We start from the raw sequence: 576,716 nt of genomic DNA, 5'->3' as shown, positions 1-576,716 counted from the left end.
AGAGAGAGAGAGAGAGAGAGAGAGAGAGAGAGAGAGAGAGAGAGAGAGAGAGAGAGAGAGAGAGAGAGAGAGAGAGAGAGAGAGAGAGAGAGAGAGAGAGAGAGAGAGAGAGAGAGAGAGAGAGAGAGAGAGAGAGAGAGAGAGAGAGAGAGAGAGAGAGAGAGAGAGAGAGAGAGAGAGAGAGAGAGAGAGAGAGGTTTGGAAGGTAACTGAGAAAGGATGGGGGTGGGAGGATCATTGGGATGTTTTTGGGGCGATGGAGAGGTCCACAGAGAGTGTGAGATGAGGAAGCATAGGAAACTCATACGAAAAGCTCACCCCCCTTTCTGCCCCCCTGCCGCCTTTTCACTCCCCTTTGACCACCCTTCGTATTTCCATCACGAGAGAAAGAGAGAGAGAGAGAGTTGGTCGCGGCCATGTTGCCAGAATTGCCACCACCTACCCTTTCTCTTCTCTTAATACCCACCCCCCTCCTCCCGCTTAGTCATCTAGTCCACGTCAGGGGTCCGCTATGTAAATGTGGACCAACCCCACACCATTTATCCCTTTCTCTCTCATATATATACTATATATACTCCATACCAAAACCTGGAGCAACGACTTTCATCTCACCTCCCTTGAACTCTGCCCGAACCACCCCCCGCGAACTGCCATGAAACTAGCAGCCCCTAAATCTAAGTCCAACGAACCGGTACATTCGGCTTAGAAAATTATTTCTATATGGTCGTTTCTTTGTTTAAAAATAAAAGTTTAAAAAAAAAAAAAACCAACGAACAATTAATAAACTACAATCAAAAATTGAACTAAGAACAAAAAGAAGGCACCAAAAGAACAATTGAATAACAATTTGAAAAAAACAAAAAAAAAAAGCTAAACTCATTTTTGTTGTAGTTAAAAATAAGCGAATGTGGCGTCACCTACGAGGCACATTTTTGATACACTTCAAAATGAGCTAGAAATGACATAGAGTGGCGCCACCTACGAGGCACATTTTCGCTATACAGTGAAAAATAAACAAAAGTGGCGCTATCTACGAGGTATATTTCCGTTAAAGTTCGAAATGAGCGAAAGTGGCGCCAGCTACGAGGCACTTCAAAATGAGTCAAACGACATAGAGTGGCGCCACCTACGAGGCACATTTTCGCTACAGTTCAAAATAAACAAAAGTGGCGCCCCACCTACGAGGCACATTTCCGTTAAAGTTCGAAATGAGCGAAAGTGGCGCCACCTACGAGGCACATTTTCTCTACAGTTAAATATAAACAAAAGTGGCGCTATCTACGAGGCACATTTCCGTTAAAGTTCGAAATGAGCGAAATTGGCGGCAGCTACGAGGCACATTTCCGTTAAAGTTCGAAATGAGCGAAAGTGGCGCCACCTACGAGGCACATTTTCGCTACAGTGAAAAATAAACAAAAGTGGCGCTATCTACGAGTCACATTTTCGTTAAAGTTCGATATGAGCAAAAATGGCGCCACCTACGAGGCACATTTTTGTTGCACTTCAAAAAAGGTAACGTACGTTACTCATTTCGAGAACTGGTTTTTTTTTTGTCTGTGAAAAGAACATTAAATAAGATAAAAAAATTTATCTTAATAAGAAGAAGAATAGAAAAATGAAATAAAAAAATATTACAGAAAATATAAACACAAAAATGCAAGACTATATTTATTATATTAATAATAATAGTAATAATAATGATAATAGAAAAATTAAACGAAGAACAATTAGGAAAACAAACAAACAATGAATATAGGAAAATAAGAAATAAGCAGATCTGGAAAAGAAGAGAAAAATAAATTCAGAAGGAATATACAAAAAAAAGTGCAAAATATAAAAAAGAATTTTTTTGTTTTAAATTCCGTCATCGCAAACATAGTTTGTATAGAAATTTAAAAAAAAAAGACTTGCTAAAATATTTATATATATATATATATATGACAAAAAAGTTCATCAAATGCCTTCGAAACAAAAAGCCCCTTTTGTGAAAAATGAATGGATATCCCTATTCATAGTTCGTGTTAATTAGAGATACTGTAATTGCATCTATCGTTCATGCCTTGTAAGTACAGTGCAAACAGTAATTTTAGGATTAAGCTGAAAATTTCCATTAAATTCGAATTTTATAATTAAATTTCCAAATGAGAAATTATATTCATGACAAATTTCAATAATTCTAGATTATTGATTGTACCAACGAATTCTAAACAAATTTAACTATTTTTTTTTTCTTTTGCTTTCCACGAGAAGGAAAACAATTATTTTTTTCAACTTTGAAGAAAACAATATTGTTTTTGCTATTCTTATATATGTTATTATTATGTTATTGTTACTCCGTCAACTTTTGTTCTGAAAATAGAAAAAATTACACCAGAAATATAGTAAAACTTTACTCCAAGAATAGTGTATTCTTTTATTATTTCCGGAGTAAAGTTTTACTACTTAAGGAGTAATTTTATTTTCATAGCAAAAAATGCGTAGAAATTTCGCACAGTTTAGGAATTTACTTTGAAATTAGTAAAAAATAATGTTTTCTATTTTACTCCACGATTCGCTATAAAAGTCACACCCTTTAAGAGTTAAAATAGAAGGAATTGATTCCTATGGAAAAAAATTATTTGTCAAATACTGTAAACTAGGGGAGTAATATTTTTAGAATTAAAAAACCAAAAAGTATTAAAATTAACTCCTTTTAGTTATTAATAACTTTTTGTTTCAACTCTGAAAAGGTGCGAAAATTTAACTGCTTTTTTTTTAGTGTCAGGAGTTAATATATTACATTTTTACTATTCTGATAATTTTATTTAATAAAAAATCAATGAATAATAAATAATCACTAATTTCAAAATTAGAAAAATAATTAACGCAAAGAAGAATAATTCGAGTAGACGATAGTTTGCAAAATGAATAGAGTTTGGTAGGAAAGGTTGTATATATAGTATATATATATGTGAATTTTCGGAGCATTTTGTCCGTCGCCAGTTTCCCTTCTCTATATATTTCGCTCTCCCTCATTCTCTACTGTCTCTCTTCCGCATTTTTCTTACATCCCCCTTTCCTTCCTTCGTTTCTCAGCCCTTCAACAAACCTCTCCCACCTCTCAGTGACTCGAATCGACTCCCCCTTAAAAACACCCACTCTCTATCTGAGCGTTGTGAATTCGCCCCAGCGTTACTAACACTTTCACAATTTCAAATAAACCCTCTTCTATATGGAGAGAGAGAGAGAGAGAGAGAGAGAGAGAGAGAGAGAGGACGGAAGTACGTCGTATGTGCGCGCGGGCTCATATAGTCTCGTGTTAGTGTTGGCAGACACATTAACGCACACGGACTCCCGGTTTCGAGATTAAACTCCAACATGAAGCAACTCCCTAACGTCGAGGCATTTTTCTTAGCTCGCGGGTCGAAAGGACCACGTGCCTAAATTAATATTCACCCACACACGCATATATACATAAACCCTCTTTCTCTTTACAAACATTTTCACACATTTGCAATCTGAATATACCAACAGAGAGACGTAAACAAACTTATTCATGCACACATATTACATTTTGTTACGTATATATATATATATATATATATATGTGTGTGTTTCTAGATTGGCACACGTACGAGCAAGGAAATTTCACACACTAATGCAAAATTCCGGTATATGACTCTCGGACATTTTCGGAGAGAAGCACCCCCATGGATTTCTAGCGGCCATTATTTAGTGCGCTTAGAACTCTCGCTGCGGCGGAAATGGCCGCCGTTACCCACTTGGCGTACTGCGTATAGAACATTGCTATATATATATATATATATAGACAATTGCATTTGTATATACATATATATATATATATAGATTTCGCAGAATTGTGTAAATTCGAGTCGGTTTTTAGGGCTCAATGGCTGGGTTAACCTTTTCGCTTGAAATAACGCAAAACCTGATGCGAGTTACGCAGAGCTGTAGATTGACACTGCCGGAAGCCAGCCGGAAACTCGTCGGCATGTTTCATGCTGACTGCATGTAATGCCACCATGATATCAACACTTTTCATGTGTGCTTTGTGGCTTTTTTTTTTATTTATATATGTGAAAACTAAAGCTCTTTTTTTTCTTTTCTGTTTCTTAAATAATTTAGAAACATTACTGTAGAAAAAGCGAGAGTGTGATTTTAACTTCCAAACAATAAAAGTTTCATATATTACCTCTTTTGGATGCTAAAGAAATTGATTTTATCAATGTCATCAACTCTTCAAAATTTTTAAGGGACTTGTTGGGAGTAAATTTTGGAGTTAAAAATCAACTCCAATAGTGAGTAAACATTGGATTAACTTTTTTGCCATTAACTCCCTATAGGCATAAAATTAACTCCATTAGCATAAACTCCTTTTTCTTTAATTCCAAAAGTGTGGAACTTTTATAAAGTTCTTTTTGAGTTAAAGCAAAAAAAATTGATGCTAGGGGAGTTTATTTTAGGCTTATGGAGTTAATACCTAAGGAGTCAATGCCAAAGGAGTTAATCTAATGTTAAGTCACTTTAGGAGTTGATTTCTAACTCCTAAAATTTTACTCCCAACTTCGATTGCCATCAACTCCTCAAATTTTTTACGGAACTTTGTTAAGAGTAAGTTTTGGAGTTAAAAATCAACTCCAAAATTCAGACAACATTAGATTAATTCTACTATTAACTTCCTATGCATAAATTTAACTCCATTAGCATCCTCTGCTTTAATTTCAAATGTGTGGGACTTTTATAGAGTCCTTTGGAGTTAAAGCAAAAAAAATTGATGCCAGGGGAGTTTATTTTAGGCTTATGGAGTTAATACCTAAGGAGTCAATGCCAAAGGAGTTAATCTAATGTTAAGTCACTTTAGGAGTTGATTTCTAACTCCTAAAATTTTACTCCCAATTCCGATTGCCATCAACCTCCTCAAATTTTTTACGGGACTTTGTTAAGAGTAATTTTTGGTGTTAAAAATCAACTCCAAAATTGATAAAACAGATTAATTCTTTTAGCATTAACTCCCTAGGCATAAAATTAACTCCATTAGCATCAACTCCCTTCGCTTAAATTCCAAAAGTGGGGGATTTTTAAAGAATACTGTTGGGAGTTAAAATCTATACACTCTGTAAAAAAAGGAGTTGAATCTCAACTCTCTAGGCGTTGCTATAAAAGTCCCACCTGTTTTGAAGCGAAGGGAGTTAATGCTTTACGAGTTAATTTAATGCCTAGGGAGTTGGTTCTAAGGAGTTAATTTAATTATTAACTCCCTTTTTGAATTGATTTTTAACTCGAAAATTTTAACTCCCAGTACCGTTAACTCCGTAATTTTTTTACAGTGTAACTCCCTTTTTTGACAGTGTACCCTTCCGTAGTTGAAGCAAAAAGAGTTAATACTAAAGGAGTTAATAATATGCCTAGGGAATTAATACCAAGGGAGTTAATCTAATGTTAACTCAATTTAGGAGTTGATTTTTAACTTCTGGAATTTTTCTCCCAAATCCGATTGCCATCATCTCCTTAAATTTTTTACGAGACTTTGTTAAAGAGTAAATTTTGGAGTTAAAAATCAACTCCAAAATTGAGTCAACATTAGATTAACTCTAATATTAATTTCCTAGGCATAAATTTAACTCCATTAGCATCGTTTGCTTAAATTTCAAAATTGTGAATATACACAAACAAAGGGTTTGGTTTGTATTTAAGTAACTAAAATTTGTCTGCTATTTCATGAAAATTCTGGTTGTCCTATAATCATAGTTAAAACAAAAAAAAAAATTTCCAATTTTGGTTGCGTTAACTATTATTAAGACAACCAAAATTTTGTTTGCCTTCAAAATCGAAATGTTTTAAATATCACAGAAAATTAAAAGGCATTAAAATTTAAAATAAGCTGCAACGCTTATTATTTTAATCAAATTTTGCTTATTTTAATATCAAAATGGATTAAAATAAGCAAAATTGGATTAAAATAATAAGCGTTGCAGCTTATTTTAATGCCTTTTAATTTTTTGTGTACCAACTAAACCCTTTTGTTTTAGTATTGGGTTTTAGTTATTCAATAGAATATTTTTTTTTTTTTCAAAGAGAAAATAATTTTATATTTTTAGAATGGTTACGAAACTGTTATGGAGTAAAAAAGAAAATGTTTATTAAAAGAAAATGAAATTCATAAATTGTTGTCAATGAAGTGTGAAGAACGGCGGAAGTTATGACGAAAGTCATTGTCGCTGGTGGTCGCCCGTGTTACACAAACACAATGAGACTCGGTTGAACGTGGATTTAAGCGACTTGTGTGTTGGTTAGCTGGTTCTGGATATATAGGAGAGATGGTCAGGGTTTTGTCCCTTGCTAAGCCAGCGTTAAGGGTGGCCAGAGAGTAGTTGGAACCCACAGGAAGGAGGGATACATATATATATATATATATAAAGCGTGTGAGTGAGTATGAGGATGCAAAATACTGAAGGTGGAGCAAGAGGAGAGAAGGGTGTGCGGATGGCTGAGCTGAGGAGTAAGAGATTGGGGGAAGGAGAAGAAAATGGATCAATGACGACTAGAGAAAGAGATATCGGAGGGAAAAAAAATTGAGAGAAAGGTTAAAAAATTAAGAGGATTAAGAAAGGCTGGAAAAAAGGAAGAAAAGAAATGGTGAAGAAAGAAAGGAAAAGAAAAAGAAAGGAAAAAAAAGGAAAGAAATGAAAAAGAAGGGAAAAAAAGGAAAAGATTGTAAAGAAAATTATCAGAAAATGAGATAAAAATGAGGATGGTAAAAAATGAGAAGAAAAGAAATCTCTAAATCTAGAGAAAGGAAGACGAAAATAGAAGGACAGAACAAGGGTGGGCGGAAAGATGAAGAAGGATAGTGAGGGAAAGAGAGATGAGAGAAAAAGAGAGAGAGAGAGAGAGAGAGAGAGAGAGCGATAGGTCGGCAGTCTTACAGATCAATAAAGCTAACCACCCACTAACTCCCAAACCCCCGACACCTCAAGAACAAACCCCAATATGTCTGACAACAATGCCGGTCCATTGGATTAGATGCTTCCGTCGCTTCATCCGACAACATTTCAGCATTTAACTCACTGACACCTCCTCATATATATATATATATATATATATTCTCTCGAAACTTCTTTTCTAGTTTTCATTACCATTCTTCTTCTTCTTTTTTTTTTTATTTTTCTCTTAAAATTCCCTCTCATCGTATTTTCCATCTTTTGAAATTCTGCGGATACGGATGAGTTCTTGAATCTTGAAGCCACTCCACTTGCGCACCCTTGCTAATTACCTCCATTTGAACCAGTCACGTTCACTGGTAAATCCTCCCTCGTGATTTGCCGGATTCACACCCACTAATTAGGAGTAAGAGGTTTGAATATTAGGCGAGGATTAAAATTTCTATCTGCATACATCTCTCTTATCTCTTTTTTTTAAATATTCTAATCGAGTAAATCAAGAGGAAAATTCGTTCCATATTTTAAGGGAAAATAATCAAAAAGGAATTAAAAAAAAATAAATTATATTTTGATAATTGATAGGGTTAATTTTTTTAAATATCTTTTTAAAAACAGATTTTTTGGAACGTCATTAGCTTTTCTCGAGGGGGTTTTTTTGAGCTACCCTTTCCCATATGAGTCGTAAGCGGAACGTCCCACACAAAAGCCCGGGGAATCGAGGAATTTCTCTCTCTCTCTCTCTCTTTCGAGGGCACACATATACACACACAATCGCACACCAAAGTTGGTTTGGTTTCAGGATATTTTCTGAGTTCTTTCTTTCGTGGTCCCCTCGCCCTAAGCAGTCGACGGCAAGGGGTTGGCTTGAGGTCCTGGCATAAGACCCCCACTCAGCTTTGCTCCTTATTGATCGTCCTTCGTTTCTCCTCTCGTCCGTTTGCTTTCTCCTTCTCCTTTATCCTCGCTTAGGTCCACCCCTGCAAGCTATCCACCCGCCTTTGTGGCCCACCAGCCAAAAACCACCCCTCCCTCCTCCTTCCAATAGTAAACCCCCGGTTTACAAAAGGTTCGTCGTGCAACTATGTACCCTCTACTTTTGACTTGTCTATATGTATATATATATGTCGAAATTGTTGTGCCCTCGCCCGGAAAATTAATTATAACTAATATATAGCTTTTGCTGAAATTTCTCCTTCAACCCGCATCGCACACACACACACACACACATACACGGATTAAGCTAATCATCCATTAGCGCAACTTTGAGTGATGAAAATCATCATATCAACATTATTATTAGCTATAGTTCATTTAATCAACAAAACAAAGTAACAATCAGATTTGTCACAAGCTTTATGAGGGACAAAAGATTTGTTTTCCTTTCAGTCATTGATTCACGTAACATTTATTGTTGTTCAATTTGTAATCAAATCATTCATGAGATATATATATATGTACACTTGATTTTGATTATTCAAGTTGAAAATTTAGGAAACTTTTTGGCACAAAATGCATGTAAATTTTTTGTAATCTAAATAATTTCGGCAGTTTATGGCAACTGGTGTTGGGAGTAAAATGTTCCGAATTAAAAATCAACTGAAGAAATAAAATTAAACTACGTTAGCATCAACTACTTATGTTTCAATTCCAAAAGTGTGGAAATTTTTTTTTTTTTTGTCGTTGGAGTTAAAGCCAAAGGAGTTGATGCTAAGAGAGTTAATTTTGTGCCTAAGGAGTTAAATACCTCAGGAGTTAATGCTAAAAGAGTTAATCTAACTCCTAGAATTTTACTCCCAACTCCGATTGCCATCAACTCTCCAAAATTTTTAAGGATCTTTGTTGGGGGTAAGTTTAGAAGTTAAAAATCAACTCCAAAAGTGGGTAAACGATTAACTTCTTTGGCATTAACTCCCTAGGCATAAAATTAACTCCATTAGCATCAACTCCTTTTGCTTTATAATTCCAAAAGTGTAGAAATTTTATAGAGTCCTTTTGGAATTAAAGCAAAAGAAGTTGATGCTAAAGGAGTTACTTTCATGCCTAAGGAGTTAATGCCAAAGACGTTAATCTAATGTTAACTCACTTTTGGAGTTGATTTCTAACTCCTAGAATTTTACTCCCAACTCCGATTGCCATCAACTCCTTAAATTTTTTACGGAACTTTGTTAAGAGTAAGTTTTGGAGTTAAAAATCAACTCCAAAATTCAGACAACATTAGATTAACTCTACTATTAACTTCCTATGCATAAATTTAACTCCATTAGTATCCTCTGCTTCAATTTAAAAAGTGTGGGACTTTTATAGAGTCCTTTTGGAGTTAAAGCAAAAGAAGTTGATGCTAAGGGAGTTAATTTTAGGCCTAAGGAGTTAATACCTATGGAGTTAATGCCAAAGGAGTTAATCTAATGTTAACTCACTTTTGGAGTTGATTTCTAACTCCTAAAATTTTACTCCCAACTCCGATTACCATCAAATCCTCAAATTTTTTACGGGACTTTGATAAGAATAATTTTTGGTGTTAAAAATCAACTCCAAAAGTGAATGAACAGATTAACTCTAGTAATAACTCCCTAGGTATAAAATTAACTCCTTTTGTTTCAATTCCAAAAAACGTGCGACTTATAAAATCGGAGTTAAAATCCAACTTCATTATTTACAGTGTAGGAAGTTAATTTTATGCCTAGAGAGTTAATAGGTAAAGAGTTAATGTTAACACCTTTTATGGAGTTGAAAATCAACTTCCAATTGTGGAAATTTTTTTACTTTGACTTTCTATTTTTTTTATTTTCCAGTTTAATAACTTGTTTCATAAAGGTTTGAGAACAATGTCAATGTGCATAAAAGTGATATAAGAAAAAAAGCAAAATGGAAAGTTGTTTATAAACCGTGAGCCAATCAGGATGAGTCGAACATGTGCCAGTCACGTGGTTCAATCGATCCCTTCCTTTTGTACTTTTTTTTCACCCACCCGTATTTCCCGAAGAATCGCGCATATAGCAGTTTTTCATTCATATTTCCAACGATGTGTGTATGTGTGCGGCGTGTCAGAGCGTCCCCGTTCATCGAAGTAAATGCGCTCGCGATGTGTTGCGAAATCGATTTTGAATGGCGACTCTCCTCTCTCTTTTCCTCTAACCCTTTTTCGCTTGCGGATTTGCCTAGGTCGGGGTTACATTTATCTGTACGCGGTCGTGTATTTTTTTTTTCTTTTTTCTATATTTTACAGCCATTCGTGTGACGCTGAAAAAACGAGTACAACTATGTCACACACATTTTACTGTCATACTGACAAGAATGAAAAAACTTTCCTTTTACTGTGAAATTGAAAAGATATTTTTAAATTTCGCGTATAAAATTAAATCTATCGTCATTGTGATGTAGGACAATTTTTATTTGAAATTAAATTTTTGGAAATTATTTGCTAGGAAACATGTAAAAATTTGGAATTTGATTGATTTGATCATGGGATCATAAGTTATGTGCGAACGAGATTGTTTACAATTTAGAGAGACACGCGTTTGCAGGCGCCAAACGTAATTTAGGATCGTCCCTATAACTATAGCTGCACACACTAGCCTATCAGAGATATCCGATCAGAGCAACAGCTGACGGCCCATATATATCTATCGACCCATCGTCTCTTCTATCGATATTGTAATAGTTTGCTAATAGGCCAACAATTGTTCGACCATTTGTGTTCTATACCTTTGACGATTGTCGTTCAGCAATTGCTCTTGCGGAACGTTGACAATTCCCTAATAATATTTTCATTCAATCTCTGACATAACATAAATATTACCATGTTCTCCTCAATTATTATATATCTTTCAACCTCTTTTTTTTTTTAATGCCATTAAATTTATTTTTCATATTTTATTGGTATGCCATTTTATTTCCAAGCCAAAACGATTTTGTTACAGAAATTCTTTCAAGAATTTATTTATATTTATTATTATATTTGTTGTTTTTTTTTAGGGCGATAATTTAAAATTTGTAATTTTTTGCGGTTTGTGATGACTTATTTTACGTAACAGACCAGGCAGTGGTCCACTCGCATAACTGAATACTCACCTATGTGATCAGATTTATAAAAAAAAATTTGTACGAACAGGGGGTTCATCATGTAATTTCATTTCAATTTCCACTTTCCTTATTCCACATTCTACTTTCTCTTCAACCCTTTGACATCAACTTCCACCTATACTTCCACTCTCCGACTTCAACTTCCACCTTTGCTTCCACCTTTCGACTTCAACTTCCACCTTTACTTTCACCCTTCGACATCAACTTCCACCTTTACTTCCATCCTTAAACATCAACTTCCACCTTTACTTCCACTCTCCGACTTCAACTTCCACCTTTGCTTCCACCTTTCGACTTCAACTTCCACCTTTACTTTCACCCTTCGACATCAACTTCCACCTTTACTTCCACCTTTCGACTTCAACTTCCACCTTTACTTCCACCCTTCGACATCAACTTCCACCTTCTGACTTCAACTTCTACCATTACTTACACCCTTCTGACTTCAACTTCTACCTTTACTTACACCCTTCGACTTCAACTTCCACCTTTACTTCCACCCTTCGACTTCAACTTCCACCTTTACTTTCACCCTTCAACTTTAACTTTCACCTTTACTTTCATCCTTCAACTTCAACATCCACCTTTACTTCCACTTCTCGACTTCAACTTCCACATTCCACTGTCACTTCAACCCGTCAACATCAACTTCCACCATTCACCTTCACTTTCACTTCCACCCTTCGGAATTGAAAGTGAAAGTCGAAAGGTGGAAGTAAAGGTGAAAGTTGACGGTGAAGGGCTGAAGTGGAAGTTGAAATCGAAGGGTGAATCAAAAGTTGGATGTTGAAGTTGATGGATGGAAGTAAAGGTGAAAGTTAAAGTTGAAGGGTGGAAGTAAAGGTGGAAGTTGAAGTCGAAGGGTGTAAGTAAAGGTAGAAGTTAAAGTCAGAAGGGTGTAAGTAATGGTAGAAGTTGAAGTCAGAAGGTGGAAGTTGATGTCGAAGAGTGGAAGTAAAAGTGGAAGTTGATGTCGAAGGGTGGAAGTAAAGGTGGAAGTTGAAGTCGGAGAGTGGAAGTAAAGGTGGAAGTTGAAGTTGAAGGATGGAAGTAAAGGTGGAAGTTGAAGTTGAAGGATGGAAGTAAAGGTGGAAGTTGATGTTGAAGGATGGAAGTAAAGGTGGAAATTGATGTCGAAGGGTTGAAGTAAAGGTGGAAGTTGAAGTTGAAGGATGTAATTAAAGGTGGAAGTTGAAATCGAAGGATGGAAGTGAAAGTGCAATGGGGAAAGTGTTTTCATGCCATTAAATTTATATTTCATATTTTATTTCCTGCACAAAAATTTTTGTGACAAATTCTTTTTATACGAGCATATTTCCAAAAAAAAACTTAAAATTTTATCAAAAATGCTTAAAAAAACAATTTGTTTAATTTTTTTTCAAATATATTGTATAATCGTGACGTGAAATCGTGTTAAAAAGTTATAATTAACCAATTTCGAGGCATATAAATTGAAGCTTTAATGTGTTTCGTATATATATATATATATATATACGTCAGAGGAACCATGTTGCGCCCGTTATGCCAAGCCTTTTTGAAACTATATATATTCTCTGGTGTTCGAACTTTTAACGAGTTTGTGACGTTATCGGGTTTCTGAAGGGCCGCAAGCTCAAAGTCTTCTAGGCGATGTCTGCGGACTCTTTTGAAAATGCGGGGTATATAAACATATATAGTTTTTATCGTCACCATTAGTGATGATCACTCGGTCATCGTCAAACTCACCTTCCCCTTTTTTTTTTTTGACTCAAGGCAGATCGTGTGTCCTTACAAACACAATCGACCACCCTTTTTCTTCATCTCCATAAAACCACCTTCTAATTATGTTTACACTTTTGAGTGCTGTCGTTCTTTTTTTTCTAATTAGTCACTTCGTTAATCATTCCTCGCTACCATCGCAAAAAAAACTGTTATTCTTATGTCAATATCTGTTTACATAGAATGAGTAATGAACCCATTTGCATATATATATATATATATATATACGATGAATAATGACAATATTTACTGGAGCAGAAAATATAGCAATAAAAGAAGGCACTTAAAAAATTAATATTGAAATAAGATAATTATTGAGATTATTATTATTATTATTATTATTATTATTATATATTATTTATTATTTATTTTATAGTAGATTAAAATTTTATTCAGTGCAAATGAAATGATTATTTTACTCAAATAAATATTTATTTGGCACCACTGTGACAAATATATATTTTCTTTCGATGAAGTAATACATTATTTTGGTTGATTCAACCAAAATTTGAATGTTTCATAAAACTTTTTTTCGTGTGAATAATTATTATTTGATTTTTGAGTTTTAATTTTTATTAAAAAAAAAAAAAAGATTATATATTGTAATCTGATGGTTTTATTAGTAAAAAAGTTTGATGAAATTGACGCGCGTGTTTGAAAGCTAGAGTTTAGAATTTTTTTACATTCTCAAATTCCTTTTAGTCGGAAAAGGGAATATAGGATCGAGGACAGACGGAAAAGAGAAACATGTATATATACATATATATGAGTGTATTCGCGCACTCTCGGTGGGGGGGGGGGGGGTAAAAAAAAGTAAGTTTGAATTTGCGTTTGCGCATCAACGTATAAATATATATATATATATATATAACATATAGAAGGCGTAGGGAAACAGCTGTTTTATATTCGCAGACCGATAAAAAACGTGTCGGCCAATGTCCTTCACATTCTTACCACCGATTGCTTTTTTTCAATGTCAAATACAAACTATGGAAAAGCTCACTTGTCATATAGTTTTTATATATATATATATTTTTTAGTGCGAAGCATTTTTATATTTTGAAAAAAAAAAACAGTTGAAAAAATATTCACTTCACTGCAATACATTTTTTTCATTCTAACAAGATTGTTTTAAAAATTAAATGTTATTTATTGCAAATGCAGAAATTATTGGTTCAAATATACAATTTAATGCAAATAAAAATTATTTGCTTCAAGTAAATATTTATTTGTATTAAATAATTTTTAGTTTTATACAATAAAAGTGTATTAAAACCAATAATTTTTGTATTTGAAACAAATAAAGTCAAAAAATGAAATTTTACTTTAACTCCCTTAAAAAAACAAAAATTGTTTCTATTAGTTAAAATATAGTTTTGAATTATGATGCTATTATTCCATAAAAATTTTCAATTTAAAGAATATTTTATTAGCACGCTTCACGAGAAAAGGGACCTTATATATAGGGAAAAAAAAATTGTAGGTTATGTTTAGTTATAATTTTAAAATGATTAAATATTTATCTTTAATTAGGTAAAATGACTAAATTCTTCCACTAATTTTTCAAAAGATGACTAAATCACTGAAAAATGTATATTCATTTAAGAATATTTGCATTTTCCCATGCATTTTATTCTTAAAGTTAGAATATAATATTTTTAAAATAAACAATTCTTAAATTAAGATATAGACAAAAGAAAAAATTCTTAATTTAAGAATTATTTCTTATTTTAAGAATATATTATATTCTAACATTAAGAATAAAATACATGGAAAAATATTCTTAATTAGTTCGATATATATTCTTATTAGAATATAATTTTTTTTTATTTCAGCATATATGATAATGATTGAAAGGGGGTAATTAAAAATAAAAATTTTCTTTTCAAAAAAAAAGAAAATCTTCTTTGACTAGAAAATAATTTATATTAGTGGATTTATAAACACTAGATAGTAAAACGAGAGAAGCGTATCAGGCTAGACGAAAGCGACGAGAGAGCAGGGTCGGGTGGTGGGCTGCAAGCGAAGTGGGTGGAAAGGCGAAGAGAAGAGAGAAAAGCGAGGGAGACTCATAGTTAAATGCGAGAAAGAGAATGAGAGAGAGAGAGAGAGATGAATTGCGTATATATATGTGTGTGTGTGTGTGTGTGTTCCTGGGGCAAGTCAGCCAGGGCACTGCGGGGTGTTGAAGGGGGGGGGGGTTGAGCGTTAAGCCACACCCGCAAAAACAGCCCCTGCCAAGCTCGGTAGCGGCCGAGCGCATCGACCGAGCGACCATCTACCCTCAACTCCTCACCACCCCCCTCAACAAAACCCCACCACGAATGCGACAAGTTCGACTCAGCTTGCAAAAGCTTCCGAGGATGCTAACATTTCCATCCCCACTCTTTTAGCCAACCGAGGGTGGTGGGGGGTTTGAGGAGAAAGGGGTGAGGTAGGTCGAAGTACCACCGGGTGCGTCCACCCCTTCAAAAGCTCTCTCACACGTGTGCGTTCCTCGTCACTCTTGTGTGCTTATACCTTTTCCTCCTTTTTCCTTACCCCCTCGAATAATCCCTTCCCCCCCCCCCCGCCGCGTCGACTTCTCCTACATCTATTTTGCCTTTGGCGAAAAGTAGCCTTTCTAGAGGGATGAGTGGTGGTGGGAGGGGGGACAAAAACCTAGGAATCATAGCTAACAAGGACAATCCACCAACCCTGCAACGTCTGTTCGACCCTTCTTATCATGAAGCGCGCGCAGCTCCCAAAGAAAAGTGTGAAAAGTATACGGCTTTTTTTACGCGGGAAAACTTTTCAAAACTCGGAGAAACATATACACCGCAACCATCCCAATGGGGAATGTGGTTTTAAAACTTGAATTTATTTTTGAATTTTTCCAAAATCTAGACAATGATTTTTTTTTTACAATAAAAAAAAATTTGTTAATTATTTCCGAACTTTTTGTCATTTTTTATCTTAGAATGACTAGAAATTTTACATAAAGCTAATAAATAATAACTAAGTCATATACATAGAAAAGGAAAGAATAAAAAAGTGTGAGGGATAAAAAAATGAGATGAAAATTGCACAGCACTGCGAATAATATCCTATTAGTAAATGTGAATTGGAACCATTTAACGCCACAGATCACTGAAACATTTACTGAAATGCATTGACTTAATGGAATGCTTTCCATTGGCAGAGAGAGAGAGAGAGAGAGAGAGAGAGAGAGAGAGAGAGAGAGAGAGAGAGAGAGAGAGAGAGAGAGAGAGAGAGAGAGAGAGAGAGAGAGAGAGAGAGAGAGAGAGGAGAGATAGACATGGAGTTGATGCAATCAATCGCAGAATTGAATTTAAAAAAAATTAAACACGCCACACTGAATGTTTCAATGTCTTTAATTTGAAATTTCCCTTAATTGATTGCAACAAATTTTTATTTCTAATTCAAATGTTATTGCTTTCTTTTTACTAATTTTTCATTTAATTATAACAATCGAACCATCAATTGCCAAGTTATGAACAACTATATAATCCCACTGTTTTAAACCTTGGTAAAAATCTCAAAAAGCATTGCTCATGTCTGTTTATCATGGTAAAAATTAAAATTATTCATACTTATAGACCATTGCTGATGGTAAAACAGGAAAATGACGATATGAACAATTACTGACACAGAAATCTACATTACCGACTGATGATAAAACAGAAAAATGACGATATAAACAATTACCGACACAGAAATCTACATTACCGACTGATGATAAAACAGAAAAATGACGATATAAAAAAATTACCGACACAGAAATCTACATTATCTTGACAATCAATTTCGCCCATGATTTTTATGATTTTAGCCATAATTCCATTTCCACGCGGGTTATGCAACTGAGTTTTAGCTGGACGGAAACTGGGACAACAATAATAAATTAGATGTTATTTTTAAATTAATTTTCTTTCATTATAAAAATTGTTTCTCTAAAATTAAATGATAAACAAACTTTTCTTTGTTAAATTAACAAAAAAAAAAAAGAAAATCTTTTTTAATCACAAGAATACAATTGCAATTTCTGAAATGAATTTTCATTTCAAAATATAGTAATAATACGAAATAATTATCTTAACGTTTGGAATTGTTTTCTGAGGTCGGTCAGACGTTGAGAGGAGAGAGTCGTCCATGCGAAAGTTGAAGGTATAGAAGTGAATTTCTAGAAAGGAATGGGAAACGCCCCGAAGGGTTGTTCTATACTCTATGGGAACACAGTCGTAAGGGTCGTAAGGGACGGCTTTAATTAAGGCAAGTGGAGGAAAGAAAAATCCTGAGGGAATTTATAGAGGTCCACAGACGCTCGGGGTATATGTAAGGGACTAAAGGGAAACTCAGGATTGACGGGGGTAAAAACGAAGGTCTAAGCTTCAACGGTTGGTCGGTGGTAATTTTGACCTTCGGGATGACTCTCTTTCTCTCTCTCTTTCTCTCTCTCTCTCTCTTTCTCTTTCGCTCACAAAAGGTCTGAATGCAAAGTAGAGTCTCCCACTATACGTTAATTTCTTTACACAATTAAACAAAGTATAACGCTCATTCTGGACTCCCGGTTTCATTTGCGGACTTCCCTAGAAACGATCTACTTAAAACAACTTTCTTTGCTTCCCATCAGAAAAATTCAAATCGAATATATAGTCATAAGTGGATCACGTTTTGTTCTTCGTACCGTAGAAAAAAAAATCTGTTTTTTAAAAAATGTCTTTTTTTCTAGTCATCAGTGGACCACCTTGGAAAAATTATCTTAAAACTTGTCAAAATTTATTAAATATAATTATGTGATGATATACGAGAAAAGGGATCTTAATAATTTTTTTTTTTTTAAATGTTAGATACAAAACCAGGAAGTGTGATCCACTGATAAATATGAATTTTCTTGAAAAAACAAAAAAAAAAGTAATATGAGAATTATTAAATTTGGTTTTTTATTCTTTCTTGTATCATGGCGTTCGTAAACGAGGGAAATATTGAAAAGAGTGGGGAAAAAAAAAATTGAAAGAGATTGTCGCTGCGAGATATAGGAGATAAAAAATAAAATTAATTTACTTCATAACCGATTACCCTTCGACTTAGTGAGAGCCGATTGGAAATTTCTCCACCTACGATGACACGTGTACATACATGAACGATTCGATATCAAGGGAGACAGGAAAGTAGAGAGGGAACATTGGTGGCGACTTTTAATCAATCCGATTATTGTCAGGTGGATTGGACTTGGCATCTCTCCTTTACTAGACTCCAGTGTACGCGTGTATTAACGTTTTACCATCGTCGTCATCTCTCGTCCTCTCTCTCTCTCTGTCTCTCTTTGACATATATATATATCTCACTTCTCTCTCAATATGTTTGCCTGTATATGTTAGTGAAAACTCGCCTCAACGATCGCTCTTAATTGACTCGTTCTTGTGGTCGCTTTTTTTATCGGCTCACTTCAAACCCCCTTCTCACTTCTTTGCGACCTTTATTTCTCTCTTTCTCTTTTCTACTTTTATCCAGACGCGAGAGAAAGCGAGAAAAAAAAACATTTTACTGTGTATAGTCTCTTTATAAGTCGATTTAATGAAATATTTCGCGTCGAAATGGACAGTAAATATTTTTTCTCCTCGACAGACCAAACGATTAAATAAAAATACACATAAATTTTTTTTCTGTCTTTTTTTGAGGGTTAAGAATTCAATTTAATATCTCGTAATTATTTCTCTATTTATATTTTTATAAGTAAATATTATTTTCCTAATAAATTAAATTAGTGAAAAAAAATAATTTTAACTTACGTTTTACCTATTGAATTAGTAAAATTAATTAAAGAAAATAATTTGAAGGATACCGATTGCTATGGTCCCGATTACTATATGGTACCGGTTACTATGGTACCTGTTACTCTATGGTACCGGTTACTATATGATACCGGTAATTGTAGTTCCGGTTACTCTATGGTATCAGTTACTATGGTACTGGTTACTCTATGATACCGATTACTCTATGGTACCCGTTGGTATGGAAACGGTTACTCTATGGTACCGGTTACTATGGTACCAGTTACTATGGTACCGGTTACTATATGGTACCGATTACTCTATGGTACCGGTTCCTCTATGGTACCCGTTGGTATGGAAACGGTTACTTTATGGTACCGGTTCCTCTATGGTACCCGTTGGTATGGAAACGGTTACTTTATGGTACCGGTTACTATGGTACTGTCTCCTATGGTACCTGTTACTCTAAGGTACCGGTTACTATATGGTACCGGTAATTGTGGTTCCGGTTACTCTATGGTACCAGTTACTATGGTACTGGTTACTCTATGATACCGATTTCTCTATGGTACCCGTTGGTATGGAAACAGTTACTCTATGGTACTGGTTACTATGGTACTGGTTACTATGGTACCGGTTACTATGGTACCGGTTACTATATGGTACCGGTTACTATAAGGTACCGATTACTCTATGGTACCCGTTAGTATGGAAACGGTTACTCTATGGTACCGGTTACTATGGTACTAGTTACTATGGTACCGGTTACTGTGGTACCGGTTACTATGGTACTGGTTACAATGGTACCGGTTACTCTATGATACCGATTACTCTATGGTACCCGTTGGTATGGAAACTGTTACTCTATGGTACCGGTTCCTATGGTACCGGTACTCTATAGTACCGGTTAGTCTTTGGTACCGTTTACTGTGGTACTGGTTACTATGGTACCGTTTACTATGTTACCGGTTACTATGGTACCAGTTACTATGGTACTGGTTAGAATAGTACCGGTTACTATGGTACCGGTTATTCTATGGTACCGGTTACTCTATGGTACCGGTTACTCTATGATATCCGTTGGTATGGAAACGGTTACTCTATGGAACCCGTTACTATGGTACCGGTTACTTAATGTCCCGGTTACTATGGTAATGGTTGTCATGGTAACAAAAATATGCGTTATATGTGATGCTGCGTTCTGTCGTTTAGCTCATTTTGAACTGCAACAAAAATGAGTGCAGGTTTTTTTTGTGTGGAGAAGAAAAAATGTTACACTCATGACATTAAAGGAATTAATAAATTATTAAAGGAATAATAAATAATAATAAATAATATTAAATAATAATAAATAATAAATGATTTAGAAAAAAGAGAATAAGTGAAAATTTTAGATAAAAACAGTTTCAACGTTGCGAGTTGTTCCCTAGAGAACTTTGATCATTAAAAAAAAGCAATTCTTTTATGTAGTTATGCTTTGTTAGTGATTCTCATAATTTAACAAATTCCATAATTACGACTTTGCAACAATATCAAAGTGATTCTCTAATTTTATTATAAATCACATATATATATATATATATATATATATATATATATATATATATAAAGTAATAAGGAAACAGTGGCGGAAAAAAAATTTTTTTTGGGGTTGAGAAAAAAATATAATAATATAGAAATTTAATGAGTTGAACTGATAAGGAATTAGAATAAGGGGTTAATATTGCTTGTATATGAAAAATCATTTAAGGGATTTTTACATGATTTTCATACAAGGAACATGCGATATATATATATAAAGAGAGTGGGTGGAAGATCGATATTTTTGACTGCAATTTAGTCTGCGTTTAATCAACGTTTAATCACCTCGTCAACAGTCCGGTTAATCCGCGAGCTTGCTTTCGTCGAGGTAGTATGACCGGATGACGACGCGGCGCCATGTTTAAACTCATCATTATTCGAGGCGCTAATAGAGCTCCCGGGGAAAATACCCTTGTGGGCTTTCTGTCTCTCACTCTCTCTTTTTCTCTCGCAAAAAAGACGCTCGAAAATACGAGTCATGTCATTTATCGTTAAAATTCATCACATCTTATATAGCTGATGAGGAAAAACCTCATTTCAAAATCATCTTTTCAACCCCCCCCCCAAAAAAAAAAAAAAATTGTTATTTTAATCAACCAATTAACAAGAAAATAAAGAAAAAACTAAAAGCAATAAATGTTTTGTTTGCTGTGACAATTTTTTTTTGTGTTCAACAAAATACAAGTTATGGATGAAAGAAAATCATAAACGTGACCCAAAAACAGACGAAAAGTTTGAAAACCAATTTCCGGAAATAGAACGTTATTTTTTTTGGGGTTGAATTTTGAAGGCTTGAAGGGAAATTGGTCAAAGTTGGTAATTAAACAAGTTAGGAGTTTGTACAACTTACCGTACCATATATAATATATGGTTTTTGGGAACATTATTATAAGTTGGATATTTCAAAATGAAGTTGAAACAAGGATGATCGGATTAAAATTAAATTATGTAGTAAAAGTTTTTTTTTTTGCAAAATAAATTAATGAAATGATCGATAATATAAGTATTTGATTTATTAATTAGAATTTGTTTTATTTTTATGAGTATAGTTTTGAATGAAAATTTTTTAAATATATGGTAAAAGTGATTTTAATTCTCATGAATAATTTCACCAAATTCATTTTAATGAAATTCTAATAGAAAATAATTTATTTTCATTACCAGGATAACCGTTACCATTTTTTTCCTTAACATAACGGTAATATTAATAATGGCCACAAAATCCTGCGATGGAGACGCGATATTAGCTTCATAATATACCAATGGAATTTTGACTCTAATCATCAAAGATTTGATTCTAAAATGAATGTTTGATAATTTCCAACAAGTGTATGGATTATTGTGGATCAGTAAAATTTTCACTTTTTTACAGTCAAGAATTGACGAGTTTGTGCTTTATTAGTTTATTCATCGGAGCGAATGTTGGATGCCGCAGAATTGCCATAGTGTGACATATCGTTACAAACACGTGCAGGAAACGGACTGTCCTCCGCCTACATTTTGGCGTATATACATATATATATAAATATATATATAGCATAGGAAACGATATCCAGGGGGTATAGATGGTTGCCAGTGTCTGCTCGCATTGCAAGTACGTCACTATATCGCCATATACTCACAAGTACAGAGAGAACGAGAGGGAGAGAGAGAGAGAGAGTACTCTATAGAGGGGCACACACAAATACAGGCACAAAGAAGTGGACAGCCTGGTCGTGACACTCAGAAGCACCATCAGTTATATAGAGATCGCCAAAGCCACCCCCGCGCTTGTCGCAGGAAGCTAGTTGGTTCGAAGGGTAGGAGTCGGGGTTCGAGAAGGGTTTCTGCTTTTTTAAATCTAGCTGTGAAGGATCCATCTTGGCCTGGATGAATGCCCGATCTCCACACCTATATAATATTGTCCTCCCTTAACCCCTTCAATTTACTCCACTCATCTAGTCTCTCTTTCTCTCTCTCTCTCTTTCATTCTCTTTCTCTTTGTTGATGATATACGCATTCGTCGCATTGCCATGATATTTCAATTAGCATCAGGTGAAAGTTCCATTTTTTTTTTACAACACAATATTGATGCTATAAGAACCACGAAGGAGAATTATTCCCACTCTTGGGAAATTATATTCCTACGGTGTCAAAAATCGAAAACTTCAAAGGTACATAAATAATAAAATTTTGATGTAGATTTCTGAATTACCGACCGTCAATATCATCACTAGTTAAATTAGTGGCGCTGTTACCATCAGTTGGTAAGGTAGATTTCTGTGTCGGTAATTTTAATTTTTTTCCAAAAATTTCTTTATCATCATTCAAATAATCGGTTACTTTACTAATATCAAATAAATAATTATTTTTATCATATAAATATTTATTTGATAATAGAGTAATCGATTATTTAAATCAAATATTTTTTTTTTTTTTTTTAATATTGTGTAATTTATTCTGTTTTTCATGTCAATAATTAATTCTTTTGTATAAATATTGTTTCGGGAAACGATTAATTAAATAGTATCGATGTAAATAATAATTATATTTAAATAACTCAAATGTTCTTGACTCTTAATAAACATTATTGTTAAAATGTTAACAAAAGTTATTTCAATTTCGATATAGTCTGAACATATCATTCTTCTGTAAATTTCACACAAATTTCCCGATAACATATATATATATATATATATATATATTTAACATTTTGATGGTCAGATAGTCGATAGCAGTGTTGTAACTCATAGAAAAACATAACGAAAAAATTAATGTTACATAACAAATAAAAAATTTCCTTATATTAAAAAAAAAATTCAGCAATATTTTTAAAAAATAATTTTTATCAATAATTATCAATATTTTTGTAAAAAATTATTTTTTTTTTTTTGGTATATATTAGAAGTAAATTAATTATCGATATTTAATGTAATTGTATAATTTCTAATCACGTTTCTATAGTTTATCAGAATATAATTTTAAATCTTGATATGTTGCTTCATTCTGTTTTCTTTTATCAATATCAATTAATCTTTAAATATTGGAATTTATCAAAAACTTTTAATAATATTGGCATTTTTTGTTACTACACAAGGAAAAAAATCTTTATCTGGAACAGCAATATTTTTCTCTAGATTAGAAAAAAAAAAAAAAAAAAATTTTGCTATTTTAATGAAACATTTCTCTATTCCAGTGAAACTTATCGTGTATTTTCACTTGAAAATTTCAAAACATAACCTATAATTTTTTTCTTCTTCAGTCCCTTCTTCTTCAGTAAATTACTAAAATGAAATAAATTAGTAAATTACTAATTAGTAATTCACTAATTTATTAGTTATTAATTACTAATTAGTAATTCACTAATTTATTAGTTATTAATTATTAATTTAATAATTATTTAATAATTATTAATTAGTAATTTACTAATTGTCAATAATTTAAAAAAAAAATTTAATTAACAAACTAATAATCTAAGAGTAATTAACAAAAATAAAAAAAGGTTTTTGAAAATGTTACTTCCTGAAAGGTATAGACACGCATTTAATCTTCTCTCGACAGGTCGGTGAGTTGAAAGGTAAGGGGGTGAGAGGAGGGGGTGGGGGGGGGTAACAAAAAATCTTTTTGGGATAATCGAGAGCCGATCGACCGCTCCAGAGTTCTCGAATACTCGGCATTGTCCATTCGTGGATTGGTATATAGGCGATTGAAATCTTTCTCTCTCGCAACTCGTTTCCATTATCTATCTGTTTTCCCGATTGTGTGTGAATTCGAGCCGCGCGAGCGTTTTGCTTAAAGCCGCCGATGGTATTTACACATTATGTGCAAATCACGCGACTCGCGTGATTTCAACACTTTGAAAAAGTGTTCAATGGCAAAAATTAAATTTAAAAAAAAAAAAAAAAAAAAAACATTTTTTAAACAAAAATAGAAATAGAATTTTTGAAAACTAAGATATATTAATTAATAAAAGAAAAGTGTTAATTTAAAAAATAGTTTCTACTTTTATTTATTTTTTTTTTTTTTTGAGTGAGAAAATTGAAATAAACAACGAAAAATTGGCACTTTTATTGAGAGAGCCCCGGGTTGGTTGATGACTTTGGGAGTCATTTTTCAAAAACGTCGACTGCCTCAACGAGATGGGGCAGGGGGTGTTCAACCCTGAGTGTAGGGTGGCAAAATGGCGTCGCACGGTAAATCGATGGAGGCTAGTCACTGCAGGCGCCCTCGCTTCCAACAACCCCACCCCCCCCCCCTCAAACTCACCCTCAACTTTAGCCACCCTCCCGCCCCTTTGACGAGACCCTCATTTTCGAGTTTCACGCAAGCGCCCGCACCCTCAGCATAGTCTTACAGACGCCTACGCGCAATTTCGTGATAACCTAGACGATTATTTATATCAAAGAAGCTCAAAAAAAAAGAAAGAAAAAAAAAAAAAAATTCCACACTGAAAAAAATGCAATTTTTACATTTTTTTTCCATTTTGAAAAAATTTTTTGCTACAGAAAAAAAATTTATATATTCTCGTTAACTTCACTCATATAAAAACTCATGGTAAATATTGAGTATGAAGTTAATTAAATATAGAAATTTTTCTTTTGGGCAAAAATTTGATTTGAAATTTAATTTTTAATTTATTTATTAAAAAATTCATTTTATTTTTGAAATATATTTTTCAAGTTCGAAGAAAATAATGTCCAATTCACTAAAAAAAAAAAAATATTTAATTGATTTCTCAAGATTTTGTTAATAAAAAAAAATTTGTAATAACATCCGATACTGATTGATTATTATTTATCAAAAGCATTTCAAAAAGTAGGAAATATATTTGCTATCAATCAATCAATCGGCGATTTAGAGACTCGTTTATCGCGTTGACACACAATCCAAATTAATGAAAAATAAAATTGATTTCTTAGAATTGTTTTTGGAAATGAAAGAAATTTTTTTTTGTTTTAAATCCAGGAATTTTAATATTATTATTTTTTTTTAAATAGAAATAATAATTAATAATAAAATAATAGAAAAATTATAAAATAATAATGGAATAATAATAAAATAAAAATAAATATTTTCACTGAAAAAAAAAATCTATTTGATTCAAGTAATCGATTATAATTGATTATTTTCAAATAAATATGAACCAAATAATTTTTGTGGCAATTAAATTTTATTTGTTTCAAATAAAGAAAATAATTCAAATATAATTTATTTAATTCAATTATTTGATTGTAAAAAATTATTTGGTTCAAGTAAATATTTATTTGATTAAAGTAATTATATTTATTTGATAATAGTCAAGTATATCGATTAATTGAATTAAGTAAAATTTTATTTTTTAATATATAAAGGAAAATTAAATTTTTTACTAAATAAAAGATAAGAGGGAAGGAATGTGAAAGGAAAAAAATTTATCAACTCGGTCAGTGATAAAAATCTTTGAAGAATTAATTAACGGAAATAAAAATTTGTTACTTCCATTGGAAACATTATTATTGAATGATGCGCATTGTTGTTGGCACTCACGTCAAAAAAGCATTAAAACTTAATAAAAAGATGACAGAAGAGAGTGTATAGTAAGACAATTATCTTTTTATTTCGACTATCGTTTTTTTGTATTTAAAAGAACAAATCACTCACTTCGATCAGTTGACTTTCGATGACAATATGACAATCATTAGTGTTTTTTCTTGTTTCACTATTATTGTGACAATTGGTGAGTTTTTTTTTTTATCTGTTCAAAGTTCTTAAATTTTTTCATCCCAAAAAAAACAATAATTTGAAAATTTTAATAATTATTTTTAATTAAAAAAAGAAATTTGTTTTTTTTTAATTGTAAAATTAAAACTGTATAGGAAAATGTCATGTTGTGAAATCATCAACATTCATTGATGATGATATCTATCGATTTGAGAATGAGGACACAAAAATATTTCAAAATAAAGGATTATGGTTTTTTGATGATTATGACAATTTAATTGAAGCTACTTTAAATAAAAGTCTCCTTATGTCTGGTGATGTTAATTTAAATTTGAATCTCGAGAATTATGTTTTTTTTCTACTCTATACAAGAGAAAATATTGAAAATTTTCAATGGCTCTATCTCAATGATAATGTTACATTAACGCAGAGTAATTTTAATTCAAAACGACCAACAAGATTTATCACTCATGGATGGACCAATAGCTATAAAAGTCCAGCATGCACTCTTATTAAAGATGGTAAAAAAAAATGAAAATATTAATTTTTTTCTCAAGAATAAGGCCAAATAATATCAAAGATAAATATACAAAAGAAATTAAAAATATATATATATATATATATATATATATATATATATATATATATATATATATATATATATAATAATTAAAATAAATAATAATAAGTAAATAAATAAATTTTTTTTTCAGCGTTTCTGGAACAGGGAAATTATAACGTTATTGTTATTGACTGGAGCAGAATCTCAAAGGGCGAATATATTTATGCATCGTATCAAGTAAAAAAAATTGGTATGTATGTAGCTGCTATGATTGACTTTCTACAAACACAAGGATTGGATACATCAACGACAACACTTGTTGGCCATTCTCTTGGAGCGCATGTTATGGGCCTAGCAGGATATCATTCTTTAAATATTATTAATTACATTGTTGGTAATAATCGAAAATTTAATTATTAATAAAACTTTATTTTTAGGGTTTTGTGGCTCAGGCCCGAAATTCTTATACTTTAGCTTTGGCGTTCGTCCGTAGGTTACCATGGTAACAGTTACTATAGCAACCGTTTCCATAGCAACAGTTTCCATAGCAACCGTTTCCATGACAACCGTTTCCATAGCAACCGTTTCCATGACAAATGTTTCTATAGCAACAGTTTCTATAGCAACAGTTTCCATAGCAACCGTTTCCATGACAACTGTTTCCATAGTAACCGTTTCTATAGCAACAGTTTCTATAGCAACAGTTTCCATAGCAACCGTTTCCATGACAAACGTTTCCATAGCAACCGTTTCCATATCAACCGTTTCCATGACAACCGTTTCCATATCAACAGTTTCCATAGCAACCGTTTCCATATCAACAGTTTCCATAGCAACCGTTTCCATGACAACTGTTTCCATAGCAACCGTCTCTATGACAACCGTCTCCATAGCAACCGTTTCCATGACAAATGTTTCTATAGCAACAGTTTCCATAGCAACCGTTTCCATGACAAACGTTTCCATAGCAACCGTTTCCATGGCAACTGCTTCCATAGCAACCGTTTCCATGACAACCGTTTCCATAGCAATCGTCTCCATAGCAACCGTTTCCATGAAAACCGTTTCCATAGCAACCGTCTCCATGACAACCGTCTCCATAGCAACCGTTTCCATGACAAATGTTTCTATAGCAACAGTTTCCATAGCAACCGTTTCCGTGACAACCGTTGCTGAGGATTGTTTTTCCTTAGCAACGGTAATATTAATATCGGCCACGAAACTCTGCGATGAAGATGCCATGCGCCTGCTTCTCTCATATTTTTAAATAAATAAATTAAAAAAATAATAATAATAAAAAATAAATATAATAAATAATATAAATTGCCAACTGTAAATTATTTTAATTTCTTTCTTTTTTTTTTTTTTTTTTTTTTTTTTGCTAGGCCTTGATCCTGCATGGCCTCTTTTTGGAACAGCGTCTGAAGGTTCGAGAATATCATCAAATGACGCTGATAATGTGGAAATTATTCACACAAACGCAGGTTATCTAGGTTATAAAACAGATATTGGTGACGCTGATTTTTATCCAAATGGTGGTATTTCACAAATTGGCTGTCTTATCGATGTATTTGGAATTTGTTCTCACAAGCGTGCAATTCAACTTTATGCTGAATCAATATTAAGTAAAGATGGATTTTATGGAAAAAAATGCGATGACTATGATTCGTATCAAGAAGAAAAATGTAATGGCGAAATTGCACTCATGGGTGGGATAAAGAAAAATTTTAAATTCAAGGGAAAATTCTTTCTTCACACAAGAGACAAGCCACCCTTTGCAGTGGGTCATAATTAGTGTGTTTCTTAATAAACATTTTATTTTCTAATTTTTTTTTTATATATAAAAAAGATTGAAATTAAAAATTAAAGAATTTCTATAAAAATAATCTAATGTGGAACAAATATAAAATCGATTTCAAAAAAAAAAAAACAAAAAAAAGAATTGAAATCAAATAAAAAATGTAGAAATTACAAAAAAAAATTTGTCTACAATTTCCCTTCAATTTAATTGCTATTGATTTCATTAAATGCTTTTTTTCTCCTCCCATAATGTCATCATTCGATGTCACTAACCAGAGAGAATTAATCATTATAATGGATTCAAAAAGCAATTCAATAAAAAATGAAAATTCTCCACTTATATTTATTAAAATACCATTGACTAATAATAATACGAAAACAAAAAAAAAAGGAAGGCATGTTCTTATCTGTGAAAAATGGATTTTTTATTGAGAAATCTGATTTATTAGTAGATTGGGATATTTTTGGTGTCTTAGAAAAAAAAAAATTCCAATACGTTTAAAAAATGGGTTAGAAAAAAAAGTGAATTCAGTTGAAACGAGCTTTTATTTGTTTGCTCGTATAAAACAGATGCGGTTTATAAATAATTGATACATTCAATTTTTTTACCAGAATTTTTCATTTGATAAAATAAACAATATATATATATATATATATATATATATATATATATATATATATATATATATATATATATATATATATATATATATTCTAAAAATTAAAACTCAATTTTACTTTAAGTAAATAAATAGTTTAGTGAAATTTGTTGTAATATTGTTTTTGATTAATAAAAATTTTTAATTCTGTTTGTTATTTTAATTAATTGTCCAATTATCTGTTTTAAATTTTCATTGTTTAAATTAACTAGATATTTAATTTTGGTTAAATTAATGTAAACTATCACCTAGAGAAAAGAGTTCTACCTTAGCGACTGATGGTAGAGAAATCTTTTATTAAAAAATGCTAATATAAAAAATTACCGACATAGAAATCTACCTTGTCGATTGATGGTAAAACAGGATTTTTGGGGGGAAAATGCTGATATAAAAAATTACCGACCTAGAAATCTCCCTTTCCGACTAATGGTAAAATAGATTTGTGTATATAAAAAAATTACCGATTGATGGTAAAACAGTTTTGAAAAAGTGGATAAAATTTTCAAAAAATTCGTTACCATTAGTCAGTAAGGTAGATTTCTGTGTCGATAATTTTTTATATTTTCATTTTTCAAAGTATTTCTCTACCATCAGTTGGTAAGGTAGATTTCTGGGTCGGTAATTTGTTATATTATCATTTTCTTTAAAAAAAACCCTGTTTTACCATCAGTCGGTAAAGTAGATTTCTAGGTCTGTAATTTTTTATATTTTTATTTTTGATTTTTTTAAAACATTTTGTTAATTTTTTATTCATTTACATATTTAAAACAAATGTAATATATTTTAGTTAAATAAACATTTGTAGCAGAGCCTAATAACTTTTTTTTATTTAATTGAAATATATTTGTCATGAATAGAATAAAATTAAATAAAAATTTTATTTGTCATAAATAAAATAAAATTTATTATTGGCATTTCTTATTATTATATAATGTGAAAAATGAATTCAGTGACATATGAGAAGTCAAGGTAAAGTATCTTGTAAACTTGTAAAGGACGGGTTCATTCATCAGGCAATAGGTCTTTTTCTGCAGCTGGCAAACAATTGTTCTATTTCAGCATCGATCTCATTCGAGTGTGTGCGAACAATAATTTTTCAGTCGAATGTGTTTGTTTCGCGTACGATTTATTTTTCTGAGGGAATTGATGTTGCACCGAGGTCTCTCTCTCTCTCTCTCTCTCTTTCTCTCTTTCTCTCTTGTCCGCCTGTCCAAAGAGAGGCTTCCTATACACAGATATATATATATATATATATATATATATATATATATATATATATATATATATATATATATTTCGCTTGTATTTAAACTGGTCTACGGTCAGTGTGCAGATTAAAATTCCCGATTGAAAATGGCGCGAACGAAAACGCCTTTCCAATATTCTTCGCCGGCTATGAAACACTATTTTTTTACGATCTATAGCTCGACTAAGAATCGTTCGTAGAAAATAAAAATGTCAGTTAAACGAGAAATCTGATTTTCCATTTCGTATTAAATTTCAATCTACTTTTCAATTAAGTTATACGAAACAATTATTATTTTTTTTTTTTCATTTTATTATCGTAGTTTATGACTCTAAATACCGATTGTGTTAATTTTTTTTTCTTCTAATTACAGAATTACTTACTCTGAATAAGAAAAAAGAAGGTTTTGAATTAGTATTTGAAAAGAGATTTTATTTATCTAAAAGGCTCTAAATAGCGAGCAACAAGAGACTTCGAAAAGGCATAATTTTACCTCGTAAATAAGTAACATAAACTACCATTTGGGGTTTAATTGGTTCTTATAACGCTCATCTTAATTGACTGTGCGTATATGACTATTATCGGATTGAGTTACCGTTTATTTATGCCTTGTGGCGCGGTATATATATATATGAATCGATAATGTGACGAGAAACTCGTTAGGAACGAAGATATTTACTTCATAGTTTCCAAAATGAAAATTGGTATTTAATGGGATTTTCATAATTGATTTATATAATAATTAACAACGTAGAAAGATTCCGCAGAAAGTACCATATATATATATCTCTAAATTCCATGAAAATTATCCTATTAAATTCCAGAGGAATTCCATACAAAACTTCCATAAATGTATTTTCTGTATATAGATTATTTTGAGAAAAATAATTTTTCTACACTATACAGTGGATTTAGATTTTTTGAAAAAGAATTTTCCCTATCAAAAAAAGATTTTTTACCTGCAACAAAATCGTTTGATTATAGGCAATTTTAGTTTTTGTAACGAAATTTTGGTTAGCTGAAACAAAGTCGTAGAATTATTAACATTTAATTAGCCCAATCAAATAATTTAATTCGCTCAAAAAAAAATTTGTTTGAACTAACTAAACATTTTTGTTATGCCAACAGGAAATACCGAATCAAATTTTTTGGTCGACTTAAAAAAAAAGTAGTTTTGGTTTGCTTATAAATACCAACAAAATTTTGGTTAATCTGACTAAATATTTTTCACATAGCGCTTCAAATGTTTAGAATTTGGAAAAAAAATCGTTGACATTTTTTTTTTTTTTGACAAAGTTGGGCATGAAAATACGTAGACAATACTCGTCTGGATGGGCACATCGTTAATAAACCGAGAAGAAGGATCATTAATCATCGGCTATCTCGGTTTCAGGCTTGCTGGTGCAAATACTGCGGGAGATATTTACTTAAACATGCACGTAGCGCATGTACCTATGTCCACACGTTACCGCACATATATATAGAGACCTTATATGGGAAAATACTCTAGACAAGAGACGATAAAAAGGAGTATTCAAAAAAAAAAAAGTCATTCTGATAAATTCTTTTGAATTAACTTTCACCCTTTTGGAAAAAAGAAGGCGCTTGAAAATTTTTCCAAAAAAAACATTTTGTATATAGCTGAAAAAGCAAGACCATACTCCAAATGGTCATCGACCTGAGAACGACGCAGAATCATTTTCGGTTTTGTTCGATATATACTATATAGAAGCGGTAAAATCTACCTCGCATCACCAACATGGCGGACCGTTAACCTGTAGATGTGTAATATACAGGTACAAACATTCACATACATTCTCAGATCATGTTTTCATTCGCGCACATTTCCCACATGAACACATATGCAATTTGACGAATACATACACAATCACAATGGTATACAATATATATATATATATATACTGACCAATTGTGTACAATCTCTCTCTCCCTCTCTTTGTCTATTCGAAATGCACTCAACTTTTTCGAATTTTTTACAAGATGATAAACACGAAATTTTGGTATACTTGACGATGCAACTGGCTGCTGTTCCGACATAAATTAAACTGCATAGGTTGCACCCCAATCAGCTCATGTTCCATCGTCGTGCAGTGGAGTATTAACCAAATGCATGTATTTGTTTACGTGGGTGTGTCATCAATGCGCATCGGGGACTGGATAAATTTCTACGTGTGCCAAAAATTGGTATCATATAGGGCGTGTATATGTTAACCAGGGCTTTGTTTATAGACCACGAGAACTTAATTGATAAAAATAATTATTCCAAGGGACAAATTTTCTTAAAAATGAATTTTTTTTTTTGTAGATTTCATTAAAAAAAAACATGGTACCAAAAAACCGGTATCAAATTTGTATTCTTGTAACAAATATATTGTATGAGTACAACAGTAAAGATTCTTTGCGTTTTGTGTTGAATAAAATTTTGATTGAAAAAAAGATTAATCATATGGAAATCTTGATGTTTATTTATTTTTTTTTTTTTCCTCACAAAATGAATGTTGCGGTCAAATCATATTTTCATTATCGATAAAAATCCAAATGCTCAATGTTGGAGAAAATAGAAATTGAAATTAACTATGGCATGAAATCTCGTGCGAATTCAATGAATATGAAAAATATGCGAAAATTATCCACGAAATTGGCATTCTTTGCGCGTTTTCTTCTTTTTTCTATAGCGTATATATATATATATATATATATATATATATATAGCCTTTAGAAATATATTATACCAGCGACAAATAAAATTTAGCTCAAAAGTGCCCACTCTTAAGTCTTCACATTTTGTCATATAAAAAACTATATAGCTTTTAAAAGAACACTAAGTGGACAGATTACAATCAAAAAGAGTATAAATCCGTAGCGATATTGCATTTAATGTTGTCAACAGGACGCATAGAAACGAGAGCCGTGAAAGAGAGAGAGAGAGAGAGAGGGAGGGAGGGAGATAGAAAGGATTGAACGACTCTGACGAGCGCAGGTTCTTTTTTAATTGAAAATTCAAGTGCCCTTGCAATCTTAATTAAGGGTTGGAAATTTTCAGCTCGATCGATTGAACAAACGAGTGCACACACAGAACCAACGTTCGTTGCTACTATCGAGACCGTCGGCCAATGGTCACTCGCTCTTCACACTTTACATGGCTACTTCAATATATATATATATATATATATATATATGTATATATAAATTTACCACCCCCCTGTCCCCCTATTTTATCCAAAATTCTCTCTCTTCTTTGTAAAATTGCACATTCTCCTCTACGTACACAATTCTAGTCATGCCAACCAGCTTCCAACCAACTGAATATTTCATGCGATCCTACGCTCTTTCTTCATCTATATAAATATTGCAACTTTAACAGCAGTTTTATTCTGGTTAGAGCTTTTTTGCATTATCCAAATTCTCCTTTTTTTAATATTTCTCTGTTAATGCAACTTGAAAAAAAAAATTTCAAATACTACTGTATCAAGGAAAATTTTTTTCAAACCATAGCAACTGTTTCTATAGCAACCACTTCCATAGCAACCGGAACCTTAATAACTGGTACCATAGCAACTGTTTTTATAAGAACTGGTACCAAAAAACCGGTACCATAGCAATTTTTCTATGACAATTGGTACCATAAAAAAGGTACCATGGAAACCGGTATCATAGCAAACGGTATTACAGCAACTGGTATCATATAAACCGGTACCATAGCAACCGGTGCTATAAAAACTGGTACCATATAAACCATTACCTAGCAACCAGTACCATAACCAGTACCATATGACTTTTGTTACCATAGAATCCGGTACTATGGAAACCGGTACCGTAGCAGTTGATACCATAGCAACGGTATCATAGTAACCGGTACCATAGTAAACGATACCATAGTAAACGGTACCATAGTAAACGGTACCCTAGTAAACGGTACCATAGTAAGCGGTACCATAGTAACCGATACCATAATAAGCGGTATCATATAGAAACCGGTACCATATAGTAACCGGTACCTTATAGTCACCGGTATCTTAGTAACCAGTACCATAGAATAACCGGTACCATATTGTACCCGTTACCATAGTAACCAATACCATATAGTAACCGGTACCATAGTAACCAGTACCATAGAATAACCCGCACCATATTGTAACCGTTACCATAGTAACCGGTACCATATAGTAACCGGTACCATAGTAACCGGTACCATAGTAACCGGTACCATAGTAACAAGTACCACAGAATAACCCGCACCATATTGTAACCGTTACCACAGTAACCGGTACCATATAGTAACCGGTACCATATAGTAACCGGTACCATAGTAATCGTTACCATATAGTAACCGGTACCATAGTAACCAGTATCATAGAAGAACCGTTACTATAGTAACCGGTATCATAGAATAACCCGTACCATATTGTAACCGTTACCATAGTAAGCGCTACCATATAGTAATCGTTACCATATAGTAACCAGTATCATAGAAGAACCGTTAGTATAGTAACCGGTATCATAGAAAAACCGGTAGCATAGTAACCGGTACCATAGTAACCAGTATCATAGAAGAACCGTTACTATAGTAACCGGTATCATAGAAAAACCGGTAGCATAGTAACCGGTACCATATTGTAACCGTTACCATATAGAAATCGGTACCATATAGTAACCGGTACCATAGTAACCAGGATCATAGAATAACTGTTACCATAGTAACCGGTATCATATTGAAACCGGTAGCATAGTAACCGGTATCATATTGTAACCGCTACCATAGTAACCACTACCATAGAATAACCGGTACCATAGTAACCGGAACCATAGCAACAGGTGCCATGACATTTGTTTGAATTGACAAAAAAATTGTGTTAATATAAAAAAAAATTTATTTAAAAGAAGTATAATACACCCACATGTATAAAGAGGCTAGAAAACATAATTAACAATAATAAATTAAAAAATTGAAAAATCTACAATCATGAATAATTATCATTATCATAATAATCAAAGTTGAATTTTAAATTTGCGCCTGCATAATGCAACCAGGAAAGCGTGTAGGCAAAAAAATGCAAATATCGAAATATTTTCTATACTTTAAAATTGTGTATCTTAAAAAAAAGTATTTTTACCTTTTTTTTTTTATTAAATTAAAAAAAAAAATTTTAATAAGTGAATTTTTTTTTGTTTGCATTATTTTCTGGCGCGTAAAGCGTAAGTTTTTAATGCATAAGGTCTATAACAGAAGTCCTTCTTATCGACAAAATTTTCATTGAGTGGTTCTTTAGCAAACATTACGCTTGCGCACGACTACTAAAGTTCTCACATTATTCAAGAGATGTCGTTCGAAGCCTACTTAATGAACCGGGAATATTTTGTCCAATATTCTTGAGGGATTCCGAATAATTTTTGTCCTAACGCTCTCCCCTTTTTGTTTAAATTCGCTCTTTGACAATGTTTCTTGCTTTTACTTAAAAAAAAAAAAACCACACAAATAAATAATTTACTTTTACGTTATATTTTTTTTAAGAAATTCTTTTTTAATGATATTAGAGAAGTAATTTAATATTAATTTAAAATGAAGATGTTAATTATATAAATTAAATTTTAAAGAGATATTAAAAATCTTAATTATTCATTGATAATAATTATTAATTATTTAATTATTAATTGTTTAAGTATTAATTATTAAATTTTAATTAAAATTTAAAAAAAAATGATAAATGTATTTAAATATTTGTGAGAAATTTAGAAAAAAATGTTACTTTTGAAAAAATTTAAAAAAAACTACGATCCGTTGAGAAATACATACATTAAGGGCACATCTGAGCACAAAACGAGAGAATATTTGCAAGTGACCATTTATAATGTTAACCCTTCTCGCACATCCTGGTGCGACTACTTAGTCGCACTTATAAATGGAGAGATGACCAGTGGGGTGAGTTCAAAAGTTCACATGAAAAACAGCCTCAGGAAATTACTAGAAAATGATAAACGCTCCATTATTTTTCCTCCATAAAATAAAAAATATGAAAAAAAAAATTAACGTTTCGTTTATTGTTTTTAATAAAAGAATTTTTGAAAAATATGATCTGAGAAGTAAGGACAATAATCTAGCAATTTCTTTTCCTGAAACATTCCCTGGAAATGTGTGTATTAAATTTTACCTATATATATATATACAAGACAGTAAAGTGGAGATTGCAGAAAAAGGAATATTGCACATCTCGGACTTTACTTTGTCGTTTCTGGCTCCTGTTTCATTGCAACACTCGATCCTTTCTTTTATCGCTGGTAAACATTATTACTGGGGAGCTTTTCGAAGCCTGCAAAGGATTTACAGAGAGCCATAATACCTCAACATCTAACGTCTATTTTACTTCTTTTGCCATTTAAACTTCCAGTAGACTTTTCCCCATAATGGATACGACCTACTTTATCCGTTGAAAAAAAAAGTATATTCAAATAAGAATTCGCGCTTTTTTTTTTCTTAAAAAAAAGAAAGCTGGAGTCATTTTTGTTGCAGTACAAAATGAGTCAAACGAGATAGAGTGGCGCCACCTACGAGGCACATTTTTGATGCACTCAAAAATGAGTCATTCGAGATAGAGTGGCGCCACCTACGAGGCACATTTTTGTTGTACTTCAAAAAGTACGTGCGTACGTTACTAATTTTTGAGATCTGATTTTTTTTTCTGTGTTATTAGTAGCAAAATAGTTTTGAAAATTTTATTAAATATATGCAATTATTTTTTTTCAAAATTTTTTTTTTTTTGCATTATTTTTTTTCCCCAAAAAAGATAAGATACTCAATTTATCGACAAAAAAATATATATTTATTATTTTACCTGAAGAAATTGATTCCTTATTATGAATTATATATGTATATATATATTTCACAATAAATAATCTTATCTGCATTTGAAATCGATTTTTTTTTTATCGACTTAAGTGTTTTTATCGCAATGTGTGCATTTCATGTTTTTTCCACTCAATTTCATCGCTCGTTGAGAAAGGCTTTTTTTTCTGTATTTCGAGTTAGGTATCGAGCTCGCCAATTTACAGTAAAAAGAAAACTGTAAAACTTTGAAAGGGGGCTTTAAAATAGTTGGCGCACATAAAGAAAAAAAGAGACAAAAAAAAACACGCATTTTATGTTAAAATAATGCAAGGTGGAACTTTTTTTTTGTTCTTATTTTTTCTTGAAATTTTTCCCACTTTTTTGGGATTTTAATTTTTGTTCAATTTTTTTTTGATATTTCACCTATAGTTACTATCCGGAATTTACGTTGCTTAACCTTGACGATCGCAAAGCTATGACGCTACCACTAAAACCAATTACACTGAAGAAAGCATTTGGTATTGACAACCAAACATTTGGTTGGTATTAAGGAACAAAAATTTTTTTCTTGGATTAACAAAATTTTAATTGTTTCAACCAAAATTTTTTTGACACAACCAAAGTTAGAAAAAAAGGATTTTTCTTGTCCTAATTAAATTTTAATTGGGACAACCAAAATTTTGTTGATTCAACAAAAAAATTTTTGATTGTCAATACCAAACCCTTTTTTCAGTGTAACACTTTGTTTTTCCTGTGCCTTTTTTTTTGTTTATTTATTTTTCTTTCATATTTTGTAATTTTTATTTTTTATGATATTAATTTTTCTTTGATCAAATTTCCCTATCTTTATCAATGCGTTTCTTCAATCTGAAAATTTTCCACCTCTCTCGACATGTGACTATATTTTTTTGTTTTCATAACGAGCGTTGTGACAAGTCGCGTCGAGTAAACTGAAAGAATTTATATAAAAAAAAAAAAAAAAAAAAAAAAAAAAATTAGTCTCACACTCTTTGCGTAATTCCAACTTTTTTAGAAAGTAAGGTCACGACTAAAACGCAAGTAGTGGCAAGCAAAATAAAAAAATAAAAAAAAAAAAAAACTTTTGTTTCCAAAGGGAAACCGCAACGAGACCCACACTCTTTTACCCTCGGAACAACTTCACGCTCGAGCTGCGAAGGCAGTTAAAGCATCGCACACACTTAGTTTAATTGCGATAATTATAAGTCGCAAGCGATCCTTTCTGCTTCTTTTTAAATAAGTTTTTCACTTGTCATTACACTCTGTTATCTTCTTTCATTAAAAATCTACCTAGATCCATTTCAGAAAATATTCCTCCCTTATACAAATAGAAAATCTTTTCATTTTTTTTTTTCTGAAAAATTTATTTTCCCAATTAAAAGTCATTTGAGAAAGACGTTAATTACATTTAGAAAAAATGCTTTCAAATTTTGTTTATAATTTACTTCCATTTTTAATTGACTTTGTTCCTTTTTTTTTTGAGAGAGGGGAAAAAAATAATATAATTTTTTATTTAAACAATTTTTTTTAAAATTATTTCCCTTTATGATTTATTTTTTTTTTTTCGTAAAAATAACATTTGAATTTGTAATTCGACTTAAATATATAAAAAAGAGTAGTTACAGCAAGTTTGTCACATTAAAGTTTTTGCGTAATGTTTAATGGTGTTTGTTTCTGAAACAGTTTCGTAAAAGTTTCATTTTTGATTCGATGTCTCGCGGAAATGTTTGTCGTCGGGGCAAATTTACTAAGTTTTTTTTTTTTATTTTTATAGCCGAAACAATGTTCGACATGAATATACGCGAATTCGAAATTGAGAACAAGCTCTTTACGAGGGACTTTGCTGCCACTCGCTTTTTATTTTTACGATTCGTCGCCTCGCTTTCTTTGACGCAGATTTGATTCAACTTGAGAGGCCATCCGGAAACCACCATCAAACTTGAAGGCAATCTTCATACACCGCGAGTTATATGTCGGCTATATATATTTCCCTCTTAAAAAAGATAAATAAAAAGTTCCCTTATTTATATATATATATATATATATATATATATATATATATATAAAAAACTAATAAATATTTTTAAATTGATTTTTTACAAAGATATCTACTTATTAAATGCGGAAGAAAAAAAGATTAATAATTAAGACGATTAGGGTTTTGATCGCGTGTTAAGAAGGAACAAATGTTTTTTTAATTCAGTAACTTAACAGTACAGACCATAGTTTCTGGTTCTTGTTTCCTGTGGTTAAACATTACTTCCGAGTCACGCGACTTCTTTGTCTGTAGGGTAACATAATTTAATTAACATAAATGTCTTTATTATCAGTAGTTTAGTTATTTACTTACTTACTTCGTGTCTGACTCAAATTTACCACCTTACCGACTGATAAAAAACAGATTTTTTTTTGAAAATTGAAAATATATAAAATTACCGACGCAGAAATCTACCGTACCGACTGATGGTAAAGAAATTTTTGAAAAGGGAAATGTTTTGGAAACTGCTAATATAAAAAATTACCGACATAGAAATCTACCTTACCGACAGATGGTAAAAAAGATTTTTTGAAAATATAAAAAATTACCGACACAGAAATCTGCCTTACCGACCGATGACAAAACAGATTTTTTAAAAATGAAAATATAAAAAATTACCGACACAGAAATCTGCCTTACCGACCGATGGCAAAACAGATTTTATAAAAATGAAAATATAAAAAATTACCGACGCAGAAAGCTACCTTACCGACTAATGGTAAAGAAATTTTTGAAAAAATAAAAATATAAAAAATATGTCATAGTAAACTACCTAACTGACAGATGGTAAAGCAGTTTTTTTGAAAAATAAAAAAAAATTACTGACACCGAAATCTACCTTACCGACTGATAGTAAAACAGCTTTGGAAAAAGTTAATAAATTTTCAAAAAAATATTTACCATCAGTCGGTAAGGTAGATTCCTGTGTCGGTAATTTTTACAGGTTCATTTTTCAAAAATCTGTTTTACCATCCGTCGGTAAGGTAGATTTCTATGTCGGTAATTTTTTTATATTGTCATTTTCCAAAAAAAATGTCTTTGCCATCAGTCGGTATGGTAGATTTCTATGTCGGTTATTTTTTTATATTGTCATTTTCCAAAGAAATGTCTTTACCATCCATCGGTAAGGTAGATTTCTATGTCGGTAATTTTTTTATATTGTTATTTTCCAAAAAATATCTTTACCATCAGTCGGTAAGGTAGATTTCTGTGTCGGTAATTTTTTATATTTTCATTTTTCATAAAAAAATGTGAATTTCTTGAATTTTTCTAAAATAACGAGTCTTGAATTATAAATTATGATTTTTTAAAATAATTAACAAACAATTAAGCTTCTTATTGAACACATGGACAATTATTATTTTATAAAAAATAATGAAGAGCTACAATTAATTTAATACAAAAAAAGTTTTTGACTTTGATTTCTTTTTTTTTTTTTAATCAGTGTATCTCAATAAACTTATAATTAGATTGAAGTAGATTTCCAAGAGGTCGAATTCAAAGTAATAAATCTTGGAGCCCCGATGTGTCGTGCTTGTCTTACGCGGTTTTGTCGCTAAAATCTATTGCCATACCCTTAAGTTGTCCCTCTCGGTACTTGGTGCATACTATTTGGCTGCCCTGGTGTCTCGTGTAACTTCTTCAGAACGACTATAGGCTCAAGTGCCAGACGATGCTGGACAATTTGATAATTGGATCTGCGGCTACGACGTGATTTAATGCTCTCGGGGTTTCAGTTGACCATTGGGGGGGGGGGGGCTTTATCGTAAAACGAGGGCATTGAGAGTAACAAGTATAACAAACAGCAGCCAATATACATATATATATATATATAGCATTCAATCTATTTTCAGATTTTATGTATTCAATTTTTCGTTTCTTAATAATATCATTGGGAAAAAACATTTATTTGATTCAAATATAATCGATTACATGACTTGATTATCAAATTAAAAAATTATAATTTTAAAGAGTCAGGTAAATAGAGTATTTGCTAATTAATTTTAATGCAATTGGTGTTTATTGATTCTTTGATAGATTACAGTTTGCTAATTTTTTTTTTTTTAATTTTTGTTTCTAAAAAATACATGTTAGAAATCGTAAATTTTATTTTGGCAGCCAGTATAGAAAGTGTTCCAGATTAGTTTTCGGTTTCCTCCATTTGTTCTTCAACACTGACAACATCGTCCATAAATTCTTCTGGGACGAGTTCGTTCCTACGACGGCATTTTCTGTCTCTCCTGGAGCACAATGATCCTCTGCAGCACGATCGGTTATTTCGGCACTGAAAAATTATTTAATTAATTAATTTTTTTAATTAATTAATTTTAATTTTTTTTTTAAATTAAAAGTTTACGTACACTTTCACCATTTCGGCGGCAACGTTGTTGACGACGTTCGCATCTTTGATTATTACGATTGCAGGACAATCCACGGCAGCATCTGTTTTGACGATTGCACTGAAAATGGAAAAAGAAATTTGTAATAGAATTTTTTTTTTTTTGCTTCAAAGAAAAAAAATTCTGTAATTTTAATTTTCTTGACTTACGCGTTGTCCTTGTCTTCGGCAACGTCTACCATCATCACCACCACCACCACCACCTCGTCTTTCGCACTGCCTTGAACGACGATTGCATTGCAATTGACGGCAGCATCGATTTTCCCGATTGCACTATAAGAGAAAATTTAATTATTTTTTTTTCCAAATTTTTGATTTTTTATAACTTTTTTTTTCATATTTCTAATTATCTAAATTGAAAACTCACTCTTTGTCCACGTCTACGGCATCTTCCAGCGAGTTCATCTAATTCGAGATCAAAATCTGAATCATCTTCTTCTGATTCGAATTCCGTGTCGAGTTCAGTTTCACTTGAATCAACTTCCGGCGATGCTAATTCCTCCGATGATTCCTGTACTGATTCCTGTACTGATCCCTCTACTGATTCCTCAGCAAAAGTTGTCACCACAAGAAAGCCAACACACAATAACAAAATCGTACAAACTTTCATTTTTTTTTTTCCTTTTCTAACCTGGAGAAAGGAAAAATTTTAATTTACAATTAAATAATTTTTTCTATAATTAGACAATTTTTTAATTAATTACCAATAAGAAAATTAAAAACTTCATCGAAATAATTTATTAGCACAAAAAAAAATAAGAAATTTATTATTATTATTTATTTTAATTGAAATAATCTTACCGTTCGTTTTTTAGAGGTCCTGATGTTTCTCCAGAAGAAGAAACTGTTGTGATTACAATTTGAAATTTTGGTCCATTTATACCACCTAAAATCCGTTTCGCATTTTTGATATAAAGATATTTCTCATTGATTGATTGCGATTAATATTCTGATTATGATGACTCTATCAAAACCATCAATTATTGTGCAAAATTTTCTTCTTTTTTTTTCTTTGCAATTGTAATTACTTTTATCTTCATGTGCATAACTAATCTTAGATCTTAAGAAAAAATTTTTTTTAATCTTCAATGACGAAACAGAATCAGCTTTGCATTCGTCAATTAATTTATTGAGGTATCAAGGAACAAATCATTTGTTTAAATGATCTTTTTTTTTTTTAAAAAAAAGGGTTTTGTTATAACCAAATCGAGTTAAAATATAAATAAATTGTGATGAAAGAACATTGTTATTTGTAATTTCGGAAAAATGAAAATTCTGTCAATTAAAAATTCGGATACATTAAAGTTCGGACAAATTAAAATTCGGACAATTTGAAGTTCGGATAAATTAAAATTCGGATAATTTGAAGTTCGGACAAGTTGAAATCCGGACAAATTAAAATTCGATAAATTGGACTTTCTGTCATTTAAAAATTCGTTTGTTAAATTAAAATAAAATTATTTCTGTTAAATTGAAATTCTTTTGAATAAAATAAGTCATGTAAACAAAAAAAATGACTGTAAAATAAAAAATTCTGCCAAACAAAAATTCGATTGCTAAAAATATTGTTATGTAAAAATTCGTGTAAAAAGAAAATCTGTCAAATTTTTTATTTTAAAATTAAAAATTCATCTAAAAAATAATTATTTCTAATAAAATATACTTTAAAATAAAAATTCTAATTGATGAATTTTTATGAGAAATTCATGCACTGCAAAAAAGTCTTAAACATAAATTTAAAAATTTTTTTTTTCTTAAAAATTCTAAAATCTAAAAAAAATTTTAATACATTTTTCATAATATTCTATAAAGGCGTCAATTACATTTTTTTTTAAAATCAAAATTTTAACATGGATCTCTCATTGATAAAAATGCAGTTTTATATTTTTTTACGTAAATTATTTATTAAATAATGTGACAGTTAAGAAAATAAAAAAAAAACATTATTAAATAAAGAATATATAATCTAAAGTTATCTTGAAATTGATAAAAAAAAATGTTTGTTATACAATTATTTTTTTCCTTCACAAAATTGTTTTTGTTAATTCAAGCAGCATTTTGTATTTTAAGTATGAAAAATAAATAAATAAATTCGTTTTTGATATTATTTTTTTTCTTTTCAAAGATTAATTAAAAAGAAAAAAAATTTCAGCTCAAAATAAGTAATGTAGATACATTGCAACAAAAATGTGCCTCGTAGGTGGCGCCACACTATGTTGTTTGGCTCATTTTGAAGTGCAAACAAAAATGTGCCTCGTAGGTGGCGCCAAGTTCTATGTCGTTTGGCTCATTTTGAAATGCAACAAAAATGAGTCCAGATTTTTTAAAAATATTTATTAATAAATTAGAAAAATAAATAAAATTATAATACAGAAATAATAAAATATTTATAAATTTTGTATTATTTTCTTATTTTTTATTTTATTAATAATTATTAATTTTAGTAAAAAGTATAAAACAATATTAAAAATGAATTTTTTCTTTATTTTTTAAATGCGAATTAAAATTTAATTTAAGATAGATTTTATTTTTTTGAAATGCAATCTAATAAACGGGAGGCGTCGAAATAATTTTTTTCTTGATAAGATTAATTTATTTATTCTTTAACCACAGTAGGTTTAGAAAAAGTACATTGTTATATTAATATTTTATTTTTTATTTATTGAATAAATAATTATAAACGGTTTTTAATATAATTATTAGGCAATTAATTTTTTTATTTTAATATATTCCAGTGCATCGTTTTATTTATTTATTTTTTGAAAAAAAATTAATCTTCTTCTTCTTCGTCAAAGTCCTCATGAATATCGATATTTGGAATTAAATCTTCTGGAATCAGTTCTTTCTTTTTTAAACATTTCCTCTGTTTTCTGCAGCATTTTAAATCTTTGCAACATTCATTGTTTCTTCGACACTAAAATAAATCATTTAAAAATAAAAAATGGTTTATAAAATCGATGACTTATAAAATTTTTATTAAGAAAAAATACTCACAGCTTGATTCTCAGTTTTACATGGTTCCTTTACACATTTTTTAGTCTTGTTATCACACTTTAATCTTCGGCAACATCTGCGTTTATTGCACTATGGAAAATTGAAAATTTAATAATTTAGAAAATTAATTTTTGATACTAAAATACATTTATTTTCACATGTAATTAAATAATTAAATAATTAAATATTTAAATTAATTTTATTTTAATTTATTTTAATATTTCTTTGGTTTCTATTTTTTTATTTTATTTTTTTATTTTTTATTTTATTATTTTTTATTTTTTAAATTATTTTTTTAATTAATGTTCAATTTACTTACTTCCTGGCCTTCTTTTTTACATCTCCATGACAATAAATCCTCTACTGATTCTGAATCAAGTTCTTGAATTGATTCTTGTTCTTCTTCATTCGCATAAGTAACGACAATGAAAAATCCAATGCACAGCAATAACAATGTGAAATTTTTCATTTCTTAAACAAAAATGGAATTTTTTTTAATAAAAAATTTTTTTAATTAAAAATTTTTTTTTTTACTTACTTTTATTTGTTTAAACACTTAAAAAGATGCTTTAGAAGTTGAATCAAAATTTATTAATTCCAACAAATATAAATCTCTTTATATACCAGAAAAAGTTCACATTCCTCAAAAATTGCGAACAAAAGAATCGAAGATTAATTAATAATTAATTACATCAAAGATTTTAATCTAATTATCTCGATGATTAATGTCAATAATATTTTTTATTAAGCAATTCTGAGAATAAATTTAATTTCATGAAAAAAGGAGTGTGTAATTTTTTTTTTTTATTTTCTTTAAGTAAATATTTTCGTTTGCACAAGTTTGAAAATTTCAAATATTAAGTGAAAAGTGTATTAAGTAACGAAAAATATTTTATCTATATTTTTTGCATTTTTAAATTTTTAATAAATTTTTATATAATAAAATTTTTTCTTTTTAAAAAGTAATTAGCATACGATAATATAAGTAATAAAATTATTTATTAATTCGTTTTTTCATTATTGTATAAATAAAAAAATAAATAGATTTTAATAAATAAATTAAAAAAATATATTGTTAATATAATTATAATATTGTTATTTTAATATATTGCTTTGGGAGGTAGAAAAAAATTTTTTTTTTAGAAAAACTTGTTATAACAACATTTAAAAATAAAAAAAAATGAATGAAATTAATTAAAAATAAAGAGATTTTAAGGATTTAATTTAATATTTAAAATTAAGATTCTCCAAATGGAATATTTCTTTCTTTTTTAATGTGAGTATTATTTTATCAAAATTATATTTTGTTAACATAAAAATTACACTTGGATAAAAAAAAACTGTCTTTTATTTATAAAGAAGAATTTTTTTTTTAATCTACTTAAATATAAATTCAAAAACTTTTGTAATAATTTTATTTAGTTTCTTTTTCAAATATTTTTTGTTTTTCTTTCTCGAATAATATTATTTATTATTTATTCATAAAGTTTTCCTGAAAAAAATTTCTTTTTTTATACTTGAAAAAAGTGACCTTCGTCTACTAAAAAAGGCTTTACAAAGTTGTTTTTTTTTTTTTTTAAATAGTACAAGTTTTCTAATAAATATTTTGAATTTTTAATTATAATCCTATAAGTTTTATATAATTTAATTAAATTAATAATATTTATAACTTAACAATATAAATTAATATCATTTAATAATATTTTTTTAAATATAAATTCATATATATTAAATTTATAAATATATTCCGTTAAATAAGCAAATTGTATTTTTTATAATTCTGAATATTTTTATTTTTTTGAAAATAATTTTCTAAAATATGTCGAGGATGTTTTATATATATATATATATATATTTATAAAATAAATAAATAATATTATTTCATGCAATATAGACTCTTTATTGAACATTAAAGTGGTTACATATAATATAATATTGTAATACAAAATCCTTTATTTCATTCGTGTCATATATTATTTTTTTAACGAGTGGGAGATTTTTTTTTCTTCTAGATATTTAATTAAGCTTCTTCTTCTCCTGAATCAGTTTCCATATCTCGTCTTCTCATACAACAATTTGTTCTTCTGTTGCACGCCAAGCCAATGCAACAATCTCGATTGTTTCGGCACTGAAAACAAAAAAACAAGATTTTTTTTTTTTTATTTTTACACTCAATAATTAATTTTATTATTACGCGATAATTAATTTTTTTTTATTTTTGCAATAAATTTTTTTCATATATTGAGAATGTAACTCGAAATTATTGCTAAAATTTAATTATTTGAATGAATTTTTTTTTTTTATTTCTTAATTTTTTTTTTCTAAATAAGAAATAATTAATTACAGTATAATATAAAATCTTTTGGATTTTAAAATAATAATCAAATAATTATAAAAAAATAAAAATAATAAAAATATTAAAAATAATTTAAAAAAATTTTTAAAAATAAAAAAAATAATTATTATTATTATTATTGTGCTTACCTCATCGCCCCAACGTCCACAATCTTCACGTTCGCATCTGCCGGCCCACCAATTGCATTTCAGTCCCCTACAGCATCTCATTCCTAAGCACTGTAATAGAAAAATTTTTTTTTTTTAATTTATTTTTTTTTTTTGAGCGAAACAAAAAAAAATAATTTAGTAAAATTTTATTACTGATTGTCCTTGTTTTCGGCAACAACCTTGCCTTCTTTCGCACTTTTTGGTCCTTTCGGAACATCTCATACCACGGCAGCATTTATTATTATTGTTGCACTGTTTAGAATTTAATTTTTAAACTTACGGATTTAATATTTAATTTAATTGAAAATTAATTTTTTTTTAATAATATTAAATTTGAAATTAATTTTTTTTATTAATATTAATTTAAAATTCATTTTTTTCATTAATATTAATTTAAATTTAATTTTTATTAATTTTTTTTTATTAATATTAATTTAAACTATATAATTTGTAAACTTACGGATTGTCCAATTCTACGACATTGATTTCGACGTCTTTCGCATTTTTTAGTACTTGTTGAGCATCTCAAGTTTGTGCAGCATTTATTGTTTGCATCGCACTAAAAATTAAATAAAATATTTTTCTTTTTTAAACAAATTTAATAGTGAAAAATTAAAAGATTTTTTAAAATTATTTTATTTTATTTATAATCTATTAAAAATCAATGTTAACTTACGTTTTGTCCTACATTTCTACACGTTGGTCTTTTAACACACTTTTTAGTTGTTTGAGAACACCTTAAATTTCTACAACAACGATTTGTTGTATCACACTAAAAGTAGAAAAAAAAAAATTGAAAAATTTTATTTATTTATTTTAAATTTAATAAATTTAAATTAGCATTGATCAATATTAACTTACGTCTTGTCCTTCATTTCTACATGCTGGTCTTTTTACACACTTTTTAGTTGTTTGAGAACATCTTAAATTTCTACAACAACGATTTGTTGCGTCACACTAAAAGTAGAAATAAAAATTTAAAAAAAATTTTTGACTATTTATATTAAAAAAAAAAATAAATTTGAATTAATTAAAAATCAATGTCAACTTACGTCTTGTGCTTCATTCCTACATATTGGTCTTTTTACACACTTTTTAGTTGTTTGAGAACATCTTAAATTTCTACAACAACGATTTGTTGCGTCACACTAAAAGTAGAAATAAAAATTTAAAATTTTTTTTGATTATTTATATTAAAAAAAAAAATAAATAAATTTGAATTAATTAAAAATCAATGTCAACTTACGTCTTGTGCTTCGTTCCTACATATTGGTCTTTTTTCACACTTCTTAGTTGTTTGAGAACATCTTAAATTTCTACAACAACGATTTGTTGCATCACACTAAAAAATGAAAAGTATTTTTTTTTTCAATTCAAAATTTTCTATTTTATTTTTCCTTTTTTTATTTGTAGAAATTTTTAATTTTTATTTCTGTTTTTAAAATAAAAATGAAATTTTTTTTTTTACATTTTGTCCTTCCACGCTGCATTTTGGTACTTCAGTGGTTCCACTATCTTCTAAATCTTGGGCAAATGAGAGGACGAATAAAGCGCTCACAAATAAAAATAAGAAAGCGTTACGTTTCATTTTAAAACTAAAAGAAAATTATTAAATTATTATTAAATTATTATGAAAATTAAATTTAAAATTCAATTGAAAGGAAAAAGAAAAACTTAAATTGAAAGATAAATGAATTTTTTTACCCTAAAATGAAAAAATTATTTGTTAACTAAAAAAAAAAAAAGTTGAAATTAAAAGTACTTATCCTACTGAAAAAAAGGAAACTAAAAAAAAAAATACATTTGGCAATAATTGTTCTCTTACTTTGAATTTCAATTAAGACCACTTCTCACCTAGAAGGATTCAAATTGAATTGTTTGGGCAAAAAAAATTTGCATCCATTTATACATGTGGAGATCCGCTTTCCTCGATTTAAGTACTAGCGGTCATTACCTTAGATTAATTATTATTATCAATATTTTACATCCTTATCGAAAGAGTACATTAGCTTATTGTTGCAAGTTGGAAACTGAATTTTGTGTAAACATTTCAAATAAAAAAGTAATAACATATTTTTCGTAAATAATATTCTTTTGAAAATAAACAACAAATTTTCCTTTTTGTATGAATTTCCTAAAAAACATGGAATTTTCCATTTTGTATTTTTTATTCTTCATTTTATTTATTCAATGAAAAATAATAAAATGAAATGAAAATGAAAATCAATAAAAAATTTGCATCAAAAATAAAATATATCCCAAATCAAGGACATTCTGTGCTTCGGAATAATTACAAAAGTATCATACAATTTAAATTTAATAGAATATGTTACCATTTTACTAAAATACTATTAAAACATAAATAAAAATATAACAAACCATTTTTTAGAAAATAAACGAAATAATTATTTAATTTTTTTTACAATAATTTAATAAAAAAAAAAAAAAAATTAGAAATACTATATAAAATTTAATCAATTTTAATTTTTTTTCCATTCTTTAAAAAAAGTCACAAGAGATTAAGAATTTAACTACTTATCAATCAATCACACCAAAATCTATGTGATCAGTTTGGAAGGCGGAGTAAATTTTAAAAAGCAGAATAGAAAGTGGCTATATATTTTTTTTGGCGTTTTTAATTAAATAAAACAATTAAATTTTTTTTGAAAATAATTTTTTACAAATTTTTCTGTTTTTTTATATCCTTAATCATTAGCAACTGTAGCTAACAAAAAAAACGGTCATGGTACCAGTTGCTATGGTACCAATTGACATGGTACCGTTTACTATGGTACCAATTGCTATGGTACCGGTTGCTTTGGTACCGGTTGCTTTGGTACCAATTGCTATGGTACCGGTTGCTTTGGTACCAATTGTTATGGTACCAATTGTTATGGTACCGCTTACTATGGTACCAATTGTTATGGTACCGCTTACTATGGTACCGCTTACTATGGTACCAATTACTATGGTACCAATTACTATGGTACCGGTTGCTTTGGTACCAATTGTTATGGTACCAGTTGATTTGGTACCGGATACTATAGTACCAATTGCTATGGTATCGGTTTCTATGGTACCAATTGCTATGATACCGGTTGCTATGGTAACGGTTTCTATGGTACCGTTTACTATGGTACCAATTGTTATGGTATCAATTGCTATGGTACCGCTTACTATGGTACTCATTTCTATGGTACCAATTGCTATGGTATCGGTTTCTTTGGTACCAATTGTTATAGAACCAGTTGCTTTGGTACCGGTTACTATGGTACCTTTGCTATAGTACCGCTTACTATGGTACCGATTGTTATGGTACCAGTTGCTTTAATACCGGATTCTATAGTACTAATTGCTATGGTACCGGTTTCTATGGTACCAATTGCTGTGGTACCGGTTCGCCAAAGCGAAACTATAATGTTAATTAATAATATAAACTATTAATACTTATTTAATTTATTTAAAGATTTAGGGAAAGAATAGAAGAAACAAGACAAAATGTCCTTGTTAAAATTTTTCAAGAAAGTCATAATTTATTTTACTTTTTTTTTTTTACTATTATTCAAATTCTGTTACAAATAACAATCAATCAATGATAAAATATTTTTCATAATCAAATATTCGTCGACGATTAAGTAAGCTGTTGAATCCAAGGAAAAATTTAATTAAGCTGAGAAATGATTTTTTATTTCTTTAAACACAACGCCTTTGATTACGATCGCATCTTAAAAGACTGCAACATTGACTATTCTCTTGACACTGAAATAGCAAAAAAATTTTATCATAATTTATTTTCAATTTGTAAAATAGTAATTTTTTGTTTATTATTAAAATAAAAAAAAAATTTCTAAATCACATACCCTCTCTCCCAACCAACCACAATTATCACGTCGAACACAACGGTCATTATTACACATCAAACCTCTACAACAATTTCTAATTCTGCACTGTAAAAAAAATGGTTTTATTTATTTTTTTTTATTTGTTATTGTAAATGTAATGTGGTAAAAGTGTTTTAATTTAGGATTCATTTTTTTTACTCCACTTACATTTTGTCCTTCTTGTTGACAATCCTCACTGTTGCGTCTTTCACATCTTCTGTTTCGTTCATTACATCTCAGATTCTGACAACATTGTCCATCATTACGACACTGCGAATTAGAGAAAATTACATCCATCAGTAATTTAATTTTTTTTAAAACGTTTTTTTTCCGAGTATTATTAATTACTTAATACTAATGTAATTATTAATATTAATATTATTACTAATATAATGACTAATACTAATTACTAATACTAATTACTAATACTAATTACTAATAGTAATTACTAATACTAATTACTAATAGTAATTACTAATACTAATTACTAATACTAATTACTAATACTAATTACTAATACTAATTACTAATACTAATTACTAATACTAATTACTAATACTAATTACTAATACTAATTACTAATACTAATACTAATACTAATACTAATACTAATACTAATACTAATACTAATACTAATACTAATCACTAATACTAATTACTAATACCAATTACTAATACCAGTTACTAATACTAATTACTAATTATTAATTTTAATTATTAATTATTAATAATGATTAATTTTTATGCACATACTTCTTGACCTTCTCTTCGACATTCATCTCTTCGTCTTTCACATCTTCTATTTCTTTCATTGCATCTTAGATCTTGACAACATTGTCCATCATTCCGACACTACGAATTAGAAAAAAATTAAATTCATCAGTTTCACTTTTATATTTTATTTTATTTATTTCAAAATATTATTATTTTCATAATATTAATATTAATACCAATTACTACTAATAATTAATTTTTATGAACATACCTCTTGACCCTCTCTTCGACACTCATCTCTTCGTCTTTCACATCTTCTATTTCTTTCACTGCATCTGAGATCCTGACAACATTGTCCATCATCCCGACACTACGAATTAGAAAGAATTAAATTAATTAGAAAATTTCACTATTTTAAAATATTTTTTTTTCGTTTATTTAGTAATTACTGAATACTAATATAATTACTAATCGTTACTAATACTAATTATACTAATATAACTACTAATTGTTACAAATACTAATATAATTACTAATCGTTACTAATACTAATTATACTAATGTAATTACTAATTCTAATAATGGTTAATTTTTATGAACATACTTCTTGACCCTCTCTTCGACATTCATCTCTTCGTCTTTCACATCTTCTATTTCTTAGACTGCATCTGAGATCTCGACAACATTGTCCATCATCCCGACACTACAAATTAGAAAAAATTAAATTGGTCAAAAATTTAATTTTTTTAAAGTTTAAAACGTTTTTTCTTATTCGAGTATTTTTAATTGCCCAATATTAATATAATTACTAATACTAATTATAACTAATTACTAATTACTAATTACTAATTACTAATACACACAGAGAAATGATATATTTGTCTCAGAGCCAAATTAACATTTATTTGTTGTAAATACATTTTTATTTGAAACAAATAAAAATTTTTATTTAGATTGAATATAAATTTTATTTATAACAAATAAAATATTTATTTGCGCCAAATAAATAGCATGGCTCTATGAAAAAATATATACGTTTATTTAACTCAAATATATTTATATTTGATTCAAATAAAACATTTTTCTCTTGTAAGTGTAATGGTTAATTTTTGAAGTTTATACCTCTTGACCCTCCCTTCGACATTCGTCTCTTCGTCTTTCACATCTTCTATTTCTTACACTGCATCTGAGATCTCGACAACATTGTCCATCATCTCGACACTACGAATAGAAAAATAATTAATGTCATCAGAAATTTAACCATTTAAAATTTTTTTTTTCTCTATTCCAGTATTATTAATTTTCCTTATTCCTACTAAATTCTAATAATGGTTAATTATTTATGCACATACTTCTTGATTCTCTCTTCGACACTCTTGTCTTCGTTTCCTGAGTAATGGTCTCTCACATATTCTATCATCATTGCATCTGAGATCACGACAGCAACTACGTCTATTGCACTAAAATTTTGAAAATTAATTTTACAATTTTTTTTTTTTCAATACAATAGTCAACATTTTAAAAAAAAATTTCAATGTTTGTTTCATTAGAAATTTTTATCTTATTAATAATGTCATTGATTATGTTTTAATGGTGGTGGAGAAAAGATATATTTTTCTCAAAGCCAAATAAATTTTTATTTGTTTCAAATAAACATTTATTTGATGCAAAATAAATTTTATTTAATTAAAATAAAAATTTTATTTGATTTAAAAAATTTTTTTATTTGATCTGAATAAAAATTTTATTTATATGACAAATAAAATTTTTACTTACGCGAAATTAAAAAATTTATTAAGCTCTGATACGTTTATTTAACTCCAAATATAATATATTTGTTTTAAATAAAAACATTTCTCTGGTTGCATTATTTTTTATTTTAATTATTCTAAATTTAATTAATTATTAAATTATTTTTACCGATTGTCCCTCTCGCATGCAATCACTTCGTTCACATAATTTTAATCTATCATTGCATTGGAGACCCTCACAGCAAACGCGATCGTCGCCACACTTGAAATTAGAAATTAAATTTCTTTTTAATAACAGTGTTTTGTAAATAAAAATTAGAAATAGCAAAATTTTTTTTTTTTTTTTTAATTTTTATTTTAATAATTGGCGTAGTTCTATTTTATTTGTACAGTAAAAATAACTGGATTACTATTTCTAATTTTTAATTAGTTAATTAATTACAACTTACTTGATTACCATCGTTTACACATTCTTGACCATTGATGGCAAAGACAAAAAGTCCAGCGCACAATATTACAGGGGTGCAAAATTTCATCTAATTAAACAAATTTTATTTTATTTAAAATTCAATTAAGGATTTTTTTATTTCTTAAAATTTTTTTTATTAAAATAATTGACAAATTTTACCTTTTAATATTACTGAAATCGATTATATAGTCTTCAAAATTAAACCTGAAATTGCTGTTAAACAAAAATTTTCTTACAATTTATATACTCAAAAAAAAAATTTTTTTTTTATCATTGTATTATTTTATTTAAACAAAAATGAGTGTCATATGCTTAAAAATGAAATGTTTTTTTTAAATTCTTTTTTCCTTTTTCGAATTTACAATGTATTTTAGTTGCTAAATGAAAATCAATAATTTTATTTATTTCTTCTTGTGTTTTCAGTCTTTGTTTTTCTTTTAATTAAAAATTTACTTTTGTTTTTTTTTGTTGTTGTTCTTTGTTGTTGTATAAATTCATTCTATTTTTAAGGCTTTTTAAAAACAAATAATAAAAATAGATTAAAAATTTTTTGCAATTTAAAATTGTTAATGAAGATTTTGTAAATTATTATTAATTATTATTATTAAATAATTTTAATAGACTACACTCAAACACGAATTGTGGGATATTCATTTAATGTTACTATTAATATTTTTTTCGTCAGAATTTTAAGTATTAAAATAAATTTTTGCCATTAATTCATTTTCAAAAGAAATTTAGAGGGAAGGAAGTCAATTTTTGTGCTACTTAATCAGATCTTGAATTGTCCTTGACTTGACCTTCAAATGTCTTGGAATAACCTTGAAATTACCTTCAAATAACCTTCAATTGACCTTCCAATGATCTTGACTTCACCTTTAAATGTCCTTGACTTGACCTTCAAAAGACTATGAATGTCCATGACTTGACCTTCAAATAAAGTTCAATTCGCGGTTGCTATGGTTCCAGTTTCAATCGTACTGGTTGCTATGGTACCAATTTCTATGGTACCAATTTCTATGGTACCAATTTCTATGGTTCCGGTTGCTATGGTACCGGTTACTATAGTACCAGTTGCTATGGTACAGCTGTTATGGTACCGGTTACTATATGGTATCAGTTACTATATGGTACCAGTTACTATGGTACCGGTTACTATGGTACTGGTTACTATATGGTACCAGTTACTATATGGTACCAGTTGCTATGGTACAGTTGTTATGGTACCGGATACTATATGTTACCGGTCACTATATGGTACCAGTTGCTATGGTACAGTTGTTATGGTACCGGTTACTATATGGTACCAGTTGCTATGGCACCGGTTACTATGGTACCCGTTACTATATGGTACCGGTTACTATGGTACCAGTTGCTATGGTACAGTTGTTATGGTACCGGTTACTATATGGTACCAGTTGCTATGGCACCGGTTACTATGGTACCGGTTACTATATGGTACCGGTTACTATGGTACCAGTTGCTATGGTACCAGTTGCTATAATACGGTTGCTATGGTACTGGTTGTCATGGAAACGGTTTCTATGGTAACTGTTACCATGGGAAACATACAAGTATAAACTATTAATACTATTAATACTAATTTAATTTATTTAAAGATTTAAAGAAAAAATAAATCATTTTATAAAATATAAATCTATAAGCGTTTATAATTTAATATACTCATATAATTCTAAATCTGCAACAAAAAAATTTTTTTTTATTTAAACCTTGATTCAATACCATATTGTTATCAGTATTTTTATTATTTAATTAAAGGTATATATATTATGGAAAAAGTTAAGAATAAAATGAATTAAAAATTTGTTTAGTAAATATTGTTTATGAGATATAATTTATTTAACTTTTTTTATACAAATTTTCAAAATTCCTTTACAAGTTTATAATAATAAATCATTACAATTACAGAAGAATTACAGAAAAAAAAACTATTTTGAATTCATTTATAAAGGTAACTAGTTAAAAATTATTTTTTCCAAAAGTAATCTTCATCTCTTCAAGCACAACGTCTTTGACGACGATCACATCTTAAGAGATTGCAGCATTGTGTGTCGTCTTCACACTAAAAGAGAATGCAAAAAATTTTCTAAATTATTTTTTTTGATTAATAAAATTATATTAATTTATGTTTATTCTAAGGATATTTTTTTGAAGTACTTTTTTTGTTTCTACAATATGAAAAAAAATTGATACTTACAAAACAATATCAAATTACAACTGATTGAAAATGAAAAAAATAATAAATTATATGTACCCTTTCTCCCAACCAACCGCAACCTGCCTGGCGAATACAACGTTCATTACTACATCTCAAACCTCGACAACAATTACGATTTCTGCACTGTAAAAAACAAAATTTTTTTTATAAAATTTATATTTAAATTAACCGGCACCATAGCAACTGGTACCATATAGTAACCGGTACCATACAGTAACCTGTACCATACAGTAACTGGTACCATAGCAACCGGTACCATATTGTAACCTGTACCACAGTTATCGATACCATATAGTAACCGGAACCATACAGTAACCGGTACCATAGTAACCGAAACCATATAGTAACCGGAACCATAGTAACCGGTACCATAGTAAAAGTAACCATATTTTATCCGGTACCATATAGTAACCGGTATCACAGCAACTGGTACCATAATAATTTTTTTTTGTGTACTTATTTGTTTTACTTACTCTTTGACCCTCTCGTTGACAGTCTTCTCCATCATTTCGTCTTCTTTCACATCTTCTTTCTCTTTCATTGCATCGTAGATTTCGACAACATTGTCGATCGTTTCGACACTTGAAAATAATAATAGTAATAATTATTTTTTTTTCTTTTTTTATAATTAAATATTGCAATGAAAATCAAAAAAAAAAATTGCAATTGAATATTATTTACGTACTCTCTGTCCCTCTCGATTACAGTCCTCTCCATCGTTTCTTCTTTCGCATCTTCTTTCCCTTTCATTGCATCGTAAATCTCGGCAACATTGGCGATCATTTCGACACTTGAAAATAATAATTATTTTTCATTTTTTTTATAATATTTTTTTACATTATAATTATAATTAAATTAAATTTTAATTATAATAAAAATAATTTGCAATTTAATTTGTTAATTAAATACTATTTACGTACTCTTTGTCCCTCTTGACGACATTCCTCTCCATCGCCTCTTCTTTCGCATCTTCTTTCCCTTTCACTGCATCGTAAATCTCGGCAACATTGTCGATCGCTTCGACACTTGGAATTAAAAATATTTTAATTATTATAAATTACAATTTTTTTTGTTGACATAATTGTTAATTAATAATTAATCAATTATTTTTTGACATAATTATTTATTCAATTTTATTTAGTTTTCTTTACTTACTCGCTGTCCTTCGTTGGAGCATTCTTGACTACTCACGGCTAAGACAAAAAATCCAACGCTCAAAAGTAAAATCGTGAAAGATTTCATCTAATAAAATTAATTGAAATTAATTAATTAATTCTTTTGCAATTTTTATATAATAAATAATTTCATATTTTTGTTATAAATTTTACCTTATTCTCAATAGGTTTTTTTTTCGTCCAAAAGTGAATTGATGATTAACAAAAAAAGTTTCGCTGATTTTATATTGCCAATAAGTGATGTATTTATCGAACAAAAATATTTTTTTTTTTTTAATTTACCAGTTAATTTTATCTTTTTATTTTTACTTAATGTATCTCAGGTGTGGTGAATGTTAATTAAAAAATATTATCGTTCTTTCAAAAAATAAATGAAATAATTCTTTTTTCAATATAATTATTTATTAAAAAATAAAATTAGCTTTATGTGTTATATAGAATTAAATTAAAGGGAAATTTAAAACAAAACGAAAATATTTAAACAGTTAAATGGAATATAAATTAAAAAATTATTTTTTTTAACTGTTTAATTATTCTTAAATTATCAAGATAACAAACATATAGAATAACAGAATATGGATATAAATATGGTTTAAAAAACTTGTTTGATTCACTATTTTGAAAAATTATTTTTTACTATTCATTATTTTAAATATTATTAAATCTATTATTATTTAAAATTTATTAAACTTTTATTATTAAAATTTAAGAATAAAAATTGATTAATAAATTTTTTTTTTTAAGTGTTTAACAAAATTGTTTGTATATACATTTTAATTTACACTCTTAAAATAATCCATTTTACAAGGAAATTTTTAGAAATTTAACGATTACCTTTTTTTTATCAATGTTGCTTTATTTATTGGCATGTATAAATATTACAGGTAGTTGCAGTAAATTTCCGCGTCTAAAAATAAAAATTTTAATTCAAATACTTTTGTTTTAGAAAATTTTTGCATTTTACAATATGTTTATCGAAAAATAGAATATTTTTTTTTTTTACAAAAATCGTAAAAATCTGATTTAAAATTTTTATTGTAAATAATATCAATAATTTTTGTATTACAATTTTTTTTTAAGTTTCTTATTCAATTTGAACTTTTCTTCTCATTAGTGGATATAATTAATTTTCATATATTATTAATTAAATTCTAAAATTTAAATAAAAATATTTCTTAAAATTAGTTTTTTTTTATATCTCCAGTTCGGATGCTTTCTTTAAGTTGAAAATAAATTTAGTAGGAACATATGCTGTTTCTGCATGTCAAACGTGGACAACATCTTTCAAATCCATCTCTCAGGCACTTAAAAAAATTTAATTCTCGTTACTTTTTTTTTTTTTTTTTTTAATAAAAAATAATTTATTTTTGTTCTTTTTAACTTATTTTTTAATAACTTACAAGTTGTCCAACTCTTTGACAGAGATCTACTCTGTCACATCTGCGCTGAGTTGGATGACAGAAAAGTGAAGGACAGCAGTTTGAATCGTTTATACACTAATATCAAAAAATATATTTTTATTCGATTTTGAAAATAATATTTTTTTTTTCGTGAAATTTTCTATATATATTTACATTATATAATAAAAAAATAAAACAATTTTGATTTTTCAGAGTTTAATGAAAAAATTTATGAAAATATTAAATAATTATATAATTAAAATAATAATGAAATTTTAAAAACAATATACTCATTTACATATTGTCCAATATTTCGGCAAGCACCTGGTCTTAAGCATCTATTGTCCCAAATACTACATTGGAGATTAAAGCAGCATTCTCGATTGTTAAAACACTTTAAAGCATATTGGTAATATTAAAATTTAAATTATTGATTATTATTATTTTTTTTTTTTGACATAAAAAATAAATATTGAATAAAAAATTTTATAAATCACTTACAAAGCTACCCTCAGGTTTACAGGGTTGACCACTGACAACGAAAATTCCAACGCATAAAAGTAAAAGTGTACAAAATTTCATCTAAATAATTAAGAATTAATTAAATTTTTTTTCCCTTTATTTATTTATTTTTTTTTTTATTAATTTGAAAATTTTTACCTTTTCAGAATTAACCAATGTCACACTACTTCTCCTTAGAACAAAACTGAATTGTTTATGAACAAATTATCGTTATTTATACACCAAAAATAATCCCCTTTAAGGAAAACTTTTTAAAAAATCTAACTGTGTATTTTTATCAATATTTATTTATTTCAATGTATCCAGTAAAATTTGCCAAAAAAAAAAAAGAAAAGCAATTTATTTTGATATAATAAAATTATTCTATTAAATTATTTTCCTACTGATTCGAATAAATAAATATCAAATAAAAATAAAAAATAAAAATTTGTTATTAAAATAATTATTTACAAAAAAAAAATTATTGCACTTCGAAATATTAAAGTTTATTAATTAATTAATAATAATTAATTAAGAAATAATAATTAAATAATTTTAATTAAAGTGTGATGAGGAAAAAATTATATTTATCAGAAAATTGAATCTTCTTTAATACGCGAGAAATAAAAAAGAAATATTAATTTTCATGTAGATAATTTATTTATTAATTTTATTGTATTTACAAAAAATGATTTTAATTTGCATAAAAAAACAAATAAGTAGAATTTATTTAATTCGTTGTCCAAATGTTTTTCAGTCATGTCTGTTTCTTTTTTCTTAAGCTTCCATTCTTTCTGAACATCGTTTGTTTCTGCACACTAAACCCTGACAACAGTTCAAGTTGTTCTCACACTAAAAAAAAAATTAATTATTGTTTCTTTTTATAAATAAAAGTTTCAATGAAATTTTAATATCAGCGTTTTTTTTGTAAGAAATAATTTATAATAAATAAATACCACAAAAATTACAAGAAATATTACTAAATTTACATACCTTGTCACCTCCTCTACCGCAATCTTGACGGGCACATTTGTTTCTACGGCACTTCATTCCTTCGCAACATTCGGTATTTCTCTCACACTGTACAAATTAAATAAAAGTGTTATTTATTTTTTTAAAATAAAAAAAGTAATTTTTTTAAAAATAAAAAATACATAATTATTCTTTAAACATTATTGTTTTTTTAGGGGTTCGTGACCCTGGCCCGAAAGCCTTATAGTTTCGCTTTGGCAAGCAGTACCATAGTAATCGGTACCATATAGTAACCGGTACCATAGTAATCGGAACCATATAGTAACCGGTACCATAGTAACCGGAACCATGTAGTAACTGGTACCACAGTTACGGGTACCATATAGTAACCGGTACCATAGTAACCGGAACCATGTAGTAACTGGTACCACAGTTACCGGTACCATATAGTAACCGGTACCATAGTAACCGGAACCATGTAGTAACCGGTACCATAGTAACCGGTACAATATAGTAACCGGTACCATAGTAACCGGAACCATATAGTAACCGGTACCATAATAACCGGAACCATGTTGTAACCGGTACCACAGTTACCGGAACCATATAGTAACCGGTATCATAGCAACGGTACCATAGCAACGGTACCATAGTAATTGGTACCATAGCAACCATTGCTAAGGTTTTTTTTCCTTAGCAACGGTAATATTAATATTGGCCACGTAACCCTGCGATGGAGGCGCTCTGCACCAGCTTCTCTCCTATTTTTTTTTTTTTTTTTTAAATTAATTAAATAAATAAAAAATTTTTGAAGGCAGCGTTTGCTGAATTTACAAAAATAAATTTTTGAAATTATATTCTAATTAACTTACGCGGTCTCCTTCCCTGCGGCATCGTCTCTCGCATCTCTGGGTTTTGTCATTACAACGATTTCCACGACAACAATCGCCGTCTTTGGTGCACTGAAAATTAATAAATAAAAATAAAAACTTAAGTCTCTCCATTAAATTATTATTAAATGTATTTATTTTTATTTGAAATAAATCAATATTTTTTTTACTTTTATAAAATTTGAATTTATCTCTTGGTAAATTTTTTTTTTTTTTTTTTTAAATAAAATGAAAAATATTATTTATTAAACATAAATTTGTTTTCTTGAACCTACAGGTGCTCCATTCTCTCCGCATTCTGTACCAGCATCTTCAGCCGATTCTTCGTTGGCAAAAGTAGCAACGACACAGAGTCCAATGAACAAAAGAAAAACAATGGAGTATTTCATCTTGATATTTCAATGAATTTGAATCTATAAAGGATAATTAAATAATTTTATTAAAATTAATTAAGTTATTTTATTTTTCTTAATTTGTTTTTTTTTTATTTTTAAATTTATTATTAATAAATTTTTAGCTATTATTCATTTATTTATTTATTATTTATGATAAATATTTTCTATGTTACGAGAATTTATTTTTCTTTTATTGAGTATTGAATTAACTTCAAAATTTTCATTATTAAAGTTTATTAATAAATTAATTAATTCTATTAATTAATTAATTTATTAATTCTATTAATTTATATTTTTATAATATTATAAATTTCTTACGATAATTTGTTTTTAGAAGAACTTGATGTTTCAAGTAACAAGACTGTTATGATGTGAAAGAAAAATTCATCGCTTTTATATTCAATAAGATCCGCTTTAATTAATTTTGGATGCAAAAAGATTAAATTTTTATCAATATATTTTTTTTTATCAAGTGGAACATCTTTCTCTTGAGGCTGGAAGAATAATTTTTTTAAACGGTTTTAAAAATAAAATCTTATTATTATTATTATTATTATTATTATTAATATATAATAATTATTATTCTACAGTGTATATTACATTTGAAATATATTTGTACATTATATTTCATTTCTTACTTAGTTTTATTATTTTATTTTCACCCTTGTGCAATGAGATTTTTCTTAAACTTTCCATGGAATATTTGAAAAATAATAAAATATTTTTTACTATCATGAAAAATCGAAATAATTTATAATGTTTAATTAAATAATAATTAAATTAAATTAATAATATAATGTTTAATAAATAATAATTAAATGTTTGATTAAATATTAAATAAAAATTAAATTAATAATAATTTAATATTATTAAGGAATGTGAAAATGAATAAAGTTTAATTCATCAGCAAATATTGAGGTCGTTGGACTCTGGAGTAATAAAAAAAATATTAGGACGATGATCCTGTATCCTGTCTCTCATTGGGCCCTAAAGAGGTTCTCCATGACCCTCGGGAAATATCAATTGAATCAATTCGTCGAGCGGTTTTTGTCCATCGAGCCATATTCGCATATTTTGACAGAGTATATATGCATTACACAATGGTTAGGTGTTCGAAATATTGTTCACGAGCGATAACAAATTATTTCTCTGGTTAACAAAACATGTCCTAATAATGGCTTATTAGAATAATTTAATTTTTTATCACACCATAAATATAATCTCCTATAAATTGTTACCATATTATTAATTTCTAAATTTTTTTTTCAAGTTCATTTGAATAACATTAGTTTTATTTTATTTTTTAATTGCTATTAACAATATAATTAAATAACAAATTAATTATTCAATTATTAATTAATTATTTTAATTCATTATTAATTAATTAATAAAAATTAATTAAATTTATTAAGAATAAATTTATTAACAATAAATTATTAATTAATAAATTATTAATTTATTAACAATATAAATGTACAAAAATTAAATTATTAGAAAATTAATATCTAAAATAGTGGGACAATTTTTTAAATATTGTTAAACATTTTTACAATTTTTTTTTTATTAATTTATTATACCAATTTTGCTAACAATTGTTATTGAAATTAATTTATCAAAAATCACCTGACTCGATTTATTCTTGATCCTCAAGATCCTATTTTAATTTTTATCAGCTCACAGATGATATATGATTTACATTAAGTTTATACACATGCATTATTGTTCAAAAATTAAATATTTGTCGACTGAAAATAATACATTTGAGTATAAATAAAAAAAGGTGAATTAATTAAATAAATAAAAAAATTGTATTTCAATAATTTAATTATTTAATTAATTATTTAATTAAATTTCAATAAATTTAATTAATAATTAATTAATTTAAATAAATAATTACATTATATTATTAATTTAATTAATAACTAATTAAATTTAAATTTTTAAATACTTTTAAAGGTTGTCCACTTTTTGTTTATTATTTATATCGATTTTGTTTTAATTAATTTTCTATTTATGAAATAATTCTTTTATTATTTATTCTTATGATTTTTAAATTTTTGATAAATAAACGGAAAATTATTGAACATTTTGCAATAATATATATTTTCTCTTAATAAAGAATCAACATTTCGTAGAAAATTCTAGATTTGTAACGTTCACATATGTTACATTGCGACCAGTATAAAATAACGTGTTTGTCACCTTTTAAGATAAAGCTTAACCTCCACTTGAAAATTTATCCAGATAAAGATAAATTAATATAAATTAGAAACAATCGAGAAAAATAATTACCATTTAATAACGTGCAATTTTTCGAAAAAAAAAAAAATTAAAATTAATAAAAATAAAATTTCAATATTTCCTAAATATAAAAAATATAAAAATTTATATTTTATAAATATAAATTTTCATTATGGAAAAAATTTTGAGGAAACAAATTAGTAATTAACGTTTATAACAAAAATGGAAAAACCCCCTTGAATGAGAATAAAATATTTTGATTATTACGAGTCAATATGTATAACAATTATAAAATTTTTTTTCTCCCGTAAATGAAAAATTGCTCATTGTTCCAGGAAATTAATTAATTTTTTTTTTTTTTCAAAATAACCTCATCTCAATGGAAATGTTTACCTCCGCGTGTGGTGAATTCAATAAATAAAAAATTTTAGATAAAGATCTATTACAAACAAATGGAAAAGATTATTTCGATTAGGTTACCAAGGTAAAATACAACTATTAATGTGCAAAATTAAGTATATAAGGGTCGATCTTAGTTTATCAGAAATCAGAATTATTGCAACAACGAAAAGTTCATCTCAAAGTTATCCTTTCTCAAAAGCAAGTAATTTTATTTAATTTATTAATTTTTAATATTTATTTAAAAATATTTATATTAAATTATTTATTAATACAGTTTTAATTCAATAAATAAATTAATTCTAAAAATTTAAGATTTTAATTTTTAAGGTTCAAAATGTCGAAATTGTTATTGGTTCTTTGCATCGCTTTCCTTGCAGTGAGCGTTGCAATTGCATGCAATCCACCGGGTTTTCCAGTAAGTCACACAATTATTTATGCAAAAAGAAAAAAAGTTACATCAAATATAACTCGAAGATAAAATAATTTAAATCTTATAAACGTACTTTGAAACAAATTTATTTATTTATTATTTGCGTTCAAAGAATTTATAGTTGTAAAAATTTTAACTCATTTGAATAAGTGACTCACTATTTGCTTTTTAATTAATTAAAAATTAAATAATAAATTTTTACTATCAAATTTGACTAATTCAAAAAAAAGTGAGTCACTAATTTTAAATTTTTACTATCACAAAAGAAACCTGAATACAGTAACCGGTACCATATAGTAACCGGAACCATAGTAACCGGTACTATAGTAACCGGTACCATAGTAACCGGAACTATATAGTAACCGGTACCACAGTTACCGGTACCATATAGTAACCGGAACTATATAGTAACCGGTACCACAGTTACCGGTACCATATAGTAACCGGTACCATAGTAACCGGAACCATATAGTAACCGGCACTACAGTTACCGGTACCATATAGTAACCGTTACCATATAGTAAACGGTACCATAGTAACGGGAACCATATAGTAACCGGTACCATAGTAACCGGCACTACAGTTACCGGTACCATATAGTAACCGGAACTATATAGTAACCGGAACCATATAGTAACCGGTACCATAGTAACCGGAACCATAGTAACCGGAACCATATAGTAACCGGTACTATAGTAACTGGTACCATAGTATCCGGAACCATAGTAACCGGAACCATATAGTAACCGGCACTACAGTTATCGGTACTATATAGTAACCGTTACCATATAGTTACCGGTACCATAGTAACCGGAACCATATAGTAACCGGTACTATAGTAACTGGTACTATAGTAACTGGTACCATAGTATCCGGAACCATAGTAACCGGAACCATAGTAACCGGAACCATATAGTAACCAGCACTACAGTTACCGGTACCATATAGTAACCAGTACCATAGTAACCGGAACCATATAGTAACCGGTACCAAAGTAACCGGAACCATATAGTAACCGTAGCCATATAGTAACTAGTACCATATAGTAACCGGTACCATAGCAACGGTACCATGACAACAGTTACCATAACAACCGTTACCATGGCCCACTAATGAAAAATACAATGAGTTTATTATAATTTTTATAATAATATTCATTTATTATAAAATATTTATTTTTATTGCATAATAAATTCATGTGGAATGTAATTTAAATTCACTATACTAAATCCTTGAATAAACTTAATAATCGAAATATATATTTATTGATTTGGCAATCATGATAAAAACAATTTATCATGCTATTTTTATTTCTTTGTTATTCAAATGCAAATTGATTATCAAAAAATGATTAATATTATATCATGTTTATAATTTTTTCAAGAGATTCAATATAGTTATATATTTATATATATATATATTTAATATAAATAAATTTTTAATTGAATTTCTTTTCTTCAACAGTGCATGTCAGATGATGATTGTTGTCCAATGTTTCATTGTAATATTTGGGCTCGTCGTTGCACCAAAGTTAAGCCAGTTCCACCACCAGTTGATGAAGCACCTTGAATATTGATTGCAAAACAAATTAATTGAAAAAAAAAAAAAATTATAAAAATTTTATTCTTATTGTGGTACCACCATATGTAATTTGTATTCTAAATAAATTCTAATTTACTCAGATTTTATTTCATTTCTTATTTTTTTTTTTTTTTTTTTTTTTTTTACTTCCGAATTTTTTATCCAAAAGGAAAAACAGGAAATGATGAAGTGGAAATTAAAGGAAAAAAATATACGTATGCAAATATAGAATAATTAGTTATTAAATTTTTCTCATTAAAAATCACTTTCGAGAAAATTATTGAGAAATTTCTCCAATTTGGTTAATCAATTAATAAATTTAAATAACCAATGTAAATTAATTTACAATAATATAATGAATTTATGAAAATGGAATGGGAAAAAAAAATTAAATTAAATAAATAGAAATTAAATTAATTTAACTAAATTTTGAATGCTGACTAATGTATCGTAATATATGAAATCCCGCATATATCTCGTCAATTGGAAATAAACAATACAGACGTAATAAAAGAATGGTGAAAAAAAAAAAAAAAAAAAAAAATGACGCGCAAAATTGACTTTGAATGAACCCGTCCCCTACTTTCTGGAGGCACATAAAAGAAGAAGGTGCCAGCATAAATAAATCCTGACTTTTAACACCAGTTAGTATAAATACGCCGGTAAATTCGCATGGAATCTCAGTTTCTTTATATAGTTAAAGATTACTTCAAGTTCAGGTTTGTTAAATAATTTTTATTTTCAACTTTGAACTTTAATCGAATCTTGAAAATTTTCTGTTTGTTATTATTAAATAATAACAATAATAATAATAATAATAATAATAATAATAATAATAATAATATTGAATATAATATAAATATTATTTTATTATAATTTTAAATTTCATATAAATATTTACAATTTTTTAAATATTTTCTTCTTTATTGCAAACGAAATTAATTTTACTCTCTAAATTAGTCAAAAAATAACTAACTGCGTGGAATTCGTTAATAAAATGAATTAGTAACCGTTTATAATATTCTTAATAGAAAACTACTAATTAGTGTATAAAAATAATTATTTTATAATAATTAATTAACCATTAATTATTGTATATATATTTTTTTTACAGAAATCGATTCGATTAAAAAATTTTGTAACAAAAAATGGCAAAGATTTTATTATTCCTCTGCTTTACATTATTCGTCATGATCGTAACGGGACAAGATAATACACAACCGTTGTGCAGTCCTCTCTATGGATATGTAAGTTTTATTTTTCATTTAAATCTCAAATCGCGAGAATAACTGTTTTGGTAATTTATAGTTATTTTTGTATATTTTTTAATATTTTAAATACTTTTAATAATTATAATTATAATTAAATAATAATAAATAATTATAATTATAATTAAATAAATAATAATTATAATTATAATTAAATAAATATTTATAATTTAAATTTAAATAATAGTAAATAATTTTATTAAATAATGAATTTCTTTTAAAAAATTAAAAATATTGAAATTGTTGTAACTTGTAAATTAATTGAATTTTTTTTTTTAATTACAGTGCAAAGAATCATCTGAATGTTGCAGACATTTACAATGTATGACTTATTCAGCAAAGTGCATTCATAAAGGTGGATTAATTATTCCAGGACAAGACACGAGACCTCTTGAACCATTTCCTAAAAATTAATAAAATTAATTAGCACCAATCATTTTTTTTTTATAATAAATGATAAATAATTTAACTTTAAAACAGTTTTACCAGATGTGACATATGTGTACTTAAATAATTTTAAGATTTTTTTTAGGATTTAATTACCTTTTACATATATATCATTTTATTATATAGAATCTTTAAAACTATCAAATAAAATTAACTACATATTGTGTAAATTGTATCAATTCGTTCTGTTTTTATGCAATACAAAAAATCATCTAAAACATTATTGTTAATTCAAGAAAAAATAAATTTTTTATATTTTTATTGTTCAGTAGAAATTTTTTTTTTTTTTAATAATAAAAAAAAAGAAACCCCCCGGTAATAATATTAAATAATATAAGTTACAATTAACATTTTAGAACAAAATAGAAAACCACTTGTAGTAAAATTTCGTGAAAACAAATTAATTAATTAACATTAGAAAAAAAAATTTCATATCCGCGTGTGATGCTGATTAATTTACCGAGAAAGTTAATAAAAGTTAAATTAAATCATTTCTTGGAATTGTTATGAACAAGTGAGAGAAAAACTACAATCTTAAAAAATAATTCATTTGGCCTTCCTGATTATCTATATATATATATGTGACTCGAATAAATAATGATTCTTCTACAAATGGAGTATGTCATTTGCGATAAGATATATTTTATTGTGAATATAATTTAGAATTTTCTACAAAAATATAATTTTCATTTCATTCTAATATCATATATTTACAATTTCCATTTTGCTTTCCATTTGCAATAAATTTGGTAAAATTTTTGTTTAAATCATTGGAAATTTTCTTTTTGATATATATATATATATATATTATAAAAAATATATAGAAATTTTTTTTTATCTTATATAGTAATACAAAATTTATGGTTCTTGTATAAATGGAATTTCAAATCGGAGAAATAAAAAACATTTACATTTAAATGATAATTAGATAATTATAATTTATTATATATTAAAAATAATAAACATGGTTCAAAAAATGATTTATTTATTTCAGATTCGGAGATTACAATTTTGTATTATATTTGAATAATAAAAAAAAACCAGAGCAACCGTTTCCAAGATAAGCGTTACCATGACAACAGTTACAATAGCAACAGTTACCATAGCAACCGGTACCATAGCAACCGAAACCATATAGTAACCGGTACCATAGTAACCGGTACCATAGTAACTGGAACCATATAGTAACGGGCACCATAGTAACCGGAACCTTATAGTAACCGGTACAATAGTTACCGGTACCATATAGTAACCGGCACCATAGTAACCGGAACCATATAGTAACCGGCACCATAGTAACTGGAACCATATAGTAACGGGCACCATAGTAACCGGAACCATATAGTAACCGGTACCATATAGTAACCGGCACCATAGTAACCGGAACCATATAGTAACCGGCACCATAGTAACCGGAACCATATAGTAACCGGTACAATAGTTACCGGTACCATATAGTAACCGGCACCATAGTAACTGGAACCATATAGTAACGGGCACCATAGTAACCGGAACCATATAGTAACCGGTACCATATAGTAACCGGCACCATAGTAACCGGAACCATATAGTAACCGGCACCATAGTAACCGGAACCATATAGTAACCGGTACAATAGTTACCGGTACCATATAGTAACCGGCACCATAGTAACTGGAACCATATAGTAACGGGCACCATAGTAACCGGAACCTTATAGTAACCGGTACAATAGTTACCGGTACCATATAGTAACCGGCACCATAGTAACCGGAACCATATAGTAACCGGCACCATAGTAACCGGAACCATATAGTAACCGGCACCATAGTAACCGGAACCATATAGTAACCGGTACAATTGTTACCGGTACCATACAGTAACCGTTACCATGACCGTTTTTTTCCTTAGCAACCGTTTTAAATTACAATTTCATTTATTTATTTATATGAAAACTTGAGTTTATAAAAGTATAATTCTATGTACGAATGAATCTTCTGTTCTCAAGAATATTTCTTCCGAGCACACATCTTCTAGCGTAAAATAAACAAAACAGTCCTTCGCAACATTCGTTAGGTCGGTAACACTGTAACAATATAACATTTTTCATATATATATATATATACTGTTTTTGTAGTTCTGTGAATTGAAAAAAAATTTTTTACAATTTTTTAAAATTTAAATTTTCTTTTGCATTTTTGATGATAAATTTTAAGCTCAACTCGCTCAGAATTTTGAGAAGATTTTGTATTTTTTAAATTCAAAAAATAAGCTTTTGGTTATAATACCATTTAATTTTTTTTTTTAAAAAAGAATATATTTGATAGTGTAAAAATATAAAAAACTTACTTTTTCACCTCTAGGAATACAGTTTTTATTGTCGACACTCACAACATATGCAGTCACAATAGCAATTAGTATAAAAATTGACAGTAATTTTTTCATTGTAATTGTATTTAAGTAATCAGAAAAAACGGTTTCTGTAATAGTTAAAATAATTGAAATTAATAAATTAATATTGATAAAATAATATTTATTAATTAATATTAATTAATTAATATTAATTAATAAAATGAATTAAATTTTATGTACAAGTTACATAAAATATTGTCTTTTTTAAAAGAGACTAATTAACATCTTTTCTAAAAAAAAAGTATAACAATAAATAAATAAAATTTAAATATTGCTCTTAATTAAAACATTAATGATATTTTTTTTCTCTTACAGTTTTGTCGATATAAAATGAAAATAGTATACTGTTAATAGTAACGCTTATTATTAATATATATATATCACCGATGATACGAGACTAAAACAGTTCGATCATTTTTAATCTGTCATATATAGTCTGATAAAATCAACCTCTATTTAGATTATATTTTATTGGTTTTTTTAATATTTAACCAATAATAATCAATAAACTGATTACCAGTTCAATTACCCTGATATAATTACAGTTTAATAATATTGAAAACGTGTTTGTCCCAAATTCCAGAACAATATAAAGTTTTTTTTCACAAATCTCATATTTTTTTATTGCGAAAAAAAAATTCCAATTCTTTTGTTGAATTTCACTGATTCATTTTTTTTTTTTAAATGTCCTTTTTTAATAGAGCAATATATTAGAAAACTTCAAGTTCAATCGCAGTGATTTTCTGTGTGTGTGTGTGTGTGTTTGTCTGAGAGTGACTGACTTTGCGTCATGCATAAATTACGTATACATTTATAAGACAAGTAGACATATAAACGAGAATGTTATTAAATGAAAAGTCAGTCTCGTACGATTTACCAACGACGACGAATAAATTTAGTTAAAGATTCACGTGAATAGTGAGTAATTAATAATTCATTCATCATTTTTATAATTTTTTTTTTTTTTTAATTAATTTTCACGCGTTTTAAAGTTAAATTTTTATTATTTATAATTATTTCGTGAATGTTAAATTCAATTGCAAATAGAAATTTTCTTTATTCAGAGTGGTGAAACTAAAAACTAAGAACAAAAAATTAATATTAATTATTAATTATTAATCATTAATTATTAATTATTAATTAAATTAATATTAAGTAATTGAATGAATAAATTTAATAAGTTACTATGCAATTGGTAAATATTTAATAAATACAATTTTATAATTGTAAATAAATATTTTAATAAATTTTAGATACGAAAGGGAAAATTAAATAAAAAAAAAAAACAAATTTTAGAAAATAATATACCTAAGGCCTAATATTCACTTCTTCCTTGACACAGCAAGTTTTAATAAAGAACGTGATTCATTCGAAGGTCAATCCTTCAATTAACTGCGTTGTAATGTAGTATAAAAAAAGGTTTTGCATTACTTTAAAGTTTTTCAATCATTTTAAAGTGATTTTTTTTTTTTTATTGAAATATTTATCGAAAATCAATTTTATAGATACCGGAAAATTTCAACTTGAACAATTTTTTAGCTAAATTCAAAAAATGATTTTCCTACAAGTACTATAGATTTTTTTTCTAAATAATTAAATATTAATTAACATTCATTATTATTTAATTATACAATTATTTATATTATAATTATATTAATTAATTATATAATAATTATATAATAATTATATTAATTAATTATATTAATTTATTATATAATAAATAATTAAATAGTAATTAAATTTAATTAGTATTTAATTATCATTAATTGGACAAAACCCGATGGAAAGAATAAATTAAAATACATTAATTTTTATTATTTAATGAAAGAAATTAGTTTATTTTCAAAAAAAAGAGTTAAATCCACATGAATGATAAATTAATTTATAATTTATTTTAATTTGCATCTAACTATCGTTTTCCTTTATGGAGATAAACAAAGAAAATATTTATAATTATTAATTTACTTATTAATTAATTTTTCAATTTTTTTTTATAAATGTTAATAAATAAATAAATATCTAATAATTTTTTCATTATTCATAAATATTGAGATAAAAAAAATTTGTATTTTATCATATATTTATTGAGTGATAAAAACATGATTTTTATTCTAGATAAATTTTTAGGAAATTATAAACTATCAAAATGAAACTTCTTCTCTTGAGTATTGTTTTTTGCTTGACGGTGACAATTATTTCAAGTCGTACTGCAACACGACCAGGTTCCCCTGTCGATTCACCTGTTTGCAAGCGGCATGGCGATGACGTAAGTTATCTAAAATCATTTATTAATTTGTCATTAATTCGTAACATTATTTCTTTTTTAACTTTTAATATTCGGAATTAAAATTTTTTTTTAATAAATTAACATTTATAAATAATAAATTAAAAAATTAAATTAAATTAAATTAAAATATATATATATATATTGACACATCTCTTAAAATGCCCTTTAAATGTTTAAATTTAAAAATTCCACATTAAATAAAAATAAGTGTGAATAATATGTTTACAATGTCACGTGTTTGCACATTTTCCCAATAATTTGCAATATTATGATATTTTGTTTCGTTTTTTTTTTTCTTTTTTTTTGTGTTTAATTAAATTGTTTAATTTTAATTTCATCGGTGGAAAAACGGTTCACCGTAAAATGGTAATTTCGAATTATATACTACCGCGGATAATGATGAGGCTTTTCAACATATAATTAATCTCGGAAATAAATTAACATCGCGGCAAATACTTGAAACCACACTGTCAACAACTTAATAAATTACAAATAACGATTCATTGACTGAATGGCATCAAATGACACGTGTTGCATGTCAAAAGGTTATATTCATAAATGCGATTGATATTTTAAGATCACGACCTTTGTTTCATATATATATATATATATATATATATATATATATGGAAATACGTTAATCTTATATTTTTATTAAATTATATAAGTCAATGATAATAATATAAATAATTGAAATATTTGAAATGATAACTAATCTTGTTACTTAATTTACTATATTTATTTATTTACATTATTATTAGTATTATTATTTTACTATTATTATTATTATTATTATTATTATTATTATTATTATATTTGTATTAATACACTCAGAGAAATGGTATATTTGTCTCCGAGCCTACTAACTCATTTATTTGTTGCAAATATATTTTATTTCATTGAAATAAAAAATTTATTATAAATTTAATTTTTATTTGAGCCAAAGAAAAATTTATTTCTGACAAATAAAACTTTTATTTACGCCAAATAAATAAGAGACAAATATACATTTATTTAACTCAAATATATTTTATTTGGTTCAAATAAATCATTTCTCTGGGTGTAAGTATTTATATATATATATATATATATATATATTTATATTTATAATATATTAAATCCAAATATATTAAAAAGGTAAATTATTTTTTCAGTGCATATCTTCTGATGAATGCTGCAGCAATGTGAAAATGACATGTAATCGTTTTGCCGGAAGGTGCCAAGTTGTTATAACAAGGGATGATTTGTTAGAAGGGAAGGCCAAATTAAAAAAAACAGGACACCATCTTTTTTAAACTATTTTTAAATTAATTTTTAATTAAGAACTTTACTGAGATTATAAATAGTAAATGAAAAAAAAAAAATAAATATATTTTGTATTAACATTTTTTTTTGTTTATAAATAAAAATTTTTAATTAGACAAAAATTAGTATAAATTTTAATTTAAAAAAAAATTAATTAAAAATCTAATTTTATTCAAAAATTATTAATATCAATTAATTATTTTAATGGTAATTGAAAATATAAATTTCTTTTTTTTTATAAATAAAATAGAAAACAAAAAGTTTAGTAATTTTTTTTTTAAGGAATTAAAAAAGTTCTCGAGAATGCGGCAATTTAGAGAGAAAAACAAAAATGGAAAACTAAACTTTGACTTGTTTTCCAGTATAACTATCAAAGAGGGTCTTTGACAAGATATATATTTAATTATATATATATATAAAAAAGAAAGTTATAAAATCTAGAGAACAGAGAAAGAGAGTCGAGACGCTTAACTTTAAGCCGTTGCTAATGAGAGCGAAAAACTAGAAGAGAAATCGTGTAATGAATGAGCTTTTGGACTTTGTCTCAAAAGACTTTGCGCTTTTTTTTTTTGTCCACAAGACTTCTAATGATCTCTAATCATTTTACCGTCCACTTGGAGAAATAAAAAGTCATAAGAATTATTGAAAAACGAAAGAAAAGGAATAAAAAAAAGAGAAAAAGAAGAAAATTAATTATTATTTTAAAAATTGTTTTTCTAAAAGTTCAATTGCGAATTATTAGTTTTATTTATCTTAAAAGCAAACCGATCATATTAGGAGAAAAAAAGTTTAATTTTCGGTGTACAAAACACGACATATGGTATATATATATAAAGTTTAAGCGTGTTTATTGATAGATAAGTGAACGCAATTTAAACCACTCACACACCTGTTATGTTTATATATATATATATATATATATATATATATATATATATATATATATATATATATATATATATATATATATGCATCTTGTATATTTATATCTGAATCGTGCATCGCGCGACGAACCTCGCGGGATTGGCTCTTTTAGTCCACGAGCATGAAATCTTGTTATCGATCGGCTCGCCTTTTAACTAGTTCATGATAACGCCGGACACACGATAACTCTTGCGTTTATTTTCCGATCAAATATATATATATATACATACTAATATCGACCAATTCTAATCCTACTGGAGTGAATTGACAATTAAGAAATCGTTCTTTGAGCAATTTTTTATTACGCGGCATTTATATTATTTATTATTATTATTATTTTATTGAGGTAATATTGTCAACGAAGTTGAAATCGAACTTCAAACTAAACGCACAACAAAATGGTTGCTATGGTAACAATTCCTATGGTAAAGGGTTGCTATGCGAGTGGTTGCTATCGTAACAGTTACTATAGTAATGGTTGCTATGGAAACGGTTGCTATGGAAATGGTTGCTGTGGAAATGGTTGCTATGTTAACGGTTGTCATGGTTCCTGTTACTATATGGTTTCGGTAACTGTAGTACCGGTTACTATATGGTTCCGGTTACTATGGTACCGGTTACTATATGGTTCCGGTTACTATGGTACGGGTTACTATATGGTTACGGTTACTATGGTACCGGTTACAATATGGTTCCGGTAACTGTAGTACCGGTTACTATACTGCCGTCCCAACAAGAGTAGCAGTAACTACATTTTGGTTAAGTCACTTATTGGTGGCAGTGGCAGTGGTAAGTAGGTGACTCATCCTAAATGCAGATACGGTTATTCTTGTTGGGGCGGCAGTATATGTTTCCGGTAACTGTGGTACCTGTTACTATATGGTCCTGGTTACTATGGTTTCGGTTACTATGGTACAGGTTACTATATGGTTCCGGTTACTATGGTACCGGTTACTATATCGTTCCGGTTACTATGGTAATGGTTACTCTATGGTACCAGTAACTGTAGTACCAACAACTGTAGTACCGATTACTATATGGTTCCGGTTACTATATGGTTTCGGTTACTATGGTACCGGTTACTATATGGTTACTGTATTACCGGTTACTATATGTTTCCAGTAACTATAGTAATGGTTGCTATGGAAGCAGTTGCCATGGAAATGGTTGCCATGGAAATAGTTGCTATGCTAACGCGGTTGTCATGGAAACGGTTGCCATGGAAATAGTTGCTATGCTAACGCGGTTGTCATGGAAACGGTTGCTATGGAAACAGTTGCTATGATAATGGTTGTCATGGAAACGGTTGCCACGAAACCCAAAAAAGTATCTCAGTGCAGTATGTAATATTACCTGAATATTACAGTGTAATATTTCCTCAATGTTACGATAGTATGTTACCTCAATATTAAAATGTAACATTACGTCAAGTTTACGTGCTCCTCTCGCAGATTTATCCTAATTTAAATAAAAAAAAAAAATTAACAATAATAATTAACAGTAGTAATTGAAAGGATATTTTCGAATTTTGAAACAATCAACGCGAGAGATTATAAAGATGCACTCGAGTTGGATGCTGTAGAGAGATGTAGTGTTGGAGACAAGCGGTAAGCCGAGGAAAGCTCTTGTTGTATAGTGAAGTATCTCTTTTTCGCCAAGTTCCTTTCAAGTTCTCAGGGCACGGGCGTGCCTCAGGGTTCTTCAGAGCTTTTAAGCTCGTTCAATACATATATATATATATATATATAGAAAGAGAGTGTGGCAGCGCGAAAGAGTGTGTCTCCTGGCAATGGGATGTGAAGGTAAAGATGTGGGAGGTTGGAGACGCGCGCGCGACAAAGGAGCAATATATGGTGCCCAAAGAGATCGTAAACAGTCGGCACAAAATGAAAATATTATCGGTGAAAAGCTTCAGGGCAAACAGCAAATGTGCTGAGCTTTGCGACACGGAGCAGTCAAACTCCGTGTAGTGCCACGTCAGGATGCCAGGATATCTGCTTGAAAAAAAAAAAAAAAAAAAAAAAAAATTGTTGACTAGTTCACTTCTCTTGGGGAAAAACAAGAGGGATACAAGGCAAAACAAGAATCTCGAGTGACGAGCACGATAGACACAGCATTACTCTGAAAAGCTTCACTTTATGAGGTCATTTTTTTTTTTTTGGCTGTCGATGTCGAAAAAAAAAAATTCCTTTCTCTTATATTGTTGTTGTTGTTGTTGATATTTTTTGGTATTTAAAAATATGTAAATAATTCTTTTTATGATTATTATTGACAACATTTTTTGAATTCAAATGAATTTTGAAAAGTAAATTCCATTGGTCAAGAAAGTTGTCTGAACGCTTCTATATAACTTTAGGCCCGAAGACCTCTAAGCCACAAACTATGAATTTATGCAAATCGAGATAAGACAGGACTACGGGGATATATATATATATATATAGTTAGACGACCTCGTTCCCACTTGAACAAGGGTGGCTTACAGTATCAGTCTCTATATGCTTCTGACTGCAATTTGGGAGACCAAAACCTCTCTCTCTCTGTGTATTGCTCATCCACCCCACTGTTGAACTTAACCGACTGTTAAGTTTAACGCGTGTTGCCCCTAAGATTTACTCCAAGCTTTGAGTAATAGGGTACTTCTGAAGATCAACTTTGATGAAAATAATATAAAATTCTTTCATTGGAAACTGTTAAAATAAAATTTCCCTTTTCACTGTCTATTTTACTATTAATGCATACAATTAAAATCAATTATGTTATATAATCTTCTTGACAATAATTAATATTTAAGATAATGCATTTCTTTTGTTTTCTTCTTGAAACACGTTTTTAATAATGATTAAATAGTTTCGCTTTGGCGTCCGTCCGTCCGTCCGTCCGTCCATCGTACACTCGTACGGTTATCATGGTAACAGTTACCATATAGCAACCGTTTCCATGACAACAGTTACTATAGCAACCGTTTCCATAGCAACCATTTCCATGACAACCATTTCCATAGCAACCGTTTCCATGACAACAGTTACTATAGCAACCGTTTCCATAGCAACCATTACTATAGCAACCGTTTCCATGACAACCGTTTCCTTGACAACCACTTCCATAGCAACCGTTTCTATGACAACAGTTACTATAGCAACCATTTTTATAGCAACCATTTTCATAGCAACCGTTTCCATGACAACAGTTACTATAGCAACCGTTTCCATGACAACCATTACCATAGCAACTGTTACTATAGCAACAATTTTCCTTAGCAACCGTTTCCATAACAACTGTTACCATGGCAACCCTTTACCATTAGCTCATATTTAACTGCAAAAAAATGTGTCAAGTGGCGCCACCTTCCATGTCATTTTCAACTGCAAAATAAAATGAATCCAAATTTTTGTTTAGGATAATAATTATATAATTAAAATAAAACGAAAAATAAATAAAAAAAATTAATTTATAAAGGAAAATTGAGAAAAATAAATAAAATAATGTTTGAAATCTAGAATTATTGTTTTGCTTAAAGATGCGCAGTATTCTTTTTTTTTGTATGGTATTGATAAGTGTAAAAGATAAAGAGAGTCGAAAAAAAAATGTGTCCACCTTCGTAAACAAAATGTGTGGCTTTACGTTTTATGAGTTTAATAAAATATTCACTCGACAGACAGTCGACAAAGTAAGGTGTATTATAATTTTCAAGCACGCTAGCACGTCTACGTTTATAATGTTGGAAGCGCCTATACGTGACTATAATCTCAGAAGCAGATCAGAAAATTGATGAATCGATGAATAAGTAAAATAACACAATATTCGTTGTTGTATATAGAAAAGAATTCTAATATATAAAATTGTCGTTATCGTATATTGTAATAAACAACAATATAATAAAAAAAATTTATTAATTGAAATCAAAATATCGAGTCTTAAAAAATTTTTTGTTATTAATAAAGCATTCTTTCTGTTTTTAAATAATTATTTTTCTCTTTTTGATTATAAAATATCTATTTATTTTTTTCCCCTATCTAATGGATGAAGAAAATAAATTTTTTTCACACGAAAGAAAAAAAAAAGTCACGTGACAGATGATTATCAATGGAACTAAATGAATTTTAAGCTTAGGAAAGAAAATCGTGACTATTTTTGCTGATTTTATCGGTGACGCTTTTTCTACTGCGATGCCCCCATTTGGTGCCCCTTCTACTATGCGATCATTAAACGGTCAGACACGCCGTAAAGAGATCTGTCAGGCGTTTCATTTTTTCCACTAATTCTACTATTTTTTTTTACTAATTTCTTTTTTTTTACTATGAATTAGTTAAATTTTACTAATTCAGAAGCAAAAAAAAAAAAAAAAAAAAAAATCGAATCACTAATTCAAATTAGTAAATACCAATTCAGAATTAGAATAATTTTTAACTGATTTGTGAAAAAAAAGTGTATATTGGAGAAATTAATTATTTTCTCTTTATAAGTATAATATTAATGACAAACAATATATATTATCAATGAATCTAATTAGGAAAACCGACAATTGAACAAACTCTCATAATAATTTGTATATATTTTGATTTTGAGGGTAAATATACATATTTTGTATAAGCGTGAATGTGCAATTAAATTTTGTTTAATTCTCGACAAAATCATGATTTTAATAGTTTACTCCTTAATCATCAATCGATGTAATGTATTCCGAGATACGTGTTAAAGGGCTATTACAGATTGTAATACTGATAATAATGCGCGTTAAACCATTGTGTGTTTCAGTTTCCTATATATATATATATATATGTATTACACCAATTTATTATTTTCGTATATATATATATATATATATATATATATATATATATATATATATATATTATAAAATAAAATTCATCATTCGTAAATACAATAATTTAAAGCCATATCCAATTAAATATAATTGTTAGTTAATTTTGTGATATTAAAGAAAGATTTAAAAAGAAAAGTGTAATATTTCCGATTTTGCGACCAAGTGAAATGTGATCATTATATATATATATATATGACTATATGGATTCGAAAGGGGTGACTTTCTGGTTTCTCCCCTCTTAAGGGTGAAAGGGGGGTTTTTGCCCTGCAAGGATGCAGCTTCGTTCGCAAACTCAAACTGCAACCATGGGGATGCACAGGGTGGCGAGGTGGTTGCAGTCGGTTACCATGACGACCCACCGTCACTGGACACCCACTCCCCATTTTATCCTCATTCCATCCCATACCGGTGATCCGGCGGCCGGACAACACCGTCCCATGCCAAGCTGAGCCAAAAACACTGGTCTCTTATTACGGGGCTAATCCCGTAAATTGTCTTCCATGACCACCCACCTCTCTCCCTCTTCAATCCACTAACTCCCTTCACTCCCCCTTCCTCCTTGCCACCACATCGAATATAACCCCTTTGAACACCCCCTTCCATTTTTTGAAGACATTTTCATAATCAGGGTTCATTAGTTGAATGATTTTTTCACGAAAATATGTTTTTTTTTGCAAATTCTTGTTTATTCAAATTTTCATTAATTACCACGCCCAGGGGGAATTTGAAAGTAATCGGTTTGATTACAACGACCTTACTTAGCAAAATGAAGCAGTTACCCTTGCGTCACGGCTTGATGACCTCGTCTTAACGCACGCTAAGGACGATTTTCGGAGCATTCAAGCCGCACCCTTTTGGTCACGCACAAAATGATTCTTGATAAGAGAGAGAAAAAAAAAAAAAAACAAGCTCCTATGACAAAATATGACAAATTTTTTAATTGTTCCAAGAAACAAGTGCATAGAGTAAAAGTGAAAAAAGAAATTTATTTTATTCAAATAATAATCGATTACTTATCAAATAAATATTTTTAATTGTATATCAAATCCCTAACGGCATTTGGATATTCAGAATGTCCTAATACTGACGTTCTACACTTAGAAAAAAAGATATGTTTGAACCAAATGTACCATTTTTTTTATATTTAACCAATTTTTTGATTAGTTCAAACAAAATTTATTTAATTCAAATAAATATTTATTTAATCTAAATAACTGATGTTTGATTTATTTTAATAAATTTTTGGAACAAAGAAAAAATTTGATTAAGCTATAAATAAACGTTTGATTTATGCAACAAAATGTTTTGTTAACTGTATATATAAATGCATTTATTTTGTTGATTTAACCGCAAAATTTGATTGCTTCAAACGAATTTTTTTCTGAGTATAGGAATATCATTTTGTCCGCAAAAATTAGGATTTCCATCATCTTAGGAATATCTTAATTTCCTCTGACAAAATAATATCACCGTAGAACGTCCATAGAATATCGGTTATGTTCTCTTCTTTAGTTATATATGATTTTGTTTATTTAAATATTGTGACGCACTCTAAAAAAAGGGATCTTAAAAGCAAACGAATTATATAGGTTATGTTTACGATATAGTTTTACCTTTAAAAGTTTCTTTTTATTTATGTAAAATTAAAATCAATTTTTATTAAATATTTTAAAAGTATATAATAAAGACATAAATATCAATAATAATTTCTATTAAGAGTTTGTGTATTTTCATTTTAAAATTTTAAAACTTAAAATTTTTGCTTCTAAGGTCCCTTTCTTCAATGCGCATCACATATACTAATATCAAGCACTGTGTTTCAGTAATACCCTGGTGAAGAAAATTTGCCAGGGACCAGATCAGGCTGACCTATTAGGAAATGAAACGCCGCGCCTGATTGGGAAATCCACATTTTCTACTCGCCCTGTTTTGATCCTGATCAGATGTGGCGTTTCATTTCTCACTAGGGCCCTAGTAGGGAAATTTCTACACGGAACTGAGTAGTATTTGTGTAATTATGCGTAATACCTTGTAATATCACTGTAATAAACGGTAATCCGTGTAGAAATTGCCCTATCAGGGCCCTAGTAGGGAATGAAACGCCACACCTAATCAGGACCAAATCAGGGCGAGCAGAAAATGTGGATTTCCTAATCAGGGCCACATCAGGCGCGATGTTTCATTCCCTAGTAGGGCAGCATGATTCGGCACCAATCTGGGCCCTGATAAATTTTCTACACGGGAATACTTGTAAGGGACCGTAATTAAATTACGTAACGCTTCATTGGGGGGTGGGGGGTGTCAAGCTATTTGTTACACACAGCAAAAAAAAATATGTTACATGGAAAGGAGGGGATTCATATTTCCCCAAAAAAAAGCGTTACGTAATTTAAATATGGCTCCTAATAAGTATTTATTTATTTTTTTTTTTAAATTTCATCCGGCAATATTCAAACGTGTTCGAATGACTTTCTTTGATGAGACAATTGACACGATATAGAGAAGTGACGTATATGTAATAGTATTATCAGAGCGATATCGAGAGAAAGGGTGGACACCCCCTTTAGCGTGTTTGGCACACTGACCCTGTTACTCTATATATATATATCGTCATATAAACACACATTCGATACCCCTTCCCCTTCTCTATACTGGTTTGTATTACGCACGTATTGGTAACTATCGAAACCGATCAAATAGCGAAGATTCTGAGGTGGACCAACTGGACGCATTCCAGCCTGTTGCTCTTGAATAGTTCCCATCTTCGAATAACTAAATTAAAAGAACATAAGGTTGATTTTTTTTTTTTTTTTTTTGTCAAAAAGCTTAATATTGAAGCTGAATTAAAATTTGGAAAAAAATTTTATTCATGATTTTCCTCTGAGGAAAGGTGTAAAAGTTAACCTTATTTGAGGTTATGGTACTGGCGGATTGTGAAAACCGAGATCAACTTTGTCAAGATTCGATTTGAGGAATTAGGAAAAATTAATTATAAGTTATAGTAAAAATTTTCTTTAGAGAAATAATTTTTTTTTTTCAAACAATATAAAACGGTAATTAATCTCTTATTAATAAATTATATAATAATAAGAAAAATATCAATCTAGAAAAGAATAAAATTGAGGTTATGTCTTCGGCTAAATGTGAAATCTACATTACCGACAATAATGAAACAAATTTTTAAGGGAATAATTAAAAAAAAAAGTAATATTTATTTTGACACCTATTTATTAATAAACCGCTCATTAATATAAAGAGTAATAAAACTTTATTTAAATATTAATAAAAATAATTTCATAATAATGAATATTGTTCGTTTATTTATTAATGTTATCAAAAAATATTATTTAATTATTGGCATTTATCAAAATATTGTGTTGTTAATTTATATATTAATATATATATATATATAAAATTTGAGAGATTCGCATAAAATTATGATCGCGAATTGAAAAGAAATGATCAATTGACTAGTCATTAATTATTGCCGGGATGCGTTTAACCGGCTTAATGAACCGCGAGGCAGTTCACGCCACATGCGAACGCGTAGTCCGTTTATGCGTATGTCGTTCCATACGATCGTGTGTTTATTTCCACAATCAGGCGTCATAATGCTATTATCAGAGGGTGGAATACACGAGAGGGGGGAAAAAGGGGGGTGGGGGTTCACCCCATTGGTAACTCTCCCACATGACCTACTGGTATACCGACCCCATTAACTCTTCACACCATCAAAAATTATCATATATATATATACTTTTTTTTAAATTTTGTAAGTTATTAGGCCAAATATTTCCTTTTAATATGATTTATTTTACGTTTTTTTTTTTTTTATAACGACGTTTCGGCAACTACCGCTACCCTTATCAAGTTATATAATTTGTCAATAATTATTTTCTAACATCAAAATGAAGCAATTAAATATTGTATTTACATTTCAGTCATTTTATTTTGTAAATTTAAAAATATTTTTGAGGTTATCTCATTTTGAGGTTAACCATTCGTTTTAATTTAAATGAAACTAATGAGGTTCAGGTAGTGTTGATACTTCAGATTACGATATTATCATATTAATTTATATTTATATTTTATATTAATGAACGAATTATATTATAAGTGAGAACACGAGGTGCCGATTTAGTGACTTGGAGAAGATCACAGAAGTAGTAAAAGTAAGATCACAGCGTCGCATGTGTATAATCAAAATAGTGCCGCCTACTGGCGCTCTAATAGAACTACAAATAAAGGCGGCGCTTATATCTAATTTCTAACATTATGATTTATTCAAAAATAATTAAAATTTTAATTAAGGACAACAGAAAATTGTGGCTTTGATATTATTAATACATAATTTTTTTTTTATAAGGATAAAACAAAATTTAATTCTTAAATTTTTTTCTTAAAAAATATTTAAGAATATTTCCCGTTCATTTTATGAAATTAATTTATTAATTAACTAAATATTATTAAATTTGATTAAAATTTAATTTGACAAAATTTTATTTTAAATATAAATTTTTATAATTTTAATTTAATAAAATTTTAATTCTATTAATAAAGGAAAAATTTATTTAAAAAAAAAAAAGGATGAAATGTTTCAAATTTCATGAAAAAAAAAAATTAGCCAATTCTTATATATATATATCGTAATTAAATACTCTATTAATAATTTAATTAACAAAAGTGACACCTTGAAAGAAAACGTCATTCTTGATATATATCTTGAAGTAAAAATAATATCCTCTCGATTTTAATTGAAGAATAAAATAATTTAATTAAGAATTCAAAAAAAATTCAATATAAGAGTCCCATTGAATAAAATAGAAATGATCTTCCTTTGTTTTTTTTTAAATATCAAAAATATTTTTTAGTGTCAACACTAAAAATAAAATTAATTATTATTTAAACATAAATTAAGTGTGGGTTATTAAAATATATAATTTTTTCTCATATACATATATATAAACGTTGGGTAAAAATCTAAAAATATATTGTGTTTGTTCGATAGCTGCGAATTTGTTAGCGTATTATATTGGATCAATTAAAACTAAATTCAGTCAACAGGATGTTATTCAAGGGGAATCGAAAAAAAAATATCGAAAAATTTTCATTTTAATTTGTGTGTTATATGAATAACCTGCAATATTTCGGGGCATATAGTTTTTTTTTTTTTCATTTTTTTTTTTTTTTTCTAAGTGGTAGAAGCGCAATACCGCATTTGGTACGTGGAGTATGTTTAAGCGCGATGTGGTCACTGTGGGTACTCACTTTAATCCGTGGGCAAAAAAAAAAAAGGAGGAGAAAAAAAAATGAAAAAAAAAAGAAGAGGGATATAAATCGATGAAAAGTCCCGACGCAAGCGGGAAAAGTGTCGGCGACACGCGAGCAGACAATGAGATATTAATACCTCCCATTTGGTTTCGATTTCCTGGAAAAACGGTTGATGGAGATAAAATTACCACCGACAACAGGAACACCGTCACAATAAATCAGGCGCTCTTTTTTTTTTTATTATATTTTATTTATTAACTTAATTCATCTTAGTAAGTTACAATTAATTAAATTTTTTTTTAAACTGATTTTAACTTCTGTTTTTTTTGGGGGGGGGGGATTTATTTTTGTCGTTATCAATGTATATTTATCAAAATCTTCACGATTGTAAGAAATTTTAATGATAATTTGAAATGAAGAAACGTGATGATTGTTGTGAAATTTAATTGAAGTTCTGAGGGTGTAATAAAGTTTCCATGTGAGTTGTCTAGATAGGAGAAATTCGTTAAACCAGGAATGTCCGAGAATCAAAAGGTTATTGAGGATGAAGATTGCCCCCTTTCGATAACATGGTACTAAGATACTGCTATTTCGTGGCTAGTCGAGTATCTTGATTGAGATCTTGTTCTCCTACCATTCTCACAAGAATTTCATTCCTCTCAAGTTTAACCTAAGACTCAATTGATGATCCAAATCAGTCAATCAGTTTGTTAATTACTTTGTTATTTAGCTAATCAGTTAATTTAATTATTAGTCAACTAATAACAATAACAATAATAATAAAAATAATAATCATAATAATAGTTATGATCAGTTAGTTTCTTTTAGCTATAGTAGCGGATTTTTAGTCTCTCCCACTAAGAAAAATAAAATAAAACAACCACTTGAAAAAATAACAGTAAAAACTTGTTGAAAATTTCCGTTACTATTGGGGAAAAAAAAAACCTTACGAGAAGAATAGATTTTCCAAGAGGAAAGTATTGTACCTTCGCCAGATGGTTTGTGGGTGTTTTGGCACGTGGATCATACAATCCAATTTTCGAAGGATACAGGCCCTCGTTTTTTTTTCAGTTCGTTAATAGACTGCCGTTTATAAAATTCTACCATAGATAACCGTTAGTTCCGGATGATTCGTCATAAATGCTAGATATATACTCAAAGTCCAGTGGATCATCTTCAAAAATATGGCTCTAAATATTAACAAAATTTTGAACACATGTTACTGTTTTCAAATACGAATTTATATTATATTCTTTTTTTTTTAATTTCCAAGTGGAGAAAATTTTTTTTATCATTTAATTTTTAGAGAAACCCCCCCCCCCCAAATTGTTTAAAAAAAATTATAACAGAAATTAATTAACGAAGATTTAAAAAATTACAAAATAAATAATATAAATAGAGGGGAACATACTCAGGGGTTGGACACTTCGCTTTTCTTAAAATAAGAACTAGCGCCATCTATACACGAACGTGGCGAAGCTTCTCTTAGTGAAACCTAACTTTTTTGTTCCATTACATTTTTGGAGGATCAAAAGTAGCGTCTGCTATGACGTCGATGCATTTGTAGAAACGAAAAAAGTTTTGTGAGCGATGTGATTAAACATAAAAAATGAATAAAGAAAACAAGAAATCGGAAATGATAAGTTTATTGCACTCAATTGACTAAATTTATTTTTTAAAAAAAAGATTATAAACAAATTCCAAAACGGTGTCCAACTTTGAGTATATATAATCCCCTATAAAATATATACAATGATAAAAAAAAAAATTAAAACAAAAAAAAATGTTATAATTAAAAATTTATTTACGAAAAAAATGTAACGTATTTTCCTTGTAAAGGAAGTTAGACTATCTTTCTGAGATAAAGCAAAAAAAAAAGAAAGAAAGAAACGGTCAGTGCGTAAATTGTATACGTCGCATGTGCCTCTGATCGTTAAGAAAGTTCATAGAGCGTGAAAGACGCTCCGCACGGGGCATAGAATAACACCTGTAGGGGGTAATGATAAACCGTATTTTAAAGTACGTTAGCGTTAACACCGTAACGAAGACGTTGGCAGAGACTTTTTAAAGGGACACTTTAACGTAGGGACCTTTAAAAACACCATATAATTAATTTTCAAACAATTTTTTTTTTTTTTTACTAAATTTTCTAAAAAGAATCTTTTTTTTCTAATAATTTTTTTATAATTTTTCAAACGAGAAAATTAGTTAATTTTTTAATTTACAATTTAATTTAATTTATAATTAAAAAATAATGTCTTATTAATTAAAATAATTACAATAAATGTAAATATTGAATTAATTATGAAATTAATATTTAACTAATTGTAAAAATTATAATATATGAAACTAAAAACAAAAAAAAAAAAATATTAAAGTGTAACAAAGATCTATAAGATATATCGAAATAATAAAAAAAAAGTTCTTAACCTTTGCTCGTTGTGAAAGAATTATAAATATGTAATTTTTTTTTGATCAAAATCAATAGATAAGTTATTGGAAAGATTGAAATATAAGATTTAGCTGATCTCATAGTTCTTTGTAAATTTAATTAGATTCTTCAAATACTAAAGCTTGCTAACACCAAAGGGCAATTATATGAACACATACATATATATATATATATATAAGTATTTGTTTTAAAGCCCGCATATCATTTATCTTTTTATCTTTAAAAATCAGTATAAATACCTTATCTTTTCGAAATAGAGTTCAGTTTATCGAATCTATTGATTCATAAAGGTAAACGAATAATTTTCTATTATCTCTTCTTTTGTTTAAATTATTTAATATTACCTTCTACTTTTTTTTAAATGTATTTCTTTAATTTAAAAATTTATTAACTATTTATAATAATAATAATAATAATAATTATTATTATTATTATTACTACTACTACTGTTATTATTATTCTTATTATTATTACTACTACTATTATTATTATTATTGTTCTTATTATTTTTATATTAATTTTCTTTTTGTAATTAAAAAAATTTTTTTTTCAATTATACAATTTTTTTTTTGATTAGGTAAAAAAATGGCTAAATATTTATTTGCACTTTGCTTGACAATTTTGATCGCCAATGTTGTCGTGGCAGAATCAAATGATGTGGAGGAAATTTTAAATCAAGAAGTTAATGCATTTCTTAGTTATCCAAAATCATTAATATCAAAAGATATTCTATTTGATGTTTATTCTGATATTGAATTAGATGAGGAATCCGGAAAATGTATTCGTCCTTTGAGAAGAGTAAGTACCCTATTTTAATTAATAAACATTTAATTTTATTTTAAAGATAAGATATAAAAAATTAATATCTTTAATTAAAAACTTTCATTTAGTATAAAATATAAAAATTAATGAAAAGTATATGTTAAAATTATAAAAGCCATTAAAAAAAAAAAAAAAAAAAAAAAATTGAAGAATTTCTTTTTGGGATTAAAAAATGAATAAACAAAATTTATGATTTTTTTTTTTTTTTAGTGCGATAAAGGTGGTGATCTCAGATGCTGCCGGCATCTTAGATGCGGAAGGATTATAAAACGTTGTCTTCCTGCTTGGTTAGTTCCCAAACCACCGGAGACAACAACTGAATCATAATTGTATGAAAATTATAGTTTTAAACATCTAATAAAATTCTAATGTGAAACTAATTTTGATTTTTATTTATGTTAATTGATACAATAATTATCAAGTTAATATTGCAGTAATGTAACTATCAGTTTGGGAATATTAATTCTAACTAGTATTAGTAGTATTTTTATTAGTATAAGTACTAATACTAATACTATTGTTAATACAAATACTACTAATACTAATAGTGATATTAATACAAATACTAGTACTGATACTACTAACACTAATAGTTGTACTAATAATACTAATACTAATAGTGCTACTAATACTAATACTACTAATAGTGGTACTAATACTGATACCAATACTGATACTAATACTAATACTACTAATAGTGATACTAATACTATCAATACTGATATTAATACTAATAGTGGTACTAATAACTGATACTACTAGTACTGATACTGATACTAATACTAATACTACTAATAGTGATACTAATACTATCAATACGGACATTAATACTAGTAGTAGTACTAATATTGACACTACTAATACTGATACTAATACTAATACTACTAATAGTGATACTAATACTATCAATACTGATATTAATACTAATAGTGGTACTAATAACTGATACTACTAGTACTGATACTGATACTAATACTAATACTACTAATAGTGATACTAATACTATCAATACGGACATTAATACTAGTAGTAGTACTAATATTGACACTACTAATACTGATACTAATACTGATACTAATACTAATACTAATACTAATACTGATACTAATACTAATACTGATACTAATACTACTAATAGTGATACTAATACTATCAATACTGATATTAATACTAATAGTGGTACTAATACTGATACTACTAATACTGATACTGATACTAATACTGATACCACTAATACTGATACTGATACTTATACTAATAATACTAATAATACTAATAATACTAATAGAAATACTAATGCTAATACTATTAATACAGATATCAATTCTGATACTAATAAAGATGCTGATACTGATACTAACACTACTAATACTAATAGTGATACTAATACTGATACAAATACTAATACAGATACAAATATTAATACTAATAATACTAATACCTAATATACTGTATAAATACTAGTATTTCTGCAAATAAAAACAGTAAATATTTTGAAGAAAATGTGAAAAAAAAAATTCTTCTCTAAAGTTCATGTTAGACAATTGTCCTTTTACGGCTGTGTTCACAATCGTGGAATCATAAATCGAAGCAATTGCGGTTGGCATGAAAGCTTTCCGAATACAGGCAGCAGGCTTGCTATATTAGCTCTCGTAGTTAGATTTTAGTTTAATGATTTCCGCTGGACAATGACTGCGGTAATAGCGTCCGAATCCTGTCCGCCTCGTTCCGACCGAGCACATTCTCCGAATGGTTCCGTGGCATGGACCCCGCGCGTATACTTGACTATTCATATATATATATATACAACACACATTTCTCTCTGTGAACGCGTCCATGAAGTAAAGAGCTTTATGTTAAGTTTGCACATACAATCGATTTTCATGTGTATTTTCAATTAATTACTTTAAATAATTTATATCTCCTAAAGCAATATACACGGAAAAAAAAGAACTCAATTTTTATTTTTAGATTATTTATATTGTGTATTATATATATATTATATATTACATATTGTTATAATATTACTTTTTTTTTGATCATTAATAGCGATAATAAATGAAAATGTTATTTTGTGATTTTGTTAAAGAGATGTCCATAGATTCCATGAGGAAGGGTTATTCTAATTAGAATTTCCGCAATAAACTTTATCGTTTAGGACAATCAGACAATAACGATGAACCCCAAAACTGAGATCTTCAAAGTTCAATGCTTCGATTATATATATAAGCTAACTTAAGATGGTACATCAATTTTCCAAGTATACATTCAGAAATATATGTTTCTTTGAATCATAAAGAAGTATTTTTTTTTTTTTTGATACAGTGCAGGTCAGTCAAATGTTTTCTTTAATTTAAAGAAAATTTATTTGATTTCAAGGTTTTTTTTTTTGCTAAAGATTTTTCTCCTTAGCGATCGATTGCTAAGGATGTTGTTTTCCGTAGCAACGGTTACTAAGAATTTTTTTCCTTAGCAACAGTTGTTAAGGTTTCCTTATCAGGTTGCTAAGGATTTTTTTCCCTTATCAACGGTTGCTAAGGATTTTGTTTTACGTAGCAATGGTTGCTAGGGATTCTTTTTCCTTAGCAACGGTTGATACGGATTTTTTTCCCTTGGCAACGGTTGCTAAGCTTTTTTTTCCATGGCAACGGTTGCTAAGGATTTTGTTGTTTTTTTTTTTAATTGAAAAATTTGTTTGAAATGAAAATAGAAAATTTATTTTTGTAAATAAAATGAGATAAAAAAAGAAGAGTTTTTCAGAAAACTGAGAATCGAGAAACGCTGCTGATGACAATTTCTATTACTAATTCTAAATTCAACAATATAGAAATTATGAACTATAGCAAATATAATATATTCGTAGAAATTTTGTTTGTTTCGTCAAATTGTATTTAATTCTGACATTCACTATATATACAGTAAACTAAAATATGTTAGATATACATAGAAATGATATTTGCTTTCTTGCTTCTATACGTGACTATTTGAAATTAACTGCATCCTTTTTTACTTCCTATTTCTCCATCTCTTGATTCTAGTTTTGCCTTCCTCGCAAAATGCTTGTCCTTCGAAATCGGATTTCAGTCAAATCGTTTTTGCTTTTCTCTCTCTCTCTCTTTTCAAAAAGGTTGAATGAAAGCATTTAACTGTTATATTGTTTCTGATGGCTCATTTTCTCGAGCTGTTATTTAAATCTACCATTTTCATTTCTGAATTCATATTATATATCTCGTCTATATCTTCACATGAATATATAAACCAAAGAAAATAGAACTGATTTAAGCAATATTGAAAATTCATAACTTTTTTTTTCACAAGACAAGTTTAATGTACTATTTCAAAAAAAATAATTACTTTCTTTTTGTAAAATTTATAAAATTATTTACACTAGATATGATGTAAAAAATGAGTATGGAGTTTTAGTAATTTTAGAATTATTAGTCGAAGTAAATTTTAGTTAGACGCAATTTTGGAAATGAGTTAAAAATTTTTGTATCTTTGAATTAATAGTACAAAGTAAGTAGTAAAAGTAAATTATAGTCAGACACAAAGTAAGTAAATAAGTAAGTAAGATTTCAGTTTTTATGTGTAAATAGTTAAAGTACATTTTAGTCATACATAATTTAAGAAGTTAAAACTTTAGGTATCTTGGAATTAGTAGTAAGTAGTAAGTAGTAAGTAGTAAGTAGTAAGTAGTAAGTAGTAAGTAGTAAGTAGTAAGTAGTAAGTAGTAAGTAGTAAGTAGTAAGTAAGTAAGTAGTAGGTAGTAAGTAAGTAGTACGTAGTAAGTAAGTAGTAGGAAGTAAGTAAGTAAGTAGTACGTAGTACGTAGTAAGTAGTACGTAGTACGTAGTAAGTAGTAAGTAGTAAGTAGTAAGTAGTAAGTAGTAAGTAGTAAGTAGTAAGTAGTAAGTAGTAAGTAGTAAGTAGTAAGTAGTAAGTAAGTAAGTAGTAGGTAGTAAGTAAGTAGTACGTAGTAAGTAAGTAGTAGGAAGTAAGTAAGTAGTACGTAGTACGTAGTAAGTAGTAAGTAGTAAGTAGTACGTAGTACGTAGTAAGTAGTAAGTAGTAAGTAGTAAGTAGAAAGTAGTAAGTAGTAAGTAGTAAGTAGTAAGTAAGTAGTAAGTAGTAAAAGTAAATTAAAGCCAGACACAAAAAATGATTTGAATTTTTATTTGTTGTAGCAGTAGATTTTAGAATAAAATTTTTACATCTTGCAAGTGTTATCATTGCAGGCAGACTAGTATTGCAAAGTGGAAGTATGTTGAGAGCGATTGAGTCTGGCTAAAGCGGTATAGGAAACGCATACATTGAAATTCTTACACGTTGATGTTTACACAGATGTGTCTATACATATACATATATATATATATATATATAGTTGCAGTGGGGTGGTTGATTTGCGAGCGTCCAGCATCCATAGATCGACCCATCCGATGGCATCGACTCCCCAGAGCAGTCCTTTCTGCCTTCCTATCCCATCAGCGAGAATGTATGTAGTCAAGGAACACAAGGGGTGAGGGGGAGAGCGGGGCACCCGATAAGCGTGTAACCTAATTCCAACGATCTGATGTGATCTGTACCTAATGGTATCTAAGCCTACAAAATTTTACATAATCATCATCATCGAGATCATTTATATATTGCGACACAAAAACAAATTTATTTCCAAATTTTCAGAAAATAATACTCTTTGGGTTTGATTGTTGCTTCTCATAGAGATTTTTTTTTTTTTTTTTGATAATGATTAACGAAATTACAATGTTAATTCATTTTTTTATGGATGACTAAAATTTAGTTTAACTACTTATATAGATATTGAATCTTACTTGTTTACTTATTTACTTACTTGCTTAATGATTTACTTAATTACTTACTTATTTACTTACTTATTTACTTACTTATTTACTTACTCATTTACTTACTTACTTATTTACTTATTTACTTACTTATTTACATACTTACTTACTTACTTATTTACTTACTTATTTACTTACTTATTTACCTACTTATTTACTTAAATATTTACTTACTTACTTACTTATTTACTTACTTATTTACTTAATTATTTACTTACTTATTTACTTACTTACTTATTTACTTATTTACCTACTTATTTACTTACTTATTTACTTTGGGTCTGCCTACTTACGGCTAACTCCTTACTAGTAATTCCAAGATACCTAAGATTTTAACTTATTTTATAAATTGTGTCTGACTAAAATGTATTTTAACTACTTACACCTAAAAATTGAAATTTTAGTTACTCTAACTTACTTACTTATATGTTTAGTTACTTACTTACTTACTTTGTGTCTGACTAAAATTTACTTTGACTACTTACACATAAAAATCCAAATATTTCTTTGTGTCTGACTATAATTTACTTTTACTACTAATTTCCAGAGACCTAAAATTTTAACTCATTTCTTAAATTGTGTTTGACTAAAATATACTTTAACTACTTAAACATAAAAAATCAAATCTTACTTACTTATTACTTACTATTATCACTTGCTTACTTAAAATTTACTAGTCCAAAGGCAAAAAATGAGTTACAATTTTATAAAGAAGGTAAAAATTTTTTTTTTTTACTAATTCTTTAACGTTTAGAGAAATGAGATTCTATTTTTGCCCCCGTGAAATATGTTTATTGGACATATTTAAAGAAACTAAGTTTGTAAGTAGGTTATATACTTAATGAAATGAATTCGTGTCAATAAGCATCACAGAATATTTAATTCTAATTAATAAATTTTATCCATCTCTATTTTTCTTCTGCTAAATAAATCAAGTTTCAAAAAAAGAAAAGAACAAGTCTCTATTATTGACTATTAAAAGAAAATTACAGGATACTGAGAAAAAAAAATTTATCTGAAACATCGAAATATTACGCTATAGTAGCAAAAGTTTTATTTCTTTCAGTTAAATCTTTTGCTGTTTCAAACTAAATCTTTTTTTTCATATTTTCATTTCTTTCAGAAATTTCCCAAAAATCCGAAATTATATACAACTAATCAGAAAGAGAGAGAGAGAGAGAGAGAGAGAAATAAGTATATAGAAAAATATTAAACAAATTTTTTTTCACACACATAGTGGTGGTGCGAGACAAGAAAGAAGAGAGTGAAAGCACGTGGCGGTAAAAAGAAACCTCACTCTCGGGGGCAAACAAATGCGAGAGAAATTCAACGAAAAAAAAAAAAAAACGACGACGACGTCGAGAAGCGAAAGCTGCGCAAAAAAAACCGCAACGCCAAAACCTGGACGCGCTGGAAAAAAAGGGTAAAAAAAAGAGGGGGGAGGGCTGGGGGGAAATAGTGGTTCGCTTGGGTTCACGTGGTAGTAGAGCGGTGGCAAAAAAAGAGAGTTGGAAGGGAGGAGAGGGAGAGGGGGGGGAGAATCGACAGGGCGTCCACCTATCGGTCCGATGGTCGTGTCACTGTGTGTATTTCAGTGTTGGATATGGGCAAATAAAAGTGTATACGTATTCCTCACATAAGCATTGGCTTACATGTATATATATATATACACAATATCTTGCCGTGTATATGTATGTCTATGCTGACATAACTAAACAAGCAACAAGTGACCTTAAAATCTGCGAATAAAAATACTAACCACTGATCGAAGTATCACGCGCAACATAATTGAGGGGGAGGGATGTGTGTGTGTCAAGAAAAAGAAAAAATACTTTCAAAAATTTATACCTGTTCGAAGTCATTTTTTTTTTCTCAAAACTAATTTCCAAGAAAAAAAGTTTTCTTTCATTGAAAATAAAATTTTAATGATATAAAAAAAGTTTCTTAGTTTCAAAGTAAAATTGCTTTGATTTAAAGAAATTTTCTTTGAATGAAAGAAATTTGCACATTAAATCAAAGAAACAAATTATTTTTGATTCAAAAAAAAAAAAAAAAAATTTCTTCGTTTTAAACAAATTTTTTATTTAATTCAAATAAATGTTTCTTTGACTCTATCCCACTTGGAAAGATTCCACGGAAAGTGCCCCCTGGAGGTTATATCAGAATTCCGCCATAACTTCCAACGTAATTCCGTCGGAATTCCATCGGAGTTCCAAAGAATTTCCGATGGGATTCCGACGGAATTTTAAAAGAATTCCGACCGAATTAGGACTCTAAAAATTTTGGAAAAAAAATTAATCGGAATCCCATCGGAAATTCTTTGGAACTTCCAACGTAATTCCGTCGGAATTCCACCGGAGTTCCAAAGAATTTCCGATGGGATTCCGATTAATTTTTTTTCCAAAATTTTTAGAGTCCTAATTCCGTCGGAATCCCATCGGAAATTCTTTGGAACTCCGATGGAATTCCGACGGAATTACGTTGGAAATTCCGGCGGAATTCTGATAGAACCTCCAGGGGGCACATTCCATGGAATCTTTCCAAGTGGGATAGAGTCAAAGAAACATTTATTTGAATTAAATAAAAAATTTGTTTAAAACGAAGAAATTTTTTTTTTTTTGAATCAAAGATAATTTGTGCCTAGTAGATGGCGCCACGTTCTATGTCGTTTGGTTCAAATATAATAATTTATTAAATGCAAATAAAAAAAAAAATTATTTGTTTTTTTAAAATAATAAATAAAATATTTATTTAATATTAGTAACTGAAGGAATAATTTAATTTTTTTTTTCTAGAATTTAAAAATATATATTTAAATTTTCTATTTTCACTGCAGAGAAAAAATGCGTATTTCCGTATAAAAGCATCGGTGACAAATATTTGACGTAAAATTTTTTCATTTAGCTTTAGCGAAAGCAAAATTTTTTCGCGATTCCAGTAAATTATTGTTTTCAAATGAGTCTCGACTGTGGTTTAATAACTTTGGTTAATCCAACAGACGTGGAAAATACCAAACAAGAGAGAAAGGCGGCTGGCCAAAATGCAAATTTTCAAAATAGAAAATTCAAAGAATGCCAATTGCAACGCGAGAAACATTTGGAATCGTGAGGCAAAATTTTTTTTTTATTTTTTTTTTTCTGCGGGTTGCGAGGTTAAAAAGCAACAAGTGACCTTAAAAAGTACGGGGGAGAATAAAAATACCAACGGCTGATCGAGAGCTTTCGCGCGCGCTTCTCCTATATAACCATGATGCGAAGGGTAGGTTGGGGTGATAAGCGGCCTTCGGGGTTTCAGAAATAATGGTAGGGGAGTTGTAAGGGCAAAAAGGCGAGGAGCACTACACATATCGAGTGGGTTGGGATGGGGGAGGGGGTGTTGAGAATTCGCAAGTCATACGGCTCTATTGACCAATCTGACGTCATCGAATGTTTCAAGGCCAATTCGAGGGGTTGCAACCCCTCGACAACAACTTTTCGAAAATCTCATTTTTCAATTCCACCCTCCCCCACCCCAAAAAAAAAAGAAATTTTATTTCTCCTCTAAAGCTCTTTTCTTACTTTATTATAGTTTTTTTTGTTCAATTTAAAATTAATTATACAAAATTGATAAGTAATTAATTATTAATTAACTACACTAATTGAAAGAGTATTTAAATTAAAATAATTAATTAAAGTAAAATGAAGCAGAAAAAAACAAAATTTTGCCCTTGGTATAGGGGAAAATAAAACAAATGTTTAAAAAACAAATGGTTTCCCCTACGTTTAGGAGAAAATAAATAAATATTTCTCCCCTATGTATAGGGGAAAATAAATAATCGTTTTCCCCTACGTTTAGGGAAAAATAAATATTTCTCCCCTATGTATAGGGGAAAATAAAACAAATGTTTTTCCCTACGTTTAGAGAAAAATAAATAATCGTTTTCCCCTACGTTTAGGGGAAAATAAAGCAAATGTTTTTCCCTACGTTTAAGGGGAAATAAATAAATATTTCTCCCCTATGTATAGGGGAAAATAAATAATCGTTTTCCCCTACGTTTAGGGAAAAATAAATATTTTTCCCCTATGTATAGGGGAAAATAAAACAAATGTTTTTCCCTACGTTTAGGGAAAAGTAAATAATCGTTTCCCCCTATATTTAGTGGAAAATAAAACAAATGTTTTTCCCTACGTTTAAGGGGAAATAAATAAATATTTCCCCCCTATGTATAGGGGAAAATAAAACAAATGTTTTTCCCTACGTTTAGGGGAAAATTAATAATCGTTTTCCCCTACATTTAGGGGGAAATAAAACAAATATTTTCCCCTACGTTTAGGAAAAAATAAATAAATATTTCTCCCCTATGTATAGGGGAAAATAAAACAAATGTTTTTCCCTACGTTTAGGGAAAAGTAAATAATCGTTTTCCCCTATATTTAGTGGAAAATAAAACAAATGTTTTCCCCTACGTTTAGGGGAAAAAAAATATTTTTCCCCTATGTATAGGGAAAATAAAAAATCTTTGTTTAAGGTAAATAAAAAAAATCTTGTTTAGAAGAAATAATAAAATCTAGTTCCCACTATATTTATAGGGAAAAATAAAAAAAATTGTTTTCCCCTATGTATAGGGAAAAAAGTCTCTTTTTTCCCCCTCTCTATGGGGAAAAAATGAAGACGAATAATAAGATTTTAAAGGCTACTGAAAAAGAGGTTGGTAAATAGGAAGATGGGGTTTGCAATTGGGATAAGGAGAGAAGGGGTTCGTAGGGTGGGCGAGGGTGAGAGGAGGTGAGTTTCTCTTAGTTTAGTACCAAAGTGAACCGCCTAAGCAAGAGCTCGCCACCGTCCAGTAACCCTTTTGGCACACACACCATTATCCTGGTGAAACCCTTAGTACACATATACATAGATCTCCTCCTCCTCCCGTTTGCATATTAGTGTTGGGGTGATTTTTCTTTAGGACACCAATACAACCCTGTGACCCCTTACAACCACCAATTCAGTATCGTCCATCGCACTCGGACAACACCAATGCGCACATCCCCTCCTTTTCATCCTTTTCTTACTCCACTGCGAAGGATTGGCGTCTCTCTTTATGTTTTTCGCGCATGACCGCAGCAAAATCTCTCCCTCTTATTTATTTGCTTCTCCATGAGAAAAAGACGAATTTTTAAAGTCTTAATTTTTTGTTTTTGTTTTTTTTTTTTTTTTGACCACGTTTTTAAGGAAAATTATTTTACTTTCTTATTTTATTTATTTTCAATTTTTGAATTTTTATTTTTATAGATATTTTATTTATTCCTTCTTTTGTCTATTATTAGGAAAAAAAAACACCAAAATAAAAATCTAGTTTCATTTTCCTAATAAAAAAAAAAAAAAAGGAATAAGAGAAATAAGCGTGATTTGCAGTTGTAAATGTGGCGCCACCTACGAGGCACAATTTTCTTTGCACTTTAAAATGAGCCAAATTGACGCCACTTACGAGGTATATTTTTGTTTTGCAAGTTTGGTATACGTTATTCTTTTTGAGTTCACAAATTTTTTTTTTTTTTTTTTCTGTAAATTTTTCAACGATTAATCGAGAAATAAAAAAGAAAGTAAAAACAAAATCGAGGGAAAGAGAAAGTAATGCAAGAAAAAAAAAAAAAAAAAAAAATAGATTTTTAAATTCATTGTCTGAGATCCCCCACTCTAATTCGGCTCCTTCTCCTGAGCTTCTCCTCGGAAGCTCACGGACACGTTTTACACGGCCCACCACCCAAAGAGCCTTGAGGACGTCCTTGTTTAGAAACACACATACATGTATTTAGAGAAACTTGAACGTGTGTATATGAAAGGAGACTCTCTCTCTCTCTCTCTTTCTCTTTTGGATCCTTCGTCGCAAGCTCAGTTCGACCTCTTCCTTCTCTAGTGTCCAGTGGAGAATATATTCTCTTTCTCGATCGCTCTATACACCCCCCACCATTCACTATTTTCGTCGCAAGCTCCTCGGCTCTTGCTTTCCTTTCTCCACACGTACGCATCATATACGTTCGTACCGTTTCGTTGTGAAGCTTTCATCTCGCTTGGTTGTGCGTTCGTCTTTGCGAGCTTGCGACGGTTAACGGCAGAGGCGCCACTGTACGGGCAAAAAGGAGCCCACTCGCTGGCGGCTGGCGCGTGGTCTGGCTTACAGCATCCGCGATCTTCTCCGCCTACGCGACCGGCCGCCTCCGCCAGTTGCGTCCGCAAGCCCGCAAGTTCGCGCGACACTTTCGCGTATATAAGGACTTTTTTTGTTTTTGAAAAAAAAAAAAAATATCAAGTGAAACTCAAAACGAAATTTCGGTTTACGAAAAAAAAAAAAAAAAAAAAACAATTAGTGAACGTTCTTTCAACCTACGTCGATTTTTCACGAAAGAGAGAGAGAGAGAGAGTGAGAGAGAGAGAGAGAAAAAATTTAAGAGGGAGAGAGGTGAGTGCGGCAAAAAAAAAAGTCTAGGAAAAGGCCAAAAGCTCGCATCCATTTTTTTTTCCTTTTTTTTTTTACTGGGATAATTTTTAGACATTTTCAATATTTTACAATTGTTAGAAACTTATATTGTTTTGCTGTGAGAAAAATTTAGATCATTTAACCCCTTTTTTTTATTTTTCAATTAAAAAAAATTCCTTTTTGCAAAAACCAAATAATTTATCAATTTAAATATCTGATGAGTGAATTTAGAAAGAATTTATCTTTCCGAATTTGTCAAAAATTATCAAAGATAAAAGAAACTTTTTTTTATTGAAATAATTTTGTTATTGCAAATTAATTTCCAATGTGAAAATTTTAAAAAAATTACTATTTTTTTTATTCTCAATTCAAAAATAAATTTTTCTGTGATTTGGATATACTGTGAAAGGGGAAGATCTCCAACAAGTGCTTCATTTAGAAAAGGAGCAAAGGTGATAATAGGGAATTAAGTGACTTGTGTGCAAAAAAAAAAAAAAATCAGTTCAATTACGGCGCAAAAGTGTTTAAAAAGTGATTTAAATATTTTAACAAAATATTTAACAAAAACATTAATTTATAAATAATAATTTTAGTTAATAAAATAAATAGATAATAATTTTAATAAATAAAATTTAATAACTAATAAACTTAAAAAAAAAAAAATTTTTATTTTAAATATTTAATTTAGAAATTTAATTGACGGTTTATAGAAATTTTTTATTCATTATTCACGACGCGTATAATTTTATTGAAATTTAATGTTTAATTATACGAATAAAATTGAATTCTTTAAATATTGTGAATAATTGATTTTTGATAATAAATTACATAAAAAAAGTGTAACTACTATTGTCGATGAATTTAGTGATTGTTACATTCAGGAAACTTGTATATCGTTAATTCCACTAACGAAAGACACTTAACCGCGATTAGAAATTAATGCTATTCGATGCATCGCGTTTCAATCCGAGATATCAAATTTCACTTGTCGTGTATTAATTTCTTACTAATGATTAAATTTTAAAAAAATGAATTTTCATTAATTTCTTTTCTTTTTTGAAAAAAAAGTTTTGTAAAATTTTGTTTTTAAATTTTAAATTAATTTTTTTTGAAATAACGGTTTAAATGGAATTTTAAATATTCACTAAAAAGTAGGGAAAAAAACTGTTTTCACATTTACAAATAAATAATTTAAAAAATTCAATTCTCAGTATTGAAATATATAAATACTGTGAGAGTGATTATAATAATTAAAATATAAATCATTTATTTAACGTCTTAAATTATAAAGAAACTGAAATTTTTTTAAAAAAAAGGATAAATGAAAGAAATTTAAATAAATTATTTTAAAAATATTAAATTACAAAGAAAAATTGATAATAAATTGACCGCTTCAATAACGAATCAGTTTAAGAATAAAAGAAAATTTTATCAGAAATAATTAATTGTACGGAATTCTTTTTCACTATTGGAAAAAAGAGGCAAAGATTTTTTTTTAAATAAACATCGATTCTTGAATAAAAAAAAAAAATTACTAAATTTCATTAAATTGTTCCAAATCATTGGAGATTCATTGAAAAATAAAAACAAAATGTAAACAATGTTTATCTAATTATTATACACTAACTAAAATAAACGATTGAAAAATTAAAAATTTCAAAGTAGTACAAGACTGACGTTAGTCAGACATAAAGTTCTGTGTCCGACGGAAGAAACACGATCAATAACTGAATATCAGTTTTTTATAAGATAAAAAAAAAAAGTTATCAAATTTAATCACAAAGAAACGACATTATTACTGACACTAAAGTATCAAATTGAAGAGTGACAGGGCACCTCAACACTTCCGGAGAACAATAATCCGGGACTCAAGATATACGTCCGGTGCATTTCATTGAATAATCGTTTGGACCAAAAAAAAAAAAAAAAAACACGGCTCTAATAAAACCAAATTTTGAATACCATTTCCTTCAACAAATACAAGTGTTAAAAAAAATTTTTTATAAAATATTTAAAATTAACATTTTTTTTTTAATAATTGATTTAAATAATTTTAATTCTACGAAGTAGAGAATAAAGTAACGAAAAGTGAAAATTAATAGGCCTTATATATATTTGAAGCAATAAATTTACTTTTCTATTAATTCAGAATAAATTCAAAAAAAAAATGGTTTTTATAAATTAATAATTCATAATAATTGTGGAAATAATTTAATTTTCATCATTGAATTTTAAATAAAAGGAGATTTTCTCACTTATTGGTGAAAGATATTAAATAATTTAATTTCTACTCGTTTAATTTAATTTGCCAAGTGAAGTTAATACAAATTTTTAAACACAGATAATTAATTTTCCATTAATTTTAACGAATACAAAATTTTATTTAATTTTGAAAAATTTATTTTTTCACAATTTTATATATTTAAATTTGATTTTTTCAAAATAATTTTTTTTTTATTTAAAATTTTCAAAAAAATTTCCTACCAAATTTTCCGATTTTATTATTTTTTGTTTACACATTGTTTTTTTTTTTCGAAAATAATTTCGCGAATCACGTCTTTTTTCGAGGAACAACGAACGACTATTAATTCCCAAACCTAAGAGTCTGGTTTTTATATTTGGTGGCATCTTTTTTTTTTTTTTTTTTTTTTGGAAAGGGTTAAATCTGGTCGAACCGGTCACACGCACAGATGGGAGTGGAGGGGGGGGGGAGGAATTATATATACTTTATGGAACAATGTCGAGAACTGGTTTTCTTTTTTTTAAACGGTTTTTGGTCGTTCCTGCAATGCCGCACAGTCGACAGTGTTCGATCGATGGTCACGTATAAACAGCTAATAATCAAACGAATCGTGTCATAAACAATCGTTTTGGCGGGGGATATACATAGGTTGGTCGCAAAAGTATAAATGAGTGTCGATTCATAGTGGGGGGGGTGTGATGGTTTTTCATTGGTGGGGGGGAGGGTGGAAATGAATGTGCTTCGAAAAGCGCCAACTGAAAATAAATGAGCGAAAATTAGTTTTGATACTTTACCCCCCCCCCTTCTCTCTATTACCATACCGTGATCGACCTAGTTTTATTTCGCATTTCCCCCCTCCCCCCCCCCGGAAACTCATTTCACTTTTGGTCTCAATTGGTCATGAAACTTTTGAATCGGTATTTTTTTTTTTTTTTTTTGTTTTTCAAAATTAAATACTTAATTCAAGGTTACGATTTTTTTTTTAAATTTCAATAAATTTTTGCTTTATTTGAAAATTTTTTTTACCATATTTGAATTATTTTAAATTATTTTAAAGTATTTTAAAATTATTTTAAATTATTTTAAAGTATTTTAAATTATTTTAAACATGGAAAAAAATTTTCATCTGGAACAGCGATATTTTTCTCTAGAATAGCGAAAACTTTCAATGTTTTAGTGAAATATATCGCTGTTCTAGTGAAACTTATTGTTGTTCGAGGGGAAGATTTTTTTCCGTAAAACATTTTAATTATATTTTTTCACTTTTTTTCATCTATGAATTTTGTAATGTAAATAATTTTTTTTAATTTATTTATTTTCATTTTTTTTTTGTCAATTTGTATGTTTAGTACTTGTTTTATAATTTTTTTATAATTAGTATTTTTAAAATGGTTTTTTTAATATTTTTAATTTTTTAATTTTTTTTTTCTTTTATCTTCCATTTGAGAAACGATTCGCCAAGTATTTGAACGGATCGAAATTTCCGGAATTGAGAATTCAATGAATATATAGAAATAAATAAACAGAAGTTATAATCAAAATTACAATACATTTCCGATGTCTAATAATTATCCACATCCTTTTTTTTTATTTTTATGTTGATTAAGCTATTTGCATGACTCGATTATTTTCTTCCGCTTGAAATTAGAAAGTAGATAACATATATTAATTATTGTTTAATTAATATTTATCATTTTTTAAAAGAACTTCCAAAAAAACAATGTCAATTATTCAAAGTTTCATAAACAAATAATAAAAATTGAGAAATTTTAAATTTTTTTAAATTTAATACTATTAATTTTAAATTTTGCATTTATAATTTTAAAATTTAGATTTTAAATTAAAATTTTTTTTTCAATTTTGGAAAAATTGAAAGTAAACACAAATATATATTTCAATTTTAAATTAAAGTAATAAAATTTTAGAATTTTGAAAAATATTTTATTTTGTGAAATTTATTATAAAAATATCAAAATTATTTTCACTCATGGAAAATTGAAATTAATTTTTTATTTTAAATATTGAATTTGTTATATATTTTTAGTTGTCGATAATTTTTTTGTTGCCTCTGGTTTATTTTGATAATTTTACTGTTTTCTGTTTTTGTCATTGTGTAAATATTCTTGTCTTGTTTCGAATAGTAATTTTGTTATTTCTCTAAAAATTTTTTTTTTGTTACTTTCTGATATATTTTTGTAACTTTCCGCAAAAATTTTTTCAAGTTTCTGATATTCTTGTAATTTTCTTATATTTTGTAATCTTCTGATATATTGTAATTTTTTTGATATTTTCTAAATTTCTGATATTTTTGTAATTTTTTTTGATAATTTTTTTCTAACTTTCTGATATTTTTGTAAATTTCTCAAAATGTTTCTAAGTTTCTGATATTCTTTTAAATTTCTGATATTTCTGTGACTTTCTGATATTTTGTTTTTAGTTTTTTATATTTTTCTAAGTTTCTGATATTATTGTAATTTTCTGATATTTTTGTAACTTTTTGAAAATTTTTCTGAGTTTCTGGTATTCTTGTAACTTTCTGATATTTTTGTAAGTTTCTTGTAAGTTTCTGATATTCTTGTAATTTTCTGCTATTTTTGTAAGTTTCTTGTAAATTTCTGCAAATTTTTCTGAGTTTCTGATATTTTTATAGTTTTCTTGTAATTTTCTGATATTTTTTGTAACTTTCTTGTAAGTTTCTGATATTCTTGTAATTTTCTGATATTTTTGTAATTCTCTTGTAAGTTTCTGATATTTTTTGTAACTTTCTTTGTAACTTTCTAAAAAATTTTCTGAGTTTCTGAAATTTTTATTGGTTTCTTGTAATTTTCTGATATTTTTTGTAACTTTCATTGTAACTTTCTGAAAATTTTTCTGAGTTTCTGATATTTTTGTAAGTTTCTTGTAACTTTCTAATATTATTTGTAACTTTCTTGTAAGTTTCTGATATTCTTATAACATTCTGATATTTTTTTTTGTAATTTTCTGATAAATCACTTTTTTTTAACCACATTTTCCACGACTTGAAAATACTTTTTTTTTGCTTAAAAATATTTTCCTCAAAAAATTTGCTATTTATTTTCATTTTATCCATGAAACAAGACGTAGGTAGTCACTTTCAAAATTTATCTTATCACTTTATTATCGTCCAGTTTTGTTTACGTTAATTAATTTTTATCCTCATTTCATTTTCCTTCGTATCAAACTTTTTCTATACTTTACTCAAAAAATTTTTAACCTGCGCCTTCGAAAAAAAAATCACTTAACTGTATCTGAAAAAAAAATTCCTTAATAAAAAAATTTTTCAATATCCTCACTCGAGAGAAAAGATTTTCTTTAATATAAAGAAACCAATTTCTTTGACTTGTTTTGTTAATTTTTTTTTTCAATCAAAATTTATTTAAAACAAATAAATTTTCTTTTATGTCAAAGACAAAATTTGTCAAAAGAAATTGTATTTTTTTTTTTTTTTGACGCAAAAAAAGATTTATTTTATTTAAAAAAATTTCTTTCATTAAAAAAAAATTTCTTTGAATTAAAGAAATCTTTTTTGCGTGTTAAATTATTATTACCACCCCCCAAAAAAAAAAAATAAGTTGTGAAAAATTTGATTTGTAAAATAAATCTTGTTATCAATACGTGATGTACTCAACTGTCACAGAGAGAACGTCTTGATCGGTTATATTGGAGGTCAACGGAGTATGGCAATGAATGGGTACATGAGGTGGTGGTGGTGGTAGGGAGAGAGAGTGTATTCGAATCAGTCAGAAATCGAAGAGAGAAAAATGCCAAAATAAACACAAGGTTTGGGGTTATTCGCACCAGGGGGAGAAAAAAAGTGCATGGTCAGGGGTGATGTTCGCTAGAGAGAGAGAGAGAGAGAGAGAGAGAAAGAGAGAGTGGGGGAAACTGTATCGAGAAAAAAAACTCTCTCTCTAAAAAAGGGGTGAGGAAAAAATAGTCTCTCTCTCTCTCTCTAAAAAAAAGGGGGTGAGGAAAAAAAAAAGTAACAAAAAATTGAAGGTTGAAGAATTGAAAGTACAAGGACTCCCCCCCCTTGATAATTTAACCACCCTTTTTGTCCCCCCCCTAAAGGGGGGTAAAAGGGATGTAAAAGGGGGTGGCTGAGTTATCATAAAAATGGGGGGGTGGGTGTTTTTATCTTAAGACGATGGAGAGACTTAAAGGGGGGGTTTGTTTGATGGAGGGGGCAATTGGCGGGCAGGTCGTCGAGAAGGGGTGGGTGGGTGGCTTTGAGGGTGGGGGATGACTCCTCCGTGAGGCTGGAGGGGATAAGACTACCCTCGGAGGCAGAGTGCGTTTGCGCCGCCGACGTGGAGGTGGCATCCCGCGGCTCTAAGGGTTGCTTGGCCCTGGTCCGGGGGTGGCACGGGGGTGGGGGCGTCCCTGACTGCAGGGTTAGGGTGGTCTTTAGGTCTGTCAGTAGCAAAGCGGCGGCCTCATCATACGGAGCTGCTGGGCTGACCAGCTAGGCCGAAAGTCACTTAAAGACGCGTACCACACCTTGTAATATAACACCCCCCAAAAAAAAAAAAAAATAACCGCTACACACACTCACGCCATCTACACACAGCCTCCCCCCGCACACACATACATACATACAGACATACATACACATGACACACGACATTCAAGATACACGAATACACATACAATTACGTGTGCACCTTCAAGGACCTAAGCGAGGCAAAGGCGCGATTATACGCTGACCGACCGTCGAAAGAAAAAGACACTTCGCGAGATAAACCAAAAGAACAATACAATTGTTTTTGTGTTCTTTTTTTGTTTTTTAACAAAAGACAGTGTTGGATTTTTTAAAAATTTTTTTTTGCAAAATATTTTTTTTCATTGTGGAAGTTATATGTAAAAAAAAAAAAAAACGCGAGTGAATATAATTAAGAGTGAGATTTTGACAAAAATGGATATTTTCACAGTGCTTTTAGATTGAAAATTTTTTTTTCTCAATTTACTGAATCAGTGGATTTTTGTATTTTTTTTTTTTTTTTTTTTAAATACTTATGACTGTCCATCACTTATGATTTTGTTTTATAAGTGTTCCCCACGTGTTTTTTTTCTGTCTGATATATATACACACGGATAAAAGGCACAGTGAGCAAAAAAGGTAATTTTCGATTACCAAACAAAAAGAAGGATAATTTTTTTTTTTTTTGGGAATAATTGTTTTTGTGCTGGAAAAAAATTTTCTTCTGCCCTTTTTTTGTATGGACAATTATATCGTGTATTTAGTTTTATAATTTAGTTTATAATATTTATTTAATTTATAATTAATTTAGATATTTTATTTAATTTATAATAATTTAGATATTATTTAGTTTATAATAATTTAGAATTATTTAATTTAATTAGTTTACGAAAATTATATTATTTTATTTAGATTTATAATTTATCTAATTTATAATAATCATTATGTAATTTATTTGTTATTATTTTAATTTATAAGTTGCGTTTAATTTGTACTTTTGTATATATATATATATATATATATATATAAAATATATTGTTTTATAACAAGTTTAGAGAAAAAAACTTTGTTTTAAATTATTTTAGTTGTAATTTTGTTATTAAAAAATTATGCCGTTTTTGTATAATTTTGTAAATTTATGTGTAAATTAAAAAATACATTTGTTACTCCAATTTTGATTATTTCGATCTATTAATTTATAAGTAAATTTGCGTATATAATATTTATTGTAAACCCATTAATTTTAAGCCAATTCGTATAACATGTTTATAATTTCAATAATAAAATATATTAACTACTATACTAATAAACCTAATATACTAAAAATATAATATACTAATAAAACTAATATACTAAAAAACTAAAATACTAATAAAACTAATATACTAAAAAATTAATATACTAAAAAACTAATATACTAAAAAACTAAAATACTAAAAAACTAAAATACTAATAAAACTAATATATTAAAAAACTAAAATACTAATAAAACTAATATACTAATATAACTAATATACTAAATATACTAATATAATTAATGTACTAATATACTAGCTAATATACTAATTTCCTAACTAATATACTAACTAATATACTAACTAATATACTACCTAATATACTAACAAAACGTAATACGAAAAACTTATTTCGAGTTTATTATTTATCAAAAATTATTCGTTATATAAATTTTTAAATTATAAAACATTTTAAATTAAAATTTTTTCAAATAAAACTGAATTGTAAAATTTTTTAGTTACGAAACTTTACAAGTGTGAAATTTATACAAAAAATTTAGCAATTAAAAGAGCCAATTTTTAATTTAACTTATCAATGGGACTGACAATAATAATAATTTTTTTTTTTTAAGAATTCTTGTAACAATTACAATTATTAACAATTTGTTAGCTATAATCTTCAACTTCTTTAAAAATATTATTTACAATTTTCCTTTTCTTTATATTCCTCACTTTCCTTATAATGAATTCTTAGTATAAAATTTCGTGAATCAAAATTGTAATTTATTGAAAAAAAAGAAAATGTGATAAAAATAATTATAATTATTTGAAAATAGAATTGAGAAAAAAAAAATGATAGAATTAAAAAGAGCCACTGTGACATCTTCCGTCGGACTGCGAGATAAAATGAGACGAAAAAAAAAAAAAATTTACGATTTGCCAGTTCATTAATATTCTTCTTCCTGTCGCGACTTGATTCCGTTTGTCTGGTATTAAAATAATTTTTCCAATAACTTGCCGACAATTTTTGCGAAGTTCATTATAGTTTTCCAGAATCAATCGTCTAATTCGTTTCGTAATTTATCATTTTTTTTTTTCTTGTCAACTGTTCTTCAATTGGCAGTTTTTTTTCTCCTCACTCTCACGCGTCAGACTATTATCTAGATTCTCTCCTGCCAATTTGCTTCGCAGACTGACACACCATTTTATCTGATAAATTTTATTAGAGTGACATTAATTAACTTATAATAATTTCAAATTAAATAATCTTATGTTATCTTAAATTTCTTTTTTGAAAATTTGTTTTTTTTTTAATTTCTAAAATTTTTATCGCTAAATAACTTGTTTAAAAACTGTTTTTTTTTTTGTAAAATTGAAATTTCTTTTTTTCACTTGAGAACTTTAGAATCTTTACTTTTAAGTATTTTCAAAAGACAACAAAAAAAAAACAAAGATTTGAATTACAAAGAAGTGGAAATGAAAGAAAAAGATAGTTAATAAAAATACAAAAGAATAAAAAAAATGTTTAAAAGAAAGAAAATTTAATCAATTGTGTGAGAAAAAAAAGTGATACACCTTTTGAATATAACGAAAATAATGAGACGTGTCAGTAGTAACAGTTTTTATATAGTCAGACACTTTTCTAGTTCACGGAAGATAGTACTCAAAAGTAAATTTAATAAAGTGATTTAAAAAAAAAACTACTTAGAAAATGTTAATTAATGAAATTAATCTCGATTACATATATTTTCAGTAGAAATGTTCAATTTAAGTCAGACACTTTTTCCAATAAGTAATTTTTACCATTACTTTTGACATTTGACCAAAAAAAAATTAAAATTAAGAGTGTCATGAGTGAAAAAAACTTGAATTATAAAACTAATTAAACAATGTAATTTTCCTTATTTCTATTTTAATTGTTTAATAATCATTTAATGTTAACTTTTTATTAAATTTAGTTTTTATAAATTGTACTTTTTGATAGTTTTAACTGTTTAATTTAAAATTCAAATTTTTTATTTAATTTATTATTCTAATTATTATTTATTATTTTATTTATTTAAGTAATTTTATTTTTATTTTTTATTATTTAATTGATTTTCTTATTGTATTTAGAATAAAATTCTATAATTTTTGCTTTTTAAATAGAAAATTTGGGGCAAAATTTCATTTCGCGAAGAATCGGGTCAGATTTAAAATAAAGGGTCTATGACCCTTAATCAAATAGCGGATAATGCGAGGCAGCTGTCAGTGTCTCTAACAACGTCTCAGTCACCGTCGTTCCCTTATCAACATCTGCTACATAAACGCCAAGTGGTCAGTGTTCAATACAAAATATTAACGTGCAAAATTTACACATTTTACTTGAAAAAAGGTGTCGTTTATCAAAAAAAAAAAAAAAATATTTGTCACAAAAGTTACCTTATCCCTTTTTTTTTTTTATTCGTCCCCTATCTTTTTCTCTGATAATTTTTACAATTCTTTATCAATTTATAATTCAGTTCATATTTCACTCGAAAAATGATCTAAAAATAATAATTAATAAATTTCTTTTTAATCGACAAAAAATCGAAAGATTTCATTAATCGAAAATAAATTTGATTATAACTTTTTTTTTTTTTTTTTTTTAAATTTCGATCAAAATGTTAAAATAATAATGAAAAGAGAAATTTTTATTATCAATTATCACAATTTTTCGTTCTAAAAATGAATTTGTTTTTTAGATATTTTTTTCGATTTCGATTTCTTTTTTTTGAATACAAAGAAGGGATGGAAAAATTCGGGGTAAAAAAAATAAAAATAAAGAAGGGAAGCGGAAAAACAATTGAATGTAAAATCGTGACTTCCTTTCGGTCATTGGATTGAACTGGCAAGGCGGAAGGCGACGGAGGGAACTGATGGCTTAGAGGGCCTTGAGTGGTTGATCGGCCGGAATTAAACTCAGCGTCTCCATTACGAGTGATCTTAACTCTGGCGTGTTCCCCCTTTTTCCTTTTTGTATTCACTGCAAATCCCCCTTCTTCTTCTTCTTCTCTTTAATTTACCACTCCTCTTTCTCTTTGCATCTTAATTAATTTTCCTAAACCAATTAGCCATGAGGATAAGATTGAATCTCCCTTTAGAAATTAGAAAACTTGAAGTTTAAAGTCCCGCATGACAGAAAATTTTCCAACTTTCCACTTTGGGATTATGGGAATTCAGATCTTCAATTCTAAATTTATCAAAACTTTATAATTTGTTATGATTTTGCTTCTTGTTTAAATATATAGTTTGTTTTTTTTTTGCATATTTTAGAATAATGTCAATTATTTTAATGTCTGTTTCATTCATGTATTAGGGAAATGAAAGTTTTTTTTTTTAATTAAAATTTGGTGCCTACATTTTTTTTTTTCTTTTCAAGTGTTTGATAAGAAAATTTTGGCGCGCTACAATAAGGATTATTTGTGAATGTTGTTGTAATCTGACAAGTAGATAATAGAGGAAATCGTAAATGGCATTTGTTGTCAAAATTTGCCAAGTTTCAGAGGAATATAGTGACGTCTTAACCGTCTGCTTTTGCGACCAAGTTTCACAAACTTCGTCAACCCTAATTCTCGGGAGAAAATTTCTGCCAAATGTCACATATTAAGGATAATGCGAGTTTCTTAATGTTACTAATTACTATCCTAATGTGATTAAGAGTACCTTTCCAAGTGCCACTTTGCCAAAAAAAAAAAAAAAAATTTTTTTCATTACTCTTCCTTTGTTTATTATATTTTTTCTCTTTTTTTAACGTTTCGTTTTCTCCCGCACTTTTAATCAGATTAATTTTTTTACACAATTAATTTTGTCATTAAAAAAAAAAAAAAAAAAAAATTGAAGGTATTTTTATATTGTCCTTTCACCCCTCGTGTGGTCGGAAACTCTTTATTCGAATTTTATGAGTCAAGTGGCTAAGATTGCGAAACAAATGTTCCTTATTTGCATACTGAAAAGCAGTTATTGTTGTCTTTTCATTTCACATAAAACTTTGCACGATTCATTAAATTTTAGAAAAAGAAAGTTATAATTACATTTTTTACACTTTCTCTGAATGTTTAATTTTTATATTTAAATTCATCTTAATGTAAAGAATTTTCATTTTTTGATAAAACTACATTTTTTATTGAAACTTGAGTTGGAATTTTTTTTTTTTTTTTGGAATAAGAAGTCGAGACCAAGACATTAAGGCTAAAAAGGGTTAGGCTCTTAAAATCGAGAACGAGTGGTACTTTCGCGATACTCTATATAAGTTTAACACTGGAGAAAAAAGCTTTTTTTTTTTTTTTTGAAAGAAGTAATGTCTCAGGATTCTTTCTTTTTTAAGCCAAAAAGAAGAAACAAGATCAATTTAAAAAAATAGTAATTTTTAGTAAAATTTTAAATTTTTTTCAAAAATAAATATTAAAATTAATTTAAAAAAAAAAAAATAGTGGAGTAATAAAAAAAATGATATTAGGACAATTAAATATGTAACGAACTAGATTTGAAATATCAATTTTCAATTTTTCTTTTTTTAATAATAGAAATTCAGAGTTAATAACTGGAATTTTGAATATCGCTATACGGTGGCGTCAGCTTTAGCCTGAGGGGGGGGGGTGGCAATGGGGACCAAAAATATGAAATTTGTTGCAATTAATAATGTCGATAATTGGCGAGCGTATGGTCGTATTATGCAACGCAGCCGTGTGTCGGTGAACTTCGAAGGTCAACGCCTGGTAACGAGTTTAATTAAAGCAATCAAATGAAAATATTCACATTAACACACATGCGCCAAATGAACTTTCGAAAAGTGTGGAATTTCAATCACCAATGATTTTTATACATGTGTATAACACAAATATGTTTTTATTATATATATATATAAACATATTCACGGTTTTGACTCATTATGCAGAAAGTTCGTTGCGCTCGGTAATTTCAATATTCGTTCCATATATATATATATATATTCGAAAATGTTTGTCATTGATCCATGGCATTGACCTAAATCAGATCCGCTTTCACGCGGAAGTTTATTATTGTGCAATTTCAACCCTCGTTCCTCATTTTCGATTTACATATGTAAAAATGCTTAACACATTATTTTAAAGCTATTTCTATTTTATATTCAAGTGGAAAATTCTTGAGATAAATATTTTAATTTAATTTAATTTAGAAATTCGATTTTTTATAATTTTAATTGTCTGCGTATAAAGAATTTAGTATTATTTTGAAAAAACAAGAGTTTCTTTAACCTCAAAAAATTCGTTTGGTATAAAATATTAATGACATAATATCCTTAGCGATTAATAAGTTTATTTTATTTACTGAATAATTTTAATAAAATTTCGTTGAGAGTAAAAAAAAAAATTGTGATTTCTTTAGTATTTAAAAAGGATATTTATAATAAATAGTTATTTATTGAAATGATGTTCGATAGCGCAAAATAATTAGTTTTATAAGTACATAAGTAACACTGGGTTACAAAAAATGGTCAAGTCGTGTTTATTTAAAATTTTTTGTGTTTATTGAAAGTTTAGGTGTCACTGAACAAGAATATACTAAAAAAAAATTTTTCCATTCGGTCAGTTCCCAAGTAGAAATATCCGTAGCTCGCCGTAATTAAACACCGGCATGGTACTGATCCAATACTGGCTGTCGGTATTGACTTTCAGTACTGGCAGTGTACTGACTAATACACCGAATCAGTACTATGTCGGAGGTAAAAAAATATTAAAACCAGTACTGGCAGTACACTGTCATTCACACCGAATCAGTACTATGTCGGTGATAAAAAACATTAAATGAAAAAGTCTTTAAATTATTCCAATAGATAGAAAACGATGATTTTTTATTTAAAAAAATGTATATTAATTTCCTTCGAATACTTTCCCTCAAAATTTTGGATGTAATTGTAATGTATTATTATATACCTATATAAAATATATTTATGTTTTTTAGTTATTTTAGTACTCATTGAAATATGTGCATTAAGTTATTTATCATGCATACAATAACAATAAGTTGAGAATTTTTTTCTAATAGTTTTAAAAATAAAGCAAATGTAATTTTTTCACTGTAATTTTTAAATATTATTAATAATTAAATATTAAATTAAAAAAATTTTTCACCATTCATATTTTACAGTCGTCTTTTATTAACTTATTTTTAATTATGTAATTCATCAATCATTTTTGTCTGTTTTAATATTATTTACGGTAAAAATAATTTATTAAAAATATTTAACTGAAATTGATATCCAGTTTTATTTCATTAAATCTTTGTAAAAATTGAAAAAATTTTGTGAGTTTAAAAAATTTAAGAATGAATTCATTTTATTTTCGTGATCAATAGATAATACAAACTTTGAAATCAAAACTTTTGTATTAGGTGAACTACTTCAAGTCAGCACTTCAAGCCAGCGCGGCTGTGCGGTATGCGTATCTGACTTGCGTTCCAAGGGTTTAGGGTTCGATCCCCCATGCGTGCGAGATTTTTCGTTCTTAGTTTTAAGTGTTATAAGTACAATATTTGTTCATGTGTAATATCAATTATTAAATAATTATTAAATTATGTATAAGTGCAAAGTAAAAAAAATTAAATATTAAGAATTTAAAAAAATAAAAAAATTTACAACACAAATTATTTTTTGTAAAATAATTGATTAAAAATAAAATAATTTAATTAATATAAATGATAATTATTATTTTAATTATTTATTGTTAATAATATTTTATATATTCTAAATAACATTAACTATTATTGGCTTCACATTACCTGTTCGTGGTAAAAATGGGAGTAATAAGCTAATAAGGATGAAATTTGCATTGGAAAGCGTGTTTTAGCATTTTGTAAAAAAGTGAGATTTTAAGTCCGGATGAGTACTTTGCCAGTATTATGCCAGTATTATTCTAGTACTACGTTAGTACTGGTGAGCGGGACAAAATCAGTACTGGACAGCGTTACCAGCCAGGGTTGGTCCACTACTGGCCCAGTACGGCAGTCAGTACCGTTATACTGACTGGCAGTGTTGGGTCAGTACTATGCCAGTGGTACATTTCTACTTGGGTTCCGTAGAAAACGAGATTAAAGTGTCAAAAAATCGCCTTTTTAGCACTTTTTGAAGCGTTGTAAAATGAAAACGCAACAGGATAAAAATCTTCACGAGGGCTTGAATGAAAGCTTAAACCTTCAACTTTGAGTCCCAAAACTGAAAAGTGAATGATAATTGCCCCGTCAAAAATATCCCCGTGGAAATCCTCGAGGATTTCCTCGTGTCAAATTTGGACGGAATTCCTCGAGGATTTCCACGCGGATTTTGTACTCTAATTTTTTTGTCCGTATTTCAAAAATCCGTAAGGAATCCACGAGGATTTTATACTTTAATTTTTTCGTTTCTTTTTTAATAATTCTTACGGAATTTACGAGGATTTTGTAGTTTAATTTTTTCGTTTCTTTTTTAATAATTCCCACGGAATCAACGAGGATTTTGTACTTTATTTTTTTTTTTGATCTGTTATTAAAAATCTTCACATATTCCACGAGGATTTTGTACTTTAATTTTTTGTCTGAATTTCAAAAATCCGCAAGGAATTCCTCGAGGTTTTCGAACTTTGAAATTCAATTTTTTCTCTTTGTACAAATCCTCGTGGATTCCTTGCGGATTTTTAAAATACAGACAAAAAAATTAGAGTAAAAAATCCTCGTGGAAATCCTCAAGGAATTCCGTTCAAATTTGACACGAGGAAATCCTCGAGGATTTCCACGGGGATATTTTTGATGGGGTGCGCAGAAATTTTATATAACATGAAATGAATATCTTAAATAGTCAAAATAGCTGGGATAGAGAGCACTTGTTAAAAATCGATTTTCATAACCGAATTTATTTGGAACTTGTTACTTGGAAGTTTTTAACGTTTCTATTGACGTTTCGAAAGTTGGATTTAAAAAATTCAAAATGGCGGATTAAAAATGGCGTTCAAAAATTTCAAAAATGGAGTGAATTTTTTCGCAGTTTTTTCCTCGGGGTTTTTTGAAATATTTGAACGCCATTTTTAATTCACCATTTTGAATTTTTTAAATCCAACTTTCGAAACGTCAATAGAAACGTTGAAAACTTCCAAGTAACAAGTTCCAAATAAATTCGGTAATGAAAATCGATTTTTAACAAGTGCTCTCTATCCCAGCTATTTTGACTATTTAAGATATTCATTTCATGTTATATAAAATTTCTGCGCAATTATCATTCACTTTTCAGTTTTGGGACTCAAAGTTAAAGGTTTAAGCTTTCATTCAAGCCCTCGTGAAGGTTTTTATCTTGTTGCGTTTTCGTTTTACAACGCTTCAAAATGTGCTAAAAAAGCGATTTTTTGACACTTTAATCTCGTTTTTTACGGAACTGACAGAATGAAAAATTTTTTTTGGGTATATTCTTGTTCAGTGACACCTAAACTTTCAATAAACACAGAAAATTTTAAATAAACACGACTTGACCATTTTTTTGTAACCCAGTGTAATCATTTTATGCAGAAAATATTCTGCAAAAATAAGAGGGTATTATCAAATTATGAACGTTTAGTTTTTCTTTTGTTTGTTTTTATAATATTCTAAAATGAACTTTTAATAAGTTTCACTTCTCTAAGTCACGCTTCTCTCTGACAAAATTTCGACCCAGCGTCGTCTGCTACGTCTGGCAATGCGCGCCATCTACAACTTTCGGCGCTTAAATTCAAATTGAATAATTAATGAAAAAAATAGTAGTTTGAAGAACGGCATGTTTAAATAAAAATGTTGATTACAATTTTCTTTTTTCTTGAAATTAAATAAATTAATGCTATAAATGAAATTAATGTTGTTCAAAATTTCGGAAAACAAATTGCACACAAAAGACATAGACAATTGAGAGTAAATCTCTCATGGCCGAGACGCGTAACAGGCTTCGGTGGGTGCGTGAATGGTAAGTATATAGTGTACCGAGATATAGTTGCGTTTGCGGGATGCTGGATAGGGGTAATGTATGAAGAGGAATGAAAGAGAAGAAGGAAAAAGGGAGTTAGAGATACGGGACATATATATATATATATATATTGAAGAAAAGAGAACGTTCAGGGTTGAAATCTAAAAGAGGGTGGCAGAAGGGGGGGGGAGGGATAGGGTACCGTGTGCCACAGCGAGATGCATACTAATTACACGTGCCATTGTTTCGTCCGTTCTGTAAAGACATGCTAATTACATCGCGAAGAACTCTTATATACGTTGGGACCTCGCCTTCGCGAGAAAAATAAAGCTCGTCTTCTCGCGTGCTCTCATCTCTCACATTGATAAAAAAAAAAAAAAATCTCTTTCTCCTCCATCTTTTTAAAAAATAACCCCACCCTCTTATCACACTAATTTCCTTCTTTTTTTTGTCACCTGACGTCAAAAAAAAAAAAAAAAAATTAGCCACATCTGAATGATTTCCATCCAGCGAGAAATTTCTGAATAGTTCGCGTCTCGGTTTATTTTCTTTAGGGAAAAGAAAATTTTATTAATTTCCAAAAATAGTCCTCTTTTTTTTTATGTAAATATAATTTAAATTTAAAAATTTTGGAAAATTTTATTTGTGGTTAAAAAAAAAGAACAAATTGTTTGTGTTTTACATATAGATATATACACACAATGGATTAATTACCATTCATTGAATAGAAATATTCTTTTTGTTTTTCAAACGCATTTGTTTGTAAAATTTTAAAATACTTTCCCCGGTATTATAACGATATGCTGTCATGTCGATCAGTTTGGAGATAATTAACTTTTTCTCTGAATTAGATGTTTTTTTTTCTCTCTCAAATATTTATATATATAGGTGTGTTTTTAAATATAAACCAGAGTTATTTGTGAAGATATGGTTTTTGTAATTATTTTTTAATTATAATTTTTAACAATGAAATAATTGCTAATAAAAAGATATAGAAAACATTTTTTTTTTACCTGTCAATATGCTTTTTAATTAGTATATTCTATTAATAGTTTTTATTAATCAAAACTTTTGGCAATTATTTAAAAAAAAAGAAATTAGTTTTTATGATTTATTAATTTTTTTTTTTGTTATAATTTGGATTTTCCATTTAAATTGCAATTAATTTTTATTAATTAAGTTTCTATTAATTTCACTTTCTATTTCGTATTAATTAAGATATTAATTTATTTCCTAATTAAGTTTTTATTAATTTAATTTCTATTTTCAATTAATTAAATTCTTGTTAATTTAATAATTAATATTAATTTAATTAATCATTTCTTCAGTCAAAAAAGGGTAATTGATGATTTGAAAAGTCATCAATTAAAGTTGATTTCGATTTTTATAATCGCGTCACTGTTTGTCTCTTGAAATTACAAGAAATAGTCACATATACACACATGAAAAGGTACTCACAAGAACAATTTTGTGGGGTACTGCTTTACAATGACGGCACGATAATGATGATTGCGTAGAGAGAATTCCTCCCTTTTTTTTTTTTTATCCTTTGTCTTGCTCACGGAACTAAGACCCTTAAAAAAAAAAAATAAATATAGGGTTTCAAGTTGTTTTTACTCGTAATCACATTCGCAATCAAGTTTGCATTTTTGTTTTTGGCCCAGTTTAGAATCTATACATTTCGATTTTTTTTTAAAGAAATTTTTTTTTTGAAAAAATTCCTACTCAGGAAAAATATTATATTTATCTTCTTTTTATATTAAAAAAAAGAAACTTTATTAAATAATTTTTTCTTTCCTCTAGATTGAAAAATGACGCCGTAACGGAGAGTCGGCTGGTGCAAGAACCAGATAAGAGAGGTGAGTTTTTAATAATAATAATAATAATAATAATAATACAAAATAAATTATATTTCAAATAAAGTTATATTATATTTAATTCAAATAAAAAATAATTTGATAAAAAAATTATTTGATTCAAATAAATATTTACATTATACGAAAATAATTGATTGAATCAAATTTTTTCATGAAAAAGTGTAAAATATTGTGATTTTGTTTTAAGAATGATTTGAGAATATATATATATATATATATAACAAATAATCCCCAGAGAAGAACAATCGTGAGGGCTTTGTGGTTTTATTATTTTTTTTTTTTTTTTCTTCAAAGGGCATATAGTGGATAAAGGCTTCATTGCACACGTTACATGATGATGGACAAAGCGTCTCTCGTATTCCGAGAACGGATTCTTTTATTTTTCATCTTCGTTTCTTTTTTTTTTTTTTTTTTTTTCCTCTTCCCACGAACATGCCCAGGATTATGTAAAGTGAATCTCAGGACTTACCTTGTGTCGCGGTATATGGGAATTTAAAATGCATTTCATCTCGTTATATTCATATCTCGCTTCACAAGAGCTCTTTACTTTTTCTCTATATATTTAATGTTTTAGTAAAGGAATTTTCTAATCATATTCACTTTAAGTATATGAAAAATTTTTGTTTTTTTTTGTATTCGAATTTTTTTTAACAAATGTGTTCGGCTGAAAAGTAAATTTTATAGTGAAATAAAAAAATGTGCCTCGTAGATGGCGCCACTTTGGCTCATTTTGAACAGCAAGAAAAATTCAGTTCAGGATAGACAAAAAATTAGAAAGTGGTCCACTGTTAAGGATGTGGTCCATTGCTTATTATATATACTTAAGGAAATTTCTGTATTTTCCTTCTTTACAAGTTTATCATTTTCCTTTCATCAGAAATTTTTTGAGTTTGTTTCTCTTTGAAACACTGCTTTTCATTTGAGAGAGAGAGAGAGAGAGAGAGAGAGAGAGAAAGAAAGTAACGGAAAAAAAGAGAGCACTTCTCAGAGACACACGTTTGGAATATACGTGTCTTTATGAAGCGCACCTCAAGTAGACAAGTGCATTAAAACCTCGGGCGTTAGTTCAAGTTTGAAGAGGGCATCCGAGGAAGATGTACGCGAAGGATGTTGAGAGAAGAGGAGGAGGAGAGTGAGTCGCGGAGAACTGACGACAGATAGATATAGAGAGGGCCAAAAGGAGGGTTTTCACAAAGGAATGCAAAGTAAGAACCATCCCCCCGATTTATCATCTGACTCTTCCTTTGCTGTATCGTTGAACGTCGAGGTTACAATGCATTATCATACAAGGCGTCCCTTCTCCTCTATCTCGTATCTCGCACTTAATTGATTTCCAACCCCTGACACCGCGGAAAACAACCATCCGCTCAAAGCAATTGTCTTCTCTTTATTTTACATATCTTTTTTTTTTTTTACTTCTTCTTTATTCAGAAAATCTTGCATTTCTATATAGATATCCAGAAATATTTTGATCCAATTCCCCACATTGAATTTTTGGGTTTGTATATATATATATATATATCGTCGTGTTTATATAACTCTTGAATATTTAGAGAGGTAGTTTATAATGAGAAAAAAAAAATTGTTGATTCGACAAAAATTTCTTTGAGCTCGATTTCTTTTGATTCAAAAGAAAATTTGAAAATTTTTACTGAATGTATAATCGCAAAAAGTTTGGTTTTTCTCTTTAATAAAGTTGAAGAGATTATTAAAATCATTTATTTTGTTTTTTAAACAAAATATTTTGGGTAGTGTAAAATTTTTTTTTTTTTTTGCTTTAACAAAATTTTAGTTGTGCCAATTAAAGTTTGATTGGGACAATAATCAATTTTTATTTTTTGGCACAACCAAATAGAATAAACAAAAGAATTTTGTTGCCTTAAGTTTGGTTGTGTCCATTAATTAGGACAACCAAAATTTTGTTGTACAAAAATATTTTTGTTTTTCAATTAAGAAAAACAAAAGAATTTTATTGTCTTAACCAAAGTTTGTTTGTGCTAATCAAAAATTTTGTTATTACAACCAAATTAGAATTAAAAATATAATTTTGTTGTCCTAAAATAAACTTTTGGTTGTGTTGACCAAAATTTTGTTGTCTTAACCACAATGTCTGCTTGTGTCAATTAAAGTTTGGTTGGTACAACAAAATTTTTTTGTTATTGTTTGACGTAACCAAATAAGAAAAATAGATAATTTTGTTGCATTAACCAAAATTTTTTGATGCCAAACAAAATTCTGTTATTGACACAACCAAATAACAAGAATAGAGGAATTCTGTTGTCTTAAACAAATTTTAGTTGTACCAATTAAATTTTGTTGTCCTAACCAATTTTTGTTTTGTGTCAATTACAATGAAAAAAAGGTTTGGTATTGACAACCAAACATTCGGTTGGTATTTGAGCAACCAAAATTTTTTTGTTGAATCAACAAAATTTTGGTTGTCCCAATTAAACTTTAGTTAGGACAACAAAAATCGTTTTTTTTCTAATTTTGGTTGTGTCAAACAAATTTTGGTTGAGACAATTAAAATTTTGTTGACTCAACAAAAAAATTTTAATTGCTTAAATACAAACCAAACGATTGGTTGTCAATACCAAACCCGTTTTTCAGTGTAAACTTTAATTGGCAAAACAAAAATTTTGTTAATGTTTGATGTAACCAAATAAAAAAATAGAATTTTGTTGCATTAATCAAAGTTTGGTTGTACCAACTACATTTTGGTTGTGCCCATTAATTAGGACAACCAAAATTTTGTTGTTGTACACAACCAATTGAGAAAAACAAAAAAATTTTGTTGCATAAACCAAAATTTGTTAGTGACAAACAAAATTCTGTTATATTGACACAACCAAATTAGAATAATAAATTAATTTTGTTGTTTTAAACAAACCATTGGTTGCGTTAACTAAATTTTGTTATCTTAACCATTAATTTTGTTATCTTAACCATTAATTTTGTTTGTCAATTAAAGTTTTCTAGGCACAACAAAAATTTTGTCATTGTTTGACGTATAACCAAATAAGAAAAATAGATAATTTTGTTGCATTAACCAAAATTTGTTGGTGCCAAACAAAATTCTGTTATTGATACAACTAAATTAGAATAATAATAGAATTTTGTTGCCTTAACCAAAGTTTGGTTGTACCAACTAAATGTGTATCAATTAATTTGCATAACCAAAATTTTGTTGTTGTACACAACCAATTGAGAAAAAGCAAAAGAATTTTGTTGCATTAATCAAAATTTGTTGATGCCAAACAAAATTCTGTTATTGAAACAACAAATTAATTTTGTTGTCCTAAAATAAAATTTTGTTTGTGTTAACCAAAATTTTGTTGTCTTAACCGCAAAGTCCCCTTGTACCAATTAAAGTTTAGTTGGCAAAACAAAAATTTTTCTCATTGGCTTGACGTATAACCAAATAAGAAAAGTAGAATTTTGTTGCATTAACAAAATTTTGAATCTCTTTTTTTCTAATTCAATAATTTACAATAAATTTTGCAATTTTATTAAAATAAAATCAATTTTTCAAGTAAAAGAAAAAAAAAAAAAAAAAAAAATTATGAATTTTATCGAAAAAATCTCTTTACATGACAAAACAATTCTCAACAAAGTATTTACCTGAATACATATCACGTTCGAGTGAAAGCCTTGACGGCATCCTGTGCGCGCACACGGCGTTGATTAATCTCTCGTTCGATATAGAATATATATACATATATATATATACATATAGCGAAAGGGTGGGGGGAGGGGGTAACGATGGGGAACGTTAAGGTATGATTGGTATATAGGGAGAAGGTGAGGCAAGAGGCAAAAGGAGAGGGCATCAACTTAACTTTAGATGAGAGGAGTAGAGAAGAAAGGAGATTGTTTTCGCAACAAATCGTGAGATCGCGACTGGTTTGTGGAAGGAGGAGAAGGAGGGTGGTGGTAGGGTGGGGGGGAAGAAGGGAAGAAGGGAGGTTAGGAGCGTTAAATGGCCGACAAGAATGGCGACTCAACAATGGATCCAACATTCTTCCGGAATGATCAAGAGATCCACTTCGTCATTCCGGTTTTATCGTCAATGAGACCGGATCTTCGCTCTCTGAGTCTCTAGTCGATCATTGGATTTCAGTTAATTGTCATTTTCAATCAATTATATCCTCAAAATTCTTTGTTCTATTACATATATTTAATTTTTTTTGTTTTATACTAGAATTATTTTTTTTTAATTATATAATTAATAATTATAATTTTTAATTTGAAAAATATTAATTTAGAAATTTTGTAAAGTGAATAAATTGAGGATATATTTAATCAATTATCTAATTCAAAGGATAATACGTTCTATCCTGAATATGCGATAACACATATATATATATATATATATATATATATATATATATATATATATATATATATATATATATATATATATATATATATATATATATATATATATATATGCAAGATTACGTGACGCATGTGTCATGCAGTTTGTGAGACGTCGGACTTGACACGTGAGAACAATTCTACGTCTGACAGTCGTTATCGAATCTCCTCACTTCCGGTTTACTCAAAATCACATACAACTATTTTTGTAACTCTTTGTTACGTATTTACTGTTTCTATTCTCCCACCCCCCAAAAAAAAAACTCAAAATACGTAGATTTTTAAGTGTCAACAAAATTGTGCCTCGTAGGTGGCGCCACTTTTGAACTGCAATAAAAAAATTAGTTTTTAATTTTAAAAAACTAAAGAAAAATTCAACATCTGTGAAGAAATTATTGTTTCAAGAGAGGAAGAAGTTGTCTTATATTGTTTTATCGTTTTAAGCAATTTCCGGTTCCTGACCAAGAAGCGTGCTCTCGAAGATAATTTCTTATCGAAGACCGGGGACTTTCTGTATTTTTTTTTTTTTTTTTTTTTCTTCTTCTGTTGACATTATAAAAGAGAAATGACAGTAGAAGGGGAGAAAGGATAATTAAAGAGGGAGATGAATCCTGATTCAGCGTCATTGCGCGTGGGTGAGCCGACGTCGCCAACCGAACAGGAAACAGATTGTCTCGCCTTCTTCATATCTTCTACTTCTTCTTCTTCTTCAAAAAAAAAAAAAAATCTCTTAATTTAATCTCAAAAAAAAAAATATTCCAAATGTACAAAAAAGTGTAACAAAAATTTCATATCATTATTATGAAAATAATACAGAAAAATGGGAAAACAAAATTCTAGGCTAATAAGTCGAGACTAGTGTTATATAAGGAAATTGGAAATACTTAAAAAGAGGAATGGGAAAAGTTTTAAAAGCGGAAGATTTTGAAAAATATTCTATATAAAACTTTTCCGTGATTGGCTAATGCATTAAAAAAAAAAAAAAAAAAAAAAAAAAAAAAATCGTCTCGCGGTGTAAAACAATATTGATTGGTTCTACAATGCGGGTAGATTACGGGGTGGTTGAACGTGGTTGGTGAGTGGTTCGCATTGTATAGTTTGCTGCGTCCGGTCAAACTTTCATATATACCATTTCTCTCCCCCTTTTGATTTGACTCCCATCTATACCTTTTACATTCAACTGTCTCCTTCCTTCGTTTTTCTTTCTCAGACTCCTTTTCCAGATTTCCATTCTCTCTCTCTCTCTTTCTCTCTCCCTCTCTTCTTTTTCTCTTGTTTACTCATTTTCTACTCCAACAATTATTATAGAACCCATGTTAGCATTTTTCCCTATTCTTTCCAATGGCTAGACTCTAAGAGCTCTTTTTTCAACGGCCATTACGACCCACATACGTAACACATCTCTTATAACACACGCACGGGTATACTTTATGTCATGCAAATACTTGCGAAGGACGATTACAATTCACGTGGTATGACGTATTGTTTTCGTTTGTTATCACAGCGTCGCTAAATAATATTACCTCTGATTTCATTATTTTTTTTTAGCGAAATCATTTATTTTTATAATTTGTATCTATGTAGAATCAAAAATTAAGTTAATTAAAACAATTGACTAACGTTTTTTGTAGTGAGACAAAAAATGTGCCTCGTAGGTGGCGCCACTTTCGCTCATAGTGCCTCGTAAATTGCGCCACTTTCGCTCATAGTACCTCGTAGGTGCCGCCACTTTCGCTTATAGTACTTCGTAGCCCGTGTAGAAATTTTGCCATGGCTCGGATCGGGGCCGGATCGGGCGGGAATGTGACGCTACGCCTGATGTGTCCCTGATTAGGAAATCCCCATTTTTCTCGTGGCCCTAATCTGGCCCTGAACAGTCCCTGATCGGGACCAGATTATTATTCACTACCAGGGCCCTGGTAGGGAAATTTCTACACGGGAGGTGGCGCCACATTTGCTCATAGTGCCTCGTAGGTGGCGCCACTTTCGCTCATTAGTGCCTCGTAGGTGGCACCATTTTCACTCATAGTATATCGTAGGTGGCACCATTTTCACTCATAGTATATCGTAGGTGGCGCCACTTTCGCTCATTAGTGCCTCGTAGGTGGCACCATTTTCACTCATAGTGTATTGTAGGTGGCGCCACTTTTGCTCATAGTGCCTCGTAGGTAGCGCCACTTTCGCTCATAGTGCCTCGTAGGTGGCGCCACATTCGCTCATAGTGCCTCGTAAATTGCGCCACTTTCGCTCATAGTACCTCTTAGGTGCCGCCACTTTCGCTTATAGTACCTCGTAGGTGGCGCCACTTTCGCTTATAGTACCTCGTAGGTGGTGCCACTTTCGCTCATTAGTGCCTCGTAGGTGGCGCCACTTTCACTCATAGTACCTCGTAGGTGACGCCACATTCGCTCTTAGTGCCTCGTAAATTGCGCCACTTTCGCTCATAGTGCCTCGTAGGTGGCGCCACTTTCGCTCATAGTGCCTAGTAGGTGGCGCCACACGTTCTGTTTTGAACTAAAACAAAAATAAGTCGAGGTTTTTTTTTGTCTAAGAAATAAATTTCTTTTTTGCATTATAGATAAGAGATAATTGACTGAAATATATTAGAAGGGTTCAAAAGAAGAAGAAGAAGAAGAAGTAGTAGTTGGAGGTATAAGATTATTGTGAAGCGTATAGGGGCCGATTAAGGAGACTCGATTGCTCGAGTAGTTTAATTGTTTTGGAAATAGTTGGCCTCGCGAAGGTGTTCGGATTGGAAAATTAACCCCCAGCCATGTAGCAGCTGTGGTCAGAGAGGAGATCGAGCAAGAAATAAATTAACCAGTGAATTCAGTTCAAGAATGTCCACCCCTTCTTGCTAAAGCCGCATCCCACACCATTGGGACCACTCTGAAACTATTTCCAAGTAAACCAAGTGAATCTCTATACTATATATATATATATATAAACCCAATCGTTTACCCATCATTTAATACCTCTCCCTATACCATCAAAAAACGAAAATTATTTACAAAAAAAAAAGATTTTATTTCGGGTCTTTTTTATTTTTTAAATTAAAATCTTAATTTTTATTAGTAAATTTTTAAATTTCTTTTCATCTTCTTTTTGCTTATAAGAAGTTTATTTTTTGAAAATTTGTGAGGATCATGTGAAAAAAGAAGAGAAAGAGATGCTTGAAAATTTTTCAAATTTCGAGAGTAATGTACAATTGCAAGAAGTTACATCGTGTACAGGATACTTACGCGGGTTCTAGAATTGTGCGAGGTTTAAAAACTCGAGTCAATTCCATATTTTCGAAGAGAGTTTCCGCTTGCTTGTAAAATTTTGTTTCCCTTCTTGAAGCATCGGCCTTACCTTTTATATCGTCTCTCTCTCTCTCTCTCTCTCTCTCTCTCTCTCTCTCTCTCTCTCTCTCTCTCTCTCTCTCTCTCTCTCTCTCTCTCTCTCTCTCTCTCTCTCTCTCTCTCTCTCTCTCTCTCTCTCTCTCTCTCTCTCTCTCTCTCTCTCTCTCTCTCTCTCTCTCTCTCTCTCTCTCTCTCTCTCTCTCTTTCTCTTTCTCTTTCTTTCTCTTTTCTATTTACATGCTTATACATTCTTTCATCAAAGGATCAAGTGAATTTTCGACGAGTTTTTCAAAAGGTTAAATCCTTTTTTTTGTGTTGCAAACTCGAAAACACTTTTCGAGGTTTTTTTTTTTTTTTCTAAAATTCTATATTTTCAAGAAGAAAATGACTTTTTTATTCTTTTAACGAGGGTTTTTCAAAGAAGTAATACCATTGTTTTTACAAAAAGTATGCGTTTTGGGAGAAAATTATACAGAAATTAATTTTACTGTTTTTTTTCGTTTTACTTTTTTCGTTTCTACTTTCTCAAACATATATATTTAGGGGAATGTAGTCATCAGTGGACCACTTTCTGGTTTTTTAGAGTTTCGTGGACCAGGCCAGAAAGCCTTATTGTTACAGTTACCATAGTAACAGTTACCGTTGCATAACCGTTACTATATAGTAACTGTTTCCAAAGTAACCGTTTCCATAGCAATCGTTACTATAGTAACCGTTTCCATAGCAAACGTTACTATACTAACCGTTTCCATAGCAAACGTTACTATAGTAACCGTTACTATAGTAAGCGTTACTACAGTAATCGTTACTGTAGTAAGCGTTACAATAGTAAGCGTTACTACAGTAACCGTTTCTATAGTAACCCTTTCCGTAGCAACCGTTACTATAGTAACCGTTTCCATAGCAAACGTTACTGTAATAACCGTTACTATAGTAAGCGTTACTATAGTAATCGTTACTGTAGTAAGCGTTACTACAGTAACCGTTTCTATAGTAAGCGTTACTATAGTAAGCGTTACTATAGTAAGCGTTACTATAGTAAGCGTTACTATAGTAAGCGTTACTACAGTAATCGTTACTGTAGTAAGCGTTACTGTAGTAAGCGTTACTGTAGTAACCGTTTCTATAGTAACCGTTTCCATGACAACCGTTACCATAACTGTTTTTTTTTCAGCAACGGTTGCTAAGTACTTTTTTTCCTTAGAAATGGTTGCTAAGAATATTTTTTCCTTATCAACGGCAATATTAGTATGTGCTCATTAAAGTTAGCTAATAATTTATTTACTTCAAAAGAAATGTTATGGAAAAACAAAATGTGGTCCACTGATGACTACATTCTCCAATATTTTTTCTTTTTTTTTTTTTTTAATTTTTGAAGAATATTTGTAGCAGAATTTTACTATTTTTTTTAAAAACAATGTTCGACCCTATTTTTGTGTGTGTGTATGAGGTCATGAATAAAGGATTAATTCTCCAGGACGTGCGCACTTGTAACGACGAATGTAAGCGCAAAATATATACGATGAGAGAGAGAGAGAGAGAGAGAGAGAGAAAGAGAGAAAGGTAAAAATGTTGGTCGCGTTTGTGTGCCGTAAACGAATAAAAGTGCAAATTTGACGAACCCGCACAGTTTGGCGAGAATGCGCGCATATGCCTTGAATATACATATATATATATATACCAATATATATACACATATTTATATATTTTAGTATGCGTCTGCGTGTCCGAGCGTGTGCATAAAGTATGAACCAAAAGCATTCCTCTGCATAGAGCCGTGAATAAAAATAATTAACGTAGAATATGTACGTTGGGGAGCGATTGGTTTACATTGGCCTGCCAACCAGGAAAAAAAGAACTGAAATTTTTAAACTCCGCGTTTCGTTCCTGCGCTTCACCAACAGGATTCAATATCACGCCATTTTTATTTTATTTCATTCTAATTCAAAGCCATATTTTATTACATATATATACATAGTTATATATCATTCCCGAAATTCTACATTTTATTTCAGTTCACAATAAGCATTTTTCTTTTTTTTCTTTTTTTAATTCACTCAGAAAAATATTACTAATTTCTAAATATTTAGATTTAATTTAATTAAAGTTTTGAAGGCTTCTTGAATTTTATTAAAAGCTTTAAAGAAAAAATTTTTTTTTTTTTTTGGCAGAATCGATAAATCCAGGTGTACGACAGTTTGCAGGTAACAAAATAGGCAGATGGTAAATACCCCCGGGTGGGTTTATCGAGGAAGGAAAAACACCCTAAAAGTGGCGCGAGCCACCCTCTCTAAAGGAAAACTTGTCAAAAGTGAAGTGTCAAAGTATTAGGACTAAAGATGCATGTATCTATGGGTCAGGAATATATATATGTGTAATATTTAATTTTACTGGTCCGGATGCTCCAATATGTGATCGATCGCTCATTTCCGCATGGGAATGACACCTATTCGTTCTGCCATTTGGCACATTTCGATCAATTGTTTCCCCTCACGTATTTCTTTTTTTTTTTTTCATTCTCAATTATTTTATTTTTATTTTCTTCATTTTTTTTTTTTTTTTTGGAAATTTTCTTATTCAAAAGAAAATGATTTTAACAGAAAAAAAAATTCGCAGTTTAAAATGAGACATAGTGGCGCCACCTATGAGGCACAATTTTGTTATACTAAAAAATTAGCCGAACGTGTGGCGCCACCTACGAGTCACATTTTTGTTTCGATTTCAAAAATTAATAGCGTACTTTACACAGTTTTTTTTTTTTGGGGGGGGGGAAGCAAATAAGAAAAGTATATATGTAAAAATATAAATTTTCAAAAATCAGAGAAGGGAAATAATATAATATGGGATTTACATATACTTTGAGCGGTTTATATCTCTTGTGAAGTGCATCATAGAAAGAGGGGATTTTTTTGCGTGGAGAAAAGTTAAAAAGCACATGAATTTCTGAAACTGTCCTCGAGAGTAGAAACTATAGAAAGACATTTCACTTTGTTTCTCGCACAACTCTAGACAAGGTTCCCCCTTGCTCGTGGCTTGTTATTTTTTTTTATTATTTTTTTTTTTAATCCGCAAGTGAGTCTTTTTTCCTCTCTCTCTCTCTCTCTCTCAGTCTCTCAGAGAGGAAAAAGATACAGCCCTTCTATGCTCTTTCCTCGAGTTCTTCTTCCCTTTGTCCCCTGATGCACGGAAATTAAGAGAGGACCCACACATTGAAATAACGCTTTAAGTTTTTGCGTATACATGAACGATACATACACGAATATGGGTCGTTTTATAACACACCCGGGGTATTGTCCGCGAACACCTGTGGACTTACTGTAACCGCACTTATCTTTTTAAGCCCCCAGGAAAAGCTTCCCTTGCGCTTTTCTTTAATTTTTCACTCGTTACCGAATTAATTTTCCTTTTCTTCTTCTTTCTTTCTGCTTTTCGGTCTCAAGACTCTTTTTTTGAATTTATTTAATTACCTTTGGCAGTAGTGTAAGAAAAATTAATTTTTTTTTTTAAAAAGAAGACTTTTTGAACACTTTCTTTTGTATAGTCATCAATGGACCAGTCTGGAAAAATCATCTCAAAACTTGTCAAAAATTCATTAAATATTAAATAAAAATGCAAAGACTTATTTTACATTAAAAAAAACAAAGTGGCCAACTGATGACTAATTTCCCCCCAATAAAAAATGTGAATAAAGAAACAAAGAAAGTGAAACAATATTTGAGTATTATATAATTTCTGAGTAATTTCCTCCGAAGACACCCTTTGGGAAAACAATGGTATCACTTCATCAAAAGAACCCTTGGATAAAAGGAGTCGAAGAGCCATTTTCACGTCTTCGAGCAAGCAATCTTGAATTTTGCCCTCACTCTCTCTCGAAGAATTGGCAAAGAAATTCCCCGCAGCCTCCTATATATCTATATATATATATATAAGAAAGTACTCTCTCCAATCTCCGCGTGTACAAAACCCTTATTTCTCTCACTTTTCTCTTATCCTCAAGGGAATGGGCTTCAACAGGTTACAAGAAGCTAGAAGTGGTATATAAGTTTCACTTCCAAGTTCTGATCTTTGCTCCTCCACCTCCTCGCACAATTCATCCCTTATCTGTTGACGCAAAGGCTCGCCGCAAGGCTTTCCCTATATATATATATATCTGAACACAAAACCCTCCAAGATTTCCCCTAAGATTTTCCAGACCGTCTGTCACAGAAAAGGAAAGACCTGTTGATGCCAAACGTTTAAGCGGGGGGTGCGAGAAAACTTTTTCTTAAGATTCTCTCTTTTTCTTTCCTAAAATAACCCTTCTCGCTTTGTTCACTTGTTGCTCATACTAAGAATAATACTTTTAAGATTAGCGTGTCACAACTAATTTTACATTTCTTTTTATTTTAGCAATGAAGAAATTTTCTTCTATATTTGACAAAAATATGTATATAGTAATTTTTATTTAAATACTATTTTTTTAAATTATACACAAAATTTATATATAACTGAAAAAATTTATGCTCAAAATGAGTAAGTATGTACATTTTGAAATGGAAGGATAAATATGCCTCATAGGTGGCGTCACGTTCTATGTCGTTACACTTGTACGGTTTAAATGGTAACACTTACCATAGCAACCGTTTCCTTAGCAACCGTTACTATAGTAACCGTTATTATAGTAAGCGTTGTTACAGTAACAGTTTCCATAGCAACCGTTATTATAGTAACCGTCACTGTAGTAAGCGTTACAACAGTAACCGTTTCCATAGTACCGGTTTCCATAATAATCGTAAGCGTTGTTACAGTAACAGTTTCCATAGCAACCGTTACTATAGTAACCGTCACTGTAGTAAGCGTTACAACAGTAACCGTTTCCATAGTACCGGTTTCCATAATAATCGTAAGCGTTGTTACAGTAACAGTTTCCATAGCAACCGTTACTATAGTAACCGTTACTGTAGATAGCGTTACTACAGTACCCGTTTCCATAGTAACCGTTTCCATAGTAACCGTTTCCATAGTAACCGTTTCCATAGTAACCGTTACTGTAGTAACCGTAACTATAGTAACCGTTACTGTAGTTAGCGTTACTACAGTACCCGTTTCCATAGTGACCGTTACTATAGTAACCGTTACTACAGTACCCGTTTCCATAGTAACCGTTTCTATATAGTACCCGTTTCCATAGTAACCGTTACTGTAGTAACCGTAACTATAGTAACCGTTACTACAGTAACCGTTACTGTAGTTAGCGTTACTACAGTACCCGTTTTCATAGTAACCGTTTCTATATAGTACCCGTTTCCATAGTAACCGTTTCCATAGTAACCGTTTCCATAGTAACCGTTACTGTAGTAACCGTAACTATAGTAACCGTTACTGTAGTTAGCGTTACTACAGTACCCGTTTCCATAGTGACCGTTACTATAGTAACCGTTACTACAGTACCCGTTTCCATAGTAACCGTTTCTATATAGTACCCGTTTCCATAGTAACCGTTTCCATAGTAACCGTTACTGTAGTAACCGTAACTATAGTAACCGTTACTACAGTAACCGTGACTGTAGTTAGCGTTACTACAGTACCCGTTTTCATAGTAACCGTTTCTATATAGTACCCGTTTCCATAGTAACCGTTTCCATAGTAACCGTTACTGTAGTAACCGTAACTATAGTAACCGTTACTGTAGTTAGCGTTACTACAGTACCCGTTTTCATAGTAACCGTTTCTATATAGTACCCGTTTCCATAGTAACCGTTTCCATAGTAACCGTTTCCATAGTAACCGTTTCCATAGTAACCGTTACTGTAGTAACCGTAACTATAGTAACCGTTACTGTAGTTAGCGTTACTACAGTACCCGTTTTCATAGTAACCGTTTCTATATAGTACCCGTTTCCATAGTAACCGTTTCCATAGTAACCGTTTCCATAGTAACCGTTACTGTAGTAACCGTAACTATAGTAACCGTTACTGTAGTTAGCGTTACTACAGTACCCGTTTCCATAGTGACCGTTACTATAGTAACCGTTACTACAGTACCCGTTTCCATAGTAACCGTTTCTATATAGTACCCGTTTCCATAGTACCCGTTTCCATAGTAACCGTTACTGTAGTAACCGTTACTATAGTACCCGTTTCCATAGTAACCGTTTTCATAGTAACCGTTACTGTAGTAAGCGTTACTACAGTAACTGTTTACCGTTAAAATCTAAAAATTTATTTTACAGGCGTGCAAAAATTAAATTTTCACATTTCTCAAAACTGTTTATTTTATAAACGTTAAATAAAATTATTATTAAAATTATTAACTAAAAATATCAGCAACAGGCAAAATATTACACGAGTATAATATATATGTATATATCACTTATTAGAAATCAATGGAAATGTTACACTTTGATCTTTGTAACTTAATGGCTTCACGCCCTTTGTGTCGCATTGTATAAAAAAAAAGAGGAAAAAATTGAGGGCTCATTCATGTAAAAATTTTTGCCTCAACACTTTCACTATATGTATGACATTAATTCTGTAAAAAAAATTTATTAATGATTTACAAAAGAAATGAAAAAAAAAAAATGTGCCACCATGTAATGAATGAAAAATTGAATCCTGTTACAATGAAAACTCATATATATTGTATACATGTAAAAGTTGAATATATATTTTATTGTGACTGATTAATCGTTCTTTTGTTGTTTAATTATCAATATATATATATATATATATATATATATACTTCTCAAATGAAATTGAAAATTAAATAATGTAATTAATTTGAAAATCAATAATGTTTAACATATTTCATTATAAATGTTATTGTGATTGGCTTTTTAGTTTGCGTGATATTTTAAAATATCGTTTATAAATTTGCAATTTATTATTTTAAAGCTGTTTATTTTTAAAGTCAAATAACATTCATTATCAATTATAATTAAATCTATTGTTAATTTTTAATTTTTCGTTTTCTGTTTATATGTACAAAAATTATTATTTTTTTTTTCTATTTATTATTATTAACATTATTATTTATATTATTATTGCTAGTGTAATACGATTTATATTATAAATTTTAAAATGGAATATTAAATTTATTTAGCGATAATTAATGAAAAACATAATAATAGGGAGAAAAATCAAGTTGTCATTTTTTACGATGACTTTTTAACGATCATTGAGGAAAAAAAAAAAAAAAATCTGTTCAAGAACCAAAATGAGCAACTATATCATTTCATCCAGATCGTTTACAGCTGTTTTTTTTTAGCCCAGGTGAAAAGAAAAAGAAAAACCACTTTGACATTCATCTTGTCACATATTTGAGAGCACTTCCGGTTCTATATATATATATATATATATAAATATATATATATATAGTAATCGCAAATATATATGGAACACAATCTTAAGGCTCATTTCGATGAATTAAGAGGCGCGTGCCCTTTTTACCAATCTATTGTCATCTCAAAAAAAAAAAAAAAGTTGAATCGTGACTTTTTATCGAATGAGGGCTTTTGGCCAAGTTTGACATGGGATTTATCTTGTGGTCCATTGTCAAAACTTGGTGTCTGCGGAATAAATATTCAACGGTTATAAAAAAAAGAAATTCAAAAGGAAATTCAAAAATTTTATATAAATATATAAATATATATATATATATATATATATATATATATATATATATATATATATACATCAAAAGATCCGGAAGAAACATATTCTCAGTATCCGGAAAAGATACGATTTTGGGATAAAAAAAAAATTGTCACAAAAGATTCATCTTATTCTGTATTCAAAATATGCAGATGATACATTAAGGAGCAATTGATGCGCTTGAGAGGTTCTTGACAAAAAGAGAGAAAAAAAAAAAAAAAAATGAAGAATGGAATCGAATGAAAAGCGGTTTGTTTACCCCAAAACATAAAATGATGGTTTCGCGACGTTTTTTTTTCAGAAAAGAGCAATGAATATGATAGAAGAGGATTTTAACTTGATCTTTACAATCTTTCGAAATAATCGGTCATTCATTTTCTAATGGGGATATATATATATATTTATATATTTATATATAAATACTCGCGTGGGAGTAATTCGAGATCATTGATGATGCTTCTTTTTCTTTCGACAGCTGCTGCTCTTCTATCTGTCTATATGTTTGCAAGCAGATGTCGAAATTGGAACACTCCCGAGACAATAGGCGATAGAGATAATGGTGTTTGATTTTACAAACATAAGATGAAGGAAATTTAAAAAATTTTTCCCTTCCGAAGTTCTTTAATTTCATTTATATATTGACAATTGCCCCCCCCCCCCCAAAAAAAAAAATTCAACTTATTTTTAATGAAACGAAGATAATTTTTTTTTTTAATCAAAAATAATTTGTTTAAAACAAATAATTTTTTTTTTTTGTATCAAAGCAAAAATTGATTTCTTTGAAGCAAAAATCTTTTTTCTGGATGCAATTAAAAAATTTTAAAAAATGTTAATTGGAACATGTAAGAGTAAGATAGAATTTACCAACTGAATTCAATAAATTTTTTGAAGAAGAAAGAAGAGAGAGAGAGAGAGAGAGAGAATGCAATAAGAATCGTAAAATCTTATATGGAGCAAATCTGAATCGTAAAATTCTCCTTAAGGAGTATGAAACTCTATTTATTTGAAGAGAAGATTCTGCCAACTCAAAGGTCCCGCACATCCGGAATCTAAGAACCTTCCTTTACTACTTCCGCCTTGAGACGCTCACGAACAAGATGCAACAGCTTGGAAAACACTTGTTGAATGTTCTATTTAAGATTGAGCTAAGACGCCACTTGTTGCTTCATTCTTATACAAGTACAAGAACCATAGAATTCCTTCAATAAACAATTTATTGTTATAAATCTTCAAAAAGTTTTTTTTTTTTTATTTCTTTTAGAAATTAATAAATTTCTCTTAGAAATCAAATAAATAAATAAGATAAATTTTAAAAATTAAGAAAAATTTTAATTTGAAAAAAAAACTAATCTAGTTTTGTGTGTGTGTGTGTGTGACCGAATGGCACAAGTAGGCGAGTTCACGCGATTTTATCAAGGGGGCGTTTGGCGGTGCCTCGACAGCCACGTGTTTGGTATAGAATTAAAACTGTAGATCAAACGCCCACAGACGATGTAGGGCGCTGAGAAGTATTTATTAATCAATATAATGTGTCATCTTCTATACAATCCCTCAAGACTCAACATTAAATTATTGCAAATAATAAATTTATGATATTTTCACACGAAACTCGTAAGCGTTTCTCAGAAATCACTGTGGCAAAAGAAAATTTCTGATGATAATAATAATAAAAGATCAAATGATAATAAAAAATAATGATTTTATAATAATTTCAATGATTTTAGTAAAAAAAAAAACAAAACAAAAAAAATAACGAGGGCCTAGTGTGGCCCATGTTTCAGCCAGGTCAGCGCCAAGTTGGCGAATTTCAAAAAAATTCCGAATTCGAAGCGAAATACTTCAGAAGCACAAAGGAAATCTTATTTCTGTTCTATTTTTTATTACAACCGGAGCCCAACGAGGGCCTGGTTTATCGCCTGTTTCAGCCAGGTCAGAGCCAAGTTAGAGAATTTCGAAAAGGCACAAATTTGAAACAAAACACTATTCAGAGCCACAGAGGAAGCCCAGTTTTAGCCTGATTAGAGTTCATTATAACCGTAGCCAGTCCAGGGCCTGGTTCATCCCCTGTTATTACCAGGTCAGAGCCAAGTTGGCGAATTTTAAAAAGACCCAAATTCAAAATGAAATACTAGTCGAAGACGTAGAAGAAGTTTTCGTATATCAAAATCGATCCAAACTGGGCCCCGCCCAGGGTCTCGTGTGACCCCCTGTTTCAGCCAGATCAGTGCCAGGTTTGCAAATTTCCCCAGAGGGAGAAAATAATAAATTTTTTGTAAGAATCCGACTAAATTATATAACTTCGTGTAGAAATTCGCCAACCTGGCTCTGATCTGGATGAAACAGGGGCCTAGCCAGGCTCTGTACTGTTTTTATTGATTTTAATATATAGAGTTGAAAATTTCTTCCGTGGCTGCGAATAATGTTTCATTTTGACTTTGGGGCTTCTTCCCTACATGGGCCCTGTTTGAGCCCGTTCAAAATTGATATACTATTTGTACTTTTTAAAACGATCCTAATTAAGATACAGTAGAACCACAATTTTTTTTTTGTACATTGTAAGACTTTTTTCTTTCATTCAAGCGGATGATTCTCATCGGTATCGTGAGATTGCGAGGACAAAAGAAAAAGTTTTACAATCTGTAAACAGCGGCACGATCTATGCTCCAAAACGGATTAATGAATTTCCAGTGAGTTAGCAGGATGAATGAAACATCTTAAAAAACATTTTTCGATAGTTCGATTTTATATATATATATAAAAGTGTGTACGGATAAATTCGTAAGTGCGTAGAAAATGCACCCTCATCCCCCGGAGAAGCGTTCGATGATTAGATTCTGGCACGTGACCATTGTGTCCCACTGAGACGAGAAGCGTATATATATATATATATATATATATGTATGTATGTATGTGTGCGTGAGTTGTTAATCGTGCGTGGACAGTAAGACGAGCGGTCGAAACTCAATCTTCTCTTCTTTGCCATCGAATCAGGTTTCAAATCAATTCTTGAATGAATCTTCCTCTCTGATGAATTGCTGTTCCCTAAATTGAGGCTAATCGACGAAAATCTCGCAACCCTCGCGTAACTCCAATCATTTATTTTCACCAATAATCTTTTGTCAAGAAAGAAAAAAAAAAAAAAAAAACAATCCGTTGGCACATAAAAAAATTTAGTGTGACAAAGAAAAAATTTTGCTTAAATACAATTTTTAGTTATTAAATTTTAAAGAAAATATTTCACATTAAAATAAGAATTCCAGATAGAAGCAGTCAAATTTGTTTTACCGATTAATAAATGATAATGTAGATTTTACTGATTAAATTAGAATAGCTGAATTACTTGAGTAAAATTTGAACAAATCTGTTTTACCGATCAATATGATAATGCAGATTTCACTTATTAGATGAAATTTTGAATAACGAAATCACTTCAGTAAGATTTACACTGAAATTCAGAATTCATATGAAAATAATGACACACATACTTCTGGACAAATCTGTTTTACCGATCAATGGTAATGCAGATTTACTTAAATCTAATTATTTTCATATAAAGATTGAATTTGAAATCTAACTGAAGGAACTGAATCACTTTAGTAAGATTTCCACTAAAATTTAGCCTTCAAATGAAAATAATGAAAAATACTGAATGGACAAATCTGTTTTACCGATCAATGATAATGCAGATTTACTTAAATCTAATTATTTTCATATAAAGATTAAATTTGAAATCTAACTGAAGGAACTGAATCACTTTAGTAAGATTGCCACTAAAATTTAGCCTTCAAATGAAAATAATGAAAAATACTGAATGGACAAATCTGTTTTACCGATCAATGATAATGCAGATTTACTTAAATCTAATTATTTTCATATAAAGATTAAATTTGAAATCTAACTGAAGGAACTGAATCACTTTAGTAAGATTGCCACTAAAATTTAGCCTTCAAATGAAAATAATGAAAAATACTGAATGGACAAATCTGTTTTACCGATCAATGATAATGCAGATTTACTTAAATTTAATTATTTTCATATAAAGATTGAATTTGAAATCTAACTGAAGGAACTGAATCACTTTAGTAAGATTTCCACTAAAATTTAGCCTTCAAATGAAAATAATGAAAAATACTGAATGGACAAATCTGTTTTACCGATCAATGGTAATGCAGATTTACTTAAATCTAATTATTTTCATATAAAGATTAAATTTGAAATCTAACTGAAGGAACTGAATCACTTTAGTAAGATTTCCACTAAAATTTAGCCTTCAAATGAAAATAATGAAAAATACTGAATGGACAAATCTGTTTTACCGATCAATGATAATGCAGATTTACTTAAATCTAATTATTTTCATATAAAGATTAAATTTGAAATCTTACTGAAGGAACTGAATCACTTTAGTAAAATTTCCACTAAAATTTAGCCTTCAAATGAAAATAATGAAAAATACTGAATGGACAAATCTGTTTTACCGATCAATGGTAATGCAGATTTGCTTAAATTTCTCAATTTTTAGTGAAAAATGATCGAATTTCTGTTAAAATCTAACTGAATTACGTGCTAATTTTAATTTAATAATGAAATCTATTTCAAATCATTTTAATTTAAAGAGTATCAAGCAATTAGCACTGAATTTCATTTCTAAAATTAAAAAAAATTGATAATTTTTCTCAGCTTGTGTAAAAATTATTCATAAAATGAATTTTCATGATTAATAAACTTTTTGTAAAAACCTTTGCCAACCATGGAGAGAAAATCAATACTCAATATATCCCAGAGGCCCGTTTTACCGCTTATACATATACTTGTCGCCCTATCTTTCTTTTATCTCGATAGTATCTCATATATATATATATATATATATATATATATATATATATATACATATGTATATCTATATATGTGTTTTGGCGTGCGTCTGCTGCTCACACGATACCCCTTAAACTATCTTCTTCTCCCTCATCATTTTTGTGCGATTCTTTTTCTTTCTTCTGTTCTGTTTGCTTCTAACGGAAAAGCAAAGCAAATCATCATCATCATATACATGCACGTGCATATACGTGTGTGAGAGACTTACCACCCCCATAAATATAAATACGAACAGATCTTGTCGAGGGTGACAGATGGCGTCGTAGACAAAGAAACTAGACTGCTTTCGTTGCGTTGCATAACCCAATAAAAGCAAACCTAAGTCGATCGTTTTCCACCCCATTCTAGACCACCATGAATAAGTCGAGGGAATGATGGGGTTGAAAATCAAATCTCAAAGTTACTCTCACGAAAATATTCACTAGTTTCTTTTAATTTGAATCACATTCTCAATATACTTCAGAGAATTTTTTTTTTTTTATTTCAACCAAATATAATATATTTAAATAAAATAAACGTATATTTGTCTCAGAGCCCATTTCTTTGTTTTTTTTTTAAATATTTCACATTCGAAAATCATTAAAAAATATGATAAAATAAAAAAAGAAATTTTTTTTTAATATTTTGGGATTTTCAAATTGAGTAATTTGAAAAATAGTTGAAATATTAAATAAAGCAGTGTGAAAATTAAATTATTTTTTTTTTATTTTTACTTGAAGTTATTTATTGCTTTGGGGAAAAAAAAAAATATCGCCTCGCCTTGACTTTCCAATAGGCTTTTTCCTAAAAGCAAAATTTTGCTGCGCTCTTTAAAATCAGTATAAATACATATAAACCGCGAATATAAAAATTTATGGGTCGTAACAACGCGCAGGTGCTCAAGCCATTACCATGTTACTGTAGGTATTACCTAGATTATGGACGCAATTTTCCGTACTGGCTCGTTCAAAACGCTATGAAATTATCGGATTTCCCTACCGAATTTTAAGCAAAAGCATATACTCGTTCACGTTTTAAAATTTCTCATAGCCAGTTTCATTTTTTTTTTTTTTTTTAAACGAAAATTCAAATTTCTTATTTTATTTTAAATTTATATTTTTATGTATTGAAATTAGGAAAATTATTTGCTCCCAAAGAAATTTATAAGCGAAGAAACAAAATGTGGTCCACTGTTGACTATACATTACCCTATTATTTTATTTTTATCTATATCATTGTTATGTCATATTTTAAATAATTTTTAATTTTACCTAAGCTGAACTTATAATTGTTCCCTATTCTAATTCCTCAATTTAACTTAGCTAAATTAACTAAGTTGAGAAGAGGTTTATTAAATAAATGATTTAAAAAAAATATATAATATACAAATTATTTATTTAAAAATGCTGAATGTTCTCAACTATTATTATTATAAGACAATCAAACAATTATGAAATCTATTTAATAAGATTTGGTATGGCTACCTTATTTAATGTTGTGCGGTGGAGTTTCCAAATTTTCTTCGTGAGTTTTGATGATTCGGTATTCTATTGATTTTTTACGACCTCTCGTAATAGTTCTTTCTTGATGGGTTGTCAATGTTGAAACTTAGACTTCCGTATATATTAAAACTGTATTTTAACACATGAACTCCGTACGTACAATTTTTGGGACTGCCTTCGTAGTGAAAGGTTTCCCTTTATATATAGTTATATTTTCCAATGTATTTCTCGCGGCGTTACCAGCACGCCTCTTTGGGTTAGATTCAAAATCGGTACCTCATAGACACAAAAAGTGTTTATTGCTTTTTTTCTATTAATTTTACATAAATATTATTTATTTATAAAAAAAAAAATGTTACGGTGACGTGACATCATTAAAGCATATATGAAAAAAAAGAAGGTTGGAAATTTTGCAGGGGATGAAGTAAACAAAGATATGTGAAAAGATAGGCTAATACATCACTAACTTTTAGGAACAAAGAGAAGGATGTCGTAGTCTCTACGGTAAATCCGCCGGTGTGGACCCACGATGAAACTTTGCCTATTTGTTAAGTCTTGCCGGTTGAAATTGTGTCTGAGATACTAGCATCAAACTTTGTTTTACCTCGCCCCCTCCATCTTCTCACAAACATGTCCATGTTCTGTAGAATCCATGGTTCAAACCCCTTCTCGCATCCATTTCTCCTCACTTAATCCCAACAATTTACCGACATCGAAATCACTTCAGCCATAAAGGCTGAAAACTTGATGACATGACGAAAAGCTTAAATGTCGCTTAGAAAGTTCGACAAGAGGGCTCAAATTGACAATTATGAGCCGAAAATTTTACTTAATAGGAAACTTTTTGATGTATAAATAGATGTTTTTTTTTTTTATTACATACAAATGATTTTTTGCAAATTTTTAATTTAAAGTATTTTTTTTTTATTTTCGATACTTTTTTTTGGTGCAGAAAATTAATATAGAAAATATTAATAGAGAAAAAAACGTGGACTCATTTTTGTTGCACTTCAAAATGAGCGAATTATAAGTGGCTTTTATCATCTACCGGAAAGTAAAATCTAAATTGTTCGGAACTTTTGCGAATCTTTGGCCAATTATTGTTTTAGAAATTGTAGTAAAAATATAATCCTAAAACTTTACTCTGGAAATAGTATTTTTTTTTACAATTTCCAAAGCAAAATTTGTTAGCGATATTTCCGTACAGTTTAAATTTAACGTAAAATAATTTTTAAAAAAACATTTTCCGTAAATCAATTTGCAAAAAAAAAATAGAATTTTTTAAAATAAATAGTTTCTTGGACGGAAATTACTGCAGTTTGCCAATAAAAAAAAAGCAAAATCGATATTTGTTACATGCTATCTTTGAATATCTGTGTGTGTATGTGTGTGAGTGTGTGTGTCGATAATGAGAAATTTATCGTCGAAAGTGGAAATTGTAACATTCTCAGCTACTCGTATATTTGTATCTTGCGCATCAATTATTCGCAGCTGTCAATGTACTTTCCTTATATATATATATATTGGAATCAGAATTTATAATTTGTCAATTGAACTTAATAGACAAAATATTTAGAAGACATTTTAGAATTTATTTTCTAATTCACTTGCTCGAATAATTAATTATAGACTAGGCGAGCATGGCCGCGCGGTCACTGACGTTGGCTGGCAATGCCATTTTTGTTGTGGGTTCGAATCCCAGTGGCTGTGAAATATTTTATTGTTAAACTTTATTAACATAGAAATATAAATATGATAATTTACAAATATATTATATAAATAAATATAAAAAAAGTATAAAATATTAAATATATATATTTATAAATAAATACATAAATAAACATATAATTTAATATAATATTAAATAATTAATAATAAATTAACAAAAATAAATAAAAAATAGATATAAAAACATAAAAATAAATCAAAAAAAAAAAATATATATATATAAATAACTATATAAAAAAATACATAAATAAATACATAAATAGGGCATGTACGAAAGGGCATGTCCCGTTATGATTCAAATAAATAAATAAATAAACATATAATTAAATATAATATTAAATAGTTAATTATAAATTAATAAAAATAAACTAAAAAAACATAAAAATAAATAAAAAAATATATATGAATATAAATAAATATATATATATATATATATATATATATATATATATATATATATAAATACATAAATAAACATATAATTTAATATAATAATAAATAATTAATAATAAATTAACAAAAAATATAAAAAAAGTAGATAAAAAATCATAAAAATAAATCAAAAAATATATATATATAAATAAATATATAAATAAATACATAAATAGGGCATGTACGAAAGAGCATGTCCCATTATGATTCATATAAATAAATAAACATATAATTAAATATAATATTAAATAGTTAACAATAAACTAATAAAAATAAATAAAAAAAACATAAAAAAATATAATATATAAATAAATATATAAATAAATAAATATATATATATATAAAATACATAAATAAACATATAATTTAATATAATATTAAATAATTAATAATAAATTAACAAAAATAAATAAAAAAATAGATAAAAAATCATAAAAATAAATCAGAAAAAAATATATATATAAATATATAAATAAATATATAAATAAATATATAAATAAACATATAATTAAATATAATATTAAATACTTAATAACAAATTAATAATAATAATAAATAAATTGCCATTAACGGTTGTTAATATTATTAGAAATTAAAAAATTCGCAAAAAAAAAAAATAATATCATACAAATATAAGAATCAATGAAGACTAGAATCAATGTACCAAGTGAAGCTAAAAAACTGTGCACGTGCCAACGTATCATTGTATGAAATGTATTTGTCTGTGTGTGTGTGTGTGTTTGGCCTGGGCGAGAATGAAGCGGAGTGTCGAGGGGGGGGGTGGTTCATTGTGACAATAATATCGCCTTAGGCGGCATTGGCGAAGGAGGGATGCAAATTTCGTGCATGTCGCCCCAACCGCGAAGCGACGGTGTTGTCTCTGGTGATACTCTTGGGAGTCGAACGTGCGTTTTTTTAAATATATATATATATATCCTGCAACAGCCCCTCCAATGTCTTTTTTAAAACCGAAAGTGCCAAGTATATGACAATGAAAAAGCCACGTGTTACACGCGAATGTATATACTTGACGAAAAACAAACGGAACTCGCTTAATTCAAAAAAAAGGGGTTGTTCAAATTTTGATAAAGTACCATCCTCAGTGCTCTTAAAATGTTGCCCTTATTATATGATCTTTAATGTATATATACATATATATATATATATGTACATTGAGTGGAATTATTTTTTTCTCAAATAAAAATTTTCCCTTATTTTCTGTTTCAGCATCCGGCACCGTCAACAAACACCACGACAACACAATCATCGTAAGTAACTTTTTTTTTTTTAAGTTTTCTTTTTCTTTCAAAATCTTTGAAAATAATTTTTTAATATAATTTAAAAAAAAAAATTTTTTTAATATAATTAAAAAAAAAAAAATTGTAATATAATTTTTTTAAAATTATTTTTTAATAATAATTTTTTAAAAATAAATTTTATTGAAAAAAAAGTGATCTTGAGAAATATGACCTTGAATTGACAAAAAAATTTATTTTAATTGATCATTAAATTTAATTAATATGTAATATTTTTGTTATTGCGAGTGAATAATTTTTGAATTGTCCATTAATTGTTTATGTCAGATTAATTAATTTTTTTTTTTTTTTTTGACAAATATATAGTATCTGTAAGGTTTATTAATAGTAATTGTTCAAATTTAATGGACGAAGCAGGAATTTGAGCAAGTAGTAATTACAATTAAATTATTAATTATATACAATAAATTTTGCCACAATGATTTGTCGCGTAAAAGAGACATTCAACGTGAAAAACAAAAAAATAACAATAATAATCTCGCAATGAAATCAGTTTAATTTTGTTTTTATTACACATATAAATATAGCTGTATAAATATACTTTCAATTATATATGCGCGTTGAATTTAACTAAATTCTGTTCATTAAATTTTAATATTTATTTAGTCAAATTCTTATTAAATTAATTATTATTATTACTATTATTATTATCATTATTATTATTATTACTATTATTATTATCATTATTATTATTATTATTATTATTATTATTATTATTATTATGATTATTATTATTATTATTACTATTATTATCATTATTATTATTATTACTATTATTATTATAATTATTAATTATTATGAGTTAGAAATAGTTGATAGTAATAATCGGAAATTCGTAGAATAAAAATAATAATAGAATCAGATATAAAAAAAAAAAAAAAATAGAGTCCAATGGGAATAAAAATTTGATCGAATGGTAAAAAATAGGAAACGATAGTGAAATTCTACGCCAATGGGTGCATATGCGCTTGGATTGACAATGCAAGGCAAGAGAGGGAGAGAGAGAGAGCAAAGGGATGACTCGATGGTTGAGAACAGAGAAGGTAGGGGGTGAAACGGAGGTGGAGACGCTCTAAGGTACATAATCATGCTTGCTGATTCCTTCCCTAATAAAAGTCTCACTGTCACCGTTTCCCCTCACTTCTGTTTCCGTCGGTCCACATCCCGTGTATGTCTATCGTCGACGTGCAACGGAAAAGACAAAAGTGCATTGCCTGCAGCGATAGTATGATGCACCCTTATATATATATATATATATATATATACTCACACACATAAGTAACGTATATTTGTGGTGAGATGCACACAAAGTGGGATAAGACAAAGAGGGACCCGAGAATTAACGGAGGGATACGGGTCAGAAATGCTTCGCGATGCACCATCTGGAGTTGCAGTTTTTTTTTAATTTCCCGATGATGCACTCCCAAGAACTTCTCATATATTCAAACCCCACTGTGGCACAATAGTATATATATATACATATAGAACGCAATAGAGGGAGAAATTTCCGACTTAGAGGAATCGATTACAATCGCTAGAAAGAATAAAGATTTTTTTGACATTAAGATAAAAAATAATACATTTTTTTTAAATAAAAAAAAGATATTTTTTAAGAGGGGAAATTTACTTAAAAAAATTAAAAGAAAATCAGTGGAAAAAAAGGGAAAATTTAAAATTCTTTTTTGAATTTAGCGCGGGAGTTTAGTAATAGCAATTTTACTGTAGGTGGCGGTCACTGTATCCGGCAGCAGACGACAGTTTCCAGTATATAGTCTTTCACAGAGAAAATAAGCAGTGCTTTATTTTATTATTATTCTGGGATTTTTTTCAATTTAATTAACAATAGTTAATAATAATTTAATAAGATGGAAAAGTTGTTGATCAGAAACTCATATATTTAGTGAAAGATGTTACGTTTTTTTATTCGTCTGATTCATACAATTTTTAATTGATAAAAATCGACAACACGCTAAGCTTTCGTTCTGACATGCATAGGGTAAAAGGTACAGTGACCGACACCCAGACAGTGAACGACACCTGCTATTAAAAACGATAATAACTATAAAAATAATAATATTTAATTAAATATCACCAGTAAATTAATTAATATACGATATTTAAAAACTTATACAGTTTATACAAAATTTTATATGTTTATATTTTCCTCAATATTTAATACTTTCTAGGAAACTAACCTCAAAAAATTTGCTTTATTGATTACAAATTTTATAAATATGAAAAAATTGTTAAATAATTATATTTTAAAAGCAACTTTTTTTGTACATTAATTCTGAATAATAAAATTTATGATAATACTAATAAATATCATGTTACTTAAATAGAAATTTAAATATTTTCTATTTTATTAAAGGGTGTCGTTCACTGTTTTCATACCATACATTTTTAAATTAATATTATAAACTTTTATTAAGGTGTTTTTTAATTTTAAACTTGTGTACTATAAATTTTAACCCAAATCTTTTATTTAAAATTTATTTTATAACTAAATCTTTAATAAATTACGATAAAATGTCATTTAAAGTTGAAAGTATGCCCAGGGTGTCGGTCACTGTACCCCTTACCCTATACACTGCGAAATCAAAACATAATGTCTTGATGTCTTGATATTATTGCTTAATAATTATCTTATTACTTATTATTTAGTGCTTCTGCACGAAAGGGCGTTTTTTTCTATTTGTAAGCCCGTATATGTATTTAAAATAAAATAAAAAAAAAATAAATCATTTCACAATTTCTTTACAGAATTAAATAGATATTATAGAAAACTAACCTCAAAACAAAATTCATGTCAATTTTTCAAACGTTAAATAAAAATATACATTTTATGCATATAATAATACGTACAAGAGGAATCCGCTCGTATAAGAAATTAAAAAATTAATATAAATCATAAAAAAAACATACCAACAACGTATACAATTTGACGATCAGATAAAATTTTCTTAAAAAAATGCTTTTTAAAGATTTAAAGTCATTTGAAAACGAAATATTTGACTTACTTGATAATTACATAACCTAAAACACATTAAATTAAAGTTAAAATATTTATCGTATGCAAAGGTTATAAAAATCCACTTGGAAAGATTCCCCCGAAAGTGCCCCCTCGAGGTTCTATCAGAATTTCGCCGCAACTTCCAACGTAATTCCGTCGGAATTCCATCGGAGTTCCAAAGAATTTCCGATGGGATTTCAACGGAATTCCGACGGAATTAGGACTCTAAAAATTATGAAAAAAAATTGGAATCCCATCGGTAATTCTTTGGAACTCCGATGGAATTCCGACGGAATTACATTGGAAGTTCCGGCTAAATTCTGATAGAACCTCGAGGGGGCACTTTCCGGGGAATCTTTCCAAGTGGGAAGCTTAGTTTTGTCGAACAAAATTATTATTAAAAAAAAAATACTATCGAAACAAGATATATATTAATAGATTGATATGATTTTTATGATATGATTTCTTAAAAAAAAATACGCCCCCCAAAAATAATAAAAAACGAATATCGATATTTTTTTCTATACCTCTTGAAAGGGGCCCTTCTATACGGTCCAGATCTCGAGACTCCTTTCTAACGGAAGATTAAATGTAATAAATTATAGCAGACTGTATATCATTTTTTTCTAATGGAGAATTATAATACATAATAAGAAGAAGAAAATAAAAGCCACAATGATTCAAGAACATATGTCGAACGTGAAGTGGAATAAAAAATTCCTCATTATCACACGTCGTGATGAAAATAACTTTTTTTTTTCGAAAAAGAATAAGGAAAAATGAATTTTCAGTTTCGAATTAATGTGGGCGTTTTAAGAAAACGTGGGGTAGGTTCGAACCATCTGGCAAGTTTATTTTTTTTCAACTTTTACATGTGTGTGTGTGTGTGGTGGGCTCTTTAAATCAGCTTATAAGGGAAAGCAATGCACCTTGAGACCTGTCTTTGCGGCCCTTTAAAAGTCGACCCTATTCGACATGAAGAAAAACCGAGACAGCCTCTGTTTCCTTCTCTATTCTTCTCGGTTTCTTCACGGCGGGTTCTTTCAATAATAACATTGAGGGTTCACTTTTGAATGGGCACTTTGTATTATTTGGTTTTTCTACCTTGCGAACACCTTCGGAAATAGTCTATTAATGTCATATCTGTTCAGAAAAAAAAATGAAAGTCTATATATTAATTAGATAATCTTAATTCTAATTAACAAATTAATTTTTTCTAATTCAGAAGCAAAAAGTAATAAATTCAAATTAGTTAAATTTTTCACTAATTTAGGGCATGGAAAATTTGGAAAATCACATTTTCATTCTCTCTAAATCTGAATTAGTAAAAATGTTTACTAATTTAAATTAGTGACTCACTTTTTGCTTCTGAATTAGTAAAATTTTACTAATTATTAGTTAACAATTAGTAAAATTTAACTAATTCTAAAGCAAAAAGTTGGTCACTAATTTAAATTAGTAAACATTTTTACTAATTCAAATTTAGAGAGTTTATAAAAATTAGTAAAAATGTTTACTAATTTGAATTAGTGACTCACTTTTTGCTTCTGAATTAGAAAAAATTTTACTAATTGTAAAGTAAAAGTTACTAATAATTAGTACAATTTAACTAATTCAGAAGCAAAAAGTGAGTCACTAATTCAAATTAGTAAACATTTTTACTAATTCAGATTTAGAGTGCAATTTGACGATAAAATGTTTTATTTAAATCAAATATAATATATTTCAATTAAATAAACGTATATATTTATCTCACCTAGTCTATTTGGTGTAAATAAATATTTTTATTTAAATCAAATAAAAAAATTTATTTCACTCAAATTTAACTACCTGAAGAGGATATCATTTAGATTTCAAAACGTTGAAGTAAACTTTTATTAAAACAACAATGGTTCGAATGTTATCGTTTTATTCACAAAAAAAGGAAAGAAAAAAAAAAAATTCACGAGAATTCGTCACCTTTAATACTCATACTAAAAATATTGCCTAACAAGAAAATTTAACAATAGAGTACATAAAATCGATTTCTAAACTAAAAAGAACGTTTAAGGAAGGCCAATTACCTTTTCTTTTTTTTTTTTTTGACACACTTCCTCTTTTCTTGTCCGGCTCGTGTCCTTAAAATGTCATATAAAAGTTTTTAGAAAAGACATCAAACATTTGACAGAAAATGGTCTCATTATTATATAACGGTGGACATTAAAGGTTCAGCTGTTCGGTTAAAGTCAAACTCTTGATTATAATATACAGGTTTCTTTTTTTTTTTTTTTTGTGGGTGAGAAGTGGACAATTTTTGCCCGCTTTCTCTATTGTTATATTCTTACACAAACCGCCCTCGCAACGCCTTCATTTCTCCAAAACCGGAAGTTTCATGCTGTGAATAACAAGGATTTTACAAACGAGCGACAAATTGTTGGATTTTTCTCTTTATATATTGAATAAAGTTGTTAAAAATTTAAATTTTTCTAACATAATTTCACGGTCTTCTTTTATTGACTTTTTCAAAAGATTGTAAAATTTTTGAGAAAAATGAATACAAATCGCCCACAATTATTATACCATTATTTAATAAGATTTATTGTATTTATAACAATATAAGAATTGAATAAAAATTTTACTATTTAGAGAAAATTATCATTTTTATTGAGGGTAAAGAAAATTAATTTTCTCTTTTTTATATTTATTGATATTATGAAAATATTTACATTAAATGAATTGAAATTGCGAAATAGAAATACAGACCCATTTTTCTATTAGTTACATCTGCATAAACTAGCAACCCCCCCCTCCCCCCATCCTAGTGGATTAACAGATCAGGGTTCACCTTTTTTTTTTTATCCGGAATCCAATAAGTCGTATGTGCTTGAAAAAAAAAAAAAAAAGGTTTCTTACAGATGGTCGCGTGTCGCCCTTGTGTCATATAGGCCGAGTATCGAATCGATTTGCTAGTTTGATTCAAATCAATATGAAAGAAGGGGTGTCGAGTATGTTTTACCCCCCTCGATAGGGAAATAAAAAAAAAAAAAAAAAAAAAAAACCCTAAAAGAAGAGGATTGCTAACAAAATTTTTTTTGTTTCCTTTAATGCGACGAATAAGGCAGCCGGGCGTCTGGCCAGACGGAATTTCAATGGGGGGTGCACCCCTCGATCATTCCATTGCCTCTAAATACCGAAGTAGCTCGTGCTACCTGAACAGCTGCACGTGTGTGCAATTGGGAACTCCCTTTCGACGGAATACTTTTTATTTTATTTTTACTTTACCTTATACCTTATGGGGGTTTTAAGGAGGGGACCCCCACATTGGTCGCTAGACGCTACCAGGTACCCCATGGCTTAGAACGTCACGCTTGAGAGGGGGGCCATCTGCCCCCTAACGAGTATGTGACGTCAGGTGTGACAACGTGTTAAGAAGCGTCTGTCTTATATATATATACACGGACGCCCTCAACCCGCTCTTTTGAACAGTGTTGCCAAAATACAAAAAAAAATTTCATTTTTGAAAACAAATTTTTTTTTTTATTAATTAATTTATAGAAAAATTATTATTTAATTATTTCTATTTACATAGAAAAAAAAGGACAATTTTCATTGAAAGTTCAAAATAAACGAAAGTGGCGCATAATTTTTGTTGCACTTTAAAATGAGCGAAAGTGGCGCCACCTACGAGGCACAATTTTTGCTACACATCAAAATTAATAATAGAAAAGATAAATGGAAATAAATAAAAGAAAGAAGAAATTAGAAATTAAATTCGGCAACATTGCGATGGACAGTTGCGCTCATTTTGTAACGGTGCGCGCCTCTCGTCAAAAACTTGTCCGAGAAAAAAAGACAGGGGTAAAAGATAATTACCATCAGTGAATTTCCTGAGTTTACGGTTTAACCAAAAAGGGCGAACACCCCAACACACACACACACACACACCTTGTGTTCTTAGAAGAAAATTGAGAGAAGGATATATATTTACTTGAAAACTGAAAAAAAATAATTTTTTTCTATTTTGTATTTTATATATATCATCTTCTTATCGAGTGAAAAATAATCCACTCAATCTCAGCCCATTGACTACAAAGAACTTATGGTAGATTACAATCTCTCTTAGATTTAAATCCCCCATGTGCGGCCACAACGGTCACCACAAAATGACCCATTTCCGTTTGCTTCCCCCCTTTCGTGTCTTCGCGACACAACTTAAGACGTTTCGTATTCCCTTTAAGTGCTTCAATATATACGACAAGTTAAGAAAAAATAAATAATTTCGTGACGCAATCCTTGGAGGAAATAAATTAAATTAAAAAAATTTATTTCTCTTACACAAAAAAATTAAAAGGCATTAAAATAAGCTGCATAACGCTTATTATTTTAATCCAATTTTGCTTATTTTAATCCATTTTTGTATATTAAAATAAGCAAAATTAGATTAAAATAATAAACGTTGCAGTTTATTTTAATACCTTATAATTTTCTGTGATACCTTATAATGGATTTTTATTAAATAATAATAGAAAAAAATCTCAACTCATTTTTATTGCAGTTTAAAATGAGCGAACGTGGCGCCACCTACGAGGCACAATTTTGTTACACTTCAAAAAGAGTGGCGTTTAAACTCTTTTTTTTCTCTGATATAATAATTAATTTATATATAGTAATTAAATTAAATAATAGTTATAAATAATAAATTAAATAGTAAAAAAAATAATAATTATATTAAAGAATTAAAAAATGTATTTTTTTTTTTTGAAAAAGAAAAAAATTCAAATATATATAGTTAAAAAGTAATCAACAGATGTTTTTTTCTTTTTAATATTAAAAGTAGTAGAAAAGATAAATGAGTTGTTTTTTTTTTTTAGGAAGATATTTGAGAAAAATGATAAAATTCCCCGGAGAACGATGTGCGTCAAGGATAATTCCTATAAGTTAATTATTCCAGACAACCAGACGAGTGTACAGTATCTTTTATTCTGGTAGGCGTATATTTTTTGTCATTAGCAAGACCGTTAAATATTGTTCTTTATCTCTTGATTTTCACTTATCGCGTTGGGCGGCTTCTGAAGATACGAGTCTATTATATATATATATATACGCTTCTTCTAACCAAATGACAGGAAGTCGACACAATTCTTTTTTTTTCAAAAAAAAATTTCGTCAAACAAAATTAAAAAAAAAAAAAAATTGCAATTGATAATTTGTAAAAATATAAAAGAATAATTTTACTCTCAATATGAAAAAGAACAATGAAAGATTCTATCGACAGTCCAATTTCTTTCTTGGCTGGGTTTTCTTTAAAAAAAAGAAAAATTTTTTTTTCTATTTCAGATGCTTTTGCATTGGTCTCAGAGGGAAAAATAAATATGAAAAAAAAAGAAAAAAGAAAGAAACATCCGAAAGGAACAAGAGACTCGGTTTCCATTAGTAGATCTCTGCTCGAAAGATTAGCGCTTTTTTGGCACGAGTCATGTATATATACACTCGAACTACCCTCTTGTATATATTGCTTTGAAGATAGTTTTATGGCTTCTGCTTCTTTTCTTCAGTGAATTTTCCGTCATAAGTAGTTAGACCTTCATTTCTTAAAGCTTTTTTATATAGAAGCAAATTTTTTTTTTTTTCAAAATTTTATTTTCAAATTTTGAGAAACATGAAATTTTCTTCAGATAAAAATAAAGTAACCTTTTTTTTGAATCAAAGAAATCAAAGAAAACAATTCTAGTGAAATTTAAAATTCTTTTTCTAAGGTCATTAACTTTTTCTAATGTTCATAGAAAAGTGCAAGTACGAAGGTTTTTTTCTTTTTTTGGGGGGGGGGGAGGAGGCACACGTCACAAAACATCTGCTAGGCTCGTGGCCCCTGATTGCAAAAGCCCTAAAGAGGACCAGAGAAGGGTCCTTTTGAGACAAAGAAAAAGTATGACGTTCCAGGCACAGCTGCAGTCGTATAGTGACGTAGAAATTCACCCCCCCCCCATAAAGTCCCCTACGATTTCGGGACTTGGCGTCTAAGGTGTACTTAGATCCCCCCCCATGACCTCCACCACTAGGAAACGTAGATTTATCGTCCATGATCGTAGTTCATTCATATATACACGAATTTTCCTTCATATAAGGGAGCAAATTTGCACTGACCTTGGATTTTTGAGACCCCCAAGGTATTTTCGATTATTTATTTTGATTCATCTGCTCGCCAAAGAGAGAAAAAGAGAGAGGACTTTGACAAATGACTTGAAAGAAATGATAGTTTAAAAATTGTCAATCAGAAAAAAAAATATATATAACAAAAAATGAAAGAAAAAAATTCAAATTACAATAAATTTTTCACAGAAAATACCTGTGACAAAAATGTGCCTCGTAGATGGCGCCACATGTTCTGTCGTTTTGAGCAAATAGAAAAAATTTGAAGGCAAATGAAGAAAAAAAAATTGTTTGAAAGAAGATGTATATTATTTCTCGAAAAAAGATATTTGTAAAGTACAAAAGAAAACCGTGGGAAAGAGTTTTTGAAGACTCAAGATGACAACGAAGACATTTTCCTTTATTTTTTTTTGGTGAAATCTGGTTTTCGCGAGAAAGAGCGCGCGGTCAAAGAAAAGAAAGCAGGTGATTCATCTCGAAGACAGACACACCTGGCGGAGATGGACGTCTCCTTCATCATATATAAGCCCAAGGATCAAGAATATCATTTCCAATGTTAAGGAAATCTGACCCCTGGTCCCATTTTAGTTCCACTTGGGCTAGTTTTGTCATAAAAACATCTGTATTTTGGAAAAAAAAAAAAAAACCCTTTCTACCAGATGCAAAAAGGGTTTCACATATAAGGAAAAGAGTTTACTCTGGATTCTTTTCAAAAATTACAATAGAATCTCGAGGATAATATATGCATCTGTCGCATTTTCTCAAAGAATATATATATATATTCTTCTTTCGGGAAAAAAAAAAAAAAAATAATAAAATCAATATCACCTGGTTTTCGAGTTTTAATTTCAAGGAAAAAGGGGAAATAAATAAAATTTTCTGTTCTGAAGATAGGATTTTTCAATCGCAGCTGACGAATGATATATAAATGTATATAGAGAAAAAGAAATATTGTTTCGGACTTGTTTTCTTCCAAGTGTATATATATATGTTATCCTCTACGACAAGGGGGTTAGTCGCGTGCTATATAGCAGATGTTTGTAGGGTGCTCTGGAGGTAAAAGGGGGGGAGGGAAAGAGGAAAAACAGGGTGCACCATCAAGGGGGGGCGAAAGACCATCAGGTAAATAATAAGAGGCCGAGAGCTATTCTTTCGAACCGCACGCCAAACTTATAGGCTTGATTGCAACTTATTCAAATTTCTCCTAACTTCTCTCCCTTCTCTCTCTCTCTCTCTCTCTCTATATATATATATAGTATTATACTTTTGCACATATTCTCCCCTCTAATTCTGCACTGGGTGACTGGACCCCCCTCGAGATTTGAAATACATCTGCGGGTGCATCTTCCATTATTCATTTATTTCTTCTATCAAATTTTTTACGCGAAAAAAAAATCTTAAATTTTGCATTCTCTACTATTCAGTAAAAAAAAAAAAAATGAAAATAAACCTGGTTTGACTCAGAATAAGTTTTAAAAATATTTTTTTTAGATTTTTTCGTCGTAACAATTATTTTTAATGAATAAAAGTGAATAGCAACTCAAACATTTTTCTTTTTGAGGTTAACTTTATACAATACACAAAATCACGACCAAATAATAATCGACGAATCTGCGCAAAAATGAAAATAAACTAATAATGGAGAAAGCAATTTTTTTAATAATATTATTAACATCATTCGACTTATTTTTCGTTTCTAAAAGTTTGCATATATTTTAATTATCGATAATAAATAACAGTTATTGTTTTAATGAATAAAAGTGGAAAGCAAGTTAAACTTTTTTTGGGGTTAAGTTCGCATATGTTCTAATTACTGATAATAAATAACAGTTATTGCTTTAATAAATAAAATTGGATATAGCTAGCTCAAACTTTTTTTGAGGTTAACTTTTTACAATACACAAAATCACGATTAAATAGTAATCATTAATATAGCTTTAATGAATAAAAGTAAATTGCAACTCAACCTTTTTTTTGAGGTTAACTTTTTACAATACACAAAATCATGACCAAATATAGTAATCGCCTAATCTGCAAAAATGAAAATATTAAAATAAACTAATAAAGGAGCAAAGCAATTTTTTATAATATACATCATTCGACTTACCTCGTTTTTAGTCTATATACATATTTCAGCAGACGATATAGAGCGATAATACTTTCAAATTTGTCCACAAGGAACGCCATCTATTTTAATTATTATAATTCTATTGGCGCGAAATTCAAAAAATAATTTAATACAATTATTATAAAATTCAAATATGATTAATAAATATTTATTATTTATAATATTAATTCTAAGACAGTATTATAACAATGTAATAATTATTATCATTCTGATTCACTTGAAGTTTGCCGATAAGCAAGCAAAAAAATATGAGCCCAAGTTTTTTTTTTTTTTTTTCTTTTTGGGAATATTTAAAATTTATCTGAAAAAGAAGTGCTGCATTTGAAAGGAAATTAAGCCATCATTCAAATTGCGTTCGTTTTTAATTGAAAATTGACGAAATTACGATGTCGATGATCGTAGTTATCGATTAATCGATTAGCCTTTTGGGAAAGAAATGAAATGGATGAGATGAGGGAAAAGTTAATAAAAAGTCATAGTACGTGACTCCTCCCGACAAAGTTCAATCCGCGACACACGAAGTCAAAGTTGAAAAAAAAAAATAAAATAAAAACTGTCGGAGAGTTGGAAAAAGGTGGACACTGGTCATGGTGACTGTAAGGGGGGGGGTGCAGGTAGATAGGGGGGGGGGATTTTCCATCTTTCTTTTCGTCTTTGGTCATCTCTCTCGTGCGCGCGCGCGCTTAGAGATTTTTAGCAACGCCCCGCACCCTTTTTTTTTTTTTTTTTTTTTTATATTCCACGCGTCGCCGCTCGGACGGCCGAGCGATCAATGAATTGAAGCGTCCTTCCTTTTTTTGGTCAGTCTCCATCCATCCTTGTTGCACTCAATGCATCCAGCATCTCTTCTCCTTTTTCTCTTTCCCCGGTCGATTCCCTCTCTCGGCCTATTCCAAGTTCTCTCCCTCGAACAAAATTTTCTCTCTTTCACTCGAAAACGAATTCAAGACCCCTCTCTCTCTCTCTCACTCATTTTGCTCTCTTGATTTTCTCCTTCGTTCCTTTCCTCCCTTTTTCGCTGGACGTTTGCATAAATACACAGAGACGCTGCATTTTTTTTTTTTTTTTTATTGCATGTGTGCGAATGTGATGCTCACACGCTGGCAATTTTTCGATCTCTCTCTCTCTCTCGTGTATGTATATACAGAGATGCGTCGCGACTGATAAATCTCTGCCTACGAAAAAAAAAAAAAAGTGGAAAAAGCGCGTGCGTATCTCGATTTTGCAGCGTCCGATTTACAATCCCCGGACTTTGGACCGAGATTCATTTCCCTCTTTTCGATTTTTTTTCTAGACCTTTAATTTGCCAAAAGGCTAACTCGATTTTTTTTTTGCTTCTCATTTTTCAGTGACAAAAATATTTTGCAAAATTGTGCCTCGTAGGGGGCGCCACTTTTTTAAAATAAAGATTTTTCAAAAATAAAATTATTTCAATATTTTCTGATTTTTAAATGAAAAATAGAGAAAAGTAAACGTATATAATAATTTGAAAATAAAATATACAAAGAAAGAGAAAACATTATTATAATGGAAACTGAAATTTATCGGATTTGTTAAATTTCCAATTAAATATTTGAGAAACTGTTAACTTCGACGACTCTCTTTGGCTCTCTTTTTGCCATCCCTTTTTTTTCTGCCATGTAGAAAAAGGGCACAAGTTTATTCATTATCCGGTCGAAGCGAACTGGACAGTATACATATAGATGGCAGTGGAACAGGCAACCCTCTCGAATCCCTGGGAGCCCCGTGGCACTAGCGGCAAATAAAATCGTATTTCATCCCTTTTGCCGGCGAAAATAGTCCCTCTTTCTCTCTTTTTTGCTCTCTTGGTCTCTCTCGATACGCGGCGCAAGCTCGTACATCAAAGCTCGTCTATCTTCCTCTACCCCTTCCTCTAAATCTCTCGTCCAATCCTCTCCCCCCCTTAGTGCACCAGGCAACACACAACCACCCCACCCCCCCCTTTTCCAAATCCAACTCATAAACTTTTATACGAAGCTTTAGTAGCTGCGAGCTAACTTCCGGTTTGCGATACGCATTTATTTTTCTCTTGACGCTGTTTTGACGCGCGCACACAGGTAATCGCTCATTCTAATCATGTATTATATATATACGTAATTTGATTTTTTAAGTTGAAAATTTTTTTTTCACTTTTTATGAGAACACAGGAGCGTAGCCAGGGGGGGATTTGGTGGTTCGAAACCCACCCGAAATTTTGTCATACTCGGAGAAAAATGGAAAAACGAATAAAGTAATTTTTACTATACTTTAAGAGTAAAACTGTAACTGTTGGCAGTTTCTGTCAATTTGGAAATTTTGCCAGGGCCCAGATCGGGGCCGGATTAGGCTGCCCTATTAGGGAATAAAACGCTGCGCCTGATGTGGCCCTGATTGGCAAATCCATATTTTCTCTTCGCCCTGATTTGGCCCTAATCAGATGTGGCATTTCATTTCCTGCTAGGGCCCTGGTAGGACGCAATTTTTTACACGGGAGATATAGTAAAATTTACTCCTGAATTAGTAAAAATTATGCCGGAAATAGTAAATTACTATTTAGTAAAAATTGTCAGAAACTACGAATACGGTTTTACTTTTAATGCAGTAAAAGTTACTTTTTCCATTTTTCTACTCCTTTCAAATATATAAATTAAAATTTTTTAAAACCTGAGTCTTCACAAAAAACCCTTGCTCGAAATTTATTTCTCCCTATACGCCCCTGAATGAACATAACCTAAAAATGAATTGTGCTTCATAGTCATGCGCACTATTGACATTTCAGGGCCGTATACATGAAAAGCATATGTGGCTCCACCGTTCAGTGTGGCGGTAAGGGGAAATGAGTTGACCGTTAAAAACGCTCGAGACTAAAATTATTTAATAATAATTTAATAGTAAAAAAAATAGTAATTAATAATTAAATAGTAAATATAATAAAGTTTTAATTTACTATAAGAACTACTCTTTGAACATATAAATGATATGAAAAATAAGATTTGCTATTATCTAAAACAAATTACAAAAATAATGTTTATGGGAAATTGTGAAAATTTATATATTTCCGCACGATTACCAAAAAAAAAAAAAAAAAAAAAATTGCAAAATGCAATTTTCGAGCGCTTGTAAAGATCCTCTCTTGCAGTTTCGAGTGCACTGGTATAAACTCGTATTTTTTTCCCTTTGGCCTCTTCAACCCTCGCACCTCTGACTTCTCTCTTACCCATACCCAAGCGCGAGGGCAATTACTAAAAATTGCATTTCCACTGAATTATACTGGGAAAAAAATAGCAAGAGAGAGAGAGAGAGAGAAAAAAGGGTGAATGCGATGCTAATCGAATTATACGATGAAAACCACTGGCGGTCAGCTAGCTTACCGCCTGGGTTTGCATTCTCTACATCCATGGAGTCGGGTCAGGTTATACACACACATTTATATATATATATATATATATATATATATATATATATATATATATATATATATATATATATATATATATACAGAAGGGTTCAAATGAATTGCAATGCCCCATTCGGCATAACTTTTCCAGCATTTGTTTTTTCAAAAGAAATTTTCAAATATTTTTCACTTGATTTACTTCCAATAGCTATGAAAAATCACTTTTTTTTTTTTTTTTTTTTCATCAAACTTATTCGATATTTGATTTTTTATACTTGAAGGTTTTTTTAAAAACGAGATCATTTTTTTTTTTATTTAAATTTACAATTGGCACTTATAGTAAATCATTTGATTTTTGCATCATTTTCAACTACCCGTGTAGAAATTGCCTTACCAGGGCCCTATTAGGGAATGAAACACTACACCTGATCAGGGCCTAATCAGAGCGATCAGAAATTGTGGATTTCCTAATCAGGCGCGGCGTTTCATTCCCTAATAGGGCAGTCTAATCCGGCCCCAACCTGAGTCCTGGCAAAATTTCTGTACAAACAAAAACGTGCCTCGTAGGTGGCGCCACTTTGGCTAATTTTCTCGTTTTTATTCTTCGCATTAGAATTATTCAATTATAAATAAAAAAAAAAAAAAGAGGTAACTTGAGAAAAAGCGAAAAAATATTTTTTCTAAAAATATAGGAAATTATTTTAATATATGTTTCCTTGAAGGAAAGAAAAGTAACAAAGAGAAATAATAGTTTCCGGAAATATGTTCTTTAAACACATATATATATATGAAGGAAGGTATACTATAAAATTTTACTATGCTCTATTGTATAATGATGTTTAAAATGCAGTAAAAAGTTGACAATAAAACACATTTTGCGATTGTTTTGCGAAAACTATCTCAGGCGTTTATGTTCTGCTATAATGTTAGAACAGTTATCGCGCAATATTGTATATAGAAGACGAAAAAAATTAATATTTTTTTTTTTTTAATTTAATCATACTATTAATGGCGTCACTTTAGCTCATTTTGAACAGTAACAAAAATGTGCCTCGTAGGTGGCGCCACTTAGTATTTTGAATTGTAACAAAAATGAGTATATACAATATAATTGATAATTTAATATTTAGAATAGTATTGATTTTTTTCTATACAGTTTTCTATAAGACAAAATTTAAATATTATACGCAACGTTATAATTTTTAAAAATTTCGCAAAAATGGAATATAAAACTATATGAATTTGAATATATAAAAATAGGAATTTGAAATCCGTGATTGATCACGTGGAATATATTAAAGTTCAAAATCAGAGGCAATATTCAACGAAGCAAAAATTTGCACTTTTACAGAATGTAATTACCATAAACGTTTATAGAGGTAGGGACAAAAAGAAAGAAGAAAAAAAAAAAAAATAGTTACATATTCGAAATGTGGTTCATTGAACAGACATGAGTCAATTATCGAGTTGCATTATAAAAATATATACACGAGAGAAATGCTTATTATTACTGGGGAATAAAATTTTCCACATTATCGTGATCGGGCCTTCTATATATATATATATATATAATACTCATTTGGAAGCTCTTGCATATCGTTTCTTTCTATGATTATTATTCGTCGCTATTTTGAAATTCTCTTTTGCATCGTAACAGAGATAATCCTCTCTCTCTCTCTCTCTCTCTCTCTCTCTCTCTCTCTCTCTCTCGTTGCATTTCACATCCACGGGGCGTAAACGAGTCTCTCACCCCAAAAATTTCCCCTTTATCTCTTTCCTATCAACGTTTCCCTCTTTTGCCCTCCACCTCCTCTATTTTCCATCCTCTTTTACCCCCTCTCCCCCCTCTTTTTTCTCTTCGCCCAGCATCATTGGATCACGCTATCTCTCTTCCTTTGCAGAAAAAGTGACATCTGCCACTCTTTTTACTCCCGGTTCTAAAACTAGCTGTAGCCGCGAATCGCGATCGCGGAAAGAGATTATTTTATGCAGGAAACTCGGCCGAGCGTACTTCTGCTGCTATATGCATTATGTAGAATTTGAAATTTTGACGACAATTTTTCCATGATGGGTTATATATATATATATATATGTGTGACAGTAAAAAATTTTTGTACCAAAAATTTCAAAAAAAAAAAAAAAAAAAAGAAGAAAATAATACATATATAAGTGTGTGATATGAAGTCAACTCTTTCTCTCTGTTTGGAGATTCTCGTGCGCACCGATGACAGGAGAAAAATTAAGGAAAATTAACCAGCTACGAGAAAAATCCATTAAATTCTACTTTGAAAATTATTTAATCACTGAATACATTTCTGCAATTTCCGTTTTGTTATTTTCTCGCAAAAAACGTCAATTTAGTAGCTTGTTTTTTTCTTTATTTTTTGCTAAAAAGGAAGGAGGAGGAGGGGGGGGGTAGAGCCGAAAATATACACAACATTTGTATATAATTTGAATGCCTTTATTTTAAATTCAAAAATAGAAATAATTTTCTTTATATATATATAAAAAGTATGTGGCATTGTTTCGGAAACGGAAATTGCACACAAGGTCATAGTCTTAATAAAATTCAACTTCATTATCGGATATTTAGGGTCTTTTATTGAAAAATAAATATATCTAATTGTTTTTTTTTTTATCAAATCAAATTTTAAAATTTGATTATTTTTTTTGTATCAAATAAAAATTTATTTGAGTCAAATAAATATATTTAAGACAATTATACCACGTTTTTTTTTTTAGGGTTTATATAAAGAACACACTTAGAGAAAGAAAAATAAAAGCAACTGAAAAAAGAGACTCTTGACCGATCATATGAAAATATAAAAAGTCTGTTGCGCGCCGGTCCAATTAAAAAATAACGTTGCAACTTTTTTTTTTTTTTTTTTTTTTTTTTCAACCATTAGAAGAAGCAATTATTATGTTCGCGGCGGAAAATTCGAGAGCGAAACAGGTTTTTGTTATAGTGCCAGAATTTTTGGCATATATAAATGGGAGGGGGGGGGGCGAATGGTTTTTTTTTCGGCACACGTGCTGATCATGTCCATGACCATATATATATATATATATTTTATAGAACGCGCGCGTGGCAGATGCCATATCTTTAATTGATGGCCCATGACTATGGGAAAAAAAAAGTTGCTAATTAATAATTTCATGTAAAAGGAATTGAAAAACCACAGGGCGCCTTTGACGTTTGCATCTTCCACCCTTTCTTTCTAAACATTTGAAAATACCCTCGTCAAAATAAAAAAAAAAAAGGTTTCTTATATAACTTCTTAAGATCATTAGAGCGGAAAATTATATCATATTTACGTTATATATAATCAATACAATTTATTTTGAAAAATTTCGAAAATAAAATTTTAGTGTTTTGTTTTTAAATTTTTATTTTTAAAAAAATAAATTAACAATTCAAAAGTTTTTCTTTAGTATCTAGAATAAAATGATATTTATAAATTGAAATGTTCATTTTTCTAAATTTGCTACACTTATATATATATATTGTTTCGATTAGCTTTTGACAAGTGGTTTTTTTTTTTTTTTTTTTTTTTTTTTTATATTGATTAGCAGCTTGTGTGATGCCTTTTTAAATATGTAGAAAACTTGTTATATTTAAAACCAAGTAAAGTTTATTCGCTCTAGGAGAGATATAAAGCATTTTATGAACCTCTATTTTTAATAATTAATTAAAAACCAATGTTGTAAATTGGTTTTATTTCATTGTTATCAATAAATAATTCCCTTCACTAGCAAAAAAAAAAAAAAAACCCCAAAAAATGACCGGGGAATTAATTGCATATTGCGTGTAATATCGAATTTTCAATAATTTATTTAAAATAACATTATTTTTAATATTTTTCAAAAAAAAAAATGAATTTTCCATAAAATTGGTTTATGAAGGAAACAAATTTTTCAATTTTGAAAAAAAAAGGAATATCTATATATATTTTTTTCGATGAAAACAGACGATTTCACGCCTTATGGAAAAACAGAGAAGAAAACTCTCGAATGGTTTCCTCGCACTTTATCATTATTCGTTCGATAATAACAATGGGATTTGCAGAGAAGTCGAGAGGAGAATGGGTATAATTCCGTGACGAGAAAACAGCAGGAGATGGAAAAGATAGACGGGAAAGAGAGAAGGGAAGCGCACGAATTAGCCCGTGCGGATTAGCATCCGCATATTTTTGTGAAAACGAGATAATGCAAAAAGCGTTGGCCGCTCGAAACGAACCTGTCGAGACGGGGGCAGTGTTGCGGGGGGACGGGGGGGGGGTGGTGGTGGAGGAGAAGGAGGATGAGGAAGGCGTGGTCAGTACCCTGGCAGCTTTCAAACGAGAAAAGAGGAGAGCCAAATCTCTCTTTTTTCAACCAACACTGACCAAAAGAGAAAGAAAAAACGAGGTTCAGTCAGGTACAGAGTGCAGGAGACAGAAAAGAGGAGAAGGGGAATAAACGATAAGAGACAAGAGAAAGAGAGGAGAAGAAATTAGAGAGAGAGGAAAATATAGTAAACGAGGTACAAAGAACGAGATTCGAAGGATAAAATAGAACAAAAAAAATTTTGATTAGTAAAAATTTTTCGTTTGTAGTAAATTAGTGTTCGATTTAATTTTACAAAACTAGAAAGTATATTAAATGGAATACTGCCTATTAACTCCTAAAGGGCACGGGACTGTTTTAGAGTGCCGTTGGGAGTGAAATCTAACTCCCTTTACTTCGACTCTAAAAGGATAGAACTAACTCCTTAGGCGTAAAATTAACTCCCTTGGCGTCAACTTCAAAAGGATAGAATACTTCTATAGAGTCCCGTTGGGTGTTAAATTTAAACTTCAAAAAGATACAGGACTTTTGTAGAGTCCCGTTAGGAGTGAAAACTAATTCCCTTTGCTTCAACTTCAAAAACGTAGGGAAGAGTCCCGTTGGGAATTAAAACTTGACTCCCTTTTCCTTAACTCCAAAAGGGTACGGGATTTTATACAGTCCCGTTAGGAGTGAAATCTAACTCCCTTTGCTTTAACTCCAAAAAGGTACGGGACTTTAGTAGAGTCCCGTTGGGAATTGAAATTAAACTCCCTTTGCTTCTACTCTAAAAGAATAGAGCCCTTGGCGTCAACTCCAAAAGGATAAAGTACTTTTGTAGAGTCCCGTTGGGAGTTAAATTTTAACTCCAAAAAGGTACGGGACTTTTGTAGAGTCCCGTTAGGAGTGAAAACTAATTCCCTTTGCCTCAACTCCAAAAACGTGGGAATTAAAACTTGCCTCCCTTTTCTTTAACTCCAAAAGGGAAAGGGGCTCTACAAGTTCCGTTGGGAGTGAAATCTAACTTCCTTTGCTTCAACTCTAAAAGTATAGAACTATCTCCTTAGGCTTCAAATTAACTCCCTTGGCGTCAACTCCAAAAGGATAGAGTACTTTTGTAGAGTCCCGTTTTAAATTCTAGAAGAGTACAGAACTTTTGTTGAGTCCCGTTGGGAGTTAAAATCTAAATTCTTGAGCATCAACTCCATGGGACTTTTCAAGAGTCCCGCATTGAGAGTTAAAATCGAACTCCCTTTTTTTATATCCACGACTGTAAATAATCGCCTCAACATTTCCATTACCGATATAAAAGTAAGGGAAAGAAGAGAGCAAAGAAAAGAGTATTAAGAAAAAGAAGCGCGCAATTATTATCAGCAAAGGAAAAAAAAAATGGATGGAAAAAAAAAATAACGTGAGCGTGTCGCAATATGGATGTAAGTGCACGTACAGTGAACGTGGCCCGTGGGGGCAAGCGGCAGAGGGTGGCTTGGGATGGAACAAAGGGGTAAAAATCATTGCGCGGTCCAGCCTCGAGGCTGATCGATGGTTGCTGAACTCACCCCTGCCCCCTGGCACCAACGAGCAAGCCACCCCGCGAACTCACCCGTCCAACACATTCACTGATCCCTGGGACTCACTGACTGGCCAGACAAAAAATGGCCGGACGAATCGAAAGAGAGAGAGAGATTCCAGGCAGAGGCAGGCTGACGTCGGTGTTTGATGACCTCGGGGGTGGCTTACCGGGATCCACAGGGCCACTCGAGGGGGTCATAGGGGTGGGAGGGCGGGAGGGAAATGGAGACCGCTGCTGCATAGAGGTCCGCGGCCGGAAACCCCCCCGGGGAAAACTGACGGAGAGAATCGATGACGTTGGATGATTTTACCAACGCCGATGGAGGCCCGGGGTTAACGCTCTCCATTCCGATATTTCCTCGGTTAGGGAATATAAAAGCTCCCTCGCCACAATCAACTATTTTTTTTTTTTTTTTTTTTTTTTAACTCGAAAATCAATTCTTTTACACTCTTCTGTTTTTTTTTTGCGTCATTTACCCTATAACTATTTCCACTTTAAAATGTTTTCAAATTATAAAACATTTAAAAGCTGATGGAGTATATATAGTAATTCTCTTATTTTATTTTTCAAGAAAAAGTATAGACAAGTGTTAAAAATAGAAATCCACTTGATGAGATATATATGAAAAAAGAAGAAAAGTAAACCTGGAATTATTCTGAATCCCCAACTCTTACAACCTAAGATCCGATCTAACGCGTTTTTTATTCAACAAAAACCTGTGTGCAACTAGAAGAGTTCAACGCCAATGACACAGGTTGCCTCTGAGTCCGTTAATGATCCCCCACGTCTCGATCCTTAGCTTCATACTCACCAGACAAAACGTTTCCTCTACATCGAGGCGTTCTAAACGGAAGTGTGTATATGATAGAATTTCTTCCGTCATTAAGAAAGACGTACAATGTAGATACGGTTTTTCTAAGCGTGACGGGAATAATTTTGACCCATCGCGGGTAACATTCGATATTCATCTTCCTGTATCAAAAGTTACGAAGGCATTTTTTTTTTTTTTTTTTTTGTACTTTTTTTCAAGTACACAACCTGAACTCTTTCATATTCCTTTTAATCATGTGTTTGTGTGTGTCTATTCAAGAAATGGTAAACGCAAAACTTGCGGAAATTCTCTCTCGCGAATCTCTCATCTGGTTTCTTGTCGCATTTTTTAAGGTTTCTTTTTTCTTTATCGTGATTCTTGCTCGTAAATCACACGTTTAAGCTTGTATTTTCTATTTTGAGTTCTCTCAGGTTTCAATTTACATTTTTTATACTGTATAAAAGAAATTTTTATTTTAATTTTCAACGGGACTCTAAGAGTCCCGAGACTCACTTTTGTAGAGTCCCATTGGGAGTGAAATCTAACTTTGCTTTAACTCCAAAAACGTAGAGAAGAGTCCCATTAGGAATTAAAACTTAACTCTCTTTGCTTAACTCCAAAAGGGTACGAAACTTGTAGAGTCCCGTTGGGAGTGAAATCGAACTACCTTTGCTTTAACTCCAAAAAGGTACGGGACTTTTGTAGAGTCCCGTTGGCAATTAAAATTGAACTCCCTCTGCTTCAACTCTAAAAGGATAGAGCTAACTCCTTGGAGTCAACTCCAAAAGGATAGAGTACATTTGTAGAGTCCCGTTGGGAATTAAATTTTAACTCCAAAAAGGTACGGGACTTTTGTAGAATCCCGTTAGGAGTGAAATCTAACTCCCTTTGCTTTAACTTCAAAAAGGTACGGGACTTTTATAGAGTCCCGTTGGGAGTAAAATTTTAACTCCAAAAAGGTACGGGACTTTTGTAGAGTCCCGTTAGGAGTGAAAACTAATTCCCTTTGCCTCAACTCCAAAAACGTAGGGAATAGTCCCATTGGAAATTAAAATTTGACTCTTTTTTCTTTAACACCAAAAGGTTACGGGACACTACAAGTCTTGTTGGGAGTGAAAGCTAACTCCCTTTGCTTCAACTCTAAAAGGAAAGCTATCTCCTTAGACATAAAATTAACTCCCTTGGCGTCAACTCCAAAAGGATAGAGTACTTTTGTAGAGTCCCGTTTTAAACTCTAGAAGAGTAGGGAACTTTTGTAGAGTCCCGTTGGGAGTTAAATTTTAACTCCAAGAAGGAAACGAGACTTTTGTAGAGTCTCGTTGGGCGAGTGAAATCTAATTCCCTTTGCTTTAACTCTAAAAGGGTAGAGCATTAATTCCTTAGACATAAAATTAACTCCCTTGGCATCAACTCCAAAAGGATAGAGTACTTTTGTAGAGTCCCATTGGGAATGAATTTTTTATTCTCTTTGCTTCAACTGGAAAAGGGAACGTGACTTTTGTCCTATTTCTTGGAGTTAAATCAAAAGGAGCTGATGTTAATCTAATGTTAACTCATTTTTGGAGTTGATTATTAACTTCAAAAATTTTACTCCCTGTTTGTCTTTATCTATACTTGATATTTTTTACACTGTACTCTGTATTTGCCATTAACTCCTAAAATTGGAGTTAATGGTAACTGCAACCGGAGTTTGAAGTAAAATTTTTAGTGTCAAAAATCAACTCCAAAAATGTTTTAACAATGTATTAACTTTCTTATCAGTAATTCCTTTGGCATAAAATTAACTCCCTTAGCATTAATTCCGAAAAAATACGGGACTTTTGTAGTGTTCCATTGGGAGTTAAAATCTAACTCCCTTTACTTCAACTCCAAAAGTGTGCGGGACTTTTGTAGTCTCCCGTTGGGAGTGAAATCTAACTCCCTTTTTTTAACAGTTTTACAGGATTCTATAAAAGTTATTTACTCTTTTGAAGTTGAAGCAAAGATTTTTAAATCCAAAAAGTTTACTCCCAACTCCAGTTGCTATTAACACCATAAAATTTTTTACATTTTTTTTCTTTCTATTTTTGTTTTTAATATAGAAAAATGGAAGAAAAGTGGAAAACAGATGACAGGCTTCAAATGAAGTGGAAAAATATTTATTGATGGTTATATGATATATAATGAAATGAATCTTGATTGAAAGCGCATAAATCCGCGAAATGATGCATTTAATTGTTTTCATCCCGCTATTTTCAATAAAGACAAAAAAAAAAGGGTTGGATGACGATCCGCGAATGAAAGAAATATTATCATTTTATTGTCAGGCTTGAAATTGAGCGAAAGTCAGTTGCAAAAGTCATCGAGAGAGGTGAATTTCGTGAAATGAAAGAGTGGAGAGATCGCATGAGGCGAGAGACAGACATGATGAAGGTTAAAAGCGAGTCAGGGCACAGAGAGAGAGAGAGAGAGAGAGAGAGAGAGAGAGAGAGAGAGAGTGGGGAAATTCAGAGAGAGATTCCAAAAGAGGCTTTTCCCTCTCTCTAACTCTTTTAAAGTACGAGACAGAGATTCCGCGGAAATCAGAGGCTGCGTGAATGAAAAAAAAAAAATAGTGGAAGGAGGAAACGAGAGGGATGAAGGACAAGGAAAAGGGGATGGATAGTGGACAGAAAAAGGGGGAAAAAGAGGGTTCTCTATTTGGTCGTTAGCCAGTTGGCTAATTTCCAGTAGAAATCATGAAAGCGCTGGGTCTGACGAAGGGGGATGCAATGGGTCATTCGATGATCCTCTCTGCTCTCCCGTCAGTCATTGCTTTTCAATGATTCCCTCTTTTTTTTTTTTACTTCTTTTTTTGCCGTCCATTCAATGACCGCGTGTACAGGGCTCTAGCAAAGCTTTTCGATGATTCCCCCCTTTACCATATATATATATATATATATATATATATATATATACACTGTATATATTGACGAGATGAAGCTTTCTACATAAGCCCTCGATTGGGGTAGGTTAGGCTACAGTATTTCTGAACTTAGGGGTTCAATTTTGTTATTCATTCTTCATAAATTAGGGATTTTTTTTAATTATTAAATTATTCACGGTTTTATTTGAATGAAAATTTTGAGTTAAATAAATACGTATATAATTTAAAAAAAATATTGTGGGGATTATTCTATTTTTAAATTTTAAATGAAAACTTTTCTATTAAACAAAATAGAAAAAGTCATTTCTGACAAGAATCGACCAAAAAAGTTTCTTGACTGTTTTTTCTCTTAGCAAAAAAAGGCGAAGTGATAGGAATCAAATGGTAACAAGTACGAAACTCTCACAATTCGCGAACGCGAATTCGACCTTCCACGTCGAAAATGTCTCGAAGAAGAACGAAAACGAATATGGCTTTAGGTGCGGTTCATATGTGCGCGCAAAGGATTTCGAGGTATATGGAGGGGGGGGGGCGCAATGCCTCGAGGTATATGGCAGGTGGGACGAACCAGGGAACAAAAGTTTAGCGATTCGTGATAGAATGATAGACGTTTGTTCGGAAAAGAAAAATGCAAGATTCGCTGCAGTCACGAAATGGCAAATTGGAGTTGAAACTTCCCTCGTTCTCGGTTTGGGGTAGGTTTGGTTATAAGGCGTGACTAGGGTGGCTCTCTCTCTCTCCAATACCGGAAAAGCACTAGCGATTTTGAATCTCAAATCGTACTCTTCTCTCATCTCCCTTCACATCTTCCAATTGCTTTCTTATCTCTCATTTGAAAATTTTAATTTATTATTAATTTTCAAAATTTTTTTTTCTCATTTTAAATTATAAATTTTTTTTCTTTAAACTTTCTCATTGCTTTCAAAATTTGAATAGAATTTTTAATTGATCAACGAGGAAAAAAAATCTTAAAATCATTTTAATCGTTTTGACCATATATTAAAGAGTTACAGGTAAATCAAGTTGCTAGGGAAAAAAAAAATTTTTTTGATACTGGACGAATGTGAAACTAAAAATGGAAAAAAAAAGTTACACCATAGACCCACTAGATGTCAATTTTCGACATCCGTTGTCAAGGAGATTGCATCAGTTCCCTCAGGAGCATGTCGAATTGGTTCGGTTTGTTGAAAAAATTCCGAAAATCAAATTCATATCGGAAATTACATAATGTTCACGATACTCTAGAGAGTCAGTGAAAACCTCGACTAATTCAAAATAAACTATAAGAATTGCATTATGGAAATTTGCACTTTAACGAGTTTCTTTTATCTTGTAAATAAAATAATTTCTTTTTAAAATGTTTTTTTTTAAATAATTATTTTAATAAAGAAAATTAATGATAAAATTTAAATCCGATGGACAAATATAGAAGACAGATGTAAATATAAATAAGATTAAATGAATAAGATTGAAGATATCTTAATAAGATTGAAAGAGATAAAAAAAATGATAACAAGGATGCTATTCTGTAACTTGACTTCACCTTCACTTCTTTTTTAGTATACTTTGCTAAATTTTTACTATACTTTGCTTTAATATCACTATAATTGCTGTACATTTACTATACTTTGCTACAAGTTTCTATACCTGGTTATACTTTGCTATAATTTGCTATACTTTCACTAAACTTTGCTGTGATGTATTATACTTTGTTATACTATACTATATTTAAACTATAATTTGCTATACTGTACTATATTTTTACTATACTTTGCTATACTTTATTATACTTCACTGTAATTTGCTATACTTTTCTATACTTTCACTACAATTTACTATACTTTGCTATACTATACTTTATTATACTTTGCTACAATTAATTATACTATACTATACTTTGCTACAATTTATTATACTTTACTATTCTTTGCTGCAATTTATTATACTTTGCTACAATTTATTGTACATTGCTGTACTTTACAATACTTTATTTTCACTAAACTTTGCTATACTATCAACATAATTTGCTATACTTTGCTCAACTTTATTATACTTTGCTATGCTTAACTATTCTTTGATATACTATACTATATTTTCACTATACTTTGCTATACTTTACTATACTTTCACTATACTTTGCTATACTATACTATATTCTCACTATACTTTGCTATACTTTACTATACTTTCACTATACTTTGCTATACTATACTATAGTTCCACTATACGTTGCTATTGTTTAATATATTACCATTATACTTTGCTCTACTTTACTATACTTCGCCACAATTTATTACACTTTACTATACTTTCCTAAAATTTATTATACTTTATTATACTTTGCTACAATTTATTGTACTTTTCTGTACTTTACAATACTTCATTTTCACTATATTTTGCTATACTTTACTATACTTTACTATACTTTACCATACTTTACTATACTCTGCTATAATTTACTATACTTTGCTATACTATACTATATTTTCACTATACTTTGCTATAGTTTAATATATTATCATTATACTTTGCTATACTTTACTATACTTTCACTATACTTTGTTATAATTTAATATACTTTACTATACTTTACTATATTTTACTATACTTTACTATACATTACTATACTCTGCTTTAATTTACTATACTTTCACTATACTTTGTTATAATTTAATATACTTTACTATACTTTACTATACTTTACTATACTTTACTATATTTTACAATACTTTACTATACTTTACTATACTTTACTATACTCTGCTATAATTTACTATACTTTGCTATACTTTACTATACTTTCACTATACTTTGTTATAATTTAATATACTTTACTATACGTTACTATACTTTACTATACTTTACTATATTTTACTATACTTTACTATACTTTACTATACTCTGCTTTAATTTACTATACTTTGCTATACTTTACTATACTTTCACTATACTTTGTTATAATTTAATATACTGTACTATACTTTACTATATTTTACTATACTTTACTATACTTTGCTGTACTTTGCTACAATTTATTTTACTTTACTATTCTTTACTATACTTTGCTGTACTTTGCTACAATTTATTACACTTCACTATACTTTGCTACAATTTATTATACTTTACTATTCTTTGCTGCAATTTATTATACTTTGCTACAATTTATTGTACATTGCTGTACTTTACAATACTTTATTTTCACTATACTTTGTTATACTCTACAATTCTTTTCTATACATACTTTAACTAAAATTTCACATACTTTGCTAAACTTTACTACACTTTGCTATATTATATTTTATTTTTACTATACTTTGCTACTCTTTTACTATAATTTCACTTAACTTACACTTGTGAAGTAATAGTGAAGTAAAAAGTGTAGTAAAAATAAAATTATATTAAATGTGAAAATATAGAGTGAAAGTATATAAAAAAATAAATATCCATTGAAGGTATATTAAATTTTGTGTATAAATGAAAATAATTTTAATGAAATTTTCAAATAATAAAAGAAGATAAAAAATTAAATATTTATTATGAAAAAAAGAATATAATAATGAAAGAAAGAAGTAAATGAATAAAAATTGAAAAACAAACAAAAATAATATTGAGGTAGGACAGAGAATTGTTCACGCATAACAGGAAATTTGAGGTGCTAATAAACCAAAATAAATGCCCTCTGATGAATAAGTAGGGAAAAAGTTCGACAGATATATAGAAGGAAGGAAAGGGGTTAAATTTCAAACATGCACGTTTTCGAGGAAAGACTCATCGCGATGTGTTCCGGTGGTGAAAAAGAGGGTGGGGTATATGGGATATAGGTGTATATATATATATATATATATATGTATGAGGCAAGTTTGTAGGAGTATCGATTTTTGCGTAACTTTAAAAAATCTTAATGCTGCTTTTGGTGGCAGGGGGGGAGGGGGTTTGAAGTTTAAATTGAACCGAGTTGAGAGATAGAAACAGAAGGAAAAGGACTCCGAAAGGGGTGAAAGAGAGAAAGCATGGGGGGGGAGGGGTGGAAATGAAGAAAGAGTGAGAGAGGGTATATATATATATATATATATAAAGGGCGAGAGAGATGGGTTAGGGTTTGGGAAAATATACGAAGCATTGGGCTCATGTGGGCGATGGGAATGGTTTTAAGGGAGGGGGAGGGGGCCGTGCGTGCGAATCCCCGAACGAAACACATGCAAACTTTGATAAGCTTTAGGAAACACATACGTGGTGCTGAACTATTCGAACCTTGCACTTTACGGTTCGCATAATATTATATACGTAACTACGATTCAAAAATCAGATTTTCTTTTCAAACATAAGCTATGATGCTTTCTTTTTCCGTATATACATACATATATATATATATATATATATATATATATATATATATATGAGGGAAATTTATTCAATTTCAAATTTGAGTATCCTTGTATCTATATAACATAACCATCGATGGAAAAAAAAATTATCATCGAGTAGTAATATACACTTCCAAGATCTCTTTTGAAATAATAAAGGATTTTTTTTTTTTTTTACCTGGGGAAAAAAGAACTTCGATCTAATTAGAGTTCAAGAGTTTCTCTCTCTGAATGTTGCTTTCTCTGCTATTTGTAAAAAAAAAAATTATTTTTTCCGAAAAAAGGTATTTCAACTTCTTTGAAAATCAGAGAATTATTTAAGTAATAGAAAAAAAAAAAAATTTTTTCTTCAAACGTAAAATTGAATTGACTTTTTCGAATATAAATTAATCAAATTAAAGAGAGAATGAAATATATGGGAGATAAAAGGATGAGGAATTGTTTATATTTGACAGATCGTATCGACGTGTTAAAATTGTGATTTACAGTATATGTTTTCAAAGAAGGAAGCATCAATATTTCACGAGATTACGGATACCTGTGTTTTCATCAAATACAGCATATGCTAATAAACTTAGCAAGTTTATTAACAAATGTCATATATATATATATATATATATGAAGATTCATGACATTTCTCGATAGGTGTTTTTTTTTTTTTTTTTGCAATTCGTTAGAATTAAATTAAAATCGATATTTTTAATCTTGGTTGTTTCAATATATAGTTTTTTTTAAATTTTATTTTTAGTTTCATTTATAAACAAATTATTTTCATTTATTTGCATTAGGTTTACTGTTTGTTCTTTTTTGTAATCAAATTATTTTCTATTACAAAAAAAAAGTTGAATTTTTTTTTTTTTTTTTTGAAATGGACCGTAAAGAGACAAGTATTAATTTTCGAGTTTTCAACAAACTTTTTTTTTCTACACAGCAATTAGACAAACCTATGTAAACATCACGTTGAAGGACCTTTAAAACTTATTTCGAGATTACTCTCACATGATTCTCTATGCTCAATATAGACTACTCTTTCAGATAAAAATTTAATATGCACATGTTAAAAACTTATCGTGAGTTTAAAAAGCATAAAAATTTGAGAACCATATACGAAATTTCAACTTAATTTTTTTTTTTTTTTTTTTTTTTGTTGATATTTGATAATTAATAATTTTTTGTGAGTGATTTTTATTGGAAAAAATGCTTTTTTTTCTTTTTTTTTTGTTTCTCTGTGTTTTCTGATCGTGGCACCGTAACGACGGAACAAGATAATAAAATTCAAATGGAGAAATAAATAAGCGAAGACCCTCAAGGTTCCTCTTATCGAGTCCCTTTCCCTTTTGCTTCTTCTTGTAGCCTCAGACTATGTTGCCGCTGATGTTGGGGTGATTTTTGCTCTCTCTTTGGTGCGCCTTACTTGCCCGTTGCAACCCTTACTTCAGATTGTTGAGGGGGTGTAATCCCACGGAGAGAGGGTTACAGACTGAAGTAATAAGTACAGACCTTGTAAAAAGCTTAACCTCATCTTCTTTAAGATTTTGTCAGAAAAAAACCAAAATTGTTATACTTTGCTATACTAGACTAAAACTTTACTATTCTGTACATTATTTCGCTATAACTTACTATACTTTGCTATATTTTTGTTATACTGTACTATAATTTACTAAACATTGATTATACTTTGCTATAATTTACTATATTTTCACTATACTTTGTTATATTGTACTATACTTTATTATACTTTACTATACTGTACTATACTTTACTATACTTTGCTATACTGTACTATACTTTACTATTATGTACTTTATTTTGCTATACCTTACTATACTTTGCTATACTGTACTATACTTTACTGTACTGCACTTTATTTCATTAAACTTTGCTATACTATGTTATACTTTACTGTAATTTACTAAACATTCACTATACTTGGCTACAATTTACTATATTTTCACTATTCTTTGCTATATTGTACTATACTTTACTATACTTTGCTATACTGTAGTAAACTTTACTATACTTTGCTATACTATACTATACTTTACTATACTTTGCTGTACTATATTTTTTATTTCACTATACTTTGCTATACTGCACTTGATTTTCATTATAATTTGCTATATTTTACTATACTTTAACTACACTTTCACTATATTTGCTATACTTTACTATATATTGCTATATATTGCTATACATTGCTATACTTTTACTATACATTTCAATACTTTACTAAATTTTAATATACTTTGCTATATTTCACTATAATTATAATATACTTTGCTAAACTTTTACTATACTTTGCTATACTTTACAATACTTTACTGTAATTTAACTATACCCTGCTATACTTCCACTATATTTTTCTATACATTACTACATCTTTATTATACTTTGCTATACTTTACTATACTTCCCTGTATTTAACTATACTTTCACAATAATTTGCCATACTTTACTATTCTTTGCTATAATTTTACTATACTTTGCTGTACATTACTGTAATTTAAATATACTTTGCTATACTTTGCTATACTTTCCTGTATTTAACTATACTTTCACAATAATTTGCTATACTTTACTATTTTTTGCTATAATTTCACTATACTTTGCTATACTTTACTGTAATTTAAATACACTTTGCTATGCTTTGCTGTAATTTAATTATACCTTGCTATACTTTCACTATAATTTGCTATACTTTACTGTATCTTTACTATACTTTTCTGTATTTTCACTATACTGTTCTAGACTTTACTATAATTTTAATATACTTTGCAATACTTTCACTATACTTTGCTATACTTTGCTATAAATTCACTATACTTTGCTATAATTTCACTATACTTTGCTATACTTTCACTGTACTTTTCTATATTTTTATTACACTTTGCTAGCTTTTACTGTACATTTCTGAAATTTAACTATACTTTGCTAGACTTTACTACATTTTTCTATACTTTGCTAGTCTTTTACTATACTTTTCTGAAATTCAACTATACTTTGCCATACTTTCACTATACCAGCACAACCTGCTAATTGATGTCAACTAATGCATATTTTCCGCTACCGCTAAATCATTTTTTTCCCGTGTAAATAAATATTTAAGTGCGATCAACAATAATCGTGCTTAACGAGACCTTCGTATAATCTACTGGAGAATTAACGTCGAGGCGCAATCTCGTTCGAATTTCTTAATAGCGAAAACGATGTCTTTAAAAAAAAAAAAAAAAAAAAAGAAGAAGATGAGAGGTAAAATATATGAGGGTTTGAGAAGTCGTCAGAGCTCGGCGATTTGATTCGAAATCTCACGAGGAAGGAAAAAAAAAGAGTTAAGAGTCGACTCGGTGACGAATTGAAGAGAGAAGTCGCAAAGTATGGATGGAATGAAGGGATGAGGAGAAGGAGTAGAGAGAGACTGCTTGTTGGTGAAGCCTACGTTGCAATGATATCGATTCCAAATGCTTCTTACTAGACGCCCGTTGGTGAGGGTGGTAGCAACCCCTTACTTTTTTATACCATTTCCTCCAACTCTACCCCTCTTCGATTTCATTCTCATTCCACTCTTGAAAAATTCTCCTCCGATACCGTTATATTTCTTCAAGTCCCTTCTATATATATATATATATATATATCTACTCTCCATTTATTTTTCTTTAATTTTTTTTTCTCCATTTCTGTTTTATTTTTAATTTTCTGCTTTAAAATTTCTTTCCATCTTATTGTTTCTTCTAATTTTTTTCTAATCGTAAAAGTGTGAAAGGAAAAATTTATTTTCCACAACGATAATAATAATCACCGTGCGGAATGGAAGAGATTCTTCGACCTCCTTTTTCGCCCTCTCATTATAATGTCGTAACGGGCTTTAAACTTCGTTAATCTCGTTGTTAAGGGAAAAACTTTATTTGCAATGGCACAAAAAAAAAAAGAAAAATTACAAAGACACGCATCGCTGCTATTTTCCTTCGGGTTTTTCCACTTTTTCTATATACGGGGTACTTTAGAGAATTTCTCTGGTAACGAGCTTATTTTTTCAGAAGCAGCACCTTTTCCTTTTTCCAGTTGTTTTTTTTTTTTTTTTTTTTTAAAAAACCGCCTCTCCTTTTCTTCCCATGCTGACGCATATTACAAAACTTGCGGTGCCTCAAGTGGTTTTACTCTTGACTTTTTAGCGGTTCACGCGGGGGTTACTTTTCTTTTTCCTCTCACTGCTTGTTTTTTTTTTTCTAACCATTCTGATATTTTAGAAGAAATTTTGAATTTTTTAAAAAAAGAAGCAAAAAAAAAAAGAAAATTGCAAACTCTGCGTTAAGACAGAGGATTGTCTGATTAAAGCTTTCGTCTTCTCCCGCGGTTTTTTTTTTTATCCACTTGAGAGAGCAGTACGTTCACCTTCATTTTTTTGCCTTCCTTCTGATTTCCATCTCTTTTTCTTTTTCCCCACTCTTCTTTTCGTTTAATTGATTTCTTAAGACCCGAAGGGGTTCACGAATATGCAGTTTTTCCTCCTCTGGGAATTTTTTTTTTTTCTACTTCTTTTTTTTCGACATAGGACAGACGACGTTGACGTTCCTATATAGGAATCAAGGGAACGAGACGAGAGAGGGAGGAATGCAAGATATTGCAGCCCCGCGGGACACACAGGAACGTAATCTCCACGACGAAGCTGGAGACGTATTACAATCCCGCGGTCCTCCAACTATTTCCAAGTCACTCTCGGATCCGCGTATGAATGGCCCATTCTCCTTGGCCTGTCTCTAGGAAAGTCTATTCCGATTACTACATTTCCACCTCCTTCCTCATCATTTTCTCATCTTTCGCAGTATATAGATATATATTTCTACCTCTATATAGTCTTTCAACAATCTCTCGAAAACAAAGATCTAGTTTTTCACCGACCTAAACATTCAAATCACTTTTTACATATTTTCCAATTTCTTTTTTTTAAAGACTCATACTATATTTTTAATTTTTTACTATACTTTGCTATACTTTGTTATACTATACTATCCTTTGCTATAATTTGATATATATTTATTATCATTTGGTATATTTTTGCTAGACTTTATTAATCTTTACTATACTTTACTATACTTTACTATACTTTACTATACTTTACTATACTTTACTATACTTTAATATACTTTACTACACTTTACTATACTTTACTACACTTTGTTATACTTCACTATAATTTGCTATACTTTGTAATACTTTCACTATAATTTACTATAATTTGCTATACTATACTTTATTTTTACTATACTTTGCTATACTTTCATTACAATTTACTATACTTTGCTATACTATACTTTATTTTAACTATACTTTACTATACTATTAACATACTTTGCTATTCTTTGCTAAACTTTATTATACTTTGCTATGCTACACAATATTTTTACTATACTTTGCTATACTTTGATATATTATAACTATACTTTATTATACTTTACTATAATTTACTATATTTAACTATACTTTACTATGCTTAACTATACTTTGCTATACTATTCTTTATTTTCACTATACTTTAGTATCCTTTAATATACATTCACTAAACTTTACTATAATTTACAATACTTTGCTATACTATACTTAATTTCACTACACTTTGCTATACTTTGATATACTATCAATATATTTTGCTATACTTTACTGTACTTTACTAGAATTTACTATATTTTACTATACTTTGCTATGCCTAACTATTGTTTGCTATACTATTCTTTATTTTTACTATACCTTGCTATCCTTTACTATACTTTGCTATAATTAACAATACTTTGCTATACTATCAACATACTATGTTATACTTTGCTATACTATTCTTTATTTTCACTATACTTTAGTATCCTTTAATATACATTCACTAAACTTTACTATAATTTACAATACTTTGCTATACTATACTTAATTTCACTACACTTTGCTATACTTTGATATACTATCAATATACTTTGCTATACTTTACTGTACTTTACTATATTTTACTATACTTTGCTATGCTTAACTATTGTTTGCTATACTATTCTTTATTTTTACTATACCTTGATATCCTTTACTATACTTTGCTATAATTAACAATACTTTGCTATACTATCAACATACTTTGTTATACTTTGCTATACTATACTTTATTTTCACTATACTTTGCTATACTTTGCTATACTATACTTTATTTTCACTATACTTTGTTATACTTTACTATAATTTGCTATACTTTTCTATATTTTCGCTATAATTTACTATACTTTGTTATACTTTACCATAATTTTGCTATATTTTCGCTATAATTTACTATACTTTGCTATACTATACTATATTTTCACTATACTTTGCTATATTTTTTATTACTTTTCTAAACTTTGCTATACTTTTAATAAGATCTGTTATAGTTTCACTATATTTTGCTTATTATAATTTCACTATGCTCTCACTATATTTTTCTATTTTTTTTACTATACATTGCTATACTTTCACTATACTTTTACTATACTTTAATATAATTTGCTATACGTTCAATATACTTTTACTATACTTCACTATACTTTTTTTATACTTTGCTATACTTTTCTATAATTATAATATACTTTGCTAATCTTTCACTATACTTTGCTATACGTTACTGTAATTTAACTATACCTTGCTATACTTTCATTATAATTTGCTATACTTTACTATATCTTTACTATAATTTGCTATACTTTCACTATACTTTACTATCGGTTTTTTTTAATACTTTACTATACTTTGCTATAATTTCACTATACTTTTTGATATACATTCACTTCATTTTTACTTAGTTTGAAGTCCATCACTTTGAAGTGAATTAAGTAAAAATGAAGTGAACGTGAAGTGAAAATCAAATTAGAATCGAGTAAAAGAAAAGTGTAAATAAAGTGTCTCAACATATAACAAAAATCCTGTGAATTTGGAAGTTTTTTTCATATTGTGAGAAACAAAATATTTGAAAATTTAAAAATTGTAGAAAACAATATTATTAGTTATAATTTTTTTTTAGTTTTACTTTTTATTTCCACGTCTTTTGTTTCAATATGGCGACAATAACAATTGTTTTCGGTTAAGAAAAAAAAAAAGTGTTTTCTAAGGAATATAAGTGAGAGTAAAGTGCCAAAAAAAAAAAAAAAAAAAGGTGAAGACAGAGGCGAATAATTATTCGTTTCTGGAATAAACACGCCTTCCTTAAAATATCCTTGCACCCCGAAAGTGTGGCTGTTGGGAACCCCTATTTCTGACGGCCTCAAGGATTCCGTGCTCTCAACATCGTAGACGGTGTACATTTTATATATATATATATATATATATATACCCCGAGAAGCCGCCGAGGGGTGCGAAATCCTAACGGCAGTGCGCGCGAGATATGAGGAGAAGGACCGCAGGACGAAAATGGGGGACCACGAAGAACAAAGAATGCAAGTATAAGGTGGCCGAGGGGTGGTTATAGGGTGGGTGGTGCATATAAGATGGGCGACGTACAATGCATACGCACCCTCACTTCACCCACTCGAAAACTCCTCAAGCAATGCCGCGCTAGCGAGGGGAAAAGATTCCGAAAAAAAACTCGGCCGCTCAATACCTTCACTGGTTCTTTTATTTTCTTTCTCTTGCAAAGCAGAAAATACTCTTCTCATATCGCTTTATGTATACATATATATATATAGAATATATGTATTTCAAAACTCTTAAAATTATTTCTCTTTTTTGAAACCATAAAAAAAATTCTATAAATCTATTGAATCATTTTTACAAATAGAAAAATTATTTACAAAAAATAAGAAAAAAAAAACAAAAAAATTGAGCACCGCTTGTAAGATTTATGGAGTGCAGCATCGCAACGACACTCCATGATTCCTTGGGAGTTTTTCGAAGCGGATGGTGAAGTGGAGTCTACAAGGGGGATGCTTGTATCGTGATCCTCATCTTTCTCTTCCAAGTCATCTTGACATCCTCCTCCTCCTTTTCCTCCTGGAGAAGAAGAACTCAGTGAATCTTGAAGCAGCAAAGCGTCGTCTACAACGAGAGCGACATAAACCTTATTCTTACGCCACTTTTAACCACAAGATGCAGTCACGGAAGGGCGACTCAACGAGCATTCACATTCACAATATTCCTTATATGTATATATATATATAAATATATATATATATATATATATATATATATATATATATATATATATATATATATATATATATATAATTGTGCTCTCTGAGGCTTTCGAGAGTCGAACCCTTCCGTACACTCAAAAATCTTTCGTCTCAAACGACGTTCTTCTAAATTATTCCTTCGATTTACCCCTTGCAAAAAAAAAAAAATAAGAATATAATTTTCATCAACAATTATTATAAGTGGAACAATATATTCTTTTATATCTATTTTTTAATTTAATTAATTAAATATTAAAATTTCTGGCGCCTTTATCGCAGGGTTTCGTGGTCAATAGTAGCATTATCGCTGCTAAGGAAAAAAATCCTTAATTACGGTTGCTATGGTAACAATTGTCATAGAAACGGTTGCTATGGTAACTGCTACCATGGAAACGGTTGCTATGGTAACTGTTACTATGGAACAGGTTACTATGGCAAAAGTTGCTATGGCAAAAGTTACTGTGGCAAAAGTTACTATGGCAAAAGTTACTATGGCAGCAGTTACTATGGAAACAGTTAGTTACTATGGAAACAGTTAGTTACTATGGCAACAGTTATTATGGCAAAAGTTACTATGGCAAAAGTTACTATGGCAAAAGTTACTGTGGCAAAAGTTACTGTGGCAAAAGTTACTATGGCATAAGTTACTATGGCATAAGTTACTATGGCAACAGTTACTATGGCAACAGTTACTTACTACGTCAATAGTTACTATGGCAAAAGTTACTATGGCAGCAGTTACTATGGAAACAGTTAGTTACTATGGAAACAGTTAGTTACTATGGCAACAGTTATTATGGCAAAAGTTACTATGGCAAAAGTTACTATGGCAAAAGTTACTGTGGCAAAAGTTACTGTGGCATAAGTTACTATGGCATAAGTTACTATGGCAACAGTTACTATGGAAACAGTTAGTTACTATGGCAACAGTTATTATGGCAAAAGTTATTATGGCAAAAGTTACTATGGCAAAAGTTACTATGGCAAAAGTTACTGTGGCAAAAGTTACTGTGGCAAAAGTTACTATGGCATAAGTTACTATGGCATAAGTTACTATGGCAACAGTTACTATGGCAACAGTTACTTACTACGTCAATAGTTACTATGGCAAAAGTTACTAGGGCAACAGTTACTTACTATGGCAAATGTTACCATGGCAATAGTTACTATGGCAATAGTTACTATGGCAATAGTTACTATGGCAATAGTTACTATGGCAAAAGTTACTATGGTAACAGTTAGTTACTATGGCAACAGTTACTGTGGCAAAAGTTACTATGGCAAAAGTTACTATGGCAACAGTTACTGTGGCAAAAGTTACTATGGCATAAGTTACTATGGCATAAGTTACTATGGCAACAGTTACTATGGAAACAGTTAGTTACTATGGCAACAGTTATTATGGCAAAAGTTATTATGGCAAAAGTTACTATGGCAAAAGTTACTATGGCAAAAGTTACTGTGGCAAAAGTTACTATGGCAAAAGTTAGTGTGGCAAAAGTTACTGTGGCAAAAGTTACTGTGGCAAAAGTTACTATGGCATAAGTTACTATGGCAACAGTTACTATGGAAACAGTTAGTTACTATGGCAACAGTTATTATGGCAAAAGTTATTATGGCAAAAGTTACTATGGCAAAAGTTACTATGGCAAAAGTTACTGTGGCAAAAGTTACTATGGCAAAAGTTAGTGTGGCAAAAGTTACTGTGGCAAAAGTTACTGTGGCAAAAGTTACTATGGCATAAGTTACTATGGCAACAGTTACTATGGAAACAGTTAGTTACTATGGCAACAGTTATTATGGCAAAAGTTATTATGGCAAAAGTTACTATGGCAAAAGTTACTATGGCAAAAGTTACTGTGGCAAAAGTTACTGTGGCAAAAGTTACTGTGGCAAAAGTTACTGTGGCAAAAGTTACTATGGCATAAGTTACTATGGCAACAGTTACTATGGAAACAGTTAGTTACTATGGCAACAGTTATTATAGCAAAAGTTACTATAGCAAAAGTTACTATGTCAAAAGTTACTATAGAAACAGTTAGTTACTATGGCAAAAGTTAATGTGGCAAAAGTTACTATGGCAAAAGTTACTGTGGCAAAAGTTACTATGGCATAAGTTACTATGGAAACAGTTAGTTACTATGGTATATGTTACTATGGCAAAAGTTACTATGGAAACAGTTACTACGGTAACTGTTACTATGGAAACGGTTGCTATGGTAACTGTTACCATGGCAACCGTACAAGTGTATGACGGACGGACGGACGTTTGGACGGACGCCAAAGAGAAACTATAAAAAAAATGCAAAATAATAATTTATAATGCAGTAAAATCCGGAAAAGAGTTGAAGGATCTAATTATCATAAAGCAAGACTTTTTGTTTATTGTATATATATATATATATATATAATGAATTACATGAAAACCGTGTGAAGAAAGTAGCAGGCAATCGTCGTCTTGTCACTCAAGTACCTTAGTGAGTTGGGTTTTCATATTGCATAGAGAGAAAAACAGATTCGAGGGGTATAGGAGTACAGAAAGCACTTCTGCCTTGCATTGAGGCAGTTTTCTTGAATTTGTGTAAAGGCGCGAGAGTCCCCTTCCCTTTACTCTCTTACTGCCTTTAACTGTGACAAATGCAAAACTTTTTGAGTCACGTGTCGCTCTTCGTCTCGCGCCACTACTTTTGTGTTCTGCTTTTCAGAAAAACATTCAGAATACTGACACTCCGTTTCTCTCTCTCTCTCTCTCTCTCTCTCTCTCTCTCTCTCTCTCTCTCTCTCTCTCTCTCTCTCTTTCTTTCTTTTCAACTTTCTGTTGCGTCAGGACGAAAGTGAAAGATGTAGATGTGAGAAAAATGAAAGAAAGGGATGCTTCTCCATTGTCCAATGCGCATTAAGAAGAAGAAGAAAAAGCAAAAAAAAAAAAAGCTTTTGCAATGATAAGCGTGCTCAATATTCCCCGAGTAAAGTGGGTGGTATTTGTCTCATCTCGCTTCTTGCTTACTGTTTATACGATGTAAGTCGTATTGAGACCACTCTGCTGATTTCTTCAAGTTTTGAGTTTTATTTCACATGCAAGTTTTTTTTTTCGCTTTGAATAGAACAATATTTTTTCTAGCTTGAGTTTTACTTTTTTCCATAAATTCTTATTTTTATATTATATTGAAGAATTTTTTCGATTAACATCTACTCCCTTTGCTTCAACTCCAAAAGTGTACGGGACTTTTGTAGAGTCCCGTTCGGAGTTGAATCCAAATCCTTTAGCTTTAACTCCGAAAGAGTACGGGACTCTTGTAGAGTCCCGTTGGGAGTGAAATCTAACTCCCTTTGCTTCAACTCCAAAAGGGTACGGGACTCTTGTAGAGTCCCGTTTGGAGTGAAATTTAAATCCCTTAGCATCAACTTCGAAAGAGTACGTGTCTTTTATAGAGTCCCTCTGGGAGTTTAAATCTAATTCCCTTTGATTCAACTCCAAAATGGGTACGGGACTCTTGTAGAGTCCCGTTCGAAGCGAAATCTAAATCCCTTAGCATCAACTTCAAAGGGAAACGGGACTCTTGTAGAGTCCCAAAGGGAATAGAACTCTAATTCTTTTTTACTACAGTGGAGTATCAGTAAATTTTCTCTTACACTATTTCATTAGAAATTATTCTTCATGAATAATAAAAAGTATATAAAAATGAAAAGTCCAAGTAGAAAAAAGTAAAGAGAAAAACTTTTTACACAATATTTAGAACAAAACTTTTTAATTTAGGTTAAAAATTTTTTCCAAGCTATACCACATTACAAGTCCCAATTACAACTAAAACTATAAAAGAAAGAAAAAAAAAAAACAAATCGATAAAACATTTTTGGACACAAAAGTTCTTTCTTTTCATGCGCGGAAGTAATTCAAAATTGATTTTTTTTTCCAAGATTGCTTGCTTCCGTTTGAGCAGTCGTATTAAAATGTTTCGAGGGACACACGGCGGACTTTCCTCGTAACTCATTAATAGCATAATTTCAGAATACGTATATATATATATATATATATATACTTCCCTACGAAAGTTAGCGGAAGTGACAGACCACTGGACCAAGTATCCTACTTCCATTTTTCCATATAGGAAACATATATATAGATTGAATCGAAAGGATGAGAGGGAGTAAAGTGTGATTGAGAAGCGACGAGGAAAGAAAATTAGTACAGAGGGAGACAAAAAAAAAGAGAAGGAGTGCTATGGGTAATAAAAAAAAAAAGGTATCATAGGAACGATACCTGTGCGACTGTCCGTCCGTCCGGACGTCCGTTGTTTTGTTACAATCACGTATCCGTAGCAAGTATCGGCACATTTTACTCAACACCAGGAACCAATTCAGGATGTGAACTGTCCTGGGGTCGAGCTTGAGTGGACATGCGGACTCAAAAGGTGTGGAACGTGTTCCGGTTTGTCCTCTCTGCGTTATTTCAAAGATCCCGGAAATTACTTCTCAATTGATTCGTCGCATTGTTGGGGGGCACTTCCGATTTTTGGTTTCTTCTACATTTTTCTAAATTTCATTTCATTATATTAATCAACTCCCAAAAGTGTAAAGTGTATATAATTTTCTTAGAGTCCCGTTGGGTCCCATAATTTTTTTTTCTATCAAATTTTTATTCTTTAAAAAAAAAAAATTGTTGTCAAAGTTGCATAATGAAAAATAACAATTATTTGTAATTAAAATGGCCTAAATCAAGAAAATTTATGATAACGAGCTTGTTGTCTTATGTTAAGCACATACGTGCGCTTAATTGGCGGCACCACGGTCGGATTAATTGGTTTCAGCTCCATTTGACTATGTGTGTGTGTGTGTGTGTGTGTCCAGCCCTCGTTTACTTGTTGCGGATGCACGTATCACGCAACATAATTCCGTATTTGATAATATAATATTGCGTAGCTCACATTTCAAATAATAATTTTTTCTTCCCCCCCTTTTTTTTTATTAAAAGTCCCTTTGATTTTAGTAATATTCTTCTTTCATAATTATTTTTTTTTTTTCCTCTCACACATTTGATCTAGTTTTACGCCTATATTAGCTGATCTTATTTTTTTCAAAGAAAATAACTATATTTTATAGAACATTTTCATTTTCTAGGAAATTTTTCTCGCATAAAAAATAAAGTAGATAAATAGCAAATAGAGCGTGGAGGTGAAAATTAAAAATAAACTGTGTAACAAGAGACGCACATACACTTCCTGTTTTGGCAAGAAATGATTAGAAAAAGTCATTTTTGAAAATGGTTTCCTTTTTTTTTCATTGTAAATATGAAAATTTGAGGTTATGAGACAAAAAAAAAATTATAGTCAAAGAAATGCATAAACGAGTAATAGAGTTTATATAGATATATATATACGAGACTGGCGCAAACAGTTCGCCTATGCTCTTCGAGTTTTCCTTGAACAATAAAATGCTTTTATAACACTTTGTTGTGTATCCCTCGGGCTCGTTATTCCGTTCGCGTGTATTACGAGCTCTCTTTACTGCTTTCAGTTCGCTCTGGCCAGTTTATAACGTCACCGCTAACGGTGACAAAGTCAACGAGATAAAAAAGAATATTACCAAGATACACATGCTACATGACAAAATATCGAGGATATTTTTTTTTATTCCCCCCCCCACCCCCTTTCGTTCAAGATTACTTTATTTTCGTATACGAAAATTTTTTTCTCTGAAAAAAATAAAGTCTTAATTTTAATCACTCCCTGTGGACGACATAAAAAACTATTTTACTATTTTTTTTAAGTGTACTTTAATTTTAAATAATTGTAAAATTAAAAATTTTTAATGTTAAATATTTTTTTAAAATATATTTAAAGATGAAAAAGTCTATATTTGAAAATTCTTTTCAAGACGTGAGATATGCTTTTAAGAGTGTCAAAGAGAGAGAGAGAGAGAGATAGATTCAAGGTACTAGAATTACAGCAGTAATTAAAATTGCATCTGTGAAAAAAAGATTCTTAAGATTATATATTTCGACTGATATTACTCCTTAAAACATATTTTTGACTTAAGGTGATGAATATAAAATCATTAAATCGCCCCCAATCCTTCCGAGACTCATTAAGGTTAGGGGAGTGAGCGCTCGTCAACCTAAGATGTAGTTAAACACCTTTACGCTAACGATTCAAGTTATCTCCATAGTACTATATATGTACGGTATACTTCCTATTAGTTTTATGTAAATTTTTTTTTTCTAAAAACGTGTTAAAATTATTCAAGCATAAATTGGAAAAAATTAATAATTTTTGCTTTTCGTTTCAATCTTTCAATTCTTAGTTTGCTCATCTAAAGAATATAGTAATGTATAACAAAATATGGCAAAGTTTAATAAAAGTATAGCAAAGTATAGTTAGAGAATAGCAAAGTATAATACAAGCATAGCAATGTTTAATGAAAGTAATTCAAATTTAGTAAAATTATAGCAAAGTGTAATAAAAGTATAGCAAAGTATAGTTAAAGTATAGCAAAGAATAGTACAAGTATAGCAAAGAATAGTAAAAGTAAAGCAAAGTATAATAAAAGCATAGCAATGTTCAATGAAAGTAATTTAAATTTAGTAAAATTATAGCAAAGTGTAATAAAAATATAGCAAAGTATAGTTAAAGTATAGCAAAGAATAGTAAAAGTACAGCAAAGTATAGTTAAAATATAGCAAAGAATAGTAAAAGTACAGCAAAGTATAGTTAAAGTATAGAAAAGAATAGTAAAAGTATAGCAAAGTATAGTTAAAGTATAGCAAAGAATAGTAAAAGTATAGCAAAGTATATTAAAAGTAAAGAAAAGTATAGTGAAAGTATAATAAGCAAAGTATACTGAAACTATAACAAAGTTTAGTGAAATAATAGAAAAGATTAATAAAAGTATAGCAAAGTATAGTTAAAGTATAGCAAAGTTTAGTTAAAGTATAATAAAATATAGGAAAGTATAGCAAAGTTTACAAAACTATAGCAAAGTATAGCAAAGTATAGTAAAAGCATACAAAAGTATAATGAAAGTATAGTAAAGGATAGCAAAGTATAGTGAAAATAAAGTATAGTATAGTAGATTATAGTAAAGTATAGTAAAGTATAATAAATTGTAGCAAAGTATAGTAAAGTATAGTAAAAGCATAGAAAAGTATATTGAGAGTATAGTGAAAATAAAATAAGCAAAGTATAGTAAAAATATAGCAAAGTTTATCAAAATTTAAGAAAATTATAGCAAAGTATAGTGAAAGTATAGTGAAGTATAAAAAGTATAGTAAATTGTAGCAAAGTAAACGAAAATATAAAACAAAGTGTACCAATGTATAATGAAAATAAACTATAGTACAGAAAAGTATAGAAAGTATAGTGCAAGTATATTGCAGTATAGCAAAGTGTAGCATAGTATAGTAAAAAGTAGCAAAGTAAAGTATAAGTATAGCAAAGTATTGCAATGTATAGTAAAAGTATAGAAAAATATACTGAGAGTGAAAGTATAATAAGCAAAGTATAGTGAAACTTTATAAAAGTTTAGTGTAAATATAGAAAAGTTTAGCAAAATATAAAAAAAGTATAGCCAATATAGTGAAACTATGTATAGTAAAGTATAACAAAGTATAGTATATTATAGCAAAGTATAGTAAAAGTATAGCAGATTATATTAAAGTATAGCAAAGTATAGTGATAATGAAGTATAGTACATCAAAGTATAACAAAGTTTACTAAAAATATAGTAAATCATTGCAAATCATAGCAAAGTATAATAAGAATAAAGTAAAGTACAGCAAAGTATAGTAAAGTATAGTAAAAAAGAAGTATAGTGCAGCAAAGTATAGCAAATTATAGTGAAAATATAGTAAATTATTGCAAATTATAGCAAAGTATAATAAGAATAAAGTATAGTATAGCAAAGTATAGCAAATGATAGCATAGTATAACAAAGTATAGCAAAGTATAGCAAATGATAGCAAAGTATATTAAAGTTTAGCAAAATATAGTGAAAGTATAGAGAAGTATATTGAAAGTATAGCAAAGTTTAGTGAAAATATATCAAAGTTTAGTATAAATATAATAAATTATAGCAAAGTACAGTAAAATAAAGTTCAGTATAGCAAAGTTTATCAAACTATAGGCATGTTTAGCACAGTATAGCAAAGTATAGGCAAGTTTAACACAGTATAGCAAAGGATAGCAAAGTATAGCAAAGGATAGCAAAGCATAGCAAAATAGAGTAAAATTATAGAAAATTTTTGAAGTTTTTGTAATAATTTAATTTAATAAAATTATTTTCAAATTTTTGTTTAAAAAAATCTAAAAAAGAATTTTTAGAATCGTGTCAGTGAACTTAATTTGATTTTGACTGTCTCTCGAGACAAAAGAGATGTTCTGATGGGACTTGTCGTGAGGGATAAGAGTATAAGACAAATTCGTTGACAAAATAGAGGCGTTGAGATGACGATGTTGTGACACTTTGTGTAACTTGTATGTATATGTATATATATATATATATATATGCGCGTAATACATATCCGGGGGTCGGGACAGTTCTCAGGGCTATCATTGTCTGTCGGCCGGAAGACTCACTTAGACTCGTCTTGAGTTACCCCTCTGACCCCACTGCGACTTTACTACCCATTCCACTTCGCACAATCTATATTCTGCAACTTTACAATTAATCTCGAGAAGATCTATATCTCAATCTCCTTGGCCTTCCGCTTTTTCTCATTGTGGAGAAAAAAAAAAACAACATTTACCACAAAATCGACGTATCTTTTACCCTCTTGGGATTTTCTTACAATGTTATCCTGATATTTAAGACAAGGTGTTCGCACGCAATTTTCTTACATTATTAAATTTGTAAATTAAAAAAAAAAAAATAATAATTTTGAACAACGATAATTACATAATTATCTTCGATCTTGAATAAATCATTTATTACAGTCTTATTACAAAAGGCTTTTATTGTAACTTGACATTTTGTTGTACTTTTAATTTCAGTAGATATCGGAACAAAAGTTACTTCCTGTATATATGTATATACTCTTTCAGGTAACAAATATATAATCGAGTTCGTAATCGTCGGGATTGTAAAATGTTTGACGTATATATATATATATATGTGTATAAGAATAGGAGATGAGCTCTACTCGGAAAGTGGAATGCGTGACGCTCAGTTCCGAGTTAAGGATCCCTTATATATTTTAACAAAATTCGGAAGCAAATGTATGTATATATATATAAATCGCACGGTGAACGGACAGTAATCACGACACGAATAGGCGTCTCTGAGGAAACGTGCTCGACTGACCGCACAGTTTTCTAAAATGTGGTAAAAATTTTGTCTCAATATATTATAATACTTTAATAATGAATTAAAGGACAATATTTGATCATCGCTTTTCTAATGTTCATCCAAGTGTATCGCCTTCCGTACCATTGTCAACACAATTCAGGAACTTGGATATACTTAACGAGCGCCTTTTTTTTTCAGCAATCGTGTGCCGACCCCCCCCCATAATTTTCATCTCATCTTTATTCAATAAACAAATCTGATTTTATAAAAATCATTTCAATTAATTCTAAAATCAATAAAGTGATTCAAGATTTGTAATGTGAATTTTTTTTTGTAATTAAGACGTTGGAGAAATTTTTTTGATCTAGGGTGCATGAGGATGGTGGTGGTGGTGGGGGGGGGGTGGTAAAATGAAGAAGAACGATGGGTTATGGAGTACTTGAGAGAGCTCACTGTTTCCCTTATTCCTTCAATCAACGTCAGCTGGGGAGGCGAGTCTAGTGTGTACACTGGGTAAATACTCGCGTGCTCCGCACTAGAGCATAGGAACTCAATGACTACATCATTCACTGAGATGGTGGTAAGCTAGACGCGGTTCACCCCCGCAACAGTCATCAAAATCGATTTTCCCGTGAAAGAGCCGCAGCTGCACGCTTCTCCGTTTCCTGAGATGAGAGAATGCACTCAAACCTCGCTAAGTGGTCCTCTTTTCAAATTTTTATTTTTATTTTATAAAAATCTTGCAAAAATTCAATTAAACTTTCACTTCTAAACTTTTACTTCAATTTTTCCATTCAAATTCAATTTTCCCTTCCACTTTTTTTCCATTCCAATTACACTTTGATTTTTCCCATTTCAATTTCACATTCACTTCCATTTTTTGCATTCCAATTCTACTTTCACTTTTATTTTTAAAATTTTACTTTCACCTTTGTTATTTCATGATTCCAATTCTATGTTCGTAAAAGTTGAAGAGTGATAGTGAAAGAGGAAGAGTGAAAATATATTGTGAAAATAAAATCTAGTACAGGAAATAATTGCAAATTATAGTAAAAATATAGTATAGTATAGCAAAGTTTAGGATAGCAAAGTATAGTCAAGGTATAGTCAAAGTATATAACAAAGTATAGTAAAAGTATAACAAAGTATATAGCACAGTTAAGTGAAATTATAGCAAAGTAAAAAAAAGTATAACAAAGTATAGTGAAAGTATGTATAGTAAAGTATAGTAAAGTATAACAAAGTATAGTAAATTATAGCAAAGTATAGTGAAAATAAAGTATAGTACAGCAAAATATAGAAAAGTTAAGTAAATATATAATATAGTATAGCAAAGTACAGTAAAGTATAATGATAAAGTATATAGCAAAGTATAAAGGGAAATAAAATATAGTACAGTACAATAAAGTAAAGTATAGTGAAAATATAGTACAGTATAACTAAGTATAGTGAAAGTATAGCAAATTATAGTAAAGTTTAGTGAAATTATAGCAAAATGTAGCAAAGTATTGTAAATTTTAACAAAGCATAATAAGTTATAGCAAAACAAAATGAAATTATGTATAGTAAAGTATAGTAAATTTACTATACTTTACTAAGTATAACTAATTATAGTAAATTATAGTAAATTATAGTAAATTATAGCAAACGAAAATAAATATATAGTACAGTATAGCAAAGTATAGTAAAGTATAGTAAAGTATAGCAAATTATAGAAAAGTATAGTAAAGTACAGTGAAAATTAAGTATAGTACAGCAAAGTATAGCAAAGTTTAGTGAAAATATATTAAATTATAGCAAATTGTAGTGAAAGTATATTAAAGTTTATCAAATTATAAAAGAAGAATAGCAAATATAGCGAAAGTATGTATAATAAAGTATAACAAAGTATAGTATACTATAGCAAAGTATTGTAAACATTAGCAAAGTATAGTAAAAATAAATTATGGTACAGCAAAATACATCAAAGTAAAGTAAATATATAGTATAGTATAGCAAAGTAAGGTAAGAATAAAGTGTTGTACAGCAAAGCATAGCAAAGTATAGTAAAAATATAGTAAATTATAGCAAAGTATAGTAAAAATATAGTTAATTATAGCAAAGTATAGTAAGAATAAAGTGTTGTACAGCAAAGCATAGCAAAAGTATAGTAAAAATATAGTAAATTATAACAAAGTGTAGTAAGAATAAAGTACAGTACAGCAAAGTATTAGTGGAAATATAGCAAAATATAGTAAATTATAGCAAAGTGTAGTAAGAATAAAGTACAGTACAGCTAAGTATTAGTGGAAATATAGCAAAATATAGTAAATTATAGCAAAGAATAGTGAAAGTATGGTAAAGTATAGTGAAATTAAGTTCAGTGCAGCAAAGTATAGCAAAGGATAGCAAAGGATATTAAAGTATAGCAAAATATAGTGAAAGTATAGCAAAGTATATAGTAAAAATGAAATATATTACATCAAAATATAGCAAAGTATAGTGAAAATATAGTATAGTATAGCAAAGTATAGTAAAAGAATAGCAAAGTATAGTCAAAATAAATTTTAGTACAGTAAAGTATAGCAAAGTTTTTGAAGTTTGTAGTACATTGAAAATTAGATTCTCTTATTCAATATTTGCAAATGAGTAAATCGATTCTGATAAACATATATATATATATATATATATATATATATATATATATATATATATATATATACATAATAAACGTGATCAGCATCCTAGTGTCAAGGAGCCTAGATTTGTAGCAATCATCCGATTAGAGCAATTTTCTAAGATTATTCTCAACTTGGTGATCTTGTAGCGCAGAAATGAGGGTTTATTTCAATTTTTATAATCGATATAAAGTGGAATACTTAAATTTATACACGGGAAGTTAATAATGATTCTTGCCTTCTATGAGAGAGTAACTTGACCTGATTAGAATTCATAACCTTCGCGCGTCTACTGAAAAACTTGAACATAAATAACTCTTCTTTCATTATAATTTTGATTCTGAATTTGAAAAATCTTAATACTCTATATATCTTTATTCAATATTTTTCACATAATTTTTATTAAATACCACATATAGTTACTTTAAATATAATAAATTAAATAATTGAAAATAAATTCTTAAGAATTTGTTTTGAAAAAAAAATAATAGAGAAAGATTTTATTGTTTTCGGAAGGAGTTTATATAAAGACCGGAAACAATGATACACATGCATCATAAGCAGTCTAAACAAGCCGTTTAGGTGACTTGAAGTTTAACCCAAATTGACTCAATTGGATTAAGCGCGTTGAGGCGCATCCGACACTTGGGAACACGACGTCACATTTGACCCGCGAATGTGCAAAAAAAAAAAAAAGAAAGAGAGAGAGATTACTCTTTTTGCTTCTCATGCAAATTGTCATTATTTCTGTATTGTCCCTCGTGTAATTTCTGTCTCCCTCGTTACCCACTATTTCTCTGTCTTTTCGTCACTTCTCAACAAATTCAGCTTATTAGCTTAAATTGCGAGGACACCAGGGAAATTATATACGATCTTTGACGACGAATAATGAATCTTTTACCCCAAAAGGTCACTTGGCGGATAACAAAAAAAAAAAAAAAAAGAAAAAAAACTTTTCCACGGGAAACCCTTTTGTTAACAATATTTGCTTTTATCCTATAAAGAGAAAACTTCCTTTAAACAGAAATTCACTTTAAAACTCGGCTTTGTTTTATTTCACCTTGAAGTTAGATCAAAAGTTTTTTGCGGATTTTATATATTATTTTGTATAAATTAATTAGGTTTTAAAGAATTTTTTTCTTTTTCTCTAAAAGTTAGAAAATTGGAGATATAGTTTTGTCAGCGCGCTCTTGCGGCGAAACTGTTGCAACTCAGGTGAGAGAATGGCGGACGTGAATTCAATTGAAAAGAAAAATCGTGGATCAATTTCGAAGTTTAACTAATATTTAGATTGGAAAAATGTGCAAAGTAGTATATATATGAAAGACGGTAAATTGACAAGGTGACCGATCAATTAGTGGTTGGGGTCGAGTAAGTAGAATCTCTCAACTCCAGGACAGTGTTCCGTTCCTGGAGTATATGGCATAAGTAACATAGTGACGTCGATACTCATACTGTGGTGTCTCTCATGTCAATTTGCGATGGGCCGCGGAAGGAAGGAGGGAGATTGGTGGCTTACGTCGAAGCAGAGAATCGAGGGTGTTGGGATTGGAGTGTCCGCTCCTTTAAGCGGGAACCCTCTGGAGCTCCTGTATCTCTATTTCTCTCTCTCTCTCTGTCTCTCTCTCTCTCTCTCTCTCTCTCTCTCTCTCTCTCTCTCTCTCTTCTCTCGCACTTGCTCACGTATATGGATCGTCGGAAGTCACCTTCCTCATTATCATAGCAGCCAGCCTCTCTCGCTCACTCGGACACAGCCTTCATCCTCTGCCCTAGTCACTTACGGTTTTGTAGGTGCCCAACTCAAGAGCAAAATTTTAACAAGGCCACTAGTCGCTTACGATGCATCTGTTAGCGTGAGAGCCCCTGCAATGGGGGACAAGACGCAAGTCCATTACACTCAATCACGACATGATTGGTTCAAACGATCAGACCATCACTCGCCGCATGCGTTTATGCTGCACACACTCTCCATATATCGTCTTCCAGATGCTCCGCTCCACGGTCTTTTCGATTCAAATCCATTAGTACACTTCCTTTCATCTCTTCTTTTTTTTTTTTTTTGTGTGTGTGTTTCAAAAATTAAAATAAATCACTATTTTTCTTTTTTTATTTCACCTCTCGTGAGACATCTCGCAGAACTTTGGCAATTGAATATAATTAAGTATAATCCTTTGGGCGCCCGACGATGCGACGTCGACTAAAAGTAGAAAATACGGTGAAAAAGCACATTGGACTATTGCCATAAGACTTGTATAATAATCATTTGAAATGTTTGCCAATATGCCGCAAAAAGTATCTACATAACTGCCAAAAAAGTAGTTCGCAATGGCAATAAAAGAGAAGCTGTTAAAATACATTATTTTTCAACAATTTTTTTTTTCTTGGCAGTTAATAAGAATGGAAACCGTTACACACCTTCTTTGGGGTCCAAAAGTCTAAGAAAGTTAAACGAAGGGAAGACGTTGGTCTTATAGGCACAACAATGGGGTTTTTAAAGAAGTTGAAAATGACGGTTACGCCTTGCAGCTGGCACGCGCGACTCGAGTCATATAAGAAAGCCTTCTTGTAATAGTTTTTCTCTTCTTCTCACCCCTATGTGTACCTGCTTTACCCTCTTCTTTACTCGCATTGCCAACCCTCCAAGGGGGACTCTGTTAAGAATCTAAAAGTCTCCTTATCCAAGTCTCCGAAGGGGATACCGGGGTCATTTAAATCGGGAAACACCACCCGGTAAAACCACCTGAACGAAGGGGACCTCCTCGATCTTACACTGGCGTAGGGTGAAAAAATTTTTTTTTTTTATCAAAATCAAAATTTTTAAATCACTGACAAAATTCTATCGTTATAGATTGTAAATCCATTTTTAAAAATACTAATTTTCCCGAATCAAATGACATTTTTTGTAAATAGTTCCAAAGTAAGATATAACATAATAGCAAATCATTAGTTGAAACTATGATCAGTAACAATAGCAATAAGTGCAATTTTAAATAGTAATATCACAGAAAATTAAAAGGCATTAAAATAAGCAGCAACGCTTATTTTAATGCCATTTAATTTTCTGTGATTATAAGCAATAATAATTCCTAAAATCAATAATTTTAATTTAATTTAATTCCTGCTGCTAATTTTTAAATGCTTTATAAGAACCACAGGGCATTTAAATCAAACTGATGCCACGCCACTGGGGGAGCAAAGACCGTTTCTATTTCCTTTTGGAGGGAAGATTTTTTTTTTTTTTGCACCTTTCAATATCAGACGTTAGAATTTCCCACAGCCGAGAAGTCATGGGAATACAAGGAGGAGCCAAAAACTTCATCTCGTGAAAAGTGCGCGTGTGTCTTGAAAGACAAGTTACCTTTTTTCAATCATCAAATATATACCCTCCTATATATGATCCATCAGCTGAGCGTGAATCTCCTCGGGAAACATATATCCCAAGATGACCGTTGTGATTTTAGAAAAAGGTGACAATCTCTATCACCTGGAAAAACCGTTACGAAAATAAAGATGGTATTTATCTAAATCAAATTATCAGCAAAATTAATCAAAATCCAGAACAATTTTTAAATGTTTCGAAGAATTAACTAAATATTTATATAATACAGAATTTAAAATTCCCATATTATAAAAATGAGAATCGTGGGAGCGAGGACAAGTCTAAATCAACCCCGCATTATTCAAAAGAAAAGTAAATTCTAGTCTCACACAAAGAGGAAATGTTTTCGAAGGATTGAACTAATTATAATTCACCCCCCCCCTTTAATATTCCTTCCTGTTTATAGATTGTAAAGGATTCTAAAATACGTGTGCGTGCGTACCAACCATCGGAATTCCACCCTACTCCCCCAACAAAAGTCACGTTGTCCGAACTTTCGTGGGGGGTTAATTCGCAGGGGGTAGCATGGGAACCCGTTGGTAATCATCAGTCCATGTCCACCATATATATACGTGTTGCTTCCCCTCTCTTTAATCATAAAATTATTTGTAACATTCGTTTTCATTACTCGTTTTACTATATATATATATATATATATATATATTCGACCCCAGTTGCACACACGATCAAACGTTAACTATATGTAACACCCCCGCACTTTGTATTCACCCCAACGACCAATACCAGAACATACAGATGAGAGTGAGAGGCATAAATACCAACGGAATTATGCACACAAACGTGTCAATGTATACGTTCAACATATTATCGGCTAGCCGCGCGATGCAACAAGTTGACCGGTGTCAATTGATGTGTTATTAATTAGAGGTTAATTGCGTTAATGCGTCAACGAACCAACCCCGATTTTATTATTATCATCATTATTTTCTTGTATTTGAATCGTTTTTTCATATATATATATATATGTACTGATATATGGCATACGTCCAAAAATCAACCACTGGAGTGTCGAACGCGATTTTCATAATTCACAGCTCGTTAAATTTTGTTTCATTTTTACTCCCATGTTTTCACGTCAATTACGTCTATTCCATTAATATACCACCCGCCCCCCTTCTCCCTCAATATCACCCCTTTTGATATTGTCGACCTTTGATCGCTTTTATCCGCAGATTGCCGAGAGTTTTATAAACAATATAGAGGTCAGCGACATATTGCATTATATTCCTGCACATTGCTTTCGATTTTCATTTTCGATAATATATATATATATATATGAGTTTGACGCTCGTTTTTAAAGTCTTGGATATTTTTCAAATTTTCCATTTCCACTTCTTGTTTTCCTAAATTATAAATTCTTATTTACATTTACGATTCCACTTTTTATAATTTCTACTGACAGTTCCATATAATCATTTCCACTTTTCCATTCCTCTACCTCCAATTTTTACTTAGTTTTTCCAATTTCTATTCCCACACTTCCAGTCTTTCTAATTTCCAGTCTCATAAGTCTATTTCTATCTCCAATTTTTCCAATTTCTATTCTGACTTTTATTTCTACTTTCAATTTTTCTAATTCGCACTCTATCATTTCTATTTAAATTCCAATTTACCAATTTCCAATTCCATGACAACTTCCATTTTTAGGGTTTAGTGGCCCACGACCGAAAGCCTTATAGTTTCCCTTTGGTGTCCGTCCGTCCGTCCGTCGTACACTCGTATGGTTGCCATGGTAACGCAGTTACCGTAGCATCCGTTGCCATGTCAACAGTTACTATAGCAAAACTTACTATGGAAACAGTTAGTTACTATGGCAACAGTTACTATGGCAACAGTTACTATGGCAACAGCTACTTTGGCAAAAGTTAGTTACTATGGCAAAAGTTATTATGGCATCAGTTACTATGGTAACAGTTAGTTACTATGGCAACAGTTACTGTGGCAAAAGTTACTGTGGCAAAAGTTACTATGGCAAAAGTTACTATGGCAAAAGTTACTATGGCAACAGTTACTTTGGCAACAGTTACTATGGAAACAGTTACTATGGCAAAAGATACTGTGGCAAAACTTACTATGGAAACATTTAGTTACTATGATAAAAGTTACTGTGGCAAAAGTTACTATGGCAATAGTTACTATGGCAAAAGTTACTGTGGCAAAAGTTACTATGGCAAAAGTTACTATGGCAACAGTTACTATGGATACAGTTAGTTACTATGGCAAAAGTTACTATGGAAACAGTTAGTTACTATGGTATATGTTACTATGGCAAAAGTTACTGTGGCAAAACTTACTATGGAAACATTTAGTTACTATGATAAAAGTTACTGTGGCAAAAGTTACTATGGCAATAGTTACTATGGCAACAGTTACTATGGCAAAAGATACTGTGGCAAAACTTACTATGGCTACAGTTACTATGGCAATAGTTACTACGGCAACAGTTACTATGATAAAAGTTACTGTGGCAAAAGTTACTATGGCAACAGTTACTATGGCAATAGTTACTATGGAAACAGTTACTTTGGCAACAGTTACTATGGCAATAGTTACTGTGGCAAAACTTACTATGGAAACATTTAGTTACTATGGCAATAGTTACTATGGCAACAGTTACTTTGGCAACAGTTACTATGGAAACAGTTACTTTGGTAACAGTTACTTTGGTAACAGTTACTATGGCAAAAGTTACTATGGCAACAGTTACTATGAAAACAGTTAGTTACCTTATGATTAAAAAAAATTTTAGGTTATGTTTGTGATTTTTGAAGTGAAAATTTGAAATATAAAATTATTCTAAATGAAAATTAAAGGTGATTACAAGTGAAGTGGCCTTTTTGAAGAATGGTTTAAAAAGAAAAATTATAAGAGAAAGAGAGAGAGAGTCCTGTATGATAGTTCGGGTGTGTAATTAACTCTTCGTTAATTATCAAACTTGGTATACATATATATATATACATATATATTTTCGTTATGATCGGCCCACTTGAAGAACCAATCGTTTCGCTTATAACAATGGCATAGCATAATCTCATCGTCTGGCTGGCATTGGAAGTTGGCTCGAGTTCTCTGCAGAGATACTTTCGTATTATTTAAAAAAGAAAAAAAAAAAAAAAAAAAAAAATCTCCTTGCTATGTACCTTCAAACTTTTAATTGTCTTAAAATGTAATTATTATTGAAAGCATAAATAATCAAGAGTATATGAAACTTTTACATACAAAAATTTTCTTTATACAATTTTTTTTTTTTTTTTTTTTTCTTTGTAATCACCCTTTAAAATCGAATCACCTGCGTCTAAAAAACATTAAACATCACATGACGTACCGGAAATTGTATTGTTTGCGTAAGTTGGGTGCGACTTTAATATATTATATTGCAACGAAATCGAGTCACTTTTATTTAAAGACTATTCGATATTTTTTTTGTACTATATTTCGATTTTCATATCGATAATAACAATAATAAAAATAATAATAATAATAATAATAATAATAATAATAATAATAATAATAATAATAATAACAACAAAAACAATAACAATAACAATAACAATAATAATAATAATAATAATAATAATAATAATAATAATAATAATATTAATAATAATAATAATTCAAATTATTTGATAGAATTTCCATACTATATCGATTTTTCATAGTACAAAATTTATACTTAACCGAAAAATCATTTAAGGTTATGTTGCATATCCACGAATTTTTTTTACATATGGAAGTGCAATGGAAAAATTCAAGGTCGTCTAACATAACCTTAACAGAATTTCTAAATGATAGAATTTTCATTTGTCCGCAATTTGCAAATGGCCAAACAAACAATCGACACAAAAAGATTTATAGGCGCAATTTTTAAAACTAATCACAATTTTATGGATAATTTTTAAAAATCGTGCCTAAATCTTTCTGTCGCGATTATTTATTATTTTTTCAGTGTATATCTAATGAAAATTCTAACAATTGATTTTTAAAACTTTTAGAAATTATACTTATTATAGAGTATATAATAAATTTTCTGTTTATAAATTGAATCGTTAATTTCAATTTTAAGATATATATATATATATGTATATATAAATATATATATATATATATATATATATATGTAAATTAAATTCACTAATTATGAAAAAAAAAATCGACTCTTGGAATTCCTTGTAAGGGAGATGGATGCAATTTTTTTTTTTTGAAATAAAAAAGTTTTCGAGCAGGTCAGCCGGAACCGGAAGACAAAGCAGCCTCCGCCCATGAAAAGTTCTACTCGAGCTATATATATATGTAAACTTGGCTTGTCTAGCAGTATACCGCGTCCGATATGTTTGTAAATGTGTGTTCATCTATATCGTCCGGTTGATGACAATGCTCGTTCTAAGTGCTCATCGTCATGAACGTGTCGTTTCTCGCGTGTAATTAGCTTTCCGCTTACTTCCGACTCGAGTCCAAAAGCGAGAGAGAGAGAGAGAGAGAGAGAGAGAGAGAGAGAGAGAGAAGTTCCTAAAGCCATTTCCGAAAGGGCACCTTTTTCCTGGTATCACGCATGGGAGCACATTTGGCCACAATAAGTAAAAGATAAAGGTGCGTATGTATATGTGTGAGGGAACTGCGTGATGGCCCCCCCTCGAAGCTTCCCTCAGGTAAAGTGTTTTCGACCTTATCGCTCCTCGAGTCCTCGGAATCGCACCATATGTCGCACCACACGGTTCTCGATTCGCTATATAGTATAATTGGACTCGAGATAACTTATCGATATAATACCAACCTTAATCTGATTGTCCTTTATATATTTTTCCCTTTTGCGCCTCTTTTTTTTTTTCTTTTTTTCTTGATAACATATAATATTTTTCTATTATTTTCAATATATATCAAGAAAACAGGGGAAAATTTGACGAATAATAAATTATTGAGGAACAATAAAAAAATACAGTTTTTCAAAATTGTTTGATCCACCGATAGTAAATATATATATATATATAAAAAAAAGTAGGGTGGAAAAGTAGGTTCGAAATATTATTGCCATTTTTTCTATATATAGGAATCATATACACAAAAAAAAACCCTGAACTCATTTTTTGCAGTTCAAAATGGGCGATAGTGGCGCCAACTACGAGGCACAATTTTGTTGTGCACTTGAAAATAACTACGTGGCGCCACCTACGAGGCGCCAATTTTTAATGTTTCATGTTCTAGAACAGAAATTTTCGATATTTAAGTGCGGAAAAATAAATATATAATAATAATTTATATAAGAAAATGCTTAGGAAATTTTCGATGGAGATTGAATAAAGTCTATTGGTTTTTTGGCTCGTGTTTATATATATATATATATATAGAAAAGCTGTTATGTTGAACTATCGAGGGCAGGTGCTTAAAGCTGCTCAGCTGTTGCTTCTGCAACACGCACTGCGTACTATGACTATAACGAAGCGTATATTCAGGTAACATCAACGCCTGTCTAGTGTACACACAACCATCTCAAACTCAGCCATTCTCAAACATGCAAAGCTCATCTATTTGTCCTAAAGCGACAATGACGAACTTATCACTATACAAAAGTTTCGATAACATTTTATCGATCAGATATATAATATTCGCCTGACAGTTTTTTAATATATATATTTGTTTTGATGAACACCTTTAACTTCCCGAATAAAAATTAAAGTCGGCACAATGTAGAATCTATGTCGGTTGGCCTACCTGGCTACATAGGCCTGCGAGACAAATCGCACATACTGTCTACATAGAAATGTAACGCATGGCTACGTACATTCTACATAGAAAGAATGTAGTAGGACCTACGTAGGAATTGTACAGTAGATTGTACATCGGACAAACTATGTAGAATATACATAAGAATGTAACGCTCAGCTACATCTACTCTATGTAAGTAAAGGGATGTAGGGCCCCCGTAGAAGATGTATATATGCACTACGTAGGCTACAATATGTAGAATCTATGTAAGATTTATATGTATGATTTACATAGGCCAAATGTTGTAGGATCTACTTAGGCTTTGTAGGTAATCTCTAAGTAGGCTACAATATGTAGAATCTATATAAGATTTATATGTATGATTTACATAGGCCAAATGTTGTAGGATCTACTTAGGCTTTGTAGGTAATCTCTAAGTAGGCTACAATATGTAGAATCTATATAAGATTTATATGTATGATTTACATAGGCCAAATGTTTTAGAATCTATGTAGGCTTTGTATGTAAGCTCTAAGTAGGCCTAATAGTATAGGATCTATATAGAAATTTTGAGTGCATTCTATGTAGGTCACATGTTATAAGATCTATGTAGGGTTTTAAGTTATCTCTACCTAGGACAAATAACATAGGATGTATAAAGGATTTTTGTGTTCGCTCTATGTAGGTCAAAGGATACAGGATCTACATGGGGTTTGTATATAATCTCTGGACAAGCCAAATAATATAGAAGCTAAATAGGAATAAAATTAATTAATTAAAAATTAATTAGTCGTTCTTTTAATTTTTCTTAAAATAATAATCGATTTATTTTAACTCTATTTAGGTACATATATTTAATAAAAGTAATAAAAAATATTAATAAGAAAAACTTAAATGTACTTAAACATTAATATCATTATTGTCTTTTTTTTTTCTTCTTTCAGTCCTGCCATTACCCCAATCGTAAGAGCGTGTAAGAACGTATCCCATTGCACCAATTATTTCTGGTTTGGAATACTTTTCTTTAGTTGCCATAGATTTGAATGGTATTAGACCTGAAAATTAAAAACTTAATAAAATAATGGTATATTTCAATAACATCTTAAATATTGCTATACAATAAGTATTTTTATATTATCAATTTGTTATTAAAACTGTTAATGAATTCTATACTTATAACAAAAAATTACCCTCAATAAGGTTGCAGCAATTTGTCTTATTTAATATTTTCTTTTCCGGCATTGGTTTCGATGCTGTGAATTTCATTGCCACCTCACGGCTGAATAAAGAAGACAAAATTTGGCGAAGAATTTTTTTTAAATCTGCTCTTAAATCTACGTTGTATAACAGGGCCGATTTCTGTAATAATTAATAATGTATTATTAGTTACAATAATAATTTTAAACTTTTCATTATTCATAATATTAAATTTTCTATTTTACTTACCAAAGAGTGCTGCAGTTCTTTATTAGTAGGTAAAAGTCCCTCTAATTTTTCAAATTCTTCCATAGTTTGCAGTGGAAGGTTAACTTCGAATTTAGAAGCTAAATTCTCCGACATGGTTTCCTGGCACAGAGCATATTGAACGTTCTTCTTTTTTAATTCTTTTAATTCCCCTTTCATATATTCGACATCTTCTCCTATCTTCTGTATCTTATCGAAAATTATATTCATTTTCTCATTAATATTATCTATAAAAAATAAGTATATTGAGAACGCTTATAAATATAAAATATGTACACTAAATAATTCATTTGATTCAAATAATCCCTCACAACAAAAGAATATCCTGAAATCGTCTCCACGATATCCAGGATATCCAAAGTCCCTGTATAAAGGATATATTTCAGATATCTCTAAGATATCCAAAGGACATCCATATGACTTAGTAGATATGTTAAAAGATTTTAGAAAACCAGACGACATATTAAATTAATATCAACATTATATTTAAACAATGCTTAAATAAAAATCCGATAAATAGTAAAATATTATTATACTATTATACATTCTTAGATATCTATAGGATACCCAGAGGTTATCTAAACCACCGCACTTCGAATATTCTCAGGAAATCCAAGGATATTTTTAGGATATTCTGGGATATCCGGTGTTATGCACTCAGAAAAAAATTCGTTTGAAGCAACCAAATTTTGGTTAAATCAACAAAATAAATGCATTGATATACAGTTAACCAAACATTTGGTTGCATAAACCAAACGTTTATTTAGCTCAATCAAATTTTTTCTTTGTTCAAAAAAGTTATTAAAATAAACGAAACAGTTATTTAGATCAAATAAATATTTATTTGAATTAAACAAATTTTGATTGAACTAACCAAAAAATTGGGTAAATATAAAAAAATGGTAAAAAAATGGTTCAAACATATCTTTTTTCTGAGTGTGAGGAATGGTATTTGTTTCAAAATTCAAATAAAAATTATCTACATGCAGAAAACGATAAATATGAAAGGAAAAAAGAAACAGGTTGTTCTTTTCGTTTTCAGTTGTAAATAGATCGAATTGAAAAACGATAAACTTACTAGAATCTTTAAATTTCTTATTTGCCACTGAAGATGACTCATTAAAATTTTGTTTCCTCTTTTTGGAACCATCTTGTTTTTCATTAATAATGCTAATGCATGCAGATGTTTCACCTACTTCAGTGGATGCATTTAAGTCTAAGGAAAAAAGAAAAAAATTAAATGATATGATACGATATTTTACATTAACCTTACAATGTAAAATATTGTAATGTGTAAATACATAATTTATAATAAAAATTTATAACCAAAAAACATACCAGAAGGGTTTTTAATGAGATCTTCATTTAATCCTGGAACGTCAAACAATTGATCAATATCTTCTTCTTCATCAGTATGCGTTTCTTCATTAAAATTTTTGCTAACTTTTTTGACAGGCGTTAAAACCTCTTCTGAATCAGTTGTACAACAGTAATTTTTTTTATCCAAATCTTGAAGCTTCATTAAAGCTTCTTCATAAGTTTCTAAAAAAATACATCCATTCTATGTGAACATTTTTAAACATTTTTCAAACATTCAATTTTTACATAGAAATACACGGTTTTGGACCTGAGCTTCTTGGGATATTATTTTTGTCATTGAATAATAATTATTAATATTATTAATAATAAATTAATTAAATCAATGTTTAATTAAAAATTAATATTACTCTAAAAATTGAAATATATCTATTGTCTACTGAAAAATTTTTAAATTTAAGAACCATACTCATGTTCTCTCTAAATCTGAATTATCTGATAATAATTAATTGAATAACAATTATGACATTTAAATATTCGATGATAATTAAATTGTAACGTTAAATATATAGTGGATAAAAGTTATTCTAGATTAGAATTATGCTACATAAAAATGCAATTGAATTTTATTTTATTTAATAAATAAATAATCTACGAAAGTCTAAAAAGGAATACATTTAATAATAATTTAATGTAATGCAAAATAATTTAAAAAATGTATTTAATTCGAAATAAAAACAAAGAAGAAGACATTCCTACAACATTCTATCTGAATGTTATTTATTAGAATAAATAAATAATAATATAAATAAATAATGCAAATAATAATAATAATAAATAATAATAATAAATAATAATATTATTGGCAAAACACTTCCACAAATGATGACCCATTATTAAGCCGAAATATGTTTAATTATTGGCGAAGATAATTTATACAGAAAGATTGATTAAAGATTGAACACATCATCCGTCGTTGCGACATTATTGGGCCATAAGATTACTTTCATCATTGGCAAAAAGATTTTGCCATAAAAAATTCAAAACTTTTGTCATTGATAGTTTATTTTCACAATTGTCATGGACATGGATAACGAACACTAGCACCATAGACAACAATGCCCTATTCTGAGTAAAAATTCGGATTAATTTAAATTGGGTTGAGAAAAATCTCTATTAGAAAACACTGCATGATTGTAAAAAAAACCTCTCACGAAGTTTACTCACGACAAAAGTCGAACACAAACTGATTTGAAATGACATCATCTTTCACTTGGCAACAAAGCGTATATAAAGAAAAGAACCTTTTCCTTCGAGAAGCATTTTAGGCACATATGCAATTTTGTTTGGAAATCTGATCTGGTGTGAGTGAAATGACGCAATATAAGTACCAAACATAAGCAGCAGAAGATATTTTAAAAATGGAATATTCTAAAATTTAATATCTCTTCAAATAAAATTTTTAAATTATATTACTATTTATTGTTAATTGTTTATTATTTATTGTTTAATATTTATTATTTATTGCTTATTATTTATTGTTTATTATTTATTATGTATTATTTATTATTATTATATTATTATTACATTAAATTAAAGTAAAAGATATATGTAAAAAAAATTTCAAGGAATTAATGATATTAGTAAAACTTACAATCCGAAACGATTGAGAATTTCAAATATAATAGTGACTATACATCGTAGTGAGAAAGAGAGAGTACGCAGGCAAAACTCACTGCGTGTCCCTTTTCAAATTCATTGTTCTCTCTCGCTCTTATGTATCACCTCTCTTTCTATGAAAAAAGGTTTCGCTTTTCATCCCTACTATGGGTATTTTTCTTTCCTCAATCAAGCTAACCATACCATAACCAGAACATATGTTTCAAATGCATTTACGATAGGATTTTCTATTATATTTAAAAAGGATTTATAACTAGCCATTTTTAGTGAAAAGACAATTTTTTTTGTATAACTTAAAAGTGAAACGATAGTTTTCAATCTTCCTATTAAAAAATTTCACAAACTTCCTGCCTGGAAAAGTATATTAAAAAAATCGTGAAAAATTCACAAAAGGAGCCCCTAACAACGAGAAACTATAATAACCAAGACAAATCAGATGTGCACTTTCTGAAGCAGAATATATATATAATAAAAGAAATAAAAAAATAAAGAAATTCAGATTTAGATTTAGAGAGTATTTTACACCTTAAAAAAAGTAATCTTCATTCTAGAGGATTCCTCTAAATGTAATGCATATTTTCCTCTTAATTTTGGTATCAAAAGTAATAATCTTAATTTAAAAGGATTTTCCTCTCGAAAAAATCCTCATAAAGGAAGAATAATATTAAAATATTTTGACAAGTTGAAAATAACCGTAATACACAGGTTTTGAATAAATTATTAGACAATAATGGTTATGTATTGATAATAAAGTACAGTTTTGACGCATTGAATTAAATGTTGATATCAAAACCTCAACAAAAAAAATTCCTAGTGTTATTAATGTCAAGAGAACCAATAATTTTTTTAAATTTGAATAATATAATAAATATTTAATAAGATTTAATTATTTACATTCAAAAAAGGTAAATTATAATAGATTCCTGGAATAAAGAATGAAATATTGGTTTTTAATTAAACATTTCTGAAAAAAATTTCTTGCTTTTTGCTGAGCATCAATAGATTAGATTTAATTACAATAATAATAAAAAATGCTATAGCCAGTTGCAAATATTTAAGAAAATTAGTAAGAAATGAAGATTCATCGAGAGGTTATATTTTCTGTATTTATACCTCCATTCAATATATCCACCCAGATTTAAATCATTTAGTAAATCTTCGAGTCTCTTTTCCATTTTGGAATTTCGATTTATAACACAACACTATTGTGACAAAATACGAAAATTGACAGTTTCGAAAAACAAAAGCGCAAATGTCAAACAGGAAAAAAATGTAATCGATATCATGTATTTACTTTTCCTTTTTTCAAATATACTATAACAATAAATTTAAACATTTAAATGCAAAAGTACTCCTTTTGTCATTGTTCCATTACAACAAAGAATAAAAATATTCTACAGTCAAATGGAATATTCGTATTTTAAGAGGAAATATTCAGAGGATTTTAGAAGAGGAATTTTCCTCTAAATTTAAGATTACTTTTTTTTGGGTGTATATATCAAAAATTTAATTTCAACAAAAAACAAACCTGTCTCCACGATAATTTTGACTTTAAACTCCGGCCAGTCTTCAGGCGCAGATACTTTATTTTTTACTATCTCCCGAATTAATTGAGAATCTTCTTTTGTATATGATGGACCATCCATGAATTTGGCTAATAAACCTCGAACAGAGTCATACCTGATGTGTGTTGCATAAACGACATCGACACTTCTTTTATCACTTGTGGAGTACTCTATGAACTCTACTATTTTAAATACTTTATTTTCTGCCATTTTCCTGCATATGAAATATTGGAAATTTTATTTTTCGGTTAAGTATAAATTCTGTAGTATGAAAAATCGATTATATTGAAATTGTATCAAATAATAATTGGAAAAAATGTAAATGCGTCTAAAATAAAATTATATACAATATAGTTCTACCCACTAAAAGTTCATTAAAATGACTGTTATGTTAAATAAAAAATCGATCAAAAAATTCTGATAAATAAAAATTTGAAAAAATAAAAATTCTGTGAAATAAATTTTCGATTATATAAAAATTCTGTACTATAGAAAATCATTTTAATGAAAATTCTACAAAGTTATATTTCGAACGAATAAAATTCGGCTCAATGAAAATTATATGTATAGCAAGATCCTACTACCATCGTTGTCCCATTTTCCGTCCATTTTTACAAATATCTTGTACAATAATTTAAATGACTCGATGATTAAACCACAACCCAAGTAACATATTACAGTAATATTAAAATGTCCGCCTCATGGTAATATTACCGGTTAATATTACTGTAATATTACACGTTTATTTGAAATACATAAAAATTTCAAAATTTTTTTATGATAAAATAAAAAAAGATAAGAATTAATCAGTCAAATGTTTTTAAGTGTTATTTGAAATTTTTTGAAATATTACAGTAATATTACTGGTTGATATTGTTGTAATACTGTAATATTACAGTAATATTACCATGAGGCAGACATTTTAATATTACTGTAATATTACGTGCTACTTGGGAAATTTCATATGACATAAAATCATTTGACGTAAAAATTAAAATTGTGACGCACTTTGAAAAAAGAATCTTTAACAAAAATAAAATATACTCTCTAAATCAGAATAAGTGAAATTTCACTAAGAATGTTTCAAAAATCTTTCACGTATAAAAATAAGTGTATATTTAAAAATAAGTGAAGTTTCACTTATTTTCAATTGCGCATACACTTATTTTTCGACGTAAAAGACTTTTAAAAAATTATAAGTGAAATTTCACTTATTCAGATTTACAGAGTATCTTATAATTTTAAGCTCGTGTAGTCTAGGTTCCGTTATTCAATGTGGGTATAAGTATTTTTAATTAAATATTTTTAATTTTTATTTACCTCTTATGTATTTTTTCAATATTAATCCTCAAATCGATCACTTCACAGAGAAAATAACTTGCAAAGAAAATAACTTTGATTTTGAGTTGTCACTCGCGGATTTGGTATCTGTCCGGCAAATGCTGAACAGCAACTAAAGATTGAAAGGCTTTTTGAAGAAAAAGTCCTCGGAAAACATCGACAAGTTTCGAACATTTCTATTTCAAAATAAAAAAAATTCACAAATTTTGGGTTTGCATACGTCTATGAAAAAAACGGGTACCGAAAACGTCATAAAATAGTCCCTTTTTAAATGGGAAACCTTTATAGCTGGTAAACTTGAGCCAAACCAGATGTGACAAACTATTCGAAAAGACAAAATACTTTGGAGATAAGAAAAAAATTTTCTATCCTTACTTTATTGAAAAAATTTTTCAGGGTGTATAATAATATTTTATGATTTTCAATAATTTGTAGTAGTGCTTATTTATAATTACAATAATTATTATATTTAATATTTTTTTAAGTAATTGTTTGTCGACAATAATTTAACATTACCCAACCAAAAATTTCAGTATTATACCAGAGTTAACTACTGGCGCAGTACTGGTTCAGCATCAGTACTGGTGCAGTACTGGTAAACCAGTACTGAGCCGATATTGAGCCAGCACTGACTAAAATAGATTTTCATTTTGATTAATACTAGTTTACAAAAAGTTCTAGAGTGAACCCGATGAATAATTTTTTTTATAAAAATTTTTTCACTTTGATTTTATTTTTGAAAATTAAAAGGTATTTTATTTTGCTTTTTTGTGGGTAAAATTATTAAAACAAAAAGTTTCCTGAGACTAATTCCAAAACATTTTGCAAGTTTTTTTTATTGTTTTCAGATATATTGCCTGGAGCAGAGATTTCACTATTGCAGTGAAACTTATCTCTGTTACAGTTAAAGCTTTCTTTTTGTATACAATAAATTACAAAACTACCAGTACTCAGCCAGTACTGAACCAGTAGTGGGTACCAGTACTGGTGCCAACTCTGGCAGCCAATACTGGTAAAATGTTATCATCCCAAAGTTACGCCAACTCTGGCGCCAATACTGGGTGCCAGTACTGCGCCAACACTTGTCAGTACTGCGCCATTAGTAAATTTTTGATTGGGTAATCTTGAATTCAAAATGAACGTAACCGGGTTCAATTTAAAAAATTTCAATAAAAACTCAAATTGAGTCAAACCAGATCATTGTTGCTGCACGTAAATGAGTAGCGTACGCTACTCATTTTGAGTTCAGTTTTTTTCTATGAATATACTTATTGAAAATCTTCTTCTTCGTTTAGTAAAAATTAAAAACTCAAAGGCTGCGCAGTAATTTACTTAGAAATTTACTTTTTATTTAGAAAATTGTCTTTAATTTTACAATAATATTTACAATGGTTATAATACATCTTATTGTGGACCATTACTTTATTGTTAATAATTATTATTATCAATGAAGTAATGGTATCACAACGACAGTTTTTGGTTCATTTGAAGCTGATCTCACAGTTAACTTAACAAGTTTCTTTTTAATTTTGTAAATGGAAATAGTATCCTTTACATTACTTGGATTATCGTGTAATTTCCAGATTCCTAATGTCTCAGAATTTGTTGGATACGTAAAGAATGGTTTTTCTTTAATCCATTGTACACCTTCTACATAAATGTTATCAATATTTTGGCTGTCTCTATAAATTTTCTTTATTTCAAAGCATTTACCGTTTTCAAGAAGAACAATATTGTCAGGACTTTTTGAAGTAAGCACTGCTTGTTGATATTTTATTTTTAATATCTCAGAAAGATTCTCTTTTATTATTGATAATATTTGTGGAGCAGGGGTAACTTTTTTTCTTCTAAAAAACATTTCATGCATACGATTACACAGCTGTTGAATAGGTTTGTTGCCAGATCGCAATGTTTTTTTCATTTTACCTAATAAACTTTCAAATGCATAACTGTTAATTAAACTTAAATGACAATTCATGTTCTTCACATCATCTGCGATATGAAGAAGGTTATGCACGTTAATCGAAATAGTAGATTTTCCATACAATTTTATCATAAGCGAAACAAATCTATTCAAATATAACCTAGCTTCAGCATTATATTTTACTGCTAATTCTTTGCAACACAAAATTCTACAACTGGTGAAAAGTAACAGAAAGTGATTGTAGTACTTTGGAGTTAAAATTTTTTTTAATATTACAATACCGGCGTACAACAAAAAAAAACTGAATTGAGTAGCTTTCCATAGTGAGATTTCATTTAATGTATCAGTCTTACGTTGAAACTCACATGGTATTTGATTTCTCAATTCATATAACATGAAATTTATTATTTCTTTCTGCGATGATGAAAATTTAAATTTTCGAATTGTGCTAGTTAACCACAAAGAAAGTAACTTTTTCATTATGCCTAAAAAACCTAAGTGCATAAAGTCTAAAACAAACATTTTAATCATATTCAAACCGGACAATTTTAATAACGGTGAAACGCCTTTATGGTGTTCAGACTGTTTTTGATCACGGAAACTTTTATCTGTCCTGTTTGTTGCATTCGTATCTGCAAAAATTGTACGGTTTTCGCACCTTTCTCCCATCACCTCACATCTCTCACAAGAAAAATAACCAGCATGGCCTTTTACACATTTTACAAGCGCTCTTGCAGGAGTGTCTAAAATCCAACTTTTCATCCGCAATTTGTACAACTTACCTTCCAGCACGATTCCATTTTTTTGATAATTATTTAATTCTTTTATAAATTCATCTAAAAACAAATCTAAATCTTGAGGTTTTCCAGAACCTAAATAAATCGCAACTGGAAAAGGAGGATAAACATTGTCATGTAAATAATGAACTCTACACAATATAGGCCAAAATTCATTTGAACTTGATTTCCAAAGAGGTGCTCCATCGATATTAATATCTAAATAGATAATTTCATCTGGATGCAGAGAAGGATTAAAACACGAAGCAAGACCTTTTGCAATTCCAAAATACACAAACTCAGCATTTTTATATAAGGAAGTTGTCATAGGTTTAATACAAAAGTCTGTTTTTAGATTTAAAAATGTTGACGCTGTCTTCGGAAGTTGTGGCATTAATCGACGTCGTAGAATAAGAAGCAATTGAGATATAAGAACCCAAGAAATATTACCTTTAATTGCCCATTCTCTCAATTGTTCTTCTTCATCATTTTCTGAATTTTGTAACAAGTCTTCTAAATCGCTAGATTGATATTCGTCATCGTCATCATAACTATAATAAGATTCTTTATCTTGGTCATTAAAAAATTCTTCATTTACTTCTGTTTCTTGAGTTTCTTTATCTGTATTTTGATAAATTACTTCGTTTAAATATCTCTCCTCTATCTTATCAGCTTTCATCTCCTTATTTTCAGCTACATCGTTTATATCCATTCCTATATAATAATAAAACGCAATGTTAATAGTACGAAATTCTTAATTAAAATAAAAACAATAATGTAAAGTTAAGAATTTTACCAAAGTTAGAATTGTTGTCTTCAATTTTTAAATTTTCATTTCGATCTTCAGCGCATTCTGATTCTATTTCATTATTTTCTATCTCGTCAGAATCTGCATGATAAATAAGTTCATTATGATGTTGAACTTTATTTTCATTGATAAACATTTCCTCGTCCTCTGAAGAAATGGTGTCTATAAAATTAAATTTGTAATAATCAATCCTCCATTTTGCATTTTTGAATTTTATGCTTAACTTTAAATTTAGTGAACTAAACCCCCCCCTGTGCAAGTTTCATAAGATTCCACACAATGTAAAAAAATAATGTCCGACATTTTGGATCCGACATTTTTAATTTTGAAACCAAATTAGAATTCAGCGACTCCCAAAACCCGTATATATACCAAGTTTCAAAAAATTCGTTCACAATACATTTTTTTACATTTTGGATCTACATACACTGAAAAAAAATTTATTTGATTCAAATACTTCAAATTATTTGAAAAATATTTAATTGGTTTAAGTACTTTTTATTTGAATCAAAAAAATATGTATTTGATTCAAATAACTTGAATTATTTGAATCGCATTTATTTGAACCAAATAAATTGTATTTGGTTCAATTAAATAATTATTTGAATTGAATAAATGAATTTATTTAATACAAATAATGAGTTACTTGAAACTATTCATTAATTTAATTCAATAAAATATTTCGTTTATTTCATACAAATAAGAAGTATTTGACACAATAAATTTATGTAATTGATTCAAATAAACTGAATTATTTAATACAAATAATTCGTTATTTAATCCTAATACACTAATTTATCAAGATAAATAAAAAATATTTCAATTAATTAAATATTTATTTGGAACGATAATAATGATTTACTTGAAAAAATTTATTTATTTATTTCACCAAATATTTCGTTTTGTTGAAACAAATAAAAAGTATTTGATACAATAACTTTATTTAATGGATTGAAGTAAACTAAATTATTTAATACTAATACCCTATTTTATCAAGACAAGTAAAAAAATATTTCAATTAATTAAATATTTATTTGAAATGATAATAATGATTTACTTGAAACAATTAATTTATTTATTTCGTTATTTATTAAATTCAAATTTTGATTTATTTGAATCAAAAAATTCTTACATTACAAATATATTCTCACATCCGGACAATTGATCAGGATAATAGACAAGTAAATGATGTATGTGGATCAAATACTTTTTATTTGATCCAAATAAATTTCTTTTTCAGTGTAGTAATATTTCCTCAATCTAGTGAATGGATTAAATTAATTCGGTAATATTTCTTCTGCACTTACTAGGTTCTGTCACAAAATCAATTGATCCTTGATGTGCCAAAGATTGCCACTTAAGTAAATCTTTTTTCATTCTTCGATGTTTGCGAACACGCAGTTTTGTTAGTTCTCGACGTCGCTCTTCCATTATAAGCACTCACAATCCTGTCGATACTTGCGCGAAAAATATTCTTTCGTAGAGATATTCTTTCCTCGAAAGACGAACAACTACTGTATAACTGCATAGGATATTTTAGCTAAGTGCATGGTCAGGTTGATAGAAATCCCTTTTCACTTAAGTTATACCTGTAAACTTTCACTTTACAGTTTATACACAGTGTACACTTTTACAGTGTATATAGTACGTATTTCTATCTCTTCCAAAAATCTCGGGCTACACGAGTTAGAAAATTTTAATTTTAGATTAAAAACCCGGTAATATTACTGTATTAATAAAATGTTCGTCTCATGGTAATATTACAAAATATTTCAAAAAATACTTTAAAATATTTGACTGATTAATTATTATCTCTTTGTGTGTTATATCATAAAAAACTTGAAAAATTTTATGTATTTCAAATAAACGTGTAATATTAATGTAATATTACAGTAATATTATTGTAATATTAGTGTAATATTACAGTAATATTATTGTAATGTTACTGTAATATTACCATGAGGCGGACATTATTACTATGATAGCTAAAATCAATCAGATATATGACAACTTTCTAAAGCAAAAAATAGCTCAAGAACAAAAATCTTTCTTTGTTGACGAAATAAATTTAAATTTACAGTATACATATCTATGTATACCCTCATAACAAAAGGATATCCATATCAATGGTCGATATCCTAGAATGGTCCCCAGGATATCCCTACGATATCCAAACCGCCGGTCTGTGGGACATCATTATATAATGAATAATAATATAATAAAAACAAAAATTTTATGAGCTTCTAATTTATTTTAAATGAAGATTTGAAACGCATTTTTCAAAGTTTTTAAATAAACTCATGCACTTAATGTATAATTAATATTAATAGTTATTCGTTACTTGCGGGGAAGAATTTATATTGTTTAAAGCCAATTTATTTTCTGACAATATTAAGCATATGAATAAAGGAATGAATCACGAATCAGAAAAAATTAGTTAATAATTTTTCAAATTAAACAACTTTCTCGAAAAACAAGTTGCATTTTATTTTATTTATATAAAATTTAATTCACAGAATATTTTCACTCGTAGTCTCATAATGACTTTAAAAACAGTATCCTGAGAATATCTTCTTGACATCTAGAAGATATCCTGAAAATATCTGTGAGATATCCTAACGATATCTATGGGATATCTGGAGGACATTTATGAGAGTCTATAGAGATATCCAGAAAATATCCTGTGGATATCCTCAGATATCCATGGGATGTCCAAAGGATATCCAAACCGCCGATTTTTTGGATACCCTTAAGAGATCCTTTTGATATCCATAGAACATCCCTAGGATATCTTCGGGATGTTATCAATAGAACATCCCTAGGATATCTTCGGGATGTTATCAATATATCCCAAGATATCTTGTGTTATTAGGGTATATATATATTATATATTTGATTATATATTGGAAATCTTATATCATTCTGACATATGATGGTCTACGTAGGACCTCCGTATATATTAGATATACATACCTACATAGATAACCCTTCATAAAACCTATCTCTATGTTGTATCGAAAGGTTTACATCATTCCTACATATGATGACCAACGGATATCCTATATAGAACTTGGATATGTAAGCCTACATAGAGTGACCTACATAAAACTTACCTCTATGGTATGTAGGAAAGCCTATGTTAGTCCTACATACTGTGACTGTCGTAGATCCTACATAGAAATTGGGTATGCCGGCCTACATGGACTGGCCTACATAAAAATTATGTATATGTTATGTAGGAAAGTCTATGTTAGTCCTACATACTGTGGCCTTCAAAGATCCTACATAGAAATTGGGTATGCAGGCCTACAAAGACTGGCCTACATAAAACATATCTCTATGGTATGTAGGAAAGCCTATATTACTCCTACTTACTGTGGCTGTCGTAGATCCTACATAGAAATTGGGTATGCCGGCCTACATGGACAGGCCTACATAAAACTTATGTATATGGTATGTAGGAAATTCTATATCAGTCCTACATATTGTGGCCTTCATAGACCCTACATAGAAATTAGGTATGCAGGCCTACAAAGACTAGCCTACATAAAACTTACCTCTATGGTATGTAGGAAAGCCTATATTACTCCTACTTACTGTGGCTGTCGTAGATCCTACATAGAAATTGGGTATGCCGGCCTACATGGACAGGCCTACATAAAACTTATGTATATGGTATGTAGGAAATTCTATATCAGTCCTACATATTGTGGCCTTCATAGACCCTACATAGAAATTAGGTATGCAGGCCTACAAAGACTAGCCTACATAAAACTTACCTCTATGGTATGTAGGAAAGCCTATATTACTCCTACTTACTGTGACTGTCGTAGATCCTACATAGAAATTGGGTATGCCGGCCTACATGGACTGGCCTACATAAAAATTATGTATATGTTATGTAGGAAAGTCTATATTAGTCCTACATACTGTGGCCTTCGTAGATCCTACCTAGAAATTGGGTATGCAGGCCTACATGGATTGGCCTACATAAAACTTATCTCTACGATATATAGGAAGGCCTATTTTATGCCTACATACTGTGGCCTATGTAAATTCTACATAGGAATTACATACATAGATCTATGTAGTTTTGGCCTAACTTACCCTTACGTCGACACTACATCGAATGACCATCATAAATTTGATATAAAGAATCCTACATATATTCTACATAGATTCGATATCTCATGGGCCTATATATTAAGGCCTTCATAGTGATTACCTAGAATGTATTTTAAATGGCCTACATAGGAAGGCCGTCTTTAAATCTACAAAAATCGTACATAGGATATATATAGGCCGTGTTTCTTTTTTATTCGGGTTTATATTCGCCTTTGAGAATATATATAATATATCGGCGGAAGTTTTGTTGATTATGTAAATCCATTTACACTTCCATTTTCACTTCCGCTTTTTCCTATTTCCATTCCTACTTCCATTTCCACTTCCAGTTTTTCTAATTTTCATTTTCAATTTTCCATTCCCAATTCCATTCTTACCTCCAATTTTTCCAATTTCCGTTTCCACTTCTTGTTTTTCCATTCCCACTTTCATTTCCACTTCTACTTTTCCATTTCCACTTTTAGTTTTTCCAATTTCCGTTTCCATTTCTAGTTTTTCCATTTCTACTTTTCCAATTTTCATTCCCGTTTCCACTTCTAATTTTTCCAATTTCCATTCCCACTTCCATTTCCACTTCCAGTTTTTCTAATTTTCATTTTCAATTTTCCATTCCCAGTTCCATTCTTACCTCCAATTTTTCCAATTTCCGTTTCCACTTCTTGTTTTTCCATTCCCACTTTCATTTCCAGTTCTACTTTTCCATTTCCACTTTTAGTTTTTCCAATTTCCGTTTTCATTTCTAGTTTTTCTATTTCTACTTTTCCAATTTTCATTCCCGTTTCCACTTCTAATTTTTCCAATTTCCATTCCCACTTCCATTTCCACATCCAGTTTTTCTAATTTTCATTTTCAATTTCAATTTTCCATTCCCACTTCTAATTTTTCCATTACCACTTCCATTTCCGTTACTACTTTTGCAATTTCCATTCCCACTTTTCTTTCCACAATTTTCTTAATAATTTTAGATTAGTTATTTTTTAAAATCGCGCCAAAATCTTTCTGTCCGTTTGAAAATATGTAAATGTTCGCACAAAAAACGGACATAAAGATTTTGGCGCGAATTTTAAAATTAACTAATCTGAAATTATTAAGGAAATTGTGGAAAGAAAAGTGAGAATGGAAATTGCAAAAGTAGTAACGGAAATGGAAGTGGTAATAGAAAAATTAGAAGTGAAAATGGAAATTGGAAAAATTAAAAGTGGAAACGGGAATGAAAATTAGAAAAGTAGAAGTGGAAACGGGAATGAAAATTGGAAAAACTAGAAATGGAAACGGAAATTGGAAAAACTAGAAGTGGAAATGGAAAAGTAGAAGTGGAAATGAAAGTGGGAATGGAAAAACAAGAAGTGGAAACGGAAATTGGAAAAATTGGAGGTAAGAATGGAATTGGGAATGGAAAATTGAAATTGAAAATGGAAATTAGAAAAACTGGAAGTGGAAATGCAAGTGGTAATGGAAATTGGAAAAATTAGAAGTGGAAACGGGAATGAAAATTAGAAAAGTAGAAGTGGAAACGGGAATGAAAATTGGAAAAACTAGAAATGGAAACGGAAATTGGAAAAACTAGAAGTGGAAATGGAAAAGTAGAAGTGGAAATGAAAGTGGGAATGGAAAAACAAGAAGTGGAAACGGAAATTGGAAAAATTGGAGGTAAGAATGGAATTGGGAATGGAAAATTGAAATTGAAAATGGAAATTAGAAAAACTGGAAGTGGAAATGCAAGTGGTAATGGAAATTGGAAAAATTAGAAGTGGAAACGAGAATGAAAATTGAAAAAGTAGAAGTGGAAAAACTAGAAATGGAAACGGAAATTGGAAAAAATAAAAGTGGAAATGGAAAAGTAGAAGTGGAAATGAAAGTGGGAATAGAAAAACAAGAAGTGGAAACGGAAATTGGAAAAATTTCAAGTAAGAATGGAATTGGGAATGGAAAATTGAAATTTAAAATGGAAATTAGAAAAACTGGAAGTGGAAATGGGAATGGAAATTGGAAAAAGCGGAAGTGGGAGTAGAAATTAGGAAAAATTAAGTAGGAATGGAAATTAAAAATGGAAATTGTAAGAAGTGGAACTGGGATTGAAAATTAAAAAACATGAAAGGGGAAATAGATTTATATCGACCATCTAGAACAAAAAACGAACAATTTTTTTTTTCAAATATTGAGAAGAAAAGTTGTATTATTATTTAGACGATTAATATTGCAAGAGAGCAAAAGTCTCAAGGCTTAGTAAAACTATGTTTATACGGTAAATAAGAAATTCAATGGTGCAATTTTCTTATAGTCTCAGAAGAAGTGCTCGAGAAGACTCGAATTCATTCCCTTTTTCTGATTCAGTCAGCTTCTGGCTTAAACCGCACGACCCTCGATATTCAAGAATGGAGATGTATATATATATATATATATATATATATATATGCATTTTGCGAAAGTATTCATTTCTTTTTTCTTATTTCATGTACTTCAGAGATTATCGTGCACTCGGACAAGCTTTGCGAATCGATGTTCTTTCAACTACTTTTTGCTCATTTACCCCAGACCGAGTTCTTTTCAATTACCATATACCGTAAAATGCAGATCGATTATGTCTTGTCTTGCGTTCATGAAAAGCGTGGTTTTTCAAGTATTTTTTCGGATTAATATAAGAAAATGTTTTTGGATCAATACCAGATTTTTAATTAATTATTAGAATTAAATTAATTTAATTTAATTTCAAATTTTATAATAATTATTTGTATAACAATAAAATTTCTAATAAAATAATAATGTTATTAAATCATTAAAAATTGGGAAATTTTTTGTTTCAGACGGAAAATAAAAAAGAGTGGATAATCGAGCCGAGGGAGCGAGGGGCAGTTAGCCCTTTGGCGAACTCGAAGGATGCAGCTCCCAGGGGGGAGCACGAGGATTCCGCCAGCGTGCGTTCCAATTCTCGCAAAAATCACCAGCATAATAATTGACAAATACAATCACAAAAGTAAATCGAGAATTAGTAAAAGTAGATATCGTCGTGGCAGGGGCATAGAGTGTTGCACTAGCCTCGACCACAAGCCGATTCCATTGAAAAAACGTCGCGGTTTCGACTCGAGTACAATCCGTCGACACCGAGATACACGGCGGAAGGTGTGGGACAAGGAATAGTGAAAAGATTAGGAAGGCGGAGAAGAGTAAGAAACGAGATAAAAGGGAAGAGAAAGAAGGAAGAAAGGACGAGGGTAGATAAGAAATTGAGAAAGAGTGTTGTCGTCATAGAGGGCGACGGAAGAATTAGGAAGAAGAAGAAAAAGAAGAAGAAGAAGAAGGAAGAGGAGGAGGAGGAGGAAGAATCAGGGAAAAGGGTGAAGGAGAAAAATCAACAACGGTTGGCGAAGGAGAAGGAAAAGTGGAAAGGGAGCTTGAGAGTGGCTGAAAAGTGGGGAGAAAGAAACGAGGAGGCAGCAGCTGCAAAGGTGGTAGGGGTAGAAATATCGTGTAGAAGCATCGACAGTAGTAAAGGCAGCGCTCCGTGTTACGAGGGGCTATTCAAGCGTGAGGGGGAGGGGTGACAAGAAGCCCTGGCGGGGAGGGGAAACGGAGGCCTTCGGGGGGCCGACCAACCAGACGGCTGATGATGTCATCGGAGGAGGAGACCGAGTGTTTCGCCCTCTACGGAGCAACCACGGACAGTAAGCAACAGCAACTCTTGAAGAAGCAGAAGCGCACCAGACAGCGCGTGGACGCCGGCGAGCCGCGTAACAGCTACTCGAGTATACCGAACTTCACGTCGCGACCTTCATTTCCCGGCGGTGCATTTTACGGTGCGATATTCAGTGGTAACGGTGTGCCACACCAAAACACTCAACCGCATCAACAACAACAACATCTACAACAACAACAACAACAGCAGCAACTCCAGCAACAGTCTGGAGTGCCTAGAAGTCAAGGTCATCTCGGTGCTACAACGACGGGTCCCACGGCAGCCCAGCAGCATTCTGCCCATCCGGCCTTCGGGTTTTTTGGGGCAACGGGCTTCGGCCCTCCCAAGATGCTTAACGAACTCCTAGGCCGTCAGGTCAAGCAGGCCAGCGACGCCGGAGGATCGCCACTTGAAGCCAGCCACGGAATGACTGGCGCTGGCATGGACTCTGCCACCAATTTGCAACAAGGGGCAGTTGTCAATTGTGATGAACTAAGTACGGCGGAATTAGCGCCTCACATGTTACGCAACTTACTCCAAACGCACAAGCTCAATGCCCTCTCTGCGCAGGATCAACCCACCAACAACAATAGTATTCACAATAATAACAATAACAATACAACCACGGATCTACTTAAATCCCAACAGCATCAACAACACAGTCCTCATCATCAACATAATAGTGAGAGTGCGCGCAGTGGAACAGTGCAGAGTGGCGGCGAAGAAAGTGTTGATGGTAATGTGAATAATACGAACCATAGTGATCGCGATAGCGTAATGCCAGGTGATGCCGAAGATAGTGCCGAAGATGTTGCTTCAGCACAACGCGCAATGGATGAGGCATTAGCCGAAGCTGGCATGGAGCCTGGTGCAAATTTAGATGGTTCTGATTGTGAGCAAAGCCTTCCCTCCAGTCCCTCAGTTCCACAATCGGTATCAATTTCCGTCAAGGAGGAGATGCAAGATCTCAAACGTAGCCCCAGTAATTCACCCTGTCCAATACTTCCAAAAACTGAGACAAATTCACCAACGACTGAAATAAAACGTGCACGAGTTGAAAATATTGTCAGCTCAATGAGAAGCAGTCCAGCATTACAACCAGTCACTGTCAACGGCTGTAAAAAACGAAAACTTTATCAACCTCAACAACAAACGGTTCACCATGTTCTCCAACATAGCGTTACTGACACAATGATGGATTACGAGGAGGACAGCGAGGACGAAGAGGATACACATCCTTTTAGACAAAAACGTGATAAACTAAAGATCCAGTTGCAGGGTCTTCAAGAACAATTAGCTGAAATGCAACAAAAGTACAACGAGCTCTCCAGCAAAGTGGATGGGGAAGCGAACGATAGCGGAGACGCGCCACCTAGTCCACAACTTCCACCTCAGCCCCCACCGCGACCACCGCGACCTCATCCACCTCCGTACAATGGCATTGCAAATTTGACACCCGATCATACGCACGTTGCCGCGGCAGCCGTCTATCATAAATTATATCTCGAGCAACAACAACAACAGCAACAGGCTGTCCTTGAAAGAATGAAACAACATCAGGAGGCCGCCAGGCAGCAACATCAACAAAATTCACCCCAATTGTCAACACCATCACAACAGCCAAGTCAAAATAGTACAGCGCCACCAACTCCACAAACACCCCAATTGCAATCATCAAATACACCTTTGCTTCACAAAGACTATAAAGATTTTCAAGAGAGATTAACAGTCTTCCGAGGTGCAACACAAAGTTCCGGTTCCTCTGCAACTCATATTACCGGCGATGATCTCGAGGGTTTTGCCGATACGCTGAAAAAAGAAATTAGCACATCATTGTCATCATTGATCGATAGTGTATTAGCGAGGTACGCACCTCAAAGACGACTTATGAATAAACAAAATGAAGCAGTGCAATCGGCAACTGAACAATTTAGCAAGGACATATTGGCAAGTCAAGTTCTCGAGAGAAAATCACCGAGAACGAAGGTAGTTGATCGAGGAGCACCACAAACACCGGGTGGCCCAAACGGGCTACGGGGGCCCTTAAACGGTGGGCCCCCGCCTCCACAATCTACGGGGTTTCCCCAACTAGGTCCCATGGGTGGTGGTCCCCATGGTCCACTCTCTGGTCCCACCGAAAATAACCTCAATCAAATTAATCAACTGCCACCGCACGTTAGGCCAAGCGTTGGAATGTTTCAAACTCCGAAACCATCCTCGATATATGCAATGGCCTCGATGCACGCGCAGCAACAACAACAACAACAACAACAGCAGCAACAACAACAACAACAACAAAGAGATCAACAACGAGATCAACGTGAACAATATTGCAATTTGAGAAATGATGACAGGGAGAGCAGGGATTCAGAGCAGAATGAGGCCCTTTCGCTTGTCATGACGCCAAAGAAAAAACGCCATAAGGTTAGTATCTATAATTGTTGGTTAACATATATATTTTTAGGGACAATTTCACCAACTTTGGTTAAAAATTAATTAGCAATTAAATCCCTAACTGCAACCAATTAGCAGTTAGGCTTTTATTGCTGATTATATATTTTTTAACCAGAATTGGTGAAATTTGATTTTGAAATATTATTAAATATATCCAAAAATGGTGAACAAAATTCTATACACTGAGAAAAAATACAAATCAATAAAGAATTTCTGCCAAAGGTATATATAAAAATTATTGATTCAAAAGCATATCTATAAAATATTTTACAAATTTTATAGCATATGCTTTAGAATCAATAATAATTTTTATATACCTTTGGCAGAAATTCTGTTGATTCAATAGCATATCTCAGTGTAGAATTAAAATGGGTAAAGCATTATAAAGATAAAAATCATAGCCAACAATTATTGTTTTAGAATTGCTTGACTGGTAAAATTTGGATCTAAGAATATTTTTATTATCATTAATAATCATTATTGATAATTTTGATTTCAAGAATTAATTATTCAATCCGAATTTTTATAGAGTCAACAATTGTTTTTTCCGTATAGAAATTTTTAAAAAGTTTTTAATTTTGCTAATTCTAGAAATTAATGTTTTGTTTCCTTTCAAAAAATCACTGTTGGTCCATTAAAGATAATTATCATATACCAGAAATATAATTGCTGATAATAATTGAAGAGCTTTACCGAATAACGATCTATGGCACAATTGAAAATTTTGGATATGCTTTCAAAAAAAAAGTAAATTAAATTGATAATAAACTGTATCTGGATTATTAATAGAATTAGTAACATTACCTGTCTAATAAATAAAAAATTTACGTATTATTACCAAATTTCATCAAAGTTTACGTTTTTTGAAAGCTTGTAACAAAACTTTCCATAATTGTGCTACAGATGAAATGTATTTTTGAAATTTTGATTAACTGGGAATTATAATTAAAGCTCATAAATTCAATTGATCAACGACCAATTATTCCAGAAATTGTTCATTAATCAACCAGAAACTGTTTTTCTCAATATGAAAAGAATCTATAGTTCAAATCTGCTGATAATTTAAATCTGCTGATAATTTAGTTTAAATCTGCTAATAATTTCACAGAAAATTTTAAGGTATTAAAATAAGCTGCAATGCTTATTATTTTAATGCCTTTTAATTTTCTGTGTTAGTTTAAATCTGCTATATGTTATCACAAAAAAATTAAAAGGCATTAAAATAAGCTGCAATAACGCTTATTATTTTAATCCAATTTTGCTTATTTTAATCCATTTTGATATATTAAAATAAGCAAAATTGGATTAAAATAATAAGCATTGCAGCTTATAATTTCCTTATAATTTTCAGTGACATTAAGAACAATTATAATGTTTAATAAATTAATAGTTATTCTAAAACAATATTATATTGATGAATTGAAAAGAATTTTAGTAATTAAGTTATAAAATAATATTAAGTGAATATAATTTGATCATCACAATAAAGAAATTTATTGAAACAGTTGTTTTCTCAGGTGACCGATACAAGGATTACTCCAAGAACAGTATCAAGAATATTAGCGCAAGAGGGTTCAGTGTCACAGGGAGGAAGTGATAGTCCACCACCACCTCCACCTCCTAGACCTTATCATACACCAATGCTGCCAGTATCTCTGCCAACAAGTGTAGCGATACCAAATCCAAGCCTCCATGAGAGTCAAGTATTCTCACCTTATTCGCCGTTCTTTAATCCTCATCCGGGACATCCGGGTCAGGTACCACCACCAGGGCCTCATCATCTTCCGGCAAGTCCACCCGGCAGTGGTATTGAACTCAGGGATTCACCTCCACTGCCTCATCCCCCGGCAATGTTGCATCCTGCCCTTCTAGCGGCAGCGCAACACGGCAGTCCAGATTATGGACATTTAAGGATGGACAGCACCGACCGAGGTAGCGATTGCAACTCCGGTGATATCAGTTACGATGGAGTTCAGCCTACAATATCCTTTTACAATGCTTTTTTAATTTCAATTTCCTTGAGAAACTTGTGTTTCAATTTAAAACCAGGATAATTTTTAATAACAGGATAATATATATATTCTATAAATTTCAAGTTTTTTAATAGAAATTTTTGCTAACGAAGAATTGTAACTGGAATTTTGTTAGCGAAGTCTTTTGTTTTGTTTTTTTTTTTGCTTTTGCTAAAAGGAAAAATTGTAGCGAAAATCTTAATTAAAATATGTTTTTTGTTTGAGAAACTATATCCACGAGTTTTTCCGGTCCAAAAGTGGAAGCAAACTTTGCCCGAAGGAGTTTAGTTTTGGTTATAGATTAGTTTGCCACACGAGTTGTTGGCTCCAAGTTTAAAAGTTTGGGTTTCAATTTAGAAAGACAACAATTCCTTTTTCTAAAATTTAAATCTGAAAACAAATTTTCTAACGGATAAAAAAAAAAAAGAAAGTAATCGATAAAAAAATGAATCTTGTTTGAGGTTTTGTTTGGAGAATTTTTAAAGTTTATACCATCAGACGATTCCATGAATAGAACCTGATCTTGCCGCATCAGTTGATGTGCACTTTTTTTCTGATCACCTTATATTGCCAAACGCCTTGGCGGAAAAAAAAAAAATTTTCGAAAGGGTATATAACCAACGTGCCATGAGATTGGCGCACTGCAGAAAGACACGGGGGGGGGGGGGGGTTTATAAACGCAAGCCGATTGAACACGGTGCATCGGAACTGCATCGGATTCTTTGCCGCCTTTTTAGACTGCGCCTTTGATGTAAAATCAATGATGGTATTTTTCCTCTAACAGTATGTATATTCTATATTATTTCGGACCAAAGTTTTTATTTGGAATTTTCAAAAATATATAATTTAAAAAATTCGAATTAAGAAAATTTGTCGAGTTCAAAAGGGAAAGATATCGGATCAAATAAGAATGAAACCACATCAAGAGATCCTATTACAGATAAGGAGTCGGTAAGGCTTCCATTTGAAGATGTGTGACCAATGTCAACCATGGAACGTTAGCCCCTCGATATCGTCACACACTATCCACAGCTTGTATGATTTCTAATCTCATTTGATAGAAAAAGAAAACACGATTAAGAAATTCAGACATTTTGAGCGTACAATTTTTCCTAATGACAAAAACAGTTTTTTTTTTTTAAATTTTTGGTTTTATTGAAATTTTATTAGCATAAGATTCTTGCATTAGAAAGTATTTCCTTAACCACAGTGCACTCGTCGACGTTGACGCCAATGCATCTCAGGAAGGCGAAGCTGATGTTCTTCTGGGTGAGGTATCCGTCCTCAGCTGTCCTCAAGATGTACTTCCCCGACATCAAATTCAACAAAAATAACACCGCACAGCTGGTCAAGTGGTTTTCCAACTTTCGGTGAGTAACATTTTTTTTTTTTCATTTATAATCGTTGCGATCTTTATGGAAATGAGAACGAGGTTTTCGTTAAAATGACCCGCGACCACTCCCTTTAACAGAGTAGTGCGCAAACAGAGAACCCAAGAGAATCTCAATGGGTGTGTCTGAATCTTAATTACCCTCCCCTGAGTAGTTGGATAAGTAACGTGCGGCTACATATCGCGACAGGTAGCAAGTTATATACATATGAACAGGCATTAGTATGATTATAATTAGACTGAGTACTTCCAGATCCAAGATACAAACCCTTCTTTGTTACCTCAAGTTCTCATTATTTCTTATAATTTTTTTAATAGATATTCCATTATAGGATCAAAATTTGCAATTTTGTTGATATTCCCAATATTCATCCTAACATCTACTCAACCTGTTTGATTTGTCAGATTAATTGATAGGGGATTATATTTGATGGATGATTAAATCAGAGATAATTCTCCGAATTGATTGAAGGATATATATGCGTCTTTGAAGAACATCAAACGAGCTAGAGGTTTTGGAATGATTTCTTGTCTTTTTGTTTGAAGGTAATGACCGTCCGTTGAAACGGTCCCTTGTCATTTAAAAGCACGCTCGTTACCCTCCAACCCTATGTCGCCTTCCCTTGTTCCTTCACTGGCTAATCACGTAAGGGTTTAACGGGGTTTTTCCTCATCGTTTTCTAGCCAGGCGTTGTCGAGCGTGCTCGATCTGATAGCCTAATGCACGGCTTCCTATGCGGAAATGCCTTTCCAACATTATTTTATATATACACCTCTATATAAACTGTACTTTTTTTTTTTTGTCACGTAAATTCATTCTTAAATTATTAACATTTCGTTTCCTCGAAACGAAACGAAATTTTCTTAATAACATTTTGTCTTATAAAAAAAAGGAACTTCCTGTTTTTTTTTGAGGGAGAATTGTCAGAATTAGAAATTCCCACCTTAAAGATATGTCGCATCTAATATATTATTGACAACGTTTTGTCGAATAAGGCCTTCGCGGATTGGGGTCGTTGAGGATGGGGTTTGGGGGGGGGGGAAAGTGAACTCAACTGTGGTTAGTCTGTTTATCAGATCTCACGACAGGACACGCGACTCAAACTAAAATATGATCATATCTTTTCGGATGGAAGAAATTTTATGTCTAATGGACAATATAAACACTCACACTATTCTACTTTTTTATGAAATATAAATTTTTTCGATAATTTCTTCCTTAATTGATCTCTTTTTATCTATATCAAAAAAAAAAATTGGTTAATTTTAAAAATTCTAGAAGTATTTGACAATAAAAAGCTTTGCTTCCTCCTTCGAAGCATTTCTTATCACTTACTCATCGTGAATATTACCCTATAATAGCACTTCGTAAAGGGTAGGCGTAATGACAAGGTAATTTTCTAAACACAAATTTCCTCTTCCTGTTCTTATCTATTCGGTCGCATATACACACGTGACACACGCATATATACCCTTCTTCTTTTTCTTTTAGATATATAGAGACCTTCGTGTTTACCGGTAAATGTATTACGGCTATTTGTTCCTTGAAATTTTATTTCACCTTGTGGAAACAATATATATGTATCTTTTCTACGAAGAATAGTAAAATTCGATCTTTTTTTTTGAAATTTTAATTTTTAATAAAATTTAAAAAAAAAATCGATTAAGTTTTTAATCAAACGAATGTCTAGTTGTAAAAAAAGAAGAATTTCTTGGAAATTGGTTTTTCCTTTGCAGTTGTGAAGCAAACAGAAAGCACTTATGTGCGAGTAAAAAAAAAAAAAAAGGCAAAAGAGAGAGAGGGTCCAATTAAAAAGCGACGTAGGCGGTTTACCGAAATCTTGACAACAAACGAGCCGAGAGGCAATCTCCACACACGGGCCGAGAGTGTGCTTTCTCCTAGGCGGATGTTTTTTAATCCCACAAGATTGCAGTATGTACAGGGTGGCCGGAAAGGTGGAAAGGCATTATAAAAAAAAGGGCCATTTAGCGTAAAGGCGCGCATAGACGGCGACAATCACGCGTGGATATTATCTGCCTCTTATATATATATATATATATTATGCCTCGGATACTGGTCCATATACGAAAAAAAAAAAATCTTTTATTGCCAGAGAAAAAGCCTGCTCGAGTGGGCGCGTGGAGAAAATTCGTGCCTTGAGGTACCTGCGCGGTTATACAGCATCCCATATATTCACTAACACGAGGACCATTCACTGAGCCATTCTCTTCATACTGAAGAGCCATGTGAGCTTCCGGGCGCGCACTGCCGGAAGGATCTAAAGTAGTCTTGTAATTATTATACTCTCCTAATGTCTCTCGTATCATATAGTTTTTCCATCTCCTTCATCTTCTTTTTTATTTTTATTTCATCCCTTGAAAAAAAAAAGAAATTGACTTTCAAATATAAAAAAAAAAATTTTCTTACACGTCTCTGAGACATATATAGTTGGTCCTCATTTCTCCCGAGACCCTCCAAAAAGAAAGAAGGGATCCTGGCGAAATGAGCAAGTACGAAATCCTTTGAGACAAAAGCTTTTGAAACCTCAAGAAGGAGGAGTGCGGGGTTAGTGAGAAAAGGGGTAGACGCAGGATGTATCGCGCTTCCGCATTTCAAAATACCTTCCACTGATGAAAAGAAGAAAACTTTGACTTTTCGGGCCGCGCGGTCTTCTTCTTTTTTTTTCTCTCTCTCTCTCTCTCTATTTGCGTATGTATTCCTTGTCGTTTTCTATTTTTTTTTTTTTTACCTTTTTCTCTTCTTCAAGGAAAATGAGAGGTAAAGAAACTAAGAGCCCTCGATGTTTACAAAGAAAAGTCCTTCGCATTTATCTTGCGCGTACATATCTCGAGAAACTTCTTAATTAAAAACTCACTGCACCGCACAATGGAGTGCCAACTCTTTGAGCATCCGACTTTTGTATACTTTCTACTTTTCGATTTCTCAAATAATAATTGATATACAAATTGTTTTAAATTAAAAAAAAAAAATTATTTTTTTTTTTTTTTTGGAATAGGTCCCCACGTAAATAGATATATAACGAGTACGACGGGACCAATAAAAATTGATTTTGAAGATTATTTCGAGAGAAGAAAAAATCCACTTTAAGTTGAAGGCCGCGCGTATAATGTGCCCCATGAAGCGAGGCGGAACCCTACACGTTGGTTTCTCCGCGTAAACGGCAGTCACTTAATTAAAAATTACTTAATTACGTTCTTGGCACTAATTAGTGGCGCTTGACTCTCTCTCTCTCTCTCTCTTGGTCGTATAACTCAATCTTTTTTTCCACCCCTGATCCAACTTTTTTTTCTTTTTTTTTTTCTCATTCCTTTCCTGAGAACCCCTCGTCCGTTGTGACTATATATGCTTTACCTCAACTTTTCCTACAGGTTTTTCTTTTTCAAGCAACAGCACAATTTCAACTTGTCTTATGTGGCTACAATTTTTCCTTCTGCATCATCATTTTCAAAGACATTTTTCATAAAGGCAAAAAACCTCAAATAAAACTCTTTCTCTCTCTCTCTATATATATATATATATTTTCAAGCGGACGTGTTGTATTCTTTCTTAATTCTCAGAAATTTCATTATTTTTTTTCATTCTCTTCTTAGGGGCTAGACATGTTTGTGTATATATAATTATTTACAGAAAAGAAAAAACTTGAGGACTTTTCTCATATTTTTGGAAAAAAATATTTCCTGGTCCTAAACTAATTAAGAAGTAATGCATTTTTCTTTTCTCTAAAGATTAAAAACTTCCATTTTTTTTTTTTATGAAAGAAAAACCATAATTTCTATTTATGAAGCAATAATGTACCGCAGTCTCTTTATCGGCAGATTTTTTTAATTTCTGTCTATAGAACGTGGCGCCACCTACGAGGCACATTTTCGTTATAGTTCGAAATAAGCAAAAGTGGCGTCACCTATGAGGCACTTTTTCGTTGCAGTTAAAAATGAGCGAAAGTGGCGCCACCTACGAGGCACATTTTTGTTGCAGTTCAAAATGAACAAAAGTGGCGCTATTTACGGCAAATTTTCGTCAAAGTTCGAAATGAGTGAAAGTGGCGCCACCTACGAGGCATATGTTCGTTACAGTTCAAAAAAAAGCGAAAGTGGCGCCACCTACGAGGCACATTTTTGTCGCAGTTCAAAATGAACAAAAGTGGCGCCACCTACGTCAAATTTTCCTTAAAGTTCGAAATGAGCGAAAGTAGCGCCACCTACGAGGCAAATTTTTCTATCAACAATTAGTTAACCTCAAAAATAGGCGATAATTTTTTTTTGAAGAAGGTCCCATTCTAAAATTAAAACTCTAATCGGTGAAGAAATATGGATGATGGGAGGAGGGTGGGGGTGGGGTGAAAGCAAAGCTGGACAGCCAATCCCGGAAGGCTGATGCAACGGGGTTCTTGCTGTCGCAGCAACATCTCATGCACAGAGCGTTCCTTTTCCAATTTTTTGATAATGAACACAAGTACGAGAAACAAGGGGTATTGGTTGGGCGACAGACAATGCGGTGGCCGCAGGGCTATCGCGGGAGGAACAGCGTAGTATTTTATATATATATATATATATATATATATGTATAGGGGATGAGGTTTTTTTTTTTTTTTTCGAAAGAGGGGACTCGAGCGCAAGAGGAGCTGAGCGCAACCTGAAAAGGGAGAAAAGGCGAGGTGCACAGGATTCAGAGCGACTTTAAGCATCGCCATTGCAAGGCTAATCCCGCGCTATGAGCTGCTACTTTTGCAATACTTTTGGTACACTCAGTTTCAAATATCTATATATTCAAATAAATCTCAAAAATTCATCTAAAATCTTTTAAAATTACATTACATATTCATTGTTTCAAATTTTTAATTAATGAAATCGATTTGGAATAAGAAAAGATTAGAAAAAAAAAAAAAAAATTGAGAGAAAATATTTTTATTTAAAATTGATCCTTCCTCCCGTGAAGAAATTTTGCCAGGGACCAGATCGGGGCCAAATCAGCTTGCCCTATTAGGGAATGAAACGCAGTGCTTGATGTGGCTCTGATTAGAAAATCCATATTTTCTGGTCGCCCTGATTTGCCCCTGATTAGATGCTCAAAATTAGTACCGATAAAGAAATTTTTACTTCTCTTTATTAATGATTCAACAATTTAATTATTATTTTTTTTTTTTTTTGCTCCTAAACGATAGAGGAAAAATGAACGACTCTTTTGTGAATAAAAATTGACGAGCTCATTAATCCGGGTAGAATTTTTTTTTTTCCCGGAAAGATTTGAAAAAAATGTATTTTCTTTAGTCTAATGCGTAAAAACGTTAGGGAGACAGTCAATCGGCTTTGCGAAAAAATGTTGGAATGATAATATTTCAGTGTCCCGCCCTAATCGGCTTTGTATTCGCCGCGATGGCGGAAAGTAGAAAGGGGTAACATTCTCTCTCTCTCTCTCTCTCTCTCTCTCTCTCTCTCTCTCTCTCTCTCACTCACGCCCTTTCCACAATTCCTCACTGCCGCGCTCCATGAAGGATTTAATTTGCAACCGACGGCGAAAAACATTTTTTAACAAAATTTACTGCCTCAGCTTCAATAGCAGAGGGATTTTATTGAGTAAAGGATCGAATCCTCTTTTATTTAACCCATTGAAAGGGGGAAAAAAAAAATTGTTACAAAAGTCCCAATTAATGGTCAAAAAAAAAAAAATCGAAAATCAAGAAAATCATTGCAATGGAAAAAAAAATTTCACAAAGAGAAAATATTTGAGTTATCAAAATTTGTGATAGAGAGTATGAAGTGAAACTTAAAAATATACTCTCATGAGAGAGACAGAAAAAAAATATATATATATAATACGTTTAGGCTCGATGGAAGTTGCTTGGAAATTCACAATGCGACACGTTCAGTTCTCTCGTGAGATTTCAAGTGTCGAATTGGAAATGCAGGAATCGGCGTGAAATTGCTACACATTTCGGCCAACATTTATCCATAGTTCAGTCTCTCGCGGGGGTAACGTTCGGCTGGACAGCGACTCTGAATTGATTTCATTTGAAAACCCTCTCTCTCTCTCTCTCTCTCTCTTTGGCCAAACCCTTCTCTCTTTCTGCTTGTTGGCCGTTCACCCCCTGTTCTCTCTATCTCTCTTCCGATTTCAACCCGGGGTCTCTTTCACTGAAAACGCATCACACTGCAGACCTCGAAAAATTCTCAATTTAAAATCTACATTCAACTAGCAGTAAATAATTTTTCCTTCAGTTATCTTTGTTTTAATTCCAATTTTTTATTTTTCATTTCGCAAAATGCGTATCCATCATTTCATTTTCCATCGTGACAAAGTATTTTTTTTCTGACCAAAATTGAATTAAACAACAATAATAATAATGATAAAAAATTTTGGATATCCTTGGTAGACCTTGTCGTGTTGGCGGGGCTTTTCACTAAAAAAAAAAAACATTCAAAAGATTGGTTCCCTGAACTAATTAACCGCATAAAAAACGTGGACTCATTTTTGTTGCAGTTTAAAATTAGACATTGAACGTGGCGCCACCTATGAGGCACTTCAAAATGAGTCAAACGACGTAGAGTGGCGCCACCTACGAGACACATTTTTGTTACAGTTAAAAATGAACAAAAATGGCGCCACCTACGAGGCACATTTTCGCTTCAGTTAAAAATGAACAAAAGTGGCGCCACCTACGAGGCACATTTTTGTTAATGTTCGAAATGAGCGAAAGTGGCGCCAGCTACGAGGCACTTCAAAATGAGTCAAACGACATAGAGTGGCGCCACCTACGAGGCATATTTTCGCTACAGTTAAAAATAAACAAAAGTGGCGCTATCTACGAGGCACATTTTCGCTACAGTTAAAAATGAACAAAAGTGGCGCTATCTACGAGGCACATTTTCGTTAAAGTTTGAAATGAGCGAAAGTGGCGCCACCTACGAGGCACATTTTTGTTTGCCCTTCATTCCAAGAGGATAATACCGCCACTGATTCTGATTGAGTGAAAGCTTCGATAATTTTTTGTTTTTAGCAATCGAAGATCTCGATACCAAAAAAAAAAAATACGGTTTACATTATTCAGAATAACAAATTAAATTATATCCATACTTTTTTAAAATTATAAATGTCAAAAGGCAAAAATTTTAAAAAGAAAAAAAAAAATTTATATAAGTACGGAAAATGACAATTCAATATAATATAAAGTCAGGAGAATTTGATATTTTTGTCACTAAAAACGATATGAGATAAATTGCATCTGTCTCTTGCATATATGGAAACTCCGCAAGGCCGCAGATCAAACGCTTTTTGGTTCATGACTGTTTTCCCTTTCGCGTCGTTCTCTAATTAAACCGTCATTTAATATATATATATAGTAAATTTTCAAAATTTTTCCAAAAAGTTCAAGTAAACGATAAAATTCTTATCTTTTATAAATTCTGTCAATATATTATGAAAATAAGAGAATTGGGTTTTTGAGCATTCAACAAAGAAACCTATTTTGCAAAGTGCTTCGTCATTGCTCTTCAGAAAATAGATCGCGTTCTTACGAGTCGCAATATTGGGGAATGATTTCGATTTATAAAGAAGGGGGAAGGGGGAATATGTCGTCGTTTAAATACAGTTATACAACGTCGTATGTAAATCGCCCATATGTCAAGTTATACCTCCTAAGTGTTCCGAAAGCAAAACCACTCATGCGGGTGGCGTAGCAAGTTACTACGACTATCTTAGGGACTATTATACGGGCTACAAGTAGGCCGTCGAAAATTCATTGTCGTCAGGCGATTAACCTCACAACTGTCCTCGTCTTTTTAGAATATTTTTTTTTTTTTTTTTTTACAAATACACTTTCTGTATTCTCTTTTCTTTTCTCAATTTTCTTATTTTTTAATTTTCGAAAATTATTTCAAAAAAAAAAAAAATCTATTTACAATATAAGTAGACTCGCATCCCTTAGAGGACTTAACACCCTTATATATATAGCTAACCCACTGCCCCACTGGCATCAGAGTTTGGCCCCCTCAAAACCATTCTCTCCGCCTCCGTGTGTAACGGTCGCCAAATAGATCCGATCATGCGATGATCTCACGATCTTTTTTTTTTTTTTTTTTTTTTTTCGTGGAGGAGCAAAATAGAAAAGAGATATATAGGGATGCATCTAAGGTCCAGGGTTGTTAATCTCCCTTTCAACATTTTTTTTTTTTTTACCCCCTTCATCACCCCCACTCTCACCTTCATTATATATTACAAAGAATCTATCGATCTATTTTTCTTTTATGACTATATAGGTGCGTGTATATATATTATGCGAGTAGTGGCGCTAATTTATTTTCTACGCCACTGATGCTTGTCCTTTTTTTTTTCCATAATTTTTCTCCTCGACTTATTTTTCACTATTTATAGGCTGTAGAATTTATTGTTGATCAAGATAAAGTAAACAAAATATTGTTTGCCGATAAAAGTATAGGTATACTAAATTATTAAAATCAAAATTTAGTTTATTTCAATTCACTTACGAATATAATTTTGTCAAAAATAAAAAAAAAAAATCTGAACTCAAAATAAGTATAATGTATGTAAATTTGAAATTGCAACAAAAATATACCTCGTAGATGGCGCCACTTTTGCTCTTTTTCAACTGCAACCAAAAAATGCCTCGTAGGTGGCGCCATTTTCGCTCATTTTTAACTGTAACGAAAAAATGCCTCGTAGGTGGCGCCACTTTTGCTCATTTTGGAAGTGAAACAAAAATGTGCCTCGTAGGTGGCGTCACTTTTATTCATTTTGGAAGTGATACGAAAAAGTGCCTCGTAGATGGCGCCACTTTCGCTTCTTTTTAACTGCAACGAAAAAATGCCTCGTAGGTGGCGCCACTTTTGCTTTTTTTTAACAGCAACGAAAAAGTGTCTCATATGTGGCGCCACTTTCGCTCCTTTTTAACTGCAACGAAAAAATGCCTCGTAGGTGGCGCCACTTTTGCTCTTTTTTAACAGCAACGAAAAAGTGTCTCATATGTGGCGCCACTTTCGCTCCTTTTTAACTGCAACGAAAAAATGCCTCGTAGGTGGCGCCACTTTTGCTCTTTTTTAACAGCAACGAAAAAGTGTCTCATATGTGGCGCCACTTTCGCTCCTTTTTAACTGCAACGAAAAAATGCCTCGAAGGTGGCGCCAATTTCTCACATTTTTAACTGCAACCAAAAAATGCTTCGTAAGTAGTGACACTTTCGCTTATTTTTAACTGCAACGAAAAAGTGCCTCATAGGTGGCGTCACTTTCATTCATTTTGAAAGTGAAACGAAAAAGTGCCTCGTAGGTGGCGCTACTTTCGCTCCTTTTTAACTGCAACCAAAAAATGCCTCGTAGGTGGCGCCACTTTCGTTCATTTTTAACTGCAACGCAAAAGTGCCTCATAGATGGCGCCATTTTCGCTCATTTTGGAAGTGAAACGAAAATGTGCCTCGTATGTGGCGCCACTTTTGCTTTTTTTTTTTAATTGCAACCAAAATGAAGCACTAAAATATATAACCTGGAATAGATATATATATATACCTGTGGCTGTAAAAATTTTTTTTTCTTATAATAAAATTTTCTAGATTGTTTTTATATATAGCTATAATTTTAATATGCGAATTTCGCAAGTGAAATTGCAACTCTCTCTCCCTCTCAGGTTGAGAGTTGCATTGCCTTTCGTGAATTTCTTTCTGTTGCTCATTCTCGCGCACTCGGACGAATCGGCTCGACGTAATATGGTTTAGCATGGCATGACAGGAGGCAAACTTGACAACAAAGAATTATTGATTTTTTCTCAGCGAGTTGCCGGGCGGTTGAGCGGTCCCGGATGGGGTATTCGACAAAGGATGTTTTCCGTGTCCCTAACCTAGGCAACCCTTCTCCTACGCTCTTTCTCTCTCTGTCTCTCTCTCTCTCTCTCTTTCTCTCTGCGTATATATACGTTTGTCTCGCTACTGTGTGTCCCTCCGAGAATATGGAAGTAAGTTCAGACATTATATACATAAATATATGCCGTTCCTTCTTTTATGTTGCTTAACTACCTCATTGTCAGCTTCGGGAGGGGGGGAACCAAATTTTAAAATCATATAATTGATTTGCAAAAATATTTATCTAAAACAACCCCCACAGCATCGGATATTTAAGGATATCCCCGGGGACATCCTGCGGGTTATCCATTTGCTTGTGTCGGTTTGGATATCCTGGGACATCCAAACCGCCGCAATGCAATGGATATCCCCAGGATGTCCTAGGGATATCCTTAAATATCCGATGCTGTGAGGGAACGAATTATTTTACTGTAATTTAAATTTTATACTTTGTTTCAATTAAATATTTCGCTATTCTAATAGTGAAACACTATTATACTTTTCGGTGAATATTTTGATTATTTAATCGAAGATCATTTGTTGTGAGAAAGAAAAAAAAAATGCAGTGAGAACACATCAGAGACGTAGGGTGAAAAATAGGACATGGGGGGGGGTGCAAAACCGTTGGCAAAAAGGAGGGGTGGACCGCGGCTATTCAAGAGTAAAACCGTTCAAAGCAGCTGCCCCCTCAAGAGTATATAGTAAAATACACAAACCACCCATTTTTTTTTTTTTTTCTTAAACAAAAAACCGAGTCAAAAAAAAAAAAAATGTTCTTAGGTAACAGGTTCTAATTTTTATCTAGTGATCCTTGTTGAATTTTAGAACTATTTTGATATATTATTTTGAAGATTAGTAACCGGTTAAAAAAAAAGAAGTTTGGCAAGCTCAGAAGAGAATGAGAAAGCAGCTTTAAGGCAGCCAGATGTACTACGGGGGGGTAAAAACGTAGGGGGTAGACGAAGTACTCATTGTAAGATCGGCGCGTGCGGCACGCGGCTCCCCTTTTGCTCTCTCTCTCTCTCTCTCTCCTTCTCTTTTTCTCTTCAGTTTCTGTCACGTCTGGTCCCTTCTCACACATGAACTTTCTAGTTCGTGGACCCCTGTTCTTCGTTCTCTCCCTTCTTTTATAAAAGGGCGGCAGCCAGTCAATTCGGGGCCCAGAAAACACATGATTGTCGGAGGCACATCTGCCATACGATCGCGTTCGATTGTCCGAGGCTTAGAAAACTTGTCCATGAAAAAAAAAAAGTGGCTTAACAGAGCGCAGGGTGATGACGAGACAACCCAGAGATTGAGAAGGGTCCAAGAGCGCATCACCCAAAAAAAAAAAAGGTTTTCATTACTCCGAATATTAAATTACAGTATAGTTGACTCCTCACCCTTTCTTCAAGGATTTTGGGAGTATTTTACATTTTAGTAATTAATACAGTAGATATAAAATTTTTTTTTTATTAATATATATGGAAAATTTGCAAACGTAAAATGAATACCCTTTTTGGTTCTGTGTTCGGATTCTCTGCCTTTGCTTCTTTTACCCTCGCCTTCTCTAAACCCTTATATATATAGCTATAAAAATACCATAATTGCTGCTACCGCCATGAAATAGAATCAAGTAATCACTTGTTAACTTGTATTTTAATTACATTCCCCCCCTCTCTCTCTCTCTCTTTTTTTTCTCACTTAGATTTTGTGGTATATATATACTTCTCTGATGGCGTTAAAGTGTTAATTACTAATTAAGAAGGGTGTAACATCAAGACCCTGTGCGACACCTTTTTTTAACGCGCCCTCTGAATATATACTCACACTTACGCTCTGCTGGACAAACATCTTTTTAAAAGATCTTAATAGAATTAATTCTCTTCAATTAAATTTGCCGTGAGATTTTTTAATTGGCAATATTTTCTAATTGTTACCTAGAATCTAGTTTTTAGAGTTTGTCAAATAACCGTTAGAAAAAAAAGAGAGGGGGGGGGCTGAGATTCGTTTCTTGAATGTAAGACGAGAATCTCAACGAGTCAGGGGTGAAACGACTTTTAGCCATATATATATATATACTTCTAACGGTATATTTCTTCACCCCTCAAATGGGAATTTTTTTGCTACTAAAAAATCAGAAAGTTAACTAATTTAAAAAAAAAAAAAATTTCCTTCTTCGTTAAATTGAAAAGATGCATTGTCATTTAGAAAGAGGTTGGAAAGCATTCTTGTTCCTCTTATCGGCAACGAAGCGTCTCGTAATTAGATGCTAATAATCACACCCTCGTGGAATCTCTATCAATTCTTCCCCCCCCCCCACCCACCCCTTAACGAAAACCCCAAGGCAGTGAAGAGGCTTATTATTATTCTAATTATACACAATACGATAATGAATGACTCCGCGAACTCGTTGGGCCTCTCTCTCTCTTTATCCTTCGCATCTCTCTTGAGGTTGCTCTTCTTCGTTCGAAGAGTGGCAATTCTAGCACTCGGCTCTTTTTTTTTTTTGTCCTACTCAAAACCTAGTCTCTATCTCCCTTGCACTCTTACAATCCCATTATGCGACATCTCTCTCTGTCTCCAAGAGTGTCTGTTTTAATTAGGCACTTGGCGAAATATGAAGATATATATATGACAGCAATCCAAATTCCTATATACTTGGCGATTCGACGAACCTCAATGCTGTTCGATGGGTGGATGAATAAGGATTATATAGACGCGCAGGTGACATATGTCGAGGGCAATGCAATGTGTGACTGGTTAGATGAAGGGTTACGTTTGTCGAAGAGGCTGCGAATGAAGAGGGACCAACTCCTCATATATATATATATTTCTCCGCACTTGTGAATTTACAGTCTTTTTGAGATTAACTAAATAAAAGAGCTGCCTTTTGCTTATAAAATTACCAACACTGATTTTGGTGCGGCAAATGTCAGACCTGTTTTTTGATATGTTTTTTCATGCTGAACACAAATCCGTAAACGAAAAGTTCCTATTAGCTCTAGTTTTTGAGAAAAACGGATTTTAAATGCGTTCAAAAATCGCGTTTTTGGCTAACTTTGAGTACCTCTAGCACTGAAAAGGTCGTAGAACCTTCCACTTGGGCTTAATGTTTCAACTATTATTCCCCAAAAATGACCTATGTTGCAACCATAACCTCAAAGTCATTTGTTATCCATTTTTGATTCGCAAATATTAATTTTGTAAAAGTTTGAGCGCATACCTCTAGCAAAGAAAAAAGGATCATAGAATACCATTTATTTGAACTTAAAATAAAGTTTCAACTTTAACCTAAAAATTATATTATTCACTAATAACCACAAAATTGTTGGTAACCAGACATTTAACTACAGAACTTATTTGGTAATATTTGAATAACTAGTCATAATAAAACCAAAGGTGAGTGAATCAAAAATGGATAACAAATGACTTTGAGGTTATGGTGCAAGATAGGTCATTTTTGGGGATAATAGTTAAAACATTAAGCTTCAAATTAAGCCCAAGTGGAAGGTTCTACGACCTTTTGTTTCAGTGTTAGAGGTACTCAAAGTTAGTCAAAAACGCGATTTTTGAACATTTTAAAACCGTTTTTCTCAAAAACTAGAGCTGATAGGAAATTTTTGTTTACGGATTTTGTTGGCCTGAGTTATTATTATTTCTCAAAGATGTGTATTCAAAACTGATTTCTACAAAAAGGGGGTAGGGGAGAAAAAACTCCGAATTTAATAAAATCGTAACCAAATTGTAAATCGTAATCAAAATCATAACCAAAAATTAGAATCCAAAATCAGTAGTTTACCTATAAAACGTTTGCTGAACGAAGTCGAACGTGTGAAAAGAAATAATTTTTGACTTAATCATCATTGATCATGCACTGTAAGAAGAAAGTTACTAAAATAGTACCGATTTTAGGTATATATATCAAAGTAGTAATCAAATGACAATTTAGTATCTAAAGTTGGTATTAAATTAATACCTTTCGTTTTTCAATGTGTATTGATTTTGTGTAATTTTAATATTGTATGCATTTGTTCTGAATTGAAAATTATTAAAGGATTGACAATGAATACAATCATTGTGCCTCTAGAAGCAAAAATGCTATGACTAAAACAGTTTTCAGATGTTTTGTACAAAATATGCTATTGAATTAAGGCATAAAAATTATTGATTCTCAAGCATATGCTATAAAGAATTTTTAAAATATTATATAGATTTTATAGCATATTAAATTGGTAATTTTTCATCCCTTTTGATCTATTGATTCAATAGCCATAATATTTATAGATTCAAAATCCGTTTGAATTGAAATCCTATATATCTGTTTCACTGCAAAACGAAATATGTAATACCAACTTTAGATACACTAAATTATCATTTTGGTTCTATATTTTAATATCTAAAATCAGTACTATTTTAGTATACTAATGTTTTCAGTTTTAAAATGAAAAATAGAATTCTATTGGCATTTTTATCTATACGCTCACCAATATTGCGTCGAGTACAACTTTTTGTTTAATTTATAACAAATTTGTCTTGCCTCATAAACAGTCAGAAGCAATCTTAAAAATTGCTCGAGACACAAGAAAATGCAATTCCAGTGAACTGTGAAAATCTTGTTTTGAATTCCCTACGCAAGATCAACTCTCCCATGGGATTGATTCTACTTTAAGAGTAATGCATCTCAAAAAAATGGTTTTTTTTAAAATGAAATCATCCCTTGAGTATATATTTTTATTGGAATAAAAAATATTGATGGAAAAAGGTTTCTTCTGAATTGGCAGGTCAATAATTAGTAACAGTAGCTAATTAGTAATTAATAATTAATAATTAGTAATTAGTAATTAGTAATTAGTAATTAGTAATTTCTAATTAGTAATTAGTAATTTCTAATTAGTAATTAGTAATTACTAATTACTAATTAGGAAATAGGTATGGTTTGGCATTTAATTAACTTTTCTCTATATATTTGTTTGGAAGAATTTTTCTCTTCTGTCTTCTTAGCTCGTTACATGGAGGCGTTCGTCCCAACCCCTTTGAAATGTGGGCGACGTCGCGTGCTCTTTTTTTTCCAAGTGAACTCACCTTTAGAGTTGTGTGACGACGTTGAACGACAAGAGTGAATTTTTTTTTTTTTTTTCTCGCGTTGCACCTTTTTGCGCTCTCTCTTCAAGCTTTACGTCATCCCTACGCGCTCTTTAGTATATCGATCTTTAATTAATTAGTGGCAGGCGCACATATCTTGTACGTGTCTATCTTTACCGCATTACTATCTCAAAGACATATTGCAATATATATATATATATTTTTTTTTATATATAAATAGTTAACAATTGAAGTGAAAATTCTAACGTTTTTTTTTTTTGCATTTTTTTCTTTTTACAGAGAGTTCTACTACATTCAGATGGAAAAATACGCGAGACAAGCTGTATCGGAGGGTGTCAAGAATTCTGATGATCTTCGAGTTGGAGGTGATTCGGAAATCTATCGAGTTCTCAATCTTCACTACAACCGCAACAACCACATTGAGGTATGGGGTCCCCAGGTGCGCAAATGAAACTGAACACGCACAATGCTATTTTGATATTTCCCACTTGGCGAAAGATTCCGCCCGAAAGTGACCCCTATGGAGGTTCTATAAGAATTCCGCCGGAATTTCCAATGTAATTCCATTGGAGTTGCAAAGAATTTCCGATGGGATTCCGTCGGAACTTCCAATGTAATCCCATTGGAGTTGCAAAGAATTTCCGATGGGATTCCGACGGAACTTTCAACGTAATTCCATCGGAGTTCCAAAGAATTTCCGATGGGATTCCGATCAATTTTTATTTTCAAAAATTTTTAGAGTCCTAATTCCGTCGGAATTCCGTCGGAACTCCCCGAAAAGTGACCTCTGGAGGTTCTATGAGAATTCCGCCGGAACTTCCAACGTAATTCCGTCGGAGTTCCAAAGAATTTCCAATGGGATTCCAACGGAATTCCGATCAATTTTTTTTCTTCAAAATTTTTAGAGTCCTAATTCCGTCGGAACTCGCCGAAAAGTGACCCTTGGAGGTTTTATCAGAATTCCGCCGGAACTTTCAACGTAATTCCGTCGGAGTTCCAAAGAATTTCCAATGGGATTCCGATTAATTATTTTTTCAAAATTTTTAGAGTCCTAATTCCGTGACCCCTGGAGGTTCTATCAGAATTCCGCCGGAATTTCCAACATAATTCCGTTGGAATTCCAAAGAATTTCCGATGGGATTCCGATCAATTTTTTTTCCAATATTTTTAGAGTCCTAATTCTGTCGGAATCACATCGGAAATTCTTTGGAATTCCGACGGAATTACGTTGGAAGTTCCGGTGGAATTCTGATAGAACCTCAAGGGGGGCACTTTTCGTGGAATCTTTCCAAGTGGGATTATTTTTTGCAAATTGCTGTTATGTTATGTTATTTTTTTTCTGCTAAATGCTATTTTTATCGTCACGCTGCTTTTTTGAATGTTTTTAAAAAAAAGTAATGAAAAATTTGTAACGAATTTAATTTGTATGGTGTTTTTTTTGATTTTCAGGTGCCTGGCAATTTTAGGTACGTTGTGGAGCAAACTTTGAAAGAATTTTTCAAAGCTATTCAAGGTGGTAAGGACACGGAGCAATCATGGAAGAAATCAATCTATAAAGTGATCTCAAGGCTAGACGATCCGGTACCAGAGTACTTTAAAAGTCCAAATTTCCTGGAACAATTGGAATAGATTCTCTGCACATCATAAATTAGCAGAGCATCGAGTGTGATTGCTTGATGATCGGCAGAGGTATAGAGAAAAAAAAAAAAAAAAAAAAACTGACAACGACGGCTGAGAAGGATTTTAATCTCGTGATTGACCGTCGATGGAAGCGCATCAGGTATCCTTAGTAACATATCGAAACTGAGCGAGAGGAAAAACGAAAGCAAAAAAAAAAAAAAAAAAACCACCGAGAGATCATCATTTTTAAAAAATTTTAAAAATAAAATAAAATCTTCGTCGACATATGAAGATTTTTACATCGGATATAATCCGATCCGTACTTCGATGTACAAAATAAGAAAAATCTTTGTTGGGTGATAGGAAATAAATCTCGAATAATGTGAAATTTGGGCGAGATGACAATTTTCATTAATTGACAAAAATCCGGATGAGAAGGTCGATTCGCGCACAATTTTATTGTTTATAAATTGACTTTTTCAATCGAAGCATTTTTTTTTTTTTATACGAAAATTGTATTTTAATTTAAAAAAAAAAAAAATGAAAGGGCTTTGTAAATTATTAATTCTTGCACTTTAATACACGAAACTATCCTAGTTGAGTTGTCGAGATAAAAATTCTTTTTTTTCGATGAAGTTCAAAGAACTTAAATTAATTATCAAAATTATTAATATGAAAAATAAAATTCAATGGAACGATGTGGAATAAATCGCCAAGCGCTTAATTCCATGTCGTTACCCAATAAAAAAAAAAAAAAAAAAATTCGCTATCGACATACTCTTCTGGTACAATTTCGTGATTGTGATACTCGTCACGTGCTGTGAAGAATTGTTTTTTTTTTCTTTTTTTTTTTTAGAACAAAAATCGAGAGTTAAAAAAAAAAAAATAAAAAAAAAATGAAAAACGTCTAAAAGATGCAATCTCTTATCTTGGGAGAAATTTTTGCAATACGTGACGAGCACCATTTCGGCCTTGGAGATGACTCGATGACGAGAACTCCAAAATGGCATTTCTGCAAACGCAAATATAAAAAAAAGGGCAGATTTTTTTTTTTAGAAAAGGTATTTAAATACCAAATTTTGAACTTTCGGGTTCTTTAAAATTGTATATAAAATTGTATTGTATAGGCCACAGAGCAAAGTACGATCGACGTGACGCAACTTATTATTATTTTTTCGTGCAACAGAATGGATGCGAGTTGGAAAAATAGAGAGAATGGATGACGAGGGCTTTTCACGAAGGGCAAATTAAAAGAAAAAAAAAATACGAAAACTTCGCGAAAAGATTTCGTTAAGGAAAGTGGATAGTTTTTTTTTCTCAATTTCTCAGCAAATTTAAAATACGTACAATTTTTTTTAATGCTATTGGACCAAAAATGCATTAATGCTAGGATAGATACAGATTGTTCCAAAAAAAAAAAAATAATTTTTGATAATCTGTGTTTCAGCGGAGATTTAATATCAGAACGATGGATTTTTTTTTTCTTATTTTTCGTTAATTTTATAGTTTTAGTAAATTAGTTTTACATTCGACAAGTCTAATTTTACCTAAATACAATAAAAATTAGTCGTCATTAACACAATTTTGAAAACAAAATTCATGGGTGTTTAAACAAATTTTATGTTACAACAATTTAAACAAAAAATTTATCCGTAACAACTTCAAACAAGTTGGTCCATTATTTTTGAATTATATCCTTACAGTGAAATGTTTCCTTGAATCAAAAAAGTATTTCTTTGCTATAGGATTTATCTTTAATTTAGGAAAAAAATTTTATTTTGATTTACAAAGAATTTTTTTTTTTTTTATTCTAAATAAATATACAGTGGAAAAAAATTTATTTAATTTCAAATAATCGGTTACTTTATTATCAAATAAATTTTTTTTCACTGTAATAAATTAAATAAATTTTGAATTAAATAAATTTAAATTACATAAATTTTGAATTAAGTAAATTTAAATTAAATAAATTTTGAATTAAATAAATTTTGAATTAAATAAATTTAAATTAAATAAATTTAATTTAAATAAATTTAAAATAAATAAAATTAAATCAAATAAATTTTTTTTCTGTTAAATTAAAAAAAAAGGTTTCTTTGCTTCTGTATTAAAGAAAAAATTTTTTCAATTCAAAGAAACATTTTTCGTATGGGAGACAATAAATTTCGAAAAAAAAATTAAAGAAAATACATTGAATAAAAAAATTTTTATTTAAAGTAGCAAACTTTGAATGAAAATTTCGAACTTTAAAACACAACTCTAAAATATCAATTTTCAATATTTGGAACTAATTTGAGAATTTTAAAGTTCGAAACCAAACGGAATTAAAGTTTGTAACTTTAACAGGGGGGGGGAAACATAAAAAAACATACGTTCTTCCGCGAGGCATTAATGATAATTAAATATAATTAATAATATTCGTTACTATTAGTATTATTTGAGATGCTAGGCTAGTGTCGAGATAAACGTGTAAAGAATACTAAAAAAAAAACAACAAAAAAAAAAAGAAATTAAAAAAGAAGAGAGTGAATCGTACCGGCGGCGTCCTGATAGTAGTAGACAAAGATAAGGTGAAATTGACATTAGACGCGGGTACGTATCTATTTAGAGTAGATTATATTGAGAGAATATAATTATATATAAATATATATATAGATATATTAAAATTTTTTGAGAAGTTAATAACGACGCGATTTCATCAATGTTGAACACGAATTATTGCGCATAGATGCACGTAGACAATTATTTTATAGATATAAAAAAAAAAAAAAAAAAAAAAAAACGCGAAATTTGTGTTCTTATTGTTGCACTCTCAATGAGAGGGATCAATTGTAGATAAAAAGAAAAAAAAGAATTACTATTTTGGATTATAGCGAGATTTCGCAATTTTATCTTTATACTATTTCTATCGCTAAAATCCAATGTCACGTCGGGGTTTTTTTTATTATATTTTTATGAGTTAATTTTAATTAAGCTAATTTTAATTTACACGCAATTTTTCCTGCACTCCCCTCCCCCCCCCCTCTTATTTTTCCACAGTATTTCATATTCCCAAATGTATTTTAGATCCTCCCCAAAAAAATGCTGTAGTTGAGATTATGATTTAGATTTATTGTATGATTTAGCTTAGTATATATTATATTATATTATATTATATATATTATATATTATATAATAATACACACACTTTTGCAAGCGGTGAGTCTTAACCTAGTCACGAGTCACTATTTTTTAATTAATTATTATCAATCGATTTATTGATAATTTTATTTATTATTCACGCAAATAAAAACAAAAAAAAAACATTAAATATAATTTGCTTTATTAATTTATTTTTAATTTCCAATTTTTCCATCCATTTTTTTTTATATATCCAGAAAAAAAAACCCTCGACTGTTTCTCGGCTTAAAAATCTTGGGCCTTGAATGTTTCAAAGTTGTAAATTTTAAAAGCTCATTTAAAAAAAAAAAAAAAACGTTTTTCTGGCCTAAGAATTTTCTTCATTTCTTTGGCATTGGCCTAAGGGCGATTAGAATTTTTTTTTTTTTACAACTTTGAACAAAACGAAATTTTTGTTTACAGTCGAGGGAAGCTCTAATTATTTTTTTTTTCTGCAAATCATTTTTTTCTTTTGCTTTTTTTTTTGAACACAAAAAAAAATCAAATCGCGTTGTATTTAACGAGACAAAATTTTTTGACGAAAGTTGAAATAAAAAAAAAAAAAAAAAAAAAAATTGACAATTTTTCAGTGCAATTTTTTTCTTATCGAAAATTCAAATCATCGAAGTAATTTTTAATTGTAAATTTTCTATCTGGACGCCGCCGCGGTGATTGCGTCACAGTTATTATTATATGAAATATTCTTCACTCTGTAACTATACGGTACATTTTTTTTTTTTTTTGAATTTGGAAGAAACATTTTTTTTTTTTTGTCAAGAATTCTGCCATCTCGTCCAGAGAATGACAGACCGAATAAAAAAAAACGAGATCGATGAAACCGATTTTTTAATAATAAAAAAAAAAATAAATATTAATAATAAATAATAATAAATAAAAGCAAATAACAGAAGAAAAAGATGAAACGAAGCAAAAGATAGTAAAAGTGGTGCGCGAAGTGACTATAAAAGCACCATTTTCAAATATCCTCGACACTATTTAAAAAAAAAAAAAAGAGTTAAATTTGTTTAGATAAGAAAAAAACCGTTTTAATGAAAAAAAAAGAAAAAAATTTATAATCGATCGACTCGCCGTATCAGTGCAAGGAGACGATAATAAAACTTTAAGAGATAAACGGATACTCTAAACACAAGGGTGGTAAGAAAAAAAAAATGTGGGGAAAAATAAGAGAGAATAAATAATACGTACATACCTAAACGCGTAAATAAGGCAAAAAAAAAAAAAAATAACGTAAACAGAATATTAAGTAATAGTATTTAACGTTAAACACTTGCAAGCTATTAATTATTATATTACGATTAATTAAAGATAAAAAGTGGCAGGCGACACACCTACCTTAAACTAATAAACTAATTATTAATACGATTATTATTAACTATCGAGTTTTTCGTGATTAAGTCGTGATAAACGAGAATCGGAGTAAGTTAATGAGAGACAATTTCCTCGACTATTAGAGTGTATCACAAAAAAAAAAATTGCAATCGAAGGAGGACGCTGATAGATTTTTTTTTTTTTTCGTAGAATTTAGAAAAAAGAAAAGCGTCTTCCTGAAATTATCCGTTTTCCGGTGCGTGAGAAAAAAAAATTTTTTTTGTGCGACTGATATTAATAAAATGAAAGAGCGAGAATTTTTTTTTTTTTTGTGTAAATGAAAGAATAATTAATATTACATTTTTATGCGAGTACCGCGTGCGTTACTAACTGATTGTTGAACGCGTGCGAAAAATAAAAAAAATTTTCTGTGTGATAATCTCGTACATGTAGAGTGTTAAGATAATGGATTTTGGCGCGGTTGTGGTCAGGCGTGGAATGAGGAAGCTCAAGGATTCATATGAGATCGCTCAGAAATAATAATAATAATAATAATAATTTATCGAAGGATAAAGATCCTTTTACATATCACTGATTCAATATATATTATTTAATCAAAGTTGTCGATTTCTCCAACTTTGTGAATTTAATATTTAAAAAAATTGTTTTTTTTTTTTACAGATAAATTTCGAAAGATAAAGAAAAATGAACAGTTTTTAAATTTTACAAAGCAATGAATTTTAAAACTACAACAATTTTTTGTGGAATATTGTCATTTTTTTTGTGATATTTTACAGAATAAGAGGCTGTTGATACTCCAGCTCTTGGAACATTTTTATTTTTTATAACATACATCAATTTTAACTTTAATTTACAGAATGAATTTTTGAGAGGTCTGTTGATACTCCAGCTCTCAAAATCAAAGTTAAAAAAAAATAATTCTCTGAATTTCTTAAAAATTGTTGTGGATTTAGAAATTATAATCTTAATTTTAATAATTAAACATGAAAAAATAATTTTTAATTAACATGTTAATTAATTTTTGTTATTTCGAAATAAAAATATATTTTACAGAATAAGAGAGGCTGTTGATACTCCAGCTCTCTGTTAATTTATATATATTTTTTTTTTAAAAAACTGTTCATTTTAAAAATCACGTTTTCATCATTTTGGTTAAATTTAATTTTTCGAGAGATTAAATTCTACATTTGCGCAGAAGCAAAACATTCTGCGCAGACGCAGAACCTTTAACCTCTCGAAAAATTTAAAGTAGCAACATTCTGCGCAGACGCAGAATCATTAACCTCTCGAAAGATTAAATTTAACCCATTGAAAAGAAATTCAATTAAATTTTAGTCGACATTTTTTTTTCAACTGTTAGTAAAATTTAACTTATTCAAATTAGTAATTTTTAAATTCAAAGATATATAAATATATATATAATTTACAGAAATTCAAGAGGCTGTCGATACTCCAGCTCTTGATGAAAACAATTTGTTGTTTTTTTTTTAAATTCTATTCTTTTTTCAAAATGATTTTTCGCAAAATAATTTAAAAATTTGTACAATACAAATATAAATTACAGTTATTTACTGTAATAATAATTAGCAAAATTCAATTAGGCATTGAAAAAAAAAAAAAAAAAAAATATTGAATCAACGAAAGAAAAAAAAAAATTTAATGAGCGCATCTTGGAATCCAAGAGTTAAGGGGGTTATTAGAAACTTTAGGGGTGGGGGGGAGGGGTTGCGATTTTTTGTCGAATAATGTGGATGGTGCAGAAGCGTAGGGAGCCAAGTGTCCTTGATGCGACCGTCGTTGAAGCCAAATTTAAAATCTCTCGTGATCTCACCAAAAAAAAAAAAAATTTTTTTTTTTTTTTTTTTTTGGATTAACGAGCGAAAGATCGTCATCGATAATAACAACATATATATATATATTATATATATATATATGCGATTTCGGACTGAGTTCGGAACCACGGGCTAGAGACGTTCGGCGCAAACCGATCCTAGAAGAGACAGAGAAAGAAGAAAGCGAGAGGGAGAATAAGTGAGAAAGAGAGAAAGAGATATAGATAGAGTTTGAATGAGTAAAGAAAGAAAAGAAAGAAGAAGAAAAAAAAATTATACAGAGAAAAGCCGACCTCCTTGCCTACCGGGAGGTCCGCAAATATATTGTAAAGACAACTAGTATTTAAAAAAAAAAAAAATTAAGAAGTCGAAAAATGAAAAAAATTAAAAAAAAAAAAAAAAAAATAGGGGGGAAAGGGAGAAAAAGTGATGAAATTTATAATGACCGTTAAATGTATAAGTAAAATTAAAAAAAAAATTACTACGTTAAAATTATGTCCTTTCCTTTATGCACGATACTCTTTGGCAGCTCTTTTGGCGAGTAGAGACACCAGCTCATTATATACATACAACACGTCTTTTGGCAGTGAAGATGAATGAATCTGATTGTGTGAATGTGGAGAAAACGAAAAATAAAAATTCTGCTACCACGGTCCCGTCGTCCGACTCAGTGGCGCTATCGAAATTCACAATTAGCGCTCAAATTTAAAAAAAAAAATTAATAATAATTAGGTATATATATTTAAAAAAAAAAAAAAAAAAACATCAAGTACGCAGTGGACGAACAGTGCTATCCATAAAAAAAAAACCCTACCGGTCACCTAGAGTAAAACCTTATGTAAGAATGATTATACAGACAGAAAAAAAAATATACCTCGTTCCGAAACGTTCATCCCCTTGGCCAATTACATTCAACAACCAATAGTTGGTCCTCCCGGGGGGTTTTTTTTCCAATTTTTCTTTCTATTCTTATTTTCGATTTCATTTTTTTTTTTTTTTGCTATTTCATTTTCATTTCATTTTTCTTCATTTTTATTTTAATATTATTTGCTATCTTTATTATCTTCTTTGGAATTTCAATGGCTGTGGAACTTTTTTTTTAATTTCCCTTTGCTAAATAATCGCTGATTTTTTAATTTCTTTTATTTCGTTTTCTTAAAATCTCTCTATTAATCGGTTTTGTATATAGGTTAAACACATGTTGCGTCTGCGCAGAATGTTTCAACTTTGCGCAAACGCAAGAATGTTAACCTCCCTTGAGAATTTTTTTCACAAAAACCAAAAATTATTAAATTAAAATTCCTTATTAATCATTCCAAAGAAGTTAGAAAAAAGAAAATTTTTTTTTTTGTGAAAGGGGAGGACAGGATGAAGAACGCTAGGCGTGTATAAAGATGAACACACATGAGATTAGAGTGTATATGTATGGACCTCCTGAAGAAAAAGATATATATATATACACACACACACAATTGAACATACGTATCAACAAGCAGTGGAGTAGGTTATTCGTACTTATAAAATTAGAAGCTCCTAGTTGAATAAGAGTAATAATATTTAGTAACGAAAAAAAAAAAATAAATAAAATACGAACGAGCAGTAGCAACTAAATTGATGTGTGAGGATGTAAGCTAGATCGCCACACTGAGTCTAGGTCCTCAGAGGAAACGCAGACCCTTCAAAAGAATAATAAAAAAAAAAAAATAATAAAAATAAGAAAAAAAAAAAAATTTTTGTTAATACATCGAGTCCGATTTGCCAACTTTAATTTTCTATTTCATTTCTATAATGAGAATTAAAATCTCATAGAGAAAAGTATCTCATATTTTCTATACTTCATGAGAGGATCAAAAACCTCCGTACCATCAATGAGAGGACCAAATCTACAGTTCTATAAATCTTTCTAATCTCAGAAATCAAGAGGACCATACATTGCCAATTGAAGAAAAAAAAAAAAAAAAAAAAAAAAAACTGAAGAAATTTTTTTTACAATTGACAAAGTTGGCAAATCGATCGATGGGAAAGTCTTGAACGATTGTGGGAATTGTTTTTCTGCGTCCCACATTGATCTTCCAGAATTTTTTTTTTAAGACAAAAAAAAAAAACAAGGAAGATTCATCGTGGGACATCGTTGTCACAGCAAGTACTTTTTAGGCTCATCTCATTTTGTCAATTTGTTTTCAAGAAAAAAAAAAAATGCATGGTCCAAATTGTGAATAATTTTCCATATTCAAATACTTCCGTCCTTTTTGTATCCGAATTTGGATTCAAAACAAATTTTTTCTTTTTTTTTGGTAAAATCAACCGGATTTCTTTGCAATAGACTAACGAATTGAAAAAAAAAATTTGGACCTAATTCTTGAATGCAAAATTGAACAAAATGTTTATTTGATGGGAACCTGTCTACTTTGATGAACGCATTACGATATTTGACGAACTGCCATTTTCGATATATATGAATAATATATATATATATATATATATATAGTTTTTCATTTTTCAACGTTCTTCCGGCGTTTTTCTTCGGATTTCGTTTAAGACACTTTTTTATTTCGCTATCCTCGGTTGCGCACAAGACGAGAATATGAAAAAAAAGAAGAAAAAAAAAAAAAGTGAAAGTAGGGGAAGCAAAAATTTAGTTCTTTGGCACAAAAAAAGAAGAAAAAAAAATTTAAACGAGTACACGGGGACTTGTGGAACATATTCGCATGTGTCATTTTTGAACACTTTATACAAAAAAAAAAATCACAAATATTGGTCGTGATTTTGTCCTATAGGGGAAGTCCTTTAATTTTTTAAATTGCCATCCAATGTTAATTAAATATTATTTTTGATCCAATTTATATTCGCTCGTTGGGCATTATAATAAAGTCACTAAGAAAATTATCGCGTATCAAAAAAAAAAAAAAAGAAAGGGTACGAAACTCTTGGGCATTTTTCTCAGGGAATCGAAAAATTTTGTGATTTTCATGGCTTTAGGCAAAATTATCAAGTGATATAGGTGTTGCTAAAAAAAAGAGTTGTTATTTTATCTGATTTTAATATCCCCCCCCCCCAAAAAAAAATATATTCTAAAAAAAGATTTTTTCCAAATAAACATTAATTAACATCAGATGGCAATGGATTTCTTCCTATATTAAAAAAAAAAAAATTGAAAAAAAAAATTAAAACAACCATACGAACATATGCAGTTTCGGCCCGAATCCAAAAGACACATCAAGGAAAAAAGTACAAGTTTTCACGTTTGCGCCTTACATTAAAATTAAAAGTTGATCAAAAGCGTATTCTTACCAAAATCGGCCTTAGTATATACTTTTCCAAAAAAAAAAAAAAAAAAAATAATAATAATACTAATAATAATAAAGTAACCACCGGAGAATTGCACCCAAAGCGAATATCATTGGTTATAGTAAATACTGAAAAAAAAAAAAAAAAATCACCAACGAAAACATAATGAATCCGCTTTGGGAACAAAATCAAATCTCCGAAACATCCTCCACATCCCCGAGACCCTTCTAGAAAAAAATAAAGAAAAAAAAAGACTCTTTTCGAGTAGAAAGAAAAACATTTCCTGCATGTTGACGCGAGTGGATGGGTCACTCACAAATAGTGAAAAATGCGAAAATTTGTTTTTTTTTTTGGGTTTTTTTGTTTTTTTTTTTTTTTGGGTGACCCCACCATAACGTCTGCGCGTTTGGGCCAGCTCGTCTATCATACTGATAAGATCAAAAAACCGTTCAACGATGTAAACGACATGTGACAGCAATCGTTACGCTTGCGTTTTAATAAAGGAACATAACGTTCGTTAAGTGTGCATGATTAAAAATAATAATAAAAGAAAAAAAAAAAATACATATAGGACATACACCGTACGGGTCGTTGATGGTGCTACTAATTCTTCAGTATTAAAAATACTATTTGTGCAATAGTTTTTTTTTTTTTTTTTTTTTTTTTTGAAACAGCTTCAACTCCGCTAAAAAAACAGGATCCGTCATTATTTCAGGATTATCTGTATACAAAAATCTTAAGAAATGAAATCTTAAGAAATAATGAAAAATCAAAGGAAATTTGATAACAGGAAAAAAAAAAAATGATGAGAATCGATCACAGCGAAGTTCAACGACCGTCAACCTCTCGTATGGTAATCTCAGAATCAACCCCCCCTTAGAACAAATACCGCCTACCAAATCCAACAATCATCCATAAAACCTGATCTATTCCTCACAGTTACGCAAATCTGTCTCAATACACTTTTTGTAATAACAAAAAAAAATATTTAGAAGGGCACGAATCAAGGATTAAGAAAAAGAAGAAGAAGCTGCGAACTAATGAATTGTACTGTGACTCATTGTTTCATCGTGACATCGCATCACTCGCATCACAAAAAAAAAAAAAAAAAATTGTGAGGTCAAAAAAATCACAGTCGAGAAAAATGAGATGGCCCAAAAGGGGCAGAACTCGACGAGAAAAAATCCGAAAGGGAATTAGAAAACTCAAACAAAAAAAAAGATGTCAAACAATCATAATCGTCCGCAGAAAAATGGTATTAAAAAAAAATATATATAATTATCACAATGAGTAATAATATATATATATCCAAAAAAAAAAATACTATAAAGGAAAAAAAAGTCTTACAAAAAAATAGCCTGATTCGATTTCCTGACTTTCGCAGATTTTCGCGCGGGACAACGAGTTCGTCCCTCCAACAGCATCCAAAAAAAAAATCCTTTTCCCAAAAAAAAAAAAAAACAATCAATTTTAAAATGAAAAAAAATCCTTCCCACAATGAAATAAGGTTTGCTTCCAATCCGTACGTGTTATTCGAATAAAACTATAAACTAAATATTAACGATAAATAAGAATATTAATTGAATTATACCTATTATTGATTAATACTTATAACTAGGTTTAAAAAAAAAAAGAGACAACCCGGTACATGGCGGTCGTAATATCCGTAATTCGGGTGAATTTCAGAAATTTTAAGGGTGCGCCCCGACTTTTTTCTAAACCCCAAAAACGAAGGGTTTAAAAAAAAAAAAAAAAAAAAAGAATTTTAAATCGTTGAACGAGTCGTGACGCACGTGGTTCGCCCTGTGGTACCGGTGGGAAAGTATAACTTTGTGGTCGTTTCTTACCCATCATTTTTATGCTAGCTTTTAATGAAACACAAAATACACACCAGGAAAAAAAAAAACACACACACACAGCATTAATAAACATCTAATACAATATAAATATATAAATATATAAATATAATTATATTATTGATATAAACTTACGATTATTAAGTATCCTAGTGGTATTATACGACGACATAGTTGATTGATCTGTTTAATATTGAATGTCTGTAGACCACGGAGCGTTTGGAACTCTATGCTAAACTTAGAGACCTTTCCTTCATCCCCTCTCCTAAAAAAAAAAAAACCTCACCTAAACATCCTCGGAGAATAACCTCACAGAATAACGAGTACATTTACTCGACCCCCACCCCCTTCACCTTTCGATTAATTGGCAAGACTCCCTTTTTGTAATTGGAAAAGAATCAATATTGAATGAGACTCGATATTTTAAAATAAATCTACTTGATTGAAATCTAAAGTAAAAAAAAAGCGCACTATTTCCCTCCCCCTCTTAATATATTAACGAATTGGAAATTGAATTTTTTTTTTTAACAGAAAGAAAAATCTAGAAAACAAAATCAAAGATTTGAAAAGAAATATTTCGAATTTTTTTTTTAACAATTGTATTTTTTGAATTAAAATTTTCTTTTTACTATAAAACCCTAATGTCGATTTACTGATAAAAAAAAAAAAATGGGATTTTTCTTGTAGTTCAAAATGACAGTGGCGCCACCTACGAGGCACCATTTAGCTCAATTTTTTTTTTCAGTGAGAGAAATAATTATCGAAATAATTTTTTTGCAATTTAATTTTTGTTTCCTTCAAAAAGAAATTAAATATTTTTACTCTAAACAAATAGATTAATAATAATAAAAAAATTAAATAAAAAAAAAAAATTTTTCACTAATTGTAAAAATTATTTAAAAAAAAATTAATGAAGAAAAAAACAAACATTATTATTTGAATTTTTTTATTTATAAAAAATAATTGTGAAAAAATTTTACAAAAAGTAACAATTTTTTTTTTTTTTCTAATCATCCATTTGTCAAACATTATTTCTCTCACTTTGTAATTTGAATTAAAATTTTAATATACAATTGATAATGCACTTTTTCTTGTCACTGTCAATAAATTCGTGAATAGAAAGAAATGTTTTTTTTTTTTTTTTTTTGCAATTTAAAGAAAATTATATAAAAATAAAGAAAACAAAAATTTAAGTGCGCGATCAACAAAAAAAAAAAAAAAAAATGACTGATACCTTGTATTAAAAAAAAAAAAAAGAAAGAAAGCCCACGTGAAAGACTCCAAACCCTCTGCATCTGTTTATTGATGCGTTGCCTCGGGACGCGTCGATTGAAAGAAGAATCAATTTCTCTAAAACAGGGGAAAAAAAAAAAATTTTTTTTTTTTTTTTTTCCTCTTTTTTCGATCGACCTTCTCGTCAAGGCCCGCCTGATTGTTGAGTTTAAGTTTTCTTAGCTAGCGAATTCCTTTGTACATTCCACGGTACTAATTTACACACGTTACTTAGCTCACCGTTTTCAATAGTCGATAAAATGTGTTTTGCAGTTTTTTAGCGACTTAAAAGTTTTTATTAACTATTATTATTATTACCATAATTATTACAATTATTACTATTATTATTATTATTATTATTATTATTTTTATTATCATTATTATTATTATCATTATTATTACTATTATTATTATTATTATTATTATTATTATTATTATTATTATTATTATTATTATTATTATTATTATTATTATTATTTTTATTATTTTTATTACTATTATTATTATTTTTTTTTTTATTTTTATTCTTATTATTATTATTATTATTATTTATGTTACTTTTATTTTTATTATTATTATTATTATTATTACTGTAAGTCTAAACCGTAAATCGGCGTGATTTTCCAAGAAAAAGAAAAATTCGAGTCAAATAAATAATGTATCGCGTATTTCAATACATCCTTGACTCGCGAAAAAAAAAAAAAAATTGAAAACGATTATATGTTATATGAAATCGCGAAGCTTTTTTTTGGAAAATATCGACGATATTGCGGTATCATTGCTTCGTATAAGTACTAATATATCCGCAAGTTAAAAATTGCCCAGCTGTTAATAGTTTCCTGTTGTCAGAGGGTGAATGGATTTCAGTAGGAAAAGCTATATTTATAGAAAAAAAAAAGAAAGAAATTAACAATAACCACCCTTGAAATTGAAGAGAAAAAGAAATTTCTTGTATATTTAAAGAATTTAATTTCTTTGATATATAGACAAATTAAATTTCAAAATTATTTTAAATAATTGGGTGATTATTGTGTTCTTCCATTTTAAAATAACTATTTCCCTCTCCGACGAACTTTTCAATTTTAAATGTAAACATACTTTACACGAAACATTATAAATACATACACACACATACACACACAGCTTCATAATTATTGTCCAGTAATTAAATCTCACGTGGGAGTTTCGACATTGCTCATACATCGTTCTTTAAAAATGATGATACAAGGTATTATAAAGAAATTTTTGAATTTTTTTTTTTACAAATTAATGCCAAATTTTTCGAATCATTTATATACATCAATTCACAAATAATTTCGATAAAACTGGTTTTGAGTTATCAAAAAGAAAATAAATTCCTTTTCTGAAAAATCTTGAAAAAATCATCATTTTGACAATAAGTAATGTTGAACGATCACGTGAGACTTAATTACCCCCCCCCTCCCCCTCTCTCGATGAGAATTTTTCATTTACACCTGGGCAAGAGTCAGGCGAGCGTCGGGCCGGCTCTCAATTTTGAAATAGCCATTTCGATGAAAAGCGAAAAAAGCGAACAGACCCCCAAAACCCGACGCAATAGAAGAAGGCAACCGGATAAAAATACCGTCACACAAAGAAACAGTTTCTCGCGCGGGGCCCGGTTGCGACCACCATCAATAAATATATACTTAAAATAATAATAATAATAATAATAATAATAATTAATTCTAATTCCCCCCTTGAATCCAAAAAAAAAATCCAAAATCGCTAAAAAAAACCAACCCTATCCTTCCTAGTCTTAAATCCTTGAAAAAAAAAGCTGGGGGTGCATAAGGCCCCCGGTGGCCATAAACGGAGGTCGCAGCCATTTGGCCATGTTGAACGGGTCCCGCGCCTTCTCTCACTCACAGCACACACTGGGCCGACTCGTCCGATAGAATGTGCCTTCAGTGTTGATTTTATACGAAAAAAAATACTAAAATTATACAAAGGGGCCCGACATAGACCGAACGCCCACCCAAAGTCTGACCGATGCTCGCCCGCTGCCTCTTTTTTCTCTAACCAAACTGGATCAATCAAAACTCCCGCCTCTTCACGATTTTCATATTTTTTTTCACGATTAACATATTCAATTTATTTAATTCGATATACCATTTTATTTATATGCTTTTTTAACGTATACAGATTAACTGATTTTAGTCTGATTTTAAAATCGGTTTTGTATGCTTTTTTAAAGTATACAGATTACCTGATTTTAAAATCTAGTATGCTTTTTTAAAGTATACAGATTTCATCTGATTTTAAAATCGGTGTTGTATGCTTTTTTAAACTATACAGATTTCATCTGATTTTAAAATTGGTCTTGTATGCTTTTTTAAAGTATACAGATTACCTGATTTTAAAATCAATCTTGTATGCTTTTTTAAAGTATACAGATTTTCAAAAATTCTAATTTCAAAACTTAATTTATTCGGAACACAAGAAAAATCAAGAGAAAGAGAATAAACGTGAAGAGGTGACGCACATATAACAAAAACACAAAACCCCCAACCCAATCCAGCACAAAGTGATGATTTTTAATTCAGGCAAGGAGTTCGGAACGCTGCAATAAAAAAAAAAAAAAAAAAAAAAACTATTAAAAAAGCAATTATTATGCGATAAGTATACTTACATAATATATATGTGTACTATGGTCTCTCCCACTCCCCGTTAAAAAATAAAAAAAAATAAAATAAAATAAAAAAAAACCCTAACCCAATAAATTGCAACGATTTGTCGATTTTTTTTTAACGACAAATCGTTACGATTGTTAGTGGTATACATAACCTGCCCCCTCAACCCCCCATACAAGCGTAGATTTAACCGCATTACTATTGATGATAATGATGATGATAATGATTATGATGATGATGATGATGAAGATGATGATGACAGCTACGTAAAAGCTAACTAACTAAACTACAATTAAACTTATTAATTATTAAACACTTAACAAGCAATAAAACAGTGTAAACAGTAAAGCCCAGTAACCATTGAATTGTGTGTCGACAACTACATACTACTACCTACCGTATATCGAAGTAATAGCCGTATGTAAAAGGAAAACTTGTATTCTACCAGTTGTATCAGCCAGTTCATTCTAATAAGCAAGCGATTTAATGAAAAGAAAATAATAATCCCCCCCCCCACTATCCTCAAGATAATAATCCGTACCTTCCATTTCCCAAAACCCTCAATCCTTCAACAATATTATCATCTAAAAATTGAGTCCCGATTGAGAATACACTGGATTACATATTAACTACTAGCGATCGTAGACAGATTGTAAAACTTTGTTCACTGTACGCACATGTGTGGGGAGACCATGTAACTTTAGCTCCGCCGCTCATTCCAAGATCTTACGAAATGTTGAAATTTCGTCGTTTCATCAAAAAAAAAAACTTTTTCGAAGTATACAGATTTCATCTGTTTTTAAAATCTTGTATCCTTTTTTAAGGTATACAGATTGACTTGATTTTAGTCTGTATTTAAAATCCGTATGCTTTTTCCAAAGTATATAAAGATAATTTTAAAATCGGTTGTATTTGCTTTTTTAAAGTATACAGATTTCATCTGATTTTAAAATCAGTAGCTCTTTGGAAGAATACAAATTACCTGATTTTAAAATCAATGTTGTATGCTTTTTCAAAGTATACAGATTACCTGATTTTAAAATTGGTTGCTTTTTTAAAGTATACAGATTTAATCTGATTTTAAAATCAATCCTGTATGCTTCTTATAAGTATACAGTTGGTTTTTCACGAACCAAATCGAAAAAATGACGATTTTCCCACATTTCTAGCCAGATCTAGCCCTCTTTCCCCCCACCCCCCTCTCAGCTAGTGTAGCAGCTAGCTAAAAAGAAACCCTAAATAATCTTTCATGAATTCCTTCCCTGAACAATTTCCCCTTCTATTATACCTGCCCAAAAAAAAATTCCCCGTCAATTCCCTACGTGTTGTATTATCCGTTATTTTCGATATAATATTAATAGTATTAATGATACTTAATGATAATATGATGACGATAAGGTACGGGGAGACGTTTGGTCACACGAGAAACACACATACACGCAGAACAGACACACGCGTAGGCGCGTTTCCTCGCCTTGCCGCGACAAAGAAAATAAGAATCTTCATACACGCATCAGGAATATGAGATTAATAATATGATCAACCTAGTTGCCGTGAAGTTTGAACAATGAGTGAACAATGAGTAATGAGACCTACCCGCGGGTCCGCTTCGTTTTTTGCCCCGGGGGAGCCAAAGTAAAAAATTCCATACCTTTTTTTTTGGGAACTCTTTTTCAAAATGGTTAAAATTTGAAAATAGTAGCTCAATTTAATAAAAAAAAAAAAAAAAAAAAAAAAACAATTGGAATTTACTCCAAGGCTCCAACGGGCGAATCTGCCTCGTAGCTAAACATTTTTGTACAGAATACATTCATAAACAGATTATAAAATTTTCAGTTACAGAGCAGCACTATACATACAACACAGATGATGTATATATTTTTACGTTACAGAATATGTCCTGCACGACAGCAGGCACGATAAGACTGGTTCTCATTTCCCACAACAATGCGTATACATATTGCCATATTTATTAACAAAATATTCTTATTATAAAATTTCACGATATTTCTAAGTAATTTAAAAAAAAAAAAAAATACCGTTACCAGAACAAATGGATTTTTTGGTAAAAAAAAAAAAAAAAAAAAAAAAATAATAATGAACGGGGCTGCCCGCTTGCAACATAAATTGTTTTCTTACTTCGAAAAAAAGAAATTCGAAATCACAAAAATCAAAAACCTTTCTATTTTTCAGAAAGGAGGTAAAACATAAATAAAATTCGTATCTTTTTTTCGAAGACAAAACAAATGAAAACAAACAAAAAAATAAATAAAAACGAAAAAAAAAATGGGAGATAAAATATTTCAACCTTTGGAATTATTGAAAAATAAAAAAGAAAATTTTTTCGACCAGACAAAATTAACATCCTAATTTTTATATTCGGCCCTTCACTAAACCCAATCTGGCATGCCAAAGGAGAAAAATGAAAATACGGGATTAAACTCCCTATAAAATAAATGAGAGAATAAATGTTGTTTGCGGGTATCCCGACAGAAGCATAACGCGGGTAGGAGTATCTGAAAATCCCGGGCAATTTGAGTTTTATCTCACAAATACCCCGGGGAACGTCCTAAGTTTTAAAAAAAATCCGTACTCACGTTCTCTCCGCATTAATGAAACGATCTAATTTTCTTTTTCCCTTTTAGACACTTCGACTTTTTTTTAGCACATGAATTTCTAAATGAAAAATAAAAAAGGGAATTGTTAACATTTTTTACGGTACCGGTTACTATATGGTTTCGGTTACTATGGTACCGGTTACTCTATGGTACCGGTTACTATATAATTCCCGTTACTATGGTACCGGTTACTCTATGGTACCGATTACTATATGGTTGCCGTTACTATGGTACCGGTTACTATATGGTTCCGGTTACTATGGTACCGGTTACTCTATGGTACCGGTTATTATATGGTTCCGGTTACTATGGTACCGGTTACTCTATGGTTCCGGGTACTATGGTACCGGTTACTCTATGGTTCCGGTTACTATGGTACCGGTTACTCTATGGTTCCGGTTATTATGGTACCGGTTACTATATGGTTCCTGTAACTGTGGTACCGGTTACTATATGGTTCCGGTTACTATGGTACCGGTTACTCTATGGTTCCGGTTACTATATGGTTTCGGTTACTATGGTACCGGTTACTATATGCTTCTGGTTACTATGGTACCGGTTAGTATATGGTACCGGTTACTATGGTACCAGTTATAATGGTACCGGTTACTATGGTACCAGTTATAATGGTACCGGTTACTCTATGGTTCCGGTTACTATGGTACCGGTTACTCTATGGTTCCGGTTACTATATGGTTTCGGTTACTATGGTACCGGTTACTATATGCTTCTGGTTACTATGGTACCGGTTAGTATATGGTACCGGTTACTATGGTACCAGTTATAATGGTACCGGTTACTATGGTACCAGTTATAATGGTACCGGTTACTCTATGGTTCCGGTTACTATGGTACCGGTTACTCTATGGTACCGGTTATTATATGGTTTCGGTTACTATGGTACCGGTTACTCTATGGTACCGGTTACTCTGTGGTACCGGTTATTATATGGTTCCGGTTACTATGGTACCGGTTACTCTATGGTTCCGGTTATTATGGTACCGGTTACTATATGGTTCCTGTAACTGTGGTACCGGTTACTATATGGTTCCGGTTACTATGGTACCGGTTATTATATGGTACCCATTAAGGTACCGATAAAGTTGATAAACAATTGAAAAGCTAAGAAATGATAAATTTAACAATGAAAAATAAAAATTTGAAACGTAAATTAATTAATTTGAGATTATTTTGATTAAATTTAATTTTATCTCTCTGTTAAGAGATTTAAGTCTATCGAAATTAATGTTGTTAAGGGGTGTAAATTACTTTTTTTCTGCCACTATTTTAAAATCAAAATATATTATTTGGAATTTGCGAAAATTTTCACTGTTTCATTCATTTGATTGTTGAAAAAAATGAAATTCCAAAAAAAAAAAAAAATTCGAAGAGTCTATAGGTGAAAATTCGATCATTTCAATGCCGGGAGACGTTTACTACACCATGACACAATTTTTGAGTTACAGTGCAAGCGAACATCTGTAGAGCCATATACATATAGTACGTTGTTGTATCTTAAAAACTAATGGGATAAACTATAGTGAATGTACATTTTATAAGGGTTATAACATTTCGAAATTTGAAAGCGGCAGGAAAGCGACAGGATTAAAAAAAAAAAAAAAGAAAAAAACTTTTTCGAATGAGATAGAAAAAAATATCCGGAATAGCGCGCGCGCAAGATAGAACGAGAGAGAGAAAGAGGAAAATTGTGTGAGAGGAATAATAAAAAATAAATAAAAAAAAAAAAAAAAAAAAAAAAACATAACAAAATGAAGGAAAAAATCGATAGTTTGCATCCGCGTCGCGATTGACGGCATGGTCACCGGCGGCCCCGTCCGAAACGGGTGCAAGTAACTTTAGATGTATAAAAATTTAACTATTTCTCGCGATTTTAGGGAGCTCTAAAGAAATTATTGTAAAAAGGTCTATTATAGGGGGAGGAAACTTTATTGAAAAGGGGTCGTGCGTGAATGTTGAATGACTGTATATGACTCAAATATCCTCAAAAAAAAAAAAAAAAAAACCAAAAATGAAAAAGAGGAAAAAGAGTGAAAAAAAAAAATTATTGTATAAATTTTTTGGGAGGGTGAACTGGTCGCCCGGTGACCGCGCCTCTATCTCGATACAGGCTCGAAATGCCACAAAGAGCGCCGGGTGCAAAATTTACAACATGAGAAATGTAAAAAATAAAAATTAATCCGGCGCTTCTCATTTCGACAAAAAAAAAAAACAATCGATCTTTAAATTTTCTTTTTTAATAAATTTTTCTTTTTTTTTTTGGCAATATCTCGATAACTATTAAGCGCAAAAAAAAAACAGACAAGGAGAAAGGATTTCGACAGGTCGAAAGGTTTACAAAATAAAAAAAAATTGTGTACTATTTAAATATTCGTATCAAAAAAAAAAGAAAAAAAAAAAAAAAAAAAAAGGCCTCGACTTAGCGGCGCGAGTGTTGAAAAAAAATTAAGGGGAGAGCCAAAAAGAAACAAAAAAAAAAAAAAAAAAAAAAAAGTGGGGCCGATTAAAAAAAATATTTATAATATATGGCTACAAGTACAAATTACTTCAAATACTGAGCGTAGGTGTATTGATGTGTGAACAAAATTTGGTTGGCCGGTGACCGTTTTTGGAACCATCATACTGCGTATCAAAGTATGTAAAATTTATTGAATAAACGCTAGCTATGATATAATGTAATCTAATATTGTAATATTGTAATGAGTCTAAATGATGAAAAAAAAAAAAAAAAAAAAATTAATTTGAGGTTTAGAAGCGCGCGTGAGTGCACGTGAATGAGAAAAAAGAGGAAAAAAAGAGGTTATTGTGCATACGAACAAATTTATGTTATTGTCGACATTTTTAAGAATTTATTAATTTTTTTTTTTTTCTTTTCATTTTTATCACCACGTCGCAAAAATTGTATTTATAGTGTTAAAAACAATTTCGAGACACAATATAGGTCAAGTACTTCAGGGAAGGGGTAAGAAAAAAAAAAAAAAAAATTTTTTTTTTTGTAAGAATTCTAAAAAAAAAAAAAAATTAATTACGCACGGAATGTTTGGATCTTTTTTTTTGGACAAAAAAGTTCATTTCGAAAATATCAATCCAAAATTTGCACGCCACATTGGCTTTGAAAATATACTCTCGGCGTCTCGCGAAATTCTATTTTTGTAAGCATATTTCTATAAAAAAAAAGGTATACTAACGATATGGCAAAATTTATTATTCCTAGTGTGAAACGAAAATTGAACGTTTAGATTTCGTTAGTATAGTGTAAAAAAAAACGATGTCTAGGTCCTATTCGTGTACTTAAAGGGGAAAAAGTAAAAAAAAAATTATATGTCGGTGCGAGGTAGGTTGTAAAATTGTACATAAATTGCGAAGAGGAGACGCTGAGATATGCCACCGAGTTCAATTGTGCGCAACGCGATTTTGGAAAGAGACAAAAAAAAAAAAAATCTCTCAAAAAAAAAATCAAACCAACATTCCTGCATTATCTCCGCACTGCCGTGTCTCGTCTTATTACGATCGCTCTCATTTTATTCGTTTTTAAAATCAAAAAAAATAGATTAAAAAAAAAACATTTCCTTACTTTTTTTTCTTCCCTCTATTTTTCGAATAAAATGAAATTGATCAAATTTTTTCTCCTTCTATTGACGAGCGGCTTATTTTGTAAACGATCATCTCCAGTTTTAATATTAATAAAAAGAAAAATTTTCCAATATTAATACTACAACTCGAGACAATCACTCATATAATAGAATTCTTCGGGAAAAAAAGGTGATAATAAAAAAAATAATAAAAAAAAAAAAAAAAAAAAAAAAAAAAAATGGACGGCGTAGTGAGATCAGTAAAAAAAATTTATTTTGTTCAGCATTCACGATGTTTATTATATTTCATGTTTGTACATGTTTGTGTGCCAGTGTGTAACAACTGGCCTCTACTTGGGCCTCTGTACATACTCACGCACGAAAAAAAAAAAAAATAATAAAAAAAAGGCCACTCTATAAATACACACGAAGTGCTACACCTAGAGTGCAAGAGAAAGAGAATGAAAGAGCGATAGAGAGAGAGAGAGAGAGAAAGAGAGAGAGAGAAAATAATAATAAAAAAAAAAACCAAGATAAAAGATGAAAAAAAAGAGGCTAGGCGACACACAAGAGTATCATGACAAATGCAAGTGACACCCCCACGATACATGTACACACACAATCACACATAATTTCCATTATAGACACTGTCACACATGCGATATTACACACAATATTAATATATATATACGACTCCATAGATGATGGCGCGGCACACTCACATAGTGTCTCTCGGATTGTTCCACAAAACTTTTCATTCAAGTTTGCTTCAAGAAACCTTCTGTTTTCTAATGTATGACGTGTTGTTGTCGATATATAAAATAAACTTAATAAAAAAATAAATATGTGATGACAATCATTTATTTTACCCATTCTTTAGAATAAATTTTTATTTCTTTTTTATTAATTTTTTTTTGTTCAATTTTTTTGTATTTTTTTCTATTTTTTTTCAATGTTTTTCTGTTTTTTCTATTTTTTTTTCGTTTGTTTGCATTAGTATAAATTTGCCATGGTCAGACACAGCTTTTTTGAAATTTTATTATCAGTAGTAAAAGTTTGTTTAAGTCAGACAAAATTATGGCAATTATTATAAGAAACATAATTTAAGTAGTATAAATCTGCCATGGTCAGACAGAATTTTTTACTATTTTATTATTAGTAGTGAAAGTTTGTTTAAGTCAGCCAAAATTATGGCAATTATTATTAGAAATATTAATTAAGTAGTATAAATCTGACATGGTCAGACAGGATTTTTTTATTATTTTATTATCAGTAGTAAAAGTTTGTTTAAGTCAGCCGAAAATTATGGCAATTATTATTAGAAATATTAATTAAGTAGTATAAATCAGCCATGGTCAGACACAGCTTTTTTGAATTTTGATTATCAGTAGTAAAAGTTTGTTCAAGTCGGACCAAATTATGGCAATTATTATTATAAACATTAATTAAGTAGTATAAATCTGCCATGGTCAGACAGAATTTTTTATTATTTTATTATTAGTAGTAAAAGTTTAATTAAGTCAGACAAAATTATGGCAATTATTATTTGAAACATTAATTAAGTAGTATAAATCTGCCATGGTCAGACAGAATTTTTTTTAACTTTATTATCAGTAGTAAAAGTTTGTTTAAGTCAGCCAAAATTATGGCAATTATTATTAGAAATATTAATTAAGTAGTATAAATCTGACATGGTCAGACACAGCTTTTTTGAAATTTTATTATCAGTAGTAAAAGTGTATTTTGGTCAGACATTGTTTCAAATTATTGCAATTTTGATATGATTAAACTAGTAGAATATATATTTGTTTTTAAGTGAAAGAAAGGTATATGAATTTTCATAACTTTTTATTCAGTAGTAAAAGTAGGTTTTAGTCAGACAAAATAATTTCAAAATCTTTAGTTAATATTAATTTAGTAGAATAAGTCTAGTATGATTAGACAAAATTTTTAACTTTTTGTTTTATTTTCATTATCGGTAGTAAAAGTTTGTTTTAGTCAGACAAAAAATTATGGCAAATAATGACTATAGAAACATTAATTAAGTAGTATAAATATGCCATGAGCAGACACAGCTTTTTTGAAATTTTATTATCAGTAGTAAAAGTTTGTTCAAGTCAGACCAAATTATGGCAATTATTATAGAAACATTAATAAAGTAGTATAAATCTGCCATGGTCAGACACAGCTTTTTTGTAATTTTATTATCAGTAGTAAAAACGCGTTTTAATCAGACAAAATTATTTTTAAATTTTTTCAATTTTAAAATTACTGTTTTAGTGAGAAAATATATTTTTTACTTATAATTTTAGTAAAGTAGATTTTAGTCAGACAGCAAATTTCATCTTTTTGAAATTTTATTATCAATAGTAAAAGTTTGTATTAGACTGAAAATTATGACAAATTATTATTAGAATCACTAATTGAGTAGTATAAATCTGCCATGGTCAGACAGAATTTTTTTTTTTACTTTTAATATCAGTAGTAAAATTTTGTCTTAGTCAGCCATTGGTTTAAATTATTGCAATGATGAAACTGCAGTGAAACCCTAGTACATTGGATTTTAAGAGACCGAAAAACTGAAAATATAAAAAAATACCGTCACAAAAATCTATAATACCAACTGATGGTAAAACAGTTTTTTGAAAAATAAAAATACAAAAATTACCGATATAGAAATCTACATTACTGACTGATGATAAAACAGTTTTTTGAAAAATAGGGCTGTTTACAAAATATGTAACGCTTTTTTTGAAAATTTTAACCCACCCCTCTCCCTCTATGTAACACTTAGTTACATACATTAGCGCCATTTTTTTGTCTGTCCGTAACAAATAGCTTGACCCCCCCTTTCCCCCTGGAAGCGTTACGTATTTTGTGAACAACCCCAAATGAAAATATAAAAAATTACCGACATAGAAATCTACCGTACCGACTGATGATAAAACAGTTTTTTGAATAATGAAAATAAATATGTAATAGTCAGACACTGAATTACAATTTTTTTCAAAAAATTTTAATATCAGTAGTAAAAACTTTTTTTAGTCGGGCAAATTTATTTTTAAACTTTTTCAATTTTAAAATTAAAGTTTTAATGATATTGATGATTTTTTACGTTATAATTTTAGTAAAGTAAAGTAGAAAAATTAGGTTTTAGTCAGACGACATAATTTCAAAATATTGAAATTGTAAAGAAAAATAATAATTCAGTAGATAAAGTAGTATATTTTTACTATGGTCAGACAGAAAATATATTTCAATTATATTATCAGTAGTAAAAGTATATTTCAGTCAGACAACAGAAAAAATTTTTTCATTTCTAGATACATTAATTTAATACTACAAATTTCCCATAGTCAAGGAAAAAAAATTTTTATTACCAGTAGTAAAAGTCGGTTTTAGTCAGACAATATTGTTTTTATTTCAATTAAAAAAATTACTGTTTTACTGAGACAATATATATATACATTTTTTATTTATAATTTTTATTCTCTGCAAAAAAAAAATTAATTTTGCAATATACATAATATTATAAATGCATTCTTTTAATTTTGTTATGTCTATTATTAAGAGACTACTTTTTACACCCTAAAAATTATTTTTGATAATAAATATAGGGAAAGTCACTCTTATTTGAATGTAAAATAATGACGAAGGGTGGAAAGTGGTTGACATAGTGTGTAGGTGGCGAACCTAGAGACAAGCACTTGAAACTACTTGAACGGAGATGATTTAACCAAGAGGCGTCGGTAAATAAGATTCCCACTGTATTCAACTGTAATTTATTCACAATCTGAAAATTTCAGTTGGTAATATTTTATTTCACATGGCCGGTAAATATTATTTATCCTTATTTCTTAAAATTAATTATTTTAAAATATTTATTAATATTTACATTTATTTATTTATATTTATAAATATTTATAAAAAAAATTTTCAAATAAAAATTACTAAATGGAATTAACAAAAATTAATAAAGTCAAAAAAAAAGTAAAAAAAAATTAATATTTCGAAATAAGAATAAAAATTACTAAATTAAATAAACAAAAAATAAGATGTTATACTTTTTTACAGCTAATAAAAAATATTTATGATAACATGATAGAATATTGAAACATAATACTTGAAACTACTTATCATTTGAATGTTTGCTTAACGAGTTTTCTGATCTCAACATTGAGAGGGCGCCAAACATCGGTTTCGTTTCACTAAATAAACAGGTTTATACGCTCACATATTTTAAACACCTGTTTCAACCTGCCTACAATGAATAATATAATGTATATATGTTACATAGAGTTTAAAAAAAAAACAATGTTACAATATTTTAAATAGAAATTTTTCTTCTATTCAAATTATAAATGATAATAATTATATTTAACATAGAATTTTCAGTATTTAAATTAATTCCAAACATAAATTCAAGGAGAACAAATTATTATGTACAATTCATATGCAAATAATATCGAGACAATAGTTATTAACTTTTTAATAAGAAAAACACAAGTAATTTTTTTTTTTTTTTATTTATTTTTAAAAATTAAGACCAATTTTACAAACGCAATAAATGTGAAAAATAATGTAAATTTTTCCTTGATAATTATAATATTTAGTTATTATAAAAAAATTTCTTTGAAACGAAGATAATTTTTTTTGAATCAAAAGATAATTTATTTGAAACAAATAAATTTTCTTTTTGTATATCATAAAAAAAAATTTGTCAAAGTAATTGATTTCTTTGAATCAAAAAAATCAATTTCTTTGAATTAAAGATTTTTTTTTATGTATAGAAAATATTTAGAGGAAAGAAGAAGATAATAAAAAATGATGAAGAAATCAAAAAGGAAGAAAATTTAATTCATTTGCAAGTACAGTAGCAAGTATAGAATACAAAAGGTATATGAGAAACGAAACACCATACTCTTAGTGCGGTTATTGAATCCAAAAAACCACATTAAAATCCGCGCACAGCGGATGCAGAATAGTCTGTCATTAAAGGGAACCGGTTTTTCGGGCCACCCTGCAGGCGTTGAAACTCATTCAATATCTATATCTTGGATTAGTTTCAATGATAATAGTCGTGAAAAAAAAAAAAATAATAATTGAGAGGTGCGAGAAAAAGGATTTTTTAAAAATTATATTCTCCATTTTATAATTAGATCAAAATCCACTGTGAATCAAATTGACCAGCAATCATTCAATTAGTATCACAATTTCAATGGGAGACTCACCCATTAAAAATTACAATATTTCACTTCTAAAAAAAAAAAAAAAAAAATTTACCTAAAACAGCTAAATATTTTATAATAGTAGCAAAAGTTTTATATATATATTTCAGTTAAATATTTCGCTATTCTAGTAAATCGCTGTTTCAGGTAATTTTTTTTAAAAAAATCCTTTTTTTTATAAAGAAAAAAGATAAAATTTGTTCGCTTTTATTTTTCGTTTTTAAACATTGTTATATTGTAAATTGGTTTTTAAAAAGTGTCTAAAAGAAAATAAACAAAGGCGTTGAATTGATAAATGAAGGCGCCGAGAATTTTTTGGAAAACAAAACTTTGCCTCACAATGGTTGCATTGATGATTTGTAGCTATACGGCGCGAAAAAGAATTTTTAATGACGGATTTACTATCACGCGATCCCACACTGACTAACATTAGAGACTGCAAATTTTTGGAAACTGCTCAAAATAACCAACGCTGACCCCTGATTTCTACACACTAATCTGGAACTTGATATTTTATAACAAAAAATAAAATAAAAAAAAAAATATTTTTTCATTTCTTTCAGAAATTTTTACACTGTATTTTATTATAGAAATTTTATTTTACTGATACCATTTTTTTTTTTTTATCTGTTTTATTAAAACTTGTTCTCATGATCGTAATATTGAAAAAATTATTATATAATTTCCTTCAAAGTGCAGGTAAAGGGTTCTCTCTTAATTTTTTGCAGACGATATGTATATACTAAATAATTATGATCGTCAAGAAGAACCGGTAATTGACCGACAACATATGTGTCTACATTAATTCTACAAATTTTTTTCATTAATTTCATATAAAATCAATTTTTTTTTTAATAATAAAAGAATTTATTTAACAAACAGAATTTTTATTTATTTTTCAATATTCAATAAAAAAAAAAATCGAATATGTAAAGAATTTTAATAGCACGCCAAGAAATTCGTGGGCGGAAAAGAGTAAACAGTAAATTTTATTCTTGCTTGTAATTTACAATCTCTAAAATAATTTATAAATTGTGTTAAAAATTCTAGAATATGAGAAATTTTAATATAAAAAAAAAAAATAATCTCCTTATTACTTAGTTTACGTAACAATATAGTGAATTTGTGCATTAAATTAAAAAACAAATTTCTAACATTAAAAAAGAGTTAAAGAAACATTTATTTGAATTAAATAAAAATTTTTTTTTTAAACCAAACATTAATTTTGTTTTGAATTAAAGATAATTTATTTGAAATAAATAAATTTTCTTTTGTATCAAAGAAAAATTTGTCAAAAAAATTGATTTCTTCAAATAAATGAAATTGATTTCTTTGAATCAAAAAAATTTATTTCTTTGAATCAAAAAAATTGATTTCTTTAAATAAAAAAAATTGATTTATTTGAATCAAAGAAATATTTTTTCTGGGTGTACATTGAAAAAAAATTTATTTGATTCAAATAATTACTTGACTATTCCCACTTGGAATGATTCCCCGGAAAATGCCCCCTGGAGGTTCTATCAGAATTCCACTGGAACTTCCAACGTAATTCCGTCGGAATTCCAAAGAACTTCCGATGGGATTCCGATGGGATTCTAAAATTTTTAGAGTACTACTTTCGACGGAATTAGGACTCTAAAAATTTGGAAAAAAAATTAATTAATCCACCGGAACTTCCAACGTAATTCCGTCGGAATTCCATCGGAGTTCCAAAGAATTTCCTATGGGATTCCGATGGGATTCCAAAATATTTAGAGTCCTAATTCCGACGGAATTAGGACACTAAAAATTTGGAAAAAAAATTAATTAATCCGCCGGAACTTCCAACGTAATTACGTCGGAATTCCATCGGAGTTCCAAAGAATTTCCGATGGGATTCCAAAATTTTTAGAGTACTACTTTCGACGGAATTAGGACTCTAAAAATTTGGAAAAAAATTAATTAATCCGCCGGAACATCCAACGTAATTCCGTCGGAATTCCATCGGAGTTCCAAAGAATTTCTGATGGGATTCTGATGGGATTCCGATGGGATTTCAAAATTTTTAGAGTCCTAATTCCTACGGAATTAGTTCGAAATTAGGAGTCTAAAAATTTTGGAAAAAAAATTAATCGGAATCCCATAGGAAATTCTTTGGAACTCCTATGGAATTCCGACGGAATTACGTTGGAAGTTCCGGCGGAATTCTGATAGAACCCCCAGGGGGCACTTTCCAGGGAATCTTTCCAAGTGGGAATTATCATGTAAATATTTATTTGTATCCAATAATTATTATTTGAATCAATTAAATGGTATTTTTTGCAAATATAGAAATAAAGTTTATTTAATTGAAAAAGAAAATTATTTGATTCAATTAAATATATTTATTTGATAATAGTTAAATAACGGATTTTTTCCAATATATTTAAATATTATATTTTATATATAATAAAAAAGATTTTTATTTTTTTTTTAAAAAGAAGAAAATAGGCAATAAATTTTATTCTTTATAGTTTTTTCCTAAAATAACACCCCGAAAAATGTGCAAATAATGATGAAAAAAAAAAAATAGTGGAATGAAGTTATTTGGAAGAGTAACTTGAAATAATTTTTTTTTTTTTATTTTGATAAAAAATCTCGCTTTTGTGAGGGGAGAGAGAAAGGGGGACTATCGCGTATCACTTAGTATAGAAGGTTTCTTGGTCGTATCGTGAATTAACTTTCTGTATTGACTGTACAGTAAACGGGCAAATTGCGGTTATAATGCTGCACAAACCTGTACAGTCACGTTAGAAAGTCATCAAAATAATTTCAGGAAGGCTTCTACGGAATCCAGTTTGTCGCTCACTATTCGTGCTGCTGCACGAGGTTAGTTTTACGTGCGATTAATAACATGAAACATGTGCGTTTTTTTTTTTTTTTTATAATATGGATATTGGAAAAATTTTTTCAATAATAAAATTGTGAATTTTTAAAATTGTGAATAATTATACCAGTACAGTACTTATTTGGGATCAATTTCTCTTGGGATGGAAAAAAAAAAAAAATTTTCGGTAAGAAGAATTTATCTCATTTCTTAAAATAATTAATGAATTTTTCAAAAGTGTTTTTCGATATTTTAAATTTATTTGAGGGGGGAATTTTTTTTTTTTTCGAATAATTCTCGTTTACATATGGATGAATGATCGCTACGTTTGATATTGCCTTTACATGAAGTGAAGTGTCAGTGTGCTTTTGCGAAACTGTTAAATTTAAATTTAAGCATGAAAATACGATACTCTGTCTGGAAAGTGTGTTTTTGAAAAAAGAGAAGTTTTTTCCTTTTTTTCAGTATTGATATTCTAAATAAGTTTGAATCAATTTAAAACGAATGAAAATATAAAATTTTCTTAGCGAAATTTAAAAAAAAAAAAAAATTTATGCGACAAAAAAAGTACTATCAAAAGTCACCAATATTTTTGAATTTTATTTCTGATATTTTGTATTAAAAAGAAAACAATCTGCTTGCAACATCTTTTATTTTAAATAAATATGATTAATAGTGTGTGGAATTTTTAATAATTAAAAAAAAAAAAAAAATGTAAGCACGTCGTTGGAATTGAAACATTTTAGTTGAGTGACTATCATTTATCACAAAGATACAAGAAGTGTAATAAATTATGTTTTCAAACAGGAGCTCAATCGTCTGTTTGGAATTTGTAGCAAACTCTTAATCGGTCTGTAAAAGTTAATCATTCCACTATTAGATTTGCAACAACTTTCTCTATACCAACACTTTATATGACTTCATTTTGATGTCCCGTATATTTTCAATTAAGATTTCACATTTTTCTGAATTTCAAAAAAAAATTTTTTTTTTCTTTGTTCTAAATTCAAGAACATATTAACATAATTAAAATACATTGTTAAAAAATATAATCGACTTTCAAAACTAATTAATAAAAATATTTATTTAGAACTCAATTATCTAATGAAAATGTTGATAAGATAATTGAATTTCTATTTTTGAAATGAAATTATATATCATACAAATAATAAAACTCGTACTTTGTTACAAATTCGGATTTAATTTTATCAGCGCGCGAGATGCAGATAAATTGTTACAATCAATGTCATTAAAAAATGAGAATGATTAATTTCATTTTCTTTTAATGACAGAAGAAAAAATATTTAAAAATTATCTCATTCATAAGAAATTATTTATAATATATTAAAAAAAAAATTTTTTTTAAAAGTTTATTTTCATTTCACCTTGTAAGTGACATTGTATATTTCAAAAACTGTTCGTTTCCAACTGTTCAAATAATGGAAAAATAAAATTCATATATAGTTTGATAATATTCAAATTTTTTAACTCCAAAAAAAAAAAAAAAAAAAAAAAAACTTTATTTATAATATAGCTTGAAAATGTTCATAAATAAACTATCGAGAATGTTGTACTAATGTAGGTCAATCGATTGATTTTAATTACAGAAATAAATTCAATTAAAATTATGAATTGAAGGCATGTGGGGCATGTCCCATTTTTTTTCAAAATATATTAATTTTTTAGGTATATTTTTTTTCCCCGAAAACTAAGTATTTTCGACTAAAATAGTATTTAGAATGGCAATTTTATATTTAAAAGTCGAATCGTGGCTTTATTTTTTAATAAGCAAAAATGTATTCATCACTTTTTAAGTGAGACTCAAAGACTCATTTTTGTTGCAGTTCAAAATAAACGACATAGAACGTGGCGCCACCTACGAGGCACATTTTTGTTTGCAATTTAAAATGAGGTGGCGCCACCTACTTGACAATAGCAACCGTTACAATAGCAACCGTTACCATGGGAGTAAACGATACCTTAGCAGAATTTGTTTTTAGAAAATAATTATTTTTTTCATAAATAAATTTACAGTAGAAAGAATTGTTGAATACTAAATATTGAAATTAATCGAGAAATTGAAAAATAAATAATTTAAAAATAAAATACAGAATGTATTTTTTTAATAAAAAAAAATTTTTTTTCCCCCCGATTAATTGGATTTATAGTAAATGTATATAATTATCCGAGCAAGATTTTGATAACATGTTTTTATATATATCTTCACTGAAATTTTATTACCATATTAATTATTCTGTTAAAAAGAAAACAATTTCGCGCACAAATATAGCTCTAACGAAAATCATATGTCTTTTGCTCTCTCTGTCAACGATTCATTTTCTATTTTCTTATCAAAATGCCATCAAACAACCTTGAAGTATATAGCTTTCTTATCAATTTATATAAGCATATACAACTTTTTTTTTCTTCTTCTATTTATTAAAATACATCAGGAGATTGTTACCAAAAAAAAAAAAAAAAAAAAAAAAATTCATAGAATAAAGAGACATACAAAATATATATAATTTTATGATTCGAAAATTCATTTCAAATCTTATGCGGCAAAACTTGATGAAAGAGAAACTGATCAACTGACCACGACATGAAGGATATCAGGTTTCTACAACCGTCAGGTTCAAAAAATTTCAGAAATCAACAACATGAAAAATCGAATTTATGCTCTTACATTGAAGGCTTCATTGATCTTTCATTAATAATTTATTATGATAAATCTTTTCCTTTTTTTTTGGGAGAGACGTCATATTTTCTTTGTATGATAATAATCTCCCCCCAAAAAAAATGTTCCAATTAAAATCATTTTATAAAAAGATTTTCGATGCTTCATTTCAAGGCACTGGAACTAGGTTAGGTTAGGTTAAATTAGGTCAGGTTACGTTAGGTTAGGTTAGGTTAGGTTAGGTTAGGTTAGGTTAGGTTAGGTTAGGTTAGGTTAGGTTAGGTTAGGTTAGGTTAGGTTAGGTTAGGTTAGGTACTAGGATAAGGCCTAAGCAGAATGAAATTTCTAATCGTAAATCTTAAGCTTTTACATGAGAGATGAAAAAAGAATATAGAAATATCTTTTATTCTTTTCTCTCTCATGTAAAAGCTTAAGATTTCAAATTAGAGATTTCATTCTGCTTAGGCCTATTTGGGTTAAGAATTATTTTTAATAGAAATTAATTTATCAAAATTTCATCAATAAATGCAAACAACAGAGATTTGGAAACATGAAATAAATAAAATTTAATTTTGATAATATTTTTGTAGCAATCTTTATATGTAGATCAAATAAAAATTCATCTTCATATATTGCAACTTGAATATTGTTCCACTTACATATCAGACAAATATATAGGTTGTTCTAGTTTAATGAAACAGATTAAGTCATGCTTAACACTTGTCCACATATTATTTTCTTTGCTAAAACATTAGATAATGTGTCTCAAGTTATTATCTCTATTATAATTTTTTTTTGTTTTTTAACGTTTTTATTAAAGATTATTTATACTTACAATAAAATTCCCTTTTGGAAAGTGTGTAATATTTTTATAAAATGTTAACAATAAGAAATATAATTTTCGAAATATATTTTACTTTAAATATATTCCAATCAACGCAAAGGGCAAAATTTGAGTTATATATTCTAATGTAAATGCATGTTACAGAATTATTTAGTGCAGGTGCATTTTCTCTTTCTTTATCTACCACCAGTAATCATAAAGAAATGCACCTGTTGAGTACGGGAATAAACAATTTAAAGGTAATATACAATTAGTACAATACTCTTATTTCCCTGTAATTACATAACGCAACAAAAGTGCAAATTTTTTCCAAAAAAAAAAAAAAATCTTTTCCATAAAGAAATAAAGGACTAATTTTTAAGTAAATAATAAATAAAACAAAAAAAAAAGGGAAATAATTATTAACAATAGTAAATATTTTTAGAATGAGATGTGAAAAAAGAAACTTAAGAATTACTAAGTATTATAACATTGTAGGTTTTGTAAATATTTAATTTGAAATATATCCACAAAATTTCGTCAGCTTCATTGTTCACTTTTTTCCTATGACTGAAAAAGTAGAGTCAAAAGAAGATATTTAAAAGAATCAAAAATTTTTAACATTTTCATTTTGAAGTGCAATAAAAATGTGCCTCGTAGGTGGCGCCACTTTCGCTTACTTTGAACTACAACAAAAATAAGTCAAAAATTTTTCTCTTTTAGTTTAAATAATTCAGTTTAAATAAAAATTTATTGATTCAAGTAAATATTTATACTTGAATAGTATATTGCAGTCAAGTAAAAGATTATAATTGTTTCATTTAATGTCACGATTCATTGACAATTAAACTACTCAACAATAGTCAAATCAATAATTAAAAATTTTTGCAATAAATAAAAATTACCCGGATGGAGATTCGCTCTATTAATCGAAATAAGTCGGTAACATCAGCATTCGGATATAGTAGCAATTACGAGTTCATATCTTGATACCAAGAAGAAAAAAAAAAACATATGATATCATGTTTGTACGTTTGTAAGTTGCACACACTACACAGTGAAATATAAATTCGAAATGTAGGTGTACATATAATTTTGCACAAAGTGTTGTTCGAATAATTCTTTTTCCCTCGAGATCAAATCTTTCACGATCAACATTTTAGTGAGAGAGGCATCGATTGCGGTCTTGGAGAGAAAAAAACAAAACAACAACAAGACACAAAAAATACAAGATAATATCTTACTCCATTAAACAACTGTTTGGTTCCTAAAATGTATAATGATCCAAGTTTGATTATCATTTCAAAAAACAAAAATTCTATTTTTTATGTTGTAATTCATCTTTTTTTTTTTAAATTACATTTTCATTTTCATTTTTTTTTTTTTTAATAAAAATATCTTTTCGAGGTCAATGTAGCAATTTTCAAAAGAAGCGCACGTTTCATATTACTTCAAGTCTTCAAGTCGATACAAAGATATAGGCTGTGTGCGCGATGAGACCAATTTAACCGAATCGAATACAAAAGGCCAACGTTAATTTAGAAGCAGATTTTATTTAAAAATGAGACCGAGTTCTTCAATTAGCTCGCTGCTGTGATTTAAAATATGTATAAACTTCCCTCTACATATCGAAATGAAAATAAATGTGGAAAAATATAAGAATACATTTTTCCAATGCGTCATTTGCACAAAAAAAAAAAAAATTTATTATTACAATATTAATCGCAAATTTGTTTTTAAAACAAATTAATTTTAAATAAATAGATGTATTTAAAAATAGAGAAAAAATTTTTTTGCATTGCTTTTATTAGATGATTAATGAAACAAAAAAAAGTCCAAATCAAAAATATCCGGATCATAATATTTAAGAAAAAAAGTCCAAATTTTTTTCTTTCAACATTTTTATTTGTGCAGAATTTTTAGTGTTTTGTGGCCCAGGTCCGAAAGCTTTATAAGTTTCGCTTTGGCGTACAGCCCCCTCCCCCCCCCAATTTCGGGTCATTTTGCCTATTTTTGACCTTTTTTTTGTCTAGCAACGATTGTTAAGGATTTTTTTCCCTTAGCGACGGTTGCTAAGGTTTTCAAGCTTGCAGTAAGCTTGCGGTAAGTTTGCCGTGCGATATTGCGCGGAAAGCTTGCCGTAAGGTTGCAGCAAGCTTACGTGCTCTCTGGATTCGTACAAATTAAAATTCGGTCAATTGAACTTTTTTTCTTGGATAAATTTTTGTTTCGACTTTTTGTATAAGCGAATATTCTTTTAAGAGTTAAATTCTGGAGACACTTTGTTTTAATAAAGAAAATGGAAAGATTGTGATTATGCAACATACTGATACGATATACAGTTATCTCTGAGTATGCTCTGTACAGATGAAATAGTAACACAGGAAGTGCTCTTGAATCCCTCGTGTATTATCAGTTGATTTTTGGTCCAGCTTTGATATCTGATATTGCAGCATACATCAAAGCGGTCCAGTACGATCATTTTACTATACTGCAACAGCGCTATTTCCTATATATATATATATATATATATATATATATATATATATATATATATATATATATATATATATATATATATATATATATATTAAATTAATTTATGTTGAATTCAAATTATATTATAGTGTTATATTATTATTACCGTAAGATAAAATCGCTTTTTATAATTTGTCAATTGGATAATTGAGTAGTTGATAGAAGGAGAAAAAGGAATTGTCAAATCTAATTTTAATCATCCATACATCGCCAAAACAAAATAACAAATTTTTCTTTATTCATTTTTTATGTTTAATCACATCGCTCACAAAACTTTTTTCGTTCCTTATACAAATGCACCGAAGTCACAGCAGACGTTACTTTTAATCCTCCAAAAATGTAATGACACAAAAAGTTAGGTTTCACTACGAGGAGCTTCGCCACTTCCGTGCGTAGATGGCGCTAGTGTTTTTCTTTTAAGAAAAGCGAACTGTCCAACCCTGAGTATATTCCCTAATGTTTAATCTATGTGTAAATTTTATTTTTGAATCATATCTGTATATAAATGATTAAAAAAAACTATGTGAAAACCAAAATTCTTGACCAAGTGACGTCACGTGGACGACAAATTAAATATTTTATTATAATAGGAGATGTTTAAAAAAAAAATTTTAAATTACGATAAATTTTTAAAAAAATGAATATTTTTTGATGAGAATTGAAATTTAGCCGCATTTTACATGTAAATTGCTAAAAAAAAATTTATTTTATATTTATTTATAAATTGTGTCAAATTCATAATTAAAAAAGTGTCTAACCCTGAGTGTATAAAGTGTCTAATCCTAAGTAGAAGTAACATTTTCGAATTGTGCTAACCATAACCAGACATGTTTCGTAATTTGATTGTACATTTCATTTTTTCTTCAATCATAAACCCTACAATACATGCAATAAACTTATCTTGACGATTTCTTGTTTTTCTTTATTCATTTTTTATGTTTAATCACATCGCTCACAAAACTTTTCTCGTTCATACAAATGCACCGACGTCACAGCAGACGCTACTTTTGATCCTCCAAAAATGTAATGACACAAAAAGTTAGGCTTCACTACGAGGAGCTTCGCCACTTCCGTGCATAGATGGCGCTAGTGTTTTTATTTTTAAGAAAAGCGAACTGTCCAACCCTGAGTATATTCACCAATGTTAAATACATGTGTAAATTTTAATTTTAAATCATATCTGTACATAAATGATTGAAAAACCAAAATTCTTGACCAAGTGATGTCACGTGGACGACAAATTAAACATTTTAATATAATAGGAGATTTTTAATTCGATTGTGTTTTCTTTTTTTTCTGTCTAGTTACAAAATTAATAATAAAATTATAATTAGTTCTAATTTTCTAATTAGTTTTAATTAATGGTGTAGTTGTTAATTATTAGCATTTGTAATGATTTATTTAAAAATCGTATTCATTTAATATCTACATTAAAATTCCACTTGAAATTGTAAAATACAGTAAAAAAAAATGAAAGAGGAATTATCATTTTTTTTTGGGTAAAAAAATGACGAAAATGGTGATTGCGGAGAAGATATTGGAAGATGAAACGATGGTGCGTGTCAGAAAAATTATCTTGACTTGAGGACGTGTTTTTTTTTTTTTATTCATTGTGTTGAATATTCGGTCTTGAGTGCGAGCATGGCCGTTATGTATTGCTGCGAGAAAGATAGATGGTATGCGATTCAGGATTGCTACTTTGTACGTGGTAAGACACATGAGTCGGGAAGAAACAGCAGCGAAGAATCAGACGAAGCAGAAATGAAAGACTGAATCGTTTCAATTCCCTGACTCTCATTTCAGGAACGGAGTGGCTTTTATAAAAATAAAAAAAAAAAAAAAAAAAAAAAAAAAAAAAAATTGAAACTGAATTAAATTTTACAATGGAAAATAGCTAAATGTTAAAAAAGTAGTAAAGTCCGATTCATTATTCAATGACGATATTGTATAGTTTAATGGAATAAATGAATTTCTAAGTATTACAATTCCCACGCAGATAATTAAAAATGGATTTTTAAATGTTACATTTTTTGTTTTAGATTTGCTATTTCTTCATTGTCCACGTAATGGTATGTAATTTGAAAAAATATATTTTTTAAAATAATTTCTAACAAATGTAAAATTAAATTTGTGCGATTTTAAAATAACTTTTGGTAATAATATGACACGTAGTAAAAACCCGGGCTCAAAATGATCCAACCGATTCGCAGCAAAAATGAGTCAAGTAGGTGGCGCCACGTTCTATATCGTTTAGCGTTGGCTCATTTTTTTTGTGATTCAAAATCAGCCAATGCTAAACGATATAGAACGTGGCGCCATCTACTTGACTCATTTTTGCTGCGAATCAAAATAAGAGACTTTTTTTTAATGTAAACATAATTTTAAAATAAAAATATATTTAAAAATTACTTTTTACTTTGAGGTTATGTGATTCGTTTCATTAAAATTAAAAATTGCGGTATAATTGTATAAATTCTCATATTGAATGGAATTAATCGATATATTCGCTACTGGTTTTAAATTGTCAACATACTCGAGACGTCGACAAAACATACGACCACTTTATGGGATTGCGCTTGTTCGTTCGCATACGCATGCGTAAATAGAGAATCTTGTGTGCACTTTTAGCCTTATGCACGTGTACTTACATCAGGTACGCATTGTCGCGACGTGACGTCTCAAATTTCCTATTACTATTCAACAATGGCAAATGGACTTTGTTCTTAATTAATAAATTGTAATTTAATTTTCAAAAAAAGTTTTAATTCAAATGAAAAAATTATTATTATTATTATTCAGGAGTTGGAAATTTTATTCAAATTTGCAAAATTTTATATTTTGCACTAAAATAATTATTGAAAAAATTATTAATACTATGTAAGTTATGTTTTCTTTCTATCTCTCTTTCTAAGCGAACAAAACAAACTCGTTATATACGTCAATATACTTTTTATCATTATTGCATGATAAATTTACCGATACATATACATATTTAACGAGAAGGTTGACATTAAATATATTCTCTAATATCCTGTTCTTATAAACATTTTTTTTTTTCTTTAAAATTTAGTTTCTAAAAAACAGTTTTTTTGCTGATAAAATAATTTTTTTGCATTTTTTTTAAATGTAACATTCGTATATAAATTTTTTTTTTTTTTAATATAAATTATATCCAAATGCAGTCAATTAAACAATTTTGTTAAGTGAACATAAGTGCAGTATATACTTTGTTCCAAGACACGAAGCAATTTGCAGATATATATTTAGCCCTTACGTGATCGAAGTCACGAAATCTGCGAATGCGTTCGTTGCATGTAATGGATGACGACACGATACCAAGGTATTCACACATATGAATGCACATGCATAATCCTGTCAGATGAGATTGTTTTTGTATGTGTGTGTATGCATAAATTTTTTTACAACTCAAGAATCTTCGAAGAAAAAATTAAATTGTATAAGAAATTCACGTTGAGAAAAAATGGGCAAAGTTTTTAAAGTTGTTTCAAGTAATAACGCCCTTCAAATATATGTAAATCAAAAAAAAAAAAAAAAAAATGTGCGGCAAAATTGTTCTCAGCGTATTTTTTTTTTCAATTTTTTAAGGAAAATTAAACGAAATTATTATTGTCGAAATTTTAAAATCATTTTTAAAAAATTTTTTTTGGTATAAATAATATTACAAAATTTTCAGGTAATTAAAAAGAATTGTTGTTACAATGAAAACTAATTTAATAATCATATGTGACGCGTTGCGGTTTTTTTTTTTTTTTTTTTTTTTTTTTTTTAATGTAAGATTTCGATTTTATAATATATTAATTTTGTTGCGTTTCATACAAAGTTGCTGGTCACAACTTTATTCTCAGTGACCGCAATTGATGCGTTATGACGGTATACTTGTTACCGAACTCGTTTCAAATAACACGTTTGACAGAAACTTTATCCCGCGAAAAGAAGGAATCGATAAAATGTTTATTTCGCTCTGCATATATAATATGTTTTAAAATGGAGAAAATAATATCACGAGGGAAGTAAATTCTACATTTGAGGATATTTGAAGCTTATAAAGAATGTATAAGTGAAATTAGATAAAAGATATATATATATATATAAAATCCACGCAAATATTCGAGAAATAATTTTTTTTTCGAAAATACAGTCTTTAAGTAGATACAGAGCCAAGTCAGACATATATATTCAATTTGTTAATGGTTTCTTGAATATTTGATAAATAAATCTTTAACTTTTTATTTTGACTTTGATTTTTACATTCACTTTTACTGAAATTCAATTAAAAATTATATTTCAGTAAATTTTAAAATAAAAGTGAAAATGAAAATGAAAATAAAAGTGAAAGTGAAAGTGAAAGTGAAAGTTATTATGAAAGTCAATGTCGATGTGAAAGTCAAAATAAAATTACATAATTGCACCCCAGAATTTTACAAAGTTTTAACACATTTTAAACTAGTTTATTAAAAAAAAAAAATGTTGAAATAACAACTAGTTGACATTTGGAAATATTGTATTTAAATAGTAGATAACGAAAATAAATATTGCAAAATACATAATTCAGAAATAATTGTCAAACAATTCTTAAATGAAAAACAATTTTATTCTATATTCATGATTTTTTTTTTTTTGAAACAAATTTTTTGAAATTTTAACAGAGAAATTTGCCAAAAAAATAATGAAATTTCGATTGTCTGTTATTCTAATAGTTGCAAATAATGAAAATGCAAAAAAAAAAGAAAGCAGATCAATGACCCCACACGAAAAAATGAACATTTTTTCATATTATATATGTTCTGTGACAATATCGATTATTACGTCAACTGATTGTGACAAATATATAATAATTAAAAGTGATAAATAATATTAAAGCCCGAAAATTAACCAAAAAAAAATGAAAATTTTTTTTTTAAACATGAGACCACTAATTTAATACTTCCTTGTCATTTTTAGGAACCGCGACTATTTGTTTCATGGAGAGACAAATTTTCGCCGAAATTAGCCTCATCTGTCATTTACTAATTTATACTAATTAACATTTAAATCAAACTGTACAACTTATTATTCATTATCGCTTTTATATTAACGGTTCAATATTCTATTTTTTACTTTCTAGTTATAACTATATTTAAGTAAAAAGTTAAAATTCAATTACGAAAAATATGGATAAATTTTGGAAATATAAAATTTATGTTTTCAGTTTAGAATTAGTTAAATGTATTTAAAAATGTTTTTTTCAAGGGGTTTTTTTTTCAAAACATATCTCGTCGATCAAGAAACTTGAATTTATTGCATATATATATATATTGTTTGAACACTTAAGAAATCTTTGCTGTCTCGCGCAACAGCTCTTCGATGCCGACAGGAAAAGGGGTTTTGGTCAAAGGTAAAGACTGTAAAAGGGTAGTAAAACAACTTTTATCGTAAAGTCTCGCGGTTATTGCTCCCAGTTCTCCTTTCCCCCAACCCCTCAATTTAACTCCGTCCTTTTTCTCGTAATCCTTCCTTTCTCCTCTATACTATATATACCTTGTGGTCCCCTTTAACCACCGCCTATTCCTCCCCCGCTACCCATATCTTCACCCACACAAATACCCTTAACATGCGGCACTTTTATGGTTCTTACTTTATAGAAACACACTCAGATTTTATCTCCTGAGGCGATATAAGAACGGGACAAACGCTCCTTATCGCACCACGAAATTAAAGACTTTTTAAAAACTTATTGTTATTCTTGATGTCAATTATGTAAATCCATTTTTACTACCAGTTTTTTAATTTACATTTCCACTTTCGCTTCCATTCTTTGGTAGTAGTTGTCATGGAAACGATTGCTATGGTACCTGTTACTGCGGTACCAGTTACTATGGTACCGGTTACTCTATGGTACCGGTTACTCTATGGTACCGGTTACTATATGGTACCGGTAACTGGGGTACTGGTTACTATATGGTTCCGGTTACTATGGTACCGGTTACTATATGGTTCCGGTTACTATGGTACCGTTTGCTATAGTTCCGGTTACTCTATGGTACCGGTTACTATAAGGTACCGGTAACTGGGGTACAGGTTACTATATGGTTCCATTTACTATAGTACCGGTTACTATGGTACCGGTTATTATGGTGCTGGTTACTATGGTACCGGTTACTATATGGTTCCGGTTACTATAGTACCGGTTGCTATATGGTTCCGGTTACTATATGGTTCCGGTTACTATGGTACCGGTTACTATATGGTTCCGGTTACTATGGTACCGTTTGCTATAGTTCCGGTTACTCTATGGTACCGGTTACTATAAGGTACCGGTAACTGGGGTACAGGTTACTATATGGTTCCTTTTAGTATGGTACCGGTTACTATGGTACCGGTTATTATGGTGCTGGTTACTATGGTACCGGCTACTATATGGTTCCGGTTACTATGGTACCGGTTACTATATGGTTCCGGTTACTATGGTACCGGTTGCTATATGGTTCCGTTTACTATGGTACCGGTTATTATGGTGCTGGTTACTATGGTACCGGTTACTCTATGGTACCGGATAATATATGGTTCCGGTTACTATGGTACCGGTTACTATATGGTTTCGGTTACTATGGTACCGGTTGCTATATGGTTCCGGTTACTATGGTACCGGTTATTATGGTGCTGGTTACTATGGTACCGGTTACTCTATGGTACCGGTTAATACATGGTTCCGGTTACTATGGTACTGGTTGCTATAGTTCCGGTTACTCTATGGTACCGGTTACTATATGGTTCCGGTTACTATAGTACCGGTTATTATGGTGCTGGTTACTATGGTACCGGTTATTATGGTGCTGGTTACTATGGTACCGGTTACTATAAGGTACCGGTAACTGGGGTACCGGTTACTATATGGTTCCGGTTACTATGGTACCGGTTATTATGGTGCTGGTTACTATGGTACCGGTTATTATGGTGCTGGTTACTATGGTACCGGTTACTATATGCTACCGGTAACTGGGGTACCAGTTACTATATGGTTCCAGTTACTATGGTATCGGTTGCTATATGGTACCATACCGTTTGCTATGGTACCGGTTACTATATGATACCGGTTACTATGGTAGCGATTGTCATGGAAACGTTTTCTATTGCCTAGGCATTAAAGACTTTTGTTGCTAGTGTAAATGCAACTATACAATAAGTGCAACATAACCTAAAATACAAATTTGAATTTAAATGACATGTTTTATTATTTTGCAAGTTGAAGAAAAACAATATTATTTTTATTATGTGAAATATAAATGATTTAATATTATCTCAAACCTCTTAGGTTATATCATTAAAGGCTCGAACACGCCGAATTTAGGAACCATAAGAAGCGTGGACATTTTCTTATATGACAGAGACAAATGACCGTGAAGATAAAACCGCAAGGTGATTGGTATGGGTAATTTAATTTTGCGCTGCATAATGAAGGTACCACTTATTTAAAAATAAAAAAAAAAATAAATAAAAAACGTACCACAATGGCCGACGGATAATCAAAAGAAGAAAAAAAAGAAACACCCCAACTATATATATATATATATATAGTGTCGAGAACCGATCAACTGTGTTTATGTTTTTATTCTTGATTAAACGAGAAGAACGTATCTTAATATCCTCATCAACAAAAAAAAAAAGCCGAGCCGAAAGAAGTTCACAAATAAACCTCTGACTCACATTGTATAAAAGCATACAAATATACAATGTCTATATGCAAGAATTCAGGTTCGTAAATCTAATTTGGCGAACGTTCCAAACGAATGCCATACAGAAACATGTAGCGCGCGGTTTGTAATACATATTTATCTGGAGAAGTTGCACGCTAGCTGCTTGTGAGAAGCTAAATATGGGGGAAGAGGACAACAACAAAAAAAAAAAAAAAAAAAAAAAAAAAAAAGAAAAGAAGAAAAATTAGTAAGAGGATTCTGCACGTACCTTCTTTTGCCTTTCGTGTGTTCTTTTACTCCTTCTCCATTCTGCCTTCTCGCACTTAACTCATTTTATCCCCACTGCAACTTGTTCCATGGTGCACTGTAAATGAGAAAATACCAAAGTAATAAGTAGCATTTGTGGAAAAGGAAATACACTTAATTGGCGAATATCAATGCAGAACATATGTTCTGGAATGAGTTTAATAGAGACCTTCGCCAAGAGGTAAACTGCACACTTATTCAGTAGACGTGAAACGAAAAGAAGTTAACTAAATTTTAGTGAAAGTTTTCTTTATATAAATATATATTTCAATGGTAAAATGAAAAAAAATTTGTCATTAATTCCCACAATGTTGAAGAAATTTTAAATAATTTTTATAAATATATCACAAAAAATCATTATAATAATTATTTGAAAAAAATCTGAACTCATTTTTGTTGCAATTCAAAATAAGTGAATTGTGGCGCCACCTACGAGGCACATTTTTTGTGTTGCACTTTAAAATGTACATACACGTTACTCATTTTGAGCTCAGATTTTTTTTTAAGAATATCAATTGTAAAGAAATGTAAAAAAAAAAATAATAATATAAAGAAAAAACACATTTCGCATATTTGATTTTTATTTAAAAGAAAATTCAATGCAAAAACATTATTTCTATTCAGTGAAATAAACGATTTAACATTTGCCTCTTATGTTATCCATTCCAAGAATATTTCTCTTCAGAATAAACGATTTCATACTTATTCTAGAAGAGAATAAGAATGGCAAAAGAAGTAATTTCACGTTCTTCTTTTTGATTTAGCATTTCTGTTTACTTTTGTCTTACCTTTTTTTTTTTTTTTTTTGTTTAGAGAGGAATAATTAAGGAAAAGAAAAATACAGCTTTATTGGAAAAAAAATTGCGTTTTAAAAATATTGTTTATTTTTTTGGAAAATAAATAGTAATATAGATAAAACGAGCGTAATTCCACAAAACAATCTAATAGAAAATAGTTGTTTTTACACATATTTAGAATATATATAGGAAGTAAATATTCGTGTGAGAATAGACTATCGATTTTTTTGAAATTCCATTCGGCAAATGTTTTGTTATTATAATGCTTTTTCGCATGATTGTCGTGAGCGAAGAAACTAAAACATGTCGGGCATCGAAATTCTATAGCCTTTTTGAACCAGTCCCGTAACCCGATCTGCATAAAGTCCAAAGATTTTTCGATCTGCACTCACGAAGCGGATACAACGAGCAACTCGTTTCAGATTCTTATACTGTTCACTATCAAGTATAAATATTGATATAAATCATAGATATCATCCTTAATTTAATAATATAGAAGAAATATACTCTTCTATTTTAACACGAAAACTAAATTATTAATTAACATAATTCAATTCAACTAAAGTTCAATTTTTTTATTTTCTATTTTTCTTTTTAATGTCTTAATCTGTTGCAATCTAATATTAATGTTTTTTAGGATAATCTTTATAGGATAATGATTACAAAAAAAGGCCGTCCCTCCGTTTCCATGACAACCATTACCATACAAACCGTTTCCATAGCAACCGTTACCATAGTAACCGATACATAGTAACCGGTAACGTAGTAATCAGTACCATAGTAACCAGTACCATAGTAACCAGTACCATAGTAACCAGTACCATAGTAACCAGTACCATAGTAACCAGTAGCATAGCAACTGGTACCATAGTAACGGGAGCCATAGTAACTGGTACCATGGTAATGGGTACCATAGTAACCGGTACCATATAGTAACCGGTACCATAGTAATTGGTGCCATATAATATCCGGCACCATAGTAATTAATACCATATAGTAACCGGTACCATAATAACCGGTACCATATAGTAACCGGTAACATAGTAACCGATACCATAGTAACCTCTACCTTATAGTAACCGGTACCATAATAACCGGTACCATAGTAACCGGTACCATATAGTAACCGGTACCATAGCAACTGGTACCATATAGTAACCGGAACCCTATAGTAACCGGAACCATATAGTAACCTGTACCATATAGTAACCGGTATCACAGTTACCGGTACCATAGTACCTGAACCCTAGTAACCGGTACCATAGTTACCAATACCATATAGTAACTGGTACCATAGCAACTGGTACCATATAGTAACCGGAACCATAGTAACAGGGACCATAGTAACCGGAATCATATAGTAACCAGTACCATAGCAACTGGTACCATAGTAACCGGTACCATAGTAATCGGTACCATAGTAATTGGTACCGTAGTAACCAGTACCATAGTAACGGTTACCATAGTAACCTCTACTTTATAGTAACCGGAACCCTATAGTAACCGGAACCATATAGTAACCGGTATCACAGTTACCGGTACCATAGTAACCGGAACCATAGTAACCGGTATCATAGCAACTGGTACCATATAGTAACCGGAACCATAGTAACAGGCACCATAGTAACCGGAATCATAGTAACTGGTACCATAGCAACTGGTACGGGTACGATATAGTAACTGGTACCATAGTAATTGGTACCATATAGTAACCGTTACCATAGTAATTGGTTCCATATTAACCGGTACCAGTAAGTTATTAAAAAATTAATTTAAAAATCATTAAATTTGTGTACATAGAAATTATAGAAAACTGATAATAAATGGAGCAGATATAGAAATAAAATAAAAATATGAAATAAACTGATTGTGACAGATGTAATATTGATATACAGAATAATATAGAATGACATTTAAAATAGTAATTTTTTCCCCTTATGAAGATAAGGTATATATGTAAATATATATAAACCTTCTATATATAGTGATGGAAAGATATGCACATGAATGAGGATAAAAAAGTAAATCTATTTTGCATCCTTATCTGATTGTGCAAATGAAATAGTGAAAAAAAATATATATTTTTCGATAATTTATGAAAAATTTCAATTTCTTATAGATCGATTAATAATTTGTTTATTACTATTCAATATTATAATTGTGTTGAGAAAATATTTAAAAAATATATATTTAAAACGTCAATCAGATATATATATATATACTATATAGGTAGAGGTGCAATTTTCTCGGAGCGTTTGAACTCAATAATTAGCTCGGAGCTGCGTTGCGTGTTTTATCAATCTAACATACTGAATTACCTAATTGTTAGAAATGGACAATTATATCTCTTCCCGCATTTGTCCGCTCTCTGCAACGTGATTTCATTCTTAATAAATGCAGCGAGGAGCATGTGTAAGCATGGATTTAATTCCTTAATTTTTTTTTTCTCTCTACTTTTTTTCATTAATGTACCAGCAGTTCATTAAGGTGCAAAGATACGCGTCTTTTTTTTTCATACAACATAATATCTTCTCTTTTTTTTTTTTTACATACATAATAAGAAAAGAGTTCTATTTTGTATAATATGATAAAAAAAAAAATTATTTTTTGGGAAAAATAGATGAAAGGGAAATTCGACACTGATATTTTCGAAAAAAAAATGATTTAATTGAATTGAAGAAATTATTGAAAGAATTGAAAATTGAAAATAAAAAAAAAAAAATCTATAAAGATAACTTTGTTTGATGAACTCTTTTAACCTCGGCTCTGAAACCAGTTACTAATCGGTACTTGTGTCTCGAAGTATTATAAAGAAATAATACTTATTACGCTCTCTGTATAGAAATCATCGATTTCTTTTTTTTGCTTTATGAAAAAAAAAAAAAAAAAAAAAAAAATTCAAGTTTTCGATAACTGTTGCCAGTTCAATATATTAATAATTAGTTCGTTATTATTTTTCAATCAGGTACTTTTTTTTTTTCTTTTTAATGAAACTACTACTATTTTTTATTTTTCAAAAACATAATTTTATGTGCAGCTAAAAAGTATAATAATAAAATATAGTATTTCAAAAGAATTCGTAAATGAATTTTGTCAAAAATTTTGAATTCAACTTTTTATTGTAAAAGCAAACTGCGGTTTTTAGTGAGGTTGAATTGAGTAAATTCTGGCACAAGTGGAGGGATCTCGATTCGTCCACGTATATATATATATATATATATATTCCACTGTTTTCGAGCGCAATCTTAGAGCACCGTGAATCTACTTCGTCCAGATTTTACGATCTTCGTGATCCCCTTACTTCACCCCTTTGCACTTCTAAGTGCCTACAGAATCTACGCATCAATTTTATCACTGTACCCCCCCCCCTGAAATGGATCCTCAACTATCGCATCACCACAAGACAGATTCGCATATATATATGTGAACAGAACGGATTTTGTTAGGTACCCAAAAGTCGTTGCTGTCGTTCACTGTCGTTGCTTTCATAAAAATCAAGATTCTCTGCGACCAAGCAGAGTGTTTTTCTCTTTGATCGAGTCTCTATTTTATATAGTCGTTTCATGTTATCGAAAACATTTTTCAGGACAAAAAAAAAAAATCACATAAATTTGTTAAAAATACAATTAATTAATTAATAAATTGGTTGGAAGAAAAACAAAATTATTTAATTTCATATATTTTAAGTTGGTATTAAACCTAATAATATCTAAAGTAACTAGAAATCTATCTAGTAAATTAGTTACTTTAAAAATGGCCGACGATATGCCAGTCTGATAATCATAGATATTCTCATTTGTAATAGAACAAATTTTAAACAAAACTTTGCTTTTTGTAACTATGCAGTTTCTTGTAATTTTCTTTTTCTGTAGTCGGACACACAGAATTCTTTTTTATTTTCTAACATTTTATTATGAGACAATTATTTGAAAAAATATCAATAAACAAAATCAATACTTGAAACAATTCAAATTCTATTAACAGTTAACAGTCATGTTAGATTAGAATCCAATGTATATTTCAGGATTGGGTAGCATTAATAAATTCAGAAGTTAAAAGTCAGTGTACGGATACAATTTGCATCGGTTTGGTGTCCATTGTCTCAACTCGCTTAATTTTTTGGCGGGAAATTCAAATCTCTTTTCTATTTATTAGCAATAAAAATAATGAATTTCTAAGGAAATTTTTTCGCCTAATATTATATATAATTTAAAGTATCATTTCAAAGAATAATATATAGATTCAAGCGTCGCTTTCGAAGTTATAGAACCCTTACATATATATATGGGAAGTATTATCGACTTTAAACGAATAATATAATAGATAGAAAATTGCACGCAATTGCATTACTAATGTCAGTTTCGAACCTGAGGTGGTTTTTTCCACAGTTACTTGGTTAAATATTCGTTTGGATATTAAATGTACAAAAGTTGGAATCAATGAATTAGTAAGTAGACTTACTTCAGGTGGTTATAGATCTTGGAAAAGGTTTAATAAAGGAAGTTAGTATATAAAATGAGGGAAAATTTTTTTTTTTCTTTTTGTTGAAATATAGACTTGTGTGCATAAGGGAAAAGAAAATAAATTATTTATGTAAAATATATATATATAAAACAAAATATAATTTTCTTAAATGTTAATAGAAAATATTTTATTGAATCGAGGTTTGTTCTTAATTATTTCTAATTAAAAAGTATATTCGTAGTTTTAAAAAAAAAAACCCCCGTACAAAATTTTGAAAATTTAATTTGTAAGAAACAAATTATATTATTGTTTGAGGAAAAATATATATAACAATTCTCTATACATTATCAAGGTGAGAGTATATATAAGAAGATTTTTAATAATCGTGACATCTAAAGGTTGCAATTTGTATAGTGTTCGACCTTCTATATAGCGCTCGGTGTAGACGAGTGTTTATAAAGGTCGTATACCCGGTTCGCATAGGTATTTCGAAATCGCGAAAAGCCGTATGTATATTTATAATATAAACGCATTCGGTTGCGCGCGAGGGAGAGTATTTTTGCGTGGTAGCACAGTTTTACGACTCGCAGACACACTTCCATATTTCATATACCTATATATATATATATGCAAAAAACATTTTAAAAATCAGAATTTGTTTTTTCACCATCAAAAAAATTTCCCATTACAAAAAAGTTATAACTGAAAAATTATTTTTTAGTTAACTTTTCTAATTGTATAAATAATAATTGTTTACTAATTCTATTTAATTATTAACACTTATACAATTAAATTGAAAAAAAAAAATAAATTGATTCCCCAAAATGATGCAACTTTGTAATAAATTTTCTAATTACATACATATATATATATATATATATATATATATATATATATATACATAAAAGTTTATAGATCTCTTAATGATTCTAGGCATTAAAAATAAATTTTCTTCAGGAGCCATTCTAAATATATATGAGAGTCTCACTTTCAAAATGAAAAAAAAAGTCATTAAAATTTTGAACCCCCACTAATATGTGTCTGATCTTATCATACAATAACTTTTTGTTATATTGTAGACGAGAATAATAGCCATCTTTCTAAATTTCATTTTCATTTAATATGTGACAATATTTCATTTCAAGAAAGTGACCATTTTTAACTTAGTTTCTTAATGAGAAACAAAAACCATATTGTCGGTTGTATCTTTGTATATTATTTATATATATATATTTTCACTAATATAATTTTTGAAAAATTTTCAAAATTTCAAAATATGTAAAATAAAAGAATTCTGAAAATTTTCAAAAATTATAATAATAAAAAATTAGTAGTGAAAATAAAAATAACTAAAATTTGGCAGTGATTTTTTATTTTTGGAAATTTTTATACAACTACCGTATGAAATTAAAAATATATGCCATTATCGCATATATAGTACAAACATGAGACGACATAATGGCACTTACGAATCTTTTTAATTTGTACAGAAGAAAAATTTGAAACTTAAAATTTGTACACGAGAAAAATTAACCGAAATTTCTCAATTTACACAAAAAAAAAAAACTGAGTTCAAAATAAGTAACGCACTTAATAAATAATTAATCTACGTATGAGCCAAATGACATTGAAAGTGGCGCCACCTACGAGGCACAATTTTGTTGCACTTTTTGGCAACAAAATTGTGCCTCGTAGGTGGCGCCACTTTCAATGTCATTTGGCTCATTTTGAACAGCAACAAAAATGTGCCTCGTAGATGGCGCCACTGTGTCGTTTGGCTTATTTTGAACTGACTCCAGTTTCTATTTCTATGATAAATATGCAATTTTTGAAACTTCAATAACTTTGTAATATTTTATTGTTAATGCAGTTTGTAAATAGGCCAATCGATGCGTTTTTAAATATTCAAGTTGCGGCTGTTTAAAAAAAAAAAAAAAAAACTATACTATAAAAAAAAAACAATAAAAAAAACTGATTTCGCGCAGAAATGAAAAACGCGAAAAAATATTTGATATTTTTAAAATGAAATTTTCAATATTAAAATTGCAATTGAAAATACTAAATTCTTTGTATATAACTATTTCAAAAAAAAAAAAAAAAAAAATACCTACGAAACGGAAAAATAAATGGAAAATAAAAAAAGAGGTATTTTAGAAGAATTTAGAGTAATAGAAAAAAAAAAGATTGAAACTAATATCCCTCGTGGAACCACCTCTCTTACGAGAAAGACGCAGGAGGTTTCTACGCCATCTCCCGCCACTTCAATGACGACAATCACCTTTCTCCCCCACCAACTCAAAACGTATCGCTACCAAGAGCGGCACTTCATTGAGTTACAGACTACAATCTGGTGTGCGTCGATTTCACGTCCGTCACTCAGTCATTGCCACGCGCTTTAAAATTTATTTAAAAAAAAATAAATAAATAAATATTCCAATTTAAATTTCGAATATAAGTGATTAAAAAAAAAAAAAAAATAGTGCAATTTTTTCAAATAAAAACAATAAAGCATTTTGAAAATTGTTTTCAAAAAAACAGTGGTACGAATAAAAAGTGAAGAAATATTTTCCTTTGAAAATATATAGACAAAAAAAAAAGTTCTCCAACAATTTTTCAATGAGCAACAAACAAAAAGTTTTATATTTCAAAATTTCTAACGAATACAAAAATTGACATAAAACGTTTTTTGTCAAAAAACTGAAAAGTGGAAATTTTTTTGGAAACTAAATAGAAGTGCTTTTTTGAATTATTTTCCATTTGTTATAAGTTTCTGTTAACAATTTATGGATCTACGCATTCACATGTGTTTCGCGCTCTTTTTATAATGGCCACGTGACTCGAGATTTGAAAATCCCGGCTATTTTTTTAAAAAGTGTTGTTTCTTGTGTGATACACTATATATAACAAAAAAAAAAAAAATAGGAAAATAATACTTTACCGCGGATGATTTCTCATATAAAGTGGAAGGTCAAGGGTACGATTTTAAATGTAAAGCAAATTTTGCAGTGAACCAAAAAGTGAAGCGTGTTCGTGTCTTTGAACGCACATGACAATTGAATAGTGAACAACTCAAGTTTCGCGCACGATTTGCGAGAACGTGGGAATCTTAATTGGATTCCTTTTGTGAAAGGAACGGATTCACATTTTTGTCAATTTTCAATCAGGTAAAATTTCTTTTTAAAGAAAATAAAATTAATTTTTCTTAAAAATCATCTTTTTCATTTACAAAGATTTTTGAACGCAAATTCGAAGAATTTCGGAGAATTTGAAAACTTGAATAGAAAATATAATGGATCAAGTTTAGATAAAATTTTTTAAATACCAAAACGAATAATGTTGCTTGGATCATGTTTTGGTTTTTGAAAATTCATTCTCTAAATTGTTTGGTCTTAGACAAAAAAAAAGGAAATACGCTAACTGATGTTTGCTGTCGGATCTATTAAAATTAGTCAACATAGCTATGACAACGAAAAAATTTGCTGTGATAATATGAATTTTTTAAAAATTTACACGGAGCAAAATGAGTTTTCTATGGATAGCGAATTTTTAGTTTTGGTAGCTAATATTTAGCTGCCACAGCAAAACTTATTAGCTGTCAAAGCTAATATCTGTTTTAGTTAACAATAATAATAATAGCAATTGGGATTAGCTAAGGTAACTAAATTTTAGCTATTTTTCTCCGTGCAGAAAACTTTTTTTCACCCCACAGCAAATTTGTTCGCTGTCTCTATATATTTGCTAACGTAATTTAATGCGTGACAGCAAATATATTCGCTGCGACAACAAACTTTTTCTACACGGAAAAAAAGGAATTATTTACAGATGCTTGTTTGCTATCAAATCTATCAAAATTAGTAACCACAGCTAAATTTTTTTTTGCTGTGACAACGAAAAAGTTTGCTGGGATAAACAAAAAATTTTAAAATTTACAAACTTTTTTGACAAAATTTTTTCGCTGTCCCTATATTTGCTAACGTAATTTAATGCGTGACAGCAAATATATTCGCTGCGACAACAAACTTTTTCTACACGGAAAAAAAAGGAATTGTTTACAGATGCTTGTTAGCTATCGGATCTATCAAAATTAGTAACCACAGCTAAATTTTTTTTGCTGTGACAGCGAAAAAGTTTGATAAACATAATTTTTTAAAATTTACAAACTTTTTTGACAAAATTTTTTCGCTGTCTCTCTCTATATTAGCTAACGTAATTTGATGTGACAGCAAATAGTTTACTACCACAGTAAACTTTTTCTATCTACTTTCAATTTTTACGAGGAAAATATTTTTAATTTCAATTTCAAATCGTTTTGAAAAAATTCGTTTTTATCAAATGCTTATAGTGGCTCAGCAAAAATGTCGTCGCATCTTTTTTTTTATATTTTCGTTATTCTTGAAAATGAATAACGATTTAAAATTTTCTTATCATTTAGAATGCAAATTCATAATTTATTGTGCTTTACGTTTCATATTGATGCCATGGACTATTTAATGAGCCTCTATACACTATGTAGTCAAGGAAACAATGTCTCTCGTATATATGAAATCGACGATATATTTTGTCTATTTGACATGAATGTGTAGGGCACTTAATTTTTTTTTTTTTTTTTTTTTTTTTTTTTTTTTTTTTTTTTATTAAATATAGCAAATACTAGTGAATAGAAAATACAGCCTATGAGACATAGAAACTATAAGGTTTATAAGTATTGATCGACTATCATCGAAAGAATATAATGTGGTGAATAGGAGTCTTACTCGCATTGGATAAAATTTATTTATAGCTGAATTGCGCGACATAGAAGATCAATATTCTCGTTTCGTTGCAATAAACTGCCATTGACTTTGAGAATGAATTCATACAATCTGTCAAATTGTCATCACTGTATATATATATAGCGTCCCTATTAACGAAATGATAGATCGAAACTTCTAAAGCTTTCGTTTAGATATATTTCTTTCATATTTTTTATTCTACATTACAAATGTTTTATTTAAATCAAATAAAATGTATTTGATTTAAGTAAACGTATATCTTATATACTAGCCAATTTGGCGTAAATAAATTTTTTTAATTTAAAATTAAATAAAAAATTTATTTGAATCAAATAAATATTTATAAACCACTTTTCTTGCTGTTCTGGGTTCTTACTCCAAAAATATTAATTAGAATTATTTTCTCTCAATAATTTTTTTAATTCAATAATTCTTTGATTTTTGTTTTATATATTATATTGATTTTCTTATACCAATTAAAAGTAGATATATAATCTTTTACAATGAAAAGTTCTATAATACACAATTGTACATTTTGTTCTAAAATGTGCAAGAGCAACATAGGTCATGTATAATAATGAACGTTGATAAGGAATACTTACTAACGATAAATAGCATGCAAATTATAGAATCAAGAATGTACATAATTTATCATAGTGTGTTGTTAATGAATCGAATGCAATAATTATTGTAGCTCAATATATATATATATATGTATATATGATGACATTATCTATATACGGTTATTTTTATTCTCCAATATTCTATATAATTTTTTTTTTTTCTTCTTCTTCTATTATAAAAACAATAATTCTATTTAATTAGAAAAATATTGCCCGCTTTTGTAAAAATGCAAAAATAATTTAAAATTCAAAGAAACATATATAAAGAAAAATTATATATTAGTTTGGAAAAAGAAAATAATTTTTTTAAAAAAATTATAAAATTCGGAAACTGAACAACAAGTCCGATAGCTTGAGGTGTAAAAGGGATTGTGGTTTTAGTGATAAATACGGTCCAGATCCAACAGATCGTGAGAAACTTTCAAAAAGTTTTCACATCACAGTATACTTATAGATTAACATCGATTTTCTCTAAAAAAAAAAAAATCAGAAAATTTAAACAACTATTTTCAACAACATGCAAAAAAAATTTGGTTTTTTTAATTTATCTCATATATTTAAATTTTTATATCATCGGAAAAAAATCTTCATCTGAAACAGCGGAGAGAAAACTGAGAAAGTTTTCCCAATTCTAGAAAATTATATCACTGTTCCAGATAAAATTTTTTTTTTTTTTTATTTTCAACCGCAAAATAATATATTTTGTTATTTAAATAGAGATTTATTTTTATTATTATTATTTCCGTTTTTTTTATTTATTCACTGAAGGTTGAATGTAGTGTAAAATTAAAACACTATTTCCGCTCAAATAAATTGTCTTTTAATGATATACGATATTTTTACTTCATGTAAGTACATTTACTAAAACAAAAAGAAGCACGCGCTACTTTGCAAGCTTATTTATCTATAGACTATATACCCACAACTTTATACTTTATATATTCCACGAGAATATAATATACCGCTCTTTACGAATACAATGTGAACAACAATAATAAAAAAAAAAAACTGAATTTTAACCTTCATAATATTAATTTACAATAAAAGAATACTTTTCATTATATATTTTTTTTAATAATTATTAAATTAAAAATTCTTTTATTAAAATATTTCACTTTTTCTTGACGAATTATAAATTTTCAAACGTGTTTTTATAATTTTTAAATAAATATTTTTTACTGAAAGTATATATTTAAAATCGAAATTTTTTTTTGCTTATTTTGACACAAAAATTGAGTTTTAAATGACAGTGAATATAAATGCGTTAAAAAAAAAACATTGTGAATAATTAATTTGTCTACAATGAGAGACTGTATTATTTAAAAATGAACAATTAAAATTCAACGGATGCAAAAGTGGGCCGATCAATATAGACTTGACGTAAATAAATCCCACGCTGTAAAATAATTAAAATTTATACATTTATTAAACATCCTAAAAAAACAGTTAATTGAAACCCTAACCTCAAAGATACCTACATAACATTATATTAGAAAAATATTCTGCAGAAGGATTTCCGAAAAAAATACGAAAAATTTACCGAAATACTATAATGAGTTAATTTTTCGAAAATCATTTCCAAATTTATAATTAAAATAAAATTATTTATTTTTTTTTTAGAATAAATTCATTCACTATGAAAATTATAACGCGACAGTTATAAATTATTAAACTAAATTCAATTTAACCTATAAAATAGAATTAATGTTTTGTATATAGAAGAGAAAACGCAAAATGATTTAATAATTTTTATTACTAACTGTTAATAAATAATAGTTCTTGCTTAAATGAATAAAAGTGAACAGAAACTGCAACTTTTTTTTTTGAGGTTAACTTTACAATACACAAAATCACGATCAAATAGTAATCATTGAATCTGCAAAAATGATAATAAATAAACTAATAAGCGAGTAATTTTTTATAATATTATTGATATCATTCGGCTTATCTCGTTTCAAGAAATTCATATATTTTAATTACTGCTAATAAATAACAGTTATTGCTTTAATGAATAAAAGTGGACAAACTTTTTTTGAGGTTAACTTTTTACAATACACAAAATCACGACCAAATAGAAATGACCGAATCTGCAACAATGAAAATATTAAAAATTTATTTAAAATTAATAAAAATGGACAGCAACTCAACCTTTTTTTTGAGGTTAACTTTTTACAATACACAAAATCACGACCAAATAGAAATTACCAAATCTGCAACAATGAAAATATTAAAAATTGCTCTAATTAATAAAAGTAGACAGCAACTCAACCTTCTTTTTTGAGGTTATCTTTTTACAATACACAAAATCACGACCAAATAGGAATTACCGAATCTGCAAAAGTGAAAATATTAAAAATTGCTTTCATGAATAAAAGTCGACAGCAAGTCAAACTTTTTTTGAGATTAATTTTACAATACACAAAATCACGACCAAATAGTAATCACCTTATCTGGAAAATTGAAAATAATTAATAAATAAACTAATAAATTTTTTATAATATTATTTCGACTTACCTCGTTTGGTTCCTTCGTATGGTATTTAATAAAGCCAACTGAACTTCTTCTAAAGTGAAAACAGTGTTGCCAACCTATATCAAAATTCTATAAATGTCCCCATATAATATATATATAGTAACTTTAGGACATTTAATAATACCAACATTAATTTTAGTGTCCACAAACGGTATGCAGTGTTTTGAAAATAAACTAACCGATTATTTGAATTTTTTTTTTTTTTTTTTTTAATAATAGAGGAATAAAAATAGAAATTATTTTCACTTAGAATAAAGTCTTATTTTTCAACAACTTCTTTTAGCAACCAATTACTTACACAGACTCCATTGAAACGATTTTTGTGAATTTCTTGTCAAGTTTCTCTTTTCCTTTTTCATAACCGTTTTTTGATGAGAAGATTTTGTTTAGGATTCTTGAGGTTAATTTGACCGTCAGTACAATTATGGTCCAAAAAAAAAAAAAAAAAGAAAAATTTGCATTTGAATGAAAAAAAGCAGCAACATCGCTAAGGGCTTACATATTAACAATGGATTCACTGTATACGCGTTTCAGAAAGCAGACTATCGACTCGTTTATAGAGATCGATAGCTCTTTGCATAATAATGAGTTTAATGGGCTTGCAACGTACACTGAAATAAGTCACAAGTTTGAGAGGCGTTGAGAATAGTATAAATATAAATATATACATATATATATATATTCTTATGATGTATTTTTAGTGTATATACATATTTACACTAAAGTATAAGAAACACTTATTGTTCGAGACTAATTTTGGTTTCATTATATATTGCCATAAATTTAAACTTTGTATATAAGTTCTTCATAAAGACTTATGGAAGAAATGTCAGAAAAAGTTCACCCTTGACGTTTTAAGTTTCGATCTTTCTTCAAGTTCTATTCATGGAACAATGATATATAAAATTAATACAACGATGGCCGAGTTTCTAAATGTAAGACGTCATTATTCTTGAAAAATTTTTATTTAATTTTTCATTGAAAAAAAAAAAAAAAATTCATTTAGTTATTTCAGCAGAAAGGAGTATAAAACATTTTTTTAAATGAAAATTTTTTGTTTTTGTTTTACAGGTTCATGAGAGGGATGACTTGCCTTCACATCAAACATCTGCTGAAATGAATCACAAAGATATTCTACATTTGAAAACGTCATCAATTTGTTTTTCTAATCTAAAAAGTTTTAGTGCAGTGAATAATATTCAATAGAAAAAAAAAATATATATATATATATATATATATATTAAAATTAACGATTTCAATTATATCGAAAGTGTAGGGAATTAATAAATTTTAAATGGGTCAAGACGAAAACAGTTCGAAAAGTTCATCGAACAAGGATTCTGATACAAAACGAACTAAGCCAAATTGTGCGCGTTGTCGTAATCATGGATTGACTATTCGTCTTGCTGGTCATAAAATTTTTTGTAGATTTCGACGATGTGAGTGTGAAAATTGCATTATTCTTAAGCAACGACAACGTAATATGGCAGATAATACTGCATTAAAACGACGAATAACCGAGACAACAAATCACAAGATACAGCCTGGAGAGGTCTGCATGTTTGTTTTTTAAATAAAAATAATATTTCTAAATTATGCCTCATTACAACGAAAAAATCTGAATCTCAAAAATAATTAACGTAACATAAATTTTTCAAAGGCAATAAAAATATGCCTCGTAGATGGCGCCACGTTTTTACGTCTTTTTTTGAACTACAACAAAAATGAGTCCAAATTTTTTCTGTGTATTTTTAATAATATCAAAAATTTCTACTAGTTCTACAAAATTGTAAAATAATTTTAATAAGGTAATTTTTTAAATCCCCCATAGCACCGAAACTTTCCTAGAGATTTCCTAAAGATTTATTTGAAATTTTCGGAATATTTATTTGTAATGTTTAGTGAAAATTGTGTAATTATTTAAATGTCCCGATTAAATAAATGCTTAGTGTGAAAATTTCCTGAAAATTTAAATGAAATTTTCAGGAAAGTTTCGCTATAAACTATAAATATTTATTCAAGTGGGACATTTAAATATTTACACAATTTTCATTGAAATATTGCAATTAAATATTTCGAATATTTCAAATAAATCTTTAGGAAATCTTTAGAAAAGTTTTGATGCTGTGGAGGTATTCAATGAAGAGTTTATGAAAGAAATTTCTCGATATATAAATTTTTTTTATTATTACTGTTTTGAGAAATTTGTTTTGCAAAAAGAGTTTATGATTTTCCTGTGTATATATATAGTTATATTAGCTATATGTCATAAAATGGACAGAAATACACTCGACCATGAACAATAGCATCGAGACTTGACTGATACATTTATACGATAGACAGTATACTTCTCGTTAATGAGTATTAAATGTAATTATGAAAGTTTTGTTTTATAAATGAAAATCAAATTTCTTTTCTGTTTTTATAATCAGCTCAAATAATTTTTATATGAAAAAAAAAAATCTTTGGAGAATATTTATCCATAACAATTTTGCATTTTTTTCAAGTAGTTGGATTATCTGGATGACGATTTACTGGTGACCCTTCCTCAAACGAAGAGGATGAAAAAAAAATGTGATGGTAACAGTAGTAATTCATCAATAAGTGATCATGACAGTCTTGGAGTACCAAGCAGTGTTGGAGATGAGAGAATTCCATCGACGAGTAAAGTATCACCTTTAGACCAAATTCCACAACCATTGCCCAGCACAAGCAGTGAGTTTTTTTGTTTTTAAATTTTAATGAAAAAAATTATATTTTTCTGTTTTATATTTATAAAGTTTAATAGGAAAATTTTTCAGTCTATTTTCAAGGTTCAAACTTGTGTGTATGTGTATATAATTAAATTTAATTTCGAATGCTACGATTTAAAATTTAAATGATTTGTATTCTTTAAAACTCGCTTGAGAAAAGGTCAAGTCGATGGAAATGAAAATACAGTTTTAAAAAAAAAATTTGTTTAGAAGTTCTGGATTAGAATGTTGTTTTTTTTTTTTTTTGTATTCTAAAAAAAAATTCCCGGAAAGATTTTCAGTGACTGGGATTTAATTACTGTATAGAATACCAAAAGCAGAGAAATTTTATTTTTTGAGTCCTGCTGTGTGTTCATTCGGAAATTTTTTTTTTTTTATATACTTGCAGGAAGCGAGGTTTAGTAAATTATAAAGATGTTCATCAATGAAAATTATTTGGCTTCGATTATTGAACAGTTGAGACATTTTAATAATTATGCTTTCGCTAACCGGAAATGCGGTTATGGGATAATGTCTTAAACTTCCACATGAGGTTGTGCTTTGTCTGTCGGAAGTGCGGTTGAGCTTTGCGTGCTAGACTTTTCGAAGAAGTCTAGCACAAAGAAATGTATATATATATATGTTCTCTGCATTCCCTTGAATTATTCATAAATGATATAATTAAAAATAACTATGTTAAAAAGTTTAATATATAATTCATTCACTGACACGTTTCAAAAATTTAATTTATTTATCTTTTAGTTTACGTATGTAATATTTTCCATTTTGTTTTTTCTGCTTCGATTATTATAGTCGAAAAGGAAAAAGTTATGGAAATATGATTAGTGCCAAACCAGAAGGGAAAACTAAAAACCAAGGTTGTGAAAAGCCGTAAAAGAGTTGTATTTTCAATAATAAGTTCAGTTTCATATTTTATCTCCTGACTTCAGTTTATATTCTTCTTCTTCTTTTACTCTTCTTTAACGGTAAATGCCTTACTTAATAGCATCATGTTCCTCAATCTTGTTTTGCCCTTTTTTTTCAATCATTTTTGAAACTCAATTTTTGCTCAAAAAAATTTTAATTTTTTATGAATGAGTTATTTAATTAGGAGAAAATTAAATGAATTGAAATTATAATAATCATTTGTAGATAAGATAGACTTTTTTTATGGCATTTGAAAGAAAGGCCTCTATTCAGTGATTTAACGGAACATAGAGTTTCCCTTCATTCGAATAATTGTATTCAGCAAAAAAATGACTGAACTTGCTGTTCTTTAAATCAATTTTTAATCTTTATTACATAAATATATATATATATATATGTATATTGATTAAGAAACGAATCAATAAAATTTTCCATTATCCTTTCCCTTCTCTTACTTTCCCAAGTATGTCTCGCTTTCCAGTTAAAATTGACCCTCCACACATATTTTTCTCTTGGTTTTCTTCCCTGCTAAACAGCCTTTCTGTCTACATCTATACACATGAATAATATCTATTTCATCGATACAGTTCCTGTGAAGTAGACACGTAATAAATATAAAAGCTGTCGTTTTATCCACTTCTGCGCATGACCGTATAACTCTGATTTATTAATGTAAGAAAGAAACGCTTTCGAACAACTTTTCTTATTAACAAAGTTACCCATTTACAGTTTAAATCGAACTAATCAGATACATTTAATATGCAAAGGGGTCGATTTACTTTTTTTGCCACGAATGCTCGATGACGAATACAAAATTATTTTCTAGCCCTTCTATATCATTAAATAAAAAAAAAAAAAAATTCAGAAATGTATTGTACAAATTTTGATGTTTTATTTTTTTTTTTAATTAATTTCTATCAAAAGAAATTTTTGAGGCAATTTTATTTTACAAATAAATGACAAAATCGTTAAAAAAAAATTTTATTTGTTTATAATATTTTGAAGAAATCATGAGACACCCTATGTGTACACTTATAACGTCGTTCACAATGATCCCAACGAAATTCAAGCCACTCTTTCACTTGACAACCCGACCGAATGTTAACCCTGGTTTTACGATCGTCCTCATTGGTTGGCCGGCCATTTGAATCCGGCTAATATAATACGAACTTATAACCAAAGCCGAAACCTAGAAGCTCGCTTTTGCTTTTACGAGCGCGGGCTCGTTTTAAAAAGTTATCGTTATTTTGCTCGTTTTCGTTGGAAATAGTTTGTGTACCAGCGGGCATAATGATTCCCAGCCACACTTGTTAGTGTATATATATATATATATATATATATATATATTTTAGTATAAGATTGTTGTATACCCAAAAAAGGAATGAAAAACGAGAGGGGAAACAGTTTTGCTTTGGTCGGTTAACGTTTCTTGCTTTTATTGCTGAGTTTCTTTTCATCAAAGTGCCACTATTTCAATGAATAGTCTTTTTAGAATCACCATATGTGTATTAATTTTCAAATATATATTTTGTTTTGCAAACTTTTTTTTCGATTTTAAAAGATTTTTCACATTCAATCACCGATTGTAATTTAATTTTTAATGAAGAAAAGTGGACATTTTTTTTGAGGTTAACTTTACAATACACAAAATCATGACCAAATAGAAATTACCGAATCTGCAACAATCGAAAATATTGAAAATTGCGAATTAATAAAAAGTGGACAGCAACTTAACCTTTTTTTTTGAGGTTAACTGTACAATACACAAAATTACGATCAAAATAGTAATCACGTTGTTTGGTTTCCATTTTCCCCACTCTCCATTTGTCATAATTCTCGTCAACTACCGCACCCTGCTCGAGTAAAAATTTAGTGACTTTATTTTTAAAATTAAAAATTACTAAAGGCCTCAGCAAAATAGAAATGTAACCGGAATCGTAATTGTAAACGCAACCTGAAGAATAAGTTAGAACAGGATAAACAATCTATCTATCCTTCTCTAACTCATTTTTCCGATTGGGTTTACGATTAAGGCCTGAGCAGAGTAGAAACGTTACCGGAATCGTAACCACAATTGGAAGAATGAGTTAGAAAAAGATAGAAATATTGTTTGTCCTTTTCTAACTCATTATTCCGGATGCGATTACGATTCCAGTTACGTTTCTATTTTGCTCAGGCCTTTACGATTCCGGTTACGTTTCTCTTTTGCTCATAAATTTTCACTAGAGCAGGGTGCGATAGTTGACGAAAATTATGTCAAAATGTGCCAAACGAAATAGTGGCGCCAACTACGAAGCACATTTTTGTTTGAATATTTCACCAGTTAAAATTTTTGTTTCATCAAAGTTAAATAATCAAAATCATAAAAGTAAAATTAATTTTCATTTATAATGTACCAAAAAAAAAAAAAAAAATATATGTTTGAGACCATAAATTTTTTGTTCAATTCTTAGGCCAGAATGACAGGAAAATTTGTCGATAGTATAATTTTATCGATGCAAAGTTAGAGGGTTACCATAAAATATTGAGATGCTAATTGATTTACTCACGTCCAGTTTGAGCGTTTTCATGTATCCACAAAATTAACCGCTGGCTTTCCTATTTATCGGTAGTATAGAGATAATGGAAAAGTGGCTTGAGAGCGGGACGCGAATATTACTTGGAAAACCCGCGACAGAAGCTCAGGCAAGGTTGGATGCTGCTACCATGGGGGGGTGATTATGGCGGGTATATAGGGTTGTAAAACCGGCTTTACGAGCTTGCATTTCGTGCCATTGAGTATGGCTTTTAATAACCTATCAGTCGTCATTATGACGGTGACATACCCCAACAACATGTATACCGTCACCTTCGTATATATATATATATATATATATACTTTTGTCAAATATGATGATAAAAAAAAAAATTTTTTTTTCTTAGCTGGGAATCGAACACAGAACCCTTCAAGCTTGTTAAATAGATAATCGAACCAGAGTCAATTGTCTTTTAAAAGTTTCAAAATTGAAACAATGATAATTTTAATCAACGGTTATTAAACTTACCAATAACTTTTTCTTCTAACAAACTTTTGACTGCGGAGAACGAGAGAAAAATTGATTTCTATAACTTTGTAGGAAAAAAAAAAAAAATGTGTTTTCAACTATGGAGTGAGAATATTATTGCTTTTTGTGATCGATAAACTGTTTGCGGTTACAAAACAAGTTTCAATCTTTCCCTCCTCTGATGACTGACATCCTCACTACTTGAGTTTTACGATCGAGAAACCTTTCGAAGGATTTTTCATATTTTTTTTTTTTTTTTTGAACCATTTCCGAAAATCTGACCGGCAGTAAATCTTTCGTGACACGAAATCGTTCGTCGGCTTCCTTTTGGATTCGAATATCGTCTTTTCATTTTGTGCGACGAAGTTAACAGTTTCACACTAATAGTCCACCACAGCCTTCATATTTCCGTCGCCTTTTTTTTTTTTTTTTTATATCCTTGGTAATAAGAGAAATGGCCCTTGTTACGCTATGGGAATAAAATTACTTTGTTCATTCAGAAATATTGTAGGAAATATAAATTTTAAGTTAAAATTACTTTTATAGTAAAATTTTATATTTGGGTAAAATTTTTTTTTTTAACAAAGTTTTTTTTTCTATTTGCAAGGAACTTAGTGTATAGGTGTCAGGTATTTTAGGTGTAACAGCCACTTTTTGGGGTGTCGCGTGGCAACATTGGGGTGGCATTTACGACTTTCTTGGGTTATGTTACGTTACAGTTGTGTATACAACGTTTTTCCTGATACACGGCTACATAAAATATAGGGTGGTTTGTAGGAAATATGCTTGGGGTAGGTCAGCTTTGAACAGAAGGACATTATTTACCACCACAAGCTGTTATAAATTATATACTGCAATATTTAGCAAAAAAAAAAATGCTCATTTTTCACCTAAAGTGCAAATTTTCTCTAATGGAGTAAAATTGCTTCCAATCATCACTTATTTCCTCTTTGGTTTCTATAGTTTTTTTTTCAGTCTACTATTTTCTTCCCTTCTAATTTTTTTTTTAACATCCAATTTTTTTTATATTAATTTTCATTTAAATTGTTTCTCAAAAATAGTTTGATGAATTTTAACAATTTTTTTTTTTTTATCAGAAAACACGTGTCGAAGAAGTTTATTTCAAATCTCTGAATCGAAGCTTGAAGCACGTATTCGCTATAAGATTTCATTCAATTCTTTGAGTATATCACAAATCGCGTTATTGACCAAATCGAATTTATTTTTCTTTACTAATAATTAGTATTATAAATAATTAATATTAAATTTTACCAAAAAAATGAAATATTAAAAATAAAAATTTAATTAAATTAAGTTGAAAAAAAAAATACTTTTGAAAGAATTGTGTACATTAATGGTTTTATCGATAAAGATAACATTCTATTATTTAACACAGTAATCGAACGCACGTGAAAACCGATAAGGCTTCGACTAATAATTATTCTTTAAATGTATAATATGCATAATATGAGTACAATGTATTTCTATTGGCATAATACATTGCTTGGTCATCCAATGTCTCGAGTTGAAAAATTTTTTTTCTTTTTTATTTAAAAAAAAAATTATTACAAATTCTAAATAAAGATAAAAAATAAAATTGAATTTATATATAAATTACTAAGATTAATTTAAAAAAATATAAAATAAAATTTAAAAAAAAAAAAAATAAGATTTATTAGAGGGATAAATGTAATTCAGCTTTGAGTCATCCCTTCTTAGTATAAAATTGAAAGACTCCCCCCCTTCCTTATATACGTTTTCGTCAGAGACGTCTCGTGTCGATTGACGCGAAAGTTACGATCTTTCGTCTCGGTACAGTGATGCTGGGTATATGGGAACCTTAAAGGCTCCGTACTTAAATGGACGTGCAATGGGTCGAAAAGTCTTTGTCTCCTTTTTGCCTCAATCGTCGCAATGTCTCGCGAGAAATTGTCAAATCTTTATTGGTGGCATCGCAATGACGATTGAATTCTATTATCTATATGAAAAATATTCTCTAACTCATGCACCATTGAAATTTCATTTTCTTTTTTATTATACAGAAAAGATGAAAAAATCTAAACGTTACGTTCTAGTAAAATTTTTACAAATAAAAATTATAATACGATAGCTACAAATTATCAAAACTAAATGCACGTCGATTTAACCTATAAAATAGTGTGACCCCGGAAAAAAATGCTGTTTTTATATATTTGCCATGGGCTTTTTTGAGGTTATTTTTTTTAAAATTAATTAATAAATAACAGTTACTGCTTTAATGAATAAAAGTGGATAGCAACTCAAACTTTTTTTTGAGGTTAACTTTACAATACACAAAATCATGGCCAAATATAGGAATAACCGAATCTGCAAAATCGAAAATTGCTTTCATGAATAAAAGTTTCAAACTTTTTTTGAGGTTAATTTTACAATACACAAAATCATGACCAAATAGTAATCATCGAATCTGAAAAAATGAAAATATTAAAATAAACTATGAAAGGAGATTTTTTATTTTATTTCGACTTACCTCGTTTGGTATGGTATTTAATAAAGCCAACTGAACTTCTGTCAAAGTGAACAGTGTTGCCAACCTATATCAGAATTCTATAAAAGTCTCTATATTATCTAGTGACTTTAGTAAATTTAATAATACCAACATTAATTTGAAAAACGGTTCTTCCATTCTTTTCTTATTGCTATACTTTAAACATTTCAAAGATTTAAAAAATAATTATTTTATATAAAATTTTCCATATAATGTATATATTTAAAGAATATAAAGAAAATTTGAAAGAATTAAATGCAGTTTTTTTTTTTTTTGTTGTTAATTACTCGAATAAAAAAATCGAAGAAAAACTGTATTTCTATGTCACGCGCAAATACTTTACAGAATATGTATGATGTGTATAGTTATGTGAATTATTTTCTGTCTGCTTGCAACGTGGTACATCCTCTTTCCTGTCACAATCGTCTTCAAGGCGTGCTTTGCTCACGAATGTTTCAATTGATGGTTGCAAACAGTAATAGAAAAGTACACTGTATGACTAATATCAGTCTTTAACATTCTTGAATCAAAAAGTATGCGTTAAAATTGTTTATGTTGCATATATATATATATGTATAAATATATTATAATCTTGGTTTCTCATTGTTGGAACATGTTCTTACTTAAATCAGAAATTGACAATCTCTTATATAAATTTCACTTAATTTTTGCCTGAAAAATTATTAAATCTTTCAATCAAAAATGAATGAATAATCAAAATAAGGGGAAAAAAATATTTTATTTTTGAAAAATGAAGAATTTTTCTAGAAATCTTATACGCGAATAATATTTGTGAGAATCGAAGGGGACACTAAAAAGTGGTAAAATATCCTAACAGACTGCTCCAACGAAAAGAAGATTTTTACGATTCAGGGGTTAAATGATCTGTCACTTTTTCGTCCAGATCACATTTTATCGCTTCTTTTCCTCGCATGCTCACCGTAACAAAATGTCGTAAAACGTATATATATATATATATATATATATAATACTATTCTCTGACATTTCGACATTTTTTTTTATTTCTTTTCATTAGAATAAAAATTGACGAATTTTTTTTTTTTTTGGAATAAAATAGTTCGTTATACAATTTAGTTTCAAATATTTCCATTTTCATGACTTCAACACTTGGGTTTAAATTTTATATTTCATGAATCACGAAAAAAATTTTCATACATTAAATTTTTCACAATCAGTAAATGATTTGTCGTGGAATATTAATTTTTTTTTTTTTTATGGACATATTAAAGATTCTTTTGAAGAATATTATTATTTACGAGCGAGACGTTGAAAATGTGAATTGAAAATAATATTCTTGTCCTTGGAATATCTTGAAAAGGCATTGTCGCTTTTAGTAAAGTCCTTAATGTTTAATATCTCTAAAAAAAACCCCCTTCATTTCCCTCCGGTATGACGAACGTTCGCTGACGAAATAATGTTTACGACGTACATTATTACCATAGCTATATACATATATAGCTTCATTCTATACTCTACATACTCAAGATTCTGTGTATATCTAAATACTCCGGTTCTTCAATTATATCAGTTAAAATGATAAGTTGAATATTATGAATAATTATATTTCCAGACATAATCAACTTTTCTTAATTGCATACATTGAAATTTAATTTTATTACTTTGAAATAAATTTAATTTATATTAATCAACTATTTTAATAAAAAAAAAATGCAAATTTTATTTTTAAATCATTTTAATTTTATAATTATTATTATTAATTCTATAGTAAGTGCAACAATGGAAGTTTTATGGGTCCGGTTGACAGGGCGAAAATTTTACAGGCACCCAAAAAAAAACAAGGCTCATAAACCCTAGCTGCTTTTTTTTTTTTTTTTTTTTTTTCTCTCTTTTAGTCCCCTGGTCGTTTCTCTCGAACTCATTGAAATTTCATTTCCTGCGAACCAACATCTTAAAAGTTAGTCTTAGTCTAATTCTAGTTTGTAGCAAAACTAGTGGTCATTCCAGTTAGAATGATTCCTTTTCAGGGAGAAAAAAAAAGAGTGTAAAAAAAAATTACCGAAGAAAGACTACTTTCTCCACGGGTACTTAGAAACGATTTTCAGAAAGAGGTTCAGTTGAAATTCGTCCTTTTAATTCTTCCCAGAAACTCGTCCCTTATATATTGAGGAATGTTTGTGACTTTTTGAGTGATTCTTATTTATTTCAAAATCACGTATAGAGTTTATTTTTTCAATTCCTTTTTTTTTTTTGAAAATTAAAAAAAATTATAACGAGAATAATATGTCAAAGGATTTTAATAATGTGAATAGAAATAAAAAATTTCGGAATAAAATAACGAATGAGGAACAAAAAAAAAAAATGAACGTATTTTGCGCTTTAAGGAATCTTCTTTCAGAGTGCATCGATTTTTGAAACTATTTCGCGTCATCAAAACGAACCCCTCACCTGCTGGTTTCAATTTCACGCGACAACAGTATCATTTCTACAAAGCTTCTCTTGTGTGTGTACCTTTTGATTGTAGCTGTCTCTCACATATATATATATATATATATATATATACGATGCGTTGTCTCTTTCTCTCTATACGCTATTTGAGCCTTCCAATGACATTCTGGACATTCGCGATTCCTCACGTGGTGTTTCCACCTGGCATGAAATTGTCCACCCTTTGACGTTGTACAATTCAGTAGGTCTTTGTAGTTCTAGTAATAGCTTTAGGGATACATATCTCACTCCTTTTCCCCTTTTCCTTCTTCTTTACATATATACATATCTTCTTCACATCCGTTTATAGACAAAGAATCAAAGTATTCACTTTACTTATATAGTTTTGTTCTATTTCTTTCATTTTTCCAATTATTGCCAAGTAATATTGCTGTGCAACATTAAATCAATATTGCCAAATTATTGCTGTGCAATATTAAATATTGCCAAGAAATATTACCTAAATATTACCTAAATATTGCACTGTAATATTAACTCAATATTTCCAATCAATTTTAACTAAATATTGTCGAGAAATTCTAAATAGCACGTATACGGAGAAAAAAGAATTGTTGTGGTTACTAAAAATTAAGTCCACACAATAATAATTCCGGATTGTCAATATGGTTCTATTTGTTTTTGGGACAAAAAAAATTGTTAAAATGGAATTATTATGAAAACTATTCGAAGTGTTCGGTGAATAAACAGAATTGTTTAATGAACAAAGAAAATTGTTATGGAACAGTTGAAATAACAAAACTAAATTGTTAAATCGGCAATATAATTTGTTGTATTAACAAAGCTTTGATCCGTCTAATACAATTTGTTCAGTTTCTTCGCCTTCTAAAATAATCGATAGCAGATTTCCGTAGGTCATATCACCAGTTTTATTTGCATTAAAATCTGTGGAACATATGCAGCTTTTGAATCAAATTCTTTGACCTGAAATAGATTTCTCACTTTAACCGGATTCATTATTTAACAGCACTTTGTCATTTAAAAAAAAAAAAAAAACCAATAATAAAAGCAAAAGTGGCACATGTGCTAGAAGAAAATGACGCGACGATCTGCACGCCAGTTTGCGATAATTCAAGATGACCACGTGACATGGAACAATAAACCTGCCAGCTGAACAAATCCGGATTGTTCCATCAGCAATCAACAGAGAGTTTGCTTCTGCAACTGTACAAAATTGCAAACTAAAACAAAAGTGACAACAAAAAATTCGTATTGTTGTTAAAAAAACATACATTTGTATTGACAACAATCCGAATTGTAATATTAACATTTCCAATTGTAATATCAACAAATCTACTGACAACAATCCAAAAATTGTTTGCGCAGCAATCACATTTTTCTTCGGGTAAGCTTGCAGTAAGCTTGTGGAAAGCTTCAAATGTCTCACCTGATCCAAGCTTGCATGGGAAGCTTACCGAAAGATTGCTGTGTAAGGTTAATGCAAGATTGCATAATAAGATTATCGCAATCTTGCAGTAACCTTACACTGCAATCTTTTGGTAAGCTTACCATGCATGCTTGGGTCAGGTGGGACTTTTGAAGCTTACGGCAATTTTGCCGCAAGGTTACTGCAAACTTACGCTCTATCTGGTATATTGCCAAAATATTTTCGTGCAATATTCGCAATATTGTCATGTAATATTAGTGCAATATTGTGGCAACATGTTGTGCTGTTTAGGATGAGGTTTGAATCAAATACAAAATTCGATGTTGAAAAAAAAAAACTTACAGACTTCATATAAGATTTGATTGTTAGTAAATCAAAACCATTCATTTCCACTTGATGACAAAGTTATCAGCATGAATATATAAACAACTCGGGTGGTCCGTTTATTCTCAAACTGACCATTCTTCTTTTCTTATCTAATCGTATAAATATAGTTTTGGATTAACTTTCTAGGTGCATATATATATACATATATATATATCTGCTACTTTTTATCGTGTCCTTTTTCTTTTATTATTCAATATTGAATAAAACATTTTTAACTTTTTTGGAAGTTTCAGTAAAACTTTTCAAAAATTTAAATCACTAAAGGGAATAAAAATTTTTTACAACTTGATTTATAATACACGTGAAAAAAAAGTCTTTCCTTGATTTTCAATGTATAGTGATTGATCCTTTTTACCACATCCTGGAATAATTCGCTATTTGCGTGTCACACACAAGCAATAGAAACTTGTTTTTCTTGTTTTTTTTTTATATATATATATACATTTCAAAATTTCTCGTCAGACTTGGCCAATTTAACCTCAGGCTGGTATATATATATTCTAACAGCAAAAATAACAGGTGTTCTTTCCTGTCTTTTGAGCATCGTACATAAATATGCGGTTTTTGCACATTGTGCATAAGAATGTTACTAATATTCTCTTTTCTTCTCAAATGTTACAGTTGCAAAGAGTACAATTTACGAAATACAAAAGTACCACATTTTACATCCAGAAGGTGATACAAAATAAAAAAAAAAAATATATATACTGTCCTTATAATATTTGGAAAATTTTAATATTTATATTTAACAACGCAAGAAAAGTTTGATAATGTTTTGTTTTCAATGTAATTTTAATAATTTTTGTATATTTATTTTTTGTAAAATACAAAAAAAAAAATTAATTAAAAATCTTAAAAAAAAGTTATTTTAAAACACTAAATTGGTAAAAGATGTGGTGCAAATTGAAATTTGACGAAATGAATTGAGTGACTGATGTGTTTATTAAATTTGTGACGTCAGGCCAAAAGATCATATCGATTGCACACGTCTGGACCAAATCTTAATCGATGAGTCATTCGATAATTCAGTTTGAGATTCATTAGAATTTATATCAAAATTACCAATTTTTGTATGCATAGGAAACATGCGGGAAAAAAATATTTACCTAAAACAGCGAAAGGTTTCACTAGAATAGCGAAAGATTTAAGGCGGTAAATCACATTACGACGCTGTTTTTTTGGGGATTTTTTTCAAAAGAAATAAATTTTTTTAAATGAAATGCAAGAATGACATTATGTTGCACATATATTTATCTGTGTCTCACAATTTTTTTAAGCATTTTTATTAAAAACATTCCAAGTTCGCAGCCATTAAACCTGAAGCTGTGCCGTCTAAGTTTATGATTGCTGTGCAAGGTGGAGTCCACAAATTTGATCTAAAAGCAAAAAAAAAAATGAAGGTTATTCACATTTTATACAAATTTTATTATCAATTGAAATAACTTTTAAGTGAAAATATTGAAAAATTGACACTACTTTTGAAGTTAATGTTTGATTTTTGGCATATTTTTTTGCGTCTTTGAGATTAAAAAAGAAGGTATTAACATTTTGAGCTATCCTGCACAGCAATTTCAAAAATCCTGTTTTGAGAAAAACGCGTGTTTACACTTTAATCTGCTATTCCTGCACCATACTTTAGTCCTTCCTCTTCTTCATAAGTCAAATCATAAATTCACAAAGAGACTTCCTCGCAGCGACGCCGTTACCAAACTGCTTTGCTACTCGGAGCAAGCTTTATTCATTGCCTGTAGCACAGAGAGGACCCCGAATTTCGCTGTAAAAACTTTTTCAACATACTTTTGAATACATATAAGCTGACTATTTATGCAAAAAAAAACCCCCCCTTAACTGAAACAAATAAAACTTTTGCTATTATAGTGAAAAGTTTCGCTGTTCCAAGCTTTTTTAAAATTTAAATCATTTTGTCTTTAAATTTAGTAGACAAAAATAAGTTCGACTAAAACTTTGATTCTTATTTTATCTTATTTTGAGATTTAAGTTTTACACACCGCAAAGATAAATAGTAAAGAATGTATCAATTGTGAGGGCGATAAAAAAGAAATAAAATCCTTCTACAATCTTATAACAGTATAAAAATCAACTTATACATATAGAATATAGTCGCGATAACAGACGATGATATTTGAGATGAATATAAGACCAATATTCATATTATGATGAACTGCAGCCATGGCATGTATCATGTTATAATAATAATAATAATAATAACATAAAATGCTTACAGTAATTATTGTGGCTACGTTGTGGCAGTTTCATCAACGAGAATTCTCAGAAGTTCATATCACGAAACGGAAATGAGGAAGAGGTGTGCGTGCGTGCATAAGTCAATGGTTCGGTTTCGGTACCTTGATTTTTTTTACAGATGCGCGCAAAAAAAAATTCCGTTTCTAATTTCAAGTCTGATACATAGTTATTATATACAGATACAAAAGAAATGCCATAATTTAAAAAAATTGAATTAGAAAAAATTTACAGTTAGACTTTTTATGTTCATTTGCGTAAGTTTATAATGTTTCAATTTTTAAAACCATTAAATTAAATGTTAAAAAAGAAAATACGTTAAAAATAAATCCTTTTCAATGATACACTGCCATGATGTGATTTGACAAATCATGTAATGTGTGAGTAACAAAATGGCGACTAAAGAGAGACTCTAACGCCCGTCAACAGGACAGAAGAGAACCAAATGGAACCGTAGGGGATTCCCCCGATCCGTTGCTGTTTTCCACCCACCAAACTCACTCCTCTCTCTCTCTCTCTCTTTCTCTCCCTTTCTCTCTCCTGGCAACCCCCTCTCATTGACTCTTTCTCCTCCACCCTTTCCATTCTACCTTTTCGTTCCATCTCATTCCCTCACACTCATATTCACGACCTCTTTTTCATCTATAACGCACGGCCTTTCTCTATATAATACCTGCCGCAATGAAAAGGTGGTACGATTGGCGTCGCGACGCCGCGCGCACCTGACCCTATCCCTTGTGTTGTCTATGCGAGGTGGCCATTTTCATTTTTAAAACGTTCACGAGTTCCCAGTGGGCGTTTCTATACTTCCTCCAACGCTACCATTGGCTCTCATAATGCCTAATATATCATGTCATAAGAAGCTGAGAAAATATTGTCCTCGGCTAACATTCTATATAAACGCACCACTACTGATGATTCTGATCGATAACGCGACTGGGATTGGTCGCGATCCTTGTTTAGGGACAAGAGTTTTCCGGGCAATCACAACAAAAACCTCAATGACTGTTGAGATTTTCTATAAGCACGTGCTTTTTGTATTATTTATATACTTGATATTTTTTTTTCTATTAGCGTTAGTATCTCTAACGTGAAAATGTTTCAACTTAAGAATTTTCATCTACTAAACATAAAACGCATACGATTGTTTTCTTTTTTTTTTTTTTTTGAATTCATTAAATTCACATGTCCGCCATTTTGTAATAAATTCTCACCTGAGTTGCAACAATTTCCCCGCAAGAGCGCTAGTATCGCTATAACTAAGCACGAGACGGGTTGTTCCCACTCGTCATTTGTCATAATTTTCTTCAACTACCGCACCCTGCTCTTGTGAAAATTTAGTAACTTTTAATTTTAACCACTTAATTTTCACTAGAGCAGGGAGCGGTAGTTAACGAGAATTATGATGAGTAGGGACTTTATTATTATTATTATTATTTCTTTATTAGTGAAAACAATTTCCATCTATGGATGACCCTATATATTCCCACCATTTCTGCCAGACTTTTCTACCATACATTTGGAGGTTAGGATCTACTTTACATGACTCTAAAGTTCCTACCGTTATATGATTGATAAGCTGATTGGATCATTTTTTCATACTTAATGATAAATTACTATAGTTAAGTAAACAGTAAAAAGATACAATTATAAGGAATCGGTTTATATTTGAAATCAACTATTTTTTAATTAAATATGGGCTAAGCTTTTAGATAACTATTTATTTATTCTTTCTAAAAGTTACATTTATTTTTCTTTTGAATTTACTATATAGTATAGATATTGGTAAATTAAATTTAAAATTATTAGATATATTTTTTAAAGTAAAAAATGTTTAAAGTAAAAAGGTTCATTATTTACAAAAACAAAAAATAATTTGCATTTTTTAATATCTTCCACATATTTTTAACTAATTATTGCTTATATTCTCTATTAAAATTAAATAGTAATAAATATTTTAGAAATTTTTAATTGCTATTAACCGGCCCCTCAATTCATAAATAAAATAATTCAATAAATGATAAAAACAATAATAGAAAACATTTTAACTGTCAATGTTCCCCAATCTCTATTTCCAGGCAACTTTATCAAATGTAGATTTTCTTTTTATAATTAAATTCTGACTTTATGATGAAAAAATGACAATGGAATTAGACAGTAACTCAAACTTTTTTTGAGGTTAACTTTACAATACACAAAATCATGACCAAATAGTAATCACCGAATCTGCAAAAATTAAATATTAAAAATTGCTTTAATTTAAAAAAGTGGATAGTAAATCAACCTTTTTTTTGAGGTTAACTTTTTACAATACACAAAATCACGACCAAATAGGAATTACCAAATCTGCAAAAATGAAAATTTTAAAAATTTATTTAATTAATAAAAGTGGACAGCAACTCAACCTTTTTTTTGAGGTTAACTTTACAATACACAAAATCACGAGCAAATAGTAAAATCTGCAAAAATGAAAATAAATTTTTTATAATATTATTTCGACTTACCTCGTTTGTTTCGTTCGTATGGTATTTAATAAAACCAACTGAACTTCTTCTAAAGTGAACACAGTGTTGCCAACCTATATCAGAATTCTATAAAAGTCCCTATATATATATTCATTCTTCGTTGTTTCAAAATTATGTATATTTCACATGTAAGGAGTCTCACGAAAGAGCGCGAAAATTCAAAATTTAATTCTCGAAAAAAAGAAACACAAAATTAATTTCAAAAAATTTTAATGAATTTTGTATATTTAATAACTATTATAAATAAAAATTTATAATATTTTATAGAGTATGGTAAAAAATATCATTAAGTCCTGGAAAATCTAATGGTGAAATACTAAAAATTTTTCTTTTCTTTTTTTGTTTCAGATAGTGGAATTGATTTGCTGTTTACGCACAGTATAGAATTTTTAAAGCACTTTTGTTATTCCTGGGACAGATTGCATCTGACGTTAATGTACGTTATTTTAAAAGACTCTAAGATGAATATGGAAGAAGCGGCAAAGAAAATCGAAGATGGTGAGTTTTAATCTTTTTCTTATTAAAATTTTATTATTCAAGTAATTTTTCTAAAATTAAATAAAAAAAAAAACATAAATTAAAACAAGTTTACACTGTACTTTTAATACAGTCTATATGTTTAACTATGATAAAAGTTCAAGTATTCTTTATCAGTTACGTAAAAAAAATGCAATTGTTATACTTCCTCATTGATAAAAAGAGAATATTATTGTTTAAAGAAAAAAATTTAATATATTTCCAAAAGTTTCAATTTTTTTTTATATTACAAAAAAGATATACATAAAATAACTTAAATGTCAAGTTTTTCAAAAATCTAATTAATTAAAAATTATTCTAATTAATAATAATAATGAATTTTATCAAGACAAATTTTTTTTTGGTAATGAAGCAAAACTTTTATTTATTTTTAATAAAAATAATATTTTCTTTCTTCTTCAGCTGTAAACGGTATCTCTTGTAAGATTACTTATTTCCATCATCATATAATATATTAAATTTCTAGTCAATTCAATTAAAATTCTAGTCAAAGAAAAAAAAAAGACGCTTTTAGAAATTCAAATAACTGTGATAAATTCTATTTTTCTTTATAAAAATTAATTTATTTCAACAAAATATTTTTAAACTTACATTCAGTATTTAAGAGACAAAAAAGTGAGAGATTTTTTGATAAATTAATTTACAATATTTTTATAAAAAAAAAAATTTTTTTAAATATACAACACTGAAGATAAAAAAAATACCATGGCACATCGAACAAATTCCCTGAAGATCATCACTGAAGATTAAAATTACAATTATCACCAGAAGACAAAGAAAAATTAATCGACTGGCACAAAATACATATAGTCAACGGGAATGATTTTTTTTTATTTAGATAAAAATTTTGTTAATATGTAAATAATTATTTGTTTACTATATATATATATATTAGTCCGCGCAAGAATTTTTTAAATATGCCGCGTTCTTGAGACGGTAAAAAGTTCCTAAAATCAAAAAAAAAAAAAAAATTAATCCGAGTAGAAATTCTAATTTTCTATAAACAAAATTGAAAAATAATTTTTTCTTTAACAAGAAAAAAGGAACATCGTTGGAATTATCTCTTTTTGACATTTAAACTAATGTAAAAATTGGGAAATTGCCAATAAAGACTTATTTACAGACATAAAATTATTTGCATATTTTCCGAGTATATGAGACGTATATAAGAATTATAAATAAATTTTCTTAATTTAATATTCTAAAATAAATATTTGATAAAAATTGATTTTTTTTTATCATTTTTTTTTCCGTTGCCTTTTAGTAACATTTTATAAATTTTAAAATCGCGGAAAATAATTTTCAGAAAACTCAAGGAAAATGTAGTTTTTTTTTTTTTTTGTTAAAAAAGAAAAAATATATTATTTCGCGGAGCAAAAGGTAAACTTGTCGCACGAAAAAGGCATAAAAATGAAGTAACATTTGTCGATTTCATCTAATATCGCGTTTCTATATATTGGCTATATATATATATATATATATATATATATATATGATGCTTCTAGAGGAAAAATCGAGGGTAAAATATATAGTAAAGTTTTAGTCGTAATCTATACGATGATCGGGACATGTGGAAACGACATGAACAAGACCACGCAAGCTAACCATAAATGATTTTAACGACAGTTTTGAAATGTGGTCATAACAAATCTATGTGCTTACTCCACAAAATTAAAAACTATAACATTTTTTTTTTTAATTTGTTAATTTATATTCTTTTTCTATTATCATTTTATTGATTTTGAAATATTAATTTTTATTTCAATAATTAATTAATAAAAATATTTCGTCAATTTTATAAAAAAAATTTTTACATTTTTTTTTACTCAACTATATATATATATATATATTAGGCGTGAAAAAGGATGATGCTTAATAATTTGTTAAATAATCACCTACTCGACTACTGTTTGCGTCGAGTAGTCATTATAAATCGCTTAAGCTACTCGCCGAGAGTATAATCGATGAACTCCACCCTCTTGTCATAATATCACTTTATTATTTTATAAAGGTGTTGAAACTTTTTTTTTTTTTTTACAATTCAATAAAGAATTTTTCATTCTAATTCCAATTTTTTTTTTACTAATGTAAATTTCAAATTTTTATAACTATTAATTACTAATACTACTGCATGAGAAAAAAAAATGATAAATTTTCACTGGAACAGCGAAAGTTTTTCTTATTCTAAAGAATTAATTTTAGATAAAGATTTTTTTTTTATTTAATTTTTATTTAAAAAAAAAATGAAAAAAAATTACCCTCAATTCATTAAAATATTTATATAAACCGTAAAAATTTTTCTTAAAACGAAAATTAATATAAAAATAAGTATTATATATATTGAATATGGCGCATCGACATTTCAATGGAGCTGATTATTTCGTTAATGAAACATGACAAAGGTTAATTGGTCAGCTATTAATCTTTCGTTGACTCGATAGCTTGATTGCAAAACATAGGGTGAAAGTTCACCATACATAGTTTCTTTAGATATATGCAAATCAATAAAAAGTACAGCATCGAATAAAATTTTTTTGATCTAATTTTAAAAATCAATTTTCTTTTAATTTAATTTAAGGGTCCAAGTTGTTTATATAAGCAAATTATTGACTAATTTGTAGCCACCCTTTTTTTAAATACAAAATAAAAAATTTTCTTCTTTTATGTGAAAATGGAATTTTTTTTTTTTATATTTAAAGTACAAAATGATATCTTATTTGCCTAAAAATATTGGAAAAAATAAAAGCATTACCATAGCAACCAGTACCATGGCAACCGTTTCCATAGTAACAGTTTCCATAGTAACCGTTTCCATAGTAATCGTTTCCATAGTAACCGTTTCGATAGTAACAGTTTCCATAATAATCGTTTCCATAGTAACCGTTTCCATATAGTAAAAGTTTCCATAATAATCGTTTCAATAGTAACCGTTTCCATAGTAACCGTTTCTATAGTAACCGTTTCCTTAGTAACCGTTTCCATAGCAACCGTTTTCATAGTAACTGTTGCCATAGTAACCGTTTCTATAGTAACCGTTTCCTTAGTAACCGTTTCCATAGCAACCGTTTTCATAGTAACTGTTGCCATAGTAACCGTTTCCATAGTAACCGTTTCCATAGCAACCGTATCCATGACAACCGTTTCTATGACAACCATGTTACAAACGTAAAAATTATTATATTCTTTTTGTATTTTAGAAAAATATTGTCCAAATTTTTATCTCCTTAATTATATATAATTTATTTAGCTTATTTTTGCGTTCGAAAGTACAATTAGCCGGTTAATTGAATTTTAATAAAATAAAATAAATCCTACGTTTATATTTGTGGGATTCGATAAAATTAAAAACAAAAAAATTGTTTTTTGAAATTATATATATAAATTTCATGTGAAAATTGAATTGAAATTGAATGAAATGTAATAGTGTTTAATTAAATAATTTAGTTAGCTTAGCAAATAAACAAGTAATGTTTGTTAAAAAGTGAAAGCCTCATTTACATAACTGTTTTTTTTTTACTGTTCTATAAGTTTACATTCTAAAATTTTGTTTCTTTATTTATTTATTTTTTTTTACAATAAACATACATTTATTTGCAAATTAAACGTCACACAATTTAGACTTGTCTTTAAAGTTTTCTTATACTTTGTATAGTACCGCAAGGTTTAAATTCAAGGTGAAAGTAGAAAGTTAACGTTCTCTTAACTTGTTGCCAGGATTCATTGAATTTATATACAGACTAAGTATATATTGAACGAGTATAGTCGATAATATTTCAACCAAATTTTTAACAAAAAAAATGTTTGCAAAAAAAAAAATCCTTACTGATTATAAATAATTTATTTTGTTTTTTTTTTCTTACAAAATGTCTTTTCGATTGAATTGAATTAAATTGTTAGGATACCGGAAAAAATAGATTTGAAAAGTGATTATTAATATGGGAAAGGTATTTATTAGTTAATTTGTGCAATAACAGGTGAGGGATCATTACGCTTGAAAAGTTTAGCCAAAGTCTCTATATACTACAGTGTAATAAATAGTAAATAGATGAATATATATGTGGCACATGACATGGAGGTGTCTTACATAACTAGTTTACACACACACACACATTTTCAACTTGATAAAAATTTGTTCGTCTAACATGATAAGTTAAAATACAGATTCTACGAAAGATAAATTTTTACATTAAACCACTTTTCTGTTCTTCATCGCGCACAAAAAAAAAAAAAAAAAAAACCCGAGAGAGAATATATATTTTTTATTCTTCTTTAGAATGTCAGCATTTTCCTTGCAGTGCAATTAGATGTCTTTAAATTGTTATATAAATGCGGAATTACGACTCTTGTTACTTTATTAACAATTTTTTAAACAAACTATATACTTAGAAAATTATATTTTCAGAAAGAAAATTTTAAGAAGTCACTGATATTTTTGTATAAAAAGATAAAAAGTAGTAAACAAAAATGTTTAAAAAAAAAAAAATTTTATAGCAAATAAGAAAATATTAAAATATCAATGAATTTTTAAATGTCGAAGAATGCTAATAATTACTTAATATGCCTCAATGAGGAAAAGGCGTATTTTTAATATCATCAAACATAAAGACATAAAAATTGTTAAGTTGCGTTCCAACATGTTTTAGTATCATTGCCATCAGTTAAACTTTAGGGCTGTAAAATCTAACTTGAGGTTATAAAATTAATACAAGTTTATTCTGCCAAGAAATAAAGGTAGTCACAAAATAATTTAACTTTAATTTAAACTTAAAAATAATTTAAAAAAAAAATGTAGTTTTTTTTTTGAGAATAAAATATTCCATCAAGATAATGTTTATAAAATTCGTAAAGTAGAATTTTAAAACTAGAAAATTTTGTTGTGTAAATATCCTTAGACGAACAAAGATTCAAAAATTAGATTTGAAATATGTTTCGGTTATTTTGAGATTACATTATTTTCAATGATTTTCAATGTCAGTTGAATATTAAGTAAGCTAATGTATAAAGATAAATTGTATAAAATATACGAATGTTTTCTAATAGAAAGAAGCTGTAGATGACTTGTAGTTCAAAAGTATTTTGAATTTCAAAAATTTTGATATATATATATATAGCTATATATATATACGATGCAATTGATAAAAGAGGATCAGAGACAGATCAAGGTTGTCATTGTAGAAATATCTTTTTTATCCATTTCAAAACATAGTAACAGATTGTAATCAACTAAACATCTTTTACAAATATTGATTATTGTTTGCTTATTAAATGTGTCAATTTTTGCGCTATTATAATTTGCCACACAAATATGTATAATATCTTTATCAAAAACATGACAAAGTTTAAATATTTTCAAATTTTATATGTAATTTTTAATTTCAAATTTTTTTAATTTAAAAAATTTTTTAAACAAAATTATAATTAATTAAATTTTAATGACAATGGAATTAGAGAGTAACTCAAACTTTTTTTTGAGGTTAACTTTACAATACACAAAATCCCGACCAAATAGTAATTACTGAATCCGCAAAAATTAAATATTGCTTTAATTAATAGGGGAAACCACATTAGGACGTTGTTTTTTAGCCGTTTTTCGGGAGTTTTTTCAAAAAGGATAACATTTTTTTTTTTAAATGAAATGCAAGAATGACATTATGTTGCACATATATTTATCTGCGTTTCACAATTTTTTTTAAGCATTTTTATTAAAAACATTACTAGTTAGCAGCGATTAATCCTGTATAGCTGTGGCGTCTGAGTTTATGATTGCTGTGCAAGGTGGAGTCTACAAATTTGATCTAAAAGCAAAAAAATGAAGGTTATTCACATTTTATACAAATTTTATTATTAATTGAACTTTTAATTGAAAATATACTCGGAGCAAGCTTCATTCATTGCCTGTAGCACAGAGAGGACACCGAATTTCGTTGTAAAAACTTTTTCAACATACTTTTGAATACATAAGCTGACTATTTATGCAAAAAAAAAAACAATTCGATTTCTTGAACCTCTTAAGTGGTTTCCCCTCTTAATAAAAACAGCAACTTAAATTTTTTTTTGAGGTTAACTATACAATACAAAAAATCACGACCAAATAGTAATCACCGAATCTGTAAAAATTAAATATTAAAAATTGCTTTAATTAATAAAAGTGGGAAACTTCTTTTGAGGTTAACTTTACAATACACAAAATCATGATCAAATAGTTATCACCGAATCTGCAAAAATGAAAATATTAAAATAAACTAATAAAAGGAGCAAGCAATTTTTTTATAATAGTTTATATTGACTAACCTCGTTTGGTTCCTGCAATCTATTCTCGTATATGGTTCTTTAATAAAACGAACTGAACTTCTGTCAAAGTGAACACAGTGTTGCCAACTTAAGCAGGGTGCGGTAGTTGACGAGAATTATGACTAATGACGAGTGGAGATTTTGGCGATTGAGAGCAATGGAAACCAACTCCATGTGTCCAATCAGAGTTGCCAATAACTCTACCTAAATGCAACTGCGCTTGCGCTACGTCAGTTCTCTTATAGGTCGAAAAAAGCGCGCTTATATAAAATGCTTAATATAATAAGAAAACTTTTAGAAAGCAATATAAAAATATTTTCACTATTGAAAAATGATTAATTAGCGTAAAATTATCAAGAATATAATGAAAATCCTAAATTTGAATTAGTAATTATTTTTGAATTAACTTACTGTTTAAATAACGATCATATATATGTATATAGAAAAAAAAGTATTCCAATCGACGTTTGATGAACAGATGTCCTGCATCAATTATTGGAGACGTGTTGTCAACATGGAACGTGATAATGATTACATGCCCGTTATGATATACTCGCAAATCGCACCACATCATGAACAATCAATTATCTTTTTAACAATCCTTTCTTATCCCAACGATATATAGAGAAAAAAAAAGTGAAGCGGCTCGTCTCGCCTGTCTCCCTCGATTTAATCACTTGCTCCTGTCTCCTCCATCGTGATCATATCAAACATATATAATGCGGGCACATTTAAATATTTCACCTTGATATCTGGCGTGTAAGTAACTGACAGATTGACAGCGTTCGTGCCAACATCCAATTAGAATGCACAATTCAGAAAGTCGCAATTTCGATTCGATCCTTTTTTTTTGTGGTCCAGTAAGCAAAGTTAAATTTAATTTTTATAAACAATTTCAAAAATATACCAAAAATCTCATGAGAAAAATGATTTTCAAACATTTTTGTTTTAGAAGATCGTCTTTTTTTTTTTTGCCAAGTTTTCTCTTCTCTCTCTTGTTTCGAACGACAAGGATTTTTCTTCTACTATTCCCCCTATATTTTCACAGCCAATCATTTGAGAAGATAATCGCTAACTTTTACGGATGTTGCTTGTTCTCGTGGTTTGCACGCGATATTACGAACAAGTAATTTTAGGACTCCCCAAGAGTAGCGTGACTTGGATTTACCTTGTATATCCTTACATGAATTTGTAATGTTTCACACTGATTGGGGGTGGGGGGGAAATTATTATTTGCCCTTACAATTCATTTCCTATGCAATCAACTAAATTTCTAACTAATTAGTATAAGACTAACAAAATACGATCTAAGAATAATTAATTAAATACAATGTTAAGATAGTGACGCCGTGGCAATTAATTAAACCAGCATATAAATAGTTATCAACCTGTACGATGATAGAAAAGGAAAGTCGATCTTGGAACGCGTGTATGTACTATTGAAACTGAGTCACATAATTTAAAAACGTTTCAATTGACAATTTAATCTCTGATTTATCTTATGCCATTGATTATTATCATAGAATCATTAACAAAAACCGATTATTTTCCAGACATAGACAATTATGTAATTATGAACTTAGTTGTATGATAACGATATAAAAGATTTTATCAACAATGTTTAATATTAAAAGAAAAAAAAACAACAATATTGCAAAAAATTATTAATACATTTTTGCAACTAAACAAAAATTTATTGATTAACAAATTTATCAATTCAGTGATAAGTTTTTTTTTTTTTTTTTTTTAATGGAATTTTATCTCTTTAATGTGTCAGTTCTTTAAGTTTCACGCAACATAATTCTCCGACTTCTTCTCATGTAACTAACAATTTCTTCTCTAATGATTTCAGAATCGCATGATCTACAGCTCAATTATACAACCTATTATACGCGCTACACAAAATTCTTCTTTTTAAAATAAGTCCCTCTGTCGTTTCTTTTGTGCAAATTATTATTGCAAAGACTAATTCCGGTAAAATTATTTTCCACATGCAAAGACATATTAATAAATAAATAAATAAATAATAAAAAAAACAAACAAGATCTTTTTACAAATATATAATAAAATTGCGAAATACCATAATTTATACTATCCATATGTATTTATATATATAAAAAAAAGCATAATTATCCCATAAAAATAATTAGAATTTTCAAGAATTTTACTTTATTTTTTATCAAATTTTTTTCATTTTCAAATTATCATTTTTGAAGAGAATTTATATTTATATAAATTAATTTTTACATTAACAGAATTTTTAGCTACTGAATTTTTAACAGACACAAATTTTATGAAATTCTAATTCAAAAATTTCACAGTAAAAAAAAAAAGTAGAATTTTTACCCCAAAATCGGTATAAAAATTAACTGCAACAAATTTTATCCTAGTTGAGGGCGCCACCGTCTATGTGAATTAGCATTGGTTAAAATTACCCGCAACAAAATTTATCCAGCTTTTTTTCTGTGTTCCATTTATCGAATCTTTAATTGTGCGAATTTTTGTTTATCCAAAAACAAAATCAACAAAAAGATTTTGGCGCGATTTTCAAAAATCGAACAATCACAATTTTCTAAATAATTTCTGATTGGTGAATAATTGAAAATTGCGCGCCTAAATCTTTTTATCGATTTTGTTTTCGGTCATTTTTAAAATTCGGACAAATGAAAATTTGTTATTTTAATAAAATTTTCTATACAAAGAAAAAAATCTTTAAATTATAAATAGATATACTTTGTATTAAATACAGTTAATAAGATAAATTATAAACATATTTCACAAATAAATTAAATGCAATTTCTCTATATCAATATTTTATATATAAAAAAAAAAGTAAGAAATAATTATCAAAAAGTGCCGTTTAATATTCATTGAAAAAATGTTTGAAAAAAAAAAATAAATAACAAGGCAGTGCAAAAACATCCTTGAATAATTGCTTTCCGGATAACTATCTTTGGTATGGAAAAACTGGTTTTAAGAATTGAGTTCTCGTGAATGATTTGTCTTTTTTTTCACCTGGTTTATAATCGAGATGGCTATATGTATTTGTAATTTCGTTTCCGTTTTGCCGTCACAAATGCCAGAGAAAATTAGAGCTTTAGAATTTAAAGTTACTTTTGATAAGGACTGTACATTCTATATCTATTCACACTGTTGAGTGGCACTTGTAACTTTTCAAACACAGTTGCAATTTTGCAGCATTAGCTGAGTCTAGTAATGAAGAAAAGAGGGAGAGAGATACTGTGACAGACAGATTAAGAGGGGGAGGGGGGATAAATGCAAGAGAGAGAGAGAGAGAGAGAGAGAGAGAGAGAGAGAGAGAAACCTCCTTGTAAAATAGAGTCAGCAATAGAACTAGATTTACTACATCTTAGATGGAGACTAGGTTATTTAGAAGAAGAGCCACAGAAGATCGACAAAGATAAACTGATCACGGAAGAGGTAGATTTCAATCTTTGAATTTGCTGTTGACACTAAAATTAATAGAAGAACCGAGAAAACTATTATTTACAATGTGATTTTATTTTTCAAATTATTATTTTTTTTCAATATTTCTCGAAAGATAATTTAATTATAGAAAAATAAAAATTTTTTTCTTTTATTAACTTATTTTATATTAATTTAATTTACATAATTTTTTTGTTTCAATATTTATCAAAGATAATTAACTTTTTATTAAAGAAATAAAAAAAAATTTTTTTTTCTATTATTAACTTATTTTATATATTAATTTAATTTATATATTTAATTTTCTTTATAAGAATTTCAAATTTTTTTTTTTCTATTAATAGAAACTAGTTTTCAATATTTCTTTTCTTTTTGTTTGACTTTCTGGTGGTTCGACGATATTTATCTAATTTCTTATCATACAAAATTACGACAAAGTGCAAAATTTTATCTCTCTTGTTGATTATCATTGAAACATTGTAATGAATTCAAGTATATAATTTTTTTTTTTTTTTTTTGTGAAATATTTCTAATCTCAGAGTAAATATGGAAAAAATTCAGTAAAAAAAAAAAGATATATTAAATGACGTTAATGCTAAAAAAAAAAATCATCACATTATCCCCGCCTGAGTCTTAAATTAATAAAATCTTAATTATGAATAAATTTAACTGAAAATTTTATGGATTATATTGCCGACATTAATGAAGCATGTGTTCTTCTCATTATATTATTGAACAATCTGAACAATTTTGTATTTTAAAAAATTTCTTGTAACTTGAAATGTTGCACTTTGAAGCTAAAAGATCTTGACAAACAGGTTTATATATATATATATATATATATTCCAAAGCAATTGGATGCATGAATATACTTAAAAATAAGAACAAAATTACACGTTCTTTTAACAATTGTATCAGTTGTTACCAAAAGGAGAGAAAAAAGTAAAGTTGGATATAATTTGAAAAAAACAAGATTGCCTAAAGGTATATAAGATAATAATCCATTCGAGGAATCAAAAGAAGTGAAAAGATTGATAAAAAAAGGATGCCATTATGATTGATGTCAGAATTTTCATTTTTTTTAAACTTACACAAAAAAACTGACTCATTTTAAAGTGACAACAAAAATGTGCCTCGTAGGTGGCGCCACACGTTCTACACGCAGAGAAATGATTTATTTGAACCAAATAAAATATATTTGAGTTAAATAAACGTATATTTGTCTCAGAGCCTACTAACTTATTTATTTAGCGTAAATAAAAGTTTTATTTGTCAGAAATAAATTTTTCTTTGCCTCAAATAAATTTTTTATTTCAATGAAATAAAATATATTTGCAACAAATAAATGAGTTAGTAGGCTCGGAGACAAATATACCATTTCTCTGAGTGTATCATTTGACTCATTTTGAACTGCAACAAAAATTAGTTGACACTCTTAAAAATTTCTATCAGAATTTTTTGTCGTATAACTAAAGTTTTATACTGTTACGTGTTACAAAAAATTTGTTATAGTTTCGTAATTCTCATAATCGTTGCTGAATAAAATTTTAATCATAACTAAAAATTCTTTTACTTTTGTATACGTATCAGTAAAATAAAGAAAAATTATTAAAATTGTTAGGGTAATTAATCAAGATATAAAAAATATATTGAAATTAGAATGGTCAGTTAAATGTGTGCCACGAAATATTCAACGAGAAGGAAAAGAGCATCCGATCTGGCTACAAAAGTTGGCAGAGTGCAACTTGCGTTCTTGCATAATCGCCGGATAAAGAGGAGCCACTTCGGTGTCGGAAGATAAAAAAGGATAAAAAGTCTATGCAGAATGACACGTGGCACACAGACACGATTATATATGTATATGTATATATATATATATATATATTTATTGTATACGCTCATTGTACACGTATATATATATATATATATATATATATATATATATATATAGAGAGAGAGAGAGAGAGAGAGAGAGAGAGAGAGAGAGAGAGAGAGAGAGAGAGAGAGAGAGAGAGAGAGAGAGAGAGAGAGAGAGAGAGAGAGAGAGAGAGAGAGAGAGAGAGAGAGAGAGAGAGAGAGAGAGAGAATAGTGTAACTTAGTTTTCCTTGACATAGCAGCTAACATTTTACAATGTTATTCATGACAATGACGGTCAAACCATGTTCCTTGTATATAGTGACTTCATTACTGACCAATACAGTTGTTGTCAGAGACCTCACGATTATATTATCCAACGTGCAACGTGAGCGTCTGGTGCGAATAAAATTATACGTACATCAATATGAAATAAATTCCTCCAACAAATGTATTTGACACGTGCTCGCACTATAAATGACTAATGATCTTACCGCATTATACGATCATCATTTTTCTTTTTAACGAAGCACGCAATTTTTATTTCCTGCACATATATAGGACAAATTTTTTTTTTTTTTTAATTTAGATATCTTAAAACAAAAAATAATGCAAAATTATTAGGATATGAAATTATTTTTACTCTACCGTAAATTAACTTACTAATAATTTTCAAAAAAAAAAAAACCTAGTTTCAGTTTCCAACACGATAAAAAAATTACTATGATAGCAATCATTTCCGTAGTAACCGTTTCCATAGTAAACGTTTCCATAGTAACCGTTTCCTTAGTAACCGTTTCCTTAGCAACTGTTTCCTTAGCAACTGTTTCCTTAGTAACTGTTTCCTTAGCAACTGTTTCCATAGTAACCGTTTCCATATAGTAACAATTTCCATAGTAACAGTTTCCAAAGTAACCGTTTCCGTAGCAACCTTTTCTATCTTAACTGTTTCCATAGTAACCGATTCCATAGTAACCGTTTCCTTAGTAACCGTTTCCTTAGTAACCGTTTCCTTAGTAACCGTTTCCATAGTAACCGTTTCCATAGCAACCGTTTTCATAGCAACTGTTTCCATAGTAACTGTTGCCATAGTAACTTTTGCCATAGTAACTAACTGTTTCAATAGTAACTTTTGCCATAGTAACTAACTGTTTCCATAGTAACTGTTTCCATAGTAACCGTTTCCTTAGCAACCGTTTCCATAGTAATTACTTTCATAGCAACCGTTTCCATAGTAACCGTTTCCTTAGTAACCGTTTCCTTAGTAACCGTTTTCATAGTAACTGTTGCCATAGTAACTGTTTCCATAGTAACTGTTGCCATAGTAACTTTTGCCATAGTAACTAACTGTTTCAATAGTAACTTTTGCCATAGTAACTAACTGTTTCCATAGTAACTGTTTCCATAGTAACCGTTTACGTAGCAACCTTTTCCATAGTAACTGTTTCCATAGTAACCGTTTCCTTAGCAACCGTTTCCATAGTAACTACTTTCATAGCAACCGTTTCCATAGTAACTGTTTCCATAGTAACCGTTTCCTTAGCAACCTTTTCCATAGTAACTGTTTCCATAGTAACCGTTTCCATAGTAACCGTTTCCTTAGCAACTGTTTCTAAAGTAACAATTTCCATAGTAACTGTTTCTATAGTAACTGTTTCCATAGTAACTGTTTCCATAGTAACCGTTTCCGTAGAAACCGTTTCCTTAGTAACCGTTTCCATAGTAACCGTTTCCATAGCAACCGTTTTCATAGCAACTGTTTCCATAGTAACTGTTGCCATAGTAACTTTTGCCATAGTAACTAACTGTTTCAATAGTAACTTTTGCCATAGTAACTAACTGTTTCCATAGTAACTGTTTCCATAGTAACCGTTTCCTTAGCAACCGTTTCCATAGTAACTACTTTCATAGCAACCGTTTCCATAGTAACCGTTTCCTTAGTAACCGTTTCCATAGTAACAGTTTCCAAAGTAACCGTTTCCGTAGCAACCTTTTCTATCTTAACTGTTTCCATAGTAACCGATTCCATAGTAACCGTTTCCTTAGTAACCGTTTCCTTAGTAACCGTTTCCTTAGTAACCGTTTCCATAGTAACCGTTTCCATAGCAACCGTTTTCATAGCAACTGTTTCCATAGTAACTGTTGCCATAGTAACTTTTGCCATAGTAACTAACTGTTTCAATAGTAACTTTTGCCATAGTAACTAACTGTTTCCATAGTAACTGTTTCCATAGTAACCGTTTCCTTAGCAACCGTTTCCATAGTAACTACTTTCATAGCAACCGTTTCCATAGTAACCGTTTCCTTAGTAACCGTTTCCTTAGTAACCGTTTTCATAGTAACTGTTGCCATAGTAACTGTTTCCATAGTAACTGTTGCCATAGTAACTTTTGCCATAGTAACTAACTGTTTCAATAGTAACTTTTGCCATAGTAACTAACTGTTTCCATAGTAACTGTTTCCATAGTAACCGTTTACGTAGCAACCTTTTCCATAGTAACTGTTTCCATAGTAACCGTTTCCTTAGCAACCGTTTCCATAGTAACTACTTTCATAGCAACCGTTTCCATAGTAACTGTTTCCATAGTAACCGTTTCCTTAGCAACCTTTTCCATAGTAACTGTTTCCATAGTAACCGTTTCCATAGTAACCGTTTCCTTAGCAACTGTTTCTAAAGTAACAATTTCCATAGTAACTGTTTCTATAGTAACTGTTTCCATAGTAACTGTTTCCATAGTAACCGTTTCCGTAGAAACCTTTTCCATAGTAACTGTTTCCATAGTAACCGTTTCCATAGTAACTGTTTCCATAGCAACCGTTTCCTTAGTAACCGTTTCCTTAGCAACTGTTTCCTTAGCAACTGTTTCCTTAGTAACTGTTTCCTTAGCAACTGTTTCCATAGTAACCGTTTCCATATAGTAACAATTTCCATAGTAACAGTTTCCAAAGTAACCGTTTCCGTAGCAACCTTTTCTATCTTAACTGTTTCCATAGTAACCGATTCCATAGTAACCGTTTCCTTAGTAACCGTTTCCTTAGTAACCGTTTCCTTAGTAACCGTTTCCATAGTAACCGTTTCCATAGCAACCGTTTTCATAGCAACTGTTTCCATAGTAACTGTTGCCATAGTAACTTTTGCCATAGTAACTAACTGTTTCAATAGTAACTTTTGCCATAGTAACTAACTGTTTCCATAGTAACTGTTTCCATAGTAACCGTTTCCTTAGCAACCGTTTCCATAGTAACTACTTTCATAGCAACCGTTTCCATAGTAACCGTTTCCTTAGTAACCGTTTCCTTAGTAACCGTTTTCATAGTAACTGTTGCCATAGTAACTGTTTCCATAGTAACTGTTGCCATAGTAACTTTTGCCATAGTAACTAACTGTTTCAATAGTAACTTTTGCCATAGTAACTAACTGTTTCCATAGTAACTGTTTCCATAGTAACCGTTTACGTAGCAACCTTTTCCATAGTAACTGTTTCCATAGTAACCGTTTCCTTAGCAACCGTTTCCATAGTAACTACTTTCATAGCAACCGTTTCCATAGTAACTGTTTCCATAGTAACCGTTTCCATAGTAACCGTTTCCTTAGCAACCTTTTCCATAGTAACTGTTTCCATAGTAACCGTTTCCATAGTAACCGTTTCCTTAGCAACTGTTTCTAAAGTAACAATTTCCATAGTAACTGTTTCTATAGTAACTGTTTCCATAGTAACTGTTTCCATAGTAACCGTTTCCGTAGAAACCGTTTCCTTAGTAACCGTTTCCATAGTAACCGTTTCCATAGCAACCGTTTTCATAGCAACTGTTTCCATAGTAACTGTTGCCATAGTAACTTTTGCCATAGTAACTAACTGTTTCAATAGTAACTTTTGCCATAGTAACTAACTGTTTCCATAGTAACTGTTTCCATAGTAACCGTTTCCTTAGCAACCGTTTCCATAGTAACTACTTTCATAGCAACCGTTTCCATAGTAACCGTTTCCTTAGTAACCGTTTCCATAGTAACAGTTTCCAAAGTAACCGTTTCCGTAGCAACCTTTTCTATCTTAACTGTTTCCATAGTAACCGATTCCATAGTAACCGTTTCCTTAGTAACCGTTTCCTTAGTAACCGTTTCCTTAGTAACCGTTTCCATAGTAACCGTTTCCATAGCAACCGTTTTCATAGCAACTGTTTCCATAGTAACTGTTGCCATAGTAACTTTTGCCATAGTAACTAACTGTTTCAATAGTAACTTTTGCCATAGTAACTAACTGTTTCCATAGTAACTGTTTCCATAGTAACCGTTTCCTTAGCAACCGTTTCCATAGTAACTACTTTCATAGCAACCGTTTCCATAGTAACCGTTTCCTTAGTAACCGTTTCCTTAGTAACCGTTTTCATAGTAACTGTTGCCATAGTAACTGTTTCCATAGTAACTGTTGCCATAGTAACTTTTGCCATAGTAACTAACTGTTTCAATAGTAACTTTTGCCATAGTAACTAACTGTTTCCATAGTAACTGTTTCCATAGTAACCGTTTACGTAGCAACCTTTTCCATAGTAACTGTTTCCATAGTAACCGTTTCCTTAGCAACCGTTTCCATAGTAACTACTTTCATAGCAACCGTTTCCATAGTAACTGTTTCCATAGTAACCGTTTCCTTAGCAACCTTTTCCATAGTAACTGTTTCCATAGTAACCGTTTCCATAGTAACCGTTTCCTTAGCAACTGTTTCTAAAGTAACAATTTCCATAGTAACTGTTTCTATAGTAACTGTTTCCATAGTAACTGTTTCCATAGTAACCGTTTCCGTAGAAACCTTTTCCATAGTAACTGTTTCCATAGTAACCGTTTCCATAGTAACTGTTTCCATAGCAACCGTTTCCTTAGTAACCGTTTCCTTAGCAACTGTTTCCTTAGCAACTGTTTCCTTAGTAACTGTTTCCTTAGCAACTGTTTCCATAGTAACCGTTTCCATATAGTAACAATTTCCATAGTAACAGTTTCCAAAGTAACCGTTTCCGTAGCAACCTTTTCTATCTTAACTGTTTCCATAGTAACCGATTCCATAGTAACCGTTTCCTTAGTAACCGTTTCCTTAGTAACCGTTTCCTTAGTAACCGTTTCCATAGTAACCGTTTCCATAGCAACCGTTTTCATAGCAACTGTTTCCATAGTAACTGTTGCCATAGTAACTTTTGCCATAGTAACTAACTGTTTCAATAGTAACTTTTGCCATAGTAACTAACTGTTTCCATAGTAACTGTTTCCATAGTAACCGTTTCCTTAGCAACCGTTTCCATAGTAACTACTTTCATAGCAACCGTTTCCATAGTAACCGTTTCCTTAGTAACCGTTTCCTTAGTAACCGTTTTCATAGTAACTGTTGCCATAGTAACTGTTTCCATAGTAACTGTTGCCATAGTAACTTTTGCCATAGTAACTAACTGTTTCAATAGTAACTTTTGCCATAGTAACTAACTGTTTCCATAGTAACTGTTTCCATAGTAACCGTTTACGTAGCAACCTTTTCCATAGTAACTGTTTCCATAGTAACCGTTTCCTTAGCAACCGTTTCCATAGTAACTACTTTCATAGCAACCGTTTCCATAGTAACTGTTTCCATAGTAACCGTTTCCTTAGCAACCTTTTCCATAGTAACTGTTTCCATAGTAACCGTTTCGATAGTAACCGTTTCCTTAGCAACTGTTTCTAAAGTAACAATTTCCATAGTAACTGTTTCTATAGTAACTGTTTCCATAGTAACTGTTTCCATAGTAACCGTTTCCGTAGAAACCGTTTCCTTAGTAACCGTTTCCATAGTAACCGTTTCCATAGCAACCGTTTTCATAGCAACTGTTTCCATAGTAACTGTTGCCATAGTAACTTTTGCCATAGTAACTAACTGTTTCAATAGTAACTTTTGCCATAGTAACTAACTGTTTCCATAGTAACTGTTTCCATAGTAACCGTTTCCTTAGCAACCGTTTCCATAGTAACTACTTTCATAGCAACCGTTTCCATAGTAACCGTTTCCTTAGTAACCGTTTCCATAGTAACAGTTTCCAAAGTAACCGTTTCCGTAGCAACCTTTTCTATCTTAACTGTTTCCATAGTAACCGATTCCATAGTAACCGTTTCCTTAGTAACCGTTTCCTTAGTAACCGTTTCCTTAGTAACCGTTTCCATAGTAACCGTTTCCATAGCAACCGTTTTCATAGCAACTGTTTCCATAGTAACTGTTGCCATAGTAACTTTTGCCATAGTAACTAACTGTTTCAATAGTAACTTTTGCCATAGTAACTAACTGTTTCCATAGTAACTGTTTCCATAGTAACCGTTTCCTTAGCAACCGTTTCCATAGTAACTACTTTCATAGCAACCGTTTCCATAGTAACCGTTTCCTTAGTAACCGTTTCCTTAGTAACCGTTTTCATAGTAACTGTTGCCATAGTAACTGTTTCCATAGTAACTGTTGCCATAGTAACTTTTGCCATAGTAACTAACTGTTTCAATAGTAACTTTTGCCATAGTAACTAACTGTTTCCATAGTAACTGTTTCCATAGTAACCGTTTACGTAGCAACCTTTTCCATAGTAACTGTTTCCATAGTAACCGTTTCCTTAGCAACCGTTTCCATAGTAACTACTTTCATAGCAACCGTTTCCATAGTAACTGTTTCCATAGTAACCGTTTCCTTAGCAACCTTTTCCATAGTAACTGTTTCCATAGTAACCGTTTCCATAGTAACCGTTTCCTTAGCAACTGTTTCTAAAGTAACAATTTCCATAGTAACTGTTTCTATAGTAACTGTTTCCATAGTAACTGTTTCCATAGTAACCGTTTCCGTAGAAACCTTTTCCATAGTAACTGTTTCCATAGTAACCGTTTCCATAGTAACTGTTTCCATAGCAACCGTTGCTAAGGATTCTATTTCCCTTAGCAACGGTTGCTAAGGATTTTTTTTCTTTAGCAACAAATTAGATTCAATTTCTAAAATTCCTAATTCTAAAATTTTCAATTATTATTTAAATTTAAAATTTAAATACCAAATTTAAAATAGCAAATTTGAGAGTAAAATATTCTCAAACAAGTACCTGTTCTTATTATTCAAATACTGAAAAGAAAAATAAATTTTGATTATAAATTCATAAAATAGAAAAAATAACTTTTTTCTATTAATTTTTCTGTCTAGTGTTGAACCTTATATATTTCACAATATATATATATATGTATATAGAGAAAACGTGGTCTTAAATCTGTAAGGTCGAATGCAGTCAGAGATTATCTTATCGCATGCATGTGTCAAAGTACAATTTTTTTATTCTAAAAATCTTGTCATTCGCGAACGATATTGTGGAAGTGGGAATTTTAATTTTCAAATGCAAAAGATTATACCGAATCTTTATGCAAATAATTCATCATATCTTCAATTGACCAAATTTTTTTTTTGACAATATTCATGAAACGAAAAAATTTGCATTTGTCCAAAATTGAAAATGACCGCGAAAACAAAATTGACAGAGGTGATTTTGGCGCGATTTTCAAAAATTTATAATCAATCAGAAATTATTTTAAAAATTGTCAATTTTAAAAATCGCGTCGAAATCTTTTCTGTCGATTTTGTTTTCGCGGTCATTTTTAATTTCGAACAAATAAAAATTCGGTATTTCCAAAAATTCTATTAAAATTTTTTTTTGAAAATTATCTTAAATTCGAAAAATAAAAATTCGACTAAATAAATTACAATTCTTTTAATAATAAAATTTCGAATTAATAATTTTTTTTTTTTAAGTGAAAATTATAAAATGATTTTCTTCTACTTTTATTGATTTGGAAAATATAATTAATCTCTATATAGTGAATCTTGTAGGAACAGACAAATTTATCAGCGATAACAGTGTAGGGCAGTAAATAAAGTCATTCAAAAGTTTATATAACAAAAAGTTACTGTAATCATGCGGGTATAAAATGTCGTTGCTTTTCTAAAATTTTCCATTCAATATAGAAGTGTCTATGAAATTTTCATGATACTCTCTCTCTCTCTCTTTCTCTCTCTCTCTGTGAGGCAAATCACGAATTATTTAATTTGTAATTTTTCAGATTTTTCTCGCAATTAAAATAAATTTAAATTATCTATAAAAAAAAAATTTTTGTTTCTAAAGTTTTTAAAAGTAGAAAAATTAAAAAGACTTTTCGGTTTTTTTTTACATTGAAACTTGATTTAAATTTTAATATATAAAAAGTAAAAAAAAAAAAAATAACAAAGAGAAAAGGCGGGGAAAAAAAAGAATGACAATATTCGAAAAGGCATTTACGTTGTTATAAGCAAGCAGTGCACAAAACTATATAATATTATTTTTGAAAGTCTTTCAAAGTTGGGCGTTACGGAACTTTTACGACAAGCAGTGTGATGGCATGCACAATGCCAGAGACGGTTTTACATATCGTAAAGAGCATGCATGACCTAAGGAGCACGTATAAATCGGTCTGCGCCTGCTGTTATGTCTCCCGCGTGTGAGGGCCGTTCACAATTTTATGCTTGCAGATATTTTTTCTTTTTTTTAAAGATTTTCTCATATTGCGGCAGATCGATTTTTTTCTACTTTCAAGCATTTTTTTTTTTTTTTTTTTTTTCATACAATAATCAATGACGAAGAAAAGTATATCACAAATTTTAACATTAGTTAAGGACGCCACCGCCTATGGGCGCTTCAGTCAATAACTGTCCGCAACAAAAAATAAGACTATTTTCAAAATGTTTTTATTTTAGTTTTTCAGAATATTGCAAATTGACGTCGGCATATAAGGGGACCGGAAGTTAAAGTAATTAAAGTATAAAAGCACTCTTGCAGCTGCAAGTCACTATTTCTGAGTTACACGCGCTAATTTCTTGCCATATTAATAATAAATGTTTTTGACATTATCGTTTATAGGGAAACCTATTATTATCAAAATAAAATAAATTCTACAAAAAATTTTCTTTTTTTTACAAGAAATTAGTTTGAAGAATGATATACGGGAATTGTAGAAAATTGATTTTAAAAATGCAACAAAAATAGTAACAAAGAAGTTGTCAAAAGGAGAATTGGAAGGACGAGACATGAAAAAGGACAGTATAAGGAGAGCTATAAAACGAGAAATCTGGAGATGAATATATTAATTAGTGGTTTGGCAGCTTCTTGCAGTCAGAAAAGAAGATTCATCTACCATGCAAAAGCCGAATATCCCAAAAGTTAACCAGAAGAAATGAACGAACCAAAACGACATGCAGGGTAACACCGTTAAAGTATAATTTACGAGTCAGCGAATTTTCGTGTGCTCGTCTTTTGAAAGAGCTGAGCTTCTCAAATAAATTCAACATCCAAACATACCGCTTTCAACTATATATATTTTTTTTATTCCATAAGAATTGGTATAAAATTTTAAATATATAGAATTTACAACATTGTATTTTAATTGAAATACTATAATTATAATTGCTGCAGAAAAAAAAGAAAGCAGACTTTTCGTTCGTTATGCTATATAATAATTTATGAAAATATAGCCAAGAGAACGAATTTTATTCTTTATCACATTTGATACGAGACTTTATCAGTATCCCGTTAATGTGTTCGGGCTTGAATGCGAGTGTCACGTTAATAAATATTTGCAAAGGAAGTTGTTGAGGACGTGACTGACTGGCGTGATTTCAAATCATATCAAAGTAATTTAAATAGTTGATCGAAATTAAAACGTATTTAAAATAAACATATACAGGCATATAAGAGAACATAAAATGAAAATTAAAAAGATATTTTTCATTTCAACTTTGATACATCCGAGAATATAACTTTAGTTACAGTTAATTTCAGAATTTAATTAGTATAATTACTATATGATTTTTAGTATTTTTTTTTTTTTAATTTTGCTTCGAAAATACTCTTCTTTTACAGACCCATTTTCTGTGAAATATTATTTAGAGTACATTTTATTTTATTTTTTTTTTCAAGGGAATATATTAAATAAAGTTTTATCGATTTTTGGAAATACTCCATTTCTCTACTCATATATATAATTGGAGACGATTCCAAGAAACTTGCAATTAAAATATGATGGGGGCAAAACTAACAGTCAAAATTTTATCATTTAGAAAATTATTCTACACTGTTCCGCCTGCACGTGTTTGAGATATTTTTTTTTCTGCCTTTCTCAGAAAATCTTTATTACCAATGGATGCGAGAATTATTGAATTTATAATTAATTCTGCTATTAGAGACGCGCCAGCGCACATTATTACTATTTCGTCATACAAAATTTTTTTTCTAAAACAAATTTTTGCATTATTCTTCGATTTTGTTTCTTTTTTTTATTACTACTTCCGGTTTCTTAAGAATTTACAAAAAATGAAAAGATTGGAATTGCAGTGCTCAATAAGTCCTAGGTTTTTGAATTTCATTTTTTTTTTTCAGTTAAATTTTTTATCGACACTGAAGAAACAGTATATAATTTATATTTGCCAGATTTCATTCTATGATAATTAATCTATTTTATTTCTTTTTTTTTTATTAGCAAACAGCGACATCTTGGAATATTCACGAAAAATGTATCAGAATAGACCGGAGTTACTGCGTGATTTTAAACCAGAATACATGAGGGAAATAAAACCGGAATTACTGCGTGATATTAAACCAGAATTCATGACGGAATTGAAAGCTGATTTGTCATCAATTAAGCCGGAACAGTACCAATTGAAGTCAGAATTACCATACCCATTGAAGCCGGAATTATTGTGCCAAATAAGGGCGGAACAATACCAAATGAAATCATCAATACCGTATCCAATAAAACCAGAATTATTATATCAAATAAAACCAGAATTGCAGTTCCCATGTCTCAATATACCATTCAAGTCCCTTGGTGCTCCAACGTACGTTGATCGTGTTCCAGTTATCGGTGGAATTCCTCCAGGATATGGAGGACTTCCAGGATTTTTTAGCCGTTTAAAAATTCCGCCGAGTCATGATTGTCTTCCGGAACCTTCCACCACATAACCCTGGTAAGTTTATTTTTCATTTTAAATTTATAATTTGATTCATCTGTTATTTGTATTTATGTGTAAATTTTTTTCTAATAATTATTTTTCTCGTTAACACCATTTTTTAAATCCATGAGAGCAATAATAGAAAAATTTTATAACTATCAATGTTCCCTAATCTTTATTTTCAGGCAAGTATTTCTTTCAATTGATTATAATTAAATTCATACTTCATGATAAAAAAAAAATTACAATGGGATTAGACTACATAAGAGATTTTTCACAGTGATTTAATTTTTAATTAATAAAAGTGGACAAATTTTTTTTTGAGTTTAACTTTACAATACACAAAATCTCGATTAAATAGTTATTTTATTACTAATTATTAAATCATTAATGTCCGAGTGGATTATATTTGAATTGGTTTCATAATAAAAAAAAGATAACATTCGGACAAATGGATTTTAATTATAATATTTTCTCCAACGTTTCGAAATCACACTGATTTCCTCTTCAGGGAGTTTAACAATACAAAAAAAATTAATTAAATTAAAATACAAAGAAATTAAATTAATTAATTTTTTTTATTACTGATATTAAATAACAGTTATTGCTTTAATGAATAAAAATGGACAATAACTCAAACATTTTTTTGAGGTTAACTTTTTACAATACACAAAATCATGACCAAATAGTAATCAGCAAAAATTGCTGTATTTAATAAAAGTGGGCAGCATTTTTTTTTTTGAGGTTAATTTTACAATACACAAAATCACGATCAAAATAGTAATCACCGAATCTGCAAAATTAAAAAAAATTAAAATAAAATAATACAGAAGCAAGCAATTTTTTTTTTATATTATTTCGACTTACTTCGTTTCTAGAAGTTCATATATTTTAATATCTTAAATACACATGCTTTGCCGTGGTAAATTGCCACTATCGACTATGATGCACCCTAGCGAGAAATTTGCAAGATTTTCAAAAAAAAAGCGCGCTTATTTCAAATGTTTTTATTATAAGAAAATGTTAAAAAAATGTAATATAAAAATATTTGAATTATAATAGTATCTTAAAAATTAAAGCAGATTTAATAGCATTGTTTAATAATTTCCAATCTGGTTGGAAAAATATTCATTACTTAAAAAACAAATCAAAACTTATAATAATAAAAATTGCAAAATAAATTATATTTGTGCGAACATTACAAATTTATCGCTGATTCAAATTAAAAGAGTTTATATATGAGTTGCATTTAAGAGAAGAGGGAACGCTTGGACTTTGAATATACTATTTCATATTTTATGTCGTTTTTATGTGCCTTTTCGGAATTGTGGCTGCTTCTTTCGAAATCCTCAAACTCTTCTCCGCTCAGCCTCATTTTGATTTTTCTCTCTTTCTATCCTCCTCTCTTTTGTCTTTCTCTCTCTCTCTCTTTCTGATGAAATCGAAACGCCCCCGAAATATCAGTTGCTTGTTTCAACGTCTGTTATTCGCAGAATATGTTTTTTTTTTTTCTTCTTGTAATAAATATTTTACGATTTTTACTGTCTTTAAAAGAACTTGAGTTTTATTGCTCATTTATTTTATTTGCTTTGAATGTTTAGTAGACACTTTCAAGATTATTGACTCGTTTCAAAGCGAGAAAAAAATCTGTACCCAAATTGCAACATTGTTTTTAACTCCTTTTTTTTTATTATCTTGTAGCAATCAAATTTTATTGATGTTTCTCTCATCTCAAAACACAAGTTTCTTATAGAGGTCATCTGATAATATTTATAAAAATTATTATAATATTATTTTTAATTTTCTTAATTAAATATTTATTTTTATAAATTATTTTAAAATTATTTAGATTGGAAAATTTATTTTCTTTGCTTGAGACGAATTTTTCCATTTTCTATATATATATATATGAAAAGGATAATAAAAATGAAATTCTGCTGATTCTTTTACTGCCAAAGGTAGCGATCGTTGTAATACTGAAATGAGGGAGTGAGTTGAGCGCATAGAAGGATTAGCTTTCGTTTTAAGACATAAAAGTTCGCATTCTTCTTTTGTCTGGGTCGTTGGAGTTGAAGTCGTAATTCGCGAATCCCACAGACATAAAATAGATTCTTACCTATAAAAATGCCCTTGCCTCTGAGTGGTACTTTTAAACTTTTTTTATCTGCTCGATTTTTAGAAAAAAAAGTCAGAAAAGTTTTAACAAAATTTTAAAACATTTTTTAATTACACTTTTTAGTTTTCTAAAATATGTTTACATGTTCTGAAAAATTGAGAAATATATACTTGCAAAGATTGATTTTTTTGTTTCTGTTTGCAAATATAGAAAATTAAGGAAATTTCATGTCTCGCTCCAGTAAATGATATATACCGGAAATTAGAAATCTTGGTAAATTTGCTACGGTCAAAACTGACGTAAAATCTGCCCATTACGTATACCGGAAGTATGTTGAGCTTAGTTGAACGAATTTTGGCAGAGATTACACTGTTTTCCTCCATGTTTTCTTGGAGCAAAAGTAAATCTTCGCTTTATTCCATCAAAATCCCGCAGATTGAGATTCGAACACGTAACTATATACTTGTAATGGTTGCCAACACTATAAAGAAATGAATTTACGAGATTTGCAGCCCTTTACCGTCTTCTCGTTAAAATATTTTAAAGATTTATATTTCTAAATTTAATTTGACTTTTAAGAACTAAATTTTTTGTATTTTTATAATTTTACTATTTCATATTTTAATGTTAATCTTTGAATTATAGAATTGTTTCAACTTTTTGTAATTTGTAAAAACAAAAATTATTTTCAAAGAGATAAATAATGTAAATTTAATGAGATTTCATGTATATTAATACTTTATTATATACTTATAATATCAATGTGTTGAAAATATTTCTGAAACTGTTCCAAGTTTGACAACTTGAAAACATTCCAACTTGATGCTTCTAATTTAAAAGTCCTTAATAAACTATAACATTTTCATATTATATTGAAACAAAAATTTCTTCTAAAACAAAAATTAAAATATTTTTTTGAAAAGCGTAACAATTTTTTTCAAAAATTGATTAATTTTCCAAATTATTAATTAGTAATTAATAAACATTTTGTTGAGCGTCATGACAAATAAAGTAATTTTTATTCCGATAGGTATATATCTCTATTATATTGGCAATCCGCCAAGTTCCAACGTCGAAATCTCTCCTAACAAATCTCTTTTCTGGCAACTCTGTATATTTTTGATCAACATTGAATCTTTTACCTAATCAAGATACAAAGTATATATTTCAGTCACATTCTATTATTAACGAGTTATTTCAGTATTTTAAAGCCTTGAAACTCAATTTCGTTTATAGAAAAATCATTCCGCATAGTCATTAATTCGATTTATCGCTTTTTTATCACTTTAAAGTAATTTTAATTAAAATTCACAACATATTAATAAGACATTTAATTCTTTCAAAGATATATATATTTTCAAAAAAATTCATAACGAACCAATAAAGATTGTCGATAAGAAGGTGAAATTGAAAAAAAAAATTGTAAAACCAGATTGATTTTTGTGTCGAGTGAATGAAAAGCAATGCTTTGATGTTTAACCGGTTCTCTCTTATATATTATCAGATCATCAAAATGTTTCAAACTATGTCCCTAAATAGAAATATTGGCATTAAAAAAAGATTTAATTTGCGTTATCTGCAATTTCCTTTCATGTTGTCGGGTTAAGGTATATCATACATTTTATAGTGATTCAAAATCCTTAATCTTGTCGTCATTCCCGAGGTCGAGAGAATAATTAGTGGAGCGATGTAAAAGTGGCTCGTAAAACTGACTGAAAATGTGGGATCGCTAAATGCTTAAACAGCGATATTGTCGAGATATCAAAATTGAAAATACGGTAATTAAATCGTTTCAGGTATCCGTTGGTTATAATGTTTTCTTTTTGAAGTTAACCAAAAAAATTACAATTTTATTGAAAAAAGAAAATGTTTCTACATTATATTTATTTTATTATAATATATTTATTATAGAATTTAAGCAAACGTTCATTATTTTAATAGAAAGAATATTAAACCTTGGAAATGAGGTTTTTAAAGCCAATCAGTGCATGACAGAAAAAGTTTCATAATTGAGATGATTAAAAACATTTTTAGTGTTTGAAAGAATACATAAATAAATTGTGGTAAAAAGTTTTATAATTAGTAGCATAAATTTCTTTTTTTTAAAAAATAAAAACAATGATGAAAATATTGACCAAAAAAAAAATATAAATAAATAAATCTTTTCTCTATTAAAATATAGTTTATTTTTCTGAAGGATTAATATCTCGCCCCCCATCTTCAAAAAAAAAAAAAATATTTATGTCTTTTGAGGTTTTCTAAAATCCTTTTTTTATGTCTTTTGAGGTTTTCCAAAAATCATTTTTTATGTCTTTTGAGGTTTTCCAAAAACCATTTTTTATGCCATTTGAAGTTTTACAAAAAACAATTTTTATGTCTTTTTGAGAAACAATTTTACACCAAATTTCCTGTAGGGTTAATAAAAATACAAAGTAATTTTAACAACAGTATTATAATAATTTTAAATAGAAATTTTATTTACAAATACAATTTACGAAAAAATTGAATTAAGAGAGAAAATTTATAGAATTTAGAGTTAATAAATATTTCGTGGAATTTTATTCTATTTTTTAATAAAGCGTTTGGGCACGTACCAAAGTTTATTTAAAGTGTCGCGCCATTCGAGACAGTTTAACTATATATATATTTGAAACGCTGGAAACGATTTGCGGGTTTTAAAACCGCGCAACTTACGACCCTTTGACAGCGGACCAGTGACGAAGGTTCAGTTTTGCAGTAAGCAGCATCAATGTAATCAGACAGGCCGCTCAGAGAGCGAATTTAACGACTTGTCGTAAACGCGCTTCAGTTTACAGCTCGCGGAATTTTTCTTCTCCGTCTCCTCTTTGGGAGATATATATATATATACATATATGTATATATGTATGTGATGCTGAGTGAGTGGCGAGGCCCAATCCTTTGCTTATTTTGCTCAAGCACCGCCGTAAACTATCCGATTTTATGTGACAGCGACTAGCTTCGTCCAACTTCTCTTGTCTCGTCTTTTCAAACTTGTAGTCACCATTTTCTCGCCTTTCAAAACAAGAATTTTGCCAATTTTCTGCTTCAAATACATTTTTAAATATGTTTCAATTTTGTGAAATTTCTTTTTCTCTCTATTAATTTAGAAACTATGTACAAATAAATTATAATTATTTTTAAATATTTGTAGACAAATTTTTTGGTTGTTATTGCATCTTGGTGAATTTTTGAAACAAAACAATAATTAGCGGTATATGAATGTGCGTGAGTAGTATAACTTTATAAATATTTTCTTCTTCGTATTCTTAAAATGGTTGAGTGTCTTTCTCTGTCTAAGAGGCATATATATGTATTTTATTACACACGTTGGTACGCAGAGATCGTTGAGCGTTAAGCAGTTTAACAGGCTCGTGTCTAATGAAGGCAAAGGGGTTTTTAGTACTTTCTAACCACAGTCGCGGGGTACAATTAAACCCCCATAAACCTTGTCATAACTTTTTAAAAGCGACCGACGGCGCTCATAAGTTTTGTTTTGCGGGGCAAAAAAAAAAAAAGTTCACCGTATCATATCCTTAATGAAGCTTCCAGGCGATACGCGCTCAACTTCAACACTTTTCTTCCTTGTAGTATTTTAAAAAAATATGATTCATAAAACAACTAAGTTTTTTTTCCAATATTCTCGATTGTACTTCGTTGATATTAAAAATTCAATTTTAAATCGTAATTGGAGAATGCAACTTTTCGAAAAAGTGTCGTCGATTCATTTCCTTAAATTGATTTGTGATACGTTAACATTTATTGTTGGGAAGTAAAAGAAAAAAATTTCTCTTTTGAGAGAAGAGACTAAGAAAGAAAAAAAAAAACTGAAGATGCTTGAATCCAGTAACAGGTACTAGCAAAGACTGACATTTATGGCTTGAAGCGGTCGACCTAGCGCCAGTAAAACTCGAAAAGAAATATAAGCAAAGTTTTGCATCGACAGTTAAAGTCATACGCGCGAAAATACAGCTTGGCTTCTATGAATTATGATGCAGCTATATCTATATTGAAAAGACTCCTTTCTCGTTAATGAAAATTACTCTGCCCTCCTTTCTTTCTATCGCGCTTTAAATTCCTTTATATTTTTTTTTCTATTTTAATAAATATGATGAAGAATTTCAAAATGAAAAGCAACTTTTCTCAAGAAATCTCGCAATTTTAAAAAGGAGGAGGGCACCCGCGGTGATTTTACAGCTTTTTCGGAGAGAGAGAGAGAGAGAAAGAGGGATGTGGAAACCCGCGAAGCACTTACGAAGAGACGATAAAACCTCCACCCACCTCGTATATGCGACTAAGACCGTTTCCATTTTAGCTACGTGCCAGGATGTGTCTCCTTCCTTCTTAGTCCTCACAAACGGGACCGTTTACGACTTTTCGAGCAGTTCAAACTCCCACTTGGAATCTGACTAGACCTGAGGAGACTTCACTTTTCCCAACAGCAATCTCTTCTAACCAGACTGCTTTTCCCTAAAAGTCCATTTGGGTATTATCGAAAGCTCATCATCTTTGAAAACTCTTTTTTTTTTGGATTAAAAGAAACACCTTTCACTAATTTATTTTAAACAGCTAATAAATAATGCAAAAATTTGATTTTTTAGACCTCTTGGAAAAAACTTTCAACGTAATTTCTATGCAAAAATAACAGTTATTGATTTAATGAATAAATGCGTGGACAAACTTTTTTTTGAGGTTAACTTTTTACAATACACAAAATCATGACCAAATAGTTTTTTTATTACTGATATTAAATAACAGTTATTGCTTTAATGAATAAAAGTGGACAAACTTTTTTTGAGGTTAACTTTTTACAATACACAAAATCATGACCACCGAATCTGCAAAAATTAAATATTAAAAATTGCTGTATAATAAAAGTTGGCAGCAACTCAAACTTTTTTTGAGGTTAATTTTACAATACAGAAAATCATGATCAAATAGTAATCACCGAATCTGAAAGAATGAAAATATTAAAAATTTGCTTTTTTTGAGGTTAATTTTACAATACACAAAATCATGATCAAATAGTAATCAGCGAATCTGAAAGAATGAAAATATTAAAAATTTGCTTTTTTTGAGGTTAACTTTACAATACACAAAATCACGATCAAATAGTTCCTTTAAATACATTAGTTTAGTCTCCTGTAGTCTATTCTCCATGTGTGAAATCTTTGTTGTGCGTTTATAGAATCAGCTGCTTTGATCAAAATTACACCAACATGTTTTATACCATTGCCACTAGATGGCACCATCTGCTTTCGAAAATATTGCCCTATGGCGGTAATATAATTCAAACTAATAGCTAAAATTAAAAGTAAATTGATTTGAATAATGGCATAGACTGCCAAACGAATAAGTTAAAATTTTATTTTGTTATTATATTGTAACCTAAAGAACATATTTTTAGATATTTTTTTCATCGCTGTGGCTATAACTATGACCAATAATATAAATAAATTACTTTAACAATATAAATTTTTTTTTTTTCGGTTCAACTTGATTAGATTAGAATAACTTCCGTGTAATAAATCATTTAAAGACTTGAGACATTTACGAACTATATAAACTTGGTATATAATCCAGGTGTATATGGTTATATCTTTGCGATGAAACTCGTAAGCGGGAAATTGTACATGTTCACGATATTCACCAACGTTCGAGACATTTAATAGTTTCTATGAGATGATGATGATGATGATGATGAGGAACCTGGTGAAGGTATATAGAATAGAAAAATGGGTGGAGGGCAAATTTGAGAGGTTCCCCCCCCTCCTCTGTCTACTCGCGGCAAGTGATTGCCAAGCATTGTAAATCATAATTTTATGAGACACACCATGGCCGCGCTTCAAAAGAATAGCGAATTTTTTTTTCTCCCTTCGTTCCCTTATCGATCGAATTTTTTTACGACTTTGTAATTACAAAACTTGTTACAAATTTCACTTTTTATAGAATTAATTTTATTCAAGTTGTTTTTATGTAAAATTAACAGTTTTTTTTTTACTCTTTCATCATTGGGTTAATTTCAGTAAATTATTTTAATATTGATCAGTAATTAATTAACCTAAATTTCAATTATCTAAAGAAAAAAAAATTTTTTTTTCAATAAGGGTATAAATATTTTGATAATAAAATATTACTTCGAAGTAATGATATATTGTTAATAATTTAATGTCATTTATAATTCAGGCCACTTTTATATTACTTGAGAGAAAGTATATAGTGTTTCTATAAAATTTACAAGAAAGTATTTCAATTTCTTTAAGATGTTACTCAATTACAATATAGTCGACAGTTTTCATTTGATTTTAGTTCAGATGTTTCTAAAATTAGTTTCTTCAAGTTCATTAAGTATCGAATATAGATATATATATATCTCAATAATTGAGTTTATTTTCACTTAAGGCGTCTATGAATATATTATTAATTTCTATCAATGCAATTTTATAATTATCACTTTAATTATATATCACCTTAAAAATTCAGAAATTTTAACAAAGGTACAAGAAAAATTTCTATATAAAAGACGAGATTTGTCGTATAACATATTTTTGATGACCCTATATCAATACACATGTTTTACCTGTAATATATTAAATTTTCATTTCCATAGGGAATTATTGTCATTGTTACGACGTATAATATATTATACTTGAAAGTTTATTCATTTTTGTGATTCTCTATAGTTTCTCTCGCTTTGGAATCGTGAATCCTTCCACTTTTAGCTTTACGATCTTTTTTTTTGTGGTTTTAAGAGACAATATGTGTCGTACATTACAGTTTACAATCATTCGTAATACTAACAAGTTTCTTTTTTTTTTTTTTTTAATGAGAGCAAAAACTATTTTCCAGATACTCTTTTTGTAAAATCATTTTTCAAAAATTGTAACCAAAAATCATAATATTGAAAAATTATCCCAAAAAAAAACATGTATATATCTGTAAAGAATTTAATTTTACGATTATATCATTTAGGTATATGCTATATTTCAATTTGTGGATGAAATGAAGGACAGTTCATTCATGAAGGCCAAATTTATTAAGTGATTTAAGTTCAATAAAAAAATGCAATGAAACTGAATAGCTCTTGTGCTATTAAACGAACGACACTGGTTCTGATAAGTGTTACGAGTTTCTTGTCGATTTTTTAACTTGTCGAAAAATTTACAGTCCATAATAAACGCATCTTTTTATGCAAAGTTTATACTTGAAATTAAACCAAAGGAACAAGAAATATGTAAAAAAAAAAAAAAAAATTGTTTTTAATCAAAATGCAAAAAATTTAATAAGCAAATTTTTCTATATTTTGTTTTTCTCTCAATCATTAATTGTTAAATAATATTTTTTTTTTTTAAATATATTTTCTTAAAATATTAAATAGTTTTCAAAATTGCAATATGAAAATATATTACTTTTCTGCATTTTATTTCAGCGACTTGACTATAAAAGTTAACCGAAAAAAAAAAAATTATCAGCTCTGAAATCGCGTTACGGTTACATCCATTTTTACAGCCTGCTCGCGTAGACGGTTTGACTATATATATTTATTCTTTCTTTGCCGAGATTAGAAACCGCGGAAAAAGGAGTCGCGACCCAGGGGGATATAAGAGAGGTGAGACAGAAAAGGAAACCGGGTCTCGTCTGGACGAAGAGCGTCGTCGGTTGGTTGCACGTATGAAAACTAAGTCCGGGTTTCATTTGACTGACTTTACGAGGGAGACATAAAATGGATTTTACTGTCGGCTAGTTCGCCAGTTCTCGAGTTGCTAACATTGCTTTTGCTGAGCATAATATATACGCTACTTTTGCCTTTGCACCCTCAGCCCTCGTTCTCAATATACATATATATATATATATATTTTTTTTTCCTTTCATTCTTATTTCATCCTCTTTGATATAAACTTATCTTTTGGGTATCAACTTTAGAAAAAACTGAAACTTATTAGTTCAAAATGAGCCAAAGTGGCGCCACCTATGAGGCATAATTTTGTTGCAATTCAAAATGAGCCAAAGTGGCGCCACCTATGAGGCACTTTAAAATTTGTACGAACGTACATTACTTATTTTGAGCTAATGTTTAAAGAAATTAATAAAACTGAAACTTATTAGTTAAAAATGAGCCAAAGTGGCGCCACCTATGATGCACTTTAAAATTTGTACGAACGTACATTACTTATTTTGAGCTAATGTTTAAAGAAATTAATAAAACTGAAACTTATTAGTTAAAAATGAGCCAAAGTGGCGCCACCTATGAGGCATAATTTTGTTGCAATTCAAAATAAGCCAAAGTGGCGCCACCTACGAGGCACTTTAAAATTATACATTATTTATTTTGAGCTAATGTTTAAAGAAATTAATCGCGAGTTCAACTTTTGTTGATTTATTAAAAACTTTGCATTATGAAAAATGTTCCGAGAGCGAAACGCGCCTTTGTAATATTTACCTCGCATAACTTTGCATTATGGTCGTTATTTCCGGTTCTCGCCCTCTGTTTTCCTCTTATTCAACCGGTTTCTTTACCAACTCCCGTTTTAAACTAATTAATGTAAGAGAGCTCGTTGCCATTGATGGAAAATGAAAAATGTTCTGTAATATTTTGAACTGCAATAAAAATGTGCCTCGTAGGTGGCGCCACTTTTGCATGCCTCGTAGATGGCGTCACTTGTAGAAAACTTGCAATGTCAAAAGAATTTATTTGATTCAAATAAATATTTATTTGATAATAGTGAAATAACTGATTTGAATTAAATCAATTTTTTTACACATAATTAAAAATTCAGTAATAATTGCCAGTCAAAGACAAATTACAAATTTCTTTTTTTTACAATACATTCCATATTTCGTTTATTTCAAAGTTGGATTTAGTTTCCTTTGGACAATTATCTCTCTCGATAAATGAAAAAACAAATTATTCAGCAGTAAATGCCAGTCATAATCATACATTACATTTTTTTTTTAAATTTACAGTTTTTTTTTAAATTGAATTCCTAATACACGTATAAATTCTAATTAGAATAAGGAAAAAAAAAGATTAGTTGAACTTACACCTGATTGACAAAAAAAAAAAAAGAAACGATTTCAAAAAAGTATTTAATATATAAAAAATTGATTACTGAAGATTTTATTCATAAAACCCAGTTCAGTGATTCAGTATTGCATTTCTAAACTCAACTTTGATATACAAAATAGATTGACAAAAATTTTTGATAATAAATTTTGTTCCTATATAAAAATAACTGATAACGCATAGAAAACATTTATTGAGACCTTTTTTTTTCTTATCGTTTCTATAATTTAGAAAAAATTCATTATTAATTAGGCAATAAAAAATATTCATAAAATGTATTTGCACAATTTAAACGTGTTTTAAAAGTTGGATCATGTTATTTATCAGAATAAATTTATCATGTTGATAAATGCAAATGTGGCTATAAAATTAAAAGGTTATTTTGAAAATGACATTATAGTAATAGGTATTAAAAAAAAAATAACTTAGTAACTAAAGTATAAAAATATTAATATATAGAAATGATAAAGAAAAAGATCAATAAAATGATATAATTTATTGCAATAGAAAATAGTTAATCTATAAAATAGTTTAAAAAATAGTTTAAAAAATAGTTTAAAAAATAGTTTAAAAAATAGTTTAAAAAATTAATAAAATAATAAAAATTTAATAAACTTTTATACATATAAAAATTATGTTATTTTCTAATCAAAATTTTCAATTTACAGATTGACCTAAAGAAAAGCAACTTCACGCATGGAGACTGAATGTGGCTGATTCCAAAGAAGAAAATTGAACCGAATTAAAAGAAGATGAAAAAAAAAGAAGTTGAAGAACGACTTCGGCAAAAAGCCAGAAATCCTTTGTTATTCGACTTCATTTAACATCAAATTTGCTGTATCTCCTATCAATCGATTGTTCTCTAAATAATATGTTTCTTAAAAATTCGGCTACGATATTCAAAATTATATATTATTTGTAAATTATTAAATTTCATCAAAAAACTGGGCCAGCGATTTATTCAATTTTCTTTTCAACTCCAATGGAGACAATCCAATGGAATCGAAAACAAAAAAAAAAAAAAAAAAATTATAGAGTTTCGCTAATAAAAAAAAAAAAAGTGAGAAAAAGTTACTTGACAGAAATTAAACAGAAAATCGCGGAAAATAAAATAGATTGCAGATTGTTATTCGTTGTCACTCTAAAATATTTTTAAACATTCTTTTTATAATTAACGAAATTCAATATTATCTTTTTTATTATTCAAATTTTTTATTTGTAAAAATTGTTTCTTTTTTTTCTAAAATATTTCTAATTAAATTTCTATAGCAAAAATTTTATATAAATGAGAAAAAGAAAAAAAAATTAATTTTGCACACAAAATTGTTGGTTGTCGAAGAAAAAAGACATTTGGTCAGAAAATGAAAAAAAAAAAAACGCGTTTGCCTTTTCATTCCCACCTCGAAGGGGTTAATTTTTACACAAAAATAAAATCGAATTAGGCCGCGCCACCAGTTGTACCGGACATGGTAACGGCAAGGAGGACGAAATTGTTCGTTGGCATGAAAAGAGAGCAGGTTCGTGATAAAGCGACAGCAGGAAGCATCGACCACAATTAACCGTAAAGAAGAGTAGTCCGAGTGTGCGAAATAATAATACTGCCGAATGAGAAAAGATGCGAAAAAATAAGAAGTGTGGTACAAGAAAGCATGGGGGGGGGAAAAAGAAAAGAAAGAGAAAAACGAAGAAAAGTGATTGAAAATTGTGAAATAATTATTCATTTTTATCTTTATATTTCATTAAATTTTCTTTTTTCATTTCACTATGCTGATTTTCATCGTACTTATTACTTAGAAATTTAATTTTTCGACTCAATTATCATAATCTAAAATGTTTACAATTCTTATACAAGAAAGCAGACGACGATTTGCTGTTTACGTTGGTATCACTGACTTTCTGTTGCCATGACAACACGTGCGTTAGAAAAGGACAAAAAAAAAATGTATAGGCAAAAATAACTTTATACGGTGAAAATTCGCTTTTGAATAAAAAAAAAAAAAAAAATTAAGAAAAAATACTTAATGAAATAAAAAAAAAAGGGAAATGTTAAGAGAAAATGGATATGAATGAAAAATACATAAAATTGCTGAACTAATAAAATTGCGTATATACAATGTAAGTCAGTTTGCAAATTTGTTAGTTCCTTTTTATTTATTTATTATTAGAATGGAAAGTCATGTATAATTTCTCCAGGAGACTCTTAGTTAAGTCTTTTTTTTTTATCGTTATTTTAGAGACTATATTCTAGATTTAGAGATGTAAGCAGTTTTTGTTCCATTGTTACGTGCGTGTATACAAAAACCAGATGTACTGAACACAATATATTGAGTTGTGGTTGAGAAAAGGAAGCAACGCATCTTATTATAAATATATACATATATATATATTATAATTCGGTTAAAGTGATAATAAAAGTTGGAACTTTTTCTCTTTTGTTTGTAACAAAGATTTTGATTTGTATAAAAGTTACAAAACAATGCCCCCTATCCTCTCTTCGATTCTTTAATGTTTGTTGATGTGCGTGATTGAGAGTGTAAATTTGGCGTGTTTGTTCATTGGTGTGTTTGGGAAAAAATTTTTTTTTGCGAAAGATTATCTTTGAGGAAAGTAACGAACTTGTTACTATGAAGTTAAAATCTCTTGTTTGGGAGGATTTTTTTTTTTGGACGTAACGAACCCAAAGTACGAACACATTTTCCCCATTCGTTCTAGACTGCTTCGTGGGTCTATGGAATTATTTTTTTTTCTATTTTTTTTTTAGGAATTTGTGGTACGTTAAGAATCCCTCCTTGAACAAATACTGCCAATAATTTATTGCGCTCGAAAATTTGTTTAGAAAACAGAAATGAAAAACAAAGGGGAAGTTTTTTAATGATGGTTATTATACAGGAATTTTTATACAATTTTTTTTGGGGATTTTGTTTCAATTCTTTTTAGCTAATTTTGAATTTCGTTATATAAAAACTGTTACGTTGTGATTTTTTTTTTTAAAAAAAGTAAGAATTTGAAACAAAATTTATTTTATGAACCAATGTTACATAAAACATAATTTCTTTTATTTCCACAAGTTTATTGTTCTGTTAACAAAAAAGAAAAAAAAAATTTCTGTTTTATTTTTGTTTCATTTAAGATTACTTTTTAAGATAATTTGTATAAAGACCGTCGTTTAAGATTGTGTCTCTAATTTTAAGAATGTAAATTTTTTTTTTGTTAAGATCACGTATGTACATTAAAAGAAATAATTGTACTTTTCTTGTGATAGCCACAAATTTCTTATATATATAAATATATATATAAAAAAAATATCTGTAGTTCTTAGAATGACTGAGTGTTCAACTTTAGGTTCGTATGTCAACGTCATACGTTTTAATCTTAAATTTAAGTACCGTCGCCATATTTTTTTAAAAATAACTTTTAATCATAATAGCCCTATATGTCTATGTGTATACGCTATAGAGAAACGACTTTTAATTTAAAAAAAAAAAACAATTAATTTTCTTTTCTGAAGAGACTGGCCGTTAATCTCAATCAAAATTCCACTATAGAATCGAGATAAAAATCGTTTCTTAATGGTTAATAATTAACGGAATTTAATTCCATTCAATAACAACAATAAAAAAAATGGAATTCATAAATAGGGAAACGAATCTATTATCTCAATCATATTATGTCAAAAAGATTAGACCGTTCTACATATACTATAGATAATTATTGGTCGTCTCTGGACATCAATGCGTTCTTAGAGTCCGTTTAGACGAGCATTTTGTAAATCTTCTTTTTCTATAAAGAATTTTTAGTTTTTAAAACGGTGGACTTTAAAATGGGTTTTATTTATGTCATTTGTAACTTGTACACACACACATACACATATATAGAAAATAATAAAAACAAGGGATTATAAGTACGATTTTAATGCTCGTCTAATATATTCGGTTCTTTTATGTATTGGTGCAAACAAAAAAATTTGTTTGTACTTTTACAATAAAAGCACTTTATGAACTATAATAAATTAAGACTAACATGACATTGTAAGAAATAAAAAAAAAAAAAATTCAGATGAAAATAAAACGAGAAGTGTACGAATTGTATGCACGAATCTGTTCGTGGAATCAGTGTACTACTTGCTGTGTTTTAAACGTTCAATTATAATAAACAAATAACGATCGAAAGTTGATTATTGTGTTTTATTTATCATTTTTCTAATATTCTCTGATCAACGATTGCCCAAAGTGGTACTAAATATTTGTTTTTTGTCATTTATTATTCATCATTAATATAAAACAAACCTTCTTTTTGCAAGCCTCTTCAGAAAACGAATCAGAAACAAACATAACCTATATTGAGTTGAAATCACCTGATTGGTCCAGACTAAAGTAGCGCGCTAATTTAAAATAATAAAATTTAATAAAATATAATAAATTATAAAACTTGAATTTACAAAAGAAATAAAAGCAAAGGAGAACACTAGTTGCTTTAAAAAAAAGTAGTTTAAAAATTATAAATTCTGATTATTCTAAAATGAACAATTAAAATCATTTAAAATCTTTTACAATTAGTAAATTAAAAATTTCAAATTAATAAAATCAATTAATTTTATGAAACATTAAAAATCGTGACTTAAGTGGAAACAATTCTTGTATGGATATAGGAGAAAATGACTGAAAAGCCTCTTTATATATAATGATTTTAAAAATGATTTTAAAAGCAGTCTGGAGTTTATAAGTGCCCCTTATAAACGTGTATATAGGCCTATAAACTATAAAAGTCTCGGTACCGCTTAACTGCCACGTCTCAATATAAACTAAAAACTATATTGCTTATATTCCGTAAAATGCAACTTGTGTTTATTCGTCTCACGACCAAATGACAGAATTCCCATTACTCTCGTGCGTGACTCTTGTTGTCCTTCGGGTTTAATTTTTTTTTTGTCCCCATTTCACCCTCTTACTACTTCTATATGTAGAAAAAAATCAAGATTGTCCATTTTCGTAAATTATTGTTTTATAGAATTTTAATAAATAAAAATCTAATAAGAAGTTGATAGAAAAGGTATCAATTTTTCTTTTTCAATAAGAAATTGGCAAAAAAAAAAAAATCGAAAATGAAAAATAATTTGAAGAAATTAGAAAAAAGAATAAACAAGAGAAATAGAATTTTTTTTTTGTTAGAAAAATCATTAATAATTTGATTTTAATTATAATTTGTATTATGTAATTTTTTTTTCAAAATTGTAATATTTTGAAGAAAAAGTGGATTTGAAAATTTTTGCAAAAAGATATATTTTAAAAAAGAGAAGAATGTTCTTAAAGACGCGAGTTTTTTAAAAAGTATCAGGATAGCATGAACGCGGAAGAGCTCTTTCTCTTTTCTCAATACATTGTCTATCCTTCTTTTCTCTCCCACTTCTTTTTTTTTCTCTCGAGTTATATATATATATATATATATATATATTTTTAATGAATTTCAGAAAATATATATATATAGAAAAACTATTGATAATTTATTGTAAATCTTATATTAATAAAACTCCCCCCATTGATGCGTTATTTCTTTATAAATTATATCAAAATAACAGAATCACGAAAGAGGTATTTCTCTTGATTTCGCTCTCTTTCTCTCTCTCTCACTCCTCTCAAGGATTTTTTTGAAAAATAGAACTTGTCATCTTTTTCAATGATTATCTATAAATGTTAATGTTACGTAACATTATTTTTTTTTAACTATTATCATTAAATTAATATTTGTACAGACTTTTCAAAAAGAAATTTAAATTTATATAATAGGAAAAGATATCAAATGTTTAAATAATAAATGTGAGGTAACATAAAATTTGTTAATTTAATTTTTTTAGAATTTTTTTATTACTTCCAATATCATTTTTTACTTTCGTATACTAATTAATAAAAAATTTTTTTAAAAATTATTTTCGATTACAAAAAAAAATTTAAGAAAAAAAAACAACATTTATAATTTTTTTGTAAAAAAAATTGTTTTTTTTTTTTTTTTTAAAAAAAAAGGAGTGGGGAAAAAATTAAAGATCTCTTTCGTACCGATAACTGCAATACCAATAAAGAAACTTTCACTAAAATGTTCACTCGCGAACCGATAGATTTGAATTTGGCGCTGTTTCTTTCTAAGTGTTGTAACCTTCATTTATTTATTGCTGCATCTAATTGTACTTCCCCTAATAAAATTAAAAAAAATTTCTAGTTTATTATGTTTGTTATAATCACACGTGCTTGTTAATTGTATCACACAATTTGAAATATATAATTATTGTAAGTAAATAACTATTAATTTTAATTTTATTTATCCTCAAAAAATGTGTTTTGAAAGAATCTAAAATTTTTGAAGAAAATGATCTATATGATATTAATGATTGATAAATAATAAAAAATATTATTTTTATACGCATAGTTTTTTTTTTTAAATAAAACTAAATATAATAAAATTACTGTTTTTCAAAAATTATATTCTTTTCGTAACATAACCTCAAAAATTATATTTAACGCCTGCTGTAATTTTTTCTTTACTAACTATATAAATTTTAAATTGTTAGAAGGTTAAACAAATAAAACAATAACATTTGGACAAATGGTGTTATTTAATAAAATTCACTCCAACATTTAAATTGTAAGTTGTAATTCCCTCTTTGGTGTAGTAGATTTTTTTACATCCTACGACAAAAAAAATTATTATTATTATTACTATTATTACTATTATTATTATTTTAACTTGCAAAATTTAATTTTATTACTGCACTATATTTAATTTTCTCATTTTTTTTATTTCAAAATTTCCATAAATTCATTGATTGCAAGTTTATATTTTCGATTATTTTAATAATATTATTTTCTACAATTTTTCTATTCTATTTTGTAATAAATTTGCTTGGCACAAAATAGAGAAATGTAAAAAAAAATTTTTTTTTTTTTGAAAGAATAAATGTTCTATTATTAAAAAAATATTATAAAAATAATAACAAAATTAGATAAAAAAAAAAAAAATGAAAATATTTCTTGTTACAGTTACGAAAGAAAAAAAAAATGGCCACAACTCTAGAAATTCAGGAGAAAATTCAACGATTTGAAACATTTATAAATGATCGATTTCGTGTTGATCTCGCTGAATTTGAAAAAAAATTGGACTCAAAAAATTCAGATTTAGCTGAATTTATTCAATTGAAAAGTGTTATTAATACTTGGAAGGATACGGAGGCAGATAAAAATGGTTTTAAAACAAAAGTTGAAATGGGATGCGGTTATTATGTTCAGGCAGCTGTTGATAATGTTTCGAAAATTTTATTAAACATTGGTTTAAATCATTTTGTTGAATTTTCACTTGACGATGCACTTGTTGTAATTAATGTTAGAATTAAATTGTTAGAGAGACAAATTGAAAATTTACGAAAACAAATTGCAATCACAAATGCTCATATTAAACTTATTTTACTTGGTATTCGTGAATTACAAGACAAACCATCCAATTCTTAGTTGTTGTTTTTTTTTCATAAAAATGTAAATACAAAAACTGTATATATATATATAATTAAAATAAATTCTTTACATTTTTTTTTGTAAAATTTTCTAATTTTTTCAAATTTCTGATGGAAATTGGTTATGTTTTAAAATTCAAAATTTTTATCATCATTTTTTCACTCTAAAGCAAAAGGGGGTTTGAAACTTTTGTCTTTCTTCAGAAGTCTCATTTGCTCTTAGGTATGCAGATATCAGAAAATCAGCTTTCGATGCAATTTTTTTTTTTTTTTTTTTTCAAAAACCCCGTCTTGTTTCACTGCTTCCTTTTGCTTCGCAAAGAACACTCAAGCTAAAGTCGAAGTACACTCTGTTTTAAGTTAAGTATTCGCATGCTTTATTTCAAGTGCTTGTCACTGCACTTGTGCATAAATTAAAAAATCACCCTATGTGCGTTTTGCTCCTTCAATTATATTATCCCGTTAAATTTTCCAAAGACTTGAAGGTGTTTTCAAATTTCCTTAAACGCTTTACTTTCTTCTTCACAATCTTAGCTTGACATGACAACACCATCTCAAGGGTTGTTTTTGCATAAGATTAAAAAAAAACCAAATTATTTTTATTTTTTGCCAGTTTTTTTCCCCCTCAAAAAAAATGCCTTTTTTTCTGTTTTTTTTGAGCTAATTTTAGATTTTACATTTTTATTACAAATTTTCGCAGTTTTTTTTTTTTTAATTTATTTTATTAACATTTTCATTTATAGATAATTACCTTTTTTTTTGTTCATATCTGCGTTTTTTTTCTCATTTTTTTCTTAAATTAGTAAATGAATTTTTTTTTTGCGAATTTAAAAATTGGAAAATAATTTTTTTTTTCTTATTCGTTGAATGGAAATAAAAACTCTTTCTTGGAGAAAAAGCTTTTTTGGGAAAATTAAATTTGGATTTAATTACATTTTGTAAATTTAAAAAATTTGATGTTTAAAAAAAATTTCTTTACCGACAGTGCCGTTTTCATCATATGGTAACATTTTCTGATAATATATCAACTGAAGGTAATTTCAGAATGATAACAGTAGAAGTGAATCATAGATCGATAAAACAGAGATTTGTTAAAAATTTATTTTGCAAAAAAAATGGAATTGTTTTCATTAAATAATTTATCATTGTCATTATTGACAATAATTATCTATTAAATAATTCAATTATTGTCCATAAAAAAGATAATTATGAAAAATGAATTTTTTTTTCATTTCAATTGACATATGAATTCCGGAATTCTTCACAAGAGGCAGCACCTTTCGGTACTATTATTTGTTAATAAATTTAATATATAAGGGACTTTAGAGATTAACATCGTTAATGTATTAAAAAAAATTTAATAATATTAATTTTCAAAGAATAAAATAATTAAAAAAAAAAATTAAAATATTTAATTTGTCGTCCTCGTGACGTCACTTGGTCAAGAATTTTTTTTTGTTTTTCACATCGTTTTTCAATCATTTATGTACAGATATGATTCAAAATTAAAATTTACACATAAATTAAACATATGAATTGGAAAAAAAAATTCTATTTTAATTTATTTCAAATTTTGCTACTTTTTTAATATTTTTTAGCAATTCACATGTAAAATGCCTCTCAATTTTAAATCTCATTAAAAAATATTCATTTTTAAAAAGTTATTGTGATTTATAATTTTTTTCAAATATATCCCCTATAAAGGTGCTCTCACACCTTTTTGGCTGCCTGCAGGTTACCATGACAACGCATGAGAGTGAGTGCGACAACAAATTTTCTGTCTCACTCACACTCGTGCGTTGCCATGGTAACCTGCAGATAGCCAAAAAGGTGTGAGTGCGCCATTATAATTAAAATGTTTAATTTATCGTCCTCGTGACGTCACTTGGTTAAGAATTTTTGTTTTTTAATTTTTTTTAAAAAGATTTTTACAAAAAAAATTTGTTTTGGCGAAAAGAAAATCTTTATCTGGAACAGCGATAATTCGCTGTTTCAGTGAAATATATCGCTGTTCCAGGTGAAGATTTTTTTGCCATGTATATTTGTATTTGGATTTTTTTTTTTTTTGAAAATTAGAAGAAATTTTTTAGAATTTATTTTTTATAGAGAATTAAAAAGAAAATATTCAATTTCCTAGAGAAAAATGTTTTTATAATCTGCTTTGAAAATCAAATATTTAACAGCAGAAAGGTTTTGTGTTATCGAAAATCGATAAATTCTGCAATTATTTACAATCGCGTTCAAGAGTATGATACTTATTTTTTCATAGCTGGATTATAAAATAATAATAATGATTTAAAAAAAAAGCATGAAAGATAAGAAAAGAAGATGAAAAATATTGAAGGATGCTATAAATTTTTTTTTTTTTAAATACTCCAGACAAGATTTATGATTTTACTTTTCAGAATTTTTTTTTTTTTTTTTATTTTGATTTACATAAATCGTAAATATTCGCAATATACGTCTTGCTGTGACTTTTTTTTTCCTATACTTTCAGTTTCGTGGTTTGAAACTGATCATATCATATATGGCTTAATTTGACCTAGAAACTTTTTTAAAACGTTCACTTAAAAGTCCAATAAAAAGTGGATGTAGAACACAAAGTTCATGGCATTTAGGTATCGTGCAGATAAGTAGTCTTTGACTGCTGCGGAACCAAAACGAGGGAAGATCAATAGTCATAAGACAAAGTAAAGTCAGCATTCAATTTTTGATTCATTACTTTAAAAAAAAAACTATTTCTAAATTTTTTTTTTTAATGTTTCGTCTAATTTATATAATAAAATCGTGTAAATTAGACGAAACATTAAAAAAAAATAATTTTTTAGGTTCAAAGCAAGGTTATTTGGAAACCTTGCAACAATCTTGCTACAAGCTTACACTGCAAGTTTACTGAGCAATTTTGCGATCCTGCAGTAACCTTACACTGCAATCTTTCGGTAAGCTTACCATGCAAGCTTTCAGTCAGGTGGAACATTTGAAGCTTGCGGAAAGTTTGTCGTGCAAGGTTGGCAATATTGCGCGGCAAGCTTGTCGCAAGGTTGCTGCAAGCTTACGTGCTATCTGGATTTTTTCAAAAAAATTTTTACTTTAAATATAAGTAAAAAAAAAAAAAAAAAAAAATTATGTAACAGAAACTATGTAATAATAAACATGAAAATTCAAAAAGGTTAATATAATATTTCTATTGATACAATGTATCTTTGAGTTGCGTTAATACCGAGAAGAAATTCAATTAAAAGCCGTGTGCTTCATACATATGGAACATGGAAAGTAAATTCTAAGAAATTCTAGGTCGAGAGGGTATAAATTGAGTTTTGTAATATTGATCGAAGAAAAAAGGTAATGCAAAAAGAGAGAGAGAAAAAAAAAAAAAAAAAAAAAAATACAGTAAAGAAAAAAAATTGGCACAGAGCCGCGGAAGTGAATGCAGTCTCTGTTTTAAAGCTCCGGGGGTGTCCAGCCATGGTTGTGAGCTGGTTCACACAGGGTTGTATAGATATATGGCTTCCCCGTGCTGTCATTTGAATCAGGATTAACTTTGAGTACTCTGAACAGGTGCAGCCAACACGTACACAAGTCCACAAGCTTTCAGAGGGGGGGGGGGAAAGGAAGGGGGTTGTGTCAAGTCAAAAAGAACTATTTTTTTTTGTTAAAGATTTATTTTCCCAAAAATTTTTTTACTTTTGCCAATTTAGAAATAGAAAAATAATAAAATTGTATTTTTAATTAAATTAAAATAGAATTTTTGTTCTAAAATCAAAAGCTCGAAAAGAAAATAAGAAATATTTATAGAAAAATAATTTTTAATTATTATTTTATAAAAAAATGGATTCAAAAGTCACGATTCGGGAAAAATTTTTTTTTTTTTTTTTTTTTTTTTTTTGACCAATCAGAGCCGTTTGAAAAGTGACCTCATTTCAATGTCATGATTTTAATCTTGAAAGGGCTCTGAAAGAGGCTCAATTGCAATGTATTTTGTCGGGTTCATCGATCAGTACTTACAGCCCTGACTGTTAAGCCTCTACCAGGGGGTGCATGCCCTGCAGATGAGCGTGACTGGAACAGTAGACTACTAACGCTTTTAAAGGAACAAGTCGGTAAATTGTGTGATTCGCGATTACAATATTTATTGAAAAATTTAAAAAAAAAAAAAAATTTTCTCAATTCTAAAAATTTAGTAATAAATTCAAAAAAAATTTCCCTTTTCCAAATTTCTCACAATACAAACCCTCAACGAGAATCTATCGATTGATCTCTTTTTTTTTATCGGTTTTTTTCAACTTTGGTTTTTTTGTAAGAAGTTTACTTTTTTCCTTATTTTGTTTCTTCAATAATTTATTTATTGCACTATTTTGTTTTTTTTTTATATAATTTAATTAGAAAATTTTTGTTTTAGAATAATTTATTTTTTAGGAGAATTTTTTTTTATTGACAAATTAGAAATATTTATTTAATACACATTTTTGTTTATTAGAGAATTTGTTGAAATAGTGAAATAATGTTTCTTTGAATCAAAGACATTTTTTTTTTTTTGAATCAAAGAAAAAATTTTTTTTTTTTTTTTAGTAGTTATTCCGTGTAATTTTGATAAATTTTTTTTTTCCACTAAAAATCGTAATCGACTAAATCAAGATTTTTTTTTTTTTTTTTTATAAATAAAATTTGTATTTCACAAATTGTTGCAGGCTAAAAAAAAATTATTTTCTTTAATAATTCATTGATAATTAAAAGTTTCTTGTGGTTAAAAAGTTCCGCGATAAACACTCGCTTTATTCATCAAAGATTTAATTGATCCTGATAGACATGACTTGTTGACTAATATTAGAAATAACGTGTAAATAAAATTTTACCAATATTTGCTTTCGCTTAAATTTTAATTTCTTTTATCAAAATTTTTTCTAAATAACTTTATTTATTATTATTATTATTATTATTATTATTATTATTATTATTATTATTATGTTATATTATATTTGTCTTCATTATGGATCAATAATTTCTAAATAGCAAAATTATTAGTTTAAATTCTTTAATAGTTTATAAAATTAATTAATGGCTGAAGTCATTTAGTAACTAAAATTTTAAATAATTGTAAAATTTACTGAACTATTTTTAATAAAATACATTATTTAAACTTCATTTAGAATTTAATATTTAATGTCGAATGTTTGGATAATAAATGTTTTTTAACAAAGTGGAGGATTTGATAAATAAAAATAAGAAAAAAAAGTTGAAATATAATCAAAATATATGAATTATTATGAGGGAAAAATTTCTTTTTTGTGAAGTCTATAATTTCACTACATTTTGCACGTTTCAGACTATGATTTGAGAGTTCCGTACACCGATTACCTCGGTGACGTTGCAACTTTGATTACTTCATCACACGTAGTTGGTTCTCATACAACCTCATCATATATATATATATATATGTTTACAAAACTTGTACATTGCATATGACCATTTTCAAAACTTTAGTAAACAAATTTCAATACAAGACAAAAAAAATTTTCCAAAAACAAAAATTCAATTTTAGAAAATTTTGAAATTTAAGAAAAAAAAATCAAATTTATATAATTCATATTTTGTAAAATGCAAATTTTTAAATCTATAACTGAAATAAAAATTTATTTAATTCAAACAATTATACTTGACTATTATCAAATAAATATTTATTTCTTTTAAAATAATTATTATTTTAGATGGTATAATATATTTATTTCAAAAAATTATTTGATTCAAATATACAGTTTATTTAATTAAATTATTTGTTTTTAAAAATTATTTGTTACAAGTAAATATTTATTTGGTTTAAGTAAATATTTATTTGATAATAGTCAAGTAATCGATTATTTGAATTTAAATTTTTTTTTCCAGTTTACGTTAAGAGCATTTGAACCTTCGTGACGTCACAAATCATGGCGCATGACACGTAAAATTTCTCAGGTATGTGAAAAGCACAATTTTGAATATTTTTTAAAAAAACCTTTTGGAAAATGTTCAGAATAACATAGACTCTGTCTGTTATGTGCGGAAAATTCAAAATTTTGCGTTTAAAACGTTTTTTAAACAATGTTAAGGTCACAAATCATGGCGCATGACACGCAAACTTCTCAGGTATGTGAAAAACACAATTTTGAATATTTTTTAAAAAAACCTTTTGGAAAATGTTCAGGGAAACATAGACTATGTCTGTTATGTGCGAAAAATTCAAAATTTTGCGTATAAAATGTTTTTTAAACAATGTTTAAGTTGGTTGTCACAAGTAAGGAAAAATACACGAATTGCTTATATGTAGGCATTGTTTAAAAAACGTTTTATACGCAAAATTTTGAATTTTTCGCACATAACAGACATAGTCTATGTTTCTCTGAACATTTTCCAAAAGGTTTTTTTAAAAAATATTCAAAATTGTGTTTTTCACATACCTGAGAAATTTTACGTGTCATGCGCCATGATTTGTGACGTCACGAAGGTTCAAATGCTCTTAATAAAATGCTTTCTAAAGAATTGAAAAATAAAAATGCAAATGGAAACAAAGATATCGAAATTACTTTTTTTTATGAAAATGCAAATAAAATAACAAGTTTCTAAATAAATTTTCTTGACGTTCCATCTATTAAAATGCATAAATTTTTGTTTTAAAAATAGACAACAGTTTTGCACGAACATTTGAATTTTCTTTTTACTTTTAAATTATTTTTTTTTTTTTTTCTATGAATCCATAAAGATTCATATATTTTACAACGTAAATTATATTTTTGCAAGTTAATAAATTTAGTTTTGTAATGAAATTAAATATATGCAAAAATAAATATTAATAATTTACTAAAATATATGTATTTCTCTTTCAATATAGAAAAAGTATAGAAAAACAATTGTAAAGAATAATAATTTTAAAATTTATTTTTTTTTAGATTTCCACTTCCAGCATCAATGAATCGTTAATTAGATAAAAAAAAAGGCAAAGTTTTGAATAAAACTTGCGTGTTTTTTTTTAAAGATTGAAAAAAAAATAGAGAGAGGTAATGAAATGAGGCATTTTGAGGAAGATCGAAATATTGGAAAATCGAACTCGTGGACACGACTGAATGATAAAACTATAGGAAGATCGTTGTGCGCTGCACTTTATCTTCACCCGTACCGGGTCCTATATGACGTATGAGTTTGCAACCTGCTCCCGCTTCCGTTAACTTGTCACTTTGTCATTCCCCGATCGGCTCTCGACAACGACGTGAGGGGTCGGGTCGAATCCTCCACGACGTGTGTTTTGTCTTCTCTTACATCATCGACATCATTTTTTTTTTCTTTTTTTTTTCATCTGATAGACGAATTTTTTCTTTTTCCACTTCGTGATTCGTGAGAAAAAAAAAAAAAAAAAAAAATGGGCCCCGTTGAAACGTATCATTTTCTCGTCGATGAAATTTCAGGTAAGTTGATTTTCAATATGAAATTTATAATTTTCTTTTTTTATCTTTATCTCTTTCTATATGAAAGAAATTGTCCCTTCAATTCACCTCAATCTCTTGATTAATTCAATTTCCCTTATCAATTGCCTCTCATCTACTTCACAATACCCCCCCCCACCCTCCCTGTCTCTATCTCCCTATTTCATTTGAATGTATATTTTACAAATTATTGTCCACTATGAAAAATGTTTCCTTGATTCAAAGATATCTTTGATTAAAAAAAAAAATTTCTTTAACTTAAAGAAAAAATTATTTTATAGAAAAGAAAATTTTATTAATATTTTTTTTTAGTTTTAGAATGAAAAAAATTTTTAATTAAATAAATCTTTAAATTGAAGAAAAAAATTTTTCTTTAATCAAAGATTTATTTGAATCAAGAAAATATTTTTCTGAATATAAGAAAAAAAGAAAATTATAGCTTTTATTTTGAATTACATTATTTATATATGTTAAATTATTAAAAATTTACATATATTAACATTTTTTTTTTATAATCGCTTTGAACGTTTGCGTACGATAACAATAGATACCTGAAAACCTGTCAAACATCATTTAAACAAGGACGTTATTACTAAATTAAAAACTATTGTATTATTGCACGCAATACTTGTTCTATATCTCAATCATTTGTTTTTTTTTTTATAAATGTAAAAAAAACAAGTTTCGTATCTTTAGATATCGAGGTTAGAATTTAATAATAAAAAAATTATTTTTAATAAAAAAAATTATTTTTTATGTAAAAAATAATTTTTTTTTTAATAATTATCTTTTTCAAATTAATTTTTTGTTTCTTTCATTGTCAGATAAATTTTTTACTGATACAAATTTAAAAAAAAAAAAAGAAAAAATTTTCTAAAAACGATTTCTTATACTGTAATTACAGATCCGAGAGTGGCTGACTGGCCCCTCATGTCTGGTCCACTTCCCATAGCACTGATTGTGGGGGGGTATCTTCTCTTTGTTTTGGACCTAGGACCTCGATTAATGGCAAATCGAGAGCCATACAAACTTCACAACATTATGATTGGTTATAATGTTGTTGTTGCAATAGCTAGTGCTGCTATTTTTTACGGGGTATAATTTTCATTTTCAAAATTTATTTTATTAAATTGATAGAAAATAAAATTATTAAATATTATTTTAATCACTATTTAAAAACAAAAATGTTTCTAAATACAAAAATATTTAAATAATTTTAAATTATGTTAAATTTCCATGTATAATGAAGATAAAAAATTTTTTAAAAAAATGCGCTTTTTTAAACTGTTTTTTCTTTTTTTTTCGTGTATTTATCATGTTTACTCGTTTCTTTAAAAAAAAAAATTTTTTTTTACGATTTTTAGTTACTCACTTCCGGATTTACAACGTCCTTGTCCTGGGGTTGCGAGCCGGTGGATTTTTCCAACAGTCCAGAACCACTTAACGTGAGTTTTTATTATTAATGCGCTGTTGAAAACGCGGTTTACTATTTTAAATAGAAAATTATGATAGAATAAATTATATACACCTACCACTATTTAAAAAAAAACTTCATTTTAATATTTTTCATAATTGCTTTTTACTAGTTTTAGTGGTTTTTATTTCTCATTAGCTTTTATTTTTATTATTATTATTACTTGGAGTAATGAAATATACAACATTCATTAACCATTGACAGCACGTAAGCTTGCGGCAAGCTTACTGCAAGCTTCAAATGTCCCACCTGAACCAAGCTTGCATGGTAAGCTTACCGAAAGATTGCAGTGTAAGATTACTGCAAGATTGCATTGTAAGGTTACTGTAAGATTGCATTGTAAGGTTACTGTAAGATTGCTCAGTAATCTTGCACGGTAAGCTTGTAGCAAGGTTAGTGCAAGGTTGCCACAAGCTTACTGTGCAAGCTTACTTAGCAACCGTGCGATTATTGTGCAATCTTGCACTAACCTTACAATGCAATCTTACAGTAATCTTACATTGCAATCATTCGGCAAGCTTACCATGCAAGCTTGGGTCAGTTGAAACATTTGAAGCTTGCAACAATCTTGCGGCAAGCTTACGTGCTATATGAGAAGTAGCAATAATTTTCAAAAATTTCTACTTTCAGATGACTAAGTGGGTTTGGCGAGTATTGTTATTAAAAATTGCCGAATTGGGAGATACAATTATTTTTATTCTTCGGAAGAAATACAATCAATGTACGTTTCTTCATGTTTATCATCACGCTGCAACAGCTATTTTAGCATGGGTTGTCTGTAAATACGCACCAGGTGATTAAATATCAATTTTTTTTTAACATTGTCTTATGCCTATATATATATATATATATATATAATTTGCTTGAAATATATTAAATTAATTTGTGAGGAAAATTTTGAATAGATGAGAAAGTTTTGTTCTCCAATTAATAGTTTAATGTCAGAGTGATCCAAGAAGTTTGTGAGTAACTTTCATAGTTGTTGACTTGAAACTATTCAACTGATTATAGGAGGTATGTGGACCTTCGTCATGATGCCTAATTGTCTGGTGCATGTGATAATGTACACTTACTACCTCCTTGCTGCCTTGGGTCCAAAAATACAAAAGCGGCTCAATCCATTCAAGCCTTATCTAACAATTTTACAAATGGTTAGTATCGAAAATTAATTAAAAACTTAATTTCTCTAATATTTTATTTCTCATCAGTTTATTTTTTTTTTTAACATAAAATTATTTATATATTTTGATACAATTTACCTCTGGTGAAAACTATTGACAAAATTTGTAAAATAACATATAGCAAAAGGCAAATAAGATTTTGTAAACTGAATATTGAAATTGCCTGTCGGTCAGTTGGCTTAGAGAAAGCGAGGAAAAATGTCCAATGAAAATCGAAAATGTGTGTGTGTATATGTGTGAAATGTTTGAGGGAAAATCCTTGGATCTTCGAATCTCATCTCTAACTATATGTATGCTACTATCATTTTTTTACTTTTACATTTCTCTTTCAATTTTTCCCCATAGCAAAAACTATTTTCCCTGCGTCTTTTGTAAGCGCAAAAGAGCAAAAGCACCAGCTTGAAATTAAACGAGCGCGTAATCCGATAAATCGTTCCGTCAATATCGTCGAGGAAATAATAAAAAAAAAATTCTTGGTCGTTGAATTATTTAATTAAAAAAAACGAGGTTGTTTCATCTTTATGGTCAAAAAGGTTTTGGACGAATATTTGTGATTTGAGAATAATTTTTCAATAGAGAAAAACTAAAGCGACTGTAAAAATTTTAAAATAAATATTTTTAGAATATATTTTATAAGTGTAAATTAAGTAAAATAGAATTGCAAACGTAGTTTTAAAATAAGGACTAATAATTTTCTCCTGAGTGCAAAAGTATAATTTTTCAAATGCCCTATCTGCAAATTAATCCTAATTGAAAATTAAACACATTACCTGCTATCTGTTTCCATATATAATAAACACAAGATATTCAATTAAATTTTCATACTAATTATTAAACGAGCAACATATTTCTTGAATAATTACAAGACTTTATATTTAAATAGAACTGAGTGACTAAAAAGTGGGAGCCATGTTGAATGAAGTGGAGAGTGACCCTCGCGTTATCAAAGATTAGTGCGTGACCTAGGTTATACCGACAACTCGTGTACCAAGTCAAAGAAAAATGCAGATTTTCTTATCGTTAAGCTGAGTTCTTTCGCACTCACGGCACGCATACAATGTTAGCGAAACGAAAACTAGCAGATGGACTGGGCAATAAAATGAAAAAAAACGAGGGTTGTACTTCAACAATACCAGAGATTTATCACGCTTTGTTCCGATTAGCCGCAAGATAGTGGACTTAAATGCATGCTAGGTTAAAGAAACAGGAACTAATAAAGCAAATTAGCAGGGAAATAAATGTAAACTTGCTTACTTTGGTGGTATTCCCGAACAATTATCTTGCAAATTTATTTTTTAGAGAATTTTTTAGAAATATATTTGAGTGTAGCTCAGCATCCGCTGGACCAATCAAAAAGTGCGCCATAGATTTTTTGTTCGAGACTTTTTGCTCAATTTTTTGGCATTATTCCCGAGTCATTATCTCGCAAATTTTATTTTTCTAAAATTTATCTCCCGAATATTTTAAGTGTAGCTCAGCATCCGCTGGACTAATCAAAAAGTGCGCCATACATTTTTTCTTCGGAACTTTTTGACTATTTTTTTGGTGGTATTCCCGAACGATTATCTCGCGAATTTAATTTTTCGAAAAATTTCCGAATTTGTTTTCTAGCTTAGCTCAGCATCCGCTGGACCAATCAAAAAGTGCGCCATACATTATTTGTTCGCTACTTTTTGCTAAAGAATTTGGCGGTATTCCCGAACGATTATCTCGCGAATTTAATTTTTCGAAATTTTTCCCGAATTTGTTTTCTAGCTTAGCTCAGCATCCGCTGGACCCATCAAAAAGTGCGCCATACATTTTTTGTTCGCTACTTTTTGCTAAAGTATTTGGCATTATTCCCGAGTCATTATCTCGCAAATTTTATTTTTCTAAAATTTATCTCCCGAATATTTTAAGTGTAGCTCAGCATCCGCTGGACCAATCAAAAAGTGCGCCATACATTTTTTCCTCGGAACTTTTTGACTATTTTTTTGGTGGTAATCCCGAACGATTATCTCGCGAATTTTAATTTTCGGAAATTTCTCTCCCGGTTTTTTTAAGCGTAGCTCAGCATCCTCTGGACCAATCAAAAAGTGCGCCATACATTTTTTGTTCAGAACTTTCTTGTAATCACTATGGCGGTATTCCCGAACGATTATCTGGCGAATTTAATTTTTTGAAAATTTTTCCGAAATTTATTTGAGTGTAGCTCAGCATCCGCTGGACCAATCAAAAAGTGCGCCATACATTTTTTGTTCGAGACTCCTGGGTTAAGACTTTGGCGGTATTCCCAACCAATTATCTCGCAAATTTAATTCTTCGAAATTTTTTAAAAAATTTATCTGAGTGTAGCTCAGCATCCGCTGGACCAATCAAAAAGTGCGCCATACATTTTTTGTTCGCTACTTTTTGCTAAAGACTTTGGCGGTATTCTTGAACGATTATCTCGAAAATTTAATTTTTCTAAATTTTTCCAAATTTGTTTTCTAGTGTAGCTCAGCATCCGCTGGACCAATCAAAAAGAGCGCCATACATTTTCTGTTCGCTACTTTTTGCTAAAGACTCTGGCGGTATTCTTGAACGATTATCTCGAAAATTTAATTTTTCTAAATTTTTTCAAATTTGTTTTCTAGTGTAGCTCAGCATCCGCTGGACCAATCAAAAAGTGCACCATACATTTTTTGTTCGAGACTCCCGGGTTAAGACTTTGGCGGTATTCCCGATCGATTATCTCCCAAATTTAATTTTTCGAAATTTTTTAAAAAATTTATCTGAGTGTGGCTCAGAATCCGCTGGACCTATCAAAAAGTGCACCATACATTTTTTGTTCGAGACTCCCGGGTTAAGACTTTGGCGGTATTCCCGATCGATTATCTTGCAAATTTAATTTTTCGAAAATTTTTCCAAAATATTTTGGAGTGCAGCTCAGCATCCGCTGGACCAATCAAAAAGTGCGCCATACATTTTTTGTTCGAGACTCCCGGGTTAAGACTTTGGCGGTATTCCCGATCGATTATCTCGCAAATTTAATTTTTCGAAAATTTTTCCAAAATATTTTGGAGTGCAGCTCAGCATCCGCTGGACCAATCAAAAAGTGCACCATACATTTTTTGTTCGAGACTCCCGGGTTAAGACTTTGGCGGTATTCCCGATCGATTATCTCCCAAATTTAATTTTTCGAAAATTTTTCCAAAATATTTTGGAGTGCAGCTCAGCATCCGCTGGACCAATCAAAAAGTGCACCATACATTTTTTGTTCGAGACTCCCGGGTTAAGACTTTGGCGGTATTCCCGATCGATTATCTCGCAAATTTAATTTTTCGAAAATTTTTCCAAAATATTTTGGAGTGCAGCTCAGCATCCGCTGGACCAATCAAAAAGTGCGCCATACATTTTTTGTTCAGAACTTTCTTCTAACTACTTTGGCGGTATTACCGAACAATTATGTCGTGAATTTAATTTTTCGAAAATTTTTAAAAAATTTATCTGAGTGTAGCTCAGCATCCGCTGGACAAATCAAAAAGTGCGCCATACATTTTTTGTTCGAGACTCCCGGGTTAAGACTTTGGCGGTATTCCTGATCAATTATCTCTCAACTTTAATTTTTCGAAATTTTTTAAAAAATTTATCTGAGTGTGGCTCAGAATCCGCTGGACCTATCAAAAAGTGCCCCATACATTTTTTGTTCGAGACTCCCGGGTTAAGACTTTGGCGGTATTCCCGATCGATTATCTCGCAAATTTAATTTTTCGAAAATTTTTCCAAAATATTTTGGAGTGCAGCTCAGCATCCGCTGGACCAATCAAAAAGTGCACCATACATTTTTTGTTCGAGACTCCCGGGTTAAGACTTTGGCGGTATTCCCGATCGATTATCTCGCAAATTTAATTTTTCGAAAATTTTTCCAAAATATTTTGGAGTGCAGCTCAGCATCCGCTGGACCAATCAAAAAGTGCGCCATACATTTTTTGTTCAGAACTTTCTTCTAACTACTTTGGCGGTATTACCGAACAATTATGTCGTGAATTTAATTTTTCGAAAATTTTTAAAAAATTTATCTGAGTGTAGCTCAGCATCCGCTGGACAAATCAAAAAGTGCGCCATACATTTTTTGTTCGAGACTCCCGGGTTAAGACTTTGGCGGTATTCCTGATCAATTATCTCTCAACTTTAATTTTTCGAAATTTTTTAAAAAATTTATCTGAGTGTGGCTCAGAATCCGCAGGACCTATCAAAAAGTGCCCCATACATTTCTTGTTCGAGACTCCCGAGTTAAGACTTTGGCGGTATTCCCGATCGATTATCTCGCAAATTTAATTTTTCGAAAATTTTTCCAAAATATTTTGGAGTGCAGCTCAGCATCCGCTGGACCAATCAAAAAGTGCGCCATACATTTTTTGTTCAGAACTTTCTTCTAACTACTTTGGCGGTATTACCGAACAATTATGTCGTGAATTTAATTTTTCGAAAATTTTAAAAAAATTTATCTGAGTGTAGCTCAGCATCCGCTGGACCAATCAAAAAGTGCGCCATACATTTTTTGTTCGAGACTCCCGGGTTAAGACTTTGGCGGTATTCCTGATCAATTATCTCTCAACTTTAATTTTTCGAAATTTTTTAAAAAATTTATCTGAGTGTGGCTCAGAATCCGCTGGACCTATCAAAAAGTGCACCATACATTTTTTGTTCGAGACTCCCGGGTTAAGACTTTGGCGGTATTCCCGATCGATTATCTTGCAAATTTAATTTTTCGAAAATTTTTCCAAAATATTTTGGAGTGCAGCTCAGCATCCGCTGGACCAATCAAAAAGTGCGCCATACATTTTTTGTTCGAGACTCCCGGGTTAAGACTTTGGCGGTATTCCTGATCAATTATCTCTCAACTTTAATTTTTCGAAAATTTTTCCAAAATATTTTGGAGTGCAGCTCAGCATCCGCTGGACCAATCAAAAAGTGCGCCATACATTTTTTGTTCAGAACTTTCTTCTAACTACTTTGGCGGTATTACCGAACAATTATGTCGTGAATTTAATTTTTCGAAAATTTTTAAAAAATTTATCTGAGTGTAGCTCAGCATCCGCTGGACAAATCAAAAAGTGCGCCATACATTTTTTGTTCGAGACTCCCGGGTTAAGACTTTGGCGGTATTCCTGATCAATTATCTCTTAACTTTAATTTTTCGAAATTTTTTAAAAAATTTATCTGAGTGTGGCTCAGAATCCGCTGGACCTATCAAAAAGTGCCCCATACATTTTTTGTTCGAGACTCCCGGGTTAAGACTTTGGCGGTATTCCCGATCGATTATCTCGCAAATTTAATTTTTCGAAAATTTTTCCAAAATATTTTGGAGTGCAGCTCAGCATCCGCTGGACCAATCAAAAAGTGCGCCATACATTTTTTGTTCAGAACTTTCTTCTAACTACTTTGGCGGTATTACCGAACAATTATGTCGTGAATTTAATTTTTCGAAAATTTTTAAAAAATTTATCTGAGTGTAGCTCAGCATCCGCTGGACAAATCAAAAAGTGCGCCATACATTTTTTGTTCGAGACTCCCGGGTTAAGACTTTGGCGGTATTCCCGATCGATTATCTCGCAAATTTAATTTTTCGAAAATTTTTCCAAAATATTTTGGAGTGCAGCTCAGCATCCGCTGGACCAATCAAAAAGTGCACCATACATTTTTTGTTCGAGACTCCCGGGTTAAGACTTTGGCGGTATTCCCGATCGATTATCTCCCAAATTTAATTTTTCGAAAATTTTTCCAAAATATTTTGGAGTGCAGCTCAGCATCCGCTGGACCAATCAAAAAGTGCACCATACATTTTTTGTTCGAGACTCCCGGGTTAAGACTTTGGCGGTATTCCCGATCGATTATCTCGCAAATTTAATTTTTCGAAAATTTTTCCAAAATATTTTGGAGTGCAGCTCAGCATCCGCTGGACCAATCAAAAAGTGCGCCATACATTTTTTGTTCAGAACTTTCTTCTAACTACTTTGGCGGTATTACCGAACAATTATGTCGTGAATTTAATTTTTCGAAAATTTTTAAAAAATTTATCTGAGTGTAGCTCAGCATCCGCTGGACAAATCAAAAAGTGCGCCATACATTTTTTGTTCGAGACTCCCGGGTTAAGACTTTGGCGGTATTCCTGATCAATTATCTCTCAACTTTAATTTTTCGAAATTTTTTAAAAAATTTATCTGAGTGTGGCTCAGAATCCGCAGGACCTATCAAAAAGTGCCCCATACATTTCTTGTTCGAGACTCCCGAGTTAAGACTTTGGCGGTATTCCCGATCGATTATCTCGCAAATTTAATTTTTCGAAAATTTTTCCAAAATATTTTGGAGTGCAGCTCAGCATCCGCTGGACCAATCAAAAAGTGCGCCATACATTTTTTGTTCAGAACTTTCTTCTAACTACTTTGGCGGTATTACCGAACAATTATGTCGTGAATTTAATTTTTCGAAAATTTTAAAAAAATTTATCTGAGTGTAGCTCAGCATCCGCTGGACCAATCAAAAAGTGCGCCATACATTTTTTGTTCGAGACTCCCGGGTTAAGACTTTGGCGGTATTCCTGATCAATTATCTCTCAACTTTAATTTTTCGAAATTTTTTAAAAAATTTATCTGAGTGTGGCTCAGAATCCGCTGGACCTATCAAAAAGTGCACCATACATTTTTTGTTCGAGACTCCCGGGTTAAGACTTTGGCGGTATTCCCGATCGATTATCTTGCAAATTTAATTTTTCGAAAATTTTTCCAAAATATTTTGGAGTGCAGCTCAGCATCCGCTGGACCAATCAAAAAGTGCGCCATACATTTTTTGTTCGAGACTCCCGGGTTAAGACTTTGGCGGTATTCCTGATCAATTATCTCTCAACTTTAATTTTTCGAAAATTTTTCCAAAATATTTTGGAGTGCAGCTCAGCATCCGCTGGACCAATCAAAAAGTGCGCCATACATTTTTTGTTCAGAACTTTCTTCTAACTACTTTGGCGGTATTACCGAACAATTATGTCGTGAATTTAATTTTTCGAAAATTTTTAAAAAATTTATCTGAGTGTAGCTCAGCATCCGCTGGACAAATCAAAAAGTGCGCCATACATTTTTTGTTCGAGACTCCCGGGTTAAGACTTTGGCGGTATTCCTGATCAATTATCTCTTAACTTTAATTTTTCGAAATTTTTTAAAAAATTTATCTGAGTGTGGCTCAGAATCCGCTGGACCTATCAAAAAGTGCCCCATACATTTTTTGTTCGAGACTCCCGGGTTAAGACTTTGGCGGTATTCCCGATCGATTATCTCGCAAATTTAATTTTTCGAAAATTTTTCCAAAATATTTTGGAGTGCAGCTCAGCATCCGCTGGACCAATCAAAAAGTGCACCATACATTTTTTGTTCGAGACTCCCGGGTTAAGACTTTGGCGGTATTCCCGATCGATTATCTCGCAAATTTAATTTTTCGAAAATTTTTCCAAAATATTTTGGAGTGCAGCTCAGCATCCGCTGGACCAATCAAAAAGTGCGCCATACATTTTTTGTTCAGAACTTTCTTCTAACTACTTTGGCGGTATTACCGAACAATTATGTCGTGAATTTAATTTTTCGAAAATTTTTAAAAAATTTATCTGAGTGTAGCTCAGCATCCGCTGGACAAATCAAAAAGTGCGCCATACATTTTTTGTTCGAGACTCCCGGGTTAAGACTTTGGCGGTATTCCCGATCGATTATCTCGCAAATTTAATTTTTCGAAAATTTTTCCAAAATATTTTGGAGTGCAGCTCAGCATCCGCTGGACCAATCAAAAAGTGCACCATACATTTTTTGTTCGAGACTCCCGGGTTAAGACTTTGGCGGTATTCCCGATCGATTATCTCCCAAATTTAATTTTTCGAAAATTTTTCCAAAATATTTTGGAGTGCAGCTCAGCATCCGCTGGACCAATCAAAAAGTGCGCCATACATTTTTTGTTCGAGACTCCCGGGTTAAGACTTTGGCGGTATTCCTGATCAATTATCTCTCAACTTTAATTTTTCGAAATTTTTTAAAAAATTTATCTGAGTGTGGCTCAGAATCCGCTGGACCTATCAAAAAGTGCCCCATACATTTTTTGTTCGAGACTCCCGGGTTAAGACTTTGGCGGTATTCCCGATCGATTATCTCGCGAATTTAATTTTTCGAAAATTTTTCCAAAATATTTTGGAGTGCAGCTCAGCATCCGCTGGACCAATCAAAAAGTGCGCCATACATTTTTTGTTCAGAACTTTCTTCTAACTACTTTGGCGGTATTACCGAACAATTATGTCGTGAATTTAATTTTTCGAAAATTTTTAAAAAATTTATCTGAGTGTAGCTCAGCATCCGCTGGACCAATCAAAAAGTGCGCCATACATTTTTTGTTCGAGACTCCCGGGTTAAGACTTTGGCGGTATTCCTGATCAATTATCTCTCAACTTTAATTTTTCGAAATTTTTTAAAAAATGTATCTGAGTGTGGCTCAGAATCCGCTGGACCAATCAAAAAGTGAGCCATACATTTTTTGTTCCAGACTTCTTGCTCAATTTTTTGGCATTATTCCCGAGTCATTATCTGGCAAATTTTTTTTTTCGAAATTTTTTTCCCAGTTTTAGTGAGTGTAGCTCAGCATCCGCTGGACCAATCAAAAAGTGCGCTATACATTTGCTGTTCGGAACTTTTTGCCTATTTTTTTGGTGGTATTCCCGAACGATTATCTCGCGAATTTAATTTTTCGAAATTTTTCCCTAATTTGTTTTTTAGCTTAGCTCAGCATCCGCTTGACCAATCAAAAAGTGCGCCATACATTTTTTGTTCGAGACTCCCAGGTTAAGAATTTGGCGGTATTCCCGAACGATTATCTCGCAAATTTAATTTTTCGAAAATTTTTCCAAAATATTTTTGAGTGTAGCTCAGCATCCGCTGGACCAATCAAAAAGTGCACCATACATTTTTTGTTCGAGACTCCCGGGTTAAGACTTTGGCGGTATTCCCGATCGATTATCTCGCAAATTTAATTTTTCGAAAATTTTTCCAAAATATTTTGGAGTGCAGCTCAGCATCCGCTGGACCAATCAAAAAGTGCGCCATACATTTTTTGTTCGAGACTCCCGGGTTAAGACTTTGGCGGTATTCCTGATCAATTATCTCTCAACTTTAATTTTTCGAAAATTTTTCCAAAATATTTTGGAGTGCAGCTCAGCATCCGCTGGACCAATCAAAAAGTGCGCCATATATTTTTTGTTCAGAACTTTCTTCTAACTACTTTGGCGGTATTACCGAACAATTATGTCGTGAATTTAATTTTTCGAAAATTTTTAAAAAATTTATCTGAGTGTAGCTCAGCATCCGCTGGACAAATCAAAAAGTGCGCCATACATTTTTTGTTCGAGACTCCCGGGTTAAAACTTTGGCGGTATTCCCGACCAATTATCTCGCAAATTTAATTTTTCGAAATTTTTTAAAAAATTTATCTGAGTGTAGCTCAGCATCCGCTGGACCAATCAAAAAGTGCGCCATACATTTTTTGTTCGAGACTTTTTGCTCAATTTTTCGGCATTATTCTTGAGTCATTATCTGGCAAATTTTTTTTTTCCTAATTTTTTTCCCAGTTTTAGTGAGTGTAGCTCAGCATCCGCTGGACCAATCAAAAAGTGCGCTATACATTTGCTGTTCGGAACTTTTTGCCTATTTTTTTGGTGGTATTCCCGAACGATTATCTCGCGAATTTAATTTTTCGAAATTTTTCCCTAATTTGTTTTTTAGCTTAGCTCAGCATCCGCTTGACCAATCAAAAAGTGCGCCATACATTTTTTGTTCGAGACTCCCAGGTTAAGAATTTGGCGGTATTCCCGAACGATTATCTCGCAAATTTAATTTTTCGAAAATTTTTCCAAAATATTTTTGAGTGTAGCTCAGCATCCGCTGGACCAATCAAAAAGTGCACCATACATTTTTTGTTCGAGACTCCCGGGTTAAGACTTTGGCGGTATTCCCGATCGATTATCTCGCAAATTTAATTTTTCGAAAATTTTTCCAAAATATTTTGGAGTGCAGCTCAGCATCCGCTGGACCAATCAAAAAGTGCGCCATACATTTTTTGTTCGAGACTCCCGGGTTAAGACTTTGGCGGTATTCCTGATCAATTATCTCTCAACTTTAATTTTTCGAAAATTTTTCCAAAATATTTTGGAGTGCAGCTCAGCATCCGCTGGACCAATCAAAAAGTGCGCCATACATTTTTTGTTCAGAACTTTCTTCTAACTACTTTGGCGGTATTACCGAACAATTATGTCGTGAATTTAATTTTTCGAAATTTTTAAAAAATTTATCTGAGTGTAGCTCAGCATCCGCTGGACAAATCAAAAAGTGCGCCATACATTTTTTGTTCGAGACTCCCGGGTTAAGACTTTGGCGGTATTCCTGATCAATTATCTCTCAACTTTAATTTTTCGAAAATTTTTCCAAAATATTTTGGAGTGCAGCTCAGCATCCGCTGGACCAATCAAAAAGTGCACCATACGTTTTTTGTTCGATTCTCCCGGGTTAAGGCTTTGGCGGTATTCCCGATCGATTATCTCCCAAATTTAATTTTTCGAAAATTTTTCCAAAATATTTTGGAGTGCAGCTCAGCATCCGCTGGACCAATCAAAAAGTGCGCCATACATTTTTTGTTCAGAACTTTCTTCTAACTACTTTGGCGGTATTACCGAACAATTATGTCGTGAATTTAATTTTTCGAAAATTTTTAAAAAATTTATCTGAGTGTAGCTCAGCATCCGCTGGACAAATCAAAAAGTGCGCCATACATTTTTTGTTCGAGACTCCCGGGTTAAGACTTTGGCGGTATTCCTGATCAATTATCTCTCAACTTTAATTTTTCGAAATTTTTTAAAAAATTTATCTGAGTGTGGCTCAGAATCCGCTGGACCTATCAAAAAGTGCCCCATACATTTCTTGTTCGAGACTCCCGGGTTAAGACTTTGGCTGTATTCCCGATCGATTATCTCGCAAATTTAATTTTTCGAAAATTTTTCCAAAATATTTTGGAGTGCAGCTCAGCATCCGCTGGACCAATCAAAAAGTGCGCCATACATTTTTTGTTCAGAACTTTCTTCTAACTACTTTGGCGGTATTACCGAACAATTATATCGTGAATTTAATTTTTCGAAAATTTTAAAAAAATTTATCTGAGTGTAGCTCAGCATCCGCTGGACCAATCAAAAAGTGCGCCATACATTTTTTGTTCGAGACTCCCGGGTTAAGACTTTGGCGGTATTCCTGATCAATTATCTCTCAACTTTAATTTTTCGAAATTTTTTAAAAAATTTATCTGAGTGTGGCTCAGAATCCGCTGGACCTATCAAAAAGTGCCCCATACATTTTTTGTTCGAGACTCCCGGGTTAAGACTTTGGCGGTATTCCCGATCGATTATCTCGCAAATTTAATTTTTCGAAAATTTTTCCAAAATATTTTGGAGTGCAGCTCAGCATCCGCTGGACCAATCAAAAAGTGCGCCATACATTTTTTCTTCGGAACTTTTTGACTATTTTTTTGGTGGTATTCCCGAACGATTATCTCGCGAATTTAATTTTTCGAAATTTTTTCCGAATTTGTTTTCTAGCTTAGCTCAGCATCCGCTGGACCAATCAAAAAGTGCGCCATACATTTTTTGTTCAGAACTTTCTTCTAATCACTATGGCGGTATTCCCGAACGATTATCTCGCAATTTTAATTTTTCGAAAATTTTTCCAAAATATTTTTGAGTGTAGCTCAGCGTCCGCTGGACCAATCAAAAAGTGCGCCATACATTTTTTGTTCGCTACTTTTTGCTAAAGAATTTGGCGGTATTCCCGAACGATTATCTCGAGAATTTAATTTTTCGAAATTTTTTCCGAATTTGATTTCTAGCTTAGCTCAGCATCCGCTGGACCAATCAAAAAGTGCGCCATACATTTTTTGTTCAGAACTTTCTTCTAATCACTATGGCGGTATTCCCGAACGATTATCTCGCAATTTTAATTTTTCGAAAATTTTTCCAAAATATTTTTGAGTGTAGCTCAGCGTCCGCTGGACCAATCAAAAAGTGCGCCATACATTTTTTGTTCGCTACTTTTTGCTAAAGAATTTGGCGGTATTCCCGAACGATTATCTCGAGAATTTAATTTTTCGAAATTTTTTCCGAATTTGATTTCTAGCTTAGCTCAGCATCCGCTGGACCAATCAAAAAGTGCGCCATACATTTTTTGTTCGCTACTTTTTGCTAAAGAATTTGGCGGTATTCCCGAACGATTATCTCGCGAATTTAATTTTTCGAAAAATTTCCGAATTTATTTTTTAGCTCAGCTCAGCATCCGCTGGACCAATCAAAAAGTGCGCTATACATTTGATGTTCGGAACTTTTTGCCTATTTTTTGGTGGTATTCCCGAACGATTATCTCGCGAATTTAATTTTTCGAAATTTTTCCCGAATTTGTTTTCTAGCTTAGCTCAGCATCCGCTTTACCAATCAAAAAGTGCGCTATACATTTTTTGTTCGCTACTTTTTGCTAAAGAATTTGGCGGTATTCCCGAACGATTATCTAGAGAATTTAATTTTTCGAAAATTTTTCATTAATTTATTTCAGTGTAGCTCAGCATCCGCTGGACCAATCAAAAAGTGCGCCATACATTTTTTGTTCGCTACTTTTTGCTAAAGAATTTGGTGGTATTCCCGAACGATTATCTCACGAATTTAATTTTTCGAAAAATTTCCGAATTTGTTTTTTAGCTCAGCTCAGCATCCGCTGGACCAATCAAAAAGTGCGCCATACATTTTTTGTTCGAGACTCCCGGGTTAAGACTTTGGCGGTATTCCTGATCAATTATCTCTCAACTTTAATTTTTCGAAATTTTTTAAAAAATTTATCTGAGTGTGGCTCAGAATCCGCTGGACCTATTAAAAAGTGCGCCATACATTTTTTGTTCCAGACTCCCGGGTTAAGACTTTGGCGGTATTCCCGATCGATTATCTCGCAAATTTAATTTTTGAAAATTTTTCCAAAACATTTTGGAGTGCAGCTCAGCATCCGCTGGACCAATCAAAAACTGCGCTATACATTTGATGTTCAGAACTTTTTGCCTATTTTTTGGTGGTATTCCCGAACGATTATCTCGCGAATATAATTTTTCGAAATTTTTCCCGAATTTGTTTTCTATTTTAGCTCAGCATCCGCTGGACCAATCAAAAAGTGCGCCATACATTTTTTGTTCGCTACTTTTTGCTAAAGTATTTGGCGGTATTCTTGAACGAATATCTCGCGAATTTAATTTTTGAAAAATTTCCGAATTTGTTTTCTAGCTTAGCTCAGCATCCGCTGGACCAATCAAAAAGTTTGCCATACATTTTTTGTTCGAGACTTTTTGCTCAATTTTTTGGCATTATTCCCGAGTCATTATCTAGCAAATTTTATTTTTCTAAAATTTCTCTCCCGATTTTTTTAAGCGTAGTTTAGCATCCGCTGGACCAATCAAAAAGTGCGCTATACATTTGATGTTCCGAACTTTTTGCCTATTTTTTGGTGGTATTTCCGAACGATTATCTCGCGAATTTAATTTTTTGAAATTTTTCCCGAATTTGTTTTCTAGCTTAGCTCAGCATCCGCTTTACCAATCAAAAAGTGCGCTATACATTTTTTGTTCGCTACTTTTTGCTAAAGAATTTGGCGGTATTCCCGAACGATTATCTCGCGAATTTAATTTTTCGAAAAATTTCCGAATTTGTTTTTTAGCCCAGCTCAGCATCCGCTGGACCAATCAAAAAGTGCGCCATACATTTTTTGTTCGAGACTTTTTGCTCAATTTTGTGGCATTATTCCCGAGTCATTATCTAACAAATTTTATTTTTCTAAAATTTATCTCCTGAATATTTTAAGTGTAGCTCAGCATACGCTGGACCAATCAAAAAGTGCGTTATACATTTTTTGTTCGGAACTTTTTAACTATTTTTTTGGTTGTATTCTCAAACGATTTTCTCGCGAATTTAATTTTTCGAAATTTTTCCGAATTTTTTTTCTTGTTTAGCTCAGCATCCGCTGGACCAATCAAAAAGTGCGCCATACATTTTTTGTTCGAAACTTTTTCCCTATTTTATTGGTGGTATTCCTGAACGATTATCTCGAAAATTTAATTTTTCGAAAATTTTTCATAAATTTATTTGAGTGTAGCTTAGCATCCGCTGGACCAATCATAAAGTGCGCCATACATTTTTCGTTCAGAACTTTCTTCTAACTACTTTGGTGGTAATCCTGATCGATTACATCGCAAATTTATTTTTTCGAAAATTTTTCCAAAATATTTTTGAGTAGCTCAGCATCCGCTGTACCAATCAAAAAGTGCGCCATACATTTTTTGTTCGAAACTTTTTCCCTATTTTATTGGTGGTATTCCCGAACGATTGTCTCGAAAATTTAATTTTTCGAAAATTTTTCATAAATTTATTTGAGTGTAGCTCAGCATCCGCTTGAGACTTCTAGGTTAAGACTTTGTCGGTATCCCGCATGGATTATTTCGAAAAACTAAAAAATCGAAAACTTTTTCTAAAATCCGTAAATATTGCTATTCTAATTAATGAATAAATTAGCAAAAATACAATTATGAAAATAATTTCTAAACTCACGTGTTTTGTTTCATTTCAGATGCAGTTTGTAATCATAATTATTCACACAACTCAGGCTCTAATGCCGTCCTGCGAGCCACGTCGTAAACCTTTAGCATGTTTGTACATGTTTCATGTTCTTATTATTTTCTACAATTTTTGGGACTTTTATAAGAAAGCTTATTTGAAGAAAAAATTAGTATAAGAAATTATTGCAGAATAAAGAAATATAAAATATAATAAAATAAGAATAACAGCGGAGGATGGTGACAACTTAATTTCCATCGTTTCCTATCATCCACAATGGGACAGAAAGTGAGACTAAAAATCGATCTCACGTATCCTTCACAAAACTTATTTAAGATAAAAAAGTAATGTTTATTGTTTCATCACTCACGGATGTTTCTGTGTAAAAAGAACTAGACTATTTTGTACTTTCTTAACAGTAAATTTATCGAAACATCATGTAAGATTTCATTATTCTTCTTTGCACCCTTATATATAAACGATCTAAGTATAATATGTATCAATTTAATTATTTCCTTTCCTTTATAAATTTTGAAAAATAACAATGTTTTTATTTCAGAATTTTTAGAAAAAAAACATTCGAAATATATTATATAGTTTTGCTGATGGAAACAAAAGATTTTGGAATTAGACTTCACACTGAACAACTAGATTTGGCATTCGCGGAATTAAAATTTCATATATAAATTGTATTCGGCAAATGCAGGAATGGGTAACCATTGCCGTTCGAAGCAGATGCCAGCAGTATTTAAGCAACCAATTACACGTCCTATGGCAATATCGTACATACTGAACGTAATAGGAGACTCGGGTTTATAAATTTTACACGATTACCTGAACAGCAAGTCGTATGAAGTATTGGGGGAGAGATTACCATTTTAATATCCCAAGTGGAAAAAGTACTCGACAACGTCAGCGAGTCAATTATACGACTCCAGACACCATATTTAATATTTGCGCGTAGACACAAAATACATGGAGAAAAATCATTTAGCTATTGCAGCTAATAAATATTTTCTACATTTGATGAAAAAGTATTAGATTTGATCCTTAGCTGCCATAACTAAGGATTAGCAAGTCCATGCGTGTAAATCCTGTATCCGGCGTGACGCCACTTTTACTTCGCGTAAAAGGGTTGCACAGTGGAAAAGTTTTGTTAAATGCAGTGATATATTAGTAAGTAAATATTAATTATTATTCAAAAATGTAGAAATGGAGAACTAGTGCAGCTTCTCTAAAAATAGGAGATGGAGGAATATATAAACGCTTCGAAAGTAACTACAATTCAGTTTCGCACATTTAACCTAATATTTCAAATTCGTTTCTTAAAAATAATAATTAAAGAAAATATTCCGCTAAAATAGAAAAGAAGAGTAAATTTTTAAAATTATATTCCTATCCCTAAGACGTGAAAATTTTTTCTGTTGAGAAAATCCTCTAGAGAAATAAATGATAAAATCAATTTTGTTTAGATATAGAAAAAAATGTGATTAATTTTTTACGAAAAGAGGTATTTTTAACGAATAGGACACACGTTTTGCGAGCAATGAACCATGACTAACGCGTTTCTCACTTCGATTCATATTTTATGACTATGAATTAAAGAATGTTTTTCCCCCCCATCGAGGAATATCCAGCATTAATTATTAAATACATGTTTCATACGTTCTCAGCTTTAAACTTTGGTGTTACAATACATTTTAGATTAACAGGAAACTTGTTTTATAATTTCAAACTACTGTACTGAAAATACCTTACATTTTTAAAACTTTGAATTTCACTTTTACTGTCAATAATTTTCCTTTTTTAATTCTATCTTCTTCTTTAACTAAACTATTTGAGATTAAATATTTTTTTAAAAATTCAATTGTTTATCGTTTGGAATATGTTTGGAAACATACATATAGAGGCTCCCTTAAAAAATTATTAATTTCTATATACATTTTCGAAAAAAAATTAATATAAATTTTTAATATTTTCAAAAAAAATAACTCTAAATTTTACAGATAATCTATCGAGGGGGGAAATTGTTTCATTATTTTTTTTTAATACTCGTTTTAAAAGGGATCATAAAAAATTTATATTCCCATACTGATATACTCATATGCGTCTAACAATTTTGTCATTTTTTAAAATTGACCTTAATTATTACTCGAGAGAGGTGTTTTACAATGGCTCGCAAGAAAAAGCTTAAAAAGCTCAATTGCACATGATCGTATCCTGGTAAGTATAGACTGTGGGACTGGATGTGGACAAATACTCTTGTGGACGTTAATAAAGTCTTATCGGTATGCCGCCATGCACGTCGACTTAAACCCTGGAACGCGCACTAATCCTATATGCTAATTTTAGCACCGAGGTAAAACTGCATTTGATGATGCTAACTCATTCATGGCATTGTTGAAAAAAAAATTTTATAAGAACGTATATAAAAAAAATTTCTAAATATTATTTGAACGGAATTTTTCAGAAAAAAAAATTATAATAAATAAAGAAATCAATATAAATAAATTAATACATATAAAATATTATCACTAACCTTTTTTGTAGTCTTCAATTGGCGATCGATGTTTCATCTTGGACTTCGTTTTAGACAATGTGATCTGCTTTAAAAATTTAAAACACTCACGGAACAAGAAATTTACTAATTTATATTTTAAAAATTTTACAGTCTGACTACATCTTAACAGGTGAAGACACAAATTGCAACTGATTGAATTATCTTCGAAAATTAAAAATTTTACAGTCTGACTACATCTTAACAGGTCAAGACACGAATTACAACTGATTGAATTATTTTTGAAAATTAAAAATTTTACACTGTGGCTATATCTGAACAGGTCAAGACGCGAATTGCAACTGATTGAATTATCTTTGAGATTTTCACGTACTATTATAATCCCTACGGCTTTGTACTTTAATGTAAACAAACAGCCCGAGGCGCAGGTATAAATATAATTCCAAAAACCGCTTCAACAAATTTAAAATATTTCAATGAATTTTAAATACATTTTTATTTGATAAACTTTTAAATTATTCTTATTTGTAGAAATATTTGCGATTTCAGCAAAATAGAAAAAATACTGTCAATATTTGCTTCAATTTTAGGTTGAGAGATAACGTTAAATATTTTATATATGGAAAATTGTAGAACAATATCTATATATTATATATATATATGATGAAATAAAATTGTAATGTAACATGCATGTTCAGGAAAATAAACGTCAGTGGACAACATTGGAAAATGTAATAAAGCAGACAGGGTATCCATTACTGACATGTATTACTGTTATGATGATAATAAAAGCCATTTACATGCCTAGGTCAGCAAAAACTATTTGTATTTTTTATGCTCATAAACTAAGAAACTATTACTCTACAGAATATTAAAAAATGTGTTCCACTCGTTCCAGTAAACTCTGGCAATGAATGCAGATTTTAGTTTTTGTTCCCAAAACTTGAATGAGAAAAGTTTCTTGATCAACATTAAAATGAAACTTTTGATTGTTGGATTCTCATGACATTTACATTTTTATTTCAATCTGTTACATACAAGAAATATAATTTTCATATACAATGATTGAGATTTTATAAAACTGTTTTTTATTGAAATATCAGTTTTAAGCATAATTAATTTAATAATAAAAATATATTAAAAATTATTTTTAATTTTTCTTCTAAACTATTTTAAACCATATCAATACAAATATTTATACTCCTCTTTCGGAAAAGTAGATTTGGGTTTGATTTTTCGACTAATTTCCAAAGAGGCAAAAATATAGAATTTTTTTATATAGCGGTGTTAATATTTTTGACGAATGAGAAGGGGCAACTGAATTTTCATTCTCTTTTTTTTGTACAAGAGACAGCAAATTTAAAACGAAAAACTTTTTACTTCGCTAAGAAAAATCCTGTCAAGTTTTTTGAAGTTGGGATGTAATAAATGAAATTAAGATAAGATGGATTTGAAAAAGCGAGATAAAATAGTAGAATAATGTAGTTAGATCTTACAAAACAAGGGCTTTGAGAAATTTATTCTATCTCCTATCTGTCTTTGCAGTATTCCGAAGTTTCTGTCATGGTGGAATGGCGCGCGTGCGGAGACACACTGGAGTGTCCGAAGTTAGCGGCAATAAACCGTTATCTGACTTCCACTCGGAGTCACTTAACGTCCGCAAAGACATTCAAAGTCTACGAACATCTAACCTATAAAATATTACCCACCATCTAGCTACTTATAATAACGACATTATTCTCCCTATTTCGTATTCTCCTCTAATATTCCTTTTTTTCAAACTCTCCCTTCTATAATTTATCTCATTATTTGTTTATCATTCTTTCAAACATTTTTTTTTCTGTTCCTTAGAATATAAAATCATTTATCAAATAAAATGGAAAATTTTAATTACATTAAAACAAATTTTTTTTTACGTTTGCAAAAAAAATATAGGTTGCGAATAAGAAAAAAAAATGTCTTGAGAAATAAATAGACCGCGAATCTATTTCCCCAGTAAATTCCTTTTATATAACCGCGTGTTAAGCGTGGAAAACGTTGAAGACCTCTCGAGGACAACTTTTGAAGTTTTCACATGTCCACCATTGCCAATGTGAGAAAAAGAATCTTCTAAGTCGATATTTCTCATATAAATGGTCAACATCAAAAGACTTTCTTTGACATCGATATATCCACACACTTATACACATACACAGAAAAACGGATATTTTATCAAGAAATGTTCATATAGTCGATACTTGTCATCTAAAATATTTTCCATTTAATAAAGAATGAAAAATATCTGAAACAGCAAATTTTTCTTCTTTTTTTTGTAATTCTTTAAATTTATTTTACATTTAAATTATTTATTATTATATTTTCAAGACAATGCTATCTACATGTTTTAATTATTAATTTTGCCAAGACGCCATGTTATTTTATGGAAAATAAGTAAACTTAAAAAAATAGTTAAATAAGCCGACAAATAAATTTTATAGTTCTAATTAGGAAAAACTAAAATCAGCTCTGGAATTCCATTGATACTTTACAGCAGCAATAGACACCATTAATTAGACAAAATTTATAACAATAACACTATTTATTAATATTCACTTTAAATTTTAGTAAAAGTTAAATAATGGCAGAAGGACGAAAGACAAGATTTATATTTTATTTATTGAATTATACTTTAATAATAATAAGATCGATTCTGAAGGAAATGACTCCTAATTAATTTATTGGGACTCACCGTCTATTTGACGGTGACGCCTCTTCTCATTTTTATAATTTTAATTATTTTCACGAAAAAGAATAGAACACAACTTGACTCTACGAACATTAGGATGAGAATGAGAGTAAAATGGCTGACGAGTCAGACTCGAAAGCGTCACTAAACAGCGTCCTCTCTTCTCGGTGTCAATTAGATCAATTAATATTCAATAATATAATATCCGCGATCGATATGCGGTAGTCGGTAACGTACATCCCTACAATATCTGATGTTAAATTGATTAATGCCAGAAGTCCACAGGTTTGTTAATATGTAAATTTAATTATTTAATCAGTCTTAGGAACATTGTAATCAAATAAAATAAAATTTATTAAAAAATATCTTTTCCCTTTGAGTGAAAAATCGTTTAACGTTATGTTCCACTACACGTTTTCAAAAGTTTACTTATAATAAAATCGTGTTTCCCCAAAGCAGATTTCACAGTAAACTCGATTATAATTCGCCTTAAGAAAATTTCTACTTAAAACTTTGTTCCACGGATGAATCTCTTGCGTAATGCATGCAGATCTTCATATTTCCTGGCGAAGTTTCTAATCAAACAGACACGCATCGAGACATCTTGCAATATAACTATCTAAAAGTAAGACTAATTTCAAGATGCCGTTATGATCGAAAAGTTGCTTGAGGCCAATGAAGGAACTTTACATAAGTCAGACGTTAAAGTTACAGACGATAAGTGCAGACAAACATGCGCTTAAAACAATCTTTCAAGTGTCTACAACTTCTTCAGTGCGGAATAGGCAAATCTGTATATGCTGGATATATAAGTAATATAATAGAAGGGTTGAAAGCGGAGAGGAATGCACAAGTTGCTCAGGTCGAACGAATCATTTCTTCTTTTGACTCTCTTGAGTGGAGAGAATACAACCATTAAAATTCCACTAAAACAGTTAAATTAAGAATTAGCTTAGGGGAATATTATAAGTTCATAGATTATAAAAAGTTAATAATATTTAAAAATTAAAAAATTAGAACTGCATTTCATGAACGTTTCTAGAATAAGAATGTTGTTTTGCCTATTGGGATCCTTTCGTAAAAAGTTAATTTATTTTGCAAATGTGAATTATTCTGAATGTATACATAATCGATAAAGCTTTTATAAGCCAGGATAAATACAATTTTCATGAGTGATGAGGCGTTGGCCTCTCAGAGAAATATAATTTCAGTGGAAGTGTGTGTTGAGTAGTGTTGACAAGGAGGTTTTCTGCTTCTATGAACTTGGAATATATTACTTCCATCGTTGAGAGTGGCATTCATGGTCTTGGAAAAGCAAATGTAGGTTCAAAATTCAAGTGGACGTACACGTGAATTTCATGTGAACCAGCGTGAGATGATTTTACTTACGAAATGGATTGTAGAGAGTTTGTCGACGGCAGTTATGTTGGTACATATAAGACTGGACCATTAGTCAGCGTTCAACCGGCAATGGTGCTTGGGTCAAAAGCTTCCAGCAAAGGGGTGATCTTATAATTTATGACGGACCTTAGCTCACCTTTACGATATCACACTCATCACCCATATATATATATATATATATATGCATACTTAAATATATTCTTGATACTCATAAAGAACTGCACCACAAATGTAACATACTCATCGCACAAAGAATTTTCCCAGCATTACTTTTTTTTAACTCCTAAATGCTGAGTCACTAAAAAAATGTTCTCTTTTCAATTTTATAATTTTTGAAATTAATTTATTATGCGAAGCAATTATGAAGATGAATAATTGGTCCCAGGGGTAATTATTATAATTTGTGTCAATGAGTAATGGATGATTCTTGTCTTAGTATTCCAATTATGACTTTATTGAGCATACAGTAGCGAACTCGATACGTCATTTTTCGAAACCTCCGGCAAAAATTTTTGGGGTCAAGAAAATAAGATTTATGACCACCTTGGAGAAGAGACCCCCGGGTTCTTTACACATAAGAAGGGATGGAGATATATACAAGCGCACTAATCATTTCTAGAGCAAAAAAGAAAAACATATGGATTTTTCTGATATGCCATGATAAATAGTATTCGACTAAAAAAAACTAATAAATTAAGTTTTTTTTATTTCTTTAATGATTTTTTTTAATTTTTCGAAAATAGTTTTAATGTTTAAGAATCCGATTAGTGAAATGGAAAAGCATTGTAAGAAAAATCCCTTTCCTGGGACAATGTTGAAAAGAATAAAAAAAAAAAAGGTTTTGATCTTCACTGGCGATCGGACAATCTCACTTGGGAATGCAGCAGCGAAGAAAGGTCCTTTAATTGGCTGTTACATTTTAAACAACCGAGACCTCGCTTTAATTTATTTTTATTTCTGTCGAGGGATTTTTGTTTCCACTTTTGCTGGTGGATTTATAACCATACAACATATCAACCCTTTCAGTTTTGTTTTAACCTGACCCCTTTTTATTCCCGTCAACAACGCCTATCAAAACAAAATGTGACTCACGAGAAGAAATGTTTTCTACTCTTTTTTTTATTATCTTTTACATATAATACAAATAACCTTTCAACTTAAAATTGGTTGCTAACATTTACGTTATTATTTTCAATTGTTCAACGACTGTGAGTTGAGCATACAAAAAATTTTAGCAAAAGAAGAAAGTTCATTCAGATAAACTGACAGTTGAATTAAAATTTTCAACTTATGTATTTTTATTCTTTTAATATGAATTTTCAGGGGAAATTTATATAAAAGCTTTTCAAATAAATTTATCAAGTTATGAATTTATTTTATTAAATGATATATGATAACAATTATTATTCAAGTTTAAATGATTTTTTTGACGTCCGATGATATTTTATTTTCATTAGAAATTATAATTAAATGAAAATCCTATAAAAGTGACCACATATGCCAGGAGAGTTCAGTTCAGATTTTGATATTGTTATCTTCATATACGAATTTTGTAAATGTATTGTAACTTTTTGCATTCCTTGTTGCAGTGGAATGTGGACTTTCCTTTATTTCTAAGAATGGTTGCTTCAGGATACTCTTTCTCAAAGATCAATTTTATAACTCTAAATATTTGTCTAAATAAACTTGTCATTAAAATCAATATTATCTTTCTTACCTGTACCATTATATTGAGCTATTGCATATTTGCTGCGATAGCTAAATCATTTTTTTCATTTTTGTAACAATCGAGAAAAATGATTATAAATACTTACCATTTTTGTATAAAAAAAACTCGTAGTCTCTTTCTAAAAAATCATATTCGAGATTTGAAAATTAAATTCCCATTTGAAATGGCAAGTATAATGGTAAGTTAAAGAAAAGGATTTAAAGCAAAAAGAGAAATAAAAATTTGTAGGCAGAGTAAAACAGGGTAGGGCTATATGCACAAGATTTCTTTACATGAAGAAAAATAGGTTCGGTTGAGCATTGAAGAGCTTTTCGAAAAGAAAGATATCTGTGAATCTATTTGCCTCTTTTCCGGATGTTTAAAGTGTCTCATTAAAATGCTAGCCTCATTTTCTTTCAAACGACATTCGCCCAGTGAAGTCGACCAAGCACTACTGAACAAGAACGAGTAAAATGGGAGCAGGAGCAAACGTCGCAAACGGAGATGGCAAATACGACAAGCTTTTCCATTGCCCGTCAGGTGAGCAGAGCCTAGTGCAAGCAGCAACTAAATGACGAATGCTATAAATGTCGCTTTGAATCGAGCCGGTTCGTCGACGGATTAACCATTCCATGAATATCCTGACGACCGTCAGTCTATACAACCCCTCGTCGTCGCTTGATTCAAGCCTAGTTGGAACCAAAATTGTGCTTTACTCTTCTCTCTAATGCCAAAAGGAAAGCCGGATCAAGATAATACACTCTAACTAGTTTCCTTGATACTATCATTTTAGTTGAAATTCACGCAACAACGACATAACAAACATTAATTGTCTGATATTTATTCAGAGAATATAGAAGTTCATTTAATATTTATTGCTAATTTCAAACGAGGTTTAAACTTGCTTTTCATTGTTTTCGTTAATCTCGTAATATATACTGGTTAAAAATAAAATATTTAAAATTAAATTTGTTTTTGAATTTGTTATTTTAATGGATTAAAGTGTAGCATTTTATTTTAATCATGTTATAATAAAAGACAATTATAATTCTTATAAAGTATAACACTTTTTTTTTGACGATTTAATAATTTATTCTCAAAGTGAAAATAATACATTTGAACTTTAAAAAAGTTGAGAAAATTTTCTTTTTGTCTTTTATAAATGCGATTTAAACGTAATTTCTTGTTTTTATGACAATGCTCTACTTAATGGAAATCGTTAAAAATTCATAAAAGATTTTATCTTCAAGTAGAGCGCGGAGCATTTTTCTTAAGTTGAAGTTTAAACTTTTATATAAATAGTATCTAAAGAAGGCTGACAAACTCTTAGAGTCTCTATAAATATTAAAAGAGTTGAGAAAGAAGTTTTCTTTACGTTTATTTGTAGTGAATCGTTAATCAATTCCAATCTGTAGAATACATAACGAATCTCAATTATTTTTTTATTTTCGCAAATGTGTAAAACATTTTTTGTTATTGATGGAGCATATTTTATATATTTTCTTCATTTAAATGTTATTTTTTCTCCTTTTATAGACCATATGGTTAACATAATATTAATTATATAATTTTTTCTTATGGCGCAGCTGTTACTATTCAGCGAAGCTTTAACTAATTTAATGATATAATTTATTTATAAAGTAGAGTTATTTGATTTCATCATAGTCGAATTTTTTTAAAAACATGTGTTAAATATTATTGTAATACTTCTTGGTAAACAATTTTTCTAACATAAATTTCTTTTTCATTGACAATTTTTTTATATGTTTTTCGCTATATGTAATAGTTGAATTATTATTTAATAATACTTTAAGATTATATTTTAAAGTTACTTTTGATAAAGCAACATATAATTGTACGTGACTAAAAATATGTAATGGAAGGTATATGCCTACTTTTTGCAATGATTGGCCTTGAGATTTGTAATTTGTGGCAAAATAACAATCTAATTTTTATAATTTTCCGTTAGTACTTGTGCATGAATAGAAAAACTATTTTAATAACTTTTAGTTTTGTTCCATTACAAAGACCTCTTTCTAAAAGAAAATTCCTTAAAAATGTCATTTGGCAATAAACTGTTTAGTACTTTGTGTAAGTTGAGTGTTTTGGAACCTTCAAGATGATACTTTACTTATATTATACTTATAAAATTATAAATTGTGTAACACTTGAGCTATTATTTTAATAACATCATAGAGAGATAATTTAGCATACGTCGTTAAGCGAGCTCGACTGGTAATACTGGGCAGAAATGAGGTAATGTTCCCATTTGCAACGCATAGTAACCTCTTTTCATATAGCCCACATTGCTGGCGTTGCACTCGTTGTTAATCAAAGTAATATATTCTTAGTTTATAATGTTCCTTGCCTAAAGGGCGATTCATACCGTGCGTTATTACCCATCCTTGTTTTTTCCTTTATTACTCACAGACTCCTTAAACAATCATAATTCATTTAACAACTTTATTTTTATAAGTTAAAAAAAAACTGTTAAACGCGAAATTAAATTGAAAATAGAAATTTAAAGAGAGAGAGGGAAGGAAAAACAATAATAATTTCTATGTTCCATAAGAGAGAGAGTCTCGAACAATTCAAATAAACTATTTATACTTTTAATTGAAACCACTGTGGATGGTAAATGAACTCATGCAACAACTACAACTAGCATTATGCATAGAAAGTGCTTTATATTATTTAATCTCTTGAGACCAAAAGCATTCGAGATTCAGCAAACTTTAAATTCTCCGTAGATCACGAACTTGGTAAAAAGACCCTAGTGACTGTGTGTGTGTGTGTAGAGCATGAACGGAAACTGAACACAGTTATACGAGAGATAAAATTGCTCTTAATTATCATAAATTCCGATAATTGTTCCTGTTCTATTGTTCTTTATTTTTATTTTATTTGCAATGCAGGAATTCTATTCTGTAATTTGACTTTAGTTTCACTTTACTTTATTCTAATTAACATGTATCGATGATCGACATTCGCATAACTATTTCTGTTTTATTTACAAAGCAGAAGGCTGAGGGTACAGATAAGAAAGGGAATATTGATTTTAATGACAAGTTTATTTAGACAAATATTTAGAGTTATAAATTTGATCTTTGAGAGAGAGTGTATCCTGAAGCAACTATTCTTGGAAATAAAGGAATGTTCACACTCCACTGCAACAAGGAATGCAAAAAGTTACTATAACAATTTTACAAGAAGTTATAAAGAATTTAGGAAATTCATCTTCTTAATTAAAGAGTTTCGACAATTTCGATGTTAGCTGAATTTTTAGCACACTCAGAGAAAGTTAATAAAGACAAACATTTTAAAATTTATTTTTGTTTCTGAATTTTTGTAATTACAGCTCCTCTTCTGTAACTTATTACAGAATTGTTGCGTATATTTTTAATTTGAAATTTTGTTATACAAAGTTTTGCAAAAAAAAAAAAACAAATTTATATTTTGTGATTAGAAGGCTTTAGAGTGTAAAGATTTACAAAAGGTTAAAAGTAAGGTAAGGAAAAGAGAGAGAAAATTTAAGGGAAGTTGAAATAGATGTTATAGGAGCTTCTCCCTTCTGTTGACACTTCACCATAGTTGACCCGGTTCGTTCAAAGAGAAACAAGCGTCCCTGATCGTTGGTTCTGATAGCGGCAATAGAGGTCGACTGCAACTATTTTCCCTCGTCTCCTCCTCAAGAATGTATATTTTCACGTCTGCTCAGAAGACAAGTTGTCTATAATCGAGAATTCATGGACTTGGACACATTTCAAATGTTTCAAGGGTCATATTTGAAATTTTTTTTTCATTCCCTTTCTTTATTAACCCTACGAGTGCTATTTCTTTCGATTCTTATCTAAGCGAAAAGAAAACTGAGCTGTCACACTGTTTTATCAAATCAAAAAAGTAAGCTTATTTTTTAGTTTCTTCTCTGGAATTTATCTTCAAATGTCTTTTTATTTCTATAAGAAAATAATTTCGTTTTCATCAATTTTTGAAAATTGACTGTTACAAAAAAAAATAATTTATTTAATTCATTCAGAAATATTTTATAGAAACAAAAAATCGTTTGAAAACGTTAATAATAATGGATTATATATTTCGAGAAGGGAAATGTAATTTTTCAGTCAATTTCAATTGAATTGGACTATTGCGAAACTTGGGTCACATTTTATTTTATTATATACGGAAAAATCGCTTTACCTTTACTGTTACCTCTTTTGCTTTTTAATACTCTCATTTCTTTTCTCAATTTTTTTTTTGTCTCTTTCTTCGACTCTTCCACACATTTTCCACGACACTTTTCACTCAAGATCACTAGTTTACGTATTATAGACTTACTCAGATTCAGATTCTAGGACTGAGTAAGAGAGAGAGAGAGAGATCTGCAAAAACTTCTTTTGCGACAGTGTAAATTGGCTGTGCTGACGGTTATCCGCGATCAAAATCGTTCGACGTGAATAAAGCTTCCGTAAAGCTGAAATTCCAAAGCTCTCCTTACTGTTGAGATAGAATTCAGATGAATAAGATGAAATCGAGTTACGGATTCGATTCCTCCTCTAAGGAAATTTCAAACCTTTTAAAAGGTAACTCCAAAAAAAAATTTGATTTGTCACGAGACTTTTTTTCATCACTCGTTGTGTAAAACAAAATTATATGTAACGTTATTAATAAAATAGCACAATTATATTTTGCTATTAACAAAATTTTAATTAATTTTTTTTATTAAATAATAAAAAGTTAAAGAACAAAAAGGAAAACAGTAAGTAGAAGAGACGTGTAATGATCAGACAAAGTGGAATAAACAAATAATAATCGGACAAGAATAGAGAGAGTCGAGGTCAGTTGGTAAGTAGTAAAAGCAAGTATTGATCAGACATGTGAAAATACTATAAGTATGTAACGATCATACTTTTTCGAATAAAGGGAATAAAAAAAAAATATTACTATAAAAAAGTAATAAATAAAAACCAACCAAACAATTATACAGAAAGAAAATACTAATTGAGGTTAGAAAACATTAGTTCAACTTTAGTTAATACATATACAGAAAAAAATATCAGGTTTTCTTTTCAGTTCTGCAAAACTGGCTCGAGAAAGGAAGTCATAGAAACTTTTGCAAGAAAAGTCTATGTTTGTCAAATACCTCCTCATCTTTATTCCATCTGCAAAGAAATCTCGAGGTATACTCTGGCTAAGAACCAGAGTTATTGCAACAGAAAAGAGGAGATTCTCGGACTGGCTTCAAGGGAAAATGAAAACGACTACGATTCCGTAAACTCAAGTGTCCAACGCCATTCTCATTTCATCGTCAATGAGATTTTTTTTTTCTCCTCTGAAAATCATTTCCAATTTGAAATTCAATTTTTTTTTCACCAAAGGAACCCATCTTGACGACTCGAAAAGCTGCCTTTTACATAAAGCAATCTTATATCTTTTCCAAGAATCTTCACTCACTTTTATAATTATTATTATTATTTTTAAAAAAGTTGTTTGATTGTGAAATTCTGTTTCTTTAACCAAATGAATTATTTACGTTTATCCTACATAAAATTGTTTAAGTAATTATAATTTTTTTTTATTATTTTTAAATCTACATAAAAAAAACGATTAGAATTTAAAATATAAAATAAAGTTTACAATAGGGATCCTTGAAAGCTATGAGAGTCGGTAGATTCAGAGTTTGATCAGCTGACAGGTGCAAAGTTTTTCTTTAGTCTGGAACTTTCTTGTTGTTTTAACTCCTTACTTTGCTTTCTATTCCCTAGAATTTGCGATCAAGTGCAAAATTTCTATTCCTTTGTCGATTTTCGTGTACTTTAAAAGAATATTTAATTCAGAATCGATAGAAGAGTTCTATTTGTCCGCTAATGTATTTCTTATTATCCAAATTGTTTAAGGAAAAAAAAGAAATATTTTTACAAAATAAAATTTTAATTTAAATTAAAATTTGTTAAAATTATTTATAAAGTAAAACAGAAATGAATCCATAAGTCATAATATCATATTATTGGCAGATTAAATTAAATTAGTAATAAGGTAGTGAAAAAGTTGCAGAATCGCGAATAGAGTTTAGATTGAGCTTGTATATATAATGAAGGACGATGGTTTTGCCATACAGAAACCCAGGTACAAAATCTCTTTGGCGCGTTTAAAACCATTGGTCGATTCGACTAAAGTTCACTTCGCCGAGTTTCCATGGCCGTTAATCATGGATCTTAATTGCTTCGTGAGCACCTGCATAGAATCGAATCGACGATTTAGGATCCGCCCCATTGATTTATCAAATAAATCCTTCGCTTCGATCTGCACTGCTGAGATTGTCGAGACGCTTTCTTCTGCTTCTGCCGCAAAGACGATTTAATCCTCTTTTCAAAGGACTCGCCAACTTTCTCTTACTTATATATATATATATATATATATATCGAGACACTATTCGTCAATTCTATATATTTCGAGTGCAGCTTTCAAAAAAAGAAAACTTTTGTCAACCCACAAAATTTATTTTCATTTTCACCATGAGAAAAAAATATTACAATTCTTTTGTTATGTTATAAATGACACATTTGTTTTTGTAATTTTACCTACTGTGGAAAATTAAAATCTTTCCTAATCTGTTACTGAATTTAATTAAAACTAAGTGAAAGTAATTACAATAATGGGAAACAAAAAAATTTTCAATTTACAGTTATAACGTTGTGTGTGATGATTCAAATTTAAATAGTTTTCGCGCCTTAAGGTAGCAGAAGAGTGTGAGTCCGTGCGAAAAAGGTCTCAGATTAGGTTAGGCTAATTGCGACGCGACTGGCTTGTCGATAACCACGAGGCAGATCCATTTTGGATATTAGAGTGGAAGTATTAATTTCTATAAGAATTAAAGAAATCTTTCTCAACAATACTCGTGAAGATAATTGTATCCGGTGAATTGGCAATAACAATGCCCATTTTTTAAGTTTCTCAAATCGGTTAGCGGACTTAAATAATAGAATTAATTGGCAATAACAATGCCCATTTCTTAAGTTTCTCAAATCGGTTAGCGGACTTAAATAATAGAATTAATTGGCAATAACAATGCCCATTTCTTAAGTTTCTCAAATCGGTTAGCGGACTTAAATAATAGAATTAATTGGCAATAACAATGCCCATTTCTTAAGTTTCTCAAATCGGTTAGCGGACTTAAATAATAGAATTAATTAAAGTAAAAATGGAATCTAGATCTCATTTCGAATGAAGTGTTTTCTAATTAAAAATTGTCATATCGTTATGTAATAATATAGTGAAATTCAAAATTTTTTTTTTAATATTTTATGAATCATAATAATTTATCGTAGCGTCCATTTAATTTTAATTTTTTTATTTGTCGAAAAAATTGAGACTTGAGTTTTTTTTATTATTTTTTTCTATTCAGAATTTATTGAGAATTATTGTTATTGATGCCAATATTGACTCTTTGTTAAAAATGTCATGAATTTTCTGTTAGAGTAAATTAATTGAAATCCTTATCGATCATAAATCTGAATTTGAGAATAAAAATGATTAAATTTTTTTTCTAATCTAACAATTAAAATATTTAATTTTTATCCGCTTATTAAAATCGTATGTACGTTAAATTTTTAATTTTCCTAAACGACTTTTTAATCTATCGAAAAATGTCGCATACTCTCCTTTTTCGTGTGGCAAGCATATATCTATCTCATGGAATTCAGATACAGAGATTCGAGCCTGGATTTTCTAGTCTGCTGTTGTCAGTTTTCTACCCTCCGTGTCTCCCTTGCCACGGTCCTCTCCTAAAACTCTCTCTCTCTCTCCACCCTCTTTTCCACCACGCGGTTTATGTTTATGCTTTATGGAAGTTTCATATTAAATTTACGACGTCGCGAGTTTTATGATTTCGCGGCTGCGGTAAACGCTAGCCCTGGATTTATGCTCGAAATTGGAATTAAAATTGTCGCTCTGAGTCATATGCACATGTGTTAGTTAATTTTTTTCCATTATTATTATTATTTGTTGTTGTTATTGTTGTTGTCGTTGTATTGTAAAAGACAGCAAAAAAAAAGAAGTTTATATTTGGTAACTTTGAATTATTGTTTAAATGTAAATATTTGCTCACGATCTGTCGCAACTGTTTTGAACCGTACACAAAAGTAAATACTTGAGGAGCTTTGGTATTTCCTTGTCTGTTTTGGCTGACTTGACTCAATTTTCCCACTAAAATACATTATTCATAACCATTTCACTCCTTCCGATTCTTAACAGAATCCTATAAAGTTTTAATAATTTAATAAACTCGATGATTGTTTACTGTTAACATTTTTCATTTCACGTGAAACCCCTTTGACGTTCTCTTCGTTTCTTTTTTTAAATGTGGCTTCCTTTATTTTCCGTTAAAATCAGGTTTTTTTCCACACCACTTTATATTATTCAAAAAAAAAAATTTGTGGAACTATTAGTTTAGAGTGAAGTGCATTTGAACTATACAAAGTTAAATAAAAATCATTGGGAGAGTTTTTATCTTGTGTTTTATAATAGTGAAACAAATCGTGGTTGCGCTCGTAAAAAAGTAATCACCGACGTCTTTACGGTTTCCTGATTAATGCGAGGTAGACTATGAATCGTAAAAGAGAGGTATAGACCTCATCAAGATGAACGGAAATGGGTGGTGCACAAGGTCTGTATTGTCTCTTCTAAAGGAAGATGACCCAACGTGCGGTGAAATAAAATTATCTCCCTTACTGTTATACTCGAACATGCGATCACTAGTGCGGAAGAAAACACTATAAAGCTCTTGTTACCCAACGCAAATTTGTTTATTCACTCACTCCAACTTCCGTTACATCCTGAGCTTTCTCATCGATACATCCCATATGTACTTATAAAACTACATTTTTTTTATTCCACATTTTCTTTACTTGAAAACAAAATTTTTAAAAAAATATTTTATTCAAATAAAAAGATAACTTCAAAAATTAAAAAAAAAGCTTGATGTTTTTTTTTTGAATCAGAAATAGTGACCAAGTTTCGGAAGTTACGTCCAAGAGGAGTTGCACACTCGTTAGCTCGAAAAGTGACTTAAAAAGTGATATAGAACATGGAGCAGTTTCACTGCAACAGATACTACCCCTTAGCAGAGGTACTGGCGGTAGTTGATAATATCTGGTAAGCCATTACTTCCGTTTTCCGGACGGACCCACAGCTTATCTTAAACCAGGAAGGCGGACGAGAAACCATCTAGGAGATTTAAAGTAAACTGCAACCGGCTATGAGGTACCAACTTCATCCGCTTCTTTGCCCGTCTACTGCAAACTCCATACAAGTGCCTTTCAAAAAAAAAAAAAAAATGAACACTTCTTCAAAGAATAACCATCATTTATGTTATATAAATTGTGACGTTGCACAATTTTTTTCTTTTTAAATAATGTTTTATTAAATATATTTATAACTCCTTGCCAAAAAGTATCGATCCTAAACTTATCGATTGGTTTCCTACTATATAAACCATACATTTTTTAAGAAAGAAAACAGTTCTTATTTGGATGTCACTTTCATCAGTTCTTCTTCAATAAAACTCCTTATTGTTCAACAAGTGTCAACACTCAAATAAAACTCCTGCTCATGAAGTAGTATTAAATTCTTACTCAAGAAGTTATTCTAAAATATTTTAATTTGGACAAATTCAACGTCAATTGCCAGCCTTGAGCCAGTTTTACTCTATTTGGATCTTTGTCAGCCTTGAGCCATTCCTCCGTCAAAATTTAGTTCAATAGCCTTAAGCCATTATTACGCCAACTTTGGGTCATCGTAACTTTTTGCCAGTTTTCTACCAATTTTGGGGTTTTAACCATATGTTACGTCTCAAAATAAGAAATAATATTTTTATTTAAATCCGCTTCGGTGATTTAGTGATTCTCCTGTTTCATTTACAGAGCAAAAGGCTCTAAGCTAAGGGTACAGGTAAGAAAAAGAAATTATTTTAAATGTTAAGGTTACACTTTATATATGACAAACATTTAGAGTAAAAATTGTTCTTTTAAGAGAGAGAATCTCGAAGCAACCAATCCAAGGAAAAAAAAGTTCAGCATTCCACTGTAACATGGAATGCAAGGGTTACTACAGATTTATGAGAAGTATAGAAAAAGTTGAGGGTGAAAATATAAAACACTTAACTTTTAAATTAGTAGTAAGATATATGAATAGGACGACTGTGGTGTCTTCTGTTATGGCAGGAAAAAGGGTGGTACCAGTTGATTTATATGCCTCAGGAAGGTTGACGAATTGCCGTGACGAAGACCTATCAATGAGATTCCTCCACAAAAAGGAAGGATAGATATTTTCCAAATATATGGAAAGAACAGCTCCTTGAATAGATGAGTACTCCTTTTTGTTAAGGTTTATAACATTTGTCTAGAATTCATTCGTAAAATGAACTTGTATAGAAACACATGCTTGGACCAGCAAATCGCCAATCAATCGAATAAATAAAAGAGACAGAAAATTTGTTAATTAAAAATATTGTCAATAAATAAACAAAAAATGGAAATAGTTGGTGTTTTTGCAAGGTCGTTGACAGACGTAATGCCAGTATTGTACTGAATAAATGTAATAAATCATGATTGGCGTTGGAACGGGAATAACACAGACAATGCAAATAACAACACGGCACAAACTGCTCGAATATATAAACTGCTTCGTCCTAGATAATTTGTCACAGTGAAATCCATGGGGATTATTTGTCGAGCTAATAATGCGGGCCCCATTTTCCCTCGCACCTACCACCCTCCCCCCCCTCCCATTGCATACGATAAAATCGTCGAAAATACGTTTGCGGTAAATAATTGCGCCAGCAACTATTTACCGGAACAACGATTGTCCCTTTTCCGTCTGACCCCACACGCCGTTCTCTCTCTCTCTCTCTCTCTCTTTGAGGCGTGTGATAAAATTAAATGCTCGTAAACGGCGAAACATGCTAAAGTGCTTGAAATAGTTTCGAAACTTGCTTAAAAGCACGTCCACTCTTGAAATTTATACTCCCGATTATAATTCCCACCAAAAGATAAACAAGAGCTTTCACAGCAAACTGACATCGTTTTCATTATCACGAAATAAAATTCGATACGTGACGCATACTAATTTTTTTTTTTTGTCTTATCACAATTCATTCATTTTCCCTGCATGCATTTATTTGCGGGTTGAACTATATAAGACGTATTATTTCCAATTTCATTAATCTCTATATATATTTTTTTCTATTTAGAATTTTTGTTCCTTTATTAAAATTTTTGTTATTTATTCAATGAAATAAACAATTTTAATTTAAAAATAAACAACATGAAACACTCAAAAAAGTTGCTATTCGCCGCAATATTAAAGGTCAGGAGTTTTCTGAGATTAGAAATTAGAAGAGTGGGGCACTCAGTCACGGGCCGTCGACAGGCCAAATGTAAGTAGCCAATATCTTAAGTGCTTCTCGCCTTCCTTCTCGAAACCTCCATCAAACGCTCTGTCTTCCGCCTCTGTATAACCGACTTTCATCGTTTTGTCACTTGATTGAGATTACTCACGAAAACACACTTGACACATTCACCTGACCTTCCCTTTAGTTTTGCTTTTCTTTCACTTTTTCACCGCGAAATTAAAATCAGAATAAACCACTAATTTACACCTAGAGAAAAAATATATCAGAGCCAAATAAATATTTGTTTCAATATAAATGATCAAAAAAAAAAAAATTTATTTGCTTCAAATAAATGTTATTTGTTAAATTAATTTTTTTTTTTTTGATGAAATTTTTATTTAATTTTCGTAGCTGTAAAATAAAATGTTATTCTATAATAATGAAAATAATTTTTATAGTAAATTATGAAAAAAAAATGGAATTGTTTGCCTAACAAGAAATGCTAGTGAAATGGAAATACAAAATGAAAGACTAAACAATGCCTGAAATAATTTAACCGGTAAAAAAATTTGTGAGAGACAATTATAACTTTGCAGGTAGTTTTTCTGCCCCTTGACCTTTCCCCTTACTACTCTTTCTCTCTCTCTCTCTCTGGCTCTTTCTGTCCTCGATTGTGCAGAAAACGAGAGAAATGAGAAAAACAACTTTAAAAGACTCTTATGCTTCATACACGTTTAGCGCATGTCATATATATATATATATATATATATTTATACAATGCTTTAGAAATTATTGAAATTTTCAATAAGTATTTATTTTTAATAATCATCGTATTCATACAAGCTAGGGATGACCCAAAATTTACAAAAGACTGGTTCAAAACTGTTGATGACCGAAAATTAGCAAAGATCCAACTTATAATGATAGTTAGAAATCGGCCGGTAAATATTTGTACTAAATATTATCGCGCGTCGATAAACAAGTTACCGACCGCGGAGCTCAAAGACGTAGTACCCGATTTCGCCGCGCGGGCCGCATCGCCAAAGTTCACTCGCGTGCGCCCAGCCCACCGATCGGCTATATAAGCTGCGCTCTCGCTGAGGACCGTCACTCTCGTGCTACACGGAGTCCGGGTGGATCTTACCCACCTGACTAGCTCCGAGAATCTATGTGGAGAGTTTTACTCTCGTTCGTCGGGTTTTACCCGTCGAACATTATATCGGTTTTAATGTATATAGTGTAAAGTATCGTAACAGATGTATAGTAAAGAATTGTAAAGTAACGTATAGCGATGTAAAGTAACGTAACAAATTGTACAGTAAAGAATCGTAAAGTAACGTAACGAAATGTATAGTAACGTAAATTTGAATTCTCGAAGTTTAAAGTAGATTTTCTGTTTTATTACCGTTTTTATCTCCGTTTTTAGATATACTTAGAGTGTTACTCCTGGTATAATCGGAACACGAGTTTTACTCGTGGTTCACCTGTTTATCGCAAATTTTTAGGCAGTATAGTAACAGATTTACGGCTCATCGTTACGAGTTGAAGCCGATTTTGTTAATGCGCGACTCAAATAAGCGACGTTTCAGATTGATGCCGATTTTCAATTTTCGCGGCTCAACATATTTTAGATAGACGCCGACAAATCGTTACTCGAAACCGACTTTCGCGATTTATTTGTAATCTCCGTATAACATAGTTATTGTAAATACCGTTGTAAATAAATAATTTATTATCAGTTTTGTAATTAACCCGTTATTATTGTTATTATTTTGTTGGAATCAAAACGAACCCTGGCTCGGCGAGCTAAAATATTGATTTTTAAAATTACAAACGTTACAAACTTGAAATAAATTTAAAATAAATTTCTCGATATAAATAAGGATATTACTCTCTAAGCAAGAGAATTATTTGAACTCTGTGACTTGTAGAACAATAGAGATTTTCCTAAAAAACAACTGATGAAAGTGACACTCAAATAAGAACTACTTTACACCTCAAAAATGTATCGTTCTCGGTATCGTTGAATTGATGTAAATAAATGATTCACTTTTTTTTATTTTGTTCAATTTTTATATTTAATTAAACTTGAAAAGTAAATTTATTTTGAACTGTATTATTTAAAGAACAGAGAGCAACTGGCCCCTTAATTTATAATAGAAATTTCTACCTTACCTCTTCTTTCCTTATCGTAGAAGGAAGATAGGGGTCAATAATAAAAAGGTCTTTACAATAATATAGTTATAAACTTATTTCGAAGAATATAAACAAAAGATTATTATATCTTTTTTTTAAATAATTGTGTATTTAGCACAAAAGCTTAGGCTGAATATATATCTCGAGAAAGATCGCCATTTATTCTCAGCTAAGAAGGTGAAGTAATTTAATTTCCTAATAACGATCCAAGGCAGGCGATTAAAACGCGGAATTCGAGCGTAAGTTCGCTTCATAAGTGAACCATTACTTCGCAGCTAGACGGTGGACATTATTTAACTTCTCAAGAGGAGATTCTTCCGAGTTGAAGTCACCCGCCCCCTCCATTTCTGTAACTTTTCAAGTGCTGCCAACGACAAGATTCTCGATTATTCTCATTTTCATTTGAGGCACAACGTGTTGAGGAGTATTTGCGAACGATACTTACCAGGTGGCGCCATCGCTTCTTTTAATCTTTACGACACATTTTCCTTATTGCAAACGTATATATATATATATAACTGCACTTTAATGAATACGTTGAATAATTTAATATTAAATTTCATAGGGAAACTATATTCTGTCAAGGTTCTCCTCTATTTCCATCTTTGTATAATCCCGGAGTTTCGAATTTTCAATTCTTATCTTTCTCACTCGCATTGTCTCTTTCTTGCATTCAAGACGGTTTACTCGTTGTATGACTTGTACTTCGTCATTACCATGAGCGACACACTTTACCTAATGGCGCCTCATACTCTTCACTTAATCTTCTATCTCATTCTTTGAAAAAGTTTTGTTGGCCCAAGTATCTCTCAAGAACACCCCTGTTTGGGTCAAGACGTTTTTCCATTGCTTTGAATTCTTTACCCCTTTTTTCGTCAAGTTTAAACAATTTTTTAGGCCACTGTAGAATTTTCAAAAAAAAAAAATTTATTGACTTCAAAAATTCTTTGATACTCTCTGTCGATTGCTGATGGAACAATTCGGATTTGTTCAGCTGACAGGTTTATTGTTCCATGTCACGTGGTCATCTTGAATTATTGCAAACTGGAGTGCAGATCGTCGGGTCATTTGCTTCTGGCACATGTGCCACTTTTGCTTTTATTATTAGTTATTTTTTTTTAAATGACAAAGTGCTGTTAAATAATGAATCCGGTTAAATTGAGAAATTTATTGAAAGTGTAGTGAATGGATGAAGAGACAATCCGTAAGTTATACTCGGTTACTATTGAACATAACGTCAGTTTAAAAAATACAAAATGTATATTAAATATTATTTAATAAACAAATTTCAACTCAAAATAATTTTTTGGTTTCAAGTCAAAGAATTTGATTCAGAAGCTGCATGTTTCACAGATTTTAATGCAAATTATATGATGGACGGAAATTTCCTATCGATTATTTTAGAAGGCGAAGAAACTGAACAAATTATATTAGACGAATCAAAGTTTTGTTAATACAACAAATTGTATTACCGATTTAACAATTTAGTTTTATTATTTCAACTGTTCCATAACAATTTTCTTTAATTAAACAATTCTATTTGTTCGCCGAACAATCCGAATAGTTTTAATAACAATCCCATTTTAACAATTTTCTCTTGTCCCCAAAATAAATAGAACTGCTGGTTCTATATTATTGACAATCCGGAATTGTTGTGTGGACTTAATTTTTAGTAACCAGAACAGTTCTTTTTTCTCCGTGCATAATGCCGTGCACGAAAAAAGTAAATTTTTAAGAAAAAAAAAGATTAATTTTAAAAATCTAAAATGACGAAAAGTAAATAATTTTTTGCATACTATGTTGAGAATAATAAAAACTAAAAAGTGCAGCAAGATAAGAATTCCCTGCGGTATTTAAGGATTCAATTAATTATTCTTTTACGACACAATTTCGGTCTTTATACATGGGAGTATTGCAGTAAATACACTGAGCGGTTGGCCGTTAAACATTCCTTAATTTCACCCTTTGCGATCGTTAAACATTTTGCGTAATCGCCCTTGGTAAGGTGACTCTGGACTTTTCTTTGTTAACTTTGCACACAGTGTAATGAGTAACTTTAGACACCTCGTCCATAATTTCTCAGATAATAAACACGTTTCATTCATTAATTACAGCTATCATTTCTTTCTTATAAATTATCAAAATTTGTATTATTCATTAATATTATAGAATAATTAATCATATTGAACGATTAAAATGTTTCTCATCATATTTTGACACACATATAAATATATTTATACATATTGAAAATGAATGATTTCTTATGTTTATTTTACATTTTCCCTCTCATCGTTATTACGCAAAAATAAACAGGCTACGTCATTTGAAATTAGTCCTTTATGATGAAAATTCATTAATTTTAATTAAACCGTTATGTAAACTCGTTGGGAGGAATTACCCGAGGGTAGAAATAGAAATACTGCAACAGGAAAGAAAGTTGCATTATAAATATAATTATACTAGAAAATAATATTTTTCTTTTTAATTTTCATTTATCATTACTCGGCAATATTCTCATATCATGTTATGTCATAATTATTTAATTATTATTTTTCCTAATCTATTAACTTATAATTATTCCCTACTCTAATTTCTCAATTTAACATAGTTAAAGAAACAAAAGTTGGTGAGAGGTTATTAAAATGAATGAACAAAAGATTATTGTAAAAATGATTTAATTTTGATAATTAATAATTTTTTTAAAAGAACAATCCTTGTTTTTATCAGATTTTGTATTATTATCTTAATACGTGTATTGATGAGTCAATTAGCTTCTTCTAATACCCAGTCTCCTAAAATTGGATCTTCTATGGAAATTTTACGACCACTCGTAAAAGTTATTATAAAAAATTTTACTGTGACGTGACAATTAAGAAAAAATAATTTTATAATAATATTCTTAATGATATGCATATATATATATATTATTAAAATAAAATAGATTGGATGGAATTTCTTTTTGAAAAGTACATGTAACAACAAATTGACCATAGGCTTCATTAATTAGTTATACGATGTAACAGCATCCATCGTTTGACGTTTCATTTAAATGCATTACTCGCTGGGAGTTTACCTATACCAAGCAGAGTGTCACATCGTTAATTTTATAGAGACGAAGGGCAAATGTTACATTTACGTCACTCGTTGCAGAGAATTTTATTGGTTTCAACGGTAACGACGTTGGTCGGCTAATGTGACGTTAACAGCTCTTCATTAGTGTAAAAAAAAAAAATGCGTCACTATGTACATACCCTCAAAATATCATTTTCCATTCAATTCAAAAATTTACTACCTCTAAATAATTTACATGAGACATTATACGCCACTCTCGATATATTAATATTTCAATAAAGAGAGCAAATAAAAATTACTATATACCCCATACGTAAAACATTAATACCCAAAAAAAAAAAAAAAATTCACTTTTCATTTGTTAAAATTGACACAATTTACGTGAATTTCAAAACAATTGTAAGATGATATTGTCGATAATAAATCATTTATATTGAATAATAATATTATCACTCGGGAGATTTGCTTTCACCCCATTTATTTCGAATGAAGAAAAGTATCCGTCATCTTCACATTATTCCCATGAGGGAACTTGTTTCGCTCCTGTCATTTTTAGTTTCCAAAGCTTTTCTTCTTCAACAGCGTTTTGTTTTTCCATATAAACATATACATATATATCCTATACACAATTTTGACATACAAATATATATACGTGTCTCAAGTTGAATACGTTGACAGAAAATAGTGCTTCGATTTTTCACGCGTCAATTGTAGAAGAGGGAATGTAAATAGAGAAGGGGAGTTGAAAAGAAAATCAGGCAAATCCCACAACGGCCAGCGGTTTATGGGATTTGAGAAGCTGTCAGGACCACTCGCACGAAGTGACTGAGTGACTCGTCAAGAACAAAAAAAAAAAAAAAAAAAAAAATGAAATGTAAAGGGACCTTAGAGAAAAAAGGAAGTAGAATATATATATACACACACATGCCCGTAGGAAAGATATAAAGGAACGCAAGAAATATTTACAGTCATTTGAGAAAGATATAGAGCAAAGTGTGGAGAAAAATGACCCTATAGTGATAACACTCAACGAAAAAAAACAATTTAAAAAAATACCTCAAAAAAAAAAATAAAATTTTTTTTATATATTTTCATGATAGTTTTCAAAAACATTCAAAGATATTTACGGTCATCCAAGAATATTCAAGATCATTTAAAAGTCAAGTCCAGGTCATTTGAAGGTAAAGTCAAGGTCATCCAAGAACACTCGAGGTCATTTGAAGGTCAAACCAAGGCCATCCAAGGTTATTCAAGGTCACCAAAGGTCATTTAAAGGTCAAGTCAAGGTCATCCACGGACATTCAAGGTCACCCAAGGTCATTTGAAAGTAAAGTCAAGGTCATCCAAGAACACTCGAGGTCATTGTTAGGTCAAACCAAGGCCATCCAAGGTTATTCAAGGTCACCAAAGGTCATTTAAAGGTCAAGTCAAGGTCATCCACGGACATTCAAGGTCACCCAAGGTCATTTGAAGGTCAAGTCATGGTCATATAAGGACATTTAAGGTCACTTCAAGGTCAAACAAGGAAATTTGAGGGTCTAGTCAAGGTCATCCAAGGACATTCGAGGTCATTTGAAGGTCAAACCAAGGCCATCCAAGGGTATTCAAGGTCATCAAATGTCATTTAAAGGTCAAGTCATGGTCATATAAAGACATTTAAGGTCACTTCAAGGTCAAACAAGGAAATTTGAAGGTCAAGTCAAGGTCATCCAAGGACATTCGAGGTCATTGTTAGGTCAAACCAAGGCCATCCAAGGGTATTCAAGGTCACCAAAGGACATTCAAAGGTCAAGTCAAGGTCATCCACGGACATTCAAGGTCACCCAAGGTCATTTGAAGGTCAAGTCATGTCCATATAAGGACATTTAAGGTCACTTCAAGGTCATCTAAGGACATCCAAGGTTATTCAAGGTCACCCAAGGTCATTCAAGCCATATTTAATGTCATAAAAAGTCACTTTATGGTCATAGATTGGTATTCAAGGTCATTTGAAGATCAAGTCAAGATTATACAAAGACATTTAAGGTCTTGAAGTTAAAGTCAAGGTCATTCAAAGAATATTCAAGGTCAACTCATCGTCGAGGTACAAATTTTATAAAATTTTAATATTAAAGAATTCATTAAAAAAAATTATTTATTCATTTGCCCATTGTTTTCCACATAATTTAACTATTTGATTTTGCCTTTTAATAAGTGTTACCATTAAAAAAATATAAATTAAATGTTTAAATTAAATGTTTCAGAAAAACAAAATCTGGTAAAAATACAAAATATTCGAAAAGATAAAATAAAAGATACTGAAGTAAAAATAAAATAGACCATAGAAACGACAGGAATAATACAAAAGAAGTAAGTAACATGAAAAATGCAAAAGAAACCAGAAGAAATGTTTCTGAAGAAGTTAAAAAAAAAATAAAGAATGTTAAAAAAATGAAAAATGTAAGAAACGTAAAAACACAAAAGAAAAAGAAGAAGAAGAAATAGAAGAGAAAATATAAAGAAAGAATGAGACGATTTTTCCATCTGCTAAGATTAACCGAGCTGAGACACAACAAGGAAAACTGGTTGCAGGCTCTATTTGTCACTAGATGCTAAGGGGTTGTCGCCTCGTCGCCACATAACTCTTATGGCAGCCCTCTTCCTCCTCCAAACGAAACACCTCTAAAACTCGTCTCTCTTTCTTTCTTCATCTCAATCTTCTCTTTCTTATGTGCCACTTTGCTTTTCTTTCTTTCTTTCTTTTTTTTTTGTTTTTTCATACTTGACTTTCTAGACATTTTCTTGGACTTTCTAAAAGTCCAAATTTCATCGACCTCATTCTCTTATACTATTTGCCTTGAAGCAAACGAAATTTACATTCGTTGTGAAAAATTTTGCAACTTTGTAAAATGCAATTTTGTTCAGTTGTGTCTATTTCTGGTTGGTGTGTGCGCGCTTTCTGCCCAGCGGCAACGAGATAAAGTTGAAAATTTCTCTGAATAGGTCACTGGGAATGTATTTTCAACGAGGATGTCAAATCGATTCGATTTCTCTCATCTTACTACCTTAATATTACTCTATATTACTTTTCGATAATATTTTTCTACATTTGTTTTATATATTATATTTACTTGATAAAAAAAAATTCATTTAAATTACTATTTCCAATTTTAAAGTAATTCATGTTTTTTGTTAGATTTTAAAAATGCATATTAAAAGTTTGAAAAAATATTTTCGATCTAAAATGTGTGTATGATACTATATACGTTTGTGGTTATGGCTTGGGACGTTTCTCTCGTTTTCTCTAGACCAGAGCGTCAAAAGCGATTAAGAAAGTTAACGATGGTCTCGGGGAAGAGATTATAATCGTGCTCAGAACTACGACTTAATCCCACAAACTTCCGTTCTAGATTGGATATAGAGGACGATGCTTTCGACGTCGATGCGTCCTCTGATGCCGAGTCGAATTCAAGATCTGCCATTCTGGAAAATCCGTGAAAACCATTAATTGGTAATCGGCTTATGGAGAAAGTGATAATGATAAAGAAGATTTTTCTTTTCCCTGAGGCACTTATAATAATTGTATTTTGTTGTAATTTACTTTCTTCGATAACTTCATCATCTATAGAAGATAGTTTTCGATATTACTGTTAGGTTTCAAAATAAAGAAATAACTAATGAAATAAAATTTATATTTGCTTTGATAATTGAGTGATAGTTTCTGTTTTATTTACAAAGCAAAAGGATCTGAACTATGGGTACAGTTTAGAATAAATAAATGAAAATATATATTACTATAATTATATTTATTTAATTAACTTCTAGGAAGTACGAAAGGTTCTAGGATCCAACCGACGAGGAATGAAGCTTGTAGTTGTAGTCACCGATCCAGAGGAGACGGAGAGGCTGGAGAAATTGGAACGCCTAAGGATTTTGGTGATAGACTCTGTTTTACTTACAGAAAAGAAGGATCTGAATTAAGGGTACAGGTAACAAAGGGATATAATAAATGAAAATATATATTTTTATAATTATATTTAATTAACTTTTAGGAAGCAGAAAGGTGACGGTCCTAGGACCCAACCGTCGAGGAATGAAGCTCGCAGTTGTTGTCACCGATCCAAAGGAGGCAGACAGGCTGGAGAAATGGGGACCAATAAGAATTGGCTTTATGTCTCAACAAAAAGGTTGATGGTCGTTTGTACCACCGATGCCTGAATTAGAGCCACATCGGAAGTGTTTGTATGACAGCGGACACTTTGACAAGCGTGCTTCAAGTACGGTGAAGTCGATCATAAGTTTGCAAACTGCAGTAGAAGCCCAAGCTGTTTTTTATGTAGAGAAAAGTATGACGATAAGGCGAACATCAGTTAAGTCACAGGAAGCGCTTGATTCGGAGTCTTCAGGACTGCCCTTGAGGAGTCTAAAAAGATTCTTGCGCGAACGAAGAATAGATAGGCTGAAAAGATCATCAAGTATCGCGAAAGTGAGATCCCACCTTTACCTACGAAGTTTAAAGCTTGACGGTCATCCCCACCAGGCATCTACTTTGGATACCAACCGTTATGCAGATTTTCCAATTTTCCACCTAAAATAAAAAAAACCAGGTTTGTCAGGCCGAAATTCAAATTGATTGTGACTTATCCCAGTATTGGTAAACAATGTTTCCTATTTCGTGAATGCCTAAAATATTACTAAAAGGAGAAATAAATGTGGTAAATTTTTTTTTTTTGTATCCCGCAGATTTAAATGTTCGAATTTCTCGTTTTCAGTATGGTACTTAAATGTTGAAGCGTGATAAAATGAGTAAGAGCGCGAAAAATAGAGTAGGATAGAAGGAGTGTTAAGATACTCCGAGATTACGAGAGATGAAACTTTCATAAAACACTCCTTATTTCTTACTCTCTTTCTCTGTAGACTTTTAGTTGGAAGCCCAAGAGGGAATTCAAAAGTAGACGCGTGTAAAAGAGAGCATAGCAAATATTAAGGGAGTTTAGGGTCTCTATCCTGGCATTCTCCCTTACTGAACTTTTAATAGTCCGCAAAAATCCGTTAGCATTCTAAAGCAAAAAAAAAGAAAAAAAAGGGAAATGTGAATTCAACATTTGCAGAAGAGGCGTCTAATTTTTCAATATTGGAAAGTTTCTCCTCAATGGAATTGTGTAAATTAATTTTGGTTAATAATTATGATTAATTTTTGTATTAAAGAATCTATTTATGTAGTATCATTTGTTGTGTTCAATTCTTTTCCTCTCTTTCTCGTCACATTCTCTTCCTTTGTGTCTTACTTTCTTTAACTTATCTTCTCTTCTTTTATTCCGTTGGCGTTGCTTGAATACGATACGGGTTGAGCTACTTTATTGTTTGCACTTTTCGGACCTTTTTCCATTATGTAAATAACACACAGCGCATTATGTAAAGTCGTTTCTATCGCAATACGCGGCTAAGGCAGCGTGAACCGTAATACAGATATACGCAAGGCTTTACGAATGCAGCGCCCTTGCTCTCGTGGATACTTTTCAAATGTGTGTGTGTGTAAGGGAATTCTGTTTATATGGATGTGCATCTTGTTTTCGTCGTGTGCAATTTTATAAATGTGACAGTTGTCCACTGTATATATATATATATATATAAATGTGCATTGCTTTTCAGATATCTGTTAAGCGGCTTTTCTATTGTAACTAGCTTTCGACTCTGACCGGATCTATGGTATTTGTACCGCGGCTATGTTTGGTTGTCTCATGAATGTAAAGGCCTGTGTTTTTTCTCTCTAAATAAAAAAAAATTAAATTAATTCTTTTTTTTAAAAACTCTTTTTATGATCCTAATGAGACAAATATTTCTGTTTATTGTAAATTTTTCTTTTGTTATAACTAAAGGAATAGATTTCTTTTTTTTATTGTCTATTTTTTTTTTTTTTTTTGTCAAAGGTTTATTTTCTCAATAGCGCTTGAACGGAAATTTCTTTCACTTTTCAATGTCCTTACGATCAACTTGAACTTCTAGATCTTTTCTTCAAAGCATCGTGTGCTTTCTTTCCGTGAAGAGATCCCCGATAACGAGCGAGGAGTTTCATTGCGTAAACTAACGCAGAAGGAGATAGTGTCAGAAACAGCACTTTGATCTACAAATACACAATTTTCTTCTTTTTCTTCCATCCATTTCTCATAAATGTTAATGACTCCCGCATAAACATGTACAATTATTTATTTTCTCTAAAAGTAAACTTGCAATCTAATTTTCTCGAAAGAAATATAATTAAATTGCACAATATCCTTTAAATCTTTATTTTTCATTTGCTTTTTTGTCTTGTTATTAATTTTCCATTTAATTCAATTTATCTTTCGTAAATTCCAAAATGTTTATTTTTTATTTACATAAAAAATTTCTTTTTTATTTAATGAAATAATTTTCCTTTTTTTTTTGAATACAAAAAGAAGTTAAAATTAATTTTAAATTAACGTTAAAACTATTTAGCAGGAATATTGTAAATTGTTTAGTTGTTATATGCCAAGGCGGAATGTACTCTATGCTTAAGCCAAGAAACGAGAAGCAAGAAATTAGAGTAGAGTTTCAAGCACAAGAAAAGTTTTCGATGCAAGAAACAAGGTACGTGTTGCTCAGGAACAACGAAAGCTTAAACTTGTAGACATCAGAAAATCCTTAAAGTTTAGTAAAGCGGACGCTTCAAATGCGTTTAACAAGGGAATAAATTAAAATTTTACATTTATCATTTTTTTTTCTGTAAAATATATATATTGTTTCTTGTAAAAATGAATTTTTATATTTGAAAATTAATTAATTTGCTTAATTGAATTTCTATTTCATTTGGAAAACATTTTTTTTTTCGAAAAACAAAATAAATAAAACGAAGATTAAAGACTGTTTTAACTGATTTGAATTTAACTCGTAAATTATGCCTAGAAAATCCGGCAATTTGTATTCGAATTTTGTTTGAGGGTTGGGGGGGGGGTGAGTTTTGCCAAACAATGGCAAGTTGAATAAAAGCACGATATTTAGAGAATCGAGAATGTATCACGCTATATTTTCGCTTTTTGAGAAACATCGTGTATTTACTGGACAACCGTGCGTATCACAAACAGACAGCGATCGAGTGGCGCTAAAGTAAATAGAAAAATAGAAATATGCGAAGAGTGTATCTCGATCACGTTTCATGCGATAAATCCACCCCCGCGAGGCCAACCCCCACGGCTGCGAGACTTTTGCTACATCATCATATTTTTTTTTTTACTTTCCACGTAACCGAAATCGGAAAATAAAATTGGATCTATTTTAAAATCGAAAAAAATATTTTTTGTATTAAATTTTTCATAGATCGATTCGTTACTTTGTGTCAAATATATTTTATTATTAAATGAAAGATATTTTCCAATTCTATTGTGGTGGAATAATTTTACGAATAGATTTTTATTAAGACAGTTTTCCATTATATGGAGGGGAATGGTGGAAATTAAATAACGAGAGGAGGAGTTGGTTTCAGTTTGTTACTGTCTTGATTTGATTAATTTTAAGGTTAGAACTGTAGCAACGAGAGTAAAACAATAAAAGTCAACTGTTCTAAAAATCCTTTTACTCAACATTCACTGCAACCATGCAGCATCTGTATTCTGTATTCTGCATTCCCGAGGGAAATGCATCCTGTGTTCGTGCAATGGACGGGGTATTAAATCAATTGAATCCATTCGTTAAAGCCTTTCTCGCCTTTTACAACGGACGACTGATTTGTGAGCTTGGTCACGGATCGTTTCGGCACGAAACACCGCGCGTCACTTGAAATTGCAATAGAGAATTACCAATTTTATTTCATTTTGTTTCCATATAATTCGTTGCAATATTCTATTTTATCGTGTTCAAATGGTAACTTTTTTACAACTATAAAGACAAATTCAAATTTAATTAATGCAAAAAGAAAAATAATGATTAATAGCAAATAAGAAAAAGAATAGAGAGAATAAAAAAAGAGCGATAAGAATCTTTTTAGCAGGACAATATTCCTTCCATGGCTACACTGACCTCCTTAAAGATTATGACCAAGGAAGAGCATCAGACCATAATGTTCGCTACATTTAACGCACCTAAAGGCAGATGAATGCTTCTTGTCCAGCCAACGAGTTCAAGTTTTCAATTGACCCTTAAAGAAGGCTTGGGAATCTTATGACCTCAAGTACCTACTCATTCTTATGTGCTTTGCTCGATTTGGGGCAATTTTTATCTCAAAAAATTTACTACTCGGAAAACTTTATTACTGGCTCACCCACAGCTGTGTATGGCACAAGTCTGACCATTTTATGACTGAGATCATATATTTTACTTTTTTTATGGGAAAATATTAAAATAATTAGAAAAAATTCTAGTTAAATTAACTACAATTTTAACTACAATCAATTTTTATCATAAATTAATAACAGTCAATCGGATGATTCAATTTATTAATTAATTAAATAATGCAAGTCTCTTTATTGACCTTAATTGAGAATCAGAAAAAGAAAAGCGCTACCACTAATAAATTATGTAAATTTTCAAATATTATTCACACACAAGAACAATGGAATCAATCTATAATGAAAACTCGATTGAATAGCGTGCTTTGGAAGCATAATAATTTTCAATTAAGCTGTACAACTACTCGATTCGTTAGACAAGCGTAATAATGATGATTATTACAATGAACGATAATTAATATGAACGAGTAATATAATTAATCAATTGTGGCATCTTGTAAAAAATTACAAGTCTTGATTAACTATAGATATATCATACGAAACAGATTGTAAAAAAAAAAAAGTAATCAATTTTCCCTTCCCTTTGTCCTTTATTATTAATCATATCTCCCTTTAATAATTTAAATATTTCATAATTATTATTATGTTTATAAATCTTATTTTAATTTGCTTTGTGTGTAAAAAATTGAGCTATGCAATTGAAAAATTGTATTTTTTTTCGCATAGGAAAAAAAAAATGTCAAGTGAAGCGTATTATTTTCGTTTTCCTTTCGTTTCACGTTTTCTCTGTGTGGCGCTGGCTCATCCAATACACTTTCCGACTTTCGACGAAGCATTAAAACGACCAGAAAGAGAGAAAACTTAAGAGCCATGAGCCAAAATAATATTACGTCAAGAGTGTAGTGCAATGAGAAAGAAATGCTCCGAATCATAAAAGAGCCTGCAGTGGAATTACTGGTATGGGTACAAAAGGTTCAAACCGAAAGGTCCAAAACTATGAAGATCCAAAAAGACAAAAGTTCAAACAAAAAAAAAAGGAATAATTACATTCAATTGTCATTACTTTGGTATGAAGTTGTTTCAGGAATAACCTACCTTTCCATAAAATTGTTAGTTTTTAGTTTTCTCCTTTGTAAACGTCAAATATTCAAAATTTTTAGTTAATATTTATATAAAATGGCTAGTGCGAGTCAAGATTTAGAAGCTGAAGTCATACTGGTAGGGAAAGTTCGATTTCTATACGTCGATGGATTTATATATACGAAGCATTCGAATGGTGTTAAAGGGAAAATTTATTGTCGATGCAGAAGGAAACTTGAGTGCAAAGTGAGAGCAACTACAATTATTATTGGAAATGTTGTCCATTTATGCTTATTTCACCTGTGCCAAAGTGTTTATCGTAGAATTCAATCTAAGGGGTTACAGAAAATGTACAATAATAAAAATGATCCAAGTATATTCGAAAAGCAACACGAAGCATGGTGCGCTCTAGCATTCGTATCACCGGAAGATGTGCCTGCTGTTTTTGACCAACCTAAATTTAAAAATTGATTAATTTTTTAAATTAATTAAAATTTTCACTCTTTAACACACAAAAAATGCCCTATAAATTTTTTTTTAGTGAAACCTTGCATGAGAACAAAAATTCTACTTCTGAGGTTATAACTTCAAAATTTTTTAAATTAAATTTTTTGCCCATTTTAGACAATGTCTAATAGAAACTTTTAATCCTATGAAAAAGATAATAATTAAAAATGCAATAAATATTCAATTATTAATATAAAAAAGAAAAATAAATAGTATTATTATTGTTGGATAAAGTTGAATTAGTTTCTTGATTTTTTTGTAAGGATAGAAATTGGAAATAAAAGTGTTAATATAATAATATTAATAATTATCGTTGCCTCGAATTGTCTTTTTATAACTTTTGAGATTTGAAGTGTTACACTTGAAAAATTTGTCAGCCTTTTAGATACTTCTTTAAATTGCTTCATTTCTTCATCGTGGGAACTCCTTATGAATTTTGATACATTCTTGATTCTAAAAAAAAAAAATTGTTAAATTATAAAATAAAGCAAATATGAGAAAAAAAAATACACAGAAAAACAATTGTACCAATCTAAATATATCAAAATGATACCATTCTTTTTAAGTCACCCGATAGTAAGAAAATTTTTTAAAGTGAATGTAACTTTGAATCGCTACATAGCGAAATCTTCGTAGCGCTGTTGCTATTTGCAATCCCGGAATTTACATCCTAAATTTTGGTGGAGTTTTTAAAATTGTTCAATATAAAAAAAATTATTGGAATTTAATATTGTTAATTTTAAAAAAACTGTTAGCTGTTCTAGAATCCAAAGCATCTTGTAATTATGTTTGAAAATAATTTAACAAAATATCAGAAATAATAATAATTGGAAAGAATATTGTAGTTAAGTTAGGATAGTTTTTCTTTCCGTCTTTCGTTGAGGCATTAAAACGACCGCCTGTTACGTATATATATATATATATATAGAAAAGTGAAGAGCGACGACCCGTCGGATGCGGAAATAATATCGCTCGGGTAATGCGATGAGAAAGAAACGCGAAACTGGAGTGAGGGTCAAGAGAGAAAACGCGCAGCAGTAAGAAGACCTAGAGAGAAAGCTGCAAAGGAAAATATAAGAAGCTTCTTCATTTTCATTAATAAAACATCTTGCGGAGTAAAAGAAGTGGGAAGGAATGGAGACACAAGGGGGAAGTTAAAAGAAGGAGGAGTAAGAAGGCTACCACCGTTTCTACCATCAGGGTGAAGGGGTTTGTGTGACTATTTCTGAATAACAACGAAATGCAAAACAGCGGATACTCGACCGACTCAGCTCTATGTACCATTCCTCGACATTTTCTCTTTACTCCACTCTCTCTCTCTCTTTCTCTCTTGCCATTTCTTCACCGCTTGTGAAACCACAAAACCTTCCTTCCATTTAGAAAAGAAACCTTGAGCGAGAGAGAACACCTTACAAACTCCATCTTTAGTTACATACAAAGAGGAAAGCTTTCCAACATTGTCTTCTATTTCTCAAGAACTCTTCCTATATACATCGCCGCAACCTCTCAGTCTCTGCCTTTCGATCTTCTTGATGTTAATCATTGCAGAGCTTGTTTTCCCAAGGGCAATTTCCATTTTGAGCTTCATTTTGAGCCTTGTTATTGAAAGTGCTGATGGAAAATACAAATAATTAATGAATACAAATTTTCAAATTACAATGCCGGTTTAATCTAAATAATTTTTTTTTTTTTAGTATTTTAAAATCTGTTCAAAAAAAGTTTACAAGAAGTTTGTGTAATGGGTAAAATTTGAAGATATTGAATTGGAAAATTACATGTGTTAAAAAATACGAATACAAAAATAAAATAGGCAACATTAAAAAAAAAATTTTTGAAATGAGATACTTTATTTCACGCTGCTTTTCATCTTAACAGGATTTTAAAAAAATGAATTATCTTGTATCCTCTATGTAATTCTGGGAATGTACACAGTTTAATTACAAGGGAATAACTCGATGCACTTTTAATTACAATTTTTTAGTTTACGGCCGGAATATAAATAGAGAAATCGGCTTGCTGATTGCATTTTCCTGAGGGTTAATTAACAAAACTCCACTATATAGTATCACAACTCTCACTCCCTTAATTCTGTCAATCGTTATTACTGTTAATTTCATTTTGGCAATAATAGAAATTATTTTTCAAATTCTATATTAATTTTTAAATCTTTATTTTCGGATAATGAAAATCACATTTGGCGAATTATTTCCGCTTTTAAAAAAGTAAATAGTTGGGAAATTCTTTCTTTAGTGATAGATATCTTTTTCAAGAGAAAAATGTTTATTTTTATATCAAAGCATTTCTTAGTTTACTAAATGATTTTATTTTTGCATGAAAATGTTATCAAGAAGTTGTCTCTCTCTCTCTCTCTCTCACTCGTGCACGGATGCATTTCCTAAACCAGTTACTTGGTTAGCGCACTGAACGCGCACGCATCCCGAGTGTACGTTCCAGTATGCATATATAAATACACAGTCGAGCGAGCAAACGGCTCGGGAAACGCGGTTTACTGTAACACAGTTTGTAGAAACAGCAGACAGAAAATGAGTTGAGTGTAGATTGCACACTAGGTACAGAGACATCATGCCACTGTGAAACATCTACAAGTAACTGATACTGCGCTCATATAGTTCCAGTCACCAGTGCAATTTACTGCTTTAATCTTATTAACATGTTCCATGTCAAATATTCCCAAGTTTTGTAACGTCATAAAACAATAGTAGAAAAAAAACGATTAAATTTAATTTATAATAAAATTTAGAAATTTTTAAATTAACTTGGACTAACTTCTGTTGGTATCGGACATCACAAGGAATTCTATGTTGTAAGAGGCGTTTTTCCATATCCCCGCAGTATCTTGAGGTCAAAGTAACGATTATCCTGTCTTCAATAAATCTTGCCTATTCTTTTTGTGAAAATTTTTGTATAAAAAGGACCACTTATGCCAGAAGAGTTCAGTTCAGATTTTGATACCAGCACGTTTTCTTCGACGATTTTACTCTGTCTGATTTCATACTCAAGTTCGACTTAGAAGAATTTTTCGAGTCAAGTGTTAAAAGTTTCTACATCAAGAAGAAACTCATTCAAGTATTCAAGGACGTGACTTATAATATTTGTAAATCATCTTTATTTCCTTTTCTGAAATAATTTCATTGTTTGGGTCTTCGTCAACGGCTAACTAAACTCCGTAGTTGCGGTCATTACGTAGGCCCGTCAACTTTTCTGAGCGCTCATAAAACGATAACCAGCACTTCCTCTATTTTTAAGGACACAGTGGTCCTTTCTTTCATTTTACTGCTAAATTTTAAAGGCTAAGTCATTATTACTTTATTTCCTAAATTCTTCATAACATCTTGTAAAATTGGTTGCCTTCTGCATTCCTTGTTGCAGTGGAGTGTGGACTTGCCTTTATTTCCAAGACTGGTTGCTTCAGGATATTCTTTCTCATAAAGAACAATTTTTATAAATTGAAAATATTTGTATCTAAATAAACTTGTAATTTAAATTTCCATATTTCTCTTTCCTACCTGTACCTTTAGCTCACTACCATCTGTTCTGTAAATGAAACAGAAATAATCACTCAATTACCGAAGTGGACATAAATAAAATATTATTTTCTTAGTCATTTTCTCTATTTGCTACGTAACAACGGCATGATTTCTATTAAAAAAAATTTTTTTTTTCTAAACAGAGATACAAATATTTTTCTATTTACAAATTTTTATTTTACATATTAAAGTTTAATCCTACTTTAAGGAGGGATAATTGTCTTGTTTCAAAAGACTATTTTTTTACAATATAATTTGAAAGCATTCGTTGGTGTGTGCCGAGAGGATTTAACCCATCAAATCCCTTTTCATCTTTGATACCTAAACGTTTGATGGAATTTCGTTCGACCTCTCTTGGAATTCGGGAAATTCGATGCTTCTCAGCAACATCACATGCCTGGAATCACGAGCTGACGCCCTATACATATAAACGTCTATCGAAGTAGACTCTCGTTCAAACGACTCAATCTATACGATCGCAGAGAATTTTACGAGTATCGCACCTGAAATGTATTTTTAACTTTTAAATTATGTATTTAATTATTTTCAAAACATTTTTCTTAAAAAATAAACATAAAAAAATGAGAAATTGGATTTTTTTATAAGCAATAAAAGCATGACAATAGAATGAAAAAAGAACGATCATCTAAATAAATATAAGTAAAATTAAGCTTTCAAATTGATTTTATTATTTTTATTTTGTTAACTGAATTTATTTGCTTAATTTTTTAATTACACTCTTTTTCTTTTGTTAAATAAATTCTATTTTTAAATGATAAATTATAAATGAAAATTTAATAAATAATTTCAAAAATTTTCTTTTGATTTCCACCTCTTCCCCCCCTCCATAAACGCCAAAGGCTTTTCAAAACGTATTTTAGAAATGTTTATCTTGAACACGTTTTATTTTTGTAAGATGCATGAGCATGAGTCGCAATTTCGCAAGTTTGTTTTAGACAGTTTTCGACCTTCGCACTCGACAGAACTCACAGAAGGTACTTCCCACATAAACGTCTTCACCTGCTGGAGTACGCTCGGGTGACTTCACGTTGCATATATACCTACCTTTTGGATGCTCCAGCTTTACTCCCCCTTCCATTGCACCATTTTCACATAAAGTGCTGGCGGATGTTTTGCAAGCTTGGTTATGACGCCATAAGCATTTCCCTCGTTCGACTTGCTACAACAAGCAAGTGAGTCTGAGCAAACTGCTAACAAGAGTCATGTGTAACCAGCTAAGATGCGAAAGTACAAAAAAAAAGACTTTATTCTATTTCATTTTTGCCAATTGGAAAAAATGCTGAAAATTCATTTTTTTTGCAAAAAAAAAAATGTTGATCCAACGTTTTGAAAATGGTTAATAGGAAAATAGGAAATTAAAGAGAATAAGATAAACAATTTTATTTAAATTAAATAAATATTGAGAGGAAATTAAAACTTTAATTTTTCTACCAAAAGTTCTCGTTGAAATAAGAAAATAGAGATAATAATAAATAAATCATGAATGAAGGGGAAAAAGTAGTGAATTTCTGAACTAGTTTCTTTTTTTTTTAAATTCTGGACAGTTAACGATCGAGGGGAAGTATCAAGTTATTCAGGAGCACTGACACAAAATACACTGAGAATCCGAATCGATAGAGGTGAAATCGTGTTGGCGAGGGTGCAATGCGGCAATAGCCGTTCTTCTCCCACCTAAAGCTATTCTATATTTCTCTCTCCTTTGCAGGATCCTCGTCCTTTTTTTTTATTCTTTACTTTTTCCTAGTGTTATTTCTATCGTTAGCTCCTTTCGTCTTTTTCTCAATCCCATACACACACACACGTTCACCTCTATTCTGACAGAGGATGAGGTTTTTTTCTTTCTCTCTCAGTTTAATCAGCAATTTTGGCAACGCATACCTGAAGAGAATCAACGTCTAATTTGATATTTCGCAGAAAAAAAACAGATTTGGAAGAAAATAATCGAAAACATTCGACGAAACAAAATTCCCACTTGGAAAGATTCCTCGGAAAATGCCACCTGGAGGTTCTATCAGAATTCCACCGGAGTTCCAAAGAATTTCCGATTGGATTCCGACGGAATTAGGACTCTAAAATTTTTGGAAAAATTAATCGGAATCCCATCGGAAATTCTTTAGAACTCCGATGGAATTCCGAAGGAATTACGTTGAAAGTTCCGGCGGAATTCTGATAGAACCTCTAGGGGGCACTTTCCGGGGAATCTTTCCAAGTGGGTTATCAATTTTATTACTTTTTAACAAACTCAATTTAAGATTTAAAATTATTTATTTACTCATTGGGTAAGACTTAAACCGAGGTTACAACTATTCCAACCAAATATCCTCATTTATTTGAGATTATAATTACTCTCCTTTCCTTCATAAGATAAAACCAAGCAGTATTAAAAGAAATTAACAAACTTACTTGTATTTCCATAGAGATTCCTAATAAGCTGATTTATTTAATCAATAGGTCTTAGGCGCAATAAATAATAGTAAGCGTTCTGATATAAATGTTCTCTTTGAATAATTATTTTATTAGACACTCTCTATGGTAATCTTATACAATACGTTCCTTATAGGTGGTTTGCACCAATCTGATATATAAAATCCGACAAAAGCGGCACATGCTTTTGTCGTCTGCTGTTGCAGCGTAGCGTACGGCGCCTAGTGGCTAAACTTGGCACCATGGCGCGAAATAAAGTTGTATTTAAATTAAATATAATAATATTAATAAAAATAATTCGAGTGATGGCAACGATGAAAAACAGGAAAACGATTAAGATCGTTACATACTGTCTTGCCAATATTGTTATCTTTTTTTTATTTTAAATATTAATTTATATATTTGACAAAATAAATCTTTGTTAGTGCTGCAATGATTTTTAATGCAAAATATATATTTAAATGTTTCTTATTATTGTTTTTTTTTGTATATTTAATATAGAGAAATGAAATATTATTATTTTCTTTGTAAATATATACATAAACAATGTGTTGTTCTTATTTCCTTTGTCAATTTCCATTTCATTTAAGCGAAAAGCGACACATAATTGAGAATGAGTAGTACAAGCAATACATACATCTCTACAGGACGATGAATGCAAGGTACCCGAATGAGGATCCATTCACCTCATCGTTTCCGGCAGGCGACGTTAGTATAGTCTAGCTCAACATGTCCATTAGCAGAGGGCAACGCTTTGTAAACAGAATTAAGTGTCCGGACTAGTAGTGCGAGAGTCATTATACTAAATGCAAAAGCGGAAATACAGACAGAACGGAAGATAAAATCTCGTTTGATGTCTTATTTCTTAAGCAATGCTTCTTTTCCTTTTAGTTTTTACTTCAATAAAACTTTATTCTCCCTCATTTTCACCAAAGTATTTTGTCTTTTTAAAAGTAATTGTTTAATTTTCTATTATAAAGATTAAAATTGTCTTAAATAAATGAAAAGTTTATTATTTAAATTTTTCATTAACTTCTGTTCTAAAAATATGTTTTAAAAATTAAATTATAATTATATTTATGTTGGAGATAGAACGATATTTATAAATATTTAAGGTTTTAAGTAAAATTCAGATGGAAAGGGAAAACCAGGTACTCGAGGTACCTGAGTGCAATTTCGGGTTGAAGAATTTTGTCAGTCGTGCTATTATAGCACTGCGGATAGCATTAAAGTTTGTACGGCTCACTTAAAGAATTCAGTAAAGAATCTACATTAAAGTCAATTAATTTGTCAACATTTGTCAAATTAACATTATAATTGTTCAATAGTCTTAATTTATCTGTTACAATTTCTTATCTTTCATCTTATACGTGTTTTACTTCCAAATAATCTATCCAATTTCAACAATTTAGTTTCGATAAATTCTTAATGAAAAAGATTTTAAATAAATGATTGAATTTTTTTATCATAATATGAATGTTTTGGAAAAGTGAAAATTTTGTTTTTGTGATTTCAATTGCGTGAAGTATTATATATATGCGTTTGTTGGATAGCAATACACATGTTTCTCGTATTGTGTTGTCAAATTGCAAAGCATCAGACAGAACTGGAGTCTGTGCAGACGATTGATTTCACTGATACTCAACTATCATGCAATATCCGAGTATTCTCGAAACTTTAACGCAAGTTCCTGTGTGAATTGTCATCGATTTCCGATCTGTCAGCATTTCATTCAAACGGAAATACTAAGACAGCATTGTTGCGATGAGTTTATTCATTATTTATTCAATTCTGTAAATATTTTAATAAATTTAAAAACAGTTTTATTATTTATTCGACATTTTATATATTTATTATTTTGTAATAACAATTTTATTTACTAAGCTATCAATAATTATTATTCTAGTTTCTAAACAATTTCCTTTCGAAATTGATCAATAAATTAGTAGCAGAATCACAAGTATCTCTCGTAAAATTCAATGGTTTAAGTTGATCACTTTTAGAGATCCCAAAATTGACTTGAGTGTTAGAACTATTGTTCTGGAAGCACGTCGATAGGTTTCAGGTGTACACAATTTGGCCTTGTCCCAAAATTGGAAGTCTACATGAACCCTGAATTTAATAGAAAAATAGTATTAAAATACAAGACATTTTATATTAAAAATGCGCTTAATTCTTCTGAATATTAATTAATATAATTCTATAAATTTCGTATCGCTGGATTAGTCAGTAATGCGCTAATTTATAATAATCCAATGTTTATTTATTCAATTATAATATACAACGGTTTTCCAATATTTAATGCGCAGTTAATTTTGTAACAAAAATCGATTCAACGAACAAAAGTTCTTCTTGATGTAGAAACTTTTAACACTTGACACAAAAAATTCTTCTAAGTCGAACTTGAGTATAAAATCAGACAGAGTAACAGAACTTCTACAAAATTTCGTATGTGAAGTTGACGTTCTGGTAATCTGAACTGAACTCTCCTGGCATAAGTGGTCCTTTTTATACAGAATTTTCACAAAAAGAATAGGCAAGATTTATTGAATTTTAGAGTCTGTTTTTCGCTGATTAAAGTTTATAGAGAATTATTTATTTTTTTTTTTTTTAGAAAAATACATGAGAAGTAGCTCGAAATTTGTGTTAATAGAAAGCTTCGAATTCAGTGTACATCTTGTTATTCAGTACATTCGTTATTGAAGTACATGTCAATATGTGTGTGTACATGCGTACAGTACACAATTACTTGCGTATGCAAATTGCGACACTCCAAGTGCTCATTAGGCTATATAACGAGACGAGCAACACGCTCAAAGGGACGACAAATTCCATACTGAATGGGATCAATATAGGAATAGGCCTTTTGCTTCGTGAAAGCAAGTCATTACTGTTCCTTCAATGACACAATCCTATTACTTTCTACGTTTATCATGTTTACCTCTTGATACATCCCATTAATTATGTATTTGCATCAGCACAAGAAATCTCCCATCAAAAAAAAAATATGTATATTCTTTTTTTTTTTAAGACTAACAATCACGAAAGATTGATGTTTTACTATTATCGGCTAATTCAGTTTGTTGTCGATTTTAAAATTGTTTTCTATTACAAAATTTTATTAACCTATTGATACAACAATAATTGGATAAATATTTTTAGTAGTAGAAAATATTATAAATAAAACCACAATTTTTTATGACGAGTTTTAAAATCGACGAGCAACTTTTAACAAAAACAAAACCAGTAAATAATGTAAACAAAGTAATTTATCTATAACATAACAGTTACTTTCAATTTTTTCCCTTAATTTATAACTATATCGAAGTATTTTTCATTTTTTCCAATCAATGTTGGGTAATATCACTCAATACTGATATTGAATGTACAAAAATACTGTATAGAATCTGTTTCAAAATTTTTGCAACCTGTTACAATCATAAATATATGATCGTTTCGAGATAAATAAAAAAAAAGAATATTCTTTATGCATCAATATATTTTTGTATATAAATATAAAGCTTTTATTTAAGCATCTGTTGGCAAACCATACTTCTCTTGATGGTTGTATCCCTCCAAAAAAAAAACAACAGTAATTATCCCATAGACCTCGTTAGCAAGGCCTGTTATCGAGCGATTACTTGATGATGATTCGTGGGTTTATTAAAATTCATGATGCGTCATAGACGGGGAAATATAGGGAGGGGGGGAGATCGAGGATGTGTGCGCTGTAGATAGCCACTATACACATCGCTTCGGGGTTGATAGAACATTAATGTGGGACGAATCGCGTTATCGGAGACGATCGTTGTAAAATGTAGCTTATACCGTTATCGAACAACGTCCATACCAGCCTCTCTGTTCGCTTCGTTCGTTATCCACTGTGCCACACCACAACTTTCATACCCTTTTTCTTCGATAGTTTATTGCCATTGTTCACCACACCAGGGAAAAGATTAAAAATAAATGCTCTATTTTTTTTTATTATTGCCTTTTTTTGAGATCAAAAGTTTCTAAGAATTATTTCTCCATTTTTTATTTTAGAAAGGATTGTATTTCTATTTTAGTAATAATAATTAATGGTGATTTTAAGTAAATAATAATAATAGTAATAATAGTAATAGTAATTAATTCCATTCATTCAAATATAACGAGATAAAAGTTAATAAATAACAATAATTTGTTAAAACAATATGTTTTCCTGGAAAATGAAAAAATTCCTTACTAATTCAAATAAAATTAATCAGCATGTCTCTATTATTTTTTTTTTACCTAATATAAATTTGTAATACCTTCAAAAAAACCTACCAATAGAACCTAAAAAACAGTTGACTAAGAATAATCAATTTTATTCCATTTTTATGGATAGAATGTTTTCCTGGAAAATGAAAAAATTCCTTGCAAATTCAAATAAAATTAATCAGCATGTCTCTATTATTTTTTTTACCTAATATCAACTCGTAATACCTTAAAAAAAAACCTACCAATTGAACTTTAAAAACAGTAGACTATGAATAATAAATTTTAATCCATTTTTATGAATAGAATGTTTTCCTGGAAAATGAAAAAATTCCTTACAAATTCAAATAAAATTAATCAGCATGTCTTTATTATTTTTTTTTACCTAATATCGACTTGTAATACATTCAAAAAAACCTACCAATTGAACCTAAAAAACAGTAGACTATGAACAATCAATTTTACTCCATTTTTTTGAATAGAATGTTTTCCTGGAAAATGAAAAAATTCCTTACTAATTCAAATAAAATTAATCAGCATGTCTCTATTACTTTTTTTGACCTAATATCAACTCGTAATACCTTAAAAAAACCTACCAATTGAACCTTAAAAACAGTGGACTATGAATAATAAATTTTATTGCATTTTTATGGATAGAATGTTTTCCTGGAAAATGAAAAATTTCCTTGCAAATTCAAATAAAATTAATCAGCATGTCTCTATTATTTTTTTTACCTAATATCAATTCGTAATACCTTCAAAAAACCTACCAATTGAACCTAAAAAGTAGTTGACTAAGAATAATCAGTTTTATTCCATTTTTATGGATAGAATGTTTTCCTGGAAAATGAAAAAATTCCTTACTAATTCAAATAAAATTAATCAGCATGTCTCTTTTATTTTTTACTGTAAAACAACACATTTTATCTTCAAAAGAAACCTACTAATTGATCCTAAATTTCATTATGCATGAAAAAATAATAAATTTGATTACTAAATTTTTTTACCATTATTCTGGTAATCCAGGGCCATATACTCTCTACATCTGAATCAGTCATATTTTACTGATTAGCAGTGGAAATCTACTAATTGCCATAGCGAGAATTGAGCAACTGCCAATTAGTCGAAATTTACTGATTCTTTTAGTAAAATATCAATTATTGATTGAATCAGTAATATAAATATGTATGTGGCGGCGGTCACAAAATCTACTGATTTAATATTTAATTTTAACGGTTATGTTATATACAAATTACTGATTTACATAAGTTATTTTCTATTGCTTACATATTCACTAATTATATTAGTAAATTTCAAAAAATAACTGAAACTTCAGTTAAAATGAAAAGTACTGATTGAATTAGTAAAATTTCTACTGATTCAGATTTTGAGAGTAGTTGACCTTATAATGACATCTTTCAGTAAATTAGAAATGTTAGAAGTTGAATCCAAAAAAAAACTTCGTTTTTTTGAAAATTCTACAGTACTGTAACCCCTTAAACGCAATTCTCTTAGAATTGATAAGACCAAAATTCCATAAAAACAAATAATAATCAGACACTACCAATCTAATCAGCTATTTTTCTCTTGCAATTACGAATATAATGGTAAAATTTCACGAATTTTGCAATAACTATACTTGAGTGTATTAGAAAAAAAAATATATAATTCACAAAATATATTTTTGTAATCCTCTCCCTCGAAAGTGGGAAAGTATTTTTCGTTTTTCTTTTCTCGCATACACACATATAATTTGGTTTTCTTTTTTTTTTATCTTTTTCCTTTCATCTCTTTCGTTCAATTACCGCGCCATCCAATTACGAAAGCCAGCAGCTTTCGGGGAAATGGAGACGCAGAGGTACGCGTACACTTATATCCGCACATGTACAACTTGCATACACTATATGTCTACACTTACAAGGAGAATATATATATATATATATATATATATATATATATATATCGCAAGAAACTTCCAACAATATCCGTGTTCGTGGCTGGAGAAGTTCGCGGTTGAGAAGGACAGAACGAATGGAACTTAGAAGGTTCGAGGTTTCGGTCCATAAGGTGGGGGGGGGGAGGTTGAAAATCTTCTTAAATGGGTTGAGGAAAGTTGTGTGCAATAGAAGACGATGAGTCGGTGGGCAAAGATGGTTCACGAAAGGGGCATAACGGAAAAAGGGGGAGGTAGGGCTTTAGAGAGTGTTTCCACCCTAGAAGTGAAGTTCCTTTTGCAACTGGAAAGCCTGGAGGCGCCTCAAGTTTGGAAGGGTTAGAGAGGGGGGGGGTTTAGTCAAATACGTCTCTCGACAAGAGGTTCACTATAAATTTCAAGTTTAATACGAAAACGTATATTGTGGACCAACCATTATGTGTCTATGGACAATAGAATGAAAAGTCGCCGATCTCTATTGAATTGAAAATTATTCTTTCTTAATTCTAATTGTGAGATAAGATATCTCTTTGAATTCTCTGAAAGATTGGGGAAAATTTTTTTTTTTTTTGTTTTTAAATATTGCATGAGAGTGTTTTATGAAATTAAAAATTTTTTTTTTGCCAACTCTGGAAAAAGTAGAGAGTCATTAGTTGCATTTTTTTTTTTAAACCTTTGGCGAGAACTCATTGCAGTTCTCGACTCATCGCTGATTCTGACGTTTATTGCTTGTGAGGATGGAATGGCTAGTACATCTGAGGCTAACGTTGATGGAAAACTGGAATGCGTTTCACCTCTTTTGACCTCTGCCAAAAAGTATCTCGTTCGGAAGATACAAACTCGACATTTTCTTGCTCTTACATCGACCAAATGTCAGCCAACTAATTTCATTTTCTCAAGATGTGTAGACGGTGAAAGAGCACAAATTATGATTCGAAATTAATGCCGTTTCTTTTATAACGAAAAGTTTTTACATTTCTATTATTGAAATTGTCACTTCATTTTCTTCGAATAATATAAAATAATTAGACACATCTTGCCAAAAACGTTAGAATCAATAGTCAATCTTACGTAAAATAAATATTCCCAGATAGCACGGAAACTTGCAGCAAGCTTGCGGCTAGCTTACCGTGCAAGCTTGTCTGAGCTAGCGAAATGTCCCACCTAGGGCAAGCTTGCCGTGAAAGCTTGCTGTAAGCTTTCCAGGAAACATTGCAGCAACCTTGTAGCAACCTTTCCAGAAGCTTGTTGAAATTCTTCTGCAACTTTACGTAGCAAGCTTACAGCAATCTTTCACAGCAATCTTGCCGCAATCGTTCTTAGTATGCTTGCAGCAATCTTGTAGCAATCTTTCATGGCAAGACTGCAGCAACCTTTCCTGGAAAGCTTACAGCAAGCTTTCACGGCAAGCTTGCCCTGGGTGGGCCATTTCGCTAGCTTACACAAGCTTGCAGCAAGCTCGCCGCAAGCTGGCTGCAAGTTTCCGTGCTATCTGCGTTGATTCTGATTTGATTTATCGTCAATTAATTCTACATCGGATAATTCCGGAAACTGCCTTACCGACTGCCGCGTATTGTTATCGATCGATAACACCGAGAAGAGAGGTCGCTGAACAGCGACGCTTTCGAGCATTGCTCGTCGGCCATTTAATCCTCATTCTCATCCTGGTGTTCGTAAAGTCAAGTTGTATTCTATTCTTTATTTTTTTGTGAAATAATTAAAATGTATTGGTGTTTCTCCTACTTTCCTCCTCGGTCTTTTGTAACATTACAGTTCCTGAACTGGTTAATTGTAAAAATATAATTAATTTCGAATATAAAATTAATAAAATAATAATTAATTCTTTTAAAAAATTGAAAAACTCGTTATAAAATATAGTCAAAGAAAACAAAATTGTAAATAATACCAAAGAAAACATCTAATTGTACATTGGGGAACGAGAAAAAAAAAGAATTTTCGATAAGAAATTTAAATAATTAAATTAACATAATGTAATAAATTTTAACTTTTGAAAAAAAGAGAGATCTTTTTTTTTCTTTATCCCGTATAAAATAATATCGCGAAATCTCCAAAAAAAAAAAAAGAAAAGAGAAATTCCAATAGATTCCTGTGGAGCAATGTCGAGGAAACAAGATTCTGTCTTACAGATTAAAAACTTTGAATTTATTCTCAAGAATGATATTGAAGGGACGATAAACGTATTTTGAAAGAGAAAAAGAAATAATATGCAGATACTACTTCTACGGATTTAAAAGCCAGTATCGAAATCTCTTCTCAAGGGGTCATAAGGTAAATATAAAATATAGTCTGCAAGGAAATAACATTTCCACATTTCTTCAAAAGGTTGAAAAAAAAAAATTCTCAAGTGAAAATTTATTTTATATTAAAAAATTTTTATATAAGTTCATATATTTGAAACTTAAAAAAAAATTTCCCCTCAATATTCTGCGTTAGAAAAAAAAAATTATATTTATTAAATGAATATCGTTTATATTTGTTTTATATATGCATCTTCTTTAAATTAAATTTCTTTAATAAGTAAAAATTATTTTAAAAAAAAACATTTCCCTCTTTTCTTTTTAGTGATTTTTTTGTACAATTATTTTTCAATAAAATAAAAGTTTTATATTAAGTTGTTTTCAAAAGGGAGGGGGAAAAAAAATTTACATTTATGCCATAAAAATATTCTTCGTATTTGCCATTGAAAGGAAAGGAGTTTCCTAGTGGAATATGATGATAAATAACTAAGGAATTTCATTCGAGACGGAAGTAGCGCCTTTTCTTGATAGTAATCACGGAATCAGAAAGGCTGAGTTTGACGGTATAGCGATCGGGTATAGAAGCAAAAGAAAAGTGGGTTGTTATTGCACGTGTTCGTATTTCGTATATAGGAAATCATGTTGCTAGAGACCTTCCAATCAGATACGCAATCGTGGTGGGTGGGATAGTGATTGCCGATATCAAAAGGAGCCGACGGTGTATCAGCATGCCTTTTACCATATACATATATATATATGTAGAGGTATAACGTTGTTACTTTTATGTATAGCAGGCAACATTTTATAGCCAACGATAATAAAAAAGAGACCAAAATTTTCTTCATAGAAATATTTTCCAGCTTCTGTTTCAAAGAGCTTAAATTTTGTAGGTTAGTTTTTGTATAGTATCGAGAAAAAAACAAAAATTAATCAAAAATACATTTTTTGGAATTAAACATTGATTTTAATGACAAGGTTACTAGTTTATTTAGACAAATATTTAGAGTTATAAAATTAATCTTTGAGTGAGAGAGTATCCTGAAGCAACCAGTCTTGGAAATAAAGGCAAGTCCACACTCCACTGCAACAAGGAATGCAGAAGGCAACCAATTTTACAAGATGTTATAAAGAATTTAGGAAATAAAGTAATAATGATTTAGCCTTTAAAATTTAGAAGTAAAATGAAGGAAAGGACCACTGTGTCCTTAAAAATGAAGGAACGGCTGGTGATCGTTTTATCAGCGCTCAGAAAGGTTGACAGGCCTAGGTAATGACCGCAACTACGGAGTTTAGTTAGCCGTTAACGAAGACCCAAACAATGAAATTATTTCAGAAAAGAAAATAAAGATGATTTCCAAATATTATAAGTCACGTCCTTGAATACTTGAATGAGTTCTTCTTGATGTAGAAACTTTTAATACTTGACTCGAAAAATTCTTCTAAGTCGAACTTGAGTATGAAATCGGATAGAGTAAAATCGTCGAAGATGACGTGCTGGTATTAAAATCTGAACTGAACTCTCCTGGCATAAGTGATCCTTTTTATACAGAATTTTCACAAAAAGAATAGGCAAGATTTATTAATGACAGGATAATTGTTATTACTTTGACCTCAAGATACTGCTGGGATGGAAAAACGCCTCTTACAACATAGAATTCCTTGTGATGTCCGATACCAACAGAAGTTAGTCCAAGTTGATTTCAAAATTTCTAAAATGTAATAATGACTTACCTTTTAAAATTTAGAAGTTAAATGAAGGAAAAGAATCACTGTTGTATCCTTGAAACTGAAGAAAAGGCTGATACCACAATTAGCCGTGACGAAGAGAAAATTTCGTCGAAAATGACTTGCTGGTACCAAAATCTGAACTGATAACTCTCCTATGTGATTCCTTTTCTACCAGATTTTTACAAAGGAAAAGAAAATTTTTCCCCAACGGATTGTATTTTTCACTCTCTTAATTAAATAGTAATTATCTAATTGTTGTGAATTAGGGTGACATCCCTTTTGGAGTTAAAATTTTTAGTTAAGGGGAATCGAATTAATTTTAAAATTTCGACAAACTACATGAGTTTCTACAAATAATGAATACCTTTTTTTGTTTTTAGCATCAAAATCAATAGGAGAAATAAATTATATTAGAGCTTGTGATTTATAAATGAAAATCGTTAAGAGAGACGAAATTAAGAAAACAGAGACAGTTCCTGAAGAGTTATTAAGTAACAATATTTTTAGTTACGGTATGACAATTAAAAAAAAAATCAGTAATTATATTATACTGATACAAATTTTGTAAAAAAGGGATTTTTTTTTAATAAAAACGTGTCACTAATCATTGAACCAGTAAGATTGGTAAATTATTGGTTGAATATGGGCTGGGAAATCGGCCAAGAGATATGGCCTTGGTTGGCAAGTTCGCCGGATGTTTAGGACTAATCAGGATGGATATGGCGAGGTGATAATGAGGGTCCACCATCTCCCTCTCTCTCTCTCTCTCTCTCTCTCTCTCTCTCTCTCTCTCTCTCTCTCTCTCTCTCTCTCTCTCTCTCTCTCTCTCTCTCTCTCTCTCTCTCTCTCTCTCTCTCCTTATGCCACATGGGATTGAATGAAGACAAATAGCCGTTCTCCACATTTGCAATCCCTTATAGTGTTGTACAGGCATCCAGCTGCGCGATTTGTGGTTGGTGAAGTGGATGACAACTGTTGTTCAAAATGATGAAGACATTTTCACAGCGATAAGTGTCAAGAGAAGTGGCATTTTGTTTGTATTTGAGGCGTATATTTCAGGGTTGAATGTTAATTAAATTTTCACTAATAACCCTCAGAGGGGGAAGAATAAATGTCGTTAAGACTTATCATGAAACCCTTTGATTCCATTTAAAACATAAGAAAGCACCTTAATTAGTGACTTTCTCATAATTCCATCGTTCTCTCCCTTATTATTTATTATACCAATAACATTATTATGTAAATTTTGTAAGACAAATAATTAAGGACATAATAATAATAATAATAACGTATTTTATACTCATACAAATTGATATCTTTTGAATATTTTAGGTGAAAAAAAAATTAAAAATTATTATTTCTTTAGTGTGTCTTTTGTTTGGAAAGAAATTTCAGTAGTTCAGGTCAGTTTTAGTTAGACATGAATTTTATTAATAGAAACAGTTTCAATTTGACATTAAATTTTACATTATACTTTTAATTATTATTAAATATTCTTTTTTATACATGAAAATACGTAACACTCATTATTAATGATCCTGTTTGTATGTGTGTGTTTTTTTTAAATATCTTTAATAAAGTTGGTTTATAAATCAATTTTTATTATTTGCAAGAGCGAAAATCTCTCAAATGAATGAACAGTGGAAAGAATGCAACTGGGATACGCAGGTTTTTTTTTTCTTTTTTTTTTGTCAGCCTTTATTTCGCGGTATTGTTCAGTTCCACAATTTTAAACTGAAAAGGCCATGCCCGGTGATTTATCATATTTTTTAACTCGTTTTTAGATGAAAATTCGGGTAATTGTCCATGTTGGTTTGGAACAACAACTAGTGCTTGAAATGCCGGACGAGCAGTGGATTCGTTAGGTGAGCATTTAGTCAAGAAAGAAGCATTTTTTTTTGTCACATCCTCTCCCTCCCTTGCAATGTGAGAAAGGTTTCAAAGTAACTCGAAATTTATGAGAGTACTTGTCTTCTCTTATTTACTTATGTGTAAACGTACAAAAAAAAACACTATTTTCAAAGTCAACTAAAAAATATTTATTTTAATAAATTAAAACAAAAAAAAAAGAACTAAAAATGATTAAAACAAATTTTTTACAATTTTTGAAATTCTATTTATCCGAAATTCGTATTAAATGAGAGAGATTCTATAGTTTAAAGGATTTTTATCATCAAAGAGTTAGAAAATGTGGATTGTCTTCCGGTTTTCATGTTAAAAGTATTGTGCACATTATTGTCAAAGTATGCCCTTTAAACATGAGTCTAGTCTCAAAACACTTTTTAAGGCCACCAAGAAGGACTCTTGAACAAATTGCACCTCGTAAACAAAGCTTGGCGATCACCAAGGCGAGTGAAAATGGCGGATATATTCTCTCTTTTTCATTCTTCGAATCTCCACAAGTAGACGATTAGTGCCTTCTTTTACCAACCTGAACGATATCGAATGCTCTAAAATACAATGAAAAAAACCTCTACCATTGAAAATAAAAAAAAAAAAGAAAAACGAGTAACAAATAAAATTCAACAGATAAAACGACACACTGATAAAGTATGATAATAAAATCTGTGAATAAAAATGGTAAACAGTAAATAAAATGTAAATGTCAAGATTATTCGATTATTTAATTTAATGACCTTCATGTCCTTGAATGATCTTCAAATAACATTGACTTGACCTTGAAATGACATTAAATACCCTTGAGCGACCTTTAATGTCCTTGAATGACCTTCAAATGATCTTGACTTGACCTTAGATGTCTTTCAAATGACCTTGACATAACCTTGACTTGACCTTCAAATGACCTTGAATGACCTTCAAATAACATTGAATTGACCTTCAATTTACTTAAATGACCTTCATATAACCTTCAATGACCTTGAGTGACCTTCAAATGACCTTGACTTGACCTTGAATGTCCTTGTTTGACCTTCAAACGACCTTGACTTAACCTTGACTTGACCTTGGATGTCTTTCAAATGAACTTGACATAACCTTGGCTTGACCTTCAAATGACCTTTAATGACCTTCAAATAACCTTCAATGACCTTGAGTCACCTTCAAATCACCTTGAATGTCCTTGTTTGACCTTCAAACGACCTTGACTTAACCTTGACTTGACCATGGATGTCTTTCAAATGAACTTGACATAACCTTGACTTGACCTTCAAATGACCTTTAATGACCTTCAAATAACATTGAATTGACTTTCAATTTCCTTAAATGACCTTCAAATAACCTTGAATGACCTTCAAATAACCTTGAATGTCCTTGTTTGACCTTCAAATGACCTTGAATGACCTTGACATAACCTTGACTTGACTTTAAATGTCTTTGTTTGTCCTTCAAATGATCTTGACATAACCTTGACTTGACCTTGGATTTCTTTTAAATGACCTTAACATAACCTTGACTTGACCTTCAAATAACATTGAATTGACTTTTGAATTTCCTTAAATGATCTTCAAATAACCTTCAATGACCTTGAGTGACCTTCAAATGACTTTGACTTGACCTTAAATGTCCTTGTTTAATCTTCAAATAACATTGAAGTAAAAATAAATGTGAAAATGATTCTTGAAATAAAGTTTTATGAGAAATAAAAGTTTAAAACTATCAAAAAAAATGATTTTTACGAAAAATAGAAACTTGAATGCAAATATATTGTGCACTATCAAGTTAAAAAGTCAATTTATGATATATTTGGAGAAATTCCATTTGTATTTGTATTTCAAGAGTGTGCTTTTCGGGAAAAGAGAAACAGATTCACCAGTAAGCGGATTTTGTTTACTTGAAGTATACTGGTATAGGTATAGTCGGTATGGTTTGCTTTAAGCTGCTACTTCGAGCGTGTGGATATGCATATCGAGATATATGTTGGTACATATATATATATATATATATATATAACAGTGAATGAGAGAGAGAGTCCATTTATCTTGAAAATCTAAGTCACTATGTAGGAAAAATACAGATTCTCGTTATAAAAAGAATAACTTTAGATTTTTAAACATACTATATATGAAGAGCTTAAAAAGGATCTTTCCTTGAAATATGTATGTATAAAAAAAATTTAATTTCCGGAAAACATAAAATTTCCATTAAAATCTTGAATGTGAATATAACTTACTTTTTTATACTGTTTATTTATTTATTTAACACTAAAAAATTAAATTAGAAAAAAATAGTCTTTTTTTAAATATTATTACTTTTTGTTTTTTGGGCATTAATAGAATTTTTTCCCCTGTTTTTCGATATTCTAAAAATATCACTATGTATATCAATAAGGTTATTCTAAATTTCAAATCCTTTAACGGATGATATTTACTCCAACGTTTGTTTGTTTTTCAAATAGTGGTTTAAAAATTTTTTTTATATATCGTTATTTTATAAACGAAAGTTTAGAAAATATTCGCTTTATGTAGAAAAATATATTTTTCATATTGCGTTTTTTTTTGGTTTCATAGATTTTTCTTTTTGATTGAAATATGTAAAATAAAAATATATATATATATATATTTTATTCCTTGTATTTTTGATTTTATTAAAAAAAAAAAATATCAAACTCTGATGTTCATATTAAAAGGAATTTCTCTCTCTTTTACTCTTTGAACGTCATGTTTAAAATTAGAAAAGCAGCATTTTTCAGTGCAATAAAAATTTAGATTTTTTCCTATAATCCATCTAATGAACGGATGAAGCCGATTGAAGAGAGGCAAAGTAACGGAAGCAATTATTTGCTGGTACGTCAGTGGTTGCAGTGGTTAAGAGTCATTTGAGATGCTTGAGGCGGTTTTATAGCATTCGAGTTGTAGAGAAAATAAGCCCGAAATAAACTTTTTCAAAAGGTCAGCCTTTAGGAGCTTAACACTGATAATCCACATAACTATATATTTTTTGCCTTTAAAAGTCAAGCAAAGAAATTAAAAACTCGGTCAATATTAAAAAAAAAAAAAAAAAAAATAGGACAAAAAATATTTTGGATAATTAAAAAACTAAACATAATCATTAAATACATAAATACTCTTCAATGGTAACTGAAAATTTTATTCAGACGTTAATTTTCTTAGTAAAAAATCAATTTACAGTAGTATAATTCATCAATAGTCAGACATTGTTCCTTGTTGATTGTAAAGAATAATTTTTAAGTAGTAACGGTCAATTCTAGTCAGACGTAGATTTTTTTTCATAGAAAATTAATTTACAGTAGTATAATTAAACAATACTCAAGTGACCTTCACTTGACCTTGAATAGTCTTCAATGTAAATGAAAGACCTTCAAGTGACCTTCAAATGACCTTGAATTGACTATAAATGTCCTTGTTTGACCTTCAAATGATCTTGACTAAACCTTGACTTTACCTTGAATGTCTTTGTTTGACCTTTAAATGATCTGTACTTAACCTTGATTTGACCTTGAAATAACCTTGACTTGACCTTGAAGTGGCATTAAATGTCCTTGAATGTCCTACAAATAACCTTGAGTGACCTTCAAATGACCTTGACTTGAACTTAAATGTCCTTGTTTACCCTCCAAATGACCTTGAAATGACCTTCAAATAACCTTGACTTGACTTTGAATGACCTTGAAATGACCTTGAAATGACATTGATTTAGTAAGACCTTAAATTTTCTGAGTAGAAAATCAATTTACAAGTAGTATACATTCAAGAATAATCAGACTGATTCATCTCACAGTAGTAAAATTCATCTACAGTCAGACATGACTTACTATGTTGGTAGAAATGAATACTTCTTCAGTAGTAACAGAAAGTTTTAGTCAGATATTATTTTTTTTTTTTTACTGAATTAAAAATATAGAAAAATTTTTTTTAACAACTAAAAAATAATTAAATTATATTAAATAGAAAAATTTGATTGCTAATCATCCTGCGGAATTTTGGCCTTAACTTTTGCAGGTGAGAAAAGGTTTAAGCTAGTCGAAAGGACGATTCTCAAGACTTGCGAGATGGTGGTTTTCCGGAGCTGTTTATAATAATTTAAACTAAACGGGGCGGAAGTGCTTGCACGTCTTAACCCCCTCATCCCCCACAGGATAACATTCCTCTCTCTCTTCCGTTCTCAAGTACCCGATACTGAGTAGACTATCTGCAAAGTGCACTCTGAATGTAGGCAACGGGTTGGGATATAACTGAAGCAGAAGCAGAATCTAAAGCTGAAACTGACTTGTCTAGCTAACTCGTTGGGTTTACACGGTAACATCCCTCCCCATGCTGCTTCTTCTTCTTCTTAAAACTTTACTGCACGGTTCACTCCTTTCCATCTCTAATGCCAAGTTAAGGTTGTGAGGCAACTTTCTCCGCGGAATATTCCACAAGACGTCAACCTCGCGGAACTCCAAGGGATTCCCCTCGAGCATTACGCATTTACAGGAGCTTTCCACGTCATGTTTATCTCTCTTGGAAAATTTACTGTATATTTCTTTTTTTTCCTACTGTAAACGCCCTTATTTTAACGACAAGAATCACGGTACACCGGAAACATAAATTCACAAGGGAGTGATTTAACAACCAAAAATTCGGTCACTGAGTCTCCAGGGAATTTAGTTTCCACTTCCATAATTCCCATTCCACTATTTCACTTCCACTTTCACTCTTCTACTTCCACCTTCCTACTTTTATAATTTCATTAGAAGGTAGAAGTTAAGGTAGAAGTGAAGTTGAAAGTGGAAGTGAAGGTAGAAATTAAGGTGGAAGTGAAGGTAGAAGTTCAGGTAGAAGTTAAGGTAGCAGTTAAGGTGGAAGTGAAGGTAGCAGTTAAGGTGGAAGTTAAGGTAGTAGTTAAGGTGGAAGTGAAGGTAGAAGTTAAGGTAGCAGTTAAGGTGGAAGTGAAGGTAGAAGTTCAGGTAGCAGTTAAGGTGAAAGTTAAGGTAGAAGTGAAGTTGAAAGTGGAAGTTAAGGTAGAAATTAAGGTGGAAGTTAAGGTAGAAATTAAGGTAGAAGTGAAGGTAGAAGTTAAGGTAGAAGTTAAGATAGCAGTTAAGGTGGAAGTGAAGGTAGAAGTTAAGATAGCAGTTGAGGTGGAAGTTAAGGTAGAAGTAAAGGTAGAAGTAAAGGTAGAAGTTAAGGTGGAAGTTAAGGTGGAAGTTAAGGTGGAAGTGAAGGTGAAAGCGGAATGCTAAAAGCGTATATAGAATGATGAGAATGAAACTGAAAATGGAAACTGAATTGTGAAAGTGGAAATAAAATTACATTATTCACTCCCTGTAACATTTCCTCGGAATCTCAGGGTTGCGGGCAAAGATATGTAATGAAATTTAAATGTCAAGTGACTTTTTCGAAAAATAGAAAAACTTTTTCAAAAACAAAAAAAGAACCACCTATAAAAACTGTTTTCCAAAAAAATAGCTGACAAGCTTATTTCAAAAACTATATAGAATTTCATGATTCTTCTTGTTGTAGGTCGATGCACGACTTGATCAGATAAAAATTTGCTGCTTCAGCATTGAACCAAGTGAATTTTAGCCTCCCTATCTCTCCCTAAGAGTACTCACCAGCCATCTCTCTTGTCGAAGCTCCTTCTACTTTTTTACAAGCTTTTTTTTCAAAGCTTTCTATATATGCATTGAAATAGATTGGCGAAAAACTATTTCACAAACAAAATTGCTACAAATTTTGTTTTTTTTTTCTTTTTTTTACTATACAAGCAGAGGAATTTGGAAAATTGTAAGAAATTTCAACTTCGTCAATGATTTAAATTCATAACTAGATATTTCAAATATTTCTATACAAAATTTATTGTAATAAATAAATCACTAATATGTAAAAAATTAAATAATTATTGTTTTCTTACGTTTTTTTAAAAAGTATTATTTGTTTTAGGTGAAAAAAACTTTTCTCGCATCAATTTTTTCACATCTCTTTTTTGCAATTAAAGAATTATCTTTTAAGAAGACTCTTGTCTTCTTACGATGAGCGATCTTCTCGCTTGGCGTCAGCAAATAATAAAAGTGATCAATTTTCCTCATGAGAAGAATGATCGAGGAGTAACATTTTTTATGCAAGTCTATTTGATGATGAGAAAAGAATCTCCTCGACTGATTAAACAAAGGTGATGGACCAGTTAGAATTAAAATTGAGCATGAATAATGATGATGGACAAATATGTTCACGTATAATAAAATGAAAAAAAATGTAGATTAAACATTTTTGGGTCAATCCAATAAGTAAGGAAATAACGAATTTTACCAGGCATAGGAAAAGATATGGGGCGGCGGGGGGGGGGAGTAAAAGGTTGGGCTGAGCTTAATTACTTTCTCGCTATGAGAACTTTAACCTCTCTTCTCATTTGTTTGAACATCCTTTCCTCTCAGGACGTTGGAATACGTCCCAGACTGACTTCTTATCTCTCCTTGAGTTTACCTTTCTAACCTACGATGTTCTCTTTTAGCCTTTATTAGTCTTCAATCTTCGTCTGTTCATTTTGCTTCGCAGATTGTCTTGTAATTTCCTCTCCATTCTCAAATGTTTCAAATCCTTATATATATATATATATATATATATATATATATATATATATATATATATATATATAACCAATGTAATATCAAACAATGAATTCAGATTTTCATTATCTTTTGACTTTGATTTATCCAAAAAGTTTGGTGAATAACCAAAAACATTTTTGATTTTTAGTTGGTTTTTAAAAATGTTATAAATAATAATTATAATTAGAAGGTGTAAGTTAAGGTGGAAGTAGAGGTGGAAGTAAAGGTGGAAGTAGAGATGGAAGTAAAGGAAGAAGTGAAGGTGGAAGCAAAAGAGGATGTAGAGATGGAAGTAAAGGAAGAAGTAAAGGTGGAAGCAAAAGAGGAAGTGGAATGGTAAAATTGAAAGTTAAAAGTAAAGGTGGAAGCAAAAGAGGAAGTAGAATTGTAAACTTGGAAGGTAAAAGTAAAGGTGGAAGTAAAAAAATGGAAGTAAAGGTGTAAGTAAATGTGGAAGTAAAAAATGGAGGTAAAGGTGTAAGTAAAGGTGGAAGTAAAAAATGGAAGTAAAAGTGGAAGCAAAAGAGGACGTGGAATGGTAAATTGAAAGTTAAAAGTAAAGGTGGAAGCAAAAGAGGAAGTAGAATTGTGAACTTGGAAGGTAAAAGTGAAGGTGGAAGTAAAAAAAAATGGAAGTAAAGGTGGAAGTAAAAGTGTAAGTAAAGGTGGAAGTAAAAAATGGAGGTATAGGTGGAAGCAAAGGTGGAAGTAAAGATGGAAGTAAAGGTGAATTTGAAGGTTGAAGCGGAATGATCAACCCTTTAAAGTCGGAATTTAATTCACCGCACCTGGTAATTCTTGGATTATAATTACGTATTATGTGATTTTAGAGTATATTCTAATCGACGTGTTGGTGGATAATGGTGAGATCTAAAGCCATATGAAGGATGCGCTATAGTTTGAAATGCAGTGAAGAGAACGGATCACGGTATTAACACTCCAGTACCTCTCAAGCTACAATACCAAACCATATACGCTGTTTATTCAATTACTCTACTAATCTGTAATTTTATTCTTTACTCGAAAATAAAACAAAAAACGCTGCAAATTTTTCTTGTTTAAAGAAAAAAATTTTCTCCTTCAAAAAAAAAAAAAATGTTTTTCATCATAAAATAATTTACCATCACTAAACAAAAATAATTTATACCTGAATATTAAAAAAAAAAAAATTTGTAAAAATGAAACTTGATATCAATATATCAAGTGTGTAAAAATGAAGAGCGATAGATAAAAAAAATGGCAAATAGAATAAAAATAAAATACAGACACTATTCTTATATATATATACGTTCTTGTAATCAAACTGCTGAAAGTGACGTGCGACGTAAAACTTGAACAAAAATGCAACTTCGCCTCCTCTTCAGGCAATTCTGAGGAATATGGAGCCTTTTACAGCCTCAACTCGTAAAGCGTAAACCACAGAATGCGCTGGTCCTCCTTTATCAGACTTTCAAATTCTTTATTCGCTCTTAGAAGAAGAGAGTGCCTTCACGCAAACGTCCTCTTATTCTTCCGCACGAGCTTTGTGGCTAAACACGCTACATTCTATTGTCGGAACTGAAAAGAGAAGGAAAAAAAAAAAAATTTCACTTCAAAGGGAATAACTGTCTCAACGATGTTGACTCGTTATTTACAAAAATCATTAATCGTTAATAAAATAACTTTCTTAATTTTCTTTTCAAAAAAAAAAGATAAAGTATATTTTTTATTTATGTCATAGCAATTTGCAGTAGTACAATTAAATAAATAGTCATTCACCTTCACTTAAACTTGAAATGACCTTGACTTATCCTTGAATGACCTTTAAACGACCTTGACATGACCTTGACTTAATCTTCATTTGACCTTGAATGTCATTCAAATGACCTTGACAGGACCTTCAATGTCCTTGAATGACCTTCAAGTAACCTTGAAATAACCTCAAATGACCTTTAAATAACCATGAGTGATTTTCAAATGACCTTGACTTGACCTTGATATGATCTTGATATGACCTTTAAACGACTTTGAATTACTTTGAATAACCTTCAAATGACCTTGACATGACCTACAAATAACCTAGAATGTCCTCTAAATGACCTTGACATAACCTTCAATGTCCTTGAATGACCTTCAAATAACTGTTGATAAAAAAAAATTATTTTTTAGTAGTAACGGTCAGTTTTAGTCAGACGTGAATTTTTCATTATAAAAATGAAGTAGTAGATATTGTCTATAGTCAGACATTGATTCTCTAATGTCGAAACGAATAGTTTTCAGTAGTAATGGTCAATTTCAGTCAGACCGTTTAATTCGAGTTGGCAGACAAGTAGAAAATTATTATTATTATTATTATTATTATTATTATTATTATTATTATTATTATTATTATTATTATTATTATTATTATTATTATTATTTTACAGTAGTATACTTTATCAATAGTCAGACATTCAATTTATGTTAGCCAAAAAATTGTAAAACAAAATATATTACTTTTTTCATATACAAAAAAATTGAATCGCAAAAAATCATATTGTCACTAAAAACTCACGACTTTTAAAGTTAAAAGTCAAATTCAGATACAATTACCGTGAATCGAAATGTGGTTAATTCGATGTGCCACCATTGGCAAAATTGGGAAGTAAATTGACAAATTAAGCTCGCTGCGAGGAAATTCGCCACCGATTGTCGTGGTTGGCAAAAAAAAAAAAAAAAAAAAACAAAGTCAGAAAAGAAGAGAAACAAAGAGATAGGAGACGAGCATATATATATATATATATATATATATATATATATATATATATATATATATATATAACCAGAAAAAACTTAGACCGCGAAAGCGCTTTTCTCGATGTTTTCTTTTCTTTCTATTTTATTTTTTGTTGTTCTTTTTTTTCTTTCTTTTCCCCGCCAATCTTTTCGTTTTTTTTTTTTTTTTTTTTTTTTTTTTTTTTGGGGAGCGACGACTAGTCCCACCAAATGAAAATCTATCGATTGTTTTCCACTGTAAGCGGGTTTAATTTAATTTGCCACTTTGTCGCTGCGAGACTGCGACGCGCAAAGAGAAAAGAGAACTATTCGATTTTAAGATCGATGGTCGTTAGCTATCCAGTGGTCGTTCAATGACCGATCCTTTTAGCCACTATCCGTATATATATATATATAGCAAAACCATTGGATATATAAAACCACTCTGACCTTAGTACGTTTCGAATGGAGCGTTTCCTGTTCCGAGTTTGCGACTGATCGACGACTATTAGATAGATTTAAACTTTATCTCGACACTGCAGACGAGTCAATGGCTGTACGAGAACAGCAATGGTCGCCGATTCCAATTCCCTGCTAAAGGTGTTTGAACATCAAGGAAAACCTGGTTTTTTTTTTTTTTTTTGTTTTCACCACTGGAACGTAAAAAAAAAAAACCCCTGCGAAATTCACCTCTAAGCTTCTTTTCACTGTGGTTTCGGAAACCTTCGACCCAAAATATACGACTTCCCTGCGTGTGAAACTCGAGTTGAAAAATAGACCATTTCTCTTGGTGTGTCGTATTTTAGTTTTGGGTTCAGTCTCCCTGTTGTGATAAACTCTAAAGACGCTCAGCAAAACATGTTTTTTTACTGCCACTGAAAAAACAGTTTATTTTTATGTTTTATTGTCCGGCACCAGTGAAAAATTGCAATGATACCCTTTAAAGACATTTAAAATAAGTAAATCATTTTTTCTGAATAAAGGATAAGTGAAAATAATAGTTGTTTTTAGTCGTAGAAAATAAAAAAATAAAATATTAAACATGTAAACAAAATAATGTTTTAATATCATATTTATATTGTATGCTATTATTATTTCGTGAAAAATTAAAAAATAGGATAAAAACAATTGATTTTTTATGTATAAATAATAGACTTATTAAAATAGAGTTTTTTTTTCAACCAAAAGAGATGGGAAACAATCGAGCGTGGATAAAATCGACTTTGAAAAGCACGGTTTGTCAATCATGGAGTTTCCAATGCTGTGCAAAAGTGTAGAAAGAACGTGAAAGTATAGAAAAAAAAAAAAAAACTTGCACATGTCATAAAAGTGACGAAGCGAGGCTTTTACTTGATTGAATTTTATCACAAAACGCATTGAGACAGTGTTGGTAAAAGATCGATCTATCGATACCAATACGATGATTTATTCAAATCAAATCTTTAGATGCATTATATTCCAACATTGACAGGTCCATATTTTCATAACTTTAACATTTTATTTTATTTTTCACATTTTTACCATTGTATTTACACTCAAAAGTTGGAAATTTTTATGTTCAAACATTTGACTTTTTTCAAGTACTAAATAAAAATTCGTCATTTAATTGACTAATCAATTTTATTTGACAATTTATATTTTTATTTAATATAAATATTTTTTTTTACAGCTTGTCAATAACAAGCAAATTTTGATTATTTACATTTTTTTTTTTTTTTTCGCTGCCTTGGGTCGTGAGTTTGGCAAAAGATCACATAACTGGAAATCTCGAGCACAAGTTATAAAGTCAGATTAGACCTTGGCTGGGTTCTTGAAGAAAATTTTCCTCGTTTTCAATTCAATGGGATTCTATTCCCGAGTTTTGCGTCACTCGACAGCAAAAATAAAAAAAAAAAAAAAAAAAGTTGGAAAATTTTTCATAGCAAAGTACCACCGAGTGAGAACATCGTGTCTCGACGAGTGGTACGAAGGTCGCATGTTTAAAAGATAATAAGTTTTTCCCATAATCCTTTTGCTTCAAAACCACTTATTGATTGTTTATATCCAACTTGAAATTAAATTTTCAATTCTATTTGACTCTTATGTTAAACATTTTCTATGTTATTACTAATCTCTATTATATATTTCAAACTAACGCAAAGTATAAGTAGTATAATCAGGTTTAGGTTAGACGCGACGAATAAGTAGAATGGGGGAAAATTTAGTCAGACAATGAATAAAAATAGTGAAACACGAAATTTTAGTAGTATAAGCAAATTTAAGTCAGACAATTATATTTAGAAAATATTTACTTTTAATTTATGTCTGACTTAAATTTGCCTTTACTACTAAAACATTTATGTTTCATTAAAAAATTGATAACCTTGACTTAACCTTGAAATGGCCGTGAAATTATTTGGAATTGTCCTTGAAATGACGAAGAATGTCCTTGATTGTCCTTGAATTGATGTTTTAAGTAGAATGGGGAAAATTTAGTCAGACAATGAATAAAAAAAATAGTGAAACACGAAATTTTAGTAGTATAAGCAAATTTAAGTCAGACAATTATATTTAGAAAAATATTTACTTTTAATTTATGTCTGACTTAAATTAGCCTTTACTACTAAAACATTCATGTTTCATTAAAAAATGGATAACCTTGACTTAACCTTGCAATGGCCGTTAAATTTTTTGGAATTGTCCTTGAAATGACGAAGAATGTCCTTGATTGTCCTTGAATTGGTGTTTTAAGTAGAATGGGGAAAATTTAGTCAGACAATGAATAAAAAAAAATAGTGAAACACGAAATTTTAGTAGTATAAGCAAATTTAAGTCAGACAATTATATTTAGAAAATATTTACTTTTAATTTATGTCTGACTTAAATTTGCCTTTACTACTAAAACATTTATGTTTCATTAAAAAATTGATAACCTTGACTTAACCTTGAAATGGCCGTGAAATTATTTGGAATTGTCCTTGAAATGACGAAGAATGTCCTTGATTGTCCTTGAATTGGTGTTTTAAGTAGAATGGGGAAAATTTAGTCAGACAATGAATAAAAAAAAATAGTGAAACACGAAATTTTAGTAGTATAAGCAAATTTAAGTCAGACAATTATATTTAGAAAATATTTACTTTTAATTTATGTCTGACTTAAATTTGCCTTTACTACTAAAACATTTATGTTTCATTAAAAAATTGATAACCTTGACTTAACCTTGAAATGGCCGTGAAATTATTTGGAATTGTCCTTGAAATGACGAAGAATGTCCTTGATTGTCCTTGAATTGATGTTTTAAGTAGAATGGTGGAAAATTTAGTCAGACAATGAATAAAAATAGTGAAACACGAAATTTTAGTAGTATAAGCAAATTTAAAGCATTATATTTAGAAAATATTTACTTTTAATTTATGTCTGACTTAAATTTGCCTTTACTACTAAAACATTTATGTTTCATTAAAAAATTGATAACCTTGACTTAACCTTGAAATGGCCGTGAAATTATTTGGAATTGTCCTTGAAATGACGAAGAATGTCCTTGATTGTCCTTGAATTGATGTTTTAAGTAGAATGGTGGAAAATTTAGTCAGACAATGAATAAAAATAGTGAAACACGAAATTTTAGTAGTATAAGCAAATTTAAAGCATTATATTTAGAAAATATTTACTTTTAATTTATGTCTGACTTAAATTTGCCTTTACTACTAAAATATTCATGTTTCATTAAAAAATGGATAACCTTGAAATGGCCGTGAAATTACTTGGAATTGTCCTTGAAATGACGGAGAATGTCCTTGATTGTCCTTGAATTGATGTTTTAAGGTTAACTTGACCTTGACCTAACAATAAAATGTCCTTGACTTGACGTTAACTTGTACTTGATTTGACATTGAAATAAGCAATTTTGCCAATTTTTCCCATTAAAGTAACAGTAGAAAAAAAATATAGATGAATAGAAAAGAAAGTTAATAAAAAAAAATTTTAATAACGACTTAAATAATTAAAAATTAATATATTAAGTGAAAAGCCAAGTCAAAAAGAATAGTAACAGAGAAGCAAAATTTAGCGTCTTGAAACGGTTGAAGCTTAATTTAGGAGCAATCAGTACAGATAATATTGACAATATGGAATCGATGTCAGCAATCTGTATTGCCTTGAGGGTACAATTTCAAGGTGTAATAAGACAATGTCAGTTGCAGGTGGTCGTTGTCCAGTAAACAGGTTCACATTAAGTGGGTCGATTCCAAATGGATGTGTTACCACTTCTGAGATTGTAATGCTCATTAAACAGATACACGATCCTATCAGTTACGAATATTCAATGCATCAAGTCCATTTCGTATTACAAGATCAACTATCGTTGTGTTCATGGAATTGTCTTAGACAAGAAAATTCATTAATGCCAAATAAATATTATTAAATTAGAATATTAGAAATTCAAGAATAAACTGATTTTTTTTAAAACTTGTATTTTTCAAATCATAACTGAAAAACTAATCGGAAAATAATTTTTTTTTTTTTTTTTGAAAGAATGTTTTTCTGGAAAAAGAAAAAATTTTTAAATCTAACAACAATCATCTTCCGTTATAATTTTGAATCTACTTTTGAAAGTCTTAAAGTTGCCATGTCCAGAATAGTGTTGTCCATCGACTAGGTCGTATCCAATTGCTCTTCATCTTAATATTAGGAAAATATTTATATGTTTCTCTGCCGCTTTCCTGACACTCACACAGAAGGGAAAAGTTTAAAAAAGAATTTATTTGTAAAACCAATGAGGAAAAGCAAATTGAGTAAAAATTCCACCTCTTTTTTTTTCCATAATATGGAAAATTGTCTTTATTACCATAACAAGTGTAACAGTTTTTGACAGTACGGTATATTTAGTCGAATAACAGAGCTATTCTGTGAAGTTTCACAATTGCGGGAACGAAAGGGAGGATGGCATGTGTCGTGCACAATAGTTGGAAGGTACACGACAACCTGATGTCACTTCCTGAAACGTTGAAACTGCCCTAATTGTCCTACCACATGGTTGCCCTTGCCTCTGTGCCATTACGTTACTGTCCCTTACGTCGCTTACAAACCCCAACAAAAAAAAAAAAATAATAATAATAAAATACAATTTCTTTCTCTAAAGTAAAACATTATGTAAATTAAAAAAAAACATTTGCAAAATTTTCCAAATAGAATTTTTTTTTTATTATTAGCAAATTATGAATTTTTTTTCGTATTTTTTCCAGTTGTTCTTTAATGACGCACTGTTTTAATTAATTTTCTGACAAAATAATCGGAGCATGAAGAATACAAAGGCTAGAAAAAGGTAGAGCAGGGAAAACAGTTTCAAAAAAACAAAAAAAAAAATACACGACAATGTCTCTTTTTATTTCTTGATGACTTGAAAGAATAATCACAGCAACATGGGGACATTGATTAACGACCTTGAGGGAAAACGAGGAAATGAGTTCCTGTACACAGAATCGTGAGATCGTTGTTCTCCTCTGAATGAACCACATGCCTTTTTTTTTGCCTCTATTTTCATCTTAAACCCTTTGTAATTACAGATCTTTTTTTTTCTACCAGACGCTTATTATCACTGATTCCTTTGTTTTTTTTTCTCCCTAACTTTATATATATTTATCCACAATTGTCCAACAAAATAGTTTATTAAATCTTATTTTTATTTCATAATTTTATCGTAATAAATTTTTTCAATATTATTTTATTTATTTAACTTAAATAGTATTTTTTTCCAGTTAATGTTTAAAAAAAATAATCGTTTAATATAAGGTTAATAACATTTCTTTATGGGTGACATTGGATTGAATTAAATTAAACTTGACGAAATGGACCAATTGAGATTAATTAAATGGATGCTATATACTATAATCATGAGTGTATCTTTCAAACAGCGTGAATGTCATATCGACCACGGACGCGATGATATTCAAGCACCGCATACACACGCTACGTTGGAATCTGTAGACGGCAGATGAGTTATTAACTTCCCGCAAGCACAACTAGCGACCAATCATGAGATTCGATGATAATACCCCGGATCCTATAATCAGAATTTCTCTTCATACAAGCCACAGATTATCAAAGATGTTAGCGCTTAATATACGCACTTGATTTTTTTTTACTAATCAATGTTATATTAATTAAAAAATAGTTTTGCAAAATAATAAAAAAAATATTAAATAATATATTTTTTAAAAAATATTAAATAATATTTAAAAATGATAAATTATATAATATATAAATTAAAAAAGAAATTTTAACTACTTTAATTAATTTTCAAAATCAATTTTGTCATATTGCTTTGTTATAATTTAGTTATTTTAAATCCCTAATAACACAAGATATCTTAGGATATATTGATAATAATCCCGCAGATATCCTAGGGATGTCCTATGGATATCAAAAGGATCTCTTAAGGATATCCAAAAAATCGGCGCTTTGGATATCCACAGGATATCCGAGGATATCCATAGGATATCTTCTGGATATCTCCATAGACTTTCATAAATGTCCTCCAGATATCCCATAGATATCGTCAGGATATCCCACAGATATCATCAGGATATCCCATAGATATTTTCAGGATATTCTCAGTATATCTCCTGGATGTCAAGGATGATATTCTCAGGATATTGTATATATTTAAATTAAAATATATTTATGTTATTTTCTTGAATAACAAAATTTTGCAACCTATTAAATTCAGATTTATAGTGTATATTTTATTTAATAAAAGTATTTTAATTGTACATTTTATATTTCAAAATTTCTTTTTAAACGTATATAAATCTTAATTACGTAGAAGACAATGTTTAGAGTAAATTACATTAATCAATGTGTCTTAGGTAGTGAAGGGGAAATAAAAGAATTTAAATAAAACGTGAAAACGATATCGGAATTTAAAAGCACGCTTTGTTGATTGAATTCTGCGCTCACCCATTACTATTGTCGTGCAATTAGTAGTAACCTCTTCAAGTCGAAGTTGCCCTGTGCGCCAAATTAAATTTAAATTAACTCGCTTGCAAAAGGGTGATCTTGAGTGTTCTTTGCCTTCAGCTTCAAGTCAATAAAGGTAAATAAACCAAAAGGGAGCTGCAAAAAAAAAAAAAAAAAAAAAAAAAAAAAAAAAAAAAAAAAAAAAAAAAAAAAAAAAAAAAAAAAACGAATCGACAAAACAAAAAATTAAATTACAACAATAATTTCAAATATATTTATTTTTTATAAATATTAAAAATAGGGAACAAAATTAAATTTCTCTTTAGAAAAAAAAATGTTTAATAGAAAAATCATGGATTTGTGTTCGAGGTGATTAAATGATTGTAAAGAATGATATATAGTGGAATTTTGTTAGAAAAAGTTGCAACAGCAGTCTATATACTTGAGGACGTAATTGATTGGAATAGAATCCAATATCGGGAACCTTTGAATGTCGTAAAAATTGTGAAGCTCGTAACATTGAGTCGTTAACGCTTCCTTATTTTCAATCCTATTCTGCTGAGGTGGACGTCAGCAGCCATAGACACGCGCTCATCTTGTCGAGAACCTCCTTTCCCACTTGCGTAATGACCCATTCTGATATCACTTCGTTTTTGTCGATTAAGACACACCGAGTGTAGATAAAATTCAATCTTCTTTATATATATACATATATGAAAAATCAATTTAATTACTTAGAAGTAAATTTATTTAAAATTTCTAAATTAATGACACCATTTTTTTAATGTTACCGAATTAGAATCTTTTTTCATCACCCAAAAAAAAAAAAAAAATTACATTTCTTATGTATGTCTACAATGTTTCCAAGGAAAATAGGAAAATATTGTTTCCAACTATTCGTGAAATTCGTGGAATGTAAGTCACTTATAAAGGATTCTTGTCAGAATAATTCAATATCTTCTATTACGAATTCCTCAGATTCTTGCTGCGGATTTATATTCAAAGGATATTTTAGATTTTGATAATTCATCTGTAAAAACTTTTTCCGCAGAATAATATATTGTATACACAACGATATCAAGAATTGTGTAACAAAAATAAGTTCATCAACAATCAATTATGAGTGCAAAAAAAAAAAAAAAAATTTATGATAATTAGGAAATGGATATTTTTGCGGGTTAATTAATGAGGGAAAAAAATAAATTGTAATTTTTAGAATACGAAGTCAGCAGTAACAGGACGAGCTTGTTAAAACTGTGAGAGTACTCAGTGCTAATGTGAGAGGAAACGAGATGAAGGGAATTATATATTAAATAACATCCGTCACTGACTTTTTTGACGAGGTTAACCCCTTTTTATTTTCAGTCTATTCTATCCATTCTCTTGGTTACTCGACTGCTCCCTATATGTTTCTCAACTCGTCTCTCTCTCTCTCTCTCTCTCTCTCTCTCTCTCTCTCTCTCTCTCTCTCTCTCTCTCTCTCTCTCTCTCTCTCTCTCTCTCTCTCTCTCTCTCTCTCTCTCTCTCTCTCTCTCTCTCTCTCTTTCTCTCTTTCTCTCTCTTGGCAATTCTCATTCAACCCAGAGAGACATAACAGACAATTCAAATCAAACCTCAATTAATTTCCAATCAAACATGACTTCTGTTTCCCCTCGGATTCCGAATTATTATTGTAAGGATTAAAACTCTATTATTAATTAATGCTAATTATATCATTCGCTAGTTCGAACCACGATTATGATTTTTAGGGTTTCGTGGCCAAGGGCCGAAAGCCCTATAGTTCCGCTTTGGCTTCCGTCTGTCCATCCGTCGTAAATTGTAACCGTCTCAATGACAACAATTACTATGGCAACCGTTACTTACTATGGCAATAGTTACTATGGCGACAGTTACTTACTATGGCAATAGTTACTATGGCAAAAGTTACTAGGGCAAAAGTTACTATGGCGACAGTTACTTACTATGGCAATAGTTACTATGGCAAAAGTTACTATGGCGACAGTTACTTACTATGGCAATAGTTACTATGGCAAAAGTTACTATGGCGACAGTTACTTACTATGGCAATAGTTACTATGGCAACCGTTACTTACTATGGCAATGGTTACTATGGCAATAGTTACTATGGCAAAAGTTACTAGGGCAAAAGTTACTATGGCAAAAGTTACTATGGCGACAGTTACTTACTATGGCAATAGTTACTATGGCAACCGTTACTTACTATGGCGACAGTTACTTACTATGGCAATAGTTACTATGGCAAAAGTTACTAGGGCAAAAGTTACTATGGCGACAGTTACTTACTATGGCAATAGTTACTATGGCAAAAGTTACTATGGCGACAGTTACTTACTATGGCAATAGTTACTATGGCAAAAGTTACTAGGGCAAAAGTTACTATGGCAATAGTTACTATGGCAAAAGTTACTATGGCAAAAGTTACTATGGCGACAGTTACTTACTATGGCAATGGTTACTTTGGTAAAAGTTACTATGGCGAATATTAGTTACTAGGGCAACAGTTATTATGGCAGTAGTTACTATGGCAAAAGTTACTTACTATGGGAAAAGTTACTATGGCAACCGTTACTTACTATGGCAATGGTTACTTTGGCAAAAGTTACTATGGCAAAAGTTAGTTATTAGGGCAACAGTTATTACGGCACTAGTTACTTTGGCAGAAGTTACTTTGGCAAAAATTAGTTACTAGGGCAACAGTTATTATGACAAAAGTTACTATGGCAAAAGTTAGTTACTAGGGCAACAGTTATTATGGCAAAAGTTACTATGGCAACAGTTACTTATTATGGCAAAAGTTAAATGTGAAAAGAAAAATATTTTTTAAATAGCATTATAATTTGCAAATATAATTTATACAATCAAAAATAGTTTAATTAACAATGTGACACATTGATTTTTCACTTGTCTAAAGATCAATTGTCCCTGCCACTAGTTATTAGATTCAATTTTAATTAATAATCGAGTTCAATTGAACGATTTGGCTTTTATTATTTATTATCAAAATCATTAGTTCCTTTCAAATCAGAAGCTCATTTGCCGTGATTGTTTTGTTTCTCCAAATGTTTAAGCATGTTTCCATTGTCTCGTTCTGAAATTTCATAATCAAATTCAATTGATAATAATATTTCATATTCAATTTACAATGTGAATCAAATACAAGTTGATTTCTATCGAATTCAATGAATGATCTATTGATAGTAATTATGGCTTTCAATTAATAACTCTCTATTTACTCGATTCGCAATATTTCGTTTGTGACATTCATTATATGTCATATATATATATATATATATATATATATTTATAAATTTTTCATGTTGATCATAATATATTACTTTTGGGGGGGCTTTTATATTTTCAAAACTCACATCCTTTTATTTTCTCTAGATTAATTATCACATTCAAAAATCATTGTTTTATTTTTATTGCATTGTGATTATTTTTTTTTTTTTGTTAATTAATAACATTTATTATTTTATAACAAAAAATGTTAAATAAATAAATATTTCACTGTCTTTGAATAGAATTCTATTTTACATAATTGTGGAATAAAATTAACTTCAATGAAATTATAGTACTATCGAAACTGTCAGTAGGGAAATTGCTTGAGAAAACATTGCTGAAGATGGAGCAAAGTTGATCGAGATTTTGTGAAGAGCCAAGAATGGTTTTCCCGCCTATCACAAGGAGCTTGAACATTTAAGTTAATACGTACAAGCAAGTCGACTTTGGGTGTCAGGTTCAAGTAAACCGGGATTCTAAGCCTTGTAATATTGCCGCAATCTTTGCCAAGTTGGGGAACAGGGCGCGAACTTTTCGTGACAATTAAGAGCTCTCTCTCTCTCTCTCTCTCTCTCTCTCTCTCTCTCTCTGTTCCTTGCCATCGTTCTCTCGTTTCCTGACCTCGTTCACCCCTTTTCACCCTTTCTCCCTCCCCCCTCAAACCCCATCAACTTCAGTACAGTGAAACTGGTGGGATTCGCGAGCGTGAGTCGTGACACTTAAATAAGTCGACGCCAACGGTAACTCTGGGTAAACTATTTCGTGGCGTTGAATAGCTCTAGCTAAGGCTAACGATGCTTCAATCCCTCTTTGCCCCGAGGGCCTCACGACTTACAGGTTTATTAACCCTGGCTTTACTGTAACGAAAGCACGACCGAGTTGTAGAAATACACAAGCTCATTTTTATAGTCAAGCTACATCATTTGTTGTATTTGACAGGGGTAACTGTATAATTTTACCCCCTTAGAGTTTAAAGTGTTTGCCAAGAGAATATTTCTCTCTTTTGTTAATTAATTCTTTATGATGTTGTTGAAAAATATAAAGGAAATTAGAAAAAGAAGTATAGAAATTTTTTTTTTTACCAAATAAAATTTTATTAAAATGAAAATAAAGAAATTTTAATTGTATATTATAATTGAGGCAATTGATTTAAATTCGAAGACGATATGAAATGGCGTGAGATCATAACATCACTAAAAAAAAATCATTGACAAATTACCTGGTGAACTTGTCAAGACCATAAACTAAATCCATAAAATGATAGACCGTTACTGATTACAGAGGCGTCAAAAAGATGTTGAAGGATGAGACGATATTTTGCTTTGAAAGCCGAAACTGAATAGTTAGTAAAATAGGGTACAAAGGACTCTGTCATTCACGAAGTGTGTGCTTGATAATTTTTTTTTTTTTTTGTTGAAAAACTCAATTACCACATGTTCACAAATAATTCTTAATTCATTACAAGTACGTGCCGCGCAACAATAATATATACTCCACTTGTGGTTTTAATTATACTTTTCTATCGACCTCTATTTCTCTAATTAGCCATATTCTACACAGCATTTCACAGCAGTTTAAAATAGTTTTAAAAAAAAATATCGATTAGAACATTTAAAATTTTAAATAAAAATAATTGTCAAGAAAATTCAATTTTAAAATATAATATTAAAAAGAATAAATTTAAAAATGACGATTTAAATTGAATAATAATTTAACAATATATGAAGAAGAAAAAAAACACCCACAATTTAACTCATTTTTATTAAGAAATTCATCCGCTATTCTCAATGGAAGTAATTTAAAAATTCGTTTAAAGCAACCTCGCTCTCTTAAACTTATGAAAGTGGTAGACTTTGAATTCAAAAGAAGCCGAATTACGTCGTTATTGCTTGAGAAGGTGGAAACGTAATTAGTGCCATTTTTGAAACTTTCAAAGGCGAACTTGCAAACGTTTCATTCCTTGTGTTCCCCAAAGCGATTTTTTTTCTCTTCTCCCCCCCCCCCCCCTGTGTGTGGTAAATAAACATTCATGGCTTCCTTTCACATTTATACATATATGTACATGAAAAGAGAGAAAAAGAGAGAGAGAGAGAGAGCAAATTTTCTCCCTATGACACCTTTTTCAATTAGCTATCATAAAAAAAAAAGTTAAGATAAAAGCGTGTGTCACAGTCGATGTAACCTCATCTGACTTCATCGGTCACTGATTACAGTTTTCTTACCCCTTGTAAAGAGTGGGCGGACCATTCGGATATGAGTCATTAGTCACTGTCTTAAGCAGCGTCTTATTCCATTTTTAAATTAATAGCCAAGGTTTTGTGATACTTATTACATAGATTTATAATGTGTAAAAAGTGATACTGTTATTAAAACAGTATTTCAAATAATATAGAAAAAAAAAACGTTAAATTAATTTAAAAACTGTCAATAATTGTAAGAATTTATTTTTAAAAGATTTATGAAAATTTATATCTAAATTTTTTGTTTTTTTTTAGCAAAAAGTATTTTTTAACCAATACATATTTTTTAATTAAAAGTATTTGTCAGCAAAAAGTATTTTCCTAGCTTAGAGTATTTTTAGTAAAAACCTATTTTTTATGTAAAACACAATTTTTTTTTAGTTAAAAGTATTTTTAGTAGAAAATAGTGCAAAATGTTTATAGCAAAAAGTATATTTTTCTACTTAAATGATTTTCTAGCTTAACGTATTTTAAGTAAAAAGTATTTTCTAGCGACGTATTTTTAGTAAAAACCTATTTTTTATTCAAAACCCAATTTTTTTCAGTTAAAAGTATTTTTAGTATTTTTTAGTTAAAAGTATTTGTCAGAAAATAGTATTTTCTAGCTTAAAGTATTTTTAGTAAAAACCTATTTTTTATGTAAAACACAATTTTTTTTTAGTTAAAAGTATTTTTAGTAGAAAATAGTCCAAAGTGTTTATAGCAAAAAGTATATTTTTCTACTTAAATGCTTTTTTAGCTTAAAGTATTTTTAGTAAAAAGTATTTTCTAGCTTAGAGTATTTTTAGTAAAAACCTATTTTTGAGGTAAAACCCAATTTTTTTAGTTAAAAGTATTTTTAGTAGAAAATAGTCCAAAGTGTTTATAGCAAAAAGTATTTTTTAGCCAATACTATTTTTTAGTTAAAAGTATTTGTCAGCAAAAATTATTTTCTAGCTTAGAGTATTTTTAGTAAAAACCTATTTTATATGTGAAACACAATTTTTTTTTAGTTAAAAGTATTTCTAGTAGAAAATACTCCAAAGTGTTTATAGCAAAAAGTATATTTTTCTACTTAAATGATTTTCTAGCTTAAAGTATTTGTCAGCAAACATACTTTTTACTTTAAATACTTTAAGCTAGAAAATCATTTATGTAGAAAAATATACTTTCTGCTATAAACACTTTGGACTATTTTCTACTAAAAATACTTTTAACTAAAAAAAAAATTGGGTTTTGCATAAAAAATAGGTTTTTACTAAAAATACTCTATGCTAGAAAATACTTTTTACTTGAAATACTTTAAGCTAGAAAATCATTTAAGTAGAAAAATATACTTTTTGCTATAAACACTTTGGACTATTTTCTACTAAAAATACTTTTAACTAAAAAAAAATTGGGTTTTACATCATAAATAGGTTTTTACTAAAAATAATCTAAGCTAGAAAATACTTTTCGAGCTTAGAGTATTTCTAGTAAAAACCTATTTTTTATGCAAAATCCAATTTTTTTTAGTAGAAAATAGTCTAAAGTGTTTATAGCAAAAAGTATATTTTTCTACTTAAATTATTTTCTAGCTTAAAGTATTTTTAGCAAAAACTAGTGAAAACAAGAAACTGTTTTAAATAGAATGCATATATATGAATAAGAAATCGATAAACGAAGCTTGATTCGGTAAATTTAATCGACGATTCGTTTTTGCGGTTTTTTTTTTTTTTTTTTTGCTTTTTGAACCCACTTTTACACAGAATTAAATTTCGTCTTTTAAGGAAACAGAAAATATACAGATTAACAAGAAAAATTGCCGCGTGTGCATTAAAGGATAAATTTCAATTGAATTTTCGCAGTATTTGGAAATGAGACAGTAAGGGCGGATAGTTGAAATTCAACAAAGAAAGCGGGTGACTGAAATCTCGATTTCACCTTTTGAGGACTGTTAATGAATAGCCCGCATGATCGACAATCAAACTCAATTCTATTATTCACAAGTCCTTTGAAGAAGATTTGCTCAACAAGACTCTCTGTGATTTCAAATTACAGTCGTTGATACGATTTTTTAAGTGGTTGAAGTAGTTTATTGTCAGACAATTGAATTTTTTTTTTTTTTGTCAAAGAATCGTCAATTTTCAAACTTTATTTTAGAGGACAAAAATTTGTATTTAAAATTAAAAATATTACAAGAAAATTTTAAATAGAATGATTTAAAGAAAATTGGGATTTAAAACAGTATTCCTGACGTGGTGGGGGGGGGGGTTCAGAAAAATTTGTATTGTTTTATGGAAATGAACTACTTTTAGTGATGGAAATTAACGGATTTGTACGCTTTTGAACAATACAGAAATGATGGAAGTAACTTTGTATTTAATTACCCTTCTCCGCTATCTTCATAAACCGCGTACTAACTTGGCGAACAACGGAGAAGCTATCACTCCCTCTCACTAAGTCAGCTGAATTACACAGTGCCTGCCGAAGTTTCCGGAAATCCCATGCGCCACAGCCTACTAGTTGTGAAATTCAAACAAGGTAATATTCTTAGATTATACACCCAAAATCCTCGTGTTAATTAAAATCATTTGACCTACATTTCCAAAATTCTCAACAGGGAAATAAATCCCACTCATATTTAATTTAAGGTCTCTAAATTAATTCCAATTTAGATTTTGCAAAACTTTGTTGGACCACTTTTAAAGAGTTGGCAATTTTATTCTACCAACCATACTCTTTCATTTTTATTAATAAAAGTTTTATTTCACATTTTGATAAATTCAAACTTTTGACTTTTTATATTTTTCATTTTTTAATAATTATCTTATTATTATTATTATTATTATTACTCTGGAAATTTTTTAATATTAACAGAAAGTTTGTCGCTTGATGACTCTCGTACGTATGGAAAGTAAACTACAACTTCTGGTCGCCAACAGATGTCAGATACGTACATTGTACCCAAAACCACAAACAACATGGCTGTCATTGGCTACAAAATTTCGTTTTGACGCCACAAATTTCAATGAATTTACATAATTTTTTTTAGATTTAAATACTTGAGATAATTATTGTTTTCGATATTCGCATATTTTAATAAAACGATAAAGTTGCACAACTTTAAATTAAAGTTTCCAAAAACTCATTAATTTTAGAGGAAATGGCAACTTGCCAGCGGCGTGGTTTCGTCGTCTGCTATGCAATGAGCGCCATCTACAAATTTGTGGCGCGTCAATTCAAATCGGACGATAAATAAAATAGATTTTGATAAATGTCTCGAATTAGTCTTGAATAATTTATTTAAAAATTATTTTGGTTACTCCCCAAAAAAAAAAAATTCTTACAATTTGCAACGAAAACGTAATAGTTAATCAAATACTCTAATTCAATTTCAGCTATTGTTCTTTGGAAAATTGTTTCTCTCGGAGGGCAATATTTACCCATCCCAAAGAAGAATAAGAGGAGAAAGTTACAAAGACTGAAATATGGCTTAATTTAAATCAGTCTTTCTCTAGAGGAACAATAACTAATTTAAGTGAAATATTTCCGCTTCTTTCTCGACAGCGGAAGAAACTAATAGGAAATAATTATTATCGGAGTGCAACAAACTGTGTAGTTTACCAGGGTAAATTGAAATGTTAGAAACGGCTTAATCCGGGTCAATGTTGGTTTCTCTTTCTCTATCCATCAATCTATTTTTCTTCCTTTTTTTCGAATTAAACGAGAGAGTTAGAGAAAAAGAAAGTTTTTTTTTTTTTTTGGGAAATGGTATTCACAGTAGAACTTGTCGTCACCTCCTTTGCATTCATCCACGGCTTTCGTATTTACAAGGAAACTTTTGCTCCAAGCGTATTTTCCTGAATGTCGAGACTAGGTTTATGTTGTCACTTAAGCAGTCCCTTTTTGGGTCCGGCGCACCGTGAACAAGTACAACTTCCACGTGGTTCTCTCGCATAATACACGTCCACGAACATAAATATTAATATTTGTCCAACAGATAGCAGATTTTCTCTACTGGAAAAAGAAAAAAAAAAAACAACACGGCTTAAAATTATTCTTTCTCACCTACATTTCACGCTTTTTTTTTTTTGAAATATTTTTAAACAAAAAGATGAATTATAAAACGAAAACGAATAAAAATTTATTGTTTCTTTACAAAAATGTTTCGGTGTTTTTTTTTTTCTTTGAGGGAAAAATCAACGGATGGAGTCCGGAGTTGATACAACATCTGTAATTGAAACTAACTAAAATAGGAGTGTAACCACTTGGATTCGAAGCAAATTAAACTACGTTCTAGTTTGCGAGTTAGATACAATACAGCTGACTGTATGCTGTCTTGTTACTACGACAGAATGTGTTTCCTACGCTCTTGTCCACGTATACCGCATTCACCTCAGGCATTCCATAAACTAGCTATAAATTCCTATCTAGTGAAGCTTCCTGAGGACGTCTGTGGACGAATTTCGCATCCATGAATACATCTCGCGGTTTACGATCCTTTCCGATTTCAATTCGGACAGAAAGCCAGTCCGCATTGGTATTTGTGCCGCTGACATGTTGAAATATTCAATAATTCAATTGCAAACTCAAATTCAAGACGAACTGGACACCACATTTATATTCTACTTTATTAACCTCTTTGCATTTTAACAATTGAAATCAGAAAGATCAAATTCCTTTTACAGTTGAATTATTTCAAAATAGAATCTCAAAAATTTTTTCTACAAAAAAAAAATAAATTGCTATTAATTAAAATTTCATTATTTAATTTTCAATATTTACATAATATTTATATATTATTAATGGCAAATGACGAAAAAATTTATTTTTGTGATGATTTACTTAAAATCTTAAACAAGTAGCTTCGCTTGAAAAGGCAACCAAATAATAATTGGTCTCATTAGTCTTTGACAGTGAGATCTCAAAGCTGAAGGTGTGTCTCATTACTTCAGCAAAAGCAAAAGACTTCACTTGTAATGATGAAACTGAGAATTCAATGTTGATGGAAGAGAAAAAGAGAGTCACTTGTTCTTTTATTTTTAATATCATTTTTTTTTTCTTTTTATTTTAATATATCTTGTGTTTCAAACAGAAATATACTTTTTCACAATTTAGATTTTTTGAAAAAATTCTCAAAAGACATTTACAGACTCAAAGAAAAAAAAAGAAAAAAAAAATTGCCAGGATTTTAAAAAAGAATTTTTAATAGTCCACGTGAAAAACGAAAAAAAAATCAACCAAACTATGATCCAAAATCTTTAGACAAGATAAGTAAGAAGCATTAAGACATATTTTTAACTTGGGCGGAAAGCTTGCGAACTATTGTCAAAGGAAAAACAAATTTTTTTTTTAATTAACAATTTTATTAATAATTTTATATCATTATATTTTTTTTTAAAGTACCTTGTCGAAAACTATAGTCAAATCAATGTTAAGTCAATCTTCATTTTAATGTAATTTCAAGGTCAAATAAAGGACATTCAAGGTTAAGTCAAGGTCATTCAAGGTTATATGAAGATCAAGTTAAGGTCATTTGAAGATTGAGTCAAGGTCATTCAAGGTTATTTAAAGGTCAATTCAAGGTTATTTAAAAGTCATTTGACGGTTTAGTCAAGGTCATTCAAGGTCATTCGAAGGTTAAGTCAAGGTTATTCAAGGTTATTTGAAGGTCAATTCAAGGTTATTTAAAAGTCATTTTAAGGTTAAGTCAAGATCATTCAAAGTTATTTAAAGGTAAATTTAAGGTTATTTAAAGGTCATTTGAAGGTTAAGTCAAGGTCATTCAAGGTTATATGAAGGTCAAGTTTAGGTTATTCAATGTTACTTGAAGGTCATTCAAGAACATTCAAGGTTATTTGAAGGTCAAGTTAAGGTCATTCAAGGTTATTCGAAGGTTAAGTCAAGGTCATTCAATGTAACTTAAAGGTCATTCAAGGTTATATGAGGTTAAGTCAAGGTTATTTGAAAGTTATGTCAAGGTCATTCAAGGTCATTTAAAGGTTAAGTCAAGGTTATTCAATGTTACTTGATGGTCATTCAAGGTTATTTGAAGGTTAACTCAAGGTTATTTAAAGGTTATGTCAAGGTTAAGTCAAGGTTATTAAAAGGTTATGTCAAGGTCATTTAAAGGTTAAGTCAAGGTTACTTGAAGGTCATTCAAGGTTATTAGAAGGTTAAGTCAAGGTCATCCAATGTTACTTGAAGGTCATTCAAGGTTATTTGAAGGTTAAGTCATGGTTATTTAAAGGTTATGTCAAGGTTAAGTCAAGGTTATTTAAAGGTTATGTCAAGGTCACTGATGGTCATTTAAAGGTTAAGTTAAGGTTGTTTGAAGTACATTCAAGGTTATTCGAAGGTTAAGTCAAGGTCATCTAATGTTACTTGAAGGTCATTCAAGGTTATTTGAAGGTTAAGTCAATATCATTCAAAGTCATTTGAAGGTCAAGTCAAGGTCATTCTAGGTTACTTGAAGGTTACTGATGGACATTTAAGGTTATTTGAAGTTCAAATCATGGTCATTTAAAGGTCATTGATGGTTATTTGAAAATTCGACTCATGTTTTGCTAGATATTGTCCAAAGTTTTTCTTTCATTTTTTCGCTGTTTTTCAAGAACATTGTTTTCATTTACAAATAAAGAAGCAATGAAGCATTAAAATCTGCCATATAACATCCAATAAGTGCAACTAACCATTCATGTGGAAAAATACAATTTAATAATAAAAAAACTAGTCAATTGAAGAAACAAGTTATGGAAGAAAAGGGAATATAGAAGCTAGTGCGGCACTATTACCAGATCCTGTAGTTAAAAGCACGAACCATAAATCAGAGGAGAAAAAGGAGACGAGGAAAGAGAAGCAGATGTACGCCACAAATGGCTGGGCTATATAATAGTAGCAGAGAAAGAGCAAAAGAGGAAAACTGGAGAAGAAGATGGAAAACGAGTAACAGGAAATGCTACAAAGAGGTATAGTTGAACAGGAAAAAGGGTGGTAGGGGGGGGAAATAGGAAAAGCGAGAAAGAGTTAGGGGGGGGTGAGGTTGGGTTTTGTTGGTGGGAAAATGTTGCAGAGATTGGACGATACACCATAAAGTGGACTAGGTGGAAGCTCCTCTTGTAGCTCACTACTTTAGAGGCTAGAATTAATTAAAATGCATATAAAATGACCCAAAAGGGCGTCGCTCTGTCTCCGTTGTTTTTGAAATTGAAGCCAAGTTAATTCTTGCCCAGGTCCCTTTTGTTGGCTCGTTTGAGATTTTTGGCATATAAACATCAACTGGAGAGAAATTTCTCAAATTTATAATTTATAATAGTAATTAAATGAATTTTTTTTTTTTTGATTATCTTCTTTAAAAAATTAACATTAACTGCAATAACATATTAATTTTTCTTTCATATCCGATAGTAAGAAAAATAGTTATTTTAGTTTATTTATTTGATAATAAAAAATTTAAATTCTGACAAACATTAAAATTCATTTAATGTAATTAAAAGAAAACATTTAAAGTATTTCTTTGTATATAAATTTAATAAAAAAAAAAGAAACAAATTCCAGAATGTAATCTCATAAATGTAATTAAACGAAAAGTAATTGTCATTCCAGAAGTGAAGCACGCAAAAACTTATTTGGCTACTTTTAGTGGTGAAAAAAGAAATGTACAGAAAATGAGAATGGAATGCGAGTGATGTTGCTCATTCATTCTTCCTACTCGAAATTGGATCTTCAATCCTGCGGATTTTAAGATGAAATTCGCATCCATTGGTTATCTTTTTTTTTGAGATTTACTATTAGGATTATCCTTTTTGGATTTTCCTTTCATATAACTTAAAGACTATTCAATATTAATATTTTATTATATCAATTTTTATTTAAAATTTTATTAAAATATTTTACACCAATTGTTACGATGTAACAAACTATTAGCATTTTATTTTATGTAATAAAAAGTAGTAGTTGTTGTTTTACCCTTGGTAATATATAAAATTAACAGTGATACCTAAAATGGGGAAAAAATTTAGACCAATGTGTCTAAAAATAGTATTTCTAATCCAATTAGGAATGATTGAAAATAATACTACTTGATAACTTATTAAAAAAAAAAAAAAATTCTGCTTCACAAGAGGACATAATCAAGTAAATTGTCTCGAATTTCCAATCAGCAATGGGGCTTCATGGAACACGTCATAATCTGGGGTAAATGGAAGACGAAAAGGACGACTTCCGGTAAGGTAAGATAATTAAAGGAAGAGGGGTTTCAAAATGAAACATATAATGAAGAACTGTAATTCAATGCTGGACACGCAAGACGGTGACGCATTACTTAGACGCCTGAATTTCTCCTATACACTGTATCAAATTTATGTGTCATCACTGCTGGAAAATATACACACACACATACAGAATTTCGTCATAAGGTGCAACACGCATCTGTAAACTTGCGGTTAATCTCATGTCAAGATGATTGCAAGATGGTAGCATTTGCGCATCCACAAATGAGTATATACGATACGCATCGAGGCACACTTGTATGTATATACATATATATTATATATGGTGTTGCAACCCTATGAGATTTGCAAGTGCGCATGATTGTATGAGAATATTTAATTAAAGCGCCCGCGGAAGCAGAAGCAGCATATGGAAGGAGAGAAGCAGATCTTGTGTGTGGGTGGATGGCTCGCCACTGTAAATATATGATTATGCATGAGCTTCGACGCTGAGTGCATCCCCTTATTATTATTTTTTTTTTTTTTTTTACTTTCAATGAAAGTCTATTATAGTTTTGACACTCGTCTCATAGAATTTACATAATTTCCTTCTCTTTATCAATTGTTAATTTTTTTTTAAAATTATAATCATCCCTAACAGCATTTGGATATATTTAGGATCTACTAAAAATATCTTTTTGTCTTCTTATCATCTTTTTTTTCTGCTATTATTGTAGTAAATTCTGTTACTTTTTAAGAAAGTGTATTCGATTAAAAGAATATAAAGTGAAGCAAAAAAAAAAAAAAAATAAAGTAAGAGACTATAAAACCAGAGTGGCGCTTGGAATAGGACCAAAACTCGTTTTTAGAATTTCTTCGTCAAAGTATACTAATCGAGGGAAATGTCTCTTGGTGTGCCCGAATTGTTGCTGAAGTGTATAGGAATACTTAGTACGTAGATATTGGCGGCGAGGCAAGCAGTTTAGCGGTTTTAGTGTTTCAAAGGGATCCAAGGATGTTTTGTAGAAGCGGAAAAGCGGTATAACGGGAAAGGGAAATAAGGTGAATCCGAATAGGCGAGACGAAATGGTTAGAGCAGTAAACTCCAAGTCTTAGCGCGAAATGTCTTAATGACTTAATCGCCAGCAAATATATACGAATCACTTAGTGGCAAAGACACTATGAGTATTTCAATTAAAGTCAGAAATAATTAAATTCATAAATAATTAAAGTTAATTTCTAAAATTAAATTTTCTAAAATGAAATTTAAAAAATTTTTAAATTAAATTCTTCAAGCAAATATTTTAATAATATAATTAATATAGTCGCAATTATTTCCTCGCACTTTTTAATATTTTGTAATTTTTTTTTTTTTTTTTATTTTAATTTTTATAATATAGTAGAAGGCGAGAGTAAAATACTAGAAGCTATTAATTTATCGGTTTACATGATCTTGGTTTATTTTTCAAAAAGAGTAAAGTGAAAACCGCTGCTCCTTCGTCGGCATCAAAAGTCTTTGCTGTCAGGGACGATTAATTACATTGCGTCACGATGACGATAATGAATTGCGTGTAAAATTACACGCTGAGTTTCATTAATCCTTAAAAACAATGGTACGATAATTTTTTAATCGTATAGAGATTGACAATTTTTATTTTCTATCTAAATTGTCTTAATTCTGTAGAAAATAATTTTTTTTTTCACGTTAATTCATATTTCTAATTAAGAAACGTTAACATTTTAATAGCGAGCACAAGTTGCAATTAGTTTCGCGATAAAAGTAACATAAATAAATCTTGATATAAAAAATGAAGGAGATGAATAAAATTTTTGTTAAAGGTATTATACAGTTTTTTAAAAAAAAATACTAAATACAGTTTTGTAAAAAAATTTTTTAAAAGCTTTTTAACGTATATAATGAGAATAATAAATAGAAAAAAAAACCGTTTTTTGGAGTTCTTAAAGATAAAATCTTATGATTTCATCTTTTGCTGACTCGTTAATTTATTTATAATAAAGTTTTATGTGAATTTAAAATGAATTCGTTTCTTCATTAAAAAATGGCTTCATTTACAGTTGTGGTGCTCATTACACTTTCGTGTAATTACATTTTATTTATAATGTACGCAGTTTTTACTTGCCTGGAACTGAATATTCTTCCATTCATACGGTTAGAGAAGACTTTTGTGCAGCATCGTTTAAATGTATTATGCAGCTAATGCTAACCACAGATGAGCGACGTTACGTTTTCAACATTTTCATGCCTCTTAAGAAGTTAACACCTTTTCTCATCGTAACATTTTCCATCTCTTTAAGTTTTATTTCAAACTTTAAATTTCACTCAAAAACAGACATTCTTTTGAAAAGCTCGTTTTCAAAATTTTAAAAGGAAAAATTATTTCTAGAAATCAAAATTAAAATCGATGGACTAACAAAATCATAAAAGAGAAAAAAAAGATTTATGGAAAATATTTTTTGACAGAATCCCTTGAGTCGACGCGATAGAATATATTTCATGACAAGAGATCACTTAATCTCCGGAAGGAGTAAAAAAAAAGAGTTGCATATACGGTTGCTTGACGATATAGAGTGGTTGAGGGGCATAAAGAGGGATGGGTGGGAGAGGTTTTGAAAGATTCTTCTGACGAGAGTCGTCGGACGCAGCAGGGCCTCGACGTCAAATACCTCTTATGCATGCAACATAAACTAAAACTACCGGTGTCACCGTTGATATACCACCGCTCGACGACGGTAGAAGAGAACGGTTTATCGTTCATTTGCATTCTGCGTCCCGTAAACCCTCGTTTCTCTCGTTTCACGGACGACACAATCCTGATTTCCACTCTCTCACATGCTCCCATTTCTCTTTCTTTTTGCCTCACTCACACGACATGAGAAATCAACTACTCTACCCCTAGTGATCAAAAAGAATGATCCTTTTCAAACGTTTCACTCACTGGGAAAAGGTTCATTATGTTGATATCAAGGTGGCATCAATGACAATCAAAATTAAAAAAAAAATTTATACTACGAAATTGAATTTTAATGATTAATTTGAAAATGATTTTTAAATGTCGAAAAGTAAAATATTGGGACCAGCTAGATTCAATAAAAGGTGACTGATGTTAAAGACCTAACAGAGTTCAGTCAACAATTAAATTAGCATTCATTTTGTTATTCATTATTAATATAAAACAAACCTTTTTTTTAATTATGTTATTCATCATTAATATAAAACAAACCTTTTTTTAATTTTATTATTCTTCATTAATATAAAACAAACCTTTTCTTTAATTTTGTTATTCATCATTAATATAAAACAAACTTTTTTTTAATTATGTTATTCATCATTAATATAAAACAAACCTTTTTTAATTATGTTATTCATCATTAATATAAAACAAACCTTTTTTAATTATGTTATTCATCATTAATGTAAAACAAACCTTTTTTTTAATTTTATTATTCTTCATTAATATAAAACAAACCTTTTCTTTAATTTTGTTATTCATCATTAATATAAAACAAACCTTTTTTTTAATTACGTTATTCATCATTAATATAAAACAAACCTTTTTTTTAATTTTATTATTCTTCATTAATATAAAACAAACCTTTTCTTTAATTTTGTTATTCATCATTAATATAAAACAAACCTTTTTTTTAATTACGTTATTCATCATTAATATAAAACAAACCTTTTTTTTAATTTTATTATTCTTCATTAATATAAAACAAACCTTTTCTTTAATTTTGTTATTCATCATTAATATAAAACAAACCTTTTTTTTAATTATGTTATTCATCATTAATATAAAACAAACCATTTTTAATTATGTTATTCATCATTAATATAAAACAAACCTTTTTTTAATTATGTTATTCATCATTAATATAAAACAAACCTTTTCTTTAATTTTGTTATTCATCATTAATATAAAACAAACCTTTTCTTTAATTTTGTTATTCATCATTAATATAAAACAAACCTTTTTTTTAATTACGTTATTCATCATTAATATAAAACAACCTTTTTTTAATTTTGTTATTCATCATTAATGTAAAACAACCTTTCTTTTTTAATCAGCAGCAGTCGCAAGTAAAACTTTTTCTCCAGTAATTCATAAAAAAAAACAGTTGACTGACCGTTATTAAAAGATCGTAACGAGTTTCACCGGGAAATTTAAACAGAAATTATTAGATAAAGTGATTATACGCGGTCGGAAGCAATTTAGCGCGGGGAATGATTTTTTCGTGTAGAAGTTTATATTGATTAAAAGCGAGATCGTCTGATAAAAAAAAGCTGTTGGTACCTACAACTTCCGGTAAATTTTTGTGTCGTGGTTGAAAGAGTACTCGCGTGTTTTGTCGCTTGGAAAGTGACATTACCTCCCGCGGTACTGTTAAAGCGACACTTTTCTCAACTGCTGACATTGCCACCAGGTCTAACTCAAACCCCTCCCCCCATTTTATTCCCTTCATTCCATAGCTTTTTTTTCTCTATTTCATTTTTTCACCTCTATTTTTTTTCTATTTACTACTGTAAAACTTTCCTCACGGATATTCGAAAGATAATATGACTCGTTTCGAGAACTTTGTTCCAGAAAGGAAAACATGTAATGTTGCATGACCACTGCATCTATAATAAAAACCACTTTCTTGTGTGACTAAATTTGTCTTTATAGACTATAAAGAAAAGAAAAAAGTTTTCAAGAGGAATTTTTTATTTTTCTTTGTTGAATTTTTATTTATTTTTCATCTATCTAAAATAATTACTGTTAGTAATATTTATTCTATTCATAGAAACAAGAGTGGTAACTATACATTTGTGTGACTTATTCAGTGCTTTTGCTGGTTGTCAATCTAATCCTCATCCCTTCATGAATCTGGTACACAATTATCAATTCAGGTTTACGTTCTCCATACAATTTCGCTCTCGACGTGCAGTCGATTCAGAACCTTGGTAAGCGACTGCTCAACCGATTTAGGATTTACTCACGTCATCACCAACAATAGCGTGTGTTGGGATATTGATGAAAAGTGAGATTTGCGGGTTAAGCGGATAACCAACCTTTTTTTTCAGAACCTCTTTTTCACGCGTATTTGCAAACGCTTCATCCACATTCTCTAACAGTTCTTTTTCTATTTTCAAATTCATTCTCCAAAATCCCATTCAATCCAATTTTTCACTCTTCCTGTAATCTTTTGTCGAAACAATAAGTCTATTATCAAAAACAATGGAAAATTAATCAATTTTTAAATGTTTATAAAAAAATAATTATTAAAACTAAAATTGAAGTAGAGTTTAAAAAAAAATGTATTACTACCTTCAATGTCAGTTAAAATGCAGTGTTTGAAAAAGCATCGTCTGAGAAAATAGATTTAATCTCAGAGGGATTTATCATCTGATTGACTCACATTGAATTCGTTTCGGATGTTCTTTAAAAGAGGAAGGTCGTCATTTCCGTATCGTTCCATCAGCGAAGCAGCAATGTGTATGTATGAGAATCCAAGTCAGGGACAAAATTTCCATTTTCTGTGGTTTAAATAAGAAATCACTGCTTACGAATTTTGTTTCACAATTTTCGTTGTGCTTTTTGTTACAAAAAAAAACTTTAAATCGAAAAATAAATTATCACTATTACAAGAGTAGATTTACCACAATTTTCAACATTTTTGCCAAATGAGGAGAATTTTTTTGCTGTTTGCGTGTTTTTATTCTCTCTTTTTTCAAAGATTTGTATATACAACATTCAAAGAAACGAATATCGTGATTGTAACACAGACAGCATCGCGTGTTTCTTTCATTTCATTTTCCTTCTACGAACAACGCAGATTAATAATCGAGGGTGCAACCGTTTTGCGTCAAAGGTCAAAACGAAAACTTCACCCAAATTTTTTTGCTTTTCTCTCTATTCAAGATTCGTAAATTTTTTTCTTCTGAATTTCATTTTCTTGGGGAAATTTTTGAGATTAGATGAAAAAAAAATGGTCGATAGCAAAAGCTTTCAGCGTCACATGGTACTAAATGCTTTAGTTATATGGAAAAAAAGAAAATTTTTCTCCATATTAGAAACTTTTTTTGTAATAATAAAATTTCACAAAATAAAATGATTAGCAATCTGAAAATTTTTAGTTTTCTTAAATCTTTTTTTTCCTAAGTACAAATTGATGTGTACTTTTTATTTACCATATTTTTTTCACGAGAAATATATATATATATATATATATGAAAGGAAAAAAGAAGGGTGAAAAATTCATTTCGACCTTGCCACCATGTTCATAATTCACGCACACACTGAAGAGGCATGATTTACTAAGATCGTAAAAATAACCTATGTATATAGGGAAAATAACATATATATGTGTAGAGTTGTATAAGGGAAAAAAATATGAAGCAGTATAAAAAAAAATTTCAAAAGAGACTCATAACTTGAAATGATAAAAGAATTCATTTCTCGTACTTCCAAAAAGTATGAGCACATAAATGCAACCTGTTAGATATCAACGCAGGGATCATTACTTCCAAATCATAAAAAAGTAGAGCTCATTCTTGGTGACTGAATTTTTCGCAGAGAGAGAGAAGATAGTAACATAAAACTAGTATTTTAGTGTAACACAAATACTGAAATTTTAATTTTTGATTTTTTTGGTGGAATAATTTCGAAATTGAGTGAGATATTCAATTTTATTTCTTTTTTATTATATTATATCATTTGAACATTGTTCTGAATAAATGTACAAATGCAATTTTCCTGTTATTTTTATTATTACAATTTGCATTAAATTCTAATAAATTCTTTCGATTGTAATATTTGTTTTCCTTATCTCAATAATGAATTGATGTATCTTCACTTATGGACCACCCGATGCTGCATATGTTTACATCATCTTTCATTATGGAAGTATCAGAGTAATCTAAATTGAATTTGAACAACGAAGCAGCTGGTACAACAATAAGAATAAAGAATACCAATACGAAATTAAGTAAAATATTTTTTTTTCCCCTTCAGTGATAAAAAGTCATAATTGCATCAAACCTTTTAAATCGAGTTCAAATGGTAAAGAAAGGGGGATCGTATTAATTCGACGGACGGAAATAGAATTCGTTGAAGGCGCATCTCGCTATAAGATTGCGAGACGTCCGATGCCTGGGATAGATAGTGATTTATGTTGAATATGGTTTAGCATTACTTTTGTGTTGATAATCGTGGCGTTTGGTTTAATGCCCTCTTAGAATACGAATCATATAAGTGAGATTGACACGTGTGAATGGGGTTAATTCTTGTCGTGAGCCAACATTTTATTTGCGATAAATTTTTTTTCCATATGATACAATCACTTTTTTATTATACAATCTGTTATGTAAAACCCTTCAAGGTCTTTGTTTTTTAATTATATTATTCATCATTAATATAAAACAACCTTTTTTTTAATTTTGTTATTCATCATTAATATAAAACAAACCTTTTTTTAATTATGTTATTCATCATTAATAATATAAAACAACTTTTTTTTAATTTTGTTATTCATCATTAATATAAAACAAACCTTCCATATGATACAATCGCTTTTTTATTATACAATCTGTTATGTAAAACCCTTCAAAGTCTTTGTTTTTTTGTATATGATTATAATTATTTAATCCCTTGATGATACAATTGTTTTTATAAGGTATGATGATGCAATCCTTGAAATAAGATAAAATCGTCAATTTCTGGAACGCATCTAAAAAGTCGTGGTCCTTACAGATCCAATTTCTCGATGGATGGGAAAAAAATCAATGCCCTATTTCGTCGAAACTTCTAATTCCAAGGCTCCTGAAGAGACAGATTGCAGTTTCTCAACTCTCTCTCTATCTCTCTTTGGCTATATGTAAGGTCCAAGAATCGAAGCACCTCAGGGGTTTCTCAGAGGCGTATTTCATTCGAGTTTCCTGGTCGCTTGCAATCCTTAATACTTTGACCAGAGTTGTCTCCAAATCGCCTCTGAATCCAACCAAGTCAAGCAGCAGACTCTCCGTATTTATCAAACACCCCCCTCTCCCCTTTATTTAACCCCGCATGGAAAAACAAGATCTATCAGCGTTGAGGTGCAACCAAAAAAAAAAAAGCAATGAACCATTTCATTGGGTCTCGTGTTATAACTGTTTTGAAATTGAAATTGTCTGATGCGGAATGTAATCGAGATGATGGTGACAGCGGTGGGAATGCTCACAGAGTTTCACTTTGCAGTATTGCTTTTCGCCTCACAGAAATTTCATCACTAAACTTGCTTTCAAGATTACAGATTATTTATATTCAATGTTAATTTAAAATTTTTCCGATTGATGATGGTTTAAAAAAAATGGGAAATACATTTCGTTTGAAAATAAAAATATTTTGCAATATCGAGCGTTAGACACATCGTTAAATTTAATCGTACGGCCTCTTCTCTCGTCAGTTGAACAAACCACCCGATTCGATCTGCCATTAATTTTCAGGATAAGAACAAAAAAAAAAGAAAATCCCAACAAACTTTTAATGAGTTTATAACAGCGCGCACTTTTAAAACACCGGACAACCACTTGTCCTTTTTTTTCATTCTTTTTCTCATTTCCTCCAAGGAAATAACTGGCTTCATCCGAACATCAGCAAGACTTTTGGAAAAACTTAGCAATGAAAATGGGCTTGGTTCGTTGTCGTTGAGATTGAACCCCCTTCGCCCAACCTTTAATAAAGTCCAATACAATAGAAACGGGAAACAATGTGCGCCCTGTTTGCAAATGGCTTTATTCTTCTGCTTTTCTTGCAGCTTAGAAATTCATCGTGCAGTATAATTATAGATCTCTTCGTGAACCTTAAAACACAAATTATTAAGATCTGTTATCGCTTTTTATTTTTTTTTAAATAATTATAGTTTATTTAGAAATAAATTCAATCCCTCACGAGCTTAAAAGTATAAAATTAAAAATTATATAATTATTCCCAACGTGTTATAAATATGAAAATTTTCACTAAATCAGATGAATCAGCTTCTTATTGCCCTTGGATCTCCTATATTTTCTTTTGTACCTCTAAAGTGCGTCCCGTCATTAATTCTAGGGATAGAGGATATTCGTCTCAGCGTGGTATTAAATCACGGCATTACAACGATTAACTCGAGCTGAGGCTAAGTTATAGTTCGTTCCTACATGTTTCCCTTGGTTTCGGGCCATTCTCGAACACCCGCACTGCCGTACTATCGAATTCTCGACACTAAAATACAAGAGATTAGAGAACTATTTCGAGCGAAATGGTACATACTTAATAACATTGCTTTTTATCATTTTTTTTTTTCGCCTATCAATAAATTTGAAGATAATCTCCAACTTTTTTTTTTTTTTTAAATTATTACTATTTAAATTGAATTTAAAAGAAAATTTTATTGTAATATATTCTGAAATAGAAAAGGAATTACATTGTTTTAGGGTCTTTTTTATACTTATCGTTGAAAGAAATGAAATTATCAAAGTGATAAAAAGAATGAAATTGGTTTTTGAAACTGGGACATCTACTTAAATGTCTCATTAGCTTAAAGTTTTACTTGATTTGCTCGCATCGTCATTAAAGGACAATTTCAACAGACGACATTTTCCTATTCTGTCTCTTGTCTCCTGTTGAAACGAAAGGAATTCCAATTTCAGGAAATTTTTACTTTTCTCTTTCTCTCTCTCTCTCTCTCTCTCTCTCTCTCTCTCTCTCTCTCTCTCTCTGGGATTCTATTCTGTAAGTTGACTTCCCCTTAACTTCACTTTGACTATAGTTTGACTTGACTTTCACTACACTTTCACGTCATTTTCACTACACTTTTACTTCGCAAGTGAAAATGAAGTGAAAGTGACGTGAAAGTGTAGTGAAAGTAAAGTTATAGAATATCGCCTCTGTTTTTCTAATAAAAGTAAAAATAAGACACACAAAGATGTTGAAAGTTTACGTTAAACAAACAGAACAGCAAAAAAAAAAAAAATAAATAAAACGAAATAGAAAGAAAAAATGATTTCTTACTGTAAAAATGAATTCCCCTTTAGGGGCTTTCAAACTGAAGTCAACAGAGTTTGTCTCGTAATTATGTTTTCTTCATCAAAATTCGTTCCTGTTTCTCTTTGTCTCGATTAAACTTGCAATTCTAAAACAATTCACATAAAAAGCAAAAAATAAATTTCCTCTTTACAAACTGTGTAAATTAAATTTTAAATAAATTTTCCAAAAGTTACAATTTGTTTTTCAAGAAAAGAACAACACTTTTGTTCCTTTTTTTTTTTTAATTCAAAAAAGGGGAAAATTTTTTTTGCAGGAAAATATAATACAAAGTTGCACCGATGTTCATTTGATTAAAATAATATTTTTATAATAAGTTAATCGTGAGCTAATTAACATTAAAAACAAAAAAAAAATTTACTCTAAAGTAGTGTTCAGGTTTATATATGTTTATCGCTCGTGATCACGATTCGACGTTGCTTGTAACTACTTTATCACGCAGCCCTTTAATCACATGGAGTGTTGGAGCTTATGTAAGGCAGACCCTCTTGATTAATTACGGCTTTAATTGTTTCCATGAATTTCTTATTATCGCATAAGTGTGACCAACATCAGGAACTTAACGTGAATCACAAGCATTACATCACACGCGACGTACCTTCTGCTTACGTAACGAATGATACGGATTTAATGCTTATCATTCCACGTAATTAACAACCACACGCTTAATTAGCTCTGGAATCTCGATTTGAACAAATATTCCAATTTCTTGATACAAATACAATATAGAAATTGATTATTCAAATTTTTCACATTATTCATTATGTATCTTGGAGAGTATTTTTTTTTTTAAAACCTTTTTCTAATTTTTCTTCTATTTTATTTTCACTTCCACTTTTCTTTCACCATCCTACTTCTACTTTCATAATTCTATTTACAAATTTTGTGAAAGTGGAAAAGTAGAAAGGTAAAAGTGTTGCAGCATCCTTGCGGCAAGCTTGCCGCGTAATATTGCCAACCTTACATGGCAAGTTTGCCGCAAGATTGCAGCAAGTTTCAAATATCCCATCTAACCCAAGCTTGCATGATAAGCTTGTCAAAAGATTGCAGTGTAAGGTTACAGCAAGATTGCACAGTAAGATTATCGCAAGATTGCATGGCAAGCTTCTAAAGAGATTGCAGTGTAAGGTTGTTGCAAGATTGCACAGTAAGATTATCGCAAGATTGCTCAGTAAGCTTGCACGGTAAGCTTGTCGCAAGGTTGATGCAAGGTTGCCAAATAACCTTGCCCAATCAGCAAAGAAGTTTGCATTGAAAATGAGGACAATGCGCGCACTTGCAATCATAAGCACTTACGGCTGCGTAGTAAATTTTTTTGACCTCCCAGGAACTGGTGCTCAATGTATGTACAAAAATTAATTTCCTCCCCCCCCAAAAATTTTTTTGTTATATTCCGCAAGCTTGCGCAAAGCTTGCCATAAGGTTGTCGAGAAAACTTGCATGGTGGGATATTTGAAGCTTGCGGCAAACTTGCCATGCAAGGTTGGCAATATTGCGCGGCAAGCTTACCGCAAGGTTTCTGCAAGCTTACGTGCTATCTGAGAATGGGCCAACAGTATAATTAAAAATCTAACAAGGACAAAATTCAAAACATAAAATTTATTTATTTTATAGTATTTAAATTAATATTTTCTAGTGATTTTTAATTCACACAATCATGAATAACGAATAAAGAGAATTTATTAGCATTGTATTAATCAAGGATAAAAAAAAAACGTCGACATTCTAGAATCGATAAAAGTACTTTTCAAACGGAAGTCAAGTTTACTGTGTGATTTCGTTCAATCCAGAATTTACCTTCAACCTTCACAAGATAACAATGATAGACCGAGAACTTCAATCTTTTTACAATTGACTTTTGCTTTTTACTTTTTCACACTTAAGATTCGTTTTTCTTTGTGAAATATAACAGAATTTAAAAAAAAAATGTTTTTATTTTATCCAAAGTTGAATAAAAATTATTATTTGTTTATAATTAATTATGTGTTCTTAGAGGAGATAGTAGGTTCTTATATTAGATCTTGTATACTTGGTATATAAAAATGGGAAATGGAAATTGTGCATGAAATTAACTTTTGTTTCTTATTTTCTCAACCAACTGCATGGAAAAAGTAGCATCAGGCGATATTTTTTACAACCTTCTTTACGTTCTCTGGCCTTCAAAACTTTTTTAAAGCTCTTTTCTACAAAGTAATATATACTTTTAGGGCAATAAAAAAAAAAATTCTGTCATTAGTATTATTATACTTTAAACCATTTCTTGACGATTTTTGAAGCGTTCTTATATTTTCAAAGTGGGAATATTGAAGAAGTCATATTTTGAAAAATAAATTAATTAAAAAAAAAATTGATTTTAGAAAATAAATAAATTAAAAATTTTAAATTTAAATAAATTTTTTTTTTTAATATTTGTTTTTATTACCTTATATTTGAAATAAAGAGAAAAAGAGGAAAAAAAAATTCAATTCAACATGAATACCTGACAGCTGTCCACGTTTAGCAATCACCATAGAACGATCGTAAACCCTTAGACGTAGGAATTACGATCGACATCGAACTAATTGCTCTTTTTTTTTTTGTAAGTTTCATCCCACCACTTACAGATTACATCTGGTATTTCTCGTAAATGCAAATAAAGTTCAATTTTTCTGAATATATATTTTTTTTATATCTTTCTTCACTCCTCTTTTACGAATATTTCTCATCTATCAATATTTATTCTTTCTATCTCAATATTTTTCTTCGTTTATTATTTATTTTCCTTTTTTCGATGTCACCGATTAATATTTACTTTTTTCTCTATATTTGGAGAATTTATTTATTGCCAAATAAAAAAAGGGCTTTTTATTTATCACTTTATTAATAATTAATTTAAAATAATTTATATAACTTTTCTCTAATTAATTTATAAAGAAAAGAAAAATATTTTTTTTTTTTTTTTGAGTAATTTAATAAACTCTAATATAATTTTGAAAATAAAAAGGAAGATATTTTACGTTCTCTCGTATATTTGAAATAATTCTTAGTCCTTTAAAGTCTTTAAAATGTTTCTTGTTCACGAGTACTCGAAAGATCTTTCTACAGTTTCAGGGAAAATGAAGGCGGCAGGTAGCGAAACTAAAACTAACTATAACATGGTAACTATATAACTACATTACACTGTACCACTTGTATAAATTAACTCGAATCTCAAGAAGTAAGTACCCGAAGAGCAAAGCGCTAGTTGACTTGCTAATGCTATTTACTACTCGGCAATGACGTAACCTGCATTCGATCACTGAAAACATCATTTTCATGTAAATAAACATTTTCCTCAATTGCGATTCGAAAAAAAAAATATATTTCTAAACAAAATTCATCTTTTTTACATTTCTTTAAAAAATTTATTTTTCATTCATTTATTTCCAAAAAAAATTAAAATTATTCTGATAATTTTGAGAGAAAAAAAAATTACAGACATTTTTAAAATTAAATATTTTCAGAACATTATTAATGAAAATGAAAAATTCATAAATAATACAATAAAATACAATTCTATTCAATTTTTCATTATGATATAATCCGGAGGAAAAAAAAAATTTTTTTAATTAAAAACCATTATTGATTCTGAGATGGAACATTTCACGTTTTATTAATTTAATTATTTTTACTCAATATATGCCAGCTCGGTGATGAGTGAAAAGAATAATAAAGTAGACACATAAAAATTGATTAATAAATCTCATTTAACCCGAAAATGTACATCTGGTTTTGGCGAGAGAATTTTAACGTTATACATTGGTCGTTAAAATTGTGTGCAGCTATAAAAACGTATATGATGATATTTTGTTTCGTTCGATGGGTTTTTGTTGGTACAATATATATAAAGTGGGTGATATTTTTTTTTTTTTTTTACTAGATTCGTTACTATGTCGATGGGAAAAGTTTTTTTTTTAAATATATAAATACGCAGGGTAAAAAAATTTATGAATATTTTCTACATTCTTTTATGTCACCCAATTTTCAAACGATTGATTCAAGACTTGAATTAAGTAAACAAAAGTGGAATTTTTTTCTTTCTTCTCTTATCTCGTGGAAATCGAAACTCTAACATCAAATTTACGTTGAGCGGATTCGTCGTGTTACCTACTTACAAGGATGTGTTTTTCTCTCTGTAAAGTACTTTTTTTCTCTGAAGCAATTTAGATACAAATATAGAACAGTTATTTCTTGAGAGGAAAAGTAATTCAAGTAAAGTGTATTTTTAACATAAATTGCATTTTGGTAAAAAGATATAAAAAAAATTGACAGTAAAATCAAACTGATAATTCTATTAATTTTATTTTTTATCTTTGAATTTATTATTATTATTGTATACCTAATATTAGGAAAATTAATATTTTTATTAGAAACCAATATAATTAACAAAAACAATAAATTCAATAGTGAAAATTTTTTTTATATTGCTTTCTTAACGTTTTCTTATTATTAAACATTTTATATAAGCGCGCTTTTTTCGACCTATAAGAGAGTTGTCGTAGCGCAAGCGCAGTTGCGTGTAGGTAGGGTCAATGGCAATTCTTGTCCGTGCGTGTAAACCCCGTATCCGGCGTGACGCTACTTTTTATTTCGCGTCAAAAGGCATGGACAGTTAACAGTGGAAAAGTTTTCTTATGATAGTAAGTAAATATTAATTATTATTCAAAAATGTTGAATGAAGAACTAGTACAGCTTCTCCAAAAATGAGACATAGAGGAGTATATAAACGCTTCGAAAGTAAATAAGAATTTAGTTTCGCACACTTAACCTAAAAATAAATAATTAAATATTTGATTATTAAAAGAAAATTTTTATATAAAATAAAAGAAAAATCAATAACAATATTTATCGAATATATTTAACTTTACTGTATTTCATAAATTCATAATTTAATTCAGAACGATCTCACTATTTTTGATTTAATATGAAAATGATATTTGTGAATAAATGTTAGAACGCCATTCGCTCAAGAGGTTAAATAATATTTTTTTTTTTTTTGTAAAGTAAAAATATTCTTCTTCGAAACGATATATAATATTTATTTATCTATACAAGTAGAAGTGAATAAGAAAATAAACAGCTGATTAGAACAATTATTGGATCTCCAATTTTTTAAATAAAAAAAAATAAGACTAAATTTTTTTTGAATAATAAGCCCCCTTTTCATCATTCTCCCAAGTGTCTACTCTTATATATTTAGAAATATTTCGATGGCTGTTAACCATTAGGCTCTGGAAATGGTTCGTTGGACAGTAATTTCACAGCAGAGATGTGATCGTTAACGAAGCCAATTACCGCGCGCCTTTTCGCTTTCTCGGGCACGACGATTACCGCGAGCGGATAAATGCAATTCCTAACGAACGCAAAACGAGAACGAGATGAGAGCTATTGTTATAGTAGACATTGAAGTCCACCAAGAAATTATCATGAATGTTTGAAAAAAAGAAATGAAATTAAAAAAAAAAAAACCATAATTGATCATCAAATAATATTATTTATATCCAAAAAAATTTTGAAACCACTTATCAGGGATTTACTGCCTTTTTTTTTCCTTGTGAAAAAAGTGATTTCCCATCAGGAAAAAATGGAAATGGCAATGTTTGAAAAGGAATTTTAGAAAACTTATATATTCAAAATCGTTTTTATAAAGCAAAAAAATTCAAAGCACGATCGTCATTCAATATTTGACAAGATGTTCGATATTTGCATTTTTTTTTTTTTGCCACTGAAAAACTCAATAACTTTTGAAGATTCAAATATTTTGCTTTCTTTAAGAATGATTTCCTTCGATCTTTTCTTTTCTTATTGCTTCATCAATTTTAATTCCATTTGTTTTTATTTTTATTATTTTTATGTATTTGAAAATTTTTTTTTTTCGCGGTTTAATAAAATTTTTAAAAGAATATAAAATAAAAGTATTGCTATTTTTCTACTTTTACTTAAATTATACGAATTCCTATTTACTGTATTTTTAGTTTCTTAACGGAGTAACTTGATAAAAAGGAAAAAAAATCGAATCTATTAAAAATCGCCTCTCAACTCTCTCTATATATATAAGCAAAGACTTGCTTGAGATTCTTTTTTTATTTTATCTTATTTTCTTTTGAGTCGAAGAAACCCAGCTCTATACTTTCTGTGAGAAGTTGAATAAACGAAAAACTCTACAAGTTGCAGTAAATGGGCGAGCGCGCGCAAAGACGGAAAAATCCTAGATCGGCAAAGGTGACGACGGAAAGTTGAGATTAAACTTTTTGAACGAGCTAAAAGTTAAGCACTGTCACTTGCTGCGACATGACACAACGTCGAGTTGTCTGCGGTCTCGATCGAAGGTAGTAATGAAATCTAACGACGACGTCTTGAATTACATTCGACTTTCAGGAAACGTTGCACTTTTAATGAAAAAAAAAAGATTCTTTCTTGTTTAAAATTTTTTATTTGAAAATTGCAATATTTCTTATTTTAATAAATTTATTTTATAAATTATCTTTTTTTTCAAGTATTTCAAAAGTAGAAAAAATTTAAAATATTAAAAATAAATTTCTCTTTATAATTACGTAATTTTTAATTGAAAATATTGTGATAAAGAAAAATTTATTTTGCGTAACTAAATTTTTTTTTTTTTTTTTTGTTAATTATTCAAAATTTAAATAGTTTTCGCGCCGTGGCGCTAGCGTTGACTTTGCCCGCGTGGAAAGTCAGGTTAGGTAAGTTTCCCTCATGATTACAATATCATGGACAATTAACAGTATGGAAAATTTTTATTAATTCCAAATGATATATTAGTAAGTAAATATTAATTATTATTCAAAAATGTTGAATGAAGAACTAGTGCAACTTCTCCATATGGAGGAATATATAAACGCTTTTGAAAGTAAAATAGAATTCAATTTCGCAAAACTTAACCTAAAAATGAAAATTAAATATTTGATTATTAGAACAAAAATTTTTATCGTTAGTATCATGGGGGAAATAATGAAGGATTATTTAGTTTATCAAGTATGATTTTTTGTTAAAATATATATATCATGATTGAGAGGGAGTGAAATAACAATAATGCTCGTTTATTATATTCACAAGAAGGAGTAAACAAATAACTGTAAACTTAATGGCATAAGTTACAAGGTTTCATTGTCACGCAAGGCATCTGCATTACGCATTCGTGCGAGATTAATACTGCCTGGATGGATCGTAATTATGTAGATCATTCAAGGGGGAGGGTTTTGAGAGGGAGCGTTAGTTTCAGAGTGTGAGGAGGAGGAGGAGGGGCGGGGGGGGGGGCACGAGTGGGTCGCCTCGACAGCCCTAGAGACTCTGGGTCTGCCGTATATAGAATAATGGGGTAGGGGTGCTGGGTTAGCCCTGTTAGCAAGACGAGGGTACACACGATGTATGCAAACAACCAGGCATCTCTCCTGGAAATGGTTGAATTAGCGCATCTTGTAGCGTTCACTCCCAAGAAGTATCACTTTCCTTTCAATTTACCCCATTTTTCAAGGGTTGAACTTTTAAAATTTTAAACTCAATTTTCACGGTAAATTTTCTTTTCCATCTGACAAATGTTGACTTTTATTGCACTAAAATTTTTCACTCCCGTTTCTTTTACTTTCCTATTTTATTGTTTCGGTGACAATTTCTTTTTTTACTGACAATTTTAATTAAGTATACATTGTGTTTAATTATTATTTTTTAGTTATTAATAATTAATTCTTATTAAAATTTTTTTTTAAAAACAATGAATTTCATGTAAAAAAAAAAAATATTCGTCTGACCAAAAACTAGTATGTACTACTTAAATTATTTTCCCCGTTGCATAGCTCCGTCTGACAAACGCCTGACATTTACTACTGATTTTACTTTCTAAATATTTAAAAATGTTCTTTAAGTTTTAAAAAATCAATTTTCATTTTCAGACTCCCTGCTATTAAAAATTAATAACACTTTTTTTTTTATATTCTTTCATTAAAATGAAATATTATATCATTCATAACTTTATTCTGACAATTTCTAGTAAATAATTGATGTTTCCTTACCTTCTTTCTTCACTTCAGCGACAAAATAAATTTTTCCATAAATCTAGATTTTTATTAAAGCATCAAAAAAAAAAAAAAAAATATTAAAATTAAAATAATACAAAAAACTTTTTTCTTGTATACTTTTTATTTCTTAAAAAATTTATTATAAAAAAATTTTTTTAATCTTTAAAAGAAGAAATTATTTTTCTAAAATTTATAAAAATATATGATAAATAGAAAAACGGAAAATGTATGTATGTATATATATATATATATATATATATGAAAAATAGAAGAAAAATTCTCGAGGAAAAAGAAAAATGAAAAAAGAATCTAATAAATATAGACAACATGCGAGGGAATAAGCCAGACAGGTCCATGGAATCTCTATATCGTAAAATAGAGTTCGTAATCGATAAAGTAGCCTCTCAAAGAGATTCGTGTCACGTACAACAAGAATTTCAGAGCTTCCCTTTTCCCGCTCTTATTTTTTTTCAAACCCCCAATGTTTTTTTTTTTTTTTTTCTTTATATTATTACTACAAATGAAAACGACACTATTTTTATGAAAAACAGACGAAATTAATTCGTTTATTCATATAATTTTTTTTTCACTTTGAAAATTCGTACACGAATTCATTTTTTTTTTTTTAATGTTTTTATCTTTCGAAATTCACGTGTTACGAAGAAAAATTCGGACATTAGTAACTATTACCTATAAGTATTATCATCAGACTTATTTACAATAAAATTTTTGTACAAAAACTAATCTCGTATAAATATTAATATATATATATATATATATATTTATATATATCTATATAAGATAACGTCGTTGAGGTGAATAGAGACGAGGGTTTGTGTATATGACGGTTTTGTACCAATGTCAGCGAGAAGATACTGTCGACAATGTTCATTCGATTGACAGTTCGATTATTTTTCGTTTCACAGTACTAGGTCCCAGGAAAAACAACCTGTTATTAGAATATCGCTGTCCTGGCACTCGCCCATTGGCATTGGAGAGAGAGAAAAAAAAACGCGATGCAATAAAAATATGCCACTGCACAATCATTTTGATGCAAACGTTGCTAAATTTTTTTTTTTTTTTTTTATACACCAGACAACAATGATTGTCATGAATCAGTGTGAAAAGAAACATGATTGAACACAGTGTAAAATTTCATTCGTGTGGCTATTTTCATTGTGTATTCAAAAATTGAATACAATCCTCTAATTTTTTTTTTTTTTTTTGATATCACACTGATATCACTGATAAAATGAACTGAAAATTTTTTTTTAGCGTTATAATTCTAAAATTAATTAATAATTATAAATTCTATGTTCTATGTAACTTTTGAATTCTGTAACTGTAGACATTCTGAAAATATTAAAAAAAAAAAAACTTAAGACTAATAATATAAAATCTTAGATAACAAAATTTTTTTATTTACAAGTTATTTTTAAAATTTAATAACTGCTTTTAAAATGATAATTATTAAATATCTAAAAAAAAAAAAAATACGTCTCCATTCACGTCAAAACGATCGAGCCTTAGAATATAACTCTGTTAGTTTGTACAATGAACGGTAAAAGAGATAATAAGTTTTTTTTTTTTTTTAAACTGGTACATCAAATAAAAGAATTCTACCTTTTGTAGTCTCCGCCATTTTGTATAAGAATTTCTTAATAAATTTCTGCAAAGTTCGTGGTTCAGAGAGGCAGTCGATATTACAGTTTTTTTTTTTTTTTTTTTTTTTTTTTTTTTTTTTTTTTTTTTTTTTTTATACAGATGTTTGTACGAGTTTCCTTCTTTTTGCAAAATTTTTACGCTCGGCCTCGTACAAAAGATGCTGACAGTCTTCAGATTTATATACAACTTTCTTGAATTCTATTCGAGCGCGTCACAACTTCCGGGGTATGAATTTTCCCCTGTGCTGAAAGACTCGAAGAAACTGGCCTTTGTTGCAGCGACGAGATTCCTTTACTCGCCCTTTGGAGACTGTAATAAACCTAAATTCAAAAAAAAAAAAATAATAATAATAATACTTAAATTTTCGTACGGACTTTTGAAAATTATTTCAATTAAAACTAATATATGATAAATGAATTATAAATATAATAAAATCTTGGGAAATAAAAGAGATTTAAAAAATAAATTTTTATTTCCCACCGATTTTCCGCTGGTTAAGAATGCATAGTTTGAACAACTTTTGTGTGAAAAGTGAGAAGAATAATGAGAAATCTGAACTCTAAAGGATTGCTCATCCACAAACGTCAGCCTTCATTAATTTTTCTCTCCACTGGCACGCTGAGAGGATCATTCCTATAGTGAAAAATAGAATTCCGGAAAACCGATGGTCAGAAGTCTCTCAATGGATTTCGATTTAAATTATTCAGGCATTTCAAGAAACTCTCAATCCTTGGAGAAGACCAAGTAAAAAAAAAAAAAAAAAAAAAAAAAATAAAGAAGAAAGAGAGAGAGATCCAGAGTCGAGTCACGCGCATCGAAACTGGCCCTCTCGAATTATCGAGAAAACTTCGAGGTAATTAAACTCTCCGAAGAAGCATAGATAACCCTGGGCCGTAAAAGTTAAAGCGGAAGTCTTGTCGTGCATTAAAGCCTGTCAAGAACAACATTAATTACCCTGCTCTTACTTTTATTTGTTAATTGTTTTCGACATTTAGCTATTTAATTATTTACATTTATTTGAAAGAACACCCTCAACAGTTGGTTGGTAAGGTAGATTTCTGTGTCGGTAAAAATTGAAAAATTAAAATTAGGACATAGGAGTGTTGAAAATGTGATTTCAATTCGAGAAACCGACAGCGTATATACGAGAGTAAATATTATAATAATAATTAGAAAAATAACTCACATTATGATTGTTACGTTGATTGTAGGCGTCCATTGCCATTTGTTTAAAATCGGCCATAGTTGGCGTTTGACTGTACATAATTGGCTGAAGAACATGATTGTTAGTAAAATTTATTGTCGGCATTGGCGATGAATCGGCCAATCTTAGATCTTGTTGAAGATCCATTGTCGATCGTACGATCGGCTTCTTTTCAGGTGAGGTAGCGTCATCTGTTGTCCGATCTTTTCTTCGTCTCTGTGGCGGTGTCTTGCAAACAGGGGTGTACGTTAAGGGTCTTCTTTCTACGAACAGATTTTACGAAGCCCTTTAAAAGTAACGTCACTAACTTAATTAAAATCCCCACCCCCCACCCCTATCGCCTTAAACATATCAAACAAAATCGATCACGTATTTCCTGTCAGAGATATATTTCATCAATTCTAACCAAAAGTTTCTTCACCCCTGATTGAATTTTTAAAAAATCAATTATTAATAAGTAGAATGAAAGATATTCTTTTTATATAATTATTTTCTATTACATATTAATTGAAAGATTTTCTTGATAATGAAAAAATTAATTTTTTTTTTCTACTTTACAATTATTGAAGGAACTTTTAATTATTCATATATAACCTTCTTCGATCCACTTTATAAAGTAGAGTAGTTTTTTCCTTGTACCAACATCAAGGCTTCGTTGTAATCTAATAAAATACTTAACACAACACTTTCTTTATTAATTTCACAAAGAAGTTTTAACGACTCTTAAAAGCATTCTCCTTCAGCGATACGCTCAGCCTCAATCTCAATAAATCATGCATTCATTTTAGTCGCAAATTATTAGTCAAAAGTAATAAGTTTTAATTAGGAAAATAGAATTTTTCAAGAATTACAAATTTTTTTTTTTTGCCTACACAGATAAAAATAAAAATAATTTTTTGTGATTTTAGAAACAAAAAAATAATTAGATATAAATAAAAATTCTAATTAATTCAACTTTGAAACTAAATTGATATCCGGCAAAACATTCAGGAAGATAGTGAAAAATTTATCAACTTCATTGAAATAATTAGAATTTCAATTGAAATGAACTATTTTAATCCAAAGAAATAATTAAATTTTGAAAATCAATTAATTAAAAGAATCTAAAATTAGTTTTCAAAATATTTAAATATTTAGAAACATGCATTTAAATTTTAATTTAATTTTCCACTTGCAATTTAAAGTTGAAAAAAAATATCCAATAATTTTATTTTTTTTGAAATAATATATTATCTCAAATTGGTTAAATTAAGTTTTTATTATTCATGAAAGTAGAATATTATTTAAAAATTTTAATGCATTTGGATTAAAAATAGAAAAACAAAATTACAAATTTGAAAGTTTTATTATTGAACTAGAAAATCAATATAGAAAATTTAAAAATAAACATTAATATAGTTAGTTAATTAAAATTATAATAATTACACAGTGAAACATTGGGATTTTTTTTTTTTAGATAGAATTCATGTTTGAAGTAATTATTTCAAGTCTCACCATATTCGTTGGGTATAATGTCAGGATCGATATCATCGACCGCCTGTTTAGTTTGAGAATGTACAGGAGTAGTTGAACCCGCATTAGGTGGTTCACACACGATAGGAGCGTGCTTTGGACTTCCTCCACGGCCACCAGAGTGCTTCCGGTATAAAGCTGCCACAAAAACTGCCACAGCAAGTGCCAATAGTGTTGCAGTTGCTGCCAAACCTAAGAGCAGTGGACTCAATAATGGCGCATCAGTGTTACCTGCAAATAAAGAAGTAAACGAAAAATGAAGATAAAAAAAAAATTTTTTTTTTTTGAAAACAACTATTAAAGTTTCATAAAATATCACATCTGGGGAAAAAAGAGAGAGATTTTTTTTAAAAAAAACTGTAAATCCTGACAGATAATAGAAAACCTCAATAAAAAAAAAAGTAAATCCTTCAAAATCATGGTTTTTATATGCGTTTCACAATTTTTCCATCGAGACCCACAACGTTAACATCTGTTCGTTTTGAATGACATAGTTCAATTAACTTTATTGAGACACGTATTCTTTTAGGTTGAAAAAAAAAATAAATCTTCATTTCAAATTTTTTAAATAATTTTTATTTTATTATGACTAATAAATAATATATTCTTCTCATTGTATACTTTATAGCAATAAACGAAAAAAACAATCAGTTTTTAAAAAGAGAATTCATAAAAAAGTGCACAAATCCAAGACTCATTTAAATTGGAAGTTTGTTGAAAAGTATTTTTGCTGTTTATCATTACTTTAAAAAGCAATTCTCTAAAAGGTGGGATTTTAGATTTTTAGTGAATTGAAAAAAAAGTGATGTTAGAGATTGAAATTAGCCTCGATTATTATATAACAAGTTTTATGATTAAATTCGTTGTCGCTGCTATTCTCATAACCTAACTGTGACACTTGCTTAAAGCAGTAAAATTCGTCTATATACGTCAGTCAAAAAGTGTCAAAGTTTTGAAACAAAATTTATTACAATCGATAAAAGTTATGGAAATAACTATATTATAGTAAAATGCAACAATTTTTAAAATTGTAACAAACCAATTTGTTATTTGGCTTCTTATTACTATTAGCTGTCCTTCCAGGTGGTTTTCGTAATTAATCCATAATTTAAATTTCAACGATTCTCCCGCGCCATTACCAACTTAAGAAATTAATGAGTGGTACGCGTGAAAGACTAGCAGACGACAAAAGCACTTGTGTGCCGACGCCGGAAATATTAGCTTTCAGAGAGAGAATAGCGTTCTCGACGATAAGTCAATTTTAATATAATATGTAAAAGAATTTTATTTAATCTGCGCATAAAATATTTGGAATAGTGATGTAAATTGTATTTCAATTAATAAATAGTAAGTTTATAGAAAACTAGCGTCATATTCTCTCTCGCTCGGTTGAAATTGTACTTATTATTGTTTACTTATTTCAGTTCATTCATATGTATTTACTTTATTTTTTTAAATTAATATTATAATTAATTTATTATTATATTTAAATTTTATATTTTTAAGAAATCTTTAATACTTTTCATAAATAAATAATTTATTCTAACGAATATAATGAGTTGGTCAAGTGATGTAACGAAGATGACAAAACAAACATTTTAATTAAATAGGAGATATTTGAAAAATTTTGAAATCACACTAACTATTTAAAAAATAAATATTTTTTGATGAGATTTAAAATTGGGATGCATTTTACATGTGAATTGCTAAAAAACATAAAAAAAGAGATTTTTTTCTAATTCATATGTTTAATTTATGTTTAAATTTTAACTTTGAATCATATCTGTACATAAATTGTTGAAAAAGAATATAAAAATTCTTTGCCAAGTGACGTCACAAAGACGACAAAACAAAAATTTTAATAAATAATAGAAGATAGAGCATTATTAATCAATCCAGAGCATCAGAAATTTATACAATAATTCTAATAATTAATCAAGGAACATATTGCATTTCGACTATCTATTATTAGTACATTCCAATTTAATTATCCTTCTAAACTGGTTATATCTTTGCTATTATTACATAAGTATCTTTGAACTGTCATATTAATAATAATTAATAGTTACAATTGTTGAGCCAGATTAAATTTTCTTTTTCTTGTAACCCCCAGAATGAGTCGAATCCACGAATTTGCCATTACCAAAAATTTTTTATGCACGAAATCTAGTTCCGTTCGATGACAAAATCCATAAGTCAAGGTCTAGAATAATAATTACACTTTTTCCAACAAATTGAATTAATTGTTGGGTTTAATATTTATGTAGAGAAATTTGATTCATTAAAATCGGCCCAGTAGATCGAGAGATAACACTGTCTTCTTTTTTTTTACAATAAAAACAATAATAATTAATATTTTTTAAAAATTCAAAAATAACTTTATTCCGAAGGATTTAATGAATAAATGATAGTTTTTTTCAAATTTTTTCAATGAAGATTTTCATATAAAAGTGTCATGCAAAGTCAGATAATTTCTAAAGTAACAAAAAATAGGGTGCATTTTGATCAATTTTTGCGTCTGTCAGAAAGAAAATTTTTTTTTGGCGAAACGACCTGAAGTATATAAGCTTGTGAGATTCTAAGCTTTCCAAATATTGTTTCCGTTTTTACCTAGCAATTTTTTTTTAAACGATTATTCAAAGTGAAAATCTATCATTTTTCAGGGGCCTTGAATTTTCTCGCAGATTGTAGGCATGAATTCTAATTACAGGTTTAACCTCTCTAGATCACAGTAAGAATTAGTTAAAAAATTAATCGAAATGAAACTTAAAAATCAGCAACAACAGATGGTATAAACAGCAATACGTATTAGTGAAAATTTTCGATTATTAGCAAGTGTCATGAAGGTGATAATTCTCGATGATGCAGCTTCTCTGTGGGTGACTATATATATATATATATATATATATATATATATATATATATATATATATATATATATATGGGAAAGTTGGCTTGTAACCGTATAAAGCCATGTGCGTCAATATCAGTGGTAGTCATGGTGTACCTGGCTTAATAAGCGGGACAGTAATTAACAAAGGTATGTCTATTACGCCGCTATTACCGTTGTCGCATGTATATAAATAGATGCGTGCCCCCCCCCCCCCTTTTACATAGCACACGTAATATGCCGGCTATTCCTGTTTCCATAATGTGTATATATGCACTGGTCAGTGTGCATTGCCACAAGGAGAATATAATTACATCATTTAACACATACAGTGCGCGCCCAGAGGGCAGCGCCACTAGATTCAACCCTTTCATATATGTGGGGAGGCATTCTACAAAATGGAAGAACATGAATTTATACTATATATATATTCTAACTTTATCTTCGCCACAATGTTCTTTTTCACTCACAGGAAACCCTTCTTTTTTTTTTTTTATTACGCTTCTTTAAACGCTTTTGCATTTAAAATTATATTTACCAAAATCTAATTACACATCTCTTTTTTGAAATAATTTTTTTTTTTTTTCAAAGGAACTATGTGTCTTACAAAATTACTGGTTTTGAGAGCAGGAAATGACTTTATAAAAATATTGCTGAAAATATAAAGAAACTCTTGAGTAAAAAATTAGAGTAAAAAAAATTAATTGGTAAAAATTATATTGTAATTTGTATGATTAAAAAAAAAATGTTAGTGAAATATTTACTTGGGTTAGGAGGTCATCATCAAAGAATTTCAAGCAGATTTACAGTCAAAGAGAAGTTTGAATATTAAAATGTCAGCCGAACAAAGAGGAGAAAAAAAAATAGAACAACGTAATGACTAATTTTTACTGAGAAAAAAGTTTAATAATAATTTTCTGTGGGCTCTGATTAACACCTCGAGCATATTTTATTTAAAAAAAATTCTTTTCACCTTTCTTCAAAGTTCAGGTAATGTCTAAAATTAGAATCAAGTAAACAATAGTACATATTCTAAAGGTTTGTAATAAAAAAAAAATATTACGATTGTCAAATTTTTTATACCATTAAGCAATATTAAAATTTTTTTTCAATAAATGTGTAAATTATGATTGACATATTGTGGAAAATAGAGAATCGTGATTCTGATTCTCTAGGAGTTTATTTTTGCCTGTTTTTTAGAGAGCAATCTTTTTTTTTTTGTCGACTGAAAAAAGTTTTTAATTGTAATTATAAAAGTGGAACATGAGATTAAAGAACGAAAATTCGTCGTCGTCCAATGTCATTTAAATCGGGGGAAAAATATCAGGGACACCCATTAAGAGAGGTGAAGAAAAATAGTCCACTTGATAAGCACTCGTTAAAGTTTGATTGGACTTTGATAAGCAGCAAAAAGCGTGAAGAGCATGAAGAGCAATTAAAACTTCCCTCTTAAAGTAAAAATGTTGAATGTAACTGCAACTATAGAACATTGTCGCAATGATTGTACTTTGATTCTATCAAATAATTATATTTTAAATTTTACATAATTATTGTATTCTCCTTTTTGGAAAAAAAAAAAAATTCTGTGCGTGAGATATTAATAGAGTGAACAAACAGATTAATTGAAAAACTTCTTTTACAGATGAAATTGGTTAGTAAACTCGGATGTTTAATCAAAAGATACTGTATATAATGGTAACAGTATTTTTGATAGACACTCAAACTTTGATTGGAGTTTGATAGGTGGTGAGAAGTGAGTGCAATTTAAACTCAAACTCACTTTTTGTGAAAAAAAATGTAATTTAAAATGAGAGTATTTCAGACTTTTGCGATCATTAAAATTTGAAATTGCTCTTGGGGATGTATTTCACGAAACATTTTTACCACATTCGTATAATTAAGCTTTTTCATCTCGGCAAAATTTCTGACAGTATCTCACACGAAAAGCGAATCACGAATTGAACACAATTTTAAAATTGTTATAATAAATTTTTAATATACAATTTTTATTTAACGGTCAAATAAATACTGGAAATGAAGAGGTGGGAAAAAAAATGATAACAAGTTTTCACTAAACGTGAAAATGTCTCATCGTCTTTCTAAAGAGTTTTAATGAGAAAAAGAGAGAAAGAGAGGGAGAAAAAAAGCTTAGAAAAACTTTTGCCCATTAATTCTTTTAGAAATACTTGAAATTATCACACTCCGCTAGGAAGAGAAAGGTTTATAACTTTCGTAAAATATGCTAATGTTGAAAAGTCTAGTTCATTCAAGTTTTTTTATTTTTGCGGACAAGTTAAAGAAACAATATTTTTTCAACACTCATTTAAAATATTTTCAAAATTACAAAATAATAAAAGTAAAAAATCAAATATTTTATAAATATATATATAAAAAAAAAAAGTTTTCTTCTTTATATTGTGAATAAGTTTTTCATAAAAACGAAGGAAAAAGTTAGAAATGGTAACTTTGTAAAGCTGATACTGTGTGTCCCCTCCCCAATCGTCAGAGTTCGAACGTTTGTTCTGAAATTGAAGCGATTCTGCGGCAACTGAAAACCAATTTGAAAAGAATTGCATTCCAAAACTACATGTAGGTCAAAGCTTTAGCTTTTAGATAAAAGGTTGAAACTTAATCAAAAGCATTTTTTATTAACTTATATATTTTCAAAAAAAAAAAAGTAACTGAAAAAAAATTTATGAGCACTTGCTCAAAAACAAATATTTAGATAAAAATAATTTTCGACAGAAATAAAAGAAGAAAAAAGTTGACTATGTAAATTGAATCTCATGCGTCAAAAAGAAAGCAAAAGAGAAACTTTTCTACACATGTTTTCATGCAGATATATATATATATATATATATACAATATGTATAGTTTGGATGAAACAAGATTTCAAACTATACTTATAAGTTTGTTGACCACCTGATGCTACTATCGAGCTACTATATTGGCTTTCTTAGCATCTACGTGATTAAATTCTAAAAAGCTTTTATTAGAAAAACTTTTGCCAACTTGTTCTTTGTAAACTTATTTTCAACCAAAACAAGGAATCGAATTTTGATACTTTCTTCTTTTAAGCAGAATTACGAGAAAAATGACATGAAAAAAACTTAAATTACAAAAAAGTATCAATTTTTTAAAAAAGAATTTCGTTTTTATTGAAGCAAGAATATCGGATTTTATAATAATAAAGCCACAATTGAAATAGGAAATAAAGAAATAGAAATTATAGTAAAAACAATTCAATTTAACAAACGTTAACAATATGTAGTATTGAAAAATTCATCACTGGTTTTTGAAAATCAAAAAATAATCTTTTAAATCTATATTAGGATTGTGATGTTATTTTTTGTGATTGACGTCACAATTGCACCAATCGCAACTAAACTTTTGAATTCTTGTATTTTTGAGTTTCGATATAAATAACGATTTAATGTTTACCGCATTTGAGAATTTCCTATACTTGACACACAAGTCCAGTTGAAATACTGGCGCTCCATTTTTAAGGAATTTTGCATTAATTTAGTTTAATTTAGTTTTAGATTGGCAGGCTTTGTCGAATTTCCGGTATGTCAGGTTCCAATATTCAAGTATCGCGGGCTTGATATTGGAAAAGTCACTTAAGTAGTATTAGTAATTCAGAATTCTGGGAGAAGTAAGGTAGGAAAATGTTTTTGATTGGTTTAAATTAAAGAAAATCGTTGCGTCATCGAGTGTCAATTTTAGTGTTAATTAAAAATTTAGTTTTCAAACTCACTCTCTTGCCATCCAATCCTCATTGAGTCAACACGTTCAATTTTCAATAGTTTTTCAATCATGTGTTTTGAGTACAATTTTTGTGGTTACAGTCATACTAATAAAATATAAATTACTTCTAATTAAATATTATTAAAGTTTAAGTTCGGTTTATTTCAAATTAATTGCAATAACTCGTTTTTTCACCATGGGTCCAGTCATCGATGCAGAGCATAACAGTAACGTTTTGCTTATTTTGTTATTTGATTTTTATAAGATTTAAAGCAACATAAATTAAGTTTCAGAATCAAGTCACTTTGTATTAAAGTTTGAATCCAATTTCGTCCAAGTATAGTAATTTTGATAATTGGAATTATTTGTCGTTTGTTATAATAAAATTTAGAAATCAAAATTTAAGAGTAATTTTAGAGTCAAAAAAATACGTTACAGGATATAAATCTAAATATTGGGATCTTCTCTAAAATTGTTTGGTAGCTCGCACATTCTCGCACTTCTCACAATAAAAGACTTTTGCACTTTCAATTTAAAAAAATCGAGAAGAGAATTAATAATTGAGTATAATAAATTACCAATAAAAAATGCCTACTAATCGCAACATTTAATAGTTTTGATTTAACACTAAAAAGATTGCGTTTAGAGAAGTACTTTATCAAAATTATTGAATACGAAGTTTTGTGTAAATAATTAGAGTATATTTTTCATGATTCATGAGGAAGCTAAATATGTGTTCATTGATCTCTATAAGGTAGGAAATGTAATTTGGTGATAGTACACCTTGAAGGAGTAAACGGAATCGGTATCGGAGAGTTTATAGAGTAAATATAGTCGGTTAGCCAATCAGACTAGTTTGTACTTGCTGGTTTGATCGCAGCACAACCACCACCTTCTCCTGTACTTTGTCCACACGTCCCTTCTCGAAAGGGGACCTCTGGTTTCTGCTCGTAATAGACTCTCCAGCCCCGAGTTACATAATGGAAAGTCATTGGTAACATACGGTCACGGGTCAACACGAGGTTAATTCAGTTTACCAGCGATTTCCAACGCGCCAGCGACGACCTTCCGATTCCCGAGACCTTATAAACCTCCCTTCCTCTCTCTCTCTCTCTCTCGCTCTCTCTCTTCCTAGTTCAATTTGACCCCTGAAACCCTCTTGCACCTTCGAGTGTGAATATTGATTTGCGGACCCTAAACTCGCACAACTCTGATTTGCGAGAAAAGTAGTAAGCCGATCTACCACGCAATTCTGAAAGCCATCATCGATAAACGACAGCGATAAATCACTCGAAGCTGAACGGAATTCCACTCAGCGAAATCCATATCTTTCAGGGGGCCGTTTGTGTGAAGTGGTATTGATAAAATACTACCAGCTTTTTTTTCAAAAAAAAATATATATATATGGAAAATTTTTATTTTTAAACGAAATTTCTACTCCGATTAAACATTGCTCTCAAACAGAAACAAAAAATAAATTGCAATTTGACCTCATTAGTCAAATATTGATTTTTAAAAATAGAAATATATTTTTATTTCTGTTTATCAGAATCAGTAAATCCCTATTAAATCAAGAGATGAAATGTGAAAAAAAAACGATACATTTGTAAAAGTATTGTACAGAATTTAAAGATTACAATGGTGCAAGAGAATTGCAGCCATTTTTGTAATCTTTCTTTAGACTATTCGCCAGCTAATCCATTAGGAAAATTAAGCGCACGCAAAGCTTCTTTTCTTTCCAAGATAGTAGGCGATGTGTCCTCGTTCATTTTGTTAAATTCTTGGCAAAGGATGAGACATAAAATCTTCTTTACGTTACAGATAAAGACATCTTGGAAGGTAATTAATTTTTTCTCTTTTTGTAACATTAACGAAACGTTCTTAATTTTTTTTTTAGGTTGTAATCCCAATCGTTACAATAATTATTATTAAAATAACTATTAGTTAGAGATCTTTGCTAATTACCTTCAACGGCAAAACAAAAATAGAAATTATTTTTCAGTCTCTTTACAATGTTTGCATTTTGGCACACTTCAAATGCGCAGGTCGATCAAATTCAATGCTGTTTGTTTTTAATAATTCCCTGTCTCTTTAAATTATAGCAAATCAAAAAAAATCTGTAAAACTTTTTGAAAAAACTTGTAGATCTTTAAAAAATAAATAAATTACGAAATAGTTTGTATATATATTTTAGGTGGTATACAAAGTACATGTTGCAGGATAGGTGTTCGTTGATTGAGAGTAATCTGTTTTGTTAATTGCAAGGTCCGCAGAGACCGCCGATACCTGTGGTTGCGTTGTGCTGCGTTCAGCATTACAAGTCAAGCCTCGCGTCCTTTAACCACCCCCGGGGTTGTGTGGGGGGTGGTTAACCAACTAATTGCAACACTGACGCGTACGCTTCGACTATTTGCGCAAATTGCAATCATATCCACTCTCAATTTAATACAATACACAAAGGATCATTTTTAGTACGAATCTTGAATTCTCATTTTAAAAGAAACATTTACCCAATTTCAAAATCAATATATGCTTTTTTTTTAAAAAAAAATATATATATATATGACTCTAGAATTTTTGGTGATAATAAAATTATCAATTCACTCACCCGTGGTGTACATGGCGACGCCTTTTAGAGTCACTGGTTCCAATATTGTGGGTTCACTGCGTCCTTTAGAGTTAACCGCATAGAGGAATAATTTGTAACTTTTTCCCGTAGAAAGGCCAGCAACTTCAAAAAGAGGACCACTAGGATTTGCTGGCACTGTTTTGTTTAAAATAATTGGTCCATCATTGTCATCATCGTCACTCACTACTTCAAGATGATAACTTTGAATTGGCAAACCGCCATCGTAACCTTCTAAACAACGAACCATTAGTCCAGTTCCTGATTTTGAACCAATTTCTTCTAATTCTATTGGAGATGACATTTCAGTGGCAGTGCAATTATGCAAAACGTACGGACGCCCTGCCGCTATTACCTAAAATAATAATTTACCAATTAAGATTAGAATTTTAAAGGACAATGAATAAAATTAAAATGCCTTTCTATACCCAGATTAACGATTGAATAATTCACAAAATGTAATTTTTTTTTTTTGTCATAAAGATTTATTGACAAGAGAAACATTAGCATAGAATATATTTATCTTAATTAAGAACGAAGGTATTGTAGGAGATAAAAATTATTTTTTTTTTTTATAACCAAATTCAGATGTCTTGTTGAGTATGATAATTAATCTATCAAGAAGCAATGCATATAACTCTCAGTCTCGCTGGTGAAGATCGACGGTCCGTTCGTCAGTGAAACGAGCGAAATGAGAATTGGGGAATGGGGGCTATGATAAATTGTTCCAGGAATAAAAATAAGAAGATTGAAAAGTGGAGACTCACTTGAAACAGGCAGGGCGTCCGTTGTCTGCCCACCTGGTTACTCGCCCAGCAGGCAATCGTTCCATAATCCATATCTGTGGCAGGCGTGTAGTTTAATATAGAGTTATGCTCCGGCCGTTCATTTAACTCCCCGGAGTTGTTAAAAGTCCAATGGAATGTCAGAGGTGGAGGATGACTGTCAACTGCACACAATAATGATACAGTTTCTTGTTTTAAGGCACCAACCACCACCTCTGCTTTTCCTTCTTTACACATTGGCGTATCTGTAATCAAAAAAAAAAAATTTCCAAATTTTTATTAAATTTCTAAAAATATTGTTTAAAATATTTATGTTTTTTTAACCTATTTTTTGAAGCCACATTGATATTTCTGATTATTATCAGTCTTTACAACTCTTTGACATATAATTTTTTGTGATTTACGATTTCACAGTTTTTCGCGATATTACGATCGAGAAATTAAAAATTTTACGATCAGGGAAAGAATGATATATAATATCGAGATTTACGATTTGATGATTTACGATGGATGCGAAAATTATTGATTGTTGATTACGAGATGTCAATGTCCTGAGAAGAAAATTCCATTTGCAATAAAAATATATATATATATATATATATATATGTATAGAAATATTGACAATTTTTAATGCATCCAAGTATATATAGAATAATTTTATATTCGCATGGAAAATTTAACCTAAACAGCTTATCATATTTTTTCTTAACATCAACAGATTTTATGAATGTCATAAAAAAATTTATTTTCAACTTTTGCATTTTCATTTAAGAAGGCCTTTACTGTCACTTTAAAGGAAAAAAAACTTGGTGACTATAATTTACTTTAAGTATAGTTTATAAAGCTCGTGAACTATAATTTCTTCAAAAAGATCGTAAATTTATTTGAAAAAAAAAAAATTCTTTGGATATGAAAAAGAAAATTACAACTAGAAGTAGTTTTATTAAAATATTATTTTCTTAATAGCATCCGGATGTTCAGGAGGTCTTGCGGATGTTATTTTTTCAGGGAAAATTTGGATATTCCTAGGATTTTAAATCTAGGAACATCTTAGGGAATTCCTTATTTTCCTAGATCTAATAATATCCCTAGGGCATCCATAGGGTATTCTGAAATATCCGTTGTTAGGAGGGAAATAGTTACATATGACGTACCAATAATTTCTGTATAATGTCAAAATATATGCCACGACTACGAATTTAATGTCAGTTTTCAAAAATTCAAAATGGCGTATCCAATATGGTGGACGGAATTTAAAAAATTGATCGAATTCGCTTAAAACTCGTTACGCGAGGGGCTTTTGGGGTCGCGAATTACGAATTTAATGTCAGTTTTCAAAAACTCAAAATGGCGGATTCAATATGGCGGACGAAAATTAAAAAATTCCACTAATTCGCTTGAAACTCTTTACATGGGGCTTTTTGGGGTCGCTGATTGCGAATCTGAAGTCAGTTTTCTAAAATTCAAAATGGCGGATTCAATATAGCAAACGAAAATTAAAAAAAATTCTCTAACTCGCTTGAAATTTGATCCGCGGGGGTTTTTGGGGTCGCTGATTGCGAATTTGAAGTCTGTTTTTAAAAATACAAAATTGCGTATTAAATATGGCGGACGAAATTGAAAAAATTGATCGAATGGGCTTGAAAGTCGTTACCCGGGGGTTTTCGGAGTCGCTGATTGCAAATCTGAAGTCTATTTTCAAAAATACAATATGGCGGAACAAAATATAAAAAATTCCTCTAATTTACTTCAAATTCGTTACAAAAGTGACTTTAGGGTAGCTGATTGCGAATTTGAAGTCTTTTTTCAAAAATTCAAAATGGCGTATCAAAAATGGCAAACGAAATTGAAAAAATTGATCGAATTTGCTTGAAAGTCGTAGCTCAGGGGTATTCGGTGTGGCTGATTGCGAATTTAATGTTAGTTTTCAAAAATTCAAAATGGCGTATCCAATATGGTGGACGGAATTTAAAAAATTGATCGAATTCGCTTGAAACTTGTTATTCGGGGGTTTTTGGGGTCGCGGATTACGAATTTAATGTCAGTTTTCTAAAATTCAAAATTGCTGATTCATTATGGCGAACGAAAATTAAGAAAATTCTCTAATTCGCTTGAAATTTGTTACGCGGGGGTTTTTGGGGTCGCTGATTGCGAATTTGAATTCTGTTTTTAAAAATACAAAATGGCGTATCAAATATGGCGGACGAAATTGAAAAAATTGATCTAATTGGCTTGAAAGTCGTAACCCGGGGGTTAACGGGGTCGCTGATTGCGAATCTGAAGCCTGTTTTCAAAAATACAATATGGAGGATTCAATATGGCGGACGAAAATTAATAAATTCCTCTAATTCACTTTAAATTCGTTACACAAGTGTTTTTGGGGTCGCTGATTGCGAATTTGAAGTCTGTTTTTAAAAATACAAAATGGCGTATCAAATATGGCGGACGAAATTGAAAAAATTGATCGAATTTGCTTGAAAGTTGTAGCTCGGGGGTTTTCGGGGTCGATGATTCCGAATTCAATGTTAGTTTTCAAAAATTCAAAATGGCGGATTCCAATATGGCGGACAGAATTTAAAATATTGATCTACTTCGCTTGAAACTTGTTACTTGGGGGGTTTTTGGGATAGGGGATTACGAATCTAAACTCAATTTTCAAAAATTCCTAATGGCTGATCCAATATTGTGACTTTTTTTTCCTAAATTCATTGAATTTAAAAAAAAAACTGTCTTCAAATTTTATCTATTTTCAAATCAGTTAGAGTCAGACAGTAAGACTTTCAAATAAATTTTGCTCTCAAAATAGTAAAAGCAAATGTGTGTGAAAAAAAAAAATTCTCTTAATTAATTATAATTAATAAAAAGTTTCACGAGATGAATATATCCATCAAATATAATTGTGTCGATAAATAATTAATAGTCTTATCTTTGAATAAAATTTTTGCTAATTTGCCAGTAGGTCCGGTGAAGAACCCTCGCGCGATTCGTTTGATAATTACTTAATCGATGATGCTGGCAAGTAGCTGGTTCAAGTTTATATATGCGGGAATGAGGAGTGAAATGGGAGAGGGCAGGATTAAAGGAGAAGCGCCGCCTCAAGTCGAGGTTGAAGATGAGAGAAAGAGAAGTTTTGAGCTTTTGCAAAGAGAGGGAATGAAGAAAAGAGGTGATGGTGGGATGAGAATAACTTGGAAGGAGAATGGGGCGTGGGACAGAGCGGTTTTCTCTGAAACACAGAGCACAGGTTATTCTATTAGAATAGTAGTACCCCCCAGTGGTAGCCTAGCGTATCTGCATCTTGTAAATGACCTAAGAGGGTAGGAAGGACTGCGATGCATATTCAATGTATGTAAAACGTAGCTGAATATTTATGTGTGGGTGAACGCAGCCTGGCAAGGTGCTAAGCCATAGAGTATAGTCCTTGCCATGTATTGGTGTCAGTTTTCGTCGTGCGGTGGCGCAATGGTGAAAGTTGAAACTAAAGTGAACTGACTTTAGTAACAACCATGATATTTTAAACCATGTTTCGATAATAGAACTCGATCGTTTCTGTTCTGATCCTTTCATTTGCACCTATGAAAATCTATACAATATATATATATATAGTACATAATAGTGTTCTCTTTCTCTCAAGGACTTTAGAGCCTCACGTTACACAATCTGACACAGGAGAATGAAAACTGTTTCACATACACCATTCCATTGGCCCTTCTATTTAGTACATTTCATTTGCATTTATTCTATCGTTATTATCTCTCCTTTTAGAATAATGTGAGGAAATTTGTCTCAATAAATTTTTCTTTTTCTGAAAAATTTTTTTTGGCACTAAAAAGTGTTGCCACCTACGAGGCACATTTTAAGAGGAAAAATTTTAGTAGACTAATGTTTGAAGCGTATCATTTGAATGAGATCGTCTTTGGTCGACTATAACTGAAACTTTACTACTAGAATGAAATTATTTGTTGGAATATAACTGTAGTAACTACTGGGGTATTAAACACAATTCTCCAGGGTATAAAATGACGAAATGTGGGACTAATTGAAACTACTATTATTTGCTGTAACTAATTTATTCTACCCTATACTATTAAAAAAGAAATAATTATTTGAATGTACTATTAACAATTAAAATAATTTATTTTCATTCTTAAGTTAGAATTGATTAAAAAAAATTTCTGTCTGATAAAAAAAAAAAAATATGAATTGAGATATATCTGTAAATTGTGACCCAGTGTGTTTCACTGAATTTAAATATTAATTTATTTTAAAGCAATATGCAAATGCTTATACTATCAACTGATTTTAATAAACATTTTATATATAGTAGAAAATTCAGGACACGCATTCTATTTTGAATAAAATATTCTTGTAAATATTTAACAAAACCCTTTTATTCATAAAATTATTCCAAGACTTACACATTATCTGCAAAGTAACAGGATTACTGTCTGTTTTCCCTTCGTTGTTGACAGCTCGACAGGTGTAATCTCCAGCTGAATTTCGGGTGAGACTCTGAAGAACTAAAGAACGGTCACTCAAGATGATGCCTGTCGTTCCTTTTAGTTCTTTACCCTGATAAAAAAAAAATAAATAAAATTTCTTTATTTCTATTATTAAAAAATAATAATTTTTTTCTTCTTCATATTGTATTGAACAATAGAGAGAAATTATAGAACATGATTAATATTACAATAATGAGATAAGACTAATTAAAGGATAAATGTTGAACTCACGTCTTTGTACCATGACAATTTGTACGCCTTTGGATTGGCTTTGACGCTACATTCAAAATAGACGTCATCGCCTTCTTTGATGTCTTTTGAGATGAGAGGTTCTCCCATCCTTAAGGTCACAACCGGCTGGTAATGCACATCTAAGAACCATTTATCCTCCATTGCACTATCAGGTATTACTGGATTTTCAGCACGACATGTTAAGTATTTGCCATCGTCATTGATACTTGGCACAAAGTTCAATACGCTAAGTGTATGATTGTTCTTTAGTCCATACTGAAATTCAATAATATATTTTCTTTTTTTATTTAAACCGATCATACATTTATAAATTATTAGTATTAATAAAAAAAATATATATATAAGAGAAGCGGGCGCATGGGGCCTTTATCGTTGCTATGGAAACGGTTACTACGGAAACGGTTACTAGAGAACCGGTTACTATGGAAACAGTTGCTATGGGAACGGTTACTATAGTAAGGGTTGCCATAGTAACTGTTGCCATAGTAACTAACTGTTGCCATAGTAACTGTTGCCATAGTAACTGTTGCCATAGTAACTGTTGCCATAGAAACTAACTGTTGCCATAGAAACTAACTGTTGCCATAGTAACTGTTGCCATAGTAACTGTTGCCATAGTAACTGTTGCCATAGTAACTAACTGTTGCCATAGTAACTGTTGCCATAGTAACTGTTGCCATAGTAACTAACTGTTGCCATAGTAACTGTTGCCATAGTAACTGTTGCCATAGAAACTAACTGTTGCCATAGTAACTGTTGCCATAGAAACTGTTGCCATAGAAACTAACTGTTGCTATAGTAACTGTTGCCATAGAAACTAACTGTTGCCATAGAAACTAACTGTTGCCATAGTAACTGTTGCCATAGTAACTGTTGCCATAGTAACTGTTGCCATAGTAACTAACTGTTGCCATAGTAACTGTTGCCATAGTAACTGTTGCCATAGTAACTAACTGTTGCCATAGTAACTGTTGCCATAGTAACTGTTGCCATAGAAACTAACTGTTGCCATAGTAACTGTTGCCATAGAAACTGTTGCCATAGAAACTAACTGTTGCTATAGTAACTGTTGCCATAGTAACTAACTGTTGCCATAGTAACTGACTGTTGCCATAGTAACTGTTGCCATAGTAACTAACTGTTGCCATAGTAACTGTTGCCATAGTAACTGTTGCCATAGTAACTAACTGTTGCCATAGTAACTGTTGCCATAGTAACTGTTGCCATGGAAACGGTTGTCATGGGAACGGTTGCTATGGGAATGATTGCTATGATAACTGTTACCATGACTCTTCAACTTTTTGCAAAAACCAAAACTTCTGTGAAATAAAAATGATGATTAATAAAAAATTCGTTACCTAAAAATTCTGTAAAGTTGAAATTCAGATTTAAAAAGAAATTTCTATATATATATATATATATATATATAAGAACAATTTTTGAAAAGAGAAATTTTTTTTTTTAATCGGAAATAGAAAAAAAGAAGATAAAGAAAAGTAAAACCATTTTTGCGAATGAAAAAAGAAGGATTTGAGCAGGGTATTCATTTTCACGATATCATTTTTAAAGAGATGTACATATATATATGTGTGTGTAAATATAAAAGCTAACGATATTTCTATATGTCGAATGAAGATAACGTATATTCGTTAGGACGAATGTCACAGTGTAGATGCTTTATGAAGCTTTTGAGCTTTTTTTTTTTACTTTTGCAGTCGTTCGTGTGTAATGAATGACTATAACGATCCAATATAAAAGCCTGTATTCAAAGATTATAGCAAAAATAGATATTGGCGCATTATATCAGGCGTTACGAGTATTTTATAACAGACAATGAAAATTAGATTGTATATTAATTGAATTGATTGATAATAATTTAAATGGTAAATATAGTTAACAATAAATAAAATATTTTTTATAAAAAAAAAAAAGTAGAAATGGAAATTAAAAATGAAAATAAGGAAAAAAGTGGAATTGAAATTTAAGAAAGACTACTATAATTTTGCAAAGCATCAAAAGCATTATAAAGTTTTATATATAGAAAAGATAGATTTATCACATGAAATATATATATGCATTTGATAAAAGATTCAATAAAGTGAAAAATTGAAATTTCAGCCGTTTTTCGGTGTCAAATGACTCGAAGATGTCGGGGTAAAAACTTTAGCGTAAAAAAAAAAAAAAAAAAAAGTAAATTCCTTTGTGTGTTTAGAGATTCTTTATAAAGAGGTGAGAATCTTTTCAGAGGAAGAAATGAGGCACATTCCACGCGGTGGAACGTGTTCAGCTCCAAATGGGAAAAGTAAGCGGACCCCTAGAAGTTTCTCAAGTAAAGATTTGCAGAAACGTCCTGAAGTTTTTTTTTTTTTTTTTTTTTTTTTTTTTTCTCTTTATTTTTCACACGTTTCATTCCCTTCCATCAATTCAGAAAGAGATAATTATTTTATTCACAAAAAAAAGTATGCAATTTTTCTTTCACTTACATTTCTTTTAAAAAAAATTTTTATATTTTTTTTAAACAAATATTTTTAATTTATTATTATTATTATTATTATTTAATATTATAATAAAAGAAAACTTTTATCTCAATTGTGGTGTTTTGGTAAAAATATTTCGAAAAGGATTTGTCATGATGACACACGTAGGGTGTTGCAATGATTGCAGTGACTTTAAGCTTGGAAGTGTCAACGAAAGAAGAAGCTATGGGAAATGAGATGAAAGAAGAAATGAAAGAAAAAAACACATATACACACATAAGATGGAAAAGAGAAAGAGAAACTTAATGTTTCGAAGAAAGCTCTCACAATCAGTTCAAAACCTCTCTTCGAGAGAAACAACAAAATGCTTCGCCAACGGTGAAATCAGTGACATCATAAAGTTGAAAATCTTTTGGGAGCTCCATTCTTTCAAGTATAGAGAGTGCTTTTAGAGTATTATATATTATTTTATATATATATAAGAAAAAGTTTATTAAAATAAATTTAATAGCTTAAAAAAAAATTCGATATTGTTAAAATTTTATTAACAGATTTTTAGCATTAAATAAGTTATAGTTGTATTAAGTCAATTTATTGGTCAGCGACGAAAGTGACATAATTAATAAAAAAAAAAAAAAAAAATGCCAATATGAAAATGTAAAAAAAAATTTAAAAAAAAAATGAAAAGCTAAAAGAAGGTGATTGAGTAAAAGTGGAATGAAAGAGAATCTCGTATTGCAATAGGAAAACCAAACGGAAAAATACGTTTTCCAGACGACCTACACTGGGGAAATGAATACTTGATTGATTGTGATTGGAAAAATATCGAGAAACGAAATTCTTTGGTCAGTATAGAAATTTCTATCCACAGGCTTGAATTTTGCATGTCAAATGCGTTATCAGAACAAACTGATTTTCCATCATTTCAAAATTCATTTCTTTTTGCAAAAAAAAAAAAAATAACGCTTTTTAAAAATTAAATTATTTATTGTTTCTATTTATTACAAAATAAAATTTTACAAAATTTTTTTTTTTAACTTACAGTCTGAGTGTTTGTCATTTGCTCATTAGCCTTCCACCATGTTATCACAGCTTCCGGTTTTGAGCCTGTAGCTCTGCATTCAACCTCGTATTTTTTCTCCGCCTTTACTTTCTTCTCTTTCGTCAAAATTTGTACTTTATGCGGTTTCACTGTGTAAACAAAGAAAAACAATTATTAATTTAATTATCAAAAAAAAAAAAAATGTTTAAATTGAATTTTTATTCGAACCAAAAAAAAAATATTTAAACTTTGATCAGGTAAAAAGAAATAGGTTAATTATAATTTTTTCAATCCTTGTAAAAAGATAAGAGAACTCCTTTAGTTAGAAGTACAATAATATTCTACATTTAGTACATGCTGAAGTGGTAATAAAAATTAAATTTGCATGATAAGACTTTAAATTCTTAATTATTGTCGAATGTTAAAGGCACATTAGTGGCTGTAAAGAAAAAGAAAATAAAAAAATTTCAAGTTCTGGACACGCTTCTGTTTTTAGTAACCGGAAATAACGACAGTGTCGAGTGTGTTAGAACTCATTGTAACTTTTGCAAAACTTTGTCACGAACATTTCACGTAAAAATTATATTTCTACTAATTTACACAGTCACGAAAAATTTTATTCCCAATTTTTATTTTATTTTTACTTTACTGTTAATTAATTAATTTTTATTCTTTTTTCCAAAATTTTTATCAAATAAAATCAAAAACTTCAACTTCTGAAGACGACACAAAAAAAAACAATTCAAAATAAAATAAGAATAACGAGAAAAAAAGAAGAGGATAGAAAAATAGAGCTAAATATAAAAAAAAGAAAGGAAGTGAATAAAAAGTGAAAAATAATTCAAATAAAATTAATTAAAATTGAAGCTAATTAATATTGGATTTTATGATGTGATAAAAAATAGATGAAATCAATGAGTTCATACTTTATAATGAGCTTATAAAATAGAAACGAGGTAAAATTAAATTGCAAGATATTTTAGAATATGGATTCTCTTCCTTTTATGAGATATCCTTTGACGACGCAATTAGTACATTATAAAGGCATTTATGGGTCATTACAAAATGTTATCAGTAAACCGGACGCATTACTTTAATTATCCTCTTCTTTCAGACAATTTTAATTTAATTATCTTACAATTAATATTCCTCATGGAGAAAAAAAAATTAATATTCTATAATTCACATATTCATTTTTATTTTCAATTAAATTTTATAAAAAAAAAAAGCTTTCAGTAATAATCAATAATATACTGGCACTCATGAAACTATTTAACATTCATTAAATCTTTAATTATAATTAACAGTTTATTACTTCACAAAGTTTCTATCCAACGTTGAGTATACACCAAAATAAACAATTCTTCGTAAAATTTAATTACCTTACCTTTAATTAATAAAACTGTATCAGAAATTTAAATCTTAGAAAAGTTACAAAAGAAGTTAATTAAGAAAAAAGGTTTTATGGACTGAAATCAAAATAGAAAATTATTTTAAAATCAAGAAAAAAATTTTCATCATTATTTTTCAGTAAAAAGAAAACTTTGTTTTAAAAAGGAGAAAAATATTTATTATCAATAAACAATTTTTTGCCTAAAAAATCAGGCAATAAGAGAAAATAATTTTTTAATACACTGATGGAAAAAGGGCTAAAATAATTTTGTTGAAAACACAAAATTTTATTTTACGATTGTTATTAATTTTTTGTTAATAATAATAATAATAATAATAATAATAATAATAATAATAATAATAATAATATGGAATTTAATTAATTAAATGATGTATTATGTAATTTACGTAAATGGAAAACAGAGAGACAGAATTTATCGAAGCTGATCTCATGGATTTAACAAAGACGTTCACTTTGCCATAATAATTGTCAGTCTGTCATCAGAAGACAACGCAGTAGCAGTAATTGTACACGTTAATGCGATTGCATGGAAAGCAACCCATCAGCAGCACCTGATTTCTCCCTGTTGTACTGAAGGAAACAGACATCGCGTGTTGACACGTAGACCGCTTAGCGTTTTAATACAACTTGGAGAATCGAGAATCCGACAATTTATCCAATTGGCAAAAGTGAATTAATTTCTCCATTTCCATTTAAGTCTCACTTAATGCATATACATATATATAAACTATTTTCCATTTGCAGAATTATTTCAAGTTGTATTATTTTATTCTTCATTTGTTTTTCTTTTGTAAATATAGTGAATATAATTATACAACGTTTAGTGTATTTTTTTTAAATATTAAAAATAATACGATTAAGAAAGTTTTGTCTATTTATTCTTTTTTTGTATTCTGTAATTATTCAAATTCAAACAGTTTTCGCGCCGTAGCGCCACCGTTGAGTTTGTGCGCACGCGCGCAATAAAGTTCAGGTTAGGCAAGTTTCTCGTGGCGAGGCTTCTCGTAGTGAAACCTAACTTTTTGTGCGATTACATTTTTGGAAAATCAAAAGTAACGTCTGCTGTGACGTTGGTGCATTTGTATGAACGAAAAAAGTTTTGTGAGCGATGTGATTAAACATAAAAAAATGAATAAAGAAAACAAGAAATCGGCAAGATATATTCCCCTATAATTAAAGAAATGCGTTCTCATTTGTTCTTGTTCTACTGCTATTTCTACTTTTTGATGTTATATTAATTTTCTGATTGAAATATATATATAGAGAAAGTGTATATATCTATAGTGTGATACAAAATGTCGCGTTCGTAAAGTTTCTTTATTAAATTTAATTGAAATTATAATTTCTCTTATTTTTGCATATCATAAAGCTAATGAAGTTATTTTAACATTTATCTCTATAAATTTAACTATTGCTATGTCGTAGAGTATCGAGACTCGAAGAAAAATTTTGGAATTCATTAATTATATTTTTATTTTGCGATTTTATTGAAATTAATTTTTTTATTGTAAATGAATTATGGCCCCTGAAAATTTTGTAATTCTCACAGAAAAATTTTTGTGTCAAACATACTAATACATTTTCCAAGAAAAAAAAGGAGACTTCTTTTGTAATATGAAAATGTGAGACCTTCTTTAGTGAAATAAACAATTTTCTCGAAAGATCCTTGTAACATTTTAAGGGAGTAACTTGAGGAAGCGAAAACAACTGGATTTGTAATCCAGGATTCGTGAAGAGAACTTCTGTGTTGAGATCTTTGAAATTACTTCCTAACAAGAAGAGAACAAACAAGTAAATTCGAATAGGATTTAAATTACAGACCTAATCTTTGTCTCTTTGTCACGTTCTAATTTTTCTCCATCCTCAAAAATAGAAATTGATGTTAAAAATTTTATTAGATTCAAACAATTAAAAAAAAACATTACTAATTAGTAGTTCGGGTTTTTATATCTATTGATAAACAAAATTGGTATAATTAATAGATATAAAACAATTAAAATTGAGTTTTGTATTAATCGAAAGCAGATGTATTGACTTATTGTTAATCAAATTGTTTCCGAGCAACATAAAATATAATTATCAAAAGTACTGGGTCATCAGACATTATGGAAACTGGAATGAATTACAATTCGTTTCGTGGGAACAAAAAGAGAATTTCATTCGCTAATTAGTAAAATGAATATCGGTAATGTAAACCGAACTCTCAATGTTTATCAGTTTGGGAAATGTAAATAGCTGTGTTTCCATAATTTTCTGCATCAACTAACTTGGGAGTCTGTCGAATAATCACTATACATGGAATTATTTACTTGTTGAAAGCTTGTGAACAGTGGAAAATTACATATATAAATTAGTAATGCTTAAATTCCTCAAACATTTTTTTTGTATACAAACGAAATAAGTTATTCATTTAATGTTTATTTTTCATTTTACCACCAAATTTTCCATGGCAAATGATATACCTTTTATGTTAATTTAATGTATCATGTTAATTACTTCAAGTTCAAATAGATGAAATAAAAATTAATAAAAGTTTTGTTAAATTCAACGATAAATTAGTAAGTAAATATTAATTATTATTCAAAAATGTTTAATAAAGAACTAGTGTAGCTTCTACGAAAATTGGAAGAAAGAATTTTAAAAATAAGAACCATGTAAAGAATTGTGTAAGTTTAACAACCTCCCTTGTAAGTGCTAATGGTTTTACGCGTGTTCGTCCTGAAAATAATCTTATCGTTTATTGTAAGTTTCTACCCTGTCGTGTCGTTCGTTGTTACCTGCGGCATGTTCGCTGCAGTATTTTGTCCATTAGCTTTTTGATCGGAAGGTAAGTTCCAAGTGTGAGCTTGGAGCACGAAATCAGAGCAAGAGAAAGTTAGACAAAGAGAGTAAAAGAGAAAAGGAGAGAGAGAAAGATGTGAAAGCACGCGATTCACTGATCCGTCTTACGAGAGGCGTTACCGTTATCTCCGACACCCGATCTTCAACAGGAACTAACAGGTTCAGCACGAGAACAGCGTGTCCTATGTGTCAGGACCACGAGAAAAGGCGTTCGAAACATCCGCTAGGAATCGCATCAACTGCAAATTGCTGCAGTTTTCCTAAATTTTTTCTTCTTTTTTTTTAAAAAAAAAAACTCTTTCTCTTTTAAAACACGTTCAATTTCTTTTTTAAATTCAACATGCCACAGCTGGTGAAACAAGCAACTTTATTTCCTATGAATTTTCACACATTTCTCGTACTTTAAAACTCTTTCTCTATATATATATTTATAAATGTATTACTATTAATGACTTTCATTTCTTTTGTCATGCAATCCATATTCTAATTAAGAGTTTATTTTATACAAATAACTCTTTAAAAATTTATTTAATTTAAAAAATTAAAAAGAATTTACTTTTTAATCTACAACATTTTTTTTTTCCTTTTATAGAACGTGAAAAAGTTTTTATCGCAAAAAAAAAAAATAACGTTTATTAATAAACTATCGTAAGAAATTGACCGAAAAAGTTAATGTGTGTTTCAAAGAGAAATTAAGGGAGAAAAAACAAAATTGAAAGAAAATGATTTATTATAAATAAGTAGAAAAATCCAATATTGTTGGACAATCTTCAATAAACGTCAACAACATATTTATAAGTCGTTTCAAGATACTACAATGTGAAACTTTTATATTGATCTTTTTATTAAAAATGTTCAATAGCGATTACAAAACTCTACAACATATCGTAAACTTTTTAAATGGACCATAAACAAGGGCATTGACGAAATTTATTATTGATATTGTATTGTTCCAAAACTTTGATATTCTTTCAACTATAAGAAATTTTTTATAACAATTAAAGTTATAAAAGTTATTATTTATTATTCATCATTAATATTAAACAACCTGTTTTGTTTATTCACATGACATTTTTTTTTGTTCCTGCCAATGCACCGAGGTCGCTACTTTTGATTATCTAAAAATGTAATTAGGTTTCACTAGGAGAAGCTTCGTTACGTCCGTGCATAGGTGGCGCTGGTGTTATTTAAAAAATAGCGATCCAACCCTGACTGTATTCATAACCACAAATAAAATTAAAGAAAGTAAAAAGTTTTTTTTCAAAAAAAAAAAATTGTTTTGTTAAAATATTTAAGTTGGCACGTACAATTTAAGTCGAGTACCAAAACACGAGATTGTGCTGGCACTAAGTTGGTATTGCTGGCTTGACAGATGAGCCTCGCTTGCAAATGCTGTCGTCCAACTGCTGGATAGGACAAGTGGTTAAACGTCACATCCTCGTTGTCTTTGTACTGATAGGACTCGTCTATCACCGTATTCTCTAGAAACCACGTAACCTTCGGAGGTGGTTTTCCACCATGAACTTCACAGATCAGATTCACGTCACTGCCCTCGTTATATGGCTCCTCAATTCTTGTGATAACTTCCTTCGTTGAACCATTTCGAATAGTTGGCCGTTCAGGAGATACTGTATGCAAAATAAATTCGATATTATTGAAAAAAAAAATGTTTTCCTTTAAACAATTAGTAAAAATTTTATAATTATTACAAATCAATAACAATTTGAAATTGCATTTCCAAATTCAAAAGGTTAAAGGTTATTGAAGAAATAAAATTAAATTCTTAGTAGTAAAAGTCAATAATGGTCAGACGAAAGTGGATTTTCAGTAGTAAAAGTCAGATTAGATCTCAGTAGTGAATGTCAGAAAATAATTAATTCTCAGTAGTAAAAATCAACAGATTCCAAGTAGAAAAATTCAAACTTTCACTAAAATAACAAATTTAATTTTCTTTTCTCTACATTTTTCCAATTAATTTCTTTTTTTAACTATCAAATAAAAATTATCAGATTTTTAAAAAATATACTTATTTAATAAAAATTCTTCTTTCCATTTCTTTTAAAAATACGAAAAAACTAAGGAAAAATTCTTTATCAAGGTAATGAAAAGGAGAAAATTGAGTTTGATAAATGAAGAATAAAATCTTTGAAACCCGTTGAAATCTTTTTATCATCCCAGTCTCTTTTTCAGACGAGTCCTTTTATCAGGACAATTTTTTTTTTATGTTCTTTTTTGTACCACCGAAAGAATATCACATCTAAGTCTTCTTTTTGTCTCTCACCAAAAAAATGATAAAACAAAAAGTGTATTTATCGTGTTTTCTATTAGTAAAAGAGCTTACCGATTACTGTCAGATTTATCTTTTCGTTTCTCGTCGGTGATGTCTCAAAATCCACACGACAACGATAAGTCCCCTCGTCCTTCAATGATAATCGATCGATACTTAAATGAGCCGATTCTGTTGTCGCAATAAAATAAGCTCTTGGACCCAATGCCAATGGCGATGACCATAAACGTGCATTGGAAATTGCACGTCTACCACGTGCATCAACACTGAAAATTTAAAGAAACAGAAAATTATAAAAAAAGAAATACCTAATTTACTTATATTAAAATTTTAAATAAAATTGATATTAAAAATATTACAAGAGAATTTTTTTTTTCTATTATTCTAACAGAAGGTAAACGTTTACAAACAAAATTTATTCAAATTTTTGTTAGATGAGTAGAAATTTTCCTTTTTGTTTGATATGAAGTGTTCTGAAATTCGTTGGAGGATGCTTTATATGCAATCACGCAATGAAATTGCTCCCCAGGTGACAAGGCAAATCCTCTTTGCAGTCGAAATATAATCGTCCTTCTCTTCCGGCAATGGTAGCTCGTAACGTCTGCATTGGGACGATTCGACGTTCCAAGTGCAGTTTGCGCGGGTTATTTCACTAGTTTCGTGACTCCATCCTGACAAATTTATTATCCCAGGAATGCAAATTTCCGGATACTCACTCACCGAAAATATGTTTTTACATTTCCTCCCAACATTCACGAGTGACAATATCATATAATTTATCACTTAATTCATTATTATATTATCCGCAAATTGAATATGTATTTCTCTATTACGTGAAACAATATTTAAAACTATTAATAATAATAATAATCACAAAACAGATGCTTAAATTATCGATTAGTGTTCAGGGAGAATGAAAATATAAAAAATTACCGACATAGAAATCTACCTTACCGACCGATGGTAAGGTAGATTTCTGTGTCGGTAATCTTTTATATTTTCATTTTTCGAAAAAAAACCCGTTTTCCCATCAGTCGGTAATGTAGAATTCTATGTCGGTAATTTTTTTATATTTTCATTTTTCAAAAAAATTTTCACCGGTACGATAAACGTGGGTTTCACTGTACTGAAAAATTAATTTTAAGAGTAAAATAAAGTGAATTAGAAAAAAAATAAACATCAGTATGAGTGTAAAAATATAAAGATAATCAAAGAAATGAGGAGTCGACGAACGAGGGAGAAATGAGAAAGGAGTTAGAGGAATGTGGTTCTTCGCGAACACGACTAAAAGTTAAATTGCGTTCCATGGCTATGTAGCAGAGTTCGGATTTCCGCTCGTGACTGGAGTATTCCCAAAGCTCCAGTCAGCGAAGCTGCATTGACGTTGAAATACGATTTAATTCTTCCACTTCGCACTTCCTCTTTGACCGCCTTTGGCATCTCCCCCTCGCGACATGACGTGCAATCTGTGTGTGTGGGGGTTTTTCAAGGATGTATTTCAAACTCTTGACCCACTAGTAACCTCCTTCTCTATAAAAAAAGTTTTCTGTTTTTTTTTTTTTTTTTTTTGTTTTTCTTTACAAATATATTTTTCTCAAAATATTTTTTCTTCTAACCACAAAATATTATGTGAACATAAATTTTGATAATAATGAAATACGTTATTTTATATACGTAGTGTATATATATTTTTTTATTATGAGTTGCAAGCAATATATAGGTACTTTTATAGGTACTCTAAGAATAATAAAATACGATGTCAACATATGTATGTCACATGCTATATGATTTTATGCCTTATTTTTTTTCTAGGTTTAAAATTTTTAAATTGGTAGTAGTAATTTTAAGTGAAGAAGATACGATTAAAATATTGGGCCTGAATTCTTAGTAGTAAAAGTTGGTTTTGATCAGCCATAACATGCTTGTTAAGTTTTCAGTAGTAATAGTAGAATTTCGTCAGACAAAATACAATTTTCTTTAATAGTTATCATTACTTTTATATTAATTATCAAAAAAAAGTATTAAATAATAAATATATCTTTTTTATAAATACTAAAAATAATAAACGCCTTCTTCTTTCTATAAATAATAATTCCCTTTACATAACACGTGCCAATAAATAATAGCTTCCTTTTTTTTTTTTTTTTTTTTGAACGTAAAAAAAAGTATTATACCTTCCAATAATATTCTCGAATGTTAAAAAGAGGACATTCAGAATCAAGTTTGAAATTCAAGCTAATACAGATAAATGGACAATGCATTAGATTTACAGATTTTTTCTGAAAGCTTCACGAGAGTTTGCCTATAAATTTTCATCTGTCGCGAGAAAAGAAAGAAATGCGAGATTCGATCATAAAAAGCGAAGCGCTCAAACGACTTTTATATTTCTTTTATCCATATTCCAGGGATACATACTGAAGAGAAGAAGAAGAAAAAGAAAATATTGGGTGACAGTTCCGATTCCATCTCTCTCTCTCTCTCTCTCTTTCTCGTTCACATTTTTCGAGTTCCTTGTGAAGCTTCTGTCTGGTGAGAGAACGATAAGCAGGGGATGTTCCGCAATAAATATTTTACAAGAAAGACGTGTACGTGGGAGAAAAAAAAAGTGGGGGAGTAGACCAAGTTTAAATTTGAAGTTTCGCACCCCAAAGGCGACGGAGATTAAACGGATTTTTTTCCTCTTATTTTTTTTTTTTTTTTTTAAGAAAAACGCGACAGAATGGGAAAGACTTTGTCCGTGGCAATGCATCGCCTGTGTGCACATATCTTACACTTTATTACGTTTCTTAAATATGACTCGCTCCGCTGCCGTTGTCTACAATGCCAGCCCGCCATTCTATATGAAAATTTCACGGGTCGCGGAAGCGAAACGGCGGCCATTGCTGGTTCAAAGTTCCTCCAGGCGAAAACGGAATTCCGCGCGACGGAATCTCATTGGGCTTGAAAATTCACGATTTTCATGGGTTATTCTTCTTTTGAATATTGAAAAAAAAACAATGTTCGTTTAAATATATAATGAAAACAAATGAAATTAATTTCCCAATCCAAAAATTCGACGATTTCATAATAAATTTTGTAACTTAAATTCAATTAACCGTAAAAAAAATTTAATTTATCACGGTCAAATCATACCATTCTTCTATTTCATACTTTTTTGGTGTCACCGTAACATAAAATAAATAATATTTTGCATATCTTCTATTACCTATATTAAGTTAACAAATTTCGAAAAACGACACCGACCCCGTGACCTCGACACCGTCCTTGAAAAATCTATTTTCAATTATTTTCAAATAAATCAAAATACTTTGCATATATGCTTTTAGAAAATCTTACAAACTATTTTTATGTAACATCTTTTTTCAATTTTAACCCGAAAAAGGGTTATTTTTCAATTTTAACCTGAAAAAGGGTTATTTTGCAATTTTATCCCGAAAAAGGGTTATTTTGCAATTTTTTAAGAATTTTTTGATTTTTTCAATTTTTTATTATTATTTTTTATTATTTATTGTTGTTTTTTTCAATTTTTAGTTAGTAACCTATAATATTGTGTCTAATTTTAAGTGTCATTAAAATCAAATGTTTTTAACTTAATAATTTTAACATTTCTTAATTTAAAACGAAATTTCCCAATCCAAAAATTCGACAATTTCATAATAAATTTTGTAACCTAAATTCAATTAACCGTAAAAAAATTTAATTTATCACGGTCAAATCATACCAGTCTTCTATTTCATATTTTTTTTTTTAGTGTCACCGTAACATAAAATAAATAATATTTTGCATATTTTACAATTAAGTTATAAAAGATTGCATCATCTTGTAACGAATGTAATTATGTGTAAAACCCTCAACGACCCTGTGAAACAAAAGAGTAACGATTTTCTGCAGAATTGCGACTTATATAGGCGATCGGTAGCTAGAGCGCATGCGTGAGAGTTCTGCGAAACAGCGCGTGCGGCGTGATCGTGTACTACGATATCGTTTTCTACGGTCGGTAACACTAAGAATAAATTTTTACAAAATATTTACCCGCGAATTTTTAAAAACTAGAATTACAATTTTTTCTGAAAAAAAGAACAATTTAATCATCGAGAAATTAAATAATTTAAATTTTCAAATAAAATATAGTTTGAATAAAGTTTACCTATAAATTGGTTCATTGCTTTCTTCTTTATACCAGAGAACCATGACAACAGCATCATTATGCGACGAATGGATATTGCATGGAAGTTGAACCTGCCTGCCAGTAACACCAGTTACCGGTGTAATTGGAACTGTAACAGAAATATAATTTAATTAATTATAATTAAGTAAAATTTAAGTGACATTAGAAAGAAAAATAAATATAATTTAGAAAAATGTGAAATTAAACAAGGGATGATTGAGAATTGACTCGTGGTTTAAATCTCTCTCTCTCTCTCTCTCTCTGTCTCTCTAAGGTAAAGGTGTTAACTTAGTATGCGAAACCGTTATGGTAAGCCTCCGACTATGGTTAAGTCACCAACTTATAGAGAGTTTGGGGATCGACAATGTTAAACGGGGGTTTGATATCGTCGTGGCTTGTCTGCCAGATTAGATTTACATGTAGATAGAGTTATCACAATTTAACGAGTTTTTCCTATACATCTCTTGTCCCTTATCTCTCTTCTTAAATGTCTTTAAAGACACTTTTTAAAAAAAAAATCATCAAAGATTTAGAACAACCGATTTTTATATATCCTTCAATTTTATCCAAATTTTAAGATAAAATTTTCTTTTCATACCTATTTATTTACTTTTGATTATATATTACTATTTTAAAAATATATTTATATTTGTATCTAAATGTTTAAATTTGTATAATTCTGTTAAACTGAATTAGCAATATTAATAAAATATTCACAAACTATTGAATCAATCTTTCCTCGCAATTGTATCGATACAAATTTAATTTTATACCAATAATTAATCGATCAGAAATTTAATTTCATTAAGTAACATTGACAAGTATATTTTCTTGTAACATATTAAATAAGTTAAATTATGTTATAATTAATTAATTTTTATCAGAACATTTCTATAAATATATATTATTGTCACACGATGTGAACAAATGGTATTACGTATTAAATATTTAACATATTAATAAGTTAATGTAAAATTTAATTGAATTTAACTATTTTTGTTTTTTTTTTTGTTTTTTTGATAAAAAATATTTTAAGCGACGAAGAATATTATTTTTAGAAGCAGCCTAGTAAAGAACATCTGCAAGATTCATGGTGCAGTGTAGTGAGAGCATATTATAAATTGGCGTAAAGTTGAGGAACGGCTATAGAAGAGACGAGAGAGCTCTTGCAGCGCCAGTCGTGAAACAATTTCATTTATCATGGGGGAAAAATAGCGGTTAAACTCAATGTTGCGGGTACACCGTAAACTTTGCGACTAGAAGTTGTCAAGAAGGGCAAACCTATCCAGGCATGGGCTCCATCGTGTTGCGTAAAAGATCACCGAGATAAAGGAAAAGGAAAATATGACCGAAGCCACAAAACACTTGCGATAGTCGGTAACTAAAAAAAAATAAAAAAAAATAAATACAGAATTTAAAATATGTGGAAAGTTAAATAAATACATAATTTGATATTATTTATAATTCACATGTTAATTTGAATTCGTTCTTGAATGCATCTTAAACCGATTATTTTATATATTAACGTTACATCATTTAAAAATAAATAATGTTTTCTTAATAAACCATGAATTTTTTCAAAAAAAAAAATATTATTTATTACCTAAAAGTACATGTCTAGAACTTTAATTAACAAGTATGATTCTCATTGTCTCATTGAAAAATAAGGTTATAATAGCTATGCGTGCGCATAGTATCGTTTTGTCGTCTGCTAGACAATATTCACGCGCGCCATCTAGTTTGAAAGCCCGCGTAATTCAAATTTACGAAAAAACTATATATTTATAAAAAAATAATTGTAATTAAATAAATATTTATATTATAAAAATAAATATTAATTTTATTCATTAAGAAATGAAATCGAAGAAAAATGATAATTGAAACTATTTTTGGGTCATTGCAAAATAGAAAATTAAAATAAAATGTAACAAATACGTATAATTAAAATAAATAAACGAGAAAGTAAATCTTATACTAAAACAATAAAGAAAAAAAAAGGAATAAAAAAAGCAAATGAAAATAAAAACGTAAAAAGTAAAACGAAAAAATGAGGAAGACAGAGAATATAAGACAAAGGGGAAAAAATAAATAAAAGAAAAAGGGTAAAAAAAAGAGAAAAGGGATAAGCATACGAGGGAAAATTTAAGCGGGTGAAAAAAAAGAAGACAATGGAGAAACAGGTCACTTCGTCTTCATCGTCTTCGTTGAAAAACAGGAGAAAGAGTAAATTAGCGCAAAAGTATATAAAGGACAACTCAGGGCGCACTTGAAACTGGACCGTTTTACGTCGTGAGCTTTATTACAGCTAGAAACATTTGCGCCAACTTTATTCTCCAGCTGAGGATTTAAGTTGAAGCCAAATGGTACTTTTCACCTTTCGTCGTCTTCAAGATCCGAACGCGGGGATGAAAGACGAAATTGGGGTTGATTTAATCAAGAGAACGAATAAAATGACGACGAAGATCAATCTTTTTCTTATATATAGAAAGAATCTTGAAAAATATTTCAAAGAGAATTTATAATTGGATTAAGTGACAAATGTGACACACAAGATATTTGAAAATAATAAAACGAAGTATTTCATTATGACTAGTATATCGTGTTTTAAAAATAAAATTAGATCATATAAATTTAAAGGGAATATTCAGAAATAGAGTGAAAATATATATAAACAATATTTAAAAATATAATTTTTAAATTAAAATTTCTGTGTCAATTCTTAAAATACTGAAAATTATATTAAAATATAATTTTGACAAAAAAAAATTAAATCAATTATCTTGAGTTAAAATGGAAGTATTTTTAGATTTATTAAAATAAAGTGAAAACTTTTTTTTTTTTTAAAAATAAAGAATTTTTAAAACGTTACGAGATTAATTAGAAATAAAAATAGTTCAACGAAATCAGAAGTTTGCGTGGTTTTACATGAAATTTCCAAATCTGATGACGAAACATTTGCCTAACGATAAATTTGCATATTACTCAAAAAGTCAACTAAAATGGGCGTAACGAGTGATTCGAGATATGGTCTTGTTCCGCCTCTCATGCAGAATATTTATCATTTAACGAATTTATTTCAAATCTCTCTCGCCACATGACCTAGTAAAAGAAAAATTATTACCTCCTTTATACCTTAATTTACACATATTTTCCTACTGTCATTAATTATATGGTTTTCCTTAATGTTTTGTCATCAATAAAAAAGAAAAAGAAGTTAACATATTAATAAAAAGCTGTAGGATTCTAATTTATTTTTTAATCTAAATGAGAAATCAAAATTATATAGAAAAAAGAATTTCTGATTTTAAAGATAGGAATATTAAATTGGCTCTGATAAAAATATTTTCTTAAAATTAATGTAAATGGATGTACAGAAATAAATAGAATGGTATTTTAAAATTTTTCACAGACATTAAAAAGATTAATGGTTTGAGATAAATGCAATTTGAAAAGAAAAATGATTAATCTGAAGTATTGCGGAGAATTGCATTAATAATGATTGACTAACGATGAATCGAGAGGTCAATTGACGTATAATCTTTTTTTCTTTCTACTTCAAAAAAAAAAAAAAAAATAGCGAAAGAAAAATTAAAACGAAAGAAAAAGTCAATGCTCTGTGTTATTTTAAAGCACGAGCTGGTGCTGAATGGCTGATAAAATAACTAACGAGTCTCATCAGAGGCACGTAGCCGTCCAATATATAACCTTCAGAGAGCTCAAAGAAAGGCACCGGCGCGGTATGAGATTAGGGACTGAAGAGAGCAGACATATACTATTCTTCCACTAGCGAAATGAAGCACCTGGAACAAAACTACGGATGTTACATTTTCTCAGGAATAATAAACGTGTCGTCTCTCGCGACAAATTATTATACCGGGAGAGAGAGAGAGTATTCCTCTCACGATTCAAGGAAGATTGATCTTGCCATTTCAGTCTCCTCGGGAATTTTCTTGATATTGCCCCATTGGGTTATTGATTTTTTTTTTATAAAAGACTGACACTTTTTGTTTCACTTTTAATTTCTCTTTTTAAATATTTTATTTTATCAAGAATATGATAAAAATAAAGTAACTTCAAACCATATTTACAAGGACGAAAAAGAAGAAATATACTCCGGCTATCACTCTATAGTGAAATAAAGGTGTTGCGGAATTGAAATAAAACTTAAACCTAATTTAGCTCGTAAACTTTTATTAAAATATGTCTCTGTATCGGAAACAATAATTATCTCAAGTATTTAAATCTAAAAAAAATTATGCAAATTCATTGAGAATTGTGGCGTTAGAACGAAATTTTGTAAGTAAATATTGTGAACTTGTAGGAAATGACAGCCATGTTGTCTGTGATTTTGGGTCCAATGTACGTATCTGACATCTGTTGGCGAGCTTGATAAGTAAAGCACGGTAAGTAAACTACTACGCCTGCTCGCCAACAGATGTCAGATACCTACAATGGACCCAAAATCACAGACAACATGGCTGTCATTTCCTACAAGTGCACAATATTTACTTATAAAATTCCGTTCTAACGCCACAATTCTCTATGAATTTACATAATTTTTTAAATTTAAATACTTGAGATAATTATTTTTTCCGGTAAAGAGTCATACTTTAATAAAAGTGTTATATTTTCGAGATAAATTAGGTTTAAGTTTTGTTTCACCAGATCAGTGACGATTTAATAAGACGAGGTATCTTTATCCTAAGGAATTTCAAAGGATCCGCAATCATGTGATTATAAATTAGCCAATTATATTCCAGTTAATTGATTAAATTTTATTCTAGATAAGAAATGCGGTTTTGTCGTCTGCTAGACAATAGTCATACGCGTCACATAGTTTTTGGTAACTCGCGTAATTTTGAATTCTTTTATAATTACTATTATAAAAATTATTCAGAATGAGGGCAAAGAATCGATAATATTTAAATTAAAATAATAATTATTAAAAAGATTTGGGTCGTAACAGTATGCATATTCAAAAATTCCTCACTATCGATCGTGTAACGAGGTGAAAAGGTAATTCGTGAAACCAATTCATTGTATGCGTGTCCCAGGTCAAAAGTGAGATTAACGATCTTTTGCCGAGGTCGAATATAGGCAGAGGGAAAAGGATAGATATAGAGACAATAAGTGAGACGCGAATGTGTGTGAGAAAGTAAATGAACAAGACACTCGATAGTGAGAGAGATGGGTTAAAGAAGGAGAGCGTGGGTGCAGCCAGGCTAGTAAAAGTTGTAATTACTATAAATCGCATTGTAATTGCTGCCGGAAAGTAAACAGGCAAGGCTCGTAAATAAAGTTGCGCTTCCGAGTTTTAGTTGGACGTTGGCCGGCACGAGGCACACTTTTTTTTTTTTTTATTTTGCCATTGTGTAGACGACATTCCAGACCCCCTCAGGAATGACGAGCTTATTTCCGCGCTTTTTTCCAATTTTTTTTTTTATTTTTACTCCCTTTCTCTCTTCTCATCTTGCAGATGAAAATGAGACCAGAGTGAATTCGCGCACTTGGAAGCTTATAACTAATTCTGATTATGCATTATTCACGGAAGCCATTCTCCTAATGTGATCACATTTACAATCCTTTTTTGCACATTTGCCGCGAAAAATAACTTGAACACAACGGCAAATTGAAAATGAAATAATTGGATCGCGTGGAAATAATGAAACAAAATAATATCGTTACTTATGATTTTTTTCAGAAAAAAGATTTTCAGAATTTTATAATTAAAAAAATAGGAATTTATTGAATATGGAAAGAATTTTAAACGAGTTTAGTGTTGCAAAAGTTTTAGAATTTTATTCGAATTTTTCAAATTTTGGAATATCAATGAAAAATATTTGTCAAAAAGAAAATTAATAATATTGAAATAATTTTTATAATAAAAATAAATAATGAATAGAAAATAATAAAAGTAAAATAGAGAATAATATTTTATAGATGAAGAAATAAATATCACTTTAGAAATGAGAAAAAGTATTTAAAGAAGGAAATTATAATTATATTCCTGTGACATCTACAATTTATAAATAAGTTTTATCAACAAATCAATATTGAATAATTGATGATCAGAATGCTTGTTTATTATACAATCAATTTTTTCACACCAATGCTTACTCTTTGTGAAATAAGAAAAATGCGAAATAATTGATAAAAAAAAATGAGTGACGTGCTTATCTTGAGAAAATCATAAATCACGATGTTCGATACTGCAACACAGTGAATAATACCTATCGGCAATCTGTATGCCGTGATCTTCATAAACGTTTTCTCTCTATCTCAAGATCTCATTCTCCTCGTTTCTTTTTTTTTCTTTTTTTTTGCCTCTCTGCCGGATCTCATAATGTCGACTAAGGGGCAGGTTGCACGAGAGCATATAATAAGCGCACCCGTTCCTTAGAAACGCCTGCAAAGGCTAAACACAGCTGTTGGCAAAGAAAATGCGTTGATATCCTAGAGATTATATTTTTTTTTAACCAGATATTTTAATGCTAACTAGCGACTTAATTCCACCTCAGACGTACTAAATTTCGCAGGTTTTTAAAATGATTGTATAGTAGCTTAAAAGCACTATTCCCTAATATGAGAATAATAAGAAATAGAAAAATAAAAGATAGATTAATTTTATTAATATTTAGATTTTTTTAAATACACAGTAAAATTTTTAAAACAAATATAAGTATTAACGATAATAGAAATTGCGAATCAGATATAAAAAAAAATTAATTTTCAAATATAATTGGCAATAATGTTTGAGTATATATAATATATATGGAAGATAATATACGGCCCTGGGAAATGAATTTTGCCGCGTTGCATGTGATGAGAATGTGTTGAGAGTAATCGTTGAGGTGCCGATAAATCTGTTGAACGCGTCGTGAAAAGCATCGAAACCGGGCATTAGGGCTCAACAAATTATTTCCCCCGCGACGTACACAAAGAGCAAAGTATGATAGGTGCCGCATAATAACGGTTGTAAGAAACACCGACGAATTGGTTGCCGATCCATCTTTTACTCGTACGGCGAGCTTTAATCTTTTAATTGTCCCCGGCGTAAATTTCCCTTTAACGATATATATGTATAGCGAATCCCCTGAGGTTAAGGGAAGACTCTTATGTATCTATGTATATGTATAAGCTTCTACTCGTTGAATAGGAAAAGTAGATAGCAAAATTCGACAAGGTTTCACTAAGCCCCCGAGCAAAAGATCCATTGAACTTTAAATCCACGACACGATTTTAAAATTAGAAAAAAATTATCTTAGATGTAATTTTCAAATTTAATTAAGTCTATTTTTATATGAAAAAATTAATTTATTTATTTTGCGACTATTGAAAACACAATATGTAAATGTAGAAAATACTCGATTAACTTTATTTCTAACACTTTTCTCTACATAAGAAGTAGCTTGGGCTTCTACTACAGTTTGCAAACTTATGATCGACTTCATCGAATTTGTAGCACGCACTCAATGTAAGTAACAAAGTTAAAAAAGGTTGTTTTATATTAATGATGAATAAAAAAATTAAAAAAGGTTGTTTTATATTAATGATGAATAAAAAAATTAAAAAAAAGGTTTGTTTTATATTAATGATGAATAACAAAATTAAAAAAAGGTTGTTTTATATTAATGATGAGTAACATAATTAAAAAAAGGTTTGTTTTATATTAATAATGAATAACAAAATTAAAACAAAGGTTTGTTTTACATTAATGATGAATAACAAAATTAAAACAAAGGTTTGTTTTATATTAATAATTAATAACAAAATTAAAACAAAGGTTTGTTTTATATTAATGATGAATAACAAAATTAAAACATAATTAAAAAAAGGTTTGTTTTATATTAATGATGAATAACAAAATTAAAAAAAGGTTGTTTTTTTATTAATGATGAATAACATAATTAAAAAAAAGGTTTGTTTTGTATTAATGATGAATAATAAAATTGAAATAGGTAACGTATGAACTACTGATAACTAACTATTAATCCAACGGCGTACCATTTTTAAGTGAGCAGAAAGAATGATTAATTTCAAGATTTACTATCTGACAGAAGTACATTTTTATAAAAAGATCTGGATAGAAAATTCGTTTGGATGAAAAGAAACGAACTTTTTCTTGGGTATTTTTTGAATGGCAGAAGCCCAGTATTCCATACGCGTGCCAAGATTCTCTCTCTTTCTCTTGCTCACTCTTTCTCTCAATCTTCCTTTCGAGGAATGAAGCTTGAGCAAAAGCGGTCCTATTTCCCTTTTCTTCTTCTGGCAGAATATCGCTGCCATCCTACACCACCACCACTTTCCAACTAGGCGCCACGTGCACGTCCATCCGTCACCTTTTATCTCTTTTTATCGCTCTCGCCTATGCCCGCTTCCGTTTCTTCCACCTCACGTACAGATATGTTCCTTGGGCGAGTCTCTCTCTCATTCTCATGGAATTTCTTTGATTTTGTCGCACACCCCGCGGCGAAGCTACCAGACGCCTTCGAGTATCGTGCTCAGCACTGACGACAACGCTTTTTTTTGCCTCTTTCTTATCATCGATATAAAAGCCCCATCGCATTCCAAAAATAGCCGCTTTACGAGCAAAAAAAAATTTTTTTATCTGTACCGGAAATTCTTTCGGATGCTGGCCAACTATTTTAAGTTAAGTAGAATTTAATTTATTAAAATTTTTCAAACTTAGTATTTATTAACTAAGTAAAATTGAATTTTAGATTTTTAATTAAAAATCCTTTTTTTCAAATAATTTAAATATCGATTCTTTTATAATTAGAGTAAATTTTGCAATAATTTTAAAAGTGAATTATAGGAAATTTAAAAAAAAATGAAATTCTCTTAATTTTTTTGGCGAGGAATAGATTGAATAGTAGGTTTCAATAAAAAACTATAATCACGTCTCGTTTGAAATCGATCGAATTCCTTTTTTCTGACGTTGATTACTCTTTGATCGGCTGCATAAAGAAGAGGAAAAGTTTGAAAGGAAATTTCAGGCTTTGCCGGGTGAATGCTTGAATAAGGTGCTCTTCATTGGCCCCAGTGGCAGGTTAGTGGGCAGCGCGAGAGCTAAAAGTTAAACGAGTCCGGGCTAAATAGCCCGTTACGGACTCGGGGTGTGTGTAACTTGCGCAGCTTGACTGACTTCTCCATTACCAGGGGGCTTCCAAGTCGAAACTCTGTTTAATGCAAAGCTTCAGAATCAGTCGAGAGAATTTCAGCAGATAAACTTATCAATTTTTTTTTTAAATGTAAAATAGTTCTTTCACAATTTAACTAGAAATTTTTAATTATTATAAAATTAGTAAAAAAAAATTGTTTTCTAAAAAGTTTTAGATTGTGTTTTAAATTAGAGAGCTTTTTTACTACCAATTAGAGAGGTACAGTAGCGCAAGCGCAGTTGCGTTTAGTAACGGTCTTTATAAGAAATGTTTCAATGAAGAAATTCTTGTTTTGAAGTGTTATAACAATAATTCAATTTTATTTGAGATAAGGATGAAAAGTAAAATCAATATCAAATTTCCTCGTATTATTTACGGTTTTGGATTAATGCCAAGAGAGAAGGGAGAATCGTTGCTTATATGCGGACAATAATGAAAGAGTGTTTACATAAGCAAATTGTCGAGTAGACTGTTATATCAAGGCCTAAGCAACTTGGATTATTGTCGGCACGCTAATCGAGTTGTTTGCTTGGGGCGACGTGCTAAATCCAATTGAAGTTAGCGCCATTCACTTGCGGCTTTTGTCAATGAAGAAATGAGAAGCTCGTCTAACTTTCCTGTTTACCCAACTGTTAAGACTGGACAATAAAGTGACAAAACAAAAAAGTAATAAAAATTAGTTTTTGCAAAAATATTTGTAAAGAAAAACGGTGTTTGAAAACAGAATATATTTTTCTCGTGGAAAATGGTGGAATAAGTAAAAATAACTGGAGAAAAAGAGCTTTGGCTTCTACTGGGTCACGTATCCCAATTCGAATAGTAAATCCGAAAATACGTTTCACTCTTTATAGGCTTTATATGTGAGCTCGTCTCGACCAACAAATACGTATATAATAAATATTGCAGGGATTCTTTGCATATGAAAAGATCCGTTTAGGCATCAAAGGCAGACAGCTATTATTGAGTTTAGGGACTTTCTAGATGCACAAGCGGGGGAAAACCTCGTTTGCTGAACTAATATATTTCGCAATATTTGCTTTTTATATTACACGCCTTCTCTTCTTTCTCTCTTCTTCTCGTGAATCTCTCTCACAAAATCCTCTATATACCGTCAAAGTTGAAGATTTTCTCCTCTCCTGAACACTCCTTAGCCTCTTTGCTTTCGTTTCTTTCTTGTCTCTCTTTCTCGCCTCTTTTCATATATACACGATTTCTCAGACAGCCCTCAGAATCTCACTATTTCCGCATTATTTGAACGATGAATTTTTCCAAAGAGAATGGAACGAAATCGTCCTAGAATTTGCCTCTGCTTTTATTTTGTGTAAAAACCAACTTTTACCACTTTCACACAATAATGTGATAAAAATTTTCCAAGGATAGTTGAAATTTAAAAGTTAAATATATTTCTAAAATAAAATATTTATTTCTTTTAGAACTGATTTTAAAATTTTGTATTTTAAAAAAAAAAAGGTTGTTTTATATTAATGATAAATAACAAAATTAAAAAAAGGTTGTTTTATATTAATGATGAATAACATAATTAAAAAAAAAGGTTTGTTTTATATTAATGATGAATAACATAATTAAAAAAAAGGTTTGTTTTATATTAATGATGAATAACAAAATTAAAAAAAGGTTGTTTTATATAAATGATGAATAACATAATTAAAAAAAAGGTTTGTTTTATATTAATGATGAATAACATAATTAAAAAAAGGTTTGTTTTATATTAATGATGAATAACAAAATTAAAAAAAGGTTGTTTTATATAAATGATGAATAACATAATTAAAAAAAAGGTTTGTTTTATATTAATGATGAATAACATAATTAAAAAAAAGGTTTGTTTTATATTAATGATGAATAACAAAATTAAAAAAAGGTTGTTTTATATTAATGATGAATAACAGAATTAAAAAAAATGTTGTTTTATATTAAAAAAGCGGATATAATTAAAAGCGCGATAAAGACATGAACCTTCTATTAGATATTAGGATTTACTGGACATACATATATGCAGGAGAATTATTTTTATGAAAAAATCAATTTCGTTTAAAATTACAGCAAAACAGGTTGCATAAAAAAAAGATTTGTTTTCGATAAAAAAATGATTGACGATTCTCGTTAAGGTATTGCCTACATTAAGATATCAAAGAATCTTTCGTTTCTTAATAATTGACTGCACTTTTACGACATACATGTCTGACGGATCGTTGACCTAAACTACTTACAAAAAGATATTTTCTTCTCCATAGAGTTTAATAAAATTAATTTTTAAATGAAATTCAAATAGATTTTTTTCCTTTAAAAATATATTTATTTAATTTTAACAATTTATGATTAAATTCAAAAAAATCGAATGAATTTATAAAAATTTGAGGGAAACAGATGTTAAACAGATTATGTTTCTTTTTTATATAATAAAGTAGTGCAACTTGTCCTTGTTGACAAAGCACAAACCTGTGCGTAATTAAAGTCTCTCGTTCCTCAACTGGGTTTATGGTAAGTGGTTGTCCGCCATAAAGGACACGTTATGTTCCCCTGAGTCTCGTACTTGTCCTCCATGGAGGGCAATTTGTTTTTCTTAGTACAGTCATTACGTATAATTATAGTAGTAATAAAGCGCTAAATAGAATTAAGGTAAATTTGCTAATAATGAATAAACTCATCTTAAACATCAATCAAAGAAAAATTATTAAATCCATTATCAAAATTGTCTTAGAAGGAAAATTTTAAAGGACAACTATATTGTTTTCGTCGTATAACAATGTTCTGGTTATACTTCGAAGTGACGCAGGTAGCTGAGGTGGTAAATTAACAATTAAACTGTAACAGGATTTTCAGACGTCTAGGTACCGGAAATCCGGTAGCCGCGACCGTTGCACTGGAATACCCGAGAGCCGAGGATAATTAAACGCTTCCCATATGACCGACGTATGCTCTCTCTCTCTCTCTCTCTCCTTTGCGCGCGTGTACACATATATACACACACAATACATGTATAGAGTAAGCGCGAGAGTACACCGCGGCTTCTGGAAATTGGAAACCAGTAATTTACGGCATCGGATTCCGTAGAGCCGAGTGTCTGAATTATGTCGGATTTACACCAGTCCCTGTGTATATGAGAGTGTGGGTGTTCCGCCTAATTGGACGCCATTGAAACTAACTGAATGTCCATCGGAAAAGGAAATCTAAAGAGAAAAATTTAATACAGATATTACTCCACACCTGCTACATTCTTTACAAATTTTTTATTTATTGATGGAGAAAAATTCTTATTTTAGAAAGATGAGATAAATGAAAAGAAGAACTTGAGATCATAAATAATGAAATCTGTAAGAACAAACTTTAAGGTATATAAAAATATACCTTAAAAAATAGTACTAACAAAAACATTGTTTCTTTTTACAAAAGAGAATAAAAATTTTAGATACAGTAACTTAAAGAAACGTAAAATTATTTCTATATATCTGATAATTTTTCACATAATAGATTCGATTAATTGAAAATGTTGAAAGTATGTTAGTGTTTCCCGGGTGAGAATATTTAAATGTAGAGTGTTCGACTTCATCCATGAGTGAACCTGAACACTCGCCCGCAGAAGCATTCGAGAATAAGCGACTAAAGGCGAATCAATATCTTATAAATTGGTCCATTAAACCGTATTTAACGGAAGATAAGCTTTTGCCCACTTGTCTGGCCGATTAGAGTCTTCAAGAGAAAGAGAGAGAGAGCTATACTTAATTCACTGGATCATCCAGATGGCTCGGAAGTCACTGTCCTTGTGTATAGCATGGGAGATAATCTCTTTCTCAAGTGGACTCCATGCTCCGTGGGAAATCAATTTTCACTATATATTTTTAAAACCATGTTGAATTTAATACCAAAAGTACGAAACAAGAAATGACAACGAAATTAATTTTTAACGTGATGAAAAATATTGAAGTTTAAATATTAAAGAGTTTTTGTCAAGATTCATTACAATTTAACTTAGAAGAAGTAGTCACGAAATTTATACCGTACATTTTGCATGAATAATCTATGACTTTATTAAACATCTTCACTATAGAACTTGGGAAATTAAGTTTTAGAACGTCTGTCACTTTTAAACACATTAAATTGTGATTTGAAATTCAGTCCAAACCATTTTTTTTTCAAAAAACTTTGAAGTATTTTAAAATTATATCCTGTATTTTAAATTAGTTTTTTTTCTCTATTATTTAGAAGAAGAAAAAAGTAGTGTGTGGTAGACAATTTTTTTTTCACCATTTAAGTGAATCACGACGCGGAATGTTTAGTGAAAAATGTGACAAACATTCTCAACTTTCGCGACCTCTTGAAAGCCAAGACCCTCTTTATGAGCTTTCACCTTTCACAGGAAGGATTGCACGCGATGTCGCTTTGCACCTCGCTTTTTCACTTTTAAGGGAACATTCTCTCTTTTTTTTCTAAAAAGCATTTTTTATAATATTACATAACAATTACGTAACTTGATTTCATAATGTCACTGACTTATTTAATAATAAATAAATAATTTTTAAAATAAATGTAACCCTAATACATGTCCTATGGATATCAAAAGGATCTCTTAAGGATATCCAAAAAATGGGCGGTTTGGATATCCTTATCTTAGAGATATCCTGTAGATATCCTATGGATTTCCTGTTGATGTCCCACAGACCGGCGGTTTGGATATCCTAGGGATATCCTATGGATATCCCAAGATATCCTGGGGACTGTTCTAGGATATCGACCATTGATATGGATATCCTAGGGATATCCTTTTGTTATGAGGGAATATCCTATGGATATCCCAAGATATCTTGGGGAATATTCTAGGATATCGACCATTGATATGGATATCCTATGGATATCCTTTTGTTATGAGGGAATATTTTTAATTATATAAATATATTTGTAAATAAACAATGGCTCAAAAAATTTTGCCTATGCTAGCTGATATCATCCGAAGATTGACCTACAAAAATTATACTATATTTGAAAGGAAAATATATTTGTTAAAAATAATTAAATATTTTTGGAAAAATAAATAATAATAACGGAACTATAACCCACATATATATGTGAATTAGAATTCTCTACAGAAGTGAAAATAGACTTTAATGAGTTTTTAATGAATAATGAAGGTGCAATTAAAAATGCAATAAGCGAGATAAAGACAAAAGGAAGAGAAGATTGTATATTTTCGAAGGATGGACCATATAACTGTTCAGACTCAGTGCAACTTGAATGGTATGACGTTATATCCCATAACCTGAAAGGGGGGTTAACTGTACTTACTTGCCCTCTAAAACCGTAAGATACGTATCAAATAATGCCAGCTTGCATTCAGAGAGTGAGTTTACGACTTAATATGTGAAGCAAATACTTGTCAGCTACAAAATTTGAATATCATATATACGCGTGTTTATTTATAACCAGTGTTACGAATATTGCTATCGAATAATAAAATAGATTATCTGCCTGTTTAATATTGATTAAGAATACAAAAGAACATTATAATTTAATTTTATTATTTTTATCCATGATATTAAAAAAAAAAAATTTTCTCAATAATCTAATTTCATTTTTTTTTTACATTCTATTAAATTTTTCTTCTCAATTCTTTTTAAATTTTATTTCATATTTATTATCTTATGATTTTATTAGCGGGAGGATTTTATTTCTTTCATAAATAGAACGTTTTCCTTTGGCCTTTGTGTTTTCTTTCTTATTTTTTTTTTTTTGTTTGCATTTTATGATTATTTATAAATGAAAAGAGAGAGGCACATAGAGGAGATCGGGATATCAAGTTCGATAACCTTTGAATTCAAAGGTGCCCTGTTTAGTGAGTGCCTCAAATACATTTTACACACGTGACTGCTCACTTGTAAACTGAGCTTTTATGTTCGCAACTCGTATGCAGACGTCTAGAAAGTGTGCAATCGAATAAATGGGATTTATTCTGCCGATATATTGCGACGGGACGATATATTATATGGGGGGGTTGGGATTCTCGTTGAACTTAGAAGAAAATTTCATTCCTTGTCGTGAAAACGGAAGAATGGAGGGTAAAGCACTCCCAGGACGCGAAGAGATGTTGCGAGTAATAACATCGAGGAAAATAGTGGTTGAAAGAGAGGAAGGGGAGGTTAAGGAGTTGCGGGAGAATGAAAAAGAAAAAGAAGAAAAAGATAGAGAAAAGAAAGAAACAAGACTAACGCCTAGAGAACAAGGAACGATGGTTGTTTCTCGCAGACGCGAAAAATTACGAGCAATCGCCTCGTCTTTGTTTCATTTCTATTTCTTCGGCCATTCTCTACACAATGTGGCAATCTATAAACTGCATTCACCGCATATGGCGATCTCTACTATATTTAGAGTATTATTGTTTATACAACTCTGTGCTTAAAACACAAAAATTTCGGATTCGTTTATTTTTATTTTACAGAAAAAAAAAATCAGCAAGTTATTTTCCGCAGAACCAAATTTCCTAAAGAGAATGGAACGAAATCGTCCTAGAATTTGTCTCTGCTTTTATTTTGTGTAAAAACCGACTTTTACCACTTTTCACACAATAACGTGATAAAAATTTTCCAAGGATAGTTGAAAATTGTAAGTTAAATATATTTTTAAAATGAAATATTTATTTCTTTTAGAACTGATTTTAAAATTTCGTATTTTAAAAATTAAAAAAGGTTGTTTTATATTAATGATGAATAACAAAATTAAAAAAAGGTTGTTTTATATTAATGATGAATAACATATTAAAAAAAGGTTTGTTTTATATTAATGATGAATAACAAAATTAAAAAAAGGTTTGTTTTATATTAATGATGAATAACAAAATTAAAAAAAAAGGTTTGTTTTATATTAATGATGAATAACAAAAATTAAAAAAGGTTGTTTTATATTAATGATCAATAACAAAATTAAAAAAAGGTTGTTTTATATTAATGATGAATAACAAAATTAAAAAAAGGTTTGTTTTATATTAATGATGAATAACAAAATTAAAAAAAAGGTTTGTTTTATATTAATGATGAATAACAAAATTAAAAAAAAGGTTTGTTTTATATTAATGATGAATAACAAAAATTAAAAAAGGTTGTTTTATATTAATGATCAATAACAAAATTAAAAAAAGGTTGTTTTATATTAATGATGAATAACAAAATTAAAAAAAGGTTTGTTTTATATTAATGATGAATAACAAAATTAAAAAAAAGGTTTGTTTTATATTAATGATGAATAACAAAATTAAAAAAAAGTTATTTTCAGCAGAACCAAATTAGAATCATGTATTTTTCAAATTCAATGACATATATGTTTTACTTGCTTTTTTATTTTATAAATATAAGAACTGAATGTATGAAAACAAAAATAAATATAGGTCAAAAGTTTCATTGTGGGTGAAAGAGACTTGATAAACAACCTTTCGCGATATCGCGTCGCTCCGAAATATTTATGTCCGACTCGCCTTTGGCCCCGTGGAGTGATTTTTCATAGGTATTGCTAAAACCTTGGAAAAAGTGGAATTTGTTGAGATTTTTCGTTGAAGAAACTAGAAGAGAGATTTTTTTTTCCTTTGTATTCTATTTCTATATATATATGTATATATTCTTCTCTCGCACTATTTCTCTCTCGATTGAAGACGATCGATCTACTCTCGATTCAAAAGGTAAACAACTCCCCCATCCACTGGAAATTTTCGCGAGCAAACTAGCATTCCGCATCTCCGGAGTTGAAGGAAATGACAAATCAACGATGTCTAAAGTCCCATTGCCGAACAAATCGATTGATCCATTGCAATCGATCATTCCCATATATAGCAAAAAAGTGCAACTTCCTTCTGACTAGTTTTTAACGAATTTTTACGCCTGATGCTATATTAGTTTCTCACGGCTCATAAATCTCTCTCTCTCTCTCTCTCTCTCTCTCTCTCTCTCTCTCTCTCTCTCTCTCTCTCTCTCTCTCTCTCTCTCTCTCTCTCTCTCTCTCTCTCTCTCTCTCTCTCTCTCTCTTGCGCATCGGCCAAGAGAAATGATTTGTTGGATCGAAAATAAACATCATATATACTTTTTTTCCATTGAAGCTTTTTTCATTAAAATCATTAGATTTCTTTTTTTTATACAAATTATTTGAGATATTTTTTTATATTCAAGTTCTTAATGAAGAAAATTTTTGTCTGACTGATATTGACTTGTACTACTAAGTCACTGATAAATTATTTACCTCTTATTTGTAGCATTTGTATACTTTTTGTTTCAAGTTGACATTTTACTTATTGTTTTCTTTTTTTTTTTTTTGTTCTTTTTTTCTGTTGAGAAAAAAAAGACCATTTGTCCAAGTCTGATTTTTGTTTCATTCACACGAACCCCCTACGGTTTATGTCAGGTTAAACGAAGCGACAAATCAAGGAAAAGGTTTCATTTGTCTCGCAACGAACGACAAACCTAATTCTTATGAAAATGGTCTACTATAAGACTTGAAGCTAAAAGTCAACTTCAATTTTCTTAAATCCATTTAAGCCTACACTGACCCACTTAAACTCATTCCAGTTTCCTGGTAACTCGCGTGACATCCACTCTCAGAGTGAGGAGAAAAATTAGAAGTCGTTCTACCATTATAGGAAATTAATTTTATTGCCTTCATTAAGCTTAAGTATCTTAAAAGCAAAAATCAAATTAACATTTAATTGAAATTAAAAAAAAAAGAAGAAATTACAATTTTAAATAAAAAAAAAATCTCTTTCATTTTTGTTACAAGAAAAAAATCAATAGAAAACTTATAGTCTTTTGAAAAATTTAAAAAAACTCGCAAATATTCGACAAGGCGGCAGAATATTTTACCAGCTCTTAAAATATTCCAATAGTGTCAGAAAGATTTTAAGAGTCTTCGGTAGAATTCCAGAGATGTTTTTTTAAGAATGCAAAAATAGTGGAAATCATTTGAAAATATTCACCAAATTGAATTTATTTACTTTACGATGAAAAAAAAAAGATTTCTAAGTAGTAGTAAAAGTAAATATTTTAAAATAATGAAAAAATGTTTTTAATATAAAAAAAGTGTATTTTTTATAAAAAATAAATAAATGAAAAATCTTTTTTTCAGGATAAAGTAAAGGTAAAAGAGCAAAGGTCTGATAATGGTAGACAGGTATATGATAACCAAGGTACAAGGGAAGAGATGGCAAGTGGTGGAGGGTGAATGAGGTGTTTCCCAAGGGTTGCCAGGCATGAGACTAAGGGATTCTATGATCCAGAGTGTTGGGAGAGTTATCAGAGATGACGAACAGCTCCCTAGATACTCCTTACCGTTTTCTGTCGACCCTGAAGTTCGCCATGGAGTCCTCCTGGAGGCTTGCTCACAACGAGCACCTCAGGGTCGTGAGACAAACGACCCCTTTGAGTCCTCCAACCTGTCATTTTGCCAGACTTTCCATCCCAAGACTTACATCTTCAATATTAACTTCAACTTAATTTTCAACATTTTCACATTACGTGTATTCATTGTCAGATCAACATTTTTCCGGAAAAATTTTACCCCTGAGATGTTTTCTATCATTTATTTTAAAATTTCCTTTTTTTTGAATAATACATCAGCACAAGTCATTTTTAATTATTATGTCGTTTTTCCCTACTAAAATTTTATTATAAAATCAAATTGAATTTCGCGGGCTTTTGTTAGTTCGTTAAATTCAAAACTGGCGCGTAAGTCGCGTAGCAGACGACAAACCTCACCGCTAACAGGGAAATAGAGTTAATACATGCGATTATTATATATTTTTTATTACATTGATTATTATAATAAAAATATTTTGTATATAAAATTTATATAATCTCAGACACTCAAGCTTTTTTTGTTGATTATTATTTTACTCCGTTTTCAATTAACTTTGATTGAAAAATTTTTTACGAGGCGCCTATTAAACGGTTATTATATTTGCTGTTTATTGAAAATTTAATGTACAACGTTTCGATGCATTGTGCATCCTCTTCGGGTACAATTATTATTTCAAAATATCAAATATAAGGACATTAAAAGAAGAATTTTTTTTAAAAAAAATTTTCAGAATATGTCAAAAATTATCAAGAAAATTTAAGGTTAAGTTGAATGAAATGAAGTAGAGTGATAATCGATTACAATATATAAAATGTGAAATAATCGATTATCGATTATTGATCTAGATTTAAAATGTTTTAGAGTTAAAGTGAAATTAAAATTAGAAATGTTAATTGTGAACGATTGTTTGTGAAAATTTTAAAATTAATAAATTATACGTTTATACTCAAGATTTTTTATTTATTTTATCACATGAGCGAGAAATTTTAAAGTAAAGTAATAAAATTACAAAAGTTATTGGGGTTGAGAAAAGTAAGAAAGCAAATCAGAAAGAGGAAGAAGCAACTTGTAAAAAGGAAGGAAGGATAGTTTGAGAAGCTGCTAAACAACAACTAACAAACATCATTTGCGAAGTATTGTACCATGAAGATGATGAGACTCTAGTCCCAAAAGGAGTTGAGTTCCTAATCACGAATTATTATCTTGCACCATTATTTTGGTCGATTTATCATTCTGATGGACAGGCGCCTCGCTTATACCTATATATAGATCCATGTTTCGTAAACTGACTTGGAAAAGTAGAGAAACACAATATATATATAAAGAGATAAATACAAGCAGAAAAAGGAAAGAATCGCTTCCTTGCTGCTTCCTCCTTGCGCACAAGAGATCCAATTCTTTCTACGGAACGTCGTTTTCGCAATTTCGCGTACTAAGTTACAGCCACGTAAGCTGCACTAAGTTACAAGTTATCGTCCTTAGAACTTGTTCGCCCTGAATGAAGTCGCAAAGGGGTTTTACGTGACCCGAGTAAGTAACTACTCGTACGTAACTAAGCTTCCAGGATATTTAACCCTTTAAGAAGAGTGGTTTTGCTGACAAATCGTATTCTAGAAAATTAATTTTGTAAAAGCTTTCACATTTTTATTGTTCTAAGAAATTAAAAAAAAAAAAAAAAAAAAAAAAAAAAAAACTATTTCAAATCTTTTTCTATTCTGAAAAAAATTGATGATTTACTTTCAACAAATATTTGATGGAATTTATTCAGAAAAATGAATTTCCCATTCGTTATCGAGCGAAATGAAATTGAAAATAAATATCCCCGAGTAATAAAAGCAGAATATATAAAATCAATCGAATATATAAGGAAAAATCTAAAACTAGCGATAATTTATTGGAATTTTTTTTTTCATGTGCCGGGGTCAAAATACGAAAGTCATTTTTCAGGTGAAAAAAAGGATAAGAGAGGAGAATGTAAGTTATAAAACGATGGTATAAGGATAGCGATTTCACGGCAATTGTCCAGGCGGTTTAAAATTTATTAGGCCCCTTTGCGAAAGAAACGAGGTCGCACGTGTTGTGCTCAAGTGTCTTTTCGTATTTGATGGCGTTCGAGAAATGGCGTTTTTTCCACTAAGCTACGTGCAGTAATCTTTTCACGATCTTTCATTGGCACATACACACCAAAAAAAAAGAAAAAAGAAAACTTCGATTTTCCCCATCATTCTCCTTTGGTACTATTCGAGCGTAATAACGCAAAATCGGAACTTGGAAAAGCTGCTTTCGAAGCTACTTTCCGCGCTTCTGGCCGACAAACTCTTGCGCACCCATTATTTATGGATAGTGCGTGCTGAGCATACATATGTGCTGCATGTGAGGCGCGGCAAGAAAGATGGGACACGATGGAGAAAAGTATATAAGCGAGAAAGCAAGATGGAAAATAGTGGGAGAGGCAAAAGATATGGGATGCAAGGCAAGAGAAGATTTGACACGCAGAGTTCAAGCAGGGAACAGCCAACTTTTCTCTCTCGCAAGTTTCTTGGTTGCTATGGATGTCGCGAGCTTCTCTCGCCTAAAGTGGAAGCACCAAGTGTCGACACTTTGACATTGATATAAGTACTTGGCACGTTGCAAAGTCACTTCCAATAAATAAGCAACCTATCTTCTATATACGATAGTTTCAACTGAATCATGTATCATGCCACTTGTTTTGTCCCGCGGAATCAATTTCAATCTTTAATGTATTTTATCGAATTTACTTTCTGGAAATGTTCAGCTTAATTCCAAAAAAATACAACCTAAATTAATCGCAATCTTAACGACTTGAGTGTGATAGTTTCTTTTTTCTATTTTTAAAATCGTTTTTGCACTTTTTCTTAAACTTTTTCATTAAAGGAATTATTCTATTAATATTCTGATCCAGGAAGTGAATCCGATCCACAAATTAAGGTTAATTCTGTTAGGCTTGAACGGTCGCACAATGAATAAAAGAAGTACTCTACTATTGCTTTCTGTTTTCTCCTAAACTCTAAGAAAACCCAAGGTCTGATTTCAACCTTTTTCTCCTTTTTCTAAAAAGATACTTTTAAGTAATTTTAAAAAAAATCAAATATCTTAAGGATAATTATCAAAGAAATTTGAATTGTAAGATCATTTTTTTTCATGACTTTTGCTGCGCGTGACAAATAGTCTGATCACAGGACCATTTATATTAATATATCTTTCATGCTTTATGAGATCTAGAAAAAAATACACTCCATCACTGAATTTCGTCCCCCGAGCAAGAGGTATTTATCAAAAAGATGTGCTATAATTTTTAAAGCACTCCTTTTTTTTAAACCCTCATTCTCTCTCTCCGACTATTAATTATTACACCGCACACACGATATATATATATATATATATATATATATATATATATATATATATATATATATACATTCTTTCAAAAAGCAGAACAACATTTTCAGCGCAGCTGGAGATTGAATAAAATTCAATTTTACTGCGATCTAAAGAAAACATGCGATAACAGGTTTGCAACTCTCTCGCGGAGTGTAAAAGTGTTAACTTCACTATTAAAATCTACATTAAATCTACGAGCAAATTAAATCTCCAAGTGTCAAATATTTCACTTAATGTTCACATAAAATAGATTTTTGAAAATTATTGAAGAAATTTACTATCAATTTATTTTATCTATTAAAATTTAAATGGATAAACAATAATTTTAACGGATATCCGGACAAAAAGGAAATTAACTTCAGGAAATGATTTTCGCATGCCATAGTTACTATGGCAAAAGTTACTATGGCAACAGTTACTTACTATGGCAATAGTTACTTTGGCAAAAGTTACTAGGGCAATAGTTACTATGGCAAAAGTTAGTTACTAGGGCAACAGTTACTATGGCAAAAGTTACTATGGCGACAGTTACTTACTATGGCAATAGTTACTTTGGCAACAGTTACTAGGGCAATAGTTACTATGGAAAAAGTTACTATGGCAACGGTTACTTACTAAGGCAATAGTTACTTTGGCAAAAGTTGCTAGGGCAATAGTTACTATGGCAAAAGTTACTATGGCAAAAGTTAGTTACTAGGGCATCAGTTACTATGGCAACAGTTACTTACTATGGCAAAAGTTACTATGCCAAAAGTTAGTTACTAGGGCAACAGTTACTTACTATGGCAGTAGTTACTTTGGCAAAAGTTACTAGGGCAATAGTTACTATGGCAAAAGTTACTATGGCGACAGTTACTTACTATGGCAATAGTTACTTTGGCAAAAGTTACTAGGGCAATAGTTACTATGGAAAAAGTTACTATGGCAAAAGTTACTATGGCAACAGTTACTTACTATGGCAATAGTTACTTTGGCAACCGTTACTTACTATGGCAAAAGTTACTATGACAATAGTTACTATGACAAAAGTTACTATGACAAAAGTTACTATGACAATAGTTGCTATGGCAATAGTTGCTATGGCAATAGTTGATTTCAATTGCAACCGTTGCTATGACAGCGGTTACCATGTCAATAAATAAATTATTTATTATATTCAAATAACTTTTGATCTGAAATTAAAAAGCCACGAAATCCTAAATGTTGGCGCTTTGTGCCTGCTTTTTTTCCTGATTATTTTTTTTTTTTTTTTGTAATTTTAAAATGTTATTGAACGGAAATAAGTTCAAACACTTTCTGTGTAAATCCAACTCGAGCTTCTTGGCTATATGAGGGGATATGGATCGTGGAGTATGGGATTGGCATCAGAAGCGGGAGCAGCCTCACGTCCTAGCCGTGCATCATCCCCCGGACCGGTAACCACAAGTCACTACCCACACGACCGCGATATATTGTCGGCATCCAAAGCCAGAGCATTCACGGCTGCTGTGCGTCTCAAAACGGACCACCCTGTTGGTACTATACGATTGCATCGGCCCCCGATGAAGAACGTTCCGACACGACTGATTTATCGAATAAGTGCAAATCCCTAGCCACCAAGGGACGAATGATTCACTGTAATTTTCACATTACACGACGTTTCAACCAAATTACAACTCAATTCATTTACATTTCTCAGACCACTGACTCCAAACACACTATGTCAGCATTCTTTTGTTCGTCATTCTTTCTTTTTTTTTTTTTTTGCAAGTCGAAAGGAAAAAAAAAAACCTACGACATGGTTTGAAAAAGAATCCGTAACAAGTACAATTCTTAAATATTATTATTTATATCCTCCTTACAAAAATAAAATACAATTTTACTTTAATTTTTAAATACATTATTAATTATTACTGACAATTATTTGAAAAAAAAGAATTCTACTACACAAAAGAAAAATTAATGAGACATTTAATGAGAAATGACGGTTATATACAGTAGTATACAATATGGTTCTTTAGTAATAAAAAAATTTGAGATTTTTCGATAATTAAAAAGAAAATACCATGTATTTTTAATCATAAAAAACAGTCGTCTTACCACAAGTACCGGGATGTTGAACATTAGAAATAGGAACTTACCTGAAAAAAGAAAAAAATGCATTCATTATCAAAAAAACAAAAAATATTGTAAAGAAAATTAAAGATAAACATTGATTAAAAAAAAAAATAGAGAGGATATATTTCCAATTTCAGTTATCTCTTTCTAAAAGCTAATAAAAAAAAAATAGAAATGTTAATTTAATTTTCGAATTTGTGAGACATAAATTTCTGAAATATTCATTAAATTCGATGCAGGAGGTGGAAATGTTAAATAATCCAATATTCATAACTTAGTGCGGGAGCACCATCAACGCTAATGACTAAAAGCCAAAATATTCACCAATCCACAAAACCGATTTCCTGAATGAATATCTAATTCTTGTTTCACCTTTGCTACACTCGAGAATGGCAGGCCGCTATATATATATATATATATATATATATATATATATATATATATATATATATATATATATATATATATATATATATATATATATATATATATATGTATATGAAGAGTTGTTTTAAACACATGAAAGGGGGAACTTCCAGTCAAAGAGATCATAACTAGAAGTTTGCTAGATCTTTCTCAACCATAAACATTTGCCACGCTTAGCAGGCTAACCGCTTTTTAGAATTTCGTATAGCTCTTTTTGAGAGCCATGTGGTTTTGTTAAGGATCATAAACAAATCGAGACCACACGCAATACTTCCAGAAACCAAAGTAAATTCAATTTTAGTTTTAAGAAAGAACCACTTCTTTGAATTGGAAAAAAAATTTGTGAACCTAAAAAAAATTATTTGTTTCTTCAAGTACCACATTTAACAGTATTTAGAGAATGCCTTTTCTTATTTACGAACAAATTACAAATAATGACAATTCTAACAGGAGGATCGTACAAAAATATATAAATACAATCATAAATCATACAATGATACAGTTATAAATCATACAATGATACAATTATAAATCATACAATGATACAATTATAAATCATACAATGATACAATCCTACAATGATACAAGCATACTATGATGCAATCATACAATGATACTAGCTTATAATGATACAATCATACTCTGATACAATCATACAATCTTAAATCATACAATGATACAATTATAAATCATACAATTATACAAGAATACAATGATATAATCGTAAATCATACAATGATACAATCATAAATCATACAATGATACAAGCATACTATGATGCAAACATACAATGATACTAGCTTATAATGATACAGTCATAAATCATACAATTATACAAGAATACAATGATACAATCGTAAATCATACAATGATACAATCATAAATCATACAATGGTATAAGCATACTATGATGCAAACATACAATGATACCAGCTTATAATGATACAATCATACTCTGATACGATCCTATAATCTTACAATCGTAAATCATACAATGATACAATTATAAATCATACAATCATAAATCATACAATGGTACAAGCATACTATGATGCAAACATACAATGATACCAGCTTATAATGATACAATCATACTCTGATACTATCCTATAATCATACAATCGTAAATCATACAATGATACAATTATAAATCATACAATGATGCAAGCATACTAGGATGCAAGCATAGAATGATACAATCGTAAATCATACAATAATACAATCATAAATCAAACAATGATACAGGCATACAATTATAAATCATACAATGATACAATAAAAAATCATACAATGATACAAGCATACAATTGTAAATCATACAATTATAGAAGAATACAATGATACAATCGTAAATCAAACAATGATGCTATCATAAATCATACAACGATACAATCATAAATCATACACAATTCAAAGTTTACAAATCCAATTTTTATTAATTTTTAGAAATGTTTTCAAATATTTACAATAAAACTTTGGCAAATATCTATTTTTATCTCAAATTTTTCACTAAAAGTTATTTTGGAATTTAATTTTGTGATTTTAAAAACTAATCAGAGTCTTTGGTGGTTTTTTTTATTTTTTTAAAATTTTTTTTCTGTTGAGCGAACTAAAATGACTCTCGTCGTTTTCTTTATTATTCGCTCATCAGACTTATAACTTCAACGATTGAAATAAATGCAGCATACCCGCAAACTGAAAATAGATTCATCGTTTGCCCTCATGTTTTCCAATTTTCTCTCTTGCTCTCTACATTCTTTTTCTGTCATTGCCTCTCGATGTTTTTTTTTTATAATCACTTTTGATATTATTTCAACTGCTTTTTGTTTTCGATTTTTTTCTTTTATCGACCAAAAAAAAAAAATTATAAATATAACTGAAATATTTATTGCAGTGTTTGTGAAATGACAAATTGTTTAATTCTGGAAAAATTTGCAATTATCGATTTGAATTGTTCGCAAAAAAGTTTTTTGAAGAAAAAAAAAAAAAAATGTATCGTAAAATGTCTTATATTTGTGAAAACGACTCAATAAACCGGGGGATTCGATATATAGTGTTAAGCACAATGAAAGAAATTGGCTATTGGATAAAACGGATTACTGTGAGAAAACATATTTTCGTATTGGTTAGAACGCTGACTCGAGGCTTAGTCGGTCCCTTCTCCTTCTTTTGTATAAAGTAGAGGTATACCCTACTGGGGTGAAATTGCAGCGAACGAATTGCATGGAATACGTGTTTCAGGCACGCTATCTAAAATCGCGGAAACGGAAGAGAAAGAAGAAGAAAATTGGAGGGGGGTAAAGGGTATGTGTGTATGTATGTGCGCGTGGGCCAAAAAAGGGGTTGAGAGGGGATATGATAGTGTGTAGCATACGGGATTTAGTTCAGAGGGAGCTTAACTCGGAAATTCGAACTATCCCCAGGATTCGATCGTTTGATTTTAGAAGATTCGACATATGGATGGCTATCTCTGGCGATACTCTCAAGACGGCAACTGTGTTCGATTTTAATGCGATCGTTCCTGGCACTGTCTTTCTCAAAAAAAAAAAAAAAAAAGTATTTTCCTATACCTTCTTTTTCTTTTCTCCGCTATTTTTATTGTATAACGAAATAAAATGGGTAAAGATAACAACAAAAAAAAGTTGCCTGCAATGTCTATATTTAGGACCACTTTTGTATATCTATAAATATTCCCCTAACATTTGACTTTTGAAAACAACATTTTTTTTTTTTTTTTTAATATAAAATGAATTTTCAGATAATAGAATTAGTTCCCCGCGATGTGTACTGGTATCGATTACACAAACTCTCCGACTCTAAACCGAACTCTCCATTAGGGCATAAATTAATTAGCTATAACTGACACTTAATTAACTTCACATTAAATGACGTAATGAAAACAGAAAGGATTTGAAAATAGTTACGGTTATTTTATATGTTACGTGTGATTTACGGGGGAAAAAATAAATTATTTTGAATAATCAATTCTGACATTCTATTTATTACTAGAGTGAGGGAAAAGTTAGATTAAATGGGAAATTGTAGATAATGTTGTATATTTAGAAATAATTTAACTGATATACAGATATTGTAGCTAATAGATATTTGCTACATTTAATGAAAAGTATTAAATTTAATATAAATCTCGTAGCTGAAATCAATTTGTGACTTTAATTTTTTTTTATGTATCATGTTAATTATTCAAATTCAAATGGTTTTCGCGCCAAAGCGCTAGCGTCGACTTTGTTCGCCTGCGCGCAATAAAAGTCAGGTTAGGTAAGTTTCCCTCGTGGTCACAATATCATGGACAATTAACAGTATGGAAAAGTTTTGTTAATTGCAGTGATATATTAGTAAGTAAATATTAATTATTATTCAAAAATGTTGAATGAAGAACTAGTGCAACTTCTCCAAACATGGAGAATTATATAAACGATTCGAAACTAAGAATTCAGTTTCGCACACTTAACCTAAAAATGTAAATTAAATTTTTTGATTATTAGAACAAAATTTCGATTTAAAAAAAAAAATATTAAAAATAAATTTCCTTTTTTTAATTACCTAATTTTTGTTATTAAAAGAAAGAATGTTAAAAATAGCTTAAAAAATTTCAGTTACTTTTTATTCGTAAATTTTTGTTTATTTAAATAAAATAAATTTTATTAACAATATTTATCGAATATATTTAACTTTACTGCAGTTCATAAAATTTTTTTTTTTTGTTAGAGGTTCGGAGTTGTTTTTTGTTTATTTAAACTTTATATTAATGAACGAATTATATTATAAGTGAGAATACGATGTGTAGGCGTAACGACTTGGAGAAGATCACAGAAGTAGTAATAGTAAGATCACAGCGACGCATGTGTATAATCAAAACAGTGCCGCCTGGTGGCGCTCTAATTGAACTAACTACAAATATGAGCGGGCTTATATATCTAATATCTAACAGTTTTAAAACAATTAAATATAATAATAATTTTTTTCGCTTATTTTAATAAATCTTGTATAAAAATGATTCGAATTTTGATTTCTAACAAAAATCATTATTACATTCTTTTGGGGGCTATTATTTTTCTTCTAAAAATAAAAATGTGTTTCTCTTTTTTAAAATTGATGTTCATTAATTTAAAAGTGTTAGGAATTTTAGAGTTTGGAAAAAAAAGTGTATATTTTTTCTAGGCCAAATCGGTAGATACTTGACAGTGTAAATACACTGAACACTTTACATATATATATATATATATATATATATATATATATATATATATTTTGAGAGGGGCAAATGTATTGTTATCCACTTGTTTATTTAAGATTGTTTATCTATCTGCTATTTTAGTGCTTGGAATGATGATGAAATTATCCAAACAGCCATCCTCATGCTACTGGAGTTTACTGTCCAAATGTACTGATGCTCAGCGATTTTAGCACATTGAACTCGAAATGTCAAACACCGCAATATACATTTTAGTCTTTAGAGTATATACAGAGTTTCATATAATTAATTAACTAATTATCATATCAGCTTATTAACAAACCACGCGCATATTCCAACATGTACTAGGGAAATTTGATTCTTTGAAATGCTCATTAATTTTGAAACATCTATCAATAAAGTTTTCCTATATATATATATAATAGTTTCACATAATTTTCCAAATTAAGTTTTCTAATATTATATATTAAAAATCAATTTAAAAAAAAAAAAAAAAAGAATTTCCAACTTTTCAAGAGAAAAACAAATCAAATAACTTTGCAAGCAATTTATTTTATGGTATAATTAAATTCATTTTGAATATGTAATCAACGGGACATTTCCGACAGTTTTCTTTCGGTATTCATTTTGCGCAAACAGCGCCTGGAGACAAGATTGTTTTGCAAAGGAGAAGAGCAACGAAGGAGATAAAATATCGTTAGGAGGAAAACTTTTTTTTTCAAAAGACCCGAGGACATAAATGATGTAAATCTACTTTTCTAATATATGACATATAGAAAAATAGATTTTATGAAAATAAAAAAAAAGTATTAGAATTTAATTCTATTTCTGTGAAACAATTTTTTGTAATTACTAGTAAAAATAAACTGAAAAAAAATCGTAATTATATGTTTGATCAGTAAATAATAATTTTATCGGAAATTAACCATTGACCGTATAACTGATATTCAACAATTGTGTAACAAATAATAATTACAACTACAATTATTATTCAATTGAATTTAAATTATTATTCAATAATAATAATTGGAGTAATAATTCAGTTGTTTAGTATATCGATTAAATCTAACGCCGTTGGTATAACTAAAATACATAAATAAATAAATAAAAAAAAAATAGTGAAACGAGAAAAAAAATTGTTATTCAGTAGGTGTGTAACTTTTCAACTTGTTGGTTAGTAATAAAAGCGAATTTGAAAGCTGAAAATTCAAAATGTAGTGGATATAGTCAAGCGATTTGGTAATCCATTTAAGTCGAGGGGTTATTGGAGTCGCGGATTGCCTAAAACACGAATCATGGTTCGATGCAATCGTACCGGCTTTGCATATACACAGGAGAACTATACGATTTTGTTAATCACGTTTCTCTAAAATGTTTCGCAGTTATAGCTTTACAGAAATCTCGCCTCTAATGAAGTCGAAATATATTTTTTTTTTCATTCTGATTTATAAAACACTTGTTACTCTCAAAAATAATTTTTAAAATTTATTCATAAAAAAAAAAACCTAAACTTGTTTTTGTAGCTCAAACGACATAGAACTTGTGGCGCCACCTACGAGGCACATTTTTCATACTCAAGTTTTTTTCTCTATTAAAAATATATTTCATGGTATTAATTTTCAATTCTTTATGAAATGAATTAAATATTTTTTTTTATATTATTTCTTTTGTATAAAAGTATTTTAAAAATGCACAAAAAAATATCTTGAAAAGGATAAATTAAAAAAAAAAAAAAAAAAAAAACCCAGTTGTATGCAAGTATGATAATGTAATGAAATTGAAACAGAATAATTTACGATGCAAAGTGAATGCGAAATGAAATTTGGCTAAAATAAAAAAAAAAAAAGAATCTCGATTTATACAATCCTCATTGGATGTTCGTTTTCAAACTGCACCGTTGTTTCCTAAAACCAAGTGTAATCTGACGCAAAGTATGATTTAACGTTGGTTGCGTTCAATTCGCATTATTTTGCATTTTGATCCAGGTTTACACATATAGAGAATTGGTATATACGAAAATTGCTGTGCCACTAAAATTATCCTCCTGGCTTTTATGAATTAATACATATTTTCAATTGTTGCAAACAATACAGAAATTTTATTTTACAATATAAATAACGAGACACGAAAATTGAAAAAAAAAGAATTTACAAAATTTATATGAAAATTGTTAAATTGAAAACTTGTAATTAAATAAGTATTCTAATAATAAAATATAAAACTATTTTTTGAAATTAAATAATAATATATTTTTTGAATTTTCCTCTTTACCAGTGAAAATTCGACTTTGCATTTTTTTTTCTCTCTCTCTTTTTTTCTTTATTCTTTCATCAAATGCCAGTTCCGGACGTTTCTGTGCCTAACGGGTCGCCCATCGGAAATCCGTAGACAGTTCCGAAAATAAACGTGAAAAAAATACTAACCGTTACACGGCAGTGATTGATACACAATAATACCCAAAGTTCTGTAGATATAAAAAAATAAACGAACCCAAAACAAAATTATTTTTTTTTCTATTATTTCTTTCTCACATTAATTAATAAAGAAAATTTGTTTATAATTTCTTAATTTTAAAATTATTGGTAAAAAAAGAAAATTTAAAAAAAATTATTACAAAAATAAATTTATACAAAAAAAAAAAAAAAAAGTAAAAACACTTTGTTTCATGATTGCGTTTGAATGGGGAAGAAAAATTTATTTGACAATTGACAACGATTTGCTGCTGAAAATCAAGAAATATTTCATACATTTTTTTTTTATATGGAAAAAAAAGAGATGTATAAACGTTAATGGATGGATCGTATCATTTAACTCTGAAAACCATCTCTACGCTTCACTTTCAAAAAAAAAAAAAAATATCACACGAAAGCTCGATAAAAACAATTTTACTTGGACCATTGGATTTATATTTTTTGCTGTTCACCTTGTCACGTCAAACAAAAATCAACACTTTTGTAATCGACAGAATACACGATTCTGAAAGTGAAACACATTTATGGACTTTTTAAATTATTTTTTATCGTTTGTACAATTATTTTTTGCGTTGAATTGATTCTTTTTGCAAAAAAAAAAAAAAAAAGAGGCAAGTATATGAAACGAGAATTTTTGTAATTGAATAATAATAATAACGAAGTAATTAAATAAAAACAAAAAAAAAAAATAATTAAATTAAATGGCTGCGGCAGCCATGTTTGTTCTCATGTCACAGCAGCGCTACAGTAGCGATCGGTAATTCAGAAATCTACATCAAAATTTTATTCTCTAGAAACAAAAATGTCAAATTATTATTTCTATTAATAAATTATTTAAAAAAAAACAAAACAAATAGCAATAATTATTAAATATTTTTTGATAATAAATATTAATATTTCTCTTTTTGAAATCTATTTTCATTTCCGGCTGGAGATAGTTGTTATACAAACAGTAATATGCATGTTATAATTGCATTAACCCTGTTTAGTTTGTTTCTAAATTAGAACGACATGTTTGGGGTTGGAATATACCAGTCGCCATATAGAACACACTCTCGAGAAACTGTAATAATATAATCGAAGCGAGCAGACGTGAATATAGAGAAATTCTGCAAAGCGAGAAATATCTTTATACGACTAGAAAAGCAGCTTTGGGCTTTAAAGAAAGAGCACCCTCTCTCTCTCTCTCTCTTCTCAAAAACGATGAGCTTTCAGCGAAACTCAAGGAAACCCTATCATAGTAAAATGCACAGGCAGGTGTTATTAGGTTGGCATTAAATTTGCACATGCATTTTAGTTAGGATCCTACATGTCCTATAGAGTATGCGTTCGTTACACCTTGTTGTAATTACCTATTAAATTTGGTGAAGCAACCCTTTTAGAACAGGATTACCGCATCCTGCAAAATTATTATACCCTATATCATATCTACTTACCAATATATCTGTTTTAATTTCATTAAGAGATTGACGATCCATGTCACCTAGCAAAAACATTGTATTCAATTAAAATTTCTTTTTTCTCCCCAATTCTTTTCAAGTTAATTGAAAATTTTTTAGGCTGACAAATGTTTATAAATGTCATTAATTTAAAATATCTGTACTTTTACTTCAAATCTGTTGGTTCAAATCTGTTCATAATCTGTTACCCCAAATCTGTTACTTAAAATTTGTTAATAATATGTTACTCCTATTCTGTTACCTAAAATCTGTTAGTTCAAATCTGTTAATAATCTGTTACTCCAAATCTGTTAGTTCGAATCTGTTCATAATCTGTTACCCCAAATCTGTTACTTAAAATCTGTTAATTAATATGTTACTCCTATTCTGTTACTTAAAATCTGTTAGTTCAAATCTGTTAATAATCTGTTACTTAAAATCTGTTAATTCAAATCTGTTAATAATCTGTTACTCCAAATCTGTTAGTTCAAATCTGTTAGTTCGAATCTGTTAGTTCGAATCTGTTCATAATCTGTTACCCTAATTTGTTAGGTCAAATAATCAAATATAAATATTTATTTGCATTAAACAAAGCTATTAGAAATTTAGAAATTAGAAATCATTAACCAAGCATTTTAAATTTGTATTTTAATTATTTTTTTAATAGTAAGCTTTTTATTTATTAACTAATTGGCCATTTTATTAAGAAACAAAATTAACTTTCAACCATGAATATTTGATTACAATAAGAATAATAAAATATAATTATATCTTTAGATTTTATATTGTTGACGATAATACAGAGATAAATTCTAAAAATGAATAATGAATTATACACTCCAATAAAAAATGTCATTGTCATTAAATAAATGACAAGATTTATTTTGAATTTTCAAATGCAATAAAAAGCTTAATTTTATTTTAAAAATTTATAATTCTATTATATCTTGAGAAGTTTATTTTCAAATGAATTCCAATAAATATTCAATCACTTTTTCTCCTGATGAAAAAGTAAAAGAAAATTTTTAATTATTTTTTTTCCCCAATTAAAAATTATATTAATTGTAAAGAATAATTGACAGAAAAAAAGACTTGTCACAAAAAAACGAAACTTTTACTAAAAAAAAAAAAAAATAAGTGTCTGTTTGAATAATTGAAAAAGTTAAAATTATGTGTAATAAATCACATTTAGCAATTTGAATGCCGAAAATGTTGCCACTTGGCTTGACAGGCCGATGAAAGATTTACTCGGTAGGTGTTATTGGTAATTTAGAAATTATTGAAAGAATTTCTCTTTATTGGTTTAAAAGAAATTGAAGGTAAATTTATATTTGTCGATGAAAAGATAATTCGAATTCGATAACTGCTTCGCATCTCGTTTAAACGTGAATCGATCGTAAATACTTATTTGCCCACCTTGTTTGAAGCTATACCAATACATATATATATATATATATATATATATATATATAGAATCCCTCAAAAATTTTAAGAATGGAAGCGAGCCAAGTTTGATAAATTTTTTATAAATCATAGTCAACTGAATTCTATTATGGAAATTGCCACCTCGTTTATTTATGAGGCGCATAGATAACCAACTTTTATCAATTCCACTTATAACTCACTGAAACTAATCCGATAATTTCATCAAGCATATATGAGATGACAAATTTTTCCATATATTGGAAACTTTTTTAAAATTTTGACTTTGGTAAATATAATTTAAAAAAAAAAAAAATTAATCTAAAGCGAAATCTAATAATAAAATTCCTTTTGATTTGATGAGAGTTGCACAGAAAAAAAAAATGTGCCTCGTAGGTGGCGCCACTTTCTATGTAATTTTCAACTTCAACAAAAACGAATCCAATTTTTTTTTTTTTTTTACTATTTTTTTGTGAATAATATTTTATTTGTAAAAAAAAATGAATTTCTTTCTGATCTTTAATTAATATCAACATGTGAGGAAAGGAGTGTTCATAACGAATGAACCTCAAATGATACGTGAGAAGTCTGACGGTAGTGGAACCGGAAAGGTGAATCCAGATAAGAAAGGTCAGCTCATTAGAGTTCATTTTCACGGTCCAATCAGGTCTTGAACGCTACTCCATCGTGGGGTTTTTTTTTTTTTTTTTTTCCCTCCCGACATAACTTTTGCAGTCTGAGATTAAATCCTCAGCTTGGTCAAAAGGTCAATGAAAATGTCGGAAGTATATTTTTTGAAAAAAAAAAGAATCACGGAATTGAACAAACAATAAAATTGTCTCAATTTTTCACGTGTAAAAAGAAAAAATATATAAAAATAAATATTAGTAAAATTTAGAATCAAACTAATAATAATAAAAATAGTAATAAAAATTGTAAAAAAAAAAAAAAAAACTATCAACTGTGGAATTTTTTGTGTAATAATTTCGAAATGAAACATCAGTTTTTAATGACATTTTTTTAATGTATATAGCAATATGTTATTTTTAATAGTTTATAGTAAAACGGAAATTTTTGAAAAAAACAAAAACTAAAAATAAACCAGGTCGAGGGAAACGTTTTATATGTTTAATAATTTCGTTTACCTTTTAATAAAATGGAAAATTAATTTTAATGTACCATCGCTAGATATAAAATTTATATTAGTGTCAGTAGTTTAATAATTATTAATCTGTTTTCAAGTAATGAATTTCGTATTAATTTTCAAAAACCATTTGCTATTCAGACATCAAATATTTCTGGGCGTGACTCTATATATATATATATTCCTTTCTATATTTCGATAACCACCTGTTTCATCAGTTTAGATTATAGAAATTTGGATACCTGTTTTCCAATTTGAAATCAGTCTAAATATATACGATATTTTATTTAACAAAGAAATAATGCGAGGATTAATGTAAAAATTACAATAATAATAAATAACATTAAGATGTGTAAAAAAAAAATTTTTAAATACTAATATTTTATGCCTTAAATATTCAAATTTATTGTGTCGATATTTTTTTTTGAAAACCGTGAAATAATTTTTTTAATTAATGATCATTTTATTATCGATAGTATAGCATCAAATATTCATCGTAATGGTAAAAAATTTTCAAAAAAAAAAAAAAAAAATAGAAATTTAAGAAAAAATATTAAATTTTTCCCGTGAGAGAAATAAATGGACTAGCGTTAGGTTGATGATTCAAACTATAGTAATCTACCGGAATTGGTCAACATTGGTAATTACTTGGAATAATTATGAGAGCTTGGGGAGTATTTGCAAATCATGGATTTGACCTCAAACGTTTCAATGCGTTATTAATTAGTTGCTGATATATACCGCTTCGTTAAGAGAAAATTGTAGGATAATCATTTCAAATATGATAGAGAGAGAAATTATTTTACTCTTTTTTCTATAATTTTTAGAAAAAAAAAAAAACATAAAAAATTACGTTATAAGAAATAAAAATTTTCCGTTAGAATATATTTGTTTAAATAAATTTGCATAATTGATTTTCACTCATTAATGATGTAACAAATAAATTTTTTTTTTTTTTTTGTTTTCCACAAATAAAATTTACATTTACTTTTGTTTAACGATTTTTCAATTTGCATTTATATGTATATGTAAAAAAAAAGAATTTGTCTCTTTAAATTGTGTACGAGGTAACTTTGAAATTTGCATTTTGAAGAGTTTCTTCACATTTTTCACATGGTAATTAAAGAAGCATTGTTTCATTTAAATACCCAGTTGTAAAATACAGTAATAAACAGACAAATGCATATATATATATATATATATATATATATATATATATATATATATATATATATATATATATATATATATATATATGTAAATAAAAAGAAGTTAAAAATAATTTTACCAAAAAATAATAATCATATAATTTTCAAATCGCATTTATTATACAATTCTCATAAATCTCATTAAGATTCTTAGCCAAGATAGTATCAACATCGAAATAAATATGAAGATTCCAAAGTGAGATTTTTATCCTGACATTTTACATGCATTACAAGGTGTTACACGTAACCTGATTCTTCATGTATTGTAATTCATTTGCTCGCTTTGTGCTCGCGAAGAGATTTCATCGGAAAGTCATTTATCATGTAGAGTATTAACCAAAGAGCTCTTCGCCTAACGTTATCGGCTATCATCAAATAAGTAACAGCATAAGCAATGTGAGCAAAATTTCAAATTATATTCACCTACACAAAACTATTCTCTTTGGAAAAAAGAAAAAGATTTTCAAATTTTCAATGATAATAATTCTTATTACTGAAACTATTCTTCTGCTGAAATTAGAATATTTCAAAATTTCTGTTAATAATCTGTTAGTTCAAATCTGTTACTCAAAATCTGTTACTCAAAATCTGTTACTCAAAATCTGTTACTCAAAATCTGTTAATAATCTGTTAGTTCAAATCTGTTAATAATCTGTTACTCAAAATCTGTTTATAATCTGTTAGTTTAAATCTGTAACCCAAAATCTGTTAATAATCAGTTAGTTCAAATCTGCTAGTTAAAATCTGTTAATAATCTGCTAGTTCAAATCTGTTTATAATCTGTTAGTTTAAATCTGTTACTCAAAATCTGTTCATTCAAATCTGTTAATAATCTGCTAGTTCAAATCTGTTAATAATCTGTTAGTTTAAATCTGTAACTCAAAATCTGTTAATAATCAGTTCAAATCAGCTAGTTCAAATCTGTTAATAATCTGCTAGTTCAAATCTGTTTATAATCTGTTAGTTCAAATCTGTTAATTCAAATAATCAAATATAAATATTTATTTGCATTAAACAAAGCAATTGTTATAGAAATAAAATTAACTTTCAAGCATCAATATCAAATTAAAGTAAGAATTTAAAAATATAAATTATATCTGTAAATTTAATAATGTTGATGATAATGCATCAGAGATAAATTAAAATTAGAATATTTCAAAATGTAATTAATTCTTAAAATTATTACTATATTTGGAAAAAAATAAAAAACTTTCACGAAATTTACAAATTCATAATTATGAGCACATCGAATCAATAAACATTAATTCAAAAATGATGTTTCAGTTGGTGCAATTAAGATGATATTTACATATATATATATATATATATATATATATATATATATATATATACATACATTTCGATGATATGCGATCTCTGACACATCGTAAAATTTAAATGAGATCCGTTGCGCGCGCAAAAAGAATTGCTCAATAAACGGGACACAAAATGTTAAAGCAATTTACGAAACGATTTCGCGTCAGTGAATCAAGCGAACGTTCAAAGTATCAAATACTCGCTAAGATTAACTGCAATGAGGGTACTCGTGTAATTGCTGCTCACCGGGTGTTTCATAATATAAACGGCCGATTCTCATTCCTCCCGCATATAGTATATATATATATATATATATAAAATTCGTCTCTACAATAATATGAAATCCACTATTTTCCACCACACAAAATTGCTCAATATTACTGATAAAATTTATAGAGAATAAAAGAAACCTTATAAATTTTCCATAAATTTTTTTTTTAAATTCAATTATTTATGAAAAAATTCGATATACAAAGTGGGCAAGATCGAACAAGTTCATTAGTTAATGAAGATCAAATGTTTGAACAATTCATCTCGATTTAACATTTCAAAGAAATTATAAAAATTCATTTACCATTTTCACTTTTACATTTTATTAGAGATTTTAAATTCTTCATCAATTATTATCTAATATAAACAGTTGATTTTAAATATATTTCCAAATGAAACAACATCAGAAAATATGATTTGAACTTATTTTTTATTGCACTTAAAAAATCGCCAAAAGTGGCGCCACCTACAAGGCACATTTTTGTTGCCTTTCAAAAATTTATTTATTTTGCAGATTTTTTTTTCTGTATAAAAAATTGAAACGTTTCTCAATAAAAAAAAAAGAAATACAAAGTATTTTTTTTTTTTATTGAATAATTTAATTTCCATATAAATTTCCAAGACATGTTATAATGAGTTTGTAGAATCTAATTTTTTAAATTATGACCCATCCAATTAAATTTGACTGACTCTTCATCAAATTTATATGAGGTTGTTTCTATTGTAACGAAATAATCATTTCTGTCAAAATTAATATGGAAATGAGAAATCTCCGATCCTCTCATGAGAGTTGTGTGTGGCTTAATAGACAGATTTCCGTTTTCATGAGTGAGAGTTAATGAAATGCCGGCATTGGAAATTAACATAAATAGTTATTATGTTGCGCAATAAGTTACAAAATCATGAGAGGCATATTTCAGTAGCACGAATACGATGTCTTTTACGACATGTAGAGAGAGAGAGAGAGAGAGAGAGAGAGAGAGAGAGAGAGAGAGAGAGAGAGAGAATATTATTCCCTGTGGTGACAGAGCATCTCTTTCTTCTTATTGGTTTCCTCCCGATTTCATTCAAGTCGCGCGACTCCATCGAAAGACAACCTTAAGTCTCTTGGTATAGATTCTAATCTTGTGGCACGTCTTGCCACACATAAATGCTCCCAAGGCGATTAATATTCGCCTAGCAGTCCAATTAATTTACCCCACCCCCCACCCCCTTCTCACCCCCCCCATCGTTACGTTAATCACGCGAGGCACCCATTGAGGCACCAGAATTACTCTACAATGAAGAGTACTTTGAGTTAGATTTCTACTGAAGCGCTCCAAATAATATATCTAATTATACTAATGTTATGGCTTTCCAACGAGACGCTTTCAATAATTAGGTTGCAACAGACTCTCTCAATGTGCTCGCTTATAATTAAATTATAACTAATTATTCGTGACCTTTTAGTGCTACAGCAATTTTCTTAATTTAGTTTATTTTTAGCCTTGGTGCTTTTTTCCAATTGTTTTTTTTTTTTAATGTCCTTTCTTATTGCTTTTTAATTTCTTTTAAAATTTTGTTTTATTTAATTTTACTTCTAAAATATCTTTTATGTAATTATCGATAAATTCTGTATGAAGGAAAATAAATTGTACTCAAATTTTTTTTGGCCGTTACTTATTGGCCTAACAATTACATTTGTTAATACAACAAATTTTTAATCAAGGAAAAAATTGCTTTAGCAGCAAATATACATTAGCTGAAATCAATTGGCTGGTTGTGAATTTCATTTTTCTATGTATCTTGTTAATTATTCAAATTCAAATGGTTTTCGCGCCTTAGCGCTAGCGTCAACTTTGCCCGCGCGCAATAATAGTCAGGTTAGGTAAGTTTCCCTCGTGGTCACAATATCATGGACAATTAACAGTATGGAAAAATTTTGTTAATTGCAATGATATATTAGTAAATAAATATTAATTATTATTTAAAAATGTTGAATGAAGAACTAGTGCAACTTGTCCGAAAATAGAATATGAAGGAACGCTTCTAAAGTTAAAAAAGAATTCAGTTTCGCAAACTTAACCTAAAAATGAAAATTAAATATTTGATTATTAGAACAAAAATTTCTATATAAAATAAAATATTAAAAATAAATTTTTTTCAGTGTCGCTTTTGGAAATTTGTTAACTTTATATAATAGAAGATGTTTAGGTTTTAAATAAGAAATGTTAAAATTTTTAAGTTAAAAACAATTTATTTCAATGACACTTAAAATTGGACACAATATTATAGGTTTGCAACTAAAAATTTGAAAAACAACAATAAAAAATAAAGAAACCATAAAAAATTAGTAAAAAATTGAAAAAAATTGTTTTTAAATAACTTAAAAAATTGCAAAATAATCCTTTTTTCGGGTTAAAATTGGAAAAAAAAATGTTACAAAAAAAAGTATGTAAGATTTTCTAAAAGCATATGGCAAAGTATTTTGATTTATTTGAACATAAGTGAAAATAGATTTTCCAAGGATCGTGTCGAGGTCACGGTGTCGGTATCGCTTTTGGAAATTTGTTAACTTAATATAATAGAAGATTTTTATTAAAAGAAAGAATTTTAAAGGACCATGTATATGTTTAAGAAAAGCGTGAAAAAATTCTTTCCCAAGGAGAGATTTAGGTTAGAATTTCGGGATAACTTGAAAAATTTCAATTACTTTTTGAAAATTTTTTATTCATTTAAATAAAATAAATTTTAATAACAATATTTATCGAATATATTAAACTTTACTGCATTTTATAAAAAAAAAATTTTCACATAATAATTGTGATGAAAATAATTATTCATATTATTAAGAATACTACTAACTATATATATATATATAGCTATATGCTAACTATATACATTAATCAGCAATCATTATAAATACTGAAAAAAAGGAATAATCAGAGAGAAATTAAAAAAAAAAAATATGAAAACAACACTTAAAACATTTTACCGTTGAAAAAACATCTTTAGTAACAAGCATCTCATTTAAATCATCTCATTTCTTGAAAAGGGGGGTTCTTTTTTTTCTCTCATTCTCGTTTTTTTTTTTACTTATTCACCATCCGCTCTGGCAAGAATCTGAACGCAAGATGCCGTACAATTATATCGTTACGAAACACCGCCACAATCTTAATGTTTTTAGCCTTATTTCATTATATACCTTGCTTTTATATAGCTCTCGTCAATATTTCTTAGAGAAGCAAAGTGCGCCTCTGATAAACCTTATTGGCGCCAATAAAAAGCTAATAAAACAGACCTTAGTTGCCAATAAATACAACTTCACGAGAAGGTAATATTTATAAATATGAAATGCGAAATCACGAGTTCTCGTTATATTATGTATTGAATATGAAATTCTACTCACGAAAATCTGTAATGTATCTGTCATTTTCCAAAGGGGAATGAAAAGGAAACTTTTCCCTAAACACCCCTATAATTTCGATGTACTCGAGATGATGTACTTGAACATATACCTCACATATGACTAGATGAAATCAGTTGAGGAAGGTAAAGGATTCAAGGATTTATAATATATATATATATATATATATATATATATATATATATATATATATATATATCCACCCTCGATAAAATGGAATTGAATCATTTTGAATTCATTGTGTGAAATGAGATATCAAGAATGTGACTTGATTGAAAATGAGAATTTTTTTTTTTTTGCAAGAAAAAAGGGTTTGGTTTTTACAACAAAAACTTTTGGTTGTAAAATAAAATATGAGACGCATGCAAATATAAAACGGAAACCAATTATAAACACACATTATCTCTAATCTGTCAGTAACTCAGAGGCATTTAAAATTTGATTGAAAAATCTTATAAAAAATCTTATAAAAAAAATGAATTTTACATTTGATCGAACACGCGATCTTATGTGTTCGTTATTTTATTTTATTCACATGTTTTTTTGTATCGAAATTTTAACTTGAAATCATTGTATTAACCTGATGAGGGCTAAATAGCCGAAACATGTAGTAAAAAAAATTTTTAAACTATAAAATAAAAGTATCAATAAACACACAGAAAATTAAAAGTCATTAAAATAAGCTTATTATTTTAATTCAATTTTGCTTATTTTAATACCAAAATGAATTAAAATAAGCAAAATTGGATTAAAATAATAAGCATTGCAGTTTATTTTAATGCCTTTTAATTTTCTGTGCAAACAGGATAATTGTGAAAGGCCTCCAAAAATTATTATTAAATTAAATTTTTTTCAGAGTAGACTAGGTTTTTTTTTTTATTATTATTTCCCATTGCGGTTTAATTGGTGTTCTTTCTCTCGAAAACCAGTCCATCGAGATTTTTTTTTTCCGATTAAGGCCAATTTAGCTCTGATTAGAAGAATGATTTTGCTATCAATGTAAATTGTTTTATGTAGTTTTTAACTAAAGAATAACTAAATAAATAATATATGTATTATATAATAAATAATTAAATAAATAAAAAATAAATTTTAATATATTCAAAAACAAAATTTGTCTCATGTTCTAATATAATAACAGATGCGCAGAATATATTTGAAAATTTTGCATATAATTTATGCATCAAAAGCGGATTACCAGTGTTTCTGGATAATTAAAGCTTTACTCATTGTTTTAATTTCAAATGTAAGTACATAGCAAGTTAATTATATATAAATAGCGGTAGACGTATAGTATTAGTAATATAATATGTAATGTAATATGTTCTTTTTAGCGGAATTGTTGAAGCGTTGTTGGATATATATATATATATATATATATATGTTTGAGTAAAAGGTGAAATTAAACTCAGCTGCGGGAATTCTGATTCGCCAAGGCCTGAGCTTCAACTATAACGTCTCATGGGTCTCGAGTGATATCAAATGACAGGTGCATAGAATATTCCTATTAACGAAGGTTGACTGTCGCACCCGTGAGAACAGATAAACCTTCGCCATTCTCAAAGCCGTAAAATAATAGTAATATTAAGATAACCCGGCATAATCTATTATTTCCTAGTATTATTAACACAAACTGTCATATAAATTTTATCTACATATATGTATATAAATTGCATATACATTAAACTGGCACATCATTACCTTCAAATAATTCATGTCAATTCAGTTAAAAGGATAATTAACATCAATGCTATATATATATACATTTCGTGTATTATCGTATTGGTAATTTAATTGTCAAATTAATCGCGAAAGTTTTGTTTCCTTTTTGGCGATAAAAAAAATTTCAAGTAACATTTCTTAAAAACATAATTATCCTAATAACAAAAGGATATCCCTAGGATATCCATATCAATGGTCGATATTCTACCCTCACAACAAAAGGATATTCAGGATATCCTTGGGACGTCCTGGGGATATCGATTTGTTTTCGGCGGTTTGGATATCCCTGGGATATCTTAGAGATGTCCATGGATATCCAGAGGATATCTTAGGGATATCCGAATCGCCAAAAGCAAATGGATATCCCCAGGACGTCCCAGGGATATCCTGAATATCCTTGTGTTGTGAGGGTAGAATGGTCCCCAGGATATCTTGGGATATCCATAGGATCCAAACCACCGGTCTGTGGGACATCAACAGGACATCCATAGGATATCCCTAAGACACCCACAAAATATCTATTGGATATTATATCGCAGGATATCCATGGGATATCTTCAGGATATCCATGGTATATCCTCAGGATTTCCGTGGGGATATTCTTAGGATATTCACGGGATATTTAATATCTCAACATATATTTTTAAAGGTTAAAATTGTTAAGCTAATATAATGAATAATAATATAATAAAAACAAAAATCTTCTGAGCTTCTAATTTATTTTAAATGAAGATTTTTAACGCATTTTTTCAAAGTTTTTAAATAAACTCATGCTCACTTAATGTATAATTAATATTAATAGTTATTCGTTATTTGTGGGGAAGAATTTATATTCTTTTTATTTTCTGACAATATTAAGCATATATGAATAAAGGAATGAATCACGAATGAAAAAAAAAATTAGTTAATAATTTTTCAAATTAAACAACTTTCTCGAAAAACAAGGTTGCATTTTATTTTATTTATATAAAATTTAATTCAGTGAATATTCTCACTCATAGTCTCATAATGACTTTAAAAACAGTATCCTGAGAATATCTTCTTGACATCCAGACGATATACTGAGAATATCCTGAAAATATCTGTGGGATATCCTGACGATATCTATGGGATATCCTGACAATATCTATGGGATATCTGGAGGAGATATATGAAAGTCTATAGAGATATCCAGAAGATATCCTGTGGATATCCTCAGTTATCCATGGGATATCCAAAGGATATCCAAACCGCCGATTTTTTGGATATCTTTAAAAGATCCTTTTGATATCCATAGGACATCCCTAGGATATCTGCGGCATATTATCAATATATCCCAAGATATCTTGTGTTATTAGGGTTAGAATATTTTTTTTTTTTTTTACATACGAATTTTTAAATAAATTCTCTTATTGAAATGCAAATATATTTTAGACAATTAAAGAAAAAAATTACGAAAGAATTGATGTGAAAAATTCACATTATTATCCAATTATCATTTAATTAAACTTTCATACATTTCAACTACCGCATTCCTACTTTGAGAGCGTTTAACTTTTAATGAACCGAATTTAGAATAGTTCTAACATTCAAGTTTGGATTGTTTTATCGTTGCGAGGATTCAGAATCCAATGCTCACATGTACAAAATATTTTTAAATTCTTCTAATGGACCTTTCATTCAAAAAAAAAAAAAAAAAATAAAATAGTAATAATAATTTCAAAATTGTTTTTACAATTATTTCTTTCTTTTTTTGTATTCTGAAATTTTGAAACAAAAAAATTTTCAAATTTATTGCTTTCTAAAAATAATTTTTTTCCTATAGTAGAACAGACATATTTTTTTTCCCCGACAAATTGTATTTTTATGTTATACCAATCAGATTAAACACACAGAGAGGTTTTGAAGGGGAATATAAAACATAAAAAGAAGAAAAAAAAAAAAAGGGAAGTAAAGGAAAAAAGGTTAAAAAGTGAGAAAAATATTAGAAACAGAGAAATGATGAGATAAAAAAAAGAAGGAAGAAATGATAACAGAGATCCTGGATGTTTGGTGTCGTTTACGGTTTATACCCCTCGAGGAATCTACTTGTCACTCTCACTTCAGTCAATGTCAAATTTTTCTTTGCCCTTTTTTACTCATCGTTCAAAAGTTTTTTTTTGCCTCCATTTTTTTTTTTTTTTTTTTTGCGTACTTTTCCGGAATTGTATCTAGTCACTGTCTTTATCCAGCGAATCGTGTACAGTTTCTGAACATATAGTGGGTTTAATCCGTTCGTTTAAAGTTGTGTGGATGGGGTATAGAGAACGGGGGGGGGTGAGGGTTTGTTAAGGGGGTGCAAGTGAGAAAGAGAAGTCCGGCTTCAGGCACATTGGAAGTTTCGTATCTCTCGTTGAAAGCATGTAACTGCTACCCGATCCCAAGGGATTACGGGTAATCTGCGGTAAGCTAAGGCATGTATAGGTACCCTACAACCTGTTTCGGATATTGTTTCGAACGCTATATAGCTTTGTACATATATTCGCATGTGAATTGCGCTTTTGGTTGAGTTGTCTAAACTCGACTCTCTGCATCATATATATATATATGTATATATACTATGGACCAGTCTCTCGTTAGTCGGCACAAAATGAGAGGGATGACGGAGAATTAAGCATAAGTTTCAAAAGTCCTCTTTATAATTAGAATTTTCTTTTATTTATTTAAATATCCCACTTGGAAAGATTCCCCAGAAAGTGACCCCTGGAGGTTCTATCAGAATTTCGCCGGAACTTCCGACGGAATTCCGATTAATTTTTTTCTCAAAATTTTTGGAGTTTTTGGAATTCTAATAGAACCTCCAGGGGGCACTTTCTGGGGAATCTTTCCAAGTGGGTTACAAGTTTCTATAGGGCTAAAAACCCCTCTAAGGAACATTACTGAGGATTATCTCCCTTAAAATGTTTTAATTTGTCATCCTCGTGACGTCAATTGAACAAGAATTTTTGATTTTTCACATCGTTTTTCAATCATTTATGTACAAATATGATTTAAAATTAAAATTTACACATAAATTAAACATATAAATTATTGCAAATTTCAATTATTGTATAATAAATTGCAAACAGATTGAAGATTTAAAGGAGAAAGCGTCTCAATTATAAATTAAATTCTTCATTAGCAGTTGATAATTATGGCTATAAATATTAATTTGCTTGAATCGCATATATATTGCTTGAATCGCGTATTCTTCCTCCTTTTTTTTTTTTTGGTGTCTTGGAAAGAAATACGAAGCTGTCGACGATTAACACGCGATGAATGTACTATATATATGTACCTGCCGACGCGAGCAAACAGGGCTTGAATTCCGAATGCGGTAGAGTTAACTTCACTGTGAGTTAACCTGTTTTATCCAACCTTTTGTCGCGATGCTACTGAGAGGGGCGGGGGGGGGGCGAGACTCACCCTAACTTCGACAATTTCTCGTTCAACCACAAGAGCCCAACGGGTAATTAACTTTTTGCGTGCTATTCAAGAGGAGTCACGGAATAACCACCAACTCGACCTAATGGCCATCTCGTTTGTCATTCTCGGAAAGTAAGAGGTAATCGCGTCTCATTCAAAGAAGAAGAAGAGCTACACGTGAAATTGTCCCCACTATATATTTTTCTTTATCTCCTCTACTTAACTTCTTTGGTCGCCTCTTTCAATTTAAATTAAAACGCAAAGTAAATTTCTCCCGCGGAATTTTCATTTTAAAACTTTCCAATTGGAAAAGTGAACATTTTGAGGGTTTTCAAAAGAGTCCAAAACTTATTTCAAACTGGTTTTTGGAATGGGAGAGAGGAAACTTAATGGAACTTTGTGTATATATCGCGTTAAATTTAAGAGGCTTAATGGCTGAAATCTTCTGGTTAAATTTAAGAATTTCATTACGCGACTTTAAATTGTTTCGTTCTAATGAGAAAATTCTAAAATTAATTTTGATTTGGAAAAAAAGAGGGAAATAATTCTCGAATTGAGAAAAGAGATGTAACGTTCAAGTGCGTTAATGAAAAAAAAAAAAAAATGAAAAATTCTGACAAATAAATACGGGAAAAAAATAAAAAAAGGTTCAATTTTTTTTTTTTGCAAAAATTTTATCAAATTAATGTCGAATAATTTCACATGAAATTACTATGAAAAATAATTAACGGCTATTTATAATTAACTTTTTTCGATGACATTAAACTTGTCATTAACGTGAAAATTTAATAGGTATAATTACTATATTTACATCAACGCCATTTGCTAGTACTTTATCAAAATATTTATATAAGAATTTTGTGATATATCATTTTATTTAAACCGTTAGCAAAAACGTGTTTCGTTACGCTTCACTGATGCCTATGTAGATTTTACTTTAGTGATTACTTAGAATTACAACATTTCTTTTTTTCTAATTCATTTACAAGTATGAAAAAAAAAAGTTATTATCAGACATCACTTTAAGTGGCAGGTTCATAATCATCAGTTTAACTACCAAGTATATAAACACTTTAAGTAAAAATTATCCTCACCTTCTCATCATTTACTTAGTAAAGAAAACGTCATTTAATTAAAAGTACCATTTTTAATTTAATCTAAAAATAATTTTTCAAACTAATAGTAATTTATTTTTAAATAAAAATACTTGGCTCAAATTTTAGTGCAATGAAGCTACGAAAAAAGGCGGAATAAAGCATTATTTTAAAAACCAAACAACATAATTGAAACGAGAAGAAAAATTACAACTAAAAACTGAAAAACGTATAAATAATAATAACCATTATTAATAAATATACGAAAACATACGTAAAATATTGGCTTCTTTGAGAAAATGTATAGAAAAAACATTTAGGGGGGTAGGAAACGATCAGAATAGGATATTTATCAACTTTAGTTGACAATAAGTAACAAAAAAAATAGTAACAATTTTTAAAGCAATAATTAATGCCCAGCAGCGTGGGGTAAATGTGAAATTTTTGGATTTTTTTTAGAAAATCGAGTGTAGAAAAAAATTTAGGGTCGTAGGAAACGATCGGAATACGATATTTATTAACATTAGTTGACAATAAGTAACAAAAACAATAGTAACAATTTTTATCTTAAAAATTAATGCCCAGCAGCGTGGGGTAAATGTGAAATTTTTTGGTTTTTTTTAGAAAATCGAGTGTAGAAAAAAATTTAGGGTGGTAGGAATCGATCGGAATACGATATTTATCAACTTTAGTTGACAATAAGTAACAAAAAAAATAGTAACAATTTTTAAAGCAATAATTAATGCCAAGCAGCGTGGGGTATATGTGAAATTTTTGGATTTGTTTTGATGGAAACACTACTTGTGAATTAATTTCTATAAGAATATATGTATATACATATATTTAATTTATTCAGAAGTTATTCTAGTTATTCAATTATCGCAAGTATCAATTTTTCATAAGAAGAGTATCGAGAAATTAGCTTTATAACTGCTGGAAGAGATTAAAACGATATTTTACATTTATATGACTCTCTCCAAGTTTTTATTTATTTAGACTCATGTATATTTTTACCATATATTTACTCTGTTTCGCGCTGCTGTACACCTATTCGAGAAGGAGTGACTTAATAAATTCCCTACCACTTATTTTCCACGTCTAAAGTCTGGGACATATATCTAAAACGTATTACAGGTAAAAACTACGAGTGGAATTTGTAGTATTCGCGAAGCACACGTTTGTTAACATCCCTATACACCAAGAGAGAGTGAGAGAGAGAGAGAGAGAGAGAGAGAGAGAGAGAGAGAGAGAGAGAGAGAGAGAGAGAGAGAGAGAGAGAGAGAGAGAGAGAGAGAGAGAGAGAGAGAGAGAGAGAGAGAGAGAGAGAGAGGGGTGATACTATGAAGATCAGAAACGACACTTCCTTAATAAGTTTCGCCTCCAATGTGTGCGTTAAATTATCATTTTTTTTTTTTTTTTTTGCATATATCTGCCCCATAAATTTTACAATGGGATTAGCACATGGTTTAATTAAATGGGTCTAGTAAAGTCGTTACCGGATACCTTTTTGAAAGAGCGAGGCTTCTCTACACATAAAACCAAATCAATACTACCTTTTGGGATCGTTTCTTTTTTTAACACACTTACAAACCCTTTATCAAGATTCAGAATTTTTAGGTTTAAAATTACTCTTAAGCAAATATTTGATAAAAATATTCTCACAGGTAGGGTGAGAGTAAAAATAAAATATTTCTAAATTTTAATATTGATGATAAAATGCCTATTTCGAATTATGGACACTCTAAATATTTAGTTACAGATGCAAAGATGTAATATTACCTGTAGAACATAATCAAAAATTTCCAAGAGATTTTATGTATATACGAAATTTAATGACTAGTTTAATCTGATTGGATAATTCGACCTACAGAGGCGCTGTAGTCGCGACCATGTGTTCGGATCAGGTGGTCTTATGGAGAATTTATCATGGTGAAACAAGTGTATTTAAGAAATTAAAATATAAACTTCTAGAAACAAGGTAAGTCGAATGATAATTAAAAAATTGTTTCCTCCTTTATTAGTTTATTTTAATATTTTCATTTTTGCAGATTTGGTGATTACTATATATTTGGTCGTGATTTTGTGTATTGTAAAGTTAACCTCAAAAAAAAGTTTGAGTTGCTGTTCACTTTTATTCATTAAAGCAATAACTGTTATTTATTATTAGGAATTAAAATATAAACTTCTAAAAACGAGATAAGTCAAATGATGTTAAAATGATATTATAAAAAATTGCTTCCTCTTTTATTAGTTTATTTTAATATTTTCATTTTCATTCAGTGATTACTATTTGGTCGTAATTTTGTGTATTGTAAAGTTAACCTCAAAAAAAAGTTTGAGTTACTGTTCACTTTCATTTATTAAAGCAATAACTTATTTATTATTCCTTTTATTCAAATTGTTTCAAATTTTTGATTTTAAATGATAATTTTTCTAAATTTTTTTTTTTAATAAAAAAAAAAAAGAATCTAAAATTATGAGGTAAAATTTAATGCAAAAGGGATTTAAAAGAGAAAAATCGTCGATTGAAGATGACTGTTGAAAGAATTTTCCATTTTAATATCCGTAGGAAGAGGGAAAATTTTACCCACTCTACTTTGAGAGAGAGAGAGAGAGAGTAACAATTGAGTTTTATTTTTTTTTTCTCAAAGAAGAGACGAGTAATAAAAAGATGGGTATTAGGTGTATGATGAAGGTTTGGTTTCCTCGAGTTCATTCACGAGAGAATTGAATCTCACTATTCATGGAGGGAGGGAGATGAAAAAGCGATTAATCGATGAATATTTAAAACTATTCTAATTTTTCTAAAAGATTTTTTTTTTCAAAAAAATTTCTTTCTATTCTACAATCTCCAATAACCATAGAAACCGCAAGTATTCCCAAAGGACATGTATACACATAGTTAGTAAGAGTTATTGTCTCCGGTAGGAAGTCGAGCGATAGTGGCAATCGATTCAGTTCAAGAATTTGACTCCCCCAGCTCTTGTTTTAAGTAATTTGTACACACATATATAGAACTATAATAACCAAGAACAAGATGTGTGATTAATAAGAGTAATATATTTTACTATATGCCACAGAATTAATTCCATACAAAATACACTAAAATCAGATTATTAATAATACTTTATGACACAAATTACATTACATAATGTACTTTTAACTGCCATAATAAAAAATTACGTGTCATAAATATATATATATATATATGATTCCTTCCCTATTTTTTCCTAGTGGATTGCTTCCACATAAACAGAAGGTTACAAGTTAAGTACTTCCTCTATATGAAGGGAACAAAGATTATTTACCTCGAATTAGGGGTGAAAATCGTTTAAAGTTCAATTTACCAACAAAAAATAGAAAAAGGGGACAATCACCGAAATTAAATAGTAATAAGTATATATTATAATTTGTAATCGATATGAAAATTATATCACCAAATTGAATTTTTTGGATATATTAAAATGAATATCTAATTAGAAAAGTTTGAAAATTTTTTAGAATTCGTTAAAAAGGAAAAAAAAAAAATTAAATTCCCAGCATCTGAAGTAAGCTTTCAGAATAATGGGTTGGCGAGAAAATAGGAAGGGGGTTGTCATATACAGTAAAGTACACACGTCTTTGAGTCAAGTCTTGAACTTTAAAAACTATATATATAGAGAGAGAGAAACCAGAGCATAACTCACTCGGCTTATCCAGATCAGATATCTCAACCTGCGAGTACACTGCAGCAACCTTCAGCAGTACCGACACCATTGTCGCGGCACTCCACCACCACATTTTCATTTTTTTTTCTTCCTTTTTTTCAACACAGACACAATGACATTATATCACAAGAGACACACACGCGTGTTCTTCTCCAAAAAAAAAAAAAAAAAAAAAAAAAAAAGAACCACACCAACCCTTCACGGTAACCCCCTTTTAACTTGGACCGCTCATGGTCTCTTTGTAATCCTGCACTAATTACTGCGCAGCATCGCACTTTTCATGCTCTCAAAAAGTGAATGCATGCGGGAAATTCGACACCAACTTCGTAGTATGTATTACCACTTGATATATCCTTTTTCGCCTTTTTTTTTTTTTCACCCCGATGAAATAAACGGATCGATGTTTTGTTCAAGTGTGCGCATCAATCTTTTATTCTCCTAGAACAATAACCACCGTTAACATCTTCCAAACGAAGTATCAATTTTTTTTGCATATAAAATCTGCTATTTGAAATCATCTTTCTGAACGAGTTTCACATTTCGGAGTTTCTTGACTATTTTTTCCTTTTTTTTTTTTTTTTTTTTTAATCTATGTTCCTTTCTGCTTTTATCATACTAAGTAATATGTTTTATTATCATATCACATTTCTAAATTTTAATCTCTATTTTGTGTGTTTTTGTCATTTTTTCCCCCTCTTTAAGTTTCAATGAAATTTGAGAATATTGAATTCTGAATTTTGCCATTTTATTGTCATCGTTTGATTATTTCTTTCTCTTTTGTTTGAACACTCTTTTCTTGTTCTGTTTCGATTAAATAGTCGAATTACAATTTTAAATTTGTATATTTAATTTGGTAAATAAAAGCGGCGAGAAATATCTGCTGATAAATGATTCGATTCATTAGAACAATATTATAAAGGATGCCCGAAACTTTGTATATCGTGCACAAAATAGCAATGGATAAAATTTGTTTAAATTCTAATTTCTTTTTTCAACAAAATTGATTTAAAAATCAAAAATTCTTATTCGAAAATTTTTCTTGAAATTAGTTTTTTTAATTAATAATTTTTCTGCATAACATAATTTTTGGGAAGAAAAAAAAAATTTGTCAGAATTTTTATTATCCAAGTAAGTTTCGATGAGTAGTAATAATAATAATAATAATAATAATAATGTGTGAGGGGGAAATAGCACAAGGGGAGAAATAATAGGAGTCACTGAGCACAGTTTCATTCATAGAAAGATATGGGATCGTGAAGAGAGCATAAAGACAAGATCGAACGAAATTTCCCCCATTAGGGATGGAACCACGTCGAGTCGTAACCCGTGGCGGCTCGGTACTGAACCAGTCTGAACCATTGAAAACCACGAGAGACTGCAGCACGAGCCAACTCGGTATTTCTCGGGATGATTCGACTTTATTCGTATATAGCAAGTCGACATCAGGCTTTAGCGCTCTCTCTCTCTCTCTCTCTCTCTCTCGCTCTCGCTCTCGCTCTCTCTCTTATACTGCAGATCGCTATGATTTACAGGGACAGCTAATGACTCGCCATAATCGCCGCGTTGCAGGCAGGATGCAAAACGGGAGATGCATACATTCAGAACATCGAATCCCAACGTCGATCGCCGTATCTAAATCAGCAGAATCCGGAAGCTCTATCCGCTCTAGATGCCTCAAATGTGCTCATGGATTTGAGATTTTCAGGGATATATAGATTGAAATCATATACCTTTGATGTATCAATTTATGGATATGACAGAAATCACAAACTATTCCATCATTTTTGAATATATTTGACCACAAGAATGTTTTACCTGATGCAAAATTCTCAATAATTTAAAATTTGGTTATACCAAAAAAATATTTGGATAAAACAAATAATATTTAAATTTCATTTCAGTATAAAAGTAGCAAAAACTAAAATAGAAGTGATTAATAAATATCTAATTTTCGAAAAATGGAGCAATAATTCGAGTCCTAAAAATCTATGAATATATTCAAAAAAAAAAAAACAAGAAAAGAGGTTAATGACAATAAACATTCAAATCCCATTTATTTCCGATGAGTGAAATCATTCATTTAACGCGGAAAATCAGTGAATATAACATCTTTCAACTCATAATCAGGGGGGCGTTAAATTATTTTCACGCACGTGGCGGTAGAAGCGTTAGAGGGGATATTTCCATTAGTAACGGATGTTGCTTTTCTATCCACCAGATATTATTGATCACCAGTAATAAATCTGGACCGACGCATGTTTTACCAAAAAATTTCAAAACTTCTCATTCGGAGGGCGAAAAATTATATATAAAAAAAGAGAAGAGGAAAAAAAAAAATGCTTTATACACATCGAGATCATCAATTTTCATCCAGAATTTCCATTAAATTATATTCTTGTCAACATTATAGTCTTCAACTTTTACTCTCAATCAATTATATTATCCATTTTAATATCATTTTTTCCCCCTTATATTTTTATTCAATATTTTTCTTAAAAATTAATTTTTTACATTTCAAATAAAATTGTCCCTCCGATTGTAAATACTGAAAAAAGGTTAGAGCCATTTTTGAATTGCAAAAGTTTCCTTTAGGAAGAGAAAAATAATTATCGATTTCGCGTAAATTGTCTTTTTTTTTTGAGAAACATTTTCTGAAAAGACGAGAGATTCTAAAGTAGAATAAAAAATCAAATTGACGCATATATCTTTTAGGGGGAAATTTAATTTAAAATTAATGTAGCAATATAAATTAATAATTCTCAACAGAATAGAAAAGCCAGATCATAAAACATAATTCCAGATAAAATTAGATGAGAATATGGTTATATATATTCATTTATTTTTGATATATCAAATATAATATATATATAGGGAATATCTTAAACGTTGAATAAAGCATGACTAATCCGGCTTTATTTAAAGTAAGCATTGGTTCAAGAGATTAATACTTCTCATGCTGCAGCCCAAGTTTCCTTAATCTTTACTTATGCAAAACATGCGCTAAAAACGTGCGCTATTAAATCTTACTCTACTTTATAAAGTTTTCTGTACTTTATTTACTTTGTTTACTTACTATAAGCTTTAATGGTATTATTTTAAATTCCCTTCAACTTTATTGTTTAATAATCAAATGAAGTTGCAAAGTTTTTTTTTCTCTTCATTTTTAAAGCCAGAAATTAACAAAAATGAAGAAATATAACATAATGTATAATAAGAGAAATTAAAAAAATTTATAACTTTTATATAGAGAAGTCTTTTTAAATTTATAAATTTGTTAAAAATAAATAAGTTCTTTTAAAAGTTAATATGATTTTAATTATTTGCAACTTTAATGTTCAATTCTGATTTTAGTTTTGCTGACATATGAAATTAAGGTCGTTATTTCCGTTTCAATTTGGCACAGATTGAGGCAGTTCAACTTGGAGTAAAAAAAATAAATATAAATACATACATACATACTATGAAGAAGGGTAAAAAAAATATTTAAAAAAAATTTTAAAGTATATAAATACATAACCCAAACAGCATAACATATTACCATAATATCCATTTCCACTTATTCCAATTTCCATTCCCACTTCCAGTTTTTCTAATTCCCACTTCTATTTCCACTTTTTCCAATTTCCAATCCCACTTCCATTTCTACTTCCACTTTTCCCAATTTCCATTCCTACTTCAATTCCCACTTCCACTTTTTCCAATTTCCATCCTCACTTCCATTTTCACTTCCCGTTTTTCTCATTCCCACTCCCACTTCCACTTTTTTGGATTTCCAATCCCACTTCCATTTCTACTTCCACTTTTCCCAATTTCCATTCCCACTTCAATTCCCACTTCCACTTTTTCCAATTTCCATCCTCACTTCCATTTTCACTTCCCGTTTTTCTCATTCCCACTCCCACTTCCACTTTTTTGGATTTCCACTCCCACTTCCATTTCCACTTCCTTTTTTTACAATTTCCATTCCCTCTTCACTATTTGAACTTCCAATTTTTTAATTCCCATTTACACTTTTCCAATTTCCACTTTTTTTAAATGGAAGCAGTCAAAGTGGAAATTGGAAAAGTGTAAATGGGAATGGAAATTAAAAAATTGAAAGTGCAAATAGGGAAGTGGGAATGGAAATTAAAAAAAAAGGAAGTGGAAATGGAAGTGGGAGTGTAAATTGAAAAAAGTTGAAGTAGAAATGGAAGTAGAAATTAGAAAAAATGAAAGAGCGAACGGAAATAAAAACGGGATTGAAAATATATTTACATAATCATAATAAATAAATAAATTTACTACTACTTTGTTTTAATTCATTTTTGACTTTTTTTTTTATAAAATCCAAGGTGAATAACGGCTCTAGAAGATATCTGATTGCGTCATACGCATCACTACAAATGCGAATGCAAAATTTGGAATCATGTTTGTATATATATATATATATACATACATATATGAGGTTTGACGATATTTTACAACAGAACACAGAACCGCTTTCATATATTCTCGAAGCGGGAATTGAGCGACCAGACATTGCCATGCATCATGGTACATCGTCGAACACACAGACTGTTAAATCAAACCCCCGTGCATTGGATACCATGACATGGTATCCGATGCCTATTACATTACATAATAGCTTTTCAGTGTGTTTCTGACTTTGTGGATATAAACCATAAACCGCGTCAGTCACGCACCATCTCAGTGTCCCACACGTTTGTCAATTTTTTTTTTCACACTTTTTTCTGTTTAAAAATATATACATTCATTCAAAATGAAGATGAAGGTTTTTCCATTCTGTTCTCTCGACGAATACTAACTAATACTAACTAATACTAACTAATATTAACTAATACTAACTAATACTAACTAATACTAATTAATACTAACTAATACAAACTAATATTAACTACTAATAATAACTAATACTAACTAATACTAACTAATACTAACTAATACTAACTAATACTAACTAATACTAACTAATACTAACTAATACTAACTAATACTAACTAATACTAACTAATACTAACTAATACTAACTAATACTAACTAATACTAACTAATACTAACTAATATTAACTAATACTAATTAATACTAACTAATACAAACTAATATTAACTACTAATAATAACTAATATTAACTACTAATAATAACTAATACTAATTAATAATAACTAATACTAACTAATAATAACTAATACTAACTAATACTAACTAATACTAACTAATACTAACTAATACAAACTAATATTAACTACTAATACTAACTAATACTAACTAATACAAATTAATACAAATTAATACAAACTAATACAAACTAATACAAACTAATACTAATTAATACTAACTAATACTAACTAATATTAACTACTAATAATAACTAATACTAACTAATACTAACTAATAATATAATATTTAATATTAATATAATAAAAATATAATATTTCTGTTTGAAAATAAAAAAATATTCGTCAAATTTTTTTATTCTCTTTTATATTTGTGATAATAGACCTTTTTTCGGACTTGAATGAACTAAAGGAAAACATTTTTTTTTCTTTTTTTCTATACGGACACGTGCAGATTTGAATTTAATGGAGAAAGTCATATTTCATTTGGAACTTTTAAACATCTAAATATTTTTGAAACGTTTGGAGAACCCTTCAAAAAGAATAAAATAAAATAAAAAAAAAAAAAAAAACAATTCCAGAAAGGAAAAAGTCTTTTTATGAACTTCAATTACAAGCTTAAAGGCAATAAAATTTCCTTAGTGAGTCGGTTTTACTCAAACTGTTAATCCTTTCATTCTGGTGAACATATGATCACCATATAGCTCCATTCAAACCATTTTTCTTTTCTTACTCTCAAAGTTTTCGTTTTTTTCAAAGAGATTATTTACGGTTTTATTTTTTTTTCGTTATGTTAAATATTTAATTTATTTGGAGATAATGAAAATCATAATAATTTTAAAATTATTATTTTAAAAGAACATTTAAATTTTATCTTTCTTATTTCCTTAAAAAAAAAAATATATATATATATTTTGTACTTTTTTCTAATTCATCTCTCTGAATTTCATAGGACATTTAGTTCGAGGTTTTCGAATCATTTGTAGTAAAGGAAGATCATTTCCGAGAAGTAGTGAGAATCGCAAAATACGGGAAAACTTAAGTGGAAAATCTGTTATTTTCTTCTATTTTTAAGTTCAAAAAAAAAGAAGGAAAAATCCATAGAATATGTAGTGGAAAAGACGAAGGAGTAAAAAAAAAAAAAATAGGTAATAGTTTTGACGGTGGTTAATCTATGGTACGGTCGGAATCGTAACGCCAAAAAGGGAACGGGAAAGAGGGTCGTTCGAAAATTTATGTTGGTGTTTACTTGGAGTGGGCCATACTCGTAGAATCACGGAAAAAGGGTAGTTATTACGTTTCAACCAACAAGGAATCTTCGTCGAACGAAGATTTTACTCTTCGCATTCAATGTTTTCTCATTCCCCTTTTTTATCCCTCCCCCCCCCCAAAAAAAAAAGATGAGCTCGCCTTAAAGCCAAAAATCCGTCTCCAAATACATATAAGTTACACTCCTCGTTACACTCGCAATGTCGGAAAAATTTCGTTAAAAATAAGAAAACAATGTTTTTTTCTATAAAAATTATTTATATTTCAGATAAAATGGAAATAAAATACTAAATGTATGTTAAAAAAAAAAGAATTACAAAAGAAATGATGTCTGATGAAACAGTAATGTGAGAACGACGAATATCTTCCTTCTCAAAACAGAGAGGAAAGAAAAACACAGATAAAGAAAAATAAAAAAAAAACGAGACTCGTGTAGGTACATTGTTACCCCTTCCTCTTGGGAAGAAGCCCCATCCTATACAAGAGAAACCTCGCATTATGCAGATCACTCCATGTCCAACGAGACAAAAAAAAAAAAAAAACCCTATAAAAGAAGGGGTCCTTTACCGTTTTCATGAAAAATCCCAAACAAAATAAAAAATGACATAAAAGTGAGAGAGATGGGCTTCAGACAATGTCCTATGTTTACTTCAGGAAATGTAATTTCCGCCCCCCAAAAAAAATTTATTTATTAATTTAATAATCAATACGTTTCATTTTTAATATACCTAAAGTCGAACATATCA

The 576,716-nt window shown here is 29.8% G+C and overlaps 20 protein-coding genes and 2 long non-coding RNA genes across 34 annotated transcripts; 9 read left to right on the top strand and 13 right to left on the bottom strand.

Moving 5' to 3' along the window:
* The first annotated feature begins 25,492 nt into the window (after positions 1-25,492).
* On the top strand, positions 25,493-28,804 carry LOC127277375 (inactive pancreatic lipase-related protein 1-like). Its single transcript, XM_051298477.1, has 4 exons — positions 25,493-25,832; positions 25,972-26,337; positions 26,530-26,772; positions 27,764-28,804. Exons 1-4 carry the CDS (start codon positions 25,784-25,786, stop codon positions 28,171-28,173), a joined length of 1,068 nt encoding a protein of 355 aa, XP_051154434.1. The 5' UTR covers positions 25,493-25,783; the 3' UTR covers positions 28,174-28,804.
* A 12,176-nt stretch (positions 28,805-40,980) lies between these two features.
* On the bottom strand, positions 40,981-42,341 carry LOC127277066 (uncharacterized). The gene is made up of 5 exons (XM_051297884.1): positions 42,183-42,341; positions 41,749-42,012; positions 41,532-41,654; positions 41,344-41,442; positions 40,981-41,267 (listed from the first exon to the last, which is right to left on the bottom strand). The coding sequence occupies exons 2-5, from the start codon at positions 41,989-41,991 to the stop codon at positions 41,124-41,126; spliced, it is 609 nt and encodes a 202-aa protein (XP_051153841.1). The 5' UTR covers positions 41,992-42,012; positions 42,183-42,341; the 3' UTR covers positions 40,981-41,123.
* A 1,729-nt stretch (positions 42,342-44,070) lies between these two features.
* On the bottom strand, positions 44,071-44,962 carry LOC127277275 (uncharacterized). Its single transcript, XM_051298253.1, has 4 exons — positions 44,914-44,962; positions 44,695-44,846; positions 44,376-44,465; positions 44,071-44,295 (listed from the first exon to the last, which is right to left on the bottom strand). Exons 2-4 carry the CDS (start codon positions 44,842-44,844, stop codon positions 44,152-44,154), a joined length of 384 nt encoding a protein of 127 aa, XP_051154210.1. The 5' UTR covers positions 44,845-44,846; positions 44,914-44,962; the 3' UTR covers positions 44,071-44,151.
* A 1,368-nt stretch (positions 44,963-46,330) lies between these two features.
* Positions 46,331-48,738, bottom strand: LOC127277188 (keratin-associated protein 5-1-like). Its single transcript, XM_051298066.1, has 10 exons — positions 48,706-48,738; positions 48,349-48,475; positions 48,127-48,222; positions 47,933-48,028; positions 47,742-47,837; positions 47,557-47,652; positions 47,341-47,439; positions 47,034-47,132; positions 46,860-46,949; positions 46,331-46,503 (listed from the first exon to the last, which is right to left on the bottom strand). The coding sequence occupies exons 2-10, from the start codon at positions 48,466-48,468 to the stop codon at positions 46,396-46,398; spliced, it is 900 nt and encodes a 299-aa protein (XP_051154023.1). The 5' UTR covers positions 48,469-48,475; positions 48,706-48,738; the 3' UTR covers positions 46,331-46,395.
* A 1,643-nt stretch (positions 48,739-50,381) lies between these two features.
* LOC127277104 (protein delta homolog 2-like) lies at positions 50,382-53,984 on the bottom strand. 2 transcript variants are annotated; one of them, XM_051297936.1, is made up of 11 exons: positions 53,855-53,984; positions 53,676-53,762; positions 53,396-53,488; positions 52,828-52,935; positions 52,598-52,696; positions 52,080-52,178; positions 51,747-51,845; positions 51,515-51,613; positions 50,930-51,031; positions 50,741-50,827; positions 50,382-50,639 (listed from the first exon to the last, which is right to left on the bottom strand). In XM_051297936.1, exons 2-11 carry the CDS (start codon positions 53,760-53,762, stop codon positions 50,574-50,576), a joined length of 939 nt encoding a protein of 312 aa, XP_051153893.1. In that variant the 5' UTR covers positions 53,855-53,984; the 3' UTR covers positions 50,382-50,573. The 2 variants fall into 2 exon arrangements, with proteins under 2 accessions (XP_051153893.1, XP_051153894.1); XM_051297937.1 differs by lacking the exon at positions 52,080-52,178.
* Positions 53,985-55,531: 1,547 nt separating this feature from the next.
* LOC127277184 (uncharacterized) lies at positions 55,532-57,331 on the bottom strand. Its single transcript, XM_051298063.1, has 7 exons — positions 57,263-57,331; positions 57,090-57,176; positions 56,855-56,959; positions 56,620-56,724; positions 56,408-56,515; positions 55,971-56,057; positions 55,532-55,778 (listed from the first exon to the last, which is right to left on the bottom strand). Exons 2-7 carry the CDS (start codon positions 57,174-57,176, stop codon positions 55,713-55,715), a joined length of 558 nt encoding a protein of 185 aa, XP_051154020.1. The 5' UTR covers positions 57,263-57,331; the 3' UTR covers positions 55,532-55,712.
* Positions 57,332-58,126: 795 nt separating this feature from the next.
* LOC127277183 (uncharacterized) lies at positions 58,127-59,279 on the bottom strand. The gene is made up of 5 exons (XM_051298062.1): positions 59,170-59,279; positions 59,011-59,091; positions 58,808-58,903; positions 58,510-58,605; positions 58,127-58,413 (listed from the first exon to the last, which is right to left on the bottom strand). The coding sequence occupies exons 2-5, from the start codon at positions 59,089-59,091 to the stop codon at positions 58,345-58,347; spliced, it is 342 nt and encodes a 113-aa protein (XP_051154019.1). The 5' UTR covers positions 59,170-59,279; the 3' UTR covers positions 58,127-58,344.
* A 368-nt stretch (positions 59,280-59,647) lies between these two features.
* Positions 59,648-61,709, bottom strand: LOC127277182 (ITG-like peptide). The gene is made up of 5 exons (XM_051298061.1): positions 61,586-61,709; positions 61,148-61,285; positions 60,855-60,944; positions 60,004-60,090; positions 59,648-59,862 (listed from the first exon to the last, which is right to left on the bottom strand). The coding sequence occupies exons 2-5, from the start codon at positions 61,259-61,261 to the stop codon at positions 59,788-59,790; spliced, it is 366 nt and encodes a 121-aa protein (XP_051154018.1). The 5' UTR covers positions 61,262-61,285; positions 61,586-61,709; the 3' UTR covers positions 59,648-59,787.
* A 2,249-nt stretch (positions 61,710-63,958) lies between these two features.
* On the top strand, positions 63,959-66,023 carry LOC127277179 (uncharacterized). Of its 2 annotated transcripts, none has more exons than XM_051298058.1 (3): positions 63,959-64,108; positions 64,238-64,325; positions 65,805-66,023. In XM_051298058.1, exons 2-3 carry the CDS (start codon positions 64,245-64,247, stop codon positions 65,907-65,909), a joined length of 186 nt encoding a protein of 61 aa, XP_051154015.1. In that variant the 5' UTR covers positions 63,959-64,108; positions 64,238-64,244; the 3' UTR covers positions 65,910-66,023. The 2 variants fall into 2 exon arrangements, with proteins under 2 accessions (XP_051154015.1, XP_051154016.1); XM_051298059.1 differs by having other exon boundaries at positions 64,041-64,112.
* A 280-nt stretch (positions 66,024-66,303) lies between these two features.
* On the top strand, positions 66,304-67,811 carry LOC127277178 (uncharacterized). The gene is made up of 3 exons (XM_051298057.1): positions 66,304-66,640; positions 67,036-67,168; positions 67,475-67,811. Exons 2-3 carry the CDS (start codon positions 67,070-67,072, stop codon positions 67,601-67,603), a joined length of 228 nt encoding a protein of 75 aa, XP_051154014.1. The 5' UTR covers positions 66,304-66,640; positions 67,036-67,069; the 3' UTR covers positions 67,604-67,811.
* A 793-nt stretch (positions 67,812-68,604) lies between these two features.
* Positions 68,605-70,490, bottom strand: LOC127277180 (uncharacterized). Its single transcript, XR_007842334.1, has 3 exons — positions 70,341-70,490; positions 69,965-70,095; positions 68,605-69,701 (listed from the first exon to the last, which is right to left on the bottom strand). It is a non-coding gene; the product is annotated as an uncharacterized LOC127277180 (long non-coding RNA).
* A 290-nt stretch (positions 70,491-70,780) lies between these two features.
* On the top strand, positions 70,781-73,682 carry LOC127277177 (omega-conotoxin-like protein 1). Of its 2 annotated transcripts, none has more exons than XM_051298056.1 (3): positions 70,781-70,945; positions 72,155-72,293; positions 73,469-73,682. In XM_051298056.1, the coding sequence occupies exons 2-3, from the start codon at positions 72,174-72,176 to the stop codon at positions 73,607-73,609; spliced, it is 261 nt and encodes an 86-aa protein (XP_051154013.1). In that variant the 5' UTR covers positions 70,781-70,945; positions 72,155-72,173; the 3' UTR covers positions 73,610-73,682. The 2 variants fall into 2 exon arrangements, with proteins under 2 accessions (XP_051154013.1, XP_051154012.1); XM_051298055.1 differs by having other exon boundaries at positions 70,790-70,945; positions 72,143-72,293.
* Positions 73,683-87,249: 13,567 nt separating this feature from the next.
* On the top strand, positions 87,250-88,293 carry LOC127277176 (uncharacterized). Its single transcript, XM_051298054.1, has 3 exons — positions 87,250-87,381; positions 87,669-87,889; positions 88,124-88,293. The coding sequence occupies exons 2-3, from the start codon at positions 87,677-87,679 to the stop codon at positions 88,238-88,240; spliced, it is 330 nt and encodes a 109-aa protein (XP_051154011.1). The 5' UTR covers positions 87,250-87,381; positions 87,669-87,676; the 3' UTR covers positions 88,241-88,293.
* A 10,527-nt stretch (positions 88,294-98,820) lies between these two features.
* Positions 98,821-264,603, top strand: LOC127277171 (homeobox protein prospero). 5 transcript variants are annotated; one of them, XM_051298038.1, is made up of 8 exons: positions 98,821-99,202; positions 117,958-118,013; positions 143,127-143,167; positions 218,849-222,141; positions 223,677-224,153; positions 225,399-225,553; positions 240,804-240,963; positions 241,974-264,603. In XM_051298038.1, the coding sequence occupies exons 4-8, from the start codon at positions 219,649-219,651 to the stop codon at positions 242,151-242,153; spliced, it is 3,465 nt and encodes a 1,154-aa protein (XP_051153995.1). In that variant the 5' UTR covers positions 98,821-99,202; positions 117,958-118,013; positions 143,127-143,167; positions 218,849-219,648; the 3' UTR covers positions 242,154-264,603. The 5 variants fall into 5 exon arrangements, with proteins under 5 accessions (XP_051153995.1, XP_051153997.1, XP_051153998.1 ...); XM_051298040.1 differs by having other exon boundaries at positions 98,823-99,202; positions 223,689-224,153; XM_051298041.1 differs by having other exon boundaries at positions 98,823-99,202; positions 240,804-240,948.
* Positions 201,870-207,280, bottom strand: LOC127277383 (uncharacterized). Its single transcript, XM_051298484.1, has 6 exons — positions 207,034-207,280; positions 203,847-204,050; positions 203,587-203,724; positions 202,491-202,735; positions 202,235-202,403; positions 201,870-202,099 (listed from the first exon to the last, which is right to left on the bottom strand). Exons 1-6 carry the CDS (start codon positions 207,278-207,280, stop codon positions 201,945-201,947), a joined length of 1,158 nt encoding a protein of 385 aa, XP_051154441.1. The 3' UTR covers positions 201,870-201,944.
* Positions 209,856-216,476, bottom strand: LOC127277382 (uncharacterized). Its single transcript, XM_051298483.1, has 3 exons — positions 216,422-216,476; positions 211,908-212,081; positions 209,856-211,825 (listed from the first exon to the last, which is right to left on the bottom strand). Exons 1-3 carry the CDS (start codon positions 216,474-216,476, stop codon positions 209,856-209,858), a joined length of 2,199 nt encoding a protein of 732 aa, XP_051154440.1.
* Positions 264,604-271,799: 7,196 nt separating the features above from the next.
* On the top strand, positions 271,800-355,848 carry LOC127277172 (protein doublesex-like). 3 transcript variants are annotated; one of them, XM_051298044.1, is made up of 7 exons: positions 271,800-272,020; positions 279,911-279,940; positions 300,131-300,611; positions 301,570-301,774; positions 317,683-317,832; positions 340,005-340,491; positions 352,343-355,848. In XM_051298044.1, exons 3-6 carry the CDS (start codon positions 300,354-300,356, stop codon positions 340,484-340,486), a joined length of 1,095 nt encoding a protein of 364 aa, XP_051154001.1. In that variant the 5' UTR covers positions 271,800-272,020; positions 279,911-279,940; positions 300,131-300,353; the 3' UTR covers positions 340,487-340,491; positions 352,343-355,848. The 3 variants fall into 3 exon arrangements, with proteins under 3 accessions (XP_051154001.1, XP_051154003.1, XP_051154002.1); XM_051298046.1 differs by lacking the exon at positions 279,911-279,940; XM_051298045.1 differs by lacking the exons at positions 271,800-272,020; positions 279,911-279,940 and adding an exon at positions 293,443-294,296.
* LOC127277181 (uncharacterized) lies at positions 318,361-325,739 on the bottom strand. The gene is made up of 2 exons (XR_007842335.1): positions 324,163-325,739; positions 318,361-324,086 (listed from the first exon to the last, which is right to left on the bottom strand). It is a non-coding gene; the product is annotated as an uncharacterized LOC127277181 (long non-coding RNA).
* On the bottom strand, positions 330,847-332,598 carry LOC127277175 (uncharacterized). Its single transcript, XM_051298053.1, has 2 exons — positions 332,508-332,598; positions 330,847-332,220 (listed from the first exon to the last, which is right to left on the bottom strand). Exon 2 carries the CDS (start codon positions 331,258-331,260, stop codon positions 330,880-330,882), a length of 381 nt encoding a protein of 126 aa, XP_051154010.1. The 5' UTR covers positions 331,261-332,220; positions 332,508-332,598; the 3' UTR covers positions 330,847-330,879.
* A 1,939-nt stretch (positions 355,849-357,787) lies between the features above and the next one.
* On the top strand, positions 357,788-359,256 carry LOC127277174 (protein UXT homolog). Of its 2 annotated transcripts, XM_051298052.1 has the most exons (3): positions 357,788-357,952; positions 358,234-358,307; positions 358,703-359,256. In XM_051298052.1, exon 3 carries the CDS (start codon positions 358,721-358,723, stop codon positions 359,165-359,167), a length of 447 nt encoding a protein of 148 aa, XP_051154009.1. In that variant the 5' UTR covers positions 357,788-357,952; positions 358,234-358,307; positions 358,703-358,720; the 3' UTR covers positions 359,168-359,256. The 2 variants fall into 2 exon arrangements, with proteins under 2 accessions (XP_051154009.1, XP_051154007.1); XM_051298050.1 differs by lacking the exon at positions 358,234-358,307.
* A 3,995-nt stretch (positions 359,257-363,251) lies between these two features.
* LOC127277173 (elongation of very long chain fatty acids protein 1-like) lies at positions 363,252-384,435 on the top strand. Of its 3 annotated transcripts, none has more exons than XM_051298047.1 (7): positions 363,252-363,269; positions 366,090-366,602; positions 367,525-367,715; positions 367,985-368,065; positions 368,725-368,887; positions 369,106-369,245; positions 383,954-384,435. In XM_051298047.1, exons 2-7 carry the CDS (start codon positions 366,557-366,559, stop codon positions 384,116-384,118), a joined length of 786 nt encoding a protein of 261 aa, XP_051154004.1. In that variant the 5' UTR covers positions 363,252-363,269; positions 366,090-366,556; the 3' UTR covers positions 384,119-384,435. The 3 variants fall into 3 exon arrangements, with proteins under 3 accessions (XP_051154004.1, XP_051154005.1, XP_051154006.1); XM_051298048.1 differs by lacking the exon at positions 363,252-363,269 and adding an exon at positions 363,449-363,465; XM_051298049.1 differs by lacking the exons at positions 363,252-363,269; positions 366,090-366,602 and adding an exon at positions 367,188-367,324.
* Positions 384,436-485,110: 100,675 nt separating this feature from the next.
* LOC127277072 (B-cell receptor CD22-like) lies at positions 485,111-570,914 on the bottom strand. The gene is made up of 12 exons (XM_051297892.1): positions 569,566-570,914; positions 518,299-518,428; positions 514,206-514,417; positions 513,172-513,492; positions 507,610-507,758; positions 504,070-504,345; positions 503,755-503,908; positions 499,319-499,581; positions 498,534-498,906; positions 489,271-489,519; positions 487,759-488,039; positions 485,111-486,892 (listed from the first exon to the last, which is right to left on the bottom strand). The coding sequence occupies exons 1-12, from the start codon at positions 569,663-569,665 to the stop codon at positions 486,749-486,751; spliced, it is 2,652 nt and encodes an 883-aa protein (XP_051153849.1). The 5' UTR covers positions 569,666-570,914; the 3' UTR covers positions 485,111-486,748.
* Between the last annotated feature and the right edge of the window lie 5,802 nt (positions 570,915-576,716).

Source organism: Leptopilina boulardi, unplaced genomic scaffold (genome assembly GCF_019393585.1).
Source record: "Leptopilina boulardi isolate dan_hultmark-lab unplaced genomic scaffold, ZJU_Lbou_2.1 LbouV2_165, whole genome shotgun sequence".
Classification (NCBI taxonomy): domain Eukaryota; kingdom Metazoa; phylum Arthropoda; class Insecta; order Hymenoptera; family Figitidae; genus Leptopilina; species Leptopilina boulardi.
This window is presented reverse-complemented; position numbering and strand designations above follow the sequence as displayed.

What these genes read in the sequence shown, in the direction of transcription:
- LOC127277174 (XM_051298050.1), top strand. Translation starts at nt 358,721, where the DNA reads ATGGCCACAACTCTAGAAATTCAGGAGAAAATTCAACGATTTGAAACA.
- LOC127277172 (XM_051298046.1), top strand. Translation starts at nt 300,354, where the DNA reads ATGGGTCAAGACGAAAACAGTTCGAAAAGTTCATCGAACAAGGATTCT. An exon ending in ACAAGATACAGCCTGGAGAG is followed by an intron (nt 300,612 to 301,569) that starts GTCTGCATGTTT and finishes TTTTTCAAGTAG; the next exon opens with TTGGATTATCTGGATGACGA. An exon ending in GGCAAAGAAAATCGAAGATG is followed by an intron (nt 317,833 to 340,004) that starts GTGAGTTTTAAT and finishes TTTTTTTATTAG; the next exon opens with CAAACAGCGACATCTTGGAA.
- LOC127277171 (XM_051298038.1), top strand. Translation starts at nt 219,649, where the DNA reads ATGATGTCATCGGAGGAGGAGACCGAGTGTTTCGCCCTCTACGGAGCA. An exon ending in CAAAGAAAAAACGCCATAAG is followed by an intron (nt 222,142 to 223,676) that starts GTTAGTATCTAT and finishes TTATTGAAACAG; the next exon opens with TTGTTTTCTCAGGTGACCGA. An exon ending in ACGATGGAGTTCAGCCTACA is followed by an intron (nt 224,154 to 225,398) that starts ATATCCTTTTAC and finishes ACCACAGTGCAC; the next exon opens with TCGTCGACGTTGACGCCAAT.
- LOC127277182 (XM_051298061.1), bottom strand. Translation starts at nt 61,261, where the DNA reads ATGAAATACTCCATTGTTTTTCTTTTGTTCATTGGACTCTGTGTCGTT. An exon ending in GCCGCAGGGAAGGAGACCGC is followed by an intron (nt 60,091 to 60,854) that starts GTAAGTTAATTA and finishes TAATTTGTACAG; the next exon opens with TGTGAGAGAAATACCGAATG. An exon ending in GCGGTAGAGGAGGTGACAAG is followed by an intron (nt 59,863 to 60,003) that starts GTATGTAAATTT and finishes TTTTTTTTTTAG; the next exon opens with TGTGAGAACAACTTGAACTG.
- LOC127277177 (XM_051298056.1), top strand. Translation starts at nt 72,174, where the DNA reads ATGAAACTTCTTCTCTTGAGTATTGTTTTTTGCTTGACGGTGACAATT. An exon ending in GCAAGCGGCATGGCGATGAC is followed by an intron (nt 72,294 to 73,468) that starts GTAAGTTATCTA and finishes TTATTTTTTCAG; the next exon opens with TGCATATCTTCTGATGAATG.
- LOC127277176 (XM_051298054.1), top strand. Translation starts at nt 87,677, where the DNA reads ATGGCTAAATATTTATTTGCACTTTGCTTGACAATTTTGATCGCCAAT. An exon ending in GTATTCGTCCTTTGAGAAGA is followed by an intron (nt 87,890 to 88,123) that starts GTAAGTACCCTA and finishes TTTTTTTTTTAG; the next exon opens with TGCGATAAAGGTGGTGATCT.
- LOC127277104 (XM_051297936.1), bottom strand. Translation starts at nt 53,762, where the DNA reads ATGAAATTTTGCACCCCTGTAATATTGTGCGCTGGACTTTTTGTCTTT. An exon ending in GTGTAAACGATGGTAATCAA is followed by an intron (nt 53,489 to 53,675) that starts GTAAGTTGTAAT and finishes TCTAATTTCAAG; the next exon opens with TGTGGCGACGATCGCGTTTG. An exon ending in GTCGAAGAGAGGGTCAAGAA is followed by an intron (nt 51,846 to 52,079) that starts GTATGTTCATAA and finishes TCTAATTCGTAG; the next exon opens with TGTCGGGATGATGGACAATG.
- LOC127277275 (XM_051298253.1), bottom strand. Translation starts at nt 44,844, where the DNA reads ATGAAAAATTTCACATTGTTATTGCTGTGCATTGGATTTTTCATTGTC. An exon ending in GTAAAAAAGAAGGCCAGGAA is followed by an intron (nt 44,466 to 44,694) that starts GTAAGTAAATTG and finishes AATTTTCCATAG; the next exon opens with TGCAATAAACGCAGATGTTG. An exon ending in GTAAAACTGAGAATCAAGCT is followed by an intron (nt 44,296 to 44,375) that starts GTGAGTATTTTT and finishes GATTTATTTTAG; the next exon opens with TGTCGAAGAAACAATGAATG.
- LOC127277188 (XM_051298066.1), bottom strand. Translation starts at nt 48,468, where the DNA reads ATGAAACGTAACGCTTTCTTATTTTTATTTGTGAGCGCTTTATTCGTC. An exon ending in GTAGAAATGAAGGACAAGAC is followed by an intron (nt 47,653 to 47,741) that starts GTAAGTTAATAT and finishes TTCTACTTTTAG; the next exon opens with TGTGATACAACAAATCGTTG. An exon ending in GTCGTAGAATTGGACAATCC is followed by an intron (nt 47,133 to 47,340) that starts GTAAGTTTACAA and finishes AATTCTAAACAG; the next exon opens with TGCAACAATAATAATAAATG.
- LOC127277383 (XM_051298484.1), bottom strand. Translation starts at nt 207,280, where the DNA reads ATGGCAGAAAATAAAGTATTTAAAATAGTAGAGTTCATAGAGTACTCC. An exon ending in AAGAACTGCAGCACTCTTTG is followed by an intron (nt 202,404 to 202,490) that starts GTAAGTAAAATA and finishes TAATTATTACAG; the next exon opens with AAATCGGCCCTGTTATACAA. An exon ending in TTGCTGCAACCTTATTGAGG is followed by an intron (nt 202,100 to 202,234) that starts GTAATTTTTTGT and finishes TTTAATTTTCAG; the next exon opens with GTCTAATACCATTCAAATCT.
- LOC127277375 (XM_051298477.1), top strand. Translation starts at nt 25,784, where the DNA reads ATGACAATCATTAGTGTTTTTTCTTGTTTCACTATTATTGTGACAATT. An exon ending in CACTATTATTGTGACAATTG is followed by an intron (nt 25,833 to 25,971) that starts GTGAGTTTTTTT and finishes AAAACTGTATAG; the next exon opens with GAAAATGTCATGTTGTGAAA. An exon ending in ATGCACTCTTATTAAAGATG is followed by an intron (nt 26,338 to 26,529) that starts GTAAAAAAAAAT and finishes TTTTTTTTTCAG; the next exon opens with CGTTTCTGGAACAGGGAAAT.
- LOC127277183 (XM_051298062.1), bottom strand. Translation starts at nt 59,091, where the DNA reads ATGAAATTTTGTACACTTTTACTTTTATGCGTTGGAATTTTCGTTGTC. An exon ending in GTAAACCTGAGGGTAGCTTT is followed by an intron (nt 58,904 to 59,010) that starts GTAAGTGATTTA and finishes TATGCTTTAAAG; the next exon opens with TGTTTTAACAATCGAGAATG. An exon ending in GTCAAAGAGTTGGACAACTT is followed by an intron (nt 58,414 to 58,509) that starts GTAAGTTATTAA and finishes AATTTTTTTAAG; the next exon opens with TGCCTGAGAGATGGATTTGA.
- LOC127277175 (XM_051298053.1), bottom strand. Translation starts at nt 331,260, where the DNA reads ATGGCAAAAGTTACTATGGCAACAGTTACTATGGAAACAGTTGCTATG.
- LOC127277382 (XM_051298483.1), bottom strand. Translation starts at nt 216,476, where the DNA reads ATGAAAGTGGGAATGGAAAAACAAGAAGTGGAAACGGAAATTGGAAAA. An exon ending in GGAAATTGGAAAAATTGGAG is followed by an intron (nt 212,082 to 216,421) that starts GTAAGAATGGAA and finishes TTAATTTTATAG; the next exon opens with ACACCATTTCTTCAGAGGAC. An exon ending in AGACAACAATTCTAACTTTG is followed by an intron (nt 211,826 to 211,907) that starts GTAAAATTCTTA and finishes ATTATTATATAG; the next exon opens with GAATGGATATAAACGATGTA.
- LOC127277066 (XM_051297884.1), bottom strand. Translation starts at nt 41,991, where the DNA reads ATGAAAGTTTGTACGATTTTGTTATTGTGTGTTGGCTTTCTTGTGGTG. An exon ending in GCCGAAGACAAGGACAACGC is followed by an intron (nt 41,443 to 41,531) that starts GTAAGTCAAGAA and finishes TTCCATTTTCAG; the next exon opens with TGCAATCGTCAAAACAGATG. An exon ending in GCCGCCGAAATGGTGAAAGT is followed by an intron (nt 41,268 to 41,343) that starts GTACGTAAACTT and finishes ATAATTTTTCAG; the next exon opens with TGCCGAAATAACCGATCGTG.
- LOC127277178 (XM_051298057.1), top strand. Translation starts at nt 67,070, where the DNA reads ATGGCAAAGATTTTATTATTCCTCTGCTTTACATTATTCGTCATGATC. An exon ending in GCAGTCCTCTCTATGGATAT is followed by an intron (nt 67,169 to 67,474) that starts GTAAGTTTTATT and finishes TTTTAATTACAG; the next exon opens with TGCAAAGAATCATCTGAATG.
- LOC127277179 (XM_051298058.1), top strand. Translation starts at nt 64,245, where the DNA reads ATGTCGAAATTGTTATTGGTTCTTTGCATCGCTTTCCTTGCAGTGAGC. An exon ending in GCAATCCACCGGGTTTTCCA is followed by an intron (nt 64,326 to 65,804) that starts GTAAGTCACACA and finishes TTTCTTCAACAG; the next exon opens with TGCATGTCAGATGATGATTG.
- LOC127277184 (XM_051298063.1), bottom strand. Translation starts at nt 57,176, where the DNA reads ATGAAATCTTTCACGATTTTACTTTTGAGCGTTGGATTTTTTGTCTTA. An exon ending in GTCGTCAAGAGGGACAAAGA is followed by an intron (nt 56,725 to 56,854) that starts GTACGTAAATAG and finishes ATTATTTTCAAG; the next exon opens with TGTCGAAATGATCGCCAATG. An exon ending in GCGGTTGGTTGGGAGAAAGG is followed by an intron (nt 55,779 to 55,970) that starts GTACATATAATT and finishes ATTCTCTTTTAG; the next exon opens with TGTGAAGACGACACACAATG.
- LOC127277072 (XM_051297892.1), bottom strand. Translation starts at nt 569,665, where the DNA reads ATGAAAATGTGGTGGTGGAGTGCCGCGACAATGGTGTCGGTACTGCTG. An exon ending in ATCTGATCTGGATAAGCCGA is followed by an intron (nt 518,429 to 569,565) that starts GTGAGTTATGCT and finishes TTTCTGTTACAG; the next exon opens with TTCCAATTACACCGGTAACT. An exon ending in GATAAATCTGACAGTAATCG is followed by an intron (nt 513,493 to 514,205) that starts GTAAGCTCTTTT and finishes TTTTGCATACAG; the next exon opens with TATCTCCTGAACGGCCAACT.
- LOC127277173 (XM_051298047.1), top strand. Translation starts at nt 366,557, where the DNA reads ATGGGCCCCGTTGAAACGTATCATTTTCTCGTCGATGAAATTTCAG. An exon ending in TCTCGTCGATGAAATTTCAG is followed by an intron (nt 366,603 to 367,524) that starts GTAAGTTGATTT and finishes CTGTAATTACAG; the next exon opens with ATCCGAGAGTGGCTGACTGG. An exon ending in GTGCTGCTATTTTTTACGGG is followed by an intron (nt 367,716 to 367,984) that starts GTATAATTTTCA and finishes TACGATTTTTAG; the next exon opens with TTACTCACTTCCGGATTTAC.